The sequence below is a fragment of the Opisthocomus hoazin genome, chromosome 4, assembly GCF_030867145.1.
Source record: "Opisthocomus hoazin isolate bOpiHoa1 chromosome 4, bOpiHoa1.hap1, whole genome shotgun sequence".
NCBI lineage: Eukaryota > Metazoa > Chordata > Aves > Opisthocomiformes > Opisthocomidae > Opisthocomus > Opisthocomus hoazin.
Genome location: NC_134417.1, coordinates 46,187,335 through 46,764,050, shown reverse-complemented (window position 1 = coordinate 46,764,050; position 576,716 = coordinate 46,187,335). Strand labels below are relative to the sequence as shown.

The 576,716-nt window shown below is 40.6% G+C and overlaps 5 protein-coding genes across 20 annotated transcripts; 2 read left to right on the top strand and 3 right to left on the bottom strand.

Annotated features, from left to right (window-relative positions):
• The first annotated feature begins 9,456 nt into the window (after nucleotides 1-9,456).
• ATP2C1 (ATPase secretory pathway Ca2+ transporting 1) lies at nucleotides 9,457-84,294 on the top strand. Of its 6 annotated transcripts, none has more exons than XM_075418888.1 (28): nucleotides 26,588-26,677; nucleotides 27,211-27,362; nucleotides 45,181-45,291; nucleotides 46,202-46,318; nucleotides 47,913-48,002; nucleotides 55,758-55,793; nucleotides 56,692-56,753; nucleotides 57,113-57,221; nucleotides 60,210-60,365; nucleotides 60,996-61,064; nucleotides 62,844-62,919; nucleotides 63,440-63,506; nucleotides 64,618-64,742; nucleotides 66,006-66,103; nucleotides 67,622-67,717; nucleotides 67,821-67,910; nucleotides 69,355-69,459; nucleotides 70,374-70,530; nucleotides 71,796-71,966; nucleotides 72,983-73,080; nucleotides 74,729-74,779; nucleotides 75,577-75,743; nucleotides 78,274-78,342; nucleotides 79,976-80,092; nucleotides 80,749-80,896; nucleotides 81,511-81,606; nucleotides 82,451-82,592; nucleotides 83,475-84,294. In XM_075418888.1, the coding sequence occupies exons 2-28, from the start codon at nucleotides 27,357-27,359 to the stop codon at nucleotides 83,609-83,611; spliced, it is 2,766 nt and encodes a 921-aa protein (XP_075275003.1). In that variant the 5' UTR covers nucleotides 26,588-26,677; nucleotides 27,211-27,356; the 3' UTR covers nucleotides 83,612-84,294. The 6 variants fall into 6 exon arrangements, with proteins under 6 accessions (XP_075274999.1, XP_075275003.1, XP_075275002.1 ...); XM_075418887.1 differs by having other exon boundaries at nucleotides 26,590-26,677; nucleotides 27,193-27,362; XM_075418886.1 differs by having other exon boundaries at nucleotides 26,602-26,767.
• Nucleotides 84,295-87,933: 3,639 nt separating this feature from the next.
• Nucleotides 87,934-93,364, bottom strand: ASTE1 (asteroid structure-specific endonuclease 1). 3 transcript variants are annotated; one of them, XM_075418891.1, is made up of 4 exons: nucleotides 92,329-93,364; nucleotides 89,917-90,030; nucleotides 88,705-88,900; nucleotides 87,934-88,421 (listed from the first exon to the last, which is right to left on the bottom strand). In XM_075418891.1, the coding sequence occupies exons 1-4, from the start codon at nucleotides 93,317-93,319 to the stop codon at nucleotides 88,127-88,129; spliced, it is 1,596 nt and encodes a 531-aa protein (XP_075275006.1). In that variant the 5' UTR covers nucleotides 93,320-93,364; the 3' UTR covers nucleotides 87,934-88,126. The 3 variants fall into 3 exon arrangements, with proteins under 3 accessions (XP_075275006.1, XP_075275005.1, XP_075275007.1); XM_075418890.1 differs by having other exon boundaries at nucleotides 89,820-90,030; nucleotides 92,021-93,363; XM_075418892.1 differs by lacking the exon at nucleotides 89,917-90,030 and having other exon boundaries at nucleotides 92,329-93,363.
• On the top strand, nucleotides 93,096-195,742 carry NEK11 (NIMA related kinase 11). Of its 7 annotated transcripts, XM_075418895.1 has the most exons (16): nucleotides 93,559-93,718; nucleotides 97,412-97,585; nucleotides 117,830-117,995; nucleotides 123,072-123,190; nucleotides 129,217-129,281; nucleotides 129,790-129,916; nucleotides 138,127-138,276; nucleotides 138,354-138,432; nucleotides 138,944-139,020; nucleotides 142,943-143,062; nucleotides 145,153-145,246; nucleotides 146,104-146,239; nucleotides 163,073-163,197; nucleotides 168,219-168,279; nucleotides 174,218-174,314; nucleotides 194,389-194,682. In XM_075418895.1, exons 2-16 carry the CDS (start codon nucleotides 97,416-97,418, stop codon nucleotides 194,591-194,593), a joined length of 1,791 nt encoding a protein of 596 aa, XP_075275010.1. In that variant the 5' UTR covers nucleotides 93,559-93,718; nucleotides 97,412-97,415; the 3' UTR covers nucleotides 194,594-194,682. The 7 variants fall into 7 exon arrangements, with proteins under 7 accessions (XP_075275009.1, XP_075275010.1, XP_075275011.1 ...); XM_075418894.1 differs by lacking the exons at nucleotides 93,559-93,718; nucleotides 174,218-174,314 and adding an exon at nucleotides 93,096-93,245 and having other exon boundaries at nucleotides 194,389-195,742; XM_075418896.1 differs by lacking the exon at nucleotides 174,218-174,314 and having other exon boundaries at nucleotides 146,146-146,239; nucleotides 194,389-195,742.
• A 60,088-nt stretch (nucleotides 195,743-255,830) lies between these two features.
• Nucleotides 255,831-287,086, bottom strand: MRPL3 (mitochondrial ribosomal protein L3). The gene is made up of 10 exons (XM_075418883.1): nucleotides 286,974-287,086; nucleotides 285,108-285,286; nucleotides 284,020-284,111; nucleotides 283,097-283,195; nucleotides 279,080-279,179; nucleotides 277,157-277,217; nucleotides 268,415-268,523; nucleotides 266,345-266,422; nucleotides 265,218-265,295; nucleotides 255,831-256,446 (listed from the first exon to the last, which is right to left on the bottom strand). The coding sequence occupies exons 1-10, from the start codon at nucleotides 287,069-287,071 to the stop codon at nucleotides 256,297-256,299; spliced, it is 1,044 nt and encodes a 347-aa protein (XP_075274998.1). The 5' UTR covers nucleotides 287,072-287,086; the 3' UTR covers nucleotides 255,831-256,296.
• A 6,149-nt stretch (nucleotides 287,087-293,235) lies between these two features.
• CPNE4 (copine 4) lies at nucleotides 293,236-540,094 on the bottom strand. 3 transcript variants are annotated; one of them, XM_075418880.1, is made up of 16 exons: nucleotides 539,883-540,083; nucleotides 487,040-487,227; nucleotides 411,630-411,809; nucleotides 399,032-399,103; nucleotides 395,681-395,755; nucleotides 389,848-389,931; nucleotides 388,834-388,923; nucleotides 352,227-352,325; nucleotides 343,082-343,168; nucleotides 341,547-341,606; nucleotides 335,699-335,832; nucleotides 319,643-319,697; nucleotides 307,382-307,433; nucleotides 302,698-302,831; nucleotides 300,262-300,498; nucleotides 293,236-293,810 (listed from the first exon to the last, which is right to left on the bottom strand). In XM_075418880.1, the coding sequence occupies exons 2-16, from the start codon at nucleotides 487,217-487,219 to the stop codon at nucleotides 293,679-293,681; spliced, it is 1,671 nt and encodes a 556-aa protein (XP_075274995.1). In that variant the 5' UTR covers nucleotides 487,220-487,227; nucleotides 539,883-540,083; the 3' UTR covers nucleotides 293,236-293,678. The 3 variants fall into 3 exon arrangements, with proteins under 3 accessions (XP_075274995.1, XP_075274997.1, XP_075274996.1); XM_075418882.1 differs by lacking the exon at nucleotides 487,040-487,227 and having other exon boundaries at nucleotides 539,883-540,094; XM_075418881.1 differs by lacking the exon at nucleotides 411,630-411,809 and having other exon boundaries at nucleotides 539,883-540,084.
• Between the last annotated feature and the right edge of the window lie 36,622 nt (nucleotides 540,095-576,716).

Genomic DNA, 576,716 nt, shown 5'->3' with positions numbered 1-576,716 from the left:
TAATGCAGAAGATCACTCCAGCTACCAACACACTGTCTATCAGCATATGCAATGTTCAGAGTTGAGAGAAGTTAATAGCACAGCATACTCTGCAGTTGGAATCTGTTCATCTAATTTGCCTCATGAGACAGAAAATTGGTGGCAGGTTTTCTCTTCCTGCCTTCCTTCCTTGAGAATTCAGCGTCAAAGGAAGCTAGTGTAAAACAGCCCTGACAAATGATCATTTCTGTGCACAAAACACATAATTCAAGTTTCATCAACCTTTCCTGTCAACAAGTTTCAGTGCTGTTGGGAAAGGATCATTTCTATGTTACCTTCCACCTCTGCTAGAATTGAACCATGTCCAGGCTCAGGATGAGAAAATACATCTAACAAATCATTTAGACATATTGCTTCCCTCAGTAAAGTATCAACTTATATTAACAAAATTTTAAATATTTAATATTTCACCTGCTCTGTAATTTGGTTCACTGTAATTTTTGTTTTAATAAAATATCCCTTTATTCATCTCTTCAATATGCTGCAGTTCTGTTTCACCCTCGTTATAACTGTGATGCATTTTTCTCTTCCACTCAAAAATTTGGAGCACTTTTCCTGTCTGCTCATATTTCCATCTTACTGCGCCTAACCTCAGAACCTTTCTGTCTTTCTCTCTGGCTGATTAATTTATGTTTCATCCCTTTCCTTTTTCTAAAGAGCAAGTTGGGGTTTTTCCTTGTCAATCATCACACATTGATTTATTTGTATTTTTGCTAATTTTATTCGTATTTCCTTTTGCAACTACATCCTCCCCTTGTGTTTTGGGTCAAAAACATTATAAATAAATTAACAACTCTTTCCCTGTTTTCCAGGATAACTGCTTGTAAAAGTCTGGTTTCTAATTCCTTAGAGTTGATGAGGGACTTATGCCCTGAAGCATACGGTTTGATATCCCAGCCTGTACCCTTTCTAATGAATGTTCCCATTATATGCTTCCTTGTCCAATCTTCTTTTGAATCTGAGTAACGTTTGACCTCTGAGATGACCTGCAGCAAAAAAATTCCACATTTTAATTACTTCCTATTTTATTCAAAAGAAAATCTAAAAAAAAAAAAAAAAAAAAATCTTCTTTCCTGCATTTCAAATGTGCCGTGGCTTGGTTCTTCCCCTGTGTGGAGTAAAAGCAAATAAGAGCTCAGTCCTTCTTTGCTGTACCTTGTTCTTCTACACCGTCCTTTATTTCCCTCTGTGTCTGTCTCTTACCTGCTCTAAACAGTTTGCATCTTTTCAATCCTTCTTCCTATAAAAGCTTTTGTATAACTATTCATGACCATCATCTGTCTCAAGCCTTTGCATTTCTGCAGCTGTTTTTTTGTGAGATGATGATATATCAGGCTATGGATGCTCCCAGTTAGACACATCTTTAGTTTCTAAAATAGAATATACTGCCTCACCTCATTCTCTGGGCATATTTTTTGATCATCCATTCATAATATGAGCAATACTTTCTGCTTGATATCTTTAAAGTGGCTGTATATCCTCTGCACTAGAGATCCAGGCTATCCAAAACTGACAGCTAATTCAATCCTAAAATAATTTTTAGAGTGTGTACAAAGGAGAAAGAACAGATTGACATGCAGCTACTAGGAAGAGTGTCCTTTGATATATAAACAGATAAAGTCTAAACCAGACATAATTTTCTAGAATCCATTTTCTGAGTGTCTTTTTACTTTCAAAGTAAGTTACCATTCTTCAAGTCAGGCGTTTGCCAATTTACTATATGAAATTCAGAGCCTGGTGGCCAAGCTTTTCTTTTAAACTACCATGCTGATTCTTCCTTTTAGTTGTATATAGGTTTCCAACATATTCTTATTTTTGTCTGATCAATAGAGAAATGAACTGGCCCGGGAGGTAGACCTTTTAAAAATAGAATCTCTTATAAAGTGGGGTATGTTTTTTCCAGCAGATGCTAAGCAGCTGAACTATTAATTGCACCTGGGGTTTCAGGTGTTCAGTACTTGGCCCTTACTCTCCAGCAGCTTTCTAATTACATATATGCTTTCAATTAGATCCTTTATACCCTGTCATTGGCAGGATTCACATTCTCCACTCCAGGATAAGTCACATTTTATGCATTCACAATATCTATTCTTCTTGCTTGCTTTACTTCACCAGCCTCAATTCTGAGATCTTCATAAACAAAAGAGAAAAAAATCTAGAATTACCTAGCAGTACTCTCCTTAAACCATAGGCTACCGTAGGTCTCTTTAAGTGAGAGGAAGAGGTCCCAGGGTGAGCCGTTATAAAGGCAATATTGCCATCCCCTTCCTTTCTTCTGCAGTGTATAGCAGTCTTATCAAGGAACATGTTCTTAGCAGACCATTTGGAAGGGCTTCGGCAAAGAAGAATTACAGACCATGGGAAGACGGGGAAAAAGGTTAGTTATTTTTGGTTCTCAGCTGTTGAATTATCTTGAGAGTGGTAGCTGCTTTTAGAAAGAAAAAAGTTTTACATAGGTATAAAGCCGTAAGGAAATACAGCAGAGTATATTGTGCAACAAGTTTCAGGAGCAACGCTGAATTGCTAGAAGGTGCTACTTCCACTTTAGTGAAGCATCTTCTTGATATCAAGGAGAAACGTATGTCAAATCTGGAACAGTGTGTGTTGTCTGTCCCTAGTCTTATGTGAAAAGTATTTTTAAAAGTTAGTGCCAAATGTTTAAGGGTGAATTGCTGGAATCAGACTTGGTTTGGGGGAGACCTTCTTCTTGTTTAGGTGTGAAGAAGAGGAAGCTATCTCAAAAGCAAGCAGCACTTCTGGATCTTACCATAAGTCTTCTAGTAAGATTAAAAAAAAAACAAACCAACATTTTTAAAGCCTTCTCTAAAGCTAGGGGCTCCTAGCAAGAATGAATCTCTTATCCCTAAGTACATCTGCAGATCTAGTCCTTGATGTCCAATATGCAATTTCTGTAAAGCTTGTACTTGAATAAGAGAGGGTCTTCTCAATAATGTGACCTTATATGTCTCTGATTAGGTCTTAAATAAGTGGCCCCATTAAAGACCAGGATTGTACTGCAAGTGTTCTCCACCTAAGGCAAACCTCCTGTGAAAGTGCCTTTGCATAGGCCTCTTTTGAGTAAGAGACAGAGAACATTCAGTTGAGTTGTCTGCAGAGCTGGAAGATTTGTGCATCTGAGAAAAGGCAGGCTCATGAGGAAAGGCCCCCTTCACTGCAATACGTCTTTCCTAGCCAGCAGAAAATGCTTGAGAGGGGGCTTAGTGGGTTTTTGGATAGGCTACCTGTTTTCCTGTATTTGAAGGCAAATCTGAAGACAGTTACTGTGCAACAACTCTATAGGAAGATTAATTGTGTTAGGCAGACAAGACTGTGGGGAACTAATGTGTTGGACCTTGGGTGAGAGAGAGTTAGAAGTGAGAAGATGCTCAGCTGGCTGCCAGGTTCACAAGCAGTGGACTTCAGCCTGGCCTTTCTAGCCCTACTGCTCTGTCAAGCACCCTAAAACTAACCCACAGTCCATCAGTACAGCAAGGAAGATGTTTTCGCGCTCCTTTGAGACACGTGAATAATTAGTCAATCTTTTCTATTCAGGCAGTGTTAATAGTCTGCAGTATATTATGTGTTTAGTAGATAAATAAAACACTGTGGATTTCTGTTATCTAGCTCTACCATGGTTTCTTGTTGCTATGTGTGGGAAGCTCCTTCAGGAAGAATTTGGTAGGGAAAAAACCTTTCTCTGCTTCATAATCCTGTAATATGAATACAGAATCGCCTGGGCTACAATGTCAGAATAATTAACAATGAAACGCCAGTGGCGAGGGAGCTATCAAATGTTTATCTCTGGATCAGTATTGGGTCTAGTATTAATTAATGAAAACAGTAATTAAGGCTCCTATTAAACAATCCAGAAGATAAAATGGAGCACGCATTGATCAAATTTGTGGAGGCTAGGCTGTAGCTACAGAATGATTGATCAAGAGATTTTAGAGTAAGAGGCAAATTTTAAATAGGGTGAGATTTTAATTTAGATAAATGTTAAACAATGCACTGGAGGGTGACACTTTATAAAATGGAAGGCTGCTGATTAGAGATCAGTAACGCAAAGAACTTAGGAGAGTGGGTAAAAAATAGGGCACAATTCCCAACACCATGGAGCTTTAAAAAGACAACTTTCCTGGCTGTACAGAGAGTAAAAGGGAGGTCATTTGTAGAACTGTGGCCATAAGGCTATTCTGTGTTTCTATTGTGGCAATGCAAGTGTAAAGCTTCAACCTGTTATCCATGTGAAATAAACTCTTTAATTGTGACCTCAAGGTTGGATGGTAAAGGAACAAAGTTTCTGAAAGTGATGCAGAGCTGATAGATACATGTACACAGCCTCCGAGAGGCACACAAGCACAGTGTGCTCCACTGACAGTCCACCTCTCAGCTATGTGGCACCTAATCAGGTGCCCTACATGTGATCCATTGATGCTAACTTCTGATGCATTCCTGTATGTGGCAAAATGCAATGGGAGGGAGCTGCTTTGGTCATGGAAAACGTAGCAGCACGGAAGTGTAGAAGTCTCAGCCTCTGCCTGCCAGCTTATCAGCCTGTTCCTACCAGCTACAAAACTCAATTAACAGTATCTTCTGTTTGGTGGGGAAGGCTGGTGAACATGAATAATGTGACAAAGGAAAGAAGTTTTGAGAAACAGGTGCTGCTTTTGAGCCTTCTTAGAGCTGTGGCCTTTCTTTTCGAAGGGTGACTTTATCTAGATTGAGGCCCTGGCAAAGCAGAGGTACCACTGCAGGCAGTTGCTTCTCATGACTTTATATTCTTGGGAAATGAGGTGTCTCTAGGAAGAAAAGGGGGAAGCAAATTGCTTCATGCACGTGTGGGAGAGGTAGAAAAAATCTCAAAATACTTTTGTGTATAGAAGGAGTTACAGATCAGTTATCTGGTTAAACAGTTCTAAGCAAGCTATTTGCAAGAAAACTTGTAGCATGTATAGTTATTTGTGCATCTATGTGAATGCCTCAACACAACAGTACTGTATTATGTTTGAGAAGCTTTATGAAAACTCAGGTAAATTCTTTTTTGCAGTAAAATTAAATATTATATTTTGGCACTGCACCAACAATCAATCTATACATGTGGGAATCGGTTTACCTGTGACATTTTTAACTATATCTTCTTTCTTTAGGAAGCACTTGATTTTTATGCAGAATCAATTATACCATTTGCTTATGCTTTGGGCTTTTTTTTTATAGTAATAGCTTGTGATTTCACAGGATTGTAGAATAGCTGAGGTTGGAAGGGACTCCTGGAAATCATCCAGTACAATATCCTAGCTTGAAGCAGAGTCAGGAAGTGCAGACTGTTCAGGACCAATTGTAAGGGTTTGAGTATCTCCAAGGTTGAAGACTCCACAGCCTTTCTGAGCAGCAGGTTCTGGTGCTTCATCACTATTACAGTGGTTGAATAAATAAATAAATATATTTAGATGGAACCTCCTGTATTTCAGTTTATGCCCATTGCCTCCTGTGCTTTCACAGGGCACTGCTGAGAAGTCTGGCTCCTTCTTAATTTCCCCGCTCAGGTATTTATGCACAGTAAGAAGGCTCCCCAGAGCCTTCTCTTCTCCAGGCTGAACAGTATCAGCTCTTTCAGTCTCTCCTCCCGTGATGGATGCTTCAGTTCCTTAATCATCTTTGTGGCTCTTTGCTGGACTTGCTCCAGCATATGCATGTCTTGTACTAGGGAGCCTGTAACTGGACATGGACTAAAAATACACCGTTGCATTAAAATCTCAGAAAATCTGAACTAGTGATGCATGAAGATAAGAGTTTGCATCGTTCAAAATAAAAAAGGAAGTGGATCAAGTTTTAGCTAGAATTGGACTAATACATCCTTCTCGCAAGAACAGGAAATTGAATTAGTTGAAAATCTTATACCAACAGCTATGCTGGAATTATTGTTATTTATCAAAGCAAGAAGGTGGGGGGAGATGGGGGAAGAAGCAAATTCTTATTGTGACAGCACACAAACCCAAAATGCAATACTTGCTTTATGCATATAGGATATGCTTAAAGGATCCAAAAGCCATAGCTTCATTGGGATAGAGATGCCTTGGCCTAAGGAACTTTGAAATTAAAGGCTTTGGATGATGAAGGTCTCTGGCTGAGACACCAGGATGGTAACAGAAGATGACAAAACAGCTGACAATGACCAAGAGTTATGCATTTCTACTTGTCCAGCTACTAGCAGCTTGCAGGGATTAGTAGGACAAAGTCTGTATTTGTAGGTCAGCTCCTTATTATATGTGTTTTGAGAGTGGGGGTGTTGTGTATACATGTATATGCATCTATATAGCTATGCACATATACCTATCTAGATCTCTCCGTATTTTTTTTCACTCAGTGAAAAGAGAATTATTTACCTCTTTTATAGCAGGATCTGGATGCTGATTGTGGATTTGGGCTCCTAGTGAGGTATTTTATTACTAACATTAAAGATTTCTATAATACAGGGTGGGGGTTCTCTAAGTGCTGGGTGGGAGCTGCTAAGTTCGCCTTGACTGATATCACATGCATTAGCTGAACAAATAGCTTAATGCTATTCTTGTTGATACTGGAGAGTTGCCATGCCAGAGCTGAAGGATTTAGTCTCTGTTGTTTGTTGTTTTCTGAACACATAATGGATCATTATTTTAGAACAAATTGGGTTCATTCCTAGGTAAAGCTAAAGTGTTTAGATTTCTTTAATTTCCTTTTAAATATCCTCTGGCATCTTATGCCACAGTATTTCTTTAATAAAAACACAGGGCACAACAAAAAGAAACTGTTCTTTTAGGTCTCAAAGTCTGTCTGGAAATTTTGATCACATTATTTTAAACAAGAGAAAAGAGAATTTTTCACTAAAACTCCTAAGCTAAAACATTCTGAAAGCTGATATGGTATGTTGAAAGCTTGTCTTTGCTTTCCTTGGCTTGTTCCTGCCTTTCTTGAAGGGGGAGCGGAGGGGGAGAGAGCATTAGTGATATGTACCACTGACTTACTCTTGTTATTGCAAGTTTTTCTAAATAAGAAAGCCAGTTTAATACTTCATGATTTCATCTGTTTCAATAAGGAATTTAAGGGGCTATTAAAGAAAATGTAGAATTCTGATATTGGCCAAGTTGTGTAGCAACCAGATGATGTCCTCCTCCACTTCTGAGGCTCCCGCTTAACTGCAGATGTCTCCCTTTGTGTTCAGCAAGTACCTATATGCAGCGTACAAGAGGTGAGTGTAAATGGGGCTGCTGAAGCACTGAAGTTAGGCCAGCCTGAAACAAGCCTACTGACACATGGTCCTCTGGAAGAGCTTGGTCATGCACTTCAGAACTTTGCAAAGAAGCATCTTCAGCCTGGTATGATTTTTCAGTGAATGGCATAAACCATAACACTGTGGTCCTAGATAAAAGTTAGAGGATGTAGAAAACAAGTATGTCCTACTAATTGTCCATTTTAAAGGAACCATTACAGCAAATTGGAGCTCAATGCTTTTACCTGCTTGAACCGTTTGTCTGTGGCCTGTGTCTTTGGTTTTGCTATCCTTGTCTTTCTGCTTATGGTGATCCTAGGTTTGCAGAGTGTTTGCAATTAAAGTTCTCATGCTATGATGTGTCACTGATCTTCATAACATTCCCCTGGCTTCACAGCAACAAGTGTACTTGGCAGTTTCCAGCGCTGACAACTCCAGTTTTCTGCCTCTGCTGTTCGTTCAGGTGGTCAGAGCCACATGAGTGCCAACAAATTTGAGAAAGCACAGAAGCAGTGTTTCTGATTCAGCAGGGCTTTGTACCTAAGTGAGGGCAGGAGAGGTCTTGTGCCGAGTGCTCAAAATTGGCTGGCAGCTCTGGATGAGAAGTGAAGTGAAACTGGAAGATCACCTTGTAAGCAGGCCTGGTGCCATCCAAACAGATGGGCTGAAGTGTAAGCAGCCAAACAGTCATTTAGGAACACAAAATGGATTTGTTGAAGGCAGGTTTCCAAGCATGAAATGTCAGAATGGATGCCTGTGTTAAGCCTTCAAACCTGAAGGGGAGGATATGTGTGAGTAGTGTGGGATGAGCTAATGCTGAAAACAAACACGAAAATCTGTCTTGGATCCTTTCCTGGATCCATTGAAAGATTTTTTTTTTTTTTTTTTTTCCATAGCTGTGAGACCTAGAAGGGATGAGTGCGATAAGTCCTGCAAAGCAGTATTATTTCCCTGTCACATGGATCACTTTCCACAAACTGCTGACAAGGTAAAGATATTACTTCTTTTGCCTCCCATGGATCTTGATGTCCAGGAGGCCCAAAATGTTGCTCTCACTGGTTAGTGTTTGGAAGCTGTATTTAACAGCTTCAGGACAAATTCTGTAGTATTAGCCAAGCTCTACATAATTTATTATACACACAAATATACCTTAATAAAGACTTAAAAGACTTTGAGTTAATCTCCAGTGGCTGTGGAGTTGCAGTGAGGACTGAATTACCTTGCTGTAATAAGAACCCAGCTCCTCTCTGGGACTTCTCTGCTTAAAAGATCAACAACAACAAAGGCAGGGAAAAAAACCCAACGCAAACTTCAATAACTCTGACACTCAAGAACTCAGGATGATAATTGATGGAAATGTGCTTTTCTGCTTTTTCCATCCAATACAAAAGCCAGGCAAACTTACTACTTGTCTGCTGATCAAAGATTCAAGGTAGAGAAGGGCTCACAGAAAGAGAAATGTAAAGACATGAAATGAAATGAGTGTGCAGGTAAGATTCAAGGCAAAGGCTCCAATTGCAAGCTAAGCTTTATGTGAGCTTACATTGTTATGCCCTGTAACTGGTGCCTTGCAGTTCCAGTTTAGAAAGTGGAGAATGAAAGAAAGCATTAATCTGGCTGAAATCCACATAACAAGATTGTGTGCGAAAGAAAAGTGAAATCAGACAATGCAGTTGGTGAAGTACAGCTTGAGGAGGGGCAGGGAATATGCTAGAAACAGCAGTTTTCTAACCTCTTTACTGCAGCTGAACAAGCTTTAAGAGGCATTAGGATTTATTCTTCGTAGTGAGAGGGGTAGGAGAAATCAGGACCTAGTTACTGTTACTTGATTTTTGCAGCAGAATATTCCTACCAGAAGTAGGGCTGTTGGAGTGTGCTGACAGGGAAATGATTTGCATTTGGTAGAACTGCCCCTCAGTTCTTCCAGCTCGCTCTGCCCTTGTGGCACTTCAACACTGGTCACTTGCAGGCTCTGCGTTTAATGTTTTTGATTTTCACCAGTTGCTCTGCAGAAAAGGATTGTGCAACAATCAAGGACTACTGATCTCTGGGAAGAGGCAGAAAACATGCTTTCAGATCTCAAACTCCAGCCAGGGAAGCCTCTCTAACTGTGCAGTAACAGAAATTGCTTAAACTATGGATAATCTGCTGCATAAGTCTGTCTTCTCCTACCTCGTACAGCTTCCTATCCATGCAGTTTGGAAACTTGTATCGACAGTGAAAGACAAGAGGATTCAAGAAAAGGTAAAAACAGATTAAAAGAAAAACCTCCTTCAATTGTAACCCTGTGGGTGACCTAGCTATATATTAAAGGGGAAGGATCAGAAGTTTAGGTGCACTGTTTTCTAAATGTCAGTATCTTGGAGTAATGGCTGTGTTTAAGTTTTTATAAGAGCTTTGGGACTTTGAGGAAAATTAGCCCTGCGAACAAATAATTTTTGACTCCAAGAAAATTACTGGATATTTAAAGCAATTTGGGTCTGAGACCATGAAGCTTTAAGTAGTCATTACCTGTCTGAGGGTCACAAAAATCTGTATTTCACTGCTGTCATAAGCCAATTTCAGTGTAATTCCAGTTCATCTTGAATCACTCATCTCCATCCTAGCTGTCTGAAGAAATTGTTAAACTTCCTTCTACTTTTGATAGTCTTGAATCTGCTTGTTACACTAAGGGTCGTATATTTGAGAAAATGAATTCCTAAATATATATATAAAATAAACCAGGCTTCCCCTCTTAACTCTTCCATTAGCCATAAACATTATGCTCTGCTTTTCTCTATGCTGTAAGGACTTTGCCTCTGAGATGTTAATTAGTCTGAGATCATGTGTAGGGACTGGTCAGTATTTGGGCTCTTTGTCATTTGAATCTGTGTTAAATAAAAGGTTAAATTCTTGGCAGTAGGGCTTGTACCTTAGTTTATCAAGTGTTTTGGTAGATCATGATTTCTTGACTTAAATGCAACATGAATATCCTTGGGAGAACTGAAATGTTATCTGAAGTTGTTGCTGTTTCACAAGGGAAGGGAAGCTGTTTAGCATGAAGCGGAGAAGGGGTGAGCCTGGAATGGAGCCATCTCTGATGGATTACTGTTCTTTTTCATCCAATATGTGCTCAATATTCAGCTATGTGATGAGCATTCAGAAGAAGCCTATAAGAAGAGCTGGAATTCTGCATTCCTTTGAAACAGTTAAACATCTTTGCTCTTTGTGCACTAAGTGATATTGAAAAGCATACTTCTCTAAATGAGAGGTCAGCAGGCAAGAAAAGAACATTCCTTTGACATGATATATTTTTGAAAAAAAGCACCAGGGCTATAACTGGTGGCGGGGGGGGGGGGGGGGGGAATCTGCTTTTCCTGTTTTGGTACAGTAATGTTCATATTTTCTTTTTCTTACTCCTAATGTTTTTACAGTGGCTAACAGCTCAAGCAGTACCTGTTTAAAGAAACATTGTATTTGCTCCCCTTTGGGTTTGTCCAGTGTTGGCAGGGCTGATACTCACTAATGCTAACATTTGCTGCTTTGACTCTACAAACGTAGGGTGGGAAGGGCAGCTGAGCTCAGCAGGTTGCCCTGCATGGTGTTGAGAATAAGCTTTATATTTCTGAGGATCACATTCTGTTATCTAGCAGGGTAAATTGTTGGGATTGTTTGCTTAATACTGCCTCAATGCCTTTTAATAAATATTGTCAGTAGATGACTAACAGCTTTATATTTGAGAGATTTTTGTCATTGCTTTCTCAGTATTCACCCACTACTGATCTGGACAGGTATTAAAGCTCAGGAGGGCTGATGGATCCCTGCTAACAGTGCTACAGTCATGTTTCATTCAGACAGTTTTTGTCTGATGCTCATAGTGCTGCTTGTACAGTCACGGAGGCAAAAATCACAAGCAGAGGATGTATGAAGGGCTAGCGGGCTAGTAACTTTGAGTTGGTCAAGGTTTATCCTGACAGCTGAACTTCAGAGGATGCATAGATCAGTTATAACTTGAACGTTAATTGGTGAGGTTGAATGGTTTAGAGAGCAACCTGTAACTTGATGCTAAATTAAATCATTCTGTATGTGTAAGGATGTGAATATCTTCAGTGCAATATGCTTCTGGCATTGCTGCTCCAAACTGCTGGAAGAAATCCATTTAATCAAAACAAGCATTCATGTGCTTATTAGTATGTTAGTCCCAAGACACCAAGTTTTATCAATATAAAATGAACTGAATGTGATGCTATTATTCATTCTCTTTACATTCACTGCACAATATCAGGCAATGTGATGAGGTTTGTTGAACTGCTGTTCACTTAGATGTTCCAGAAAAGAGATGCATCCTAGGAGACTTGTTCTCTGATCAAGCATTTTAAATGAAATATAACATTAAAATAAGTGTAATGGTTTCAGTCTGACCTCAGCTTTGCATGCTCACTTTAATGAGTTGCATTTTACTCTGGAAACTAGACAACTAAAAATCCAATTTACTGGTTGCTTAGAAACTTTGCAGAAACCAATCATCAGCAAGAGCATTAGACATCAATTATTTCAGTAAAAACTAAAGCTGTGAAATAAATGCATATTGTTCAGAAACAATGGATTCTGGAAATTATCACAGCATCTTACGAAGTCCAAGAGATAAACAGATAAGAAGGACATGTATATAGATAAGAACATCCAGACTTATACTAAGCAGGATAAACTTGCTTCAGGTATACAGTATGGCTTAGGTAGACTGTTTCCATACTGGCAGTGTAATAAATGTTTCCCTTCTTGGATCACCTCCTGGAATCATTCCTTACTGAACATACCAGGCCCAGGAACATGGACTTCATGGGGTATCAGTATGATCCAATAATGGAATTATTTATGACCTTTACAATTTTTCTCTCCTATTTTTAACTCTATTTTGAATGTTTTAAAACACAAAAATCTGAAAGATTTTTTACAAGCTTGATAGAAATGGTATGAAAATATACTCTATGGCTATATGGTAGAGCTTCTTTGAGAGTAAGCAACATTTTAACAGTACAGCTGATTTCAGGATGTAATTCTGGTTAAATAAGGCTTTTATCTTGACCTGTATAGCTATTTATTATGGGAATATGTATTTTTTTAAGAGTAATTCTTATCTAATTCTACACATTGAATTTTTCCATAAAACCGATTAAGTTTTTGAAAGGTCTGAGGCATTTAATATTAATTCAGCCTGAGTAAGGAAATGAATGAAACAATGCCCTAGGGTGTGGAACCGTTATTGACAGAGGAATTAAGATTTTTTTTTTTTTTTTCTATAACTTAAAAAAGCTCCAAATAAAAATGATAATGAAGAAACCTAGAAGATATAGAAAAGAAGACACCAGAGAGAAGGTGAAAATATAATGTATGTTTTATATGGTTACTGCTGCTTTTGAGGGGCTGGAAAATCCAAAACCCTGTGAATTTTAGCCCTGGAAGTGGCTGTGAGAAATTCTGAAACAGCAGCTAAGTAGCCCTGGAAATGAGATTTCCTCAGTGACTATGCAATGGGTTTGTGAGTTTAGTGACATGGCTGACTAATCCCAGTCAACCCCATTTCTGAGTATGCAAATCAGAAAACTTTTTTTGCTCCTGCTGATAAAGACATAGTATAGCTATTAACATTCCAGTTATTTTCTTGACAAACATAAAAGGCCTATTATTTTAAGGTGTTTAAGAGGCCTCTCTGCTTAGATAAAATACAATAGAAAGAATATATGTGGCTTGTTTAATGGTGTATATGCTAGGAGGTTTGTCTCCTTTCCTTGAAGTAATTTTTCAATTCATTTGGCAAAGCAAGTAATAAATTTTGCCTTTGCTAGTTTGAGTGTATCTGAGTTAGTGTTTAAGGAAATGACTTTTCAAGAGTATTGTAGGGTTACCTCTTTCCAAAACATGGCCATAAGACTTAGACTTCCTGTTGAAAATGCTGGTTGGACCCAGGTAAAACTCTTTCCAGAAAGAAGCCATAGGATGCTTTTTTCCTTTACAATCAGCTTCCAAAAGACATCTGGCCAATGTTAAAGAAAATGGAGGAACCATTGTTTGGTGCTGGGGAAACCACCAGCTCTACTCCTGAATCCTAGCAGTAAACAGACATTTTTTATAGCTTCTGCAGCCAATGCTTCTTTAGAATTATTTTTGAGTTACCCACCAACCACAAGATGAATGCTAAAATAATTTCTCTAGCTAGCAGTTCATGCATAAGAGTGATACCATCAATGAGCTTCTAAGCATGAGCATTAACAGATGAGGTTTGATCCTTTAGGGAAACCACCAAAAGAGCTCTGGGAGTCCACAACTGAGGCAGCACAGAATGATTTGTACCTTGTGCTTATCATTGAGAGCATGTATGTCTTTAGCAATTAACACAGCTACTTTGGCAGAACCCTTTTTAGCCTCTTTTCTGAAGGAAGTGAGCTGTATCTGTCCCTCTCCTCCAGTGACAGTGGAGCTCATGGATAGAGGAGTCCCAAAGATGTAAAACATCCACACACTTACTGAAAAGAGGGGGGGCATCCTATTAAAACTGCCTGTAAGAGCAGCATTTCATCAGAGATCATGCAGGGGAGAGTAGTCATGAGTACTTCATGTGCTGGAAAAGCTCTTGTCAGTGTTGTCACCTCTTGGGGTATTAAAACACCACCACCACCATCCCCTCCCCCCAACCCCTACTCTGAAGAACATATCTGAGAAAATCCTTGACTCCGATACCTGGTAGTGGTTGACTCCCTACTGCAACTCAGTCAGTTAACAAGTTGGTCAACCAGAGTACACCAGACTGCTGGAGACCAGGCAAGATATTCCCCTAACTGTCATGGGAGAGCTATTCCCTGTCATGAAAACATACTTGTCTTTCCTAAGTTTACAGTTCAATCACTGCTTTCTAAATTAATTTGATTAGAGTTTGGTAACAGCACCTATGCTGAGTTGCATCAAGCTGTCTTTCCTTCAAATCACTGTCCTAACTGTGACTGGGCAGGATTTGTAAGTCGCTCTAAGGTCTGAGTAGGAACAGTACAGTTCCTCTTGCAGGATGTTCTCCTAACAGAGTTTATCAGATGTTTGCTTATGTGGTGCATTGTTCTTTTGCCTTATCTTTTTTTTCCCCTCAGAGGCAACTCTTCCCAGTTTAACAGTCAAAATCTTATCTCAAAGTAGCTTTGAGGAAGATAGTGCTCACAAAGGATGTGGAGAAAAAAGCTTGCAGGCTGCATGCAAATAGGAAATAAAGTACACCCTTCAGTCAGTACGTAACCTTTGGAATAATTTATCTGTTGTCAGCCTGTACTCTGAAATTCTGGTTAGAGGTGCTTGTAAAAGATTTTACATAGATGAAACGGAGGTTACAGTCTTTGTGCACAGTTTACAGACAGAAGTTCTCTGTTACATGTACAGCCAGACTGGATTACAGAAATAACTCCTCACAGCTTTAAAATCTATATTGGTTGAATCAAAATGGCACTGTTGAACTTTGTAAATGTAGTCGTTATATGCCAAGCAACATTAGACTGAATTTGACATATGTTTGACACTCAGTTCCTGAAATTATAGGACTACAGGCATTTTAAAGGACACATTTCATGTCCTCAAGTGACAATCTAAGACTTTTTCAAGAATGATCTCTTCCAAGTGGGAAAGATTTTAGACATCAAGTCAGCCTGGAGATGAGCTACTGAGGATGCAGCTAAAGGGTCTGAGCGGGACACATTCCCCAGTAAAAAATCTAACAGCTTTTGCTGAAATAGCAATGGCACTTGATTTCTGCTCCGAGATTAACAGTACCTCCCATCACATACAAGTCAACCTCTAGCTGGAACTGATGCTGTCTCTTAATGTGTATAGGAGAGAAGAGATCTACTATTGCCAGTGTTGCAACAGTGATAATGCTTGTATTATGGCTGTGGTAGTCCAAGCACTACTATTGAGGTAAAATAGGAGTGGGGCACCTGTAGTCTGGCTTTATTTTGCTTTTCTAAAGATTGCTGTATCTAAAGATGCATTTGGTGTAGCTGCCTCAAGTTTCCAATATAAGCGCTCTATGAAATACACAGGTATTACAAAGGACATAGTACTTCTCTACTAGGACAACTAAGAAATCTATACAGCTACGAATGAAAACTTAATTATAAAGGCTTTAGACATGTGAAGTTAAGTTTGTTTAATAATATGGTATACTTTTTGGTATGTAAAAACTATGCATATGTTAAATTTGAGATGACATGTTAAAAGTGCTGCTTGCTTTGAATGACTAAGGTGCTATGATTTTTGTGATTAAATACAGGCTTGACTCACTTCTCTAATGAAATATTTTCCCTAATTTCTGTTCTTCATTGTTCAGAAACATAAAAAGCATTAACTGATTGCTGTGTATTCCTGGGGTGGTATGTCCAGAATCTGAAATACTTTGTGATTCTTTAGGGCTGATGGGTATTATGCTGTTCAATATTTTATGCTTAACACCATCATGCCAAAATGATTCTTGTGTCCCGACAGTTCCCTGCAGTTCACAAATTCATTTGGAAAACTCCAATTTCTAATAGAGGTGGGTAGCTCAGGTATCCTTTGTCACATTAACTTGTTCTAAGCTCATTTGCATCAATATTTGAGAGACTGCATCAGCATAAGTCCCCATTTGCTCTGGTTTGGCTTTATGCTAGACTTCCTACTGTAGTTGCACAGAAATTCCTGTCAGGATTGTATGAAGTTTTCTAGAGATGTGCAGATTCTTCTTTTTTCCCCCTAAGTGAATCTTGAATTATGATCACTGGTATTGAAGTTTAGATGTTTTGCCCCTTCAGATAAACATCTTTGAATTACAATCTTATAGTTGAAGTATAAGCTGGGTCTCCACTGCTTTGTGTCAAAAATGACTAGTTGATTTTTCAAGCATACACTATGTCTGTCACACTTTAAGATCAGCAGGTTTTGGTATTGTCATAAGAAAACAGCAAGTCATACAAACCACTTGAAGGAAGGACTATGCTAAACAAGGATCCTAATCTTAGTGTTGAGCTGTTAATCTTAAAGTGAAGAGGAGCTGTGGTCCCTTAGTATCTTGTAGAACTTATCTAGCTGCTTATGGACTGTGGCAGCCCTTGACTAATGGTTTATACTATTCAAATTCTTATTTTAAGAAGTTGAAAACTTCTTAACCTGAATGGTCAATGCTTACTTATTTATTTTTTTGGAGTCTAAGTTGATGAGATGGTCTGCTGAAGAATTCTTCTGTTGTTGACATTTAAAATAGGATTGTATTACACTTCCTGAAATACTATTTTTCATTTAGGCACTTTTAGTGACACTGGTATCATCTCAATCAGATATGGTCAGGTTCTTCACTGAAGCTGAATGGCTGCTGACAACAACTATTGCTTGGGGAGGTGGGCAGAGTGGAACAGGCTGGCTGCCACTTCTGAAATCTAGTAAAAAAAAATCTTAACAGAATAGGCAATGCAGTAGAAAGCTTAGAGAGAGACTAAACTGGACTTTTACAGGATTCTTTGAATAACTGGTAGAGCAGTGTATGTAAACACAAGCATGTCAAGGGTTGAAAGCCAAGAGAAAAGATTTCAAAATTTAAGATATATCCATTACTGTAGCTTTATTTGTGTACAAATGAAATGCATTATTTTTAATTAAAAAATTCTCACTGTGCCATCCCACTGTTTCCTCCCTTTTTAAACTGAGTAAGTCTGCCAGATACAAATGGATTAGATATAATTTATGGGACCTTCATGTTAGCATTTCTAATGCCATGGAAAGACAAGAAACCCACCAAAATTTAGGTAGCATTTAAAGTTCTGAAACAGTGAAACAAAAAAGATCCTTGTGATTCCTGTTTATGTAATTGAATTTCTCAAGCTATGCTCTGTCAAACCAGCTTATCACACCATCAGATGTACTGAACATGTGTTACAATTAAGAGGTACCAGGCTCACGTGTACTCAGTAACACATGTATATATTCAGATTTCTCCCCAGGAAATTAGACATAAATATAGCGGCCCTATTTTTTAAGTATATTTTAAAATTAATTAGAGCAGAAAATGCTCTAGACGCATTAAAAAAGGTTAGCTGAAAATGCTTTTGCATGCTAGAAATTCCAGGACTGTCAATCCCAACAATTACAAAAATGACTTGGCCTTTCAAATTCTGATTTCTTTTCAGAGAAATTTCATTTGGCCTTTTCTATTCAAGTTTTGAGATTCATGCTTTCAAGCTTTTCTTTAACTAAAAGGATTAGAAACTTTTTTCAGCATAGGCAGACATCTTTGATACAATTGCACAGTTCCAGGAACCAGCATGTAATATCAAAGAATATGATATTAAAGCCCGGAAACTGCAAATACTATTAACACAGCAGTATAGTAGGAATCAGGCTTTTGGTTGTAGCCTCTTTCTTTATGGTATTTGCTTTGCATCCACAGGAGGTTTGTTATAGGCTACTACAGCCTGAACTAAGTCTGTGGGACAAAGGGAGGAACCTGAATTAGTGATAGCAATCTTAATAGCAGTTGCCTTTCGTAGTAACATGTGGTATTTTCAATGAGGGCTAACATAAAAAAATACATTTGCAACCAGCCTATATACAGGACTCATAAGTGCTGAGAATTGCCATTAGAAGCTTTTAAACCTGAACAAATTTCATGTAGTTGCTCCTTCAGTTACGGTGCCCCAAGAGGCACTGGGTTTGAGCAGGGCCAACTTTGCATGGAAGGACGGGAGGTCATGCCACAGCTATTTTGAAAGGGTGAATGGAATCACTGTCACAAATGACTACGCTGGTTCAAAATCATGTAAATGTAACAACAGCAACAACAAAAAAGAGTACTGCTTAAAGATAAGTGCTTGTGATGCTTGTATACCGACAGTAAACCTGGGACTCATTAGAAAATATTTGCTAAAAAGTTCCCGTTGGGATCAGAAGCCATTGTGTGAAGGGCTGCAGAAATGTGTGAAGTCACTTGTTCTTTTCTTCAAGATGGATGTACTTCTTTAAGTGGCCTAGGACTTGAGGGGGGGAAAACGGTGGTTTTCCTTTTGTCACAAACAGCACAAGAAAATGCTGTTTTAAAGGTTTTAGCAAATCTAAAAATGGACCTTACTTTTTCCCACTGAACTTTAGTTTCTCTGTTACAGTTCTGTCTTCCTTACACTTTGACCCTGGAGGTAGGATCTTGATTAGACTCTGTAGGATGTAATAGCTTAATTGCTGCAAAGCTTAATTTCTTCAAACCTGTCGCTCTCTTAAGATATTCCAGGGAGACAACGGCTTAGGACATAACAGCCTTTATCAACAGGAAAAACTGAAACACTAAGGTTAGCTTAGTTAGAATCCTTTGTAATCTGTCCCAGGAAGTGAAAAACAGCATCAGACTCTGTACACACGTTGAAGATGTGAGGCTGTAAACAACCAAAGATCAACTTTTCAAAAAGTGAAAACAATTTGGAGTGAAAATTATGGGGAGATATAAAAGATAAATTCTTAAAAGCACCTGGTTTGCTGGAATCTGTATCTACTGAAGAAAATTCTCTAGGAGTCCTGTTCTGCAACTTCAAGAGCAGCAAAATCAAGATTTTGGTTCCCACTGTATACACACATAAGTCACTTCTAATTAATCCACGTTGTGCCTACAATGTCAGAGGCTTCCAACGATAGTTTTATTTTTTTCCCCTGGATGGATGATTTTCCATAGGTCAATGAGTGATGAATCAAACATTTACAGCTTTATATCTTTTTAGTTCAGCATATTAAATAAACCATAGCTATATGGCTGGATAGACGTATGATTAGATACAACCTGATAATAGCTAAACTAATGATAGATATAAACATAGATTTGTGATTAATTAAATCCTAGATATTACAGGAATTGTAAAATATACAATGTAACATTTGATGTGATATGATAAATACGATCTCATAACAATATCTTAATACATCTTATTATAATCTTATGACCTTACATATTATATGGAATATGTAAGATATGTGATAGAAATCATGTCTCTGAATAGATATAAACAGATTCTGGGAAGTTTTCAAATAGTATACGGAATCTTTAGGGTTATAATTTACTTCAAGCTGAAATTCAAACAGGAAACAAGCTTTTCATGGATCTATCACTGCCAGTTTCTGTAGTCTATAAATAGAGTTGTATCCTCAGAATTCGTCGACAGATCTGGATTACGTTGGAGGCCCTTAAAGATGGAATGGGAACTATGTAATATTTTTACTGAAAGAGAAACTTCTTTTTTTTTTTTTTTTTACTTCTGAATAGGCAGTTGGCATGCTGATTTTGTACAGAAAGTCCCCACTAGCCAGATGGTGGGGAGGAGGGCATACGGTACAAGTTTCAACTCTTTTTAAATTAAATCCCCCTCTGGTGCATCTTGGCTTGTTACAGATGCACAGAATGGAGCTGATGTTAGTCACTGATTTACTGGAAGGGAGAGAGAGGGGCACCTCGGGGCCCTTTTACCCCCTCCCCCCATTGCGACAGGCTGGTGGAATATACCCTCCCAATTCATACCATGTAGCCACGGGCTTTGTCCCTCCCATATCCATTCCTGGCAATTTCAGTTGCGGCTGTCTCCAGCCCTTGGTGATGCATGGCTATTGTTTAATGTAAGAGTTCGGCTTAAGATGGTGATGTGCCTAGAAAATATTCTAGCACCTATTTCCAAGGCAGAGAGGAGCCTTTTTGTGTTGCCCTGCAATGGATGTTTGGGGTTTTCTTTAATTCCCTTGTGCTGAAGTTTGATATTCATCAACAGTGGTATGGGAACACTTCTGAGCACTTGCTCCTGCCTCCGTTTTGTCGTTTTGTCCTAGCACAAGCTTGTGTAGCTGGATAGGGAACCAGGTCAGAATAACCTTGTTAAATTTGGGTATTTTTACTAAGTGTACTTCACTAAGTTTCTAAGTGTCGCATAACTTGTGTGTACAGTTTTTCTTACTTCTTCCTCTCCAGCCTTATAGTTTGGGTCTATTAAGAATGCATCTGAATACAGATTTAGACTTTCAGTTCACCACTTGGCGTTACCTTAAAGTTAGGGCTCTAGAGCATGTAGTTGCAATAGAAGCATGCTACATTAATTGCTTCTACCAGCTTTAAAAATGTGACCTCAGACTACTTCTGTTAAGACATAAGGGAGGAAAAAAATCCTCTGAATACTTGACTTCCATTTACATACACATAGTAGTTTTTCTGAAAATAAAAAGGAAAGTGGAATGTGAGCTCTTCTGTTTTACAGAAGTTTATAACTAGTTTTTCCCAACCTGAAAAGCTACCACATGCTTTCACTTGATAAAATTTTTGGCTCCAAGTTTGAATAAAATTACACAGTCCAAGACATCATGCTTAAGTGCTTTATCAAACAAATTATCTTATTCTTGCCAGGAGCTAAAATCTTATAACTATGTAAACATCTGTTTACTAACTGCCAGCTCCTTACCAAATATTACCTTCACCCCATTTTACCCCCACCAGTAATCTTGAAAAAGAATTTCCAAGTGTTGAGAGACTTGGCAAGGTTACTTGTCTGCAATATATGCAGCATTCCTGAAATTCCTGGCACATTAGTCTTGAATCAATTCAAACTAAAGTACTTCTGCTGGCGTGTTTTAACTGTTTATAGTTGCATTGTTGAAACGTTTTTAGTCTTGACCACAGACATTTTACTATAATGTGATAGAAATATTTTTAAAAGTGGGTGCTGTTCTTTCCTATTTAACAAATTGCAGTAATCCTTTGGCAAGACATAAACCTTTACTAGGGAGCAGTTTTCCACCTTCTGCTGTACTGGAAACATAACACAACCATAGCTTCAGCTGATGATGCAGCGGAGTGGTACCTTCGTCTGGTAGCACACATCCTAACAAGGCAAGTTGCCCGCCTCAGCTGAGGCTTCCAATAGTAACTTGCTTCATAGCATATTCCAATTATAGAATGTCTTTGGATGTGTCTCTTGGCTGTCTTTTACAGGCAACAGGAAACTACCTCTTTACTTCATAAAATGAGTAGGATTGCCTCTGGAAATGTGAAGCCTCAGTAGATAGGATAGAGGAACTTCTGAGAGCCTCCACTTCAGTAGTGAAGCTTTTACTGGAGTAGTCGGCTTTGAAAACAATCACTGAGTGTAAAACAGAAACAGCTGAAGAGCTCTGTATGCCCTAAACAAAGAGAGGGGAAACCTCTATGGAAAATATGCAATTAATATTTTTATCTGTTTCAAAATCATGCAGTTGAGGGAAGAGTATGGCAGGTGAGTATGGAATATGTGGCGGAGAGACGGAAAGTATTGAGAAGAAAAGTACAGAAGATGAAATACAGGTCTGAGACAACAATTGCGTGTTATGGTCAGAAAAGGAATTCATCTAGCCTTTCCCTGAAGGACAGATTAGAGCAGATTTTCTTGCATCCTTTGAGTGTGTGTTTGCAACAGTTCAAGCGGATTTCAGGTTGGAGCGCCCACAGTCCTGCCCCTGCCCCACTTTACCTTCCCGTACCAGTTCTGGGAGTTCAGCAGTAACACCTATTCTGAGGGCGGCTTTCTCCTCGGCTGGATCAGTCCCCCTGAGCTGGATTACCAAGAGGTGACAGTGTCAGGGCCGGCACACGGGAAGCACGGGACTGAGCATTGGCGAAAGAATTACAAAAGCCTGCTTCTGTGTCAGCTTAAACTGCTGTGGTGCTGCACCACATCTCTGAATGTAGAGCGTTAGTAGGGATGGGATGAGAGGGTTAAATTTAATGGTGTTTTAAAAATCAGTGAAACCTAATTTAAGACTGCCATAAACTGAAGTTCCTTAATTAGCACAATTGCACAGTGTCAAGATGGGGCTGAGCTAAGGTAATTTGAAAATGTAGCTAGGTTTCTTACATCTTAACATGCTCAGATTTATAAAATGAAATGAGTACTTGTTTCCTCTGGGAAAACTGTATCATTTTTCTTCTTTTAAACTTAGTGAACTGATTTATATATATATATGTATAGGTATAAACATTCAATCTATATGTAGAATTACCGTGGATTTTCCTCTGGAAAATACTATTCAGACGTGAGGTGATTGCTTCTATCAGCTGTCAGTTGAACAGCATGGATGGAAAGGATGTGGGGAGGAAATAAGCACTGAAGGCTTTACAAATGACACATGCCACTTTAAGTGTGTAAATGAGAAGCTCCAGTATCATCACTCCCCTGTCTTGACTCCAGTCATACAAGTACTCTGCAGAGGACGGTAAAAGCACTGGTGAGCTTTTGACATCAAGATGAAAGACAACGAATAATGAGATTAAATTAAATGAAAGTCCATCTTACCAGAAAGTAATTTTTTCTTCCAGAACAGCTAATTTGTGCTCAGTGTATTGAGGGCAGCTAGAATTATGCCTAGAACAAAGTGAACAAATAGTTGAGAAGCCTGTTATGACTAGAAGGATCACATATGAACCTTTTCTACCCCAAACTGAAATGCTATAGAAAGCTTTGTCCATATTAAAATACTACTGATGTTATGATTCAGAAAAATGTTTCTCTTATTTTAATGTATAAATAAACTTCTCATGAGATTAACAAAATTTGTAGTAGCTCTCATTAGGATTACTCAACACTAACAGAATTTAAACAAATGCATATTTGAAAGGATCCTTTAAAAGGATGTGGAAGCTCACTTCAGAGCAACAAGTATTTCAAGTGCTGTTACGGTCTGAAAAGTGACTTCAGCAGAATTCTGTACAATAGATCTCCAATCTGTGAACCATGCAATTAAAATACATTTTACTATTTGTGGCAGCTGTAGCACAAGGCAGTAGTTGAGACGAAGTTGAATTGATTGTGATCCTGAAGACTAAACCAAACTTGAAGTTAAGCTTGCACATAAACATGCTGCAGGTTAAGGCCTATCAGTTTAATGCCATTAGACTGAATTCTCCCTTCTTTCCTTCCAGCTGAACCATGGTGCTATCTAGAATGTCACATATTTATTACCTTTAATTTTTCCAAGCCTTCCAGAGGCCCTTAATTCTTCTGAAGAAGTAGAAAGGCAACTAAAAGCAACCTTTTGGGTTGCCTTTAGATTCCTAAGGAAGCTAACAATGCTTTTTTACAGCTGACTATCAGAAAACAACCAACCAACCAAACCGCTTTATCAAATCGCTAGTTCTCAGCCCTGAAGGCCCAGGAGAGCACAGAAAGTACTGAAAGTTGCAGTACCCATTTATGCTCTCCATACCTGTTCCACCCTCTTGGCTGTGCCAGAATAACCACTTCTGATTTAGTTAGAGAAGTCTGTATTTACTGATCTGCCGGGTTATTCCAGACATGAATCAGTTCCCACATAAACTCAGGTGTTGGTCAGCTTGAAGTTGTGGTTCTGAGATAATCTAGTGGCTCCCTGCAGGCAAGGTCTGGCTTGGGCATCAAGAAGGGGTAGATGACATGACTTCTGTGGGGAAAAGGATGGGGAGGGTGGTGGTGGGGTGACTGGATGACAGGAATTCTTCTTTGTTGATGCAGCACATGAAGGTGGCACTGTGTGGTATCTGAACCTGGCAACATACCAAGAAAAGGAGAATGGCTGGGCCTGGGGGCTGCTTCAGTTGGCACTGAATGCTCGTGAAACTCTGCTCTCCTAATTGCAAATCTGTTATCAGCAGGTTCACTTATTTTTAGGAAGTATTTTTTGGTCTGCCAACTAGAAAGAGAAAACTGGTGATCTAACAACCACTAGGGTGATCAATCTTTTTTCCCCCCAAACCTATCAGTAGTGGGTATCCTTTCAAGTACTACTTTTTAAAAAGGGATTCTAACTGAAGTTGAGGGATTGTTTGGCCTTTCGTATTTGAATTTGTGTACGTTCTTCTAACTTGTATATGTATTTTCACTGGAATCATTCTGTTGTGGCTAGACGTGTTTGCTCATTGGATATTCAGAGAAGCATTTTATTGTGAGATTTTTTTTTACAAGGTTAAAAGACATAAAACAAATATTATTGTAATTTGTGAGCACAACTGGTTACTGTAAGCAAAGCCTTTTATAAATTTCAGACTTTATCTGCACAATCATATTCTAACGATGTTGCTTTGGTTTGCCAAATAATGCCTTTGCCATACACTTACGAGGCTTCCTGAAGATATTAAGGCTGTCCTAACACTCGTGGGTATCAAGTTCACATTAAGGTCAGGATTTTTTGAGAAATGATATTTAGCAGCAGATGGAGATAAAACACGTTGAACATTGTTTATTAAACAGCCACTGTTTGTAGGTGTAGAGTATGGCAGAAACATTAATATCATTTTCAAGAATGGGTATAGTCCTGGCGTAACACAGAAGAGGTGCTTCCCAACTGCCTGGCAGCATCACAGGCGTGTATGATTGGCAGATGTACACTAATGTGGAAGAGATTAAGCCCCGGAGACGAAGCTTTCTTAGTTCTCACTATACAGTAGGGCTCGCTTTTAACTTTCTTCTCTTCCTTTAAGACACATGAACACAGGATGTTTCTTAGTAGGCAGAAGGCAGACTTTGTCACAGATATTTAGGTCTCAGTAGCACCAGTAGTGAACAAGCTCAGTAACGTTTGATAGCTCCCTTCCAGTCTTCTCCCCAAACCTTTTCACAAAACAGTGTAAAGAAGTCCAAATATGTTGTGGATTTAAACAGTATTAGGACCTACAGGCTTTTTTCTTCATTAAAATATTTACATAAGTTTTTAATATTTAATGGTAACATCCGATACCGCAAGCAAGAGCTACCTGTTCTAACAAAGTAACTAAATGTTCTCCCTAATTAGTCATTGTGTGTCAGTTCTGTGTTGAAATTGAGGCATCATAACTAGTATCACAAGTAGCTCAACATGGTTCTCTTTTTGCCTTACAAAGAAATTAACAGAACCAGTATCTTGGAGAAGAGTTGTTGCTGCAATGACAGTGCTACCTACTTGTAGTGGGATACTTCATGGAGTAACCAAAGAGATATTCAAGTAACATGGCAACTATATGGGACAGGTCAGAAATTATGCATTAGGCAATCTCAAACAATTAACCTGCTTGTTGTCATCTTATTTTCTTGAATGCAAATATCTAAGACCCCTACTTTAAATCAGCACTTGTAACTCTTCTTTACCTCTCACAATGTATCGACAACTTTATATTATTTTGGCACTCAAATTTATCTTCAAGAGCTTTGGAAGAAGCAAGTATGCTCTTTAACTTCACCTTGTTCAGCTCAGGGATTCAAGAGGCATGCTATTATGGGTTGGGAGATTTAATTAAAACGTTTAAAATTTAGTTCTGTTAAATGCTTCTTATGAACTGACAAAGACTGATTTGAGTTTCTTCTGCTGCTGAAGAAAAACAAAGCCAAGGTGACAGGTCATTAATCATGAGATGTCAATGCACTTGTGTTTCTCCGACCATGTTGTCATGCTGCTTTAGAAACGGGCTGTAAAGCCTAGAATTAGCGCGTCTCCATTAGACTGTGACCTTGAAAGTCAAAAGGCCTTCTGTTCTTACCAGTGCTGTGCATCATACCTTAAACTTCATTATTATCTTAGGAAATTACTTTTATTTAAAAACTTCCCCAGCCTTGAAGCTCCGCATTGGAAATGTTGTTTTGAATAATATTCCTGTTGGTGTCCAGGTAAACCTAACCGAATTGGTGAAGCATTTTTTTCCCCACAGTACTTAACTGGTGAGAAGTGCCGGTAGTTACACGATCTGGCTACCTAAAGCCAGGTTTTACAAGTAGCGGTTTTGTACTGAGTTTGTGTTGGTTTTTTTTTTGGCTAACACTTGAAAGAACATGGTGATTCGTCTAGCGATTCAAAACTAACCAGACTCCAAGTCCAGCCTGGTTACACCGTAACCCCGACCACCGCAGCTGCTCCCTGCCTGCGACGCTCGTTTTCTCACAAGCCCCGCTTCGGCCACGCAGCGCGGAGGGCGGCAAAGCGGAAATGCGAGGCGAGGGGGTGCCGCGGGACTGCTTCCCCACGGCCAGCCCAGGCCGCGGGCCCCCGCGCCCGGTCTGCCTCTCGGCCCTGCGCCGGCCACTCTTCAGGCCGCTCAGCGATGCTCCACCTTCCTCTCGGTAACGTCCTTTCTCTGCCCGTAAGGGCGGCGGGGGGGCTGGACACCGGGGGCACCTCCCCAGCTCCCGGCGCTGCGGCGAGGCCGCCTCATCCGCGCCGGTGCGGGGACACAACGGCCGACAGCGCCGCTCGCCCCGCTCCCCGCGCCTGTGCTTGCTGAGGGGGGAGATCCGCCCGCCCTTCCGCCGCCGCGCCCCGCCCCTTCCGCCGCCGAGCCCCGCCCTCCGCCGCCGCGGAAGTGAGCGGAGCGGGGATGCGGCCGTGCTGCCGCCGTTGCCGCCCCGAGCCGCGGAGGTGAGAGGCGCGGCCGGGCGGCAGTGGGTGAGGGAGCTGCCGCTGAACCGCCTCTCCCCCCCTCACCCGTCACACCGGCCCGCGTCACATGTGAGCGGACGGGGCCGCGGCGGGGGGCTGCGGGGCGGGGGTCGCTGCGGGGCGGGGGTCGCCGCGGGCAGCGCCGGCGCCGCCGAGCTTCGGGGAGCGGGGCTGCTTTGCTTCCCCTCCCGCCGGGCTCTGAGGGGGCGGGGGGCCGGGGGTTACGCGGGGTGAGGGTTTTATTTTTAGGTGCGGAGCCCCTCCCCGGGCGGGCCGAGGCCGTTCGCGGCGCCTGTGGCGGGGGGGAGGGGGGGCTCGGTGATCCTCGGTGGTCTCCGGCAGCTCTGCGGGCTCCCTGCGTGCGTGTGCCCGCTCCGCGCCGGCGTGGGTGGAAGGGCGGTGGAGACCTGTAGGGTTCGGCTGCTGGGTGTGTTGTTTTGTGGGGTTTATTTTTTATTTATTTTTTTTCTCTCCCCCCCTCACCCCTTTTTTAGCACTGGTTTCTCTTGCAGATGTTGCTGCAGGTGGGGGCGAAGGGAGCGGTGTGATTGCCTGGGATCTGGGGGCATCTCTCTCCTCGCCTTTCAGCCCCCTCTCCGGCGCTGCTGTTGCTAAAGGTTTCTTGTAACTGTCGACTCGAGTGCGATTTCGATGGAAAATGAAGGTAAAGGTCTCATGGGGCTCACTGACTGCACGGGAGCTTGGAGGATTTGTGCATGCCGTGCGGTGACGGCTCCTGCCGGTGCGTGTGTCTGCTTTCCCGGCCCGGGGGTTCGCGGGGTTGCCCTCGCCTGTTCATCTCGAGGTAGGAATTTTGATCGGCGTTTGGTAGTTGAAGAAGCGTAGGACCGTCGTTTTCATTTATTTGTGCTGCTGCTCGTTGAGCTGATCAGACAGGTTCTCTCTGGACAGAGATTAAGAGCATCTATTGAGTGTTGAGTGCTCTGTGCTTTTGGAATAGCCATCTCATTTTTTTTTAGATAGGGGCTTAATGAGCGTTAGTTGCTTGGTATTTGCTTAGATCGTCTGGGTTTTTCAGATTTTTATCTTTTAGGGTGAAATTGCAAAGCATTAGTTGCATTTTGTGTTGAAATATTTTTGCGCGTGCTCTGTGTCCTTAAAAATGACATAGTTTTGCTCTCTTAGACAGTATTTAGTTAAAAAGTGGCACTGAAGTTTCGAGTTCTACCACCTGAAAGATCTGGTATCAAGTTGCCAATTCTATGTACTGAAAGAAGTCGCTCTCATGTTTTCTCTTCTCATGTGTAGTTTGGAAATGATCTGGGGAGTGATTGTAGCTTTTCCATGTTGGGCTGCAGGTTATGCTCTGGGAACCTTAAAAGCCCTTTTGCGTTGGGGATTGTGACTGAGCTTCATCTTGTACACCCCCCACGCCCCCATTTGACTCTGGGCGTTGAAAATCTCTGAAATGTTTATTTTTATTACTATATGTAAAAGAAAAGAGCTGTTCTCCCCCCCCGCCCGCTTATGTCATCGGTATTATTTGAAGATTATGTGGCTACTGGATTTCTTTTGCTATAGGTTACAATGTAAGACATAGGAGCTCCTTTTCCTCCCACCCTATTCTGGAGAGAGAGGTGCTTTTTTAGTAGTTTGACTTGAATGAAGAACTGGATTGAGTTCGTGGTGTGGTTATTATAATCTGGCATTTCAGAACTCTTTTCTAACTTTAAAATAATGTTAGAATTTTCTTAATTCTATTGATCATGTCTTCCAGCTGAGTATTTGTAATAAAGAGCACGGAATTTAGCAGGAATTTTGGAGTGTGGGGGAGCACCCCTAGAAGATTGATCTTTGTTTTAGGAGGCTGGATAGCTGATAGAGGTAGTGTCAGTGCCTTTGCATTTCAGTCAGTGTGTTGAAAATGAAAGATTTTTTGAATGGGCAGGATTGGGGGAGGGGGAAGCAAAGCGGATACGATGCCATTGAATAGAAATACTCTTAGAGGGGAAGAACAAGTAACTGTCTGACATTTGTGTGCCAAAACCAAAATGGCAGGAAGATTTCTAATCCCTTTTAGTTCTATTACCAAATAAATAGTATATCACAAATGTAGTTTATATTCAGGTTGCATATGATAGTATGGTCCATTCAAATTCTTCCGAATGCTGGTAGCACAGAGATGGCATTTCGTAAGTTTCTTATGGAATAAATTGTGTTTAAAAAATAGTAATATTGGTATGATAGAAGTAACATAAAAAAGCTTTATCTAGGGGAAAAATACTTTAAAAGATGATCAGATACATATTTCAAAGGCAGAAATAAATGCTGTGGTTTATTGAGGGATTTCAGAAGGGAGTGGGCTTCTGGGGGTAGGAGGAAAGCTAGACTTCAGTATTAATGAAAAGACTTGAGTTGTTTCTCTTAACACTTGAATTACTTCCTCTCCACTCCCCCACCCTCCCATCTCATACTGGAGTCTCCAGACAGGCACATGTATTTACAACTGTCTACTGTTTGTTTTGGTGTTCTTGGTATTTCTGAGCTCTTCTTTTCCTATCCATTTGCCATTTTGAGACAGCTAGACACTAGCAGCTTTCATGTTGGTACTTTCAGCACTCTTGAGAGGATCCTGAATGTATTTTCTCCACAAGACTGCTGAAGAGTCTTTGTAATCTTGTAGAACAAAGATGGCAGTTAGAATATCTCTAAACTTTTTTTTGTTGTTTTGCAAGTTTGTGTTTGAAATGTCTCTTTAGTTTGGATATTGAGCAAGAGATGGCAGATTTTTTTTCCCTTATTTGGATAAGTATTCAAGATTGGGAAGTGATAAGATGGCTTGGAAAACTGATGTTTTCCTGTGTTAATTCAGTATTCGGTAGCAGTATTGTATGTTTACTCTAAGCTAGTTAATGTTTTGTCCCAAGACTTCCTTGTTCCTGCCTCTTGTGTTTGGGATGATTAAACTTCCGTAAAAATTCACGTATCTCATGGTAATGGGGAAGAGAGAGTTTCCCATCATAGGAAGACTTCTGTTTAGCTCGATCCAAACAGAAATACAAACATCATTCCTCTAAGTCATAGTTTCAAAGATAGAATTTAGTGACTTCTTTCTGTAAGTGGAGATTTTTCTTAAACTAGGCAGTCAAGAGAACTTGCAGCTGTTTAGACAAGATGTAACTCTTAGGGCAAACTAGGCTTTGTAATTTTTGGATCTCTCCATTGGTGCCTTTGAGATGTTTTAAGTAATTTTCTGTAACTGTAGTTGGGATTTTTTTCTTTCTTCTATCACTGTCTTTTAGAACGTGACAGGTTCTTGTGTTCTACTGAAGATTGTCTTGTAGAAGGGTGCCTTTTAGTAGAAAAATAAAGAATACAGTTTAGGTTATATCAATGCTGAGCTTCTCTGCTCTGAGGTCAGACTATGATTACAAATACAAATTGTTAAATAGGAGTACTGGTTTGTTACGAAGGCATTCTGTAGCATTTGTTTTCAGATCATGAAGTGCCTAACAGCAGAGGTTAGGGTAACATTTTCCCACCTGCAAACCAAAAAGACTTTCCCGAAGTCATGTGGAAGATTGGTACAAAAACTCAGACCAGACTTGCTGTGAGTAATAGCAACATCATGTGGCAATGCCGAAATCTTCCTTAATCTTTGTTGTTTTGAGTCCTGCTTAATTTCAACTAATCTTCAAAGACAACTGTTAATTTCAGTTCATAGTCTGTCAGTAGTAATTTCATGATAATTTTGATAATTGGATGAATAATGAGTTATAAATCAAGGTTTTTTTTTTCTTTGAAAAGGTGCATTAGTTCTTTGCATAATCCTGTGATGACAAATGAATCGTTTTTATTTGTCGTGTGCTTGAGGTGCAATTGAATTTCCTAATGAGTTTCGTGGGTGTTTCTCTTAAATGGTAAAAACAAGCTTAGTTGCTAAACTAACAGTTTGAACATCAATGAGTAGATTTTTGGTTTGGGGGGCAGCGAGTTAGCACCCTGGACTAGCTCAGCATGGATTAGGCAGCTGTAAGTACTGAAAAAGGGGTGGAGCATGCATACATGCAACTGAAAACAGGGGGGGAAGGGGTGCCTGTGGCAGCAGTGACTTGAAAACAATTTAAATTGTTCCGGAGTGGCATCATCAGTTGTTTCATGAAAGCCATATCCAAAATAATCAGAATGAGATTCGTGATGGAAAATGTTAGAAATTCTGAAATGGTCTTGGTATTATCACAGCAGTTCATGTTCCTTTTGGCATGTAGATGATTTCTTAATAAACTAATAGGTGAAACAAGGATTTTTGTATTAATTGATTACTATTTCTTACCATATGCAGCTTGCAGAAAACTAGAACCCAATACTTTACACTTACGTTGGGAAAAAAGTCACATCTCTTCTGTTTAACTTGGATAAGGTGAGAGAAGAGATGTGTTTTTTTTTCTTTTTGTTTAAAAAGTGCAGAGTCTTCACTAAAGACCAGTTCTGGTAGATACCTTCCTATCTTTTAACAACGCTTTGATAACTTAAATAACTGCTAAGTTAGCATAGCACTTGTCTTACATTGGAAACGTAGATTTCCTTTTTAATTGAGCAGTCAGTGTCCTCTCTTAATTTGTTGTTTGACTGGTTGGTGAAGCATTAGATAATTTTAGTCTTTCCTTTCCCCTTTTTTCCCCTCCCGGTGCAAATAAGTCAGAAATGTTACGCTGTAATCTAGAAGTGATTTAACATGGAATCTGCTTGAGTTCAGACATCATGGAATGTATGTTTAGTATATTGCTAGCTTTAACTCCTTTACCTGGAGAGTGGCATAATCTCTGCTTAGTGAGTCAGAAAGAACGGTGGTGTAAGGAAAATGCAGGTAATTCTCAGGGTAGCTAATTTAACAAAAGAGAAAAACATTTTCACTTGCTTTTTTTGGCGAAGAGTTTGACAAGTATGTGGTGATCTTGGGACACGAAGTCATGAAATGGTCTCATTACTGCTGAAAGAGAATCCTACTCTCAGCTGTGTTCCTGCTGTGGGTGTTGTCTTGGCTGTCATGGTGGTTGAGTTTGTGTGGCTTGGCAGAAGGCTAGCCCAGCCCTTCTTTCCCGTTGCCCTCTGTTGGACAGCTTTCTGTTGAATTAGTAAGTTGAATGGGCTCATGAAGTGTCCAGTTAATGCTGAAAACAGTGAGGGGCAAAGCAGGAAGACCTCCTCCTTTCAGCATAAGCAGACATTAGCTTTACTCACTTCTTTATGTAGTCATAGCTTCAGTTCAGTATAAATTCACTCATAGACCACAGTGGAATTTTGCAATGGTAGAATAAGTTAATAAGTAGATTTTAGTTGAGACCTGCTTTTGAGTTGATGAAAGAGTTCAGGTGATACCTAACTGACACTGAGTGATAAAATTTGTGTTTGCAGTGTCGTTTGTAGGAGCTAGAAGGAACGATAAAGTTACAAGACAGAGAAGAGAAGGAAAATAAAATACAATAATCGAGTTAAAAATTTGGGACAAGCATCTGTTTCTAGTTACTGGTTTTCTAAACATTCTACTCTAAACAATTAGAAGGGATAAAATGGGTAATGGATTAGCAGATGCAGCTTACAGAATCTTTTACAAAGGCTTTTAAAATATTTTTAAGTCATAAATTCTCTGCAGCATTTTTTTCTGCATACATAATTCACAAAAAAACCCATGGTGAATACAGGGTTGCTGCTTTCTTCATACCAATTATAAGAGAACTTATTACCATAAGTAGAGTAATTATGGAGTGAGGTATGTTTGCATTTAAATTGGCACTGACACTAGCCTGGTGCTGAGAACTGTTGTAAATAAGAAGTTAAGGATTTTTTAAATTAGAATTTTATTTTGTCACATTATGAAGTAACTGCGTAGCTGTCAAGGATGTAATCAGCGATTGAGTCTTGGAGCTTCATTCATTATTTTAAACAAATAAATACTAAGCAAATATTTCTATTGGTGTTTTTATTTAATGTAACTATATGGCAGCTAAAGTCTGCACATCATAGATAGATTAGTATATCACAGGATGCTAAAATTCTTTTTTAGTATATGTTGTTCAAGTGCTGTCCTTCATTTGGAGACACTCAACACTTCAAAGTGTTACGAGATAGAAGCAGACAGTTGGAGAGGAGCCGTATGATCTTATTTCTAAGCTTAAATGTTCTGTTCTAGAAAGTTAGCGACTCGCTGGCGAGATAAATGACTGGTATTTAAACCCAAAGTCTCTTGGCCTTTGACTTCTAAACAACTTCCTGTGAATCAGGATTTAAGCAGAGGTGTATGCTATTTGGAGTCAAGTGAGATATGGCCATTGGTACTCTCTTCATTGAGTAATGAGTTTCTGAACTGACCCAGTGCTGTTACACATCAGCTTTGCTTTCATCGAGGCATTAGCATTGATTTGATCATTTTAGTGTGTGCTTAGGATTCTGTATCTTTTTATTCTTCTGATTATGAGTAGTGAGAAATGTATGAAATGTTCAAGCGGACTTTCCCAGTGTTCAAGGAGGTTTTTGGAACAGGAAGAGTCAAAGCTGGATATTTTGGCCAGCCAAATACGGATTGATCTGGTGTTTGTCAATACATTCTTGGTAACTCTGATGCCACCTCAAGGCTTTCAGCAACCAGGCTTTAAATTCATCATAGTACATTCTCCAGGCTATACAGAAGTGCTCTAAATAGTTACTCTTTTATAGTGATTGAATACAAAGTTTGAATGTTTGGCATTCTTAAGTTTCAACTGTGCACTGCAAAAATGGGCGAAAGGAAGAAAAGGTGGTTTGGACAGATGTGGTGCTGGGTGTCTGGCTGTTCCTCCTGCAATCTACAGCCCTGCAGTCAGGTTCAGGTGTCATTATTTTTGTGAAGTATTTTCTTTAGCTAGAGAGCAGGCAGTTGTCATTCACAAGGCTTTCAAGATAACCACATGGAATATACTACGATTACAGAAAATTGCTCAGCTTTACTGTTGCTCTGGTAGCCTCAGTTGAACTAGATGTCCTGTTTTTCTTTCCGCTTTTCTAAGTTAAAGAAAACATGGTGAAACATCCTGAAAGATACATTTCAGGTGGTGGACATGTGTTTCTCAGAAGTGTTTTTTTATAAGGTATTTTTAGTATGTAATAGTTCTTGAGTTTTACAGATTACTGTGGAGTTAGTAAGTTGGACGTTAAATGGAGCATCGTAGTCTTTATTACATTGCCTGAAGTAGATGAGGTTGGGGATAGGCCCCTCTCTTAAATACTTTACAACTTCTAGGATTGAGCAAACCTTGAGATTCAAGATGGGTCGGTGCCAGTATTCAGATTTCTGTTTCGTACTTGGTCAGAAACACAGAAGTGTACCAAGGAGTACAGTTCTGTGTTACGGCTGGTGCTTGGCCGTAGTGAAAGTCCGAAGTACTGCTGAGATTGTACTCAAATACAAGGCAGTTTTTTTTCTGGCTTGCGGGGCAGTTTAGCAGGTTGTTCTCATAATTTGGATATTTATATTTCTTTAGTCGATGGGTGGCATCTGTGCCAGGTTCAATACCGCCCTTTTTCTGTAAAGTCTTTCAGAATAACACACAATAGCAAGGGGCTGAAACTATGTGACCTTCCAGGAAAGAAATGACTTTGTAAGGAGAACTCATTAATGCAAATTAGTGTTTCTCTTTCCTTCTGGCTTTTTTAGAGAGAACTTTTCTGTGTACACTATCTTTGAGGTGGGGACTTCTGATAAAATGTTTAAACTAAAATACTGTTGAACGGGAGCAGAATTTTTTGGATATTGGAATATAGGGCTGCTGCGTCTATTTCCCCAGAAGTGAAAAACCATCACGCTTTTCCAGAGGAGTCCATTCAAATGAAGACAGTAGAAAGTAATTTCAAAGCTTTTGAAAAAGTATTTCTTCTCCTGAGCAAACACTACCTGGTAGAAGACAAGAGGCTCATTAGTCTGCAGACTTCAACCTTTCGGGGTTGAGAAGGGACAGCTTTTTGCAGTGGCAAGTAAAGTACTCTTTTTGCAAATTGGTTGTGGATGTTTGTGTTGAATGTTGGCATTTTACTTGTTGCTCTAAGAAAGCAGCATTATTTCCCCTAAAGGCATTTGTCAGAGTATAATACTCTTTTACCAGGTCCTTTTAGATAATCAATGTATGGAGGGTGTAATGTTTAATGTCAAATGTGTGTATTTGAAGATATTAGATGTTATGTGGGATTTCTGGTTTAGTAAGGTGATACATTTGTACTACATTTTAAGTACATTTTGTAAGTTGCACTTAGCAGAATATAGAAATGACAGTACACAGTTCAGTCGCAGTACCAACGTGACTCCTATTACCACTCTCTATAATACGCTCACCGTCATGACACTGGGCATCCTGAGTTGCAGGAAAGGAGCATGTGGGTTGAAACCAGCTGAAGTCTGTTGCTCTCTTTGAAATACTGTTGGTTGATCAGTGTATGTGTTGGACTGAGCGACGTATACATTCCCACAGCGCTATTCTGGCTAACTCAGACTTTCATGTTCTTTTGATGAAATCGGAGGGAAATAATGTTTGTAGCTTGTCTGTGTTAATAGTTTGTGAACTTGATTGCACTGATTTTTATTTATTCTATTAAATCTGTATCCACCACACTCAGCTACTTCCATCTGCTGCTTTTGTTAGCATAATTGGTGAATTTCTCTGGAGATTTAATTCCTGTTAAGATCTGGCAGATTTTCATGGAGGAAGTTGCACCATAGTCACGATCACATTGGGTACTGCTTGTTCCAGAATGGTCTGAGGGCTCTTTGCCCTGCTTCCACTTCTGGAATCCTCATATGTATCCAGGGTTTGCTTCTGGGTGTGCAGTTGGTCTAGGACTTACTGTAACTACTGAGCATGCCTAATGCTTTTTTTTTGTGCTTGGATTTTCGCAGTGTCTTGTCATCAAGTAGTCATTGTTCTGTGGCTGGGACCTGTACTGAGGTTCTAGGAGCACCTTGCGTTCTAGACAAATGGGAGAGGTGAAGGTGGCAGCAGTGAAATAGATATTTTTAAGGTCATTGCCAGAAAGTGACTTTGTGGAATCATGTTCATGATGCTGAGCAATGTCCTAAGGAGTAGAAGACTTTGCACTGATGTTTCAGATATGAAATGATATGTTCATATCTGACAGAACTGACAGAAGAGAGGATTACTTCTCTTCTGGGTAGAGTCTTTTAGTTAAACATACCTTTCAAAGCCCAGAGTCTTTGCCTAGTGGGAACTGTTTCCAAAGTCCATGTGCACACACATGGTGATTCAGGCCGCTACACCCATTGACATCTGGTTGGTTTCTAGCCCTGTATGCTTTCAGGATACCAGATAGTGCAGAAAAGGTAAGCACTTGGTATTTTATTATGTTACTGTGTACACTGTTGTTTACAGTAGTTGATCTATCTGTTGTTACCCTTCCGCACCCGCTGTCCTGGCTCTGAATTATATAGAACTGGAGAAGAACATGCTTAGTAGGATCTGAGCTTTCTAAACCTTTTAGTATACATCACCTATAGTTTGATCACACAGAACATTCTGGAAATGAGAAGCTTATAAGTTTCAACCTGTTTTATATTATCAGTGAAATACCTTTTTATGTTGTTGAACACTGTAATTTTTTTCAGTGCGGAGAAAGTAGATAAAAAATGGAAGCTAATTCTTAATGGTGGGTGAAGAAGTGCCGATTCTTTCAGGATCCCAATAAGAAAGACAAAAGCACTTCAAAAGGCAGATCACTATTAGTAACTTAGAAAAGCTGTAAAATCGTATGTCCTTTCTGATGGTGGGAACCCTGAGATGATAGGGCTTTGGAGGGATCGCTGGTCAGGGCATGACACACTGTAGATCTCATCTGCTCTGAGTTCACTAGTACTCTTAAGGGGTTTTGTTTGAAGTACAGATTTGTCAGTCACTGATAGCAGTTGGGTCTGGAATGTGGGCTTTGAAGTGTCACTTGGACAACATGCTGCAATATCCTTATCTCATTAATAAAGCTGCGGTTCCTGAGCAGGTGCATGTAGTATTTCAAGTGGAAAAGACAGCGTACTGTACATAGAGTTAAGGTTAAATGTATATTGATTAATTACACATTGATTATGTGTGCATTCATTAATTTTACTATTGGCTAGACACAGCATGATTCAGTAGCAGTTGCACAGTATCTGTGATAAAGGCATATACATGGATGTGAGGCACTAACTGCTCATACGGTCTTACAGTTGATCACTACAAACAAGTCAAAAGGTCTTTGTAGTACTTGAGTTGGCTTGAAAGGGGTTCAATTTTACAGGGACTGATGGGGTAGATTCACACTGACTGAATCAAGTCGTTCAGATTGAGAAGAAAGTGGTAGGTATGGCTAAGAGGCAAATATTGGAAAGCATGCAGAGCCAGTGCTTCCAGTCATCTTCTTTTTATGTTTCCAGTTGTGCCACGACGTTTCCCAAGAACTGGCTCTGTTAACCTGCAGTTTGCCAGTGAGAATTCCCGTGTGGTACGGTAAACAGTTCTTTCGAGAGTAAAGTGCCCAAACCCAGATGCATTCTTGTGTCTGAGGTTTCGGAAAGAACTTCTCAAACAAAAAAGTCAGCATTTCTCATTTCTCTTTAATTATCTCAACTTAGATTTCTTTGTTTCTTAAAACTCTTTGCCCCCCCCCCCCCCCCCCCCCCGTAGTTTTGGTTTTATACCACTTTTGTATTTTGCACTTGTAGGTCAATTGAATAATAGCATGTAATATTTACAGGACTTTATAGTAGCTAATTAGCCAAAGTGTTTTGGCCACAAGTTTGTCTAAAAATAGATTTTGCTGTGAGAATGTTCTAAGTTTTTAGACTGCTCTCAGTGAATGTGGGTCCTGCCATTTGTGTTATCTGAGCAAGTAGAGCTAAACTTTCCCCTTAAATAATTGTAAAAGTATTTTAATGTTAGTGAGCTCTGCTGATTGAGAATACACTGTTCCTGCTAAGCTGAGAAACGGAATAGTAGAGGTAGGGTGTTGGTTCTTGGTATCGGTCGTGGTAGAAAGAGGGTAGGCAGAACTTTGTAATGCATGAGGAAGAAGAAACAATAATGCGTTACTGTTAGCTGGGTAGCTAGATTTTTCTTTAGAGAAAACAGAAAGGAACAATGAATTTCTGGTAGTGTAAGCCTTCCAGACTAATTTGTATTAATTTTGATAAACATACTTTGGTCACTGTTCAGTGGTTGTGTGATTGATGCATGTTTCTTGGTCTAGAAATGGTGGTGTGTGCATTGGAAGTGGTCCAGAGAAAGTCCTTCCTGAGGCAGCTATTTATTTTTGTTAGTATCCTGCTTCTTTGTTCCTTGGTAGAGTTAGCTGCAAGCAGGGAATGGGAAGCTGTACTCACAGTTCCAAAAGCTTCATCTGTCACATGTGCTGCCTGTCTGACATAGCAGCATAGGCCAGTATGATTTCTTAGCCCAATTATTTGTATAACAATTTGGCCTGCAGCGAAGTACTGAAGTGTTTTAAGTTATCAGCTGATAGATGCTTGAAAATTAATTGCAGTGTAGGATGGGAAGAGATCTGACTACGTATGGGTTGGCTTCTTTAATGTAGAATGCTGTGGCACTGGGAATAGCTTCTGTTGGGTATGCTGAAAGGTGTTGCAGAAGCCCGGATCTCCAGTGTGCAGATCTGGGCAGCAGTAGGGGAAAGGATTGTAGAGCACTTGCTGACAGTATTGAATAAGTAGTCTTTCTCGTGGTTTGTGGAAGTAAGGCACAATTACTTGCTTGAATATAGTTACTGTGTTCCAGCAGGTAACAAGCACTTTTTCAAACTATTTTTTTTTTTTTTTTGACCTAAATTTGTTGGTGTAACCCTCTTTATATTTTGGAAGGTAGTGATGAAGGGAACAGTGATCATCAGTTTCTCATTGGCTGAGCAGTAGAACTTGGTGGCAAAGGGCTAAATATTTGAAATTGTTCTTTTCTGAACTACAAGTGTTGTTTACACAGATTGTAGAGGCTTTTGAGAAATTAGATGAGGATCCATCCAGAATTGTCTTACGGTATGTAATTTTGCTCTAGAAAAAGGAGCTGGCTATAAACAGACCTTCAGAGCCTTCATTTTTCTCGTCCTATACCAGATTTTTCCCTGCAGATTTTTCCAATGCATACAGTACAGTGCTTTGTAAAAGTGGGAGATAATATGAATGAAACACACATTCAAAATCAGTGCCTTTTTGAGTCTGTCACAAAATGGTTGTCAAAATAGGCTTTGTGGTTGCACAGTTCTTCTGCGCTAATGAAGATTTATTTGGAAAAGCCAGATCTGTAAGAATACCTGAACATTTCCGTTTAAGGATAACTTCTTAAAACATCCTTAAAAATCTTGCTGTTAGACTTTCCGAAGTCCTAACTGATAATATTAGGGAAATGATCAGTTATGTATCCTTTTTTGGAATTGTTATTTGTGTTTAGCAGCTGTGTCAGTTGGTATGGGGAGTAAGATTTTTCTCAGCACTGAAGTTTGTAATGGCTGTCAGTTCATTTCTGCCTACTCTTACTGGGAAAGCTTGGTTGCTCAGCATTTTTGTTGAGAATGTGGGGCTATCTTGGTCAAAGTCATATGTTTGTGGGTTTGTTTAGAAACAGCACTTAGGCTTAATGGTTTTCAGCCCTCAACTGGTGTTTGGTAGCTAATACCGTGAATGTGGTGTCTATTTTCAATAAAAATCTGAAGCTAGTATTTAGGATGGGAAACTCTAAAGAAAAGAACATGAGCTAGTAATTCGGTAGCGTGTTTTATCGAAGAGAGATTGTGGCAAAATTCTGAGTGAATGTTTGATTCAGGAAAGTGTGTGGTCCATGAAAACTGAAAGAGAAGTAAGGTTAAAATCCAAAGTAAATTAAGTATAACCATTTAAAAATCATCTCCAATGGCAATTTCCTGACAATTTAAGTGATTTAACTTAATATTGGTTTGTACATGTAGGTGTAACAGCAGCTGTAGCTGGGTGCATTCTTAATTGCAGAATGGGTGAGTTTGAATGAAACTGTTTCTTCTAGGGGTTGAATCTCGTGAGCATCGAGTGCTTCATGGGTGCTGGTAGAAGTACATTTAACGGAAGGCTGGCTGTCTGCATGGAAAACTGAGTGGTGTTCATTATGCATCATGTCCAATGATGAAGTTTTAGGGAAATTAACTTGTATATACTGAAGAGTATTTTGTAAGGCTTAGGGTCACAAGGTCTGTCTTCTTCTTAACTCAAATACCTGCTCTTCTGCTGCTTTTGTGGTCAGCTTAAGTTGCTTTAATACTAGTTCTGTTTTGTAGAGGGAGTCTTATGATGCTGTGTTCTGTGAGAAGCCTTAAACTGTGGAGCAAATGTTTGTTCCTCTGGTTCAGAATAGTGTAACCTGGCTGGTGTAAGGGCTTGTTAGCACTGGGTTTTGTGAAAAGACCCCTTGTTAGGAACAGAATTATGATTTTGTTTTTCTTCTGATGTTAAAAGTAATAGTTCTTTTAAAATACTTTAAATAAATGTGTTGAGAGAGAAAAATCCATTATTTTTTTGAACCGTGGCTGAAATCTTTTTTGAATCAATTTCTTCTTTAATTTGAAGTGTGTAAATGGAAATGAGAACTTGCTAGATAATTTTCGTGGATATATTTTTATATATGGATATAAATATTTTTTGTAGATGTTTATTTATAGTGTAAAAAAAATGTATTCATCATTTTTAAAGACAACTTAGTATAGTGTGTATACTTAAGGTTTCAGTAAGTACCTAACCAATGCTAAAGCATATTTAGAAATCATAGAATCATAGAAATCATAGAAAGTTTTGGGTTGGAAGGGACCCCTAGAGGTCATCTCGTCCAACCCCCCCGCAGCGAGCAGGGACACCACTAACTAGATCAGGTTGCTCAGAGCCCTGTCCAACCTAGTCTTGAATGTTTCCAGGGGTGGGGCCTCCACTACCTCTCTGGGCAACCCGTTCCAGTGTTTCACAACCCTCGTTGTAAAGAATTTCTTCCTTATATCTAGCCTAAACCTACCCTGTTTTAGTTTAAAACCATTACCCCTCGTCCTATCGCTGTTGTCTCTACTAAACGGATTGTCCCCATCTTTCCTATAGGCTCCCTTTAAGTACTGAAAGGCTGCAATCAGGTCTCCCCGCAGCCTTCTCTTCTCCAGGCTGAACAAGCCCAACTCTCTCAGCCTGTCCTCATAGGAGAGGTGCTCCAGCCCTCGGATCATTTTTGTAGCCCTCCTTTGGACCCGCTCCAACAGGTCCATGTCCTTCTTGTGCTGAGGGCTCCAGAGCTGAACGCAGTACTCCAGGTGAGGTCTCACCAGAGCAGAGTAGAGGGGCAGAACCACCTCTCTCGACCTGCTGGCCACGCTTCTCTTGATGCAGCCCAGGACACGGCTCGTGCAGCCTTTCGTCTATCAGTACCCCCAAGTCCCCCTCAGCAGGGCTGCTCTCGATCCTTTCATCCCCCAGCCTGTGTTGATACCAGGGATTACCCCGACCCAGGTGTAGGACCTTGCACTTGGCCTTGTTGAACCTCATGAGGTTCACACAGGCCCACCTCTCCAGCTTGTCCAGGTCCCTCTGGATGGCATCCCGTCCTTCTGGTGTCTCAACCGTACCACTCAGCTTGGTGTCATCTGCAAACTTGCTGAGGGTACACTTGATGTCGCTGTCCATGTCATTGATAAATATATTGAACAGCACTGGTCCCAGTACGGACCCCTGAGGGACTCCACTCGTCACTGGTCTCCATCCGGACATTGAGCCATTGACCACTACCCTTTGGCTGCGACCATCCAACCAATTCCTTATCCACCAAATGGTCCACCCATCAAATCCATGGCTCTCCAATTTAGAGAGAAGGATGTTGTGGGTGACCGTGTCAAAGGCTTTACAAAAATCCAGATAGATGACATCCATTGGTTTTCCCTTGTCCACTGTTGTTGTTACACCATCATAGAAAGCCACTAGGTTGGTCAGGCAGGACTTGCCCTTGGTGAAGCCATGCTGGCTGTCTCGAATCACCTCCCTGGCCTCCATGTGCCTTAGCATATCTTCTAGGAGGATCTGTTCCATGATCTTCCCAGGCACAGAGGTGAGGCTGACAGGTCGGTAGTTCCCAGGGTCTTCCTTTCTACCCTTTTTGAAAAGGGGCACAATGTTTCCCTTTTTCCAGTCACTGGGGACTTGCCCTGACTGCCATGACTTTTCAAATATCATGGAGAGTGGCTTGGCAACTACATCAGCCAGTTCCCTCAGGACTCTGGGATGCATCTCATCAGGTCCCATGGACTTCTGTACATTTAGGTTCTTCAGGAGGTCCTGAACCTGGTCTTCGCTTACAGCTGGAGGGATTTTACCCTCCTGGTGTCCTTTATGCCATTCATTGACTCGGGAGGGGTGAGGAGAGAGGTTGCCAGTGAAGACTGAGGCAAAAAAGTTGTTGAGTACCTCAGCTTTCTCCTCATCTGCTGTTACCAGTTTGCTGGTCTCGCTCATGAGCGGGGGTATGCTTTCTTTGACCATCTGTTTCCGGCTGACATACCTGTAGAAGCCCTTCTTATTTTTTGCATCCCTTGCCAAGTTCAGCTCCAGCTGTGCCTTGGCCTTCCTGACCCCATCCCTACACAACCGGGCAGCTTCCCTATACTCTTCCCAGGAAGACAGTCCCTGCTTCCACTGCCTGTGCAGTTCCCTCTTCTTCCTTAGTTTGACCAGCCTCTCCTGCCTCAGCCATGCCGGTCTCTTCCCTTCTCTGCCCAACTTCTTACACTTGGGGATCGAGAGCTCTTGCGCTCTCTGGAATACATCCTTAAAGACCTGCCAGCTCTGTTCTGTTCCCCTGTCCCTGAGGACCGTTTCCCAGGGAGTCCTTCTGACTATCTCCTTGAAAAGCTGGAGATTTGCCCTCCTAAAATTTAGGGTCCTGACTATGCTTTTCGTTATTCCCATTTCCTTCCGTAGCGTTAGTTCCACCAGCGCGTGGTCACTGCAGCCCAGGCTACCTCCGATCTTGACATCCCCAACGAGCTCACTTGCATTGGTGACCACCAGGTCTAGTATCGCATCCCCTCGGGTAGGGGTGCTTATTACCTAGCTTAAGAAGTTGTCCTCAATGCATTCTAGGAACCTGCTGGATTGCCTACAGCTTGCCGTGTTGCTTTTCCAGCAGATGTCGGGGTAGCTGAAGTCCCCCAGTAGGACGAGAGCCTGCGAGCGCGAAGCCTCCTGGAGTTGGAGGAAGAACGCTTCGTCTATCAGCTCCTCTTGATCTGGCGGCCTGTAGTAGACACCAACCGCTAGGTTCCCTTTGTTGCCTCTCTCTCCGATTCTTACCCATAAGCTTTCGACCTGCTCGTGGCTGTTCTTCAGGGACGGCTCTTCACTCTGTAGTCTTTTCTTGATGTAAAGGGCACCGCCCACTCCCCTCCTTCCTCGCCTGTCCCTTCTGAACAGCCTGTAGCCATCAAGAGCTACATTCCAGTCTTGGGATTCATCCCACTAAGTTTCCGTGATGGCAATCAGGTTGTAGCTTTCCAGCAGGATGATTGCTTCCAGCTCCTCCTGTTTGTTTCCCATGCTGTGTGCGTTTGTACAGAGGCATTTCATCTGAGCTGTCGGCCTCGTTACCTTCATAGCAGAGCACCCCTTTTTTCCCTTGAGGTGTTTCATGGGTATTTTCTTGTTGGCACCTGATACCTCAGGCGCCTCCAGCTCCCTTCCGCAAGACTTCCACATTGCTGCGGTGTCCCTCGCATGCTGCTGGGCAACGGGTTGAGGGCTCCTACTAGCCCCCCATCCCTCTAACCATTGTGTATCCTCCCCTAGCCTGTTGCTGGCAAGCCTGATATGTTCCCCTTCCCCCTTCACCTCTAGTTTAAGTCACGTATTTTGTAATACTCTAAAAATTTGGCCACAGATTTTAAAATTCTGGTCTTTTCATAGATGCATCATTAAAAGGATACTAAAGAACAAAATGAAGCTCTGAGTGCAGTGAAATATGGGAACTGGAGTGGAGGTGTGGCGGAGCGTAGCTGAGCTTCTGTTCTTGGCCCTTGCTGAGCTGCACTTCGCCAGCCCAGCTGCTCAGTCTCACCGGCTTCAGGCTGCAGAAAGCTGAGTGGGGCCCAAGGGGTTCCCCGGCTTCGGAGGCCAGTAAACACGCTGTTAAGGTTCAGTTCTTTTGTCTGCTGTCCGCCCTGCCCAAGAGCTCAAACTCGTGACCCATATCACCGTGTTTCTCATCCTAGTCTCTAGACTTGCTTTTTTGTAATTACAGTGAAGGAGCAAGTCTTGTTGGTTTACAGTTTCACTAGTGTGGAGAGTTTCCAAGGCTTTCTCTTGAAAACGAAAGGATGTGAATTCCAACTGTAGCACTTTCACCTTTGTTCGTTGTTCCCTTGGGCCCCCAGGATGAAGTCTTTGTGGAGTCTGTTTAGGTAAGCAGCTAGAAGAGCAAATACTGAGTTGAATTTGTCTCAGCTATTGTGTTTGAGTACATGGCAAACAGCGTGTATGGCAGAAAATGAAGATTGTCATACCTTTTATAGAGCATAAAAATGCTGTAAACTTCTAATGTATTGTCATCTTGAAGTACTATATCTTATATTTTAGCTCTCAACATCCATAGAGGAGATTAAAAAATATTTATCGTCTTGTGTAATAGCATAAAACTGCCTATTTAAATTCTGTGCAAGTATAATGGGAAAACCATTTCTGTGGTGTGCATGTTTGTATGTCAGGTGTCTTCTAGTTAATGAAGGGGGGATGTGTGTGTGGTGCGGTGGATGAGATATTAATTGCGGGTGCAGTAAGATAGTGAGGAGGAAGAAGGAGTATCACTCCAGCTTCTCATTTAATAAGCAAGAATTTGGAAACTCTAAAGCTGCATTAAATATCAGAGCAGTGCTGAGCTGTGTGATCAGTGTTGCTCTGTGCTGCAGATCACAAAATTTTAACTTACTAAAATTACAGGAAGACGTTACTTTTTATTGCATTGAGTTGAAGCTTTTCTACTGTAGTCACGTTTTATGACTTCCCTTGCATCTGCTCTAGTTTGAGGTTTTCTTAGTGATATTTCTCCTTTCTTTGTGTATAAGAAAATGTACATAGGCCTGCTTAGACCACCTTCATTAATGAGTAGAAAGTAGGGGCAGGGAGTGAAATTTATCTGGAGTAATTACTTTCTGACCAGATATTGGCAGCAGTGAGCTAAAGGGTTATGAATATATTTAACTGTTAGGATCTTTGGAGTCACTTAACACATTGTTACAAAATTTAGTCTTCTCAGTTGCATGTCCAGTGTTTTCTTTTATTAATGCAAATGATACTGCATGAAAATAAGCTGAATTGTTGACTTTTTTTTTATTTTAAACTGCAAGTAGTTATTAAACTACCTTTTAATGATATTAATACTGCATTGCTCTGATATGTTGTTTGCAATGAAACGTTGGTGCTCCCCTTTGCTTCAGACTTTGGTTTTGTTTCTTAGGTTGCACGTCTTCAAAAAATCCCTGATGGTGACAATGAGACAATGATTCCTGTACTGTCTTCAAAAAAAGCGAGTGAATTGCCAGTTGATGAAGTTGCGAGCATTCTGCAAGTAAGTGATTGTGCATCACTGAAGAATGCACTGATGTTACCAAGCAATAAGTTTGCTGTTTCTTATGGACAGATCTTGTCATTGAAAGTCTATGCATTATCATGCAGTTTGATATAAACTATTATCTGCTTCTAAAAGCATTTTCAAATTGTTACTTGAAATACTCTAATTTCTAATGTTTAAAAAAAAAATCAGGGTTTTTTTTTGGGGGGGGTGAGATTAAACTTGAAAATGGTCAGATTTCTGTATGCTTTGAAGATTGCTTTGGTTTAATAGAAATCCTAGAAAATAAAATTCTGTTCTGTTTGTCATAGCTTTTGCTTCCATTTCTCTAAGGAATCCTTAATGTCCTTAATTTATTTTGGTAGCCTCCATTTCAAGTGGAGGAACAGGATTGAAAAAGCTACCCGTTGACAGATTTATGAACCATTGAATCTGGGTTAATTTTCGTGATAGATGGTCTTTTTTCATTTTCTGTGTGCTTGACTGTTTGAGCAGTACACCATGATAAATGTTGGTCACTGACAACTCAAGACTTTGAAGCAATTGCTGTGTAATTTGGCTGAGTAACTGAACTCCCGACATAATCCTCAAGAGTCTGAACTATGCCCACAGTTTCGCTTGCTGAGGAGTTTTCTTCAGGGAAGATCAACAGTCCTTTAGAGATGTGAAACAGCATCTACTTCTGTAGTTCTGCTGTGATTTTTTTTTTTTGTTTAGTACTGCCAAATCGAGTTTTATAATAGTGGTTAGCTTTTATTGTCATACAAACATCAGTACCAATCTTGTTTTTCTGATGTTGGCCAAATTTTTATAATCTAAGGCTATGTATTTTGGTGTTGGATTTTGTTTTGAAGTCTAGCTTATCAGTGTAATTGCTGACTGTGTTATTCTTTGCATATTTTAATAGGCTAATCTTCAGAATGGCTTAAAAAACTGTGAAGTTTGTCATAGACGGGCATTCCATGGATGGAATGAATTTGATATTAGTGAAGATGAACCACTGTGGAAAAAATATATTTCCCAGGTTAAGATCTTTGTCCTTTTTGATACTTGGTTTTAATACTTGTCAGTAGTTTTGCTCTTTATTACTTAGCTTTCCTGTGCATGAACATACTCTGATAAGTGGAGAAACTCTAATAGAATAGGAAATTGCAGCTTCTATAATTTATATCTAATTTATGTATTGAAAAAGCTTTTATTTAAGTACATGCTGTGTTTTAATTACATGGTTTGTTCTTGAATGTACATTCATGACTAGCCAAAGGGTACCATTCATAACTAGCCTGAGGGCTGGAGAAGCAGAATAACGTTCCCTGTAGGCAGAGACTTGAGCACGAATTGCCCTAAGGTCAGACACAAATGCGTATGACTGGTAAGCATTTAAATGGAACATGAAGAATGAATAACTTGATAGACAAAGGAAATTTTGAAAAGAAAAAATGCTGCCGTTGAACTGAGAGTGAGGCCAGCCTTGATTCTGGTGTTAAGTAGAACTGGCAGAAGTCAAGTGTGAATTTTTTTCCTATCAGTGTGATTTATTATGTGTATAGATATGAGCCCATGCAGCTTCTTGAAATGGTGTGGAAGTGTCACTACTTCCTCCCATGCTTCCCCACCACCCGGCTACGCAAGCTGTTTGCAGCACCTTTTCATGCAGAAGATTTTTCTAACGAATTTGTAATGGTAAACATTTTGGTCAAGGTTTCCTGCACCTTGCCTGAGCAGCAATGCAGTGAAGTTCTAAAGTAAACCCTGAAGTAATAGATGGTTCATTCTGGAGAAACGGTTTTACTTGGGAGTGACTAAAAAGATATTCAGCGCTCTGCCGATGATAGCAGTGGGAACATCATCACATGCTAGCTGTCCTCTGGCATTGACGCTTTATTTTCCCTTGTGTAGTGTCAAATTAGTCAGATGTATCAGAGTGCTTCTAAAGCATGTCAACCAAGTCTATTTTAGGTAGGATTTATTAAGATACATATTTGCTTTGAATGGGCTTATCACGTGCTTTTAGAATGTTCTTCACTTTAATTGTAGGAATGTTCTTTTTTGTAATATTTCTCAAAAAAAATGAGTGTTAGCAACCAGCTGTCACGCAGAAGCAAGATCTTTTATTATTTTAGCCTTAGAAAATTAAAGAAAGCGTATGATCTAAAAGGAAAGCTTGCATTTTGTAAAACAAGAAATCATGAACTGAAATTAGGAAATACATTGCTGCCTTTAAAGTGATCAGTTGCTGGGAACAGGATCAGCCTGTTACCTCAAAGACATTTTGAATATATTTCGGACTTCTTTTTGTGTATTTAAACAAATACAGGAGATTATTCTTTTTGTCTTAAAAATGTGAATCAAGAAATGTGAGGAACAGTTTTTTCCTGGTATGTGGTGAATACACTCCATTTAAGGTCTTTGATATTTAAAAAAACCTCTCAAGTAAAATCTGGACCTCAAGTAAAATCTGAACTGTGCACGGTCAGATTTTGTTCGCACTGGTAGGTTAGAAATATTTTAATTATGGAATAATAAGCTTCAAAAGTAGATCAGATGTGCTTTGAAGGGTGGATAAAATGGTCTTTCTATCAAAAGTATAGCTGAATTACTGTTTTGTTTCATTTCAGTTTAAAAATCCGCTCATTATGCTTCTGCTGGCATCTGCAGTCATCAGTGTTTTAATGCATCAGTTTGATGATGCTGTCAGTATCACCGTGGTAAGGAACTAAAATTTTATCTTCTTGGAGGGTGGTTGAGAAGAATGCATAACCACATGTACTTTGAGCATCACATGAATGCCAGTGTGGGATGGGATCACTTGATTCTAATGAAGTTAATTTTTATGCTGTCATTAAATCTGTTAAGTTTGTGACTGGATTTTGGTTTGTTTTCTTGACTGATAGCAGTAGTACATATCAAAATACTTCAGCGAACGATTGGCTGACTGCATCTTGCATCTTTTGTCTTTCATTGGTTGAAGTGCCTGTCTCAGCATTTGTTCAGAGGAGCAATTTTTGGTGTCTTCTGTGTAATTTTTATCCTAAATTATGCTTTAATTTCAGATTGTAACCAACATAAGCCTTCTGTGATTTTACTTAACAGATGTAATCTTTTAAAACATGAAAAGGAAATGTAACCTGAACTCTTTAGAAATTGCAGAAGGAAGATAGAAGCTGAAATAATGGCTTTTTGTAGAAGTTTGCACTTAAATACAGTACTAAACTAGTGAGCAAATATAGTACTACTAAACATTTGTCATTGCAAATGACACAGAAGAAAATTGCAACTCCTTTGACTTTTTTGGGGTGATGGGTGATAACTGAAAATCAGGATTTCTGTATGATCAGAGGCAAGTTCTAGCTGTTTTTTGTCTTCGCTGACCCATGCACTCTCTATGTTGAGTTTTACTTTTGTAATTAACTCGGGGTAACTGGAGGCTTGCTCCTTACCCCTCTAATTCTCTAGAAAGAATGGTTTTCTTTGGAAGATAAACTGTATGGCTTCTGTAAGAAAAACAGTGCAATTTTGAATTTGAGTATAGTGCTGGTTTGGAGTGGTCCATTTTGTTTGTAAGTTGAATTATTGTAATATGAACTGTATTTAATTGTTGTGGCTGAAAGTTGAATTACTCGTTTTTCTCCTTGATTAGTGCCCTTAATCACAGAATCACAGAATCACAGAATAGTAGGGGTTGGAAGGGACCTCTGTGGGTCATCTAGTCCAACCCCCCTGCCGAAGCAGGGTCACCTACAGCAGGCTGCACAGGACCTTGTCCAGGCGGGTCTTGAATATCTCCAGAGAAGGAGACTCCACAACCTCCCTGGGCAGCCTGTTCCAGTGCTCCGTCACCCTCAGAGGGAAGAAGTTCTTCCTCATGTTCAGACGGAACTTCCTGTGCCTCAGTTTGTGCCCATTGCCCCTTGTCCTGTCACTGGGCATCACTGAAAAGAGCTTGGCCCCATCCTCCTGACACCCACCCTTCAGATATTTGTAAGCATTTATAAGGTCCCCTCGCAGCCTTCTCTTCTTCAGGCTGAACAAGCCCAGTTCCCTCAACCTTTCCTTGTAGGGGAGATGCTCCAGTCCCCTCACCATCCTCGTAGCCCTCCGCTGGACTCTCTCCAGTAGCTCTTCATCTTTCTTGAACTGGGGAGCCCAGAACTGGACACAGTACTCCAGATGAGGCCTCACCAGGGCAGTGTAGAGGGGAAGGAGAACCTCCCTCGTCCTGCTGGCCACACTCTTCTTGATGCACCCCAGGATCCCATTGGCTTTCTTGGCAACCAGGGCACACTGCTGGCTCATGGTTAACCTGTCGTCCACCAGGACACCCAGGTCCCTCTCCGCAGAGCTGCTCTCCAGCAGGTCCACCCCAAGCCTGTACTGGTGCATGAGGTTGTTCCTCCCCAGGTGCAGGACCCTGCACTTGCCTTTGTTGAACCTCATCAGGTTCCTCTCTGCCCAGCTTTCCAGCCTATCCAGGTCACGCTGAATGGCAGCACAGCCTTCTGGTGTGTCTACCACACCTCCCAGTTTGGTGTCATCAGCAAACTTGCTGAGGGTACATTCTAACTCTTCATCCAGGTCGTTGATGAAGAAGTTAAACAAGACTGGGCCCAGTACTGACCCCTGGGGGACACCACTTGTCACCAGCCTCCAACTAGACTCAGCGCCGCTGATGACAACCCTCTGTGTTCTGCCATTCAGCCAGTTCTCTATCCACTTCACCGACCACTCATCCAGCCCACACTTCCTCAGCTTCCCTAGGAGGATATCATGGGAGACTGTGTCGAAAGCCTTGCTGAAGTCAAGGTAGACAACATCCACGGCTCTCCCTTCGTCTACCCAGCCAGTCATGTCATCGTAATTTTGAGTAAAATCAGGTTATAGAGTTCTTGGACATGGCTAGAACAGATGTAAATGGGTAAAGGAATCACTTTTATAAGAGACCCAAGGGATACCGAGTGATTTTGAGCATGAGAAAGTCTTTCCAGATCATATTGTTAATATGTAGTAACAACTATGGCTGAGCAAAACCAAGTTGTTAAAAATTTTATCCTCACATGAGTAGGTAACGCTAGGTTTTGCTTTATTCATGACTCAGAGTTGGGCCATCACCTCAGTGAGTGGCAAAGCTTAACTCGCTAGACTAGTTTATATACATTTATTAAACCAATTACATTAAGTCTAGAATCTTCATAAGTTTTTAAGCCTTATGTATGGACTCAAAGGAACCGTTCCGTTCCTTTGAGTACATCATTTATTAAGTTCTTTCTATTCTTCTGTCTTTGTAGAACTCTCCCTCACTGGTTTCAGGGTCGTCTCAGCTTCTTTTGTAAATTCTGTTTGATACAATCCATACAATTAATTCCTATCCCAATTGCAACATACCGATTGTATGTTTTTTTAACAGAGCTGTGTTTACACAGCTGAATCTATGTTCTAGTTCTATGATTTTATTCTATTCTATAATCAATCTTTATAACCAATCTCTAACATTCCCTCCTTTTGTTTTTATTGCATCCTTGCAATTACTAATTATTATATTTCCAAACTTTTTTTTTACACTTCTTAGTGATTGACATTAAACAAGTTATTATACATTGAAAAATCACCAACAGACAAACAACGATTATTATAACAAAGATTACCTGGACTTTAGGAGATATACCTTGATACCAATAAGCATGGTTTCTCATCTGGGAAAGAGAATCCTGGAGGTACAAAAGGTATTGAGTGATTTGCTCATCTCTATCCAACAGGCTAGTTTTTGCTGGAACGTAAGTTCTTGGAACGGCAAGAATTCTACCAAAAAAATTTCTGCAAGGGACACTCCTACAGATTGTCTTGGAGCGTTTCTAATATCCCATAAAACTAAGTTCAAAGCTTCTGGTCATTTTAATCCAGTTTGTTTACAAACCTTAACTAACTTTTTCTTAATAGTTCTATTCATCCTTTCTACTTGTCCAGAGGACTTTGGATAATAAGGGATGTGTAATTGTTGTTTAATTCTTAAAGCATGACATATTTGAACCAAAATAGCTGCCGTAAAGTGTGCTCCCCTATTTGAGTCAATTATTTCTGGAGCGCCATATCGTGGAATTAATTCTTTTAACACAATTTCAACTACTGATTTTGAATCATTCTTTCTTGTTGGGAAAGCTTCTATCCATCCAGATAACCGATCTACAATCACTAACAAGTATGCATAACCCAGAGTTTTAGGCATCTCAGTATAATCAGTTTGGAGCTTTTGAAAAGGAAAGGTGGCCGGAGGCCTTTTACCTTGTGGCAGGTTAATTTGCAATGTAGCATATTGCTTGCAGAGTTTACAGTTCTCACAAATTTTTTTGTGCTGCAGCGTAAATTCCTGGTGTTGCCCACAGTCTTTGAATTCGGGAGGCTATGCTCTCCAGTTTTCCATGAGTTTTCTCATGGAACCAATGGGTTAAGGGTAATAAATACCTTTTTTTTTCAACAGAGGTTTGGTGTTCAAAATCCATTGCTCTTCTTGCTTTTGAGCTCCTAGTCGTTCCCATAAGGATCGGTCATCTTCGGTTAAGGATTCATAGAGTTGGCACATGTCCGGTGGGCTTGTTCATTCTGCCTTTGTTTGCAGTGCAGCCATAAGAAGGTTGCAATGCCTAGCAGCTGCTCGGGCTGCTTGATCAGCCAAGTGGTTACCTCTTGAGACAGCACCTTTTTTTCCTGGCTGCTTCTGTCAGTGCGACAACTTCCGCACCTTGCGCTCCCAGAGACAAAGGTAGAGGTCCAGCAATTAATACTGTTGTTTCTGTCGTCACCACAAAACCCACAACCCGTCGTTCTTTATCGTAATATGATGATCCATCTGTGAAAAGGCTCATCTCCGGGTTATCAACTGGTTGATCTGTTATGTCGTCTTGAGACTTGCTAGTAAATGTTAAAATTTGCATACAGTCATGAGTATCTTTTTCACCATCAGTTGGCAAAGGTAACAGTGTGGCAGGGTTAAGCATGTTGCACCTTTCCAATTTCAAATTGTCAGTTAATAACATATGAATACTGATTGATAACGATGTGCTCTTTGGGGTGAAAGAGACTTTTCAGCATATTGTTTTAACAAAATTTCTACCTCATGGGGTACGCATACGGTTAGTGCATGTCCTAAAACTATTGACCTAGATTTTTCTACCATCTCAGCTGCAGCTGTAATTGCTGGGATACAAAACGGAGTTCCTTTTACTACAGGATCTAACATAGTTAAAAAATAAGCTACTGGTCTTTCATGAGGCTCTAAAGTTTGGACTAAAATTCCTCTGGCTGTTCCCTTTATCTCATCACAATAAAGTTTAAAGGGTTTGGTATAATCAGGGAGTCCTAATGCTGGGGCATTCAGTAAGGCATTCTTTAGTGTCCGAAAAGCTTTTTCTCTTTTAGATCCCCATGTTATAGGTTTCACCTCCTCATTCCTGGTTGCTTCATGCAACGGTTTTGCTATTTCACTAAATCCAGGGATCCAAGGTCTGCAAAATCCAACTTGCCCAAAAAATCCCCTTAACTGCTTCTTAGTGGTAGGTCTTGGCAGTTCCTGTATTATTTTAACTTTTTCGGGATCAATTTTTCTTTTTCCCAGACTTAATAAAAATCCCAGGTACTTTACCTTAGTTTGGCAAAACTGCAGTTTGGATGGAGAGATTTAATGACTTTTCTGTACCAACTGACAACACAAATATTTAGTATCATGTATACAATTTTCTTTTGTCTTTTTTACAAGTAAAAGATCATCCACATATTGTATCAAAACAGACAAACAGGGAAAATTTAAATCTTGTAAATAATTTCTCAAAATCTGAGAGAAAATAGTGGATGAACTAGTAAAACCTTACAGCAGTCGTGTCTAGGTTAACTGTTTCCCTTGCCAGATAAAGGCAAAAATATGTTGACTTTGTTCTGCTATTGGTATAAAAAAAAAAGGTTCCTGTTAAGTCAAGCACAGTATAATACTGGCCCCAAGGAGGTATTTGAGTTAATGTCAAACTCGGGTCTGGAACAACTGGATGGGGTGCAATGACGTGCTCGTTAACTGCTTGTAAATCTTGAACAAACCTATATTCAGGGTCTCTGTCGTTGTCCAACCTGTTTTTACTTACAGGTAAAATTGGGGTATTATAAGGGCTCCTACATTCTTTTAGAATTCTCTCCTTTAAGAATTTATCAATTTGTTTACCAATACTAGGAATTGTTTCTGAAACTATTGGATATTGTTGAATAGAGGAGGTGTTCTTTCTTTTGTTTGGTTTACCACAGGTTCAGCTGATTTTTAACAGCCCTACCTCATTTCCAGAAGTGCTCCATAATTCATAAGGAATATCAGAAAGTTCCTCAGGGATCTTTTTTCCCTCCTTTTTATTTTCTGGTATTTTGATTAAAGACATGCCAATTAATTGGATACCAGTTGGAGTTAAAGATTTACAAGTGCCAAATTCTTGCAACAAATCCCGTCTCAGCAAAGACACAGGTATTTCAGGGGAGACAACAAACTTTCCCTAAGCCATTTTTTCTCCCAATAACACTGGAAGGGGAAGCGAAAAGGGCAATTCTTTACCTCTCACCACTCCATCTACCTTTATTTTTTCTCTTGATAACTACAGAACAAAAAAGTTTAATAATGATATAGTTTCTCTCGTATTTACTAGAAAATTAACAAAAGTACCGTTTACCTTTGCTGTGACGTGACCATTATGATCTACCTTAACTCCAACAGTTTCCATCAATTACTGTGAGTGAGGTCTGGGAGGTCTTTCTCTGTAGTTTCTAACTTCGACTGCCGAAGTCACTGGTTTCAACTGGCATGCACGCTGCATATGACCTAAATTACCACAATAAAAACATTCAGGAGTGTTAAAATAAGGGGAAACGGGGAGGAAGACCTCTGCCTCTTTGGCCTCTTCCTCTGATTCCTCTTCGGGGAAATCCCCGGCCTCTTCCTCTTTGATTATAATTCTGAGCAATCGCTGCAGCGAGCAAGCCAATTTCTCTTTCTTTTTCTTTACGTTCTCTCTTCCTCTCTGCTTTCAGTTTCTTCTCTTCTTGCTTCTGTTGTTCTTCGCTCCTTTTGTTAAATTTTTCTCTTTCATCTGGTTGGAATAATTCTCGGAGGAGAGTTCTTACATCATTTTAATTAGGAAAATAATCAGTTATGATGACAGATAATAATTGAGTACATTTTTCTGCATCATCTCGTAGTCTCGGCATTTTTGCTTGCCACGCTACCGTATCTCCTTGTTTCCAAGGTTCATGTCTCACTATGGCTTGGATTGTAGGGGCTCCTGGTCCAGCCCTAGGGTTTGGAATGTAATCCAATTTCATGGGATATATTCCAATCCCTTTTGAGGTAGAATTATCATCGTCTGCCTCCGGAGCAAAGGGAGCAGAGGGTGATAATCGACCTCCATTATTATGATTACCTGCAGGTTTCCTTCTTTGTTGGGTCAAATTATAGCAAATATACCAATAATTAATATATTCAGTTCCTGTATCTTTTAAAATTATTCGCAAAAATTTTAACTTCTGTATTTTAAAAGTTCCCTTAGGGGGCTACACATCCATAGGTCCCCCTCGTCTAGTTCTAGTGAGAAATGGCCATTCCTCCTGACATAATAATACCAATTTCTTTTTCTTCAAAGTGTGAGACAAAGGTATATTACTCCAATTTTCTAAAACCTCAGCAAGGGGCATCCCCCTTTCAACGCTGGGTGTAGTTCCCATATCAACTACTTCAAGCAAAATTTAAACACAAGAGAAAATCTCAACAATCATTCTGAACACACTGGAGACCAAAAGCTCTCGTACTCACCTAGTCCTTTTGTTTTGTGCCGGCACTTTGAGCGTTGGTCTCGAATGTTCCCAGAAAACATCCTGAGTATCCATCTCCTGTGTCCTAGTGTCCCATCTGGGTCACCAAATTCTGTTAAAAATTTTATCCTCACACAAGTGGGTTACACTAGGTTTTGCTTTATTCACAACTCGGAGTTGGGCCATCACCTCAGTGAGTGGCAAAGCTTAACTCGCTAGACTAGTTTATATACATTTATTAAACCAATTACATTAAGTCTAGAATCTTCATAAGTTTTTAAGCCTTATGTATGGACTCAAAGGAACCGTTCCGTTCCTTTGAGTACATCATTTATTAAGTTCTTTCTATTCTTCTGTCTTTGTAGAACTCTCCCTCACTGGTTTCAGGGTCGTCTCAGCTTCTTTTGTAAATTCTGTTTGATACAATCCATACAATTAATTTCTATTCCAACTGCAACATACCAATTGTATGTTTTTTTTAACAGAGCTGTGTTTACACAGCTGAATCTACGTTCTAGGTCTATGATTTTATTCTGTTCTATAATCTTTATAACCAATCTCTAACACAAGTATCATCATTTACTTTCATTGCCATTTGAAATTCTTTTATCTTACTCTGTTTTGTTTTCTTGCAGGCAATACTCATTGTTGTTACAGTTGCCTTTGTTCAGGTAAGACAGCTGTTGTCCAAATAAGATTATTGCTTTTATGTAAACTCTCCTATTTGTAAGACTGAGGTAATTGTCTTTGTATTGTGCTGTGAATGGTTGAATAAAGAGCTCTGTGCTTTCATCCAAGTCTCTTCCCTTTCCTAAATTCGGTGATTTGTACTGCTTTAACTACATTGTCGTTTATGTGTCTATATTGGTATTATACGCAGCCACAAAAGAGTACTTGTAAAGAAGCACTCGGAATGAACAGCTTTGAAGTACTTTTAAATATTTAACTTTGTATAAAACAGACTTTGAAAATGTAGGTCTGGCTTCCATTTTGTACAGAAATTTTACAAAATTCTTTTACAAATTTTTTTTCTAAGTAATAAAAAAAAAATCATTTTGTAAATACCCAGCTTTACTCAGTGTGTGCCTAAACCAAAAGTGCTTTGTGTTTGTGCTCTATATATTGACTTACCTTAATTCTGTAATCTGTTTATTGAGTTAGGGATGAGTTGTGATACCTTAGTTCTGGGGCTAAAAGCATGAATGCAGTCTTTTTGATATTAACTTATTAAACTGTAGAACTTAATCATGTGTCTGATCCCTGAGTTTAGAAGCGTTACTGCAAGTATTACAAAGCCCTATACTGAAGGAAAATGCAAAGGACCTCTGCTATTCTTTCAGAAGAAATGCTTGTAGGCAAAATCTTGAATCTGTACATTTTCATTGTTTGGACCATACTTGCTTTATAAAGTGTCTAGTATAGAACTGTTGAAGGACATCTCTTATCTGATTGTTTGGAATATTACTTTAATACAACTTTACTAGTAAGATAAATTTCAGTAGATGTGGACATATCTTATTGTTAACTTTGCCTGTTAGTATCTGCTTATTTTTTAAAATGTCTCTGCAGGAGTACAGATCAGAAAAATCTCTTGAAGAGCTTAGTAAACTTGTGCCTCCAGAATGCCATTGGTATGTAATTGTCTGTCCTTTCAGTCCTAAATTTTCATATTAAATTTGATCTGAAGTGAGTAAACAAAAAAGATTTTACTGAATTTACCACCTTTGTATCAAGCTCTTATGAACATGCTTTGCTGTTGCTCATTTTAAAGATTGTTTTATAAGCCTAAAAATTAGTTCACATTGTTGCCCTTCTGAACACTGCAAATTGTGTTACTGATGTGTAACTGCTAAGAAACAAGCAGCAAGTCAGAAATAATACATTGCTGAAACCAGTAACATTGCAATGTGTAGTCAACAGTGTGAATGCTTTTCTTGGACAAAATCCCAAAGGTGACATTCTTAATCACCCTTCATGTTTCTGTCCACAGTGTACGAGAAGGTAGGGTGGAGCATACACTTGCAAGAGATTTAGTCCCAGGTGATACAGTCTGTCTGTCAGTTGGAGACAGAGTTCCGGCTGATCTACGGTTATTTGAGGTATGTACCTAATATTACTTTAATATTTAATAACTTTTATTTTTGTAGGACAGAGGGGAAGAGAAGATAACCATTCAATACAGAAGTGCAATAAGTGTTATTGTTTGGAATTCACAACTATTTTGATGGAAATTTTGAAATAATTAGTTTCCCAATGTAATTGTGCATTCTTAATAATATATGTAGTTTCTTATTGTAGGACATGAGAGTAAAGAATTTTCCAATTTTTTGTAGTAATGCATTTTTGAAAATTTTAGTTGAGTACTTTTTCCTCAGTGTTAAACAAGTTGTAAAATTATTGTTTTCAGTCTGAATTACAAGATATTTTGGCAGCTGATTGCGGGGGATTTCGAGTCTTCATTTGCATTAATCTTTAGGTTATGGTTTCAGTGTACTCTGATAATGGAGTACTTAAAAAATATTGCGAAGCTGTGCTGGTGTAATCTTTTCCTCTGACATTTTTTCGTCAGTGTGCTGTTATCTTCTAGTTTACTAAATATTTGATTTGTAATATTAGCACTGGTGGAAGTACTTGAGTTGAAGCAATAGCACTGTAATAGTACTTGCAGGTTATCTAAAAATAAAATGGAGTGTATATATATTCATCTTGCTTATTTTGATGGTTTTGGCTGAATAATGTCATGTTACTTTTCTGTCAGATTGGGCATCTTCAGGTTGCACAGTGTCTGGGCTGCCTATCATGTTGAAGTAATTTCTGGGTATGATGAGCTGTGTATCCAGTATATCCACAGCTGACACTGGATTAATCAGTGCTTATTTCATAGACAAAGCCTAAATGAGCTAGTTTCTGAGACAGGTTTGTGGTGCTCTTGAGAAGTTTGTCTGGATTATCAGTTGTTAGCCCCTGCAATATGGTTGGTACTTGAATGGGTTTGCTTTTGTGACTGCAAATGCTTTCTCCTTCCTTCAGCAATTGTATGGTCTCTGCATTAGTATGAAACTGCTGTTGCAGCAGCATCTACTGTCTTGCTCATAAGCTGATAGCATGCTATGATAGCAACATTCTTGGACCTTTTACGAAGAAAAGCAGAAAGGAAATTCAAAAGTTTCTCAGCAGACTGTAGCCCTACATCAGATGAAAATTTGTGCTATCTTTGTCCCAACTGTTCTTGGAGACCATTTGAAAATAAGAGTATGTCATCTTACTTTCATCTTGTCTCTACTGGGCATTGTTATGGGGTGGTGGGTTTTAAAAAAAATTAAAGGGGGATTGTCTTTTCAGATAGAGCTAGACGTCTCCAGAATATTCTAATTGGTGCTGTCCTAGATAATTGTAGAAATGGTAATTAGACACTGTTTACTTTCTGAAGCCTTGCATATATGTGAGAAGTTTCTTTGCTCGTGTAATCTTACGAGGGCAATCTTGTTTGCCAATAGACCTTTTCTGGCCTCAGTTTTCTGTATATTAGTGAGTGGTCCATGAAGTTTTATGACAATCTTCTCTAAAGCCAGAATATTGCATCAAGAACTACCATACCTGTAACAGTGTGGGCTTTGAACACAGTTCCTTTTGCTAGTGATGGTAAACGTTTCAGAGCTCATGGCTAAGTCTGAACCATAGCAAAGTGGCATCTTCATCCTGTTTCAGCTTGGAGTCTGAGGAATATATCACAAATACAAGATTACTGTAATACTTTCTGGAGTTAATCATTCTTTATGTCTTTGATTTGAAAGATTCATTGCAGTGTTTGACGAGTGTCCCTTTTCCTTTATTGATACAGCATCGATCTTTTAAAAATGGGTACTACACTGGTAACTATTTGAGAGGGATATTGCAGGAATTAGAGGGATTTGACTGATCAGTAAGCACTTTAGTAAAGGTACTATTGTCTTCTAACATTGACTCAATTATCTTTGATATAGCAGCCTGTATTCATTTTTGTCCAGCTAGAAGTGGAGTGTGTCCAGTTATCATGCCACTTAAAAACCAAAACCAAGCAAACAAAAAAACCCAACCCCAACCCGAATTTTGGAGTGATCTGCTGTAGTGTGGTGGTACCGAGTGCAATGTGACTGATTCTTACTTACTCTTTGTAAGTGATATCCTTGGAAAGAGTTTGGGCAGTTGAGTTTTATTATGCATCCTTTAACGCTTTTTTTCTTGAGAAAGGTTATCTTGAAATTTAGTAGTATGGACACCAGTAGTGGCTTTATGCTTTTTATCAATGCAAAGTAATTTCACTTAAATTTTGTGAATGGGATTTTATGATTCAGGCTTTGACTCTTTTCAAGAGTCCTTAAAGGCAGTAGATTGATACATAAGAATTGATGTCAGTTGAGGAAAGACTTTTTCTTCACTTTATATTTTGATAAGTTATTTTTTGTTTTGGATTTTATTTATAGAACACAAACTTTGTTCTTCATCTGTCAGCTGATTAAAACAGAATAATTGATTTATGCCTTCTCTAACTGCCCTCACATGCTACCAAAAATCCCACAAAAGTGAAACCTGAAACAAAACGGCAGCTTCTGTTCCTCTAGTCTACTTGACTGTTGCTTGAAGAGCATTTTCCTGATAGAGACTTTGTGAACAAAATACGCTGCATAAAATATGCTTTTTGCCAGCGGTTTCTTAATGGACCATGATCGGAGGAAGTGGACAGAGGAAGAGTTGAGAGGATAATATATATGTGCACTTGCATTCCAGTTTAATTATTTTGTTTGGTGACAGAAAGCATCACAGCTGCAACCTCTTGAATGTTTTATAGAAAAACAATCATGAACATAGAATTATGAGTAAGCTTTGACTCCTCAAAGTGAGAGCTTGTTGCATTACTGCAATGTTCTGTAGGAGTGTTTGTTGCTTTGTTGAGCCGTAGTATGGTTGATACTGACATGGCTTCTTACCTTATGAACAAATTGGATGTATTTTTAACGGTCAAAATTGGGAAACTTCTGTTAACACTTCCAACTACTTACAAAAGGTTGTCGTGCTTTTTACCTAGTCCATGTATTTTGTTTTCAAAGGCTGTGGACCTTTCTATTGATGAATCCAGTCTCACGGGTGAGACAGCTCCTTGCTCTAAATCTACAGCTCCTCAGCCAGCAGCAACCAATGGAGATCTTACTTCTAGGAGCAATATTGCTTTCATGGGAACGTTGGTCAGATGCGGAAAAGCAAAGGTAAAATCATTATTAATAGAGAAAAATGTTTTCCATGTTTCAACTATTTGAAGGTAGTTCTTATTTTTAAAGGTCACCTATCAGTTGAGAAATGTACTTTAATGACTGCATATATTTGAGTTTTCGAAACAATAGAAATGGCACAGAAGAAGAAATATTTACTGGAAGCATGGAAGACATTACTGTGATACACTGCAGAGCTTTTCTCATTGGTGCTTTTTCAGACACTGGTTTAAAAAGGAAAACTAATCGAAGCTAGGAGAGCTGAAATTTATAGGGAGTGGATGATGTGAAACTCTTCTTGTCTACGATGTGGTATTTTGCTTTTAGAACAACATTCATGTTTTTGAAAACCTGTAACTGAAAATACAGTTTTGGCTAGTGTTAGGGATTTGAGTTTTTTTACTGGTAGTTACTAAATACTTCAGCAGTGCACAGAATAACAGTTTGTTTTAGGGGAAAAATGTTTTTTGGCAGAAATATTTCCTACTTGTGCAAAGAATTAATTTTATAAACAAAGTTAACATTGTAGCACACTAAGGGCTACACAGTCAGAGCTGTCAAGAGCAACCACTAACATTAAAATGAAACTTCAGATTTGAATTGGCTTTATTTTTGGTTTTTTTTTAGGGGATAGTTATTGGAACAGGAGAAAACTCTGAATTTGGGGAGGTTTTCAAAATGATGCAGGCAGAAGAGGTAAGAGTGAATACTTAGAAGCAAAGATGTATATTTTGTAAGTGTACATTTCATTCATTAAGACTTTGAATTTATTCCATAGGAACTTAGCTAAACTTAATTACATTGCTTTTAATATTTGTCTTTCCTCTAGCAAAACAAATCTTAGCTCTTGAACATGAAAGTAGTAATTGAATTCAGTGCAACAAAATATCCGTAGCTGACCTAAAAATAGTAACTGTGAAAATAAATTCTGAATGTGTAGTGGAACAAATCTCACTGCGGTTTGTGGAAGTGTATATTTTTCAAGTGGAACTACATTTGTGTGAGAGGGATTTGTATGACAGATTTGTGCCCTGCGAGCACAGGACTATGTTTTTCCCTTGATTAGCAGTGTATTTTGGGGTTACGCATGTGTTTTGTGCTGCTTCTGTCATCTCCACCTTAACCTTTTATAAGGTCGGTTTGTCTCTTGTATGCCAAACTGCCCCAGTGATTTTTGTTTATTGCAGTACACTGATCCACATAGGAATTCTGAGTCTTGAGTGCTTTGTGAATCTAGGGCCTTGTGGCTTCTTCTCTGGCTGCCTGACCAATGTAGGATCATAAGGACACAATCTGTCTCCAGCTGTCAGGACATGATCAGGCATAGTATAGGCAGCGTTTTTTCTTCCAGATACATACATTTCTGAAATCTGCCAAAACAGAGCAACTAAGGGCATTAAATGTTTCAGCCAGGAGTGCATCACCGACCTCCTGTTAGCTGCAGTGCCTTACTACACCTTTCAAGGGAATACTGCTGTCCAGTCACCAAAGTGGAGTCCACTTTAATACACGTGAGGAAAATATCATCATCTGTTCAGTAGTATTTAGTTTGCATTGTAACAAGTTAAGTATTAATGCAAGAAACCCATGTGTGAGCATTCTACACCAACAACATTCTGAAATACCAGAGTATCATAGGGTGATTTTTTATGTTTGTATTACAGTAATCTCATTTGTAAAAGTAAATTTTGAAGGTAAGAGTGAATCAAACTTGATACCAGCTTTCTCGGATAGAGTGTATGCAATTTTTCATAACTTGTTGAACAAAGATGATTTTACAATGACCTGTCTTCCTTTTTTGCCAGCCTTTCCATAGTGTAATTCACCATATATTACTATTAAAAACCCAAAACTTACTGGCATCCAATGTGAAAATCTACTTTCCTATTTGGTTTTTTTCTTCCTTTCGTTTTTAATTTAAAATTTTTGCTTCATGTCCCCTCCTTTTTTCTATATACTTTTTTTGGCAATAGATTGTCTGAACATTTCCGTAGTTTTCTATTTGGCTAAACTGAATTTTCTGCAGATGATGAACAAATTCCTTTTGAGATATAATTGGCTTTCCAGAGCTCTAATACCTCTGTCTTGAAAAGTCATTTTTAGTCTTGTGATCAAGAACTTTTTGGTCTTGGAAGAAGTGTAGTGGCTTAGTCAGCATGATTTTTTAATTTTTTTTTTTTTAAATCTTTGATATGTCCTTTTGTATTAGATTTGCTGTAGACATCACAAAACTACCAAATAATATTTCTAATGAATTTTTCATTGCATTGAAGTGTTCTTGAATCTTCTTGAATTCTACAGAAGAATGAAAGAGTGTAGTCTGTTTTCACAAAGTAAATGTATGGAAACACAGGGTGTAACCACATCTTACTCACTGACAGTGTCTTGAAATTTGCACATCTGAAGTACTGTGGGATACAGTTCATACTTTTTAACCTGTGTCTGTTAACTGCTGCATTTTTACTGTTCATCAAGGCTCCAAAGACACCTCTGCAGAAGAGCATGGATCTCTTGGGAAAACAGCTTTCCTTGTATTCCTTTGGTATAATAGGTAAGAGCATTTATGTAAAAAAATTACAAATTATGATGTAACCGAAACTAACATGTAGGCTTGGGGAAATGGAAGGGCTTAATCTCTCTCTTTTTAAATATTTTGACTCCTTGTTTTGTTGGTCATGTTGAGTTCATGCCACTAATCATGTGAAGATTACTAAGGCAACATGATTTTCATCATAATGCTGTTTACGTGCTTCTTCCTGCAAACATACTTTTCTGACTTAATTTTTGTCCTGTAAATGCTTCCTTTTAAATTGCAGTGTGTCTTGTATTCTGATTCAAGGTGTACATAAGTGAGTACCTCACTGCTGCTGTGATGGGGCAACTAGAGTGGCAGAAACTTTCTTCACCTTTGCCATACTAATGGAATCATGCTCTGACAGTGAAAGAAATAATCGTTTTTTATAGGCAGCACAATGATAAGCTTGGGTTTGGCTATCTTAGGTCGTCTTTTCCCCATGAGGCTGCGGTAGATACTGGTTTTATATTTATCCTGATGATTATTTTATTTATAGGAGTTATTATGCTGGTTGGCTGGTTGCAAGGAAAGCATATACTCGATATGTTCACAATTGGTGTGAGGTAAGATTTTTGCTTTTAAATAGTGTAGATCGTGCATTACAGCAAGTGTCTGAAAGCTAGTGATGAATAGTATAATATGCTTGCACACAGACTCTGCTTTTAAGTTCACGTAAGTAATTAAAAATGAAAATAAACTTTTGCTGTAAAAAAGCCATTTCATACTAATTTTTAATGATATGGTATGTTCCTGTCACTCTCTCAAACTGTGCATTTCTATGGTGATTTCTGAGTGTCTTGCAGAACATCTGCAAACAGACGATACAGTTGTACAGTTTGAATTTCTGTCACTGAGTAAATAAAGAAAAATGCAATTTTGTAGGTGGCATCAGACAAAGTGAAGTTACTACAAGCCTTGTGTCATTTAGTTCATTAGCTCATTTTCTGTCATGCTGTGGAAATTTAATCCCAGGGTATTGCCTGCTGAGAATAACACTGAATTTAGATGATCTAATGCTGTGCCCTTAGAAAAGTTGCTGAGTTGCTAATTACACAGACAGTGTGTGAGGTAGAAATGTTTCTTCAAACAGCAGGATCAGACTCTGGAGATTTACCCTTTGAGGGCAGGGGGAAGCACTAGGACCTGCATCTTTGAGCATTGTGTAATGAGTTACTGTGATCTTGTTTACACTGCCATCAGTGTTTTTTTTTTTTTTAAATGACCTTCTGTGCCATTCCAGCACTTAGCTTGCTGCCACATCGTGATCTGGAAGTAACAGCCGTGGATTAGTGGTCACTTGAAGTTGTGGTGTTTCCCAGTTCTGTTTAGTGCTGATTACACTTATTCTTCACAAGCTGGGCTGCTTTGCACAGTCCTAATTAGTGCTTTGTACAGAAAAAATGATACATAATTGATTTCTTCCTCCTCCCAACTTTTCTTCATACTTCTGCATAAGTGATGAGTAGAAATGTCAAACTTAACTGCATTTTGTTACTGTCTTCAGTGTATCTTACAATGAATGGTATACAAATAGGATCGTGTCGCAGCTGCTTCCTTTGCCTTTTCACCTCAGTGAACAGACTGCTACAGAAACCATTTTCTGAAGTGTAAATACATCATTGCTATGTACTCATGTATGATGTTCTAAGACCAGATTTGTGTATTTCATTACAGTTTGGCTGTAGCTGCAATCCCTGAAGGACTCCCAATTGTGGTAACAGTGACATTGGCTCTTGGTGTGATGAGAATGGTGAAGAAACGAGCTATTGTAAAAAAACTGCCTATTGTTGAAACTTTAGGTATGACTAGATTAACTTAGACATAGTATTTTGATACAAATTTTAGGAAATCAACATAAATACTGATGACTAATAGAATAAAGCAGGTATTCTTATTTTGCTAGCAATGTAGTGGTAGTGGTATCTTAACACATTTCTAAACTGAATGCAATTTACCCAGTTACAATTCAGATATATATGCTTGTGGGCCCTCTAACTACTTTTTTTTATTTAACTGGAATAAACAGTCTTTCAGTTAATAGCATGCCACATTAGCAATGCTCTAAACTTCATAAGTGATTGAATGTATGGAGTACTCTTTGTACTTGTTTGCTGTGAGATGTTCTTTTTAAAAAAGACTTGTAAAATGGTTTTTGAACTAAATTTTTATGTAAATTTGGGAATGATATTGCCAGTTGGAAATAAATCCTAATTTGAATATTAAAAAAAGCTTTGTAATCATAATATACCTTCAGGATGTTATGCTGCTCATACTAAAACTTAAAATAATTTAAAAATACTAAAGCTTAAAAACATTCTCAATGCAGTTTTGGTCATGAAACGTAAAGCACGGGACATAAAAAATAAATAGAACTAGTAAGTTAAATTAGTCTGCTGCGTTTGAATTTCTTTTGCATTTGAAGACTGGAAATACTTTTCCAGTGCCTCTAGCAGAATCTCGGTAGTGTTGCAAGGTTTTTTGTTGCTTTTGCAATTCCTGCTGTTGTGTCCAAAAATATCAAGATACTGCAATAGTCTGTCAAAATACTATTTTCCTGAGTTAAAAAGGCATATACAAATTTCACATTTCTTGAATCTTTTCAACCTTATTAAAATTTGAAGCTTTAGTAGTAAGTCATGCTTGTGTGACATGTGTTGTGGCTAGTGTTAGACAGACATTGCGCTTTTTGATAAAGAAGAATGACTGCTGTAAAGCAGGCTCTTAGCTCTCTTCTCACCAGGAGTCACAACTGGGATTTCAGTAATGTCGTTTGAGATACAGTGGAATAAAATAAAGAAGAGGTAGTGAATGGAAGCGTTTCAGATGAGTTGTGAATTTGGGATTTTAGTTAGATTTTTTTTTTTATTTATTGGACAAACTTGCCAAGAACTCTGTACAGCTGTTCATTGATAGTTAAAAATTAGCTGTCTGTGAAAAAACAAAATGAGATTTAACAAAGACAGCTGCAGTATTTGTAGAAATTTGCCTGTCTTGAATACTTTTGATCTAGTTACATTGTTCTGAACAGACATTGTCTTACAAATGTTAATTGGCTATTTCAGGTTGTTGCAATGTAATTTGTTCGGATAAAACTGGAACTCTGACAAAAAATGAAATGACTGTTACTCATATTTTTACTTCAGATGGGCAGCATGCAGAGGTATGTAGTGAGTCTGTTACACTTTAATTTTCCTTTTTACTTTGTTGTGTGCATCAGCTGAAACATGCTTGAGTATACTGCAGGTGAAGCATCAAAGTGTAAATCTGTTGCACCAAACTCCCATTCCTCAACTTCCAGTTAATTCTGTTGTTCAGTGCATTGAGTATTGCAGACTTTGAGCTGTGTTATCTAAGCCTTCTCTGGTTACAGAAGAATTTTTTCTATAATATGTTAAGGTCTTAAATCACTTGATCGATGTAGGTGACAGTAAAGGACAGATGCTGAGATACAGTACAAAGGTTGAGAGATCGTGTTTTTCTTCAGTATAGAAAGTAGAGGCTATTTTGCTGTTGCAGGTGTATATAAATAAAATTTGCATGTTAACAAGTATTTAAAATAGGGATATCCAGCTTGTGGCTAAAAATGATTTCTTGTATGAACCCTTCATACCGAGTATATACTATCATTCTTGCTTTTTCCTAATGGGTGGAGTTGGAAGTAGGAGCAGGACATGACAGTGGTGGTTGAGGTTGGGGAGTTGCTGCAAAGACTGAAGTAAATGCACAAAACAGCAGCAACAGCAGCAAGGTGTGGAACTAGCTGCGGTTTCATGGGAGTGTGTTAAGCAAGTTCTTAAATTCTCAAGCTATTCTTATCTTGGGTTTTTTTCCACATTACTGTTAACAGAGGGTATTGTTGTTGACTTTTGTAAGCATAAATACTGGCATTCTTAATTATTCTTCCTTGTTGTTTTACCTATGGTTGCTTATATATCCTGATATTTACTTTTCTATTAGAATTCTATAGGAATACTGTAATTGCTTTTTCTTTACTACTAGCATGCTTTGTTTACATCTGGGTCGAATCAGCTCCTTTTTCCTAATTGAAAGAGAACTTGAAATGGCTGTGAATATATTAGCTGTTAATGCTGTAGACATCAAGACTTTTTTAGGATCCTAGTGGGATGCCTGGTTTTTATGCACGAAAAATACCATGTTACTGTTTTTAACAACTCTCTGAGGTCTCAGCTGAGAGGCTCTTCAACTATGATTTTTTTTTTTTTTTTTTTTCTTCTTTCTGGATGAAAGTAGGACTCAGCTCTGTACTTCCATTCCCCTGCAGGGGGTATGCATTATTAACCAGAATAAAGATGAATAGGACGAAAAAAATAAGAAAGCAATAGAAAGAAACAAAAAAAAGAAAGCATGCCTAGTACTGTAAGGAAACAACATATGCTGCATTTATTTATGCTAAGGAATAAAATTGACACTTTTTTAAAAAAGTTAGTGTCTAATATATTTCATTGAACTCACTTGCCCTCAGTTTTTATTCCTTAATCTCTAGTACCTGCTACATTAGAAGCTGAGTAGGAGAATCCATTCACGCTGAGTAAAATCGTTCTCTATGAATGGCCTTTTTCAGTTTTTCTGTAGTTTATAGTAAAAAGCTGAGATTAAAACAGTTTATGAAGCTGGTGAACATTGTGTTACATGCAGCCTTTGGCTGTTTGTCTTGCAGGTTACTGGAGTAGGTTATAACAGGTTTGGAGAAGTGGTGCTCGATGGTGAAGTTATTCATGGTTACAACAACCCATCCATTAGCAAAATTGTTGAGGTAAGATCTTGGCACAGAGGTGACTTTTAGTTGATGATGTAGCACAAGAGCTTTGTATGGCATTTACTTTGTGTTCCGTTTTCTCCTCTTCCACATCTTTTAGGCTGGTTGTGTGTGCAATGATGCTTTGATTAGAAACAACACCTTAATGGGGAAGCCAACAGAAGGGGCTTTAATTGCACTTGCTATGAAGGTGCGTACCATATGGTGCTTTTTGAATTCCTGGCAGGTGGGAAGTGTTGTAGAAATAAGTTGTTCTGGTGGTGTGTTGTTTTTTTTTTTTCTCATTATCCTTTCCTTTGGGTCTCCTAGATTTGTATTGCAACTGCTCATCTCCTATGTTTCTTATCTGTTGGAAATATTCGGGCATTCTGAAAGATGAGAGAAAATTATTTTGAACTGAAGTAAAATCTTTATTTTCATCTTTTTTCACTTAGTGCTGTCTTTTTACTTGCCACACGCTAATTTACCTGCTGAATATTGATTGTGCTGTCTCTTTCCTAGTTCTCATCAGAAGCAGTAAGAAGTTGATAGCTGATGTATTGATGGCTGCAGCATTTGTAGTGCCCTTTAAGTGTGGGGCACAGGTAGTTTGAATTGTGTGGACACTGTGATTAAATGTTTTGGGTTTTTTTATAATGCTGTGACACACCCATTACAGCTACTGAGAAATACGGCAAGGCAACTTAGCCCTTGATTTTTTTTTCTGTGATGGTGAATAAACTCAAAAAACATTGAAAGATGAATGCATTACAGTCTGTCTGTGTGTAATTGAGGCCCGAGATGTATCTGTGGTCTTGCTGAGACTCATTCCAAGTCTCCAGTCTTTGACTGGAGAGGACTAGAGTGATGTTATTTTGGCAAGACAGCATAGAAACTGAGAACAGGATTCTTTTCACATCTGTTCCTGGAAAAGGAGGTAGCGAAGGAGTTGTGAAGCTCTGTAAGCACTAAGAATGGCTGCAGCTTCTTCATCTTTAATCAGCACTTTCTCTTGGCCTTGGTTAAAGGCAAATGGAATGCTGCGAGTTGCATCACGGAGGGGGAGAGAGCAGCATTTGAAATGAAATGCATTTTGTCTGGAGTCTTTGTGGTTAGCTTCGGATTAAATGTTTGGGTGATTCTGATCACTAAAAAGAAGTCATTTCACGCTGGATCATTCAAACTTAAAATCAGTGACTTGCCTTCTCCAGACTTTACCACAGTCTTGTGTTAGAATTTTTGTAGACCGTCCTAGCAGAAAATTTACATAGAAGGTATTTAAAAAAAAAAAAAGCATTGGGGCGATAGACGTGTTTTGTCAAACCAAGAGCTACATTGCTAGCCATTGCAAGACTTCTGTTTGTCCATGCTCATAAGCTACAAAGTATTTCAAGATCCTTGGATCAAAAATAGTATATAGTGTTAAATGGTTTGAATGACACTGAAGCTTGATAGAAGCTTCTAGGTTCTTTCAGTGCTAGTTTGTCCAAAGTTTGTCTGAACTGAAACAGTGTGCTCAGAAACAACTTTGGAGATTAAACTGTTTTTTAACTAAGTGATGATTGTTAACTAAGATGTCTCGACAGTCACCGAATTGCATCGCTGTTTGAAAAGAACAGGTCCTGACATTGTGGTCGTACTTCTGTTTTGTACAGATGGGTTTAGATGGAGTCCAGGAAGACTACATAAGGAAGGCTGAATATCCCTTCAGTTCAGAACAAAAATGGATGGCTGTTAAATGTGTTCACAGAACGCAGCAGGTGAACTTCAGTCACTGTTTCCTTGTCCACCGGCTCTGTAGAACCAGCATCTAACTTGTTTAATATCCTTTCCTCCACGATTTACTGAGTCTGTGTTTTGGTATCAGCATTTTTAAGATTCTTGAAAAACTGGTAACAGTTTTAAAGGGAGCGTAGATTATTTGAAGGCTGAGAAAATGCAGTGGGTTTAGAAATTTAGCGCTGTATTAGTTAAGCCTGTCAGAAAGATTGAGGTAACTTGACTCCTGTGCATAAATGCCTTCACAGGGAGAAAACAGACATGAAAAAAGAGCTTTTTAGTTCAATAGGAGAGAAGATGAGAATCAGTGATTGGAAATTGAGCTGAGGAAGCAGTTCTTAATGGGAAAGAGGGGAAGGGGTGAGTTGATTTAGCATTGGAATTAAGCATTCAAGGTAGGTGATGGATTCTCAGTCCCTTGATACCATCAAGGCTAGATGGCTATCTGGAAAATATTAGAGTTGTTAGGCATGGTACAAGGATGCAGGTGATGTTTAATGACCTGTGCAGCTGGTCAGATGATGAGCTAAAGGTCGTTCATGTCTAATGTTCTGTGTAGGTTTAATTTCTGTCCCTTGCATGGCCTCTTATGTCTATAAAGTGTGACCCACAGTGTCTAATGCGTATGATGTCTGCTGAAATGAGATATCGATTATTGGCTTGCCTCTTTTGACATTACCACTCTTGAACGTACACAGTATAAAGATACTCAGAACAGGTTTTTAAGTTTAGAAGTGTAACTTTGATTTGCAGTACGTTCTGAAGACTAAGAAAAGTACAGATATGCCAATTACATGTGCATGTGTATGTACTTGTGTGTATATTTATATATATATGTATGTGTATATATACATATATATACACATGTGCACACAACAGTTCTTTTCCCTTTTAGGACAAACCTGAAGTTTGCTTCATGAAAGGTGCTTATGAACAAGTCATTAGGTACTGTACATCATATAACTGTAAGGGGCAGACCCTACCTCTTGTTCAGCAACAGAGAGACCAATACCAGCAAGAGAAGACATCTATGGGCTCTGCAGGACTTAGGGGTAAGGCTGTTTCGGTGTCTCAAAATTAACCGTTTTTTAAGAAATGGCACTGCTTATTGTTTAAAAAAAAAACTAAGAACAACCGAAAACACTAAGAATTTTTTTAAAAGTTTTTCTTTGAAATAGAGGAGTGGAAAAACAGGTGCTGTTGCCTTAGGCCTGTATAATAATGGAAAGCATGAGAAAAGGCACTGCTGGTTCCTGTCGTCTCTTGCATGTGACTGTAACTGAACAGTACATTGCTACCTAATAGCTTCCATATCTCATTATAGATGTCTGTGGATTTTTTAAAATGTGAATGTGTTTATTTTTCTATTACTTTGGCTCTTGGCACCTTTGTGAGTTAGGCTTGCACAACTGATTGCAGGTCAGAAGATGCCCTTAGAATTACCTTTTCTGTTAACTAGCTATGTAGAATTTCAAAATGTAACTGAAAGTATGTTTCACAAGATGATTGATAGGAGGTGACTGTGGGCAAGCATGTGTAAACATGTATAAACATCGCTGGCTTTCTTTGGCCTCTGTAAGGAGACCAAGCTCTAGGCTGTTAAGCCTATCCACAGCTCTGTTTTTTTTTAGTACTGTGTGGCTCAGGAAATTCCTAGGATGCAAATTATTAGAAACTGGGAGGATGTGTTGGGAGTGGTATCTTTTTGTGCTGTTTTCTTTGGACAATCATTCTTTGTGTGTGCTTCAGACCATTGTCAAATAAAAAAATCTGGGGTAATGTTTCGAATAAAGTGAATTTGCTTTTCCTATATAACTTTAATGTCATTTAAATTATTTGAAATAAGATTCCTACTGTAAGAGGCATTCCAGAAAATATTCAGCAGGTACTCAATGAAATCTGTCTCTCTAAAAGAAAAAAAACAAAGCAGAAAATAAAAATACATTAACTGAGCCTCCCTTTCATTCTCTTGCATAGAAGACCATGCATGTACAGAGAAACCACAAAGCTAGATGCTGTTCTCTTTCCACACAGTGAAGGTATAAATGCTTTCGTCTGAGAAGAAATAGGAAAGTTATCTTTAAAACCTGGAATACACATGTTTGGTAAAAAGACTACTCTTCAGAAGAAAGGAATATACCTAAGTAGGCTAATCTAAATACTCAAGATAACAGAGATTTATTTTTTTAAACTTTGGTAGCAAATTGAAGTTCCTGCCCTTTGCTTTATGCTAGCCTACCAGTTTAAAACAGTTGTTTTAAATGCTGAAGTAGATGTTAACTTCGGTTCTTATTTTATTTTCTTTGTCTCCTAAAAGTTCTGGCCTTAGCTTCTGGTCCAGAGTTAGGACAACTGACTTTTTTGGGGCTTGTGGGAATAATCGATCCTCCACGGATGGGTGTAAAAGAAGCTGTTAGTACACTGATCACATCAGGAGTTGCAATAAAAATGATTACTGGAGATTCACAGGAGACTGCAGTTGCCATTGGTATGAATAGTCCACTTCCTTTCTTTTTTCACTTGTTTTCTGTTTTGGCAGTGCCTAGCTAATTGTTCTGAAGCCATGGGTATTAAGTCTTTAATATTTGTGAGTTCTGTATATTGGTTAACTTACGGCACAGTGGAATTAGGAGGAACCTCCCCACCCCCCAAAAAAGCCCCAACACCCTAGCCTAGAGTGATATTCTGGTTTCAGCTTAATCTCTAGTTTTTCTAATTTAGTTAATGTATGACTTTTGCTGTTTGAGATTATGTATTTTCTTACTGTGTTATAACATACGCTTGATTTCTGATTCTTATTCTTACACTCACGGCACCACCCTCCCTACCCTCAGCTTTGGATGCCTGTCTTACACCAATAGGGAGAAACTAAAATAGCCAGTGACAATGAGTATTTAGGATGGATATGGCACTTCAGTACTGTGTAAGATAGTTTTGTCTATGTAACTTAAGTTTGAAGTTTTAACTAGTACTACTACTACTAAATATTTAAAAACATTACTTAATTTCTTTGTACAAGATAATAATACATGAAAGTACAAGCACTTTAGCCAGAATATGAATTCTCTGCATATGGAATGATGAACAAAAAGTTGGATGTGCATATAAAAAGTACACCACCAAACTAGCAGTACTTTCTCAGAGTTTATTTTCTTTGTCTCCCCCATGTCATTTTCCATTTTCTGTCTTGTTATTTTTGAACTGTGAATTATTTGGAGAGGACTGAGCTCTTGTGTTTATATGGCACCTGACACAATGAAGTACAGACATTTAGACCTAAAAAGTCTAAGGAAATAAATACCTGATTAGAATCGACTTTGTAGCATGTGTTTGTTAGAGTTGAGATAACTTACTCCAGTATACTGAATCAATAAGATGTTAGGATGTTCTGCTCTAGGCATTTCAAAGCTAAAATGCTACACAAAATAGGTTTTAAAAACAAAATTGGGTACTTAATGTTTTAAAAGGGTAAATTATTATAATACCTTCATTATTTATTTCCAGCTAGCCGACTAGGATTGTATTCCAAAAATTCACAGTCAATCTCTGGAGAAGAAATAGATGATTTGGATATTCAGCAGCTTTCTCAAATAACACCAAAGGTCTGTCTTGATATACTACTTACTGAAATGCGGTAAAGAATATATTATATACTGAGAAATGCTTTTTTCCTGTGCAAAGCTAAAATGTAACTTCTGAGATATGAATAACATGGTTCTAATAGAAGTGGTACAGCAGATCACCAGAGGCTTTTAGTACAGAACACAGAAGCTGCCCAAGATCAAACAAGTATCTTTAGGTCTTGCATATGACCATATGAAAGTTTATTTATTTAAATTCACACTGTGATCTTTTTAGTGAGTTTATTGCTTTTGTCTGTTTCAGCGATTTAGTTTGGTTTTTTAGCTTTCAATGCGTGTATTGGAACTTTCATTTTGCCACCTCTCACTTCTAGTGAGCATCATCACCTTTTTGTATTGTTAGAACATTTTGTTTGAGTAGCTCAGCTCATATATAAAACCTTACAGTTTACATGTTCAGACAGTCAATGCTTTTGTATTTCATAAGAGGAGCTGTCTGTATCTTTAATGATTTTTAATCGATCTGAGGTCACTGGTTGAGAATTTTGAAAAGGGTCTATTTATTGAGATACTGCTTAATACCTTTTTAGTTATTAAACAACGAAAAGTATTAGCCAATGTCAAAGTTGTAAATGTGAAGGCATAATCAAATGCAATTGAGGTTCAGGCTTGGCTATGCTGCAAAATTTATGCATCAAAATGCTGCTCTGTTTGCAAAAGACTGCTGCATGCTTGGGTCTGTTGTAAGCAAGCCAAAAGCCAATATTTACAATCAAGAAATGTGCATGTCAGCTGTGTGTCTGTCCTTGGTGACTCACAGAAACAAGCTTAGAAACAAAGAATTGTGTGGCAAATAGTAATTTTTCGTCTATTTGGTAATAGCTGTTCTTAAGGGCTGTCCACCTTGAATAACTAAAATAGCTACAAATTTACTTTGTGTGTGTTTGACCCGAGGCCCAATTTGTTTTCTAGACATTTATTTAAAATCTTATTAGGAATTAATGAAAAACAACCAGTAACACCTGTGTACAGTCTAAAGTGGCTGTTGAGAAGTCTGACTTCTTATCCAGCTTCTTAAAAAGGAAAAATAGGTGTGAATGCTAACAGTATAGAGTTTATGGAAAACTAAATTACGTGTGCTCAAATTTCAATTTACAGAGAAGACCAGAGACAAAAAAATTCTGAGAATTAATAATTCCTTCTAAGATGTGATCTGTATTAATTAGCTTTAAAACTTTAATCTGTTAATCATATGCTACATCAACTAGTAAAACTGAGGTGTCCCGAGTAGCTTGCCACTTGTGCTGACAAGGGAAAAGGACACTAATTGTAGAACCACCGTGGCAATCATCTGCATGAATTTAGTCAGGAAGGCCAACAGCGAGCCATTATAACTCAGTTGCTTCATAGTTTTAGAAGGTTTTAAAATTGCGTATTCTGTCTTGAAATAAGTAGCACCAACTTTGTTTACCAGAACACACTTTGAATCTTCTCTGGAATTAATGATTTCACTCTATTAAAAACACATCTCACTGGTGTTTCAACTTCAGAGCTGACAAGAGTAAAGTTGGCCTTTGGTAGTATTATTTTATCCTCTAGCATTATTGAATCCAGTGCAATATTTTACATTGCTGAAATTTTCACTGCTGCTTCATTGTGCTTTTAACAGGTTGCAGTATTTTACAGAGCTAGTCCCCGACATAAATTGAAAATTATAAAGGTACGTCTTACTAGAGGCTCAAATGCTGGACTGTTGCTATGGGCACTGTTTGTGGTGTCTTAACGTGCTACAGTGTGTCAAGATGAAATCGGAAATGCATTTGGTTTGAAAGTGAAGTGTATTTGAAAATATTATCCGGAAAAATGTGTAGTGCCCTGAAGGGATAGGCAGCTGTTGGTAGGCAACAGCATGCTTTCTTCTAAGTAGGGAGCTGGGGATTGACTGAGATTTTGTGTCACACTGCAGTTGAATTGACTAGGAACTTCAAAGAACCATATTTATGATACTTCCCAGAACAAAATAAAAGGGCATGAATTTCAAGCTATGTCAGAGGTAATGCTTCCACTCAGAAGTTAACAGAAGAAGGTAGCAAAGAGGGACATGCCCATTGTAACAATCGGAACAATCAGAAAAGGAACAATAAGAAGAGAAGGAAATCAAACATTGAGTCGGAATATATTGAGAGGATGATGATGTTAAAATGTGAATACAGTATCTTCTTTCTTTTTCTATATTTTTTTTACTTTCTCTTGAAGTTGGAGTTTGTATACCCTAGCTTTAAATTAATTTAGGCTGTCTGAATATATGAACTGAAGTTTAACCTAAAATGTTGTATAAAAATTAATTATAATACAGCTTTTTTTTTTTTTTTTTTTTTTTTTTTAGGATTTTACAGTGGAATTGTAAGAAATTGGCTGGTGGGGAGGCAGGGGCAATGACACCAATCTTATATCTAGAATAATTTTATAGGATGAGTTATTTCAATTCCTGATTTAAGTTCTTTTCCCTTTCTTTAGTCCCTGCAAAATAATGGTGCAGTAGTAGCTATGACAGGAGATGGAGTGAATGATGCTGTTGCTCTGAAGGCTGCAGATATTGGTGTAGCAATGGGACAAACTGGAACAGATGTTTGTAAAGAGGCAGCAGATATGATCCTCGTGGATGATGATTTTCAGACAATAATGTAGGTGGCATTTATATACATACCTTGTGCTATATAGTTTTAATGAATTGTTGCCTGGGTTAGAAACAAAATAAATTCCCTGAACTTGTAAGTGTAGCAGCTGTTAATGAGGTCTCCGCTAAGTCAGGAGAATTATCTTTATGGTGGTTACTTGTATTATCCTCTTTAAAAAGAGTTGGGAACGTAATAGTATGGGGGGCAACTAAGCGTTTCTGTCCCTTTATGTATTTTAATAATAGTATGAGAATGTATTTACATATTTAGACCTTTTGCTACTTTGGTCTTGTATGTACATAGATCAGATGTAAGTTACAAAGGAAATTGTGCATGTATGTGCTGTAAAAACTAACCTGTATTTCTGCTTCTCCAAGTAGAATTGTGGTAGTATTATATTTGGAAACATAACTGAAGTGAAATTGTGAGTCTGTTAGCTGTCAGTAGGATTCATCTTAATTTCTACAGAAGCATAAATCTTATGCAAAAAGGAGGGAGTGCATTCCTCCTCTCAAGACTTAAAAATTTTACACGGTGCTATGTTTGTTTTCAGCTCTTCAAATGTGGTGGTGTTTCAGAAAAGGAAAGGAATGTAAACTATTTAAATATCACAGGTGAAAATTAGTTACTACCTTCTGGTCACCAATTATTTGTTACCTGTTCATTTTTTTGTTTGGTGTACTTCAAGGAGAGTGTAGTTAAACTTGTCTTATTTTGAATTTAATCTGTCCGACTTTTGAAGGTAGTGGTTGTTGGCAGAGGTGGACTGTTGTCTAGTGAGATAGCCTTCATTTTGACATTGTGTGTCAATCTTGGGACACTTCAGTTTGTCTGAAAGTATGATACTTAAGCCTTGGAAAGAAGTGAAATGTGGAGGTACAACATACGAGTATCTGCCTAGGTAGCTGTCACCGTTTAAAGCAGGGCAGCAATAAACTGGCAGATGATCTCTGTTAACCCCTGCCCTCCCACCAGAGGAAGGGAAAAGGAGGAAAAGGGAGAGAGACTTTACAAATTAGTTTTACTAATAATACTAATAATACTAATAATAAGAGAAATAATGCAAAATATACCAAACCGATACTGAGTTTCCCAGAGTTGGGTGCCGGGGCACACCAGGAAGTCCCGGACTGACCTCGGCAGTAGGCAGGAACTGGACTCAGGAGTGCACGGGTTGGGATCTGGATCAGGATTGCAGGCAGAACAGCGAGCAGGGTCCTCTTCAGAAGCTGGCATTGCACGAGGAGAGTGAGACCCTCATGATCCCCCAGCTTTGAACTGGGTATGACGTGCGTGGCAGGAAATACCTCGCTGGTCAGTATCGGGGTCACCTGTGCTGTCCGCCCCTCCCCGCAAGTGCCACCCTTTACGACTCCTCACTTGCAGGACCTAAGAGATCTGTCGGTGACCTTGGCTGCTATAGTGATAATTATAAACAGGGGCCTTTTTCTGCATTGCTTTCCTACTGTTAGCTCAGTGTAACTATAAACATTAGGTGTTACCAGCTTTGGGGTGGACAGTGTCTGTAAAATATGCAGCCAGCTTCAGAAAAATGCAATTACTTAGAAGAACCTGGCTGTAAGGAAGATTCACTAAAAGAGAATTGGTTCTGTTTTAACCAAAACCAGGACAGTAGCAGTATGTCAAAGGCTGATCTGAGAGTTAAAATGTTTCCATACTAATTCAGCAAACAGCAATGTGCTGTTGTGCAAAAACAAGAGAGAGAAGGGAGCACTTTAAGATACTCAGAAGAGTACACAGGAAGGACATCTGTGGTAAGTAACTTTACCTGGGCTTGATGAAGCTTTTGCTGGAATGCTTTATCCAGTTTTGCTCGCTGCATCAGGAAAGTTCTCAATAGGGGAGTGAAAAGAATGGTGAACACTAAGGGAAAAAAATGTTTGAGCTTTCATAGTTTCACATCCTTCCCCCAACCCCTTTAATCTTTTTGTATTAGAAGTTACAAGAGGAATGCTGATTAACTGTTGGTTTTGGCTATTGGGGGAATGGAAGAAAGAAATGAGTTTTATCTGTGGCAGAATAGACTTGATTTAGGAATTAGAAAACACTTTCTCACCACTATAATTGCGATAACGTGATACGCAAGTTGTGACACATGCTAGAGGTTGAGAGGATGGTCTATACATATTTCATTCTGGTGCAGGAAGAATACATGGTCTTCTAAAGTCATACTGTATTTCTGTGATTCTGTAAAAGCATGTGAGTTTTTAGGTTTGTTTTTTTAATTATCTAACTTGAATCAGAAGGTCTGATCAAGGATGATAGTGAATCTTGAGCAAGGAGGAGATTTTACTGTTGACATTTGACTTTGAAAGTTAAGCAGCTGGAAAAAACAACTGTTGTGTCTAGTCTCATAGCCAAGTTGAAAAACAATGACAAAGTTACAAGAACCTCAGCTCCATTTGTTTCTGAAATTTGTATTGCTGCTTAAATAATAGCTTTTTTTGGTTTGTTTTAAGCTTTTCTGGCACTAGTCTTATTTGTCTAGTGATGTAATATTTGTTTTTAATTGCAGGTCTGCAATTGAAGAGGGTAAAGGAATTTATAATAACATAAAAAATTTTGTTAGATTTCAACTGAGCACGTAAGTTTGAAAAGTTGACAGTATCAGAAGGTTCTAACTAAGTTGTGAATGAATTAAAGCATTGCGAAGCAGATGCTGCATAAAGTCATGTAAACTTTGTAAATTTCACACAAGGTGCTGATATGCTGTGCTCTTGAAATGTCACTATGTTGTATTTGGTTTGTTTTGATTTTAAAGAACCAGAAAATAGTGCAATAAACAGACATCTAACTTTGTCACAGTTCTTCCTGTTAACATGTGAAAAGTCAGTAACTGAGAGGATGGAGAGACACAGCATAGCTACCTTTGGGTCCCTGTTTAAAGGAGAAGTTAGTAGTCATTCCCTCCTTAACCAGAACATGTATATCAAATGGAGGAAAGCGGGGAGACAGGAGGCTAGTTTCTCTGTAATCCATATACTGGTTTGTGGAATGAGTTAGCTCTGTGAAGCTGACTTCTTGCATATAAGGATCCCTGTGCTAACTATATCATGTATGTAAGACAAGAAGACGAGTTCATTAAGCCTTCGTTTCAAAAATTTTGTGAGTTTATCTTATCGAACCTGGATTCAGGAATATGGTTTTCCTGTTTGCCACATTGTTCATATACTTTTTTTGAAGCCTTCATGGCATTTCGGAGTGGTTGAAAAAAATTGCAGAAATTAAAAAGGAAACCCAAACCCACAGAAACACCCAAAAACCCAAAAGCAAAAAAAAACAAACCATCAAAAAGCCCCAACACAACAAAACCCAGAAAACACTAAGCTCTGAAAACTTTTATAAAATTTGTAGGAAGTGGAACATACTTTCTATCTTGACTAGTGTCCTGCATTTGGTAGAAGTCTAGAAATCTGCTTCTGAAAAATAATTAAGCGTAGATACTGTAGGAAAGTGTGCTTGCCTGTTAGCCTTGGGCATGGTATCCTCAGTTTTTTCATGAATGCATTACGCTTTTTTTTTTTTTCTGTCCCTCTTTTCAGCAAGAGCATAATAGGGTTCAGCAGAGCGCTAAATTCGGAATTAGTGTGAGCCTTACTCTTCTCTTGTTGGTTATGAAACCACTTAATCTTGCACTGGAAGCAATTAGCGCATACTTGTTTATAGAGGTTTCTAATACCAAGCTTGCAACCAGTTAATCTATTTTCAGTCTTCTGCCTAGCCTTCTCATCTTACTAGTAACAAGGAGTGGTGTAGGTATTTTTAGGGAGCTTAGGTAGTACCTTGCCTTGACTGATTAGTGAAACTAGGGACAGGTGCAGAGTGGTTGTGTTTTACATCGAAAGTGTAAAAGCAGTTTGTTTTTCAAAACCATGTTTAGAAGTTCCACTTCTGGCACAATGAAAGTATAGGGGACAGTTCCCCAGTAAAAAATCAATTAGGTGAAGGCAAGTGATAACTCTGAAATGTTATCTTGAAGTTTGGGAGGTTTTTAAGATGCAAATTCGCTGTCTTTTTAAATACGGACTGTGTCAGGGGGACTATTCTCAATGAATTCATGCTCTGCCTTTGAAGTTAGGCTTATGCCAGTCATGATTCACACTGTCACAGTCTAAATCTACTCTTAAACAGTTGAAGTGTTGATTACAAAGGAGTTAATCGTTGGATCTTCAGAAATATTCCATGCTGACAGTTATAAAAATGGATTCTTTCAACAGGAGTATAGCAGCACTGACTTTAATCTCACTGGCTACATTAATGAACTTCCCTAATCCTCTCAATGCCATGCAGATCTTATGGATCAATATTATTATGGATGGACCTCCAGCTCAAAGGTAAGTTATTACTTTAAATTCCGTTAGAGGTCTGTAGTCCTTTTATTTCAGCAAGGACAATGGTTGCTCATAAAGGAAACTCTGTGAAGTGTTACACTTCAGTGAAATGTTTCTGAAATAGCAGACTTTTTCTTTGATGCAGTATATTTCTATGTTTGTTCTTTTTGGTTTGCTTTAGTATCTAATGATAATTATGGGGGCAGCATGGATACCTAAAGATAGGCCCATGAAACCTGCATGCTGGATTCTGGCTTCTCTCTGGATTCTTCCTCTGACCCCCTTTACTGCAGATAAATGGTGGAGGGAGAGGTGGAAAGGAACTAGCAGTAAATTCCTTAGCTAGGTTGATCACAGTAACAGAAATGGGGAATGTAACTAATACTGTAGCTTCCTTTAAAATTAACATCTGGTAATTTAAATGCTGTCTGATGTCATGTATTTATGGACTCATAAACTGCAGTGTTACAGTATTACTTGTTACTAATATATAACTTAGTTTTCTGAAAGTGAAAATATCATGTGCTTATTTGAATGAGATGCTTCTTAGACTGTAGAGAGAAAATTAAAATCTTTCTTTCAACTCAGAAAACTTAGTCCTTAAGTTAGAAGGAGTTTAATACATGGTAAAAATCTTAAGCTGTTCTTTTAATTGTAAGTCTTGGGGTGGAGCCTGTGGATAAAGATGTTATTCGGAAGCCTCCAAGAAATTTGAAGGACAGCATTCTGACCAAAAACCTGATTGTTAAAATACTGGTTTCATCAATAATCATCGTGTGTGGAACACTATTTGTCTTCTGGAGAGAGGTATGACAAGAGTATAAAACTGAAAGCAGTAACAAACTAATTCAAAAGAAGTCCTTCTTATACCAATAATTGGAATTCAGAATTTATATGAACTTAGTTGCAAGTTTTGTCCATGCTTATTTAATAAACTATTCCACTAGCAGATTAGAGATGATTTTCAAAGTAGTTGTTGAAATGAGGAATACAGTTTTATTCCCCAGTCTCTATTTTAACACAGACTTTTCCAGGTCTCAAATCTATTTGGGAAACCTTGGCCCATAGAACGTCATTGTACAAATCTAGCCAGACTAGTACGAAACAGTTGTTTGACTTCCTTTTCCCAGTAGACAAAAATGTTGTTTGAAATTTGGTAGTGCATCACAGGATTCTTGGTATTCCATGTGCTTGCATAAATGTTTGTCAAGAGGCTTCATTTAATCACAGCTTGGAATTACAAACGGCTATAAGTTACAGGTGCGTCATTTTTGCTGTATAATTTATTAAATTGGCTTGGGGCAAGCAAGTTGCTTTTGTGTTCATTTACTAGCTAGTAGAACTTGAATTATTGTAATAACTTTGTTTAGTTGTGGAGGGTTTAAAGCATGCTAAAGCCATTCATTTTCTTTTGTTGGCAGTTAAGAGACAATGTAATAACACCTCGAGATACAACCATGACTTTCACCTGTTTTGTATTTTTTGATATGTTCAATGCTTTGAGTTCTAGATCTCAGGTAAGTGATTCGTATTGTCCATTTACACAGTATTTACACAATAAGCAGAATTTTCTTTGAGGGAGGATCTTGCTGTTTGTTTCAGATGTTTTCCTGCAGATTTACTTCACGCCTGATATTAAGTTTCAGTTTCATGTATTTACTGGGTAGGATTTCTTAAATTACAGACAAGTATTAGTTTCCTTAATTTGTTTACATGATGCAGAGCTGGTAGTAATGCTTCTGTCCTAACAGGAGCAAGGAAATTTTTATTAAAAGCTGAAGTGTGATGGTGCTTTGTATTGCTGTGTACACTTGGTTGGTTGTTTTTCATGAAAATTCTGTCAGTTCAGCATCCTTGCCAGAATCTGAAACTTCTTGAAGGCCGTAACTTTTTTATTTTGTAACCCTAAACCCAGAATCCAAGGAAAATTTCTTAAACTGTTCTGTCGGTATTTTTGTTTTAAGGAAACAAGTCTGAAATTTTGAGCTTGTTGGATAAAAGTACGTTGCTAGTGTACATTACTACACTTACTCTAATTTTGAATCTATTTTACGATGTGAATTGTCAGGGTCAACAAAAACACTTCCTTCTAGTGTAGAGGCCACCTTCTACTGCACTGTACTTGTAGAAAAGCAAGCTTAATATACAAGTTGTTGACTACGAAGACTTGTACTCTGTTTACCAGAGAAAAAAAAATGCAATTAGCCTGTTCAAGAACTTATTTTGGATTATCTAAAAGGTCAACAATAATTTTTTATGTTTTTCTAAGTCTGGATGAAAAGAAATTGTAGTTACAAATTATTTTCTTGTCTAGACAATAAAGATTTACATATACAGTGTAATGTGGTGCTTATTTTGCAGGCAAAATCTGTGTTTGAGATTGGACTTTGCAGTAACAAAATGTTCTGCTATGCCGTCCTTGGATCTATAATGGGACAGTTATTGGTCATTTACTTTCCTCCACTTCAGAAGGTTTTCCAGACTGAGAGCCTGAGTGTCTTGGGTAAGAACAGTTCCCTTTTTGAAACTGTACATGAAGGATTAATTTGTAAATGCATTAGCTGATGGGTCCGTGAAAACACTTTCTGACTGTTTTGCATACAACATGAATACAAAAATAGAAAGCCTACTGACCTTTTTTTTTCTTCCTTTATCTAAAAGGATTTGGTGTGGGGTTTTTTTTGTTGTTTTCTTTGGGAACCATTATTTAAATGCATATGGCACACAACTGGTCAGTGTGTTCTTAAATTTCTTAGGTGCTTACACATATTAGGTTTTTTAATATAAATTCTGATGCAGACAAAAATGAAGCATTAAGCTTATTGAAGTTTTTTAAGCACTATTAATTTTGCTGTTTAGCAAGTTTTTTCTCTAAACACCTTACTTAGAAATCTTGATCCTGTATTAAATAATCAACTGCATTGTCATAGGATAAATAGACATGAGGATTTTAAGAAGCTATAGATACATAATGCTGTTGGCCTCATTAAGACTTATGTTTATTACTTCTGTGGTTTTCTGGAGTTAAATTATTGTTATAAATTACATGTTTTTTACACAGTTCTTTTTATTGTACTGTCATTTTTGATATTAACTTTTTTTCAGTATGAAGTTAATTATGTTGCTAGTGTTGTTTGTTTTCGTAGGCGCTAACAAAAATAGGCTTATGAGATACTTTAAAAGTTTGAAATATCATGCCTGCACTTATTTGTGCATAAACTATGCATATTAATCTTCTGGTCCTGTAAAAATGGATTCTTGCTTCATATCTCCTGAACTTACCTAATGATTGGGAGACAATTTGAAAGTCTTGTAAGTCTTGTTCTTTTGTAAATCTGCCCTCACCCTTAAATAGCAAATCTAAAGGCCAATTATCTCTTTCCAGATTTACTGTTTCTTCTGGGACTCACTTCTTCTGTGTGCATAGTGACTGAGATCATAAAGAAGTTTGAAAGAAGCAAGGAAAAGATCCAGAAACGTGGAAGTTCTTCTTCGTCAACTTCGTCTTTTCTTGATGTATGATGCATATTGCATTCTGTTGGATTGCTGTCTAAAGATGTAGGAGAAAGCAAAACAATATTTGGAGGATAAATAAATCCTGAGGGCTTTTGACAAGCTCTTTGTTTCACTGGCTAATGATGAACGTTCATGTCTCAAGACTGTTTAGAATTTAACTTCCAGCTGTGGGAGTTACAAATGAAATTATGCAACTTTGGTAACATTTTTCCTCAAACATAACTTTACTTTTGAGATTGAATGGGATTTTGTGTGTTGGGGGGGGGGGGGTTAATTTAAAGAAACATCTAAGCCCAAGTCCCATTTTCTGCACTTAAAATACATAACTGTGTAAAATCCTTCTCTTAGATATAAATATTTTAGTTTGTTTTTATTTAAAACATTGTACTATTTTACTTTTATGGTGGTGGGACTTTGCTACTAATACAAGGATAAAAAAAATATTTCAGAGGCATTCCACTGGGTTTAGAGTCTGTCACAAGAGTGCCATATTCTAGCTACTGTATTTATTTACTTTATCCTGCAATGTGTAAGCGGCTCAAGTACCTTGTGCTACAGTTTTTTTTTGTATCCCGAGTTTGGTTTTTTTGCACAGGATGTGACCGCTGTCGGATCACTGTTTTTCTTTTCTTTTTCTGTGATTGAAAAGCCTATACTGCAATTTGAAGTAAATGTTTGCTTTTCTTAAATATGTGTTGTCTCTTCGTTTTAAAAGAAACCAGCATTTACACCAGATTAGCATGGTTGTTTTGATATAATTTTAGATACAAGCTTTGTTTCATGTCTTGTTCCATATTTACTTTAGTTTACGACTTTTAGATCACTTCAGTGATTGTAAGACAGTACTGCTGAAATGATTTGTAGATGTATTGAATTAGAAATTGTATTGAATTAGAAAATGAATGCATTAATCCTCACTCTAATGGCAAAAAATCCCACCCATCTTTCAAAGAAGCTTGGTTTTCCTTTCTCTTCTTTCTTCCACCCTGATCATAAAAATAAACTTTTTACTGGTAGCATAACTTAAAGTTTTAACCTACAGAATGACTTTTTTGGCTAGAAAAGCATTATAATAGATTCATATCTTGATATTTTGAAAGTATTTTTAATATATGATAATGTCTGGATAATATTTGCTAATTGGAAATGATGTTCTTCCTCAAAATAGACTTGCAGCTGTTGTCATCAGTGTCTTCTCATCAGAGTAAGACTCATCATCCCTTGGAAATGTAAGGAACAATCACCTAGGGAATCTTGAAACGAGTGTCTCTAAGATCTCTAGGGGAAGTTGGAGATGAAATGGTATCTCTTTTGCTTGAAAGCATGTGGATACACATCTTTTTCACACTGTAGCTTGGGAGTGTAGCATTGGTGTTGGCTCTGGGCCATGCTCTCACAATGGGCATCCTGTTAGTTCATGAGGAATTGTCGTAAACTGTTGGAGTGGGGGATGGATCGGCAGTAACAATGTCACCTCAATATGAGTATAAATCGTTCTCCCTTATTAGTCAGCAAAACAAGGTTTATATACCAAAGCAATTACAGCCTCTGATTGGTTAGTTACCCTTAACCATATATGGGCACGACTGCTGCGATTGGTGCAGAGCGTCATCTCGACGCGGAAGCGACGGTAAGGCAGGAAGCGGCGAGGAGGCAGGAAGCGGCAGTGTGGCAGTCCCCCTGCGCCAGCGTTCCGTGTTTGCCACTTTACCTCCTCAGTAGTGTTCCGCGTTCACTGCTTTCCAGGCCTATCTCTGGTACAAAGCCTGGGTTGCTCAACGGCACCAAACTATGTCCCCTCTCGTCCAACCAGTACTCCACACAGACAGATAGTAAAAACTGACGATGCATGCTGATGAAGCATCTCTTGAACAAACTTGGGCTTTGAGAAAGTACAGCAACTAGACTTTTTACACAGTAAGTCTCAACTTGTTGATGTTCTTCTATGGGGTTTGACTGCTTTGTGCTCTGCCCTTGGAATCCCAGAAATCCAGGTAAGTGCAGAAGTGCAGATGAATGCCCGTTTGTGGTCTTAGCTTGGGAGTGTTACTGCCTAGCCTTTAAACAAATTTTATGAAATACCCCTTTCCCAGCACAAGTCTTACTTTGAATAAGGTATGTCAGTCTAGACAAGAAATAAAATGTCCGTCTCTTGAGAACAATTTTGCTGCCTTACAGGGTGAACTTAATTGCATGCAATTCACTTTAAATATGCCAAAAAGTTTTGCTGTGTTTTCCAATGGAAGATGAAACAGTAGTAATTCATCTGGCTCAATCTCATTATTTTTTAGAAATGCTTGGACTGAATTCCATTGTCCTTTTTTTGGCTCCACTCTTGATCATTACCACTTAACAGCAAGTTTGACAGATTTTTCTCCAGAGTAATTGAATCAATAGTGGGATTTTTTCACAAAAATTAAAGGGTGTTTCATGTGGGGTGGAAATAGGCAGCAACCAAGGAATTCAGTATGGAATAAAGAACTTTACATTTTTCCTAAGCAAAGGCCCTTTATTTTTTATTTTTCCTGCAAAGAAGATTGAAAACCTATGATTCAAAAAAGGAAAACTGGAACACTTGATTTAAATTCTGTGTAGTAACCCTAGAATCAATAATTATTCAGCATACAGGATTGGTGTTTGCAGTTTATCAGCAACAAAGAACAGCTGAATTCTGCGTTGAGAACACATTTCCAGTAAAATAATTCTTAATCATCGAGTCAGTACTCTCAAAGGTATTCTCAAAATGCCATGTGATCATAGCAGTGTTTTTATCCGAAAGTGAAATATTTGAGTTCATCCCCAGTCTTCCCAACTATCTCATCGAAGATCCTGCTTCTAAGCAAGTCTCAAGAATTTGTGCTTCAGCAGTTTTTCAATATGTGATTCAGCATAAATTAGGATCTCTCTTCTCGCAGTACTAAAAGTTGAATCACACACCTGTATTTTTATAAGACTTTATTTAAATGTGACTATTTTTGATGATTAAAAACCATAAAAGAACTACAGGATTGATGAAACACATGGGATCATAATGGATCAGAGGATGGTTTGAATGGTTAAGAATTTAAGTTTTAGTCACTAAAATCAAGAACTTTAATCCCTTTCAACTTTAAAGTCCTCTGATGGAAATGTGACTAAACCATTGCATATAGAAATGGGTCGTGAAGTTCTTGTAACTTACTGTATGGTTGAGCATAGGTGCCATCTGCTGGTAGTTTAATAAGTAGCAGTTTTTGTACTGGAAAAAATTCTATTGCAGACTCTCAAAAATAGTTTTCTGATTAATGTAATAAACGTTATAAATCTCTTATTTCATATATTATGGAAGTATCAAGACTCAGCTGCATGACACGAGATCCTTCCTAAGTCACAAGATCTATTGAGTTACTTCCATGTGGATAGTTGTCAGATAGGGGACATAAGCAGGACTGAAAACTGAGCACACAATGACGCAGGAATCGGGACTCAGTTCTGGTAAGTGGTGGGCAAAACGTTGATGATTAAAGGTGGAAATCATGATTTTCCTGAATGTGAGAAAAGGTATGTGGATTCTTGAGGAGAAAAAACAGAAATGTAGTCCTTAGCTTTCACATGGGGAAGACATTGGAAAACAAAGTTTCATAAGAAAAGCATTCATCTAAATTGACTAATTTTGCTCAAAAGTTAGCTGATGCAAAGTACTGAGAAATACTCATGATGTGAGATTTTTTAAAAAATGGTTTTCAGTATTGCCACGTTGATGTTAAGGGTTTGTCGAGTAACTTAGTGTACATCAGGGCAAGTTAAACAGGTCTGTAATTTTAGTGTAGCCATTAGAGAAAGAAGGTTAACTCGAAAGATAACAGTTTGTTAATGGCAGAAGATTGTACATAATTACTCTGACTGGCAAACCTGTGGAAACTTGCTACCATGTGGTAGTTTTGTGTGTGCATGTAAGCCTTTAACTCAAACATACAAAAGGGGAAGGAACAGATGCTGAGCTTTCTCCCTGGGAGTATATATGTAATACTGCAAGCACAATTTACTCAGTTGTCACTGAGTAAAGGTAGCTCTCCAAAAGCACAAATAGTCTACCTGTAAAGACTGATACTACTGAATTTAATTTCCATTTTAATCTGATCTGCAAGATTGTAATCACTGTGTACCTCAAAAACAAACTTAAAAACCAGATTTTTTTTTGAAATTAGAAGTGGTCAGGAGATGGAAGGATAGCCAACTATAAATGTTCAGGAAAACAATTCCTCTAAAATGGTCCAGCTCTGAAATGCTGAACAACTTTGCTCTCATTTCCAATTAGACTGATATCTTTAAAGAAAGACAAACACCACCATTTTTATACAACACCTCTTTATAAGAGTTCTAGTTACAAAAAAGTAAATTAAAAATTCCCTGAAGCAAGAATTGTTGGTAAAGATTAAAACAGGAACTTGTGTTGAAACAGCTGAGCAAATTCCAATAGTCACATACTTCAATATTTCTTCCATCTGCGTGGCATTAAAAATTATTCCAGGAATAACCCTTTCACTCATCTACTCCAAGTGATGCAAACCTATTAACACTGCATAAATGCTGAGTTTCTGGTATAGCACACCTGATGGCCTTTTTTTTCTTACTGGATGCTTTCTTCTTTTTGCAGGACTCAGATTTGGTCTTGGTCATCTTCTGAAAGAAGTCTGGAGATACAGCTGACTCCACTGTATTTAACAAAACCTGATAAAGCTGAGTCATTTTTGGAGATAAACTGAACAGGTTTTCCACTGAAGGTGTTGATTTAAGCTCTTGATACAGTCTGTGTACGAGGGTCCCAGTGTAAAGGCTGCTCAAAGGAACAACAGAATCCTCATTTAGAATCGCACCTCAGCAGGACAGGTACAGAAACATGCAGCTTAATGAAAAAACAGATCTTGACTACATACAGTATCCAACAATGGGCTCCTAAGGGATACCTATTCTACTCAGTATTTTTCTCCATATTAGTATCTTTAAAGAAGGGAGTTCAAATGTGGTAAAATTAGCCAAAGGAGTCTTGACACAAAATAAAAACATGAACACATTCCATCAGGGCTTGTGTGGAAAGCCGATTTCTGAAACATCCTTACCTACTTAGGTCTGGCTCAGAGAGAGGAGTGCCAAGTAGCTGGTTGAGATGCAATGCCATCTGAAGAGAGCACTGCCACTGGCAAAAACTGTGTGCAGCATCTAAATCAAAGTCTTCGTTTTGCAGTTTCTTTTCCTTCCATTTTAGAAATTCATTATATGCAATACTGTCATCTTCAGCACGTAAAACTGTGGGATCTAGGTTATAAATAAAAAAATGACACGCAACTAAATGTTCTGCTGTGAACAGTACAAAAGGTACCTGCAGTGTATAGGATCTTCAAATCATCCAGTTCTATTTCAGGAAGCATTAGTAATGTTTTCAAATGTCTCAAACTGAACTTGGAAGACATAAAATTGAGTAAAAATTCAAGTATGAATATCCATGTGAATCTGAAATCAGGCATTCTATTTGTTAGGTAATTTGCTACACCATCCTCTGGATCAGTTTCAAACAAGATTTCCATCTCACTCCTACCCACTTGGGAAGCAAGTGGCAACTACATCAGTCCAGTTCCTAGAAACTGGAACCTAAAGAAACTGTATAACCCTGGCATGTATAATCTTTGCCATCAAATGAAGGACTCCTAGAGGAAATGCCACCACTAGTCTTAATAGGTATAAGTATTACTGAAACAATTTCTGTGATAATTTAGTACGTTCACATTCTCTCAGTGTACAGCCAGGTGAAGGGTGTCTGTCCAATTCAGCACTTTTAATTACAGATGATGTTAGAAAAACTCATGACAAAAAAAAAAATCTATTGGAACACATCAATAGTAATTACTCTCTTTTGATGCATGAATATGTTAAGCTTATTTTTTCTAACTTTTATATCTAAATTAATCTTTCGGGCCTAAAGAAAGCATTTATAAATGCCAATTAAAGTTTTACAAGATGGCAAGGTACTGGTTTAGCTATATAAAATGTTAAATTGATGGCTAGTACTGTTTCTCTGCTCTGTATCAATGCAAAGACTGTGATACCTCAGGATATAGTGTAAATCAATGCTAATTCATCTGAATTTAGATAACTAGCCACAAATGAGGAAAAATGAATTATGGTATAGATTTTCATAGTAGTTGAACACCTAAAACTGTATTCCTTAGACACATACCTGGATCATTTGTTATCCTGTGCAGTTCTCCAGATACTATCATTAGAAGTAAAGCCTTTAACTGATGCAACTTAACTTTTGGTTCTGAACAACATACCCAGTAACATGTTACAGCAACAGGGAGTTGTAAGTGACTGGGGATAGGTTCTAGGGAACTCATTTTCACTCTTAGAGTCTCCAGCAAAAGCATCTGACGGCACAACATGGGCACCTGAAAATAAATTTAAAAATTGGAGTGGAAAAATAAAGGTAAGAGACTTTATTTGCTGTGAGCAATTTCCAAAAGGTAAATAAGCTTGCGTTTAAACTAGCTAGTACTTCATATTTATGATAACAAATTATTTAAGTTTCATAGACACTCTGAACAGGAAGTATTTTTTAAATACTACTTAAGCTTTAAAAACTACACAGTTAAATGTGAGGTAGAAGGATAAAAGTAATTTTTTACAATTGCCTGTGGTTAGATTTTAAGACATCTCAGAGTCATCTTCAAAACGGGTTACTTAAACTCCTATGTAAAAGTTGAATTGCTTAGAAAATCTTATAACCATAATGCATTTATATTTGCCATATCGAAGTAATTTTTATACATAAAAAACTTCATTTTGTGCCTTAGAAGTTACCCTTGCTTTGTGAGGTGTAGTGGTGGTACCTATTTGTGGTATGTTGAAAACATGCTTACCTGTAATCACAATGAAATCTTAAGTGTGAAGCTTGCATTTTTCACCTGTAATGTATTAATTCCTAGCACGTTCCCTCTTTGTTGTGCTATTTAAATTCTATAAAGTGGTGTTACAAACTTTGTCCATAACTTCATGCATGTAGCAGAATTGGAGCAGGCTCTTCGACTGTAATTTGAGTGCTTTGTGAACCCTGATTACGATGGTTTTGCCTGTTCTTAGTCAGACATCCCCACAGTAGAAGACAAACTGAAATGAATTTTGTCTAGAGCACTTTAAATGCAGACTAACCTTTCTTCTCCTACACTTCTGTTGAATTGATAATTCCCATGTATTTCGTAAAGAGTTCTTACAACAGCGGAAGCTCAATTTCATGAAACAAACAGCGTATGTACCAAGACCAAATTAAGGTGTCATTAATGTTTCTTAAAATCTCAACACAGGATTTTTCAAACTCTAAAGTGTTTGTATATTGCTCATTTAAAAGGTCTGCAGCAATAACCTGTGTAAAATAACCTGTATGTAGGCCGTTGGATCCATAGCTATCGTTAGCATTTAATGGCTGTAGTAGTGATGGACTTCGTTCTTATGTGAAATGGCCACCAGCAAGTGATAAAAACATACAGCACAGCCCACACACAGAGATGTGTTAACAGTTGATCTGAATGACAGAATGGATAGAGCATGTGGCTTAAACATGGAGTACTAGAAGACACAGATTGTGCTTCCAGATGTTTCAGAAATTACCGGATACAAAACCACAGTTATGCAACTCTGGGAATGGGAGATTACTTTCCATTCACAGCAAGAGTTAGTCTTAATAATTAGAATTTAAATACACAGAATTGCTAGTGGTGACTGGAACTAACCTAGTACAACTTTCCTGTGACTACAAGCTGTTTTTCAGGTGCTGTTCTGTCCGGCAAGCAGCAGAGGTCCACGTTAGCAGGATGCATACTTGCGGCAGGTAAAATTGCTGGGCAGCTGCAAGATTCATACATTAAATAATAGTGATTTTTAGTAAAAAAGCATGGGTCAGATTTTGTTTCAGGACATTCCTCTGAAGCATCCATAGCTATTATTATATACAAATAATATTATTATACATAAATTAAGTTTTGTAGCATTACACGGCACTTTTCTAGATTTCATGAAGTTGTGTTCCTTCCTGTAATTACAAAGGTAAGTATTACTGTAACAGGATAGGATGAAAGCAGGGCATGCAATGGGAAATTTAGGCAATACTACACATACAGACAACCAACTTTTCATGTAATTTGTCTTGGTACACTTGGGGGGGAGGGGGCAGGAAGGGAAGAAGGCAGAGGTCACGGATGTAGCTTCTCAAGTATCACAGGCCAAGCTCGGAGGCCTGCAGGTACCTCTGTATTAAGCAGTTACTTACTGAGGTGGTTTAGTTCAGGCATCACAATTAGTGACCAGTTGACAAATGTGAGTCCCAACTATTTTTTGTCACTCATAAAACACTGTTAACTGTGATCTGTTGTGACAACCATTTACCTCCATTAACTTCTCCAAAGGAAAATGATCATCACAAAAATCTGTGGGTAGGCTTGCTGCTTGAACAAATGTTTTCTTAAGCGTCTTTTGAAGTCTATCAAACTCACACACAACTGGCAGTTCGTTGGCCTGCTGACTTGGAGAAGCAGCTCCAGCATTTTGAGGTACTTTCAGCAGCAGTCCATAGATAACTTGTCGAATGGGCAAAGCTGTGCTATGGGCGCTAGGTCTCTGCATGTTCTCCACCTGAACGTGGAGGAAGGTGCTCCTCAGTACCAGGGCATCGCTGACGAACGGGGCCAGCTTACCTTTTGCCAAGGCATCGAGCACCCACTGCGGCAAGCCTGCCTTCCTGGCTGCCTCACATTCGTACCTCCCATTCTGAAAGAAGTCCTCAAGCTTCACGTCGGACGGCGTGTAATCCTCCATCGAAGCACACAGAAGCGCCCTCATCTCTTGTCTCTGGTGTTTCTTAAGGTAGGTCAGCACGTGGTCGAGGGCCTCGCTGGGCTCGCTGAACTGCGCCAGCCACCTCAGCAGGCCACGGAGGCGGCCATGCTTGCCCTCCCTCCGTGGCCAGCGCACCTTGCCGAAGAACGCCTCCAGCGCGGCCGTGTCCACGTAGTCGTTTCCGCTCATGGCGGCGAAGAGGGGGAGCAGGCTGCTGTTGGGGTGGCTGAAGTGCCTGCAGAACTTCTCCACCCAGAAGCAGCGAGCGGGCACGTAGGGGCCCTGCGCCCCGTCCCCGGGGCGGACGCTCCGCCACTGGAAGTGGCTCAGCGGGCAGTAGCCGGCCGCCAGGTCGAAGACACAGAAGTCGCTGTCGAGGGAGAGGACGGGGCAGCCCCAGCGGTTGGCCAGGCCGGCGATCTCCCGGTCGGCCTCGGCGAAGCACTGGACGAAGGGCACGCCGAGCCGGCCCAGCGCCTGCACGAAGGCCTCGCGGGTCAGCAGCGGCACCAGCCCGCCGCCCTCGCCGCGGGAGAGCCCGTGGGCCGCCCGCAGCCGCTCGCCGGCGCGGCCCCGCAGCGTGGGCAGCTTCCGGTCGTCGGCGCCGCGCCCGCCGTCCAGCACCACGAAGGCGGAGACGCGGCAGGCCCGCAGGCTGCCGAAGAAATCGCCCACGGCCGCCGAGAAGAGGCCGTAATCGCCGCCGCGGCGGAAGTCGGCGGCGGAGGCGAAGCAGAGGCGGTGGTAGAGGCTGCTCCCGTCGATGACCAGCCTGGTATCCCGCACCCGCAGCTCGGTGAAGAACGCCCCACGCTCCTCCACCAGGCCCGTCAGCCCCGCGACGCCCATGGCGCCGCCGGACGGAGCGCTAGGAGCGACGGGCGGAGCCCTCCGATCAGCGCCCCGCCTCCTCCGCCCGCCCGCCCGCCCGCCCTGCTCCTAGCGCGCCTGCGCGGCGTCTCCCGGCGACCGCGGCGCGGGCGCGGGCCTGGCTGGAGCGGGCGGGGCGGGCAGCCCGGCTGAGGGGCGGCGGGCCCGTCCCGGCGGCCCTGCGGGAGGGTGGGAAGCGGGCGGGGAGAGCCCCGAGGAGCACCGGCTTCCCCGGAGGGGCGAGGGAGGGGGCCCGAGCGGAGGCGCGCCGCCTCGCCCTGCTGCGTGGGGAAGCGGGGAGGCTGCTTCGCGCCCGCCGGCGTGCCCCCGGGCCCGCGGAGCGGGAAGGCCGAGTCTCGCCCGGGCTGTGTTAGCGAGGTAATGGCTTCTCTGAGGTTATCCCAGGGGATCCCGGCTTCCCGAGCGTGCGTCACGGAGGTGCTCAGGAGCCTCTCTGATGGCGGAGTGCATTTGACCTACTTTTACCATCGCCTGCAAGCTCCTTTGCTTCCGACGCTGCTAATAAAAGCTTGCTAAGTTATCCTGTCTCTGGGAGCAGTAAAAAAGCTGAGCCAGCTGAGATGATGTTACTTTAGACTTGGCTAGGTCTAGAAAGATGTTGCAGAAAACAACAATAGAACTAGTGTTCAGGATTTTTTTTTTTTTTTTAAAGAAAGGAAAAAACCCCAACTATACCTCATTTTTTTGTTTTCAAACAGTTTAAAGGATCAGGCCAGGGAAGACGTTGGCAGGAAAAAAAAAAATCAAGGTAGTAAATACTGAAGATATTCAGAGTTTAAATATAAAAGCTCTGGAGCTTGTACTGCGAGGGGTCGGGGGTGGTGAATGTTGGTGTAGCACAGAGTTTCTTTTAAGGATCAGAAAGAAGACCTGAGAGAATTGGTAAATGGCCGTGATTGGCAAATAAGGGTTCAGCTTGGAGAGAGAAGGCGTGAGAGTATGTTAGACGTTGCTAAAGAAACCTGAAGGTTACGTAAAGGAAATTAAAAACAGTGTCTTACATAAGCAAGGGAAGGTCAGGGGAAGAAGTGGAGGTACTGTGGGCTTAGCGTGTGTAGGTGGAATTATGAAACCCTAAGCAACAATTTTGCTTTAGCTTACAACAAAAAAGAAGAAGGAGATATAACTCTAGCCACGGCAGAAAGAAAGAAAAAAAAAAGTGATCCAGACAATGTAATTGCATTAGTTTGGCATCAGCAGTCTGCCGGGCTCTGGAATGGGGCTTTGGCGGGGAGAATTAAGAACATAAACTCTTTACCAGAGCGTTACTGGACAGGGTATGCTGAGATTTTTGAGGAAAAGGGGGCTGGAGAGTTGATTTCTTTGAGTTATCTCTAGTTGTTCTGAACTTTAATGAAGCAATTGATGTACTGCTGCTTGGGAAATACCTCCTTGGTGGGAAAAGATGGATGCTGATAAAAAATACAAGGGAGGTTGCGCTAAAGTGAGGTACGAGAGGCTGCCAGTTTGTGTACTTCTCAATCATGAGATTTTGTGATTCAGTCAGGTGCTACAGCCTGTTGTCTGTTACAGGGTATTTCTTTCAAGTGTGGTGGCTCAAAAATCCATCTCTTCTGTGCCATTATAATGTGCTTATGACACCACAATGGCAATCACTGCCTTGTAACACTATTCAGCAGTAGATATCAAAGTATTTCACAGAGTTTTATGATAGTTATTACTATTATCATATATATAGAGGGAAACAGGTATAGAAAGTAGCAGGTGAGAGGCAGGGTTGGAAATACAGCGCAACAGTTAGACTCAGTGGGCTACTTGATCTCAAGTGTGATACTGTGGTGTAAAGGGTGGTGATAGATTCCTAGGGCCCAAGGAAGTACGAAAATTTGAAGGTGAGCAGTGTTAAGTGACTCTTCTTCAGTAAAAAGGAAAGAGGTAGCAGCTTTTGCAAGTGTAGTTATTTCTAAAGGTTATGTATTTCAAAGCTATTCTATTTGGAATTTGTGAAGGCATCAGTAAACCGGCAACTTCCTAGGAGAATAGAATGCTAAACAAAAAAAGCTTTCTAGCACTGGCAATGTAATATGGAGTTCATCCTACTGCCCTCCCATCACCAGCACCTCAACATGATCCATTTATGCTTCTTCACACAGATTTGGAGTTGCAGAAGAACTAGTTTTCTAGCTGGCATTCTTTGCTTAGCATTTCCATTTCAAAATTTTTGTCACTGTTGCTATCTGAAAGAGAATACAGAAACACAATCTCAGGAGTGCTTTTGTTTAGAAAGCATACAGGATTTGTGTCGTTGTTAAGATGGCTTGTAGTAGTTAAAATCTGGCTGTGTTTCATAATATAGTGGCACTGCAATGTCAGGCTCTTTGGTACAGTGTGACAGCAGCTCAGCAGATGGGTATTAAAATAGGTTCTTGTACACACACACTTTTGTAACATACAAATTTATAATCTTTATTTAGGCTCTGCATTTGTTAAGAAGTGAAGAGAGTGACTCGGAACCAGCAGTTATACAGCTTTTAAAATTGAGCCATTTGTCTTTTCCAAGAAAAAGAAAGAAGCATTTTGATGTGCTTGCATTGACGTTAAAATGCTATGGTGAATAAACCCAGTGTGGGCACACTGCTCTGCAGTAAGACAGTGCTGGTAAATAGTAACATCAGTTGCACTGATTGTAGGATCTTGCAACGTCTGTATTTGCTCCAAAGGCTTCTCAAGCACAAATGATGCAGGTAGCATTATATAAAGGCAAGGTAATGAAAGCAATACTGTTTTATTATGTGCAGTGAGACACCTACCCTTTATCATTTGGAATGAGGAAGGCTGAGTAAGCAAAGTTATTCTAAACTCATATTCAGTTATTGAAAACCGTAGAAACACTAGAGGTTTGTCTTTGCAGTCCCTATGTTTGCAGAATTAGGACCTCAATTAGACAAAAATTCGAAATCAAAGTTAAATTGTTACTGCTCTCTACAACTACCTGAAAGGAGGGTGTAGTGAGATGGATGTTGGTCTCTTCTCCCAAGTAACTAGCGATAGGACGAGAGGCAATGGCCTCGAGTTGCATCAGGGGATGTTTAGATTGGGTATTAGAAAAAATTTCTTTACTGAAAGAGTGGTCAGGCATTGGAACAGGCTGCCCAGGGAAGTGGTGGAGTCCCCGTCCCTGGAGGTGTTCAGAGAATGTGTAGATGCGGCACTTCAGGATATGGTTTAGCAGTCATAGTGGTGTTGGGTTGATGGTTGGACTTCATGATCTTAGAGGTCTTTTCCAACCTTAGTGATTCTATGAAAGGTGGGTCAAGAAAGAATTATTACAGTGAAGGAGAAATGAAGAACTTTTGGAAGAATTGGGTTTTACTGAAAGTCTTGTAGTCTTGTGGGAAGCCATGAAGCTCTAATTTGCAGAAGATGTTATTAGTAGTGAATCACACAGAAGCTGTGAGGTCAGCACTGAAGCAGATGGTGAAACCTGAGGGGCAAATGAAAGAGCAGAGAAAACAGCTTTGTAGTTATTGATGGGAGTGAACTCAAATTACAGGTGGAGATTAAGCTTCAGTATATACAAAAATTACAAAACTTCTATGCTGAAATGCAGATACTTTTGTTGTCAAGTACCATGGTGGTATAAAGACAGGTGGTGAGGAAGAGTGCCATGTCTAGGGGAACTGTCGGGTGAAATACAGGTGTAGTTGTCCTTGCAAAATGCACTTGAACTTTTAAATAAATTAATGTAGAAGCACCTGCATGTTATTTCCCCTGTGTTACTAGTTCAGTGAATTCATTTAAGGTTGATTTTGGAGGAAGGCTGACTATGTCGCATCTACGTTATCTGGAGTTTCTTTATCAAGTCTGCTACCCACAGCCTAGCAACTAATGATTTCTCTTAATTTGTGTTTTGCTGCAAGCTGGGCAATATAAGCACTGCCGTAGAATTAAATGAAGATTTTAATAAGAATAATACATTGACAAATCAAATATTTTTATGTTTCAAGTGTTTCCTGCAAACATCCATGGAACAGTAAAAGGATTTGAGAGCTAAATTTTAGAGAAATTTGTGTATTTTCCGTTACACAGAGCAATGCTGAAATTTCAAGAAACTGCTAAGCATGTCACTGTTGCCAGATTGGATTCTGCTTGCTCAGACGCTGTGATCGCAAGAAGATACATTATTCAGAGGAAACTTGGCAACGGAAGCTTTGGAAGTGTGTATCTGGTTTCTGACAGAAAAGCAAAACAAGGAGAAGAATTGTAAGTAAACCCTTCATGTACTTTAAATAAAAATGTTGGGAACATATTTCTTGCATTGTAGATGTTTTCTATGTATTTGTGTCTTATCTCTGAGTTTGGTGTTACCTCGCAGCCGTGTTTAATGAGTACACAAGATAGGAGCAGACTTTATGCTGATTCAGCATTCCAACCAAATGTGGTTTTGTTTGAAATAGTTCATCCAATATATCTGTCTTATTGTACTTTTATCTAAGTCCTTTTTAATTTAGTTGTGCAAGACAAGAGTGGAGGTAGAAAATCTCGTACACTTGTCTCCATAGTGATGTACATCCCTGAAGCTTTGTAACAACAAAACCAGTAAATATATATGTAACTTACCTATTCCTCAGTGTCATACCTTGGACAAGTTGCTAAAGTAGGATATAGGCTGTGGAAAAGACCCTTGTGTTTACTCAGAACAGAGGTAAGTTTCATCATTGTCCTGACAAGAAGCAGGGCAAAGGTGCATACATACCAGGTTTCACAAATTTGCTCCTCTTCTTTGTAATAAAACTGTTTGTTAGAGGCTTAAAGCTTTATAATTTATAAGCTATCATTTCATAATTATGTCTATATATAATATATGTGTATAATATAATAGTGTAGTTGATTTTTGAGGTCTTTTGTGTTTTATAAGTAAACTTGGTTCTTGAAGTTCTTTCTTCAGAACAGTTACTGAGGTGCTGGGCATTTGCCTTCCATCACATGCTCATCTATCTTCACGAACATGATGGTTTCGTTTTAAAAAATGTGGAAAAAGACAATCCTTAGTCCAGTCAGGTCCAGCTACTGCAATATCTAGCTCTATAACGCTTCATTCAGTTACACGTGTCCATTAAAGCATGGAGCATTTAAAGGGAGCATGCAAATGTCAGAATTTCTGATTGTATTTTAATGGACTTCCCTCTTCATTTGTGATGATTTCTTACTTTTTTACGGTAGGTAAGTTTTTGGGTAACATGATGCTTTCAGGAATCGATTCTGTGTCACTGTAAGGACTCAGATTGTTGGAGGGGTCTCAAAAGAAACTGTACTTTATTGATGTCCTAATTTTTTTGTAATTGAGTTGTCTAAATGAAACCTAAGAAGGAATAGTTGCAGAAATTCTAGTAAACACCTTTCGATTTGCTGTATGCCTAACAGGTAGCACTTTTTTTTAAATTGCTGGCAATTTTTTTTTTAACCTGCCTGAATTTGGACAGGTCTCATCAGTTTGGTTGATAAACCCTTTGGGATTCTGAAGCCACAAAGACAAAAGAACATTTTCAGAGTGTTGATATTTCAGTATATGAGCTTGAAGTTGGGTGCCTGGGTGATGCATTACTGGCTGGACTTCCTGTTGTGTAGAACTGTGTTGGTTTGATACTTACACCAAGTGAAATTTAAATGCGAATATTTTTGGTTTTATCCAGTAAAATTTATGAGGCTTTTTGTTTAAAGTCTGGAACATCTGATCAATGTGTTTTTCAGCCAGAAATATATTCTTCCATTCAATGTGGGTGTCTGTATGTCCTTATTGATGGACATGTGAACGAGCAACTATATGATAAAAGAGCTTTTTCTGATTCATTTATGCTTCCCTTTTGCTATTTATGACAATGCATTCTGAGCAATATTGCTTTAATAAATGTGCAGCCAAGAGATAATTCTTTCTCTAGTTTTCCTTCTACATCAATTTACAGCTTCTCAGCTCCTTGGATTAGGGTTAGAGGCTACTAAACTCTTAGCTTTTTCCAGGTGGCTTATAAGAATTTGGATCTCTTATGCTTAGCTACATTTTTCTACAAAAATGTTCTTTAATTAACTTAAACTTTCATTAAAAAATAGATATATAGAATATTTTTCTATTTCTTTTTCTGTTAAAATCATTTATCATGCAAATAGAGTGACGGGAACTATCTGAGCTTATAAGACCCTTCAGAATTCAGCTATTGCTGAACTCATTCTTAGAAAATTAACAGTATAGTGAAATGTGTGTCTTCACATGTTTGCTGCCATAGCACAAGCTGCCAAACCTCAAAATCAAGGAATGTGTGCTTTGCCTATAAGTAGTTATTATCTCATTTTTTTTTCTTAAGGATTTTTCTTTGAGAACTTTAATTCTGACTGTTTCGAACAAACATTCACTGTCTGTAGTGTTTCATGCCTGTGTTTTGTTAGGAATGAGGCTGAGTGTGTCCTCTGCCATCCTCAGGACAGAGGCTGAGTGTCAAATAGCATATTCTTTTTTTGTTTTGTCAGTCTCTTTTTAACAACAATATTAAACGAGCCAAAGTCCTAGTGTAATAGTGTAGTTCATCCTTTCATCACTAGGGGGTACTTATGTATCACAGTTATTCGTTCCTTTTGCGCATCAAATGTAGATTGAAGAGCAGGTTCCCTCAACTTTCTATCACTTACATGCTAATAAGTGACAAAAATACTGGCCCGGGTGAACGCGAAAGCTCAAGTAGCATAATGAGATAGATTATAGACACTTTCTACTATTTAAAAATACTTGTTTATTAAGGTGGTAAAATATACTAGAAGTCACATTGTCAACACTACCTTCAAATCAGAAAAATAATCTTATGGAACTGCACTGGATACTGCTTCTGTTATATTTTCCATTGGGAAGTATACATATATATAATTTTGAATGAAAAATTAGGTAGTTATGTTTCTTACTCTTTGAATAATCTTAACACAGCTCTGAAAGCACTTTGGCAGGAAAAAAGGAATTGAGATATTTAGGTCCCAAATGACCTCGGCAGAATTAGAAGTCTGTTTTTATTGTTTCAGAGATGATCTAGAACACGCTGAGATAAATGTTATATATAGCATGAACTCAGCCACAGATAGTTTCCTGAAAATTGCTATAGTCTAAAGCACCGTGAAAGAACACAGGAATAAATCAGCAGAATACAAATTCCCAAGAAGAGTGACATCTTAGATACTGGTACAGAAGCTGTTCACGCATACCTTTTCAGTTTTCCGTTAGTGCAATGTCTACAGAATGAGTTAATGCAGAGACTAACAATGGTTATCATGTAATGTCATGTATGCCAGCAAAGCTTTTGCAGGATTTTAGGAATAGTTTTTGGACATGCCTTGTACTTTGTTGACACTCAAGCATCTTGGCTGTGATGAGCGAAGTATTATACACAGAGCTGCTTCAGCTGGGAGGGAGAGAGGGTTGATTATTTGCGGCATGCCTCAAGTTAACAGACTTATTTCACATAAAACTCTCCACACAGAGAGCTGCTCAGGCCAGCAATGCCTGCCTCTCTTAAAAGCACATGCCAGCTTCATGCTGATCTCAAGTTCTGTGTGTGGATGGGATCAGGATTACGGACTTTTTGAGATCATACTCTATCAGAGATATCCAGTGTGCTATGGTTGAGTTGCATATTCTGTCAATAATAAGGTTATGAAGTACTACAAGTATAGTAGCATATGTAGGTCTCTTCCTTTAAGTCCCTCCTAAGTCTTGCGTTGTACTACACGTTCCTTGCCTGTTGCTTTAACTTCCTAATTTGTATTTTCTGGTGAATTTTATGTTTGTGGTCGTGTGTGATTTCTATAATGTTGCCTTCTTTTTTATTAGATTACTCCGAAAACCTTTTTAATTTTAATTTTGCATTCCACCTTGTGTTAACTAGAAAATTATGTGCTGCTGTAAACAGCTCTCAGTTAGAGACGTAGCTAAACACCTGAATGTCTAAGCCAGGAAAATCCCTAGTCGTGCAACACATCTTCTGGTGTCGATGAACTCCATTTTCCTTTAGAAAATAATTAGTTGCAAGTCATTGTATATTCTTAAATATGCTTTCATAGATTCTGCTCACGTTTAAGTTTACTGAGCAATAGCTTCTCTGCTTGTATTGCTTGTATTTTATGTTTTCTCAAGGTATGTTATCCACAGTGGAGAGGGAGAAAAACAAACCAGTGATTAGTATTCTGGAGCGAGAGGGTGCCACCATGGGGTTAGTTCAGACTGGGTGTTAGACTTAAGGATCACACTTACCTCATTCTGAGATGTCTGCTTTGTGCAGACATGTGATGAATAACTTTTTCAAGTTCCATAATAATTTCCTAGAAAGAAAAGTGCAAGTTCTTGCTTTTAGATTTATGGCTGGGGAAGGTGACTTTTGTCTTCCATGTTTGTGTAGAAAGTTATGCCATCTGCTGTACATCTTCTACAAGAGCTTTTGATCCTGTTGGATGATTCTCACAGAGAATGACAGAGGATTAAACATCTTAAAGATAGTACTGCATCTTATGTGAAAACAGACCGCAGAGTAGAGAACAAAATGAATGCCCTTGTAAAGAGAAAGGCCGGAACCCAGGAGACTCTTCACTGTGAAAGAAGTTTCTCATGTACTAGACAATTCATACAGGATAGAGATCAATTTCCCTCAGTTTTGGAAGAAACTATGGTCAGAATTTATATCCTCTTAGGCCCTAAAGTCAGTTCAACACAAGAGACGTGGTTGTGTGAAAGCAAGCTTCTTAGTTCCAGTGTACTTACACAGGATGGCTTGGTTTGTGTACTATTTGATGTTTTCCCTGTTAGATATTTGCAAATCTTCTTGTTTTGAGCCAGGTACTGTAAATTCACTAAAACTGAGATTGGATTGCTGAATGTTGACACTGTCTTTCCATTCTAGCAGTCTCTAAAATGAGCCCTGGAAAATCTTTATTTCAAATTGCATGCTGATTTAGCTGATATGTAACTGGAGTCCAAATAAGGATTGGGTGCTCCTGCAAATATTTGCTGTGGGTTTTAATATTTTCCAGGGTTTGAACTGAATTTAGGCAGGATATATCGGGATGCACATCACTAGTTGCCTGTTAGTGAAGTTTCACAAATTTTCAGAGGCTCGGAGTTTGGCTCTCTTAAGAAGACAAATGGTAGCTTTAATTTGGGTAAAAGCTCCTTCTTATGTATTTCTGCTAGTTTTCCTCTTTTTCTTCTGTAAACTTGCACCAGTAATGAAGTTGGATCTAAGTGTCTTTTTTTTCCTTTATGTTTGTATAATGTAATGTTACTAGCAAAGGATAAACAGTGCTACTCGGTCGCTTTTCAAGACCCACGTATGCCCACTATGGAATACTGTCTGCTGAGAATGACTCTTTGCGTGCATTTAGCAACTTTACGGTTCTGGGACCTGAAAGCACTTTTCAGAGCTGTAAAGTATTTTTGTCTAGTTTGCAAATGGACAATAAGCAGGGAGGTTAAACATTTTGCCTGTGTACATGTAGCGAGGCTGTGCAAAATAACTGGGCTGCTACTTGAGAAATCACTCCTAGATATCTTCATCTTGCTAAATATTAGCAGAACCTTTGGTTACACTGTAGATGCTGGGTCCTCATCTAGAGCCCCTTATCACGGGCGTAGGTTCTGCAGTTTGGAAACAAGCTGTTCTGGGCATGGCAGGAAGGAAGCCTAGTAGTTTCCTGTAGACTTGCATCCTCTGTTCCCTTAACCTACTAGAAAAAGCCCTACTTTTTCACCACGCATAGTATGCCCACGTTCTTTTTTTTCTGGAATGTCCCCTGTTTTCTTTTATGTCCTCTAATTGTAACTCCAGCTTCTCCCTTCCCTCTCCTATCACTCCAGTATTTGTATTTTCCTTCTGTGTGCCTTAATTAGTGGTTGGAAAAGAGACAGGTCAAGCCGTGGTGGTATCTGAGCTTATGCACCGCCATTTGGCAGCTCAAACAATGTATAACTTTTGGGATCCAGGGGCCATTAAGGCTCTTGAAGTTGCTACTTAGAGCATTAAATAAGGTCATCTTTAGATCCTTGAAATTGCTGCCCTTGTGACAGATTTGGATGAAACTGGGCGGTAACTCCCTAAGTTGGGTAGTGATTGCTAGACAGACCATTTTTTCCTTGGTAGACAAGGCTACTAAACTTAGGACAACTGGAAAAATTTGGAAATGCTGGTGGGACAATTACACTATGAATTCTTCTGCAACTTTTCAGTGTACTTGGTGTTTAATATATACCTTCAGTTCTTTGCTAACATATAATATGTAAATGCTTTGAAGCTTGTTAGATCTTACTTGATAGGAAATTCAAGTCACACCCATGTGTGAATACAATGCCAATTTTGTTGGCAAAGTATCAGCAGCTCAGTAGTTATCCAGCTGGTACTGTCTCATAAAAGTCTACCATCTCCATGATCTGCTCAAATGCAATCTCTAATGACAAAGAGAAGTAAGGCCTTTCAGTATTGTGTATACGAAACAGTTCATATGACTTTTTGTAAATGAAGTGTCGGTATAGCTTTTAATTTACTGGTACATTCAGAGAAATTTTACTTAAATTTACAAATCGCCTTCAAAATGCAGAATGTCTGCTGGTGTTCGGTTTTTTGGTTTTCCACATTCTTGACTCACATATGATTTTGCAAAATCATATCTCAATTTTTGAGGAGTTTACTTGTGTTTCTGGACATCATGGACCTAGACCTACCCAAGATAATTAGATAGCTTGTTTTTTATAAAGAAAGTAGTAGGATTGTACCAGCATTTTTACAGCAAACAGTAATATCCCTGCAGTCACTTCCATCCCAGTCCCCCCGAGTAGCTTATCAGTTAATTATAACAGGTAGTTATGGTTAAAGACAGTGTCTTTTTGTGTTGAGTTTGCACGGCAAGGTTTAGCTAGCAGGGGTGCTACAGGGGGTGGCTTCTGTGAGAAGCTGCTGGAAGCTTCCCCTGTGTCTGATAGAGCCAGTGCCAGCTGGTTCCATGACAGAACTGCCGCTGGCCAAGGCTGAGCCTGTCAGTGATGGTGGTAGCACCTCTGTGATAACATAGTTAAGGAGGGGAAAACAACCTGCACAACAGCAACAACAGTTGAGAGAGGAGTGAGAATATGTGAGAGAAAGAACTCTGCAGACACCAAGGTCAGTGAAGGAGGGGAAGGAGGTGCTCCAGGCGCCAGAGCAGAGATTCCCCTGTGGCCTGTGGTGAAGACCATGGTGAGGCAGGTTGTGCCCCTGCAGTCCATAGAGGTCCACGGTGGAGCAGATGTCTGCCTGTAGCCCATGGAGGATCCATGCCAGAGCAGATGGATGCATCTAAAGGAGGCTGTGACCCTGTAGGTAGCCCGCACTGGAGCAGGCTCCTGCCAGAACCTGTGGCCCCATGGAGAGAGGAGCCCATGCTTGTGCCAGTTTACTGGCATGGCTTGTGACCCCGCGGGGGACCCACGCTGGAGCAGTCCATTCCTGAAGGACTGCACCCCGTGGGAAGGACCACACTGGAGCAGTTTCTGAAGAACTGTATCCTGTGGGAAGGACTCATGTTGGAGAAGTTCATGGAAGACTGTCTCCTGTGGGAGGGACACCACACTCGAGCAGGGGAAGAGTGTGGGGAGGAAGGAGCAGCAGAGACATGTGATGAACTGATCGTAATCCCATTCCCTGTCCCCCTGCACTGCTGGGGGGAAAGACGTAGAGAAATCAGGAGTGAAGTTAAGCCTGGGAGGAAGGAAGGGGTGGGGGAGGTGTTATGAGATTTGGTTTTATTTGTCATTATCCTACTCCAATTTGATTGGTAAGAAATTCAATAAATTTCCCGAAGTTGCGTCTGTTTTTCCTGTGACGGTGATTGCTGAGTGATCTCCCTGTCCTTATCTTGACTCATAAGCCTTTCATTATATTTTCTCTCCCCTGTCCAGCTGAGGAGGGGGAATGATGGAGTGGCTTAGTGGGCACCTGGTATCCAGCCAGGGTCATCCCACCACACTTCTATAGCAGAAATTTACGTTCAGCATTAGTCTTGAAGGACAGTGCTATCACTTATAGATATGAATGTCCTAATCAATTGTGCCCAGTGAAGCTCTGGGTTAAGTTTTACTAATTCATAACCATGCATAGGCAAGCAGCTGAAGTACACAGTAGGCAATAGGGACTTTGAATTCATAAATATTCACAAGGTACTTACACGTCCCTGTGGTGGAAAGCACACGCTGAGAAGCGCCAAACTCCCTGGACTGCTCCTGTGTGTGGTAATTGTGGGGTGTCAGCTCAGCTTCTGTGTCTGACTTGCATTATACCATTATTCCAGACTCATGCTACGATTCCTTGGAAACTGTGCACTTAGCTGAATAATTTATCACATGACTTTCAATTATTTATGACTTCTTATAACAAATGAAATAAAATCTAAAAGTGGAAGAGTTTTGTAACTTAAAAATATCCAAGCGACAATCAGCAAATTGTATCGTCAAAACCATGTGTTTGTTGCCTGTTTGCCACTCTGAAAGTATTCCAAGGGAATGGTCGTTTGATACTGGATTGGTTATAACAGTAACAAATGACTCCCTGCCAGTTGTCGTGTGTGTGTTCATCTAATCCTGCTGTTGTCCTTTGTTTTTTCTCTTTCAGTTAATAATAATAATTAGAAATTAAAACTAGAATCCATCAGACCATTTTAGATTTGTGAACAGATATTCATGATCTCCTTGGAAACTGAACAAAGGTGTATTTCCTATAGGACCTTCCTGATTGCAGTTTATTTTTAAATAAGCTTTTCTTAGTGAGCCGTCTTTTCCTTGGTTCAGTCAAGTGTGTCTCCACTTCTTAGTCTAAGGCTCAGGCTACCACATATCGGCTGAGCTGCAGTCGCTGCTAAGGTGTACAGTCATTCATGGCCCCAAATAAGAGAGAATAAGAACAGTGACAGAGAGGTCTTGCTGATTTAGCTAGAGCAATTTTGAGAAGTTAGCCTTCGTGAGATTTCCACTTCAGTGGCTGAGCATGACTTTCATATGTGAAAAATGCTACAGGAGTCAAGACCTAGCTAAGTGTCAAAGTCGTTGCTGAAACCTCTGTAACAGAGGCTGATGCTCTTCTGCCTTAGTTTAAGGGTTGTCGTGGTTTAACCTGGCAGCCAGCAGCTAGGACCGTGCAGCTGCTCTCTTGCTCCTTCCCTACCCAGTGGGACGGGGAGGAGAGTGGACAAAAAGGAAAGCTCATGGGTTGAGATAAAGACAGTTTAATGAGACAGCAAAGGAAGGCATAACAGTAATGAAGAGTATGCAAAACAAGTGATAGACTATGCAGTTTTTCTCACTGCCGGATGACTGATTGTGCTACTAGTCCCTGAGTGGCGATCGCGGCATTTGTGGATTTCACAGAACTTGTGGATTTCGCCGAACTTATGGAAGAAGTCTGAACCCATGGAAAAGATCAGACTCATGGAAAAAGGGGGAGCCTACCCCCTGGCCAACCCCCATTCATAAACTGAGCGTGACGTCCATGGTGTGGAATATTCACATTGGCCAGCTTGGGCTGGCTGCCTGGCTCTGCTCCATCTCAGCTCAGGCACACCGCCTCATCAGCTGAATATGACAAACTGGAAAAAAGTCCTGGATTTCTTAGCAACAACTGAAAACATCAGTGTATTATCCACACTCTGCTTGTACCAAATCCAAACCACAGCAGCTACTGGAAGGAAAATTAACTCCTTCCCAGCCAAAATCAGGACAGGAGTACACCTTCAAATGAAGATTGCCAGAGAGTGAAACTGTAAATGTTTTGTTTCAGTTTTGGTAGGCAGTTGCAGCTATGGTCATGATTGTTTCAGATCATTTCTAGTCCGGGCCAATACTGGTTCAAAGACAAGTCTGATAACCCCGGACTTATTTAAAGCAGTTCTTGCCGGAGACAATGGGGCAGAGGGCTTTAGTCCCTACCTCCTGCGTCTCTGCCAGTGCCCAGCTTTTCCTGCAGCCCAGCATGACACTGTAGGGCTTCTCACCAGCCTTTGGCACATGGAGTTAAGGACCTGCAGACCTCCCTTGCAGTGGGAATGTGGCAGTGCCAAAGGACAGCACAGGTACAGAAGGCAGGAGCTACCCTTAGAGCCCGCTACAGCTCTGCATTCCTCTCTCCAGTAAAGCTGTGCCTTTACACAACCACCACAAAGCTGTGGAAACGGACACACACATGCGTCTTTGCAGAGGGATGCTCTGCTAAAATGGGTAGAACAACAGAATTGATCGTTGCAACACACAGGGATCCAAGACAGGGACCATCCCACACTGGAACAATTTATTTAGAGCTCAATGTGAGAAAGTTTGGAAAGTGCCTGTGCTGGGTAAGTCCCTAGTGGGTCTGCAGGGTAGCTTGGCATTGGAGCACAGAGGTGAGGTTTTGCACTGCCCGTGCTGGTGACAGATTTGGCGATTTAAAGCTACAGCCATGCTGCAGGCCTTGTCCAAGGCATTGCTAAAAGTTCTGGTTCCCTCATTTTCAAAAAATGTAAAACTTGGTATCCTGTGGATTTTTTGAAATCAAAGGGTGAGTACTCAGAACATCTAATTCATTCAGCTGATGTAACATAGGTGCCTGGGAAAATTGTCTGCATCAATGTCCGGTAGAACTTTTACATCTGCTCAGTCAACTTTTTGAGCTTTGGTGGTATTGTTATTGGTTTTTCTTTTTACCTCTTTTTACCCTCTTTGACTTCTCTCCTTTTAGTATACCTTTCTTTGGCTAAGTAGCCTGCTTTTTTTGTTCTCGGTGGGATTTGTCCATTTGGCTGGAGTCTGTTCTAACTAGGTCTTTAATTTATGTGAGTGGGATGCAGAATTCCTTAAAGAAAATATTACTTGGCTTTACTTTAAATCTCATCCCCCTCAGAGCTGAGCTCCTGGGAGCTCAGTGCTGCAGCACCCGCTACGTTGTGATCTTGTGTGCAGGCAGGGAGTTGTGCTGATAGTTATGTTCATCATTTTTCAGAATGTTTACAGCATTATTTTCAACGTCAAGCAGAGAATTGTGTTTAAGGCATTATTGGTAAATTACTGGTTCTTTGAGATGCACGACAGAGACAGAATTTAATGATTTTGTAATTAAGTAAATGCCTTGAGATCACTCCTGTCTCGTTCATTTTGTTATAAACTCATGTTTAGTTTTTATGCATTTGTAAGCTAGCTTTAGTAAGAAAATGGAAAGGTACAGCATTATTACTTTAGGTCAAACTGTGACCATCTGCCTCATTGATACAGAATGTTTTTGCAGTGTTTGAATATGCCTGTGTATTGTATCTTGTTGCAGTTTACCCTTGGTGGCAAGGTGTTTTCTCTTAAGTCTGCATCAAGGATATAATATTTTTTTTTCCATGCAGAATGAGCCTCCTGGCTCGTTGTTGCATTCAGTACATTGTAATGAGAAAACTGCTGCAGTGAGTGGATTTGCTGGACAGTCAGTGTATTTTTCCTTTTTTTTTTTTTTCTCTTTTTTTGTTGTTGTTGTTGTTGAGCTTATGTGACACATTAGTAAATGTAATTCCTAGTTCAGTGTTTCTCTGACACACATGGTGTGCCCTTCACGTGTTCTAAAATAACTTTTCGCTTTTGCTGGGTAGTTGCTTCATTTTTGAATTGCACATGTTTGACTGATTTCTAAGACCACAGTATCAGTGTTAGAAGATTTTTGTCTAACAGTAGATGTTATACACAATTCATTTCCTCAGCATTGCTTGATTTCCTTTGCCTTTGGTTGTAGACTATTTAGTAATACGCTTTTTTAAAGCTATGAACTGTCTTTTTATCTCTACACCACCACCCCCCTATTTTTTTTTGTACCATAGATAATTCAGTGCGTATCAGAAATAAACACTGAAGGAGATGCCTGCTGGAAAGAGACATGTAGGAAGAGCGAGTTTTCTCATTAAAGTTGTAGCAATTAATATTTAAATTACTTATGGGAATTAGTTCCACTGAAGGGACAACGCTGTTGACATAAATATCCTTGCAACGTTGAAAGGAACATAATTCTGCTTGCAAATATATTTACATTCAGGAAAGAACCATTTAGATTTTACATGAGGAAATGTTTTAGTTTAGTTTCTGTGGAATGCATTCTTATAGCAATTATTAGCATGCCTGGGTGCACTTTGCAACTCCTTCAAAATTGTCTGTTTTCTGTAAACGGATTCATATAGATCAGGTGATATGAGGGTCTGTCTTCAAAATTTCTAGTTGAAACTAATTTCAAATTTTAAACTAATTCCTATATAAGCAACAATTCATTTTGGCAGGTGCTGTAGCCCAAGGCTGGAAGTTAAAGAAATGTATAACATGGCAATCGTGAGATGTTTAGTCATGTTATAATGCTTGAAAACAAAATGCTGCATCCAAGCTTTAGTTCTCTAACAGTATCTCTTTTTTCTGAAAGGGAACATTAATTAGTGGAGAGCAGTTAATAGTGAAATGTATTGAATATGTGTAAGGAAATCACCATGGAGAAATGCCCAGTTTAGATGATTTGAAGTTTGATGGAATTAAGTCTTCAAAGATACAGAAAATAAACGAATTATTTAGTCTTTGTCACATTTCTGTCTCAAATTCTAGTTAGGATAATGGCAGCATGACATTTAATTACACTCTTAAACAAGACTAGGCTGTAGAAAAAAAAGGATGAATGAACAGTAGATGGTGATAACGCAACATGTACAGGTAAAGTATCGCTAAAAAAAAAAGAGTACATTCACAGGTATTTAGTCTGTACCCCATAATAATTTTTAATAGTTTTCCTCAGTTGGCACAAATTTCTCCAGTTCAATCACAGTCCATGAGTATTTGATTTAGAGCTAAAACATATGAATAGACTGTAAATGTAATTACATTTTTTTTTAAATTTCAGTCGAGTATAAAGATTCTAGGTTTCAAAAATGTGGCTTTAGAGGAAAATTCTTCCTTTATTAATCAATGTCCACATTTATTTTGTAGTTTGAATCACTATGGATGACAACCCAAAATCTCCTAAAGAATTATTCAAAATGAATACATTTGAATATCTAAATAAATAATGTTAATGGCTGCTTTGCTGCAGTAGTAATATGGCTTGTTCAGTTCTGTGGAGAATAACATAAGTACTCTCCTTTGCTTTATAATTACTGATTTTTTTTTTCTAACATTGGCACCTGTGTTTGACCAAAAATTATTTGAAGTATGCCCCTTTGTGTATATGATATTTTGCTCAGTGCAGAAGAAAATTATATGAGCTGTATTCCTTGAAGCGAATTTATTTCAACAGTGTTATCATTCATGATCTTGTCCCAGAAAATATATTCCCATTTCTTTGGGATACTAATTAGGAACTGTTAATTTTCAAATAACCATAAACTGTTTACATCATGAGCTGAACTGTTCAGTGTTGGTGCATATGTTACAGTGTCTGAAAATTGGGTGTCTTGCAAAGTATTTTTAGGTGCTATAATTGTGACTTGCTGATGGAAATGAAAAGTGAATCATCCATTTCACTTGTAAATTTATGAAATCTCATCACCACTCAAAGATATTTAAGCACTGTTAAATTCTTTAAAGTGCTTATTCAGAAAACAAAATATTTAATCCATCTATGGATATTACAATGCTCATATAGCGATGTAATTCTTAGTGGCTGACTCAGGGATCAGTTCTCGATGTTTATGAATGTTTGTGAACGGCATGAATAGGCTATTTTGGAGGATAGTAAAAAACTATCATTGATAACTGTTACGACTTTAGTAATAAATCAATAGCATCCGTGGGGATGACAAAAGCAGCCCACCATTTGATTTAAGGAGTTGTGCAGCAATTCTTAGGTTTGAAATGAGTTTATGGCTTGAGCAATAAATCACTAACAGCCATGGGAATAATAAAAGGAGCCCAACATTTGATTTAAGAAGTTGTGTAGTAATACTTAGGCTTGAAATGTTTTGACTAATGAGTAAACATATATATGTAAGTAGGAATAGCAAACAAACACTCATCATTTGTTTTTCTTTGGAAGTGTGGTAATCTTGATTTTCCCACAGAAATCAAGTACTCTTAATTTACTGTGAGTGTTTCTTTCCTTAACTAAAACCACGTATTCGTTCTAGTTGCGACTGATTTGTGTATGCTGACTTTTTGCATTTCATGGTCTCACCAGCTCCTTCTTTCCCTAACGGATAGATGAATGTCTTTAAATTATTTGAACATGCAGATCCTGGTGCTTCAAATACAATGGATAAAATATACAGAATGATTATTTGAATTTTTGATACTAAGCTGCAAACTGAAGGAAAGCCAGTCTCTGACATCAGCAGAGAAGTCTACTAGGATTGCTAGTGGCAGGATAACAGTACGGGTGATGGATAAGGATTAGATGAAAATTACAGTGGAACTAGAAGACCAACCTAAGTGAGGGAAGTAGATTCACAGAATCACAGAATGGTAGGGATTGGAAGGGACCTCTGTGGGTCATCTAGTCCAACCCCCCTGCCGAAGCAGGATCACCTACAGCAGGCTGCAGAGGACCTTGTCCAGGCGGGTCTTGAATATCTCCAGAGAAGGAGACTCCACAACCTTCCTGGGCAGCCTGTTCCAGTGCTCTGTCACCCTCAGAGGGAAGAAGTTCTTCCTCATGTTCAGACAGAACTTCCTGTGCTTCAGTTTGTGCCCATTGCCCCTTGTCGTGTTGCTGGGCACCACTGAGAAGAGTTTGGCCCCATCCTCCTGACACCCACCCTTGAGATATTTGTAAGCATTTATTAGGTCCCCTCTCAGCCTTCTCTTCTTCAGGCTGAACAAGCCCAGCTCCCTCAGCCTTTCCTCGTAGGAGAGATGCTCCAGTCCCCTCATCATCCTCATAGCCCTATTTGAATCACTATGGATGACAACCCAAAATCTCTCAAAGAATTATTCAAAATTAATATTCCAGGCAATAAGGTGCCATATAAAATCAGTAAAATATCTTAATTGCAAATAAAAGCTGGATGTGCAGAAGTACAAATGTGAGAGGTCTGAAAGGAAGCATGAGGAAACTAACGCCTGACAGTAGGCAAGTATCTTCACATGAGGAGTATCTCATGTGTACGGCGGAATGTACAGAAAGGACAGTTTCATTTGGGATAGGCAGGACTATGTATGAAAAATTAGATTCCAGTAATATAATATTTTCAGTGTGGCAGTTATCAACAGAAATGTAAAATTATGATTTTAGAACTACACTGTTAGCTTTAACATGCAAATCTCATCAGCTGTATGATATTATAGAAAGCAACAGACTGTGAGAAGCATTAATGATGGGTGACTCCATCTTATCTGTATGCAGATGGTGTCCTTGTTACTGAATTGCCCAAACTGTTTTAATACGGTGGAAGCTGTTGTGCAGGCAGGGCTTATGCGTGAGGGTTGTCACCTCTTCTTCATTTTGGTCCCCATTCATAGTGGCATAGCTTCTCTGTCTGCCATTTGATAAATAGATTTTAAGACATCATTAATTAGACAGGCACTCCTTTAATTTTATTGTTTATGACCAATTTCAGATCCAGTTACAGAGCCAGCAAGAGGTGATACATTTTTACAGAATTGTACCTGGTGCTTGTGCTGAGGAGTTACCAGGGTGAAGAAGTAGTCCTACAAAGGCCAGCGTGGATAGAAATACAATACACAGTCACGGGTTGTGCCACAAGTCTCCATGTTGACGACTCGGAAATATAAACTACATGGGATGAGAAGTTCCCAGCTTTGCACACTGACTACCTGCTGGCAAGTCTTGCTAATTTCAGGCTGCAGTTAACTGAACAACTTGTCAGTGTAAAATGAAGTTTCTATTTAATTAAGAACTTCAATTTTTGTTCATATATTCCTAGAACACACCTCCTCTGTGGTATTTTATTAGACCTATTTATTCCTGACATGAAAAAAGTTGTATTTCTTTTACTTCATTATCAGCAAGCAAATGTACCTAGTCAATAATTCATGTCGCAGTTTACTCAGTAAAGAGAGTGCATTTTGAGAAAGGCTATCTTCATTTAAAAATTGCATCTGATCCAATAAACCAAATTATATAATAATGAAGTATGTCATCAATGTAAACAAATACCAGATGGGTTGTAAAACATTTAATTTTAGATCAGTGCAAATAGACTGAGATAAACACTGCTGTGGCATATTGTCAGTCACTAGCAAAGCTCAAAAAGGGATTCCCAGTGTGTGTCCGTATCCTGGAGGATTCCACCTTCGTGCTTGTTTTCCTCTTGTTTTAAGTCTTGCTCTATTTATCCCCATTTGCTCCACGTGATTGCACTTTCAGACACGGTGTGCTGGCCTGGCTGCATGTCGAAGTGTGACAATGCAAGCCGGCGAGGTTTTGCTGAGGAGAGCTAGAAGGTGTTCCCGGGGAAGGTCCGTGAGTCTGCCGAGGCAGGGCGGCTGCTTACTGTGCTGTGGGGAGTGGGCTCATCTCTCCTGTTATTTTCCTACCCTGGGGGGATGGATGCTCTTACCTGTACCAGACCCAGGTTCCTCCAGGATGGATGTAAACAGCAACAGGCGGCACTATTTACTGTTAAGATGCAAATGCATTCACATGACTCTTTTCAGTTCAAGATCAAATTCAAAGCATCTTTGTGCTATTAAATTGCAAGGCTAGGGTTTTTTTAACCACAGTTAAAATCTTTATTTCTGTATTTAAGTTATCTGCTAGCACTTCTGTAACAAGTTTTCTCATTGTGTGTTCACTGATATTTTATTTTTAGGGACATGGTTTAGTGGTGGACTTGGCAGTGTTAGGTTTGCAGTTGGACTTGATGAGCTTAAAGGTCTTTACCGACCTAAATGATTCAATGATCTGCTTACGTGTCTGTATTCTAAATTAAGTGGAATTTATAGTAACAAATATATTTAAATTAGTACATCTCTTTTAGCATTATATCAAAAGGGTTAGTTTTAAGTCTTGTATTTGGAGGGCATCCACATATCGGTGGTTTTACTTGTTTTTCTGTATGTGCCACCTAAATCTATGATTTTGCAGTTCACGCAGATAGTTTTGGACCTTTTAAATCCTGCTTAATACTTAAGCCCAAGTGGCAGAAAAGAAAGGGGCAGGTTTTATGAAAAAAAATTGACTTTGAGATGAACCTGTATACTCCAGATGGAGTCTTGACAAAATCCTAACAGGAGACCCTATCTGTTATTCCCAATATCCATAATAAGCATTCATGTCACATGCTTCGAAAGGCCTGTTTAAAATGTTTTGTGTTACCTAATTGTATGTTTCTAAACTGTTCAATGCATGCAGGTTTTCAGGAGATGATACATAAGTACAATGGCTGAATTATGAGCAGTGATAACAAGCCAACCTTAAAAAGCAGTTTGGACCATATAAACAGAAACACTTTGTCTCCTTTGAAGTGTAGAGCTGGATTCTCTTGGTGAAGGGAAATGCAGTCAGGATTGTTTAGCTAAGAAAAGTTTGTTGTTTTCTTATGATTGCTAACCTTTTTTTTTTTTTTGATAGGCAAAAAGACTACCAGCTTATGGATGTATCAGCCTCTTTGACATCACCAGGGATGCCAAATTTGAGTTATCTTAGGGGTCCTGTAAATCACAGAAAGTGTCCATATTAGCTCCCTGTTAGGGTGCAAGTTACTTGTGTATATACTGAAATGGAGTGAATTTAAGTACTCTCTAAGTGCTCTATGTATTGAAAAGTATAGTTAATTTACAAAGATGAAATTCTGACTGAAGACTTTTAGCTTCATTGTCTTTCTTCGAAAGTTATCAGAAAAGAGCCACTTTAGATCTGGAGACTGTTCTTCATTTTCTCTGTGAGATTTCTGAGACCCTGGCGTAACTTCTTTGTCAATACTTAATCGATGTAGAGCTTTTTAAATCTGTGTTTTTATTTTTTAAGGGCATTTACTAAAGCAGATATCAAAATCTTTGCAGGAGAGATAAAGTCTGGTTGTCATCTTAAACTCAGTAAAATCAAACCTTATCTACATACAGAAGTGGTACACACATATACCAGTGGCATACAGATATGCTTAATCTCAGTTGCATCTAGATGCAAATGACTTCTAGTTCTGGATATGAATTAGCATTGTGTTGTAGAAAACTAATACCTTATTGTTATGGGTTTATGTGACAGGGTTTTAGTAGAGGGGGGGCTACAGGGGTGGCTTCTGTGAGAAGCTGCGAGAAGCTCCCCCATGTCTGATAAAGCCAGTGCCAGCCGGCTCTGAGATGGACCTGCTGCCGGCCAAGGCCAAGCCAGTCAGCGACGGTGGTAGCGCCTCTGTGATAACATATTTAAGAAGGGGAAGAAAAAAAAAATGTGGTGAGACGGCAGTTAGAGAGAGAGGAGTGAGACCATGTGAGTGAAACAACTCTGCAGACACCAAGGTCAGTGAAGAAAGGAGCGGAGAGGAGGTGCTCAAGATGCTAGAGCAGAGAGCCTTCCCTTGCAACTCGTGCTGAAGACCATGGTGAGGCAGGTTGTTCCCCTGCAGTCCATGGAGGTCCGCGGTGGAGTAGATCTCCACCTCTAGCCCGTGGAAGGGACCCCACGCCGGAGCAGGTGGATGCCTGAAGGAGGCTGTAACCCTGTGGGGAAGGTGTTTTAAGATCTGGTTTTATTTCTCATTATCCTACTCTGATTTGGTTGATGATGAATTAAACTCCCTTTTCCCCCCAAGTTCTGTCTGTTCTGTCTGTGACAGTAAGTGGTGAGTGATCTCTCCCTGTCCTTATCTCGACCCTTGAGCCTTTCATCATGTTTCCTCTCCCCTGTCCAGCTGAGGAGAGGGAGTGATAGAGTGGTTTTGGTGGGCACCTGGCATTTATCCAGGCCAAACCAAAACACTTATTTATGAAAGTACATTTTCCTGATTTGTTCTTCTGAGAATTAATTTAAATAAGAAAAAAAAAACAACAAACCTCACCTGTCTTCTTGTCTGACAGCTGATGACAGCATCAAAATCACTGAGTGACTAAGATGACAAGCTATCCCTACACATCAACACATCAGGCTTTTATTGCTGTCTTGGGTAAACAAGAGACTTGTATTAAGTAGTGTTTAACAAGGACCCATTCTGTTTGTCAGTTCTGTGACACGATCTATATGAAGGAAGGAATAATGTCCCCATGTCAACTGAAGATGAGAAGATTGCAGTAGGTGTTACCTGTCTTCATGGTATGAAGCTTGTCTGTAGAGATGCAGGCAAATCAAATGGCATGTAATTTTTTTCATCACACTGCCAGATGGGGATTAGGCAAGTTTATGTAAAAATTAATGCACTGTTAGTCAGAAAATGATGGTTGAGATTTAGGAAGAAATTTTCTTATCAAAAAGTACAGCTTTTTTCCTTAGATCGAGGGAATTACTGTGGTTTTATTGCTGCCGTTTTTAACTACTATGATTTTACAACCCTGCAGTTTTGAATGGGAAATTACTGAAAGCACTGTGAAGACATCCCTTCAGTGTGGAACTTACCTTCCATGTATTCCAAAGTTACTGGAAATTCATCACTGTTTCAGTAAAATACCACGATATTCTCTAATAGCCTCCAATGGCTCCTTCAGACATAGACCAGTGATCCATTCCTCAGCAGCTGGTAAAGTAGATGAATGCCTTTTCAAAACATTTAATCTGGAAGAACCTAGCAAAATATCCTTCCTTGTAGTGCCCTGCACTAAGGGGTTTTTTTTCCAGGAAAAATTGACAGTAAACTCCCCAACTCCATGTACTAAGTCTGAGCCACAAATTCTGCTATGGCACATTTGCATGTTAACCTTCAAGAATATGAAAAATCCCTTTAATTTTTCAGCCTTAGGGCATTTAGGGCCTCCCAAAACAAATTTAGAGTTCTTTGAAACAGTAGAACTAGTTTTCAGCCACAAGTCCAGATTTTCACTTTCCACTTAGGTGTTCAGGTGAAGGGCAGGTGGATCTTGAGAAAAAAAATCGGCATCCTGATTTTATCTCCAGAAAAACAGTCACAGAAATGCTACACTCTATGGGAATTTTATCATGCCTCCATGAATAGACTTTGGCAGATGCAGCAAAACCAAATAGTTTCTTGCTACTCCTTATTTGATGTATGAATCTTGAGCATATGCTCTGAGTGGGTTTGAAATCACTTAGATTTGTTTTTTTTATTTATGTTTATTATTATGCACTAATCCATAGCACTGAAAACATGTCATGAAGAAAACAGTGCAGTAGGGAGTCAGTGGGAAAAATACTTCAAAATACTATTTTTTAAATGTTTTTAATTGCTATGGTAACTAGCATATTTATTTGCATTTTAATGCATTTTCTTTATTTACCCATATTTGCCTTATCATTTCATGTTGCCAAATACTTGGTTAATATTATTACTTTGCATTTAAAGAAATTATGATGGGTTTTTAAGCATTATATTTTCCTCTTTTTATTAATATAAAGATTTCTTATTTTCCTCTAGAAAGGTTCTGAAGGAAATCTCTGTTGGAGACCTAAAGCCTAATGAAACAGTTGAAGCAAATCTGGAAGCACAACTACTGTCCAAATTAGACCATCCAGCCATTGTCAAATTTTATGCAAGCTTTGTGGAGCGAGATAGTTTCTGCATTATCACTGAATACTGCGAGGTGAGACTTGTAGATTACTTTGAAGAAATTTGACAAAATGTGTGCATTAAAATAGGGCATGAAAATAAACCTACCCCAGTTTTTTTTTAATGTTTTAGTTTGAATTTTACTCTGATTTCTTACTTGTGGTATCACCCGCTACTTCGACATATTTCAAATAAATAGTATTACCTGCTCATGTGAGACTTGTAGCTCATAGACAAACAAACCAGCGAAGAGGAAATTTAAACATTAAAGTTAATTTCATTCACTATAATCAGTGTTACCAGAAAGACTTCAGTGCAGATACACTGCTGCGTCTGTGGGTGAACTCAGAAAGGTTTTACCACATACGTATTACTGATAGGTGCGAGAGCATGAAACTGGGAGTATAGGGGCATGGTATGAAATCTGATGTAAATGAGGAAGGGAGAATTCTCTTTTCATTTGGAGGTGATTACAAGAGGCTTAAGCCTGATCATATGGATGATGAGTTTGGTAGCAGCATTGGCTTTATGAAGTGGGGAATAATGTGAGCCAAAGACCAGAGTGTAGAGGATACAGCAGATATTAAAGCAGGATGTACTACCAGGTTTTTTGACTCCAGCATTTGGTTTAAAAACATATTGCTGAAATCTGTCTCAAGGCTTTAAAATAAGAATTTAAACATATTTAAGCCAGCTTTTAAGGAGTTTATATAAAACAAATGCCTAGTTTGTTTTAAATACAGATGTGCTGTTTTAAAAAATATAATCTGTTATGCATATAGAGATCTGTTCATGAAAGTGTGAAGCAGACTTTTCAGTTGTGCTCTGCTAGATGTTTGAAATGCTTTGGAGGTTAATGACCCTGGACTACTGGGTTACCGGTCCACCAATGAGACTTGTATTCATGAATCACTTTTCTTCAAGCATTCAGCTTTGGTGTGAGTAATTAAAGAAGTACTATTCCTGCCAGTCATTGCTTGCTTAGAAGCTTTCTTTGATGACAGGTAAATGCCTCTTTATTTCTGGGATTAAAAAAAAATAGATCTGAAATGTTCAGTTCTGTTATGCAATGTGAATATTTGTTCACATATTATTTTAACACCCATGCAGAAGCTCTTTGCCTCATTCCCTGAATGTCTGACAGCTGGGGCTTGATGGAAATTTGATATTGCCAACTGTCTGTGGAAATCCAGAGCTCAGGACTGAAGGATTGTTCTAACTGCCCAGATATTCCCGTGCAGTAAGATTAATTTTCTCTCTGCTAGTGGTACAAAGTGGCCTAAGACCAGATCACATAAACCTGTAGGAATAAAGGAGCCTCTTGCAGCAGTGTTACAGAGCTTGACTAGTGGCTTTGGTCCACTGCTTTTTTCACTTTTTTCTTTTTTTTTTTTTTTTCTTTAATCTGGAATAAAGTTATAGATGAATAAAAAAAAAAAAAAAAGAAAAAATCACCGTAGTAATCACAAGCTGCTGCAGCACCCCTTGGAATTTAATTTTATTCAGGCAATGTAAACTACCCTGCATGAAAACATTACGGTGCAGAGTTACCCTAGGATGTGGGAGTCATACGCAAACACATGAGAATGTATTAGACCAAGGGAAATGAAGGAGGAGGGAGTGGATGCGTTGGCTATGCAGCTGAAGCCCAGAATGACAGTGGGTCCACTAGGATGTGCTTCTGACTTTTTCCAAAAGGACACGCTATGTAGTAGCATTGCATTTAAGCAATTATGATATGTTTAATTGGATGTTCAGACAAGGAAAGTACAGAGCAAGGTTTTGCACAGTGCTATGAAGTTTCTTTTCTATATTAGTGGGAGTATTTCCAGAAGGTATAGTTTCATATTTACTTATCTGTAACCTGCCTTTGTATGTGGTGGGATTTGGATCTTTTTATCTAAAAGATGCCTGTTTAAATCACACTTAGATTCAGAATGAGAAAAATTTATTGCTACCTGATCCTTGTTTGGAAGTCTAGTACATTCAGTTTCTCATGCATAGAGTAATTACCAGATTGGCAGTAATTGGTACTCTTGGGCAGACTCAAAACAAAGAATAAACATTAAGTTGGCATGGAAACAGAGCTACCCCCTGAGCCTTATTCTTTTTTCTGTAAAGTACTGTGACTTATTCATTAGCCACAGTACTTTGTTCATTCTTGCATAAGTGGCATAGAGTAAGCCTCCAATGCAGCTGCCCCGTGCAATACCTGTCCTGTGAACAAAAAAGAACATGGGTCTCCTTTGCTCAGCTTGACGTCTTTTATTATAACTGAATTCACTCAAAATTATTGAAAAGAAGTAGATGTGTCCTATTTTGATCTTCTTGTTGAGCTGCTGTGGCAGTTTTCCTGAATCAAAAGCTTACAGGCAATATAAATATTGTCAGATAAGTCAGATTTTAAACAAAATGCCTGCATGAACCTTGGATTTCATTTTGTAGCATAAATTGGACTTCAATAAAATACAGTTTTTACAAAGTAGTTAGTTTAAAAGTTGCATGATTTTAAGACATCATAAACTAGAAGTGGTTGTACTTTCCCCCAAACAATTATTTCTGTCTCTTCACTGTGATCTCAGCTGTGATGTAAGTATACATACCGTAAGGAAATCTGAGCAAAAGCAATAACTAAAGCAATTAGTACCTGTTCACATTATCAGCTCTAGATCCTAAGCTGTTTTAAAGAAGTTACTGGTGTATTTGATACTCTCGATATTTAAATAAAAACGGGAGCTTGGAAGCTCTTTAAGTACTTAATCTGTTAAATTCCTTATGAACTTCATTATAATGACCTTCCAAAATGCGAAATTGGGTTAGCAAATTTCTTCAGAGTTTCTTGGCAGCAATATTTCAGCAAATCCTTGATGGTGTGTTTTTTTTCCTTTTTTTAGAAACAAAATCAAGGTTAAATTAATTGTAGGACATTGAGACCGGCCTTCTCTGCTTGAAGGGAAAAAGCCATACAGTTACTTGAGGGCAATGTAATACTTTATCCGACTGCTTTTGTTCTCCTTAGACCTTTTGAAGGAAATGTCCCCTGACTAAAGAGAATATTCACTAGCCTAACTCTGTAGGTCCTACATTTCCTTTCTTTGCATTTTTCTTAACAATGTGTAATGGTGAGAGGGGACACATTGGGACAGGGAGAAACACCGATTGGAGCCTGCTACACTTCATCTATCCTCACCTGGATAGTACATAGTCCCTCATGACCAGTAGCCAGCTGACACGTTTTTGAGCAGCCCCTGAGTCTTGGGCTCTTGCTACAGTTGGCTCCGGATGGTCTGGGGCAGCAGTCTGCAATAGGTGAGTCATTATTTTCGAGATGTGTGAGTAGGCTCAGACACAGCCCATCTGGTTGCCATGCAGCAGAGTACCCAGCAACGCTTTTTCTTTCCTTCCTCTGCTCTGCTGCAAGCAACCAGGGGAAAGCTGTTGAACATTTGGAGTTGCAAAGGGGAAGCAGCTGCTGAGAGCTCCATGTTCCCAGAAGAGCTTCTATCTGGGCTGCAGCAGAGAGGCAGATGGAGAGCTGAAGCCATATTCCTTTCCCTAGTGAATGAGATGATTCAGACATTTCAATTAAAAAATTGCAGGACATTGTCACGGAACACATTTTTGATACATGACTAAACATATTTTCTTTTTTTTAACACACTCACTCTTGAATGTTGCAAGTTAGAACCTCAGGGATCAGAGAAATTACTGTAAATTCATGTCAAAGTACAGGACAGAAATGTATGAATCTGCAAGGACAGAACTTGCTTATTTTGTAGCAGCAGTATGAGGAACAGAAAAACAAGAAATGCTGAAGAGATCATAGAATGTTGAGAGTCAACAGAGAAGGGAAGGGTTGATGATGGGAAATATTGGTACAGGTTAAACTATTTTCTTTTGTATGGCACATAAAACATCTGATTTTGTGCAGAATGTATAATGTAAAAGTAATGATTTATGGAGAATAAGCTGTCCTGATGTAATTAGTCACTAGAGTACAATGAGACTCACAGTCCCTTTGCTCTGGGATTAGTTACCTCAGCATAGTGCTTGCCACTAATATGTATTCTTGTAGACAAAATCCATTTATTTCATAAGCTGGATAAACAACAAGCTGACAACCATCTGTCTGTTTTTTAGCAAAATGAACAGTTTTCATAGAAGTCTCCTCGAAAATCTCTTTTCATCATTCTGTTGTTCAACTGATTTTTCCAAATGTCTAACTTACAAATTTCAAGTAGTCTTTTTCTGTATATATTTTCTAGTTTATTTTCACTCCTACTGTGTGTCATATTGCTCCATTTCTAGTGCTCCTTCAAGATCAATTGTAGTTTTAATGAAGTATTTACAATAACAGATGCTGCAGATTCTTGAAGCTTTAATTCTGCTTTGTTTCTGGCAAAACTGAGTTTGGAAGAGGGACAAAGTATCATAATTAAGGAGACTGTGGTTTAATTCTTAAGAGAACAGCATGGTTTCTTTGATGCTGACAAAGTTATTTCATCATTATAAATGAGAGTGTCTCTTGACTGTGCAATGTTTGACTTAAGTGGAAATGCTTTTCCCAAATTTATAAACTTATTTGGACCGGTTTGGGGCAGATTTATTTTACTTGATTTAAATGTCTACACATTAGCCAGTCAACGTAGGCCCTCATCACAAACATTTGTAGAAAACCAGCATTTCTACAACATGGTCCATCCCTTCCTGAGGTAGATAGCTTGATGTCAGAGATAATTGCACTATACAGGTGCCTGTTCCTTTGTGTTAACTATGAAGCGAGTTTGAGCAGACCAGCTCAGGTGTACATGACGAAAGTTGGGTGACATGGAGTGAGAACAGTTCAAAACTTTAATGATATTGTGTATAACACTAAGAGAAAACTGACCTACTTTCCCTAGGCAGCCAGACTGCTTTATCTCATTTGGATCCTCAGTTGTGTATGCTTTTGGTGCTGGGAGAGTTCAGAATTGATGTGCAAATATTATTTTTACAGGCTACATGGTGGGGAGCCTGAAGGTCTAAGAAAGTGGAGTCCTGTGCTTTGATGAAAGAGAAGACATTTTTAAAACTTACTTTAAATGTACAAATATGTTTTGGTATTTTTCAGGGTGGAGATCTAGACTTTAAAATTCAAGAGTACAAAAATTCTGGGAAGTTATTCACTCAAAGACAAGTAATAGACTGGTTTATACAGTTGTTACTCGGAGTCAACTATATGCATGAAAGGTACAGTCATTTGAGAGCATTTAGCTTGGGAGGGGAGTGAGTAGAATTACTGACTCGTTGCAGATGTTCGAAAAGAAATGAAACTGTGTGGTTTGGTATAAAGTCCTGTTCACTAAACTGCTGTAGTATATGTCATATATCTAAAGTGTAATTCATTATCTGTCCTGCAAGAACATTGTGTATTTTATCTTCTGTCAGCGCAGTGGTAGATGTCTCTCAGCATTAGACATGCCTTTTGTAAGTGAAAAATTGAGCACAACAGAAATAGTTCAATATTGTTAGAATAAAATAGATTAAAAGGTCAAAACAAAGTCAGCTTTTTCAAGGGGAGTCAACAAGGATCTCTTGCAGATGTTAAATGTGAAAAATCCAGTATATATGCTTGATGTACTCATGCTAAAATCAGTGAAGTAACATACATGCATTCTTTGAAAACAGACATTACTTTTAACAGCACAATAAAGATTAACCTAAAAAATTACTGTAGGTCACCCAGACAGTGAAGAGTGGAGATCACACTTGACTTGAGCAAGGCTAGATACAGGTGAATACCTGCCTGGTTATCTCCATGGGTGTAGTTCTTGCCTGCAATGTGGTTTAGGCAGGCTGACTTTAGTGATTTAAACTGTTCCCTCATTGCCAATGTGCATGAGCCCTGTCTGGTCACCTTTCCGCGTCATCCAGTGCTGTCACCTTTGAGGTAGGTTGGGACTATTTTGCATGGTATGAGGGAGACAGAGTGCTGTGCTGAGCAAGGAGCAGAAGGCCCAGCATGCTGCCACCCGTATAGAGATCTGGAGGAACGGCCGAGGAAGTGGGAATACCAGGCTCCTTTCTTAGCAGCTTTTCAGAAACTGTGAGCCAGTCAAAGTTAAGTCGGCTTTCAGCATCTTCTCCTTCCCTGTGTCTCCTCCCTGGTGCTTCTGCCTGTTGGCGGCTCTGAAATGTCACATTAATGAACAAGACAGAGAATCCTTTCTAAAGAGCATTGTAGCCGAAAAGTCCAAGATTTTTCATCCTGCCAGGCTGAACTATTTGGACTATTCTTCCTATTGAACTTTTAGAAATAAGAGTGTCATTGCTGCAAGGACTGTTTTAGCAGAGGCTGAGGATGTTTGTCTGTAATCACCTGCATGTTTTGGGGAGATGAGCTGATCTGCCTAAAATAATGACCTAAATTATTAATAGAAGCGGGGGAGAGAAGACGTTTATGTTTGAAGAGCAGGGTACACCCAAAAGCTGGAGATAAGAATTCAGTTTTTCTCAAGCTGAATGTAAAATAGAATCCATAGTCTTCTATACCATGTGAGTACTCAGAAAACAAGATTATTATGCAGTGGGTTGCTGGTGAAAACAGCAAATTGCTGTAACTGTTTCAGATATCTTTCACAGCAAGACTTGGGCCAAATTTGGTTGCCCAAACTTCGGTCGCAACAGAGCAGTAGGTAGAGATAATCACCTGTCACCAAGAATCACCATTTCTGAATTGAGCTGAAGTTAAGTATGTGGGATACGTTTGACCTAAACTGACAGATGCCTAATGAGTTTTTGCACCTACGGTATCAGACTGTAGAGAGAAAAGGGCAGAGTGAATTGCTGTCCAGGACGCAAGAGCATTTTGGTTCCTAAATGCCAATTTATCTGGGGCTTGTACATGAAGTGCTGCCCCCACAGACTGCAGTGATGGGAGCACAACGAAGAGAGCTCTCTTGGGATGCTGTGCTCTTCAGCATTCACCACAGGCTGAAGGACAGAGGGAAATGGAAATAAAAATCCTGAGCATTTAACTAAACTAGCAGTGTGTGTGGGTTTTTTTCCTGTTGAACTCCAATTTAACAATTTATCATTTAAAGTTTCGGTAATCTGGAAAGTCCACTTTTGGTGGAATCTTTTCTTTAATGTGTGTGTTTAGAGGATGCATTGTACAGACTAATGCGGAATAATAGTAACATTGCATTTGGACTACATGATCATTGTAGGTCCCTTCCAACTGAACTATTCTATTGTAAAAGTTATTCTTTTTGTCTTTCATTTTCTGTGTTTCCTCATGTCTCTTTTATCTCTTGTTTTCCCATACGTCCCTTTTATTGACTCTTCTCTCTATTTTTCTCATTTCCTACTTGCTCTCAAATCGTTAAAAAAACAATCTTATAAATAAATTTCTCTGGTAAATATCTGTATTAAATTACTGTGTTTCCTGAAAAGTTGTTTAACTCTCCAGCGAAAGCAGCAATTTGATTTTCCAAACAGTATTTAATTTTCTCCCTTTGAATCGTAGCTATTTAATAGCACCTCTCCAGACACATACAAATGACTTGACAGTTTTATTTTTATTTGCCTTTCCTGTATTGTATTATGTGTTATTTGACTGTAGGCACATTAGAAACTTTAATCTTTATCTTACTTGTTTAGAGCCAAGCAATAGCTTAAATGGAAAAGGTTAGGCTTAAAAGAATTTAAAACTACCTACAGAAGTTAATTTGAATTACTGAAACAAAATAACAGCCCTCTGTGTGTAGAGGAGTCATACATGATTTTTTCTCTACTGATATGGAAAAGCTGGAATATATGTCTGAACTGTGTTTTAATGCAAAGAAAACTTAGAATTAAAAAAAATTTGGAAGCTTGAAGTGTTCATTACCTGTGGGTTGGACTTCCTCATGCCATTCCTTAAAAAATCCAGCTGCTGTGGATGGGAGTTTTTATTCCAGAGCAGAAAAAATTATTATTTCTAGGTTTAGACACAGACTATTCACTTGATTGTCATTCTTGCACAGATTTAGTTGAACTTCTGCACTTTTTGAGAAGTCTTATGCTGGAAACTTATTTTAAAATAGAACTCTTTTGCTGCCTCAGATTGTTGTTCTTTTCGTATGATGATAAAGATTATACAAATTAGACATTCCTGTCTTTTACTTGTGCTTCATAAATCCCAAAGGGGGCATGAATATCTTGTGGTTGTTATGCTGTCTACTGGTATTTTGCATAACTGGGAGGATATTTTAATTTTAAACTTGAAAGCTGAATTATCTAGAATTAAATAGATTCAGTCCTCATCTGTCATTGATATAACCAGAGAGAGAAGTAAAGGAGAGGCAACATAGTTCAGTGGTCTTATCTAGATGGAGACAGCATGAAACATTCATCTACTCTCTTTGGCATACTTGTAGTCCATTGCACATCAGTGCACAAAATGGATCCCACAGCAATCAGGCAATGAGGCCATTGATTAATTTAACCTCAGTTTGAATAAAGCTGATCATTATGTTATCCATCACTTTGCTAGTCTTTATGAACAAAATGCCAACACAGAAATTTTTATATGGTTACCATTTATGCAAACAAATCTGTTACTTTCAATCTGCAGCATAGCTGGCTTTGCCCAAGTACTTAATCTGGATTTCACGTTGTCTTCCCTAGTACAGGATTCAGACTTGCCCAGAAATTCTTACTTCTCTAAATAGTTTTTCAGATAGAGGAAAAAGAAATTCATTGCTAAATATTTCACAGCAGTAAACTACTCCAGCTTCAATCAGCTTCACTTGCTGGTAGGTTGCAGAGGAAACTTTATGCAAGGAGGCTGCCCACTGCTCAGTGCTTCGTGCTGCTTTTTCATGACTATAAGACAGCAAGGAGGTATTCTATAGAACACAGGTATGGGTATATATATAGCCCAAATTTGAAACTGTCTGTAAGTGTTAATTTCTACCCAATATATCAATAACCTCTTCACTGATTGTCAAGTTAGATGAAGTTGTGCTGGAGTCCCGTTAATTCATGCTACCTTGATAGGTCCTGTCTCTTGCTACAACAAAGAGTCACACTCTTTCTTAGACTGGATTTACGGTGCAGGCTCAGTATTTATTTCTTACTAGAATTAAAGTAGTTGTTTCAGTTAAGGTTTCAGCTTATAACTCGTTTATCTTCTGACGTATCCTGGCAGAATAAGGTGGCCTGCATCGAGAGACATCATCATGGGAAGTTCCAAAGAATCATCCCAAGTATTTCTTAGTCATATTGATACATAAAAGCATCTTATAATTATTGGTAATGCAAATAATTTGCATTACATTTTCATCAATACATTGCAAGCTTATATTAGCACTTTATATTCTAATGCAAACTAATGTGACCCAAACATCTTCTCTTCATCTCCTTTTCAAATAATATGCTATTGAAAGCTTTCTGGATAGTTGTTGTACTTCGAGATAGCTGTTACTCAGACCACAATATCCAGGAAACTTTTAGGTTCAAAGAGTCTGTGGTTATATTTCTGCAAAGTAATAAAAACCAAAAAGTTAAAACCCACCAACACTCTGCAACAATATACAAGAAAAATCTAACTCGGTGAAGTCATGTTCTTTCAAAGGATGAATGGTAAGGAAAGACTTTATAAAGCTGAATTAACAGAGCAAGATTTATATAAAACTGTGTATACATAGGCTTATGAAGTAAGAATGAATATCACCTTAGCTGAATTTCCTTCCTGATGTAATGTATGATGAGTGTACACGTATTGCTCAAGAAAGTCGCCAAATAGAGAACAAATTATTTATAAACATCAGCGGAGGCACACTGAATAAAAATTTCATTTTTCCCAATGTGCAAACCTTTCTCTACAAGCATTGCTTTCAGGTCAAAAACTGGAAAGATTGCCATAAGAAGCATAAAGAACTTTTTTCTTTGTTTCATAGAAATAGAAATGTTTCCTTTTCATGCTCAGTCTATGTGCATATTACAATGTCTTCTAGTAGTTATTTTTCACATTTTTTCGCATTTCTGAACTGAGCATATTAAATATAATAATTTTTTTCTCTTCTTGCAAAAAAAGTATTTCCAAATGAGTTGTGGGCTAAATTGCTTATTTAAATTGTGCTGTAGAATACCTATTTTCTAGTCTTAATATGGGAACTGTTTTGGAAATCATTTCAGTTTGTCAGTGCATAAGACTTTAATAATTCAATAGAATTTGAGACAATACTTGACGATTGCTCAAGAACAATTGAAATTTGTTACTATATTAGTTTTTCCTGCCCACATCTCAAGAATCTTAGATCATCAGTTGCTTTCTTTACCTGTTCTAAATTGCTGAATAACTACTGTATTTGTATTAACAAATACGGTTTCCGTAACCAGTATGTACCAAATGCTTTTCTGACCTCCTCCTGAGCAGAGCTGATAACTAATACTGTATGTTATCAAGCTATTTAAAAGTGGATGAGTCCTAGTTTAATTGAGGTTGTAGGGAACCCTTTTGGAAGCATTACTAACAAGAATTAATTGAAAACATGTTTTGTATACTGTAGAGATATTTTATTTTCCTGAGGAGCTGGAGAATTACTGTCACACATTAAAATTTCATGAAGTTGAGGAGATGCTATTTGTCCCCACATGGTGTGTAGCTGATGATGTTGTTTCAATCTTTGATGGAAAAATAAGTCCTTAAAAGCTAGTTGTTGTTTTTATTTTCTTTTTGATCTCTGTCTTTGTAAACTTCTTTTGTCTTCCACACCATTACTGTAAAAATTTGAACTACTAGCCTAGTCTGTATACATATTTGTCTTTCAAGTAATACATTTTCTCTGAAGGAGAGTTCTCTGAGCTTTGAGAATCTCTTATTGCTGTTTTTCTCATCCCTTATTCTGTTGTGAGACATCTCATCCTCTTGGCAGAAAATAAGATGTAATGCTTTTAAGAAGAGTCAGATAGGAAGGCTTGCCTTTCTCCCTTCCTCTGCAGCTCATGTTAAGCCTGTGTCTGTGTTCACAAGCTGGGATCCCTGGGTCTATTTTTATTATCCTGGCTGCTTAGGCTCTCATCCTGCATGTGGGTGTCTGTGAATGCGCCTCTGTGTGTGTATGAAGCTCCATAATGCCATCGTCTCTGAATTGTCATTTGCAGGGTTAGACTATAAGAGTGGTGGGCTTGCCTTCCTAACAAGGAATGAAGACAAATGCTTGAGATACTTGATATGTGACACCGAATGCTTCAAGGTGCATGAGGTTGAATTTCCTTTTATATTCCAGGCGAATACTTCACAGAGATTTGAAAGCCAAGAATATATTTTTGAAAAATAATCTTCTGAAAATTGGTGAGATTTCCATACTTTTTAAAGATATATTTTAGCATGATAGAACATTCTAGCAGACATTTTGTAGAGAAGGAGGTTTAAATAAAGTCATGTCTGATGTAGCATTTTGATTTGTGGTCAGATATGTATTTGACAGTCAGTCACAGGAATAGGGGCCCAGAGAAGGAATGAAATCTTGAGCCTTGAGGGTGCTCCAAGCAAGACTGGACCTGGATCTGAGCAGCCTCATATAACTTTGAAGTTGGCCTTGCTTTGAGACAGCAGTTTTAATCGGATGACCTTGTGAGGCCTCTTCAAACCTACACCATTCTATAGTTCTGTGATTTTCTAGTGGTTTTATTTTGAAGAATTAGAGAAAATTGGTTTTCCCACATTTTAAAATTCTGGCAGGTTTTTTGATGTACAGTAATCTTATTGTGTCTAGCAATAAACACAAAGAGTTTATATTAATAGATACAGATTTAGAGGATTTATATAAATAGATTATTATTTCTGATGTTACTTTTAGGGGACTTTGGAGTTTCTCGTCTTTTGATGGGTTCATGTGATCTGGCAACTACATTTACTGGGACACCATACTACATGAGTCCAGAGGCACTGAAGCATCAGGGGTATAACACAAAATCTGACATTTGGTGAGTGGTCAGCACACTATTTCAGTTGAATTAGGCATTTATTTTCTAGGTCAGCATTTGACTTTATTTAGGAACTACTTTTTTTTCTTAAAAAATGGCTCCCTCGGTAGGGTGCTCACAGTACTCCACTAAAACTATTTCAGGACATTTGTGTTGTATGCTGCAGTCTGAGTGTTTTCTCTCTGATTTAAGAAGCATGCAGTTTATTATTGTTCTGGGTTATTGGGGAGTTCAAAGGAGAGTAAGATTCAGGTCCAGCCTCTGCCATGACCCAGGATGATTGTAGACCAAGTTCAGTTTTTGCTAGGAAGGGGAAAATCTCTTTCATTCTCAAAATGAGCAAGATGAATGCAAAGAAGCAACTTTCTGTGAAACTTCCAAATGGACAAGGAAAGAGTGATTCCTGGCTGAGAGCGAAGCAGAAGGACCTTCTTAGGAACTGAACAGAAAAATGTTGGAGAATGTGAAAAAGAAGGTACTTGGAAGGGGAGCTGAAAATGAGAGTAACCAGAGTGTTAGGACAGAAGCAAAAAGGCACTCTGTTTTAGAAAAGGCTCAAAGATAGAAAGGAAAGTGTCAGTTCTGAACTTAGATGGCACAAATTCTTGAGATCACAACTTCTGAGGTGATGATTAGAGAATCAAGCTGAGAAGCTGAGATCTGTTGAAAGACTTTAGAAAAGCTTTCAGGTGTACAGGTACTCTTGCAAGCTAAGATGAAGAACAATTTTTTGGAATGGGGAAAATATCTGGCTTGTTTATATGTGTGTCCTAAAACATCTTGTTGTGTTTTAAGATGACAGTTAAAACTATTGTATTTTTTTAATTGTGTCATAATACTTTTACATAAAATGGGCTTTGTTACTTCTTTTAAGAGATGTTTTTTTCTGTAGATGTGCCTATCTGAAGATTCCTTTTTTATGCATATTTCAAATCAGGAAATTTCCATTGTAAAACATTTGACTGCTGGGAAGTAATTTGTTTACTTGATAATTTACTCTAGCTTCTGCTCAGTTCTGCCTTTTCAAAATATATTTGTGACTGCAGGATATAATTCTAAAAGTCGAGAACAACCATCTATACTTTCAACTGGTAGCAACCATTTTTCACAGTTAGCATGTTCAATCCAGTCAGTGAACATGTAAGGAATCTCATCTCATGATCTGTGTAGCTGAACTGAGATGGATTCGATATCAGATTCTCTCTTGTTCATCTGTATCAAAATGAATATCAGTTAATACATGTAGTCAACAAAAATATATTGAGAGAAGATTTAAAAAGATGCCAAAACAAATGAATAGACAGGGAAACCTGTCTTTTGTGCTCTTTTACTGCAAAGAATAATTTCTGTTATTGCAGTTGAAATGGAATGTAAAATAGAGGTTTAAGTTCTACTCGTGGTTACAAGTGTCAATCCATATAAGTCATTGAAGTTGTACAGAGTAAATGAAAGCAGAGTTTGGTCCAATATTTTTATAGGTGATGTGTGGATCACCCATTCAAAATTTACAAAAAAGCAGGAAAAAAAAGCCCCCTGCCCCCACAACAAGTCACTAGCTATTAGCTTTCTGCTATACTTTATGTATTTTGTAATCTTTCCAAAGCAGTACTCAGAGAACTCATCTGAGGGTGGAACTGCCTTCAGTAAGAGCTCCTTGGCCGTCACTGTAGGGGAGCTAAGAAGGAGGTGTGACCTGACTCACTAGACCCTCAGCCCACAAAACCCTTCTCTTGCTGAGCCAAGAAACTATCTTTTCATCAGGACATGTTAACTACCATGACTCATATGTTTAATTGGTACTTTGGTCATTTCACTTTTTCCTTTAATCTTTTAATGATGATTCTGTTTGATTTTTTTGTGTTTGCCCCATTTAACAGGGGCCAAAAGACGAGTGGTCCCTGAGCACCCAGGGGAGCCCACACTGGAGGCTCCAGGTGAGATGAAATCCTTGTGTCACTTTGCAGGAAGTTCAGTTGCTCATGAAGATGCTGCCCAAGTCTTGTATGCATATCTGAAGTGACCTTCTCTCTTCAGACTTGTCCTTCTAATGTCTAGCAGGACTCAACATATTACACACAAAAATTCAGAATTATAAGTGTTCCCATATTAAATTTGAGAAAATGTAAAATGTCTTCTAGAAAAGGCAGTTATTGCTATCTTGCTAAGTTATCATGGTTCTCTCACTGTTCAGTCCACCTAATCATTGTTCACTGGAAAGACCTTAATTTACGCTGCGTTAATGATGTTCTCTAAAGAGACATTGTGCTTTTCAGGTTCACTGAAACGTTCTGCAACTCACTCTTCAAAACTGTCTTGAATATTCACAGTGCAGCAGCAGGTGCAAGAAGTATCGTTCTTTATAACCCAAGGTCAATAGATGGGAAATAGCCTCATGTTTTACGATTTTTATGTACAGAAGTTCTGCAATTAGACTCAGAGAAGCTGCAGTGTTTATGTTTGTCCTCATTTAAAATTTCAGGGCTGGAGTTCTTTGCTATTCCATGTTTCATAGAATCATAGAAGAGTTTGGGTTGGAAGAGACCTTTAAAGGTCATCTAGTCCAACCCCCCTGCAGTGAGCAGGGACATCTTCAACTAGACCAGGTTGCTCAGAGCCCCGTTCAACCTGACCTTGAATGTTTCCAGGAATGGGGCATCTACCACCTCTCTGGGCAACCTGTTCCAGTATTTCACCACCCTCAGTGTAAAAAATTTCTTCCTTATATCCAGCCTAAATCTGCCCTCTTTTAGTTTAAAACCATTGCGCCTTGTTTATGCCAAATCTTAATTCACAGGAGGCAAATTAAAATTGCCATCGCTGTTTTCCTTAGCGTCCCTGAGGCTGGACTGGCCAGGCAGTAAGTAAAAGCCTTTGCAGATGACACAGTCTGGGGTTTCCTCCTTCCCAGGCAAAGAGATTTCTTGGGGAGCTGGTCCCAGTTCAGCAGTTCACCAACCTCTCTGCCCGTTGGTGCTTCGCTTGCCCCTAATGAGCCGTCAGACGGAGAAGAGTCAGTGCAGCGCCGGCAGTCAGCGTGAGCGGAGGCAGTGACTAGCTGGGGAGGCCAGGACGGGTGGAGGATTAGCAAGTGATGTGTGTGCGTACATTTGGCAGCTGGGGCTCACTTTTACATGAGCGCAGTGTGACCCAGAGGCACCGCAGTGCCGGAGTCCTGGTGACCCTTCCTGGCCTTACACAACACATGGTGGGACCGGCAGTGGTCTTGGGGGTCAGCCGACATTCCCATGCCTATAGTGCTATAGCACTGCCTTCACGTGTCAAGCAAACTGAAGACTCTATGTGTCATTTTAAGGCATTTCTTAGGGTCAGGAAAGTGAAGTCACATGGTGACTCACGGTTGCAATCTGCTTTTCTGGGACAGTGAGCATTTTATAATTTACAGAAAACAGAATGCAGAGGGAGCCGTGTGAAATAACCGGTATCCTGGTGGTTCAGATGGTCGCCAGTGCTGTGAGCGACCAAAGTTAGCATTTCTGGTCTGAATCAACCAGAGCAGAGACCTTGGTCTGAACTTCTCCTGTCCAGGAGGAGCAGCTTGGTTATTTTCCAACCCTTCCAGGTGAAAGTTTTGTCAAAACTCTGGCTGACAAAGCCTCCTGACTTCTTGTTTATCTAAAGTTCATGTTCCAGTAAAACGGTGTTTCACTGGAAAATGCCTGACCATCTCTGTACTTACAGGGACACAATACGTATGATGATCATCCCCTCTGATACAACCACATGTGCTAGGTGTACATATTAGATCCTTTGGCCTGAGGCTGTTTTAGCTTATTAGTTCTGTTTTTTTTTTGCAAGGCATGTGTGGGTTTTATTTTGTTGTTTGGGAAGGTTGTTTTTAAAATGCTGTTTGTGGAAAATAGTGGATCAGAATCTACCCAGATTATGTTAGTGTCATCCAACTAAGACTGAAGAATCATGACAGAACAGGTGTCCCAGCACCAGCAAATGCAGATGGAGACCTGTCAGCCATGTTATTAAGAACACAATTGGAGATTCAGGGGTTTTACATGTAAGTCTACCAAAAAAGTAACATTTTTAATCAGCTTTTATTTCAGTCCATGCAATGACAAAAAATAGTAACTCCTGCCCAACCAGATTTGGGCTTTGTGACATTAGGCTGAGAAGAATTGTCATGCTCGAAGAATCATCATCCTCTAATTCATGGAACTATTCGAACAAAACGCAAACATTTCTTTCCAGGGAAGAGTAAACTTAAAGCAGGTACTTAGTGCATTCAGGACAGCTGTGACTACTCATTAATGCATTAGGTGAGTGCTAACTTTTTGTCTGAGGTTTTCTGAACAACAGGGACACCTTTGTACTTTCCGTTATCTTCATTCAAACTAGAAAGCCCAGACTTACCAAATAGGTCAATGGTAACTCCTGCAAATGGTCCTAAACCTAAAGGGTGCTGTTGTATCTTCCCCAGAGATCTCTTTTGTTCCAGAAAACTGGGATTCCCTTGGCAACAAGGGCTCCTAACGAGTTTAGGTTCTGATTTTTTCATACTAGGAATCGAGCATCCTCTTGCCCATCTCAGCTGAAATGATCTCCCTGTTCAGCTCCAGAGTAACGTTACCATGATTTGCCTGCAACTAGAAGTTAGCCTGTATTTCACCCACAGTTTTATTCAGGTTTTCTAACTGTGAGAGCTTGGCGTTGCTCCGATGAGACTCCGAAATCTGTACTGGCTGGGAGTCTGCCAAGGATCAGTATAGGTCCTTGAGTGTAAATACTGAGTGCCTCTCCATGCAGTGGCTGTTGTAACTGTGTCGTGTTTTGCATCTGACTGGATGAGATAAAGTGCATGCAAACTTTTATCAGCAAGAATATTTCTCTCTTCTTTTCAAAGCTATGAGACAAATGCCATCCAGGAACTTTTCAAAGGATTTGTGCATAGCATATGTTATAAATTATCTCAGAGGCAGAAATGATAACAGAAATAATTTAGTTAAAAAACAAATGCTTTTTTTCACTTACAGACTTAGCAAATCCTTTACAAGACAGATAAAAATAACTTCCTTTTTTGTCTTCCAGAGACAAAACAACGTTACAGTCACATTTAAATCCACTTCCATCAAGTACTGTCAGATTTTGACAGACTGTTTGTCTGTTTGGTTTGGGTGAATTGGGCTTCCTAGACCACAGATCATGGGACTTTCATTTTAATTATGCTTGCTTGTCTGTGCTTTTCCCTCGATTTGTCTTTTTCTTTAATATTAACAATCCAAAAATAGATTTTTTTTTTTACTGTCAAGTTTTATGTAGAATAGTTACCAAAAATAGCAGCAAAAGCATTGAAGACCTGAAAAGGAGTAGCTGAAAGAGTTGTGATGGTACATGTGTGCATGTACACATTCCACTGGACTCTTCCATAGACTCTGGAGACAGCAAGTTCTTAAGACCTTCTGGTACGATCAGACTGAGAGACAAAAGCCACAAAGTGATATGTGTTTAGATTATCTGGCTTTTGAAGTTTAATTTAAAAGCTAACTTGGAGCTTACAGCCTTTGAAGGACTGTAACATACAAAAGATCAGAAGATCTTAAAAGGACAGCAGTGCTTACGTAAACAAGTAGCACCAAACACCTCAGGGCAGTTTCTCCTGAGAAGGGGAGGTTGGAGGTCTGGCAGTCAATATGGTAGAGAATACACTGCAGCCTGTCCAGATGCTCCTTTTTATGGTAGAATTGAGTAAAGCGGCTTCGATGTGAAATGGTCATGCATCAGTTTTGCTGAAAGGAAGTGCTGTTTAGGACCTTTGTCAAACCTGTTCACGAACACAGGGAGCCGTCAACCCAAATGCTCTGGCTGGATAGCTTAATGACCATTTTAGAGTTTTATAACACTGGCAGTTCTACAAGCTAAGATTATAAAAGTAATTAAATTATATGTTTCAGTCATGTGTAGATTGCTTATGGGAATCAGGAAGCAATTTTCTCTTGCTGAGTATGTCCTTACAAGATGCTTAGACCAGGACTGTTGAAACACAACTGAGAAATGCATTCCTGAGGCAAAAGCTTGGCGATAACTCCCTCGGGCAACCGCAGCTCAGCTGATGTCCTGGGAAGACATAGCCTTGCTCTGGGACCTAGGGCAGCATTTCTCAGCTTAGGAGGTATTTATTTCATATCAAAGACTTATATCCTGCAGTGAAAACTTTATTCTTTTTCTCTCATTTTTCTTTTATTTTTTTTTCCCGTATTTTTCTTTCATGGGACAGATGGGGTTTTCCCTGGGTAGCCTGTTCATGGCCCTGGATGCAGCAGAATGCCCTGGGTGTTCTTTTCGTCTTCCTCCAAAGCCTCAGGTGTAGTGAGAGTACTAACTAGATGAATAAATGGGCTTCCCTGATGTGGCAAATCCTGTGCTGCTAATGGCTCATTAAGCAATTTCTAGCTGCCAGAATCAAGCAGCCTCCAAAACAGATTGATTTTGCAAAAAGCATTTATAGTACAGTCTGTCAGGTTGGGATTTTCCTTCCTTTTTTCTTCACTCTGGCTGGTTTCCATTTTTGTGTGATGCTTGCAGATGCCATGTGTGCAGGGTTTTTTTTCTTGTTCTTTTTGCTTTTAAGCATTTTCTTATGTAGTAATATACCTTGTTTCAGAGTTTGAACATACATCATAAATATAGATCATCTGTGTGTTACTGCTTACTGATTTTGGAAGTTGAAAGCTGGTTGACAGTTAAGTCTTAAAATTAGACAATTATTTATGTACCTTAGTAGGTGGTCTTTATGCAGTTAGCAAAAATGTTCTGATAATTGCTTTCACATACTGCTTGAAAAGTGCCAGTGAGCAAACCACCCCCCCCCCCCCATTCTCTCTCCTCTTCCTTATTTGCATTGTACATAGAGCCTGGATTTCAGCTTTAAAGTTATTTGCTCTTCTTCTTTTATATCCAGATAGACTGAATAGATTTGTCTTCTTTAGCCAAAATGAATAATTGAAACTTTATTCATGATTTGCTTTCAAAGATAACATTTCTACCCTTCTCATCAAAGCCATTCACCTATACGTACTTCTACTTATTCTGACTATGCTTTATTTTCATACTGCTTCTGTAAATTAGAAATACCACAATCAAATACTACATTAAAAGTAAAGTTGCTCTGATATTTAAGCTGGTTACTTAGGTGGGTCTGCTCCTGTAGCTGGCTCTCACCAGCATTTTCTATGACCTTGATCAAGTCATACATCAGTACCTCAGTTCTCCTGACTGCAAACTGGAGGTAACGCTGAGCATCCTCCAAAGCCTGGAAATCTCAGCTCCCCTGTTTTTTAAAAAACATTTGCCAGACAGAACCCAGTTGAAGTGCAAACTGTTATGAATAGTCATTTTGTAAATTATTATGAGAGTGTTTATGTTAAAATGTTTGACTTGGTGATCTTTTATGATCTCCATAAGAACTGGTAAATAAGACCCTGATAAATAAGGTGATGGTAAACCAGAGGAATTTTAAAATTCCTTGTTTGTAATCATTCCTTCCAGTTTTTAATGATTTAAAACTCACACTGGTTCTCAGCTAGGTCTCCAGACCTCAATGTTCAGTTTTCTTCTTTTCTTCTCCAAATAAAATTTTGAGGAAATTTAGTTTTAGGTGTTGCAATATGATGCTGTCATCTAAAATTTGATAATTCTTTGAGTCCAAACCAGTTTTGGAATGTTTGGAATATGTGGCCAAATGAATGAAATCAGACCAGAAGACACTTCTGTTATTTGAAACTGGCATTATTTAATTTGAACTTGAATTTTAGCCTCAGTTGGTTGTCAGAAATTAATTTGCAAAACCAGTTGAAACAAATCTGTGTCCAAACACTACTAAACTACTTTGTCAGTCAGTCACTAATTGAAATACTTCATTCTTTACTTAACGAGTAACGACTTAAAAGATGGTTCATACAATGTGGTTTTACTTTATTCATATGTATGTATTTATACATACACGCATAGAATTTAGATTTGTGCCTGCACTAGTGGAAATAGAACGATGATTTCTGCTGTTTATAAAGTTAATAATGTGATCTGAATGAAAATATTTCAGATGAAAAGGATAGCATAATAATTAAATACCCTAGTCCCAGGAGAAAAGGGCATAAAATTGTAATTTTACTTACTGAAATGTCACTGTGAATGATACTTTCAAAACTATTGTTTATACTGTTCCTGTTATTTTGTTCTTCAAGGTCCGTGGGATGCATTTTATATGAAATGTGCTGTATGAACCATGCATTTACTGGACACAATTTTTTGTCTGTTATGTTAAAAATTGTAGAAGGTGATACACCTTCTCTTCCTGATAGATATCCAAGCAAACTGAATGCTGTGCTGTGCAGGTATGTTATTTTCTTGCTTAGCAGGTTTTTAAGTTAATTTGGAAAATCACTTAATTATGTCTTTTTTAATGTTTCAGCATGTTAAATAAGAATCCTTCACTGAGACCAGCAGCAGCAGAGATCCTAAAAATCCCTTATATTGACGAACAATTAAAGGTATATAAGAAAAGGCAATAGCTGTGTACTTACCATTTGAGCAGGTACTATGCAAAAGCAGAGTGGAGGCAGAGAAAATGTTTTGGAAAAAAAAAAACCAGCAGCTCATGGGAACATTAATCTAGGGAACTTTCAGACCTAAATTATAAATATGACTGAGGTAGTGAGGCAGTGAGAAATGAATCCCTTGTCACTTTATGTGCTGAATGTATCCCCTTTTAAATGTTACGAGCACTAAGGAGAATGGGCATTTATTTGTGACAAGTGCAGATCATTTGGGCCTGGGTGCATATAATCTCTAAACTGTTCTGGTTAGTCATAGTTTTAATGAAAAACAGTGCATCTTGCTCTTTTGGTCCCTGCTTCAGTGCATATATTTGGCTTTCTGAGAAGGTGGGGAAGGAAACTGCTCAGTCAGTTTTTACATTAGGACCGTATTGGGTCATAGCTGAGGAGTCTGGATCACTTTAGCCTCAAGTGTTGATACCATTTATATTTTATTTCCTTGCAGTACAACTTCACAAACATGACTGTGAAAGACAAGGTGCTTAACTGGCAGAAAGAAGCTGCTCCCATTTTTGACGCTGTGTAAGTATTTTTATGGGCAACAGTGTATGAAATTATATATCGTGTTGTAAGCATTTGTGTTAATATCACAGTGCTTTATGTTTAGAGGGACCCATTCCACCAAAATACAGAAAAGCGACCACATTAGTGAGATGCATAATTAAAATTTAGGGGAAAATAAAAGAGATCTGCAGTTCAAATATTTTTAATATATAATGATGTAAATTGTGCACGCATGTGCAGTATATACATATGCTAATTTAGTACCAATTAGTGTGTAAATTATGACCTTTGTCTTTAGATCATCGTTGTAATTATGTCATGATCATTTATAGTGCTGTTGTTTGCATACCTACTAATTACTGAATGTGAAAGCTATGTTTCCTAAATGACACTGAACTAAAAGTGTATACACTTAAACTAATATTCAGCTAATATGTCTGTAGGATACTATTATATCTGTCTTGTAACTATGGTGAGAAATTAAGGCTAGGGATGTTTCATGGTTCTTACATCAGTAGTGCCTTCGCACACGATCTTTCATTTAGGCACTGAATATATATTAAATTAATTAATTGCATTAAATTATAATCTTGCAGTGATTAAAGCAAATGCCAACATATGCAATTTCATCTTGCCTTTGTAAATTGGCTCTGCAGTTTTGATGGCAGCTGGCCCTCCCCTTTGCTTCCTGTCCCTGAGTTCTCTGTACGTGGTTTTACTCTGTCAGGAGCTAGCACACTCAAAATCAGGAGTTTGTGATCCTGTGTGGATGCAATGGGCATCCCTGCTTCATGTTTCCTCTCTTCTACATATCTGTCAGGACTTTAACAGATCTCTGAAATTTCTTTTGAATTATTAGGTAAGAGCAATAAGGAAGTCGATGCTCCAATCCAGAATTAGCAGTGCCTTTGGGCTCTAGGCCTCTCCATTTCTTTGACCTCTGCTCTTGGAGAGGAGCCGCAGTTTTGCAGCTTTGGTCACTTTGCAGATGCTGCCAATTCTGTGGCTTGCAAGCATCACTTCTGGAGAGGTGACCAGCTTCAGCTTTTCTGAAGAAAGTGTTATTTAGTTTCAGTGGCAGGAAGAAAGCAGAACAAAGATGGTGGAATTCAACACAGCAAAATCTTCTGTACTTCTTTTTTTACCCAGTTTAACTATGGGGAGCGTATCTGTAAAGCTCTTATCTCTAGAAATTGCGGTTTGGGTTTCCACCCTGTCACTTCTGTTCTTTCTCTCGTTGACAGATGAGTCTCTGTCTTTTTATCAGACCAAAGTTCTCTGTTTTGATATAAATAGGTTACTTTAGTATAAAGAAGCTGTTGAACTTTGTAGGCATAGATGTAAAATGCAACAAGTGGTACCTGTATTGGCTAGTCACAACTATCTAATAAATAACAGCAAATGGAGCTGGCTGAGACTGCTGTCAGTTTTTGGCCTTCTTACCAGCCTACATGATTGCTTCTGTTAGAAATAACCCTTTGCTAGCACACTGGAAATTCAAGAGTCAGACAGGTAGATACGCACTAGCTGGGAAATATTAGATGTGTCTTTTGCCTGTGGCTGCTGTATTCGAGTTGATTCAATTAAGTCTGATTGGTTTCCTGCCTCTTCAAATGAAATACAGTTAACTGCAGAGATGTTCCTCAGAGATACACCATAAACAGCTTTAGGGCACTGAAACCTTGCCCAGATATTATGCCAACTCTGTCTGAATTACGCTGAGAGCTAAATGCTTATTAAAACATGAAGTATGAGAATCCTGCAGAAACTTTTAATCCGTGCCTGGTTTTTTGTGGGTACAGGATTTAAAGTCATCTGTATGTACCAAAAGGTATTAGATGCTTTGAGGAAGCAATATTTTCACCTGCAAAATACGTACCTAGACTTCAAATAATCCCCATGCTTCTAGAACAGACTGATAAAATCACTTTCTATTATTTGTAACATGTACTGTTCCATCGCTGTTCCATTGTCTTTAGTTTGAATATATTGAGTCTTATCACCTTCCAAACGGACATCATATATTGACAGAGCTAGCATATGGGGAGGACATTCATGTATATCCCAGAATCTGTAACAATTCTTGTTCAAAGGCAAGTCTGTAGTCTTTAAGATGAGGAGCAAGTTCTAACTACAAACATCATGCTCTTCTACTTTTGTTAAAAGGAAATACAAGGTCAGCTGCTTCTGTGAAGAGGTCCAGAGGTCCTAAAAATTGTGGATCAGTGGATGGCAACTGTTCTGTTTGAGCATGGAAATTTACCTTGAGGTTTTCAAATTCAGGTCATCAATTTGAGAAAAAAAAATCCTAGGAGAAACTTCACCATAAATTTTCTTCAAATGTGTCGCAGTCTGATTCTTTTTGGCTAAGTGTTTGGAATATGCATAAAGTCTTAATGTTGTTATGACTTTCGTTGTAATTATGAGAATGTTAGCTGCCTGTATTGCTACTGGTAAGCAAAATGCCAAATAATTTCTGCAATCCCAGATCTAGAGTTGTAGGTAAAATGAAATAAAAATATGTGAAAAATGGGAGAGAGCAGAAAAGTGGAGGAGAAATAATTTAAATGTAGTGAATTTCCCACATCTGCTGTAATGAAGCAATACTCAAGTCTGAGTGAGCGTACAAGAAGCTGCTCGTTATGGCATCCTCCCCAATCATTGCTACTTTATGTTTATGATTTTTTTTTCTCAATAGGATTTATTTTTGCCATGTATAGTTGAGTCTAGTTGCTTCTAGTAAAGGCCTCTAATGGCTTACTTTATTCCAGTCCCATGCAAGTCATAAATTTTAAATATTTAAGTAAGCATAAAGCTGTACAAGTTCAGTTTCAACTTGGATGAAAAATGGCTTTTTTTCCCAAGAGGTTCTTATAATTTAAATTAGAGTTTTTTACAGGGGACAAGAAGTATGTATACATTATTCATACTTGAAGAGTTACTTCCATTCCTATGAATAATTGAGCTCCTCTTGTCTTTGTCCTTAGTCTTTTATATTTCACACTAATAGCATATCTTTACACTATTTCCATCTATAGTCAACATTTGAAAAGCATAATGAAAATTTCTCTTCTCGTTTATTAAAATCCTGATCTCAAAATGATAGTCCAGAAAGATTGTTGCAATTTATATGGTTACAAAACTAGGCCCTTAGATGATCAGGAGTGAATTCATCTCATAAGAGCAAAAACAGTAATTTGAAATGAATACTTGGTATCATAAATATAAACAATAGAAAAAGTGATGTAAGTGAAATGTGATTGCCAAGGCATTGCAAACTGTGGTTTAATATTTGTAATTACTGTAGGATGAGAGACAAAAATCTAGGATTAATATCCTTTTCCTCATATAGGACTAATATTGCTCTCCCATGTTGATAAATACAGCTGAGATACATATGTCAATAATTCATGCTCAGCTTTCAGAGGTGGTCTGTGGAGACCACTTTACTGGTGAACTGTTATTATTGATTAGGACTAGAAATTCAGGAGGACAACATGATAATTATAACTGTCATTAAAGACACATTAATATTCTCTTTTATTCTAGACAGCTTGTAACAATCAGTGTAAAATGTATGGGTGATACTGCTTTTTCCTGTGGTTCTCACTTAAAAACTGCCTTTATACTTGGAATATGCTCAGTAATGAAGCCGGACAGGATAAATATTTCACTGTGCTTCAACATTTCTTCTTTTAAGGAGCTGAGTTTACCTGTTTCCATTCTCACCTGAAATGATTCACATTCTTCATTAATCTAAGTCTAAGTGTTTCAATTTAAGAGAGGCATTTGCTTTCCAAACAAAGGTCTATTTAGTCTGTTATAGTACCTGTGACTTTCTAATTACTCCATTTGAAATGTCAGTATGTTTCAATATCAAATCAAAATACTGATATTTACATTTTTATATGAAGATGGATTTGCATGCATTCAATTTCAGGCAGAGGAAAGTTCATTTGCAAACTCTGCAGGAACTGTCTGAAGTACAGAAAATGACACCGCGGGAGCGAATGAGGCTGAGGAAGTTAAATGCTGCAGATGAGAAAGCAAAGAAGTTGAAGTAAGTTGAGCGTAACAGTAGCATCGTGCCCTAACCATGCAGTTTTCCCCATCCAACAGTCTAACGAGAGAGTTAGAACTGTCAAGGTGAAAATAAAAATGGAAAGGGTCTCCAGCTACTCAAAGTGAATGGGGATTTTGGATGAGTTAGATCACAATAATTATTTATGTAGAAAAAAAAAGGCAGAATATTAGCCCAAAACTGGTACTTTGAGCGCTGTGTTTGGTTAAATAAGTATATGAGAGATTCTCAGATGTGTTACAACAGGAGATTTTTTTTTTTATGACTTGTCGTTTTAAGGATTACACCATCTGAGGAGCTGGACATTCAGTTACAATCCAGCTTTTGTAATTCTTTTGGCCTAAGAGATTTGCCAATAGAAGTTAATAGCTCAGAGGACAGTCTTATCAAATGATCAAATGGGGGTAATGGACATGTTACAAAGGCTTTATGATTTATGTTTTTTTTTATTAAGTGAGCAAGATATAATAAAAGGAGGGATTTGAAGGAAAATAAGTACCATTTCTGAGTAGAATATGAGAAACAGCTGGGAGGCTATGTGTCTATGTGTGGATTCCTTTTTAATAAAAAAAAAAAAAAAGAATATACTGTTCTGATGGCAGGCTTGAGTTTTTCCCAGTTAAAAATATTCAATGTTTTATTTGGTATGAATGAAAATTGGAAAAGCACCACATTCATTTTTAATTCTTTCTTCATAAGCATTTTGCAAATCGCAATATAAATTAACAAATGTTTACTCAGTGATTTACAGAGGGTAATAGAGGGAATAATTATTTTTGATCATGAGAATTGGCACCTTATCCCTGTCGTGCCAAAGCAAGGTAGCGATTCAGTAAGGCAGTGATGTCCTAGTACACAAAAATATTGCAAGGTTACATGAAATCTGAATTTATGAACTCAGAAACTCTGCAGCTACACATACGTGCAAATCAATGGTAACTGCAGCTGAGTGAAAATGCTCAGTGAATTCACATCCTAGCATTAATTATGCCAACTTGTGATGCCCATACCCAAAGGCTACAAACAAAAATCTGAAGGCCTTCATCTCCTTTTGGAAAATACATCTGATCTGCATGTACGTCTGTCTGATGCTTACCATTGTATTTGATACTGGAGATGGTATGTAAATTTATTCTCATTTAAAAAAAAAGTCTCCTTGAATTGAGACCACTGTATAAATTTAACACCTCTTCTGCATGGTGTTTTCAATGATAGGCCAATTTTTGTACTTTTATGAAATTTATAAATAGGAAATCTGTCGCACTTTTTTAAACTGAACGGAGATTAGGAAAGAACACTAATGGCAGGATAGTTCTAGTTTGCTTGTGATTTTCTTTACTTTCCTGCTCTTCAGAGTTTTCTGTTTAGATTTTCAGGATTCTTTTTTCCCGCAGCAACAAAATGAAATGTATTTGTTTTGTCAGATAATGGCAACATATTAATCCTCAAATCTTATTCTCAGTCACGAATCTTTAAAATGTATCTGTATTCAGTGCTGGGTTATTGCCAGCTGATTCTCTTTGAAAGTATTTGAAACAGTGCAAAACCTGTACCTTCTCAGACAGGAGATGTGCTTTCAGCAGTGCGGATCTAGAGATGAATGGGAAGGAAATACAGTACTGGAAACTGGAAGAGCTGCTTAATGTGCCATCTGGGTTAAGTAGTTCCATACAGAAAAATGCAGTTACCAGCTCTCCCCCAGGTGAAGTGTTCATAGCACGCAGATGTTGCGTGTCTATCTCCAGCTGAAAGGTCCCTGCACTACATGGTGGAATGAAGTCCAAAGTATTTAAGATCTTTGGAAGAAACAGCAAAGACTGAGACTAGTAATTTACTGTTTCTCAATTATATTATGCAGGCTGTGAAAGAATAATATAATAGTGTTTGGAAATAAGGCCTGAAGTCTCTTTGTCAGTTCACTAAAACTAACATCAATTGAGTAGATTCCATGAATGTGGGGCATCATGGCAGTCTGGTGATGGAATCTGCTTTTCCATATCTATTTCTAGAAGATCCCTTTGTGCAATCCCTGATATTACATCCTAAACACAAGTATTCTGTACTTACAGACAGCTAGCAGAAGAAAAATACCAAGAAAATATCAAAAGAATGCAAGAATTCAGGGCCCGTAATTTTCAGCAGCTGGATGTCAATGTCCTACATGTAAGTACGGGCTGTTGTTTCGGAGACCGCGTTTCTGCACATGTAGTGTACAACACTTTTCTGTTTCCCACATGCTTTCTTTTGTGTTAGAGGCACAGTCCTGTTCTAAGACTAATAATTTGGAAGTGCATCAAAATCTGAACTGCTTAGCTGAACCTGTGGATCTGTGATGAGAGAAAGTGCATTCAGTTATTCAGATATGGTTTGATAAACTCTCTATTCATTGCATAATTCTCTTTTATCAAGTCACCCTTAAATCTAAATCTGCTCTCTGAAATGTACTTACTGACAGTCTGTGTGACATCAGAGTTCAAAATACATCATTTTCAAGATAAGTTTAGAATTGCAATCCTTTAAACACTCTAAATTGGCATGCCTGTGGGTTCTTTTCATTTGATTAGTTAAGAATATTAACATTTTAACAGGCTTTTTAGTAAGAATGAAGTCTTGGAATGACTCCCAGTGTAAGCTGTCCTTTGCTTTTAAGCTATCTGCAACAGAGGATAGGCCTGTTCAATTCTAGCACTATGTCTTACAGAAGAGAGAATGGTGTCAGTTTGGAAATAGTCAGTGAAAGCATCACAGAAATAATGAGATTCTGGCTAGTGCTTTGTCTTCTACCTTTTCTTTCACATGCAGTTGAGTTTCTATTTCCCATTGTATCTGGAGAAAAATAATTTGTTAAATCTGTCTCTGCTTATGGCTCAGTCACTACTGGTCATTTAAAAAAAAAGGTTTTTTTCACTATTTGCCTTGTACAAGTCCCAGCAGCTGTGTAGATTGGGACAACCATTGTATTGTGATCCTACTGAAAGCTCTAACTGTACCTGTTCTCCATGCTGCTTTGTTCGACTAAGGAATCTGATGAGCGGACTTCAAAACCCTTATTTCATTCTCAGCCAGTCATTACATGCGAGTATGTGTCCATAGAATATGATGAACGAAGTGGAAATGAGCCAAGTCAGTTCTGCGTGTCTGAACTTACAGACCATGGTAAGAATTCAAAATCTGATGTTGAAATGAAACTACCCATCAAAGAAGCAGGATTCGATTTTGTCCCTTGTAGTTAATGTGTGGTGGGGAAACTGCAGTATAAAAAGTGGTCAGATTTGTGAAGTTGTCAAAAAAATTACAAAGAGAGAAAGAAAATAAACTAGGTGAATGTATGTACAGCAGAGGTACAGCAAGGTTACGTGGCTGGAGGTCTGTGTTCCCAAAGTTTAAGTGACCTGTGAGCAGCGACGGAGGTGAACACACCTTCTCCAAATGAGATGCTGAGGTAGAAGGAAATAGCTTCAGCTTTACATGTATGAAATGACTGGTGTTAGAAAAGCATTTCCCAAGTTATCTCTCTAGTGCAAAAAATAAGTACAAGAATTCAGGGTATTTGCACCTTTGGTACACTTTGATGCCATTTTCTTTATCTGTAACAATGAGAGAAGCAGATGGAAATTCTTTAAATTGTGCTTATCTATACTGTCCACAAATACTTAGCTACTGTCTAAAGAATATGAACCACTATATAACATGTACTTTTCTGTAGACAGATGAATAAATAGTCAAGCTTTTAAAAAAGGGTTAGATGTTGGAAATGTGCTTAAGGAGGAAAATATTTTTTAAGAGCACATTTGTATGTTTTGTTTCTACAATGTCCTGGAATAGTGTCATACTCATAAATATTTCAGAATCACTGCGTAAGCAGTATTATGGTGAAAGATTTTTAATCAGATTAGAATCTTGCAAGTATACATTAATATAATTTTAAGTATGAAAACTACTTTTCTTGAATAGCTCTGCTTTTTAGTGTTGGTTTACGTATGTACGTTATGGTATATGCCACTAAATTAGAGGCATCGAAGTCCGTTTGTGGTGGAGGTGGGGGGTTTTTTTAATAGCAAATGACTTTTTTCTTTCAGTGTAGCCTCAGTTATGTCTACGTGGTTGGCTTGCTATTTCACAGAATAAGGAGGGATGATCTGTGTAGTAGAGAACCCAACTGCTAGAAATACATCCTGGGGTGGGGGGGGGTAGGGAAGCTTGCAGATAGAGGACTGAGAGAAAGCAGTAAATGTGGGTGGGAGATGTACCAGGGGAAGCATACAAAGATACCTAAATAGAAACAGAACAACATGCATGAAAGGAAAGAAACTGATGTTTCTGCCTTTACAGGTCATTAAGCTGTTAAACTGTAGTGACAGAAATTAGATTCATTTATATCTGTGATGTAAAAGTTGGGTCGATCTATTGTACAAAACTGAATGTATGTTTAATTGCTTTTGCCAGAGTCTCTGACACTGAAGTGGTAGGTTCATGAGAAAAAGGAGTCGTGGACAGGCAAGAGAAATTACATGGTTTCTCTTCTTTGCTTTGGGAATATCTTGTTATTCTTGAAGCTGATGTCAAAGCTGTTACTTGCTCCATTCAGCATTCATACTTTTCTTTTAACATTTCAGTGCAACCATGCATGTCCTACATGTCTAATTATTAATTAAGTTATTAATGGCAGCTTTGTATTTGAAAATGTAGAAACAGTTGAGCTATTGATTTTTCAATAGAATTTGATTCTTGATCAATGGGCTATACAACAGAAAAAACACAAAACCCAGAAAGGTTATAAAATGATTTTGGAAAGTTGTCTTACACATTAATAAATCTTGCTAAACCATACTGGATTAGCAGAAGATGTTAGACTGCAAATACCAGACTAACAAGCTCCCTAGTTATACCTAATAACTAAAAGCAATTGAGGAAGGGGAGAAAAGGCAGGAGATAGACTCTGGTCATGAACGCCAAGGAGGCACAGCAGCAGCAGCCTTTAAGTTATTTCAGGGCAGACCTAAAAAATCCTCTCAGGAATGGGCAAAGCTGGTGGGGAACAGGTAGAGATAGTACCCCAATCCTAACAGGCAGGGAGGAAAGTTCAGACTATGTTTGGCTCATATACTGCAGTCCTTAAAAAATTTTGCAACATGAGCAGAAGAGAAGAGCAGGGCTTGGAGGATTGCAAGACCAGGCTGTTATAGGGTTAGAGAGAAGCATAGAGAATAAAACACCTTGGACTCAGCTTTCACTGGAAATTATCTAAAGTGTTATGAAACATGTTTGTATGTCATTGGGGAAGGTGTCAAATACAAAGCTCAAGGTTTAGCTTTAGTGAGTAGGTTTGAAAACAGCGGCATCTTGATCCAATTTTAGAAGTGGTAGTTACATTTACTGAAAGTTGGGAAAAACAAGGCAGTGTAGTTAGATAAATGAAAATCATTATGATACTTTCGGGTTTTGGACTGCATGGTGGACAACATTCAGCAATGTCAAAAACATTTAACTGCTGTAGACTTTCCTGGGAAGTTTAAGCTTCTCTCCATGTTTGTTTTACTTAATCTGCAACAATCTTCTGAACATTTTTCAGTCTAATTAGCACCCCTGTGCACTTGAGGAACATTCAAAGGAGTTGTCTGAAATCATAAATTGCTGACCAATTTGTTAGTCTTCAAGCAGGTTTTATTTCTTGGAGTATGAAAGACATCTGAGTGGACCCTGTGCTTTTGATGTTGGGATGAACTCAGTCTATTACAGAAAAGGTTCATCCAGATTGGTGACAGTTGGTACAACAATTTCTTCTGAAACTTAAAGAAATAATCTGATTCTTATTCTTAGAGAAATGTTGCAGGCAATGTAAACAGTATTTTTAAACAATAAAATTCAGTTCTTCAACATCATGTTCCTTACTGTGCTATCCAGCTATACTATGCAGATTTATTCTTTTCTTGTAGACTCTGGGAACACAGCTGAGTTCTGTGGGACTGATGGAGAGTGTGGTTTTTAAGCCTGACTGTTCAGATATCACTTTCTAAGCCAGATGAGCTTGTGATGGCTGGTGCACCTTGGCATGCTGTTGTCTTTCTCCCTGTTCACTGGTGGGATTCTGGGCACATTTTCTGTGGCATCCTCCATGCCTCAGCAGAAAATGAGGAACTTGGGAAGGGGGGGGAGATCAAAGAAACAGGAGCTTTTGTGGTCAGAAATAGCTTTGAAAATCTGCTGTGCTTGTGTTACTTAACCTGAAGAAGAAAGGGATCCAGTTTTAACCTGGGAGTGGGCAGCAGTGAAAAATTATGTGAATAGCAAGTTATGCTATTTTTGTTTTAATGAGCCAAGAGAGGAAACTGTGCATTAGACACACATATTCCAGAGCCATTATCTTGGCTCCTGTTGGTGCTCTGCTAGAGAGAAAGCCCTGTTTCCCAATCCCATCACTTTCCCTCCATTTGCTTCTGTTCCATGGAAAGAGTACAAGCATCAATTTGACCACCTAATCCAGACTGTGGCTACCATACGCATCTACTTGCACTGCCCCTTTCCTAAAGTTTTTGATCTGTTTTATACACTCTAGAAAGTTCCCCCTGCTTCTCGGCATAGAAGACTGTTCCTGAGCCGAAATATTGCAGTGCTTGTGAACCTTCTTGTTTCTGGCTTAAATTTACTTCTGGCTGTTTCATGCCAACATCTTTAAGATGCATTGCCTTATTGCTTTGCAGCTTAAGTAGTTCTTTTCCTTCCTTTGCTTATTCTCCTGCTGTTTTTATAGGCAGCATTAATATCCTTCTGTGGAATACCTCTACATAATACTTCTGTATTATTCATACGTTTTAACCCTGGTCACTTTTAGCATACCTGAGCCTTCCTTCCTTAACATGCTTTCAAGCTGTTATCTCCTAATTTACGATAGTTTTTTTTTGTTTTAATGCTTGAACATACGATTCTCTTCTTTCAATTTTCTCCATTATTCCAGTTTCTCAGGGTCACCCAGTGTATGTTGCTATACTACCCTGGTCCTACTTTGTATTGGCGAGGCACTCCATCTTAGCTTCTGGAAAGCAGTGATGTGCATACCAACTCCAGCAGAGCAGACGTCTCCCTGGCCGGCTGCGCCGTGCTGTTCTTGGCTGTCTAGTGGCATGTTGCTTCTGTGCCCTTCCCACCCTCCTGGTGGTCAGCACGCGTGGTCAGTGATGGGAAGCATTTGAAGAGCTGCTCTGCAGTAATGGATGAGCTTGCAGGGAAATCAAGTGTCTTTTCCTAAAACATCGGTCTAGATGGTTAGGAGAACTCATAATCACACAAGCATGGGACATCCTCTTGGCATGCAGTGGCAGCAGGATATGTAGGCAGGCACCCTGGGTTGCCAAGGAGTATCCCTGTAAATCTTCAGGTTCTGGGACTTTGTCTCTCTGGTTCCTTTTAGCTGCATTTTGTATGCATGTTAAAGCAAAGGATTCTTTTGGTTTGGCTATTACTTTTCTTCACGCTGCAGATCTTCAGAAAGTCATGGCAGATGGGTAGGTAACATTGCTTGCACTAGTTGAAGATTTAAAAATGCACTGTAAATTTCTGTTTCTCTTTACTATAATAAGTTTCGCAACAGTTTTGCATCTTTACTCATACAATCTGGAGTGAAAAACATTCCCTTTATTTGTAAAAAGACAGGCAATAGAGTTACTAAGAAAGAGTCAGCTAGAAAAATTACTTTTGTAATTATTATTAAACATATTAAGTAAATGGCTGAAGTGATATATTGAGTGTATCATTAGAATCGTAGAATCATTAAGCTTGGAAAAGACCTCTAAGATCATCAAGTCCAACCATCAACCCAACACCACCATGTCTGCTAAACCATGTCCTGAAGTGCCATATTTTACTGTATTGTTTCAGCTAATTAGACCGTTAATGTGTTCCTTGGAACTGTAAACCAATGAATCATGCCTTTACTCCTTTGCAACTATTTCAAGTAATAGTTTTAATCTGCGTTAAATTTTTAATACTTTTAATTGGAAACAAAACTTAAAAGAAATTATATTTTGATGATGAGATATTTATGGAAAGATATTTCACAGTTGCGTTTAATATTCATTGAAAAATATTGATGTCTCCATCTTGTGTGTCCAGGAATTTATGAAACTGTCATCACACAAATAATTTAAAACTAGGGTGGACAGAGCAGTTAAGAATATATTGTGCTACTGGGAACAGTTTTGCTTTGCTACAGATATCTTCATGTCTTTCCGTCTGCAGTTTCTCCAAGTACAAACAAGAGACAAGAGCTGAAGTAAGTTTTGTACTGAGATTGTACTCAGAGACACTGAGACACTGTCAGTGTTTAATAGAAATATTTGTGTGTCGAAAATATGTGTGTGTATCTGTACACTTAATTTATTTTCAAGGAATAGCGTAAAATTGCTAATGATTAATAACTAAATTCCCTTTGTATTTTGAATTGGATTTTTTTCTTTTCTGCTACATTTATCCAGCTCATTTTATTGATTAATTATTTCTGAATATTAAAAAGTGTATTTTGCATATCATGGCGATGAAGCAGGAATGGGCAATGCAAAACGTGTCAGGATAAACCCTGTTTTTGCTGATACCTAGGAGATAAATCATTCATCCTCTCTGATTGTCATCAAAAAGAAAAGGTACCTTTCAATGAATTGCTTAACATCACTTCCCACCTCCACCTCTCTTCCATCTTTTTACCCATTTCTTTACAGAAAGTATCTCCATTTGGACTAGGCAATGTACATTTTTCTGGAGATCACAGAATGTTCAGTGCACGCACTTAGCTTTCAGTTGTGGTTTTGTGAAAACAATGATGAGGCAAATTATACTGTAGTGCTGGCAACTAGAGGTCAGTTTGTCTATAAGAAAAAAATATGCCGTAGAAAAGACCTGTCTGTATTTAACTGCTCATTTCCATGAATGATAGTGAGCACAGCTGGAACAAAATTGTTTATTTTCTAAAACATGGGCAAAAATTATCAGCCAAAAAAGTATCCATGAGCTACACCCAGCCTTGATGTTATGAATGAATATGGTCAGTGCCTTCCTCTGCCCACTAGAATGAGGCTGTTCCAGCTAGGCGGTTTCGTGTGATGTTTAATGTTTAACCGTGTGGCCTCCTTCTAAAGCACCACTGGAACCATCGTGTAAGTAATGCATTGCTTTCTAATATAGCAGTATAGTTCATCTTCATCTACTAATCAACTTTATTGAGCTCATAGTCTACTCTTCTGATTATTAACCAGAAGAGCAGATGCCAGTTTTTTCAGAGAGCTGGATATTGAGAGAAGTTTCAGATGCTGGGGCTCATCTTTTCCATGGATTTTGTAGTACTGGTAGACCACTGTGGCTACCACACACTGGGCTAGGTAGGATGGAAAATTGCAGCTCTGTCACTACATCACATTAATTGTGCGTAGGTCCTTTTATTTTGGTTACAGTGTCTTCTAATGAAGCCAGATTATACAGCATAATTCCTCTCAATTCTGCATACAACCTGATTCCTGTTGCCTGGCTTTAATTTTGCAGAGGCATTTAATAAATAGGAAACACTAGTTATGGGGACTTACTTGTAAATAATCCAGAGAAACCTGTATCAGAGCATGCATTGTACTTATCCATGTGGGAAATTAGTGTGGAATATCTGAACTTTTTTAGTCTACCACGCAGAAAATCCTCTAGGTAGAGAAGCTTAGTCTTTGCAGTTGAAAAAAGCATGAAGAGCAAGGCATAGTCCCATTATCCAGCTGTAATAGCTAAATGTTCAAGGTTTCTGATTCAATTTCTACAGTAGAACTTGCCTTGAAATTGGCTACAAAATCATAAACTGTATCTAAAAGTGCTTCCAGATAGCTCAGTGCAATTACAGATGCAACAAAATCTACCATTTCTTTACCACCATCTTTGATCCTTCTGATTTGGATTAGTTTTCACGGTTGAAGGATACTGGGTTGGAAGCTATCTCCATTACCAAAACCCCTTGCTTTTTACAGGAGCCATAAGGAGCATTAAATTCAACAAGCTACAGTCTAACAGACATGAAAACTTAAAGCCAAGCACTGGCATTCGTGGCTAAAAGTGCCACTTTATATTCATATCAATTTCACAGCTGATGAGACATGGTAAACAAGAGTGGGGAAGATTTTTTTTTTTTAAGTATTCAAGAAATTCTGTATGCAAATGCATCCATATTTCTAAGGGCTTGTCCTCTTTGCAGCACTTAAGTGCCTGGAATGAAAAAGGCAATGCAGTAAAACAACACGGGACGTAAAGGCTGCAAATGAAATACTGTATCTTGCATTTTTGGATGGCCAGTACATCACTAGCTGGGGCTTCACCTGCGTTCACGACCATTTCTGTAAGAGCCCCAGGTCTGCATAAACTACTACTCTGCTCCTAATAGACGTGTTTGTGTGTGGGAACGGGTCATGTTAAAGGAGCAATTTAATTTAAGATTAAATAAATCTGCTGGCAGTATTTAAATTCTTCGTACAGAAAAATAATGTAAAAAAATTAAAGGCATATAAATTAAAGGGACATATTATATGATCTCTCTGATCTGTATTATATTCCTTTTTATTTCTGTGTACTGCAAAGATTATAACATGTTAAATTCCTTAGCTTTATATATTGCAATACATCTGGCAAACCGCTGATTTCATTACGGTTCCAAAATAGCTAAGGACTTTACAGTAATTGCATACATTATTTCTATATTTTCATTGCTAATTCTAAGTTATAGATACACTGCTTTGAATTTCAAGTGGGCAAAGTTCAGTTGACTCTCAAATAGGAAATGTTCACTCATTATAAAATTTTGCGGGTTTTTTTCTACTTTGTTATTTTTACAAGCTTTGTTGAAGGATTTTCAATGTTTTTATGTTTTAATCTTGGAAGGTTAAAAGCCTGTAATATTTTCTGAGCACATCTTTAAGCATCTCTGCACATGCACATTTTGTTTAGTGCCTGTAAAACGGTACTTACGCATACTGATTGGGTAACAAAGTTTGCAAGTTTTAGCCACAAAGAGGAAAATGAATCAATGCTTTTTTTGTAATTGACTGAAGCATTATTATTCTTGATTAAGGAGTTCTTTCCTAGAAGTATTGCCCTTGGGAGAGCTGATTTCTTGCTTTGTTATTGCTCCTTGTTTAATCCCTTCTTCCATGAGGGCAACCATAGAATTAAAGAAATATTAGAATTAAAGAAACATTTTGGAGTCTAGTGTTTACGGTAATTTAGAAACCTCTGTGTAGAGATTTCTGTGCATTGTTTTTACTCAAATGCTTTAGCTTGTTTGAGGGCCATCGGGAATTGAACTCTACTCATAACCTCCTCGGGAAACCTTTTCCAAAGCTCTGTACTATTCGGTATGCCTAGCTACTTAAATCTTTTCATAGCTTCACAAAAGTTCATAGCTTGCTTCTTACAAGAAGTCTTGCTCTCACAGCTTCCCAGAGGGAAGCTTGCAGAATGAAGTCTTTACATAGCAGTTACTTTAAAATCCCAAACACTTTGAAAGTATGGGGAGAGAGCAAATTATGTTACTCTATAGCTCCTACTTTTTTCTGATCTATTTTTCATACTGATTTAGTTTGGCATTGATAAATAGAGCCTACCTGAAAATTGACCTTGGTCAATGACTACAGTTAAAATGATTTTGGCCAAGTCTTTTGAAACCTACATGGGAAGCCCCTTCGCTCCTTCCAAAGCATTATGTTAAACATTTACAAAACACTGTGTGTTAGAAGCAAAGGCACTGTAAATTAGAAGCAAAGGCACCAAGACTGTGTATGTACAAAATATGCTTTATACTATTCTATAGCAGATACTTTCAGTATCAGTTAAATGGCTGTTTTAAATCCTCCTTAGAAAGATACTAGTTTTTATTCCAAGTTGTCTTTCTTACAAGGGAGTAGAACTTTACACTGCACTTTAGACTCAAGATTAAACCAATGTAAATAAGTATGCACCAGGCCTTTGCTTACAAACAAAGCACCTGTGAACAGGGTGGTGTTGAAAAACATTCAATAAGGAATCTCAGTGCACTCCCCAGTCGCAGCTTTCTGGCTTACTTATCAAACTAAACAGCATTTCTGGGGAGCTGGGCCAAATTATCTGGTGACGTAAGAAGCTGGAGCCAATTCCAAGTGAGGGAGAATCTTCTCTGAAAGTAGCTGTAGGTGCTGAATTAGTTTCCAGTTTCTACCAGTTTAGCTTCCAGTGCATGTGGCTGTCAGACAACTAGCTGGAGGAAATGAGAAGGTAGCAGCAATGAAAGAGCTGGGGTTATGCTCTCCTGCTATTTTGTCTGCTCCATGGAGCAAAGGGTGTGCCTGCGATCTACCGAATATGTTGACTTTCACCAGTTAATTTCATCTAGGTGTTTAAGGTCTCAATACTTTTTTCCTAGGTTTGCTTAGTTGCAATAATTTACTTGTTTTTGTACTTGTCCAACATATGTTTTGCATTACTGCCTATATCCAAATTAAATGTATTTCACATTTTTGCTACATCCAGACTCTCACACGCACAGCTGCGTACACCAAGTTTGGATCTAAACCATTCTCATTTGTTTTCTACTCTTTCACTCAGTTCTGATTGTGAAAGCATCCACAATTTAGGTCTCAAAAATGGCATTTTTGAACTGAATCTCAGGGAGAAAGAAGTGACTGTCTTAAGGAGCAGCTTTTTATGTTAACACATGGACTCTTTGCTTCCCAATGCTGTCTTCAGATTGAAAGGGAAATCATAAGGTCATGTCTACCAGATTCAGAAAGAAAAATTATTTTTTTTATTTGAAAGTATGCTTTGACTGATCAAAAAAGCTTAAAATAACTCAAGGACTAAGGTAGTTTTAAATTGATGGCTTCATGGTTATTTTACTTTAATTTACAGCTCTTGCTATGTTCCTGCTGGAAACTGTGCAAATAATAGGGCAACATTTACAATAAGAGGGCATAAAGGAAATGGCTTCCAAGACTCACTAAGTGCTCCCTGTTATTGACTGCATTGCTGTATTGTTCTTTCTCTTCATTCATCCATTAGTACTAAAAGGATTTCTGAATATTTGGAAAATTTTAGATTTGCTGAACTTTAAACTGTGCTTGAAAGGCAGCATGGCATCATCTTCATTGCCACTGCCTACCAGAGCTTCCATTTCTGTATACAAGACAATCAGAAAATCAGAAGAAAAAAACCCAACAAAATCACTCAGAAAATTAGGGGAAAAATGTGATGAAAGTATTAATTCTTGCAGTTCATTTTTGTTAACAACTCCTTTTAGCAACAACTTTTTTCATCTCATGCTTTGCCTCTATACATACTGATAAAATACTGGGAGGTGGCAGGTTTGGGGAAGAGAGCAGTGTCCTTCAAATAAAACATTTTTCTTGGAGATTTCATTTTGGTTAAAAAAAAGAGTAATGTTTTTCTTGGAAAAATATTTTTAACTAACTACTGCATTTCTAACATCAAGTAATTGAAGATCACCATAAGGCTACTCTGATTTACATCCTCGTTATTTTTCCTAGACATTTCACAATAGGTAAATCATCACTCAGTGAAGACCACAAGTGAATTGAAGCTTTTTTCCTTTTTTAAAATGCTAAAAGGAGAATTATAAAATAGTAATGTTTAACTTTGGTTATATTTCTAGTTCTCATTTAGAACAACCCATTTTACTTCACATCTGTACTGTACACGGCCATGTCAGAAGGTAATTCTTTTAATGACTTCAGAGTCCTTCTGTGCTTAGCCAAAAGGATCATACAAGACTTTCATGGGCACAAAAGTCCTTTTACATCCCTTAGTTCATTTCTTAAAAAAACATGTTTTCTGAGAGTCTTTTTCAGCCTAGTTTAGAAGAGCCGGACAAAAGCTTCCACTGACTTTCTGAACAATGAAGCTTCAGACCTTAATAACGCGTATCTCATCTATAGCTGACCAAAGGATGGCAATTCTCTTTGACGCAAACTTTTAGAGTTGAAGTTTTTTGTCTTGCATTGGAAAAAAAAGCCCCAAACCAATCTGAGTGAGCTTAAATTATAATAATGAAGTTACCTTATTTTTCCTAACTGTAGGAGTATTGACCTGAACTGCACGGGGGCGCAGCACCCTTGCTCTCCTTTGCGATAGAATTTCTCATTCAGGATTGTGTAGCTCAGGGAAACATATCTCTGTGTTTCAAACCTCTCTCCTAGTGACAATGCTTCAGGTCTTTCTGTTTTCTCCCTTGAAGGGAGAAATCCCATTCTGTTTTCTCCGTCTGTGATAACTGACGCACTGTTCTGAAGACTGCTGGCTAGCCCTGCTCACCATCTCCTTTGGCCGGTGATGTGTGAGAATGTGTACAAGTTGCAGGCGCATACGGAAACAGGCAAGTTTCTGCTCAGCTTGTGAGAGTGTGCATTAAATATGTGCACACACACAAATAGTTCTGGTGTAACTCTAAACAGTTTGTGGAGCATCCTATAAGCACAGAATCATAAAATAATTCAGGTTGGAAGGGACTTCTGGCAGTCTATCATCCAGTCCCCTGCTCAAAGCAGGTCTGATCAGATCAGGTTGCTCAGGGCTGTGTCTGGTCAAGTCTTGAACACCTCCAAGGACTGAGCTTCTGCAGCTTCTTTAAGTCCTGTTCCAGTATTTGACCACTCTTCGTTATAAAAGATTTTTTCCTAATGTCAAATTGGAATTTATGATGTTCCAGCTGGTGCTTGTTGCCTCTTGTCCTATTACTGTGCACCTCTGAGAAGAGTCTGCCTCCACCTTCCTTTTATCCTCTGAGCAGTCATAGACAGCAGTAAGGTTTCCAATTTACCTTCCCTTCTCAGGGCTGAATGGACCCTGGTCTCCCAGCCCCTCCGTACACTCTGGTGCTCCAGCCCCCTGCCCAGCTCAGGGGCCGCTGCGGCATTTGCTCTGGTAGGTAACACCCATTCAGATGGGATCGAACTGGAGTTTGCTGATGAGTTTCCACAGAAAGGAGAGGACCAGGGCACCTCTGTGTTACTGGTGCGGTCCTGCCGGTGGGCTGTCTTGCAGCCCAGTGCGATGCAGAAGCAGAAGGCAGAGGAGGAATGCTGTTCTCTGCGCTTGCCTCAGTCCCCAGCGAGGCTCATAGTCGAAGCTTTGCAAGGGGGGTAATGCAAGTGCCTGTGTCCCGGCTCCCCTTCTTTATCTTTCGAGCTCTCTGTGGCAGTGAGCGGCAGCTGAGATGTGATAGCCGTAACAGCCGCTGTAGAGCATCACTTTGCTGTATGTTGGTTCACATCACGGTAACATGAAGAGTGCATTGTATCTCATGACAGTACATGTTTGTCAGAGCAGTCGAAGGCTTTGCTCCTCACTTCACTGCCTGTAGGACTGCGCAGGCCAAGGAGCGTAGCTACACAAAACTAACACCTTTTTTACCCTGAGGTGGGAAAGTAACAGCTGAGAAAATCTGCCTTTTTCCAGAGATGCAATGAAGCCTTGGGATTAAAAAAGTACAATAGTCCTTAAGAGCCAAGTGTGACTTTGTTACTGTGAATACAAGTGGTGAAAATGATCATACGTTACGTACCATTCTGTTTTCTTTTTTCTTCTTCTCCTTTTTTCAAATAAAATGGGCCTTACTTACTGTCTTCTGCATGCACTGGAATGTGAGAATGCTGTATCAACGCACCAATTATAAGTATGACTTGAAGGCAAGAGAAAATTAAAGATATTTATCAAAGTATTTTCATCTCTTCGGAGAAAACTGTAGTTGTTGCCAAGTTACCCTGCTACCTGGAACAAGCTCTCGGTAGATTTAAGCAAAATATTAAAAGTATCACATTCCTTTGTTTTCTGCAAAGCTTGTCTTCTTGGGAAATGACTGTGCTTTTATGATTTTTTTTTTTAGATAATGGGTTTTTACCCTTCTTTCCGCTATTAGTGTCATGGTGATACATAGAAAGAATTCTAAAGAAAATGTTATTATTCATTATTCAGAGCTGGTTTTCTTTTGAATACCTAATACCAAATATCAAGTGTCTCAGTGCTATACCTAAGCTGCCTGGCAATACGTGAGCAATAGCTAGTATGTTCTGAATGAAGTGCTTTGTCAGCAAATAAAAGGTACCGTGACTCGCCTTAATGCAATATGCACAGCTAGATAAAACGTAATGTGTTTTCAGAGATCAGCTGACAGATCGGGGAGTGTGAGGGGGCATAAGCAGCCGTAGAGACCTTCCTTTGTGCTGCATATGGAGCATATAAGCATGCTGTATCAAAGGGGAGAACTGAGGCACAACTATATTACAGTGGCGTTGCAGCCATCAGACTGCATGTTTTACTGGCTGGCAAAGTAATAGAAACCTTTATATTGGATGTTGCCATCACCTATTTTTTCCAAGGGTCTGCGAGGAAAGCAGAGTCCCTGCCTGCCACGTGTGTGCCGCACAGGGTGACTTTGTCTCATGCAAGGGCTGGGGTGGTTTGGACTCGCTGTGCGCAGGCAGGTTGGGAGTGCTGTGTGAGCGAGGGGCTCCGATGGACTGCAGACGGCGTCAGCACCTGCTGAAGTGTGATGCCATTTTTCTCCCAGTCCAGCTGTCGAAATGAAGAGACAGGATACCCCGGTTACTGCTTTTTTACCCAAGTATCTTCCAGGTACAAATAGGCTTAATTGCTATTTTATGTCAGAACAAAGGACAGGGTCCAGGTCATGGCCTTGGAGTTTATGATAGGCTCTGCAAAAGTGTGTAAACAGAAGTCAAACAGACCTAGCCCAAAGATCAACATTTTTATTAAAACTACTCTGGAAGCATAAACCAAGGTGTTTTGTTCTGTGCTGCATTGCTGAGCTGTGCAACTGCATCAGTAATGTTCAGGGATGGTGGCACTAACTGGCCTTTTGCCACCTGGTTAGCGGAAATTTGAGGTGTGTGTGTGAAACATCCAGGGTCATGGGAAAACTCAGATAGCAAGTATTCTGCAGACATGGAAGTGGAAGCATACAGGGCCCAAACTCCCCTGACTGTGCCTGCCCTGTGCTGAAAATACCAGCGCACACAAGTTACCTGCACTTAGACTTTACTAGAGCAGCCCAGGTACAGCTCGCTATGTGTAACATCTGCTGTGCTGAAGCCAGCTTATGTGTTCTTGAAATTCAGCTGATCCTGGGTCTCAACTAAATAAGCTGTTCTGTACTTAGATTAATTCAGCAGAGAATCAGAGATACGTCTCTCCATCTGTAGCATGTGGACGACTGGGAGTTGGCTCTACTTAGTAGGACTCAGGGAACTGTTATCTGGAATCATATAGTCTAAATGAATGTGTTGACGTTTTGAAGGTGCCTTCTTTAAAGATGCTTGTCATAAAGCTGAGAAGCTTTAAAGACTCGTATTAGCTAAATTCCAAGTTCCCATCCACTGGACACACTGTCTTATTTCAGAAATGTCACTTAGAATACTTTCTGAATCGGGGCCAGTAAACTTGTGTACCCTGGAACACATCTAGTGTCTGAACTAGCATTTAAAATTGTATTACTGAGCTTGGATTAACTGGCAATATATGAACAGCTGTCAAAACAATTTCACAAATGGTAAAGCGAGCAATTCTGACGAATGCAAAAGCTGGCATGGAAGTGGGATACAGGCAGGCCAGCCCCACCACATAGTTCACAAGTTTCAGCAGTTTTGACTGGTCATGGGCTACGCACAAGTTACAGAGCTTTACTGTAGCCAGAGCTGACATTTTGAAGTTACGTTTATGAGTAAAAACACCGATTTTGATACCGTGTTTGGTTGGGAAGGGGAGGATTCTGGTTTTTAGTGCAACAGTAAACAAATACAGAATGTGGGAGGAGAAGATGACTCAGAAAACACTAACATAGTCCAATGTTTGCATTATAACATAATAAATAGGCTGATTCATATGTATTTCAATGCATATATGCACATAGATAGAATGCAGATGAACCTAATAAATATATACGATTGACAGGAGTGACAGCCTTTCTGCAAGAAAGAACAATTAATGTTCACACCGTCAGGAAAAGGAGATGTATCTTCCTTTAATAGTGTTCTTCCCATGCTAAAAAGGAATTATATTTAAGGGTATTTTTTTAAAATGAAGTGTTTGACTTTTCTGCCAAAAGGCATTTTGTAGAACTTAAACAATTAAACACAATAATAAATTCTTTTGTGGGAAAACGTTTTTGGGTTGGGGGGTTCTTTCTCCTGGAAGCCCATGTATTGATCCTCTTTCCTTTTAAACTGAGAAAAGTAAAAAATAGAAAGAGGAAGGATTACATATTGTGGCAGTGGAGCATGGTGCTGTTATGCAGCTTCCATAAATATCTCAAAACAGAGAAACCTGAGTGAAAATGTGTCAGCAGTTTGGAGGTCAATCAAGTTTATAAAAAAAGGTAGTATTTTTTAAAATACTCTGGAGACAGTAGATTGAGATAATATCCCAAGAGGAGAGCTTCAACCGCTTAGTGCTGCAGATAAATACATTTTCACTTTTTTCCTGAGTTCTCTTTCTTATGCCTTAAAGATTAGAATTATTCTTCCTGCCCAAACTCCAGTGTCTTTTAATGGATTTTAATTGTATTGCCTTGTTTAAATACTTTTGGGTTTTTTATCCATGGGAAACAAATAAAAAAAAAATCTATTAAGCTTTTTTAATGGCGTATTATTGGAATTTAATTTATTTCAATGCAGTAATATGTAAGATACATTAGTTTATATTTCTTTAAAGAGGTATTGGGAGGAATTGTGGAAATCAGCATTAGCTAAAGCTAGGACTATGGTGATTTCTAACAGCTGAATATTAATCTGTTTTTGTCTTTAACTAACATTTCTTGTAATAATACCAGGCAAAGACCCAACATTTTCTTTTTGAAAACTGTTAGCATAAAAATATTGTTCCTGGACTTGGTGTAACTTACCTTGAGAAGTCAGTAAGGGACTGCCTAAAATCAAAGCATGGGGGCTAGCTCTGCTGGAGTGTCTCTCTCCGTGAATGCTTAGGGCTACCGATGGGGTGGCTGAAGAGCTGGGCTCCCTTGTCTTCTGCTGCTGACCCGCGTCTCCCATGGGCAACACTTTGCCTTGCAGCTTTCTGTCTAGAAAAGTGGGGATTCTGCTTTTTATTCAGATAGTCACCACAGTCCAGCTTCTGCTTAAAATTCAACATTTACTTCAGTGCTTCTGCTGAGCAAGGACATCCTGCCAAAGCAGGTGCAGTCAGTCACTAACTCCTTACTTTCGCAGTCTGGGATGTTAAAAGATTTCAGCCAGAGCAGAGTGGCTAGGATGTCTTTCATGCTGTGATGAATATGTTGAGTTTTAATAACAATTATTGTACTTCATAGGCTCATTTGCTATATTAATATTGCACTCACTGCTATTACTAGAACTTGTGACAGTAACAAACCGAGAGAGCATGACACCAAAGTATGCATGGCTTGACTTTACACCAGTTTCTTTTATTTTGTTATGCTTTTGCTTCAGAAAAGTTTGGAAAAAGATACAGATTTTCTTTCTTTCTTTCATATTTTAAACATGTGCCTGGTATATGTTATTTTCTCTTTTAACTTAGCAGTTGTATTCACCACAGGTTTTGTGTGTTAGAGAAAACTAAACTACAGCATACTTTCAGCTCGTGAAAGCTGGATTCAATTCAGTGCTGATCCTGCTTTGACTAGATGATCCCATGAGGTCCCTTTCAACCTGAAGTATTCTATGATTCAGTGATTTGGGGCCAAAATCAATATAAATACTTTGAGATTATTAATTTACATGAGAAGAGGATCTGTCCTTTTGCCAGAGACAGCTTTAACACAGCTTATCATGTCATCAAAGATGAACATTTTTATCTGAGAACCTGTCCTTTGATGTAAATTACAGAATGCATTGCTAGTGACATAACATGGGCAGTATAAAATCCATTTTATCTTTTTAATGTCATGCATGTTGTCTGTCTGTCTACGTACTTTAAACTCCTATTTGCCCTTAGAGATCCCTGAAGACCCAGAAATTGCAGAAGAATATTATAATGATGAGTTTGAATCCTGTTCAGAAGGCAGTGAAGAGGAGGAGGATGTGGAAGTATCACAGGCGATCTTGAAGACAAATCAGCAGGTATATGTGACCTTTGGGAAAACAGTATACACGTGATGCTGATTTTCCATAAGAAAACTAAGCTCCTTCCAAGATTTTGTCCTACTAACATTACTGAAATTTGATTTTGTTAGGAATGTGTGTGTATATCAAAACCGTGAATTAATTAGGTATGCATACATATGTAGTTCTTCTGAGACATTGATTAGAAAGATTCCTGCATTCCTTCAAGATGATGGACAACAGTCCCATGAATGCCTTAAAGTGGATTGTTGTGGATTGTTGTCAGTAAACTTCCTTGTGACTGCAGAATGCTCGGAGTGGGGTTCTCTTACGTGTTAGCTATAGGTAAATTAAACTAAAACTGAAAGTATAGTTGAAGCAAAAGATCAAAGTTCCAACTCTAATTCCTGGGCAAAGATAGGCACTTCTAGTTGCCACTTCATCCTGCCTATATTAGACATATTTTCTAGGATAGTGTGATGAACTGTGAGCCTAAACAACTGCAAGACTTAACCAGCAAATCTGTAGACTTTCCCAAGAATCTCAGGAAGTGTCAGTGAAGAGAAAACTTATTATTGAAAAGCTTAAAGTAGCTTTATCCAGTGAGGCTGCCACAAGAAAGTGTTAGGGATTGCAGTGTGAAGAAAGTTGAAGATTATTGGAAGAGGCACCTAATTTAGATCTGATAAGAATGAGCTGAGATGAATCTTGTCTCCAGTGATCAGGTCTCAGTGAAATCAATGAACTTAAATGCCCAAGTCAGTTCTGAAAATGGATCTTCCTAAGGTATTCAGGAACAATTGATTTCTCCCCTGGGCCACCAGCTTAAAGCATTGTGTATGGTGCCTCTGAATGGTACTGTCTGCTTCTGCTTAGGATCATAATATGTTATTCTGAGTTTACATGCGGATTTTGCAGAACAGCGTGTGATGTCTTTTGCATTTTAGGGAACCAACTGTGTATACTAAAACTCTTCACTAAATTATAAATAACTTGTACTGATTTTTGAAAATTTTGTACTAATAGCTTCTTTAAGATGTAGTTTTTAAGGCAAAAATAAAATGTTTGTATAGTCCTGAAATACTCTCACCAGTTGAACTTGTAAGTTTACTCAGAAACAGCTTCATTCGATCTAGAAATAACCTCTTAGCTTTCAAAGTAAACACACAAGATGTTTCAAAATTCAGGATCTGTTTATACAGTACTAGTCTGAAGAAATTTTTAGTCAATTGTAAATCGGTGGAATATCTAAGACAATGCTTTTTTTCTGTTTGCTGGGTCTGCGTTTACCCACAACACATTGATATGCAAACACTGTTGCCCAGAAAGTCTACCACAAGATACTCCTGAAAATTATTGCTCACTTTCATCAGACTCTGAGATAATTTTTTTTTTTTTTTTTTTAGAACGCCTTTTAAAATTTTCATTCAACTTTCATTGACGGTGTCATTAAGTGTCAATCAATAGTGTTTTTGAACAGGCAGACTGCTGCTTAAAACTAACCAGGGGCAGAAGATAAAAATAGATTTCTGAATAATGCAGAATAAATTAGGTCTTGGCAGTCAGATCTGAGCAGCGACATTCCCTCATTTTGAAGTGACTCAGTATTCGGTGATGACAAGAACCTTCACTGTGGGCTGGAAGAGCTGCCCCGCTGGCACCTCTTGTCTGAATCCAGCCCCGATGGCCCTGAGGCTTGGCTTTACCAGCAGTCTGAGTGCACACAGAGCATTAGCCCTCTGCAAACTGGCCTACACAGACTGACTGGGAAGCACCCCCTGTGACATTTGCCTTCTAGGACTTTCTCCATCAAAGAAACTAATTGTCTGTCTGTCTGTGTTTTTCCTTATGTTGACCCCAGCACCTTAGATAAAGCAGAATTGTGTTTCTGGATATTAGAACAATCACCTTTTCTTTTTCTTGGGAAGAGAGCACAATTTTCAATTTTTCCTTTCTTGAGTGAAAAACCCTGCAGTAAGTCCGAGGTCAAAGCAGACTGAACTTAGCTGTGCAAATTTGGATACCTAGGTCTGAACTAACTGAATGAAAATTCTGTACAGTAAGGGGAAGTGAGCAAGCATTTTTAGGGAATAATGTTATCTTGGTGTAAACATCTAGTGTAGATTAGATGGCATATGCTGAGAGGTGTCTCTCTCTGACGTTTATAAAAGGATCTGCAGTTATTAGCGTGCATGGGACATCTTCATTCTGAATGTCAACAGTTATGTGACATGAAACCCACTCAAAGGTAGGTGGGATCATGCTCAATATTAATAATAAGCTTCAAATCCTACCAGAATAGGTTTGATCTTGCTAATATATAGCAGGGGTTTGCTTCTGCAATCATTTATTTAATACCAAAACTCCTACTCCTATTTCTATGATGGGATTCTTAAACCCTTTCTTCAAAAATACTTTCATAAATTTAGCTTTTGGAGGTGTGCTAATAAAAAAGTCATTCCACTGCAACACAGGATAACGATGTGTAAGATATTTACCTTCCTAATCTGTGCAAATCTCTCAGTTTTCCGGTGCCAAGATTGCTTTACTAGTTACTTCTGTGCAGGAAGTGCGGAAACGCTGCATCTGGCAGTGCTCCCTGGTGACCCCATTACTTCAAATGAAGATTAAAAAAAATTCTGATGTTCATGCAGTAGCATGGGGTCAGAAAAGTCATCTAATCGAACAACACATTGGGGTGTACGATGTAGAAAGAGATCTAAGCTATTTATTCAAGCTATGTTAGGCTCCCACAGATGTCAAGACAGGCTGAGAGGTGGCCTTATGTGGGATGCAACACCTCTTCAGTTAAGAAGGTAGAGTTAGGCACTGGAACAGTAGAATTTTAAAGGTTTGAGATGGGAGCTGAGACAGCTATTTTTCCTATGTTGTTCTCTTTCGATACAGCCTGTATATTTTCAGCTGCATTGTCCAGTTGCAGATGTGGAGTTACCACCAATTTCAGACCCTAAGCACATCTGGACCTCTCATCTTGGTTGTAGCACTGGAGTTTAGTGTCCTTTGTCCCTCTCTTTTGGAGCAGAAATGCAGATTGACAGATTTCAAGCAGCAATTTGCCAGTTACTTTTCCAGAGCTCTACCTCTTCAAGCCAGTGGCTCTTTTCCACGTGTTTGTTTCTAGGAACACTGATTTCTAATTAGGGGGGAAACATGAAATGGAATGTTAAATATTTCTAGAAAAAAATAAGAAATGTGATGCTTAGGAGAGGTTTCATCTTGAAAAGTTAGTGCACAGTGAAGTTTTCACTGGCTTTGATTTAGCTGAGATGCTAGTGGATGCTTTTTACTGAAGTTTATCTTCTTATTCTTTGTATTTTCTTTTAGTGACAATAATAGCAAATTTGCCCTCTTCAATATGACAAAGCCTACTAATATGGTACATTAGCTTCCTATTTTCAATTTCCAGGTTTCTTCTGAGATTGTCAAGCCAGATAATGAGCTGGTAGAAATTATCACAGCTCCAGCGGCTGTGGGTGGTCTGTGTGCTGTCACCCAAAAAAACGCACCACTGGATTCCTCATACACACTGTGGCATGACCTGTTGCTCTTAGAAAGGGTTCATTTGTTCTGAATTTGAAACGTGGAAGCATTTATCCACCGCAAAACTGCCTTTCTTCTGTGCGTCTGTCGAAGTCCCTGGCCTATTCGGTAGGCCTTTGCTTTCTCTGTAAAAAAGAGAAACATTAAAGAAATATGTTTAGATATGCATATTAAATAAACCAGCTATAAAATCCTCTTGGATTGCCAAACCCAAGTGGAGAAAAGGCATAGGTAGTATCTACATCAGTGTAAGTTTATTAACCATTTATTCAACTATTTACCACTGTGTGAAAACCACATTCTCTTCCTCATCGAAATTTTATTTCAAGACAGCCAAGTTAAGGCAGCTAGTTTCCTTGAAAACCAGTGGTGATGTAAGTGTTGAAAGTATATCTTTGCTGTTACAGCGTAATGAGAAGAAATCAGCTCTGTTGTGATATTTAGAGTGAAATCTGGACTTGTAAGAAGTCAAAGATTTGCGAATTACAGTCTTTATGCCATTAAAAAAGAATAAAAGTTTTTTTTAAAGAAATTTTATTCGTATTGTATGTGGCCATTTGCCATATTTTTGTCTGTCTGTCTATAGATTTGCAGTTTACTGTTAGTGATAATGAAAGTAGAAATAACTATAAATTTATATTAGCAGTTTTGAAAAAAAGGTTCATTTAATCTTTTTTTTTCCTTCATCAAGGTCAAGATTTTGACTTTCAGTTTTATGTAGTCAGGAAATGCCCTGTTGTCAAATGTGATATGGCAGCACCTTCCAGAAACTCAGAGTATAAGTTTCTCTTGGACTTTAATAAAATTTGGATCTGGAACACAATGATTACTTAATGGCCAGATCATTAAATTTCATCTGTGTACACAAACAGCATTTCACATGAGACATATCATGGCAAAACTGTTAATCATCTGTCTGGTAACGGAATACTTGAAATAGAAAAGTGCTAAAATCTCTTCTTAATTAAATTCTTTTCAATTAGTCATTGTTACTAGATATGTAAGTAGATGCAATTACATGAAACATAAGTATTAATTTGCAGTGGGCAGCTATCATCAGCATAAGAAATTTTGGCATAGTTAAGTACATACTTGCATTTTTCAGTGTTCAGTTGCTTTAGATATTCCAGGACTAACTGACAGTAAAATGCTGGTGTATGTTCAGACATTGCACACCACCCTCCACAGTAAACCTATCTTCTTTAAACTCCATGCACAATTGTTCTACACACTTGTGTCTTTGCAAGTACTCTGACATAAATAATTCTTTGTATATAACATCATTTCCAAGCCTGGTGTTTTGGGAGAAGAAAACATAGAAAAAGTCCTAAGCAACACAGACTCTTTGTAGTCTAGTGTTGTCACTCGTTGGTGTAGTTGATATCCTTTATGTTTGTGGGGTCACACCTCTGGTACATACTGTTTATACGTAAGTTTGTGCTCACACTAATGCTATTCCTTGTTTCATTTGTCCACAGGACAGTGATATTGAGGCAATGGTCAAGTATTTGGAGAGTGTCCTGAATAATAGCTCATTGGGTAAGATGGTATCTGTTCTTTAAATGTAATAGCAGCAGTTATTAGCAGTCTGTATTCATCACAGTCCAATTATTTCTATTTTGCAACAAAATAATTCAAAAAATGTGATCTTCTTGAAAATTGCTTCCTTAATATACTGCAGAGAATTATAAATATGCCAAAAGAAAAGGCGTACACAGAGAAGTGCTTTTGTTGAAAATAATAGAACCATAAAGCATGGTGGTCAGAAATGTGGAATGTTATAACAAAAGCTTTTAAAAACTTGGCTTCTGCCATCTTTTCTCCAGAGGAGAATATTTAAGGACGTGTAGGTTGTTTTGTAGTTTCTAGTACTGGTAACAATATGAAAAAATGAATTAAAAGATTTTAATTTTATTTTTTACAGTATCTCATCACAGGCACAGAAAAATCACAGAGAATTTGTTTGCAATTTAATCCTAAAATCTCCTGCAAATTCTGTCTATAAATTCAGAGTTTGAAAGCTGGTTTTCTAAAAGGTAAAAAGAAAACTTACATGAAAGAAGGCTATTTACTGAGGCTGGGGTGGTCACTGTCCTTGAAGACCACTGGGTTGAACTGTGCCATCAGCAGCCTGCGTGTGAGTTGCATGAAAGCCCGCATGAGTTCCCAAAGGCTCCCATGGGAGCCGTGGTCTTGTTTAGCTGTCTCATTTATGCTCATTCAGTTGGGATAAACCTGACTCAGCATTATCTTGTGGCTCTGATACGAGAATGTAGGGGAAGCCTGGGAAATTCTCTTTGTAGAGGTTCCTCCAGTGCTGAGCTCTCTTTCAGCCCTGCTCGTGAGCATGGACTGATGGGAAGAGAAAACCAAAGAAGAAAAGGGATGAAAGGGAATAATCAAAGCTGTGGCCATCACAGTCTGGTAGCCACCAAATCATTTCTGGTCACCTTCTGGGTCGCATGTCAGGGAGGTCCTTAGAATTGAGGGAAGGAACATTCACATCTAGTTTGTCTTCACACTAATGGAGACCCTATGGTCTTCAAATTCTGCACTCATTTATGCATTTGCAGCGTCATTGTCTGCGGTGGGTTTGAAGAAGTGGAAACAGGGACAAAATTTAGCTCTATGCTTCACCATTTTGTTATTTTAGTGAAAGAGAGGAATTGCCTTGAGGGCTGCTGGGAATAACCCAGAGTATTAGCCAAACAGTGGTATTTTTAAAAAATCTTAGTATTAAAGAGACTCTTGTCTTCCTCTTTTTCTTTCTGTATTAAGAACAAGAAGATGCCTTTTTAAATTGTAATATTAAAGAATTAAATTGTGCTTTAGTAATTAAAAAAATCTCTGACCAGTCTGTGCTGAAACATAAAGCCTTTCTCCAAGCGGAGTTAGTAATTAGGTTTGTATGATCTATTCCAAACAAACAGATGTGATGATAAGAGAGAAATCCTCTAGGGTCCCTTTTATCTTTGTATGCTCAGTATCACTGAGGAAGTTTAAACATTTACTATTTTAAGCTCTTCCAATGTCAAGCTACAAAGCTGAAGATGGGGCCATTTTTATGGGTTTGCTAATATTCATTTATACCTTGCTTTTTCTTCACTGGGCTTCAAATTCATGTTACATCAAAATTTTCTGTATATGGTGCATGCATTTTACACAGGTAGGTTAGATGCTTGTTCTCTTTGCTCACACTAAAGCCAGTCATGTCCACTTCCAGGTCTCCATTTCTTTAACTTTTCACTAGCATGTTGGTTATAGCCACGTGATTGCTAGTACCAGCCTGTACCCCACCTCTTGTCATCCCATGCCCATAGTCCTTTACACCTCATTCTTTGTCCCCACTATTCAAGGCATCTGCTGTTGTACCAGGCATGTATTTCTTTACATTTATTGAATTAAGTTAGTTATAAGTGTGTCATTATACACAGAATACTACTATCCATCTAAAAATCTGGGTTGTATGATACAAAAAATAAGTGGAAATAAAAGAAAATAGCCACAACTACCTGGTCATTAGAAGAACTGCTGTTACATCTTAAGCAATTAAATCAAAGTTTCTGGCAGGTCAAGAGAAGTTCAGACAAAGCCTGAAGCCTTGCAAACTCAGGTCTAAGTGTGTGACCTGGTAATAGCAGTCCCAGTACCATATTACCGGGCTACAGAGCTACAACATCATTTCAGAATGGCTACTCCTGAAAACAGCATGGATTTCATGGCAATAATAGGGCAATTGCAGAAATCTAACCTGGCCAGAATTTCTTGTGGTGTCTTTCATTGTTAAATGTATTGTGAAAAGATTACGTGCCATTTCAAGCAGATGTTAAAGAACATCTGAGTAGAATAAAACCAGAACTTCTTCTATGTCAGCAAGGGCTGTGATAAAGAGGATGCAATAAATATGCGTTGTTTTTCCACAGGTGGAGTTTCTTTAATATAAACCTAAGTGTTGAAGGGTAAAAGGACTTTGAAGTAACAGTTTTCTCCCCAAGAGTTCCCACTGAATCTCTGTGAATACCAGTGCTTTAGTGTGGTACAAGGTTCATTTTGGGTTGGCTATACAGTTCCGTGCGGAGTATGTTTGAAATACGATAGTCCATGCTTATAAAGTTTGAAGAAATTGGGAAGATCTCAAAAAAGATCTTCAAAATGAAGTTTGAAAGACCACGTTTGCAAGTTACTAAAACTGCTTAGCTTAAAGGAGGAGAAGGCTAGAGGCAGTTGTGTCACTGTGTATTGTTTATAAACTCAGGAAAATACATCTGATTCTAAAGAGCTTTTTATTCTTGTAGAAAAAGGCATTGTAAGATCTCATACGTAGCAGTGAAAACTGAAGAAAGAAATCTGAAATCCAAACAGAAGTCTATGATTAAGTAGAGATAATAGCTTCACAACACGTGATGGATTACCAAGAGATGAAGTAGATGTCCGTTACCAATTATTCCGTCATTAACAAAATGTTGGTAGAAATGCCTTTGGGCCATAATGTAGGAAAAGTCTCACCAGATAATCATAAATACCCATTTTAAACGTACATACCTGTGAATAAATGTCAGCCAGAAGATTTGTTTCCCTGCAGATCCTTTCATCTTCCCTTTGACAGAGTAGTAAGGATACAGTAAGAACCTCAAACTGGTGCTCCATGACCTGAGAGGACAAAGATCTTTTGCCCTATGTTGTTCTCTGCAGTACTGGGCTATTCATCTCTGAAATTCATTTAGAAAGCCACAATACTTGGTTTTGAAAAGTCAGTGCTCTTGTTCTTTCATTTGATTTTGTTTAATGAATTGAGAATGATATATTGCATAAAAATGCAAATAGTTACTTGGCCACTTTCTGAAGAAGCATAGTTCCTTGTTCTGTGTTGATGTATTGGTAGGCAAACGACTTGAAGCTGGGTGTAAAGCAGCTTATTAATCAAGTGATTGCTTCTAAGGAAATACCTGTAATATAGAAGTCGGTGTGGGCTATGAATCACCCCAGGAAAAAATTTTGAGGCTTGTTGTAGCAACAACATGAAAAGCTCTTAGCAGTTTTCACTGAGAACTAACTTTTTTTATGACTAACCACAGCTTTGCAGCATCCTACAGTCTGTAGTCCTTGCAGCTGCCTTATAGTACCCAGAAAATTATATTAAATGGAGAGGAAGATAGATACTAGTTTGGGTGTAGAGAATAAGTTTTGCTTGGCCAATTGCCAATGGGGAGAGCAGACAAAGTACAAATTATTTAGCCTGGAATCCCAGAAAAAACAAGAAGGATGTCTTTAATAATGAAATGTCAGAGGAGAAGGACATATTGTCGCAATAAATAGATTGAACCCACTAAGCAGAAACAGTAGCTGAGTTCTTACTGCAGTGATATATCCTGTAATAGTAATAATACCAGAATTTAGCTGAGGCCTGTGGTTAAATGTACTCTTTCTTAACAGAATGCAAAGATTATATATTCCTTAGACCATTGGTGCTCAGGGCATCAATTTTTTATTACTTTTGAAGCCCCAAAGCCGCACATCTGGCTTTCAATTCTATGCTTAGTCCAAGAGGAGTGTGCCACCCAGTAAGTCATGAGCATTGCTTTGCACAGGACTGGGACTTTCCTCAGGGCCACTCTGAGGATAGCCGAATTTTCCAGTGCCGCTAAAGGAATTGAATGTTACAGACCCCATGTAAAAATGTATGGATATGCGTGTGTAGTGTTACAGTGAACAATCAGGATATGGTTTTTTCCATCAATGGGTGAAGTTATCGGTTGCTACTAAGAACTGAGCTTGTCATTTTTCATCTTTTAAACTACATTAACTGTATTTCAGTTGTAATACTTAAGCACCAGACATCTGTTAGCCATTGGTTGTAAAAAGAAGTTAGGAAAATGTTTTTAAAAAGTCAAATCATTTGTCCATAGCTAGATAACATGTCTTCTGTGGTCTCTTTCCATGCCTGCTTCCTATCTTCTGAATCCAGCAAAGCTCTGAATCCAGCAGACACTTATGTGAGCAGTTCAGTAGGATTCCTCATGATAGAAAGTTTTCATCTCAGTATTCAACCTTATGTGATCAGGATCTAGAATCATGTAAGACGCAGGAGCTTGACTCCTGGGAAAGCCATGATTATGCCTTCCAGGGAAGCATTCAGTAGTCTCCCGGGGTGTCTATACTGCCATAACAGGAAGGTAGCTGCAAGCTCCTGCTGGCTGTATGTGACCAATATTAATGCAATCCAAACTAAACTCCAGCTGAGCCCAAGCTAAAAACCCCTGCTGGAAGAGGAGAGTGTTTTCATTCAAACGAGGTATTTTGTTAATGTGTTTGTGTGACTTTTGGCTTGTTCACATCCTATGCAGAGCCCTCCCATATCTGTTCAGAAGTTGGGTGCTGTGTGCCACCCCGCACACATTTACGCAGGATATAGTTCCACCATGATAAATATCATCCTCTTTTGGGAAATGAAATCCTAATGCCAGATATTTTGTGAGAAGAAACTAAAATAGCTGCTTTATTTGGCTTAACAAATTGAAAGCTGAAGTAGGATATTTTTTTTCCAATTATAAACTAATGAAAGGAGTATGCAGAAGGGAAGGAAAGAACTGAGTAAGCCCAAGGAAAGGACTGGCATGGGAGAAAAATGAGCAGGAACTGGCCAATAAAAAAGTTTTGTCAGGAAATTAGAGTAGAGATTTTAGCCACCAGGTCACAGTGAGGCTTTGGAATTGTTTCCAATGGGAAGGGTAGGGGCAATAAATAAATAAATTCCTTAGGTTAAGCAGAGACTTGTGTGATGGAATGGCAACATGAAATTGGAGGATATTTGAGCTGAGAACCCTGACAGTCCTCTGTGATTCAGCACCTCTGTGTTCCTGTGGATGAGTCTCCACAGCGGTCTGTGAGCAATAGATCCTCAAATATTGCAGCAGCCCATGAGGCCTCTAAACAGAAAGAGTGTGCATGTGTGTATATGCATATGTTTATTTCTGACATATATATATGTATTTACATATACAGGGGTTTTTTATATATATGTGCATACCTTTGTCTGAAGGGGAAAGTGGTGTTGTAAGTTAAATACTTTCAGTTTACATTAATGATCAAGCTACAGGAGACTTGCCTGTTAAGAAGAAGGTTCTTGCTCTTATAAGTGCAAGAACAATGGAGGAAAATATGCAAATTGCATTTTGTTGAATATTTGTCTGTCCCAGCACTTCCTCAAGTGACTGTCCTTTCTGTTGTAATTCCCTGTATGCTACACAGAAGCAAAATTGTTGTTACAATTCTGGTGCCTTTAAGCTATAAATCTACTTGTCCCTCAGAAAGGAGTTACCCTTAATGTGCGTTTAATTGTCTAATTCATCTTTAATTAATGTGGCACTACCTTGTGAGAAACAGGGATAGTCTTCCTCCTTCTGACTGCCCTTGACTCTACAATAGAGCCCAGGGGATGAAGGTGAATAAGGTTATGTGTCTGTGCATTGATTTGCAGGCTCGGGGACTGTCACCGGAGTGTCTCCAGGGGTGCCCCAGGGATTCAGAGCTCTCAACATCACTATGGCTGAGGCCAAACTGAAACACATGAGGGAGTAAGTAGCATATTTATGTGTTACCAATATTCAGACAAAGGGGATGGCTTTGAAACACCGTAGAACACAGCAAAGAAAACCTTGTATTGTTTCCTCACCCCAAAAACGCCCTTCAGCAAAAAGAAGTGATTGGTAAGATATTCTTTACAGACTGGATGCCTGCTTGCCTCCACAGAGGATGAAGGTTGACTGTCACTACTGACTGCTTTCTCGTGATCTGCACAATCACTGTCATCCTGCCAGGATCTAGTTTGCCTTCACTGCTGTTGGTGTCGTTTTGAACTTCGCTTTCTTTATTAGCTCAGGACATGCCATAAATCAGCTGCAGATATCCATGTTCCCACCATGTTTGCTCCCTCACCCACACTTCATTCTTGCCTAGAATGAAGGACTAATGGATTTGTTTCCCAGGATGATAGGATGATTTAAACCAAACATGATTGCTGCCGTTGGCTGCAATTTTCAAATGAGACAAAGGAATTTACATGTGCAGCTCCCTTTAAAACGCATTGTCTAATTGCTTTCAGCATCATTGAGACCCCAGCTTTATTAATAAAGATTTCAGTATCTTAATAAATAAAGATCTGTGCTTCCATTCTAGAAGGATAATGTATCTTGAAGTTTTATCTTGATTCAGTAATTTCTGGCCTTCCAAGATTTATTGCACCCTAATTTAGTTATTGATCTGATAATCATAATGCTTTATGTTATTTCTGGACTCAGATTTTCTCTGCAGTGTTGCAACATTCAGCTGATCTCAGATTGTAAACTCTTTAAAAAAGGGCAGTTTTTTCTTGTGTGGGTGGACAGTGCCAACAGCATTGTGGATGTTGTCAGAATACAAATAATTTCAAACAATTAATACTAGTAGTTATTGAAGTGAATCCTCTAATGAAAATGAATGCAACCACAACAATGTTGATGCCAATCACTGTTTAAAACAAATTACAGTGCCAAATACACCGTGTATTCAAGAGAAATACCAATCAAATTTACTCCAGATAGAAGGCGTTTGGTTTTATGCTATTTCAAGATGCAGCAGCTCCCAGGGTTTCACTTTACGTCTTAGCCTTTATTGTGCAACCAGTCAGCAGGTCTCACAGCCTCTCACTCTGATTGCTTTCCATTCCCTTCTCATGGAAAGTACTTATAAAAATAAAAAAATGCATCATGTTGTGCCAACTAGTTGCAAGGTAAGGTTGTTAGTCAAAATGCCCACTAATCTTACAGCCTTCACCTTGTGTTCTTATGGTTACAGGATAAACCTTAATTATTTGAACTTCATGGTCATTGCCTTTAGGGCTGAGGTACGATTAAATTGCTTGGTTCTTTCGAATTCTGTTGTTCCAGTGCTATTTCGTGGTTTGCACAATTCGTTGGTTCTGATAGGATAAGTACATAGTGGTGGTTAAATACTGAAAAATTTGGAAGCACTGTGATATGATGAGTTTATAAACTAGCCATATGCTAATGAAAAGCCTGATTAACTGCAGTAATTCACATTTAATGGATTAGACTTCCTGGTTTTGGAACACTTTCCTAGTAGTTTCATTCCTGAATGAGAACAGTCAGCTGGGTCTGTAGGGCAAAAGACCCAAGCAGCATCTTGAGAACTTCCAGCAGACCATACCCATGAACAGTTTTCAAATTACATTCTTTAAGAGAAGAAATTAAGGAGGTGGGGTTAGGTATGTTTTGGGTTGGTTTGGGGTTTTTTTGGTGAGGAAAGGTACAGATCTCCTTTTGTGCAATATAATAGCCATTTTAAAGAAGATGATAAAAATATTTACTCAGGTTATTGCCCTTTTTCCTAAACATACTATGACATTGTCATTTTCTGAATATGTAAAGGTGAGTATGTTAATTGCGTGGAAGTTAGGGTGTTAAGAAAAGAGTGAGTAAGCACAGTAGCCAGCACACACATGCACAAGGAGATCTGTGCAAAGTCTTACACATGGCCAGTCTGCACACTGACCACAGTGGGGGAATTTTCAGTGGTGAGAAGGAAGTGCATCTGGCTGCAGAATGGTGTCTGAATCCTCAGCTGCTCTGCTCATCCCTCAGCAAACTTTGCGTGATGTATTGTACTTCATCCACATAGCAGTGCTGCTTAGGCAAGGCTAGTATAATTTAAACTTGTGCTATTCAGTTTTACTCAGGAAGCCACAGACTTCTGGTGGGGTCTTCCAGTTGACGGCTTCTAATGAAAGAGCGAATGTGGGAGTTTTGTCTTAAAGAAACTGCGTAGCTGGAGTTCTTAGGAGGAAACAGAAAAGAAGAGCTTTGGAGACAATGTGGAAGTGCAATGGAATTTGTTTAGGTGGCAAGTCACTATAGAAACAGAAGTATGAAGGTTTGGGGTCGGTGCCATTTTCAGACACTAACAGCAATAGATTCTGATGAGGGAGACTCTTACGTCATTAATTGCTCAAAAAGTTAGCATTGTGCCTACACATTACAAGTAACATTAATGAAACTCTTTCATTAGTTCTGAAAAAATGGTAGATTCATGTAAAATGTCATGGAGTCTAACAGCAAAAAGGCCTTTTAGCCATTTTTAATTGATACATGTGAATGATACGGGCTTGCAAACAACTGCAGCAGGACAGTCACTTGACAAGATGTGATGTGCTCATTGCTTGAGTCATTGCGGTGTGCTGCACTGAATGCGTTCTTTGACAGTAGAGAGACTTGCTGTTTATCAGAGTGCCGGTTTAGGTATCTTCTACTGTATTCTTGTGCAGGACTTTATACCTATATTCATGTGAGAGGAAAGTTGTGCTAAAAGTCCTTACAGGAATGTAGAAGGAAGCCACGGATGTTCTTGAATATGGTAGGTAGGAGCCCTTTGTCGTCTATTTTAAGTGAAAAAATGGCTCAGGGCTTAACTTGTAGACAGCTTGACAGTGTTTATGATTCAGTCATCAGCTTCCTTCACTACAGTCCCTGAATATTTTCCCTGGCATCTTCTTTCCGATTTCCGTTGCACTCTGTTCCAGCATTTTGAATTGCTGTCCTCTCAGTGAAAGTCATGATAAAATCACCTATTCCAGCGGCAACTCTTTCTAGTTTGTTGTACTTGGTATCAGTATTCATTATAAAGTTTACAGCAGCAGAGATTTAACTTTACCTTTGAAGTGGAGTTCATTCTGTCTGCAAAAACTTCTGCTGCAGTGCTAAGCATTTCGATATTGGGTTCTTCTGCAGTGTTGATAAGAAATCTCCAGTTCTTGAACTAGCTCTCTCAAAAGTTATCTGAGCTTTTTCTCATTATTCTCCTTCCTAGCCTTGCATGCTAACAGTGGGAAGTCAAGCAAATATATAAATCAGAGTCGTGTCACTCGTATTGGGATTTTAGGATGAGAAATCATGTTAGGTGCAGGAAACAGGAGGAGCCGTTTCTTGGTATTTTCCATCGTGGCCACCATCTCATTCTCATGGTGGTTCCCATCCATGGTGCTGGGTAACTTGGTGCATGCCTCAGTCTGAGAAGCTCTACTCTAACATGCTATCCAGAGCCAACTTTTCCTCACCAGAGAGATCAATGAGGAAAAATTAATGTAAGTTCCACTGATGCTCCCCTATAGAGACTTTCCATGAGTCTCAGAAGAGAACCATGCTGTTCTTCAGAAACAACTCCTCAAGCCAAAGCTTTTTTTTCACCATCAGATCATACTGTTATACCACATGCTGCTTTTTTCCTCTTAATGTCTATACAGCTGTCACAGTCTTCTTTAGAAGGTATCAGAAGTTTTGGCAGTGCGCATTGCCTGAAAGATTGGCTTTGGCCCTAAGGATAGGCTTTAGAAGAGTCAGTGTAGCAAATATTAGCTTGGTTTCTGCCAGCTTTTGAAAAACCTGGTAGGCAAACCCAAAGCTTTTTTCAGGCTTGGACTAACAGCTCTGATAGCTCATAAGAGGCTAAATAGGTCAAAATCTACGTTAGAAGAGACAGATCCAACTTGTTAAGATCTCTAACCGAGAAAGTTTTTCTGCTTCTTTTCAGCTTACTCTATCTTATTCTGAGGCTGTTCTTTCCAAGTATTTGACTGCCTCAGCCACAATCTGACCACAATGAAGGGCCTGGCAGAAGCACAGAAGCCTGTGGAAAGTCTTATGATGCATCCTTGACATCTCAAGTCTGTGCAGGGTTTCATGTTCTAAAATAGAAAAGCGAAGGTGAGAAATAAGTGTGTGCAGAAATTTGTGGGCAAGAACAAGCCTTATTAGGGGTTTTGGTGCAGTTGGCTATATTCACAGTTGCATCTCCCTATGTTATGTAGTATTTGTATACCAGGTGTCCAGTGAGTGGAGGCTTCCCCTTGAAGCCTCTTCAGCACTGTAGTCAAAATTAATTTCTTGGGCTTTGTAAAATCAGGACTTGTGTTTTAGAGAGTAAGGCTAGTTTTTTAATAATGGAATAGCTACGGAATAGAATGTATATCTTCTTCTGTCTTTCCTGAAAATGTAAAGAGAAATAAAAAGTAGGAAATGAAGAAAAAAACCTTAGTACAGAGTGTTTTGTGCTCCTTTGTGGAGATATCCATGAATATATACAATGAGTCATTTTAATAGCGATGAACTTTAATATGCAGTTTAGAACTCAATAAAATGTATGTCAGTAAAAGGAAAAGGCTTTTATGCCCCAAATTTTAAGTAAATTAAAATCCTTTAGCACAGCAGTAAGCACCTCTTAGTCAGTCCCTGAAGTCTTACACACAGCAGCATACCATGATCAGGCAAAAGACTTCATCATCACCTGCTGAGTGTAAGTAAAGCCGTCTTTCAGAAGTCACGGCAAAAAGGCATTTGGTGATATTTTTATTCTGTTCCTGTGAATGCTTATAGAACTATTGGTTTAGACTCATGAGCAATATGCATATATGCTTCTTGTGCTTGTGACATTGGCATCAAATATATCGTTTATCTTAAAAATTCATAAAGAAAGGTCATGCTGAAGTCATTGAATAGGGACTGGATGTTCTTAAAGATAAGTAGTCCTTTTGTACATTTATTTCTGCACATTTTTGAATTGCTGCAGTGAAGAAAATGATTATTTAATTTAGTGTTTTATTAGGTGCTTGGTGGACCTTCCTAAGTGCACACTCTGAACTTTCTGAAACTGGTTTTGTTATTGACATCATTGAGGGCAGCTTTAGGTGAAGACAAAAGCAACAAATGTAGAAAAGCTAATTGGGTTTTTAGACTTCCATAAAAAAAGTTGGCAGTGAGCTTCTAATTGCCATTGACTGTCATGTTGAAGGTGTCATGATGTAAACATGCATGAGGAATGTCTTCTCATAGACAAAGGACATGTTTAGTAAGGAAGTTTATTGACACCGTCTGAGCTATGACCGTTTTTTTCAGATGAATAGAGGACATTATTCTTGAGAGTATTGATCTTGGAATGTTTTTGAGCATGAGATTTCATCTTATGCATGCCACAGTTGCTCTGTTCAACACTCCATTTTCTAGTAATCATTTGTCTGGTGATCCCAAGACATCTTACAGCCTAACTGTAGCTTTTTTGCTTGTCATGGGCTAAGCCAAAATATTACTTACATATCCATCCTCCTTGTCGCAGTCTTTCTCACACCTCATTTTTGAAGGCTAGTCTCCATCTTTTAATTGTTTAAGGCCAAATGAGCTCACTACGTAAACACATGAAACATCTTAGCCCATGAGATTTTCTTTCTTTTACTGTTAATCTATTTCAAGATAATTGCATACTTACCTTCCAGAGCCAGATTTGAAGGTCTGAAGTATTTTGGTTTTGCTGTTTCCTTTACAAGCAAGTGAAGTGAGAATATAAAAGCTAACAGGCAACACTGGGAGAGTTGAACCTGCCTTTACTTGACCAAGCTGGGAACTTGGTTCTTGGCTCCTGTCAGGGAGAAGTGAGTGACTGATCCTCCTTTGTGAGCTGTCGCTGTCCCAAAGCAACAACTGAGGGAGAAAGTGGGAATGGGTAGATCTTGGGCTCTTCCTGCCTAAGAAAGAATGAAGGTGAACAAGGCAGTGGCTACTGGGTAGCCAGTGTAGGAGCGTAGGAATCCTCTGCAGCAGATGTAGTAGTCCTACCTCGAGGCTGAAGCTGGAACTGATGGCCTAATTCCCCACACAGTGTCTGTGGATCTTCATTCACCTTCTTCCCACTGTCCATGCTGTTGCCCTTTCCACAGCAAGAGTTGGCAGCCTCTCTTGTTGTCTTGACCCTCTGTCTCTGCCTTCCTCAACTACGTGGTTTGGACTGGTGTCATCCAGGAAGGGAAAACTAGGCAAAATCTCAGAGCACCTAAAGAGGCAAAGTTCCACTCACTTCCAAAATGACCGAGGCACCCTGGACATGGTTATTCTGTGAATATCTTCCTGATGGTAGTTTGACAGCTGCTGCTAAGTTCCTGGTGGGGTCCTAATCTTCAGGACTCCTCTAGGGTACTATCCTGATTCTCATTCATACTACATGCACATAGCATTTCATCCTTATATCAGGAACAGTGTGATCTGGTATCCAGATGCATCAAATTACATCAAATTACATCAAATTACATGCAGGAGACCTGCATGGTTAAACAAGGAGCTTCTAGCAGAGATCAGGCAGAAGAGAAAGGTCCATGGAATGTGGAAAGAGGGACAGGCCACTTGGGAAGAGTACAGAAACGTGGTGAGAGCATGCAGGGATGCGACGAGGAAGGCCAAGGCTCACCTGGAATTGAAGCTGGCAAGGGATGTCAAAAACAACAAGAAGGGCTTCTTCAACTACATCAGCAGCAAAAGGAAGGCTAGGGACAACGTGGGGCCGCTGCTGAATGAGGCGGGTGTCCTGGTGATGGAGGATGCGGAGAAGGCAGAGCTACTGAATGCCTTCTTTGCTTCAGTCTTCAGTGCTAAGACTGGCCCTCAGGAATCCCAGGCCCCGGAGGTAAGAGAAGAAGCCTACAAAGAGGACGACTTTCCCTTGGTCGAGGAGGACTGTGTGAGGGATCGCTTAAGTGATCTGGATGTCCACAAATCCATGGGCCCCGATGGAATGCACCCACGAGTGCTGAGGAAGCTGGCGGATGTCATTGCTGAGCCACTCTCCATCATCTTTGAGAGGTCCTGGAGGACAGGAGAGGTGCCCGAGGACTGGAGAAAGGCCAATGTCACTCCAATCTTCAAAAAGGGCAAGAAGGAGGACCCAGGGAACTACAGGCCGGTCAGCCTCACCTCCATCCCGGGAAAGGTGATGGAGCAGCTTATCCTGGAGGCCATCATCAAGCAAGTGGAAGAAAAGAAGGTTATCAGGAGTAGTCAGCATGGATTCACCAAGAGGAAATCATGCCTGACCAATCTGATAGCTTTCTACGATGACATGACTGGCTGGGTAGACGAAGGGAGAGCCGTGGATGTTGTCTACCTTGACTTCAGCAAGGCTTTCGACACAGTCTCCCATAACATCCTCCTAGGGAAGCTGAGGAAGTGTGGGCTGGATGAGTGGTCAGTGAAGTGGATTGAGAACTGGCTGAATGGCAGAACTCAGAGGGTTGTCATCAGTGGCGCTGAGTCTAGTTGGAGGCTGGTAACAAGTGGTGTCCCCCAGGGGTCAGTACTGGGCCCAGTCTTGTTTAACTTCTTCATCAACGACCTGGATGAAGAGTTAGAGTGTACCCTCAGCAAGTTTGCTGATGACACCAAACTGGGAGGTGTGGTAGATACACCAGAAGGCTGTGCTGCCATTCAGCGTGACCTGGATAGGCTGGAAAGCTGGGCAGAGAGGAACCTGATGAGGTTCAACAAAGGCAAGTGCAGGGTCCTGCACCTGGGGAGGAACAACCTCATGCACCAGTACAGGCTTGGGGTGGACCTGCTGGAGAGCAGCTCTGTGGAGAGGGACCTGGGTGTCCTGGTGGATGACAGGTTGACCATGAGCCAGCAGTGTGCCCTGGCTGCCAAGAAAGCCAATGGGATCCTGGGGTGCATCAAGAAGAGTGTGGCCAGCAGGTCGAGGGAGGTTCTCCTTCCCCTCTACACTGCCCTGGTGAGGCCTCATCTGGAGTACTGTGTCCAGTTCTGGGCTCCCCAGTTCAAGAAAGATGAAGAGCTACTGGAGAGAGTCCAGCGGAGGGCTACGAGGATGATGAGGGGACTGGAGCATCTCCACTACGAGGAGAGGTTGAGGGAAATGGGCTTGTTCAGCCTGAAGAAGAGAAGGCTGCGAGGGGACCTTATAAATGCCTACAAATATCTGAAGGGTGGGTGTCAGGAGGATGGGGCCAAGCTCTTTTCAGTGGTGCCCAGTGACAGGACAAGGGGCAATGGGCACAAACTGAGGCACAGGAAGTTCCGTCTGAACATGAGGAAGAACTTCTTCCCTCTGAGGGTGACGGAGCACTGGAACAGGCTGCCCAGGGAGGTTGTGGAGTCTCCTTCTCTGGAGATATTCAAGACCCGCCTGGACAAGGTCCTGTGCAGCCTGCTGTAGGTGACCCTGCTTCGGCAGGGGGGTTGGACTAGATGACCCACAGAGGTCCCTTCCAACCCCTACTATTCTGTGATTCTGTGATTCTGTGATCTTCAAGATTAGAGCGGTAGGTGGGGAGAGGTGTGAAAATGTGTGAATCTTGGAAAATCCATTGTATTAATTCAGACCTTGCCTAGCTTCCAAACAAGAAATAAACCAAAATACTCAGTAAGATCCAATTTTCTCCAGAAATGATTCATTACTGGTGGTTTCTCCTTTTCTGCCTAATGCATGCAGAGTGACACAGAAAACAATGGCACTCAAATTAGCAAACCTCAGGTTTCACACTTGCAGGTTGAATCTGTTGACCTTCTGTAACGGGACAGAAGTTCTGGAAGTTTGAGTTGGAAATTATGACATCTTTAAAATGGTCAAGAGCATTCATTCCACATGCCCAGAGTATTATAGCTGTTGGCCTTCAATTTTAGTGGTTGTTCAGCTTTAGGGCCTCTGTCGTTCTTCACAACAAGCTCCAATACGCCTGAGCTCAGCGAAAGTTGCAAGTGATCCATAATTTGTTAGATGCGGGTGTACTGATTATATAGATCTTAATGTGCTGCCCTGCAAGCTCCAAGCAATGTAGGAATTGAACAGCTGCTGCTGAAAGGTATTTGGCAGCAAGTCTGTTTTACCAGTTTTTTGTTTGTTTGTTTGCTTGTTGTGTATGTATTGCTCTAGCCCGATGATTATGGGAAATGAAATTACATATTAAAATCCCAGGTCAGTAATCCAAATGTTTTTGGGTTTTCAACCAGTCTGTTGGCTTCTCTGAAGTAGTCTCCCCAGCTATGTAGCCTAAATTGAATCAATACTAGGTTATTTACTGTATCTCAGTGTCAAACTGGTCACAAATATTGATGCTTCATTTGTTGTCCTAGTAAGGGTGCCAAAGATTAAGGCCCCAGTTCAGCAAAGTACTTCAGCATGTACACGATGTTAAACACAAGTAGTCCATTGTCTTCAGAAAGACAACAGATGCCTAAGGTTAGGCAAATATTCGACTGCCTGGCTTAATCAGTCATTGGATGGAGTAGTTGTACAGGGGAATATTCACACAGGCCAATTCTAGCAACCTTTCCTATGAACTGCTCAAGGCCCACTTTGTGGAAAGACACAGGATAGTTCAGAGCATATGTTCTAGGCTCCTATTCTGAATTTACCTGTAAGAGTTTTGTTCCTCTCATGCGGGTGCCAAAGGTGGTAGCCAACTAAGGCAAGTGTATAAAGTTAGGCTGGGTGATCGTTCACTTTGCTTTTGTCTGTACTTGTATTTCTTGCAAATTGTAGATTGTTCTTTTAAAAGCTTATACTGCTTCTCTCCATCCCGCATCTGGCGATGGGAAGAGCACGTCACCTGCCAATGCCATCACTTCAGCAGTTCTTAGCAGCGTTACTTAGCCTTTGGAATGAATAGAGTGAGTGTATCTATTAGCTAACGCACAACAGGGCGTGATTAAACTTTGATGTATTTTCGTGGAATGCTTATCTTGCTTCTCATTTTGCATGTTACTTAGACCTCAGGTCCAACCCCTAAAGTGTAAGATTTTGTGAATTTACTTAGATATGCAAAGAAAATTCAGACTTTTTCAGCTTCTCTGCTGAGCTGAATGTCATAGATCTATTAGCCATTCTGTTATTTTTAATTTCTAAGGATTTTTTTTTAGAGTGGACAGTAATGTCATAATTACTTTAGCACTAGAGAGAGTTTTTATCCAGTAATGAAACACATAAAATTATAAGTATAGACTCACTCATTTTAAAATGTCAAGTAGCCCCAAACACTCAAAACATTAGGAGAATTAGAGTAATACATCTTCTTGTTTTCCACAAAAAACATGATGTCTCTAGTTTCTCGTGCTGTGCATACATAATACATAGATTGAGCTGTTCGGTTTTCTAGCGCCTTGATTTTGTCAATAGTTTGCAAATGTGAGAATGCTTTCATGCGATGTTAATTATATAGTCTGTTTTCAATACAGAACCACCTGGAGAATCTTGACAGTGTTTACTAGATGCAGCATTGCGACCTTGGGAGATTTACAGAGGCATTTGGGAGGAATATAGGTAGGGAATACGCAAAGGGCATTCACCAAACCCTTGCCAGGGCTACCGATGTTTGCTGTTTCGCACATTGCTTCTGTCTTCATCTGCTTGCTACTCTTAATACTGTACTTGTCTGTAAGAAAAATCTGTCCTTTTCCTTCTTTTCTTTACCACATTTTTTTCTCAATCATCACACTGATTTCTTCCTTTTGTATACATAAGTCATTAAGGTATGCATCTCATATTCGCCGTGTGGAAGGAGGTGAGCAATGCGGAGTTGATATCGTAAAAAATAGCCCATGGAGTAAAACAGCAGAGGCCTGGGCAACATGCAAACTATCTTATGTGAAGGAGAGGTTAGCAGACGCAAACCACTGCATTTGCCATCACTCCACAGGGAGCAGCCGCCACTTCTGAGGGTGCAGCAGTATTGAGGGTGGCTCTGTCGCAGATCTGTCTCCTGCAGTGAATCTTATTGCGGAGCAGCTTATTTTCGTGAGTTGTTGGGCTTCAGAGTTTGGAGATACCAAACCAACTGCACTGTGTTTACAGCAGTACACGTACTATGTTTGCATTAACCAGATGTAGCCAGAGACTGGGATAAAACCAGAGGATACTAGTAATTGTAAGGCCTAACCTTGCTCTTATTTTTAAGGTAACAACTTAGACATGTATCTCCATTAACTTTTTTCTGCAGAAGAATAATTTTTATCCTGAGAGAAGAGCAGAGTATTGCAAAAATACATTTAGCTTAATGGTAATTTTTCTGGTTCAGTCGTGTTTCAAAGCAAGCTTGGGTTTTATCTTTGTGAATCTACTAGCCCAAACAAATTATTTAGATACTATATTGTCATTGTTATGTTTTTGTAAATATTAATACACATCTTAATTAGTCTTTCATATGCCATATTTTCAGGCAGCTAGATGTAGTATTATTTGATTTTCAAAGAGATTTGAGATAGAAGAATGACCAGGGTCCTGTTTTGAAAAGTGTTTAAGTATTAAAAGTTTATTCGTTGGGAAAAAATAAAAAGACAAGACCTCTTATCTGCCTCTTTAAATGCCTAAATAGCTCTGTAAAGCTTGACTTGTTTTGATGAAGAGCCAAAAGAAACTGAATGCATAAACCTTCCTAGGCCTTTCTGAAAATCATAGATCTTCTGTCTGTAGTTGGTAATACTTGGCAATTGCTTTTCTTTCTTCTCTGCTGTATGGTGTAGTTACTGTGTGGGTCTGCCAGAACATGAATTGGTCTTAATCCTGTTTCGTGCTATGAACTTTTTCCAGGGCTACAGATGGGGAAAGGGACCTGAAAGAAGTTGTGGACTTAATCCATCTACCTTCAGGCCCCTTCCAGTGGACACAGATGTGAACCAGCCCCAACTGTTTGATGTACAAAAGCTTTACACAAAGAGTTATTTGTGTCTATGTTAATATATATTTTTGTGTTTACATATACACGTGCATATATGCTTATCATAACTGGGGATATCAAGATCCACAGCAGATGTTTATCAGTTGTTTTTATTTTTAACTTTTAAAATGTCTGATCGATTGGATTACTTAAAAGTATTACTACTTTACTACTTTTGTGATAATCTCCTCTGGTTGTTTAGCATAGTTCAGTGCTTGAGTGCTGCTTCATCTCCCTCTGTTGCTGTACAGTACACAAGCCCAGCTGAGGGTTTTGTTGGTAAATCACTGTGGGGCTTGTGATGTTTCTATCAAGAATTGTCCAGCTCCATACCACATGATTACATTAATCTCTCCATTGACATGCTTGATGTGTTGACAGTCTTTTGATGGGACTGGCTTATTGGTAACTCAGAAATGCATTGTTTTACATCAAATATTAACATTTAATACAATACAGCTAAAGACAAAGTTCAGGTTGACCAAAATATATGTTGTAATATGTAGTGTTATGATTGTTTTATTGAAATGCATAAGGCTGTATCTTTTCCTTTCTCTAATGGGCAAATTGTTAGTTTTATAACGGTCATTTTGGTGTGAGACCCTAAAACAGGAGAGACCCTCCCCCCAGAATTCAAGCCACATAAAAGGAAATCGGCATTAACTCTGAACTACCACACAGCCAAATACAAGTGATTGCAGTTACATGCTTAAACTCTTATGAGAACTGTATATGATTATTGACTTTTCAGAGATAACTACTGTATCCTTGCATGCCCACATTCAAGAAGGAGCAGTATATTGTGCTGCTTTTCAGACACGTCTGTCTAAACCAAATGCATTGATTAAACAAAGCAAACGGCATCAGGTATGTGTTAAATGTGCCTTGAATTTTCACTTGATCTTGATCAGTGATGCTGGATGAGGTAAACTGATGATTTTTCAAAGACTCTTTGTATGCCATGACACTGTTAAAAACCAGATGTTGTTACAAATAATTTTACCGAGGTGAGGAAATCTCAGAATGTTTACAGAGACTGCAGCCTGGGGAAGTATGTTTCAGATAATTCTTCATGGGCACTAAATGCTATGATTTTCACCCATCTTACCTGAAAAATAGCTCAATATAAACTAACTTGTTTCCTCTCTCATTTTTAGTATTGGCAGTAAATTTGTTAATTTGGAAGACTTTAAAATTGCAGTATTCAGGTTTGATTTAAATGACCATGTTTTGTGGCGACTTGGTTTCTTTCCTGTGGGAAAAACCTAAAAAAAATCTCCTTTTATGACAAACTATATTCTAAATTAGTAGGAGCTAGAATTCAACTAGCAGCTCCAAATTCTGTTTCACGCTTCTTCCAAGAGCAGATGTCAGCTTCAATTACTATTTTACAAATTCATTTAGCTCAGAAAATGAGATGCATGGAGAATATTATTGTTGATATTTCTTCAGCTGTGTGTCTTCAGCTTTTAATAATAAGATCCTGCTTAGCTCATGGGAAAACATGTCCTAAATATGCTTTAGATTTTGCTGGTCTTTGAAGTAGGACATCAGAGAGTTTTGTTTGCAATCAAATTAAGGTGCTTTAATTCAGAAATTATGAAGTAATTAAGGATGAATTATGAAAATTATTGTTGTGTCTTCAAGTGAAGAAATTGACTTTCATCATGTTACTGCTGAATGAAAAAGTCCACTGAGGCTTGAAGGTGAAGGCAGGGGCTAATATTAACTATTCCAATTTTATTTTACTAGGTTTTATATAATAATTCTTTCTTTTTCTTTCTTTCTTTGTTTGTTTTTTTTTTAAATAAGCCCTTTTCTTAGACTTTGACGTACTTTTCACATTCCCAAGATTGAACAGCTGTCAGAACTAGAAGGGTATTGCCCTGCCTTTAGAAATAATTTCCTAAAAAATAAATCATGGAACTTTTAATGCACTTCTCCTAGCAGATCTCAAAGGGTCTTTATAAAGCAACAGACAAGCTTTGCTGCAAATGCAGTTTTCTGAACCCAGAGCAGTTTCTTTCCAGTTTCAGAGAAGTTTTAATCATTCATAGTCAGTAATACCAACATACCGAATGACAGCAAGATAACCTGAGAGGAACGGGACCGTTTGTGTTGTAACTGAGATAAACCTGTTTGTTTACTGAATCAGGGATGCTGTAGCAGATATTCTAAGATTTTCTGGTACAGTTAGAAAACAGTATTTTGTATGAGATCAAAGATATATAATTTCCTGATTCTTTTGCAGAGTCATTTTAGGAGATAAATGTAACAATCTTTTTCACCAAGATTCATGTTACTACTGGTTAGCTGTGAAGTGGCATGATTGTACTCTGCTTTAAAAGGAAATATAAGGTTAATAAATAAATGCTTAGAAATGGCATGTTGAGGGACAAATCAAAGTTGGATGTATTGATGGCAATCTCAAGTAATACTGCTGGACTCCATAGGGATACCCCTGGGTAACAGAGAACATAATTCAGAGAAATCTGCCACAATTGTTCTTTCAAAGATCCCTGCACTTGTTTTCATGCCCCATGAGCCCTAATCACAACAGATTTGCCTCCTACTTTACAATATGCTTGTTGGTGTAGGATGCAGGTGGCCTGTCTATGTCCGAAAGCCCACTGGTATGGATATTCCATGTACAGAAAACTTCTTTTATTAAGGATTAAATTGAGGTAGCCGTGAATAACATTACTACTTTGAAATAACTGAATTTTCTGTGGTTGGCTTAGGAGCCATGTGTTTGTTGTCTGCTATGGCAGCGGTGAGATGCCTGACCCGGAGGGACTTTCATGGTATCACTCCGTGCTCAGTAGTGACTTGCGTAAAGCGTGCTGACTCAGCAGCCGCAGAGCCTCTCCTTGCTCCCGAGCACGGACCGCACCACAGCGCCCCAGAGGCACTAGCAAAAACTCGGTGTTTGTGAGCAAAAACTGCGTCTTCCGTTTGAGGGTGGATGAGGGAGAGCAGAATGATTTTAAATGATAGTCACTGTCATGCTGAATGACATTGGAAAGTGAGAAGCTGAAACCCCCCTTAGCTGCTGATTTGTGTCATACTTATCCTTCAAGGCAGGCAATGACAAGCTGTTGAGAGATATTAACCCAGCTGCTAGCGCCCACGGAGGGGCGCAAACTTAAGCATTAATCTTGTTTTGTGGCTTTTGTCAGTGCTGCATAAAGGTAGGTGTATTGTAATTGATCTCCAGACCAGAAAGGAAATGTTAATACGTAGCTAGTAACAGAAAAGTCAAAATAAAGACCCGCAGGATAACAGAAAATTTTTTGTTCACCCAGGGAAAGATTTACAACTTCCTCAGCCAGCTGAGAACACAACATTATTACATTGTCAAATTTTAGTAATTTTGCACTGATGTGTAGGAAATCAACTGCAAATCACCAGATAGCCTGATAAGTTCATTTGGGCCCAGATCCACTAAATGACTTGGAACATTTTTAGATGCCCTGAGTATAAAATTGCTGTTCTCAAGGCTCCTATTTAGCTCCCCTCTAGCGCTGGCAGTGAGTCAAAATGATAAGTGCCTATGATTTTGCTGATATTCCTACTGCTTCTTACATGCTTAGAAGTGCTTTACCCTTGATAGAACCAAGTCCCTATCTCATGCCCAAACCCCATCATTATCCAAACAAATCAGAAATCTCTTTGCCTCTGTGGCCTTTGGTGCTTGTTCCGGTTAATTTTCTCTAGGCGTGGATTGCGTGCCGCACAAAAGCTGCTGGCAGCAAGAGGCATTTTATTTCAGACCACAGCTTCCATGGATGGCATGGATCACTGGCAATATTTGCTCTCCAGCCAGTAGGCTGGTGGTCGCAGCATGCCTCCGGGCTATGGATGTCCCCAGCCCTGTGCCTCCTCTGTCTGGAGCATTGGACCTGCTCTCTGCAGCCAGGAGTGAGGGAAGCTGGGCTCACTGTTGGATCTCGTGCAGTTTGCAGTGAGAAAGCATGCTCTGTGGGCACTCACTTACATGTGATAACCTGTATTTCGGTCCCAAGGACTGAAGGACTCCAAGGACAGCTCATACTATTTTATCTGGCGCTGTTTCATGCAAATAACCTTTGCATATACCTCCAGTGTTGTCCTTGGTCCCCAGTCTATCCAGAGTTATCCTCCATCATTGCTCATTCTCTTCTGGCCCAATACATCTGCTTTCATACAAATCAGGATGAAGGTGAAGATCAGACCTTTGTCCTCCAATCTGACTGGTGACTATGGTACTGCTCTGGGAGGTGTGGGTTTGAAGCTGCTTCTACTCCCAGGTTTCCAGCTCTCTGGGTGAATGCTGTAACCATGGACCCTGGGATAAAAGGGGACACCTGGGTACCTGTGTGGTCACGATACATTGCTGCAAGTCCTGGGTGGACAGAGACGATTCCCAACTTTACTAAAGCCAGACAGGTGTCAGATTTAGGGTGTGCCTTTCTTCAGTTGTGGTGGGCTGTTGTCTTGGGTGAATGCCTTTCTAGAGTGACTGCACTGTACAGGGAGCTTAGGGTTCAGCCACAGAGCTGTGAATTTCGTTGCATGAACAAGATGCTTAAAAGTTAGGAAACAGAGTGCTCAGATGCCAGCAATGAAACCCTCAATATATCTAAGCCTTTGTAACACAGTGAAACAAAAGAAAGAACAATCTGAGGTATGACATTTAAGCACATTAGTGCATATCATCCTGGGTCAGACCCTTGGATGGTAGAGCCTGATGTAACTCCTTTGATACCAGCATAGTGAAAAACAATTAAGGGCAGTGTGGGATGGGGCTCTGTCCCACAAAGCTTGTCAGAGTAATGAAATCCCAAACGTCAGGTATCCCCTTTGCTTGTGTTGTCTTGGCTGAGAAAGAGACGATGGTTCATTTCTGGGGGAAAATAGTGAATTTGTAGGTGAGCGAGCGATAAGATAGCATGAAGATAGTAAATTCCAGTAAATCAGAAAACACAGCCAAATGGGAGTGTAAATGGGCGCTGTGTACTTGTTTAGTGGTAAGGCTTTTAACCATTTCAAAACTGTAAATACAGTTGCCCCATGTTTTGTGTGAAATAGAAGTAACTATAAACAGAAGGGCAGTGCAAAATCCATAATTGTGCCTCTGTAGGACTTCACAGGGATGGAAACATCCACTAGCACAGGATCGGGGCCATAATGTGCAAAATTCGCCTTCCAGGAAGCCGCTTTCCCCCTCCCTCCCTCAGGATAACAGATTCACTCAGTAATGTCTGTCTGACATTTACTGTCTTGGATCCCACACTTCTGCCTCTGTGACAGAAAATGCATGATGTGGTAGCAGACTCACATTAATGCAGCTCTCAAGTCCAAACAGAGCCTGATGTCTTCTTTTGTAAAAGCAGGTTATAATTTTTGTTACCCACCCCTTAATTTTCAACCTATGAACGTTTTTTTCCCGTAATTCTATTGTATCAGCTATTATAGAGATCGGATGATTTGCATGATCTGTCAGGCTTAACTGAACAGATTCAAGTCTGCAGGTCACATTTATTAGCAGAAGCAATACTCCCTGAGGTATGTGTTTGCTTAATTTTTCATCTTTAAATAGACAGGACTGCCAAAAAATTGAACGTAGTTGTCTAAGAGGGAGAGAGGAGTCAGTAAAGGCATTGATGAAGTAGCAGTCGTTTCAAAATAGCTCCTCGTGTATGGATATTTAATTATTGGAGATAGTGTGATATTTCTGATGAAGTTTTGTGAAGAAATGTGCATTATTTTCCAAACAAACCCCTCCTTAGCTTTCTGTGGTAATCTAACCCCTAGGTTTCCGGTGTCTGAGAATTAATCACTTTAAACAGTTTTAGTTTTCCCCTAAACAGCACTGTTGGTAGAAAAAAAAGGGCACTTTCTAGTTACGGGAAACACGACAGAGTCAGGTCTGGACCTGCAGCGATTCCAGCTTGGCCCTGTGGCTTCTGATCCTTGGGTCTTGGCTTTCTCTGCCCCCAGTTCCCGATCCGCTGCTGTGTCAGGAGCCAACAGGAGGGGTAACGTGTAGCCGAAGTGGGGATCACAGCTGGACATGACCGAGCTGCAGAAAAGCAGGGAGCAGGCGGGATGTGAGGAGAAGCATTTCCTTCTTGTGATATCAGAGCAGTCATCTAGGGTTTCCTTCAGGCAAAAATACTGTGTTAGATCAGTAGTAGGTCCTACTATATATAACAGGATTTTTCAGAAGTCTGTTATATGCTAATAAAGTGGCTCTGTATTACTAAGGAAACTGTATGCTTTCGTATCGAATTGAGTCAGGGAAACAATAAGGTAAAATTTGTCACAACGGTTTTCTAAGAATGGAGCGATTTACATAACGTAGAGACGTTACTGGCTGCAGTCTCACTGTAACGATGTTCTTCCTCAGCAATAACAGGATGACCGCAGATGAAAAGCAGCCACCCCTTAAGGTGATTCTGCTACCAGCTTACAACAGTTGGCCTTGCTCTGCTGTTAGACACGTAGCAAAACCAGTACAAAATCAGCAAAAATCCAGTACAACTGGAGTGTGTGATGTTGGTGAGGGCCACGAGCCAAGCACATCCCAGCTCTGCGCTGGCCGGGGCCCTGCTGCAGGCAGCATGAGCCCAGGGCCACAGGCAGCTCCCCGTGGGCAGCGGGCACTGCCCTGCAGGCAGGAGGCCATCCTCTCATTTTGCCATAGTCTAAATTTATAGAAAGCAGTGTGTGACAGAGACTCCATGGAAAGGGAACATTCAGGCTGAAATTACGGAATGCTATGCGGTTCATTTCCTAGTACCTCCTTTTTGTCTGAAAGAATTACCACTGGGCAAAGCGTTAAGGCATCAAGTGTTTTGAAATGCTAGAGACACAATACGCGTCATGCTTGAGAAATGTGTGAGAGCGTTAGAGTCTCAGATACCATTAGTTCATTTTAGTATGTATGAATAATTTGTCAGACAAGCCTTGTTCAGATAGGCTGAGGAGGTTTACTGAAGAGGTCTTCATGCCACAATGGATTTTCTGAGAAAAAGAAAGAAAACCCTTCTCCAACCAACTTCCGCCCCCCCCCGAACCAGAATACTATTGAAATCCTAACAAAATGCTAGGGAGGAAAAGCTGCTTACCACAGCTTTACCTAACCAAAATAAGACATTTTTTAATGCAAATTGCAGATGTTTCCACAAGGCGATCCCAGTTAGTCCAGCTCAGTTTCTAAGTGAAGGACATGGTTATTTCTGAAATGTGCGAGTCTGAAGTTAGACACAATCAAATCTCAACTGCTCTAACATACAAAAGAAAGAAAACAACGCAGTTCCAGTAGCAGACGTGCAGAGTATGCAGGTAGTTTCTGATATGCTGAAGGGAGATTAGTCCAATATTTTCATCAAAATATTATGAACCCATCACTGAGTGGAAAGTTTTCTGTTACCTGTGGCTTGTGACACATGAGTTTAAAGATGTTTGCCTTTAGAAAAAGAAGTTCTGTTAATTGTCTTGCACTATGCAAATGGATCTTCTTTGTAAATTAACATTAAGATCCTGTGAGTGTATTCTTTGTCACTGAATTACAGATCTGTCCTCTGATAAAAGGAGAGTGCTGCAGGAAAAGAAAAAAGTGTCAGTTAGCTCATGCTGGTCTTGTACAATGGTTTCCTTGTTTGATAAAAGCTAAAATAAAGCAATGAATCCTGAAAAGTGTTTGCTGACATAAAATGCCACTGGTATATGGCTGACTGGGGGTGCTCCTTTTGGTTTTGATGAAATCCAGAGGCAATAGTACACGTGTGCATATTGGGCTTGCTGTAGATAAAACGATGTGTCAGATTCGGCACGAAAAGGAATCTTGCTTTGTAACAATGATGATGGCCATGTTTCCCATGACTTTACTATATGGCCAGATTTTTAATTCTGGGCTCTTTGTATAACAAAACAATTGTAGAGAAATTCCCCAGGAAATTTTAGTTTCTTGTACTGTCGGACAAATAAAGTGCATCATTATATCATTCTAATTACAGGTAGCTACAAAATTGTAAAATATCAGTATTTTTGCTATTTTTGCTGTTGCTTGTATCAATATATAATGTGAATTAACCTTTACTTGACTTTTACGTCATATTTATCCACAGATCCGCCATTGGGAAGCTGGGAGCAGAGGTATTTGAGTCTGTGTACAGCTATCTCAAGCAAGCGAGACAGCAGAATGCCAGTGAGGAGGATATCAAGAGACACCTGGAGAAACTGGTTTCTAGAGCAAGCGATTGCTTTGAAGTGGATCAGCTTCTCTACTTTGAGGAGCAGCTACAGGTTTCAGAAGCACATCTTCAGCTGTAAAATGTGTGTCGGTAACAGGATGGGAAACAGCAAGGAGGAGGGAAAGTGGCCTTCGTCAGGCCAGCAAGGAATAATGGGAGGTATTTGGAGGAAACTACTGAAGGTAACGTAGTACATAAGCATGTAGGTAAATTCCATTTAAGATTCCAGACAGCAGTGAGAAGTGGGTAAATACGGTACAGATGACAGGGGCAGGAAGAACAACAAATGTTTGTGTCATTGGAGGGGAAGATTCACCGTTACCAGCATCCCTTTTTCACCATTTAGGGCATAAAGAAAGGTGTTCTCCTGGGCTTTGGCCAGGTGTCAGTCCTGCACTCAGAGCATCGCTGGCAAAGCTGCCTCTGATGGTAGTGGTGCATGATTAGACTCCAGCTGCTGTCGATTCCTGCGCTAACTGGTCCTCATGACATTTAAGCCCTTATTTTTTGTACTTTGGCAGATTTACCCTTGAACATACGTATATACGTACAGCTTCTCAGCCACTAATTGTCTTGTTATTATTCATTGTTCAACAGGACTGCATTTAATCTGCATGACTTTCAAAGGAACTGTGAAAATACATGCCTATGTGTATACTTATATACATATATGCATGCTCCCATTCACAGAGATTGGAATGTATATCCAGAGAGGCAGAAAGATGTCTGGCCGTACACTGTACATGTGTGCATGTACAGAGACAGAGACTTCAGGCCTGAGCTATAGCTGACTATGTTAGCTAGGAATCCTTACTGCGAGTTCTGAGAGTTTGGGGTTGAATTCATTGTACACGGATGGAACAATAAACTGGGGTTTTTTTGGCTTGCACAAGGTTACCGTTAATGTTTTTTCTTAGTGTTTATGCCCTCTTCTTCATATGCATCATACTTTTGCTGATTTCAACTGTGTATCGTGCTCTGATTATATACCTGATATTTTCCTTCTACCTCTTCCTTCTTTATTCTGCATTTTGAGCTCCTTCATCCATCTGTGTAAAACACTGAAGGATAACAAAGTGGTACAATCTATAGAGGAATCTCAAATGAATTGTGGACCAAATTTATTTTAAGCATTGAGTCAATACCATAATGTTTCCTGCTTTGTGCCACAACTCTTAAAGGACTCAGGTTGAATTAAATAAATTCATAATACGAATGTCAAAAAACATTGCTATTTGACCTGAGGTGAGTTATTTACAGCTAAGGATGCTGGTATTGATAGTAAATTAAGCAGTGCTACTAATCCATCTTCGTGACATGCTTTAACAGATGCAAAAGCAAAGGCAAGTAGGGTCATCTTCATCTGTCAGCAGCAACACAAACTGAGGAAGCAAAGGACATGCCCAGCTACAGAAGATGTGGCATTGTACTTCCAACTCAAAGTAATAGGAGAATCTGGAATGTCTGATTTCAGGTTTTATTTGGAATACACAGTGTTACAAACCAGAGGCTAAAATCCTCTCTGATGTTCACTGAAATAGGAAAACATCAGTTTTTCTCTTCTGTGTGGTGGTTCAGATCCTATAGGTGGAGAGACAGTTTGAAGCAGAGTCTCAAACAGGTTTCCGTCTCTTCCCTGTTATTTCTTCTTGTACTTACACTCCCTGTCCTTCTGAATGTTGTGTCTGTGTACCTGCTTCCATATTTTTTGTGCACAACTTTATTTCAGGCCATTTCAAAACAGAAGCACCAGAGTTCAAGATATAGGAGGAGTGCTTGGATGTTGCAGGGACTAAAAAATTGCCACAGCAAACAACAAGTAACTAGCACATGATGAGAATAATGTCAGAGGGAGATGATCTTGACTACTGCACTTACCTCTGGCTGTGATTCAGAGTGCTTTATCACAAAAACTTCAAAAACAGCCTGTGTAAGCAATCAATTCCTTTTTATTAATGAGGAACACCTCATCAGACTTTTTTCCTGCAGCATGCAAGAGAAAAGAGCTGCATAGGGATGGGTCAGGCTCTTTAAGGTATTCAAGCACTAGGGAGATAATTAAAGGGCAACCCTTAAAGCCTGGAAAACACAGTTTAGCCATGCAGATTACCTTCAGGGAAATGGTTGCTGTCTGAGGAGCAGTATTTTGGCTTGTTGCACACGAAAAAGAAATCACAGCTCCTTTTATAGGTACTTCAGTTGATTTATTCTCTCTGCGGGATATGACCTTCAAATCATGTGGGGATCTGGAGGTTACTGCTTTACTGGTTATATGCCTTAAATTAGTTTTAGTTTTGTTTTTTCCATCAATCATACCACAATTAGGCAATGTGATATACGTATTAAAGTCAGCAGGAAAATGTTTGTCTGTGCTAGGTTGCATTATATGCCTTTTTCTCTATTCTCCTTTTCCAGTAAAACCCTACCTTCAAATCTCGTCCCTTCCAAAATTCTCAGCAATTTGCTGGGTTTGAAATTGCATCATCCAGACCAGGACTGGCTCTTATTTTAGAGACAATGAGGTCTGTCCCCACCAGAACATGATAAAACCCAATGAATTTGTCTCCTGTCATTCTGCCTTCCATACCCCAGGAGAGGGTTCGCATCAGGAGTTCAACTCAATTCTGCAGCTCACTAAAACCTGTTCCACAACTGGCTTTTGGTTTATTTTTACAGGTTTTTATAGGCCTTCAGGTATCCTTCGGCACTTATGCAGCTGCACAGTAAGTAGCCTTCAGTGGGGATTTTGTGTGCTATCCCCAGGCTTGCAGAGATGGGCGTGTGGGTCTATAGAAAAAAGGTTACAAGGTCTTTTGTCAGACAATTGCCATATTTTTCTGTTTTCCAACATATAACAACTAAATATTCTCATCATGTTAGTATTATCTTGATAAGGTGTAATACACTGCTCTTTATTTTTGTGTGATATGGTTATCACAAACCTTAGTTGCATTATGCATGTGTGCACAAACACACACACATCTCCTATCGAATCTTCTCTTCAGGTCGCCACCAGCTAAAACTGATTAAAGCCTTCACTGATCCTAATTATTTCAGACCAAGTAGATCAATGAAGATTTTATAAAAACGCATATAGACACACGAATCAAAAATTGTGACAGAGAACAGCTTGTGCTGGGGTAGAGCGGCTGGTGCCATAGTGCCTGATGGCCTGTCTCTGCTGAGCTGAGGGAAGCTGCTTTTGGCTCAGTGGTGTGAGTGTTAGAGGTAACAGTGTTTACTGAGATGCCACGCTGATAATCTCTACGTATGGTTGTCGGATTAATTATATTTCTGTAATCAAGTTTAGTATAAAAAGAAAGCAGTAAATTTTGAGTTAATAAAAAAAGTACAGTACTGAATCCTTAGAGATCAGCAGGTCCTTAGAAAAGCAAAAAGTCTCAAGAAAGCAGGATGTGACAAAACAGTCACTGCATCATAAAGTCTATTAAGCAATGTCTGAGCCCAGCCAGGCTTTTAACAGGCCTTACTCTTCCATGAACAGGTCAATCTACAGAGAGAAGTACAGAGTCCTCTGCTAACCTAATAAGGCCTTGATGGAAGGAGAGAAACAGATCCAATTCATTACATTGTCTATTAGACAAATACAGTGACTTGCCATAAAAAAAAAAATCTCTTCTTAACAGATCAGATCTTGTATAAGATACTTTTTAATTTTCAGGTCTGTTCTTCTTGCTGGGGAAAAAGGGCTTAAGATGAAGAAAAGACTTGAGTTCCTGTCTTTTATGTATATGAAATACATTTCATATATGAAAACGTGTATGAAATACAAGCAAGTTCATTTCCAGCAAAATCGCCTTGCCAGTGGTCATTAGTAGAAATCTAAAAGGAAGGAGGGGAATTCTTAGTATTATGGATCTTCAATAATAAAAAAGCAAGAGAGCTGCTGGAAGTAAATGTGAGGAAATAAATGTAAAGATGTTGGATTGCTGTGGATGGGGCTTCATAAAAGGTCCCATTTAACCTACATATTTGTACCAAAAGCTTCACAAGCATCAGACAACCTTGCTGCTTTTTTATTGACTCTCCTAAAAGTGCTACAAGCTGTATTACTTGATGCAGAGATATTGCAAACAAAGGAATTGAGGTGAGTAATTATTTAATGCTTTGGGGCCTTGAACCTGATAAAAAAGTGCTTGAACTATAAAGGGAAAAAGAACATTTGATTTTTTTGGTAAGAAGCAGAGCTGTCAATGTCTTATCTCAGCTGCATTAGGAGGCAGACCAATTATATTTGTCACAGCAAACAAGAAGTAAATCCTTTCTTAGAAATGACTGGCCTGCCAGATAATCCCTGGAAGACATCAGAGTCCTCTCTATATAAAATGAATTATTAGAGTGTTACAGTGTCTGACAATCCTGCCTGCAGGGAAGGACCATCCTTTCTACACGACCTGGCTCTGTGGGTGCTGCCTTGTGGTGACCAGCTCTGAGATGTCCTTGGGACCAGACCACAAACCTGCAGCTGGCATGGCCAGAGCTGGCTCTCCACTGCTGGCTCTCCAGGTCCACACCTAGCTGGGGGGATAGAGCATCGACAGATACAGAGGTAAAAAAAAGGCAGGAGGCAGCAAAGTAGGCTTACGGATAACTCTAAGACTGGCCTTTCAGTGCACTATAGGTGCAACCAGTGTGATCTGAAGGGATTTACTGGGCAAGAGAAGACAGGCTCAAACAGGAGGTTCATTTGGAGACAGGAGCAACAGGCACACAGGCATACTCGATTTCATATTTTGTTTGTAATATACGTTCACAACACATCGTAAACTGAAAACCCTTTAGTCTGTCTCCTCTGAAAACTTGTGTTTTTCAGCAGTGAGATGTCCAGCAGAAAGTCTTCTGCATATGATTATCTGTAGTAGGTAGAACCCTCATGAAAATATAGTCCCCAGCTGCTGATTTGGCTGATGTTACTGCTCGGAAATGTGACTGCTTTGGTGATAACTTAACCCAGATATGCTGGGTATACATACATAAGAAGAGCTGGCAACAGCAAAGACAAATGTGCTTATGTATAGACTTGTCACGGATGGGGTGGGGAAGGGACAGAATGGGGAGGGTTGTAGGTTCCTCCCTCTTACACCTTCTCCTCCTAATTATTTTTGTCACTTTTTTATGGTTGGGGGAACGAAGGGAGAGTGAGTGACTTTCTGAAGGCTGCTGAAGGATCTGCAGTGAGACTAGGAGTGAAATCCTAGCAGGATACCTTGACCTCAAATCCAGTGGTCAGAGCAAGAGAAGACATGAAATCGCTTCTTGTTTCATACAACTATGAGGCCAGTTTTCTTTTATCTGCATTGCATTATGTCTATCACGGCTGGAAAGACACAGTATTTACAGATAATTTGCCATGTTGGCTCTGCAGACAGGTTTCAGCCTGGAGTTGTTCGCAGATGGTTAGCTACAGCCACCTGATTTTCAGTATTTCCCCACTGTGGAGTTGGTCACTACTCTATCGGGTCGGGAAGCAGAAACCTAATCATGGGAATAAACTTCCCAGCAGAAAAATCAGTTGAGGAAAACAGACTTTTAGTCAGCTGGTTTGAAAGTACAGATCTTGGGTGAATATTTATCCACTCCACTTGATGACACCTGGCCAGGAATTCCCAGTGTTTTTCAAAGTGTCAGAAATGCACACACTGCGACTATCACCCCACAGGTAAAACGGGCTCGGTTTTGTTGTCATCTTCATTAATACATGGCTAGCTGTTACCAAAGTACAAAGGCAGTGGTGTGCAAACAACATCAAATAATACTTCCAAAGAAAAATGGCAAATGGAAGGGGAGAAGGTTACTCCTTTCTACTACTAGGAATTAACTGTCCTGTGTGTCGACACATTTTCGCATTTGAAATCTGAAGTCTGTCTTAGGGAGCCTGAGAATGTAATACCTCTGTATATGCATCTATATCGAGAAATTAATTGTGAATCTATCGTGAATTGTCTATCATCTATCTCTACATCTACATATGCACAAACACACATATATACACATATAGGTATGTATATATCCTTATGCACAGCACGTCACCAAAAGTTTGAGCATACTTTTTCTCTCTGGACAAACAAAATCTCTGCCAACCACTCAGAAAAATTCTTACAGGCAGGTAAAAACACAGTTGGATCCCAAAAGTCATGATCAGCTACTACACCAGGCACCGTATAAAACAGCCCCAAGGCAACCCCGACCTCAGAGACTGCAGCGCTGAAGTACCAAGCAGGAAGAGGAGTGGAGGATGGCTATGAAAAGTAGCTGGAGCACGCATAGCAAAATGCAACAGGCAGCTTACAAAGCGGAGTGCTTCTCTTGCTCCTTGCCTGACGCTCTGCCAGGCAGGCAGCAGCAGCTCGTAGCTACCAGAGCAAGGCAAGGCTTAAAGAACAATGCAATGTTTAGTGAGAGCTGAAATTAGTTTTAATATAGAAACCCATTATTTCATGATGTATGACTCTGTAGCTGTACAAGCAAGTGTGCAGGTGATGGACTGTCAATGAAGTGATTCTGTGTCAGGGCTTTATGCCCCAGAGGTGAGTGAGTGCTATAAACAAGCTGGAAATCTATGAATTGCTCTGCTCTCTCCATTGCTATCTACTGACCCCTCAGAGGCTTCCTTATTGTACCATGGCATGAAAATATTCCCTTGGGCTGTATTATTTCCCCTCGGCATCTCTAATATGAATTCTATTTTAGGTTTTTTTCATATCAAAGCCTCCTTTTTCTGGCAGAGGCCACTATATTGATCTGCATCTATAAAGGGTCAGCAGTGTGAGGGTAGTCTTAAATAATGCATTGGGGTTTGCTCTCTCTGCTCTCAGTGAGCTCCAGTGAACTGCTCCTTCAAGCTGCTGTGGAGCCTTCCTAGCTTGAACTCAGTTGTCTGGTCCTCTCTCCTCCCCGCCTCCTCAAGGACAGAAAGCCAAGCAAACTCAAGAGTCTCAGAGTCTGGAGAACAGATGCTGCTATTTATTGTCCAGAGGCAATCCTTATAAGCAAGAGAGGCTGCTTCTCTTGTTTTGTAAGACAATTTTTGAGTGTGAGCATTATTTTATTGATGCTTTTATGCATCTGTCAATCAGTGGCATACTCTTGCCATCCTATCTCTGCCAGCGAGTTTTTTTCCTGCCTCAAAATGAAGCTTGATTGTTTTGAACGCTCTTTTGGCAGCAGCTTGGCTCCTGATGCTGACAGTGAAAGCTCCTGACTCGCTAGAGTCCTAATATTGCCAATTACTTGTGCTGAGAACGTGTCCTTCTACAAGCTGTCTTGGCAGCTGGGGGCTGTGTTTCTGGGAGGGGATGCTATTCAAGCCAGAAGTGGTCCTTATATCACCTGAGGAGGACACAAATCACTGCTGGGGTGCCTTGGTCCCAGCCTGGGAGCAGGGCAGGACCGGGGGCAGCCAGGGCAGCCCCAGGCCCAGGCATGTCCCCAGTACTGCTGGAGAAGCTCCAGGGTTTGGTCGTCCGAGGCGGTGGGTGTCCAGGAGGCAGCGGAGCACTTGTGCCCGGGCTGGGAGGCTCACAAACCCTTCTAGATTCACATTCACATCCCGCTTGCTGTTTGGAGCTAATACTGTGGTGAGGAGATTCACCAAGAGCGAGGAAATGAACTCTCATGAAGGCAATGAGTCTCCAGACTACCTAATGACTACTTAATGAGTGTCTAAGCACTGCACCATTATTGAATTTTAATTGCCTTTTTGGCTTTGTGCTATAAAACGAAAAAGGAGCAAACACTACATGTAATGAGGGTGGATGATTAAAAAGTAATACCTAAGAGACACCCAGGCATTTGTGGAAAAGACCACAAAAATAATATAATAAGAGAAAGCACCGCTGCTGTCTGCCTGCCACCTCTTTGGATAAAAAGTACATTTTTACAATTGTTAGAAATGGTTTTCAGCATGATCTGGCAGAAAAATTGTGTATTATTGTGTATCAGTGAGGTAATTAAAGTTATGCTGAATGAAATACTGGTTAATTACCAATGTATGGAAAATCCAATCCATATCGCCGGGTCAGTGCAGATGGGCTTTTCAGAGGTTGCTCTTTAGTGTTGTGCTCTTAATAATGTCTGCTTAGATTATTTTCCACTGTATTGAATGAACATGCATTACTTTGAGCAGTACACAGAGGGAAGGCCCAAATGAAAGCAGGCAAAAATGCACCCTAAATCCATTATGCGTTTCAACATGTTCTTAGCTTTGAGTGCCAGCCCCAGTGCTGCACCATTGCGAGGAGAGCAGGCAACACTGGTGTGTAGTACTGGGAGAACACAGCACAGGGACTTACTGCTCATAAAACAGGTAGGTCTTCAGAGCTTGAAACCCCAGCTTCGAATCAACAGGCATTCAGATGTCTGAGAAGCTGGGTGGTGAAACACTGGAACGGGTTGTCCAGAGAGGTAGTGGAGGCCCCATGCCTGGAAACATTCAAGGCCAGGCTGGATGTGGCTCTGAGCAACCTGATCTAGTTAAAGATCTCCCTGTTTGCTGCGGGGGGGGGGGGGGTGGACTAGATGACATTTAAAGGTCCACTCCAACCTGAAGCATTCTATGATTCTGTGAGAAGACCTCCAGCTGCTGGAGATCTTGACAGTGCCACAGCCTGGTGGTCTAATCAATTAAACTAAATGAATATATATTTATATAATCACAAGATAAATGGTATTAAAATTTACATAGATTAAATAGAATCCTATAAACAGAGATTGACCTCCACTTTATCATTTGTTTTATATGTTCATAATGTGACTAGATGTAAAATGCAGCCAAGTCCTGGAGAGCAGGCCAGTGTTCTCAGGTGAGTTAGCTCCCTTTGGCCATCTCACCTGACTGGGCTGCAGGGCCGTGCATCATGGACTGCTTTTTTCCCCCTCTCCTCTAAGAAGCTGTAGTGTTTCATGGTGGGACAGTAGGGACTCCCCAGTGAGCAGCGTTGGTGGGAGTAGGAGCATCTGTAATTAGTTCCTTCTTAATGCCAGAAATGACCTAAGACAGCACTTGCCCATGAATCAAAGAAATCCTCATAAAGGTAGATGGCAGAAAATGTGTTTTTTGGAGAACATGCAGCCTGCAGGCACTGCCTTAATTTCACTCTTTTCAACTCTGAAGTGTGAGCATTTGTGGGGTATTTTAACCTGAACCAATGGAAAACTCTGGTCTGGTGTTGATGTCTGTGACTATACCCACTTGTTTTGATGGTCTCTTTTTCTTTGCATGTCATACATTTTGTCACCAGGCATTAATCTGACAGGTCTCTCTGGCACATCATCATTTTTGGCTTCTCTGCTGGAGTTTCTGGTAACTCTTAATGAAATATTTTGGGCTCAAATGTTTTCATAAAGTAAATGAACTGTATCTTTCTGTATTCTTTCTTTCTTTCTTTCTTTCTTTCTTTCTTTCTTTCTTTCTTTCTTTCTTTCTTTCTTTCTGTCTGTCTGTCTGTCTGTCTGTCTGTCTGTCTGTCTTTTGATGCCGTGAAAAGCCAGAATTGAAGACTCAATAGTCGGCAGGCTATTAAGCAAGTATTCTTTACTGCGGCGCCGGGCACACAGGGGATCTCTCCTCCAAACGTTCGTGCCAAACACCCTGTCATTTCAGGTTAAATACAATCATAATATACATATTCATTATATTTCCAAGAAATGCTTAGCATATTCATGACTTTTCCAATAACAAATTAGCATATGTTAATGTCTTTCACGCATGTCTGTTAGCGTCCTTGGATGGTCTTTGGGGGTCTCAAGATGAAGGCTTATACTCCTCATCACAGTGTCCACTGGTTGACCTTTGTTTCTGCGCAAACTCAGTTCTAAGATTACGTATACCGTGTCCTTCCAGGTTGTTTTGCTCTGGTCTTGTTGCCCTCTTGGTGCCTCTTTATCTCTGTAGCTTGGTGTATCTGCCCTCCCAGGGCTGAGCTGTCCAAATAACATTATTTAGGAGTCTCTCTATCTTAGAGCTTTCCTATCCGCCCCCAAAACAGCAAGTCAAGTTTGTCTAAGTAGCATTATTTAGGAGCCTCTTTATCTTAGCGCTTTCCTGTCTTCTCAAAACAGCAAGGATCTAGTTTAGTTTAATTAGTTTAATTAGTTTAATTAGAATCACTCTAGTAAGTGGAAATTTTACATTTACAGGTATCACTTTCTTTCTTTCTCTTTCTTTCTCTTTCTTTCTCTTTCTTTCTCTTTCTTTTTCTTTTTTTTCTTTTTCTTTTTCTTTTTCTTTTTCTTTTTCTTTTTCTTTTTCTTTCTTTCTTTCTTTCTTTCTTTCTTTCTTTCTTTCTTTCTTTCTTTCTTTCTTTCTTTCTTTCTTTCTTTCTTTCTTCCTTTCTTCCTTTCTTTCTTTCTCTCTCTCTCTCTCTTTTTCTGTCTGCTTTCTGTTTGGCCCTAAGAAGCTCTCTCATGAGCGAATTTGGTGTACTGGGTGTCAACATCCATATAACATTACAGAAAATTCTCCCTCCACAGTCCTGATAGGCATAAAGCTTATAGATACAATTTTTCAGAAACTTTGGATCAATTGCTATGCTTTCGATTTATTAACAACTACCTCTTATATGGCACTAGAACTATATCTGTTACATCCCTTCCTCTTCCTTGAATATTTGAAATAATTACTAACAAGAATTCTGCCTAGGGTTGAAAGGCAAGCATCAAGCAATACTTCACAGCAAGACAAAAATACCATTCCAGATAAAGAGAAACGGAAAAGCAGAACATCAGAAAGACAAGTCAGAAAAAGCACTAGGTTTTCAGCTACCAAAAGAAGGAACAGGTTTTCAGAATTCTTTCCATGTTATGAAATACCTGAGAGGATATAAGAAAAATGGGAAGTGTGATTTAGGCACGATTCTTACATAATAAATCTACAGTCTTTTAGTATTATCAGAACCTGAATCTAATTCTTTGCTATCAAAACACTTTTTTTATTACTGCGTTTATAGACAGAAGAGACAGGAGAAAGGTCATCCCGTTATTGTCATCTAAGAAAATGCACAATTTTTCATCCTATTAATCGAAAGTTTGGCAGCAAAAAAATGTAAGAGACTAAAAGCCTGGACAGATGACTTTGGAGAAAGACACTTTTCTTCAGGATTTATGTCTTTTTATCAGAAAAGTAAAAAGAATTTGAAAATGTCTAAAGTGTGAGCTGCATCAGCTGATTGTGTGAAAATGAGCTTCAATCAAACAGGCTTTGATTTCTGAAAGAGAACGAGGCACACTTTCAATACATTCATTTGCAATCAAAAAGACTAGACAGATTTGAATTTTTTTTTTTTGCAGTAACAGATCCAGGGATTTGCAGAACCTCGGGATGTGTCAATTTAATGACAATTCCCATGAATTATAATGAGTGGTGTTCTCACACCTGTGAACATTTCCATTTCTCTGCAGTAGAGCACCAACTCACTTGAAGTGCCCAAGAGCAGGGAGAAATTATTCCCCATGCAGTCACTAACTAGAAGAGCCACAAACATCCTTGCGTGGACCACATCTCAGGTGCATGGTGGCACGACCTTGTAGGGATGAGTAACAACAGGATCTTAGGCCAAAAGAAGAGTCTTGGTCCCATCTCCACCTGTGAGAACTGCAGGTGCTATGGTGATATTAATGTGGGACCTCGTATGGGTAATGCTACTACTGGCAGCACCCGTAAGGCAGATCATGATCCTGTCTCTGCCAGGAGGTCTCATTGCAGGGTCAGTGAAAGGAGATGATCAAAGGAAATGTGCTCCCAAGGGTGCAGGTGTTGTGATTTTTGTCGGGTCACAGAGCAAGGAGATGTGAGCATCCAGTTCAGGTGGTGAGGATGGGGTGAACTGCTGCCTGACAGCCCCAGGCCAGGCAGAGAGGGTCTGTGTAGCCCAGCACCCTGGTCCAGGTCTGGCCCAGCAGTTTTCAGGCTTTTTTCTGAGGCCCCAAAGAATAAAACCTCAACGGTGGTGCTACTTGTGTGAAAGCAGCCTGCTTGACTGCTGTGCAGTGCCTGCCTTTCCCAGTGGCTAACATCTGTCTGTAATTCCAACAAGGCAACAGAGACTCACACAAATGAAGCCCGAGCTAGTACTGAGATGCAAGAGGCTATTGTTGCTGTTTAGTGCTAATGGCTTGCTGCATTAGTGTAGCCATTTATCCCTATTCCTTGTGCCTTTGTCATATCCTTCTCACAGATACGAGTTACTGTCACTGAAGGCTGGAAGCAATTTACCAGTGCCACTACCTACACACAAGTTGCTAATTATAGCCTAGGAGCAGGCAGAAGGAGCCAGGTACATGATGAATCTGTTTTTATTAATGAGCGAGCAGCTAGGCTGAGGGTTTCCAATTATGCTCTGCATGTTGGCAGCGGATTTGCTTGTATCCTGGCTTCTGTTTTGGGAACCAATACAGCAGTCCTGCTGGGTAGATGTGTGCTCCCAGTGGGAACTGGACTTGCATTGATTAGCCTGCGGGTATGGAGCCCTGAAAGCAGGACACTGTTGTGCTTGAATGCCGTGTGCGGTTGCCTGCTGATTTGGCCTTTAAACACCTATTAAAACCCACTAGCTTTGACACCCATTGTGGAAGCAAGACAAAAACTCATCTGGTGGTGACGTGGGCTTTAGGCATTTATCCTCTACAAAAGATCTCACTCTTGAATTCATGAATTTCCACTTTTCCTTCCTTCTCTTCTTTCCCTTGCATAAGCACTGCAGAAGTTGCTGGCTGTCCAGGCAGAGCAGTGACTTCTCGGTCTCTGCTGCTGGTCGCGCCACCGCTTTGGCAGCTGTAGGTTGGATGGGAAGGAATATTTCATTCCATTTGAGCCATGCAGCCCCCCTGGACTCAGTGGGTGGCTATGTTTCCAAAAATGATGTGGATGAAGATGTATGAGGAAACTGTTTCTTGGAATGGGATGCATAAAGACAGATGCAGAAACTCCAGATGAGAAAATAGTAACGAGGGAAAAGGCAGAATGCCTTGAAGAGAGTTGTAAACCTCAAACCGAGCCTAATAAATAAGGACAAATACCTACCCTCAGCAGGTAGGAAGCCCTGGAAAAGAGACACGTTTCTGAAGAGAGAGGAAGGGACTCCTGCTATCCCCATGGGTATCGATCAATATTTCAAGTTCTCTTCCAAACAAAACAGCAGTTAATTTTTTGAGTACCAGTAGCACCATAAACATGCTAGCTTTGCAAATTCAGATAGGCCCGACATGCCTGACCTCATGTTTCCAATAGCTGATGTTATTATGGCCCATCCCTTAAGTCATCCAATTTCAGCCAGGGCAGGGTACTGGGGAGCCCTGGAGAGAAAGCTGTCTTCCTCATCCTACCCAGCAAATCAAATGTGAGTAGGAGATTTCACAATGTCAGTTCTTCTTTAATATCTGAGTATTGCTAAATATGTCTGAGTTTACAACTGGGTCTGACGAGTTTAATATCAGCCATCAAACTTAATAGAGCAGGCTGCCTGAATTCCCTTCCCAGGATAATAACATATACTGAAGTAGGAACGATTCTTTTCATGTTAATAAACCAACCAAGTGCTTTTCATTGCGTTGTCACCATGAGGAATTTGAACTCAATTCAGAATAAAGCCCTTGATCTTCCAGCATGCTGACTGCAGGCCGTTTGAATTTCTTCTTTGTTTCAAGATTTACCAGGGTGAGGGTGCCGCTCGTGCTCTTCATTAATGAAATAGCTCCTTCATTAAGGCAAATTAGTGAAAAAGCACCATGGATAAACAGTGCATTTTGAGATGTTATTTTCATTAAATTGGCTTTGTGTTATGGTTTTACCCAGAGGCTGGATCACCAGTGGTGTATCATCTGTTTGACAGCAGAGCCATCTCTCCAAAGGGTGCAGCGGTGAAAAAAACCAAGCTATGACAGGTGGCCAGGAGAAATGAATGAGAAGTGAGGTGGCAAGAGAGCCAGATCAGTGGGATACATCAGCATAGGCAAGCCCACATGCACCATGCATCTCCCAGAGAAACACTGACGTGTTAGCACATGAGAGCATTGAGTGCACAAGGATGAAGCTGGGAGGAGTCAGAAAAGAGATGTTTGCAATGCAGAAAGTCAGAGATGCTGGCTGGAGAATCAGACATATCTGACTGCTCTCCATCGATGAAGACAGAAGGCGAGAAACTGAGGTGGAAGTGAAGGAATTGAGCTAAAGAAGATGGAAGATGAGGTTGTAGTCTAATGCGCTTTATAGGTTTGATAGGCCAAAAGGTGCAGAGACCAAGTTCTTCAATCACTATGTGTGTGGGTGCACATGATAGCTAATCACAAGCATGGTTGGACTCAGAAAGACTCGCACCGAGTGTCTCTTTGCCCACTGACCTGTGGGTAGCTCTGAGCAGCACCCAGTCAGCTCATTTCCTCAGTGAGAAATTTTGTTCACCACTTGAAATTACATGTCAAGACCCTTCACGCTGGTTGTCTCAGGCTGCTGGTAGTTAACCACTGCCACCCAATCACCAACACAGTATGGCTCAGTGGTGACTGAGCTGGCAGAGCACTCTCAATGCCATTTTGCAGTCTATGGGCTTAGCACAGTGACCACCCAGTGCAGCAGCTCTCAAAATGAGGAGCAAAGGGAGGTTTTCTTCTGAATCTGGTCTGGGGAGGGGAGGAAGGCACAAGCCACCAGGCCACTGGGGGAATGGGGTTTTGGGGTGGCCAGAGAAGATGGCTGGGCAGAGATAGGACTGGCAAAGGAAGCCCTACATGAAGGTAGGGTGGGCAGAGTCTGGGGACAAGCAGACATTTCAATGCTAAACCAGAAATTAGCTTGCAGTCCTCCCCCAACTCCCCCCACCGCCTGTCTCAAAACCTCAAGTCTAATTTCTGTTCCCACCGAGATGACCCCACATAGCTGATTTCCTGAGATCCTACAGAAATCACAGGGGATGGTACTGCGCAGCACACAGAAATGAGCAGTTTGCAGTATCGCTAAAGCACCTGTTAAGCAGCTTATAGACTGCCTAACTGACAGCTCAAAAACTACCTGTGTGTGGGGAACTATCATCCAACTGTTTTTTTTTCTAGTGGGGTTTGCAAGTGTTGGTACGAGGCCAACACCACTCTATGTTTCCATCAGTGCTCTGAAATTGAGTATAATTGCTCTGCTGACAAAATGTGACGGCACAGTAGTTTGTAATGGGTGGTGGTGGGACAGAGGCCAGTTCCTGGTCTACAGTCGGCGGACGCAGAATCACGTCACCCTGGACAGGTTCTTGGGCCTTTACTGAGCCAGCAACTGCACAAGCATTTTTAATGCAGTGATGTGATAAAACCTTTGCTAGCAGACTTTTGTAAGGTATAAGTGGAGGATTGGAGTGTATAAATAGGAAGGTGGGAGATACTCTGTGACTGTCCTTTGTATATCGCATACCATTTTGTTGGTCTTATTTTGAAAATGTCTAGGTAGACAGAAAAGATCCACAAAGTTGTTCAAGCACATATACTGAGACACATAGCTCAGGCAGGTTATTTTAACAAAGACAGAAGGTTAAAAGATGACTTGTTGATTCTTTGTGTTGGGGAAAATACCAAGTACCAAAAGCACTCATATCTTCAGACAAAACACATACCAAAACCTACAGCTTGGCAAGGACTCCAGCCATGTTCAGGTTCGCACATTTAACCATGAGGACAGAGGAAGAGGTTGATTCTCAGCCTCTGACGGTCTGCAAATCAAAAACTGGAAGTCCTGCGCTGGTATGGGTACAAATAGCAGCACCTACAGGGCTCAATCAGTTGGCTCAGTGCAGAGTTCAGGAGGTGAAATAAAAAGGACCTATAGGAAATCGCCTGTACATCACAATGGTAGCCTGTAGTAGCCTTTCTGGCTTCCCAGGCAGCTCTGCAGCTATGTTTTGTATGCAGCAATACAAGCAAGAGGCAATTATTTTCATCAGCAGGGTCTTTTCTGTGTTTAAGTGCTTGGGCGAAGACTAGCTGATTGGAGAGGTGTGCTCTTCAGGTGCATCACACTGGGAGTGTCAACCATGTCTGTTTTTCTTTTCCAAGCAAAAAGATGCAGACTGACTGCATATTTCTGAATTCTCCTACAGTGTCTTTTAGATAATCAGGGGGGAAAAAAGGGTTCAGAGGTGTTGCCACATCTGATTGAAAAAGCAGGAATCCGACTTCTCTAGTTTCAGCGTACTTGCTTATGAAAAAATGATTGCCTCTCATTGACAGTGCACCAGAATATCAAACGCTGCAGTTATTCAGCTAGAAACAACTTGCTGCTGCACCTGCCTGTTTAGTCTTCCCCCACTCAGCTCATGTTACTCAGAAAAGGACTTCCATTGAAAGGAGAGGATGCCTCCTAGGCTTGCCAGATTGCCATTTAATTGGCTTCATTCCCCAGAGACTAAGACTCAGAAGAAGTTTTCAAAGTTGAAATGACAGTAGTGCAAGAAAAGGTTTCCTTCTTCTCCTTCACTTTAACAACACCGCGTGTGTGTCCCCTCCCTACAGAGCTCACCAGTGGATTTACTTGAGAAGATCACACGCTGAGGAGCATTCAAACCTTAACTCCAGCGGCATGTCGGGAAGGAAAGGTGTGCAGAGGTGACAGCATGTGATAATGTGCTTCCACAGAGGTGCAGATGTTCTGGAGAGGAGAGATACCCAGCTGGGTCAGGACGATGGCTCTGAGATTGCCCAGAACTGAGGAGAGAGGCAGGCAGGTCTCAGCAGGGTGCGTGCAGAAAGACCTCTGAGGAGTTGCCCACTGACAAGTTGTCGGAGACAGCATCCCCTTGCTAACTACAATATCTCTAGTATCTGCATACTGTGCATGACTCAGACTTTGAAAAGCATTTCAAAGCCACTTACTGGGTTCAGAGATGCAGTTCCTATTACTTTCTCATTACTTGTTTTAATTACCTGCTTAAATTAATTTAAATTAATTTATTAGATTGAGCCTATTCAGATTAAGGCAACATTTCTTCTGATGTCTTATTTCCAGTGATTCAGACCAGTTACCATCTACAGCTGTCACTGGAACTGTACAGAAACTAGTGAGGAAGGATGGAGCATCCACTATGGAAGCCAAAAAGGTTATTTAGAGTAGCTTGCCAGAACAGGCCCACTGCTCATGGGCAGACTGAGCAACTCTGACTAAATCCACAATACGTGGCTATTCCTTGAGACAAGGTCTTGACCAGATTCTGCAAGCTGAAGTTGTCACTAACCCCCACTACAGGTCGAGTGCCTCCTGCAGCCAGGGATAAAGACTACCAGATCAGAGGAGCAGGACATAGAGATGTGTGGGAAGAGAGCAGTGCCTGGGAAGTACACCTTAAGCATTGCAAACGTTTGCTCTCTGCACTCTACACATACATCAGGCTACTGGAGGCAGGCCAGAGCAGGGTATTTATCTGCTGCCTGTCCTTTCTTGAACCATGGGCCTTTCAATGCTTTCTCAGCTCCATGGCTCCAGTCTGGAGAAAGGCAATAGACATCCTTTCCTGACTGTGCAAGCAAGGAGGCTCTTTGTGGTGTAAAACACACAAACACTCCTCCCCACACTGCCATCTGGGTTTGAGGCAGCACGTTTGCATCTTCTCCTGAGAGAAGCAAAATGGCTGAAGAAAGCAAGTGCCCGACCCACCAGATTATCTGCTGCCCCCCATGTTTCACACCACGGAATTGGGAAGTGCTAATTCTTCTTGCTTGTCCTTTTGCTTCATTTTCATGGAAAGTATAAGCCACTGTTGGAAAGAAACGTAGTTAGAGCTTCAGCTGGGTGTCACTACAGACTGGATAGGAAGGGAAAGCTGAGAGCACTGCAGCAGTGGAACTGCTCAAGTGCCACACTGCTCCCAGACCCTGGGAAGGATTTGCTGAGGTCTTGACATGAATACGCTGCAGATGCAGCAGCTTTTTGCCACAGGTATATTGGAGCGACTGCATAAATTGCTGCTCTTCCCTGATGGTATGTTCAATTGTCCACCAAGGTGTGGTACTCACAGTACAATGTCTTCCAAAATCTATCTAAATTATCCAGAATTAGCAAAACTATATCTATTTTAAGATACGTAGTGCTCTCTCAACAGTCTGTCTTGGATGACAGTGCGCACCCTGGTCCTCATGGCCTTATTACAGTACATAGACTAAGGCATTGCTGAGCACGCCCAGCAAGCAGCAGGTCTGCTTTCTACAGCTGCACTGCTGGGCTCTGTGTAACTCTTTCTTCCAGCGGAGTAACGGGCAGCTGGACCGGGCAGCTGATAAGCAGCTACGTAAAAGCCTGGTAAGTCATCTAACTGAACTTTAACAAGCCTATAGGACCTTCTGCTTGGATTTGACCAGCCGAGCAGGGGACCTGCTATATGTCTGGTCTCCAGGAAACAGCATCAACGTTTGCAGCCTCTCACACCGCTCCAGCAAAGAAATAGGCAATCTTCAAGGGCAATGCCTTCCAAAAGATTTAGTGCCTGATTCCAAATCTCAGCATTCACACTTGTTCAGCTGCTGCCTAGTCCTCGGTTTCCAAGTGTAACCCATCTGCCAGAACTCAACTGGCAACAACAAGGGCTGCACTCAAACTTAACGGTGTGAGCCAGAAACAAGGAAAAGATCTACTCAATTTTGTTGTCCTTGGTGAGTTTACGTTCCCAACTTGCAAAGACGAATCAGATGGCTTAATGAACATTATTTTTGTTAAAGGCAACAGCAACGCTCTAGCAAGATAGGCAAGCAGTAACCATTGCAACTATTTTCTAAAGTAGAGTTAGAACTAAACCAATTTTTACTGTATTTTCTTCTGGGGAGGCAGCTGCTAGGCCAGACGATTGCTTCCCCTGGCTTTCTTGCACTAACCTAAATGAAGAAGGGAGGAGACTGGTACGTGGTCAGCACAAACCTCCCTCTCTAAGCCAGAGGGAGAGATAAGCACTGGGCTCCCACCTGAAGATAAAAACAGCTACGTAATTGAGGACAAAGTGCTTGGGCAGGATGGCATGTGCAGTTAGGTGGATGTATTAGCTCCATGGGATTTACTGGAGCTATTTGCCACTTACCAAGGAACTTGTTTGGCAGATTCCCTGTGTTCTTCACCACCTTCCCCCGGCATCTATTATTTCCCATAGCAGCAGTCAGATGTATGAACTGTTACTAGCATCGTTGCACTCCATCTGTTCCCAAAAATAGAGAAAAAATTGTGAGGTTGCAAAAATAAGCAGAAGCCTAAAACATTTTGTTCGGTTTCAGGGGAGAAGTGGCTTGTCCCTTTAGCTGCGTCACTGTAACACCAGCTTTCAGCACTGAAGAGCATCAGTCTTTGCTAAAATCTTTGCTGTTCAGTTTGCCTAGCTGAAATTATACTGTTCTTCCTCTCATCACTCTTATTCCCTGTAGTCCTAGTATTGCTTTAGCCAAACTCCTTCGCTGGATTCCTCCTTGCAATACTGAGGCTATAACCTGGGTTGCCCAGCTCCGCATCTGTCTTTCTTGGGCTGCTTCCCCAGGGCACTCCCAGAGATTACAGGTGCCTCTTCCAAGGATTTGGAGAGACCTTTGCAAGAGCAGCACGCGTTCTCTCTGATCAGCCAGGAACTCACTCGCTAATAGCACAAAACCAGAGTACCAGCCTTCTCCAGCAGCACTGCTGGTTAAATAATGCCTGCTAGGGAAAAGAAAACAAAAAAGGGAAAATAAGATAATGAAAATAATGAATAGGTGCCATTCTGAACCACATCAATCCTGTTACACCGGTAAAGGAGGCTGGATGACTGAAGGACTGTGGTGATAAGGATGTCCTAGTTAATAACCAGTAGCTTTTATATCTGCTTTACAGAGAGTGTGTCTTTCATGCTCAGGAATATAATAAACTGGGTTCTTCTTGTGGACTCTAAGCCAAGGCAATGTAAATCAGTGCAAACCCACTATCCTCACTGAAGTTTTACTACTTCATGGCGGCTGAAGGTCTGGTTCCACCACTTACTGTCTCTACAAACAAATCCAAGAACTTCCTTGACGAGGTTCGTGAGTCTGCGGGTACTTATAGATGAGCCTCAAAACAAAGCCAGAGGTCCACACCAGCACAAATGATCCTTTCCCAAATTTCAGGGCTAAGTTTGGAGGTCAGGGCGCAGGTCAGGGCATCATAAGCCACCCTTTGTTTCTCCAAGGCTTTATGTCTCTTCGTGTAATTTGAGCTGGGAAAATTCAATCTTGTGATTGCTTAAATGAAACTATTTCCCTGGATCTCACAGGCTCCCTGGGAGTCTGAGGTGTGTGCAGCACCGCAGGCCCTGGGACATAGAAAGGTAGAGGTGTGTCAAGCTGAAGAGACATTGATCCAGGCCACAGGTGCGCATGGCTTTAGAACTCACAGCTGGGTTTAGCCTGAGGCCAAAACAACAGCACTAGCAATGCTGCAGTTGTTGTTGTCGTTCCCCTGACATACCATCGCTGCATGAGGCCAGCCGTGCGTACATCCCAGCAGCAGCATAGACGAGCTCTCTGAAGTTACACAAGCAAAACTTCCTTCCATGAGCTGAGCCTCATTTGTAGCTGACCTTAATTTCCCTGTACTTGGCACCCAGCAGCGTTACAGACCCCAGGCTTGAGGCTCGAGGCAGGGAGCTCTGAGGCCAGAAAGCAATACCTGAAAGGGCCACCGGGTCATCACTACAGCCAGGCATCTATATAGGAGAGCATAAAAAAGCAAAGAAGAAAATAATAACAAGAACAGAGCTGGAAAAAATGGAGCCAAAGTTTCACAGGAAATAACAGCAAAGAAGAAAAAGCGTTTGGAACAGAGTTGCTCAAAAGGTCACTGCAAAGGTCAGGGCAGGCTCGGCGAGACGGCGAGACAAGGAATACTAAGCATGTCAGGAAATGTAAATACGTTCTTTTTCCAGTGTTCACAGAGGGATAATGAGAGCAATGCCAGGGACAGCCATACACTTTCAAAGGGAGTAAAAGAAATAATGAAGGGATTCCAGGTAAAGCCAGAGCGAGTGATAAAGGACTTGCTCTTGTTGCAGGCTGCTAAAGTTTCAGGGCAAGTATTCAGCTCCTGAGGATCTCAGCAGCGAGCTGGGAGAAGCCGGTGCTGTGCTAGATGGACGGACCTCCCTCGTTATGCTGCCGCTGAGGTCTCGTGGCAAGGTCAGGCAAATGACGCAGGTAGTAATGAGTCAGGCTCCTTGAATTCAGCAGCTAGCGGGTTCAGCTGGACGGAAAACACCTGGAGAAGTGTAATTTGATTAAAAATAGTCTGCAAAGACTAACAAAAGAAAACCATGCTTAACAAATTATATGGAAACTTATTGTTCCTGAAGTGGGTGACATTAAGAGCTGACAGGCAGATGCCGTGGGTGTAATTTACCTGGCCTTCAGTACAACCTTCAGTATAGAATAAATGAATACATTAAATTTGCATTTATATAGCTCCTTTTCATCCACACACCACAGCAAAGCACTTTGCAAACATCACGTGGGCCATGCAAAAGATGCCTCACAAGTTGGGACTGTGGATTGGAGACACGGATGGTTCTTGCTGGAGGTGCATGGTTGACACTCGGGTGCCCATAGTCTGTCCGTAGAGAGTCACTTAATGACGGGGACATAAGCCTTGCACATCGCTTAGAAAACTGTAGAATTCAGCTGGCCAGCTCACACAGACTCTCCCCCTCTCCAAAGGGAATCCCCACCCAAGGGGTTCCTGAGCTCTCCCTTACCCTCTTTTGGCTTTTAGGGTGTACGTTGGTCTGAAGCAGCCTCACACCTCCCAGGTCCTGCAGCAGCAGGTGGAGCTGTATTAGACAATACAGCCTGCTCCTGCTGAGGATGGCCCAAAACAAACAAATCCCTTAGCAAACTTCATATAAAACTTCTTTACTTTTAAGTAGAAGCACCTAAAAGCCTCATTTAGAATTGGTCATAATATTTTAAGTGATGCTGTTTTTTTCCAGTGAAAACCGAATTGTTTCCAGGTAACTGAGATGTGGCTTATATCACCCTTATAAAAAAAATTAGTATTTCTTTTATTTTTATGAAAGATGGTTGTTGCACAGTTCTACAGTTGAAAATGTTCTTGCAGCTAAACCCTGCTGGCAGTCACTTCAAGGCTATGCAAGGCAGGAGGATGGCTTTTTTCACACCAAAAGTTTCAAAACCATGACTAATGTGGAAGAGTTAAAGATTACTTTCATGGCTCCCTAGTGAAACCAGCTTGGAATTTCAGATTGTCGTGTCAGAAAAAATCGCTATTAACTGCTCCCCCAGGCCCAGCACCACACCAGGGAAGCTGGGGGCTTGTCCTGGCACCGCGTTGTCACTAATGAAGAGACAGACTGCCATCCACCTCTCAAACTTAGTGGCCGACTAATAAGCAGAAGTTATGGCACGTACAAGAAATGGACACTGTGGATTTGAGAAGACTTTCTAGCTTGAGTTCAGCTCCACTTCGAAAACCAAATGTCACTGCACTCTTGTTTAACTGAGGCGGGACTGTGAAAAAAAAATGGAAGAGAGGGTAAAATTGGGGAGGAGGGGTCTGGTCTTTCCAGTTTCCCGAATGCTGGGAAACTAAAGAGAAGCGGCAGGCCAAGCCTGCCAGCCATGGGCTCAGGATACAGCCCAAGGACTGCAGCTCCATGACTCCAGTTCCAGCAGAGAGGGACTATAGCTTTGTCTCCCTGCACTTGGACTCGTGTATGGCCGGCCACAGCCAGGCTGCTCACGGTCCCTGCTCTCTCCTGTGCGATGTAGCCTTTCTGCCTTGGGTAACAGGCTTCACAGCAGTTGTGTCAGCAAGGATTTTAGCAGCGTGTCGGCATGAGGTCTGCACTGTACTTTGCAGTTTCTTTTTACTGGTTTATCCTGTGGGCTTACAAGCATTTCATTGTCTCCAGCACTTCCATAGTCCCACGCTAGCTTAAGGCTATGTACCTCCACAGCTGGTACTGGTTCAGTATGGTACTGAAAACTTCTACGTGGAAGGAATATCCATCAGTAACTTAAGTGGCTCTAACTAGCTAGTTGTTATAACTTGCAACCTTTTTTTTCCTGTTTTAAAGCTGTATAAAGTGCTTTGCCAGTATAAATAACAGTAATTTTAAAATCCATCTCAAAGTTGTCTCTTCTTCAAACGATCCCTGACTTACTCCAAAAGCATTTACTACATGAAGCAATGATCAGAAATTGCACTGACAGCCAAAGACAAGCTGTTTCCAGAGTCTGATTTTAACAGATTATTTTTATTAGAAAACACTGGGGAGTGTTAGTGAATTGACAACTTGGAGAACCGGCTTATGGCAATCTTTTCAACAGTTATCTCTCCGCACTTACTCCACATCAATCTTAAATGGGTATCTCCTTCAAGGCTTATCTCATCTTCTCCAATTTTAGAAACAACTTAATAAAGTGCATTTATCACCTCTTCTCCACATGGAAGCTTAGCTAGTTCTGCCTTTATGTGGCTTTTACGTGCGTTTCAACCTTGAGCTCCTTTTCCTAAAAATATTCCTGAGCCCTCAGGGCAACTGTCACTGGGCTGCACGGAACTGTCCCATGTGACTGTGGTGGTAGCACTGTGGCTTTCTGCTTTAATTGGGCTGCTTTAGTGAGTTTATTTTTTTTACTCTTTGGATTTGCCACATCACGGTGACAGGCTCTCTGCTCTCATACCCAATATTCCACCTTTAGTATTTTATATACAGCAGGCTCCCCCAGAGGAGTCATGCACCCACATAACCCCTTTGCTCCCACCCAAACTCAGCGTGCACTGGAGGGTTCGTACGCTTTCACCCTGATTCAGGTCTTGACTCTCCTCCATCTGAGCATTGCCTCCATGGCTGTCAGCCCTTCTGTCCCCTGGGATCCTGGGTGACTTCCCAGGGACACACACTTTTGCACTTGTTGCTTTCCTTCTTTTTTTCTGATGTTAACAACTGTCCCAGATGCTGCAGATGTGTATTGAGAAGCCCATTCAAGTTTAAAGTGGTTAAATGGTTTCAGAAATAAGCTGTGATTGAGTTTTCAGGGGTCAAAAATGGTGGCATTTCTCTCATACATGGTGTAAGTCTTGCTTGGTGTGTGTTCAGTTCACTGTTGAAAGCTACCACTGCACACCAGGTTTGTGTGGACTTGATGATATTGCTAGAATCCATATTTTTATGTGTTGGAATAATTTCTGGAGTGACCTTTTATTAGCCCACTTATTGACCACTTTTAAAAGAGTAATTAATTCCTCTTGACCCACGAAAACAGAGCAGAGCGTGGGCTGCCTGGTGTCCTTAGCAAGATGATTGAACAACCAGCAGTCCTCTCATCACAGCGACGGGAAAGAGGGATGATCAGGAGGAAAGAGGTAAATTAGCTCTTTTCATGTTGGAATAGGGAGGACGTAATAAAAAAGAAGTCGTTCAGAAATAAATGACTGAGATGGCATTTAAAACAAATCAAAGATATACACACACGCTCAAAGATATACTCACACAAAAACCCTTTAAGAATAATGTGGCAGAGAGGGGATTGATCTTGTCCCCTGCCCACCACTGGGAGCCATCATTTGTCTTTGCTTTGTTCTCACTACAAAGATGCAAATGGGGGTGAGGAATGGCTCGGCAGGAATCTAATCTCATGACAAACATGAGAGTAATATTGGGTTGCTTTATAAATGTAGTTCAACTTCATCACTGTGCCTACATGACAATGCTCAGCGCTAGATGCTCAGGCTCTCCCTCGCAGGCTGCCTTTCAGGGACGGCGAATCAGCCGGGAAAGTGTTTTCACTGAATAGCCATGGTGACCTCATGACTTCTCAAGAAAGATTTTAAACACTTACTCAGGCAAGTCAAGGCTGCTGAGAACATCAAAGCCTGTCTTGGATTTTTCCAGGTATTCAGTAGTGTTTCTCTGCAGAAATTCCCTTACACCTGGAAGAGTAGAAACATGCTTTTTTTAACTGACTAATTAGCAAAGGTTACGGAAGTGTTGGCTGGAATGGGCAGCTGGCTGGTTAGCATCTGCAGCAGCAAAGCCTGAGAAAACACACCGCAGCACTTGCAGACCCATGGGTCACTGTGGTTCATGGGGGCTGTCACACTCCACCACACATACTCAGGCATCTGCTGGACACTGGAGCCAGGCTGCAGCTTGTAACAGTGGGGCCACACCAACCGGTGCTGATGGACCCATCCTGTCAAGCCTGGCCAAGGACAGCTCAACATATTTGGGGTTCTCAGTGGCAATATACAACCTTTTCTCTGCTTCCCCTCCTCACCACTGCTTTGAAATGTGAGTTTATTAAAAATAAGAAGGCATAGCTGCCCAGGTGATTTTCCATATCGTGTACCATATGTCCCTACACAGAAATGGAAATAGATGTTTGGAAGCTCCTTCAGTTTGTACTAGTGAACCAGCTACTTAAGCCAAATAAGCCAAGCTGTGTGTTTTCAAGCAAATCCACAAAAATCACACTACTTCAACAGTTACATGGGTGTCCAAGGCTTGGGAAGAAAGTCTTTCCTTTCACCTTCCTTTGCCTTTCTCACTCACAGTGGCAGAGCCCAGTCCCAGCCCTCACATGCATTATTCTCTTTTGATGCATTGCACACAGTGACCAAGGGAAGATTACTAACAGCTTGCTGACCAATGTTTTTCCTCTTCAAAGTCTAAAGCCAGAGACCAAAGCCCAAAGCCAGATGTTTGTGGCAGAATTATATTTTTCCCTTAGGTTTTCCAGATTGCCGAGCATTAGATTCATTAGATGTCTACGGTACTGCAAGTCCTCAGGAAGAACACTGCAAGTTCTCACAGTAAACGGTACTGTAGGTACCTTAGTCCTTGGGATAAAAATACCAAGTCAATTTTATTAGCTGTCTCAATCAGTAGAAGAAGAGCCTAAACTTATATCTGAAAATATCCCAGTCTTATCCTTGACAAGTCCTACCTTTTAATATTTTAGAAGTGCAGGACTTGAATATCTTCATTCCATTTCTAAGCCTCTTGAACTCTCAACACACGTGTATCCTGAAAGTAGAGAGATAAAAGATGACACGAAGTCTTTCACCTTTACTATTTGAGTACGAGAATTGTTACCCAGCTTGTCATGAAGACTGTGCACGAGGAGCCAAAGGTAGAATATCACTGGAGAAAAGTCTGTGTCTACATTAACATGTAATGCAGTGCAACAGGGGTGGATGTGCAGAGTGATGGAACTGGTACCAGGGACCAAAATCAGCACTTCCCATGAGTCAGGATGCTTTACTTTGAAAGAGCTCCAGTCTGGTCCTGTCAGTGTCCATTAGAGGCTGGAACTCGGTAGGGACTTCTCACATCTTCCAGTTTAGTTTAATATGGAAAAAAAAAAAAAAAGTTTGTGCACTTTGTAATCATGCATAATGCAAACCAAAGAGTGGGAAATGAAGACGATCAGGAGATTTGCTTGAAAAGTTCTCCAGCATTTGAATCAAAGCAGGAAAACCCCCACACTGATTAAAGCAGCATATCATATGTTTCCAGTCCATACCCAGTTCTCACATCCAGCAAAAAAAATGAGGAAAAAGAAAAATTCACAAGTTTGTTCAGCACCTGTTGCAGCATCTTCCGTGTTTTCTGATGCGTAAGTGGGAAGCCTTCACTGAAAGAGGTCTCAGGGAGCTGTGCACACGTAAAGCAGCATGCTGAAGTCCAGGAGCATGTTGTGACATTGCACAAGCAGGGATAATCTGTGACAGTGGCTTTTTAGCTTACAAATATGACTAATTAGTAAACTCAAGAGGTCTTACTCACTGATATGAAAGGTGCAATTTAGGTTTAGGTTCAGCATTTGTATTACAGTTTTCCCCTTTGTTTTATGTTCCCATTCCTGTTACCATCCATCTGATCTCCAAACTGAACAGCTGAAGTTGCATTCCTGCTTCACGAGAGTGAGGCAATGCATATTGCACTGGTGAGCATTAAATAGCAATCTTCATATGTCCTTGAAGAAACCTGGAAAACCTCTGCCTGTAATGACAGGAGAAACTGTTAAAACAGAGAAGATAAATTGTGGCTGACAAGGGACTGTAGGATGAGGCCTCTCTTTGAGGAAATACCTAATGAATTATAGGTGACTTACAAAAGCTTCCCTTTTGAAAGGAGATAAAGTCAGTGATCTGTCTCACCAGAAGTGCGTGTACCAGGGAATTCAAAGAGCCTGTCTGCTTACAAGGGCAGAGGCGACCTGTCTCCATCTTCTTGCACTGCAACTTCTTGCGACAAAACTAGGCACATGCCCTCGTGAATTTGCCTTGCGTCCTCATGTTTCTTGTGACAAAACTTCCCCAGGGGACATGGCTGTTTTTCCACTGTGGTTTGTGCTGTAGCAGCAGCTCCTGGAAACTAGGTGCTGTTGGGCACTGGCAGCCTCATGTGCAGTGGGGACAGCCAAGCCAGCCTGAGCGGCTGGGTCAGTGCTGAGGGTTCGGCGCTTACGAAGCTCCACTGGGCTAAAAGCAGTTGAATTTTACAATGAGCCAGCTTAAGTGCAACTTTGTGGCCTCAGCCATTAGAGGGTGGATGTATATTTTGGTCAAAACCTGGCTGAGGCACTTAGGATAAAGCTTGAGTCCCTGCACAGCAGGGCAGAGAGAGGGGAGGGAAGTCAAGAGCAAGGCTGAGCTTGGCTGTGGGCTGGCTGGGTGTCAGGGGCTGCACTAGTTTGTGCCAGCAGTTTCAAAGCTCTCCTGCAGTGGACAACAGAGAAATTCAGACCCTGTGAGCGTTTCATGGATTATAGAATAATAGAGTTTGGAAAGGATCTCACGATTATCCAGTCTGACTCCAACCCACAGTGGGGATAGCCTCCAAGTCAAAGCTGGTCACTCAGGGGCTCATCCAGTCAAGTACTGAAAATCTGAAAGGATGGAGGCTGCAGCACTTGACATCTTGCATGGTGATTTTTTTTTTCCTTCCTCTGTCCAGTTGAAATTCTCCTTGCTGCAGCCTGTGGCCACTGATCTTAAATATTGCAAGGATGCAATAGTGCGGCACGTTCAGCTGCTCCCCCACTGCAGGGCTGCTCTTTACAGTCAGCCCCAGCCCCAGGGCTGTCCCAAGTACAGGATTTTACATTTGCCTTTGCTGAATTTCAGGATGTTACAGCCAGGATGTGTTCCCATGGGTCCCCAGCCAGAATTCTTTAGAGCAGGCCTCAGCTACTATAGCTAACGAAGGCTACCACAATCAGCAACAAAACCATTAGGATCCACCTCTGAATTTGGAGAAAAGTAGTAATGGCAAGGTGGTCTGCTAGAGGATGACAAGAAAAAGGGCGTGAAAAAAAAAAAATTTACGACTTGGTCGCCATCACAGAAACGTGGTGGGACAACTCGCATGACTGGCATGCTGTCATGGATGGCTACAGACTCTTTAGGAAAGACAGACCAACAAGGAGAGGTGGGGGAGTTGCTCTGTATGTGAGGGAGCAACTGGAATGCATTGAGCTTGGCCCGGGGGCAAATGAGGAACGAGTTGAAAGCTTGTGGGTTAGAATTAAGGGACAGGCTCATAAGGGTGACATTACGGTGGCTGTGTACTACAGGCCACCTGACCAGGAGGAGGAGGTTGATGAGGCCTTCTACAGGCAGCTGCAAGCAGCCTCACAGTCACAGGCCCTGGTTCTCATGGGGGACTTCAACCACCCTGACATCTGCTGGGAAGACCATACAGCTAGGCAGGCACAATCCAGGAGGTTCCTACAGACCATCGATGATAACATTCTGATGCAAGTGGTGGAGGAACCAACAAGGAAAGGCGCACTGCTGGACCTTGTATTAACAAACAAGGAGGGACTGGTGGAGGATGTGAAGGTTGGAGGTAGACTCAGCTGCAGTGACCATGAAATGGTTGAGTTCAGGATCCTGCGTGGAGGAAGCAGGGCGATAAGCAGGATCAAAACCCTGGACCTCAGGAGGGCTGACTTTGCCCTCTTCAAGGAGCTACTGGGAGGAATCCCGTGGGCCAGGGCTCTCGAAGGCAGGGGGGTCCATGAGTGCTGGTCGCTCTTTAAACAACACTTCTTCCATGCACAGGAGCAATGCATCCCCCTGAGAAAGAAATTTAGCAAAGGAGGCAGGAGACCTGCATGGTTAAACAAGGAGCTTCTAGCGGAGATCAGGCAGAAGAGAAAGGTCCATGGAATGTGGAAAGAGGGGCAGGCCACTTGGGAAGAGTACAGAAACGTGGTGAGAGCATGCAGGGATGCAACGAGGAAGGCCAAGGCTCACCTGGAATTGAAGCTGGCAAGGGATGTCAAAAACAACGAGAAGGGCTTCTTCAACTACATCAGCAGCAAAAGGAAGGCTAGGGACAATGTGGGGCCGCTGCTGAATGAGGCGGGTGTCCTGGTGATGGAGGATGCGGAGAAGGCAGAGCTACTGAATGCCTTCTTTGCTTCAGTCTTCAGTGCCAAGGCAGGCCCTCAGGAATCCCAGGCCCCGGAGGTAAGAGAAGAAGCCTACGGAGAGGACGACTTTCCCTTGGTCGAGGAGGACTGTGTGAGGGATCGCTTAAGCGATCTGGATGTCCACAAATCCATGGGCCCCGATGGAATGCACCCACGAGTGCTGAGGAAGCTGGCGGATGTCATTGCTGAGCCACTCTCCATCATCTTTGAGAGGTCCTGGAGGACAGGAGAGGTGCCCGAGGACTGGAGAAAGGCCAATGTCACTCCAATCTTCAAAAAGGGCAAGAAGGAGGACCCAGGGAACTACAGGCCGGTCAGCCTCACCTCCATCCCGGGAAAGGTGATGGAGCAGCTTATCTTGGAGGCCATCATCAAGCAAATGGAAGAAAAGAAGGTTATCAGGAGTAGTCAGCATGGATTCACCAAGAGGAAATCATGCCTGACCAATCTGATAGCTTTCTACGATGACATGACTGGCTGGGTAGATGAAGGGAGAGCCGTGGATGTTGTCTACCTTGACTTCAGCAAGGCTTTTGACACAGTCTCCCATAACATCCTCCTAGGGAAGCTGAGGAAGTGTGGGCTGGATGAGTGGTCGGTGAAGTGGATAGAGAACTGGCTGAATGGCAGAACTCAGAGGGTTGTCATCAGCGGCGCTGAGTCTAGTTGGAGGCTGGTAACAAGTGGTGTCCCCCAGGGGTCAGTACTGGGCCCAGTCTTGTTTAACTTCTTCATCAACGACCTGGATGAAGAGTTAGAATGTACCCTCAGCAAGTTTGCTGATGACACCAAACTGGGAGGTGTGGTAGATACACCAGAAGGCTGTGCTGCCATTCAGCGTGACCTGGATAGGCTGGAAAGCTGGGCAGAGAGGAACCTGATGAGGTTCAACAAAGGCAAGTGCAGGGTCCTGCACCTGGGGAGGAACAACCTCATGCACCAGTACAGGCTTGGGGTGGACCTGCTGGAGAGCAGCTCTGCGGAGAGGGACCTGGGTGTCCTGGTGGACGACAGGTTAACCATGAGCCAGCAGTGTGCCCTGGCTGCCAAGAAAGCCAATGGGATCCTGGGGTGCATCAAGAAGAGTGTGGCCAGCAGGACGAGGGAGGTTCTCCTTCCCCTCTACACTGCCCTGGTGAGGCCTCATCTGGAGTACTGTGTCCAGTTCTGGGCTCCCCAGTTCAAGAAAGATGAAGAGCTACTGGAGAGAGTCCAGCGGAGGGCTACGAGGATGGTGAGGGGACTGGAGCATCTCCCCTGCGAGGAGAGGTTGAGGGAACTGGGCTTGTTCAGCCTGAAGAAGAGAAGGCTGCGAGGGGACCTTATAAATGCCTACAAATATCTGAAGGGTGGGTGTCAGGAGGATGGGGCCAAGCTCTTTTCAGTGGTGCCCAGTGACAGGACAAGGGGCAATGGGCACAAACTGAGGCACAGGAAGTTCCGTCTGAACATGAGGAAGAACTTCTTCCCTCTGAGGGTGACGGAGCACTGGAACAGGCTGCCCAGGGAGGTTGTGGAGTCTCCTTCTCTGGAGGTATTCAAGACCCGCCTGGACAAGGTCCTGTGCAGCTTGCTGTAGGTGATCCTGCTTCGGCAGGGGGGTTGGACTAGATGACCCACAGAGGTCCCTTCCAACCCCTACTATTCTGTGATTCTGTGATTCTGTGATTCTGTGATTCTGTGATTCTGTCCCCGTCCTTTCACTCTTTTCTTGGATGATGAGATCTCAGAACTATGTGGAACTTAGTCCCTGGGTACCAATTTCTGACAAACTGTGGCTGCACACAGATGCGTGCTACACTTTCGCAGGGCCTGAAGCTGTGGTCCCCGAAACAGAGACCGCTAACACTTGTGCTAAGATCAAAACCACTGGTTCTTTGAAACACGAGGAAAGCTGCCCACTCCCTGGGACCAGCCGCTTGAGGGAGCCCAGATGACGCGCGCTATGAGCCAGCAGATTATATAAGCATTTTCAGAGTGGTTTCGCTGGTATTGCTCTCTTTTTCTGTAATGCTAGATCTGTCGGGTCAGAGAGCTCTGAGAGCTTCTGTCTCAGATTCAAATGCTTTTTGATTTGGCTTCCAAAGAAAGCCTTGCACAGTTGTGCTGTGTTTGTGTTTAGGCTGTCCCCCTTGATAACTTTTAATGGTGTGTGTCTCAGTTTCCATCAGATCTGAAGTTGTTCAGAAGTCTTAACATTAACTTTCTACAAGTTGCATGAAAACAAACAGGCAGAAAATAGTCATGAAAATAGATAAAGTGAGGTCCTTTTATGAAATCAGCTAATATAGTCGGAAAAAACACACAAATTCTTGGGCCGCGAAATTTCTTTCAGGTGGAAGCCTTCTGTCTCTATTTTAAACATTAGAGACTCCACAGAGGAAAAAGTTATAGGAGAGTTATAAGAAAGCAGTTATATGCCATAGGAAATCAGGACCCAGTTGTCAAGGAGATGATACTTCTTTAGATATTACCCAGTGACTTTTTTCTATGGTTCCCTTTCCCCCTCACCCCCTACCCACAAATCCCTCTCCCCAAGACCCAGGTACTTGAAATCCAGCTGCTACTTTAATGTTAAGCCAGCATTTTGAGGAACATTATAACTCCAAGGAGAAGGCTCAGAGACTTAACTTGTCCTAGAGGGCTTACCATACAGTGAACATTTCGCCATGGAGCCAAGAGACTTCTCCAGCTCTTTTGGATCCCATGAGAAATCTTGCCTCTCCTAATAGGACTTTGTACTACCCAATTCAACAGTTTCATTCTGAGGATATCTGCATGCCAACCATCTCAATGACCCTATGTGAGGGTGGTGGGACTTTATACCCATGGCGATCTTGTCCTTGAAGGACGACGGTCTCCTAGGCATGACATGAGTGAGGAAGACAGAAAATTGAGAATCAAGGTGAGAAACAAGGGGAGGCAGAGCAACGTAAAAGAGAGGATTACATACAATGCTTACCTAGAACCTACAAGGACCACCACACCCCTGCCTCTCCAGTTTCACTAAATTGTAGTCTTCCGTGGGTGTGTTATGGACAAGACAGGCTTTTGCAAAAGCTCCTAAAGGAAACTGGTAAAATATTGTTTGAGTTTTGTAAACTATTGTTCAATTTTCCTTTAAAATGCTGTTCAAGTTTCAAAACTGATTGCTACAAGTCTATGGAAAGTGAAAATGCAACCCTTGGATTTTACTTGTAATTCATCTCCACGCATACTGGGGAATAGCGTTAGCATTTTGGTAGCAGTGTTACATTATGAGCTCTTGTTTGTGTTTCTTTTTTCCCTCAGATGGATTTATTTCTTGTCCACATCAAAATGCAGAGACTGCTCCATCCATCAGGTCCATGGCACGCAAAGGAGATGTTATCAAAATGTGTCTTACATCTTGGCAAGGAAAACTCAGTGTCAGCAGAGGCATTCAGCAAGTGGACAGAAACAGATGTCTGACACAAAGTTTTCATATTAGCAGATACTGTATGAAATAAATCAATCAATAAAAAAATAATAGCAAATTACACCAAAGACATCATTGCTATACACTGAAACACGATAGCAGCCTGTCCAGCCTATAATGCCACTTGACCGTAAGAATAACCTTAGAAAGACTCCACCTGGGGCTAGGGATAGGCTTAGTACGTGGCAGAAGAATGCCTCTTGCTCAGAACAAACCTTTCTCCTGAATAGACAGAAGGTGTTAATTTAAGAGTGTTAAATCCATGTGCTTTTAAAAAAGACGTGATTTTGTGGTGACTGTATGTATGTGTCTCTCTCTCTCTCTCTTTATTTGGCTATATGTGTAAACACACACACATATATTTATTTCCTCCATATCATGAAAAATAGAATGGCCTATATGTAAAATGCTTATACATAAAGCTTCATGGTATAAAAATCCGTGTCCTCCCAGCAGTCCCAAGTACACATTGCAGAAGCTGTTGCGAAGGAGTAAAAGTAAGCATCAGTACCATTCACCTTCTGTTGTCTTGTCCTTGTACTCACGAAAAAATGTGCCTATATTTAGAAAGTGGAATTAGCACCAAAGCAATTTTCACATCACTGGTCCTTCAGCCTCCTCAAACATTGTTTGTGGTATCTGCTTTCATGCAAGAGGATGGGGCCACATAAAAGCAATCACAAGGATGGAAATGTTCTCAGCAGGAGGAAAAGGGATTATCAAAAAGCAGAAGAATAAGACTTCTGAATGTTTTGTAGTTCTCGGCATCCATATGCCATTTGAGCTATGTAAAGTGTTAACAGACAGATCTAAAAATAAAGAATGCATTATTTATTAACTTATTAAGCTTTCAAAAATAAGCTGAGTGTGTCTGGCCAAGAAGCTACATCAGATCAAATCCATTGGAAGACACTTGGATACAAGTTGGCTGAAGTGGCATTTAGAGATCTTTGTGAAGCCATTCAGGAACTTAGAGATAAAGTTATTATTCTTCTAGGGACAATACACAGAACAGTGTCATTTTTAGTAAGTTTGATGGCATCTATATGCCATCCTATACCTGCCCATGTTCAGCTTCCCCTAGATAGATATGCTTAATTCCAGATTTATTTCAGAATAAGATTTCTCCAAAGACGTATATGATTCAAAGGAGCTATGATACCAGAGAGCAAATCAGATGGAGAAAACAAGCTACTGATATGAGCATAGCATGAAGGCTGTTTGCTGGCATCTCATGACCTTCCAGCCTTTTGGGATAAGCAAAATAAACTGCTGAATGCACCATGATGTAAAGAGTTAATTCACAAGCAGGACAGCCTGGATCTTCTTTCTTAGGCCACTTTCCCTTGAAGTCTGCATCTATATTTGCATCCTTGCCTAGCTATGATGAATGGAGAGAGAGTGGCAGGAGAGGCTAGAATGCTGTAATTGTGACTTGTTCTGCAAGCTGATGTCTTTTTATGGCCCAAGGAAAGAGGTCTGTGGGTACCTGGAGAGGTCCAGTCTGTCTCCATACTGCTCTGAATGGCATAGGTCAGGTTCAGGGGCAAGGCACGGGTCTTTAAGAGTGTAATTATTTTTGTGGGATTTAGACTTTAATGATAACTGTTCACTGCTATCATTTAATCACTTAGATGATAACTGCTCATAGCAACCATACACACAGAGGTTATATAAAAAGCATCAAGAGTTGAAGACTTCAGAGCCTGTGGTGCTCTTCCTGGGCTGTTGGGCTGGAAAGGCATGGAAGTGGCTCCCCTTTGGTCCAGTTCAAAGTCAGAGTAGTGTTATGGTCTTTTGTGGATATGAAGTAAGGCTCCATTCTCATTTGTCCCCTGTCCCCCTGTCAACCATCCCTTCCCCATGCGATGAGACCAGTGCAAGATAGCCTGGTTGTACACCAGCCCTGCCAGACATCAAGTGAACGGAGACCAGAAAAGGAGAGAGCACAAAAGCATATATCAGAATCACAGATAAATCTTTTCAAAAAGAAAAGCCCTGATGGAGAAGGAAACCCCCAGACCATAAAAAAGTTTGTTTGGTGATGAAGTAGGAAGGGAAAAAATTTTCTTCTCCTCAGCCCTTGATTTCAAGACATGCATTCTATGTTGTTTATTTATATATTTATCCACTGCCTTTTGCCACAGGCTTTCTTACAACCTCGCCTTGAAAACTACACTGTGCATTAGCCTAAGGAACCAATCCGAATGCAATAGTGCTGTCTGGGTGCCTATCAATAACTTCTGAAGCCACTGGTCAATGTTAATTGCGCTTGGCAGGCTGAAGTTTCAGAGACAAAGTTTCCAGTAGTTATACGAGAAGAAAAAGGGTGGGGGGGAAGTGACAAAGAACGGCAACAGATGTTCTGGGCTGCAAGCTAAACTCAGCTCATCCTAGAGAAAAGAGGGCTTTACCTCAAGGCACAAGGTCTTAGTACAGGCTTCATACTTTTGCTCATAGGATTACTTATTTGTTTTATGACTTACTTTTGTTCCATTGTCTCCAGATGACCAGAAAGTGGTGTGAGATGTAATTGAAAGAACAAATATTACCTGTGTTTTAAAAGGAAATCCTATAGAAAAAGAATGGGTTTTGTTTTGAACTCACAGGTTTTATTTTTTATATTCAAAGAGAAAAAGAAAAACTTTTTTTTCCTGTTCTACCTGTAAAAATACATTACTTCTTGCTTTTGAAAAGGTCACATCACCTGATGTAGTAATTGCATGCAGCTGTTATGTAATTGTTCCTCATATTTCTATAAAAAGGCAGTAATTGGAAGAGTTTCTTGGATGTTATTATGTGGCAGGTACCTCCTGGGGACAACAGCAATAGCTATTCATCTGGAGGCAACCATCCCCTATAGGGAGCTCAGAGCTGCCCGCAGGAGCTGGTGTGGACCTGGGGAAGTTCTGTGCTCTGGCTCTGTGCTGTGGAAGACAGCAGCAGAGCGTGGGCAGACGAACTTTGTCGGCTCCACCTGTCTCACCGGCTCAGTGAATCAGCATGGAAAGCAGCACACGTGTGCACACACCATTCACCTCCCCAGGACCAGGAGCAAAAACCCTCCTCCAGCAAGGGCCAAACACTGCCCGCAGCTGAGCAACGGCAGCACGGCCGCTCGGCTCGCTGCTTGGGGATGGAGGCCAGCAGGGCAGGTGGCGAGGGCTCCTCTACCGTCTGAGGAGACAGGTATCAAGCGTGAGCCTTGCTCCCTGCAAGTGAGACTGTGCCCAGACATTTGCAGCAGAGCATGTGAACTGGGACCTGCTGGCTCCTGGCTCCTTCCCCTTTCCTTCCAGACGGGCTTGTGTGGGACACCTGTCTCAGCCGGGTGGAACAGGAAAGAGTTGCAGCTCTAAATCCCTGTTCATGCTCATGTTGGGACTACATGTCATTATATTAAAAGAAAAAAAGGGACCCTCCTCTGTGTTCCCTGTCGCTGGCTGCAAGCCGTGATTTCGCTAATGGTATTGCCCAGCCTTCCCAAGCCCACAAAACTATTCTTAAGTCTCTCTCCAGCTTCACCTGGAAGGGATGATGAAGGCCACACAGTAATAAACAGTATTTACATATTACATTTACATTAGAAAGTCAACTTTAAATAGAGCCTCATACTTTATAACTCCGTGTTTATGAGTTTCTGTTCAGAGGGGTTGTAGAGAAGCAACGCATTTTTCCCCCAAGTTGACTGAACTGGGTGTCACTAATTTCCATCTCCTGAAGGCTGGCAAGAACAAAATGACTGATATATACAGGACCCACGCCCCCAAGGGAGTAAGTGCCAACTCATCTGAGGAGCTCCCCCACACTGGAGTGCCACCTAATGCTAACCACGACGCCAGAGTTAATTGCAGCAGTCAGCTGTTGCATTTCATCTGCGAGTCCCGCTCAGTTTAATTAACCTTTTGGGAATTAACATTTTGTTGACTTACAGTACCTGCTTTGAATTTCTGGCAGTGTTATAGAAACACTGTCTTGATTGCAGAACGACTTGTTTCACTCAAAGGGGGGCAATGCCTTTAAAGAACAGTCCCTGGGCAGCAGCAAGTTGGTCCTGGGTCGGCAGAGCCTGGAAGGAAAGAGTCCATACCTCTACCGGCATCTGGCTCGTGCCCCACCGTGCTGGAATTGCTCATTTGCCCTCTCCATTGGGTCAGGTGAAGGTTCCTTGCTCCTCCCACAGTCTCTTGAGCACACTTCATACTTGTCCATCATCTCATGTTCACAGTCATTTCTATTCTTCCAGTTGGCAGCTGCTCTGCCCGCATTTACCAAACAACATTCGTGTTCTACCTCTGAGAAATCACCAGGCAACAGCTTGCTGGTTGCAAGAAACGATGCCCATCACAGGCAAGTGCAACCCACTCCCCTACCTGGGACAGACTGCTCCCACCCATATGCTCTGTCTCCTGGTGCAGTGAGGTGTTGATAAGTCCAAGGAAGTGTCTGGCCAGAAATGAGATGAAATTTTGGCTAAGAAATATGTGTTTTGGGGCTTGCAGCTATCCAAGAGCCAGCCTGGCCTTGCGATACAGCTTTGTTCATGTTCTTTAAATCACACTGGCAGGAATACCTCCACCAAAGGTGTTTCCAATCTCCAAAGAGAGCTGTAGTGCCACCTTCTCCCATGCCTTATCTTTATGACCTACATCTAGTCTGTGTCTTTTCCCTCCTTTCCTTATCTCTGGGCGACATCTGAGGAACCTTCGAGAGAGGCACGAGATGAGGTTATTGCAGGGAGCCAAAGCAAACAACAGTTGCTGTGGCTGCGGCAAGTCAGGCTGGTGCTTGGGCTGGAAGGGACTGCTGCAACACTGGGGAGCAGGAAAGGAAGGTAACGTTGATGTGGCACAGGCTGGAGATACTGGAGACAAGAGGGCTGCAAAGGCTGCAAAGCAGAGGCCATGCTAATCACTGCTAAGTGGTGTCCACGATAGCATGAGTGATTGCTGCTGTTTGTCCTGGTTTTTTTCCCCGATTCAGCCGCCACAACTGTAGCTGAAAGGAGAGAGCGGTTGGCCAAGGTGTTTGTCCCAGAAGCCAGGGAAGCCCAGCCCAGCTCTGCTGGCTTGCACGCACCTCTAGCAAGGGTGGTTGGCCTGGCCTCACCAGGACAGGACTGTTTCTCCCAGGGCTGGCTTAACCAGCCTAATTCCATGAACTGACCTCCTGCTGTTCTCTGTGCCAAACGAATCCGAAGCTGCTCGCCTGGGGACTAAACACCGCCTGTCTGGGCCTCTCCTTCTTCCAGCAAGGCAGCTGGGAGGGCATCTTTAGTGTGGCAGCACCCAAAGTGCTCTTAGCAACTCCCTGTACAGCAGGTCAGTTCTGGCCTCCTACCATCCGCTCGGTGGTTGACTTTGTCCCCTGCCTTTGGAGAGTGCTGAAAACAGAGGAAAATCAATGTGGCTTTGTCAAATAATTGTGGATTGTGTTCTGGGCAGAGAACTGAGAAAGCACATTAAAGATATCCTGGATCAACAGGATTCACGCAACATTTGAGCTGCTCCTGTTAGCTCTCATACTAATGCACTTTCACCTTTATCTCTGGTTTGGGGGACTTTAATGGGATCTACTGTAAAAACAGTTTTCTGTGGAAAGGGTAAGAAGGGTATCATCTGTGAAATACAACGGGAAATGCTGTATTTCCCATAATCATACATAATTATCAAAAAATACCACTTTCTCTTCCCCACCAGAGATCTATAAACTTCTTACTCAGAAGTCTGACTGTAATTTAAGTATATAAATCAGAAACACAAAAGATGAAATATAAAAAAGATGGATCTAGGTCATTTAGAAAGCTAATACACAGACATTCAGCCATTTTCCTGGTAATTTAGCAGTCACTTCAGAAGACAACATAACATTTACACACTTTGCAGCAGAAAAAAGCAAAGCAGCCTGCTATCAAAGGAGTTGTCTTAAGCACATTTTCTGATTGAGGTTTGGTGGTTTTTTTAATCCCCTCTGCAGGTGTATCAGTCTTGGCGTGAAACAGAATAATTACTGCTGGTTTGTAAAGAAAGGTGATAATTTGAAGCACATTCTGGGCTCTTTTTCTTGAGGGAGTTTATTTGAAAACCTTTTCTTTCCAACTGCAGTTTTCAATATTGCTAAACTACTCTACCGTTCAATGCAGGAGTGACTGATTTGCTGCCACGTTGTTTGAGGATATATTTACCTGACTGCTTGAGTATTTCCAGTTCTTGGAAAATTCCTTGGCAGCAAATTATATCATTAATTTCATACCAATTGGTTATTTTATAAGAAAGTGAATAAAGCTCAGCTTGAATGCTTCTATTCTGCATTTAAAGGGAGTGAGGGTTCAAAAGGGCCCTTGCTTCATCTAGCTGATATGTTTCCTATAAACAGAGCTAGTCACAACTTCAGAGACTGACTTTGCAATAGTTACTTTGCCAGGGAAAAGATTTTATCATTTGGTTGTTGTTATAAATAAGCACAAGGTTTGATTCACCAGTCCACCTACACTCTGTTTTGTCAATGGAGTTACAACAGAACAGCACTGGTTTTATAAAGGGAGAATCATGCTTGTTATAATCTATTACTAAGTAACACTTTTTTCTCCAGTCCTTCTACCTAATAAAATTCTTTATTTTAGGGTATTATTCATCCCTCCCTGCCCTCCTCCAATCCAGGACATTCCTCATATCAGCCTGGGTAACAGCAGAGGTTTGCATCTCAACAGAAGCAATGGGTCACTTTCCCAAAATCCACCGGATGAACTGAGACATCCCACCCCATCCCGTGTTTCTTAGTGAGAAGCATTTGGCTGAGCTGTTCAGGCTTTAGTTTTTCACCTAAAGATGTAAAGAAATTCCCAGCTGAGATTACTGTGCCATCTACATCAATTATGTACCTAATGCTCATCACTCTGGAAGGAGAGACAAACCCCTGAGCTCCCTAGGGCTCAGGCTATTTGATGCTCATATGCACTGGCTCCTTCTGCTTGGCTCACCATGACTCTCACCCTGCAAAAGCTCTCCAGCCCCACGGCAGGGATCAGGCATTCAGGAAATCCTCTCTGAACATCAGCTGTAATAAAAAGCCCCCAACCATTAGCACAATGCTTGGTTGTCCCTGATTGGGTTAAACCTCTACCTTCCTGAAACATTTTATTTATGACCTTTTGCATTTTATTTTACGTCTTCCTTCAGTTAAACAACGGCAGAGAGTATATGAAAGTGAAGGCTGCTCTGGAGATGATGGATGAGGCTCCCCACACTCCCCACCGCTTGCAGCCCATGAGTCATTTGCTAATTTCCTCAGCTAAAGCTGACAGACAATTACCAGGAGTTTCATCACAGCCAACGAGACTTTTTTTTTTTCCCCAGAGCTCGCTGTCTATCTTTTGATAGCAAAGACTACAAAAAAACTGCTGCCTACAACATTGTCTCTCAAAGCTTTAATATTTTAACACTGTTGCTTTGAGTTCTAGCTCTCTTTCTTCTCCTAGGGTTAAGATCATTTAAATAGAATATTGTACAATGCAGTGCATCCTGCATCTTTGCTGCTCCAAATATTTCTTCTGTATCTGCTTCTTTACATGACATTACTCAAGGCCTATTCTGTTAACTGCTTTATGGAAATACTGAAATAAATCGCATTATTGGTGGGTATTTTAAAAAGATTTTTGTAAAAGTAACTCAGCAGATCTCCCAATTGATTCCTTATTGCAGATCATGATGTTTAATGCAAATTTAGTACTTATAGTTTAGTGCAATATCTAACAAAAATCCAAGAGATTCCCCCCTGCCCCCCTCCAAGCCCTTTGTCTGGACTCTTAGCTTCACCAGAGCCTTACACCGCTTGGCAGACAGCCCAAATGCTGGAGGATCTTTTCACCCCTCAGTAGGAAGGTCCTCGGATGGTCCACACCTGCAGCAAAACCCTCCTTGCACCCTGTGCTAAGCGCAGCCCCGTGGCCTCCGGCCATGACAACACCCCCAGCAGATCCTGCCTGCCTGTCACCGGGACCTCCTGCTCCCCATGGCTCAGGGACTGGGGCTGTTCTCCTCTGGCTGCGAGGTGACCAAATGTGTGGCTGGGACCAGCTCCAGAGACTGCCGCCCCAAGCTGAGGAGCCCATGCGAGCAGAGCCCCGGCTGCAAGGAAAGGACCTTGTCTTCTCCCAGTAGCTGATAGAAGGTCAGCTTTTTAGGGCCACTCTAGTTCAAACTAACAGCAGAGGATAACCGGCCCATGATCTACTGTAACAAAGATTGTGGGATGTTTCATGCTCATTCAGAAAGCCCTCAGTCACCCAGCTGTTGTAAAAGTTTTTAAGAGATTTTTATAATGCTCCTAAAACTGGGACATAGAAGCCAAGAGGCTCCATGTAATGTCCAGTTTCGATTCTTTTCAAATTGATCAAATGCCCCATTTTAAAACGCATGATCTTGCCTTGCAGAGGATGCTCCAGCTTTGGGGAAATGATGTACCACGGTTTTAAAAGGCAACATCTTCTTTGGTAGGGTACACAACATGCCTCCATGCAGCCAGTCAACACTAAAGCGATCTCACGAGCCAGTGATACTTTCCGCTCCCAGGAGAGCCCCGAGAGTACTAAGTTCTGCAGTTTGACTTCGTTATGTTCTCTGTATGTGGTCATCTCCCTCTAGGATTTTTAGCTGTTTTGAGATGCTAAATCCCCATTATTTATACAGCAGAAGTAGTGGTGGTTAGTTGTGAACACAGTCTGGGAAGAGACCGCATAGGCCTGGTAGCCATCACACAAGGCCAGGTGGGCTTCATAAGCTGGAAAAGCTGCGTGTTAAAACCGGCAAGTACTTTAAGCCTCTACTGCTCAAGGCTGTTTCAGGCTAAACTTTATCCCTGCCCATCTTATAACCATTTTTCTTTCCTGGTGTTTATTTCCCCACCTACTGGCATAATTGGTAGAGAACAAGCATACCTCCTTGGCAAAAGGGCCCTCTTCTCCTCGATGGCAAGGTCCTCATCCCTCTGCCTGTCCTTGTGGCTCCGTCTGCACCTGCATCCATTGAATTGCATCTTCAACACCAACAAAACACTCCAGGCTTTTCTCTCCCTACTGAAAACGCCTGGAAGATAAATCTTCCTGTAACATATAAAATGTAAAGGAATGCAAAAATTAACCAAAATCAGGCATAATTTGGGAGCAAAAATATGATGTTAGTTAATCTAGTTTCAAAACCTATACACACGCATGCATACACACCCCCTCCCCCCAGCTCTTGGCTAGATCTTAACAGCTGGCAATAACTCAGACGCTAGAAATGTTTCCTGTTCTTATTTACTCAACTAAAAATAGCTGTCAGTGTCAAAACACCCTAGCACATCAGCCTATCACTTTTGCATTCTGTATGTCTGCATATATCTATATAATGTGTGTATATATTGCATGTGTAAAATGCATGCAAAATATGTACATGGACATATAAATGTATGTGCATATATATTTATACATGTATGAATACGCAAATAAACAAACATAAGTGCTTCATGGTGCTATTTTACATGAAGTAGAACATTCAGCCACGAGCAGCCATGCAACAAACTCATATATAATGCGTCTTCTGTTGGGAAACTACCTTGCAGCAGTAATGGCTTATCTGTGCAGTGTTGATTACTCCAGCTTCTGTAACTTTACAAAACTTGAGCCATCACTTAAACTATCTTAAACTAAGGTGAGTAAATCTTCTCACTCCACCTGCAATTCCAAAGCAGCACTTGGTACTCGCTCGTGGTTCGTTCTTACGAAGCATTGATGTCACAAGCTTTTATTGCTAGGGTAATCAGAGGAGGAAAGGTTACTGTCTATGTATATGCACATTCATATGTATGACTGCTGCCTGCTCTTTGTGTCTCCCCCTTTGATTCCCTGATGCATCAAAAGGCTTGCGGAGGACGCAGCCGAGCAGCCACCTGCAGCGAGGAGGCGCTCCAAGATAGTTTGCCATCTTATCACAATGGCCCAGAGAAGGCAGGTGGTCTTCCCGGCTGGGCTTTCTGAAAAGGACTGCCTGAAAATTATTGTTTAGATTTCAGCGGTCCCCAGGAAAATGTTGAGCCTTTCCTCTAACGTGTCTGGTTTTGTTAACACGCTGTCCCAGGCTGGCGAGCGATGCCAATCCTCTGTTATTTTGTACAGGCTTGGTGCTCTCGTATGCCTGCTGAGCACAAGGGATGGTGGAGGGTGGTGGAGAGGGAGCTGGGTGTATCCCCCTGGCCCTTTGTGAGCCAAGCCTGGCTATGGCTTAGAGCCGTCAAAGGAGCTGCTCTAGCTTACAGCCTTGGCAGAGCATCTCAGTGGATTTCCACCCCACCTTGCCTTCATGTGTCCCACGTTTCTTGCCTTTCAGACACTTGCTGCTGAGAACAATGGACTCATTAACGGCCTTAAGTTGCATTAGGGGAGGTTTAGATTGGATATTAAGAAAAATTTCTTTACTGAAAGAGTGGTCAGGCATTGGAACAGGCTGCTCAGGGAAGTGGCAGAGTCACCATCCCTGGAGGTGTTCAAAAAATGTGTCGATATGGCACTTCAGGACATGGCTTAGCATGCATGCATCATGGTTGGAATTCATGATCTTAGATGTCTTTTCAAACCTTAATGATTCTATGATTCTATGATTCTAATAGCCTTGCCCCTTCTGACCAGAATTGGGCCTCTTTATCAAGCCAGAGCATGACAGATCCTCAAGCGTGATGAATCCACTCAGACTCATCTCATTTTGTGGCTATCCTAGATCAAATACAGGCACAAAGATATGGGGAGCATAAAGGTGACAGGGAGAACAAGGGAAATAGGAGGGTTTAATTCCTCCATGGTTAACATCAGCCAGTGCAAATCAGCCTTTCACATGATGTGGTCCAATGCAACCCAGTTGACCACTCCAGTCAGATGGGGACCACATACTTTTCTGGCTCTTTTTTGTTCCTGAAGCCTCTTTTCATCTATACGGGGCTGTCTGCACAGCTGGGCCACTTCCACAAGGATTGCTGCTGATCCTGGCAGACTTAACGTGGGAGTGTGACTACACTTCAGCGTGAAAATAAACCTTGCTTTGATAAATACAGCATAATGAAAGAAAAAACCCCACAATCCTGTGAATTTGGGAATTAGCATTTATTTGAAACTGATTTTCTTGGAACCAGCTTCAAAGCAACCAGTGATCAAATCCAGCAAGTTTGTGACTGCAAATTATGAGAACAGAAAAATGCTTTTTATTTCAAGAAGCCCCATTGTCTATAATGGCCTAACCCAAAGGGCCTAGGAATCAGAGGGAAGTTTTTACTGAGAGGAAGGCAGAGGCACTGACGGCTATAAGATAGTATTTTTTTTATTTGCCCCAATGAAGTAGACAAACAATTTTTCTCTGCAGTAGGAAAACCTATCCATTGACTAACACGGCTGACTGAACGCCAAGTCACTGTGATCAGAACTGGTGCCATTATTAATGATATGAATGAAAATCAAGAGCATGAAGCAGATGGATAAAAACTAATCAGATGGAGTTCAGAAGTACCAGAAACAAAAAATTATTTAAAGTCCTGTAGAAAAAAAATACTGTTATATTTAACAAAAAACAGTAACTTTTCAGGTTTTGGAGAGAAACATGCAATAGCCTCCAAAAGTACATTCTCACTAAAAAAAAAAAAATCTATGAAATAGTTAAGAAACAGATGGCAACACTAATACTACTATCTTCACAGACATTGTATGGATTAATGGGGCCCCTGAGTCACCACTCTATACAACAGAACTCTCTCAAATACAGCCCTTCAGACCAGTGGGCATTGGCCTGGCTTCGTGCCCGTTCAGGTGACCTTCTTCTGCAAAGCAAGTTTCTCTCAACTTCTGCCCTGAGTGGGTGGGTTTCTAAACCGGGGCTGTTGGAAAGAGATTTTTATAGCTCTCCTTCATCTGCACTTTGCCAGCTGGCTCCACAATAGTGGGGCCAAATGCTGTTTGTAAAAAGGGAAAAAAGAGGGCAGAAACCTATTTAGAAACACTCAAGCTCCTTAAGTGCTGTGTCTGCATCTGCGCCAACACCAACCCCATCCTTTCTCAGTGACCCAATAACATTTAAAGAGTTGTCACTATATCTTTTCCAAATGTCACAACATGGCTCTAATTTTGGCTTTGATCACAAGCTAGCCTGAGTTGCCATCGAAGGAAGCGGTAAAATCAACCCCCACACCAAACAGGGTCAGTTCAGCACACCTAAAACACCAGCAGGGAACATCACCCATCACAGCAGATACAACCCCACCCAGCTCCCCAAGTTCATCTGCGTACAGAGTCCTCCACTGACAATGGGTACAGTTTTTATGCATTTTCAGTGCATGGAGGTGACAGCTGCTCATTATGAGATGGATGGGTGAAACCCTGCTCTCACTTACAGGAGCCTGGCAAAAACCTTGACAAAGATCCTACAGAGCACTTCTTCCCTTAAGGCACCATCTTGAGACACTTCCCCACAGGAGAAGGTGACTCATGATGGGAGGAAAGGACAAAATCCTTGTGAGTGCACAGAGCAATGATAATTAAGTGGGCACCTACTAGCAATGACAAAAGTACCACAGAAAATTGAAGACGTCTCTTCAGAAAGTTCTCTGCAGTGCAATCTCCTACTAATCAACGCAGCAAACGTTTTCGAACATCAAGCTCCGAACACAGCCACAGTTTACCAACCTGTTGTCGCGTGTAAGGTTGCACAGTATGTAGAGAAGTCACTGTTCCACCACACCAGGGCAGTGAAGAAGCACAAGTCATCTGATTTTTGCTTATGTGTTGATGAGCCTCTTGCTCCTCCTTCTGACAAGAGCAGAAGGAATATTTCTGCACAATGGAAAATTAGACTGTTTACTCTGATGTCCGCCTCTCATCTAGTGCTAATGAAAGGCCTGGCAGTGGTACAGACGCAGCAAACCAAGAGTGTATCTCTGAGGGCAGAGGAGGAGCAGGGCCCAGTTGGCTCCATGATCTCACCTACGCAGCATCTGGAGTAAAATGGCCCCCATGGCACACACTAGCCCCAATGCACGGCCAGATCATAGGTGGCCTCATGGGGATGTCTCCTTAGGCACTACCACACTTTCCTCTCTGCTCTGTCTTGGCCCCACCTGATGCTTTTACATGGCTGAGTGTCGCTCGGTTGTATTGCATGCTTGAGGTTCAGGTGAAAGTCTACATCTTACATGACTAGGAAATGCCCCGCACTTTGGTCAGTTTTCCTTGGTGCAAACACCGAGGGTCCAACTCACCCCTCAGGTGGCTAAAAATCTTTCCCTGAATGCTAAGGAGAGCTGATGGAGGTGGCTGCCCCCAGCGACCGAGCAGACGTCCCAGCTGAATTGGGCTGGTGCGGTGATGGCTGCAGGTTGGCAGCGCAGAGCCGAGGAGTGGATTCCTTCCCCAGAGCCACACCAGGTCCCTCCCTGACACCCTCACCTCAGGCATCTGTCCCACCAGGCACGAGTGCTTCACGTACCCTCAGAGCCATAACATGCAGAGTGTTGCGACCCCCTTCACAATCCTCCATCCGGACTCAGCGGTAAGCACATTTTCCCGCAGGACTTTGTACCAAGCACATTTCTCAGCAGGACCTAAATGTTATTGCTATTTACAGAGCGACCAAGCTGCAGAGGGCCTTTACAAGCAACCGAGGATGAAAATACACCTACCCTGAACTGTTTACAGCTTCAGCAGGAAGAGACGAGCTGTCTGCAGAGGTCGGCCGAGATTTTCCGGAGGGAACCAGTGCCCCTCCACTGGGACACAACATATTGGTGTGCTTCAGGGAGACGGCTGGGCCACAGCACTCGACTTGTGGGATTTTTCACACAGCATCCTCCTGGGCTGCCCAGGTCTGCTCCGCGGGCCTGACAACCAGCCCCATGCCCAGGCTGCACCTTTGGAGTCTGCAGACAAGTTGTGGGGACGGGAGTCTCAGCACCCCCAGGGCTACCTCCATCCCCCACCTGGCAGGGTAGGCTTTTACCGAGACATTGAAAGCGTTTTTTGGTAATAGCAGGCACAGCAATGATTTGGACTTCTCTTTCTGCACCTCCAGATTGTAAAGCCTAAACGTATCTCGTTCTCCCTCTTCCGCTCCTCTGAAAAGAAACCCAGCAATCATCGGCACAATGGCACTTTCTATTTCTGATGAGCTCGTGGAGAAAGCTAAACTGCAGAACGAATGGAAGCCCGGCACACAGGCAGAACAGTTTCTCTGCTTTTTTAAATATTAACTGTATTCTGATTAATGCAAGTCGATCTGTTCCCCAATCAAGAGGGGGGTGCTGAGCTGCACTGACGGAGCCAACGTGCAGCAGCTGTCTTCCCGTTATTTTCACCTCTTTAAAGCCTCCCACCACCTCCCTCACAGACACTCCTCTTAATTCACAAGTATAAAAGGGGAAACAAAAAATGGAGTTAGACTGATGCTATAAATAATTCACAGCCAGTATTATCCAACATGAGTGAAAATCAGAGAGACCAAATCTCCAGCCTCTTTATGTTAACTTGGAGCTGTCTGTCAGGAGAGGGAGCAAAAACTTACTTTTTTTAGGAAACGGGAGAGCAGAGGAAGACGGACCAGTGTGATAAAACCAGTTCACCCTTCACTACAGAGGCAGACACAAACATCTGGGGCTAGAAGTTCTATCAAGCGATGTTCTCACTCAGAGGCATTACTAGAGGTAGGACTATCTCATTTGCAACATCCCCACACAATTCACAGTGACCCAGGCTTTGCCACCCAGCCCCACGCTGTGCAGTGCAACAGGACTGTTTGTGAGGGGTGTCAGGCTCTGCTCCCACAGGGAAAAATCACGTGCTCTCCATCGGGGAAGAAGCTGGTGCAGTTTCTTGGAACAAAATATTGGCAGGCTGAACACGACTCGAGGCTCGGCAGCTCAGCGGTAACAGCTTACCTAGCGACTGTTGTAGGAAACAGTAAGTTATCGGTAACTTTTCTGGGGCCATATCTCTTGGCACCTAGCAAAGAATCACAGAGTTTGTGACTTCTATGAGTGTAAAATCCCTGTGAGTCGCCCAGCCCATGCACACATCCCCCCTGCCCAGAGCAGGATCTCACACCAGCACCGATGCTCGCCCTCGCTCATGCACCCAGCGAGAGCCTGGCTGAGGAAGGACCAGTGACAACTTGAAGATAAAGCCCACTGAAATAGGCAGATCCACTGAGCGTTGCTGAAGATTATTGGTGAAAATAAAGCAAACTTTAAGACTGAGTTTATGTTTGAAAACATGACTATAGCCACCTGGTTTGCTCCAGTATGAAACACAGCTAGGGATTAAACTACTGCAGTAGTCAGGAACCGCGAGAATGGCTTGCTGGGGATGGGAAACACACAGCAGGGATTTTGATAGCACATGTAATTAAAAAAAACCCCAAACTCCTGTCCTTTCATAATACAGAACAGAAGAAAAATCTGTATTGTCTATTTTCTTTTCGTCCATTTCCTAGTCATGAAGATCAACTTGCTGGCCTATACTTGAAATACAGACAGCCTAGGGTTTTTTTCAGTGTCAGAAATGTTGGGTGAGCATTGCTGGCACCAACGTGCAGGAGTTGCCTTCCCGTTATTTGCACACCTCTGGCTCTCCCTCAGACACTACTCTGAGCTTTGCTTTATCTACAGCTTCTCAGTAACTTCTTCCAGTGTGGAGAAATTTCTTCCTAATGTCCATCCTGAACCTCCCAAGCCACAATTTGTGGACATTCTCCCAGCTCACATACGAGTATGAGGAGCAGAATGCAAAGAACTAACAGAGCAGGTCTGCACATTTTTAAAGAATGCCTTAAACTTCTTACATCTAAATTTTAGGTACCTAAATAAATAGCCAAATAATTTGAAATACCTAGCTAATGAGATATCCATAGTTGGGAAATAAGCAAAACTGAATTTAAGAGACTAAATTTAGGCACTTGTTTTTAAAATATCAGTCACTACAAGCAGAACATGAAGCACAGTCAGGCTCTTTATTCTTATTTAAGCTTTCTATTTCAATTGTTCAGTCTTTTTAGTCTGTTGGTTTGCTTCATTGATCCCCAAACTTATACGGGGTTTTTATCTTCAACTACCTAGGACTTGAAGAATGCAGCTTTTCCGTAGGGGCCACCAACCTTTGGGATCCTCCTTCACTGCCCAGGGGCTCAGCTCAGTCAGCTCTGCAGAGAGGGACTGACCCAGCAGAGAGGCGCAGTTCCTCTGGCTCCTCTCCTGCAGGCGTTAGCAGCTCTTCCAGGCAGAGATCGCCCCGGAGGTACAGCAGTGGAAGCAAAGGAGAGGGCTGCTTGGCAGCTGGACTCTCTAAGGCCTTTGGTAACGTAATCAGCACTCGTTCTTGTTGCTGCAGCTGCTATTATTAATGATAGTAAGCAGTAATATTAGACTCTGAATAAGGATTTCCAGAGTTGACCCTCAACAAACAAGGAGTAGGTCAGTGATATTAACTTACAAGATAGAGGCATCATCTTTTCTGTAAGGGAAGCCCATTCAACCTGGGCAACAAAAGCCACATGAAAAGTGAGTATCTGAAAGTACAGGGACACCTTCTCCACCTTGTTTTGCACCTTAATTAGACAGTGAGTTACAGGATGGTAAGAAAAAAAGTGTGGTCAACCTGCAATGAAAAGGAATGGATTATTAAGATCTGTTGTGATAAGGAAACTCACAAATAGAACTTGTCTCCTGCTCTCTCCTTTTCTTGGACACTTGTGGGACTAGCATTGGATACAAGCTGCATTTAACAAGATATTTCATATGCTGTTTGGATTTCACAGTGTTTGTGGGAACATAAGACTAATTAAAGCAAAAGACAGCAAGAAGCTGCTAACAGTTTCCTTTTCTAAAAAAAAAAAAAATTACTAACTTCTTATTTTTGCTTTCTGGTTCTTTCAAAGACTTAAATAAATCTTCTCATGTAAGTCTGTAGTAGCTCCAGTGATGTGGTTTAGCTAAGGCATCAGCAAAAATCTACTAGTTGTTCATCGTGTCTGAGAAGTAGCATTGCTCCCTGCTCTGCTGAAGGAATTTGCAGTCCAGGGCGTGAATACAGACAGCAGCAGAAGCCCTTTTAGCACAGCCAATACGGGTGAGCCCACAGGGAGCTCCAGCCTCCAGTCTGGCCTGGAGCTGCTGCACGGACACCTCTTGGAACAGCCAAGATGGTTTGGTTGCCTCGTATCTGTTCAATGGACCCGGCAAATAAGATGGTGCTTGGCCGGTGTAAGCTGCTAGCAAACCTTGAGACAGCCTCCAGGGCCATGGGAACCATTCGTGGGCTGCAAGGAAGGGAAACAGCCCTGAGCTCAGGGCAGAGCTGTCAGTGCTCCCCATACAGGCAGTGACCGGCAGCAGCTTCACCACAGGGGCAGCACGGCTAATGCCAGCTCCTGTACGTCCCACCTGCATTGCCACGTCCAGAAACACCAGGCAAGACACAACTCATCTTGAAGGGTGAAAGGGAGGTGAGGAAAACTTTCCAACATGCACTTGGGTTTCTACGGTCGCTGCCAGCAGTGCGCACCCCATAGTTGGAAGACCTGAAATTCTTCCACACTGAAGAACAGATGACTGTTCTCTGACTTTCTGAATAGTAATTGTGAGTCCCTTAGGACTCACTTGGCTTTGTTGCTTTGCAGCCCGTGCCACTGCAACTCACTTGAAAACTATGCTACATCCCCTCGGCACACAAAGGGGAACTGAACTGCATCTGTCATGCAAAGTACACACGTAAGGTCTCCTGCTTTCATTAGCATTGTGTTACCAGTGAGACAAGTTCGTTCTCTCTTTCTCATAAAGGTCTGGTTAGTTTATAGATGGGTGAACTCACTGAAAACCCAACCATCTGAGCCCTTAGTTCAAATTAATCTTGTAGCCTACAGCATTCCGCAGTTACTGCATGAAGTGTAGTGACAGAAACTACTGGAGGAAGGTAGAAAAGTATTGAGTGTTTTAACATTAGAGTTAGGTAATCTTCGTGGATCCAAACAAACCTTCTCAGGCTTGATTTTTTTTCCAGCCTGGATTTTTTCCCAGTCTGAATTTAACTCAAATTCTCTATCACACATGCACTTTTATGGTCATAATTAATGTTATTTAGGGCATAGACTTCTCCGAGGCACTCAGCATTGTCTTACCTGTGTTCCCATGGGAACCAATGAACATTTCACTGACCAAATGGAAACAAAACGATGCTGCAAACTTTCCTGAGATGCAGCACCCAGGTATCCATCCCCCTCATTGCATTTCTAAAATGAGTCCTACAAGTAAACCTGCAAAATAGCAAACAAAATGGGCTAACAGTCTTCAGCTGTCCACAGGGAGAGAGACCAAGCAGACGCTGCTATATGCATTAACCTTGGTAACCTGAGTATGGGGAGCTGTTGGGGAACAAAATGCAGATTTCTTACTTGATAAAATGCTCACCACTTCAGCAGAGCCCTCAGACCAGTTACATTTAGGTGCGAAGCCTTCTCTGTGCTACAGCAGGGAGGCACTCCCAGGGTGTGACAAGAATTGGGACACAATATTTGGCTCTGTAGGGCTCACTGGAGGTTGCAGCACTGGGATCAGTTTTGAGGTTGGAAGTACATCGCTGCCGTCACCTCCTGGTGACAGGAAAGTATTTGGCTGGAGCGGAGCACACGTTCTCCAGAGCTGGAAACACACGTGGTCCTGCAGTCCTCCAGCACAAGCCACGTCTTACAGTCACCGTTTCCCCAGTCACCCCCACTTGTCCCAGTCCTTCAGGTGAAGAGCTGCCTTGGCAAAGCCTGCCCTCCACTTTCTTTCGAGTTACTGTCACTGTGGAGATGGTACGCCCACATCCACTCCTTTCACGCACATTCCCTTGGGTCAGGCTTCGCAGCAGAACACGCAAAAATGCATATTTCTGTACTCAGGAATTTTAAAAATGTGTGATTTTGCAATGAAACAGTATGATACTAGGAATTATAGCTAGAAATGGTATGAAATTAGGGATCTATATGTATACAAGGTAGACTGACTATTTGATTAATTAATCTGTGAATCTATAAAATCTGGAGCTAGATTTTATGGGATCCAATTTCTAGTCTCTAAAATAATCAGCTCTGGAGAATTTAAGTTTTGCTTTTGAATACTTGAACCCACAAAGTGCAAAAATGGTCAGATTCTGCCCTGCTGTTCGCGATTTTAAATGCAAAGGAAAACTGACCACAGTAGAGAAGGAAAGAGGCAGCTGAGGAAAAGCAGGTTAAATTAATGTGAAATAAAATCTATCTTACAGCTCTCTGCAACAAGGGAGCCAAGCATCCTCTGTTTCTCACATGAGAAACTCAAACCAGTGGACTTCCATGTGCAGAACCCAAGCACCGTTGCTGTCACACCAAACCTGCAGTGCCCGATAACAGATGATCAGGGTTCACAGACCTGTCTGGCAGTTACAGTGAGTTACTGATAGGGGAGGGAAGATTAAAAAAGAAAAAAAAAAAAGAGAGAAAAAAAGCATAGCTGTTATTAAGATATTATCACCTTTTAGGATTTTGTCTGTCAACAGTTTTCTGGAGATGTTAACATAATTTGAGCTATGTACGAACCGCCGGGAAGGCACAGATGTAATCAGTCACAGAGCCTGTCAGACACATGTTAAATTCCAAGTGAAACTGCAGAAGTATCAGGAGTGGGACTATGATACCTGACATCCCACAGACATCAAGCACCAGAGGTATAGTTACAACTACGCCTGATCCCATTTTCCCTCTCTACTCAAAAATTTCTCTGTAGCTAATTTTGGGTATGGATGAGATGCAAAATGAAGTCTTTTCTCTATTTAATTCCTTCAACAAAACTTTCTCTTCCTCCACCCATCTAATGTATTGTATCCCCTCTATTTTTTGTTGGCTGTCGCATTGTTTACTGGCCATAACACACCCTACAAGTTACCAGCAGTAATTAGGTTTGTTATTAAATGACTCACAGCCACTGCCACAGGGATGCAAACAGAGACAAATGAGAGGAGGACAGAGGGGCAGAGGCTGACGGACACCTCAGCACAGATCATCATCCTTGCATTGCACTCAGCTTTCAAAATGTGAGGTCCATAGGTCCTGCTGGCCCTGTACCAAAATACTCTCAGTACCAAGAGTGCACAGCAGCCAGCACAGCAGGCAAGGGACTACTTAAGACAGCTAATAGGAATCACCAAGGATGGGGCTTAAATTTAAATCCTGCCCTTAATCAGGGAATGAAAGCCTAGCTGCACATGATGGGCAGGCACTTCCCTCAGAAAATAATTCAGCATCTGGATTCCTCTTCTGAACACTGTGTGCCTGAATTTCTCCTTTCAAGAGGGTTCCTTATCCTTTCAGCTGGGTTAAAGCAGGGTCACCGAGGGCACAGGGCATCTTTATCCCCCCATCTTCCTCCAGCCTTGCCCTTCTGAGAGTTTATCTATCCGATTCTGTCAGGTAGTTCTCTCAGATGATGCCCAGCCAGATCCTTTCAATGTAGTCCTTAGCTACAAACATTTACTCGCCACGTCCATCTTGGCTTTACAGTCTCTTCCCTTGCTCCCACCAACCTGCAGCACAAAGTGTAGTGCAGCTGTTAACGATGTGCCCAGTCCTCATCTGCCAGGTGGTTACTCTCTTCTCCTTCAAACTGCTTTTCTGAGCAGCCTCTGCATTCCCAGGATCTCTTAAAACACTTCGTCCTGTGTCCTGTTTCATTTAAATTCCACAGGCTGTGGGATGGGGGATAAATGTTGCTGTTTACTGACATTTCACAGACTTGTGCTCTCTTGAAGCCACTGCCTACTAGGATAAATTTAAACACATGTAATAGCATTTGGAAAGCTAAGAGTCTGTGGTTGTAAAAATAGTTTATAAGTAAAGAACTGGGCACTAATAATTCATTAGGTTTCCTAAACATGAATTAACAGATGAGCTACTGTATGTTTATAAAACGGCAATTATTTTAACTTGATATTTAATAACTATGAAATTGTTTTGTCAAAATCTCTCTGTGCTTGCAAATAATCAATTACTTTTAATCATCCACAATAATGCTCATTAAGTGATTAAGAGAAGATGACCAGTTAAAACACTGGCTTCAGTGAGAACAGACGACACCACTGACGGTACTTCTGATACAGACTGCATTTCAGACATGAGCAAGTTTTGTGTTCGCATCAAAGCACACATTTTGGACATCAGCAAACATAACAGATCTGACTGCGGGGGATGCACAACAGGGGAGCAGGCCAACGCTTTTGCTTACTTGTCTACACTGAAGTTTCAGCACTCCATTTGATTTTGTTTCTTCCTTCAAAGAGTGCAGAGAACAGACTGCTTTGCCAACTGGAGCGGTTTCACTGAACTGTAAACAGGCGATGCCTGAAAGCCTGTCACTGAGTCTCCCAATCAGAAGTGAACAAGCAGCAGGCGCTGGAGGACAGGCACATACACACACACACAGTGTATACACCGTGTTGTTTGGATTATTCAGCTACTAACTCAGAGCTGCAGAAGTTCATGCCTATAAGAAGAGCCACTGTGCAGGGTACTTAGCAAACAGTGCTTCCAAAAGCACTTCTTGGCTTTCCAACAGTATGAAAAGACAAAGCCTCTCTGAAACACCTAGCACGCAACGTGTGCTTGACAGAGTGGGTGAGTGTCCTCAGTGCACCCCGTAACAGGTCAGCTTCAGTGGCTGCACCACTGAGTTGTCAAGTAGCTTCGTGTAACAAAGCTCAAAACATTCTGCCTCTGGCACTTGCTGCTCCTGCAGGCTGACAGCCTTTGGGCTCAGAGCCGTGGCCTCATGGCTCCAGGATAGGGTGACAAAGAGCCAAAGGACATTTCACAGCATCTTCTCTGCAGGGGTGAAATCACAGTTTAGAAATCAACTGACAATTTCACAGAAAACAACTGATTTTCTCTTAACATGGCATACAGGGAAAGCAGTTCTCTGTTAACCTGTGATCAAGGGAAATGGAAGATGAGGGAAGAGAAATCCATTTCTTTTCTATCAGGCTATTTCTCCATATGCAGCTCTAAAATTTCAGGCAAAAAAAAGGAAAATTTCAGGCTAGCCTAAGGCAGTACATGGAAGCTTCTGAGGAAAATCTCCCTTTGGAACAGGTGGTGCAATTTGAAAACACACCAGCAGACAGAAATGCCTTTCTGGGTAACTGCAGAGAAAGGTGCTTGAACTTTTGAACTATCTGCACCATGTGATAAGTCTGTCATCACCCACTGCCAAATTCTCTCATCCATATTTTGTGTGATGCTGGGCAGATGCATTTTACACAAGACTGAGGCACCAAAACTGTAATTTGTGCTGCGAGTTCATTGCTGCATGGAGTAACACCTTTCAGGCAGGATTTGGTGTGAATCTGTGGAACTTTGATTTCAGAGAGGCCACATATAGAAAAGCCTCTCCTCCAGCAATGTTAATCTTTCCTCTTGATCTTCTAGAAATAATAAAAAAAATTATAAAATGTCTGTCTTGCCTATGAAAGCTGAATCATACTGCTTTTCAACAGAGCAGCAGGTTGCCAAGGGACCCTCTTCAAGGTTATTGTTTGAGTACCTGCAAAAAAACCCCACATTTTTTAAGGTTGTCACAAAGGTTTTCCACTACTTAGAAAGGAAACGAGGAGGAAGATGAAAACAGACAGATGAAAACTTGACTTAGCTGACTGTGTTACCCAGGGAAATGCAAAGCAAATTATACAGCATAATCTGAATTACATAAAATTGGTTTAAACAAAATTTTTGTTAACATCTTCCCCTTGCAATCCCACCCCTTCCAAATCCCCAAAAGCTGGATTCATCCATAGTTTGACTTCAATACGTACAGCTTATGCCAGAAGATTTTGCACACCGGAATTCGAGACACAGCAGTAAGCACCAGAGTACAGCAGGCTCCATCTCCAGCGTATACTCATCAGATTACAGCAAATAATTCACGCCATTGTCTGCATTCGCACTGGAAACTGCATTTGCTTTCCCAGCTGATTGCCTCTTCTGGGTTCTGTTCTAGTGCTCAAAGTTACCGCCATGAAAGTGAATGTGAACTTAACCCAAAAATCAAATTATTCACAAGCAGCGATTTTCAGTTCACCATGGGCAGTAGCTAGGTAGGAGCTCCAATTCCACGAATTACCGGTTGCCCACTCAGATCAGAAAGCAAGAACATACCTCAGGTCTTCGGTATTCAAACAGAAATGAGTCTACGGCATACCAACCGTACACATAGGTGGGAACCCCCATGTGATATCCTGCTGGAAAGTGGGACAAATATACAGAGAACTACGACACTATCAGTCCTCAAGTTATCCTGGACACTGAAGCTGCTGGAAATCTTTCTGATGAATCCCACCCCAGTGACACATTCACACTTACCACGCACACACTTCCGTAAAACGAGGGGAGAGGTGCAAGTAAAAGTGTGCTGACAGAACAATCGGGGACTGAACTGGTGTGATAGTCCTCCCCAGTTCACGTCACACATCTTCCTGGGTACTTCGTGAGGCAGGTCAGCAGGCTGCATTAATTTGGAGACCATCACTCCTAATGTACCCCTTTACTACCTGATGCACCTTGCTGCACACACACTACAACATAGCCCCCAGAAACAACTGCCAGCTTTCTACCTGTTTTGCTGCCACACTTCAAACACAGCAGAGCTGCACCAATTGAAATAAATTATCTTTCTGGCGTGATAATGTTAAGGCTACGCGTAATTGACTTAAATTCCTCCACCAGAAACTGCACGCTTTCTCCAAAAGCAATAAATACCCAAGACCAAGGTCAGCATTTTTGCATATTTTTACAGCTAAGTGTCATCAAGTGTGTTCTATAAATAAATTATACTATGCTGTTACACACTAAGGCGTGTAACAGTGCAGGGCAATTTCCTGCAGGTGAGAGCTGCTCATTAAATGCAATTAATAAGCACTATCTGTGCACTGAAGGGCATAGGAGCTAATTATTAGAAGACATGGTGTACAAGTAATGCTTACGACTATGAAAACGAGGCACACCCATGTTAAGTTTCAAGGGGACGTGGGAATGACGTAAATCAGGAGAAGGATCCAATCCAAGGGACAGGGTTACAGACACAGCACTCAAAATGAATGAGCCCCACCACCATCCTCACTGTGGTTGTTAGGACAGGAAACCCCCCTCTATTAGCCAGACTTTATGAAGCACCCTAGGACTGGGCCAGCAATTTCATTTAAATAGCAATTACCTTGGCATCACGCAGGAGCCCCATGTGCTGGAGCTCACTGGTGCAGGGCTTGGACCGGTGCACTCGTCTGCCCTGCACGGGGCTGCCAGTGCAAAGCTGCTGGCCGGGGACGTCGGGCTCTCTGCTGCCAGGCACTGCGGGGGCAGCTGGGTTACACAGATCAGCCTCGCTCATGGTTTATGTGGTCATCTGTCTCCCTTCAGTTCTCCAGAACTTTTAGAATTCAGCAAGGAAACAGTAATTTCAGGGGAAGTTTGGGCCATACCAGGCTCCAAAATCCACATGGAGGGTGGAGGAAGGCGAAATTCTACATACAAACTCCCGTCATCCCTTCAGCTTACTACAATAATATTTGTTAAATGCTAACAGAACAAACCACGTTTTTCCACATCAAGTGAAAACAGCAACAGAAAATGTTTATCGGTCTCACATAACGACAGAGCAACGGTATTTAAAAGTATGGATTCAAGGGAAATAAACTCTGCTTGTTTATCATCAATGACTGCAATTATGCTGTCAAATGACAGATGAGTGTTTTGATTTCCTCTTCCTGCCGTCTTTTTACTTTCGACTTATATTGTAAGCTTGCCACTGTTTATTCATGTACTATTAGAACCACTGAGAGGCGTTATTAATCAAGAGTATTTATTTTTCAAAGCAGTCACGCCATGAAGCCATGGATACAGCTAAAGCCTAAAACTACATCCTCCTCCAAATCAGCGTTAGTGATGTTAAAAACACCCCACCAGCCCAAACAAACAGCAGAGCCTAAGGAGGGGGGCAGAGTGCTCCTGGACATGCAAACCCCAGCTCAGTGCCTCACTCACAACCCTTCTATTCACAAATGCCTGCAGAAAACAGACTAAATACGAAGGAACTGCTTTGTATCCACGTTTTGCCTCATCGTTACAGGCACAGTCAAATTCTCAGGGTGTATGGGCACTGGTGTATGCCGGTGTTTTGCCAGAAAACACAAGAAAAGAAGAGCTGCACAACAGGTTTCTTGCTAAGATGGTAATTAAGGAGAGGACACAATAAACCTACTGGCACTCATGGTTTTAAAAAGCACTCATGCGTTTTGCTCGATCCCCTTTTGATTTTTAAGCATCTCAAAGCAAAATGGCACGTGCTAGGGAAAGCACAGGCCCTTTACCAGCCCAAAGACACAGAAGGGGCTGAGAGTGCACAACTTCTAAGCATCATACTCCCAGAGGAGATCAATACTTTGTCCTCTCTCTGTGCTGAAACAGGTACACAATTGACAGCAGATCTCAACTGCTTCACAAGTTACAGCAGTGGTAGCAGAGCTTGCCAACAACTACTCCCTCAGACAGCAAAACAGACTGCAGCACTGGGTAGGATGTCGTCCCAGTGATTTAGACTCCTGGTAACATATTCAGCTTCTTCTTTAATAACCTACAGGTAATATGGAATAAGAGCTTCTTTTTGTTGCTGTTGCTGCTGCCTGGGCATATGTTCCCTGATGGCTCTAAACTTTCAGTACTTGGGAATAGCAACAAAATGCACAGACATCTACTTGCAACAGAGCCCTTGGTTTGCCGTTTCAGAAAAATGAACACATCCCTTAGCACTGGAAACTGTTGGCTCATCTGACACACGAGGGTTTGATATCTGCCTAATTTTTGTCTGCTTTTATTTGACTCTTGAAAGCACATCTGCTCCATAAGCCGCAACCACCTTCAGCCATGGTGAGGGAGTAAGCAATAAATACTCAGCTTCAGCACCTTCGGTAAAATCTAAAAATACTTCAGTATGCACCCCTAGCCTTTTCTAAGAACAAACTTGTAGGTGGGCTTAAAGCATTTGGTGTCATTAGACTTCTGAACCATTTTGCTCCTTGAAATAAATTCAGCTCGTCTTTCTCCTGTGCAAAGTCCCTCCCTTAGCCAGCAGAGGAGAAGACAGAGAGATTGGACATGTATGGAAAATTAAACAGAAAACACCAGAAGCCTTCCAGCACCTGATGGAAGAACAGGTCTAAGATGTTTACATTCCAATCTAGGTTGCACTACTCTGAGCTCACATCAACAGATCTCACCCATCTCACCCTGTATCTGCCCTACAGAATATACTGACCTTCAGGACATCAGTCCTGAAAGCTCTTTAGTATCCAAGCACTCTTGATTGTTTAAACAAAGATTGAAAAGGTTTCGCCTGTACATCGCAAGAAAAATGAGACCAACACCTACTTGAAAAAGCAGCATCTGGAAAAAAAAAAAATCAACCTGGCTCACATCCAGCATGCATTTCAAAAGCACGACCGCAGAGACTACGCCGATCGTATACAGGATTCAACAGAAATTTTAAAGCTAAACAAACGGAAAGCAACGTTAACTACAGAATTCCCTGAATGACTGCAGTCATTCCCTGGACAACAAAGCTAAAAAGTAACATGATCAGATCACTGGAATGTCACCATTTATGCCAAAAAGGCAGTTGTTCTTCTCTTACCAAAGAGAAAGGAATTGAAGTAGGTTGTCGAATTTCACCTCAAGCTAGAATCTCACTTGATACAGAGTTAATTTTAATTTACTTTTTTTAAACTTGTGGCTCCCTTTGAGCTCACGTTGGATTCTTGGTGCTTTCCAAAGCATACACTGAAAACAAACCCAAAATATAGCAACTTACAGGAGAGGATCTCACAGCCCTGGAACTTCTTGCTGAGAAACTGAGTAGGGGAAAGCATCCCTCCATGTGGTCATCTCAGCGATAGTCCAGGATCATCACCAATTAAGCACCGCCCGCCCCCCCCCCCAAAAAAAAAAATCAACACCAACGAAAAACCCCAGTCCCCCCCCCCAAATCAAAAAGTTCCTCAAGGAAGGCACACGTGCCAGAATTATCCCACAAACCAGAACAGGACAGCAGACTACTCACTTGAACACACCCGGATTTACATGTGTTCAACAGAAACTAAACTTCAAGTGCTGTACCTTTCAAAATATATTTTGCAATCAGCAGATGGAACACCAAACACCTCATCCGGAACAGGTGACAGGTTGCACTCATTACTAGTATGATGGACAAGACACGACGTCCCACTGGGTATCTGCTACATGTGTGGGCTTTCTGCATCACATCTGCTCTGTGTGTGTGATGTCTGCACTTGCAGAGCCAGTGTTACTGAAGGGGAAGCATGAAAGTGGTGCTGTTACTCAGCATTCTGAAGAATGATTAGAATAATCGGCATCTGAATTGTATGTTTAACTCAACTGAATCCAGCTAAAAGGATACCCTACAATGCAGGTATTTACCAGTTCACATTTCCACGCCACAGTCTCTAATGATCTTTCCCAGTCTACTACAAGCCAGCAGCTATATACAGCCTCTTTAAGATGGCACGTGGTTTCTTCCACTATTACAAAAAAATTCAAAACATCTTCAGTGACTGAGACATATCATAATGACATCACCTTTTAAATTGGACAGCATTATTAGTAAGGTCTTTAGAAATTTGATGTCTTGTGATGAAGCTGCAAAGACAGCACTGCCACAGTACTAACGGTAGCTTAGCATATGCAAATTCTTGGAATTACTGCAGGGCTTGTAAGTAAGCACTCAGATGGCACTGACAGTTATGCAGGTACTTGCTTCTGGACGTGAGAGGATTTACAGTGTTCAAAAGATCAGACTTACAAATAGTAAATCATGTAAGATGAAAAATAAAGGGAGTGTATTGATTCCAGCTGGTACTGAAAGGTGGGGTAGAAGAAAAATAAGCATTATCATAAAGACAAATCCTTCACATTTGGCCCGTTTTCCTTGTAATAGCTCTCCTATAACAGCATAAGAATCCCACAGACAACGGTAGATGTGGAGATATTTCTGCGGAGATCATGCAAGGGATCCTCTGTGAAGTTCAGAATAAGTTGCCAGCGAAGGCAACAAACAGGTGGCCACTGCGGTCTTCGCGCTGCTTTGTTACTGAACATTTCCCATCTGAACACCCCCTCACCGTACACACTGCCAGAACCCTCTGAAGAGACAGACAGTGGTTGGCATCATCTTTCCTCTAGAAAATTTGTTGGGTATCTGCTACATTAAACTCAACACAACATTAAAGCAAAAGGAAAGAAACAGCTCTGATTAAAAGAAGGAAACAAAGCAAGCTCATGCTGCTACAGAGCAATGCATTTTCCTGTTTTATTTTGCATTATTCTTCATGAAGCGGGACTCACATCTGATTGATCCATCCCCCCAGATGCAAAAGCAGATTTGAAAGTTTTTTTATCAGAGTTGGCCAAAATACTTTCCACAAAACAGAAAGTTTGGTAGCATTCAGAAAATTAAATGGAACCATCTTCAAAACAACAGTTTTTCAGCAATGTCTAACTTCTCACAGGCTGTGACAGAGGACAAAGATCACCGTAGACAAACTGTTTGGTGTGCTTTAGAACCTGTTCCTCAGACTCACCTGCAGCTTCAAATACAAGTTTGAAACAGACAGTGGTAAATCTTATTACCTGACCAAAATGGCAATATCTGAAGTGTTCAAGTCCATTGGCCAGACTGCAATTCATAGGTTTACTCTTATACAGCATTGCAATATTCTTGAAAATAACAAACTCGTCGTTTTTCAAAAGATGTGAAGAACACTATGCAAATGTGACAGATGGATCTGTGAACTGGAAAATCTCCTCATCATACAAGTCTTCTGGTAGTTTTTCATCTCCATCAGCAAAAAACGTAGGGAATGGAGGGTTTTTATTGCAGTCCTTGTAAGTATGCAATTTGCTATCTTTGACCTAAAAAGCAGGAGGGGGAAGGGTGGGGTTAATAAATCTGCCAGAGGACCATCAGACAGTGATACACTAGAAATTAAAGAAATCACCTTGCATGCATAAGAAAAAACCCAACAACATTCACGTAACACTTATCTGAAGAATTCCATGTATAATCATCAGTTATTTTAATGTCAACCCCAGTTATTGAATTTAACATTTCTACCCATCATTAAGGACCTTTTTTAAAAAAATACAGCAAAACAAAACAAAAAATCCAAAGATAATGTATCGCTTGTATCATCCTGTGAGAGAATCAAAACCTGCTCTCATGAATTAATTGCTCAATATTTTAAAATGTTATTAAAATACATGTGTGTTAAGTATGGCTTTTTTAAACTGTTTATATCCCACAGTACTTTCCTACATACATATTAAGTTATATTATGCAGTGTAATCACCTCTTCAACAACCAAGACATGCCTTTGTATTTATGATACAAACTAATTACAGCTAATTTTGCAAAGCTATGTTTATGTGTCTCCAGCTACTGCAGAGCTATTCAGTAAATGCAGAGTTAAGCATCTAGAATTTTTCACCCAGGAATCAGTACCCAAGTTTGTAGAACACGAGCCTTTAAAAAAGTTAATTTACAAGAACTGTAATACTGCAGAGAAGTAACTTATCTGCACTGACCCCTCTACATGTGAAAAGATGTAAAGTCTAGCCCCTGAAACTCCAATCTCCAAAGAAAATTAGTAGCTAGAATTATCAGCAAAAAGCAGTTTGCGGTAGAAGATAGAAAGCTGGTATGTTCGAAGAAAAAAAGAGCTACAAATTCTCAAGCGATGAAATTTTATTTCAAATTGAATTCTTCATTTCTATATTGTTACATATGATCTTTCTCCTCAGCTGTAATAACCCCTTTCAGGCACTATATTCAACTGGATTTAAAAAAAAAAAAAAAAAGTACAAATAGATCAGACAAAATTTTAGTATAGGGAAGACAAGCTCTTCCTCATATTTTTTTTGGGTGGGCTTTTAAAGAACAAGAAGCTTGTTCTTATTTGGTTGGACAAAAACTTCACATATGACAACTGTGATTTATACCAGAAATTAAATAAAACAATTTTATGCCCACTTACAGTTCTGTTCTGACAGCACTGTATCTACCACATTCATATTTGCTATGACTTAGCCTTTCCCAAAGTCCATGAGGATTCCTGCAGATGAAGTGCACAATAAAATGGACTTAAACTTCAGCTTCTGAAAAACTGGTCTTTAGTTTTGTGGTTTTTTGAGGTTTTTTTGGGGGGTGGGGGGTCATGTCCCCCACCCCAAGGAAGTTCCAGCAGTTTTCTAACTGCAGGCTTGCTAAACAAAAGAAAAGCTTTTGCTGAGAATGAGTGGGTGAAGGGCTCAACACACTTTATTAGGTAGGATGGCTACTCAGCTTTTTGAGTAGATCATTCCTCTTCTACCAGACATCTCCCTATTAAAAGTGTTCTCTATTCACTTTTAAACTGCCATGTACAACTACTGAAGTACCTGCAGTCCAGGCACACAGCAATTTTCATTACATATCTACATGGAATAAACCAGGCTGAGGTCAAAGTCCAAAGCCCTTTGCTGCAACAGTTCCAGCAGCAGTGAGCTCAGAGGAAACACAGTCAGATAGCTTCAGCTGTGCCATCTGAACTGCTGAGTCTGAGAAGTCATCCTTCTCTTTCAATACATTGCTGCTGTTTCTTTTGCTACATAAAAACATGTTTTAGTAACGTCCCCAGTTACCTATTATTTCCCTTGCCCCTTTCTCTTTTACTCCCTAATCCTATTACACATCATAAGCCTTCTTTGCCAACAGCAGAAACCCCCACTGTCTCTACACGAGTTACAATAATATTAGGAAGATGAAAATAGACAAGTTATCAGAAGTAGAATCAGTTCATATGTATCTTATTAAAATGTTTCTCATGTCTACTTTTTTGTTATTTTGGATTATTCTCACAATGAAATAACGTGCTGTTACATACAGGCTGTGTCACTACAGGCAGTTTTGGACACCTGGAAAGCGACAGGAATTAAATTTTTTTTTCCTTTTCTAAAAAAAACTTCTTATCATAGGACTTAGAAGTAAGACATCTGCTCTTAACTGAAGGCAAACCCAAAAGCCTAATTTTTGTCCTCTGTTAGTTTACCTAAATAAATGTAAGCTTTCCGTTCAGCCTTAACACTGCATTTTACATACTAATGTCAAGTGGCATTTTGCAGATAGTGCCTCTTGTGTGATAAGGAGAATTCTTATGAAACATTTTCAACAGACCACTGCTGCTTGCAGAGGAGTACAATACTGTTTCATTTTTCCCCTTCCAAGCTCCTCAGAAGCTTGACAGGTCCCAGAAGCACAAGCCATATCTGATGTTAAAATTATTTCCTTATGATACCCTTTTCCTTTTGATTGGTGTAATTGACACAGTATTTCTTTGACTTGGTGAAAACTACTGCTCTTTTTCCATCTTTTTATACATTCACTGCTTTCAAATGCAATTCAAGCTCTACTCCTGAAGCACCATCTTAGGGCATCACTACCAAACTGAACGAACATGCCTCTTTCTCCCTTCTAAGTTTCAAAAGTTATTAGACAGGTATTATTGTTATTCCTATCAAAAGGAAGAACTCAGTTTTATTTTACATCTGAAAGTACCTCGAAGCAACTTAAAATATGGAATGATTTATCTGTCCTCCAAAGAGAATTACTTCCTTTACATTTATGAAGGATGCAGCATACCAAAGGTTTTCTGTATGTGTTACTTCAAATCCCTGCACAGTAATTTCACAGTATTATAAGGGAGCTAAATGGTATGTAGCAGCAGTTTACACTTGTCTGTGTAAGCGTGTACATAGACAAGAACGTGTGTGTACAGTAGAGCTCCTCCTGTTCTCCCAAGTAACCTTCCGAGAACATCCCTAATAAAGGAAAAAACTGCCACTGAATGTCTTTCACCTTATTCCTCACCAACCCAAGGCTCCAAAACTTGAGATATTGAAAACAACATATTCTACGAAAACAACACCTCACTGCAATGAATATAAAATTGTACCAAGTAACATTCCACTTACTTCCTTCCCAATCACTTGAAGTTCACAAAATATTTTTTGCATTCTATAAGCAATTGCTTTGGTAACCTTTTACAGCAAGGCTGTACAAATAATTAATGTACAAACTTCTCTCATTACTGCTTTTAGGCCCTAAGAAAAAAATGATGTCTACAACTCAAAATCTTAGACATGACATCATTAAACTTTAAACGAGTATTTTAAACAGGTTTCCTCCTAATGTAAACCCAATGTTATCACAATGGATAGCACTGATGCCATTCAATATATTAGTGAAAGAAAAACAAAAGAAAGAAAAATGAAATAAAAAAGAGGACCCCTCCCCCCTCATGACATCACAGTAAGTTTTCATGCTCTGTATTACTAAAATCCTGTCAATTTAGCTCTCACCTACAGAAGGAATTGGGCTGAGAGCCCAACTACTTATTACAAACCACAAAAGCACTCACTATATAACTCAACACAACATAAACACATGGCTTGCTTAACTACTACATTAATACTGCTGTATATTATAGTACACTATACTGTACATAGATAGTGTATATAGTAGCATATACACTACGGTATATTCTCTGTGAAGTTTTTTTATTGAGAAAAACACTAGAGAAAGCTGCAATTGGAGCTGGTCAGTATTTTGTCACTAAACTTTTAAAACAGTCATAGAGGGTTTTTCAGACACTTATAAACTGCACATATGCATGTCCCATATACCGACAGCATAATAGGTAGTATAAACAAACACAAATTCAGAAATCTGCCAGCACAAAATACTTAATATGGCCTTAAACAGGCATCAAAACTTGATGCTTAAGTCACAACTCACATTTGTAGTACAACAGGGCTTCAGGCTGTGTTAGCAACCACAGCAAAAAATCAAAGTTGTTTGCTAAACAGAAAATTGTGTTTAAATATACAGAATGCTAGAAATTATCTCTTTGGGTATTACACCTTACCTAGCTCAGCTTCCATGCTATTTTTGAAGCTAGACAGAAAACTGAATTCAAGAACTATATCCATTTCTGACCAGCCTTCTATTTTGTCTTTAAAAAAAAACAACCAAAAAAACTGCTCCACACAACTCTTATCATGCAGCCCAACATACCAGACCAGGCATGTGAAAAAAGTCAAGCATGACACTATTCCTGCATGTCCCTAATCTGAGCTCAGCACACAGTAATATTGGCAAGTGTGACACAAAATAAGTGGGATGCAAACTACTACAGACCTCTCTATGGGTTACATAGATTTGACAGAATTTCTGCTTTCACCACAAGTGATATATTATTCAAAGTGATCAGCATCGAATGTCCTAAGAAAATCAGATGCCTTAAAATTTGGACACGTATAAAACATTATCAAATGTAAACTATAATATCCTGTATTATAATAAACTATATTACAGTATCCCCTCCATTATAAAGCATCTATTTAAAAAGGGAGTTAGTCTTGTGCTTCTCTCTTGAATGACAGAACTGAGAACTTTTTGATAATATACTTGAGAAACTGAGTCATAAGCTTCCAAAAGGAAAACAACATTAGCTTTTTTTCCTAGGGGATTAACACCAGGGATGGTAACTCTAGGCCCTGGAATCTAAGAAGATACACCAACAGAAACAGGTAGTACCTGAGGTAGGCTATCTCAACAGGCACAACACAATATAACTTACAGATGCTTACTCTGTGATGTTACTCTCGTAAGAAAAAAAATCCATACATTCTAGCATAGTGCTAAAGTTTCTTAATTTTATTAGACCTTGTCATTGAGAAAGAAATCTATGCTAAAGTAAGCTTTTTTGATTAGTTTTCCAGTTGGCTAGAAACATTACTTATGTCAGTTATTTACCTGCATGCTTCAGTGTGTTTTCAAATGAAAACTGATTTCTAATTAAACCAGGAATCCATCAATCCTACTATTGTGTACTTTTTCTGCTGAAAATGAAACTTCAAAAATGCAAGTGCTTAATCTCGGTCTGGATACAGTGCTGATGCACTAAGTTTCCAAAAATACAGAACATACAAGATAAATATATGCTTAAAGGTGCACTGTGGTTTTAATGGTTACCAAGCAACATGGAGTGTGTATTGAACACCAATGCCTTCCTCTTAGAGACACACACAAGAGAAAAGTATTACGTGATAGTGCACTTTTTGAGCTGAACGACAGATGGATCCACATCCGCTAGACATTAGTCCTACCTAATTATAGGCAGGTATTTAGTGGAATGAACAGTAACTACTAACATGAATATCCCATAATTTCTCCCCCCAACTACGGATCCAAACAAATACACAGCAACGTATAGAATGTTGAAGTCTATATGCTAATAAGAAATCACCCTGGAAGAAAGGCCTAAGAATCAAGCTAAAAACACTACAGATTAGTGCAGCAAGATTAAATGGAAGAAAAACCTCACAAATTAGAGAACACATACTGAATAGTATTGCTTTGCATGCTTTTTTAATTAAAACTTTTTCTACTCCTCAGAGTTGTACTTGAAAATATAAGGGAAGATTTTTTTAATTAATATATGTAATGCCTGCGGCTTATGGAAGAAAAACACAAAATGGATTCACCAGCTCGAAGAACTGGAGTGAACTGTTGCTGACTGCATACTCCCTCCAAACACCAAATATGTGAGTGGAAACAATTTTTTAAAATCTATTTCCTAATAGTAATAATAGCTACTACTGTAACTTCATCTCAAAACAGGGTTATTTATTACTAACAGTCATAAAAGTCTTAGTGTGGAACACTTTGATCCAGATCTTTCAAATACTGTATTATGTTAATCATAGAGCTCTAAGGGATGAAATCCCTCATTCTTCCCATGGGTCCTCAATCCTCATTTCTAATACTGGAATTAGCTGCAATTCTGAAATGTGTATGCCAAAACTCATACTTCAAGCTACCTGGACTTCTAAATTGCAGGTAACTATGACTTAAAACATTTTCATACATGGGTAGCTTCCAAATACAACTAATACAGATTCTGCTGCATCTTGCAGACATCATGTACAAGACTTAGTAAAGCAGTCAAAAAAGTGCCTTCTGCCACTTAGTTAATAATGACAGATAAAGTTTACTCAAAAAAAACCCCAAACCATAATGGAGCCATTTTAACTTTTGGTCTTAGGATAAAGTTCCAGTCATCATCCATGGCGAGCGAACTGAAGTCACCCCTGGACATGGCAAACATTTAATCGTATGCAGCAGACTGCCGTGGCAATCAAAGTCCATTATTCTCTTCACATCACAGGTGTCAACGCGGTTGTTTTACTGCATATGCTCAGACGGGTTGGCCCAGCAGTCTCCTGTTAACTAGGGTGCTGACTATGGCAGTACTGCTGCCTCAAGGATCCTGTTAAGCTAACAGCAGAACTGCTTTCAGAACAAAACCAGTAAATCCAAGGTGGTAACGGGGATGCTTTCCAGCCTAGGCAAGAGTTATGTCTGGGTAATGAAAAAGAGAAGGCGGAAGAAAACGGTGGAAGTGACCCAATCATGAAAGAAGCACTTAACACTTCCTGGAGGTTTTTCTCCAAGTGGAAGCGTGCAGTACCTGATTAGCAAGGGGACATTGATTTGTTTAAATGAGATCTTCATGGTGTACATAAGAATGTGCAGTATTAACACACATAGCTTTGATTTTAAAAACAGTTTATATTACAGATGTTTAATAAATGTTTGTTTTCTTAGCTCACTTAAAATCAGAAATAAAAAAATTAATTTACTAAGTCTAGTTAGAATAAAAGTTATGAGCTCTTAGAAATAAGCACTGTATTCAGAATCTCAGTGGCTTCATCAAATGTTGTATCCTTGCAGATACAACATCCGAGATGAGTGCATGCAGCTGCTACTGAACCATGTAAGCGTGTGTTTTAACAGCATGACTAGGGGAACAAGATGTACAACCTTTTGCAACAATTACCTCTTGCTTAAGAGTACTATTAAGACCCATAAAGTCTGGGCATCAAATGTTACTCATTTTTCAGCTGTATTATACTGCTTGCATGCATATGCTGTAATTTAAAAATAACATCCTACAACAAATTCACAATTAAACCTCAGACTAACATACAGCAATCAGATTCATGGCTCAGGATTAGAAAACATACTTACAACACAGTTGAAGAAAAGGTATGGATGAAAAGCCAGTCAAACTACAGTCTTAATTCTATGTCACTGATGTCATACCCAGTAATCTTGCAGAAATTATCCTGAAAACTGCTTCTTCTGGGCATCTGTTAACTGGTTTTCACTATCTTGGGAGATAAATCTGTAATGTATTCTGCAGGCTTGGGCTGGACATTACAACCAACCACTTTAGAGATACCTCACTCATTAAAAAAGGCCTTATTTCCAATGAGAGAAACACAACAACAAACTTCCTTTTTCTGTGTGTAAAATACCTGTTTGAAAGCTAGGATTGCTTTACTTAATGCCAAATAACTGTGGAGTTTGGCGCCACAACTAGGAAATACATAACAAAAACTGGATGCCTACAGTAAAACATGACAAGAACAAAGTAAACTAGTTGAAAACATCTGAACTTTACGCACTCTGTAACTTCTCAAGAACGGGATCATTTAAATCCCTACAACAGTTATGAGGATTTTAAACTTCTTTACTCTGAGGGTGACGGAGCACTGGAACAAGTGGCCCAGAGGGGTTGTGGAGCCTCCTTCTCTGGAGGTATTCAAAACCCACCTGGACAAGTTCCTGTACAACCTGCTCTAGGTGGCCCTGCTTCGGCAGGGGGGTTGGACTAGATGATCCCCAGAGGTCCCTTCCAACCCCTAACATTCTGTGATTCTGTGATCAGATATATAGGTGTAGGTACAACTAGATCTTTATAATCATTCATAATAAAGATGCTTGATACGCTGTAACCTATTAAGTCAGAAAGGAATCAACCTCCTCCAAGCAATCTGTGCTTGCAGATGTGTAGAATACACCTAAATAGAAAGAAAAGGCTATTTTGAAAATAATCCTTAAAAGTACTTTTCTTGCTTTGCTGTGGATTATTTACATTGTAAGAACACATATTAGACTCCTCATTGTTTTTCATAGACAATCCTGAAACAATCTCCATAAAATTTGAAATTACTTCTGTAGAATGCCGCAGAAAGTAACACTGACATATTTATACTGATTGCAAAGGGAACTCATATCATTATTGTGAACTTCAGCTGTCTCCTTCTGTACCTCAACTGCTCCTTGGAAAGGTAACTGCTACACTGTATGGGAATGCTTTGAATAACCTTTAAAGCACTGCTTGCTGTTTATTTCTGTTCATGACTAAAGCCCTTAAATAATATTTTGGACACCCCACCACCGCGCTATTGACTCAGATTAGTGTTAAAAGGGGATGGACCTAGCCCTGACACACACACCACAGGGTTAGAGCGACTGTGTTGGTTTATCACAGGCTGTGTGGGTGCACAAGCCCAGTGCAAACCTAAGAATGAGCTGCTTAGAGTAACTGGTGCCCCACCGCCCCTATTAATCACTCTCTTTTACAGAACTGATCCTACTGCCCTTTAATTCAACAGTACAAGATAGGACTCTGAAGAAAAGAAGATTGCATTCAACCAGTATTTTTCCTTTTGTAAGCAGAGACTTGGAGAGAGCTCAGGAGTCACTAATACCAGTAAGCTGAAACTAGCAAACCTACCTTCACCAGACAATTTGTGTGGCCGGGAACAGACCCATTTACATAAATAATATCATGTTTTGTGTTGATCCTCCACACCTAGGAGACAGAAAAAAAACCAGACATTGAGCTCATTGTAGAGATTATTCCCAGTTTTACAAACAGTAGTCCAGCAAAGCACAAACAGATTAACTGGAGGTGGTACTCTGGGGAAGAAGAATGTTCTGCACAGGCATAAAGTTGTCACAAAATTCAGTCACATGCTACTCTGAGTGCACAGCTTTCTAATGCAGGTGTTTTTTAAAACAGTTTTAAAGGACTTGTGATCAGGCTATACTTGGTAAAGCAGTCTCACTCAGCATAACGCCGACCGAAGCTCCCAAGTCTCTTTTCCCTCTAACAGCAACTGCTGTTGATAAACATCACAGGTGACAAACTGTAACAACTATGCTCATGAAAATGTTACGGCCATCATTTGTTAATTTCTTAATTCTATGAGGTGCTCAACTGAACACACACATTTTCTGTTACAAAACGTTAGTTTTAGTTAGCAGAGAGCAGCAGCAGCGCTCTTTATTGCAAACTACAGGCTAACACGCTTTTTGTGTGAACTGCAGAGGTTGCCTTCAGAGGCAGAGAACAGCCGCTGCAACAGCCCAGCAACTGCTGCTGCTACATACACAGCAGTATCTAGACAGAATCTACAACCCCCTTTTTGCACATGAAAGTGAAGGACCATGATAAAGTTATGACTTCAAACAACTCAGGCTTGGGCTGGGTTTGAACAAGTGGAATAGGCACAGAAACATTAGCTGAAGGTCACCAAAAGCCTGGTTGTTTTCCCACTTCAAAGGCAGAAGTCAAGGGACACAGTGAAAAACACATCGGATGTGGAAGTACCACCTGAAATCCCAGTTCCCAGGGACTGCACATATGCCAAGGGAGTTCAGATAATTTATTTGTAAGCCACAAGAAGACAGAAGCACGCATTTGCTGCTCTTGTCTTTCCAGCTTGCTCACTTCAAGATGCACCTGTCTGGATTCTGACAGAAACGACAGACAGTACAACCAACACAAGGCTACACCGCTAAGTCCACTGCTTGGCAATGCAACCACCTTATACACACTCTACTGCACTCAGAACTCACCTTTAATCCAAAAGATGTCCTATAGATGTTACCCATTTTACCAGGCATTTTCTTTCCACGATAAACTTTGGCAGCTTTCTAGATAAAAACAGGGCCAAAAAATCACGTAACTGCAAGAGGCACATCTACAAACTCAAGAAAAGCAGGAAAGAAAATATGCTGGTATTTTCAATGTTGAAAATACCTGATATTGAAAACATGTAATATTGATTGCCATTTTAAATACTGCCTGCTGAAGGTTAGGTATATTATCTGAAATACTTGACCTCAGTCATAAAATTCCTATAAATACTGTTGTATTAACAAAGGGATTCTAGCTTTGCTTAATATGTGTCTAGATTCAGAGCAAAATCTTCACTCATTCCATGTTTTCACTTGGTGAAAAAAAGAAACCTGTTTTTTTCTAAAACCCCTGTCAACACAAAACTCACCTGCACCACAGACCTCAGCAACCGGCAAACTTACCTAAACTACTTGTGGATGCTACCACAGAGCTCAAAATTAAGACATGTTGTAGCTTCTCCCCTCTCCCTAATCCATGAGTTTTATACTGATGTTAAAACGATTTTTTAACACATCTATTGAAGAACAGAACTTTTAATTACATTCCCTGCTATAATTTAGTGTCTGTATCCCATTTTTGTTTGGCTGGGTATAACCTGGAGAAGAAAGGTGGCAAAGAAAAGGCAGGAATAAGTGCAATAATCTTCAGTTCTACCATATTATACAGCTATTTGTCTCAGTCTCCTGAAACACTGTTACTCATTAATAATGTTTATTTTTTTAAAACTTGTGTGAAAGTCATGGTTTCATGAAATCAACTGCAACAAAATTCTCAGGGTATGATTCTGTACTAAAGAAGGCTGGATTACTAAAATATTTGCGGTGGTCAACACTAGTCCGGAAAATAAAAATCAAGGCATTGTTTTTCCCCTGTTGCATCCTTTCACCTTGTTTCCTTTTCATCATACCTAGTTCCAATAGGATTTCACATTCTATATACTTTGTGAAATTATATGCAGTGTTATTGCTTAGGAAATTCTAATTTAAAGAAAAGTAAAGAGGGGTTCTTCTGTAACGATGAATACCATCTGCTAAAACAAAGTGTTTTGTGTTCAAATATTTACGTTCTTCCAGTCTGCAGAAAAAACAGTGCCAGGTGTAAATTCATTTTCCAGTTGAAATGAAAGACTATAAATCAGCACTCTTTGCTTTTGCAGTCTCAATTACTCTAACTTTGTTGCCTGATGTCTTTTTGCTTTTATTATTCTCTTTAATACTTGTAAGAGATGCATTTTGGGAAAAAAAAAAGTTTACTTCATCAAATGCTATAAGGTATTTTCAAAAAGAAGCAATTATATCCCAAGATAGTTCCGACAGTTCCATACTGTGACAGTTCCGACAGCTCTGTCCTGTCACTCAGTTGGGTCTTAATTCTGTCTAACAAAGCCAGTTTGCAAAAATCCTCTTAGTTCAGCCTAAACGTTGTGCAGCCTTTATAGGGACAAAGTTTTAAATGCATGTGTTCCAAAGAGCTTTTAAACGAATATTGTTCATAGTTTGAAACTTAAAAATATTACTCTTTACTGTGCTTAAAAATGCTACGAAGCCAACAAATATTCTGGGAATGAAAGAGCTCATAAAGCAGCTACACAAGTCAGGCAGAGTGATAAAAGTAACTAGGGTTCCAATAGTACAATATCTGCAGTATAAATTAACGAGTAAATCCTTTCCAATTTATAAATGTTGTGATAAAAGACTCTTAGAACTCTCTTTGAAGCATTAAGACTATCTCTCTCAGCTGTACTACAAAATACCACCATTTTCCCAGCTAAAACATGTTTGCTCAGTTACCATCAATATAGAATATTCATAAACTGAGGCATAAGAGAACAGCTATCTGCATTTCTCATTATACAGGTTTCTAAACTTCCTTTGAAACAGCTGGGATTCTCTGCTAGCACAGAGTACATGGTAACATGTATTGTGAAATTGCTCATTTTTACTAAGCAGTTCTAAAAATACTGAAGAAAGTTTAAACACGAAATAAGGAGAAATAAGAATCCTCACATTGGTAGATATTGCTCCAGGACGTCTGTGAGTTTTTGTCTGGCCATGGCTGGCAGGCTGGCCTTTAAATCCCCACCTTTTCATGACACCTTGAAATCCTTTACCAATTCTGAAAAGAAAAATAATTAAGAAACAAACCTGGGTTAGTCACACTTAAGGTTTCTTTTAGGAATAACCAATAATTTCAATCAGGCTCATGACTTTTTTACCTTTAGCAATGCTTAGCAGAGAGAATATATTAAAAAAAAATCTGTATTTTATACCATAAACATATTCTAGTGCAGTATTTAAAGGCTGCTTTACAGAATAAGAAGCACTAGAAGAGAGTCAAATAGGCAAAAAGACTAACATAAAATGCTTCTTGCTCTGATGATCCTCAATACATGTACCGTAACAAAGCTTTCACCGAGTGGACACCAGAACAAACAAAAATAATAAAAAGCAACTGTATAATAATATGTACCAAAACTTAATGACAGGCCCTAAGCATCGAGAGAGGAAAGAGATGGCTGCCTAGACTAGCGTAAAAATAAACCAAGGAACATTTCTTTTGCAATCTACAATAGACTCATCTCTTAATAAGTTTTACGTGTAGTAAAAACACTTCACTCTTTGGAGCTGTACTCATCTGACGAGTAATGTTTAAGACACAATAACATATAAAACATATTTTCAGAGTCCATGTCTTAATCTTTGAGGCACATGATAGTATTACTGGCTTTGGAGTTCTCTGTTTACTGTAGGGACAAACTCAACAGGAAAAATTGCGTCACCACTGCACAAAAGAAAAGCCGATTAAAGTGTGTGTTTAAACGGGCACTGTCTATTTCCAACAGCAAAAGTCTGTCCACAGGGTTTATGGCTGCACTGATTATTAAATTAATTTAACAAGATGATCCTTTTCCTCCAATTTTCAGAAATCTTTTCTCTACTAATGCACTTTGCAATGTCACAGTCCTATTAGTTCAAGTATCCGAACCTTGTGGTCTAACACAGGAAAATAAAACTGGCTATGAGCATACATACAGCACACTGTATATACAGACTACATATTGCTGACTCCCCCAGTCAGAAAAGCAATGCCATTAAAAACAAGAGAAAATATACAAATGTGGAAAACACGAACATTCACAAAAACTGGCTTCTTTCCTCTTCCACTTGAATAGTTCGCCTCTGACTGCTGGCCTAGTTGCCTACAGCAAGTCAAACTACAGTCAAAACCAGCCACATAGAATGGAAAGACCCCCCAGAGCCACCGAACGTTAAGGAAACAAGACTTGTGCAACCACGGTGTTCCATCACTTGGTTTTCCCTTTCTCTGCTCTGAATCTAGTGGTCAATTCCAGTTAAATTTGGCACAGAAGAAAGATACCTAATTGTCTGAAATCAAAATCAATTGGTTAGAAACTACTGAGGTCTTTTTGCTCCTTTCCTACAACTAACTAAGGAAATGCTAGAATATGATTAAAGCAGTGATCTGTTCCTTTGGCTTGCCAGCTGGTCAGTTGGGCAAGTGCTTCCCACCAGCAAGAGAGTCTTTCCAGGCCAATAGACAGTGGCACAACACGGGGATGCGGAGAGGGCCAAGACTACGAGGGGGAGTCGAAGGCACCTGCAGAGCGAGGAACTGGGTTACCTGGGACCAGGAATACAAGACAGAAATCTACAGGAAGCAAGGTTTTGATACACCAGTTTCTCATGAATTAGCTTATTCTAAAAGCTTGCAGAATAAACAGTGATAGTTGTAAAAAAAGGGTCTGAAAAATACTCATGCTTTAAGAGTGGCTCAAATTTTGTCTTTTTCTATGTTTGCAGACTGCTGAGGGATTAGTAACTTTGGAATACATAACAGAAACTAAGCTATAGGAAAACTTCTATCTGTTCTGCCAAAATGCTATTTCTTCTTTAAAACTTTCTATTAGTGGCCATGTTTTCCAAGTAGACTTCTGGCATCTGTAGCTGGAAGACGGAATTAGCAAACTCTCCAAACCCAACCGCCAGTGGGTCGCATAACAACAGCTGTGCAGTTACCAGAGCAAGCAGACTGATTAATTCCTTAGCTGCAGAAACATACTTGCAATTCAGATAAAACCATACAACCACTGAAATCTACCATTTCAAAAGAAAACAGCACTGTCAACTTTAATCAAGAAGCATAAATATCTGATGTCATGAAACCACTTCAATATTTCATTCAGATTGTTCATTTTTAGACAGGAACAATTTAGAATACCGTAAATTGTACTTTTTAATAAAATATAAAAATATAGGAAATAGTTAATACTTGTAAGAGATGCATTTTGAAAAAAAAATTTATTCCATCAAATGCTGTAAGGTATCTTCAAAAAGAAGTGATTATATCTCAAGACAGATTTGCTAGTGTGTAATGATTTATGCAACAGGCTACACTCATCTACTTCATGGTCTTTCCAATTACACACGTCTTCTGTGAACTAAGAGTCAGACTTTACAATACCAAAGCCTTAGGAAATTTATAGCAAGCGTACCCAGACTAAAAAAAGAGCACTCTGGTAAACCTGAACACTCTCATGCATCTGTTGATCTGGAATATGAAAACAAATCTCCAACACGTGAAATATTCTGGCTAAAGTTGGGGAAAGATATCTCAGTGCTGAAATTAGAGTATTTTGTAATGTATAATGCTTTACTATCTACCAAAGTTCTTCCATTATATTAGTTCAATAATGTTTTAGAATAGCTTTTTGATTTGTGGAAAACTGATTGAAGGTCTCCAAATTACCTACAAATACACTTTATGACTTCTTGAACATTAATTTTCTCTTCAAGATGACTCAATTATGATTGAAAATAAAAACAAGTTTTTATTAAGAAGCTATACTTTTATTTCATTTTGGATGTTTTGATTTTTTTAAAAAGAATAAACAACGTATAGTGTTCTTCAAACATGTCAAGATGAAAAGCAATTACCCAGACAGTGTATATTTCTTCCAAGACTCATCCCCTATCTGAAGTAAAGCTGGAACCAGAATAAAAACTACAGGATTATGTAAATCAAATGTCAAGTTTAAAATAAAGTAAGGAACTACTAACATCTGTTTAAATCAAATTTAGAAAGGAGGACTGTTCAACTAGGCACTTAGTAGCTCAGCCAATATACCGTATTATTCTAGAAGAATAGTGTTTTTCCAGCCTAAGTCCACCTTGATGTGACTGTGGTCTGTTCTCAGACAAGTGGTGGATTTCTCTACTATATGCAAAAAATAAATACTATGAATAAATTTTCCATGACTCAAAATTTATCTGTATTCTAATGCAAAAATTTGACATTCTTTCAATTGTATGAAATGCAAGGTGCTTTTGAAACTAATATTCATCTTACATACACAAGTAAGAAAACTTAAGATGCATGCATTTCAAGAAATACTATGAAAAATTAGAGGAGAATTGATATGGTTTAGTTTTCTTAAACTTTTCTAAATCTGCCAAAAAATTAACTAATATTTGTAAGAATATATTCTTGTTGACCTCTGAACGATGCCATGTGTCAGCTTTTAGTACCACTTATTAATTTCAAATTGTTTAAATGCCCTCTTTGCTCTTCTTAAAAATTACTAGGTGTGAATGCACTCAGCAAATATTACCAACAAAATACAAGAAAAGTAATTATGGAAACTAAACCTAGAACAGTTTTTTGCAAAAGTCAATAAAACAAAAAAATCTCCCCAAAGAATACTGGATCTTTTATTACTTAAAAAGTCTTGAGAGTTCATTTCCAACAAGTATTTCATAACATTAAACTAGTGTGAGCTGGCCAAATCAAAAGATTAAAACATACAGTTATCACATATGCAATACATACTATTTTATGTATGCTATATATTTAGATACTCTTTTTTGTATGCTATATACACTCTTCTACGTAATTTCATATTAGCCAACATACGCATGAAAGATACCAACCAAACATGCACCTTTCCCTGAGTCACTTTTCTTATGATGATTTGCACCACAATTTCATTATAAGAATGCATCAAAAGAATCCCTGATTTCCCCCCCAAATGCCCTAACTACTGATATCCCATTATATCTTGTTCATTAAAATTAACAAAACACAATTCTAATTTAGAACAAATTCAAACATGCGTAAGAAGAGGTACAACTCCAAAATCTCTTCATAGGCATAGTACTGACAACTCCAGATATTGTCAAAAAACATTAAGGTTTGTCAAAGTGGGATCTTAATCCAGAACCATGTATTAATTAAACAGAAATAGTACACAGATTCTACTCTGAAAGAATCAGGTTATGTGTGCAGTATCTGAGATATAATAATCAAGAACCTACATTGAAATAGAATGTTCATCACCCTACTTATGCTGTTGTGATTTCTTGCTAAGATATCTTCTACCTGTTGTCTTGGCTTGAATCAAGGCCTACGTATTTTTGTTCTGATAACAGTAACATTAAACACCATATCTGAGCAAAAAAACATGCATGAGACCTATATATTTGACCTGATATGTATAATGCCACTGTTCTTCAATATATGGAATTTACTCACCTACTTTACTTAGCTTCACTGAAGTATGATTACCTGACTCCCAGGAAGCAATCACAGGTGGCAATGATATGCAAAACTAAGACACACAAATGTTCAATGAAAGGAAAATAATCTTTCTGCAGAATTAAAAATAGAGTTTAATTACACACAGTTGTTCTAGTCTTACCTGCAGGAAAACAGCTGCTCAGGTCAACTACCTAATTTTGTGCAAAACCTCATTTTCCAGGTTTGATACAAGTAAAATGGCAATACCTAATGAGCTAACTTTCATTTAGAAAGGTACTGGAATAAAGCACTCTAATTGAGCAACAATTTATTTGCTGCTAACTCTTCAAACTTAGCTAATTTAGAAGACAATTATTTAGATGCTGTAGGGGAAAAGGATTTCAACTACTCAAATAATTTCAGACAATCGTAGAGCATAATTTCAGGCTCAGATTACAATGTTAACCTAGCAAAGCTTAAACAAACCATAAACACACCAGAATCGCCACTTAATTCCGACAATTGTCTGACAATTGACTGTTGGCTTTTTCTTTGGAGTGACAAAAATTCTGATGTTTCAAAGGTCTCCCAAAATATTGATGAGACAGGTCGTGAAGTGGCAGAAAAAGGAGGTATAGTACGATTCCATCTCCATCGAGCATCAGACTACCACTGTAAGGCATGGTCCCACCTGCTCCCATCCCCATGTTTGGGTCATCCTTGCAGTAGTGCAGAAGCTCACTCAGCTGCTCAACAAGCTGGGGCATGCAGCTGATCCAGCTGAGAACCAAGCCAGTGAAGAATACAGACATCTCACACTGATCTTTTCCTTCACGCAACTCCAGACACCAGTACCAGCGACAGAAGGTCGATGGGAACTCTTTGGGAGTGAGAGTTGGGCAGCAGCCCCTATTACACTGGCTTTAAGAGGCCACAGAGGCACAGCCTGCGAGAGAAGCGTTTCTGGATGGCGTTGTGTATTTTAGCCCAAAGCATATGAGGGCTAGAACAGACCATCAGATCACAGGAATTCCGAAGTTTACTGCTGTCCCAAAAAGGGCACTAAGCCTTTACATATTTTTTAAACATACCTCTAAAGAACCAAGGAAAAGTCTTGTCATTAAAGACTGCTAAACCTAAGGATTGAGCTTTTAAATTGCTGAAAATAAGTACTTAGGAAAAAATTCAGCACTAAAGAAGACTGACAGCATGCAGACGCACTGTCTACTGTCAGTGCTTTAAAAGCTACTCATACTGTGCTGAACAAATTATGAGACTTCAAATAAAACAAACTGCATACATCTTCAACTGAACCTTCTCCTTTCTGTGAAAGTGTTTTTCTTCACAGGTATAAATGAATCAAAACATTTCAAAAGACTTCAACAAAAACATTTGCAAGAAAAGTTTAAAAGTAGTCATAAAAAAACACCCTATGCTTTGGTAACCAAATTAAGATGCTAACCAACACTTCTGAAATGTAGTGCAAGTAGTTTGTTCAAGCTACAATAAACTAAGAAAAGCTTGCTCATTTTTAAGGAGCGTATTTTTGATTTATGTCTTGGCAGAAGGAAGCATACAAAAGGATATTTTATTCATCTGAATCACTAAGAGTTGGTCAAAAACTAAAATGTCCTTCATATTCCACTGTATTATCTCCTCATTGAGGTGAAATTAGTTTTCTTTCTTTCCGCTTTAAAGGAATAATTAGAAATAATCATGCTATTAACAACAGCACTGCTATTTTCATCTATATGATTTCAAACATTGCACACTTGCTTCCTCCAGTAAAACAAAATTACTGACAATCTTAAAAATGCAGAGCACATGTTCATGTACAAATCTTTCAAAAAACGTACCAGTGGTGATAGCAAGTTTTTAGGAATTACTGTCTTTTAAGTCCATAATGGTTTGAATCAGGAAGACAGAAGTTGCAGGAAGGAAAGGAAGTCAAACTGTGCTCCCTACTATAACCCAGTTTTATGTCCTTAAGTACCTTTCCAAAATGCCCCTATAGCTTAGGATCTCTCCAGTGCCTACACTGCTCCTGAAGATGGGACTTTAGAGAGTAATGTACAAAAGCTCATTTCAACCTGCGGACCAAACGTCCCCAGGTTCTCTCTTTGTTCAGTAGGGAGCAGCTGGCTCCTCTTGAGGGGGGTTCAAAACTTAAGTATAACATGAAGTACCTCCTCCTTTTTTCCCCCCACAGCACAGCCCAAATTCTATAGCTCAATGCTATAATCATTCCCAAGATAACTTTTTTGCCCTTCACTGAAGCATTTCTCAGATATTTTTGTGACATTGTGAAATCTGTACTCACAGGTACAGTAATTAAGCATGACAGATACAGCACTCTGAAAAATCATGAAAAATAAACCACACTAAAGTATGAGACTAAGCAACAATGGATGAAATTGCATGGAATAAAGTAAAATACCCAAAGAAAAACTGAAATGTAGTCAAACAATTTAATTTTTATCCAAGAGTTAATGTATTATGATAAATACAGCATTCCGGGAAAGCAGAAATTTAGAAGAAAGCCACATTAAAACTAGAAACCAGAAAGCGAGTAAGTCACAGAAAAGGTTAAAAAACACAGATGTAGAAAGACTGGAATGATTAGATAATCATACTGGAAGAAAAACTAGGATTAAAAAAATTCTGATCTTTGGCTTAAGAATTTTTTCTCCTCCTTTATATTAGGCACCTGTATAGTAGGCTTACATGTAATATGCTACAAAGTCAGCAGTACCAAAAAAAAGTTTTTCTTAAACGGCATGATACAAACATCTGGAGAAAAGAGATTAGAAGTACTGAATTAAAAGATAGGATGGATTCACTGAACATGGCCAGGAACCCAGTCTAGTTTTACCTTGCTAGGATTTTCAAATACATATAGCAAGATACCAATCAATACTCTGTGGCTCTCACCAGTATCTCTTAACACTGCCAAAAATCTTTCCTAGTTCTTGAAATAATTCTAGCAAAACAAAGCTTTTCCGCATTAACAAAGCGTGACACAATGTAGATGGAATGACTGTGTTCCTCACCACACACTGCTTTGCTTTGTAAACAAGTTATTGTCTCTTATAGGCTGTTCACTGAATGCAACTTGGAAGCAGAATGAACAACATACAAGATCTAAGTATTACATAAGAAAGTTTGACATAGGAAAAAACTAATTCCAGTCAACTTGACCTCCTGTTCACAACAGGGTGCCCTCATAGGTGTAGTCAGGTGTAGCTAGGTTAGACCCAACTACTGGGCTGTACTGATAGAGTCAATTTCCCCACATACGCAAAGCCCTGTGAATGATATTAGACATTCTTAAGTATTACACGTGTGAGACAATTACAACAGATGTTATTTCAACAAGGCCAGCTAGGTATTACTCCCTTCCACAAAACAAAAACAAAACTATCAGCGTTATCTTTGTATCACAACACAACAACAATCACTGAAATACAGAGACAGGAGATGTCAGTTCTCCTGGGCAGTGGAACTCATGGATGTAACAGAAGATGCATGACTAGTCTTTGAGGCAAGATGCCAGTTTTTTTTGACACCCTCTACCACTTCAGCTCTAATTTGGCATTTGCAGTGGTCTGCGAGGAAATCATTCCTCCCACGTTAAAGATCATTAGCTGTTGCTGGCTAGGAGATGAGCTGGAATATCAAACAAAAAAAAGGAATTTGACATCTCTGTTGTCCTGCTAAATGTTCCACTACCTTTTTACTTTTCTTTTGGTCTGCATGACACATCTCTCTTCACAACTCTTCACCAAATCAAAATTAAGCAATCTTTCTGAGAATCGATGCCTTTCAGCATTTACTCCCCAATTCTACATACCACAGATGCTGCATTATAAACCTCTTCAATTGTGCTAAGCTTGAGCACCTCTGTCTCAAGCTGTTTGTCAAGCCCTTGCACGCTAATCATGTACGTGCGACAGACAACACATGCAGAACCATAGCCCTAATAGTATTATTTGTTTACCTGCTCTGTTCAAAATCAAACGTAAGCCCCAGCAAAGAAAGATAATTTGATATTTTTGACCCAATGTCTGAATGAACTTCTACTTCTGACACTACCCTTGCGACTGTATTTCAGCTTTTGTGAGCTGTTAGTTCAAGCCAAAGCAGAAGGGGAAAAAAAAAATTCAACCAATCTATTTGAAAGATGAACCGTACACGTTAAACCATTAGGAACCTACGTTTTCGCAGTAACATCCACGAACTGCCCGGGGCGGAAGTGAGCAGCATACAAAGGAGTACCTTTAAAAGAAGAGGAGAGATCATGTTCAGCCAAGTGTTGAAATCCTGAAACCACTCTCCAGTCATTGCCATCCAGGGTAGATTACAGTCACGGGAAAGGAGACAAAACTTTGGTTTTATTCACATATTACTTGTTGTTCTTTATAAACCTCACTAACTAAAGTAGATGCTTTGTAGTTACTACTTAAGCACACTTCTCAGTTCCTAGCCCAATTTCCAAGGAGTAGGAAGGAAGGGTCAGGGCTTTACTCAGATATGTTGCACTTCAACACTAAAAGAGACAAAGGCCAAAATGCTTCATTAGTTAAGACTCACAATAAACAGACTTGGCAAGAAAACAGAACACGCTCTACTTATAACTACTAGCCCTTCACAAGGTGGAGGGTTTTTATTAAAAAAAGAAACAAACCCCAAAACTCTTCCTTTAAAAAAACAGGGTTAAGAATAGAAAAATGTTTTGCAATGCTTCCCCTTGTTAAGGCACAGTGTTCCCAAACTAAAGACTGTGGCAGAAATACAGCTTCATCCACTGGGGAATTATCTGTACACCAGCCTTGAGCAGACGTAGTGCTACTGTCGGTCAGTGACATCACTCACCTGACTGCAATTACACTCATTCCTCTAAGTGCTTGTAATATAAAAGTCTTAATTTTAATTACAGATATATTTTGCCTTCAGCATTTTTTCATTCAAGTGCAATATTCTTTTACTAGCTTTAAAAAAAACCAGAATTGATAACTTCGTGCATTATAAATGAACTTTAATCTGAAGATCCATGCAGCTGCACCTTTAAGAGAGTTTTCAGACTGTTTTAAGCCAATTAAAAAAAAAGGAAATTTTAACTGCTTCATGTCCACACCCATTTTCATGCTGTTTTCAGATCTGTATGAATGCCAACTGAAATGATGTAAACCTTTTCTAAGTCTCAAGCATAAAAATCCTCATATTATTTCATGTTATATTTATATGATCCCTTCACACCTGGGATAAGATGCCTGTCAACTGGCAGAAAATCGTGTACATGAAGGACGTTATGTACAAAATACATACACTGCAAAATCAGTTTACTGAAAACTTGCAATTCTGTTTTGCTTCCACTTATCCATCCACACTTCCTCTTCATGTCAGATTTGATTTTTATCAATTACCACAGTCTTAAAAGTCTTGCAAAAACCTCCTCTCACGGCAGATAAAGATGTAACACATTAGAATTTCCTACCCTACATAATTCTTGAGAAAATAACTGTCAAAGAGCACAAAATGAAAGCAACCTATATACACACCCTAATAAAACCTTAAAAACGTAAAACTTCTTACCAACTCTACAAACTTCTAATACTTATTTCTAGTGAGAACGTTTGTTATAACATGTTTTAATGTGCTTTACTTTGCTAGCTGCAAGAAAAAAAAACACCATATATGACAGCCATCAGTCCTACTTCTGAATGCAACAAGAAGAAACAAAACATCAAACTGCTATTTCAGGCTCCTGAGAAACATTACCACAAACTTCTTGGTGCCCCTATCACATGGATAATCAGAGAACTACCAGTAAATGCATTCATATTTATTCCCAACAAGTGAGTCGAGGTTACTCACGCTTATTTTTTAACTCAATGTTCATATTAGCTAGTTTGGATCAGACTTCTTTTCCAGGCAAGGGAAACATACTCAGAAAAAGGAAAAATCCTACTTCTCCTCACCTTGAAAGCAAAGCCCATTTTCTCGTTTTTCCTTAAGAAAAATGTTTGTCTGTGCTCAATGACAAAGAAATAAAAATTCAGAAATTTCCATACAAACCAAAAATTAAATACATGTCATAACTTGGTTTAGATCTACAAGACGCAGCTCAAAAAGATTACCTGGTTTAATTATGGCATCATCTGTTACATTAAATGTTGTAACTTTTTGCTTCCGAGGTACTCCAGCTTCTTTAAAAATTTCCATTGCAGACTCTGATTTCTGTAACAAAGTGCAGGCATAAAAAAGAAGTGATCTTAAAATATCCAAGGATCAACCTATCACAGAAAGTGATTACAAACTGTCAGCACCACTCAGAGAAACAGATATATCATACTACACTTTTATCTTGAGACTAGCATTTTAATTCTCTATAAAATTAATTTAAAACTCCTGTGTCTGCATTTTATTTTCTGCCAACTAGGTACCATATACAGCTACATCATATAAACAAGAAATATATGAAGAGTTCTAAGATTAGAAAAGAGAAACCAATCATTTAGAATGTACATAAAATATATTACTGCTTTTTAATGACTTTCAAAAAGTTTTGTAGCAATTTTAAAGCATTTTCTCTTTTTCAAAGCCTCTGATGACTTAGTTCCACACCACCATAAATATAATTTATTTAACTAACAAAACCACAGAAATAAAGCCTGGTCTTGCAGAAACTTTTCAAAATGCTTAATTCCCACAAAAGAGAATCTAGAGTCTCTGGAAAAAAAGAAAAATGAAGAACAAGTTTATGATTCATGTATTTTTAAGCTATACCAAGTACACGCAGTATCAAACCACTGCTGACTTACTAAACAAGGGCTCTTCTTTTTAGAGGAGTCTGACAAAATTAAAAGTACTTAAAAAATATTCTCAACTGTTTTAAACAAGACAACTCACAGAACAGCTGACCACTGAGATGATACCAAGCAATGGAAACAGTGATGCAGCAAAACTGTGGTCATAGTTAAAAAGCAATGCAGCTGATTTTTCTTCAAATGAATTCTCCTAGAAAGCAATTTAAACACCTGACAATACTGTCACACCTGGATAGTCACATCTCTGAGGTTCACTTCTCAGAAGTTCTGCGTAGTTCTCTCTCTCTCTCAAAAATAATTTTGTGTATTTTAAGACAAAATAATGTGACTAACTGCAAAATTATTACTTAGTTTATTTTTAAAATCTGCATGTTGCCCTTCCTTTTGTTTTTAAAAATCTGTTAAAAAAGCGTTAGGAGAACAGAGGAAGTTCTGTGAAGAATGAGGGAACAAGATGATGACGATCTCAGACACAAACCAAAAATTTTAACTTTATGAATCTGTCCTTGCTGGAGGAGAGAGTGTGGATACAAAGTCTTTGAGAGTTAAAGGTTTTTTTCTGAGTGATTTGTGAACTCAAGTTAACAAAACACTTCAAATACTTGTTTAAAAAAAAAAAAAGTCATCAACTAAATACAAAATCTCCCCTACGACCACAAAAATTTGAGGCACCAACGGAGGACAACTGTATTAAACTGTAGTACCATATGTAAGAATTAAAAATAAAGAAATCCCCTTTCTACTAAATGCCTGCATACCAATCCTTTATTTCTACTGTTAAGTAAAACTGCTGCCTCAAATGACAGCAAGGGGAGCTCTATGCTCAGCATGGGTGCCTGGAAAGAGCTACCACAGCTGAAGAGAAGCACAGTGAAGTCAAAGGGTAAATATCCCTTACACTTCAAAAGTCCTACTATAGCCTTGCACTGTTCTACTCCAACAAAAAGTTTTCCTCAAGCAGTCAAGCCACAGAGATGTATTTCTACAAAGAACACACTACAGTCTTTACAAAACCTTCCTAAAAAGCAATACTGAAGAGAACATTGAGTGAATCTCAGATATCCTTAGTTTTAAGAAGGCCAGCAATTTTCAGATTTCCAGTATCACAGGAAAATGATCAATACGCCCTCACTTAAGGGAGGCATGTAAAAATATTTTTGACAAAAAATTGTTAGAACAGTGACAGAATTGTACTTTTGAGAATAATTTTGCATGTAAAAAATCATGAAAAATCTGTTCACTTGTAATAGACTGACATATATCAAGCTAAAAAGGAAGAAGAAAATCTTGCTAAAAATGGAATACCCCTTATCACTTTTAAGCAATTTGACGCTCAAAACAAATACGAAACTCTCTGTTACTAAAATTACTGAGGGAATCATTAGACTGAATCAAATCAGTAGCTGTGAGGAATCTGAGGAAGACAGATGTTCCTATGAGGAAGTAACAGAAGATAGACTGCTTATGCTAATACAATACAGTATCATTCGGCTTTCTTTTAATTCTCACATTCAGACAATTCAAAGAGAAAAGAAACACATAAAAAGACTGATAATCATAGGAGAGCAATGATTCAAACCTGCAGCTAAACCACAGAGAGACATAATTTGTTAGTACCTTAACAAGTAAAATTGTTCAGAATCTGCATGCTAAATTCTTAGACATCATGTAGTTTATACAATGATAATGATAACAACAACAACAGTACAGAGCTCAGTCTCAGCCCAGGCCCTCACCACAGATTTGTCTCTGTATATTTAATCAATTTCATTACTGAGTCTAGGTTCAACCAAATTATAATAGAGGCTAACTTGGAAAGAGTTATATCCAAGAGAATCATTAACAGAAGTCAAACTACTCAAAAATCGTTGAGTTGGCTTTTTAGGTACTTCTGCTTTGAAAGAATTTTCTTAGTTCACAAGAGCTGTTTAAACAGAAATTTTCTGTACTCCTGCTTACTTCCTGCACATTTTTGATCTGACAACATATTGAATCACTGCTAACATCACCTTTACGAAAAGATCAACTGTAAGAACTCTAATGTGCGTAATACAACTTGAAAATTATTATTCACATGATTATTGCATGTTTTAAACCAAGGAAGCAGGAAAGAAAAAAACACAGCTGTAATTTCTCCATGAAAAATGTCACACTTGGAAAGTGGAAATGGACTAAACTGATAGGACAGATACCTGAAAGGCAGAAGCATTAACGGTAAAACATGGCCTAAACCCACTGAATTTTTAAAAGAGGTACCCTAAAATACAAGTCTGTTCAAAATAAGTTGGATATACTAGAAAAGCCAACAGACCTGTCAAATGAAAAAAAACTCCTTCTTCCCTCACCTTCACTAAAGGAAAAACAAGTACACAGATTCATTCTGAGGCTCTAGGACAACCTTCTGTTTGAAAAAGGGAAATATAAGTCCTCGAAAAGCCACAACCACCAACTGACATAATCTGCTTAATAATCACAAGCCCTATTTTTTTTTTTTTTTTTTTTTCATTTGCCTAAATCAAACAAATGAGTGTCAGGATACTGCAAGAAGTGAAAAGTGTTATTTTATAGAAATAATGGATCATAGAAACTGCAGTCCTTTGAGGGAAAGCTGTGTTCCTGCTTTGATCTATAATTCAATTTTCCTCCTCAGGAATGACAGCTCTGCTAGACAACCTTAGCCACTGAAGGCGGCTGGGAATTCCACATCAGGCATTTGGGCTGTCTAAAAAAGTGAGTGGTTTTGATATCGCTGTTGATGAGCTATAATAATGAAGCTATCTTCCTGACAATGTAAGTCTTAACCTTCTTCATCAGTAAAACTACATGCAAATTAAACAGACACACCTGTGTAAAAATTACAACTAAAGCTAATAAAACAGTATGGAAGAGTAAGCTAGAGAACAAAGTGTTCCAAACCACCGATGAAGCTGGCTAAGTTTACCACAGGCCATTAACGCGTGTATCTTGCAGTCCTGATCTCATATTGCATCGCCACAGATGTGGCGAACACACATGTTCCTACACTGCTAATGGCCCTTCAGATCCTTTCATCAGCACGGGACATTGCACATCAAAGCAACTTCCTACACGCACAGCTTTCCTAGAGACAACGGGTAAAACTTTCAAAAAGCTCATCTTGCTGCTCTCTTAACCAAGAACCGACACCAGCATTAGGAAACAAGCAAGGGTGGATGTAACAGGTGATCACTTCCAAAGCATCCACGTCTGCCAATTAATCTTTTAGAGAAGTCTACCTATGCTACTTCTGTACTGTAATCACAACAGAAACAACTATTCTAACAAAATCACCCAAAATAGTTCACTTACATAAAAAGGAGATGCGTTTTTGCCTCCAACAAGTAGCTTAGCTGTTTTTCCACCCGACTCTTCCTTTGAAACGTATCTTAAAACATGGCAATCTTGCACCTTAAGAAAAGGAAAATAGTGTTTGAGTATAAGCAGACATGTACACTTTGATACCATAGTAAGAGATTATCAAAACAAGTAAAACGAAGTCAGTTCCTGTTTTCACTTGAATCTATATAACAGCAGGTACAGCCTAGTGAGTGTGTTACGTTTTTACCACAGACATTCTTTCTCCAGTCAATTAAAGGCTTATCTTAGAAAAAAACTAGTCGAATGCAAACTGTATTTTCATAAACGCTCTAGAAATCTAATAAGCTTTTATAGTAATCTTGCAAGATCCGCAAAACCCCTACTGTATGCAGCAGCAAAGCTTACAGTAAGAGCCCACATTTTAGACTGCTGCTCTGTTGCCCTGTAAACCTGACGTCCTTTACAGCACTGGTTCATCTTAGGGCAGCAACAGGTCAGCGAAACAGCTTCATCACAGTAGTAACTGCGAAGGAATATGAAGCAGCAGCTTCAGGGCTACAAACACTCAGCAACAAAGATGAAACTAATCCCAAAGGGCCTGCAGGTGACAAAAGAAAGTGAAGTGGGGTAGTGAACCCCAACTTTATATTGTCCTCCCATCTCCCCTCACCTAGGTAATACCATGCACAGTTCTGCAGTACTTGAATACTGGAGGCAAAAGGCACACTGCTCCTAGGAAGTTTAGGGTATGAAGAGAGAATAGGCACGGTGTAATACACTGGGCTGAAAGAAATCTTTCATTTTGTTAGGGATTTCCTGCTCTGTAGAAGCGGTAAGTTTCACTTTTGCCTGAAACTTCTGGTTAACGATCTGAATACAGTATAGGAGATTAAATTAATTATGATTTATTTCACCTTAAGTAGTGTGACAGCATGTTTTTTTCCCGACTTGGTCCATATTGGCATCATTCCCAGTTTTACTGCAACAACACCAACTCTGATGGAATCTGCAGATCAAAACAGAACACAGATGCAACTCCACACTTCATATCTGAAAGAGCCCATCTCAAATCCTGCAAAGTCCCATTAGCTCAGATCTTACCTAAGGAGTTGAAGGAGGAGAGAAAATATCGCTAACTCCCTCCTGATAGGCTGGGAATAACCTGTTTATTGTTTTTAATCCCACTAGCAGTAAAATTCTATCTGTTTCAGTTGTGTTTGACAGAACATGCAAACTAGTTCACCATTACGATTAGAACAACCAATGCTTCAGACTCCTTTTTTTAGAAAATACAAACACCCACGTAGAATATTAGAGCCAAACTAACTATTGAAAATACTGCAGGAGGTTCCTCCCACCCCAACCTTTGCATATTTTTGTCACTGTAATTGTACAGCAAAGGCAACCTGTCAAGTCCGACTTCCGACAGCCTGCGGCATGAAAAGTTTGAAAAATGCTCTTTGTTCCAGTTTCCACAGTCATACCCCATCTTCTCATGGATTTGTAGACTGTCAGGTTGTTGTTTGCTGTCAAATGATGGGACGCTTCTGAAGGCTCAAAAACTTTATACTGTGTTCTAGTCCATAAGACTTTGGAATCAGCGAACAGAAGTGGGATGTATTATACACTATGCTTTTTCTTCAGAGACCAGCAATATTTACAAGAACATTTTTCAAGTTCATAAATTTTATAGTCTAGGGAGTCTTGTTTGATGAATTCTTAGTTCATGATCTTGTTACTGTGCAGCAGTGGGACTGTCCAAGCACTGATTTGGACTAAAACCAAAATTCTTACAAGGTTCTTAACATGCTGTAATATTTTTAATGTTTTTTAGAGAAATTATGTATTACATTCACTTATTTAGTAGGAGATGTATCGGATGATTGATGTAAAATCAAAAAGGGGAATACTTTAGAAGACAATCCTGATGTCACTGAACGCAACAACGTAACAACAGTAATTTCAGCATGAGTTTGGTATTTCAGGAGAGACACTTTCTCACCTGGTTTCCATTCATTCAGCGGCCATGGCTCATCTTTCAGAGGGCACAGCTTGCTGGCTGTCTGAGCTTTGTATTCCTCCGCAGTTGTCTTCTTGAGGAACTGGACATTCTCTTCAGAAAGATGCTCGTGCCACCACGTTGTATTGTTAACGTGCCTGACTACAAAGCCCAGCTGCCCCCTTTCCAATGGTGGGAAAAAGTTTTAAGTGCCTTATCAGTTCAAATAATGTATCATAACACATATGTTTGTAATGTAATACATACTACATATCATAATACAGTATACAGTCATGAAGACTGAAATTACACTAGCAAGCTATTCAACCACCGTCACTCAAACTGGCCACCCCTGACCAACAACACCCAATTATTCATCATGCTCTCATCTAATTTTTAAAGTATTCTAAAATAAACCAAAGCAGGGCAAGAAATAACAAATCAAAAAAACCCTCCTTTTGTGATAAAAAAAAGCTAGACCCTTGAATGAGGAGATGGCAGTGGGTGTTGTTTAGTTTAACTTTAGCAAGGCTTTCAACACAATCTCCTGTTGCATCCTTCTATCCAAGCTGGGATGTTATGGCACGAAGGCAGGGCTATCAGATGGGCAAAAAGCTGGGTGGATCATCAGGCTGAGAGAGTCATGGTTAATGGTCTGCACTCTACCAGAAGGCCAGTTACAAGTAGAGTTCCTCAAGAGTCTATTCAGGGACTTGCCCTGTTGAATATCTTTATCAGTGACCTGTGAGAGGGGATGAGTTCATCCTTCTTAAGTTTGCAAATAAAACTGAAGGGAGCAGTTGATAATGCTCAAAGGCTCCCTCTGCCAGTCAGATGGACAGGCCAAGAAGGAACCTGAGGAAATTCACAAAGGAGAGATGCAAAGTCCCACGCCTGGGATGGAATAACATCTCACAAGGGTAGAGGCCGTGACTTCAGCAGATCTGCTCCCCAGCCAGGCAAGGGCCCTGGGAGTCCTGCGGGGCTGTACCAATAGAGGCATGGTCAGGAGATCAAAGGAAGCAGCTGTCACCCTGTCTTCAGCACTCCAGGCAGACCGTATCTGCAATACTAAATTCAGTCTTGGGTCCCCAAAACAACAGGGATGTTTATAAATGAGCAAGTACAGCAGTGGTATGCAAAAAAACAGGGGCTGGAGTACTTGCCCTACGAGGAAGATTGAGGTAACGGGCTTGTTTAGTCTGGAGAAGAGAAGGCTTAGGAGGGACCTGACAGAAGCTTTCCAATACCTATGAGAAGGTTACAGACCAGAGACAGGCCATGTTTACCAAGGTGCCTGCCAGAAGAATGAGAGAATTAGTATAAATGGAAAAAAGGGGTTCTGATCTGATTTAAGGAAAAAGTCAGCCTGAGGACAATTAAACGCTGGAACAGAGGCTCAGGGAGACTGTGCAGCCGCTGTCCTTGCAGGCTCTCAAGGTCCAGCCAGACAAAGCCCTGGACAACCTGGTCTGACCTCAGAGCTGGCCCCCCACTGTGAGCAGGTTAGACCAGACTCCTGAGCTCCATTCCAGCCCCAACAACTCTCTGATTTTACACTCGCTGCTAAGCAGCTCACTGTACTGCCATAACTTTTGTAAGAGCTACGAAAAGCTTGAACGGTCCCCAATCCTCCTCAAGCACAATGAGTATTTAACGATGCGGTTAGCGAATGCATGCAGAGTCCTCTCCAAACGGCGCCGCCGAGGGGAAGGAAGGGGAGGGAAGGGGCCGCTGAGGGGACAGAGAGGGCCGCCGAGGCGTCCCTCACCGCGGGGCTGCGGCAGGGGCCGAGCCCCGCTCTGCCCCCGGCCCTCCCCGCCCGTCGCCCCCCGCAGCAGCCCCCTCCCGTCCCAGCCCCTCCGCTACCTGCCGCCGGAAGCCCCCGCCGCCGCCCGAAGCGGCCTCCCCGGCGCCGCCGCCCACAGCCGGCCCCCCAGCCGGCCCAGCAGGCCCCAGCCCGCCATGCCGCGACCGTTGGCGGAGCCGCCGCCGGCTTCCGGCGCCGCCTGGTCCGGCGCTGAAAACCTTCCGCGCTGCCTCGGGAGAAAGGTTCCGGCCCGCGCTCACGGCGGCGGGAGACCGTGTACGCAAAAGTTAACGTAAAAACTCCCGAACCAGCCCCAAAACGCGGTCGTGCGTCAGCCTTCCCCCGCACCGCTGGAGCCAGCGGCTTCCTAGAGCGGCCCGGCGGGACAGGTTGCTCCCCCGCAGGCGAAGGTCCCTGCCCCGCGGCGCTGCCTGGCGCTTCCGGCTGGGCCCTGACTGGCGGCCGGCTGGGCTTCTGCTGCCCGAAGGCCCCGCGGGTCAGGGCTGCGGCACCGCGGCCGGAGGGGCTTCTCTGGCCCGGGGCGGGGGAGGCAAGGCCTCACCCAAGGGGAGTGGTGGGAGAGGAGGCGCAGAAGCTGCCATGGCCGCCCGTCCCCCTCGAGCCCACCAGCACTGCCATCACTCCAGCGCCGCCATCCCGGCCGCGAGCTGGCGAAATCCAACAGAGGAGTGTCGATAAGGGGAAGCGTCAGCGGTGGGGGAGGTTTCTCGCTGGCAAGAACTGCGTAGGCACGCGGGGTGGCGGGACCCTCGCGTGGGTCCCAAACCGCCCCCCACCCTGCGGGCTTCGAGCAGATGGCTGGGGCGGGAGCCTCCTGGCTTGATCAAATCGCTGCTCCAGGGTCTGATAAAACCTTTCGAGCGGGTAGGCCACGTAATGGCGGGAGGGCAACGTTTGTGGCAAATGTTAAAGTTGTAGACAGCGACGTTGCTGGTAAAGTTCACATGGGTGGGCCAGGCGGAGGGTATCTGGGCAGGCTGGCACAGGGCCGGTACCTCTGCCTCTGGCTTCGGTGAGATCTGCACTAGGTAGGACAGTGAATGGGTATGAACCCAAGATTCCCTCTTGGTTTCAACAGAAATATCTTTTTTAAAGACATGTGACTGTTCGGTGTGGTCAGCTGAAGCCTGTCATTGCTTCTCCTCTTTACCTTGCCACTCCATTTTCCTCCCCACTCTGGTAACTGCGCGTGGGCATTGCGCTTGAGGCTTGTGGCCAGCTAACCGGATCCGAAAGAGGCTGTAGGCACCTCAGTGGGTAACTGAGCAGATTTCTGCTGTTCACACCGAAAACCATGATCCAGAAAACTACCAGCAGCTTTCACGCACACTCCGTGTCCTTGGGCTTACTTGTCCTTTTAAGAAGTAAACACATAGTGCGTTCAGAAATGCATCTCTCAAGTTCACAGTCCCACTGACACTCCCTCTCCAAAGCTGGTTAGACATCTCCGTTATAACAGTGACCTCTGCATCTTTTCATTCTCTCCCTGGCATCAAGCACAGCAACACCACAGGGGTGTTGCTAAATTTCATGCAGTCATATTTTCTACTAGAGTCCACTAGTCGCTTTATGCTGCTGCTCTGACAGGGCCTTCTATACCAGGAGGAAGAAAGGATCGAAAAATGTTAGAAGTGATACCTCCCAATCTCTAAGCACTGTGGCAACCCTGCAATGGTGCTTAGCCTGCCAAAGTCCCCAGGAAGTAGCAAAATGCTATTTATCCCATTTTGAAGATGTGAAACCATGACACACAGCAAGATTAAGTGACTTGCCAAGTCATGATGGATATTCCCAGCTAGAGAAGAGGGCTCTCTTGATGCTGCCTAGCCTTATTGCCACAGTATGATGCATTTCTCATCTAGCATGTTGCACAGCTGAAGTGACGCAAGATTTTATGTACCAATGACTTGGAAGTGATACGGGGGAGATGCGCACATTTTGGGGAGAAAAGTTTTAATGCTGTACTTCTTTTCTCCTTTTTAATATGATGACACAACATCAAACCTTTTTTTTTCCTTTTGGTGCATGCAGCTTTTCATGATGCTACGGAGGCATGAACTATTGTCAGTTTGTGTGTGTGTGTGGTGGGGGAGTGCGTATAGCAAAATGGCTGCAACTCTGAATGCAATCAGGTTGCAGACTGCCTGCTCTAGTCAGTGGGACAAGAATATAAATGCCTCCCGAACACAGCAGTGAAAGGTTTTCTGCACAGTAGTAGAAATGACTAGCACTTTTTTGGAGAGAGGGAAGAGAGAGAGCCAGTGCCCATTACAAAATAACCTTCCCTGCCAGTCTGCTGCCTTGGGTAGTCCTCAGAATTGCGGGAATGAGGAAATGGAATTGCCACTTTTGAACTGGCAGCCTTCACAAGAGAGAAGTCACATGGGTTTCACCTGATCAGTTTGGAAGATCTCCCCAACTATGAAATGAAATTGGAAAAACAGGAAAGAGGGGGTGTGAGTGCGTCCAGCTGATGGTTTGCAGTGAATGCTGCAAGCAAATGTGCAGCTGGGCTGACCAGTATCGCTCGTAGAACTCTCTAATTGCTGAAATTGCTGCTGGTAAAGTGCAACTCCTCAGCCCAGGACTGCAGGCAGAAGTAAGACCTGTGAGTGAAGGAGGACGGATGGTGCTATAAACTGTATTTTCCTTGTGGCAAAATGGCACTTCCTGTAAATAAAGGGAAAAAACAACCTGAGAAGTGTAACCTTATCCTAGGAGTCCTCCAGCTCATCCTTCCCATTCAGAAATACGTGAATGTAAATGTACCAATGCTTTGTGCCTGGAATGTCCATGCTACTTAGGAGTAAAGGGAGTTTGTCTAGTACCTCTTTTACTCTGGAAAGGCTGGATATAGGTTTAGATTTACATAGCAGGTGTGACTGCAAGACCCATGATCCCAAGTGAGAAAGTTCAATCTGAAAAACCAGTGGGGTTCTTGCTGGGAGTAAGCCGTGTCCTGTTTGTGCAGCCGGGAGGTAGCTCTGTTTAACCTGTCAGTGCAGGTCTTACTGCAATACAGTAGTGAGGCTCACTAAGCCGTACGCCCTTCCATCACAGCATTTGGTGTGTGGGTGAACCTCAGGGATGTTGTTGAGCGTTGCAGAGCTGCAGGGCTCTGTCACAGAAATCTGCTCTGAACTGGGGCCTTCCACCTGTGTATTTGTGGGAATAGCACCTCTGCAACCTGCAGCAAGCCTTGGCTTAGACCACAGCTCTCCATCACACTCAGTGGGTCTCTAACAGATCAAACTGTAAACATTTTAGCTGTCATCAGTTGTGTACCTTTGATATTTGGAGACTAAAAGAAAATAGATGTCTTAAAGCAATACTATTATTATAATTTCCTTTTCATTTCATACCTGTAGACTCTTTCATCAAATGCTGTAGAACACTATGTTGCTTATCATGGTAAGAACTTCACATGGGTAGGTTTTACCTTAGGGTAATTAGCAATCAGCAGTGTGTTAGCACTTTTTTTATTATTGTAGACTTAGTTTCTCCTACACAACTAAAAATACAACTCAGTATCTGGCTGAAGAATTATAGATGTTTATGTATTTTGGGCTAATAGGGATTGTGAATATCTTTGAGTATTCTGAGACTTTCGGATTTTGAATCAGATTTGAGAGACGGTAGAAAGGAAAGCAGGATTGCAGTATGCAGAGAAGATATTTTAGATCATCGATTACCTCAAGAGGATGGAATAGAATTTATTAGAAAGGAGTTTTCAGAATTTAAAATTATCCATCAAAAGGCAGTAGAAGTTTAAATTTGCATTAAGAAATCTATGAGCAAAATTGATGGCAGTTCAGCCTAAAGGCAGAATGGTCTCGCTAAAAAACTAAGTAGATAAAACAGGAGAAAAAAATGCCATTTGAGAGATATATTCATATATTTAATGATATTACCCTGCACAAAGCCCATACTATCTTATTGCCCTGAGTAACTTGGAGCAATGAAAATAACATTCAGAGCCTCATTAGAAAGCCTTCACCATATGGTTCTGTGTTCTGTGCATTCTCCTACACTAACTCACCACAATATTACGTGTTTGCTTTACATGCTGGGCTCTGTATAGATTGAAGATTTCCAATTGATTTTTCAATATCATGGAGGTATCTTTTCAAATACCTTGAGGGCTGCTACAGAATTGCTGATCTGTATTACCACTGATAATGTTTTGTTTTTAAGCAGACAACATTTATAATCTGCATTGTTTGAAGTAAACAGAAACATCTGCAACTACTGTGACTCTCTTGAGATGCTTATATAGACCACCCACATACATGAAAATGAGTGATTTATGTAGCGCAGCATATAATCACCTGTTGATCTCTGCTTTTTATGTGATGCTACATTATTGAAGCACCTTGCAACACCTCTGCTAATGAAGAGCTGTAACTGCCCAATTCCATATAATCACAAACACTTCAAAAATCAGTTCAGCCAAAGATCGTATGTACCAGAAGAAAAATTTGTCTGATTCCTAATTTTTCTTGCTGAAAGCTTGCTTTTACTTTCCTCAGTCTAGCAAATAATAAAGAAAAGGCTTAGCCCCTCCTTAGCTGTACATTACATCCCTAAATCCATGCCCAGGGTAAAATAATAATCTACGTGGTGAGAGCACCATCATGCCTCTGAGGATCTCCAATCACTTTTCAAATATTGAAGTCCCTCAGTACCACCGTGAGATATTTATGAGTACACGGCAGTGACCTTCATTTTACAGATGAGGAACCTGAGGTACAGAAAAGTTAAACAACTTGCCCAAGATTACAAAATGAGATACTGGAGGAACAAAAAACATGGAGGCATTGATTTTTCAGTCATGTGCTTTAACAGCTAGAAAATGCTCCTTCTGAGAAAAGGGAGGAAAGAAAAAGGGGGGGTATAGGAATAAGAAACTAGAGATGTTTTAGATAAGAAATAAAATACATTGGCAGAGTGGTGTATGAGATACAAGGGAAAATCACAGTAGCTTCCAGCTGAAATACATCCACAGAGGGAGAGATGCGCAGCCCGCTGCGGTAAGCTCTCAAATGAACAGTCAACCATTAAATGGAAATGTGGATTTGAGATCTATCAGTCAGGACATCTTCAGACAATTTATACCTATGACCAAGTAATCCTTGCTGCTGTTCAATATCTGATCAGCTGAAGGAATCTTTACTAGCAAGCGTGAACGATTGCGCTGCAGGATATAGATGGAACAGAACTGAATGTGCTGGGGGAGACAGCCCCATGCATCTTGGCTCTCCCACTGCCTTCATTTTATGGTACAAAATCATCAATCAAAGCTGATCCCATGGAAGTTGCTTCTCAAGGAGAATCAGGGAGCTAGAGTTCTACATTACCTGCAAACTCATTTAAGAATACATATTTCTAAAAGAAAAAAATGTTGCTCACAGGTGAGATTTTCCAAAATATTCAGCACTGGCCCAAAACAGCTTCTTCTGGAACTAGGAAGAAGAATGTTTTCAGTTCAGTGGGAGCACAACTCGTCCAAAGCTGTGCCCCTCGGACAATCCCACGCAAATTACTGTTGGTCAGATTTTATCCTTAACTTCTAACAAGTCACATCTTTCACTGTCGTCTTTTAGCAAATGAAGCAGCCAAATTCAAACACTAAGAATGACAATGAAATGATTTCTTCATTTTTATACATAAATATTTGAATGGAAAGGTCAATCCACTGCTAATCTGTTCTTGTGAGTCCTCTTTTTAAAAAAAAGGTGGCTTGAATATTCTTTTGGTAGAAAACCAGTTTTTCTATCACACACAAGTGATCTGTGTGTGCATAAAGTTACAAATCACTGGTTGTCACAAAATCAGGACCTGCAAAGTTTTTTTCTGAAAACGTGTCATGCAAAGTTGGATATTGGGTGTGAGATCAAAAAATGCAAATGAAACAAAATAAGAATTCCCAAACATAACAGATTATAAATTTGGGTAGCCAAAATACAACCTGTTTGAAAGCCAGCCAGATCGTTTGGATTAAGTAGGCATATTTTAAGACATGCAATCCTGATGGATCATGCCCTCCGAGCCAGATCTGTTTACAGCTATGGTCTGAACCCTTCAAAACAGCTGGATGTGTCAGAGTTTTGAAAAATTGCTACTCAGGCCACAGACTGAGTGGGCATGTTTGGGTACCCACGTTGTAAGCTGCTAACATTCAAAATGCCAATGCTCCAGGCCAGGTATCTCTTGAAACACTTTATCACCCTTTCCTTGGAATACGAAAGCAGGCAGCCTTGTGGCAGAGAGAGAAATAAAGACAACAGCTGCAAAACTGTGTTGTTTTTATTTTAAACATGCAAAATACAGTTCATGCATCTGCCTTTTTGAAAAATCTCTCAGTTCATAGCAGATTAAACCAAAGACATTTTGGCTATCGACTCTCAATAAATATTTCAAAATGCTTTACAGTGTAAAGATAAGAAATTTAGCAAAATTTCAACAAACCTGTATAAAAAACAGATACAGATAACTTTTTATTTCAAGGCGACATGCTGTAATGTAAAGAGTTCACTTTTTTTCTGGATTTTTTTTCTCATAAAAAGTTTTCAACAATACAACCGCTTAACAGATTTAAGCCTTTAGGCTACACATGCAAAAAAAAAAGGTTAGTTTAGTTAAAAATCACCAAAACGTGCTATATTTTTGTTTCATTTTTAAGTACAGTAGTTGTAGACAGTAGCATTTTGCTTTTTTATTTTTGTAAAAGAGTGCAGGCAGGTTCATGGAGCTAGTGTCCTGGAAGACTCGTACTCTGACATACATTTTGGTTTTATCCCTTTGCCATTGTAATAGTCCACGACTTGGTTTGGAACTTCAGCCAAAACGCTTTTTGCTAGAGCAGCTGGGGATGCCTGCAGGAAATGGTAGAAAACAGAAGTGTTAACCTGTCTGCTAGAAGTGCCATGGGTTTTAGAGGCACTGGTGCCATAAGATCAAGGTAGGAAGTATGGTACAGAAATGGAAGGCAAAAATGACTCAAAGTGAGTGGCACTATTGCTGGAAATTAATTTTGTGAGCCATTTGGGCATGTAGCTGCAGCTGCCTGAAGTACACTAAAGCCAAAAGTGCTCTGCATGTTTTTCAGGTCCATTGGGACTATTTTAAGTTCAGGGTAGCAGAACTTCCCTGCACTCTGGGACAGCACCGTATCCCAATGAAAAGGGCTCAAAGACTTAATTCATCAGTACTCAGAGAGGAACCCTGCAGAGCTTCCAGTTGTACATGAATGGACATCACTGTAAAAGGGAGGCTTTCATCACCATTCTGCTTTTCAGTATCTGGCATGGTGTTTTAATGCCTTGCGAAGTTTTTAATCCAATAAAAAATATTTTTGTTTTCATTGGAATTAAACCACGGTCATGAGAAAGCTTCAATCCTAGGCATTGCGGAGCCTTTAGAGCTCTTCCTGCAATGTGTAAATGGTGGCCGTCAACCAGACTTAAGAACTGATGACCCTGAAATGTAGAGATGGATACAGAGGTGGCCACTGGCCTTTGCCACAGACAGGGAGGTGGGCTGCCCCTCAGTGCAATGAGAAACCATGCCCTCCGCTGACAACGCACCGTGCTGCCTCACACCCTGACAATGCTTCATTTTTAACAGTGGGGCTGTGGGTGTTTTGTGTGCACGTGGTGCAGGGATTTTCCTCAGCCCCTGCGTTCAGCAGTGACAGAAGTGGGCTCCTGTTCTCCCATACAGCCTAATAGCACCCTCCTGCCCTGTGTTTTGGATTTGCTTGTTTCTAAGTATTTGGGTAGGGTTGATTCCAACCCCCCCCGGAGCCAGCCTGCCTGACCGTGTTCTGTGTGAGTCCACCACGAAAATGCAAATGCTTAAACATCAGTTTGAGAGGTTTAAACTAATGTGTTGGTCTCCAGATGGAGCACATGTGCATCACACCTTGCAGCTCAGACGATGCACGGGAACACCTCAGCGGGTGGCTGGGTCACATTTCTTCTGCACGCCAAGTACTTTTTCCCACACTAACAAACGCTTCCCTCCATAATATTGTCAGCCAGTTTCAAAACTACCATGTCACAAAGTAGTTGTATTAACTGATTATTGCCCTACTCTATTTCATGCGGTGGGATCCTTACCCTTCCAGAGTCTTAAAATTAGGCTTACGTAGGATGTAAATGGTAAACTATTCATAGGCAAGCTAATCCAGGGGTGCAGAAAGCCCCATGGCTATTATAAATTCCAGCATCAAATGCTACAACACTACAAAGATAACGCTAGCAAAACTAGAAACAAAACTACTTTTTGTATTTTGGTATTCTGAGTCACATAAGTACTTAGTAACGAATAGACTGAACTGCTATTTCCCTACTGTGACATTTATACCAAAATATTTGTGCAGGCAAAAAAGCCTGGAACATTTCTGCATGAACAAACTGGCAAAGCAGAGCCCATACTTTGTGCGACAGTGCAGCAACTGTTCTGAGGTGTTGCACAGTAACAGAACCCATTTATTTTAATACTTCAAAGTGAAATGCATGGTTTTCCACAGTTGCCCTGTTCTTGCCTGAACCTGTTTTCACTGAAATCAGCAGAAAATACCCCTTGGAGTCAGGCAAATGGCTCATTTCTGTGTTGCTACTGAGAATTACTGGTTTTTTGAAGTCCTTCCCAAAGCTGTATATACCTTAGTCTGCCTCTGTGCCATCATATGAAAAATACAACCCTACATAAAGGGTAAAAACAGGGAGTGGGGGAAAACTTCTGGGCCATCGCTGCACACACAAGCCCTAGGAACCAGGGAACTTCACTCTGCTCTATCTGTAAAAATGCTGGGCAGGAGCACTTGCCACCACCTTCTCTGGATCACCTGTAGTCCACATGCCTGAAACCTGGGCCAACACTCATTGGCCTCTGAATCATTGTCCCATCGCCGCCTCTCTCTCTTCTGAGACCACATCCATTCTCCACGAAGGAGGGGTCAGCCCTTCAGACAGGCTCTGTCGGGGCTTCGACGCACGGCTGAATCCCTGCTGCTTGAGGAGTCAACCAAGCTACGCACATCTCGCCCAGCGTGCATGTGAAGTGAAAAGCCTTTCAACGAGGTTTAAGCTGACACAGTTACTGTGCCCACAGGCTCACAGGCTACGTGTGGCTCCACACAGAGTTGCCCTGGGGTAGGTGGCTCGACTCTGTGCTTCATTCTGGTCATGGACAACTGTTGTGTGACAGAGTTTCATCATGCCAGTGATGTCTGTTGGTCCTGGGGCTCTTTCTAGTAGGGAGTAGACCAGGTGGTGCAAAGCAGCATTTGTGTAAGTAAGAATCAGACCCAGTAACTTCGGAGCTAAAAAACAGCCCCAGTTCAGCTGTGTAATAGTTACCTTCACAGGGTTTTTAACACAGATGGTACATTAATGTTTTACTGTAATGTTTTCTCCACTGTTTAACTGCTATGCTTGAAGAGCATCCTAGCAGTAAACACCTCATGATGAATAGTTCTCATCTGATGGCTAATACACAATGATCAGATCGGCCAGCAGCAGGAGAATAATCCCCTATGATGATAATTGGTGTATATTACAAATGACTGTTGATTCAGTTCTATAGCTTCACCATGCTTAATCTTTAATTACAATGCATAGTGCAAAACATAGCTCCTCGCAGTGATTAAAGCTGTGATCTCCACACTCATTTGTGATATACGTGTTATTAAGTCACAGCCTTTATGATTAAATACAATACAGAGTGGAATACAATCTACTTGTGGCATCAGATTTGTGCACAGTAAATATATCATGCATCCTAAAGGCAGAGAATTTCAGCTCTTAAAATATGACTATGAATGGATTGAGACAGGTGATTTTCTTCAACTACATTTCAGTGACTGTGAGCATCATTGTTCCACAGTTTCAGGTGAAGGACACTCACATTGCTGGGGTGGTGATAATTATAGAGAGAAGAAATTCAGTTGGGTTCAAGGAAAACATCTTCCCTTTGTTTGTTATGTTCCCCTGTAGTGAATTTCACATGCCACCCACTATACAATGGGAATTTTTTTTAAACAGGAATGGTTACCTTGATTTTATCAAGCCTCTGCAACTACAGGATTTGCCAAGAATCACTACAATTATTATTTTGATAGCTTCAAAGATAATCCTTAAAGAGAGAATCAAAAAGGTAGGATACTTTGCTGAAATACTCCTGATACACTGTATCATGTAGCAGATTAAACCCCTATAATAAAGACTTCTGTCTACGTTGGGTCTTGAGCCAGTAAAACATTGAAGTGGGTATGAAGTTTTAGATATGTGAGTAATTGTAACTAACTGAAATGTGTTAAATGCCTGTATGAGTGCCATGCAGGATCAGAACTTTCTCTGAAGTAAAACTTATAAAATAAAAGGGATTCACTCCATAGGTTTTTTTTACAACTTCCTTCTCCCTCCTTCCAATTTTCTCACAGGGGCAGCTTTTCGGTATAGTATTTTTAATCTCTTTGGATAGATACAAGATTTTGAGTTCCAGGCTGACCTGAGAATTGAAGTAATGAAAAAAAATATTGTTTGTATTGACTCCAAATGAGTTTTGGTTTACTGTTCCAGCAAAACAACAAATAATTGCTCACAAATAACATTTTCTTCCCTCCTTCCATCAGTAGTAGAGGTAATACAGATTTAGGCATAAATACATACTTCATTTATCAGAGAAATCTATAAATCTTAGACTACAAATCAAGTTGTATTTCTAAAAAAAGATCCTTCAACTTTTTTTGTCTACTCAATAGTTGAACATCCTAAATACAAAAACTAAACACAAGGTACATTGAAAAAAGGGATGTGATTTTTAACTAAATACATCTTTTACTTAAAGCTGTTAAATGTATATGCTGATTTATGGTAATTCTTGTGTGTGATCAGAACTGATCTGACAAAAATCTCCCATATGGGTTAAATTCGCATTTTTCTGTAGGGAAAAAAATAAGTTTTAATCAAAACATCGCATTCATTTCTACCATGAAGAAATATTTCACTAGTTGATGCCAAAGGCATATTTTGTTTGCGCTGTGGGTAAGTAAGCAAGATAGCTGTGAATGTCACTTTGTTCAGAGAGAGAGAGATTATTTGAAATATGGCAATAAAGAAATTCACCCAGAAGTGGCTATTGTTATGGGCACTCATCCATTACACTGACATTTGTTGAAATGCTGAAAGAACACAATAAACAGACTAAATATCAAGTTGTATAAGATATATTGACTTTCCTGATACAGCAAATACATGATCTATCTCTATATCTATATCATCTCTGCTACTGAGAGAAAGGGGAAGAAAAATATCACTGTCACTGTTCAACAAGAGCAATAAATTTTTAAGATTGCTATCCTCTCCTAGTACTGGGAAGTTAATCTAAACCAGCTAAAAATAATACATGCTTGTCATTTGACCAATCCTAGCAATTAAAATCACACACAGAATCACTCACAACTTAACACCAGAGGCACAATATATTCAGTGCCCAGAACTGCAACTGTCAGCGTTAATCTATTCAATCAAGGATGATTTCAACTTTGTTGTAAAATCACAAAATGAAACTAAAAATAACAAATGCAGCTGGCTTTGCCAGTCCCTTGCAGAAACATATTTTCAACTAATTGAAAGTAGGTCTAGCACTAGTCTGTAAATAACTTGCCTCTCGACACTTCTACAATAGCCTACAGTGCAGCACTACGCACTTGTGATTGTCTGATGAAGCAGAATCGCAGGCGATGAGCAGGTCGTGCTCATACTTTGTTGCAGCGGAGAGGTGACTGAGTGGCACTGTCAACAAAGACATGCATGTGTCTACAATCCGGTGGCAAATCTGCAGCCTTTTGGCATGGTGTCACCAAACTAATAGCACAAGGTGAGTTTTACCTCATGTGAGGATCCATTCTTTACATAAAGGTGGAGGGAAAAGAGGAACAAGTCTGTTTCTCTTACTCCTCGGTAGGGTTTGTGAAAGTAAGAAGTGTGTCTAGATCTAAGACAAATATGGCAGAATTGCATTTTGAAGAGAGAAAAAAGAACAACTGCTTAGAAGACGAAAATAAAATGAAGGTAGTAAAAGATACTATGGAAGTAGTAAAAAAAAAAAAAAAAAAGTCCTCTGTGGTAACAAAAAGCTTAGAAAAACTAAAGAAATGTAAGCACTGCAAGCCCATATGCAGACCAAAACTAACCCAGAACTGAAAACTGTGTGACAAATCCAGGTCTAAGGATCACTGGTGTATGAGAGCAGATTGGAAAGGGCAATCTCATGAGGAGAATGAGTCAGTTATACTGCACAGTAAAGAGATTTTTAAATCAAATATCAAGGATATCCTTCCTAGACACTGGGGTGAGCAAAAAGCCAGTCTGGAGAACCACTTACAAATAACAGAAGGAATGAAGGGAAGGAAGGGAGAGAGAGATGGAAAAACAGAGGGAAAGGGATGTGATCAGTATCGCAGAGGAACATAACAGTCACTTCACACCTCCATAAGGAGGAAAAGGACCCTGTAAAACCTGGCTGTGTGTGGGAAAGCTCCTTCTGTGGGTGAACACTGTCTCTACCCAGCTGCTTAAAAAGTCCCTCGGACAGACGCTGCAATGTAGGGCAGGTGACAGAGGAGCAAAGTACTTGGCCAAGGGATTATTTCAAATTTGGCAATTTAATGCTGGGTCTCTCCCATCCCCTCTTACAGAGTGTCTCCTACACCACGCTGGGCCTGGACAGGAACAGCTGGCTGCGGGCACAGGGAAACTCTTAATAACAGCACTTCCTTGGATTTGTCCTTGTACAGAATTTGGGTAAAGGGTTTGAAGGCAACCAGGATGCTGTGGGCGGCTAGGCTTGCCTTTGAGAATTTAGGGACCTAAATTTCGATAAGGAAACAGCCTTCTGGGGAACACTGTGAGTCCAAATCCACTGTGAGTCCATTTCAGCTGCCTGTGGAAATGAAGGGAGGGAAACCAGAATACAGTAGTCCTAATAGAACAGATGCAAAGAGAATGGAAAAGAGACACCAGGAAAAATATTAGGGAGGGCAACCAAACTAAACTCAGGGAGAAAATGGAGGTAAGGACTGGCACAACAAGAAGCAGATGGATTCTGCCCCACGTCTTCCTTCCCCACCCTCATCATCTCACTAATGGAGCACGTTTTATTCTATATAAATTTTTTTTTCTCCATTTCTGTCACAATAATGCCATAGGTTTACTACACACTTCATGCCCATCGAAAGTTAGGCCCATCCCCAGGGACCATTCACTGTGTGTTATATATATTCACTCTTCTGCTAAATGGATGTAAAAGTCAGCTTACATGTTTGAAGTTCCTAAATGGCACAAACTGGACAATGTCTCGAAGCACAGGCTCGCCCTTGGGAGACCTCAGGATCCCATCATCGCCATCCAGCATCTGCATGTCGCTAAAATCGGCGTTCCCCACCCCAACGATGATGACTGACATGGGAAGGTGAGAGGCATGGACAATGGCCTCTCTGGTGTCAGCCATGTCTGTGATGACGCCATCCGTCAGAATCAGCAAGATGAAATATTGCTGAAGTTGTTGGACAAGAAATGAAAAATTGTATCATTAGTCTTCCAAAGCTGCTTGCCCTTTTCCATTATAAAAGTGTTTCGTGTAACTCACTCATGGACTTTTTTAAATAGAAAAGAGCTTTTACAGTGACTCAAAGGTTAAGCGTGTTTCCCATCCAAACCTCCTCAGCTATTAATTTCTCATCTTCAGGAGTTTAGCTGTAGTTGAGATAATTTCCAAGAGCTGGAGGGAGCCAAGGGATGCACAGTGTAGAAAGGAGGTTTCTAGCTGCTAGGGATGGGAGAGTCAGGACTTTGGCTGGGAAGTCTGGAACAGTCCAGAGATCCTCACTAGCCCTATTTTCCATCTGCTGCACAATCACTTCTGCTGACAGTTTCCGATTACATTTTTCTTCCCTTTGGGAACCAGTGGGAGGCAGGGAGGAATGGAGTATTGAAGCGTTACAAGCCTGTCGCAGAGCTGTCAGGGAGGTTATGACAGCACTTTGCAGAGGAGCTCCGCTAACAGGCAAGTGGGATGTGAGCAGCCATCTGCAAACTGGAGGGTGACCCACTGGTGCCTGTGGGAGAAGCACCACAGCATGGCAGGTCTACTGCATTCTGCAGAGTCATGCGTCCCTGAGGAGAGCAGGGGCATGTGCAGGAAGGAAGACATCCATCTTCAAACACTTCATACAGAGCCCTGAAGAGAGGTTTTCTCATTATCTAAAGGAGAGCAAGCAATTATGTGCGCTTGTCATTTCCTTCCTAAAACTCCAAAGCCCGCTGAACTGGGATCATGGGCTGTGACATCTTCACTTAGTAATGGGGAAAAGTGACTCTCACTTGGATCCTTTATGAACTGTTAGGCAGCTGGAGTCATTTGACAAACATGCATTAATAGGAAAACAGGTCATAGAATTTGGTCACTCTGCATGAGCAATACCAACACACTAAACATCGTTAAAGTTTATGTATACACAGGTATATAAACTCAGTGTTCTGCTCATCACCTCCTGCTATGAATAAACAAAGCATGCAGGGAGAAAACTTTATCTTGAAGACTCATGTTATAAATTAATATCTTTTTTCAATCAGAAAGAGGGGAAGCTTAGGTTTAGCAGAATGAAGCAACTTCTTGAATATGACATACTAGTTCAGGGGCAGCACTGGGAACAGTGTGAGCCACCTCAGGATTAGGTGGGTATGGAAATTCCAACATAGCAATTCCCCATTTTAGGACCAGGACCCTAAATACTCTCAAGATCCTGGAAACAACAGTAACAAGCCCAGACATGAACCGAAGTGTTTGGGAGCTGCTGCCTTAATAGGACTTAAAAAAAAGGCTCAGCACATGAAGAAAGCTTAGAGAAAGCTGCAGGCCTGGTGATGAGATACATGCCAATGTACAGCTCTATTCTGTTCCTATACATAGGCACTTTTCTTGCTGCAATATACAGTTCTTCTCTTACATCCTTAACGCCCACAGCACTGCTCTGGTAAGTGTTTCAGACCTTCTCGCTCACATACTTTCTCCAATTCTCTCATTCTCCCTTTCTCCCGTTCTGTCTGGAAGTCAGAAGAAAAATAAGCCTAATCCATTTGAAAGATGTACATTTAAAACACCATCTATGCCTAAGCCTTTTAGCCCAAGAATGTGTCATGGGTTTTGTATCAGATGCAGGCTAACAGACTTGTCTCCTGGTTTCTAAAAGGCACTTAATACTCCATGTCAGTAAGAGCAAATGGAAAACTCTATCACTATAGTTTTCCAAGGAATGTTTATTAAAACCCCCTAGTTGAACAAAAAAGTTTTAGTATGGCCTCTGCAAGAGACTTGAAATTGGGCAGTCTGAGAAGGGGATCATTTGAACTCATCTCCTTGTGTGATTAACACTTTTAGGGCTTGGCCCCTAAATTTTTGTAACCTTGGTGGCACCATTTACGCTTCCACAGTGAAGAACTGGGTGTGTCACAGTAAACCAGCTTTAAAAGCAGGAAACAGAACAGTGGGGAAAGAGTTTAAAGTCGTGATGATTGAAGCTATAAAGGCTAGATACACTGTTTCGGCTGACTCAGGCTCAGGCTGCCTTCTGTACAGGCAGGTAGTGAAAACTGTGAAGGCATAATTCACATGCATGAAAAGGCCTGTTCTGATGGCCTACAGGAGATCCATCACAAAACAAGTAAAAAGCCAAACACAGCATTATGCCCTTACCGAGGCCTCCTTGGTGTTGGTCTCCTCGGATGCTGATTTTGCCACCTTCTGGATGATGGGAGCAATGTTTGTCGGCCCATAGAGCTGCAGCTTGGGAAGGCAGCTCTGATAAGCCTCCACAACACCCTGTATTCCTGGCATGAAAAGCCACACAAAAGGCAAATAAATGTGGAGCACATCACCAATATTATGCTTGTTTGTAAATAAAAGGCAGGTTCTTAATGAATAAATTGAAAATATCACATGATTAGTGAGGACTGACAACTTCAGATAATTTCCGAGAAGCTGTCTCCAGCTGCCTTGAATCTAGTTTGTAATATATAATTCATTACACCATGCTTCTCTTTCCCAGCAGTTTTTATTGTCTGTTTTGCAGGTATCACCTTGCAATGCAATAGCTTCCATCCTTCTCAGTTCCAGGTGTAAGTGATCACTTCCTGATCACCAGCTAAGATTCAGGCTGACAGGGCAGAAGACACAAATTAAAAGCACTTCAATATTTCTCTCTCCTCCTCTTGAGGTAAATATTTATTTCTGTTTATCATGGTAGTTACCAACAAATTTGCCCTTTGTACTTACAACCTAGAGCTGTCAAGGAATTCAAACATCTTTTCAAATACCTGACTCCCCTGCACTAAGAAAATAATTTTTCAGGGTGAATTTGCATAATTGCTCACAGGTTGAATTCGACTACGACCAAAAGCTGTGAAATCTTTGGAAAAAACAGCAGGACGCTTTGCAGTCTATAGAAAAATGAGCTTTAGTCAAGAAGTGTTGATGGAGAACTAGCTATTTTTGGCTTTTTCAGTTCAGGATATACAACCAGACCAGGGAGAACAGACTTCTGCTGACACACTTGACAGATCACAGAATGGAAATTGGTGTTTTCAATCAGTGAGAAGAAGGATTTCGTGAAGTGATGCACATTAGCCTCTGCATTCTGATCTCCCAGCTTACCAGACCTAAAGGATTAGAGGTCTGAAGTTGGAAAGAGATAGACCAAAGAGCTTTCTAAAGGATGCTGAAGAATGAAATGACTTCACTAGGATCCTAAGCCAGTTTCAGTCTGCACTGAGACTAGCTCACTCTGGAGGATTTACTCAGTCATGTTTACAGGATATATGGGTGCAGACCCATTACTAACAAATCACACGGAGTTGTAATTGGTTTACAATGGTACACCTGAACCTCGTATGAAAAAAATTGTGGAGAATGCAGTCTGCTCTCTTTATAGATAGTTACAAACATATTTTTCCACTGCAGTGCTCACAGACAGAAGAACATGCTCCAGTTACAGCTATGATTGGCTAAAATGTACAGTAAAGTTACAAAATTTCCCTTGGTAATTCCAGTGAGTAAATTACATATTGCAAATCTGACCTTTTGTTAACTCCTAATTTTAAACTTGGTAAGGATTTTATTATACATACTTACTGATTTTGCATGAAAGCGTCATAAATCTTCCCTAAGATGATGACAAAATATACTGTGTTTTTTATCTTATGCATTAAAATAGTATGAGATAAACCTTATTCCCTGTGTTCCACACAAATTTAGCGTGGTTCATGTCAGAAAGTGGCTTTCATCTTAGAAAGAAACGTGTTCTAGAAACATAATTTCTTGCTCACTATCTCAGATTAATATCTTTTAGAAATATCTACTGTCCTTACATATTCAATTCCAACAGGATATGAGTGGCTTACTTTGTAGCTTACTTTTCTTAGACTCATTATTTTAGGGAGAGCCAATGTGCGTTTTTCTTCACAATTGATTCCTTTACAATTTTAATTGGAATCCACTTTCAATAGCTCTGATGAAATATGTATGCATATATATACGGGTTTAAGATGTATGTAAAATGCATGCATGTGTAGAAGCATTCATTCAGATTAGAGGTTGTCACTTTCTTTTGCAGACAATAAAGACTAAATACTAAGAATGAGACTGTAAATATAATATACAATAAATATACTAAATATAAGGCAATAAATACTAAAATTTTCAAGAATGGAAATGGTAATAGGGGAGGGAAGGTAAGGATATCCATATTTTATGAATTCAAGTGATATTCATATCAATATACAGTCCTTATTCAATGTAGCATGATGCTTCAAACCACCTTGTGCCAGCGAAAGCTCACTACTTCCACAAAAAAAGGGACTGCATTCCTCAAAAGCAAATTAGACACCTACTTTTTATATTGGATCCAACCTCTGTTGCTTGGTTTAGTGCAATATACTCTTCAGCAATTTTCCTTTGTTTTCTGGCAAGTATGCTAAATATTACAAGGGGAAATAGTGTGGTCACTAAGCACTTTATCTCCCTCTCACTCTTGCATCCTCTCTCCACATGATACGCTGGTGTTACTGCTTTCTGTGTCACCTAATACCTTGACAGCATCTAGAAAACTTCACAGAACAATTTGCGGTAGGAACTAATCAAGCATCCACAACAGGCAGGTGACGAGCAAGCTGCAGCAGATGATTAAACAACACATTTCTGATCTGTTTCCTTTTCTTGCTTTCATCCAGATGGATATTATTTTAAATGGTTTCATTTAGGACAAAGAAGTGCTTTTTATATCTTGTAGATGCATGTGCGAGCATTGCAAAATTTCTTCCCTGGCCTTTTGTGCTGCAACCATCTTTTTATGTCTTCCTAGCCCTAAAACTCCTTTTAGGTGATGGATTAATTTACCAGATAACTGAGTCTTATGCAAAGAACCAAATAAAGTTTAAATACATAACAAATATTAAGTGACATAAGCCAAAGCAAAGCTCACAGAGGAGCTGCTTCCTTTTTTCTTTAACATCCTCTCATTTCCACTGTCACATTTTATTTTGCATACATAGTATGGTATGGATGGTAAGTTCTTTACTTGCAGAGGGTTTGTCTGTCCAACCTCTGACCTGCTGCTGGCACTATATAGATGTGACAGCCTTTTCAAGTACCAGTCAATCAATACAGATCATTATGTAATGATGTCAGCATGGTAAAAGAATTAGCCTTGGACTCAAAAGAGGGAATAAGGGGAATAAAAAATGTGTCCTTTGCATAGAGAGCTAGGGCTTTTTTTTTTTTTTCCTGAGGTACGCAGAAGATCAGAAATGTCCTGCATTTAGGCTGGGAAACAAAGCTATATTTGAACACTACATGTATAATATGTTATCACCTAATATTGACCATTTTTAACTGAGATGTTTTAGACAGATCAGGCCCTCCGTAGACACCAATGTGTCTGTGTTCAGCAGCAGGCAAGCTAGCTACATTTTAAAATATGATGGTCCAGACAAAATTCTGAGGTCTGTTTTGCTTCCCCGCCTCAACCCCATACTCTCACTGTGACTTAAATCTCAACTTCAAGCTGGCTCACAAGCTTACAGGCACATTTAGATGCATACATGTAATTTCAGCTTCTTTTAGCTCCATAAAAGCAATGTAAAAAGCAGTGTGAACACATCAAGCAGTTGTAGGACTTCTGCCAAATTACATTTCAGGCATATGATCCGCAGAGAGACTGCGGTGGTCCGACAATCGAAGCGCAGCAACAAAGAGGGAAGGCCCACTGAACCGAAAACACAAGTCTTGCAGTTAAGACGCGTGAACTCTGAATTCTTTTAATGTCTCTTTCCCTTGAATTGCTTGTCCTCTCTTTTTTTCCTCACTTCATTTCTTGGCATCTTAATTCTCATCCTGAACATATTTTGCTGACTGTGCCTGAACTTACAAGCCTGAGAAGGGCTGAAAGGATCAGCTGGAAAATTTGAGCAGGAAGAGCATTTTGAAACACACATTTCAGTGTATGGAAGGTAGGGGAAGGATAAGAAAGAATAACAATCTGTGGATTTTAGACAGCAATGATCATCTGACCAAGACTCTCAAAGTGTTAGTTTGGGACTACTTGTTAGACTGCTTAGGGATTACTGTCCTGTTATTCTCATCTTTTACAAAATGTGTGAATTCTGGCAGGAGATTCTAGAAAGCCAGCATCAGTCACTGCAGACTTCACAAATACAAGGCATAGAGCAAAATCTGCTACATGAACCTGGCCTTTGACGACTGAGGATTAGTGATTGTTGCTAGAACACGCTGGTATTTTACGCTATGTTAAAACAGCCTCCTGCTGCATTCGCTGTCATAAGAGTATGCTTTCTTCTGTCACAGCAATCCTCAGCTGCTGCCCTGACCCTTCAGTGCTGGACATCACTATGATGACTTGCAGCAGCCTACTGTTTCTATAGGTCTGGCCAGAGAACTGGCTCTACACAGAGGGAGTCTTTGATCACTGAGGTGCACAGCCTGCTTTTGCATGTCCTGCACTTCTTAGCTGCACAACCCATGATGTTGCTGTAGCTGAAGGTCTGGAATGAATCTAGAAAACATAGCTTTAGTTTTCAGAAATGCTAATGATTCGGAGAAGTTCAAGTGCTGAATGTCCAACACAGTGTACTTTCAAATATACTACTACTATAATACCGTACCTATTTCTCAGGAAATTAATGTGTGGCACTTTCTAAGGTTTCTAAAGCTAAGCATGATGGCGTGAAGTCTGTCAGGTTTTGAAACTCCTAGCTGCTTTCTTTAAAAAAAACACTTTAAACAATACTCAGGGAATACAATAAAAAATACAAGCACATTTTGCACACAGCAGAAATATGGCAGTCTGTCCTCATGTGAGTGTTACCTGCACATTCTGGGTTGTCTTCATTGAAATTGATTGCAAAATCATGAGAGACCTGCAGATAAATGGAAAGAAGAGAAGATGACTGTCGTCAGAAATTTATTCCAAGAGGGCTTGCAGTTAAACACCGTTTACATTCTTTCTGTGTTAAACCAGAGATCTTTCAAGCTTTCAGCCATTAAGTGCGAAATACAGCCCCAGCTGGAACTCCATGCAGAAACAAAGTAACAAAACTGGACTCAAAGTTGTCAATAACAACAACAAAATGAAGAAAAAATAGCACAAAGAAAAAACACCCAAGTACATGAGAAATCACGTAAATACGGTGTCAGGATTGGGCTATTAATCAGCCGCAGAAGAGGGATCTATTGCTGAGGGGATTTAAATGCCAGCTCTTCCTAGTTCAACATCTCAGGCTGCAGGAGAGAGAAAGCAGGTTGTGACACAGCACTTGACAGCACAAGCTCAGCCCTGTCTGAATCCTGCATTCCCATACATAAACAGTTCCTCTTTTTAAGACCATGGGATTACTGGGAAAATAATTTATATTCCCAAGTGATCAAGGAAGTCACCCAGACCCACTGTGAAATAATAATGTAAGAAATGTAAGGAGTCTAAGCTGGTTAAGAAATTAGATTAGGCTGGGAGAAAATTAATAATAAGAAACCTGAAGATTCTTGTTTTTCCTCAGATTTAGAATTTTCTATTCTCTCTCTCTCCATCTGTCTCTAATAAAGTACCACAGAGCTATTTTCTAACAGAAATGACTGTGAATACAGAAAAAGTTGCCGATTTTCTAGTAAAACAATGTAGTGTATCTTTAGTGGCTTGGGAAAATAGTACAAGGCTTCTATATGCGCAAATAATACAAGCCAATGTAAGTCTCAGGTTCCAGGCTTCCTCTAACTGTCTGCCACTTATAGATCTGCATCCTCAGCACAAATCTGTGGGGACCAAAACTTTCTTCAGATGTGCTTTTCTGGTTTTAAGATTTCTTCTTGCCGGCATTTGTTCCAGATTCCTTTTAACTCCTTTCTTTGATCACTGGGAAGGCTTGATTCTCTTCAGCTCTGAAGCTCAGTCTCTTCATTCTACTGTTTGTCTTCAATTGTCTTGAATGAAGTCCAACTTTTGTCTTGCAGTGCACAACATATAGGTATACATTTTGTTTTGCAAAAAGTAGATATGGCTGAGAGTTAAGCAGGTGATTTGCATAATTTAAAGCTGAATTTAAGTACATAATCCTGGATTCATGGAGGCATTTAGATAGCTAACTTCAATTACACATCTTTAAGACTTTATAGATCTCTGTAGGACCCTCAGAAGTGCCAACAGTGCTAGTCATGTGGAAAGCAACCTGTTCACTCGCTGTACAATGGAACTTGGATTATTTGCAGAAAGAGACTTATTTGTTGGATGTCGCAGTTGTATCACAGAATCACAGAATGGTAGGGGTTGGGGAAGGGACCTCTGTGGGTCATCTAGTCCAACCCTCCTGCCGAAGCAGGGTCACCTACAGCAGGCTGCACAGGACCTTGTCCAGGCGGGTCTTGAGTATCTCCAGAGAAGGAGAGTCCACAACCTCCCTGGGCAGCCTGTTCCAGTGCTCCGTCACCCTCAGAGGGACGAAGTTCTTCCTCATGTTCAGACGGAACTTCCTGTGCCTCAGTTTGTGCCCATTGCCCCTTGTCCTGTCGCTGGGCACTACTGAAAAGAGCTTGGCCCCATCCTCCTGACACTCACCCTGCAGATATTTGTAAGTATATATTAGGTCCCCTCTCAGCCTTCTCTTCTTCAGGCTGAACAAGCCCAGCTCCCTCAGCCTTTCCTCGTAGGACAGATGCTGCAGTCCCCTCACCATCCTCATAGCCCTCCACGGGACACTCTCCAGTAGCTCCTCATCTTTCTTGAAGTGGGGAGCCCAGAACTGGACACAGTACTCCAGATGGGGCCTCACTACGGCGGTGTAGAGGGAAAGGAGAACCTCCCTTGACCTGCTGGCCACACTCCTCCTAATGCATCCTAGGATCCCATTGGCTTTCTTGGCAACCAGGGCACACTGCTGGCTCATGGTCATGGTCATATTTGCTAGTCTAGAAGACTTCACAGCACAGCACAGAAATCGGTCCATGACAGACCCACGTGATTACAGAGAAGCTTCTGTAAAGGCAAAGTGGTATAAGTTGGCTAATTACTGCCAAAGAGAGTTTCTCATAGAGAAATCGAATTTCTCCATCATATAGTGGCCTTGCTCACCACAGTGATGCCTACCATTACTTATTAAGAGGTTAAACAAAGCAGGACTTACGCCATGATGGGAAAGGACCGAAGCAAAAACTCACTGCAGAATCTGCAGCCAGCTCAGCCCAGCGAAGAGTTTGCTATGTCTACACCAAGCAGCAGTTGCCTCTTACAGAGGGTTTTACATGGACCATTCAGGCAACCCTACTTGGCCATGGAAGATTACGCAGAAAGTCACGATGTATGTTGCTCGCTGAGCAGGCACAGAAGAGCAAGGCTGTCAGATACGCTTCAGATGTTCTCCAGAGCCCTCTGTCTGGCTGCTCTGTACATCTCTCGGCATGCTTTGCCCAGCTGGTATCTGCCAGTCTCATGACCAGCTGCAGGCCAAAGGTAATTGCAGCTGTCAAGAACAGTTATGTGAGTTTTCACTCAATGATTATTTTTTTTGCTGTCCAATAGCCTTTCTTCTTCCTTTAGGCTTTCTGTATTTTGTACTAACTGCATCTCAAAAGCAAGTAGGATGTCGACGCATGTTTATGTATTGCAGGCTGATTCTTCAAACACTGTGCCTCTTCAGTGATTCTATTTCTTTATTCCAAATGTATTTGAAATTATAGAAAAAGCAGTAACAAATTTATTTTCCAGAGCTATGGGTACAGTCTTTGCATCTCACGTGCAAGCATGGGCTGGATGCTTTTGTTGCTATACCTTTTTCAGGATCACACTACACAAACAATTTATCTGGTTCAGAGCTATGGCACCCAGGCTATTATTAAAGAAAAATTAAGACAACAGTTCAGGCCAAGAAGAAAATCCCAAGCTTAGTAAGTGTGCACAATGATCAAAAAAATAACACCGTCTGAGCGATGGCTGCTATTCTCCCAAAGCAAGTGGCCCTCATACACTGCCATCATGATTCACCAAGAACAGCGTTAAAACTTATCCTGAAGGCAGGACAAGCAGCACAATGAATGCAGAAGTATTTGGTTGTTTTCTATGCTCTCTGAGCAATATATCACAATTTAAACAAGATTTAAGTATAATGTGAAGGAGAGAAGTTCTCTGAGCAGCTCAGTGGTGGTTCAAAAACATGAAATCATCACCAGAGGCAAGCCAACAGCAGATATTTTTAAAGCAGAGTTACCCCAAATGCTCAGAACTCATTCCCCACTCAGGTGAGTAAAACCAGCCCCTGTGCTGTCTACCCTGTGGTGGCCAGGATTCAAGAGGGACCAAACCACCAAAAACTTCAGGCACATGACATGTACTGAAGACCTTACTAAACTTGGACTCCTACCTGACAGGACTCCATGTAAAGCCAAACCATGTCAAAAGTTGGTTTGGATCAACCATTCAGTGCTTTTGTTTTCAACACAGTGCAAGGTAATGAGCTCCCCTCCCTTTTTTTAAAATTAAATATGCAAAGGCATTTCTGGTTGAAAGGCAAGCCATACTGGCAACAGAGGACGTAAAGCTGGTATACTAAATGGCATCTTTCTAATATTGAATGACATGGCCTTCATGCACTCCTAGAACTGATAAGCTAATCGAGAAAAGGAGGCAAAAGTGTGAACATGTAAAATGCTGAAGACTGGGAGATCCTCAGGGGAAACAAGAAGACACCTGGCTGTTCAGAAACAAGCGTGTTTATATAATCTGCTAGGGTGGTTTGTATGATGGATCAATCTAACAGTCAGGAAATCCTGGAATATGTCAAGCCACTCAAACACAGAATGACTGCTGTACATTAGTACCTGTCACAGAGAACTTTGCACAGAACTGCAGACCATGGTCTGTGGCGGAAGCCGGCCTCACGATAAGGAATGTCCTTGCAGAACCGTGATTGTGCCACAGATGCTGGATTAAGTTTCGAATATGTAGCTGACCCTCTGCTCAGCCCCCCTCCTTTCTCTTAACATCAAACCATAAAATCAATCCATTAAGGGAAAGGAGAGAGAAATTCTTGAGTGCAGAGGTGATTACATTTGATCAGGGTGGCATTACCTGAGTTGCCGCCCAAAACACCACTCAAAGCCTCCAGCTAAGGACACTTACTTGCACTTGGCTATGTATTAATCTTTTCCCTATGCAGGACTCCAGATAAATTATTTAGCAGATATCATCATGGATGTGGGGTTATTAAAACACAGCTGTCCAGGAACTTCCTGCACCAGGAACATATTATTTCTCTGGTAATTTTTTTCAAGGTTTTTAACAAGCAAACCCAAGTAGCTGTACCATACACTGTGATGTAGATTACGACGACAGCATTTCTGAGGATACATCAACTAAATAAATGGTCTAAAATTTTTTTGCTCAGGCAGATTCTAGGAAATTCTTTTTTAAACTGTACAATGCCTCCACTGCCTGTACATACACAGTGACAAGCACCTACATAAAGAAAGGCAGTTGTCCATCAATATGATGGCACCCATGAGACTCCTGCAGGAATCATAACCATACTTCCACATGCTTATGATTAGTTTAGTAGAAAAGTCACCTTGATAGCAGGTAACTTATTTCCCTCATGTTGGGATGTAATGAAATTCATCCTCGTAGCATGGCCCTTGATAAATCGGTTTCTAATTAAGGCTGAAAGGAAAGCATAATTTCCTAATTCATGAGAATTTTTGAGATTTCTGAAAAAAAAAAAGTCTTGTGTACTCAGATAGAAACCTCAAAACACAAAGAAAAATCCTATCTTGGAATCTGACAAATAATGAAACCCCAGACAAGTCATAAGGCAAACTGCTGGAAAGCTTTTGGACTACGGAAAGGCATTTTATTTAAGTTGCATTGAAACATGTTATTCTATTTCGGCCTCCGCATTTTTTTAACTCCCTTTTACTCTAACTGAACTTCCATTTTTAAAAGAAAAAGCTGCTTTGACTCAGAAACCATGTTTTTCATTCATTTTGCAAATGCTGAATACAGATGCCTCAATTCTGAAAATTACTAATCCCTTTTTTCCCCTCTCTAGATTGTTGAACTCGTTTACATTAATCTTCCCGTCCCAAATAGCTCCACCTTTCCAGAAAACTCTATGGTGATGGTACTGGGTGTACTTGACAAACAATCTGACAAATTCAGGCATGTTTAGGAATGGTTTCTTACTAATTTAAATAGAGATTGTCAAAAATGCATGAACAATAGATGCATACAAGCGTAAATGCTGAGATGCACAATGTTGAGCACTTATCTGTGAATAAATTGAACACTATTAAGCCACTGCCAGTCTGAAAATGAAATATGGAATGCCTGCATATTTTCCAAAAGCTTAAGACACTAATGAATTTAAAGAAAAGCTGTTATTTTCAGAATGCTCATTAATCAAATAGTTTGGGAGCTGGACAGCTCGTGTCTCTGGCTAAGACCCCATTGTAGACATTCCTGCTTAGAAAGCTTGGCCATTTATTTTCCTTTGTACTTGCTTTTTGACCATGCAGCCCAGTTTCCACGCCTAAATCCAGGTTGTGTGGATAAGGTGACAAATTCTGTTTTTTCCCTTGGCCTGTTACACATCCTTCTGTTGGTTCTTTTTTGTCACGTTTGCATATATTTTTGTCCTCAAGCTCCTGAAAAGTGCAGGAATCAGAAAGACCACAGCACTTTTCAAGTCCCTTATCGGTCCAGCAAACCAGACAGTGCAGGTTAGGGTCATAAAGATGCTGTACTCTAACTGCGAAGAGATTCTCTCCAGCAGCTCTTCCCAGCATAAGCAGTGAATGAAGCTTTCATTAAAAATGCAGAAATAACCAGGAGTGTCTTAAAACAAACTGCAAGTTGTTTCGTACCTATTCAGGTGTCAGTCTGCAATTCTTCTTTAGGAAAGAACACTTCATTATTGGCAATACACCTGTCATGGGGCTGACACAATTCTAACTTTCTTTTCATTTTAACAATAGGTTTTGTGCTGTGTGGTTTTTCAGCTCCTTTGAGTTCTGCCTGCTAAGAAATTAGTGTGTGTGGTTCAGCCCTCTTTCCTCCTCTTCACTGTGACCTTTTGCAGCAGTGTCTGAGTCCATATTATCTGCCACCTCTTCACTTTACATCAGACTTCTCACAAACTTCTCGTTGCAAAAAAAGCAATGGGTTGGAGACACTGCTGTGGAATAACCGGCATGTTCTGCAAGTTTCACGTGCTACAAACTCAAGAGGGGAATACTGCTCTCAGAGGTTTACTTAGATCTAGGAACAGGGTGATGTATTTGTCAGGCCTTGGGGAAAAAAGATCATATTGCTGAATATTAGATGAAAAATCTCTAGACTGATGAGGAATGTTATATATGGCATGTCTTGCTTCCTTCACTCCCACAGATTCCTTATGCCACTAAGAAACTGCTGGTTTTCTACTAACAGCTGAAGTGTTTCATCTGGAGCTGAAAAGAGGCAAAATAAAGTCAGCATAAGATAACACTGTGCTCTTGAAATGGAAATTCTGTAGAAAGCATATATAAACCCAAGTTTTTAAAGGGGTTCACCCTCAAGAGGTGCATGAAGAGCCTGCAGAGGTGGATACTGACATTGTTCTGAAGTACTAATGTAAAATGGGGTGTGTATTTTTCCACAGGGAATAATAGTTGGCATAGCAAATGTTGCTTTTCTTGTAGCACACAGAAGGATGTGAGGATGCTGGAATCTCACTAAGCAGACAGGTAGATACTACCCTCCAGCTCCTATCCTAGGCTACGGGCAGGATCTCAAGACAGTATGAAGCGAAGGCACTGGTTTGACATAACACCATAAAATGGACACCTTTCTCCCACGTGGTCTAGTGTGCCAAGGAAACCATGGCAAAATGATTTAGAGTTTATGGCCAGCCTGAGAGCAGCAGCCTTCAGCTGGTCCTAAATAGCAATTGATCATGAAGTGGAGTGATGCTGAATACTGAGTTACAAAACTCCTTTTTCTACAGCTTGCAACCGAGCATGACATAACTGACATAAATTACATTGCTAAGGCTGGCCCTCAGGCATTCCAGTCCCTGGAGGTAAGAGAGAAAGCCTGGAGAAAGGAAGACCTTCCCTTGGTTGAGGATGACTGGGTTAGAGACCATTTAAGCAAGCTGGACACCCACAGATCCATGGGCCCTGATAGAATGCACTCACGAGTGCTGAGGGAGCTGGCAGATGTCATTGCTGAGCCACCCTCCATCATCTTCGAGAGGTCCTGGAGAACAGGAGAAGTGCCTGAGGACTGGAGGAAAGCCAATGTCACTCCAGTCTCCAAAAAGGGCAAGAAGGAGGACCCAGGGAACTACAAGCTGGTCAGCCTCACCTCCACCCCGGGAAAGATGATGGAGCAGCTCATTCTAGAGGTCATCATTAAGCAATTGGATGAAAAGAAGGTATCAGGGTTAGTTAACATGGATTCTCCAAGGGGAAATCATGCTTGACCAATCTGATAGCTTTCTATGATGGCATGAGTAGATGACGGGAGACAGTGGATGTTGTCTACCTTCACTTCAGCAAGACTTTTGACACGGTCTCCCATAACATCCTCACAGGCAATCTCGGGAAGTGTGGGCTGGATGAGTGGACAGTGACGTGGATTGAGAACTGGCTGAATGGCAGAACTCAGAGGGTTGTCATCAGCGGCACTGCGTCTAGTTGGAGGCCTGTAACTAGTGGTGTTCCACAGGGGTCAGTACTTGGCCCAGTCTTGTTCAAAATATTCATCAATGACCTGGATGAAGGGACAGAGCGTACCCTCAGCAAGTTTGCTGATGATACAAAACTGGGAGGAGTGGCTGATATACCGCAAGGCTGTGCTGCCATTCAGCGAGAGCTGGACAGGCTGGAGAGCTGGGCGCAGAGGAACCTGATGAAGTTCAACAAAGGCAAGTGCAGGGTCCTGCACCTGGGGAGGAACAACCCCATGCTCCAGTACAGTCTGGGGGCGGACCTGCTGGAGAGCAGTTCTGCAGAGAAGGACCTGGGTGTGCTGGTGGATGACAAGTTGACCATGAGACAGCAGTGGGCCCTGGTTGCCAAGAAGGCCAATGGTATCCTGGGGTGCATTAAGCAGAGTGTGGCCAGCAGGTCAAGGAAGGTTCTCCTCCCCATCTACTCTGCCCTAGCGAGGCCCCATCTGGAGTATTGCATCTAGTTCTGGGCTCCCCAGTTCAAGAAAGATGAAGAGCTACTGGAGAGAGTCCAGCGGAGGGCTACGAGGATGATGAGGGGAGTGGAGCATCTGTCCTACGAGGAAAGGCTGAGGGAGCTGGGCTTGTTCAGCCTGAAGAAGAGAAGGCTGAGAGGGGATCTTGTAAATGCTTACAAATATCGGAAGGGTGGGTGTCAGGAGGATGGGGCCAGACTCTTTCCAGTGGTGCCCAGCGACAGGACAAGGGGCAATGGGCACAAACTGAAGCATAGGAAGTTCCACCACACAAGGAAGAACTTCTTTACTTTCAGGGTGACGGAGCACTGGAAGAGGCTGCCCAGAGGGGTTGTGGAGTCTCCTTCTCTGGAGATATTCAAAACCCACCTGGACGCAGTCCTGTGCAGCCTGCTGTAGGTGACCCTGCTTTGGCAGGGGCATTGGACTAGATGACCCACAGAGGTCCCTTCCAACCTGTACCATTCTGTGACTCTGTGATAAATTAGACCTGAATCCACTGGATCCACTTCTTTGCCTACTGATTTTATCAGGCTGATTACCTCTGGTCTTCCCTCACTGTGTTTCTGACATACATATGTTGGTCAGCTTTCATTTAGACTTTTACGGAAGCTATGTTGTTTAAGCTGTGTGGAGGCTCTCATGGTTACTTAGAAGCCCTTGGCAGTAGGAGTCATTTCTTCCACAGCCCTAGCAATTTTTTGTCTACTGGAAGAAATAAAAGAGCAGCTGCTGGTTTGCAGAGACCAACGTGCTATGAGTAGGTTAGATCATCTCATTAGGACTGAAAGCAGTCACTAAATTAAAATGAAAACTGATTTATCTACATGATGGGGTCAGAACTTAGAAGTTCTCATAATGATTCAACCTAAATTTGAAAATGTTAATTATTACAGTTATGACACTGCTGTTCTTTAATAAAACAAAAGATCTGTATGACTTGTAATGCCTTTGACTGAAAGGATCACAAGAACATTTGAATAGCACAAGATCTTCAGTGTTGCTGTGGCGTCTATAGTGTTACCATACTTTTGCAGCAGAAGCTGAGAAGTTAAGGGAGACAAGTTGGGAGCACTTTTTTTTCTACAAACTTTGTTACTTTTAATTATATCAGTTTCTTCACTGTTTCCTATGCACCTTGGCTATGTTCCACACTAATCACTGTTGGCTTTACATTAACTGTATGATACCAGTATTGAGTAAATTACTGAAGGATTTTCAGGTTTATTGGTCTTGACTTATAAATGCATCATGATGAGGCTGACTCTTCACTCTCTTAGAGGGTGTATCTTTCAATTTAGAAGCCAAGCAGGGACTTGAAAGTGCTGATACAGTTTATTTTAAGAAGACATATACTCATATGGACTGTGTAGAGTATCATAGGGAGGGACTCAACAATAGCACAGATGACTTCCTAATCCAGTTTCAGCTGGATGTGCCCATGATAAACAGCAAGCTAATTATTTGTCCCCATCTGTTGCACAGAAGGGCTAGTCCTCCCGCAGCATGGTTCTTCTCTTCTTCAAAGTTTTGTTACATTGGTAAGATGATCATCATGTCAAGATTTTAGCTTTGTCATTTTCTGTCACAGTTTTCCATAGTGGAGATTAAAGCTGTTGTTCTGACCCTCACTTGCATCTCCAGTTACTCTGGGACTTGTTTTGTTTACTTACACATATGTAATCCACAAGCAAGTAGCCCCATCTTCTTCAGTTTACCTTTACTTTCCTGAACTTCTCAAAATCTGAAGGTCCTGATTCATCCATTTTCTTGCTTTGAGAGGTTAGTAGCATACAGACTCTTCAGGGCAGCTCATGCTGTTGGGCAAGACCCTTCATCCATGCATGGGCTACTAAGTTCAGTGCAAGTCTTTGACTTGCTTGAGGGTACTTGTCAGGAATTTATCCATACACCAGTTCCGCCAAAGCAGAAAATCAGTTGGTGTTGGTGACTGTAGGAATGTCTGGTTACAAAGTCCCCCTGAAGTTGCTCTTTGGCAAGACATGTGTTTTTCAGCTGACACCTGAGGTATGCTCTCCCAGTCAGGTGAAGAGGCTGTTGCCTGGGACTAAGAAAACTGGTATGTTGCCACTATGCTTATCTGACCTGAGGCATCAATGCCACCAGCTGATTATTTTGGCTGAGAAAGAAAGAGTCTTATACTGTGAATTTTACTCTACTGTCATCACCAGCAACCAGTGAAAAGCTGTCACAGTAACATCTTCTTTTAAGCAGTCTTTAGATAAGTACAGGTCTTTGCAGCTGAAGGAACTGCAAGTTTTCCCCCATGCAATGATGGTCACTTCACAGATGATGGAACAGCCAGCCCCTGGCACACACCATGCTGGTACCTGTCTTTAGGACAGTCACAATAATACATGGCATTGTCAGTGACAGCCAGTACTGGGCTTGAAAGAGCAATCTGGTTGTGATGTATACATCAACTCACCCAGACAACACTGCTATACAGCCATGGATAGCGATGCACGTATGTGTGGCAAAGGGATGGAAATTTGAGAAGTTACTACTGTGTTTCACTAATGTGTCTGGTGGTGGAAGCTGCTCAGTATGTTTATTCTCCAAAACACTCCCCCTTATATAGCAGAGATGGTTATCAGCTGCTGCAGTTGGAACAGATACACAACAGAAACAGATGTTCTGTGTGCACTTACCACATTAAAATCTGTATCAAAGTTCTGGAACCTGTCTCTGATTTTGGAAAGCATTAACGCTGGTGTTACTTTTCAGGAACAGAACACTGCAAAACACCTTGTCAGGTACAGTCCACATTTTTGTAACAGTGCTTTTTAGCTTAGAAGCCAATGTTGTTAAGACATACATTGACTTACCTTAGAGACCTGTTTGCAAGACACTTCTCAAATTTGCTGTACATCACTAATATTATTCTTATGCAGGTATCAAACCTACAAGCCATGAGGAACACACTGGTACATTTTTTTCATCTGCTGATCCCTGTTTTATAATGCTGGGTGACACATGACCCCTCTCTGCACAGAACTGTTCTCAGCTGCCCAGTGTTCACTCCCTACCGCAGCCACAGCTGACAGACACAACCCAGAGCAGGGGATATAGGGATACTGGATGAAGTCTGCATGACCAGAAGTCTAGTGCTGCTCTTTCCCAGATAGTATCTGAGTTGCAGAATCCCCAGCTAGTTTTTGGTTACTCATTTGTGCAGAACTACTCTTCTGCCCACACTACCTCTGCATACGCAACACAGGAGTGAAACTTCTGCCTATTTCTTCTTAGGCCTCTCTCTGCTGGATGCTCCTTCTTTTACTCCACTGTCTTCACTCCAGCCCTACCAGACTACATATTTATGCTCACAATTGCACCATTACTGTGGGTCACTCTCATTTTGTTTATAAATACCACTTCTCTCTAGCATGGATACATGCTCTTACATTTATCTTCCTGGTATTGAAGATGACCACCCCGACACAGAAGTTTGCCACTGAGCAAAACTCTTCTAAGGTCTTTATTTTCAGAAATATGTTCAATCTCTTCATCATAAAGCATAGACACTAGGCCGTGCGCTGAACCGCATCTTCCAAACATTAGTTCTGTCAAACCAGAGCTCACAAAGCTTCAAGATACGCTTGGCAAGTTATGTTCAAAAAATCAGTTCTCCTCTTACTAGACTAGCATCTATTAACAAAGCTTTGCCAATACAATGAACTATTTCGTGTGTAACACAACTGTTTTAAGTCTAGCCTTGATTTCTGGTTTCAGTGAGGTATCACTGGGTGAGAAAGCCGGATGAGGGAAAACATGCAGTAGGAGCTGCTCCCCCTAGCCCCTGCCCTGCACCGAACCATTTCTCCCTTATTTTGTGTCTTATAAACCAAGGAGACTAGAAAATGCCATTTATGCACCTACTTTGTATTCTGGAGGTATCCTTGCTCCAAATCCAAAGGCTGGGAACATTTTGTCACTGGAAAAGAATAAACAAGAAGAGTTCCCACAGAGAAATGCATTTTGTTACAATAAACACTTATTCTTCTGTAAGCATTCCAAAAAAATGCAAAGTGGCACAACAGTACAAAAATGGCTTTTAGGTCAAGAGTGTTACATGGCACACTGGAAGCGTATTGCATTAGAGAAGGAGGAGTGTGTGCTGAGCAGATAGGGGACTCATATGGGAGTTTTTTCACATGGACCTCTAGTATTTTGGGGAAGTTAAAATCATTCTGAGACTACTGAGGGATCAAGATATCTTGCACTTCTCCCACAAATGTAATAAGAGATCTGTATTACCCACTCTTTTGCATTACCTGGCTGCAGCATGAGGGTGAGTAGTCTTAACGGCCTGCAACAACATTTATTTCATATAAATATAGATGTGCTCCTCCAGCTCAGAAAATGTGTAGTGAAAAGATGACTGTAATTAAAAGCATTTGCAAATTTGGGTTCTTACAGTTGTCCAGGTGCAAGAGACTTCCTAAAATATCCAAAAGGGGCAATGTCACACCCCCAAACCTGCAGGTTCTGTAAAGCTTTCCATCTTTGGTAGTTCCACTAAAACATGAGATTATTTTAATTAGGCATATGTTGACTGATAACCTAGCAAATGCTGTGGCATGGTCAGTTCGCTTTCAAACAATACAGTGAGGTTGTTCTACCCCACTTAGATCTGTAGAGACAAAAAATTCCTGATTCAGAGGACCTGGAAACTTCAAGGCTTTTAATACCCTTTCAGAAACGCAATAATGTGTCACACAGCCCACGTGCTGTCAAGCTGCCTCTTCCCAGATGGCAAAGTGGAAAACAACAAGCTGTAAGGAATGTCTCGTCCCTGAGTCAGCAAAGCACTTGATCACACACTTGAGGTTAACAATTCACCCAGACGTACGCTTAACTCTAAACACATCCTGAAGCCCTGCTGAAGTCACTGAACTGTACTCCACTGCTCTGGTGAATCAAGCCCCTCATAGGTTTGTCCCATTCTCCTTACGGGGCTTCAGGGCCCTTGGAAAAGTTGACTTCCTACTACCATTTATTGGCACTTTCAAAAACTCCCAAGAGAGGCCAGAAGCTTCAATTTTCTTTGTGTAGTTCAAGACATTGCCCCTCCAAGTATCAAGTAAATAATTCATTTCCCAGACGCACCTAAGAAATATAATAGCACCCATTAAAGCCACTGGGCTATTCTGTCTTGCACAGGCTGTGAAAGGCACCATGATATTTCTGATACAAGCTAAAGAAAAATGGAAGGGTTTAAAAGAAAGCAGAAATCAGGCCCCCCTGAAGTTAGAGTTGCCACCATGAGATAGAGAAATATTCACCAGCTCATTGGGAAACAGTGATGACTGTCATCTGATGGCTTAGCTCTCACAATTGTTCTGCTATGAAATGCAGTTGCCACATAAATCTTGGGAGCACAGTTCTGTGTACCATATGTTACACCACGTGACAATGGATCTTGGAAAGGAAGACTAACATCATTTGCATGGTAATGAAATGTTTTCTCGAAGAGATGTCAGAAACCAAGTAGCTGCTGACATTTGATGCTAACCACCCGCTGATAGCCTTCTCTTTGATTAAACACTCCTGGAAGCGGGGAAGCCCTTATAAATAGATGCAGATAATTCAGGCGCACACTTAGAGGGTAAGAAACAAGAAGCTGTTAGAAAAGAATCTGAGGAGAGAAAAAAATCTTGTTTTACATCAATGATTAAGCATGGTTGGATTAGAAAATCAAACCCTGTGGGACTGCAAGTTAATTGATTTTGGGCAAGATCAGACAAAGACTAGAAAAGAATTTTACTTAGGTAGAACGTAAGTGTCTGTGTTCAATAAAGCAATTAAAAAAGCTGAGGTTGGCAGCAATTAGCCAACCTTGGAGATGCCTAAACCCATACAGTGCCTGCATTTGTACTGCAGTGTTTCTCGAGTGTAAACAAGTGTAGGCACTCTCGTACCTGCAGCTCCATCTTCTGCTCTGCAGCAATTCAGAGGCAGCACTAAGTGATATCTCCAACAGCGTGGATTTTCCTTCTGGTGGCGGGACTCCCACATTCCCAGTCACACAGTGGTGCAGCCCCCATGGTTATTCTGCACTTGGAATACCTTATAACCACAGTCAGGACACCTGCCTTTATGTCTGAATCTCCCATTTCTCCTTTTTGAGCAAGTGCTAAAGTTACTGCTGCCGCTGCCTTGTGAAAGAGTAAAGCTTGATTGTGTCCACCCTCAAGATGGGATTCCATGTGGCCGCCTCTTAGAGGGAAGTGCATGAACTGTAGAGAAGAGGGGTATCCTGAGGTCTGTTCCTGTACTTAGTACTTCCTCTTGCCTCACTCAGAATAGCTCTACATTCTCCTTACGAAGCTCCTCATTTTCCAGAATTTAGGTACATACTTATGGTATTCTGATTCAAGCTGCTGGGACCAAGGAATCAAATTTCACGTGCTCCCAGACCTTTATCTTTAAGGTAAGAAGGGAACCTTTTGATTATCACTCATGACATCCTTTGCATAAAAAAGATAATCATGTTATTCCCTGACCACACTTCAAAATTTGTGGCTGACAGCTTTCAGAATAAAATAAAATTTTAATGTAGGCAGTACTTTTCCTCCTGTCACACAAAACAAGGTGTTTAGCTAATATAAAGGTCTCGCTCTTTCATAAGTATGCAGTTTAATGGCTTAGTGATATTTTACCACGTAACCCTCTCTAGTCTTCCCATCCACTCCTCACTTGAGAAAAAACCCAGCGGCTGAGCCTGCTGCCCTCATTCTGCTTATCCTGCGCTACTGAGACACAGCAGGGAAAAAGTGACCCAGAAGGGCAGCCAAGGATTCTCTCACTTCCAGGACAATCCCTTATGGTACAGAGGTATGACAGAGCTGTTCTACCAGAACCTGGGCTATGATGGCAGCTTGCAGCAGAAAGCAGAGCAGCTTCTCAGCTTCTGTAAGCTATGTCAAGGGTTAGGCCATCCAGGGACCGAAACTACAGTCAGAAAATGAAAAGAAGCTTTCCTCCTGCCTCAGGGGTGAACTGCATGCATCAGAGACTCCAGCCCTGTTTCCTAACCTGGCATTTCAGTAGGAAAGGGATCTGCCCTAATGATTTTTCTTTTCTTCCTTTGTAATTTACACTCACTCAAAAGAAGAAAAATGAAAACCAGTTTTCTTTTCCTTTGTGTTGCTTGCTCAGGCATTCGGCCTTCATTTATACTGGGGAATAGGCCTGGGACCCTGGCTGAAGCACTGGGATGTGACTACAGACATGGTCTCTTAGTCCCCTCCCTGGCACAATGCTGACCCCTGCCAGCCAGCAGCCCCCAGACTCTTCCCAGGGACAGCGCTGGGGACAGCTCTGCTTGAGACCGCTCCCGAATGGCAGTTTGTGCTGGGAGGGAGAAAGCTGAGATTCAAGGACATGGGCAGGGTCCATTGATTTGTTTTGTTTAAACCTAGCCAGAGAGTCCTTGGCTCATGCAAGGAAACTGCCCACACTGTCCTGCTGGAGACAGATTGCTAAAGGTACATGAGAGAAACACAGGAGTCAAAAATCAAGCTGGTTCTATAAAATCTGAATTTCACAAAGTCAAGAAAGAAAAAGAGGATCGTGGCTTGGCAGGATCTTTACAAAATTACTGTCATGTCTACTTCACATTTGTTCTTTGGTTTACGCAGGTTCCCTTCAAAAGTAAAACTTGGCATAATTTTCAAAAAGCTGAAGTACTTGAAATGAACATCAGAAAAGCAAAAGCATCGGACTTTGACTTTTATACCTGGTTATATAAGGGTCACGAATAGTCATGCAAGCATAGATGTATATGGCTTCTGGTACTTTTTCCAGTCAAACAAGCATGTATAACTGAAAGATACCAAAGACTGAGAAGATCTAGGTTATACCCTAAAGGTAAAATCAGGGAGAGAGTTCAGGTTCAGTGTTCATATTGGTAAATGTAAATTAGTGCACACAGAAAGGAATTGTCAGGACTCCAAGACTGCAGTCTTTTGAACAGAAATACAACCAGTTAGAGAAAAGTCCCTCAGTAACACCTGAACTACAACATAACACATGGCAGCAAATAAATTCTCAAAATACCCCATATTTTCCTTTCGGAACATTGCTCAGTTTTAGTCACCAATCCTTCAAGTTATCTAGTGGAAACAGAGGAAGTGCAATGACAAATCAATACGTTAATGGGGGCAGAGAGGAGAGAGATTTCAGTGAGCTGTACTGCACAGACAGGAGAAGAGATGAATAGAGGAAACGGTGAGGTTTTGTAAATTAGTGATACAGATAATGACACCTTTTTCTGTTTCGCTAGAAAGCCTAGTGTTACTGGAAGGTAAGAAATATGTTTAAAGTACAGATAAGGAGACAAAATAAGGAACATTTCAAAATCGTGTCTCATTAACCACTGGTGCCCTCTGACATGTATTATCATTGAAACCTGGAGCTCAGCTTTATTTTGAGAAGGATTTGCTATTCCTAGGAGCAGGATTCAGATAAAACTCTTCCACTGGGTGAAATTAATTACTTGGGCACTGGGGAGTCTTTTGCAACTTCCTCTGAAGCTGCTGGCATAGACAATGCTGGGGATAGAGCGAAATATTCACCAGTGTGGCAATACCTGCATTTGGGAAGGAAAACAAGAGCTGCCAGGACTATGTTCTCTGAAAATTAGTTCCTTCTTGAAATCTAAATTGGGAATCCAAGTTCTTAATTATATGGAGTAAATCTAGGGGGAAAAAAGGCCTAAGTCATTCTATATGGCATTTATTCATTCTGAAAGACGAACTTCTAGCTAGCCACTCACACAGGCTGTTTGGGACTAATTTTACTGGTGCTTATGAACACCCTTTGGTGTGTAGCTCCAGATGTACCTACCTTTCAGCTCCTGAAGTCAATGCAGCGACTCGTGGGGATGCTACTGAACTGACCTTGGAGAGCCTCAGCAGGAAAACCTGCTCACTTTATGCTGGAGCAATATGGTAGCAGTAGTGGTACCAATGATGCAGTGAACGGGGGGGGGAAGAAAGAAACATGGGGCGGGGAGGTGGGAGGGGAAAGGAACACTAAGAACCCATTTTTGGTTTTAAATGACCAAGAATCTTAAATTTACAGCTCTTTGAAATTCTTGCAAGGAATATACTTGACTGGATTTCCTGGATATTAAGCTGTCACTTGTAATTTTGGTTTGGGGCTAGATCAGAATTACCAGGGAGTTATTTTTAAAATACTATGCTCTATGCAGCAAAATCAATTACTATGCCTTCCATTTTCAGTTCCAATCTTAAAACAATAAACTGTGAATCTGCTCTGCTCTACATACCTTTCCCATGATAAAACCAGATATTTTTCCTCTGTTAGAAAGAAGTTTCAGATAGTAAAAATAAAAGGGGAGAAAACAGCAAATGCCACAAACAAAACAGAGTCATCTCTAAACTCAATTAAAATTGTGATCTTTCATGTTCAGGGAGTGAACTGGAAGAATATGAGCTGAATTGTTTCTTTTCTAAAGCACATGAATGAATCATGTTCCTAAGTGTATTATTTAGTACTTATCTGAGAAGGGCTTGATGCCAGTAAATTCTGAATCGTAACAGCTTACAGGGATTAGCAGCAGTTCCAAAGAAAATACAGAAATCATTTGAAATATTTAAACATATTCAGTTCCTGCTTTGCAAGCAGAGCTAGGTAAATAAAGGACATGATCTGTGTGATCGAATAGGGCTAAATAAAGTTGTTTAAGGGGAGGGGACCAGAGCCCATCTGCTTCACCCCTTGCAGTCTTGCACAGCGACCTGTGCTCCTCCAGGACAGGCCAGGGGTAGAGCCAGGCTGTGGTCCAGCTCTCAGCCTGCCGCAGTCAGAGTCAGAAAGACCACAAGAGTTCAGCAGCAGCAGTGTTTTCTCCCCCCATAATCTGTATTCGTCTCTGGGGGACCGCTGTGCTGTCACCACATCTTCACTGTGCAGTTGTGCCTGACTCGATACAACCACGTCTCTGGTTTTGGCCACGTTACTGCGCGTTTAATCAAATCTGCACTGTACCTAACAAGGCTTGGCATCTCGTCCATAATGCACAGTGATTTTTAATGGAGCAGCAGGAATGAATTGACTATCATACATCTTGGTTACAGAAGAGAGCTGGGAGCACGCAAATCAATGATAAATCACTGCAACAGCTACATTGTTTGGTTTGCCGCAGACAGAGATGCTACACAATCGTGCAAAATCTGACACTAAAATTCACTCGCTATCTTTAATTACAGCTCTTTGTCACCTTAGGGGAGCTGGAATCTGCTGAATACTGAGAAATAGATATTGTCATGAAGTCGGGTTTCAAGAATATGAGGGAAATGCCTGCCTCACCTGTGAAGGAAACAATTAATGAAGCAGGGGAACAGAAATTCCCTGAAGCTAACCACCAAAAGGCATCAACTCATGAAATAACTAACAAAGCCAAGTCCAGGTACAACAGCTTTAAACTTCCCCTTGTTTAACATTAAACGAATTGCAAAAGAAGCTCTGCAGGGTAAAAATATCAAGTGAACTCAGAAATTCCTAGACTGGGGAAAAGTAAATACCCACAGGAAAAAAAAAGTCATCAGAGCTTGGGGAAGGAGTAGTTTAAGCAAAATGAAATGGCAGTGAGATATATGACTTGCTAGAAGTATAGCCTAATAAAATGGCTTACTCAGGAAGGTGAGAGAAAATGTCAAGCTTCCCTGCAAGTTGACAAATAAATTGCAATGACCTGATTTATACCTATACGAATAACCCAATTCAGTAAAATGTATCTTGAAAAAGAAATAGGACTTTATAACTGGGAATAAACTTGGAAAGGGGATGCTGCAAGAGGCTACAGTGAGTTAAATATAACTTCTCAAATCCAGGCAGTTTCCAGAGAGTCCTATGTATTTTAAGGGGTTGCACATACATCCCTGTACCTTCCAAAACCTTAACTCTATGGTGAATTGGTATATCTGTGGGATCGTATATGGAAAACTGAGAAGGTCATTCTCACACAGGCTGTAATCTCAGACATTTAAAACTTAATACGACTTGAAGACGACACTGCAGGCAGCAGACTGAATTCCATCACATAACATGCAGATCATGGAAAATCCCAAACTGAACACCGGTGGGGCCCTGCCCTCTTGAAACACAAGTCTGGCTTTCAAGTTTCAGAGTGTACTGCATTAAGCAACCACAAGAACAAAAGCGTTGCTATGTATGCACATAATTTTGTCCTTTTTTTACAAACTACAGTGGAAAGGGTTTGTCAGAGACCTTCCTCTGCAACAATTTTCTGTCAGAAAATATCTATCTATAAGGGGCATGCTGGGAAGAGGGGAATACAGGACTGTGTTGGCTTATCTGTGCAGGGAGGTGCTGGGAGAGGAATTTCTCATCAAATGCTCTCAAGACAAAAATGAGCTTTCTAGAATGAGCAGGATATAACTGTTACAGAGATTATATTGTGATTTAATGCGACCAATTGAGCTGTTGATATAATTTTACCAAAATCAAAATGACATTAAGTCAAAATGAAGAACACTCTCAAAACAAGTTAGAGCAAAATTGTAAGTGAAATATTCTGATGATTAAACATTCAGCTAGGCATCACTGAATATGCAGGAGGAAATGGGCTACTACCCTCTGTTCATCTACTGATTTGAAATCTCTGATCAAGATAGATTTCACAATAATTGGGTGGGGATAGTAAGATAGTAAGTGGAACGCAATTCACAAGAATTGCCTAGCTTTAACTGAGAGCGATTTGACCCCCAAACATCCTGTTAAGGTTGACTCAGGCAAAAGGCGTCCACTTTCTGTGAAGGAGGAAACTTGCCTGAGAAGATTTAGAACACAGCGTTCATTTATGGACGGATAGTCTTCCAAATGGGAATAATTTGTTTCTCAGCTATATGCTAATATAATGGAGTGGATGACAGAACAATTATATCCCTAACAATGCAAGGAGGAAATTCATGCTTCTGAAATTGTGGAAATGGTTGCATTGACTAAAGAGGTACTAGATCAGTATCAGATGACATCACTGAAAATGGCAAGACAAATTTCTATCTGTCTCCTTTATTTAAGCTTATTTACTTATTAATATTTATTTACACAGATGTCTAGTCTCTACAGCAGTAGGTGGTATGCAATTTCAAATGGTTTGTCAGGTTTTATACATCAAGTCACTCTCTTCAGAAAGAAATGCTGACAGAGAAATCCCAAAGGTACCAGTCTGCACAGTCCCGAAGAACTGTCAACTACTGCACAGAACAAAGATCTTCCTCAGAGGAGATTTCAAGCTGAACTGAAAAACAGTAAAGACTGCACAGAAAAACCCTGCAAAAGGTTCAGATTTTGATATATTTACCAGCTGACAGAATGCAGCAGAGGTCTCTGAAAAGCACGTGGAGGAAGCAGTTGTTTTGCTAGGAACCTTGGAAGGGACTACTCGGGACTGGTACACTGACATAGGAACTGAGTTCTGGGAAGAAGAGGCAGTGTAAAGAGGACACAAAGATGAAGACTTGGTAAGGGAAGAGGCAGAGCTATAACAATTGACAATATCTACCCAGATAAAGGGCCTGCAGATATATGCATATATACACAGATATATACACACATACGCATATATATGTATGTATGTACACATTCAAAAGAAACTGTTACGAAGTCACATTCCCAATACAGTTGTTGTACTAGACTAATTCTCCTGTACTGATTCTTAGGATAAAAAATGGTGATTGTAGAAACCCCTGTGTGGCAGCAGACTGCAAATACAAGTTCTGCAAAGGCAAATACTAAATATGTACGTGTATATATTATGTAATTATGCCAGCCGAGGTCCTCAACAGTTAAATCCAAGGATTTTCAGCCCAGTTTGGTGATTAAAAGTGTTAGCAATTCCTTTTTCCCAATGCAGCTCTACTCCTGGGTTATCCAACACTTGCATCTGTTTACCCACACTGGAGCTTATTGATAAACATCAGCTACAAGTTTTTCTGTATAGGTTACTGTTTTTCTGTTTTTCTTCTGTTGTATATCTATGCAAATTTGGTCCTATTAAAGCACTAAATCAAAAGATTCATGTATTTTTCCCCCATGTTTTGTAAACTTATTCAGATATGCTAATCAGCTTTTTTGCTTAACAGCCTCCAGAAAGGTTGTTTCTGTAACTAGAGTGATAAAGAGAGATGCTTAATAATTAAGCATATTTTTATTTATTGATCTGCATGGGTAGATTAAATTTTAACATCTATAGCTCTATGTAGGGATTTCATTAAATATTTAATTTGCATATAGTGCCAGTTATTCTAGGTATCATTCTTTCACCCCAGTTTTAATGAACTACTATTATACTACTGTCTCAATCAAAGCAAGTTTCTGCTTTTCTCCTTGCGTCTGGCAAAATTGCCTCAAGGCGTTTAACTCAGATCCCTCCAGCCAAGTTAACTCTCTGTCTTCATCCACAAATCCAGACATAGCTTCTAGATGAAAGACCCATTAAGTAGTTCTTGGGGATGATGCTCTGATTAATCAAGCAGACTGCAAGGTGTAAGCTCTGGGGTCTCTTTTCCACTTAAAGTCTCAATTGAAACACAGCATTTAAGCACACACTGATCTTTGTATTTGGGACCAATCGCACCGATTCGTATATGACTTCTATAACATGTACTGCATTCTACATACCTTCTCCTCTTTCTCCTCCCTAACTGTCCTCTGCTGGGTACCTCAAGAAATGTGTTTGTGGGACAGAGAGACTTCTCATCTGACTGTTCTTAAGTTTTTTCCCTTCTTAAATCTACCCTAAAGCGATATGCTGGACTGGAAACCCTGCTCTTTTTATTTTCTCCTTTCACTTTTTCCCTTCTTAATTTTCAAGTGCACTATATTGCATGGGGGAAGGAAGGTTTCATAGCGTTTTCAGTCGGAGTGCATGCACTCGCTCAGGCCTAAAATACTGAAGAAGAAATCACAGTGAGGAATTTTTGCATCTAGTCAGCTACCACTGCAGTTCATCAACTGCAGAAGCTAATGTTGAAACTCAGACTGACTTCGGGACATTCATATCTTTTGTGGAATGTGTCCTAGTTTTTAAATTTTACAGAGCTCTACACATAAATCATTCCTGCACTTTGCAGGAATAATGTACTCTTTGCTCATTAGTGGCCTTTGGGGAGGTTGCTAGACAAGTGTGTTTTACACAAGCAGCTTATATGTTAACATACGATTTCAGTGTGAATGTCAGTTTTAAGGAACTATTTGAGTATTTAGAGTTAAAGAGGCTATTTGCCTGAATAAAGGAGGACATTAGTGTCAGGAAACAGATAGAATCTATCTTCCGTGTGTTTCAAGGGCTCTTGGAAATAAAAATGATCTGCAGTATCTTTAAGAGTGAATAAACAGACACAGAGATTTAAAATAATTAAGGACTATTTTTTTTAAATAGATTTTGAATACAAATAAAAGTAAGAACAATTTTATGATATCATTTTAAAAAACTGTGTGGCCAAACACATGGAGTCATGAGTTGAGTGTGTAGATCAGAATGGGGATGGCCCATCAAGAATGGGAAATTCCACAAACATCCCATGCAACAAATGCTTAAAACTATTTGATAAAATACATCTAACCTTTGTCTTTTTCAAGGTATGAGTATTGCTTTGACCACACAAAAGCTGATTCTCACACGTTTGTGAGTCCTTTTTATTAATCCATCAAAGAACTCTGAATGTGTGCACAAATCTAAAACTATGTGTAAAAATTAAAGATCATCCAGATATACTGAAGGCAGTGAATGTTTGGGTGTGGGGTGAACAATTAACAATAATGTTAAAATTCAGTAATTAACAATAATGTTCAAATTCAGTAAAACTTTTAACTCCGTCTTAGTGCCATCTATATTTTGCATGATACTTCAGTGTTTGCTTGAGTCAGACCAAATTCAATGGGATTAGATAATAAGCTCTAGTGTCTTGCTGAATCAGAACAGAGGCTTTAACGCAAAGATAAATATTTCACGTAATATATCGAGATTTTTAATAAGCAGAAGAAAAAGGAAAGTTACTAACTGCAGAAATCAGATTTCGAACTGAGGAGCAGATTTGCATGTCCTGCCATGGGCTTCACTCACAATATCATCATTAAAACTTGTAATAATGTAAGATCATTCAGGAAGCATTTCAGCCTTTAGCATTGTGTGCATGTAACAGCATTTATCCTTACAAACAAGCCATTTGCAGCCCCATTCCAGCCCTTTTTCCTTTGCCAGACACAGCTATCATTGCAGAATGAAAGATGAGCTACACTCATGGCTAGTTGGTTGTATTCCAGCACTGGTAAAACAAATCATTAAGATCAAAGGACCAGCCATTCTAATAAACTGTGTACATTATTGTTATTGTGACTTATGGCTTTGCTTTGCAGAGGGGGAAGCTATAAAACAGCATAAAAGAGAAATCAATTTTTTTTACTGCATGGTGAAGTGTCAACCATATATATTATATATACGTATATATAATACATATATTTTATATGCATACCTATGTATTAATACAGACACAAATAAAACTCTAGTTGTATATATATATGTGTGTGTGTGTGTGTCTAGGTATACAGCTCTAAGTGTTTGTGTGAGAGGTTCACAGCACACCTGCACCTATCTTGAGAAAAGTACTTGTTTTATCTATAGACACTAGTTTTCATAGATGTTTCAAGATTATAATAATGGGAACGGAGTTGTCAATGTGCACACGTATGTGCTGAGGGCACATCTCAGTACTATTTGGATGCTGGTTCTCGCCTACACAAGGTAGCCGTGGCTCACAGTTGCGGTCTGCCCACTGTTACTCAGACAGTACACCCTCCCGCAGAGCGTGGGAGCTCATCCCTGTCCTCTCGCCTCTGTTTCCTTTTGCTGGAAGCCAGGATGTGGGAAGGGGAAGGGAGAAGAGGTGGGTCAGGTCTTGACTTGCAGTCAGGACACGGCCAGACCTTATGCTGGGAAAGGAAATGTTCCCTGATTCCCCAGCTTAGCCATAGGCTTCTCTGGCTTACAAGGAAGCGTTGTTCCATGCTGAGCAGGGGGCAGTTTTGTGATACAAATGAAAAGTATTTTGGGAACAGTTGCCATGGAGAAGAGGACACATTCGAAATTATTGCTATATAACTTACAGAGTTTCCTGGCTTTTATAAGATTCTCATTCACAGGTCTGATATTTCAGCTGATGAATGAGTTTGTCTTTCCTCACATCTGGGTATTCAGCCAGCAAAGACAGCTGCCATCTATCCTCTGAAACAGCACTCTCTGGAAGCAGCCTCCATCAGGCTCCAGAACAAAGGAGTGGTCAAAACTATTTGACCAGAGTTGGTTAAGGTTAGAAGTCCTAAGATCACCACAGTGCACAGAAAGCTAGGTATAACCTCATCCGCCTTAAGTACATTTGCTAAGTCCTTGTTCAAAACATGTAGTGGGAATACGCACACATTTGGTAGCGACCAACTGATTTTTCAGGATCCTGGCTAGGCTGATATTGCTGTCATCAGAAATCACTTCATTTGACTTCCGAGCCAGAGAACTCAATACTGAAATTACTGAGGTAAAAAATAAGTATGGAATGATACAGAAACAGGTCCTTTCAATATTAAACACTTCAGTGTCCAATGATTTTTGACAATTTTCATCTGTTTCTCTGTGCTACATAAAGGTGGAGTAGACTTGCTCAATTTCAAGGTAAAATTATAGCAGTGATACAATTCCTTATATAAAAGAAAGCTGGTGAAAATGTTTAAATGAAAATATATACTTCTCACTTATCGCTTCATGAGGTCATCTTTAAACATTCATGAGTCATTTATCTTAAAATAAATTCTTCTCCATGGAGCTGTCTATTTTACCAAATATTTTCAATAATAAGTTTTTAATGTGTTTTTACCGTTCCAGTATTTCTGGAACTACAGTTTGGAGCCTAATTCCTTAAAACCAATGAGTGTTTCTCCTTCTTTATGATCCATTTCTGCTGCTGCTTAGCCACTGATTATATCACATACAAACTTAATCTTCTTTCTTGCGACAAATTTTGTCATAGCCTGAAACAATTCCACCATATAAATAAAGTATTAAGTTTCTTGTGCAGGTGAACAGCTCTTCCATTTCCCATACTATTATCAGATTGGCCTATTCCTACAGGACTGCAGCTTTTCTACAATCAGGATAATAATCAAAGTCTATTTCTTAGTCTCTGAATATTGCTGATGAAAGAATGAATCTTATTCTTTCATGCTTAACTATGCAGAATGGCACTATTCATTTAACTGTTTCAGGAATCTCTGAACCATACAGATAAATGGGCTTTTGGATGAGCAGGGATTATTCCACTGTATCAAGGGATGTGAAACAGCACTTAATTTGGAGCATTAATTACTTAGGGATACATTATGTTAGGCTGATATGTACAAAAACCTAGATTATGAGCAGATTTGGCTTCAGCGACAGAACGAACTAGAGTATATGAAAGAAAATTTTGAATTTTGAGTGTAGTCTCTCATATATTACTTGCCAATCCAATTCATCCCAAATTACAAATAAAGTCGAATGTTTCTAATTACAGAAGTATTTTAAGTAATAGCCATAAGCTTTTTTTCTTTTTTTTTACAGCTATAAAAAAGCAGTCTTTTAGTACATAAGTGTAGCAAAAGTACTTATCATTCAGCAGTGGTGCTGTTGGAATGCAAAAAAAAATTGCACACAACACATTTTACTTTATTCTAACTATTCTTTCATTTGGTGTAAATACATTAATCCTGAGACTCAAAGAAAACCACTCCATTTTTATTGGTTTGGATTGAAATCAGCCAGTTCTGCCTATTTGAGAGAATTGATGGGTACAAACCATAAAACTTCAGTAAAAGCACTGCCATCTTTGTGGGCTCACATTTTAATCTTTAGACTAAAGACACGCTCCTATGCAAATGATGACGCTCTGGCTCTAAACAGCCCTTAGGTTCAGCAGGTCCCTCTCTTTCCACTTCTGAATGATCTTAACCCGGAAACAGAAATCCTGCTCCAGTATTTAAAGCACAACTGAGCTCACTGGACCAGTTATGGACCTGTGACGTGTTTCGGACTTTTAACTGAATTCAGAAGTCTTTTTTTTTTAAAGTGTATATACAGAAGATTTGCTGTATAGGTTATATATGCTCATATGTCTCAAGGCTGCAGCTGAACACAGAAAGAACTCCTATATAGAACCTGTGGATTATTTTGTGTGAAGGCTTGCTCCTCGTAATTTCTTTTCTTCTTTAGAGAAATTATAAGATTTCATTTCCAATTTGCTACATTCAAAATGTGCAAGTATAAAGAAAAGGTCCTCAATTGACATTTTGATCAGAAAGCATTGACCATGTTGAATTGACTTGCCCATGGGAATGTATTTATAGTATCACAACTTGAGAGCATGTATAGGTCAAACCTATGCTAGAAAGGTGACGTTTCCCTGAGAAAAGAAATTCTGGCTTTTGTTCAGCTCTAGTCCATAGCTCATACAACTTTAGTTGTGCTGATTAGCATCAACAGGCGTTTTCTGCAGTACAATAGAATTGAATGATGCTCATGATTTCATTTAAAAAATGACTGGCCATTAATTTTTGTACTGATTGGAATATGCTATAGTGAGAGAAGAATCTTGATTTGGGAATAATGTCTCCATACAGGAGGGCCTGTGCCACTTAGCTATTTCATTTTCTTAAAAAATACACCTTAAGGGATAAAATAAAAATATCTACGCGCAAAAAACAGCCCTTTTTATTCCTTTCCCTATTTTGAAGGATATTTACACACTGAATTATTGCTGGTAATTATTAAATGACTGGATAATCACTGAGGAATTATCAGCTCACAATAAAATATTAATTTTCTCAGACTCATTAACTAAGTTTGATCATCAAATTCTTACAGAAATTATGTCACGGCAGTATTTTCCTCATTCTTCTTTGATAAGATATTGCATTACCGTGCAAATGGAAGTGCCTTTGAACAGGCTAAATGGTATCTGTGACATATAACATGGAAACCACATTATTAAGTCCCTCCACAATTTATACAGAAAACTGAATTCAAATTTGACTGGAAATACCATTGTTTTTTTGAGATCTGGTATTTACATATGGCAAAGTGGTGGGTGAATGTCTATTACATGTGCAAAGGTTAGAAAGAATAATTGTGTAAGATACAATGCCTCACCAACAAAGAAAGAACATTTAAAGGAAATGCACCTGGTAATTAGATTAATAATGGGCAATTAATTTGAAAGAAGCCTATTTGAAAGCAACAGAAGTACATAATGTAATCATAGCATATTTGGCCCAATTATTTGCATTTGTTTATTTATTTAAAGGCATGTTGCATGCACACATTATCACTATCATTTAATATTTATTTTAGAAGATACTGTAATATTCAACAGGCCAGAAGAACACTGAAAAAGACCCCACATTTACTTCTAAGAATAGACACAGCCACTAAGCAGTTTAGGCAACTACAAATTCAGTTTCAAGCACAAAATCTCAGGAACGCTTTTCTGTAGGATGGGATAGAACCAGACTCCCAAGTGTATCAAAAAGGATGCTATCAGCATCTGCCAAACAGCTTCTAGTTTAACACAAAAAAAAATCCACTGAAGCATGCAATTTTGGCATGTGAATACAAACCTGAAACTTAACACAGATACCTGCCAAACAGCCAAGAACTGGGCCTTTCATTACCATGAAGCTAATCTAAACCCACTGTCACTCTCAAGAGCGTGTTAGGGGTACGCTAATCTTTCTGATGTGCAGTCATTTCTCTTAAGTGACTGAACATGGAGCTACCGCAGCCGGCAGCAGGCAGTCATCGATTTCACATGGTGAAAACACTTTCTAAAGACAACTCTGTGATCAAGTGTGGTTATTTACCTGTCATAGTCTTGGCAAATCTCCCCAACAGCTACCAATGCTTTCAAGTACTCATTGGGTTGATAGGGGTGGATGTAGTGCAGTGAGCAGCTGTTCCTGGGATCACCATTCGATGCAGTGAAATCTATAGCTACCTGGAAAAGAAGAAAAGTCAACGTCTTGTGGAGCCTTTCTGTGCATAAGTATACCCACACCAACCATGTATCTTTACCAGAAACAGTTTTCTGCAGAGATCGCAGCCCTAAAGCAAAGGTCATTTTACAGTGTACTTCATCAAATTTGAATTAGGATAGTATTGATAAATATGTCTAAAAGTAAGTGACAGCTTATAAAGTAAGAGATTATAAAACTAAAATGGCGTAATTAGGAAAAAAATGAACTTCATTATTATTCTATGTGGAAAATTATGTTCCAATACAGATGAATCAAATTAACCATCTCTAGGTTCTCACACTTAATTAAATTATTCCAGCTCAGGTGATTTTCAGGACATAAAAGCTCTGCAGCAAAAATATCTCGAGAGTTAAAAGTTCTACTAAAACTGTAAATTAAAACTGCAGTTAGGGACATTTCTTAGCTATTTTAAACCTTACTGTGGCTGTAGTATTAGTACTAGATACTGCCTGTCTGGTATTTTTTATCTTCAAAACATCTAAGCATTAAATAATTAACTCTCTCAAATTCATAGATGATAGCAAGCTTAAAGGTGAGCTGCAGGGTAAAAATAAAGTTTGAATCCTGCACAGATTTTTGCGTTGGAAAGGCAAGAAGATCGTGGGAATTATTCAATGTAAAAGCAAACATTAATGACTCCTCTTAAAATTCATTTCTCCCTTTTAAAATGCTCTTTATAATTCTCACTGCAGATATACTCCGGCATGCATCTTCCTGTGATATGACTGTCATGAACCAGAAAGCCCTCTTCTGAATTTTTGATGCTGCTTTCTAGGAATTCCTAAAAGGAGCAAGAAGAAACCCAGAGGGTCTCATAGAGGGAACAAAGCCATTTATAAACTTCCTTGTGATTTTTTCCAATCACCTCTTCCTCCAAAAAACCCTTTATACCTGGATCTTCAATAGATACAAATGCACAGAGTTCAATTTTCAGTTTTACAGTGCAGGTGGCAGGTAAGGTCCTTGCTGAAGGCTGTGACAAGAACTTTGAAGTCCCAGCTTGTCTCTGTAAATGTGCAGCTTCCCCAGCTGGAGCCTCTGCTTGGCATAGGAAAGACTATTTTACACAGCTATAAAATGAAAATGAAACATGACATTTTCATTGTCCCTTAAAATGACAAAGTCCTCTTGAAACTTATTTTTCGTTGCTAAACACTAAAAGGAAAAAATCATGCTGGGTCAACCCAACATGGCTTTTCCCCACTGTTTCTGATCTTCCACCTGTAACTCTTGGCTGAAGAAAAATATTTTTCACTGGGCTCTAGTTAGCTTGGAAATCCCTTCATTGCCTTGATCAACTATGAACCCCTCGCACCTCACCACATTTCAGTCAGGAGATATAAGCTTGATTTGGCTTGCAGATAAAGTGATCTTTCACCTCAGCTTCCCTACTCACTGTTCATGCACTGAAGCAGTAAATCTGTTTTCCATGTAGATCTTTTTCCAAAAATGACAGCTTGATTTAACGTGAGTAAATTAATGGTAAACCTCTCACGTTCTCACTTGCATGAATGGATGTAACGGAGGAAGAAAGAAACACTAGTAGTTTGTGAAACCTAAGGTAAATCCACAGATACTTGTATGGATTAGCTTAGTTTTGGGACACTTATTTAAAAAAAAAATCTTGGCCAAGGTGTGCATATTTTCTTAAAAACATGTATATTTTCTCTGATATTAATTTTAGTTTTTCATTCTGATTACAGAGAGTGCAAAATTTTCACTGTATGATAGGGAAACAGAGGGCATTCCTGTAAAATTGTTAAAAGCGGGTGCTTTTACCAATAACTCCAAACCAGACATTAAAGAGGTTGGAGTGAGACACCAGACAGAACTGGACAAATGTCAGTTAGCCACAGCTAAATGCTTTTTCAGAGAAAACAAGTACAGTGTAGGAGTAAGCTGTGGGTTTCATGAGCTTGGAACAAGGTCTTAGGCTAGTGTCTGGGAAAGAAAACTACCCTCCCCAAAACAAGCTTCCTTTTTGGAAGTGGTCCTTGTAGTAGAGATTTGCTGATAAGCAAAAAATATCCTAATTTCCTACGATGAAGCCTTTATGAATATTTGTACTCGGATGCACTGTACTTGACTTTGATCCAAATCTCTGTTTGATTCCCTAGGGGAGGACTCCTAAGTAAGATGTCGCTGTTACTTGCCATGATTCCAAAATAACAACAAAGAGCTCTGCTCCTTTAGCATTACCCAGCAGTACCAAGATCTTGTGTAAGTAAGTAGGATAAGGATTTGTAAAACTAACATATCACAGAAGCTAGGCTAATATCACAATTGAGCTAATCTTGTGGGTAGTAAGTAGGAATCTTTCTTACAGCACAGACATTTGATTTTTATCAGTATATCTTTAAATGTATCAGTTCAAATGTACCAGTTGTCTTCCACAGCTAAAAGAGAACATAATATAGTAATAACTACACTCTTGGTACTTTTTTTCCCTCAGCCTTGTAAAAGGGCAATTTTCATTGCACTGAAAACATCCTACATAGCTTGGACCTCCTGCTACATCTGTTGGCAACAAATCAGCCTGTCCAATACTGTGACCTACCTAAGAGAGAATCTGTGCAATACATCTTTCTATTACAGCTCCTTTTATGTATGTTACACATCCTTTCTGCTGTATTTCCTAAAGTGATGAAAATGTCTTCTGACTACAAACCCATTTGCACTGCCAGCTTCGGAAGATTTCTTCTGCAGCAGGGAACACTTGTCTGATAAGAGATACAGCATTTTGCAATAAGCAGTACATAAAACATCCAACTGGAATCATCACAATTGATCTCTGAAGATGAAAGCTTCTTAATAAATGGTTTTAAAGTGAAGGAAAAGTTTACTTTCATTTTTCAGAGATATTCTTTCTAACTACAAACTATGTTCCTACAATAGATGTTCAAAGTATCCCAGGAACATACCGCATGATGTTACCAAAGCCTTCATTAGTGCCTTAAATTAGCAGGTACATCATACTACAGCTTTTTGTTAGCAAATGTATGCTTAGCATCCCAGTTTCCCTCCCTCAGCAAGTGCCCTTTCAAATAACAGTTGTATCGTACTGCCCGTACACAGCATCAACTCAACAGAAATGTCATTAATATTAAGACAACAGCAACAACAATACGTGTACCAGGAGAGTTTCAAACAATTCCAGATCCATTCCAGTTAAAAGAAATGGAAATCTGGGAAGGTGGAAGGAATAGGCCTCCTCTGTTTTGGTGGTCTGAACTAACCAGATTAGGACTATGTGAAAAGGAGATTACATGATGTGAGCAGAATACAATCTTCCCTGTAGGCTGCACCCTTTTGCTTCAGTGTCCACTGGAGAATCTCTGATATGTTTCTGGAAACAGCAACACATCTCACAACCAGTCTGTGCCATCACCACTGGGGACTGGTGCAACTGAGGCAGGAGGAAGTAAAATATGCAGTCAGCTTGTGATGACGTTTAAGTAGAAACACTAGATTCCGCGTGAACAGAGCTATAGGCACAGAGACATCCACGACGGCTTCCCCTGAGTCCACGTACGTTGAAAATTGATAGCGATGAGTTTACACAACACTGTAGCTGGTGGATTTACCATTGAGGTCAGCAGTAATTCAGGGATCTCTACGGTTCACAGTACAATGGATCTTTCATTTCCTTTATGTCCTCACTGCCCGTCCTTGCAGATAAGCTTAACTAAGTTTCCTATTATCAATGGTTTTGTTTCATTTCAATAAAATGAAATATTAAAATAGAAAAATATAGTAGAAGCAATACTATCCACTTTAACACATTTTAACACAGCAGTTTTCAACTCATGGTTCACGGCCTACTGACAGCAAATCTGCAACACGTAAATAAAAGGCAAGCAAATTGCCACGACCCTTCAGTGCGCTGTGTAAGGACTTGTTCTTCCATTGAAAAACATTTAGGAGGAACCAAAAGAGTTTGAAAAACACAGCTGTAACATAATAATATGTATATCCCTAGACACTTTATAATGGTTACAGTGCTCCTGTGCTTGTGCTAGAGTTATGGGAAATGCATATTAACCAGTCTTTGCATGTGCTTAAGCACCTGCCCTGAATAGAAAAGGCTTTTAAATATTTCTTACAGACATTAGTACCTTTCTGCTAATGACCTTGAACATACTTGGTAACTGAGTTCTTCCAGTCATACTTTTAGGGAGAAAATGTCAGGAAAGGTAAATTAAAGGGGCTTCCAGGGACTGGTGAGTTTCAGATTTGGAGGAGAAATGGGCATTGCGGGCATGTGGGGATAACAGAAGCAGCAGCCAGGTAAGGCGGAGAGGTAGTTACACAGGTTGCTTTGCCTGAGAGAAGACAACTATAAGGATCTTTGTTCACTACACTAGGTATTTCTTTCAAAACCAGAAACAGGGTCCTCAGTTCTGGGTGTTATCTGATGAGTTTGCAAGGTGTACTGGCAAAGCACATGTTTTACACCTCAAAAAGCTGGTTTGTACACAAGAAAACAATACAGTACTGTCTATAGCTGCTGCTGTTGCTGGAGCTTTCTGCAGGACAAAAATCCCTTTCTTTATTGTTAGACCTTTCTGGAAAATGAAGGCTTGTCTGGAAGAAGTGAAATGGAACATTTCAGTATCATCCAGTGTCTGATACTTGATACCTGGGAGCAGAAACAGGATAGGGTGCTACAGGAGAAGAAAAGATCTCTATAAGAAGAATATTGCCTTGGAGCATTAGATTTTACCCCTGTAACTGGCATGAAATTAGAATTCACAAAAACCAGACTTGAACTGAGCCACAGTCTGTATTCTTATGCTATAAGAAATACTGATATTTTATTTTGTTTTGTTTTATTTTATTTCCCAGATTCAAAGCACCAAAAAAAAAAGAAAAAAAAAAAGTATCAAAACCACACAAAAATGATTATTTGGAAATGCAAAATATTGCATTTCTCTTCATGGAGAGCTCTGCAAATCGTTTTATTCCTGGTTCCTTGAACTGAATAGCTTCTGAATTTGCTCTAAATTACAACCGTGTCCCCCTGTAGTGCCATCGTACTGTTGGTAGCTATGGATGAGGTATGAAATGAAACATCAGCATTTATCCTAGTATTTACCCCTCTCTCTGCCTGTGACTTTCTGTATGGCACCATTAGAGGGGAAACAACTTGTTTTAACAGAAGACTCATTCTGGAAAGGGAGACTGGCCCACAGGATTGATGAACAGGACATCTAACATTTAAGTAGCTAAAGGCAAGTGAGATGAAATCCCCCCCTGTGACACAGTCTCAGCAAGGGAATTTATTTGAAATTCTTGTGAACAAATTAAGTCTCAAAAGCCAAAGGCCAGTCAGCACTGTCACAGGGGCTAATTCAGTTCTCCAGCTTGTGGGACTGGGTGTAGCTCAGATGGCATTGGTGGGACTACATCAGCTTAGCTTCTCATCTCTGTATGAACTTGACTTTACTTTTTGTAGCGTGATTGTCATTGCTGCAAAACCTAAAAGTAAATCAGCATGTGCAAGAAAAATCTTACTGCATTAGCATAGTTTTATTTTCTGGGATTCATGCATTTTGCAAGAAGACCTTAATAATTTACCAAGGAATGGCAAGTAAGAGTAATTTCTCCGTGAAAGTAATTAATCTGTATCTAAGGGGATTCCCTTTCTTTAAAACAAATCAGAGAAGACACTTACTGTAAACTGTATTTGGCAGCCTCCCATGATATAATCTAAGAAAGAATGCATCTTGTGGATCTGCAGACAAGAAAGCAAGACATTCAAATTAGTTGTGTGCTGCTAAAACATGAGAATTGCCTGAAAGAAGTAAACTGGAAAGACGGAAGAGACCAACTGAAAGTAAGTTAAAGGAAGAAAGCATTAGTTTGAGACAGAAACAAAAATGTAGACAGAGAAAATACCAAAATCCTAAAACTACAGAAAGGAAAATTCACATCAAAAGTAGAACCAAGCGCTGCTCCTTCTCAGTGGGAAGTCAGTGGAAATTCTGCTATTGGTTTAGGAGGAACAAGAGCAATTTTGTAGAAATGGTGGAAGGATTAGAAGAGAAGTACACAAAAGGCCAGTTGGCAAGCCTGTAGGTGTAAGAGTTTAGCACTGCCTACTTCATTGCACAACAGCTGGGATAGGGCAAGAGAAACAAAAAAGGAGAGTTGGGGACAGTCAGCTTACTTTTTGGATTCAAGTCCTTGTCTTTACTTTTTGTAGCACATCAGTTTCCATTGCTATTCTACAGGCAGTTCACATTTCCAAACACCATTTAAATATATTGCTGAGAGAATTATAGTCATAGAATAGTTTGGGTTGGAAGGGACCTCTAAAGGTCATCTAGTCCAACCCCCTGCAATGAGGAGGGACATCTTCAACTAGATCAGGTTGCTCAGAGCACCATCCAACCTGACCTTGAATGTTTCCAGGAATGAGGCCTCCACTGCCTCTCTGGGCAACCCGTTCCAGTGTTTCACCACCCTCACTGTACAAAAAATTTTTTCTTATATCCAGTCTAAATCTACCCTCTTTTAGTTTAAAACCATTACGCCCTGTCCTATCACAACAGGCCCTACTAAAAAGCCTGTCCCCATCTTTCTTATAAGACCATTTTAAGTACTGAAAGGCTGCAATTAGGTCTCCCCGCAGCCTTCTCTTCTTCAGGTTGAACAAGCCCAACTCTCTCAGCCTTTCCTCATAGGAGAGGTGCTCCAGCCCTCGGATTATCTTTGTAGCCCTCCTCTGGACCTGCTCCAACACATCCATGTCCTTCTTGTGCTGAGGACTCCAGACCTGGATGCAGGACTCTAGGTGGGGTCTCACCAGAGCGGAGCAGAGGGGCAGAATCACCTCCCTCGACCTGCTGGCCACGCATCTTTTGATGCAACCCAGGATACGCTTGGACTTCTGGGGTGCGAGCGCACATTGCCAGCTCATGTACAGCTTTTCATCCACCAGTACCCCCAAGTCCTTCTCAGCAAGGCTGCTCTCAATCCTTTCATCTCCCAGCCTGTATTGATACTGGGGGTTGCCCCAAACCAGGTGCATGATCTTGCACTTGGCCTTGTTGAACCTCAAGAGGTTTACACAGGCCCGCTTCTTGAGGTTGTCCAGGTCCCTCTGGATTGCATCCAGTCCCTCAGGCTTGTTGACCTCACCACTCGGCTTGGTGTCATCAAGTGAGCTTAGTAAAGAAACAGCTAAAGAGGAAAACATGTATTTACCTTGCACTGGTTAAGGATGACAATGCCTGAGTTCTTGTAGTTCTTCTTCTTTGCTTTGTACTTGGGGTTAATGCATTCCCATTGTACCTGTGAAAAACAGCAGTCAGTGCTTGAAGGAAAATTTATGTACAAATTGAAAAATTAACAAAGATGGCACTGTCTGATTTCCTCAGCTGACTAAATTCTATCAAATAATGGTGCATACAGAAGAAAAATTGAAAACTGTTACTTATGCAGAGAATGATCTTAATAGAAAAAGGCCCAGGGCAAATATCTATCTTCAAACATTGACGTGTGGATACAGCACTTAGAGAGATATCCAGATTTGTGTGTTGTCACCTTCCAGTTTCGTAGATTCAGGTGTTACATAAACAAGATTGAGAATCTTTTGACATCATTGAAGAGGAGAAAAAAAGAGGGAACTTAGTACATATGAAAATACTGGAGGGAGCAACCCGATGCATTGTATTTACTATAAAACTCCCTACGCAGTAACACTGGTGTTTTGTAGTAAACTCATGATTAGCGAAATTTGGATCAGAGATCATCTTACTCTCTCGAAAGACAGCAACAGTTTTTCCTTTAAGTCTGATAGTAAAATAAAAAGTTAAGAAAATAACTAAAAAGTGCACAAAGATGCAGTTAACTGATTACTGACAAATTTGAAAACTATCCCTAAGAATATATCAAAGCCCTTTTTTGAAAATGTTCTGATCAGTTTTATTTACAAATAGTCAATTTTACAGCAAAATAGTCCTACCTTGTTACTGAAATATGTTGTTTTGTTCCCACCATAGCATCTCCCAGAGTCTTACTGATTTCTGCTTCAAGTGTTCTGCTCTCCTCTGGTTTCATGCAGATATTGATGAGGCCAAGCTTTCAGACCCTGACCTCCAATGACTACATATTATTCATGCCTCTTACTGCAGGACTGAAATATATGTTTGCACATGCAACTATCTATTGGCATTTGTAAATCCGGATTTGTGTAGGTAATGTGTTATTAGATATGGTTACGAACGTTACTATTTTCTTTCAGTTTACGAGTGCTGGGAGAAGACACGTGAGTTGCTGATGTTATGTTGGGTAACATAAAGAACATATCTCCAAAGGAAGCCAGGATGGTCTATTATCTAAAAGTCCCTATAATGACATTTTGAAATTAAACATACCTGTCTTAAGTGTTGCAATACTTTGTCTACAGTGAAGACCTTCATATAGGACCTGCCTGAGCAAAGTGTTCGAGCATATAAATTCTTTTTTACCTTATGAACAGCCCCAGCCATTTCATCGAGCTTCAAACCACTGCGTAACAGCAATTATTTGTATGTCTCTAAGTATATCAAACTTAGAGCTTTTGTCAAATGTCAAAAACAGGGAAGGCAAAACATATGGCTTTGGAACAATAAGAGACCTTTTCTGCACAGGGCAGAAGTATTGTCATCACTGTGTTACTGGAGACAGGTGACAGAGTGAAGAATGGGAAAAACCAAAAAAATGTTCCAACTGCAGGAAGCACATCTGCTTGCTCTCCTAGTTAGCCTACAGCTCAATTATTTGTCTTGTGAAATGAATTTTCCAGCTGAGAAGACAGGCAGACACAGGCCCACATGTTCAGAGGAAATCCTCCATAAACATTTTTTCTCTACTCAAGAGAAGCAGTCAGGCTTAAGAAATAAAAGCCCTTCTCTCCAAGTAAAGAGAGCGCTCTGTGACACAATGCCAGAGTGCAATAAGCTCATGTTTGAGAAAGCAATCTGGCAGCAAGACAAAAGCACTGCCCACTCGCATCTCAATACATTGCTGTCTGGCAAAATGGTTTAGCATACTGTTGTGTCCAAAGTTACTGGAAGCATTCCTACAAAGAAATTGTGCTGTCTGTATATTATAAAGAAACTGTAATATACCAAATAGAGAGAAAAAAATAGGAGTCACGATTTGTGTTCCTCCCTTTGACACGGAACTACACTAGAGAGACCTCACTGCTTTCCCCTTAATGTCTAAGGTGCACTTCCTTCATTTTGTCTTCCTCAAAGATGAACACTTTTCAACATGCATGTTTAAACAAGGCCTGACCTATATGAACCCTTATACTATGCACATAATTGCTCTCTTCAGGAAAAGGATTATTTAAGCCTGATAAACATTACGTTCATGTAATTGGCTTCTGGAAGAAGTTCACACTGTATAAGGACAGAAGTGGCATAAAACACTCCTTCAGGAGAGAAAAAACTGCCTGTGTCCAGCTTCTCAGCTTCTCTGTGTTAACTGTAATAGGCAGCTAGGAATGTTCACCTACTTTTGCAATGCATTTTGAGATGTAGGGATGACAATTGTCAGCAGCTATCTAAAGTTCATTAAAATATTCCATGTGCAAGTCACTAAGATGTCACTGGCTGATAAATATAGCAAAGGACAGACTAGCAAATTCCTAGAAAGTAGGAAAACAGGAGGTATGAACAATTTTGCACCTGTTAAATCTGTTGATGTGATAGTATAAAGAAGGGAAGGGGACAGGAGAGCGGGGAGAAGATATTTCCCAATTTATAGGCTTAAAAACACAATAAGACTGTTTTACATAAAAATCTCAATCTTCACTTACCCACCGAGAACCAGTTCTGACCGCAGCAATTCCCACACCTCGAGCTGAAGATGTGACAAGCATCATCTGAAGGAAATGCCCTATATGGGCCTTGTCATATCTCTAGCTCTTCTAAAGGGAACAGAGTTCAGAATACAGCTCCAAGCAGGTAAGTAATAATGAGAAACAATTTTCAAATATTTTCCTTGCACTGTGAGGCCAAGCTCAATTTTCAGTCTGTTCCTACACTCTCAGTGTTGATTTGGGATCTGACATTGTTTTTTATGGATTAATTTTTGTCTCTTAAATTAACTTTTCAGTTGAGAAAGTAATGCAAGAGTCTGCAATCTGACACTAACAGTAAACACTGTGAAGTTTGGTTTCATCATTCTGGAAGTCACTTTGCATTTCCTCCAAAAGCCTGGCAGCTCCGGGCTATGCAAGCTCTTTCCCTGGGAAATAACACAGTGAATCTGAAACAAAGAATTTCTAAATGTAAAACAAATTCCATCCAGTCATTCAATGAAAGTAGGAAACTAATGCTGACACTTTTAAGGTCCTAATCCTCTTGTTGCTGTAATGAGGAGACACAGATCCCTCAATGGGAGATATTAGTCTCTGCAGTGAAGGACGCTGCCTTCCCAAACATGCTTACCCCTTCTCTTACCAAACCTTCAGAAGAGAAGAGCAAATGGTGCAACCACCCATGCCATACACCAGCAAAGGGCAGTGAAGGTGACTAAGTGCAGGCGACCATCGTAGAACCAAAATTTGAACAGTAGGTGGCTACCAGTAGTGCAGGCCATTCAGAGAAAGAAATGAAGGTATCAGGAGAGTTTCGTGTATGCTAAGGCAAGAGAAATCATGATACAGAACTGTTGCTTTCCCTGGGACACTGTGCTTGCACGCCAGGACATTGGGTAGTCCTGTGAGGAAAGGGCTATAGAGCCGTGGTAAAGCTTGGGTTATCATGTTCTCTTGCCTTCCCTGCAATTCTTTTGTTTCTCTCTTGTTCATTCATGTACAGCTGCTGAAACAAATGGCATAGTTTGTAAATGACAAAGGAGGCATCACAATCTAATGGACCGGGCGAAAAAACCCGATCGATAGCAGGCAGTATTATATCTTGCATTATCTCTTTCTGATAGCTCAAGAAAAGCAAGTTATTTTAAGTGAACTGCAACTCCTCCTGACTGAAAGGCTGGCTTATTCCTGCCATTGATTTAGGCGAGAGAACAGAAGGGGGTTTTTTTCTGCTTCTGTCCCAGAAAGACATCCACCAGTGGAGAAAAGCTGCTTTTAATCACCAGCAGAGGTTTCCTCTGGAAACTTGCACCTGGGGAATGAAGTGAAAATCAAAGCATTCCTTGTTTCCTCAGCCAGTGCCCCCAGCCTCAGCCATGCTCCTGAGGTTGCACCACTGGCTGCCTAATCACACAGATGGGGCAGGTGCCTGACATGGCTGCACTCTCCTCTGACACCTCTGTTGCCCTCTCTGGAGCCAAGAGCAGCTGCTGATGTTGCAGACAGACCTGCAAGGATGAACTTGCCTGTCTCCTGATAAAACTAGACAGGGCATTGTCCATGGGTGTTACTAAATTCCTTGGCCCATTACCAAAGGCTTAAAGGTCTCATCCATGCTCGGTTGTCTCGAGAGATACCTGATGCAAAGGCCCTGAGTTAGGGTCATGGTCAGATATCTGGACAAATGGGGGAACCCACCTTGCACCCCCTCAGGGCCCCATCCAATCTTCTGCACGTCAGCAGCCTTCCCTAACCCCCCTAAAAACACCCCAAACTTGTGGGAATGTCAGTGGAGGTGGTAAACACAGCAGGATTTCTTCCCTTTCCTTTCATGTGTATGCATATACACACGTGTCCATTTTTATGTAACACAGGAACAGATTTTGCCCTTATGTAACTCCCGTGCTTCACGGAGATCCAGGTGGTTTATGTTTCTATGACCTTTTTCCTCCCAAATCCCCCTGGTTTTATTCTTCAATTTAAAAAAAAGTTGTGTCTTTTTTTCTCCTTAGTAGAGAATTTCTCTTTCCAACTATGAAAAGCTGTAGTAGTCTTTAAATTTTTATCAGGCTTTTCCAATGTTGTTTTAAAATGTTTGATAGATTAATATTAGTAAAATCTCACAAAACCACCACTATACACACTTATTAAAAATATATATTATACATATATTTGGAACAAATCCTAAGCATACAATAAACTCAAAGTATTTACTAAGTATTTCACTAAAAAAAAGTAACTGTCACAAGTACTTGTTCTTACTGTGTTTCCTTGTGTCAAGGTTATGGCAAAGGAGTAAATGATGAATTTTGGAATGGTGGGATATGTTACATAGAAGGTTTAGAAATGTCTGCTTCAGATGTGCATATGAACAACAGGATGTCTTTGTGCTGTTTTTTATTTGTGGTCAGTACAAAAGCACAGAATATAACAATCTGTGACAATGTAATTATAGAAAAGAAACACACACTAAGCTATTATCCTGAGGTTGTTCATGATCAGGAAATCTTCCTAAACAGCATGAATTAATTTCACCTGTACCACCAACCAAAGACCAACCAGCTTCCCAGAGTTCAGTCCTTTCAGTCATGGAGAAGTAACTGTCACTCTGAAGGAGTCATAATTCAAGACTTGTGGATCTCACCTAGCACCTGCCACATGTAGGAAAGAAATTCATAAACTACTCACGCCATTCCTGATCAAAACAGGTGATCAGTCATTCAGAGAAGGAATCTTCTCTCCTTCCTTCACACACTATTGGTTCAATCACTAAAAGCTGCCAGTGCTAGATTGACAACATTTATCTAAGTGATACCTGGTCTCAAACAGAAATTACCAAGAAATCTCACAGCGGAGGCAAGCCAGCAAGCTCATCTGTAAGCTCATCTGATCAGAGGCTGACACTCAAAACTCTGGATAATCAGTACCCAACCCAGGGATGGAACTGAAACAGTCTTAGAAGCACCATCACGTCCCTTAAGTAAGTAGGTGACACATATCCGTTCTGACCATCTCAAGTGTTTCTGGAGCAGCTGATGGATTGGCTACACGATAAAAGTATCCCCCTCATCTGTGGACCCCTCCCCCAGGACAGGGAGGTTGAAGAATGGGTCAGAATACTCTGTGCTTTCTGGAGGATGAACTATGTACAATTAAAAGGCAACTTCAAGACCCTTGTCAACTCCTCCAGAGATGAGGTGAGCTGATGAAATAGTGAGAGGTACTAGCAGTTCACAGATGACACAAGAGTTCTTCCTGCTCACTGGCACAAATTACTATGTTACTCCCACCCTTATTGCTTAATGTTTTCTGACAACTTGTGGAGCTGATATCAACTAGTATGGACATTGCTGATGGGCAGAGAGGGAGAGCTGTGTGCCATTGGTGTAGTCTTCTTTAACACTGCACAGATTTGCAGCTGGTACTTAAGGAGAGTTCTTGGATTCCCTGTCAATGATAAATGTTCTCTCCTATTCTCTCCAGTTGCCTGGGAGAGTGAAAAACCCTGGCTGACAATCCAAGGATGTTTTGATTATCTTTTGATTATCTTTCGACAGAACTATAGTAATGTACTGTAGCTGGCCATAAAGTCTACTGCACAAAAGAAAATATAACCAGAGTAAAAAGTTTTCACTGTGTCTCCTTAGCAACTCAAACAGGGATGTCAGACCTGAGTTCTGCTCCTTACACTGGCTTCCACAGCATCTGAGAGGAAATTCCAGGTTTTGGTCCTCATCTTAGACACTCACTGCTGTGATGCTAGGTGAAAGAATGCTTAGTGCCACAGGCTGAAGGATGTAGCTAGAAGTTTTATTCCTCTGACTGAAAGGAGTACTACACGGAAAATGGAATTTTCTGGTCTGAGGCTATGAAAAAGTCTCTTCTAGGAATGAAGGACTATGTCTAACCTACTCATCTCCTCACACACATATAAGTACTTTTCTCTGATGTGGCCTTCCTTATTAGAAATACTAGCAACACATCCACTTGCAGGCAAACCACCTTCGTCCTCCTCTGCCATTCCTTCAAAGTTTACTAATCCCTCTTTACTCAAAGCAAAGACTGCACTGCACATGGTTTTTCTCTAGGGAGAATAAAACTAAAGAAAAAACTGACAAATGCTAATCATATTTCTTAATGTTGCACAAAGGATGTTGAGATAAACTATGCACTAAGATGTAGGTATGCGGTCCACAGCTAATTGCAATAGCTATTTCTGGAGAATAGAGAAAAAAAGAGAGAGCATGGGGACGGAGGGACAGAGAGAGAGAGAAAGGAAAGAGAGAAAGAAAGAGAGAAAGGGAAATTGCTCTCTGGTTCCAGCCAAGTGACAAGTGATGTGATCTCCCACACAAGCAACCTCTTCTGCACAACATGTGATCCCCTACAACACTTCTTCCGTAATAGCGATATCGTTTTCACCACGATCTGCTCAAATTCCGTACTCCTTGTTCTTGCCTATCATGCTATTAGTGCTCACCGAAGCCTGCTTTCATCAGGTGCAAGAGCTGTCTAGCCTGTGCATGTATATTTCTGGGGCAATATTTATTAGCCACTTAAATGAGTATTACCTACTATCTTATCCACCAAATCTTGTTTTCCTCTGGAATAGGCTACAAAACAAGGATTAAAAAAGAGGAGGGGGGAGAAGGACTGATTCTCACACTGGCAGCAATTGCATCCCATGAGAATTGGCTAAAACGACAGCATCGGATTTTGCAGGTAGAAGCCCACAGAATAACCTTGCAGTAACAAGAGAATGAGAGCGATAAGGGAGAAATAATGCTACAAGAGCGCAGGTGTGTGGAGGAGAAAAGCCGCACTTTTGCAGTGAAACGCAGATTGCAAAGTTACAGGTGAAAGGCAGGCTGCCGAATGGCACAAGGCAGGCACACAGCAAGACAGAGGTTTAGGCACTCTAAAGAACTGTGCAACGTTAAAACATTCCTGGATGGCACTCTGATACTGCGGCGTTCATCTAGAACAAGAGTTGACAAATGGCTGTACTAGCTTCTTATGCCTCTGAAAGAGTAATCACCTTTTTTTCTAGCTGGGGATGAAAAAGAGCACGCTGTTTCTCCATCATAACAAACAATATATAGTTTATCCTTCACACCCATTCCTGGCATTTTGGACTGCAAGACTCCTGTCTTAGCCAACACGTTATCTGTTTGGGAAGGACTGTAATGATCTTTTGAAGATGTTTACATTGGAAATACACACCCTTTACCACTCTCACACAGTCCCTATCCCAGCCACAGGTATTTGTATACAAAACTGGAGTGTTGTCACATCCCTGGCCTTGTTAATACTATTCACTATGGAATCTGTTTACTTCTTTAAGCAGGTTTTACTTCCACTCAAATTCAGTCTGGTTTAAATTTTGGCAGGTACCTGTTCATGTAAGTGCTGTAAAAGCTGCAAAAAATTCAGCCCATTATGTTGTAAGTGGGTCATGATCCTCTGACTTAATTTGACTCTGAGAGAACATAACAGGGTTTCATTTACACTCAGGTTTTGTTTAGAAGTCATTTATAATGCATTAATACATGACTGATATATATCAACAGTATTTTACATACATGAGCAACATTTGCTGAACTCTAGGTTGTTCTAAGAACATCAACAGAAGTTATGTAGAAGAATCATAAAAACTTCTTGACCTATGGAATAGCGTAACCGCTTAACATTTTTAAACACTTTTTGACTCTCGGCTTTCTATTAACACATTATAAACAGAACCTTAATGGAAAGCCAAATAAAGCCTATTAGGCATTTGTGTTTGGTTTTGAGATGACCATGAAGTAGTGAATACAAATTATTAGGAAATTAGAAAGCCAAAATTTTTAACTCCCCCTCGGAGAACTTATCAAAAACAACATCTTCAAGAGTAAGTAGTAATAGAAAATGACAATTCTGGGAATTAGATATGCCAAATCATTTATCATATTCAATAATTACCATCAGCTTCAATTTGAAAATATCAGGCTAACATAAAGAAGTGAAATTATTAATATGCTAACAATTCATTTTCCCCTAGGACTGTAATTCATGAGATATTTAGGAAACTGATCAGTTTCATCATGATGGGTTCAAGTTAGAGTTGGCAGGAATGAACGCAGCACATAAGACATGCAGAAAGACAGAGAACGACCCTCACCCCATAAAGGCCTGTAGGCCAGTAGGGGAATGCTTTGAGCACCCAGACTGTGCATCTGTTTTGCCATAACAGCACAGCACCTCACACATACCATGTGCCTGGGCTCAATGGAAATGCATCTTAGCAAAAAGAAATGCCTGCAGCATGTGAACTGGAAGAAGAGTAGAGTATTTCAGCCATGAAAGTACAGGAAAGGCTGCTTTTTGCACTTTCAGACTATCATGTCCAGATAAGAGTAAAACCTTATGGGAGAGATCAACACAGCAACGAAAATTCCAAGAGACGATGGGGCAATGTCACTTGCTTTATTACAGGACTGTCTAAGCAACACTGCTCTACAAACCTTACATACTGAGATTGCTTGAGTGGTTTCCACTTACCTGTCGTCCTTCCATAGCTCCTCGCATTTCCTTGAAAGTCGAGTTAAATTCTCCAATGAAGTCATGCTTCCCATTGGAATCCCAGTCCCAAACTATACACTGGGGAGGGAAAGGGGAAAAGAACAAAAGAGCACATTTTTCTTCAGAAAACAGGTTTTATTGAAAAATACTATTGGACAAATTATGATATGCAGTGGGTGGAGTGTTTTACCTAGAAGGAAATCACAAGACATATTAAAAACATGTTCTTGTCCGGATTGAAATGAAATGACAAGTGGAATTTCAACACAGCTTGTAACTGACAGCTGTATGTTATTGAGTTGGCTGATGAAATAAAGTTAATGTATTTTAGAAAAAGAGGATTCCTTTACTGCATCTTTTTGCTAGGTGTAAAAATACAGGATTATGTGTATTTGCATATTCATGCTCAGATGGTGTCCTGAATTAAGAGTAACTTACCTCACTGAAGTGCTTTACAAATATAAATTAATATTCAAAACATTAGTTGCCGTGGGCAGATGTTACCATTCTCAATTTTACAGTCAGTGAAGGTGAGACAGTAGTTACAGAGATAATTTTCTAAAATGGCTTTGAATTTATACAGGTCAGTGTTTGGTACCTGTATCTTGGCTGTTTTCCAGTGTTGCTCAACAGTGACTATTCAAACCAAACCCCACCAACAGTCATTGTTAAATTCATGCATAAACATGAATATCTCAATGAGTTTGAGCTATGAGAATTTTATTTTACAGACATTGCTAAACAAATTCAGCTAGCCAAGACTGAAGCACATAGCAGTAACTACATGCATTGCTAAATATTAATTTTAAAGCTGGCCCAAAGACAACAAAGGGGCTCACAACTGAAGCACAAAATCCCAAATTCAGCCTCGTGGTCTCCCTACATAAAGCTCGTGTGCACTGACAGAATCAGGAGACCTTTACTGAAAATGTCCTGCTACCAATCATCTGTTTTTCTTACTTTTGTAAAGCAGAAGTACTTCAAAGCTATCTGCACTGTCACATGAGGAGTGCACTGACATTTGGCTATCAGAGGGCTTTGAGGGTAACATTGACTCCTTCCTGAGGGCCAGAGACTTCTAGGTCTGTGCATGGGTGTGGGGTGAGGACTGCATTAGTGGGAGTAGTAGAGGAGCTCCCTGATGAGAAAGGCAGGAATGAGACATAACTGGGGGTGATGGAGCAGCCATAGTGGGGTACCAGGCTTAACAACGCTCGGATTTATCAGGCCAGTTTGTCTGAACTAGGCTCAGTGCTTTTAACCCAGCACTAGTGGTCAGACAATATAAGAGGAAGAGCAAGGTTTGCTCCTCGGAGAGCCCTCTAGCTATCTGAAGTTTGCTTCATCTGAAGGGGCACTTTGAGTTCACCCAGAAAGGAACTGAAATCACTGGACCTTGACTGGATCTTGAGTGTTAAATATTGCCAGAAAAAGCATTTTATTGAATTAGACTTCCGTGTCCACCAGCTACACTTTCTAACCAGCCGGAATAATTCGATCGAAGTTGGTATGTGCGCACCATGGCCAATCCCTTTTCATTGGACCACCAAACCAATGGGTTGTAAACTCACTATGAGGGTAGGGGGAAAGAATCTATAGACAGCTTTAGATACAGGCAAAATGATTGAATTCTTTGAGTGAGAGCAAAAGGACAAAAAATCTTTCAAAAGAAAGGCTATCTTACAACAACTTCACTCACTACAAGGGGGCTTTCACACAAAGTCTGCCATAATGGATGTTCATCATCTAACATCTTCCTACCACAGTTAATACATGGCCTTTTTCACACAAATGTCTGTCTATGTGAGGTGCATTGACTTGAAGCATAGGAAGGAAGGTATTTCATCTGTACATCTAAGCCAGTTACCTGAATTTATTATGCTACTAAGTGCCCAGGCATCTCATTGATGATTTCACTAAATTTATACCTGGGACTCCTCCAGGCAGTATACCACCACCCATGTTATCATTTAGGTTCCTTTTTGTTTAGAATTACTCCAGCTTTCTTTTGAACTTTCAACACTGTTCACTTCGTCCAGGGAAGAGATTTGGTTCGATGCAAGCGGAGTTTCTCTGATCCACACAGCAGAGGTGCAGTAGAGCTACAAAGGACTGCCCATAAGGAGAGAGTACAAGCATATCTCTTATTGCCACCGACGCTAATCAGTTGAAATAGTTCACCGGTCAGGCAAAGACCAGTTCTTGAGCTCTCTGTTACTTTACTATTCGATCACCTGCCATTTTGCTTACTTTTTTATACAGGGATCCCACAAAAAAGGAAGATCTCCAGACCAGAAAGTGAAAATATTTTTCTCTAAGGCTTGGAGATCCTATTTAACAGCTTTGACATTATGGGGGTGGGTGGGGAGTAAAGGGAAGGAAGGGGAGTTCCTGTGTGTGTTTGTTTATAGGCTAAATTTTATACAACAGTAATCAAATGAGAGTGGGTTTCTGGTTCTGATAGTGGTAATATTGCCTGGAATGAAACTAGACACAGTATTTTCATCACTAACAGCCCTGGTGAATTCTTTATGATGAAACCTTCACTAATAATCATTCTATGTTTATTATCAACTGCAATTTTTAGATGAGCTGGTAACAAAAACAATCCAAGAAAAAAAATTTAATTTACAAAAATACCCTGAAATTGTTTCTGTTTCATAAAGCTTGAAGCAGCTTCATTTTCTTCTTTTTGTGAAATTTCTTACTAATATTAGTCAATTTTTATTTAAATTACTTTCTAAATATTTAATGAAAAAATGGATTTCACAGATGAATCGTGACTTCAAAAGATTTTTTGCTGTTACGATTATGAAAATGATACAAGATCTTGAAAGTAAAAAAAGTAAAAAAAAGTCAAATTGTCATAACAAAATTGATATAAATATGCAAAAAGTGTAGTTTTAGTAAAGCTGGCAAATTTTCAGAAAATATTTTTTAAAAAATGGCTGTTTCACAAAGAAAAAACCCAACCCCTATTGTGAAATTTTCCAACCAGATTTACTTTTCAAATTCTGTCTTTAAGCTCCATTGGAGCTTAAATACAAGAACAGACCCAAGGTTATCAGAGAGCTCCAGGAAAAGGTACTCTGAAAAATTTCTGTTAGGATGCTAACTCTTATGAAGAAGGAAATGCTCTGAGTGCTGACTGGTGGACAGAATTTTAACTGGAGATGAGCAAAGTTAGATTACATTTAAAATGTCCACCCAACAGGGATCCAACTGCTTGTTTCTTTCAAGCTAGAGGATTTATAACTTTAGCTTTCAGAAAGCCAGATGGTACTTTAATCTTCATATTGGCTTCACGGAAAAGACAAACAATTACAGTATTATCTCAGTGCCATTGGCACAATTAGAGCTAAGGGAGACAGGAGGCTCCTGCAAGTACATTCATTATGAGTTCTTTTTTTTTTTTTCCCCAGAGTTTCACATCTGGCCGTAGAAATAAATTGTTACTCTGTGAAAAACTGGTTGTACACAGTAATGATTCTGCACTTCAACTGTATGTGAAAAGTATTTCTGAAACATTTAAGTACTGGGGTCCAGAATGTTTTATAAAAACCCACTCAGACAGCTAAAATAAGCAGGTAAGGACCTTTGCAAATAATCCAGAATCAGGTAAAGACCAGAGGTGATAATCTAAAGATTATTTCCCTATTAAATACTTTAAAGTTGGGGTTTGTTGTTTGTTTTTTTGTGGGTTTTTTTAAGGAGGCCCTATACTGCTTTTCATATCAAATCCTCCATAAATCATCCTTTATCTTTAGGCAAACCTTAACGTGTTCTCTGGATCTGTACTCTTACAGGTTGCTTAAGCAGATGATTAACAGTATACCTATACTTTATTAAAAGTCTCATTAATTTAAGGAGGCTTTCCACATGCTTAATTTTAAACATAGGTAAATCAGTGTTCAGGTAACTGGTGAAAGAATTCAGTCTCCTACCTATTGGTTACAAGCTCAAATGCAGAGAATAAAAACTTCTGTCTAATGCTGCATGGTGATGGAATAGCTCTGACTGGAACGATGGAGAACATATTCCACCTCTGCATGGTCCTTCCTCCCTCCCCAAAATACCTGCTGACTGCTGGGAGAGGGAACACTGCCTCAGGCCCTCTCAAGGAAAGGCGCTATCCCTGATAGACTTAACCAGTAGACTCAGTTAAGAGGACATGAGAGGATCACTTCTGGGGAGCCACATCTTCATCCCTTCAGCTTTTCTTGTAAAAGCCACAAAATGAAAGATTTCCTTTCAGGTTGAAATTGAACTTATCACTGGAGAAGGGAAGGAGAAAGGTCCACTTTAAAAAGAAAAATATATCTCAGGTGGACGCAGATAGAAATTTTCCCTGGTTTTGTTTCTGTTTAGCTTTCTCAACAAGCGTAGATTTTGACAATACTGTCACTACAAAGGGAACTTCTGAACAGCATGCAAAAAAAATTCCATTGGCGCAGGAGTTACAACAGCACAGGCTTCTCTGGCTGAATTTCCTAATGCTTCCCAGAAGTTGACAGCTAGATTAATCTTGCTACCTCTGTGTGAGCAAACAAAATCACTTGCACAATTTCTGATTTTAATTATATTTCACAAAAATATAATCTGGACCATCCTCCAGCTCTGGCTAATACTGGTGTTCTGTGATGTGATGATGCCTAGATCAGAAATAAACCAATTTCTCTATTCAGTGTCTGCCATGGAGTGAAGCAGTTTTCCTGTTCAATAGTTCAAAAGCAAAATAAGAATTCCTACCTCAGTTCCAGACCATATGATCCAAACTCAAACATTATTTTTTTTTTTATTTCTGTGATCTGACTGGAGACTACAAAGTGGTGTTCCAAGTCTCAATATGAGAGTTAGACTACGTTTTCACTAAGCAAAACTCTTGTATAATTGTCATAAAATAATTCTTCCCATGCTCCCCATCCTATCTAGCTTTAACCACAAGGAAAACTAATTAAGAGAAAAGACTGTATTGTAAGTATGTGTTTTTGTGTGGGTGTCTGTAGGTACTGAGATTATTTTCCCTGTATACCTTTAGGGAAATGCTTCTAGTGATTTGTCCCCATTAGGTTATGATGATGAGAGAACTATCTACAGCACCTGTGGGCAGAGGCAATTGAGATACTTGTAACTTAACCTTGCAATTCATGTACCAGCACAAAACATGCTCTGAAGGTCAGTTTTTAAAAGGCTGACAGTGAGTCTTATGACTAAATCCTGTCTGGAGGTGGCAGACAGATGATGGAAATGTACTTCTTGAAAATAATCCATTTAAGCTTCCCTCAGCTGGCCAGACACTGCAGATGCACAAATCCAGCAACAACTAAAAAATTCCCCGTCTTTCCAGCCCGAGTTTCCCCAGCTCTGCTTATGCTCAAAGTCCAATGATGAAGCATTAGTATGGCTTGTGCTGGTACTGCCTTGCCACCTAGCTGGAGAGCTACAGCGTTGGACAGCCCTCCTGGCAACATAAGGGCTTACTTAAAACACTTCACAAACTTGCAACCAAAATATATCAGCTTGGGTGGGACAGAAGACCAAATCCTTGGTCCACTCTCCAGCTGCTCTGTGCTAGCAGAAGACAAAACAGCCAGAAAGGCAGCAGCCTCGAGCAGCCAGAGTAGCCCCTCGAACAGGAAGTTCCCTGGCTCTGATGCAGGTGAGATTCTGGTTCATACATCATATTAAAAAGAAGATTTCTCTGTGTGTTGTTACTTCAGTATCTATCCCCTAACACTCAACAAGAAGTAGCAGGGATACTTTTCAAGGAAGAGAATTATCTTTGTCCATTAAATGCCTATAGTCCCTAGCCAGGTTTTAGGGAAACAGTACTGAACAAGAGTGGTTTAAATTCTGAACATAAACTGTCTTGGGTGCTTTTCCTTGCACTTCTGTGAAACAAGGTATCTTGTGGCTAGGCAAGAAGGAGAATGCTCATGTTTGGACTTGAATGTATTCAATTACAGTCCAGTCAATTACAAAGTTTTTACTATTCAACTCTAAACTGAAATAACACAATAAATTTCAGGTAAGGGTGACATTTACTGTCTCTCAAAGAAACAAACACTTGAGGCAAATGTCAGTGACCTGCTCTATTTATAGAATGACTCTGAGCTACAGGAGTTATGGGATGGCAAAAGAACAGAAACTCTTCTTTGGTTCATTCCATAGGATCAGTGATAACATTAAAAAAAAACAAAAAAAAAAAGGCTCCAAAAAGCCAAACAGAGAAGGTGAAAAAATTATCAGGAAAAAATTTACTTGATCGTCAAAGTGATTCCTCTGGAACTATCTGTCTCTCATAAGGGTTATTATTACTTGATAATGAAGTAAGCCTCCTACTGTACCTCCCCAAAGTATATGTACCGTACTTGGAATACTTCAAGGAAGGTCTTTATCCACTACCTACCTGTTCCCCCCAGTTGGGTATGAGAAAAACTATGCAAAACCTTCAGTACAAAAGCTAAACCACGTCAAGTTATCCTGTTTCTGTAGTCATGATGTTCAAAGGCCAAATCCTACATTATACACATCACAAACCTGGGTTACATGCTGGAGAATAACCATACAGGAACTTGGTCTTTCCTATGAAATTCTTCACTAGCGGATGTTTTTTTCATCCAAGCTGGTCATCACAGTATTCTCTTTGCAGTAGTTGTGCTTATCCAAAAATTGGAAATAAACTTTTTGTGCTCATTTCAGATTTCCTCTTAAGTTGGGCTCCAGTGAGAATAGAGTGAAGCAGCTGAAATGAACCAGTGATTCTTGCAAGCCTCTCACTGGCTGATGTAAAGCCTTCTTCAGAGCACCATAGATAACATATTTGAACTTTTTCCTCTTGGATAGATTACTTCAATTCCTCAGACTAAAGAACTCAAAAAAACCTGGACTAATGGGGGAAAAAGAGCTCATACCCTACTCTATTAGGCTATGTGAAGCCTCTGTGAAGCCAACCTAGAAACAACTTTCAAATTTTTCTTCTTTAGAGCCTCATTCTTTTTGAAAACTGTATCTTCTGTTCTGCCAAATTTGAATGGTCTGATACTCACCAGTCCACCAGTGCAGCTAAGTTTGCTCCAAAAGCATTAGGGGAAATCCTGGCTCAATTGCAGGCAATGAGACTTTTCCTATTAACTTCAAGAACTGTCAGAATTTCATCAATACCTTTGTGCCTTTTATACATAGATGGTGGTAACTGGTATTTTAAAAGTTGACAGAGTTGTACTGGACTCAGAACCTTTGCCTATTGAAGGAGACTTGGGATAGACACTCATTGATAGCTTCCTTTTGGTTAATGGCAAGCGATTCACCATCCCTGTCGACACGCTGCAGTAAGTATAGCACCCAAGACACAGTCAAAACACAAAGAAAAATAATTTGCCTTGCATCTAAACACACGGGAAGTTTGGTTTTAAAATTATCTGCTTGGGAGAGAGGAATAGTGAATGGAAGGAGAATTCTTATTTTTCTACAAAAAGTGGCAGGTCCTCTGATTCAAGATCAGAGTGAGTGAGTCATATTTTATTGGTGGCTGTGATATATGACACCAGCCTGAGCCTATTTCGCTTCTTGCCAAATGAAAACAGGGACCATTTACAGAACTATCATCACCAAGCCAGTCTCTCTACACCACCACTGGAGATTTGAGCATGTCAGCAGTGGCTCAGCAATAACGGGAGGCCTCACAGTTGGGTGTTGCCTCTTCTTGACAGCTCACAGCATATAAGAACCATCAGGGTCATTTCAAAACCAATTACTTAAAACCGTAGCTTGTTGATCACCCGTCTTTGTATTACAAGGGTGCCTAGGAGCCTCAGACATAAACCTTTCACTCTGTTCACTGCTGACAAATGAACCCCAAAGATATTCCTCTGGAAGAGAGAAATATGCTATAATAAGTTACATCATTTGAGGGACAACTTATAACTGGATTTTCAATGACTCTGTAGGTTTTGATGGTGACAACATAAATAAGCTTCTACTTTGCAGTCAGAGTCAGGTTTATGTAACAAAACCCTGAGTATATATACAGGAAATTGTGCAGTTACTAATCAGGTTCAGTATGGACATGAATACACACTTTCAGTTGTGCACTGGCCTAAAATAGAGGTCTGTGTAGCTGCAATCCGTGCCTACAAATTTATTAGAAACTATACTTTTATGTTAAGGGCAAAGAACTCCATGTTAAGTACAACGGTTTTGTTTAGTTGGTTTTTTTTTCATCCAAAACACCCTTAGCAACTTGATATGCAACACAGAAATGAGACAATTTTTCAGTGTCCTGCTTGTGTTCATGATGACTTAGTTGTCCAACAAATGAGTGAGCAGGTTGGAGTATTTTTAAAGCAAATATAAAATGGCAACTTCCCATATGAATCCATGAGATTCCAGTTTTTGAGCCTATGTCTTTGACCTAATAGTCCATAACACAATGTACAACTTTTTTCACATATGATACGATAAACACAAAACAAATATCAAAACATAATAACAGCAAAAACTTCTGCAGACGCTGCCCTACGGCTCCCTTGGTGCTTCATCGGTGAGATATTATCAATGTGTCTCAGGTAGTTTTTTCCATGAGTATCTTCCTTTTAGTTCACAGTCTGTTTTGTCCCTGTGTAAAAGGATCTGTCTTCCAAAACTTCTGTGAGAGGTGATAAACTAATGTACTAACCCAGTAGTGCCTCACCTCGTTATCAACATGTAGCTGGGATTTGTGCTCATCTAACGAACAAACAATTCCCTGTGTACCAACAAAAGGCACTGCTTACCGGCAGGCCTCTCTGGTGTACCTACTGGAGAAGCTGCAGGCACGGCAGTGAAATTTGTCATAATTCATGGGTGCACATCAAAAAGCTTTCAGATATAACAAGACTCTATCCAGTTCCCACTGTCTACTCTCAGTTCCTAAAAAAAGCTCAAGTTAGCTTATTCTCGCTCTCTGAAAGTCAGCAGATAAAAATCAACCATTGCCTTATATCTCAAGCAGGAGAAGAAGATGACAATACTTGGCAGAAAGAGTACAAACTCCTCTTCCCCACCAGCGCAGCATGAATCTGTCCCCAAACACCACTTGTAATAATGAGTGTTTATAGAAAGTGACTGATCACACTGTTCTGTCTGTTGTCAATCAGTGGGAGAGTTAATTACATGTCTCTTGGGCATCATTCCAAATGAATGACCTGGCAAACAGCATTGGGTTTAATGGCCCTGAACCGGTCACTCTATTCAGTGGATGATACCACAGCATAAACATCAGTGGAGGTGGATCTTCCCAGTTATGGGTAATTTATAAAACTGAGACCAGCAGAGGTTTCAAACACGGAAAATGTTTCGTATAAAGTAGACAAGACATCAATGAAGAAATGTGAAGCGATTCCAACTGTTTATTAAAACAATATTCTAAACCATGTTTACTAAGGAAAACTAAGAGATGAAGTAGTTAGATTTCTAGATTAAGTAGACACGCAGTGCATAGATCACTATAACTGAAATGGCTAAAGTAACGTAAGAGGTCAAGGTTAAAGGTTAAACCTAAGCTAATCTTAAGGGTAAAGGTCTGAGAATAAAAGTCACAGTTCCTTATCTCATATTCACATACCAGATTCTTTAAGTCCATCTTTGTGAAACTTCTACTGAATATTTTGCACCTGTTATCGTAGTCATCAGTGGGTGTAAATGGTCTAATTTCTGTGGTTTTTGTTTTTTTGCTTTTTGTTTTCTTCTTAGCTTCAGTTAGTGCTTTCACACAGGCACACTTGCTTCAGGGTGAACCCTCCATATTGATTCTTAGGAACCTCCTTTTGATTATTGCACAGTGTACGTATTTAAAAACAAAACCTCCAATCGTTCAGCACTGCTTTTAAGTCAGTTTTCTGGCCAGTCTGATTTTATCTCCTACGTTGTGTTTAGTGTTGAATTCACGCCCTGCATGGATGCTGAAAGCATCTTCATGAAGAATCTAAAACCCTGCACTGCCAGAACCTCCAGCGGCAATGTATTGTCAAAGATTTCCAGTAAGAGTTAAATTAAGATCATGACATGGCATCTGCATCTTTCAAAAAAGATTATGTATCAGCTAAACAGCAGATATTTCTCTGTTTGTTGGAAGCTTACGAACAAGCTAAAACTGTGAAACAGTAACACTGTTGACATATACCATATTTTTTATGTAACTGCTCAGATCTTTGCTTTTCGAAACATGTACAGTAACCTAGTTTCTGTTTTTTGTTCTGGTACTGGGTAGATAATAAGACTTTAACAGATTACATTAACTGCCTGTCTAAATCTATACAGACTTCTTTTCCTATTTGTATTCCCCTTGTATCAATTCAAGTGTTCAATAAATGGTCTCCATAATTATGAATTCTCAGTAACTGCTCTATATTTTCTGGGTTTATCTCTTTCCGTAACAACGAATGTGACACTTTGTATAAGCCAACATACTGTATGGTGGGGTGGAAACTTGAGGGTGAGCTCACTGGGAAAACTGGCACACGAACAGGGAGCTCCTGCGTTTGCCAATCAGGCTTGTTTCCAACATCTCTTGAAAATCAGGAGGGAACAGACTGGAAATGCAAGGTGTCTAGCACCACAGTTAGCCTAGACGACTGGCAAACCTGGAGGTATGGGCATAGACGGATGGGTTGAACACAGCAGCCTCTTCCGAAAGAACATTTTGTGACGACAGGGGCATGGATGGAAGGGAGAAAAACCGCGGCAGAAAATATGCTGAGGAAAATAGAAACACTGAGGCTTCCACATGAGTGAAATGATCTAGAAACCAGATGAAAGCCTAAGTCTAATGAGGTAATTAAGTGCTATGGCATCCAGCAAGGCCAGATTCCCCCCCTAAGGACAAGATGAGATGCTGTGGAGTATACATATATATTATAATGTAGCATATTATAACTCTATATTAATGTAAACAATATAGAATAAATTTCTAAAATATAGTATAGATAATATAATATATAGTATCACATATATTATAGAAAAGATATACAGTCCAAATCAACAAGTAAAACGATATATTAATCTTGCTTTATATGAATCCTTCCTTGCTTCTTGAGCAAGGACACATGATGTTGTGTAAACACTGACTCATAAGGAAACTCGGCTACATATACTGGAACTAAAAGAAGAAATCTGACAGCTTTCTGCAAGTGTAACAATATTTCTAACAGACAAATAGTCTGCTGCACACAGAATGCTCCAGAAAGGAGTTGCCTTAAATCATTATTGTGACCTTTTTTTGCCAAATATGCAAAGCAAAGCATGTGCAAACAGTAACTCATTTGATTGATTTTGTCTCCATCCCTCTTCTGAACCATCTACGAACAGATGAAGATTTTTGTGAAATGACGTATTTATTTTGAAGAGTTTCTGTGCTTATCCTGTTTCTCACTCGGAAGCAATTTGTTGCGACTAAGTGAAGGTTCAAAGTTTGGTACTAAACACCTCAACAAAATCCTGATACATTCACAATGCAGCAAAATTAAGAGCCCAAAGTGCCCAGAATCAGTGGTGGGACGTGCAACATTAAGATTTTCGGGAAGGAAATACCCATTCAAATTCTGTTCCCTGGCTTGTTTTCCATTGACAATGAAAGGTAATGCTGTTTAGTATCAAGTTTATCTTTGGGATTTCTCTGTTTCCATTGAACTATCACATTTCTAACAGATACTTCGCAGTTTTGAAAATAATCCTGTATCCAACCACCCTTCCTCCTTCAAAATAAGCAAATAAGGATGAACGCCAAAAGAAGAAACCAAGACGGCTATCATCAGTGGCATATGAATGAGGTGGCAGAGATACACCTTCATCCTACCCCGAAGAGCGAAGATTTTGGCAAAAGTTACCAGTGCAGACAGACACTCCGAGCCGGACTGTGGCTGACACTGACGCCATTGGAGTGAAGCCCTAGGTAACAGCGTTACAGCGGTGGAGTTTCAGCACAGGGACCACCTTCCAGATTTAGGATGGGATTGAAGCTTGCTGCAAAACAAATCTGCTGCAACTCCAAGTGCTGCTGCTGCATCTGAGATGTGCCAAAATACTTCTTCAAAGGACAGGAGAGCTGACCCTGTTTACTGGCCTGATTCCAGCACAAGCAATTAAATTTCTACCATCTCAAAAACCCCTGCAGTTCAGACTGGAACAGTGTTATTTGCTGCTTTCTGCCCTGAACTGTCGCAGAGCGTTTCTGCGTCCTCCTGAGGAGCTGCGGCAGCTCACCCCCGGAGATGGCTGCCTGACAGCAGCAGATGCAGCCTTGCTCACGTGCAAGACTTCACCATTACTGTGCTGAAAGCAACTAAGAGCTGAGACCTTCGCTGCTTATTGTTCCACCGTCACCTCTCATCAGCTGAATAAAAGCTAGGTCTAGCCCCTTTTTGTTACTGAAGATGACTAAGTTGTGAAGAGCGACTTACAATAGTTGCACTTCCATGTTAAAACAGCATAGAAGGATAGAATGGAAACATTTGTACATATCTGCCCATTTTCTGTTTCCTGCTCTGCACTTCAAATCAGTTACCAGGGTGTACAGGAGTGATGAGATTAAATGAAAGAAAATGGCTGATTGCCTGTGAACTTTCTGTAAAAAAATAAACCCTATACATTTAAGTATGCCCGCGCTCCAGTTAAAAGTACCCACTAACACACCCCAGACACAAGAATACTACAAAGTAGAATGGGACAAAAATAGTATGATTACCGTGTTGGAGTATTTTATAGCACATAAAGCTAGCAAACAGTTTTGGGAAAAAAGCAGCAATGCCTGGGTTTAGCAGAGGGCTCGGGTGATTCGAGAACACAAAGAAACACAGTGTTTTGGAAAAAATGAGAACTTCAGTAAAGAGTGCAGCTACTACTCTACAAACCAAACTTTCAAATGGTGAGCTCTGTGTTTGTGCTCCAAGTAAATGGTAGGAAGTAACAGTGCACAGATGTCCAAGTATCTTCTCTGAATATGCAATCAGGTACGTAGATTGCACAAACGACGAAAATTATGCCACAAATAACTGGAGGTGAATAAAAAGAGGCCTGGCTAAAACTGAGCTGATATTTCATTCCCCAATGTCAACATTCTGTCAGATTAATGTGCAATTTCCTTTGCATTCAGGGAAATAATGTAGGTACAGGCATTCTTTCATTATTCTGCTAGGTGAATTATGAAGCTATCATTAAGACAATTGCCAATGGAAGAAGGAGAATCAAACATTAAATTCAATGTAATTATAACCCCTATTTCCCCCTAATATGGGTGATTTATCTCACTATGATCAAAGGAAGTACAGACACTTAAGTAAAACACATGCCTGTATCAATAGGCTAGCTATTAAACAACAATCACATTTCAGTAAAACAAGAGATTCTACACAGAGAAGAATATTCAGGCAGAATAAAGTGATTATTCTAACTGGTCAGCAGATATTCTGTGAAGGCTACCCACAAAGAAAAGTAATGGAAAAAAATTCCAAGTCATAAATACCAAGCTCATCCTATTAAACAACAGCAACTGGGACTAACCATGTTCCTTCTCCCAGTTTCCAAACCCATGTGGTGTGTTTGCGCATTGGCTCTGTACAGCTTGCCATTTTTTAGAGATATATTTTCAAACATTTATGTAAAGCACAAATGTACTGTATCTTTAACAACTGTGAAATGGAGATGGAAGAAAAAGACTGAAAAACAGGTCAAAATCCACATATTAAAAGTATGAATAATAAAGAATTCATAGCAGAATACTCAGTAGCTGGGCATCCTTTGACACTAGGAGACAGGTTTCCCTATCAAAAATAGAAGAGAAAACCCCACTGGACAGATGACAAAGACACAGAAGAAAAACATTAATCAGTTCGTCAATCTGATTTTACCCTGCTAATAAAAAGAAAGAAAATCTCTTCAGTTCAAACACAGTTTACAGGGTACAGACTTTCCTTATTTGTGATGTGTGCACAGGGACTGACATTTGCGATGCAGTGTTTTAGCGCGTTCCAGCACACTTGGTATCATAAAGAGCTACAGGGAATTATGTTACTGAGCTTTATCGAATGCCCCTGACAAGTCACCAGTGCAAAGATTTTGGTTTCGTTCACTTCATTTTCAAGGAAAAGAGTGAGAAATTTAAGCTCTTCTTACAGTAACAGAAATAAAGCAGGTCATCTTTAAACACAGTGACTTCTACAAATGACTGATTACTGTTGTCTTTCCTTATAAAGGTGTTCAGTAACTTGTATTGTGAACCACATTATCTGAAACCACTTGTATAAGGCTCTGGACTGCAGGTGGCACCATTATGTCATTATGAAATCAAACATTATTCCCGAGACAAGTAGGCAGCACAGAGGAGTCTAACCTACTTAGTGAAGTACTCTATGAATATAAAGTATGCAATCTAATACTAGTCATATATAGGAAAAACAATTCTCTCTAGGCAAAGATCAGGAGGTATCACCTGATGCAAACTGTCAACATTAGCTGAAGTAAACGGAGCTCTATCAGTTACCCCAGCTGAGAATGTCCCATTGACCTTCAAAGGCCTTTGGACAGGGACGTCAGAAGGAATAACTGAGAAAAAAAATTCTGCAAGCATAATGGCCTGAGGTCTCTGTCTTTAAAACAGCTAGTCAGGAGTAAAGCCAATGCCACAGTGCAGTCAATTCTGCTATGGACTGTGATGAAATGAAGAGCAGATACAATGATGAAAAAATCAAGCTCTGACATTTTCAGGAACGTTACTGACAACATTGCTTACAAAGTACTGATGAAATTGTAGAAATATTATATTCATGTTTTACAAAATGATCAAGCAGCGTACCAGGAACCGATCTTCTACGCACCTACCACCCTCCCAACAGCCGACCCTATCCTAGTACGTACAGATAATGAAAACTTTGTGGTGGAGTTGGCAGGAACAGGATGCTGGCTTCACAGGGCTACTTGGAAAAAAGGGGGAACTCTAACACCGCATGCTTTATTTTGTGCAGTGATGTATATGAAACATATATTAGACCTGTGTCTAAATCTAAAATCACTCAATGTAGCATGCTAACCATAGAAACTCTGCAGACAACACAGACTTCTCTCCACCTTTCACTTGTGTACACAGAAATATTTCCAATTTGTGATGACTCTGCTGTGTACAGAAACACCGATTCCCAGGAGACTGCTGTGGAGCACTCAAAAGAGGCACCTCTTGCTAGCAAGGAGACCGGCATGCAAGGTGTACAGCACACAAAAGCATTCACTTCCCCTGGGTGTGCACCAGCATGCCCGCAATTAGCTTCACTGTCTTTCAGGTTTCTGCAGGATCAACAAGAGGAGTTTTGTAAGTCAATAACAGCTGTCAATCTCCCTGCAAGCGAGCCCTCACCTACCAGTTTGATCAATTATTCCAGAGCTATATAAACTGTTCCAGGGAGACCTCCTTTGAATGCAAGTAAAATATTGCTGCTTAGCAGTCAGTCAGTTTACAGTCAAGACATTAAGGTGAGGTTGAATAGTCAGTGGGGACTCAAAAGTGGAAAGATGAAATCCAGGGTAGAGTTTCTCAGGAAATATAAAGAGAAATAGGTAAATAACCTTTTATATGAATGGGCCTGAGAGTACTCAAGGCTCGGAGAAATCTGTATTCCAGACAAGCTAACATCATATAGGACAGAAATTTCTTCAGTTTTTGTCATACTCCTTGCTTTCTGACCACCCACAGAGCAGAGTTAGGCGTAATTCCAGTAGAGTACAAAGCGCTGGCATGGACCTTAATGGAGATTAAAATAACAGATCTCAGACTGGAAGTGTATTGCTTATTTTGAAGTCATAATTTCTTTTCAGTATTGCACTATACAAGTATAAGCCAAAATAAATTAAGAAATTCGCAGAAACATGTCAACCTGTTACATATAATCAAAATCTCACCATCTTACTGCTGCATTGAGTTGTGAAATGCATGTACAAAAATGATTCATATTCTGAAATTACTTCTAGGTACCTAAGTAAAAGATGCAGTATCTGGAACTCCTGCAATAATTTGGGACCAGAAGCTAATTTATTTGCATTTTTTTTACTGATCTATTAAAAGGAGGTAACAATAATCAAGCTGGCTAAGTACTTTTGTTCAGATGTGCTAATGAACAGGTATCCAAGAAGGAGCTGTTGCTCCCTTTAAAGGAAGTAGTTTTTATTCAGCATTGTTGGCTCCTCATGCTATATTCCAATTTCTTTGCTTAGTGACCAGCCTGGCTATCCTGTTTATCTCTAAGATCCTGCCGGATACACTTTATTTGCAAATAAAAAACCTTTTTCTAATGAGAGCATGGGGGAAAAGGTTTTCCTCTCCCTGGAGGACTTTCAGGATTTTAGAACCCTCCCTCCTTCTGCATCAGGACAAACCTGAGACTGTTCACATTTCTCCAAGGGACTGAGGGAGGGGACAGAAAATAGTATTTCTGCCATGTGCGTAGGGCACTTTTTGCTTTGACTTCCTGCTCTACCATTTTCCCCACTTTTCAGCGACGGGCTTTATCCACCGAGATAGGAGCTATTCTAGGCTTTCGCTCAGTTCCTCTCTCTTATTCTTCTCTGTTGGAGCTGCTTCACTTTGCATAAATCTTTAAATATTTATTAAGGCAAGGTTTTGAACCTGAGTTTCCCACATCAAAGGAGAGCGTATAAGTATCGGATGATAGCATCAGCCTTTCTCTTGTTCACTCCCCCCAGTTCAGCTATACAATGTGGATCTGCTTCAGTAGAAAAAGCTGGTAAAATCAACTCGTAATTAGCCCATATGCGAATGACTTGTATTCAGATAGCTTTTCCACATGTCAGCCAGCTGTTCTGGGCCATGGCCTCTTGCAGGGCTAATTGCTCGCTCTTTCTCTCTGCCATTCTAACCAGAATTTCCCATCCTGCTTAAAATGTTTCTCAAGGAATGTTTTTGTCAAAATAGGTGCATTTCTATGAATTTTCAGATGCAGTTAAGTCAACCTCTTCTGGTGAACAATCGTCCATGGAAAACATCTATTGATGCTTAGAAGCCACCTTACAGCACTTCTCGGTGTCAAGAACATGTGGCAGAGTGCCCTGGTTCTAACACTGGTGTGATCTCAATCAAATTATTTACCTACACATTATCACTCTTCCCATCCACTGGCACTAGGAAAAAAATGGACAGAAGGTGCAGAATTTCTTGGCTATGTTGCCTCTGTGACCATGTCCCTGCATTAAACCAGAAGTGTGTTGTGACTTCTCTCAGGTATTGTAACAGTTTTAAGCTTGACCTGCTTGAGTCCTGTGATGATATTTCAACTCACATATTAAAAAAAGTGAGTTCTTGTGTATATGAAAAAATTAGAACACCTGAATAGGAGGTAAACAATATTATTTAAAAGTGTTATGCTTTTATTTCAGTTGTGTAAGTTGCTGAGATCTGATTCATTATTTTGAACAATGGTGCTTGGCAGTATTATCTGAGATAATGGCAGGGTCTAGGCTTATTTTCTCTGTTTCTCTCCAGGGTGGTTGTATTGTTATTAACCAGCTTCACTTCACAAGTATATAAAATATTTCACTGTAAAGTATTTAAAAATCCTTGAAGGAAATGCTCTGAATATATACAGAATATTAAATCTATTAAGTAAATGTGTTAAGGAAAGATACATTAGTTCCACACATTGAAACTGTGAAATAAAGAAATATATTTAATGAATGCACAAGAAAGCAGGAAAGAAAAGAAATAGCTCCTTTCAGTGGTTATGACTCTTTCATTCGCTTACATAAAAATGGCTATTTATTACCACAGCATACTAGCTGAAGTTACAAAATCAAATGCAGTGAGCAGAAGTGTCTTTTAGTGATGTGCTCTCACTGTGTTAGAAGATTCTGTTCTTTCAGAAGTACTCAAAAATACTACAGAAATTCGCGAAACACGACAATTAGCTGGCCCCTACCAGGAAAAATGATCCCTGCCTCTGTTTTGTAAAATTTGACAAGTCAGTCAATTTAACAGACAGTTTAGTACAGAGGGGGCCTAGATGTATAGCTATACAAAATAATAAAGAAGAGATACTGAAATAACTTCACAAATCAAAATTTTTCATTGGAGACTTGTGATTTTGATTCCTCCTCCTCCAGCTTAAGACTCTTCAAGACGTTTTTTTAGAAAGTGCTGAGAATGCATGCCTTTGAAAATTCAAATCTTCCTAGACTGCCTCAAGTTAGGTGCACAAAAATAATTGGTGTTTTTTTTTTTAAATCCTAGCCAAAAATCTCCTGTGTATATCAGTTAAAAGTACTTGAATCAGACCTAGATCACGTGGTTTCGGTTTACTTCCAGTTTAGTGACAGGGCTTGGAAATAAAAACATCTTTCACATTTATTCTCTAGTTCTACATATTAATCTAAGAGAAATACTGTTAACGAGGTCATTTGAATTGTAAGGTCCCTTCCAGGCTAACTTATTCTATAATTCTGTAATCATCTATGGGTATCCAGGTCTAAAATATTAGCAGAAGGCTGTATAACTACTCATTTTTTCCAAGCGATGACTCCTTAAACTCAGGGAGGTCTATTATCCAATGATTCAGTACAGACCCAGGCCTGAAGAACACCTGCAATATCATCCCATCTCAGAGAGCCTTTCTACAGTTAAAGTCACTTTACTGATATGCTTTATTTATGCTATTAATATAGTGGCTATAATAAAATATTTAAGGTCTTCTGAGGGGGCTTTGGAAGTAAATGTAACATTAATAAAATCTGTGGAAAAAAATACACTTTGCTGATGTTATGCATGATGCCAGAACTAAAACATAAATAGCTAGGAAAAAAGTTAAGGTACCATTCCTGAATATTACAATATATTATCCTTTTTTGATATGTGATTGTCCTCCTTCAGTTATCAGTGGAGAGAAAGAAAAACCAACAAAGAAGTGATGCCAAGATCTGTACTTACTTTAAAGTAGGTTTGATACAAAATTGAAAGTAATGTAGGAACAAGGTCAGATATAGATATTAAAATCAAATACTTCTTGACAGACTGGGATCCACCTGTCTCTCATTAACAAAGACGTAACAGCCATTCTCAACAACTGAGAAATGCATGAAACAATTAAGACCCTTTTTAGAAATCAGTAAGAAACAATGGAGACTCCAAATTAACAGGAGATTCGCATCACCTCTCAAAAAAAACCCCTGAAAAAAAGGGGTCTCACTGAAATATCTCTGGGTAGAAATTTCTGTCTGTGAGATAAGTAGGGATAGCTGGGCTAAAAAGCACTGGAAAGTCAAAAACAAAGCAGGAAAATAATTTTGGCTCAGCAGAAAAGAACTTGAAAGTATAAGCAAAGAAACTGCCTGCTGCTTGACTGCTGTGTTGAGGGTAACAGGACTTTGCGTATTTTCTGTTAAAAAAAAAAAAAAAAAGACTTCATCATAAACACTCCTGAGTTCTGAAACAAATGCCCCTCTCTAAGATGCTTAAGTGTAGTGCTAATTAATTGCAATGGTCTGGAGATGGGTCATAAGCTAGAAAGAAAGTAGAAAGCAAGCTAGTGACGATTTTATTTCAGAGCATTTTTTTTAACCGGGGCAGAGAGGAAGGAGAGAAAATAAGCTGACAGGCTTTTTTTCCAGCTACTACTATCTCTTTTTTATAGATAAAATCACTGAGGTCTGGAACAGGAAAAGGCCCTAAGGAATTATTTCTGGCATGGCAATGCCACATGGAAAATTTATTCTCAAGGAGGAGAAGGTTTAGGCAGCTTGTTTAGCTTTTAACAAATCAAAGCGGAGTATAAAAGAACTCATGTATTAAGCTGTTTTTTATAAACTCCAAGCACAATTAATTTCAAAATAACAATCTGTTCATATTCATTGAAGTATTCATGCTCAAACACGGTTATGTTTCTCTGCTGTAAGAAATAATAGTAAATGGAACATGCAGTTGTTCCTTGCAGTGCAGTAACATTCATTTTAATAACACTGTCTCCTGTAGGTGAAATCAGTGTTTTATCATAGAGCCAATGGCAGCGTAACTTCTCAAGTAATATTCCAGATTTACAAGGTTTATTAAGATGTCCAGAATATACTCAAGATACTTCATCTACAAAATATACCAGGTAGAAAATTAAAATGACTAACTGGTGGTCCCTCTTCATTCAGGACAGATGAGAAGTGCAGATCTTGTCTATATGAAACGTATTCCTCCAAAATACACTTTTCTACAAACCGTGAGGGGGTTTGCATCAGCACCTGAATAGCAGAGATGCTGACTACGTACAACCTGTACCCCAGGACCGTCACCCTGAGCTCGCTGCTATCCAGTCTCCTTGCACTGCAACAGAACTACATGAAACACTACCTTTACTGGAGGTTGCAAAACATATTAAACAAACTTGTCTTGCTTCATCCAAACCAATTAAAAAAACCCCAGCAAAACAAAACAGAAAAAGATAAGGGCTTTAATTTCCCAGTTCTAAAATTTAAAGGAAGACTTGCAAATTTATCTATGAAATGCTGTCTTGAGTAGCACTAAATAGACACATTTGGGTTTGGAGGGACTTTTTTTGATTAAATAGTCTGGCAAAAGTGTCATAGATTCCAATTTTTTCAGCTGAACCAAGCAGGAAGTTCTGGTGAAAAAAGTTGGGATGAAAATGATGACAAACGTGGTTTTGTACTTATACTGTTTTTGGGAGGCATATGTTAAGCATAAAGCTGGTATGAGCAGAGGGATGGGTGAAAAAGGGAGGGAACACACTGCTGTCCCGAGGCCCTCCTTCAGCACAGCATTGTGTTGGCATAAATAGGCTATTCACTAAGTGCTCTGCTGAGATTGCTATTGTACGGCTCTGTCACAGACTTGCACAGATATTTCTCTCTCCAGAACACCACGTGGAAGCACACATCTAAAAGTCACAAAAGGATCCTGGCATCACTGCATTTTGTCCAAACTTTCCTAACAGATACAGGACAGTATTTTTGAAAAATGATTAATAATTCTGGAAGTTTCCGACAAGTAAAACTTGCACAATGCTGAGATTCTGTAGCAATGGATATCCTGTAAGTAGCATAAATTGATGGACAGATAAAATGTGGATACCGAAGGAAGGAGGTCTTTCTTGGCAACTATTAACAGAATAGTGTTTACCAAATGTGCATATTTTAATTTCTCTCAGTCCTGGCAAACAAATAAGGGAAGCTTTCAGTACTAAAAATATGCCTGTTTTGCAGAATTCACTGGAATCTCTCGCATTTGGGGTTGTGAGGGATCACTGCATCTGCAATTGAGGGACATACATGTTATGTCCAAAATATCACAAGCAGAACTGATTCCAGTAACAGCCTCTGCTAATACTGTACTCCCTGAAACACAAATATTAAAAGGAGAAAAAAAATAACCGCAGACAAACCTCTGCATGCCTCTTAAGATGAAAGAGTGATTAAAAGTAATATCCTGTAGAGAAAACACTCAGCTTTACAGAAAACCTCAACTATTTGCCTATAAAGCAATGCTCGCCTATACAAGGCTAACAAAGGAGTATCTTCCATTGGCTTATTCCTCTGCCCCAAACTTCAATCCTCTGAATATCTGTTCTGTAACTGATCTTGATCTTAAACTTGGTGGCAAGTCTGTCCCTGTGCACACAGCAATGACAGTTATGCAGCAGTGATCAGAATGTTGTGCTGCTTTCTGTAGGAAGGCAGGAAATTAACAGCCAAAGAAATCAGCACAAGAAGTTGTATATTGGCTCAAAGACAGATCAGGCCCTTATTCCTGTATCATTAAAGATCGAAGGGAAGAACTGAAATGTCAACAACTTCACAAGTACATGCTTAATGCTCTGAACAGTCAGGAAAACAGGAGCAAGTCAGGCTATGAGAGCATTCAATGAACATCACATTACCAGGATCCGGTATTTTACTTTTGCAGGTCACCTTAAAGCTATGTAGTGTTGAGGATTTAAAGCTCTTAAGGAGATTAAGGGTTCAAGTGCTGTGAACAAACAAATTTAGGCTACTAAAATCACAATTCTAAATTTTAAAATGTGCATGAGATGATTAAAAGTATGAGTTAGTGATTTTTAATTATTTTGTGCAAGTTTTACATATTCATAAGTCTGCTTGGAGAAGCGCACGCTGCATTCTGATGAGGAACACCATTATCGCACGCTCCAACACAGCTTCGGTACGGCACGAGACAAGGTTTCAGGGACAGGCCATAAAGTAATATTGCAGCAGACTCAGTTTCAAATGTCCATAGCACCATCGGGGGCTGGATACTATCACAACTTCAATTCTAACCCCACGTGGCACCTTCTGCTGCCCAGCTCTGACCCATCCACTCTGTTTCACCTCTGCCCTCCCCAGGGCTGGTAGGCTTTAATCTGCATGAATTACCCATACCCAGACTGGCAGAGGGAATGGCCAGAGCCAGGCCATGCTTCTGCTTCCCCCATCTCAGCCAGCCCCTGCCAAGTGTCAGTGCTGGCACCATCCAAGACTCCCAGGAGAGGAACGAGAGATGGAGGAAGGGCTGAAACGTAGCAGATGGATCTCACACTTCAAAGAAAGTGGGAAGGCATATAGGTTTTCTTACCACGCCCAGGACAACTACACGGGGAAGTTCCCCATGGCCAGACCCTGACTCTTCCCAGACAGCTCTCACTGGCTGCGGAGTGGGGACCTCAGGAGGGGGGAGAGACCTTCCCCACAGGAACCTCTGTCAGGTAATCTGGTTGTGCCCTTCTTTCTTAGTGACAGTATGACGAAACATCGCAGTGACAACTTTCAGCACTGCTTGGATCAATATAACTCATTAATAACATTTACCATCAGTCTGCAACAAGGGTTTTTTCCCCTCCAGCCTCCCTTTTATTCATGAATGGTTGCTTGTAGTATTATAAAGAAAATACCCTTGAAATTAACAATAAGTAAATTTTTTACTCCCACATTTTGGCCTGGTCATGAGTTGAAGACTCATTTTTGGCACAACTCTAAAAGTACTTATTTCTGTATTTTGAAGACCAGGAGTCTGAAACACTCTTGTCTGTCTAGGAGAGGAATTGTGAGTGCCTAATGTAAGTAGCATACTTTTTAATTAGCCTGTAAAAATAAGCCTGCCTTCCCAGACATCTAGTCATCAGATTTTCAGATGTTTTGCTCACAACTAGAAATGGATTCATTAAAAAACAGAAACAGATATCAAGCAGGGATTCTTTTGAAGGGCAGTATTTTTCTGAAAAATATATAAGCTAACGTGTACAAGAAAAATGTAGCAGAGGGTTGTGCATGTGTAACCAGGCTCAGGGTGAGTAATCCATATGTTCTACTGCAGCTGCCACAGAAAAGCAAAGGACTAGCCTGGCTTACCTATGTGCTCATACACAGCAAAAGGGACACACTTCAGCTCTAAATAATCCATTTACCTTTCACCTTTTCATGAAGTTGTACTGCAGGAGAAGAAACCTTGTGCCATGACGCACTAGCAGTATGTGCATACTCTTGCTTTGAATGTGCACAGTTCCTCAGATAACTAAACCCCTAACCATTTAGATCTTTTTCAGGTGCGAATAAACACTGAAGTTTCACCTCAAAAGCTATAAGCCCAGCGATGCAACAGCACTCACCATAAGAAAATATTACAAGTACGTGACATCAGTATCATCTTTCTGTCAGAATTCAGTGAATACTTAGAGAAAAAGTATGTAAGCCAAGGAAAGGTACATTCATCTTTACTTAACCATATTCTCCCAGTTATTGATAGTCAACAACTTGACACTCTCCTAAAACTGGAGAGAGCATCTGATATATGCTGTTAATAGCCAACCAATGCAATAATAATGCACTGATTTCTCTAGTCCCATTTTTAGCATATTTACAGTTTTTGGCCTCCCAACATCCTTTGACAGCATGCCCCACAATTTAACTGTGTTGTATGTAAATACAACTTCCTGTTGTTTTAAGAATTGTGCCTGGTCATGGTGCTTCTCAAGTTCACGTACCCTGAGGACAAATAATCAAACCATTCCCTCATCATTTCCCCCAAGACATTCATGACTTCAGAGCTACCTCTGTAAGCTTATCTTTCTTTCCAGTCTGAATTTAGTCTCTTTGCAGAAGGAAGCCTTCCTATGCTTTTTTTTGTATCTTAGTGCCAATCATTAGCAATAAGATCCATTTGTGACATTTTGAAGTCGAAACAATCCCAGGTGATTGTCAGCTACAAATTTTGTCACCCTATTTTTCTGTTTCTCCAGGTCATTTATGACTATCTTAACCAATATCTGGTCCCAGCAGACATAATTAGAAACCTTTCTGATAACTTACTCCATTTCTTCCCATCCTTTGTTTCTTTTATTTTATTCCAGGAAAAGCTGTCAACAGAAATTATGTCACTTAATACATATTTAACTGCATTCTGCACAAATGTATGAATGGACCCAGCATCTACTCTCTTTGGGGACACAATACAATGGTCTAGTCTCTTGGCTCCTGCAGTTACTACATTTCCATTAAAACTGCAAATGATACTCACTCTTCAGATCTCTTGAGATGCTGCTCTGTAAAATGTTGTGTTGTTAATTTAAGAGATGGGTATGAATGAAAGAACTTGTACTACTGTTGTCATTGTTTAAGAGGTATCACAAAGTCCCCGCCTGTCCGATACTCCTCCTCCTGCTGAAACACTTGTTAAGTATTGTCAGGCGTGTGGAAAAGTGCGTGAGACTAAACAGATCTTGCTGGCATCCCATAAGAAGATTTCCTATTATAGAAAAGAAACTGGCATCAGTAAATCCTAAAATTTCTCAGAAATAAAATAAATGAAGAGACTCTATAGGAATTCTAAGCTAACAAAGCGATTGTCACCAATGTAATAGGTGATCACCAATGTAATAAGTGATTAGCAGATCTGAACAAACCTTAGGCAATTGGTATCTAAAGAACTGTCTAAGAGATCAAGTGCTGATGCTGCTCCTGTTCCTATACTGTAATTTCAGACCAAGGCAATTTAAAGCCACAGCCTCTTTTACGATCTCTTCTGCAAGCAGACTAGAAGACTGAACAGTCTGTAATATCGGCAAGACTGAGAAATTATTTCTAACATTACTCACCTTCTCTTTCACTTACAGATTTACAGACAATCCACGCACTCTTCAGAAGGGAAAGTATTAGTATGTTTGTGATAGGAAACTCTATCCTTTCGTTAATGTTGGGCAAAGCAGGCGCAATGGCTGTCATGCTCAGGACATGAACCTGCTCCACAGTCACAGCAAAGTCCTACCTCCAAAACAGCCTGCACATCCTTTGAGGTGTTCAGCAGCAGCAACGGGCTGGATATGCTAAGCTACAGCTGCTTTGAACAATTCTGTTGAGTAAGACTTTTATGAATATCACGGTGGAAATAGCCACATGAAAGGGGTAAAGAATTGCTGCGCTGCAGCTGGCTGGAGTCAGTGAGGAGCTCTGAGGAGCGTAACAGGTGGGGCTGCCATACTGGCAGCTCAAAGCAGAGGGGGACAAGAGCACACCTTCCTCCCAGGCTATCTGAAAATATCCTGGCAGCATTGCTCTAGGTGAGCAGACCGTTAAAGTAACTCCACTGTTGCTAGTGAACAAGCAAGTCTTGATTTCTCATTGACCGAGGGAGACTGGGATGAAGGTGTTGCAAAGTTTTATCCTAACACTGAATCCCACCCAAAGCTTAGAGCTAGTAGTGGCCAACCCTATGGTAAAACTTCTCTGGCATGTTTTAGCAGCTGTAACACACAAACAGAACAACAGCCACCCACAAACACACTGAAGTCTCTCATTCCACAAACCCTGGTTTTGTCTAGTATTACCACAAGGAGGGCTATGATCAGCCAAATGCTTTTTCTGGGGAGTCCTGTAGAGCACAGCTATCAAGGATTTTCAAAATCATTTGCAGATCCCAACATACATGATAAACATGCTTAATTTAGATGTGGTAAGGCAGATAAAACATTTTTATCACAAAACACAGCTCCGTTCATTATCTAAGGTCCATATACATTATACACATGTATGTACGCATTATGAAACGTGTATGTTCTCTAGCTGGGAAGAAACGTTTCTGGCAAATGGAAAATGCAGCTCTAAATTATTTTAACAGAATGTGTGGTAGGGGAGATCACTCTGTATGGAAGGGCTAAATACATGTTTCCAGTGCGAGATAAAGTTCACACTTTTCAAGTGACAACTATGTACCACGACATCTTCTAAAATATTAAAGCTTAGACACACTCAATAGCTATTTCTGCCTTACTGCTGCCTAGAGTATCACAAACATTAATTTATAATTAGGTACCTGAAAACACTTACTACAACTTTTTTTTAAACAAATATATTATTTTGCCTTAAATTTGACTCCGGTATGTTCCCTGAGAATACTACCATTTAAAATACACATCTTATTATCTGCAATGTGTAACCATTTTTTGCGTTGGGCTTTGTTAGCATATAGAAATAAAGACACAATTTATGAGTCGAATTTTAAGGTAAGCTTTCTATTTAAGTACCAAAATATATTGTTCATAGCAAAGAATACGTATATTACAGGATTTAACAAGAGAAGAAATTCCATGTGTGTGTAATTTTCAATTTACGCAGTAAAAAAATATATCTGAAAAGAAACCAAGGGTCTTTATAAGTTGGTTATATGTCAGCCAATGTGAGGCTTTGCTACTTTATGAGAGTCTGAAATGAGATTGTCTGGAAATTGCCTTCACTATTCTTTCCAGTCTCAACTGAAAGAAATGAAAAAAGAATATGAAAAACTGGTTACACTTTCATTTTCTCTCATTTTTAATATCATGAGATACTGTAAGTCACACAGCAAAATGTCCTGTAGACACAAAGGTATGAGACTGATGGATTTTCTTTAAGCTTTGCAACACTTTAAAATTCTCTCACTACTGCATTCAGCTGCTTTACAAGGTTAAAGCCAAGACTTAATCCTGACCTGTTTTAGTGAAAGCAGAGCCCATTTTATTCTTCTAATTCAAAATGGTAGCACCATTTTCTAAACTTCCACAGTAAGCAGCTCTGCAGCTAATACTGGGGTCTGTAGTTCAGTGCATTATCAATGCAGTTATCTGAAACCTGGGAAGAACGTAGAGGTCATTTAACTCCTCAGCATCCCCTATGCCCCACCTTCAAGGGTGGAACTGATCCTCATTACCAGGGCTTTGTTTTGTCTCATTCTAAATGGTCCCAGGGATGGGATTTAGGACTTTATCAGCTATTGCCCTGTGAAGGAACCAGACACCTCTGATGTGGATTACAGTCAGCAGCACTTCCAGGAGCCTCTGTTTCATTTCAGGGGATTAAAACTCACTTTGGAAGACAGCTGAAGAGAGGCGAGAGAGACCTTCAAAACATTTCTCATAATGGTGATTTGTATCGCAAAGCTGAGGAAGGCTGTGTTTATTTGTCTTGGGATGGAACCATGGAGGCAGTAAGCAGCTGGAAGAAAGCTCACAATACATGCAACGTACAAATTTGGAAACAATCCTCTCTTATTTGCAAAAGAGAAAGAGAGAAAACACTCCTTGGATCCCCTAATCCAGGCAAACAAATTCATACACAACATTTTTCCTTGTTTCTTGTCCCCTCTTTGTCCTTGTTTCACGCAATGAATGTTCCTTGCAATGTTAGTGGGAAGTTTCTTCATTTCTGCCCCAGGGCTCATGGAACTGGGGGCTCTGGCAAGGAATGGGAAGTAAAAATCTCCTTTTACAGGGTGAACTCTGAAATTATGTCTGTCATTCACCCAGTTGGATGGGAGGAAGACTCCTGTCTCTTGCTACCCTGCCCATTTTCATACACACCAGCTCTTTAGCCTTCTACCACCATTTTTATCAGCAGCCCAAGCCCTTAGAGATCTGAATATCAGCTCTTTTCTTTTTAACCACTGTATATCAGATGATCTCTCCCTTGTCCAATTCACTTGCGACCCTAATTGTTGTGACAACACTTGTCATTTAGATAGCTCTTTCATCTTCAAAGCACTTCACAAACATCAATTAACCCAAATCTAGGCTAATTAATCTGATAATTAATTTGCTATATATCCAATACTGGAGAACAAACTGGTGCCTTTTAAAGTCATCAGAATCAGTTCCCCTGATTGTAACAAAAATGGGATTAAGCTCATCTCTTGAGTCTATTTCTCTCTCTTAAATCTTCACTGCAATCTGGTGTTTTCTTCCCTGGCATCTTCAACTGCTTTATCATGAATACAGCAAGGAAGAGGGAGAAAGACAAAGGAACCTGTGACCTGAGATCACACACACACAGATTTAATCAGTTTTGTTTCAAGGATGATCTTAAATCTTGCACCCCATCTGCACAGAGTTTGTGACGATTGATCAGATCAGTCCTTGACATGCTCAGATAAATCAGGGTTCCAAACACACTGCTACAATTAATGGATTCAGGAGGCACTCAATGGATTCAGGAGGTACTCATATTATAAACTGATTGCTAAATTATAGATTAACCCAGACTGACAAAACAGGGTGAGTAGTTGCAGCAATTTCCCCACAATCACTGCAGACCTTGTGAAGTAGGCCACTTGAGTTTTTAAATATCAGTGTAGTGCCTGCAACCACAGGCACGTAGAGAGAACAAGGGGAATATGAGAGAGAAAGCACAAGAAACATTTAAGAATTGAGAATGAAGAATGAACCATTTACTGGAAAAGCAGATCCAACAGCATTTATGCAAGGAGGTCTCAGAAATTGGCTTTTACAGTGTGTCATTTACTTTAATTCTATAATAATCCTCAAAATAAGGTATCATCCTCTCAGAAGACTGTTTTAAAACTCCTACTCTGGTTAGGCAGTATGCACTTACACAATTATTTCTATTAGCTTATTAAATATACACTACATACCAATATTTAAGCCTATTTTTTTGTGTTTCTTTTGAATATCAAGAAGGAATTTTTTATTACCTAGAATTACCAGCTGCACAGTCAGTTTTACAAGAGCTTCTCTGGAAATTCACAACATGATAACATCCTTAAAATTACTAATAAATAAATACTGTTCAGATTATAAATAAAGATCTGCATCCTCCAAGAGTAAGGCAATTATTCTAAAGATTCCAAGAAAATGCCCTGACCTAATAAAAAAGAAATTATATACTCAAAAAGTCATTTGAAGGCATCTTTTGGTTCATATTGAAGACAAGTAAAGGTTGAGTCCCCCTTTCTTGCTGCTGAAGACTTTCCACAAGCAGGAATCCATATGCAAATACCTCTTCAGCAACATCAGGGTAAGCATGCAGGGGATGATGGGCTCCATTGGCATTAATTTTGTGAGTAAATTGAAGGGGAAAACGTAGAACTGTGTAGTTAATCAGGTATGACCGAAATCACCCAATCAAGAAAATAAACAGCAAGTCTATCTTACATTGTAATTGGTTTTTGGTGCCAGTCTCTTTCTACGTGGAATTATAAGCCCAAAGAAAACAGCAACAACAAATGAGTCTTCCCTTATGGAACAGTGTGAAATCCTTCAGTTCATGCTTTTCTAATCATCATTTGACACTGTTTGAATTGCCCTTTGTGCCGCATGCTTTTTAAAATCCTGCACAAGTTATTGCTGTTGACCATAAACCATATCTTTCCACATGAGTGCTTCAAACACTCTATGACAGCTAAACTGTGAAAGAATAAAAGCACTAATGGATTTGTCTGACTGTATTACTTATTGCTTGTCTCTTAAGCTTTACTTGGCCTTCTTCACAGGTTCTCCTCGGTTACTTTCGCCACTGGCTTTCAGAGATACTGAGTACTTATTGAAGGATTACAGTTTATAATATACCTGTATAAGCAGAGCTGTAGTCAAGTATTAAAGGTCCCTGAAAGCTTATTGATCTAGAGAACGCTGCAGTAATAACTCAGAGAATATAAAAATAACTACTGCTATTTGCTTTTCCTTAACTTGGAATGGAGGAGCCAACACACTTAGAGACCTTTAAGAAACTTTTTTTCCCTAATGATCTATCATTTTGCATGAAAAATTCAACCCCTGAAGAAATCAGAAGGAAACATGGTTACAACTATTTGAGGAAGACCCAAACTTCCACCCCCCAAAATGCCATATTAGACCCTGGGGAAGAGATTGTTACATTAATAATATTTTATTTTTTTAATTAATAAAATTAAAATAAAGTGATTGCTTATTCCCATCCAGCATAACATAACATCAAAATCTTTCTTGTAGGCTGTGGAGCTGCTTCTATTAATATTGTAAGCAAGGATCACATTATATAATAGCATCAAGAAGGCAGAAGAGGCACTGTATAGATTATTCATTTAAGCAAAGTGCAGCTCTTTCAAGAAGACCTTGTTAACAGTGATTTACCACAAAAATGTAGAAAATTCAAGGCTTATGAAAATTCACATTGGAAAGGCAAATGAATTTTTATTTATAAAGGTCTTAGTATGGAAAGGAATTGAAAATCACATGACCTTTAAACTCTTGAATGCATCTCACTAGCACTAGAGCATGATAGATATACTGGGGCCTACAAGAATATGCAGATAGACCCCTCAGCAGAAAACCAAGCATATAATTTGTGTGCTAAGACACAGCTGCTCCAGCAGATTGGATGGACAGAGCCAAGGAAGTCAAATGGACACAAGAGAGAATGCAGAAGAATGGCAGAACCAGGTTTTAACCTCATCAGCGGTACACAGGAAGAGGCAGCCTTCTCATGGTTACCCAAAGGTAAGTAACAGGGCTTCATGCTGCAAAAAGCCATTCATACACACAGAAGCTTTATGACCTGATGTATGTAACAGCTCTGGTGACCACAGCTGTGGGTCTCACTCATAACTGCACATGCATAAATTTCATCAGGATCAGGGTCATCATCTGTAAGCTGAGTTAGGCAGGGATGAAACAATAAATGAACTGACAACAATGATACAGTTGCCGCATATGGATTTTTGAAAGATAGAAAAATATCTAATGGACGTTCTTCTTTTGAAAATTTCCCCTATGTAGGTGGAAGATAGACAGGACTTTCTATACAGGTATGACACATGCTTTCCCCTCTCCTTGCAGCTTATTACTTCACCCGCAGCAACGTTTTTCTTCCAGGTTTTCTTTGCCTCTTTTCCCACCTTTTCTTATGAATATAATTTCTTTCAGTGAGGTTCTCTGTACAACCTCAGCAGAAGATAGTCTTACTCTATGCCATGTGCACTTTTTGGCCTGTGCCTCTATAGCCCCTTGTTAGATGTTTATTTCCCAAGTATTAAAATATCTAATAACAAAATAAAAATATATTATTTTTCAGTGTACATTACCAGAACCCCTTTAGAAAAAGGGGAACCCTGCAACTATCAGAATGCATAGACAGTAGACGATCCCTACAGGAAGATATTCAGAATGCAAGCCTGTATTTCAGATAAACCTTTGAAGGCAACATACCAGTCATGGTGTAACCTGGCAGCTGGCAACTAAGCAGCAGACAGCCACTCGCTCACTCCTCCCCCCTCCCAGTGGGATGAGGAGAATGGATAAAAAGTAAAACTTGTGGGTAGAGATAAAGGCAGTTTTAGACAACAAAGGAAGTAACAATAATAATAATACACAAAACACGCGACACACAACACAATTTTTCTCACCGCCTAACGACCAATTGTGCAGCCTGTCCCGGAGCAGCAATTGTGGAACTTGCAGAACTCAGAGATTCCTGTCCCCCGCCATCCTCCACTTATATACTGAACATGACGTCTAGGGCATGGAATATTTCCGTTGGCCTGCTTAGGTTAGCTGCCCGGCTCTGCGCCCTCTCAGCTCCTGTACACCTGCTCATCAGCTGAATATGGGAAACTGAAAAAAGTCCTTGATTTCTCAGCAACAACTAAGAACATCAGTGTATTATCAACATTCTTCCCATACTAAATCCAAAACACGGCAGCTACTGGGGGGAAAATTAACTCTATCCCAGCTAAAACCAGGACAATACCTCACATGCTGAAAGCAAACTTGAATGCCAAAGTTCTACAATTTGCAGGACCTTCAGCACAGCAGCCTAGGATAAAAACTGCTCTCAGAAGGATTATATCCCTCATTCAGATTTATCAGTAATTACTGTTATGAACCGAATCTCTTTACATATTAGAAAAGCAATGTTCTACTTTAGGATCAAAGAGGTATTTTGTTCACTTCAACGCATACACAAATTTTCTGTACCGTTACCATTAAAAGAAGTTATGACCGGCACTGAGGTGTGACCAGACTTCTCAGATGATTTCAACGTCTGGGAAGAAAAGTTTCATAAATCTTATATATGTTTTTCATAATAAAACCTAGAGCAGCAATTATTGCAATAAAGTTTTACAAGGCGTCCTGAGAGGAATAAAAAAACAACTGCTCTCTGCACCACAGCTAAATAAAACAAAATTAGATTTTTTTTTTTTTTAAACCCATAAGGAATTCAAATTAACAGACTTTGTAAAGGATGCTAGTGAAAGACTTTTAAGGGACACCCTAATTATTGGTTGCTTTGATTTTAGTGACCTTGCTTATCTTATCTTTCTAAACAGGCATTTTAAACAAGGAAGTTTCAAATGCTCAGACAGTGTAAAGGCTGCCTTGGGTGCAAGACTTTTGTAAGTTAAACTGAGTTGTTTTAGTGTATTTTTGCCATGTTAATCCCCATTCCTCCTAACACAAATCAGACCACTAAGCACAGTACCCATGTGATCTCAGTGGCAGAGATGAAAAGCCAAGACTTCAGAGCTCCAAATAGCCTAGAGAGGCAAGCCACAGGTAGTGATGGTCGCAATGTATCTACTGTTCTTAAGAAGACTCACTCCATTTGCAGAATTTCCACAAGCTGACATTTCTCTCCAAGCATTTCTGGTGCCTCTTAAAGCCTTAACTTAGACTATGACTTCCAGAGTATGTAAAAAAGAAACGGCAGGTACAAAACCACTCTGCGTTATGCAATTACTGTTCACAGTCATCAAGAAATCCTGGTGGGAAGCTGATGCTCAGCAAGGCAGCTAGAATACACTAAATCTCCCCACGTTAAATATGGCACAGGGAATTCTTCCAACACTTAGCAGTAACATATTGCTATATAGTTTATGAAGTGAAACAAAGCAACTAAAGTCAAATGTTCCAAAATATGGTAGGGTGGCGACTGGAATGCTTAGTCAATGTAAATCAAAGTATAAACATTCATACAGTGCTAAACCTGTCACAGACACTTCACCTCTCTAATTCTTACAATTTCCACTCTTCTGTCCTTGCTGCCATCAAATTCCTAAGTTACAGTCCTTACAGAAAGCAAACAGAATAGTCATCTGACAAGTACTATATGCTATCTGTCAAATACAAGTGATTTTGGGGGCTGCTCTACCATAGCAGCCTTATCTTACAACCACCAAAACACATAAAGGGCCTGAATTTTAAAGAAGCAACAAGCTCTTTTCTTGATTTACAGCCACAATTAATTTAAAAATATTTCTGCACCCATGAGTGATCGGGTGCAAATCTTACTACTTTTAGCTTTTCTGCAAATGTCTGAACTACAGCCTCAGGCAAATACTCAGATATCTAAATCAGGGCCTGCAAACACTTGCATACACAAATAAAAACATGTATTCTCCAAAAGAAGAATAAAAATATCCCACAGAATCAAGACTATTTTGACAATTGTCAATAGGTTCATAAGATCCATCTTGTCCTGATTCTCTTCTTCACCCATTGCTTTACTGACTTTTCCCTCATCTTTTCTACAGGCAGTCCTAACGGACTATTCTTGTTCCTCTTCACTTCTCCCTCTTCAGCCTCTCTTTTGGCAGTATCACCTGCAAACAAATTCAACTGCTATCTCTGTGCTCATAGCTCAAAGATCCCCTTTATTCTCAAACCCATCTTCCTCTGCCCAGGCTGAAATCTCAGCCTTTCTTATACCTTCTTATCTCAATTTCAAAGACAGTAAAGCATGTTTCTCCCTCCAGAAGCACATTTCTCTACCCTTACAGACTTGCTACTTGCTCTGACATTCTAGGCATCACATATCGTTTGCGTCTCTTCCTCGGTTTTCTCATCTAAGTGATTTAAAGGCCACATATACATAATCTGGTGAAGGCAGTGCTGTGCTAATTCTGCTTTTCATTCAAGCAGCACAAACCTGATCCATCTTGTGTCTCAAACCTATATAGTCACATTCCTATGGGACATTACCCATTTCAGTTTTAGCTACCTCAAGAAGCCGTTCCTACAAGGGCAGGCACAACAGATTGCTCTAAGTGATTGTCAGGATAAACTGGTCTAGGTGATCAGGGATCCTGTACCATGGAAGAGGCAGGGTGCAACCTTCTGCATGTGGCTGTATAAGGTGCACTCTCAGAGAGAGCTGTATAACACAGATAGTCTGTCACATGACATATCTTCAGTCTCTCAGCATCTCACATTTTGAGTACAGCATATTCTCTTCTAGCATTGCCCCCTTCAGTTCTGCTTCCTTTCACCTCCGCAGAATGCTGCAGCAGCTATGGTACTCCCACCTGCATTAACCACACCACCTCTGTCTATATGTTCGCCAGTGGCTCGCCCTCTCTAGCACATCAAAGTACTGTTCACCCTCCCTTTCCAAACCTGTCATAGCTCACTTCATTCAAATGCAAAAGCTCAGATCCCAGCTCTGCCTGAGCTGGGATGTGAGCTCGTTGTCCAAACAAGCACCTTCTTATGCTTTCTCCAGCGTTTCCCTTTCATCGCGATGTAGCAGCCCAAGCGTCAGGCACCAATGGAGGCCCTGGCCATGGCAGTGCTCCTTCTCCTTGATCATCGTTTGAGTCGATCACGTTACTGTCTCTGGAGAGCAGTTGCCTTTTTTTTTTTTTTTCTTCTTTCTTCCTCTTTTCCTCTCCTGGAGATCTGTATTGCTTGTAATTTGCTTGTCTTCTGTGTTTCAGAGAAGTAACTTATAGATATTTAATCTACCCAGGAAATGTATAAAATTGCAACCTCCCAAGATAACAAAGTCATTACCCTGACACCTCATATTACTGTCATATGCTACAATAAATAACTCCTCTACATTTCTTCATTTGCATTAGAAATAATCTTTAGCCAATACTGTTAATTCTGCTTGCACTTTAAAATGAAGCCTGTTCTTTATCTACACCTCATTCTCTATTTCATCTGCTACAACTCACTTTCAATCCCATTGGACATGCCAAAAACAACTGGTTTGACCATTTACCAGCTAAGGGGTAGGTGGAAAGACCTTTCACAAGTGATTTCCTGTATCACCTGCAGTGCTGAGCTTCCTTCCAACATCTCATATGCACCCGTCACAAACACATTGGTCTGGCCTCCTAAGCCCTTGCTTCATCTCTCATCGATTTCCTTGCTTCATCTCTCATTGTCTTCTCAAACTTTCTCAATCTTTCAGTACTTTTTTCGCCCTTGGACTCACCTTGTTTGCCCAACAGTGCCACAAGTGACACAAACAATATATAAAGACAACCATTCATAGCTGTGTCTTCCTCATGTATCCCCAATACCATCCAAATGTATACATACAAACACTGTGCCAGTACCATTGCTGTTCCATAACAGTGCTGATTTTATGAAGTTATACATCACAATCAGCATGACCAGTATAAGTCCAAGCATTCATAAGACTGCTTTTTACTTTTTCCACCCATTTGTGGTATGCATTGTCACACACAGACACCAGGTATTTTACTTTTTCTATCCGCACAGCGCATCCCGCAGTACATAATGAGTGAAAAATGACAATACCGCTTCTGCAGGGTTGTACAGCTATAATGATGAAGAAGAAAGGTTTACAGGGACAAGGAAAAATTTTTATTAGACAACTTGGTATGGTAAGGAAAAAAGAAAGACATACTGTTGGGTCCAATGTCCTTTCACCAGGTCCAAGAGGCTGAATAGTCTGGGGACAGTGCTGTTTAACATTTTTTAATTTAGTATTAACCTTAAACCTGATTAGAAGATATGAACAATTGGATTGAGCCTTAATTTAACACAAATTTAGCCACAAGAAGATGAATTTTTCTACACAAAGCTCCAGATTCCCAACCATCAGTTTTTCTGCTGACTAGTAACACTGTCATTACTATGGCACATATATTTTTGTGGCCACTCTATTCTTCATATATAATAACAGATCTCATAAGTCAGTGTTTCTTTTACAGAGGGTCTTCAGACATTGAAGTGAGGAAACAGTAGTTAAAATGGTGGCAGGGCTGCCACTTCCCTTGCGTATACTTCCACCAGTTAAATGATGTTGGGCTCAAATTATCCAGCTGATAGGCATAAACAGCTTCATCATTTTCTTGAGGTTACTGTAAGAAGTATAGAGCAGACCCTACTGATTACAGTGGATTACCACTTCTCTGCACCCTCAATTTGATTGTGGCAATCATAGAACAGCTGTGATCACCTTTTCCATCAAAGAGGGCAGTGCAGAGCAGCAATCTTCAACTGAAAGAGGGAGACAAAGTTTTCTTTTCTATGAGCAAAACTATTTAAAAGTAGGAATGACTTCTGACCTTTAACCTGCGATCCTGGTCTCCACTGCACAGAGAATTTACAGACACTTTAAAGGTCTTCCAGGCTGGATTTAAGTTATTCATCACAACCTGTGAGTGAAAAGAAAGGAAGGGAACCCTTAACATTTGCACAGCTCCAAACAGAATGCCAAGAAGAGCCAAAATTTTCAATACAGTACATTCACCAGAAAGAGAAGAAGGCAGAACTCAGCTGGAGGTTCACAGAACAACATGCATGAGATATGTGCCCTCGAGCAACCTGCAGTTTGCAACACTCCTCCTCTGGAAGCCCCAAAAAGGAGCACATGTGGGAAATGGACCCCTACATAGATCATGCCACAGAGATTGCCCCAGCACAGCCGTGCCTCAGCAGAAGCGTAACTCACAAGGGAAAGGTTGTGGAATACATCCCTGAACCGGAAGCCATGGAAGCGATGCAAGACTGGGCAATGGGGATTGGCAGCATCAATTTACGGGCATATGGTCTGCCTTACCAGGAAGGCTTTATGGGATCTCTAACAGGCAGGCTCATAACCCTGAATACCTGTCACAGCTCCACCCTGTACACCTACGGGCTGCTTTTTAAGACAGTGCCAGTCACTACCATGAAATCAGTAATGACACTGGGACACAGGAAACAAATGTAAAGCACCCAGATTATAAATCTCTTTAGCACCAGCAACCTGGGAGGAGATGGAGAAGATGCAACATAGTATTAATGGGAAAATATGATAGTGTCTGTAGCATGGTTTGGGCTAAATATGTATAACTTCTGACATTCAAAAAGAACATCTGTTAGTTTAATTAAATTTGGATCTCTGGCTTCAGTACTATCTTCCCTTATTATCATGTGCATAAGTCAAGACCTGATACCCATTAGTCAATAATTACACAAGAGATAGAAGTGTTTTTAAATGTGGGTGCTTGCAAATACCCTTTGTGACATGGGAAGGATAAACCATTCTTCCTGACATCGTACCTGTGTCCTTAGAAAATAAATCTAAACCTTCTTACCTCAGTCCTGTGAACAAGTTGTTGGGTTGCATCATCATTCATCCGAAAAATCTCCAGAAAAGGATCAGATTTGCTGAAAAAATCCTAAAATAAAATATAGGACAGGTTACTCTTGAGACTTCTTTTTCTTTGAGCCTTTCAGGCACAGTGCATTGGTGCTTCCCTGACTGCTAATGAAAAAGGAGAGCCAGTGTGGTTTTAGTGAGACCTCTTCGTGTCTCTCAGCAATATTTCATTCTTGTCCTTTTTCCACAAGGACTTCCATGGCACTGCTGTTCTCAGTTTGACTATTCAGTCATGTCAGGCAGAACGATAAAATGTCATTTTACACCCTTTTCCCTTCTTACACCTAGTCCAGATTCCTGAGCTTCAGCTCCTTCATCCACCTAACTTGTTTCTTTCTGTCTTTATATCTGTTTGGTCTTTTGACATCAGTTTTATCATGCAAGGCCCGTTGAAGAATATTCTACAGTGGGGCTGAATTTCATACTATTCGCCCACCCTCTCAAAACAAAAGTTAATTGTCCAAGACACTGTGCTGCTACCAAATAACCCAAGTACCGGCAAGACGGAGTAGCAAAGGTTAGAGAAGCAAGTCCTCTTTAAGATGTGAAAACATGGCCCATGTTAAGATGACAAACAGAGCAGGCGAATGCAGAAATTTGGTTGATATCTCAAAGTACAAGCAAATCTGTGACAGACATTGAGGTTCACATACCCACTGCACTGCAGGACACCTTCCTCTAGCTAAAATCCCTGAGTGTTCTGACACAAACCTCAATTAAGTTGCTTTCTACAGCATTGCTGCAGCCTGGCCACAGCCTCTTTTGTTTCAACAACATCTTCTTTCTTCTGGACATGCTGGCTGCGGCGTGGAGGACTAGCTGGGTATTAGCCCTCCACAGCTGGAGGGGGATAGCTGGCTAATTCAAATTTCTAACTGTGCAATGCTGCAAGCATAGGATTCAAATGGACTCCGCTCATTTTCTGTAGCTGCAACTCCCTTCTTCATCTTCTTTAAGAGACACATGATTAGCTTCATGCATACGAATATTATTCTTCTCTATAGGCCATAACCAGAAGCACAGACCTCCACATCAGTTTGGAGAAGTCAGGAATGCTGTTCACTCTCCCAGTGTTTCTGTAAAAGTGCTAATGTTGAAATTAGTGTAATATGCATAGTTCTACAATTTTCTTCTCACCAAATGCCCACCCTACTTATTTTTGACTAGCTGGATAGCCATTGGGACGAGAGCAGTTTGGACAAGATGCCGGCCAAAGTCTGGGCACATCATTTTGGTCAAGTATCTCCTTTGGGCATTTTTACAATTCCACAACTGCAAAATAAGCAAAGAAATCAGAGCTTTGAAAAGGGACACCTGAATTTGAATGTCTGGAGAGGGAAGTAAGACCCTAAGAGGCCATGAAGCCCTGGGCAAGACTGTTCCACGCCCTAAAGAAGACACCTATCAACATGTTCAGAATGCTGTTCTGTGAATGATCTGTTTCTTTTCCTACTAGACAAAAGGCAACGGTATGTTTAGAAACTGATGCAAAGCACGTGCATTTCTTTGATCTTATCATGTGGAGCTCTAAACAACAAAGCCGCATGTTTGTTCATTTGTTCCAATTACATGGTTACAGGACATTTCATGTAAGAGTGTGTAGAACCAGCACAAAACCCAACAAAGTCTGTAACTCCAGAGTTTGCCTCAAGGCCCTGATATAGATTTACTACCTGGACTCCGTTCAACAGTTGAAACTGCCAGTATGTAGGGGGCTTTGGGGATTAAATTCTGCCAGATTACTACCGCATAGCAAAGAGAACAAGCAGAGAGTGAAGCTGCTAGTTTAATCATAGCAACGCCAAAATCGAGAGTGCATAAGGTTAAAAAAAATTGATCTGCCTCTTCTCACACATAAGTATACTGACTGAAGCTGAGTAAAAGCTTATTGTTACCAGATTCGTTATCAAATGCAAGTTTGATAAGAAAAGTTATCTGAAAGAGAGCACCTCAAAATGATACATACAAAGAATGAGCCCTGAAGTGCAGAAAAAAATCATAAAGGAAACCCGGATTTTGTGGAAGACTCAAAATACAGTATCATTCCCTGCTGAGTATCATGAAAGATGAAACAGCAAATCAGCAAAAGGGAAGTAATTTTTAATATCTGTTTTTAACTACCAAGGCAATACCACTTCAAGGGAAAGATTTTAATGCTGGATTACAGATTATATCACCCCCTCTTCAACGCAAAAACAAAGCTTAATTCCTTTCAGAATGAAGGTACAAGCAAAAAATCCTTCAGTACTGAAGTTGCTTCATAACAACTCAAAAATTATATGCTGAAGAAACATTTTATTTCCTAGCTATCAATGTTTTCAGAGCTTTTTGGTTGTTATGCTGATTCTAACAGCTTTGCATTATCTCATAAGAACATCCTCTAAAAGAACAATAGCCACAATAAAGGTTTCATGTTTTGATAATTTAATAATGTTTAAATGATTAATGTAATGCATTTGCTAGTGATACAACACACATTGCTCTTTCAGTATGTGCAGCAGTTACACAGTAATAACACAAGTACATGGCTTAAACTTCAAAAATTTAACTACCTCTGTTTCTGAGCACCTAGTTTGACATGTCTTCCAGCACATTAATTTTCAGAGCATGATACTTTTTAAAATTCAGGTTTGGGGGTCAAGTCAAAGGTCACTCAGAAAAGGGCTGGAGTAGCCAAAAGACACTAATAACATTGAAAATTCTTCAGCAGCAAGACAGGGCATTTAAGGAACTTTTTTTTTGGTAGTAGTTCAGTACAAGGGAAATATCTAAAAAAGTAATATTAGCTTGCATTTTGCAGACATTTGCTGGAGAATCTTTCCCAAGCAATGATAACTGCCTCTCTCAGAACAGGAAAAGCAGTTTGCCTGCCTCAGTGCTCGTAATTTATTATAGCTGTCATAAAAACGTATCTGCTTGTTATGGTAATTGTGACACAACTATTAATACAATAGAACCTTTCCAAAAGTTATTGTTCCACTGTGAAGTGTTCTCAGTGGATCTCTTGAAACAAGGATATGCCATCTGAGCTGACTAGGCTTCAATAAAACACGAAAATTCAGTTATACCTTCCAAACAAGCACTGTAATAAAAAATTATAACCTTTATCTCTGCAAAGTCAGTTAACTAAAGAAAACTTTCATACCTGTGATTTTCCTATAACTTTTCACTGAATGTTTCAGCCACACCATCAGGAAAAATTGAGTAGGCTTTACTTTTTTTGTGGCTTCTCTAAAACTCCTGCAGTTCTATTTGGAGGGAGTTAAAAAAAACCAACAAACATCCTGCCAGTTAAATTATACCAACAAATTTTGTTTAATCTGCCAAAAATGTGTTGTTCACATCTTTTTCCTTAGTGGAGGAAACTCATAAGTTTAAGGACCACAATCTGGGTCCTCTTTCAAGAAGTCTTCTTTTAAAGGGTGGAGGAAGAAGATTCTTGTCCATTCAAGATACCACTGATGGTAATGGATGGAAAGAATTTATTTTTCTTTTTATCTGTAAAGCACTTCCAGAACTTCCCCACACACATTCTTTTATCTGCAAGTTGTGAGACATTAGGATTCAACTTCTCTTCTGCCACAGCTACCAGTGCAGGAACCCCTGGGGTTACAAAGGTGACCGTGCGTAGCAGAGCATTAATGATTGCTTCCACAGGATTCCTCTGTCTTTTCAGGAGACTCCAAGCACAGTTCCAGCCCTCAGTCTACTTCTCTGATGTTACATCTCTACTCAAGTCTTCACTTCTCTGAGTAGGGAGAGGAATGCAAAACCATGCTTACATTTTATAAAATGGGCTCTTCTCAATTCTCTGATGGGTTTTTTTGACCTTTATGTAACATCAGAGCACTCATGCCCTTTCACCAATGGCTGAACTATGCAATTTAAGTATTTTCAAACCTTAATAACAATAATTACCATTAGTGCCTTACATCTATTGATACTGTAATGGCTTCATTTTAAGCCATATAAGAAAAGGCTATGGCTTTTGATAAATGAAGTAAGCCAAGGTTGAGTCAGATTTAGAGCTATGTTTCTAGCTGGAGGAAATTGAAAGACTTCTTTCAACTGTTAAAGGCTTCCAGTGATTTTCATCAGCTGAAGACAGGAGTTTTGATTCAGATAACACATGATGAGTCATTGCCTGAGTTGCACACTGCATCATTATCTAGGAATTTTTTACTAGATGAAGCCCACCTTGACTGGACATGTTAAAATGGCAAGAATGACAATATTCTTGCAATATTTCAGAATGATGCCTCTTAACTTATCCACATGAAGTGTTTCAATCACTCTCTAAAGCTGTTGCCCAGACAACACTGACCTAGCTCAGAACTGCACTCTGGCAGTATACTTCTAGTTTATACCAACAAGAGCCATAAGCAATCATAATATTTACACCAGATTACATTTCACATTTGTGGCAAAGGAATGACCAAGTGGAGTCTTTTTATGTTGCATATGTCCTTTCCTTTTTTGCAGATGTGACAGTGTATGGAACAGGAAGAGATTTGTCTACAACTTTGGAAATCAGATCTAAAGATGTCTGTCTAAAGAAAGGTTGTTAAATCTACATTTTGACACCTAAATAAATTATGTGATTCAGAAACACTAAGACTCCAGCAACTCTGAAGGAAGAGGTAATTCATCTTTCAGATGAGAAGCAAATTCAGGTCCTGATCATTTATGATTGTTAATGATCCTGAGCACAGTAATGTTATTTACCTGTATGTCCTAAATAAATTCCAATACTATTAATCTCTCTGTGTACTTTCTGCTTGCCTGAGTTTTTCTGGCAGTTTTGACCAAGAATATTATTCATCAGTTACAGCCTGGTTTTGAAAATCTGATGTATGTATCCAAAAGTGCTCTCACTGATTTGATTTTAAGCGACTCACATGTCAAATGTTTGCAAGCACATACTTGGAGCATCATAATCGTAAACTTTTGTATAGTATTACTATATGTTTCTAATTAGAAGCAGCTTCATATATAAGAAGGGACTATATACTAATGGTAGATATTGTGATCCAGTACAATTGCAATCTTCTAATCTTCAATTATATGTAAAGCCATATTATCTAAAAAGAGTCATAGTCTTATGACGTCTATTAATTACAAAGATATTCCCCAGATTACCTCAAATAATTACGTGTCTGCATAACAGACAGTGTGCCTTACAAGCAGTCATCTGGATTTCCTGGGCTGTGTGTTGTTTGAGGTTCTTATTATATATATATATATTGCTAAACAACAATGGATATTTTCAGAGAGAGGTAGTCCTTATAATGAAGAGTATTGTTTGAGTCAGTGGAGAGTTTTCTTATTAAATAGGGAAAAAGTTTTTAACAAATATGCAAGAGTCTTTTTCTCACATTCAAGCTACATTTTGCTGAACAAAATGTATATCATAACTGAGCTGTTATGAAGTTTTCTAGCTTTATTTTAAGATGCTTACTTCAACTATAACATCTTTGACTACTTACAGAAAGCTCACCTCTCTAAGCACTTCTGATCTGTGGTATTCTAAATAATTAAATTGTCTTGGTTATAGTGTAATTAAATTGTCTTGGTTTTAATTAGATTCCCTTGAGAGTTTTTTTTTAATTACTTTGCAACTTGAGGAAAGCCTCATTATGAACACTCATCTGAAATCTCTGATGTGTTTAATAATATCAGGCAAAAAATATCTGTTGGGGAAAATCTCATCAAATTATATTTGGAGGCATTCTTATATCTTTCAGTAAGGTTAATACCAAGCAGCTTACCTTGTCATCCAATTTCCGTGCACTGAATGAAAGTTCAACGTAGTCATCATTGCCAGACAACTCTTCAGCAATCACCTAAATGGAAAGCTACATTTAAGTTTTGCATGGTGTAATGAAAGGGGAGAAAGATGCCATTTTCCGGTGTGAAGACTGTAGACCCCATTAGGATACTGAAGTGTGGTACAAGTAAATATGTTTCTCTCTGCAATCAGGAAGGACTAAGAGCATTCAGTCAATCCCTTGTTCAGCTGATGGGTGTCACCTTGTTAAGCCTACAAACCTGAATCACTTTGTATCACATGACTATGCCTTGTCAATCACCTGTCAATTGACAGACATCAACATCCATCAGGGATCCCTTTCCTCTGACCAAATACTTTTCCTCAGATAGGACAACAGAGAATACCACAGTCTCACATTGTCGAGGGGACAGAAAAGCTATACAAGAGTTGTATTATTTGGGTCTAAAGCTTAATTACGTTTATGCTGCTTCAGCATCATTTGGCAAGCTAAATGGAAAAAGGAGTGAAGTCACCTGTCATTAGTTGCTGTGAAACTTTTACAGTAGTTCTCCTGCTATAGTTTTTTCTGCAATGGCTACATTGGCAAAACCATTTACTGTAGACTGAGTCAGAAGAAAGTAACACTAAAATAATGTAGCATGATTCTTTCAGATAGCGTAAGCTATGCTGATAATGATGTCAGTCACTGTGCTGTGCAATGTTGTTAAAAAAACCCCAGCGAAACCAACCAAAACAGCCTTCCTCACTAAGCCATTAAAATGCTTCAGTGGAGAGAAGGCATCCACAAAACCTGGGATATTTTGCTGAAAAGTGTTCTTTGGAACAAACTACATCATATTCTATGTGACAGTTATAAAATCTCTCCCTGTTGTAAATATTCTCCCCAGAGATTAAATCGTCCAAAAGAACCTAGTTGCTGGGTGTTTCATGCCCACGGCCATATGCTTGGCAGCCACGTTAGCTCCCCAGACAGGCTCAGACCATCTCTACCACATGGACCCCAGGTCCTTGGGGGAGCTGCTGGGACGCTCCAACCGTTCTTCAAGCTGGCTGAAAGCTTCTGAGGTTAAAGCTGCAGTCAGAGCACCGCAGCCTGGGATGCTTTTACTGCCCACATATGCAGCTCCCAGTAACGAGTCAGGCTGTCTAGAGCCTCAGTAAACTTCAGTATCACTGGGACTCTTAAAGACCTTTTTCCTTTCTTTGGCAGAAACTAACTTAGACTCTGCGTTGGGCATAACTGGCAGGGTTTTGGTAGCAGGGGCTGCTGGGGTGACCCGCGTGGGGAGGCCATGAACTGCGCCGTGCAGGTCACAGTTGGCTGCAGCTGGCTTGGCAGTGGGCAGAAGATACAAACTGCACTCCAAAACATCAACCCCTCGGAGATGCATACAGCACCTCTGTGTGAACATACGTAAGAAAGGGCGGCAGCTGCTAGAGGCAGCAGGCACAAAGGGAGGTGCAGCAGGAGGCCTGCAAGGCCACTCTCAAAAAGATCCATGAGGAGGCACGGGGAAGGGAGTGTTGTCGAGGACACAGCTGGAGATACGTTCTTGGAAGGAGGTGCTCCATGGCAGAGGAGGTACCTCTGAAGGCCTACCACCTGCAGGGAAGCCTACATCAGAGGAAGGATGCCTCCAAAGGGGCTGTGGGCTTAAAGACTATTCTGGCTATGACACCTCACAGCAGTGAACTGTGGTATTTCCTTGTGCAAAATATTCACATGGAGCCATGTAGGGGCACAGCTGCTTAAACTGTATTGGTGAGAGAGTACGCAGTCAAAGGGCTAATAAAACTCCAGCACAACATGCCAAGACAGGAACTTTCAAAATCCTATGCAATACTCATAATTCAGTATGCTGAACAAGTTAGGAAACTAGTATTTAGAATTTCCACACTTGACAGACACCTGGTATGTCCCCAGGCCCAGAAACAATGATAAATAATCCATTTTGACTTATTCTGTTGAGACAGCAAACTTTTCACACAATAATCGTCTGAGTTCAGTTTTCTTCCATTCGAGTAAAGTCAACTTGCTCTTTAGTACTATTAACTGGAAGCCAAAGCAAGTAACTAAGGCCCATATTTCATGGTTATCACCCAGTGTTAAGCCAGCAGGAACTATTAAGTATTTTCCCTCATCTTCTGTATATCACAGAGCATTAATTTTTGCCAGAACACTCTACTAACAAGCCTAACGATTTTAGTTGAACCATAGCATTTGTGTTTTCACAAACCTAAACTCCTTTGTGTCCCTTACAGAACAGGAAGGGGGGTCCAGAACACCATGGGGATGGATGAGATGAAGTACGCCCAGATAATCTCAGCAGGAAAACCACATCAAGTTATTCAGAGATCAAAACTCTCCTGGTTCTATTCAGCTAGAAGAGTGGGGAATTCCTTTCCAATTCCAGAGCAAAAACGGGTCTCACCCTATGCATTTAAGCAAATCCCTTCACAGACAAGCACCGAGGAAGGCATCTAAGAAAGAGAATTCCCTGGCCTCTCAGAAAGTGTTATTTCTCACAGTCAGTTCTCTCTTCTCTGGCTGAAGGCAGAAAAAAACCCCAAACACTCAAGCCAAAAGAAACCCATCTGGCTAATTGAACATCAAGGAAAAAAATCCTTCTCAAACCCATGAAGCAACAGAGCAGAGATTCCCCAAAGCAGAATATTTTATTATAGTCTTTGTCTTAATGCAGAGCTGCAAATGTCACAAGCATGCTAGGTTCAGTGCAGAGAAGCTTGATCTCCCAAACAAGCCAGCAAAGAGAAAGATGAAAGAGAGGTAATACACTGATTTGCGGATTTCAAGATACACATGGGGCTACAACTATCCAGTCCATAATTGCATTACAACACAGCTAAAATACCTAATCTCATCAAACTCCTGCATTTGGTGCTGCTGTGTGTGTGTGTGTTTTCTGATTTTGGTTTTTGGGGGTTTTTTTGGGTTCTTTTAAACTGGAAGGGCCAACAAACATCAGATGCCTTCCTGTGTCAAAGCGGGTCAAAATGAATTTTTGAAGGTTCTAGACCTTCAACTAAAAATACTCAAGGAGCACAACTTCCTTGCTATCATCAAAGTACCTTAAAAGTTGTAGTAGTAAATATTGTGGGGTTTGCACAAATTATACATTATTTTTTGCTATTTCCTTACAACAAGCATTTGTCAAAAAAAGTACAAGTAACCTGTTAAATAAACAATTTAAATACATTTCTCAGTCAAGTGTTGTTCTGGTGATTTAGCAGGATGCTTTTAGGGAGAACGTCACATTAGATATTTCTAAATAACAGGAAAATAAGAGTGTATTTCAGACTGACTTACTGTTATAGATGACTTCCCTGCTGTGTTCCCATGTTTCAGTAACGACTTGGAGAGTTTTCTCTGAGAAACAATCTGCACAAAAATAAAAACAAAGGGAAAAGAATTAGAATCTTTTTTTTTGTATCAAGGTGGTGTCTTAATCCACGATCAGAGTTAGCACAGTAAGACCACGACTGAGAAGAAAGGTCCCCAGGAAGCCTGCAGACAGGATGCAATGGAAGGACAAAACAAGTAGATGGGGTCAAGCAGAATGGGAAGAACATGATTCACTGAGTTGAACAGAATATTGGAAGCTACATTTCAGATTTTCCTCCACTACTGCCATGATGGCAACAGCAGGACAGAAGCTTTAAATGGACTTAAAAGACAATAAGAAGGGAGCTGTACACAGCAAACCTACCAGAGATGCCTCCAAAACCCATTTACTTTTATAGAAAATTGAAGTCCATTTCAAAGAGACAGCATTTATTATATTCCAAAATACCAGCAGCTCTAAACTCAGAACAGAAGCAAGCAATCTGCCCCACAGTTTTAGTTTCAAAATTGTCTCCTTTGCTTATCAGGTATCAGACCTCCCCTAGAACTCTGCATTGCAAATGAATCTGTCCGTTCACCGATTTATAAATGCACTTCAAATACATGATATCAGGGTGACACTGACAAAAGATATTATTTCCCATATCAATAATCATTCAATTTCCTTAACAATCTTGAAAGATTTAAAACTAGATCAGTAAAAATATTAGAAAAGGAAAAAAACCTCACAATAATGCATAATTAGTAAACTACAGTGGTGTCCCAGTATATTAGGTCCTTCTTCTCTATAAAGTTAATGCTGTATTAATTTTTTTTTTTTAATTGGAAGACTTCATAATGTAGACAGATGTAGAGGTAACTCCAAGCACAGTTTAGGAATCACAATCAATATTATTTTTAATGTGACAATACTGCAGCAGCATCATGCTGTGCAGATACTGAGTAAAAGATTGCTTCTGCCCTAGAAAAAACCCTAACCTCTGGAATACGGCTTTTGTACTAGAAACAGTCCTTTCCTACATCCAGCATTACTTGGACAACTTAATCTGGATGGCTAATCTATAACACTTCAAATAAAATGATCCACAAATAGACACATTTGGCAAATATGCAGAAGTATTAGTCGTGAAAGAGGGGTGATCTTTAAGGGACAAGAATGGCTCCAGGCCCTTCATTAGAGTCCTGGGCATCAGACACATTTCAGCAATAAACCACATCACCAGGTAGCAGCCAGAGTCAGAGGAGTGTGAGTAATGCAAAGTCATGGCCAGGCAAAAAAGGTGCTGTGAAACAGGAGTGAATAGGATGTAAATTCTAGCCTAACATCACCATGGGGAAATGTGTTTGTCCTGCCCATCTATTTGCTGAATTGAACAGAAAAGCCAAAGCAGCACCTCAATTTATCCTCAGCTACTGTCATGACAGATGCAGCAGGACAGAAGCAAGTTTAAATGGGCTTTAAATGCAAGATAGGAGGGCCATCACAGGGCTGGGCAGGACATCCAGAATCCCTTTGTCCAGCTTCTCTGTCCTAATGCAGAACCAGTTACACTCGGGTCAGCTATACCTGACAGATGTGTGTCTAATCAGTTCTTAAAGATATCCAGAAGTAAACATCCTCCTCTGGCAATTTATTATGGTATTCATTATCCTTATTGTACATATATTTTCCTAACGGCTAATTCAATTCTTTGCAGTTTAAGCCCATTATTTCTGTCTAATGCACCATGAATAAGTAAAACAATCTTTTTCCCTTCCTCTTTCAGGCAATCTTTATATCTGAAGACAAGTTTCCACAGTCGTCTTTAGACTACAGAACCGAAGTTTATCCTATCTTTGCTTTTTGACCAAATTTTCTAGCCCTCAAACCATTCTCACCACTCTCTACTGAGCCCTCATGGACAAGGCCATATACTGCTCCTAGAATAATGCTCAGAATTTGACATAATACTCCTGGTCCTTCCTATGCAAGAAGATCTTCTTATGTCTTGCAAGCTGTGCTGCTGGAACACTCCAGAATTGCATCTGACTTATTTTAAGAACACCATAATACTGCTAACTAATGTTCATTTCATGACTATTTCAGATTGCCAGCTGTTTCTTACCCTGCACTTTTGCAGTTGTCTATTACTTAAGTGAATAATTTAACACTCGTCCTTTTTGGACTGCCTTCTAAAGACCAGCCTGCTGCCACCATCTCACTCACTTTTCCGAATTAACTTTTGGATTTCACCACTAGTCTTGGTCACTGGCAACAACAGACAGGAGTACAGGTAAGATGACCAGTACTTCCAGGATTCAGATGTCCTTTTTCTTCCCTAGGATCTTTGAAATATTACTTACTGTGACCCCTTAAATCATCCATATCTCCGTTTTCTCGCCAGTTGAACAGGTTCAAGTACAAATAGTTGCACTCCTGCGAACTGTGAGGTGCAATGTAAAAAACCTTGTTTCAGATTCTCAGATGGGAGATAATATGGAAATATGACAGATTATTGTTAATATGTAATTAAACTATGGGTTCTGTACCAACCAGACAATGAATTACGGCAGCTGGGCAGCAGGGCCTATATATCTCTATGACCTCTCCCCCTTCCCTGAGATGCACGGAGAAATTTGTAAAATACATTAAGCTCTTCCACTAAAAGCTGTGGGTATTGTGTTGTGTACCCAGAAATCATGTCAGATATGTGGTTTCTATATATACATATATATATACACACCCCCAGTACGAGGCAGAAATTGAATGGCTTTCAGCTAGGCTCCTTAGAAACAGCAGGACTTCTCCCCCTGAACTACCCAAATTCCTACAGCTCCCTTTGCTGCTTTGGAAAGCATCCCAGCTTTCAAGAGGCATTGGGCAGACAGAAACCTGAAGCTCGGGAGCTCCCATGCAGATGGCAGATAGACAGCTCGCAGTTCCAGAGAAGATAATTTATTCTGACATTCCCATTAGTAGATTGCATTAATAAGAATCAGTCTGTAAGCCATTAGCATCTTTGTGACACAGTAAGCACTCTGCATATGTAAATATGTGTATTTGGGTGCAACCGTTTACCAGTTGTTAATTAAGTGGCTAGTAAAATGAATCTTCCATCTGGCAACAATGTGCCAACATCATTGCCTCAAACTGTAATTAGCAATTTAGGATCCACAGACTCTCATTGCAGTAACTGTCAAGGAATCTATTTTCCTTAACAGTAAATGGCCCTTTTTGTTCATGCATCGTACAAACCAGCTCTCATTGGTTAAAAGAACCACTTCTACAGAAGCTACCATCAATTACATATGAAATTTATTCTTGCTGTACCAGTGTAAATCTTCTTCTGAACATTACCATAAAAAGTGTTTGCTGACCTGATTACCAGACAGCAAGTCCTAAACAATGATAACTTGAGGGCCTAGAAAGCATTTGTCTAAGTTCAGAGTTAAAGAGATAGCTGAACTGGCAAAATGGCTTACAAGAAGATAATTAACTACAAGTCTTCCATTTGTCAGGAGTCCTTGATTTGACTTCTACTTCAAAAACTTGTGATTTAAAACCTCAGCTTCAGAGAAAGAGATGTTTTGTCCAAAACTGATGTGAAGAAGTGCAGAAAGTACGTCTCTCTTCTTTCTAAAACACAAATAGTAGAATCCAGCTCAGCCCTAGTAAACCTCAGTACATTTCCAGAACATGTTTATTCATGAACATTTTATTAGAAGCATGACCTGCCAGTGAACAAATGGATGTATAAGCCTCAGAGATTTAAGCGGTGAGGCTAAGAGAGACTTAGGAAGTGACATTAAATGTATTTGCAGCTACAGCCACATAAAAACTACTACCCAATTCTGGTCTGAGACAGTCATCTGTCCAATAAAACATATCATACTGAATATGTTTGCAAGAGGCAGAAATCGGAACAGAATGTAAAAGCCCCTGCTCTGTTTCAGAGAGGGAGGATATATACATGAAGTGACTCCTATTTATCAAATATGCTGTCATCTCAACAGAATATCATCCCAACTAGATTTCTGGTCTGCAGTGCTAAGGGATATCAGCTCTGTGGTAAGAAGGGAATGGGAAATTCCCTTGAAGATTATCTTAATTTGCCTTATTAAGTACAAGTCCAAGTAGGTTAAGGACAGATCTGAACAGATGCTCTGTATTGCTGTCATTAAAGCTGGATTCACATGTCGCCATTTGATCCTATTTCCAATTCAAAATATATAAAAGGTGCTTTGCTTTTTTTTGTTTTAAAAGTATGAACAGATGCAACACTTTGGATAAAAGCACCGAGGCACTGACACCAGGTGTGTACAGTGTATTGCTCGGCAGTCACTCGGAGACAAGGACTCTGATGAAGGTTTGCTCTCTCCTATGTCTGAGTCGTGACTAATCAGCACTGTGTAAGATGAGCTGTGAAATATAATGCCCTAGTTTACCTGGCTTGTTTAAGAACCTTTTAAAAAATATTTCTCTACGTGGTCTTTCCTTAACCAACTATAGGGATAACTTTTAATAATATTATACAGAATTCCCAATGCTTATAAATCAAACTAACAAGAAAATTTCAATACGGCTTTTTAGCCTAGTGGTTTAGTGTTGGCAGGAACAGCTAAATACCACATATCATACTGAGAAATCCTGTTTGCATTGACCGCTGGGGCTGATCCAAGTTCATTCGATACCATTGACTCAGTTTTGGAAGGTGCTGCCCTGAGCCAGAGGCCTGACAGTCACATTCCACGTTTCCTCGGGGATCAGAAAGATGTGTGAGTTTTGCTTATTTACTTGCTTCAGTTAAATTGACTTGTATAATGTCTAGCTCTGGACGTAACACCAATATTCTTTTGCTAAAGGCTTCTTGAAACATCCATGGATAATGGCCATAGCTCCTTTTCTATTTATGTGCTGTGACTCTTGGCTTTTGTGAACTCTTGTGACATGTGAACCACTGGTCTCTGATTTTGACAGAACCAAGATCTGGGCAAATACTCTGCTCAGTGACGTGTAAGAGTGTACACACCTGAAGATTAGGATCATTTTAAATAACTTCTTCAATGTCTCAAATTCTTTATTCAGACTGGCCTCTTCTGCCCATTGGACTTTCTTACGGAAACCCCAAATTTAGCCATTTAGACAGCCAGGTTAAGCACAAATTTCCCTCCACAGTACATAACTTGAAGAAGGCTTTGTGTTTCTTCCTTGCCACCTGGGATAATCAGACAAATAGCTTTAGCTGAACAAACATTTCCCAGCACTTCTGTGTTAATTCTTCTCCCAGAAGTGTTATTCCTGTTATATGGACTTGCACAGTTGTTTAACTTCCTTCCAGCACACCCAGCCCTTTTCAGGTCTGCAAAGAGCATCTAGTCACATTTTACTAGCATTTTTCCCTTGATCCAAATGTCTTTTACACAGACTGAATCTTCACCATCAAATGCATTTACTTGCCCAGTGCAGAGACCTTGGTGCCACACACAATTCTACCTCGAATCTAGAGAAACAATCTCCCACCAAACAGCAGTGGTACATGTAGAAACAGAGTGTTTTTGTAAGAGCATCCCCTAGAACTGTGTTGATATATCAAGGAAAGAAAAGCAGCTATTATACCCTTTCCAAAAATGTCTCTCTTGAATCTTTCACCAACCCTTGCAAAAATCTGTAAATTCTTCACCAGACATCTAAGTGCCCTCCAGTGGATGTTGATCCCTGATCAGCTTTCTGGCTTGATAGAGCTTCTAACTCCACAAGCATTACTTTCCCCTCCTCCTCTAGGCACTACTCGAATTTTTATCTTTCCAAACTGCAATTGAACTACCTCTCTAGCTGCAGAATGACCATTGTAAGCTCTCAGGCTTGTCCATGGTTTTGGCATCACATTAGTTCATGCACCAGTGTCCAGCTTAAGCCTCATGAACATTCCAGTTGCTTTTGGACTCTAACCCACACACCATACTCTTCACTCTTCAAGATTTCTTTTGTTCCCTATAGTACTGATCATCCCACCGTCTATTTACAGCTGAAATACACCACTCCCTGTCTTTGTTAAAGACCTGTACCTGAAAATAGTCAATCAAAACAGAACACTGAGAAGAAAGGTATCCCTATCACAAGAGGCAATAATGTTATTACAGGAAATAGCTTATCCATAGCATAAAAGATCTTTGAATTAATTAGTGTGTACTGTAGCAGCCCTTTTAGAATTAGTCATAAGAACTCATTATAATAGTAAACTAAATTTAAAATTTCTTTTCTAAATACTGCTACAGTAATTCATACAAAAAGATGAAGTATGTAAAAACAAAGCAGTACAAACTGTACAAGTAATTCCATTAACTTTGACTGGCAAAATCCATCTAGAACTGAAAATCTTACAGCTTCAGAGATCATGTTGCAATGGTAAACGAAGAGCTTCCTGGGGATAACTTAGGTGTTTAAATAGTTAGGTAAAGTTAGGGAGAGTGCTGCGTTGATGATTTGCTTGTGCTCTGAGTCAGCCCTAGTAGAAAATGACATCAATATCTAATAAAGTACATTATTCATCCCACTAATGAACTGGGCAACTTCATTTGGAGGAGATCAAAGGCCAAGTATTTGAAGGTATTTAGATACCTAAGGAGGCATACAGACATCTAAGGAGAATTAGGAATTTAAATACCTTGAAAAAAATGGTCTCATATTTTTTGCACCAGAGAAGCAGTCAAGAGTCTATTAAATAAATATTCCCATACCGACTACTTCAATTTAATTAATTCAGGTGGAATCATGGCTCTTTTATCCTTTCTCAAATGCAAAAGCAAGGAGATTTGCAATGGCTAAAACTGAACTAATAATCAGTCAGCATTTTCAAGTGCATAATCTGCTAATGGCATATATTATTAAAAGCACAAAAGAAACAATAATACTCATTACTGAGAAGGAAGATTTTCAATATAATTTGTACACAAATGCGTGTAGAGGAAAAATTAAATATCTAAATAATACTTGAAAAGGTTCTTGGCAGGAAAAGATGTACATCTCTGCAGTTTTCTTTACTTGTGCTACTAGTTGAGGAAGTAAGGGAGTTGTGAATTGTAACAATATTTTAACACTTCTGTAAATTAAAAGAAATAAAATAAGGAATGGAATCACAAATGTGAAAATGGCAAAGACAAGCCATGATAAGCAATTAAAGAAAAGCAACAAAGGCTATTTCCACACTGCAGAGCTGGGATGGTTCACAGCATTTACAAAATAACAATTTTACTGGTTCCTATAATTTTAATGATGTTGCAGGCACAGCTGAACAGTAATCAAGAATGTCTTGGCAGCATCAGTTTGTTTCATTCTTGTCAGAAAATCATTATTCATTGAAATAATTTTTGTGAATTCTTAAAGATTGGGCTGAGACTTCTGAGTGAAACTTCAGAGAAAAATTGTTCCTAAGCTGCCCTCCTGAAACTTAATTCCTGTATGGTTAACTCTGGCTATTACAAAGTTTGAGCCCTTACTGTACTAAATGATGCAGTCTCAATGCTTTATAAAGTTTATGGAATATAAAACTGAACAATTCCAATAAGAGAGCTTTAGAGAGGCTCAAAACACATGAAGGCACCAACAGATAAACAGGAAAGGACTTGGGTTTGGGGTTTTGCTATTCCACCTGAATATCACGAAAAATAGGCTATCAAATTTCTGACAGTGTTTGTCCATCTAAGACTTTTTTCCATTGTTTTTGATGGACAAAACCGCCCAACTCACTAAATAAAAAAATAATAAATCTGTCTCCTGCCCCTCGAAACAAACAATCACAGTTTTTGTGAGTAACCAAAAAGCAACAGAAATACAAAACATTCAGTGATTAGATGGGGATTCAGTTGGAAGTGATTAGTCTGGGTAAGTGGAGTGTCTGAACACTTCTTGCAATGGGGAAGGGGAAAAGGAAAAACAAAGGGGAAAGAGAAGATGAAGAATCTACTCTCCTTAGCTACAGACAACATCTGTGAAACCACAACCAAGCATTAACTGATTCATAGCACCTAAAGCACCTATACGAAAGCAAGAGGTCACCTTTATACAGCGCTGCCCCAAAATGGCAGTTAAAATATTACTGCTTGTGATTTTGCTGCTTTTCACTACAAAGAGACATGGGTGCCTCTGCTTGCCAGTGCCTAAACAAAGAACAACAACTATTTAGAGTGAACTAAAGAGCTAGAAGACTAGTGGGACACTAGTGGGCAGATGCAGAGCCTGATGGAGCATCCCAAGCCATTTCTGTTGTAGTGGAAAGCACAGTGCCAAACCACTGCTCTACCCCAATGCTCCCACTCCAAAGGATGAGAGCTGTCATCTACAGCAGCAGCTTGAGAAGGCTGTTATTACTCCCCCCAAAGCAAGGCCATCTACAGCTAAGTCATACCTGCTTTCTTTACTTTTGATTTGCCAGTTCAGACTTGAATACTACAAATATTTGGAAATGTTTCCACATGACATAGGAGTGAGGGTTCATTACAGCTATGCTTTTCTCTTGTCCTGCCAGAGGCAGGCAAAGCCTAGGGTCAGGAAGCCGTTGCTGCTGTGAGGGTGGCAAAGCACTGGGACAAAGCCCAGAGAGGCTGTGAGATCCCCATCTTTGGAGACATTAAAAACGAGACTGGACAAGACCCTGAGCAACTTGCTTTAATCTGTTCTGAGCTGCGGATTGAACTAGAGACTTCAGAGGCACCTTCTGACTTAAATCACTTTACGATTTGAACAGGAAGAGCACACATTCCCAAATGTCTGTGCTACCTCCTTGTGTGGCATTTCAAGTAATTTGCACTAAACTTTCCCTCCAATTTCAGCTTTTCATTAGGCTCAGTTGAAACACATTCACTATTCTGTCATGGTTTAGTCTCCACTTCCAGCCTCACACAGCTTTCTCCATCACATCTTCCTCGAAGTTATTTCATGTGTGATGAAATTATCCAGGCTCAGCCTTCATCTCAAGAATTAACAGATTTTGGCAGAACTAGTTGATTGCATGCTGAAATTCGGGTAAGAAATGTCTTTTGGGTAGGAATTCTGTGCACAGATACCTAAAATTAGGGTAAAAACTAGAAATGTTAACTTTGTTAGAATTCATCTGCTCTTTCTTCAGATATATTCCTAAGCCAAGTGAAAGCCAAAGGTAAAAACCAAACAGCTTCTTTCACAAATGTGTCTGGACAAAGGATGTTTCATGCTCTGTTGCATTTTAGAGAACAACATTGTTCAAAAATAGTGTCCCATAATTTCACAGATATGCTTCAGATTTAAAACCTTTGAGAGGTTACAAGCACAACACAGTATAGTATCCTTGCTTAAGTAGATACCATATGACTGTATAACTTCACTGCTAAAAAATGGTATTATTACAAATTAGTTTTATGCAGTTACTTAGAAATGAACTGTAAAATAAAAAAAAATAACCTTTTAAAAATGCATATTTTTTAGTTATGTACCTTAACCTACCATTTAATAATGCCATTTAATTTAAGTAATACAGCATGGATAGCTTAATTGGTTGGAGTATGTATGGCACATTCTCTTGATGGCAAGTTCCTTAAGAAACTCCACTTTATAAACTAGTATAATTGCAGACCATATTTTAAGATTATGCTACTAAATTGAGGAAAATATATTTGAACTTTCAACTTCAGTACCTCTCTAATATTTTAAGGCTTTCTTGATCTATCATTCCAATCGGATTTGTTAACATGCTGCAATTCAGCACATTACCAGGACACTGAAGAAGCTGGGAAACTGGAACGTACAAAGAACCTTTCTGAGTGGAAGGAACAGACTTTCAGTATTTAAAAACACACTAAAAAATCCCACCCCAAAACCCTGCGCTAAACCTGCTCCCCCTCAGATCCTTCAAAAGATAATCTGTTACTGTTTTCTTTGAAAAGGCAACTCTTGAACATGATGGGCAAAACAAAACAAACCACTTTAAGGAAATGTCTCTATCTAGCACAGTGACTTTTTCTTAATTACACTCAGCAGGTATCTATCCACAAGCATTTGTTCTACTGTGTTTAAATACTGTGGCATATGAAATGCCTGTTGATGCATCTACTCTTTCCATCCAGGTGTAACTGACTGCGTGCCAGGATACCACCAACCACGATATTTGCCACTAGAGGCACAGAATTGGCTTGTCCTGGCAAGAGCAGTAGAGATAAGTCTTGCTGAAAATCCAGTGGGATGTCACCAGACAGTGTATTTTCAGGATCTAACAGCCTGTAAGTCACTGCCTTCACCACTCTCTTGGGACACAGATTTATTACAGCATTTGGGAGGAGACTACTAATAATGACACCTTCCAAAGGAACGCATTCATCCATCATTTGCATCCAAGACCCCAAATTTCTGACAAGAGCGTAGGCTGCATGTTAAGATTTGCACAGATCAGAAGAAATAAAAACTCAGCTTATTGCATAATGACACTATTGCCTTTCCCAGTATTTATTATCGCTACTAATTTTGTTTTAGGTAGGAGTATTACATGATTTGGGCATAAATGCAGGTTTACTACACATTTAGATGATGATCGACAAACATGTGCAGGCAGCAGTGAATCTCATATAGATCAACTCTTACCTAGAAAGAGCAATAGAAGTTGGCACCTTTATGGGGAAGTGGGGAGGGAATCAGTCTTTCAGACTATGCCTAAAAATCTACAGCCTTCCTGGATGTCTCAGATAAGACCTACTTGCAATGATAGGCAGGCACACACTCTCACACAAAATTGTGTTTTATTCAGTCTTTAGAATGATGTAGAGCAACAAATTCATGTTAAAATCATCTCAATAAAAGCAACAGCTCTATTATTATCATTTTAAAAATGCAGTAATTACACCAAACAGCTAAGCATGGGTGTAAGCTCCATATGTACAGCCTGTGCTGCAGGATTTTCAATGCTGGACTCCTCGTAATGGCTTTGCTTTGATGACAATTCCAGTGCTGACATTTTGGGGTTTTAAATCAGTTGAGGAATTATGTAAAGTTAAAAAATTAGAAAGAGGGGGGGAAAATAACCCACAAAAAAAGTCTAAACATGAGATCAGAGTCCTCGAGGCTACATTAATGTGAACAGATTTCACACTATTATTATTTCCTCTTGGTTACCATTAAAATTACACTGCAACCAACCCAGCTGTGTGGTATTTATAGAGATCAAATCATTATACAGACGTTTATGCTACAGGCAGCAGCAGCAATGACATTTTTCCCTCCTTCATTTTCAAGGCAACTAAATAAGAACATTATAATAACTTTTTTCTTTGTTTCTTATTCTCCTTGGTGTTATAGTATAGCTTATTTTCATTGATTAAGGCCACAAGAAGTCTGTCAAAAAGGACAGACTTTATAGTGCACTATAAATATGTTAAATACTGATATCTTCATGTTGAGCTTTCAATTTAGTAAAGACATATATTTCATATCAATTCTCTCACTGAGAGGACTTTTCCTCTTTCAGCCCAGTGGCTTTGGGAAGAAAAACAATGGGATTCACACGCGATGGAGCTGAGGGACCAACAACAAAAGGTGAGAAAATAATAAACAAAAGCTTTGCAGCATCTTCCATGCCAAGCTACCTTGTTCAGGTTACAAATTATGTGGAAGCACTGCCAAGGATAATCTAAATGAAAGCACTTCCTGGTCTCATCACACAAGCTACCACAGAATGGAGAGCAAATTTACACCCAGGTCAGTGAAACTAAGACCATCCTTGGCATTGCCATTATGGACAGAGCTGAGATCTGTGTTATGAGATCCTGCATAACCAAAAGTCTGCCTGTTAGAAATAAACTGCAATACCTGGGACACTGCAGTGTGCTACAGTCAGCAATATAGGAATTCACTGCAGATCTGGCTCTGACATCCTCTAGATATCAATCGTGTGGGTAGGACTCATCACCCTTAAATTTAGTCGTCCAAAAAGTCAGGTATCTACTTTAAGCCAGCTGTCAGGACTGTCTTGGTAACTGATGGGAAAAAGTAGGCATCTCCTGAAGGCAATTTATCCTAATCTATGATGGGTGTCTCAGGTGGAATGGATGAACTGCTGGAAACATCTGTTTCTTTCCACTGAACTAAGGGTGGATACCAGAAGAGTAACTTAATCTAGACACATAACTTTTTGGATGACCGAGAGTGAGGGAAATGAATCCAACCCTCTCTCTTTATTGGCCACATCATCATTACCCTATGTGATAAAGCGTATTTGCAAACGTTCCTTGGACTTGGAACTTGATTGAAATCCCATATAACATTAGGAACAATAATTTTCTTCCAAATCAGTCTATTTCTCAACACGACTGTAATGAGCCTGGGCTCTTACTGTGCAAGGACAATCACTGACACTCAGTTTCCTACAGCACTAGCTGACTTGAAGCTATACTACAGCAGCAAATCAAACCAGCAGAAGTTCTTAATTATCCTGTTTAAAGCACTGATTAAGAATTTTGTCATAAATGACAATTCTCACCCATCACTCCTTTAACAAAGGGATATATTTCATATACATTCAAATAATGAGTGGCAAGGGCGAAAAACGGCAGTGATACCTACTTGTCCAAGAGTACACTCCATGCCACCAAGAAAATCTGCCTCCTTCAGCCCATTGTGATTGCTGCTAATGTCATGGACTTCAAACCGCAACCGCTGCACCTCTTCAAAATAGAAGTCCACTGTGAACAGCTTGGAGAAGACGGGATTTATACAGGTTCGAATCACTTCTGTCCTGTCAACCTGCCAAATGGAAAAGAGGTCATATGAGTGGTTTCTCTTTCTACCAGTGACAGACTACAATGAGCTCCTCAAATACAGTTTGCTCCTTTATCAGAGCTGACAGCTGTGACTGTGGCCACAGTCACTACCATCTGTATGGGCAGCAGCACCTGCCATTTCTGTGCAGGGCTGGCCACATGCACAAGATAAAGCCAACTTCCCTGGCCTCTCCCTTCCAGCAAGTCTTTGGCAGATATTGGTAGGAACACGGGGCTCAATCTGCAGCCTCCTTACTGGGTGAGCAATGACTGCCCCTGTTGGGTATTCTAGATCAGTCAGGTGCCAGAGTCAGCAGCTGTGCATAGGCTAAACCACTCTCTTGCCTGAGACTAATAACTAGGAAATTAGCTATAGAGTAACTATAGTATTTACATCTCCAGCAGTACCCATCCATCACCACAAAACAGCAGCAGAGCAATACGGTTTTATCAAGCTGAACGGAAAAGCAAGAAAAATCCCCAGTAATTACTCTTTTTGGACAACTTACATGATTAAGGACTGGAGAACTGTATCGAGAGCAAACAACTTTTCTTAAAAATACATGAATTTTTCCACCTCGCTAAGTTGCATTACAAGAATCTGATGGATTATACGTTGCTTATGCCTAACTCTGAGCCTTACAACTGCTAAAGAAACACCATCACATCTAAACTGCTATTTCTTCAAAAAAGTGCTCATACTTTACAGTTCTCTTAAAATGTAGTACTTGGGTTTCCTACTTTTGAAGCAGACATTTGCTACTTTTCATTATGATGCACTGTTGGTGACACCATAAGCAATGAAGCAATTTCTTTTTTGCCCTCTTTGCTCTGGTACAGAAAAAAACTCTAGTATTTCCGTAAGATTAAAGGAACCGATCCTAAAATAAAGTAGGACTTGGGCATGACAGTCACTAGACAGGAGGTGGCTGGTGTGCCATGGAACAGACAAATTAAATTGCTCAGAGGAAGAGCGATGAGATCTTTTGCCTGATTCCTGATCAGGAACATCTGTTGTGCAAAAAATGACAGTCGCTTGCTTCGCCTTCCAGAGTTTCTAATGCATTAGTCTTGCTAGTAGCTATCAGCAAGGACACAAAGAGTCAAGTAAATCAAAAGCAGGAAAAAAAAAAAAGAGCTGTTCCTGGTAGCACAGATTCATTTTAGTGCTCGTCAAAGGTGTCAGATTGACAGCTCTAACAGCTGAAATCCTCCAGTTAATCATCAAACAGATGCTACCAGTCATCGAACAGATGCAAACCAGTGCTACCATTCCTGTCTTCTCACACAGCTGTGTCAATGTGCTCTGACTATGCCAAGACAAGATAACTACAAAAAGGAAAGCAGCCTTACTTCAACTCTTAATTGCTTTGCTTAGACTAGCTAAAAATGACAGTTCTGATCACAGTGCTGCAATAACGTGAGAAAGGATACCTGCAACCTTCATTCAGGTGCTTAGCTTATCTCAAAAATATTTAGATCCCCACTTGCAATTAATGTGACTTGAAATCACGGTTACTGCTACAATATGAAATGTTCCCTATGTCAGATGACCAGTCAGTTCAATGGGATGTCCCTGAGATCTCTTCCAAGTGGAAAGTGATTCGATCCACTTGCAGAAGAGTGGTCATCTCACACAACAGTGGATCAGCAGATCCAATAATCAAAACACTTGAATGATCTGTTTTAAATCTTTCTTTATAGCCACAGCAATCTCCTAAACTCATTCCTTGGAAGTGTATAAACTGTTAATTTAACGGCGTCATTTTAATTGCTTCATTGGTATGGCAGATCTCCTCAGGCAGCAACTGAAGTTTCTCTGTTATTGTTTCTCCTCAGCTTTGCTGCTAGAGTGTGGGAAAATGGTTCTCCACTGTGAAATGCAGCAAGATTTACACTTGTGCTCAACACAGGCTAAACATGTGACTGTTCAAGGGAGCGAAGTGCCTGAAAATGGAGGCATTGGTCTCCACACAGGCACATTGGTCTGCACACAGGAACATAAAAAATTTCAGTCTCACATAGCGATAAGACACTGTTTGCTTTTTCCAGCCTGTGATTGACTGACATCCTTCCCTTGACAGACACAGTACTGAAATATAGCCAATTCACTGAATTTTCCCAGTCTTCCTACATTATTGAGATGATACATCAAGCCAGCATGGGATTATGTGAGAAAAATCTATATTGAAGGAAGCAATGCAAACAGCTCCACAAGCAATACAAAATTCTTCATGACTCTCTCAGAAGTCAGCAGTGTGCAACAGCATTAGCCCTATTAGTCTACCTTGTCTCCCATCTGCTTTGTAAGCGTATTTCACAGTTACCCGACTCTTTGGCTAGAAAGTCTGGCAGGGTCCTCAGCACGGGAAGCCTGGCTCCATCGCCTTGCTTTGAGCACTGTGCAGCAGGGCTAAGGACTGATAACCAGCAGGAGTGACCCATCATGAAGAAGCACTGATGAGCAGAACAGTTCAGTAAAATCACTAACTCTCATGGAATGCTCTAGGTTAAAAGATGCTATATAAACACAAGGTACTGACTTCTACCACTTATTAGAGGCTCTGCTTTCTTGAGTATTCCTGCTCCCATGTTCAGCTGTAAAGCCTTAACGTTCTCTTTAGAAATGCAGGATGAGCATGAAACCTTGATGAAAACTGGTGAAAATAGTATTGCTAGGTGCAGTTTAATGCTGATATCATCATCTACAGTGCTGCAGACACTTAAAAAAAAGGCTGACTTGTTTTTGACCGCAGCAACTCATCCCAATACCTGTAGGACCTGTTTCATTTCAAGCAAAATCTGGTGACATGCTCTATGCTAACTTGAAACATGGGTCCACAGCAGTCTGACAAGACGTCAACCTCATGCCATGTATGTCCTTAATCCTGTTGTCACTCAAAATCAGTAACAACACCTCCATTTGCATGGATGAAGAAGGCTCAAATGTTAAAAGAAAACATAGTTTGGCTTTGCCCAGACTCATCAACCGAATGTTCAGAAAGTTAGAACTTTTCAGCTTGAACACTCTCCAAAATACAATTAAGAACAACAGCAACCACATTAAATGTCCGCTACTTTTGCGGAAAAGAGCTTTTTAGTCCAACTACAGCATGTTATAAGCAAGTGGAAGTTCACTTTTGGTCTTGTTACAAAAACCACCAAACTCTTGGTCAACCTAACCCTGAAGGCAGATAGATTTCTCAACAGGACATGGACAGGGGTCATGCCCACAGCTTCAGGATTTGCTGATGCCTGACATTTGAGTCATCTGCTATTTCTGGACTTTGCTAGAACAAGGAATTTCTCTGATTTATTAAAGCAGAACGAATTTTCAAAAGAAACCATTGACAGCTACATATACCTTTGGGCTGTGTCAACAGTTAAAATTGACCTTAAAAAGAGCAGTGCTTCAGCTGACACCACGATCCGAACATCTGCTTCATGGTACAGCTTTACCTGCACTTTCCCTTCAAGGACAATTTATACAGAGAAAAGGACTTCCATCTTCACCTCCTGGGATGGACTCACGCTGCTTTCCCTCTTCATCTCTTTAGGCCCTTGTCACTCCACAGAAGGTGGCACCCTGCAGAGCAGCCAGGATTACTTGGCAGGCCATCTGGATGCAGCCACCCTGTGAGCTTCCCCTTGGGAAACTGTGAATGACACACAAACACCAAAGTAGGCCTCCACAGCCTACAGTGCCATCGCAACAGCAGGAATTCAAATATGCAAAACAAAAGGACCCCTTGCTTTGGGCCTTCTGAATCCTCTCATCAAACCCAGAGGAAGCTGGAAGATGGGTTTGAAATCTGTTTCCTCTTTGTACTGCTCACTGTGGATGGACAGTTAGCAGAAATGTTTGCCTGCTTTCCTGTTGACCCACTATCACTGCTGAAGAACTGCAAAACCGTCTTTGCACTCAGATAGCATCAAATTAAATGAAGCTCAAAAGACAGATGAACAAATACTAAAATTCAGGCTTCTTACGCCCTTTTGTCTGTGAGCTACCAAAAAGCAGTGAGCTTTGCAGAATTGTGATAAACATGGTAATTTCTGCGAGGAAGCAATTCTTCATCCTAGCTAAAATTTCACTGATAAAGAAGTAATTCAATGGTTAAAGTACAGGCTGAGGATCTCCTTTCTGTCTTCCACCACTAGTTGAAAAGTGAAGTTGAGGAAAAAGAGCCAGCCGGAGGGGGATTTTTTTCCTTCTATCAAATTTAGATGAAGTATAAGCTCTTGCATATACAAGGATGAACCAGGATTAGGTAGAAGCTTACTGTCACTGGGTATCTAAGGCTTTCAGGTGGTCATAAACACAGCTTTCTCAGCAAGCCCTTGGGAACCAGGGAGTGGACAGTTATCTACAGGACGTGAAGCTCTGCACCTCAAGGCCACGCTTTAGCGTTTAGCACTGATCAGCTGTGTGGACAACTCAGTGACCCACACAGATAGTTGGGAACTATCTGCTCTCCACCGTATTTCTAGCAAACATGTAGCTAGCACAGAAGAAACACATTTTCAGTGGTGGTATCCTGACATCCTTGAGGTGAAGAGCAGCCAAGAGTGCTGTGAGGAACTCATGGTCTTCTCATCAAAAGGACAATTCTTTGGGGGAAATTTTAATTAGGCTCATAAAATAGCATGGCAATGCTACAGTCAATAATGAAATACCTGTCTCATGAAGTAAGGAAAAACTTTGGTCTACAGAACTATGGTCTGAAAATTTATACTGGTGTTGCATTTCCTGAAGCGTTTTTAAAAAACTAGCTGAAAAGCCATAAACATGCAAATTCCATTAAAAAGAAAGCAGGTGTTGCTATTCAGCCCAAAGCACACTTTTTGTGGCTGTTACATTTTCACCAAGTTCTGAGACCAACAGATCATTGAATCATTTAGGTTGGAAAAGACTTTTCAGATCATCAAGTCCAACCGTTAACCTAACACTGCTGACCCACCACTAAAGCGTGTCTCTAAGCACCACCATCTCCAGGGCTTTTAAATCCCTGTTCACTATGCATTTTACAGGCCAACAAGGGAAAATCAACAGGCTATATTTTCAGTAGAAGTCTTTATGAAATGCTGGTTAAACCTAGAAAAAAATCACATTTGTCAGCTGAGATGACAAAATGTACAGAGGTGAAGGGGTAGCATTATTTTTAGGTCATCTGAATTTTAACAAGACTTAAAATTTCCATGATACAGTACGGTACATGAAAATTTGATACCAAGCAGAAAGCAATTTACACCTTGCTTGGCGGCTCCTGAGGAAGTTATTAATAATTTTTTTATTATTATTATTAACAGTGCTTTCACACCATCACATCTCTATCCCACAAATGAAAAGTCATTGCAAAGGTCATCATAATTCATAGCCCTTGTTTTCCATTTAATTGATGTTTGAAAACAGTGAAAATAAACCAATAGCTCTTTCTTTTTAGGCTGTAAAGCTCAAAGCTAAGAACAATCTGCTCAACATCAACAAAAACCTTTCAGCCGCAGGTTGGCTGGAAAAGACACGTTTAATGTGAATGGTCTGGAAATTATCTGCAAGTAGTTTATTTTATGTCACATAAATATTAGATAACTTGTAAACATCCAAGTCACAACCATGAAGACCTGCTTTCAAGCACTGGAAAAACTAATACATAGAAACAGCCCAGGCCTCAAGGGGGTCCAGTCTAAACAATTGGAATTACAGTAAAACAAGCATTATTATTTCTTAGTTGAAAAGTTCTTCCTTAATAAAGCCCATTTCTCTCTTCAGGGTCACTGACTGTCCTCTGCTTAATTACTTTTACTTTCTTATTTACTTTTCATTGCTCTGAAGCAGGAAACAGATAATTTATAATAGATACTATGTGTAAATTCTTTTAGAAGTTCCTGGATGGAGTTTGGCTTACATGCTCACAGCTTTTAAAAGAAGAGAGAAATATGACTGTTGATAGCTATTTGCATATAGTTTGTGTCATCCACTCAGAAACAAAATGCAATATAGTTACAATAGCCACCACATGGACAGGCACTCCTTATTTGCACTCAAGGACCTATACTGATCCTTGCAGACTCCCAGCCAGTACAGAGTTCAGAGTCTCATCCGAGAAACCTCAAGCTTTCACAGTTAGAAAACCTGCAAAAACTGTGGGTGCAATACAGGCTAACTACTAGTGGCAGACAAATCGTGGTAATGTTATTTAGGAGCTGAACAGCGACATCGTTTCAGCTGGGATAGGAAACAGTGATGCTCAATCCTCAGTATGAAGAAAGCATGACCTAAACTGGTTGGGAACCCTTGTGCCAAGGGAATCCCCAGTTTTCTGGAACAAAAGAGATCTCTGGGGAAGCTACAACACTCCCCTTTAGCTTTAGGACCATGTGCAGTTGTCGTCATTGACCTCCTTGGTAAGTTTAGGCTTTCTAGGCAGCAGAAAGATACTGGAAAGTACAAAGGTATCCCTCCCACTGTCATTTAGGAAAGCTCAGATACGAGAGAAAAGAAAGCAAGTGCTCCATGAATGCATTAATGCATAGCCACACTGCGCCTGAATGCACTAGATACCCACTTTTAGTTTGCTCTCCTCTGGAAAGAAATACTTTCATTCAAATAGTTCTGGGAGTTAGAGGACACTGAGTCTTCTCAGCCTCATGTCACAAAACCAAAATCTTCTGGCCTGGAGTGAAAATTTTTAGTCACTGTATGGACTGCAATAAAAGTGAACAGATTAAAATTGTTACATTATTGGGGGACTTTCACGTAATCCCCCTGGATCTCTATTTGCTTTCCTGATAACATTGTTGATGGGACTCTATCTGCATTTGTCAGTGCTGGGAGACCTGTTTTACCATGATTTTGTGACAGTTTTAGTTGCGTGACAGTGGCACAATCTGGGTAGATTCTGACCCACTATTTCCTACTAACAATAATTTTAAAAAACTCTCCCAAATAAAAAAATAAAAAACATGTGAAATATTTAAAAACACCATATACAAAATATTAAATATGAACATGCTAGTATTAATGTTAATTAATTTATATTAATATATAATAACATATTTAAATGCTTAGAATATTAGATCACATTTGAAGTATTTTTTACATTTTTTTACAAAGGACTTAACCACGAGCCAGCAGTGTACCCTTGTGGCCAAGAAGGCCAATGGGATCCTGGGGTGCATTAAGAAGAGTGTGGCCAGCAGGTCAAGGGAGGTTCTCCTCCCCCTCTACTCTGCTCTAGTGAGGCCACATCTGGAGTACTGTATCCAGTTCCAGGCTCCCCAGTTCAACAAAGACGAGGAGCTACTGGAAAGAGTCCAGCGGAGGGCTACGAGGATGATGAAGGGACTGGAGCATCTCTCCTATGAGGAAAGGCTGAGGGAGCTGGGCTTGTTCAGCCTGAAGAAGAGAAGGCTGAGAGGGGACCTTATAAATGCTTATAAATATCTCAAGGGTGGGTGTCAGGAGGATGGGGCCAGACTCTTTTCAGTGGTGCACAGCGACAGGACAAGGGGCAACGGGCACAAACCAAAACATAAGAAGTTCCATCTGAACATGAGGAAGAACTTCTTTACTTTCAGGCTGACGGAGCACTGGAACAGGCTGCCCAGAGAGGTTGTGGACTCTCCTTCTCTGGAGATATTCAAGACCCGCCTGGACATGGTCCTGTGCAACCTGCTGTAGGTGAATCTGATTTGGCTGGGGGGGCTGGACTACATGATCTCCAGAGATCCCTTCCAACCCCGAACATTCTGTGATTCTGTGTGACTAAAAGGCTAACTTGGCATAGCAGTAAATTGCAAAGCATCTGATGTATACACACGCAGTAAAAAACTACACCTAGCACACGTGGTTGTGTCACAGGGGATGATCATCAGACGTATTGTGTCCCTGTAAGTACAGAGATGGTCAGGCATTTTCCAGTGAAACACTGTTTACTGGAACATGAACTTTAGATAAACAAGAAGTCAGGAGGCTTTGTCAGCCAGAGTTTTGACAAAACTTTCACCTGGAAGGGTTGGAAAATAACCAAGCTGCTCCTCCTGGACAGGAGAGGTTCAGACCAAGGTCTCTGCTCTGGCTGATTCAGACCAGAAATGCTAACTTTGGTCCCCCACAGCACTGGGGACCATCTGAGCCACCAGGATACCGGTTATTTCACACGGCTCCCTCTGCATTCTGTTTTCTGTAAATTATAAAATGCTCACTGTCCCAGAGAAGCAGATTGCAACCGTGTGTCACCATGTGACTTCACCTTTCCTGACCCTAAGAAATGCCTTAAAATGACTCATAGAGTCTTCAGTTTGCTTGACACGTGAAGGCAGTGCTATAGCACTATAGGCATGGGAATGCCAGCCGACCCCCAAGACCACTGCCGGTCCCACCATGTGCTGTGTAAGGCCAGGAAGGGTCACCAGGACTCCGGCACTGCGGTGCCTCTGGGTCACACTGCGCTCATGTAAAAGTGAGCCCCAGCTGCCAAATGTACGCACACACATCACTTGCTAATCCTCCACCCGTCCTGGCCTCCCCAGCTAGTCACTGCCTCCGCTCACGCTGACTGCCGGCGCTGCACTGACTCTTCTCCGTCTGACGGCTCATTAGGGGCAAGCGAAGCACCAACGGGCAGAGAGGTTGGTGAGCTGCTGAACTGGGACCAGCTCCTCAAGAAATCTCCTTGCCTGGGAAGGAGGAAACCCCAGACTATGTCATCTGCAAAGGCTTTCACTTACCGCCTGGCCAGTCCAGCCTCAGGCATGGTAAGGAAAACACAGATGGCAACTTTAATTTGCCTCCTGTAAATTAAGATTTGGCATAAAGCATGAAATAGCAAAGAACTCCAGGCCTGAAATTTTAACTGAGGACAAACATAAATGCTGCAGCTTCTCTGAGCCTAACTGCAGAACTTCTGTATGTAAAAATTGTAAAACATGAGGCTTTTTCCCATCTGTTGACCTTGGGTTATAAAGGATGATACTTCTTGCATCAGGTACTGCACTGTCAATATTCACGCCAGCTTTGAAGAGTGAGTTGCAGAACATTTCAGTGAACCTGAAAAGCTCAAGGTCTCTTTAAAGCACATCATTAACGCAGCGTAAATTAAGATTTTTGCAATGAAAAATGATCAAGTGGACTGAACAGTGAGAGAACCATGATAACACAGTGAGAGCAATAACTACCTTTACTAGAATATATTTCCTTTTTCTTACATTTAGTATGGGAACACTTGTAATTCTGAATTTTTGTGTGTAATATTCTGTGTCCTGCTAGAGATCAGAAGGACAAGTCTGAAGAGACAAGGTCACTTTGGGTACACATAAAAGACTTCTTCATGAGCAACTGAACTTCCTGCAAAGCAGCACAAGGATTTCATCTCACCTGAAGCATCCAGGGTGGGCTCCCCTGGGTGCTCAGGGACCACTCGTCTTTCGACTTCCGCTGTCATTGCCTGGGTAGTGTTCATGCCTCAGCAGAGAGCACTGTGCAAGCCCTTTCATCTGTATTCCTGCTTAAGCCCTGAAGTTGTCCTTACGATTAGCTACAAGCTATCATTCAGAGGTGACCTAACACAATAACCTCTTGGGCACCCCAAAATTTAAGTTTATATTTCCATATAACTAGTTGCTTCAAAGCCTTGACTTTTATAACAATGTTTGTTATTTTACCTAACTTGAGGTGTGCGCAGTACTTTGGAGTGTAATCTCAGTCTGAGACAGAGCCAGAAGCCCTCAATGGGAGCTATTGCTTAGTGTAAATGCTATGCCAGACCTTCGCTGTTCTTCATCAGCTGAGTGGAGTATATGGCTCCATCTTCACATAGGAGCCTCTGTGCTGATGACACGCTGTGATCATAGTGTTGTTGATAGGAGATTATCCAAAGGTGCCTAAGGACTCCTCCCTTTTTATCTCCAAAATCTGTTTGCTCCCCTTCCAGCAGTGTTTTGAGCAGATTTCTGTTAAAAGTGAATTGCCACTGTCCCTCTGATTTTACTGCCAGCTGCCATACACAGCAAATTACAACAGCTCAGGAGCTACCTTTCTGCAGTAACACCTAGCTGAAATGGATGAGCATGAATTAAAGTCCTCAAAAAGGATTGAGCAGCCTCATGCACACTCTCCTAGTGAGGAAGCCCAGCAAACTCCCTAAGACTCCCTTTGCATAAGGCCAGCAGCTGCAGGAGATGATATTCTGGAGGCCACCCCTTCCAGTGTGACCGTGGCCATGGACTGAGCTATGTTTTGGAGCCGGCAGCAGTAAGAGTGCAGCACTCTTGTCTGCACCGACTTGCCTTCTGCAGAGTTATTACATAATCAATGTATCAATTACTTGATTGCTTTTCCCCATACAGGTGACATTTTAGTATCTCCTGAACAGCTAAATTTTAAGTTCTTTACTTGGAAAGGAAATTCTGTTTTGAATATTCTTTTGATTCACAATGCAATGCATGACCTTGCCTGCATGACAGCAACAAAAAATGCTACAGCATGGCTGGGTTTTGGAATACAATTTAAAATGCGCTAGGTACCTGAACGTCTCTGTTTTCAAACACCTTCGCTAGGGAATCCTCAGTTCATTACCAGAATACTGTACTCACACAATTAGATTCTGCTACAGCATTGGGCTACAAAGAAATGAATTCAAACTTACTCTCATCTGGATTCAAAGTATTTATTTGCTAATTCCACCTTTCATTATTCCAAACTGACTTTCAGAATTAATTTTTAGTATTGCCCCCTTTAAGTCATCCCAAATCCTGGGCAACAAGCTGCCACAGCAATTGCAGACATGTTTCTTCTTTGCCTGCTGTCCTGGAGGGCAAGAGATTTAGAAGCTGGAAAAATGTGTTGTAGTGCCAGCCCATTCCAAAAAAAAGTGCAGATGTTTGCTGCTGTTGGGAAGCAATTCAGCCTGCAAAGAGGCCTTTAGAAGAGCACATGGCAGCACAGGATTGATCAGAAAATGACAAATCTGGCCTCATACCATTTCTCAGGAACTCACAGGTCACTGAGAACAGCAAAAAATGAAGTGATGGGCTGATCCTTTGCTCACTGAATAGTAGTGGGACTACATTATACCAAGTAGGAAATCTACACTACTTCAGTAATTTACTCTTTAATTAACTGACTCTAAATAGTGATTTAATAATATATTTATACTGAAAAAGATCTCCTGCCTCATACACTCAGGTAAGTTAAGCATAACTAATAAGGATTCTCATACGGGTTAATGAATTATGTCAATTGATACAGGTCTAGTCAAGTTGTTAGTTTAAGAAATTCACTTGCTAATGAAGTGCTCATAATTAAAGATTTATTAATTTACTTTTAAAGTTGTAATTCAACTGCTGAATCAATTATAACACTGAGGCATTAGCAGCAGGAAGGCAATGCTCTGTTACGCAAGATACAGACTGCTTCACAAGGCTTTCCTGAATTGCCGTAGTAGAAGTAACCATTTACAAAGCCCATTTTAACCAACCCCAGTCTTCCCACACAAGTGGGGAATTTGGAATGACTGCCTAGAAAAATAACAGATTTCTTGTGACTCATGTCCATTGTAAGCAGCTCGCATTCTTTCTTTTCTTTTACAGACGCGTTTTGTTAAGCTTGTCAACGGGGTTGCCACTTGCTGAAACCATAGCAGCCCAACAGCTTGATCCTCTACCCAGGAACAGCAGAGGAAGCCTTTCTGTGAACTACCACAAAACCCAGGAAAATAGAACACAACATTACTCAGTTTTCAGCCCGACACCCCCAAGCACACATTCTGGCATTGAATAGTACACAACTAATTGATCAGAAATCGAGAGCAAGTTCAGCTGAGCTGTATTACAGTGGTGCAGACAGCATCCTATCAGACTCCCGACTCAAGGCTGTTTGGTTTGCACTACTCCTGAAGGATATCAAGTGAGTTATGGTTCCTGTATTTATTTGGGAATATTTATTCCAAAATGATTTCCAGAACACAAAACCTTGTAATCTAGCCTGATATACATGCATGCTACCTAAAGATATACAAGCCTGATCTGAGTTGACCACAATTTTCCTTTCCCTGAGAATGACTTCAGCCAGAGATATGCTACATACAGGAACCATTTGTTACTAAATCTGACTTGCTCACACCACCACTTTGGGCAGTAAGCAGGTCCCTGTTACAGCTGCTTGCAAGCAGTGTGTCTGACGTCCACATACATCAGATATATACAACACATGCATCACATCAGTCCCTATTACATTCACAGGGATTTATAAAACTGGTTGGTATATGACTGTATTACTTTAGAGCTGGACCTTTCAAGGGAGATGGTTTCTCAAAACTTGTAGCACCTTGTTTTTTGAGGCAATAGGGCCAGAAAAATCAGAAAGTGCCCTTGTGCGCCAGGGAGCTTTGAGCTCTGAAAGGAGGGTTTCCTCATCTGTGATATATGCTCTTCAGCAGCTGATTTGCTACTTTATCAGGTGCCTTTGCAGATGGAAGACAGTACATAAACTTACGTCATGTCTTACCAAAATAACTCTGAATTCCTTCAAAAATTCATTTGCTGTAAAGAGAAAAAACAATTCAGCACTTACACCTGCATTTGCAAGAGCACCCTAATTATATCAAAATAACTTTGAATTCCTTCAAAAATTAATTTGCTGTAAAGAAAAAAGACAATTCAGCACTTACACCTGCATTTGCAAGAACACCCTAATTATATCAATTAATTAAATACATCATTCCATTTCAGAGGGTGCTTCATTATTCTTGGTTTGAGAGAGAAGATTTTAACATTATTCAGCAATGTTTTTAGCGTGGCCCCTCAATTTTTTTTCCCAAACTTCATTTTACTTCTATGTCATTCTAATTAACCAATTTCCCATCTCTGCATGTTCTCTCTTTATTTCCCAACTAATCTCATTGTCCTTCAGATCCCGTCAGTCAGAGCTATTATTACTTCCCGCTTTATAGCATAGACTTCAGATGTGCAATACAGAGGCAAATCAGGCCCCAGACCAGCAACGAGCTCATTAAGCCTTTACTTACTAACTCAATCTGAAAAGGTGGTAATAACTCCATGGCTTGAAAAAAAATCACTTGAAGGGCTTCCTGTACTATTTAGGCAGTAAGCTTAAGAAAACACAAGTCTAACAGCATGAAGAGAAGAGCCTTGGACAAGATATATTTAATCACAGCGAAATTATACCTGCCAATTTCCTTCTTCATCTCCTTACAGCACAACATAAGGGGAAGGGAGTTTGGGATTTTTACACTGGAGTATGCAGTGTACATAAGAGGTCACTGACTACTTTCAAGAAGAACCATTTCACGATGCAGAAGCATGAGGTATTTCAGCACTGGCACTCAAGGGTTTTAACTTAGGACCAAACAGTCAGCATACAGAGCACAATGCCCTATGGAAAGTACTGCCTGTTAGGAGAGTGGTCAATATAGCTGTACAAGAAACCTAGGCCAAAAATATCATAGAATAGCTAAATCTGAGCAACCTTCAGGTAAACCCCATGGAACTCATGGCAAGCCCCATGAAACGGTAGGCATTAATGGCCACAATCAATAAGCAGTGTCAAAAGGATTTCGTTTTCTTGGTAGACTTTAAAATTTATCTACAACCGAAGCTGCAAAGAAGCAGCCTTTAGCAACGCAGGTTTTGATGGAGACTTGCCCAGGCTTAGTTCAGAGCTGCTCTTCTCAGGCTCCTCTTAAGGCTGGTTATAGGCACAGGCAGACACGCAGGCATGAGAAAACACAGCTTCCAAATAAAAACACGGTCCAGCTTGCTCTGGCTTAGAGAGTAGAGGCAAAATGTTCAGCACGCCCAAGCAGTTCAGTATGCTGACACCATGCAGCGAGATTCCAGTTGGCATCCAGTTTGCATGCACAGCCCAGCTGGGGTTAGGAACTGACCACCCAGAGGGAGACAGTCATGCTCAAGGCTGTTCATGGCCCTTGCACTTCCCTGCCCCTGGCTCTGACACCAGCTGCCCTGGGGGACCACTGCAATGGAACTTGCTCAATTAGTTACTACGTAATTCATAAGCCACTTCGTCTTTATGTATGGAGTCTGAACATTTAATTTTGCTGACACTGCTGAAAAGCTATGAGCTGTCTCTAGGATGAAACACATCACTGAGAGACATTTTCGCTAAAATGTCCTGCATTTTATCCACTTTAAAAAAGAAAGAAAAATGAACGGAACTAAATATGATCAAATACTTTCTTGTCCCAAGAGGCTGCCGTGCTGCACTCGCACAGAAGGACCACATTTGGCAGTAAGGCTCTCCTGTCTTCACCTTTCAGTGACTGTAAACCTGTTATAAACCAAAGAAAGTTTTGAGTGCATTTCAGTTCTCTCTGTCTGTATCTGAGGTCTTCGCCTGACACCAGTAATTTTGAAGTGAACACAACTCAAATAGCATTTTTTACATCTTGCTAAACAATAGAAATCAGAAACAATGGAAACCAGTAGCACTGTTGTTATGTATCTATCTGCAATGTGAAATGCGTTCAAGTTTTTTTTCATAAAATATAAATGTTTCCTAAATTGGCCTTTCAGTGTAGTAATAGGCTAATATATTTCAGGCATGCTGTTTTTCAGTTGACATATTCAGAAAGTTTATCCAATGCTTCCATCCAAAAAAATTAATTTTACTACCTGCTTTCCACATATCTCCTCTAAAATTCACTTTGACAAGACTTCTTTTCAATACCTTCTCTGTGCATCGTGGCATTTTCTATTAAGAAACTACGCGAAAATGAGAAATGCAGGTAATGCTTGATGGAAGTTTATCTTTAGACCTGGAATACTCTAGAAACTTGTTTCTGTTGTACAGGTTTGGGCCGAAAACACTTTCTTGCATTCTGTTCCAATTTAAAAGACTTACAGCAATGCACTTATCATTCTTTTCATGTACCAACAGTCCAATCCCAAAACATGTGATGAGAGAGGACGCCCTCAGCAGCACGTTCAGCTCAGAGCCTTGTACTGACCTGTCCTGGTTTCAGCCGGAATAGAGTAAATTTTGTTCCTGGTAGCTGTGTTTTGAATTTAGTACAAGAAGAATGTGGATAATACACTGATGTTTTTAGTTGTTGCTAAGAAATCAAGGACTGGGTGTCCTCTTCGCTGCATAAAGAACTGGCTGAATGGCTGAGCACAGAGAGTGATGGTGAATGGAGTTAAATCCAGCTGGGGGCCGGTCACGAGTGGTGTCCCTGAGGGCTCGGTTTTGGGTCCGGTCTTGTTTAGCATCTTTATCAATGCTCTGGATGAGGGGATTGAATGCTCCCTCAGTAAGTTTGCAGATGACACCACGCTGGGCGGGAGTGTCGATCTGCTTGAGGGTAGGAAGGCTCTGCAGAAGGATCTGGACAGACTGGATCGATGGGCCGAGGCCAACTATGAGTTTCAACAAGGCCAAATGCCAAGTCCTGCACTTTGGTCACAACAACCCCATGCAATGCTACAGGCTTGGGGAGGAGTGGCTGGAAAGCTGCCTGGCAGAAAAGGATCTCGGGGTGTTGGTTGACAGCTGGCTGAACATGAGCCAGCAGTGTGCCCAGGTGGCCAAGCAGGCAAATGGCATCCTGGCTTGTATCAGTAGGGTGGCCAGCAGGAGTAGTGAGGTGATCGTGCCACTGTACTCGGCACTGGTGAGGCTACACAGGTGTTGGTCTCTTTCTCCCAGATAACCAGTGATAGGACAAGAGGCAATGGCCTCAAGTTGCATCAGGGGAGGTTTAGACTGGATATTAGGAAAAATTTCTTTCCTGAAAGCACAATCAGACATTGGAATAGGCTGTCCAGGGAGGTGGTGGAGTCCCCATCCCTGGAGGTGTTTAGAAAACATGTAGATGTGGGACTTCAGGATATGGTTTAGTAGGCATGGTGGTGTCGAGTGGACGGTTGGCCTTGATGATCTTAGAGGTCTTGTCCAACCTATGATTTTATGATTCTATGGCTGTTTTCAGTTTCCCATATTCAGCTAATGAGCAGGTGTACCAGCACTGGGAGGGAGCATAGCCAGGCAGCGAACCCAAGCTGGCCAGTGGAAGTATTCCATACCAGAGACGTCATGTTCAGTATATAAATGGGGGTTTGCTTGGGGCAGGAACTTTTCTGTGAGTTTAACCTTTCCATGAGTTTGGTGACCTCCATGAAATCCGCAACCTCCCATGAGTGCTGCTCGGGGACTGGCTATGCAATCGGTCATCAGGCGGTGAGAAAAACTATATTGTGTATCACTTGTTTTGCATATTCATTATTATTTCCTTTGCTGTCTTATTAAACTGTCTATATCAAACAACGAGTTTTACTTTTTGTCCATTCTCTTCCCTATCCCACTGGGGGGGTGGGAGGGAGAGAGTGAGCCGCTGCGTGATCTTAGTTGCTGGCTACGAGGTTAAACCACGACATGACCACATGCTGGGCTTATTAGGGCTGAATTTAAACAAAGAAGAGGTGTGTTCAGGTAGACTGCACTATCCTCATTGAGGCGCACTTTTGTGAAAGCTTCCATCAGGCTACCACCTACCCAATCAACCCTGGTGTTGGGTACTCTCAGGTATGGTGCAGGAAAAGCTTTAGCACCTTCCAGGGACTAAGTCAAAAGAAAACTCCCTGTAGCAACTGAGTACAAGAGGGATCTTGGGTGAACACACAGTGGAAACCAGGAACAGCAAGTCAGGGCACAACTTGCACTGATCCAATTACTGTGACAGTATTGCCTGTGCTTAGATACCACTGATAGAGCCCTTAGGCTATTTCATCACTGATTCTGTCACTGATGGGGCACTGGTAGGTTTCTCTACATGTGTAAGAAGTCCTGTAATTCATTCCCTATCTGTCTGTTGTGTGCTTAGAACTCGTTGTTAGCCCTGAAACACAAACATGCTGTACTAAATGACTCCTGCCACCATGTCACTTCAGCCCAGGACATTGAGCCAACTCTCCTTGCATAATGAGATACAAAAGCAGGCCCTGCTTGCTGCCAGGTTGAGGCAGTGGCATTACTGTTCTAGCAGAGTGACATACTGTGAAGTGGGGAGAATTTCTAGAATGGTTAGAGGGGAATAAAGGCTAGGTAAAAGCAACAGCAGTACGATGAAGCTCCCATGATACAATCAGGAGTGGAACACTGTTCATCCTGCTATCTTATCGCCATTCCCATTTCATACCATTTCATTGGTATGAAAGAGTAATTATCACAGACACACTGCACTCTTCAGCTTCAAATGGACAGAACCAGGTGAAGTAGATACCAACCATGAAAAAACATGTCAACACTGAGATACAATAGAGAGGAAACTGGTCTTCAAACAATCTACATCTCCAGAAGGCTAACTCGTTTTAAATTAAGCATTACTTCTAATAAATTCCTGCTGTTCTTTTTTGATAGGATAACCCTTCTATGTAATCAGAAGAAAGCAGCTCAAGGAGAACAACTTTCTTTATCCAGACATGTTGAAAAAACAGGAAAAAAATAGTACAATCAATTAATTATTCACTGAGATTGAAGCAGATGAAGAAAAGAGGGGTAAAGACCATAGGACTCAATTTTCTACCTTTGCTTCTATTTTACTGATAGTAAAGGGTGGCTTCATATTTCTACCAGTTATCAGATTTTATTCTGCCTCTAACATCACTTGCTGCATTTGTACAAAGCAAATCTCTTAGGACTAAATGGATTGAACAGTGGCCTTTCATTTCAGACATCTTTGTTTCAGGGTCTATCCATCGAGATGTGTGCAGCCTGATATTTCAGGCTGCTGTGCTCCCAGTGCTCCGACTGATTCCAGCAAGAACTGAAGGTGCTCAGCGCTTTTGAAGGTCACATCTAAACCAGGACACCCACAACTCAGCTTGTAGGTTTCCCACAAAAGAATTCAGCTCCTCCAAGGTGTGGGGGAGCACATAGGAAAGAAAATCAGAGAGGACTGATGGCATGGAGTTTATGCAAAGTTCTGCTGGGATGCTGCTGAGAGCGCTGGCAGGAAGGTAGGCCACGGAATTGGTAAATGCATTGAAAACTTCGTTGCAATAACCTTTTCCACCCTTTCCAGTGTTGTCAATTGTCTCGTTTTTGCTGCAAATTATCATGAGCTTTGGCATCTCTCGTAAAGATCCCAAATGACAAAATACCACTATTCTTAACTAAAGTTCTTTTCCTTCACTTTTTGGGAAAAATATTCAAATATAAGGAGAATTGTCTAGTAATTTGAAAACTGGAAGACAGCAAACAAGTAAAATGGAAGTAACATTGATTTTTCTTAATCTCTTTCTTTTTTAATGATCTCACAAGCTGCGAGAGTTGATGCGAGGCCCTGAAATGTATGAAGTTGGCCTTGTCAACCTTTGTAATCCCTGCTGTAATGACATGATTGGTTGTGTCACATGTAGAGAATGAGTCCAGGATTTCATGCTTTTAGATTTTGGTATCCTGTGTTTGAATCTCTGGCACAAACTGCCAAAGCATAGCAACCCCCTTGGTCCTGTGAGCAACAGTATCTAGGATGAGCATGAAACCATTAGTGAAAATTAAAATACAGAGCCAGCAACCATTATAGTTACAGAAATCTGCTAATAAAAATGTATGTATTAGGACCTCCTCATTATAATTCAAATGGATTTAATGCTAGCTACCAACAAATCTGCTGGAAGTTGTATGCAACCATCAGGATCCTATTAGTGATCCAATCCATAGCAGTTTGATGGTTAATGAGCCTTTTGGAATGTAAATCACTTATCTCAATTTCAGAATCAGTTTTTGTGCAGGGAGGGTCAATCTCTTGCTATTGCATTAGAAAAAAGTTGGGTTTTTTTCATTAACTATGCAAAGATACTGCAGAGAAACCCAAGTGTTAATCTAATATGTGAAAACACGGCTGTACAGGCTGCTGCCACAAAATTCTTAAGGGAGGGGTGTACCATAATACAGAGGGCAGCTCAGAAGAGAACACTTCAGACATGATCGCATTACGGATAATGAGCAGTGATTCTCATAAAGCAAGCTGATTTGATAAATCAGATACAGCTGACCCACAACTTTGCAGAATGAATATAAATATACGTACTGTTTACGGGGGAAAAAAACCCTAAAAACAACAAACCACAAAACCAGCCAACTTTGAAACAAAAACCATAAAACAAGACATATGAATGATAAACTCAAGCAATCTGCCTCTCCGTTTCTCCTCATCATCCCTTCAGTTTGTATTTTGTTTTCCTAATCATAGATTCTTCAAGGCAAGAACTAGCTCTTCTAAGATATGGTGGGCATGTTCCTGTAATCTAACTTAGCAGCAGACTATTTCACCACAGGCACTGACATAACAGAAGTGGGAAGATTTAACAAGGACATCTGTGCAGCTGCACCCATGTCAGCTGATGTGGAAGTGCAGATCACACACACCAGTGATAATGTGGCCCAAAGCTGTTTAATACTGCTTCCCTGCCAGTAAATCCATGTTTGATATACCAATATTCAGAACCCATGTAAATCCACAATGCAGAAAGATGGTTTTCAATCATTCCTAAACTTTTCATTGTTTCTACAAATACTACAAGAACAGATTTGCTGTCAAATCTTTTTTCCAGAAATGTCCTTTTTTATTCATGTGCTGGTCTATTTATTCTAGGAAAACTGTTCATCGCTATATATCTGAAAATCTTCCAGACTTTGCAAGGCTCATCAGAAACTAAGTCTTTATGGAAGAGTAGGTAGTGCTGCTAGTTTAACCCTGATTCAACAAAGCATTTACGTGTCTCCTTTCACGTAGGCGCAGAAGCCTCCCCAGTTTTAATGGATGACTGCAAAAAGGTAATGAAGCATCTAAGTGGTTTGTGAATTGGAGCACTTTGTAGTATTTTAGTTATGCAGCAATGTAACTCTTACAAGTCACCTCTGCCAACAGTTACAATATTGCTGTTTAAATTGCACGAGTCTTGTTTTAATTAGTCATTGCTAGGTGGAATTTTAAAAACTGTATGAAATGACAAAGACCTAACAATTACCTCAACAGTTCAAATCCAGCCTATTTTTTGCTTGCTACAGTTATATTTGGGTCTTTAGTTATTAATGCCACACACAATGGCAGAAATGTTTTCCCAAATGTTCAAGCATTATTCAGCCTACAGGAAAGCTTTGCTGTTGCTTATTTTCAGATACACATCATCTGGGGTGAAAACTACTGCAGAAAGGCAGGGTGTGCGAACTCTGACTTCAGCACTCAAACTAGTATGGTCTATGAGGCAGAGAAACTCTAAAGGACCTGGGCATCCCCAAGAGGGAGCAGGCCTGCTTTTTGTGGCATTTCTTTGAAGGACTGCCACAAACATCCTCAGTTATACAAGAAAAAAAACCACAGATAAACCACCTCAGATTTCCTCAGCAACAGAAACTTACAGCTCTTGACATCTGCTGCTATTCCATATGGAGGCAACAGGATTTATCATAGCCTTTAAAACATTTAAATATCTCACCTGTATTCTAGAAATACTGTAACACCCTACATGGTACTGGCATCAAGCCGAAGATCTTTCAGCATCTGTCTTAATCGTGACACCCACCTTAACAAAAAACGACAGTGATTTCATTCCTTTATCTTCTGCAGGGAACACTTGTATTTTTAAATGCAATTTCTTAATTGTAATGTGGCAAATTCCAAATTCCTCAGAGCACTGTCTTGGATTTTTTGCCCTTGCAATATAAACCCACTGCACTGTACACCCAAATTCTTAATATATCATTGATCTTTTCACAACGTGATAAAACTATGTAAACAGCTAGTCTCAGAAAAAGAATTTGGAAGGCCGGGGTCAAGTTATTTTTCAGAAGGTAACTTATGTAAAAAGCTTCAAATGAAAGTGTACTTTGCAGAGTTCTCCTCAGCTATAAAACCAATCACGGAATGAAAAAGAAAGGGAAAAAAGCCAGCACCTCTAGAAATAATCAGCAAGTTTCTGGAGTGGGTGCTTTGTTCATGCTACTCAACTCCTGGGTTAAAAACTGAAATCCAAACTTTTGCTGGTGATGCTTGGATGAAGCCCTGGATGCATTAGGGAAAATTGCACTGGGTCTGTCCACTCCAGATTTCAAGTTGAAACTTTACTTAAATTCCAATTTCTGTGGATAAAATGTCACATAGGTGATTTGCTATGGTGAATCATCCAGAGATGTCAGATTCAGAGGGAAGGGACCACTTTGACATTACCTGCAGAGACATACTCCTTAGAATCACAATAATAAAAATGAGAAACTAATTCAGTCCCCATGTTAGATACCATGTAGTCTCTTCTGAGAGACATTTTTGCTTCTGTAGTTACCTATGGAGACAGTAATACCAAAAATATAGCATGGAAAAAAGCTGTCAGAAGATCTAAGAGGGGCAAAAAGACTAGAATGTATTGTTGACTTGTGATGGTGGCAGACTATTTCCTGTACTGTAGTACTCTGAAAATCTAATCTTTCTGGAAAGGCACTGCTCATCTCATGAGAAGGTTTGAAGTCTTTGTGAAATATTCTGAAGGGCAAAATATTCCCACATGACACCTTTTGTTAAAAGAAGTGGGAGTTATTTCAAGGTGGTATAAAGTGCCATGGAAAGCTTGTCAGGTGGCATATGCAAAATTTAAGCAGCGTGTGCAGGAGTGCACATATGGTTGGGAGGCTCTCAGCAGCACTAGAAGTGGCCCACAAGCAGCAAGATGATATCCCTGACACAGTACCGTTCAGTTACAAAAAAAGACTTGTTGAACCTGTTTTTAGGTGCATCCTGTGACAAAGAACAAAACAAACCATCAGGCTCATAGTGCATTGTCTTGTTCACAGCAGATGTACGTTATGGCAGAGGTAGCTCAGCAAACACATATCCAATCCTGCATACACTCTCCCACACATACTGTCCTGCTGGCTGAAAGGATGAAGGTGCTTTTCAAACACACAGTGGGTTTGACAGTGTTTCATAAAACTCCTGAAGAGCAGGGGGGGCTGCATTCTCTCCTCCTGAGTACTAAACAGCTACCCACACCTTCTGTCAAGTACATCTGTTATTGCCAACCATATCGTCAACACATCTATTTACAACTTAACACATTTTTAATTCATATCACTTGCAAACTGTGTGCACACACTACTATCTCCACCTGCTCCCCCAAAACTCAACCACATGCAACTCATGGAAGAGTTTTGTATGAAACAGAGAAACAGCTTCTTGGGCAGACCGCAATGGAGGCCACAAAGACCCAGGCTCCTTTACCCATGCTCCAAGCTGGGTAGTTGTAAGACCATTCTCATCAAGAAATCCAGCCTCTACCTTAGGGGGCCTGTAAGTCTCTGACTGACAAATGATGAGAAGCTATACAAAAGAAAGCATTAGCCATATTTGCCTTGCTGTCAGTACCTTTCTCCACACAACCCATCACTGGCCACTGTAGGAGACAAGCAGCTGAACTAGGCAGACCTTTCGGCAGACACTGGTCATTCTTTGTAGGATCTGTCAGTGGCATAAGGCTGTGGTAGCCAACCGCAGATAACTCTCTTTGGAGAAAGGAAGGCAGAATCAAATCGTGACTGCTCAATACGGCTCCAGGCAGCCCAGAGACAGAAGGACACGCATTGACACTAGGGAGGAAGACTTTCCACATCATTCATCTAAGGTGCAAGCCTATGCTGAACACACTTCCACCACCGGCTTTACTTCTCACAAAGAAGTAACAGGAGGGAGAAAGTCAGGAGATGCAGAAGAGCTGCTGTAAATCCATATGCACATGAAAGCCTATTTATATGTGCCTCTAGATTTTCACACATGTAGAATCTGCTCTGAAATCTGTTTTCCTGAACAACTGCTAACAGAAGTGATATTAGCCATCCAGTATAACACTTGCTAATTATACACACTGTTTACCAACATTGCATCTAAACATTGAAATTTTCTTCCCATTTTTCCTTTATGGTTGTAGCATCCTATTGCCTGGATACACATACTTCAGTAAGTGCCCGCATAACATGAAGCTATTACATGAGGGGAAAGGTGGCATTGTAAGATATCAAACCAAAACCACATCACTGCTCAGTAACATGTTCAAGAGCAGATGATGACTGCCCTAAGGAAGTGGTAGCAAAGGCCAAAGCTCCTTAGTGTTCAGTGGATGTGCAGCCCAATTGCACTAAAAACAAGACCATTTAGTTCATTTTACATTTTACATGGCCATCTCCGTGTTGACTTTGCAAACACAAGGACCTTTCTACTCAATCTTGTGTTAAGATTCCCTTTTCCGCTTTAAGAGTAATGTCTTGTCTCACAGCAATAAGGGGAAAATAAGCCTATCATGTACATATTAAGCATACAATCATAAAGTTCATGTCAACAAATTATAGAATGTTGCTCCTTGCCCTCATCAATCTTCAAGGAAGATGAAAAAAAAATATTTGCAGAAGTCATTTAGCCACAGTGATTTACTTTGATGCATTCATCAGTTAGGGAGAGAAATGGACCTAAATCTAGATGTGAACACCACGAGCATCATGGGCATCAAGAGACAGCATCAGAATTAAATGGGGTGTTTAGCTTTGGATCAGGTAATTCAAACGAAAGCCAGAATTGCTCTAGGGTTATAAAACACTCCTGGAAAAGCTACACCTTAGGAAATGCATGGTGTAGCTACTATGGAGCTTCTGATTCTTCTGCAACAGAGCCATCCCATTCAGCAGGCGGAATTTTGCCTCCAGTGACCTAAGATACACGTGAGTACATTGTGAAATATTCAGCAAAAGTCAGCAGAACTAAAGAGCAAGTCTGAGGGAATCTGTCCTTACTTTACCTTCCTCCTGACTCCAAATACTATTCCTATAAGAATTTCTTCCATTGGACCGTTCCTGGTAAATGAGGAGGAAATCCTGTGTAATGCAATACTACAAGGGCAAAAAAATGCTCATCACCTTGTAAGGGAAAAAATCCTCCACCACTTAGTCTGATAAAAATAACAAACCTGAATATCCCAGGAAGCTTTAAGAAAATGGTATAAGGAATACAAGGTGGTTTTAAGAAAAATGAGGACAGCCTCACTATAACTCAGGTTTACATGGTTATTGGTCTACAGAGCTATTGAAAGTGACTGGTATTTTCTAGTCTGTATTTATCAAATGACAAGTGGAAGTTTTTTCTACTTCTTTAAAAATACATCTACATATATTATATACATATATATATGCTTTTAGAAATCGGTACTTTAGTCATATTGGCAAAGGACTTGAGCACCTCAGTCAGAGAAGGCAGTTTTCAATACCTCTGAACACAACCATGCTCACAGAGTGTTTTCCCTCCTTAATATTTCTCTCCAAATCTTCATTCTTTCTTACAGGAATAAAACTCACTGCCCTTACATGGTGCAGGTTATCAGCCGTTCTCAGGCTCAATTCACCCAATGCATTTGCATCTTAGTCAGAAATGTATTTGAGATGGCAACAGAGCTCCAGATACTGGTCTTTATCGTTCCAGTGTGCTACCATCCCACCTTGAAATATTTCCAGGAATTTTCAAAGTTGTTCAAAGATCGTACATCAGCTTAGATGATAATTAAGAACCAACCAAACCACAGAGGGTGCAAAAGCCAAGATTTCTCGGGGGCTCAAAACCTTTCCCCTGTTGTTTTCCATGCAACTATTCACCTCTCGGTGCTATTTGCATCTTCCTTACCCCACACTGAGGGAGGAGAAATACACAGAAATAGGAAGCTGCCTGGTCCACCATCACCACCCACGAGTGCACCCCCACGTTTGAAGCGAGATTATGGCTCCATGGGATTCTCCTCTCCTCCCACCCCATCATATCTGAATGCAAAGGACATCCAGGTAACAAAAATACATATAAACCTCTTTAGCTTCAACAAATCAAAGGCAAGGTGACAGGGAGAGGAAGAGACAGGCATTTTTCCTCACTCTTCTAATCTAGCAAAGGTATTACCTGACTCCCACAGTGTTTCCACCAGCTGTCAAAAATATCTCACATATCTGACAGTTATAAGAGATATTAAATATCAGTGTGTTACCAAACTTCTAAGTACTGATTACTGATTTTTTACCATACAAGTAACAGGGGTTTAATGCAAAAGAAATACTCTTGGTATTTAGGTTCTTCAAAAGCCAATGTTATATTTGTTACTACAGATTTCAAGAGGATTTTGTGCCCAAGACAAAAGATTTCCCTATTTTGGAAATGTGAATGACAGACAAAAACTAAAATGGGAAATACAGTGAAAAGTTTTGTAAATAAAACTACTTTTCTCTGAGAGCTAAAGGGAGAAATGTTATTCCTTCTCCTTCCCTCCTCCTCCTGTTGCAGGAGGAAATTGATTTAACCTCATTTACCGCTCTCTAGGAAGAAATCATTCAGCCATGAGCCTCCCAGGGAGCTTCCGTTTGCAGTACAAAAGCTCAAAATGTCACCACATTTACAAATGAACAGAGCCTCTTACTCAAAAGGCTTCAGTGGAGTCACCAGGAAGAGCAGTGGCCTGCAGGTTTTTTCCTCTCAGGGTGAATACTTTATTGGCAGAATAATATGCATGTTTCCATCAGTGAGAAGAGCTGCCATGGGCTTGGCAGACAAAGTAGTTCCTGGCCTAGGTTCAAATAAATTTATAGCCAGGTGTGGCCCTTCATTTCTGCTTGTATGAGTTAGGTCAAGGAGCACTCAAATACATACCACGTGCATGATGTGTCCATGAGGTTATGCAAGATCAAATATACTTGGTCTGGGTTTCGTTGGAGATATTTCCAACAGCCTAAGCCTCTTCCTACAACTGTGCAAGAGTTAATTCTCAGTCCCCTGCAGTAACGGTGTGGTGGGACTAGGTCGCTCAATAAATCAGGACACCAAATGGTGCTGAGCATCCAAATCTTTTCCAGGCTTTGCAGATCTGTTTTGGTATCTGTACTACAGTGTTATCCACCCACAGAGCTGACAAGCATGGGTGAGCTATGGCAATGTCACAGACCCCTCCACAGACACACCTGACTCTTGCGCATGTACTGCTTCCAGACACACTTGGACCTTATTACCTCTAGTCCCATATAAGTGTATGATTGCAAGAAATCATAAAAATCAGTTACTGTTACTCATCTTCCTCACTGCTCAGCATCTCTGCCCTTGTTAGCACTGCCTTCCCCATGGACGTAATTTTTTCTTGCCACTGGACGACCACATACAATGGCATCACAAAGTGCAACCACTGGATGCTGCTGGTGGCTGTTTCCAGCTTGGTCTAAATTCCTATATGGCTGTTTATTTTGTTAGGGAGACAACAACGCTGGCGTACCTAGCTTGAGAGACATACTTAAAGAGCTACTCAGATCTTTCAGGGGGGTTGGGGGAATCCAACTTTCTGGAAATCTTGGTTCTTGTCTCACTTTCCTCCCTTGACCTTTTGGTGGCAGCTCTCTGCCCTGCCTTTGTGCTGATTTAGCCATATCAGGTGTCACTCCTGAGTAACACAGATGGATCACCAAGTCCCACCAAATAAAGCTCTACCAACAAAACTGTTCTTTGCCTATAAGTTATTTCACTTAGGATGTTGTCTGGGTTTGTACAGGCTTTGCTAGCCAAGGGGTAATGTCAGCTGTAACCCCTAGGAGCTGTTTGGTGGTAGAGCTACTCAGGCAAAATACTGATTAAATGAATCTGGCCTGTGTTTACTCCCTACTGACATTGCTTTGCCTTGAAATGGCTTCGCTAGGGGTGAAGAGCAAACATATGTTATAGCAATATTGCTTGCAGTGCTACACAGGTGGCTAAATCCATCATCAGATGGCACCCACTGCAGGCAAACTATCTGTGAAAACACACAATGCCAGCCAAATACAGACATGAATAGACAGAATGAAAAAAAAACCCCACAACAACCCTCTATATAATCCAAGGCAAGGAAATACACAATTCATGAACAGTATATTTATAGTATGTGAATTCAAGTAAGGGGTTGAATGAGGAGGGGCAGGGAGTTAGGGATATAAAATTCAGAAGATGCTTTTCACCACTCTCTGGTGCAAACTCCCACTGCACAGAAATAAATGACCTGCCTTAATTGTGTGTATTTCTTTTTGGGTGGGTTTTTTGCATGTATGGGTATAAAGGGCATGTACAGGTGGCCATTTAGCATTGAAACACTTGGCAATCTAACTGTGAAATCTCCACAAACTTGTACACATGTGTGTACACGCATTAACAGCATGTGCGTACTTACGGAGAATTCATACTTTGGTTACCTGTGTCTAAAATCTAGGAAGTCATGTGTACCTGGTGTTGGGCGGAAAGTAAGTGCGACTGCCAAACACATTAGTTCTCTTTCAGGAGAATAAACAGAAGATTAAAAATTCAATAGAAACATGATAAAAAGCAAAATGAAGCTTTGTAGCTGCTTCTGTTCAAGTGATTTCTCAGTTGGCTGGGATACATACATAAACACAACCCTCTCATCATACATTCTTCTCCATGAAATTCCTCTGTACCTGCCCAATGCCATTTTAAAAAGAGTCACACTTCTTACCAAAAAAAAGATTGTTACAGCAAAAGCACACACCTAAGAAATGCTTCCCGCTGAACTGAGAGACTTGCTGAAAACCTGCACAATTGTGTCAGTCATGAAGAGAAATGCAAAATGGTTATGCTTTCTTTTGTAAATGATCTAGTTTAACAACAATAGGACATTTCTAAATCGCTTGCTTTCTTACTTCTAACATGGACAGTAATTCTGTATACATTTTAAGCACACTCACTTATATTTTTCAACTGACAGACAAGAAGATACCACGCCACAGGAGTTGTAAGCAGCTTTGGTTTTCTGACATAAAAAATGCCTCCTGACAACATTCTTCACCAACAGGAAGATTGTCAGAAAAGTAGCAGAAACTCCTTCTGAGCCAAGTCCTGAACAGATAACACAACAAGGAGAAAAAAAAAATCTAATTTGTATTTGTTCTAATTTACATCCTTTGTTTCAAATGTGAGAACCATTTTTCTCCTTACCTCTCTTCCAATTAGAAAAAAGGACAAAACATCACACAACTCCTTGAGGATCAATTCCTTCCATTATTTACACTTAGTGGAGTATTTGCTGCTTGTATGTTAAATACTGAAGGTGAAATTCAGATGAGTACATGCACTACTTGTACTTTAGTGTAATGACAGGGATACTCAGAACACCTAAATTAGCTGATCCTGTATTTGCGTTCTTCAATTTCTGTGAGCCAGCCCTCAGTGTTTCTGTATGAGCAAAGTCTACTAGGCTTATCGTATCATCTTCCTTCCACAAAAATTAAACTGCAGTTTAATTTACTACAATAGACCCCAAATCCACTAGAAAACTTATGCCAATACCAAGGTGTATAATCTGATTAATAAAATGGTATAGGATTCCAGCATGCAAGGACTTTATTCAAGCAAGTTCAGCCTCAAGCACATCCTTAAGTCTGTCCTGTTTCTGCACAGCATATGCTTAAGCCCAGCTGATAACCAGGAAGCTGAAACAGACACTTAAAATCTTTATGCAAAGAAGTTGAGTGAAAAAGCATTATTTAAATCTAAGATGAATTATTATTCAGTTCAGCCTGTGTTCCCAGGGGTTTGGTTGGGATAGTTGCCAGCTCCAGGTTGAAAAAAATCACACTACTATTAAACCCAAAAAGCCCCTCCTAGGTATATTCAGGAAAAAGCTGTTGTCATCTTAGTTCACATCTTAGGAAGAAGAAGTGTACATTCATCAGCAGAAAACCACCTTTGGTAGGTCTGCTTTGCATCTCTGCTGCCCTAGTTGTAGAGCACGGGGTACATAAGAGTAGACAAAGCACAGCATTTCACTGCAATTCAGCAAAAAAAAGGGGACAGATGCATCTGCTAAGTCCTGAGGAAATTCTGGTCAATGCTGGAAAAAAAGAAATCCACAAGGATAAAGAGATAAAATCAGCCCCATTCAAACTGCGTAACGAAAATCTGGATTAGTGCTTTATACAGGAAGACAGAATTTAGCATCTTCTCTCACAAAGCACCACTGAGTACAAATGAGATCAAATTATAAAAGGTTCATCCAGGTCACATTTTGAATTTAAATTGATCTTGTTTGGTTGGCTTTAATAATAATTGTCTCTGAGGTATCCTGGAAAGATATTACCTCAAAGATTTTATGTGCATTCATTCCCTTATAATTTTACTTAAAGGAAACTCACTTGCAAAATTTATGCTGTGTAACCTATCCACTAGGCTTTCTCAGCATGTTCTTCCCAACAGCCTTCAAGCACTTGAATCAAAGATTATGTAAAAAGGAGCAAATAACTATAACCTTCAGTTCCTTGGATTTTGTTAAGACTGTAGCCTGAAATCAAGAACAAAACCACTCCAAAACTCCATCTAAATATAAATCAGCCTCTGCTTAAGCCCCAGTTAAAGCAGGCTTCTGAGTTGCATTTTAGTGACGCTTTTCTCAGCAAAGCACTACATACTCAATAATATAGATAAGTAATAATATACTTAAGTAATAATGAAATAACAGTTAAGTCCAAATGAAATCAGTGTGGTTTAAAAAACATTTAAAACTTAGTGCATATTACAGCATTTTACTAAATACAGCTGATTAGCTGAAACAGATTTCTCTTCTAAATGAATAAAATTTGGCTTATATGTTATTTACAGGCAGCTCACATAAGCAGTAGCTACGAAAATAACTGCTTCTATTAATATCACTAGCAATTAGTTAAATAGTTAAAAACCTACATTATATAAACATGAGGTACTGTCATTCAGATTTAAACGAAATCAGTTGTATAATTTTATAGTTCTTTGCAAGATTTTTTCCTTCAAATAATCTCCACCCTAAGAACCTGGTAAAACTGTACTTGCAGAGATGTCATAAATCAAACACTGCACAAAGCTAGAGCAGGGATGTATCAAAAAATACATATCCTGAAAGAGATCTCTGATCCCAAACAAAAGCCTCTGAAATATTTCCAGAGTGTGAGTTTTGGCCAGATGTGCAGAACAGATGCTACTGTTTTTCTCTGAGCTCCCCTCCTCTCAAAAGCCAAATCAAACCGACCAAAAAAGCCTTATTTGGAATCACAGATTTGATTCAGGCATGGCTGAGCACCTGCCAGAATCCTGTTACAAACTACATTATTTTTTAATAAATGAAAGATGCAATATTTATTTCATCTTTTGCTAGAGCTGTCAATTGCACTGAATACCTGCTGGATGACCCAAAACTCAAAGAGATGGTGATATCATATTCTCAGACCTGAAGCCAAAAGAAGGCAGGGAGGTGGAGCTGCAGAAATTGTAGTCTTGCCACAGAAATAAAACACAGAAAAGCCTGGACAACATTTCCAAGTAAATGGACCATGCACTTTATTCTGTGTGGCACCTGCTGTTCCATTAAACTCTAATAAATCCAGTTCAGAGGAGCTTCTGTCTCATGTCACAGAGGCTCTCTGAGCTGGTACTTTTTAGTACTCAATAATTTAAATATCGTATTAGTACATTTAGTGGATGTTCCCTGATTGGTAGCAAGCCATAGATCACTCGTGATTTCAAGAATAGGCAAACCTAAATGGTTGCAACTTTGTTTTAAGACAACTTATCCACAGGACGGGGAAGGATTCACAGCTCCTAAATGAGCAAATACAGCATACCTCAAGAGCCAAACCTCTTACCTCAGGCTCTCAATGAATACTTTGATTTAAAGGTCTCAGTGCCAGGCCCTGGTCAGGAGACCTTCCCTAATCCATTAGCTGCAGCACTGAGTGTTCAAACAAAGCCTGCAACGATCACATAAGATTCACTACCATTAAAGAGTTTCCAAGTGCCCAAAGAGTCAGAGAAGCTACGGAGAAGAGCAGCCTGTACAGGGGGCCTGGTTTCCACAAGCTTTCACAGCGTAGGATCCTACCAGCTGCTTTTCCCCTCCCTTTCAGTTCACAGAGCTCAGCAAGCCAAGGCAGGTGGGCGAGGGCCAGTTACCTGTCCAAGCAGAATAGAGCGCAGACCTGACTGCAATGGAGCAAGCTGTACCTGCAGCCACCACCAGCACAACGGAGAAGAGATTCAAGGGCAGGTCTGAGTTGCTAGCGCATGCTGAAGTCCCTGTCATCCCTCGCAGATTAAAGCTATTGCTGCTAAACCAGAAGAGCTGTCATAGAGAGCAGGACTGAAAAATGGGTCTCATTTACACTGCAAAATGAGTGCACTACAGAGACACCCCCCCAGTCTAGTGGATACCCAATCTGAGAGGTGTATGGACACACCAGCTGAGATCTGAAATCTATAGTGTCGATGCAGTGAGGCTTACTGGCCTGGGTGGCTACATTGCTCCTTAATACAATCTGTTTTAAACCTGTATATCTCCACATTACGGATTAGTTGGACAGAAGTGGCAGCTGCTGCTATGTGCCAGAAGACAGGGAAAACGAGCAAGTCATCCCAGCTCTTACAGTTGGCTAGTGGCAAAATGAGAGGAGAAGCCAAACCTCACTGGAGGACCACTCCCTCAACTGTACTTTCTCCAAGATACCATTTAAGTCAATCTGACACGACTCTTAAAAAAAGAAATGCTTATTCTGCAACTGCTACTAGGAATGCAAGTGTTAATAAGCAAATTGGTGGGCAGCTATCACACTTGTAATAAGCAGAGCTAAAGAGCAACAGGAGACATTTGGAGAGTTCAGAAACAACAAAAAACATTTTCTTAAACAATATCTGATTACAGTGATATTTGGGAACAGTGAAAATAGTAAGAAAGCAATCCAGAAAAGGCTGGAAGTTTCTGTGGATGGATAAAGCAGAGACACCTCTGAATTTCACAGTACAATCCACGCAGAGTGAGGAAAGGTACAGCACAGTGTTTTGGCACTGGCAATTGCTGTATTCATTCCACTCAACATCACTAAAAACCAAAGCAAAATCAAAATGTTCTATCCTGAAACTACCTTAAAAACAAGGTGTACTCCAGCCACAGTACTTAGAAGCTGAAAGCCTCCAAGCGGGGACCTACCATCCAAGCTCAGAGCTCCAAAGAAGTCTGGAATTTCCAGGGTCCAAGGCTCCCAGCAAATCCCATCTGAGGAAAATGTCAATCTGAATATTAACTTTTTAATCATAATCAAAACACAAGCAAAAAGCTTCTCTGAAACAAGACTGTCATTCTGAGCACCACCAGCCTAATTCCAGCCAGTTCCAAAGGCTGCATTATCCCGAATACGGTGCTCTTGTGCCACAATTTATATGATGCCTGCAGCATTGCACTGCACAAAAAAACCCATACAAAGCTATGTGATCCCCTTAAGAGAGAGATTGTTTATTATCTGCAGTGTCTTTTTTAATCAAGAACTTCAAGATTGTTTATTATCTGCAGTGTCTTTTTTAATCAGTAGTAAGGCTTCCAGTTAACTAACTCTAGTGTAAAGGAGAGAAAAGTGGTCAAAAAGAAAAATTGCACAGGGTAGCACAACCCGTCGTTGCTGTGTAACTTTGCTCTTCTGCCACACTTTTCACACAAAGGTTTCCCTTTACAAACGTTAGTCAGCAGGATTTACCCTTGCTTTTAAGTGCACAGAACAGGAAGGAAATTAGCAGACTGTGATGTAATTTTAATTGCATTAATATGCAATAAAAGCATGTCCTTGGCAGAAAATGCTATTACTACACTACTTACAGGTTTAAATATTAAATACAACTCTCTTCTTCAGAACTCCTAATTAACCATTTTATTTTCTACTATATATTTGTCTTCCTAAAAGCATTTTAGAAACTAATAACAACTTTCATGTTGGCTGGATTCCATTCTTTTTAATACAGCCAAGTGAGATTTAATTTGAAATCTGACATCACCTTAAAATATTAATAAGATCAGGGTCGTTTTACAGTGTATATTCATCTCCATGATTGAAAGGAGCTCAATAAAGTTGGTGCAGGCTTTAGGTATCTTAAAGCATAAGAAAATTATGTGCGAGAATCATATCAATATGCAGATGCATCTAAATCCCCCGTTAGTTGAGAAACAAGAATAACACAGGTCAAACTGAGGAGCTAAACTGCAGATTTCATTCCCAATTATCATCAAAGCCAGCAACTTCTTGAAATCTACCCAAGGGGAGACGGTTCCTGGAGATCGCTATGAGATGTCCTCCCATAGGGATATCGTGCCCTACCACCAAACTCCTGCAGCAGCTACACGCAAACAGCTACTGCCAAGCCACACCTTCATCGTCAGCTCCCTCACTGACAGAAATTAGAGCTGGCCAAGGCCAGCCTCATTAGGTACATGTGAGTAATCAATCGAACTGTTGGCAATTGTCTTCCTGGGGAAACAGTGATATTTCCCAATTGCCCTCCTATTTGAACCATTCCATTTTCATTCAACTTCATTTCAGTGGCTTGTACTGTAGTGGACCAGCAGCTGAGAAGAACACGGTTAAAGTTGTGGCACAATAGCTGTTAAGTCTGAGGAGATGTTAAGCTTCTTTTTAGAACCATACAAGTTTGAACCAAGGAGCCACCACTGAAAATCAGAGCCTGCATACAGGAGCAGCAATGTGAGGGTGGATGGAGCTTCTCTAAATGGCTGAAATAGAAGGCAAAAAATGGGTTTTGCTTTGGTGGAATTGTGTATGTGAACACTTACTGCCAGGAAAAAAAAAAAAAGAAACCCAGAAAGGGCAGAAAGCCTGGGACATCCATGGAAGCACTTATACATGACTCTAAGAAGGAAGAGGAGCTGAAAGCAGCTTTTCTCTTAGAGTGCTAGTAGAGAGAGAGAGCAGAGTTTTTGAATCTGAAAGAAGGAAAATGCCTGCTATTATATGATTCCTCATGCAACCAAACTTGGCATATATTTTTTCACAGAAACAAGACCAGCTCAAAAATGGACAACACGCTCACACATGTTTTTTTCAGAACAACAGATACCAACAATGCATGACCTTAGAATTGCAACAGCAACAGACAACGCAATGCACGCAGTGCAAGACAAGAGGGATGGCAATGGCAAGCGATGAGAATTCCTGAGACCCAATTCTATATTAATTATTTTAACTATGTACTGTGCAAATCCAAACCATCTTTGGACATGGTAGTGCTGCTTAAGAGTTACAAACCAGTATAAAAACTGCGATTTGAACAAACCTCATTTGTTCTTGAATCTCTTCGTTTTTTTCTTTTGATGGGAAGTCATGGGAAAAATAAACCAGCTGGTTGCCCACTGCTCACAATTGCTGGTTCAAACACCTGAGTTACTGTGGTTACTTTAAAGGTATTAATTGCCTAATTTATTACACATTTATTCACTCTTTTCTGCAAGCGACGGAGGAAAACAGGCAGACGACTCAATATGAGTGATAAGGCACTGAATCCGTTTATTGTCCAGATAGCTCTCCTTTTATCCTGTTAGTTTTAATTATGTCTACTAGTCAAGCAGTAATTGGCCATAGCTCTAAAGGTTACATTCACATAGTCCTCCTACTTGCGGTTATTTTGCGGTTACAGCTGCAGCTGGCTTTCTCTTCTGAAATCCTGTTTACGCGCTGCTGGGGATCTCCAGACCCATCAAGGACACAGTGTCCTTGACGGGTGCCCGCGGCCTAGTCATGCTAAACTCTCTAGGCTCTTCTCGTACAACTGTTCCATGGAGCCGTGGCCTCTCTCCTTTAGCCAATTCCCAACACTTTTCCTCTTTAAAAAAAAATTCTTAGACATATTTTCATGCAAACTTACAAGCATTCTTCAAATTTTTTCATGTATCACTACTTCGTTCTTGACATTTTTATCCATATTATTGTCAACATTTTTTGTATGCCAGAAAAAGGGAAAAGGAAACAGGGGTTGGTATATTAAAATGCCTTAGTGGTACCAAATCCTTCTTTGCAAGAGTAAAATCAACTCAAACCCTAACTGCCCAAAGAAAGTAAACCCACTAATATCATGTTACTTCTTCCTTGCACCTGTTGCACATAACAAAGAGATTTGAATTCAGAAATCTTGCTGGCAACATTTCTCTCCAACATTTTGTTACCCACTTAGCTGAAGTTCATATACAGTCTATCGCCTTAACATTTTATAATGTAGCTATCTGACTTTCTGTTTTAAAAGTGGGAAAGGAAAGGCACTTGGTCTTAAGAAAATCACTGCAATAAGCCTGCTATTGCCACTGGATGCATCAGGAAAGACAGCACAGATCTCATTAATTTCAGCTAGATACACACCAATGGACAGAATGGGAAAAGACTGAGGCTGTATAGAAACAACAAGACAGTTATTCATGCAACCTCCACTTTATGAGTTTTTGCATTAACAAAAGCACAGCTCAGCTGATCTCTTTTAGAAAACAGAATATACTGGAGATAAATGAAAGAACACCTGTGATTTAACACCTCACCCTTTCTAGTTAATAACAACAGTGATACCTAATTGCTGTTAGCTGTTCAGTTTTCACAAAAGCTTTCTACAGATATTTATCAGACAGTAACAGGTAATATATTTGTTTTATCTAGGATGACTCTCAGTTTAGTTCACTAAAGCCAAAGATACTAGCATGCATCCTAGAATATGATTTACTGTCTAAAAGCAACAAATCTGTCTCCAAGCACCAGATTCTTTTCTACGGAGCACTTGCAAATGCTAAATCAGCTGCAATAAAGACAGCAAGGATTCTCATCCTTCCCTCCACCTGTGTTTGTCATTTACTTGACTTCTCATTGAAGCTAAGTGCAACTATGTATGCTAAGGAGAAAACAGGTTCAGTATTGAATGCCTCCTTCAAAATATGCGATTTGGCATCAAGTACATACACAACATCACTTTCTAGAAGCACAAGATGGTTATGCGCAAAACTGAATGATCCCCAGAAACATTATTTAAGCTTAGGTGTGTGTTTTATAATAAAAAATGCTTGTAGTCAGAGCCAACTACTTTAACTGTATCATGAAAAATATTTTCACTGGGCCCTGTCAATATTGTCTACACAGAGGTGCTCAGGAAAGTAACGGTGACTCTTGAAGAGCCAAGAAATCATCTGTGTAAGCCAAATTATCTCTAATAGCTTGTCTGCAGGGAAGAATGGTCTGTGCCCAATGCCACCATTTTTGGTTCGCATCAGTGGACTGTCACTCAGGTCAGCACTGAAGAATGTGCCCAGCAGAAACAGATCTTTCTGAGCAGAGATGACTTCCTGAACAGAGACCCAAAGCCACACACACAGTTAGGAGCCAAAGTCCCACTGAATTAAGACCTAGGTTTGTGTCTTCATGCTGAGGGCTGTTCTGGTTTGTGAAGCTACAGTAAAGCCTAGAGAGAGCCAAGTGCAAGAGTTCTGCAAGGCTAGAAGTGCACAACGTATGAGTTGCAGACATCCCAGGCCCGCATCTATAATCAGTATCCATTAATTTAGCTGCTCTGACCACAACAGAGCAAGGACTGCTGAACATTGGCGCCAAAGAGCTAAGTAATCACTGTTTTGCCTGAGAAAAAATAAAGTATATCCTGTCTTATGTATTCATCCATCTATAAGTCCATTTAAACTTTTAGTACTTCAAAAGTAAATGCCTGTACTCATTGAATGTAAATATTCATAATACAAGGCGTTTATTTTAAGACAATATTTAAAACTACAAATTTTGTTAAACTAGGAAACAATTAAAAACCCTGGGAAAAGTGCTATAAGATTATGCATTTAACAGATCCCATCTGGTTCCAGAAGTATGTATATACAATATTAAAAAAGATATTTTCTCCCTCAGGAATGCCAAACACCGTTCTTCATGAATATGTATAATTAGATGTTCTCTGTGCATGAGAAGTAGTAATTAATTCAGTGTTAAACATCACAACCTATTACTTGAACTCCATGGCAACCAACACTGCTAAAAGAGAAAATGAAATTTCAAAGTCTATTTTTAAATTATTACAGTTACACATTTCCAAAAATTTCAAAGCAAGCTTAAACTATTTTTGGATACAGAAAATTTAAGTTAACTTCTCTCATTGGTAAAAGATCAAAGAGACAACTAATGATTTTTGCTTTTATTTTAAAAAAGCATTGATGGCAGTGAATTACTGCTGCCATGATACTCAGGGGTTTGAAGGCAGGGAAGAGGAAAGCTAGCCAACATTCACAGTAGTCACTCTGTGGTACGCGCAGCACTTGTAGAGACGTAATCCCAGTAGTTTTCAGTTTCAGACAGGTTGCTCTCAGTGATGGCTCTGACTGAGCCACCACGCAGGGGTTTCAGGCTCTGACTTTAATGCTCAAACTAGTGATTTTTACCCTTGAACTCACTAACGACAAAGGTAGGCTGAGGAAAGCCACTGTGAATCAGCATATCTCCAAAATATGAATAGCCTAGTTTAAATGTGAATGTTTGTACCTTTGCATTTTATTTCCACCTAAACAAAGCCAGCAGGGACTACAATAGAGTTCACAGTCTTTGGCTTAGGAAAGTGGGAACAGCAAAATAAAAATCAATAGCATTCAGGAAGGCAAATTCCAACACACAGAGATGTGACTACACATCCCTAGGAACGCCAGTCTGAAGTGAAGACTGACATTTCCTTGCAGAAAAAATAGTAATGGCAGAAATACAAATGATCCTGTGGGTGGAGGCAAGATCGCATACATAGTCAGAGGACAGATTTGGCTACACCCTGAGCACATCCTGTACCTTTAAGTTAAGACAGTTTAAAAGCACCAGGTTAGTCTGTAAAGGACAAGTATAAGGTACAGTATGAGCTGATACTTTCAAAGTCAGGAGAGACAAGGCCAGAGTCAGATGCAACTAACAAAGACCATCAAGAATAACAAGAAACTGTCCTGTAAGTGTTTTAACAGAAGAAGAAAATCAACAAAAGTGTCAGTCTACTATTCAGTGAAACTGGGACCTTGCTTAGGGATGTCAACTGCAAAGCTGAAATTTGGAATGCCTTTTCTTGCATCATCATCTCATTAAACATCAATTAGCTTTCATAATTAATACCAGCAATAGATAGTAAGCCATCAATCTCTAATCAGGAAAGAGAAGGCTTAGAGAATACTTTGGCAAATCAGACATTTTCAGTTTGATCTGGCTTTTCTTGAAGAGCTGCTGGATGAGCTGCTGGCATTTATCTTAGCGGTATCCCCTGGGATACAGCAAGTTACCAGAAGACTGCAGAATGGCAAACAATAAAAAGGAGGAACCACAGACCTATAAACCCAAGAGCTTAGCTTTCAAGTCCCAGAACTGTAACAGAATAAATAATCAAACTACTTGTAAATACCTAGAAAAAACAAGATGATGAAAAACAGACAGCATGGATTTGTCAGGAAGGAGCCCCGTCAAACAAATCTAATTTTCCTCTATGACAGGATAATGACCTTTGGGGACAGAGAAAACACAGTAGCTGTCATATTGCTTAAGTAAGTCTGGCTGATTTCATGTGAAATTCTCTTAAAGACGGTGGAAATATTAGGAGGCTCTACAAATCGTTGGAAAAGGCTACTCAGAAATAAAACATACGTGGCTCATCATAATTCAAGAGAGATGCGCACATTCAGTGATATTCCACAGGGAAGTGTCCTAGGTGTGGCATTATTGAATATTTTTCTTAATGCAGTGGAGGATGGGAAAAAAAAAAGTTTGTTAAATAGTACTCAGCTGAGAGGGACTTTAAGCATGTTGGAGAGCAGGACTTCAAACTATCTTGGCAAACTGGAGAAAAAGCTGAAAATTGTCAGTGCACATTCTGCTTGTGAGCAGGACAATGCTTTATGCTTCAACAGGAATAATAGGTATATCAGTGCAAGTCAGGGAACACCCTGGCAACAGGGAAGGCAATCTGTAGATGAGCAATGGACATGTGACAACTGTTCCATCATGCTGTTGGGAAGAAAGCAATCATTTTACGGCAATGTATGAGGAGATGTACAGCTTGCAAGTTGCACAAAGTAAATCTTTCTACTCAATTTTACCCAGCTGGAGTACCTGCTGAGTTTGGTGCATTGCATTTCAAAACAGGAATGACCACCTAAAGCATGCCCACAGGCAGAAGCGTGAAGAATGATCATAGATTTGTTAACAATTACTTCTAAGGAAAGACTGAACAAACAGGGCTTGCTGTCCTGAAGACTGACAAAAACTGACAAATAGCTATTTCAAACAAGAAGGAAAAAGTCTGTTCTTCATTATCAGGGGATTTAAGTGCTGAAACTGAAAAAAAACAAAACTAAGGTTAGATGCAATGGAAAGAATGAATGAAACGAGCTTTAGGAGCAATACAGTGCTAGAATAGGATGCCTGTGGAAGCTCTGGAGGCTCCATCATTGGAGGTCTTGAGGGAGAGGTGAGACATACATCTGCTTTTAGAGCACGGAAAATGAACAAAGTCCTAGACCCTTTCCAGTTCTGTGAAGGACAGACAAAGGATCCTATGCAAGGGGGAAAAATGGGGAGAGGTATCCAGAAAAGAACCAAATCTGGATGACCTTTTGAAACTACTCCGTATTAGACACGTCTCTGTCCTTACCAGAATATTGAAAGAACGGGCACAATGGTACTGCAAAGAGAAGTGCTTTCTGTAACACACAAATAAGGCTAAACCAAGCAGTGCTGGGCACCTTAGTGATGCCTACCGCTACAGTCAAAGCACGTTTTGTGTGTCAGAGATTGCCAGATTAGGTTTCACTTAAGAATCAGACACAGTCAGAGAGAGGAATTTCATTAGACACAGGCAACAGGTGAGTATCTGAATGAATAAAATGCTCAGTTACCAGGGAGCTCACACCATCTGCTGGGCTGCTTCCTGAGCAAGTGCTGCCTAACAGCGGCGGAAGCTTCAGCCTGCAGTGATGTGAAGGTATTAACAATCCACTCCCACTGCAAAAAGGCAGCTCTTAGGTCAAGTTCTTGTTGCACTTCTGTTCTTTCCATAAGATTTCTCAATAAAGTTTAAAAGACAATTTTCCCTTTCATGTCACAATATCCATTTTCTCAAAGAAGACATCTGACAATAACTGGACAAGAGTCTGAGTTCCCCAGCAGGCTAGTGTATGGGATGAGAAATCACAGACCTAGGCGAAACTTCTGTTGATTTCCCTCTGAAGCAGGTCTAAGAATAACAAGATGCAGTAATTAGTCAGGTATTTGCATTCTGCTCAAAAGTGAGACTTCACAAATAAGTCTTACCAGCAGAGGTTTAAAAGAGTGATCAGAACCCTCTACTTTTTTCTGAGATGAAGCCATTTGGGGAACCTGGGGTTCAAAGTAATTACCTGATGGATGCACTTCATATACTAGTGAAATAACAAAGCATACTGATCAGCAACTCACAGATACTCCAAGGTTGCTCCTTAGCTGACAGACAATGGCCTGGCGCTGCTCGCTGCAGGGGAGCTATGCAAGTTTACATCGCTCATGATCTGCATTTACATTTCTGTTAGACTACTGAGGAAGGGAATCTCCGAAGTCTTCATGGGAGCAATCAATCAAAGAGCACATCTGCTGAAAATGCTAAGACACTGCAGTGGTTGATACTGTACCGAGAAGGAGTGAATGAAACACTCTTCCATATGCGTTGTTTGTGCTGTGATCAGCATTTTTTTATGCTTTTGTATCTAATCTCTCAGGGTTTAGAGAGTAGGGAACACCTTCCAAGTGGCTAATCTCTTGATGGTTACTCCCATTGAAAATATTTTCATATACATGAAATGCATTGCATCCACTGGGAGATACCATTAAAATTTACTACCTGAAATTTTAGTTATTGTTACTCATGGAGGTATCTTGGGGAAAGATAAATACCACCACTGTCAAAGTGCTTAAAAAAACCACCAAAAAACCAAAAGAAGCAAACAGAAAATGCTGCAGTGCAGAGGCTAGCACTCTGCTGGCACTGCTGGGGAGAGACAAGTATGGCAGTATGAGAACACCATCAGGTGAAGCGAGATGAAACCAGTGGGACATGTCACGAAGATTGTAACACCACTGCTTTTGATGCTTATTCTTCCATACCTGTGACTGGCTAAATAACAGTGACCATATTTCTTTCCCAAAGCATGAAGAAGAAAGCCGTAGGTACGTAACTGGAGAGTAAGTGCTGTATTCAATAAACACACCAGTTTGAGAGTGGCACTCAGAGGTAACATCTTTCTCATGGTCCCTGAGCTTAAATATTTCTGACCAAAGAGCAGTCCAGTGCCTGTGATGGCTGCTGCTTCTCTAACACAAACCAATGCTTTCGTAAGTGGATCGTAGCTTTCAGTTGGCCACTGCTACATGAGCATATAATTGGTATGCCTCCAGTTAATTTTAAGAAAAGATCAGTAAGATGTCCTGTAACAAACTGGCATGAATTCAAAAATATAATCAAAAACACACTGGATGTTTTGCAGTCACATTCCTGGCCCTCAGGAATTCCTCCCCCTAAATGCCGCTTCAACTCTTACTCTGATTTTTCACTCACTTGGGCAGTTGGGGTGTTCAGGAAGCCTGCGCTAAGCAGTCTGAGCAGCCAAGCCTTCAAATCAAGAAGAGGCCACTGTACGTACCACAAAGGCACTCAGGTCATACAGCTGAAAGAATGAGCTCCTACTCTTTCTAGTCGCAAGATTTATTCTGTTTACACCATTCTTTCTCTTCCTGTGTTAAAGAAATAACTCCAAAAAGAGTTTGTAAACGTTGTACACACGAAGGATATAGACAAAACACTCAGAAAAGCCAGGACAGGTTTAAAAACCTTACTAAAAAATTTACCAAGAACACATTTCTTGAAATATTATTTCTCTCCAAAAATTGCAAGGGCCCTGCATTTTAATATATGTCTCTCAAACAGTTCCCGATTCCCTAAATCAGTTTGAGGGTTATTTTAAGGTTAATTTGATATTTGATAATGACCACCTGGCAATTTGACAGCAGTGCCTGAAGTAATAAAGCCATTTCTGAAATCAGGGATTAAAAAAAAAAAATTTTGGGAGAGAAAATTCTCCTCAGAAGATAAAAATTACATTAAGTTTCTGTTTTCTTCCTGAAACTAAAGGATGTTTGCTGATGGTATGAGGTACATAATAAAAAGCCATCCATTACCATATCACATGTTCTTCAGACTCTTTCTTTTTTGTTCTGAAATTCCATGCTACCAGGTGTAAAAAAAAGTGACATTTGCTTAAAAGAAAATACCTCTTGCTGAAAAGGTTTTCCCCCCATATCATAGATTGGGGGGGGGGGGGGGCAGGGAATACACCATTTAAACCTGTTTGGAAAGTAATTTTTCAGTTCTTGATTCCAAAGATGATGCCTCAGTACACAGAAGGCAGGAATCCTGTGTCTGCAGGGGTGGGATTTATCCTGAGATTTAAGATAGCTCAATTTAATGTCTACATGTGAGCCAGGTGTCTAACCCTCCCATTATGGCCAACGGAGACCAGTAGAGTCGGAAAGGCCAGAGAGCCACCACTTCAGCTGAGCAGCTGTCAGTGTCTCTCCTTTAGGATGAGCTGGATCTGTGTCTCCTTGCTTCCAGGTCTCGAGAAGGCAGGGTAGGAATACAGTAAGCACAGTCAGAAAAAAAAAAACAAAACCAAAAGCCAGCAGCTACACAGGAATACCCCAGCCGTTCAAAACCACTTGCTGTCACAACCTTGTCCCTTTCTGCAATCGCCTCTTGATCAACGTTATAGGACTTTGGTCAGTTTTAACCACAGAGAAGTGACTTCCTACAAGTTTGATGAAAATTAGAAATTCGAATTAGCACTCTGAGGGTCCAGAGTGGCAGGAACTTAAGTATTCAGTTCTCTTCTTGTTAGTATTTCCATTTGATATGATGCAGAATTAATATCTCCCCTCACATAGCAGGAAAAAACTTTAAATGGGAGAACACCAGATAAAATGCTCAGCATTTTCTTATGTGAAATAGTGGTATTGCATATTAACCATGTTTATGTAAAACTGTCACACAGCGTAAATACACACACACACACGCACACACATGCCCCTTGCATTAGAAAAGCATTATTAAAGTTACTACACGAAACACACTTCTCTGCTTCTCAGGGTTGCCTGTACAACCCTAATTTTGGCCCTTTTGTCCATATGCTCTACAAAACAGTTATTCATTACATGTTCACACCCCCTTTTTTCCTACCTAACCTTTGCCTCATTCAACATAAAGAATAGATGATGCTCACTTAATGATCAGCTAATGGTCGTCTTCCTTTCTTTTCATTGTTCAATGTGCTACCCCTTATCTTATCCACTCTGTGTAATTCACACTGGGCTCTCAAAGCAGAATTAACAATTTCATGGGATCTTCTGAGCTGTGTATCACAGTGGTATCTAAGTTCTCTACAATCTATGACAAGTTCACCCCCTAAAATCTAAGAAATCTTGATTAAACATAAGCTTATGGTTATTAGTCAGCTTCTTAGTTTGCTAAGTTTGTGCAGCTTTTCCTGGAGACAGCAATGGGCATCCCCCTTCACCAAACTGCAGGTGGGAAGCACTGCCTCTACGCACAAAAAGTCAATGATTCTTTGAATACAGGCAATACAACACACTGTATCATAGTTTCCCCTAATGGAAGGTTTGATGAGAGCAGAGATGCAGGCAAAGTCACGATGTTTAATCTGGTGCAGGTTACACGATGGGTAAGAGGCTCAAGTTTGATTCCGAATGCTGGTTTCCTAACATTATTTTGCCCTAGTCTAGGGCAAAATTAAATAGTTGAGCTTTTTTGGTCTAAATTTTCACAAGAAGTAATTCACCAGGAGGCTTATACCTGTCTTGCGATATGTCAACCCAAACTGAAGCTGTTTGGCAAAATCATAAGCAACTGAAAACAACTTTTTAGTGTGGAAGCATCAAAAGGTGTTCATAGTCCTAGTGGTGCTTTCGTTAATATAGGAGTGTACTGTTAGCAGTTCTTGGTAAGCTGGTTACAGCATGGTATCACACCAAAGCACTGTGGTGGACTGAACTGTGAAGCCTTCTTGGCACAGAAGCACCAATAACAAATCCAAGTGATGTTCATCCTGTGAAATTAGAAATTGAACAGCTGCCACTGACGACAGCAAAGGCGAAGGGAAGAGCAGGCCACAGGAAAGCATGACACTCGGAGAGCTGAGAACAAAAAGGCAAAGCAAAAATCGTTTCTGGGTAAAGATGCCAGCTATGACCAAATCTCGTGTGACTGGAACACCAGACAAATGAGGAGCTGAAACTTGCTCATCCTTTGCCTCATTAAGCTGAAGTTTGGAAAAAATTGCAAGTCAGTCCTCAGCATCTTAAATAGTAATACTGGCTTCAAAAATAATGAGTTGTTGATATTTTTGTTGTTTTAAAATAGATATATATTAAATAGTTCTAAATTTACCCTCTTTTTTGTGACCTTATGGATATACTCTCTCCTGCTTTCTCTGCACAAAACAATCACAGAATCACAGAATGTTTGGGGTTGGAAGGGACCTCTGTGGGTCATCTAGTCCAACCCCCCTGCCGAAGCAGGGTCACCTAGAGCAGGCTGCACAGGACTGAGTCTAGGCGGGTCTTGAATATCTCCAGTTCTGGGCTCCCCAGTTCAAGAAAGATGAAGAGCTACTGGAGAGAGTCCAGTGGAGGGCTACAAGGATGGTGAGGGGACTGGAGCATCTCTCCTACGATGAAAGGCTGAGGGAGCTGGGCTTGCTTAGCCTGAAGAAGAGAAGGCTGAGAGGGGACCTTATAAATGCTTTTAAATATCTCAAGGGTGGGTGTCAGGAGGATGGGGCCAAACTCTTTTCAGTGGTGCCCAGTGACAGGACAAGGGGCAATGGGCACAAACTGAAGCACAGAAAGTTCCGTCTGAACATGAGGAAGAACTTCCCTCTGAGGGTGACGGAGCACTGAAACAGAAACCACTCATTTCTTCTGAAAAAAAAAAAATAAATAGTGGAGTGTAATTATGCCAGGAGGTCTAGCATTAAGAAAAGCAACGTATTTTATGAGATCTTTTCCTGTAGGGCACAGCGCATCCTTTTTCCTAATTAGCTGTCCCTTGTTATTAAGTTGGCCTTCGCCGTTCCATACTGTTAGATATGACAGTGATGAGGTTGAAGAAATCTATTGAAAGAAGACTTAGTAGCCCATTTCTTTTGGCCTCTGGCCTGTTTTCATAAAACTCTGAACTATGCGTGTCTGCTACAGAACAACTTGAAAGAGAAGCACAGGCTCTGAGGTTCAGTCATTGCGCTTCTGAGATTGAAGTGGATGCATTCATCTAGAAACACGGATGAATTTGAATCTGAACCATTAAAACTCAGCCCGCAGCAGGAATCTCCTGTAGCAGGAAACATCATCTAGGAGAATTTTATTTCATGTTCATTTAGATTTCAGTACTTACAGCATTGTACAATGAATTGGCTCTTTTCCAGAGAATACATCCTGGAAGACTATTCAAGAAGAAATGATAAATAGATCATTGAACTGATATTTCCATGTCAGTAGGACGAAGACAAGCAAGACATCAGGGTGACAGTGTTGCTGGGGTGATAAAAAGATATTTAATAGTAACCAAGTACAAAATCCAAATTAAGGATTTGAAAGCTAAACAGGAGTCAGTTTGACAAATACCAAGATAGCAATGTAAGTGTAAATCATCCATTATTCTCATTTGCTCTGATTTATGCATCCTCTTCGTAAGACACTGTGCCAAACAGCAGGATTTAAGATTTCTAAACAGCCAGAGCTGTGCACTGCGTGAGTAACAGCACGAAGGCACTGGACCAGCAGCCCAAAAATTTGCCACCCACATTGCGGCAGCCTGCTTGGTTAAATCAAGCCTCAGACTGGGAGGCCAGAGAAGCACTCCCACCTTGTAAAGCATGAGCAGCCGACTTTACACTGCAGAGCTTAGATCTTTGACAGGCTGTGATTTCTCTGGCTCTTTCAGCACAAAAAATGCAGCTGTGACGCTCTGGATTTGCACTGAACTTGGCAACTGCATGGTGCTGTGCTGTGCTGCGGTGAGCACGGGCAGCTCACCACAGCTCTGCTGCCTCCAGTCCCAGAGGCAGCTCCAGACACGGCCAGGCTGCTCCCCAAAGAAGGCTACTTCTCAGCCGCCTGGACCCCTGCCCGTCAGAGGTCTCCTCTCCAGCCATAACACATTAAGAAGTGAGCAAGCACCAGGCGCTTTGGTACAAGGGATGTGGGGTTGCAAACAGAATTTTCAAGAACATTTTCTGAGCCTTGCAAGCAGACTCCCTCCTCATACAAAGTTTTTCCAGATATACAAGCATGCACTGGGGAGGTAAGGGTCTCTCCTCTCAGATAACTGAAGCAAGGTAAGCAGGGAGGATCAGAAACTGCTCTATAGGTGTCAATCCTATTATTAGTGGATATCATGGATGTAAGATATTCATCTACCCTAATCTATCTGATGCAAATTTTCATGTGTTTAGTATTTTGGATATGTATCCAAAGAACACTATACATAATTTTTACACTGCATGCAGCTATGTTTCCATCCCCTCAAGCTGCTCTATGAACATACGCAACACAATAATACTTCGCTCAACGAGTAGTCCAGGCCATGGGTGTGAGATGCTAATGCAAAGGATGATCAGCCCACATCCCCCAATCTGAGCTTCAGAACAAATTTCCCTTTGTGCCAGGACTACCATTTTTTTCTGCCACGCCTGGCTCTTGAAGCAGATGTACTGGGAACAGAACAGTCAGCTCTTTCCCCTCTCTCCCGTTCTGTCTCTCCTCCCAGCAAAGCCTGTGAGCGGTTGCTGTTGCAACCCAAGGGTCTTAAATAATACATGTGGTGAAGAAAGGGTTGTATGTCTGGGGAACATGGAAGGCCAACAAAGATGAGACTGATGTGAAAGGAAGCATTGTTAGGGGGGAAGAGAAAACTGAGCCTATTGCATTACTTGCTTCCAGCCCAAAATCACCTATTTTCCCAGAATCATAGAACAGTTTGGGTTGGAGGACTTCAAAGATCATCTAGTCCAACCCCCCTGCAATGAGCAGTGACATCTTCAACTAGATCAGGTTGCTCAGAGCACCATCCAACCTGTCCTTGAGCATCTACCACATCTACAGGGCAACCTGTCCAGTCTTTCACCACCCCCATTGCGAAAAATTTCTTCCTTATATCTAGTTTAAATCTACCCTTTTTTAGTTTAAAACCATTACCCCTCGTCCTATCACAACAGGCTCTACTAAAAAAGTCTGTCCCCAACTTTCTTATAAATCCCCTTCAGGTACTGGAAGGCTGCTATAAGGTCTCCCCGCAGCCTTCTCCAGGCTGAACAACCCCAACTCTCTCAGCCTTTCCTCATAGGAGAGGTGTTCCAGCCCTCGGATCATTTTTGTGGCCATTCCTGTGCTGAGGGCTCCAGAGCTGGACGCAGGACTCCAGGGGGGATCTCACCAGAGTGGAGTAGAAGGGGAGAATCCCCTCCCTCGATCTGCTGGCCATGTTGCTCTTGATGCAGCCCAGGATATGCTTGGCTTTCTGGGCTGTGAGCACACATTGCTGGCTCACATCCAGCTTTTCATCCACCAGTACCCCCAAGGCCTTCTTAGCAGGGCTGCTCTCAACCCCTTCATCCCCCAGCCTGTACTGATACCAGGGGTTTCACAGACCCAGGTGCAGGATGTGGCCTTGTTGAACCTCATGAGGTTCACACAGGCCCACTTCTCTACCTTGTGTATTTTCCCTCATATTAGTTTAAATGGGTATTTATTTGCAAAAAAAACCCTGCCATTGTATCAGGCTACAGAATCATCTGAATTCCAGTTGATAGGTATGAAACCATGGCAGCATACATACAGTATAATAAAAGGATGGAAAGCCCAAGCTTTCGACTATCAGCTTCTCCAATCAAGATCTTCACTGACCACAGCCCTTAATTGTCCTTTCCATTCCAATCACCAGGCTACTTTAGCCCTTCCTTACACTATCTGTACGCTTACTAGCTCCCAGCTGTATGGAGGCTTCAGCAGAGTGGAAGTCACTAGGTGATCACTACGATATTGTTACCTGCTGAGCAGCTTATCTCTAGACAGCGCTGATATGCCAAAACCTACACTCTTGATAGCACCTGATATTTATCTTTCTCTAGCAATTGCCCTTGCAGCAGCAAGAGAGGTTATTACCTGACAGAGGAGACATTTCATAGCATCCGTTCCCCAGTTAGCTGGCCTTGAAGATCCTCGCTGGCCCCAGGACCTACAACCATCCTGCACCGCTGTTCAGAGTCACAAGACCCCTTAGCAAAAGAGGACCTCGACCACTGCTGCATGCCCACGTGTCTTGCAAGGGACAAGCTAGCTGGTATTTCAGCATCTCCCAACTCTCTCACACTGACAGGCCAGTATAAAGCTTTCCAAAACGACAAGGGCAGAGCAGTAGGAGAGCACCCTAAACCAAACGCCACTCTGCACTGCAATTTTTTTCCAGAACAAATCCTACCAAATTCAGTTCCTGCCTTTTAATTTGCCTTTTGCAAAACATCCAATCCCTCTCTGCTCAGCAAGCACGAGGAATCAGAACTTAATGTTACATTCCTCTACTGCCCTCCCTCTACTGAGGGAGGGAGGTAGCCAAAGAACTTGCGCTTTTGTATCTATCCCGACTACATTTTTATCTATTCAAATGGATGATTAGGAGACTTGAACAATACAAAGCCTTAAAATGGAGAAAACACAGAAAGTCAGCAAACTTGATAAAGACACAATTACCTTGCATTTCTACCCCCCCACATATACACCAATTTTAATTCTGCTTTTTTTGAAGATAAAATTCCAATAAGTATTCATGTATGCCGTATTTTTGAAAAAAAAAATTGATGAAAGGTATTAGAGAGACAAGTAGTAGTTCATTGCTCAGAAACCCATTCCATCATTCAGAAAAGTAAATTTTACTCTTTTCGTATTTATTTAACAGCATTCAGGAGACAAGTTCCTAGTTACATATTTGGAGAGCAGTATTTCCTTGCTGCTTGTTTTGCTCAGTCTCTTTTGAGAAGTAAATATGGAGTGAGGGGAAAAAATCATTACTAATTATTTCCATTTCAGTATGTTTAGTGATTCCCAATGGGGGATTAGATCTACAACACACTGCTCTAAAGACCGTATGTCTTTACATAAGCAGCATGGAAATGAAAATGTGTGGAGCAATGGGCATCTTGGTTTCCCCAATAAGTTAAATCATGAAACTGCTCATGTCATTGCAGAGAGCTTTATAGGCATCATAAGGTACTTTTATTTCTGACAAGAAGTGTCCTCCTTCATCATTAAGGCATATGTATGAGCAGGAGGCAAATCTTGCTTGTCGCTTATGCCTGGTGCTCCTTCTGCTCCTAAGTCTCTTTAGTATCAGGAGTGGGAAGGGAGAAACAACACTACCTCCAAAGATTTCCCGCCCCTGTAATATAGGATATTAACATGTAAGACCTTCATACAAGAGAGTTGGATTTTGAAAAACTTTACTTATACCAGAAGAAAACTCCAACAAAATAAATCTCCCCCTCTAATATCCACTTAGACTAAATCTGGCTGAACTGCCTCCAGAAACCAATGGGATTTTTTTTCTCCTCCCTGGGATTCAGCTTAGGACCCAGAGACAGTATGTATGGGTCAAGGACCCAAAGAAGTACGTGTTCAGGAACACACACTGAACTCTTTCCCTCCTCTCCATGCTGTATAAAGAGGAGACACAACTACATGGAACATGCCTTACGATACTGCAGCAGACACCTGACATACACCTGAGGTAAAACGAAGGCCCGCACCAGTCAGGACCGCAATGTCACAGGAACTCCTCCATCAAACCTTCATTTTATGCCAGAAGAACAATTCACTGAAGCACATTCCTTGAAATGCTACCTTTGAGTAAAAAGCTCCTTAATTCAACTATATGTCTACCCATATCACAACAAACTTCAGGCACTGCTATTAATTTCAGTGGCCCAATGGCATTTTTTGGTTCAGCAATTGCCTGAAATACTCACGTCTAAGCATCTAAGATAGGGGTTTTTTTGAAAAAAAAAGAAAAAAGACAGGGCAACAGGGAAGAGATGGAAGTTTTACAGTAATTTTAGATAAGTCCATGTTTAAAAACAAACAAAAAAAGGTCATGAATCCACAAACGCTAGTAGAATTTGGATCCAAAATCACATTCGCACTTTATGGGTTTGTCTCACTGTAGAATCCATTTTCAACCCAGGTCAGCACTAGCTCCTAAAACGCTGGGCTGGGTTTGGTGATAGCAGCAATAGGGCTTACGAAGCAGTTTCTCTGGGTACTGGAAACCAACCTGCAAACTGGCAGCCTGCCTACACAGCCCACAGCTAGAGGCAGACAATGGTGTTACATCACAGCAAAGCTGTTCCAGAGTGTATGACAAAAGAGCTCAGGTCTATTGAACCACAGTTAGCCATTCACACAAGCATTGGATGTCTACACAAGAAACAGATGCCATCATAAGGTTTTCCATGCAGAAACCTCCTCTGTCCCGTTTCTTTTCTCTGTGCCACCCCTCGCAATCTCCCTTCCATTTTTGTCTTTGCCCTGCTTATAAGAGGCAGGTCCCTGTGGTACTTTGGGACTGGATTTCATACCCCATGAAGTCTCTCACTGTGAAGCTGGGCACTCATAAGCTTCCCTGAATGACATCTCCCAGTATGTGTTCTGCCTTCTGCCTATTTAGAGTCATTTTTTTCCTGTACACAGAAAGATATGCACATGTATGGAATCTATACCCAAAGTCCTGGAAGCAGCTCAACATTTGGCCTTCTTGTAGCACATATGCTTTCTTTACAGTCATGTTTTATTTAGGTCTATATTTTCAGGGTGAGGGTCATCTGTTCCTTTGGGCCTAAGGAGGCTACACTTGGCTGGCTATTTCCATGCATGACTCCAATTACGCTGTCAAAATGAACTCACTTCACATGGTCAGCTCCTGAAATGACTGGAACAAACACCAGCAATTAGAAAAAATATTCTGGAACTACTCTGGTTTTATGCCACCACCACATTGCAAAGGCAAACAACTATAGATATTTGGGTACCTCATCATCTTAATATTAATTTGTGCCCTCAGTTTAGATCATTTACAGGTCAGAGACATAACTCTATCCTAAAACAATTTGCATTTCCAACTTGTGGGTGTGATAGAAACATCACCTAAATCACATCTTCTTGCTCATACTGTATATTTGATTTATCTAGCCAAACTGACATATCTGCCTTCACCTTGCAAAGAAACAAGGAATTTACAAACTTCAGTGTAGAGCTAAACCACTGCAGGATGCCTATTCTAGCAAGCAAACTTCATCTTGAGATCCCTTTAAGGCTAGTAAAAGACTGTTATTTGTAAGATATTGGTTGGTACAAAGCCACAGAATTTGCAATTAAAGTACGCAAACTCAGAGCGTAATAGTTCTGTATGTGTAAATTATGCATGTTTCTTATTAAATCAAATCCCTTTAACTCCTCTTCTCCTCCCCGCCCTCCACTTATTACACAACTTGTCATCTCCTATTTACATGCCATATGATACACAACCCAAATAGAGAGGGCAAACATCCACAATATGTGCAGGAAAGGGAGATTTTTGCATTTAAGATATGAATATGCATTAGCAGGCAACACATTCCAGATATGTATTTTAAAAGTGAGGCTGTTTATTTTGACAAGCTTATTGCTAGAAATGCTACTACGTGCTCCCCCATGCCTCACAGCTTGGAGTTGGTACTCTGACTGAATATACAACACCCATCTTCGAAAGAGCGGAGATTCTGCTAAGACAGTTTCAAAGCCATGGACTGAAAAGGAAGCCACAACACTGGCAGGTGGAAGCAGGGAAGTCTTGGGACAAAGGAAGATTCCATTCACAGCATTCTTTCTTTCCCCCTTCTCTATTTTCTTCCCCTTCTCTTTGCTCACTTTAAGCTCTCTGTGAAATTGGAGAACTCCTCTGAAAAACTGGCATCTGCTGGAAAAAGTACCAGTTCTGGAATTAAATTTGAAAACCACTGGCTTTGTTTCTGAAATCAAAATTGGAAACCAGTCTTCAAGGGAAAGAAGAGAACCTTCTTCTGCATTCCTCTCTCCTTTTTTCTCCTCCTTTTTTGTCTCTGCATTTCTCTCAGGCAAATGAGTAAGGCCCAAAAAGATAAAGTTATTGCCTGAGATTTAAGTAAGCTTTATTCAGTCCTTTCCATTCCATAGATTTCTTGTGTAACCTTGGGCACTCCCTTAGATCACATATTATTCTTGGATTCTACATTTATACAACAGCACAACAGGACCTGTCAGCCTCACAGAGGTGATATAAGTATAAATGAACTGGTAAACAAATGCTGTGTGAGTGAGGTAAATAAGCTAGACAGATAAACAGAAAGACCAGCCTTCTGGTCAAGGCACTGAACTGTAGAATCCAGGCTCTGCCACAATCCTCAGTTCTGTTTAATTCTTAATTCCTCATCCACTGGTGCAAAGGAACGGTGTTTACCTTGCTCTCTAAAATGCCTGAAGGAATTTAGAGAGTTTGGGACATAGCTGGCCAAAGCTTAGACAGGAGATGGATTACTCTGTTGTTGTAAAAAGGAAATGTCAATTTTACCATTACAGATTTCGAGCTTTTATATAAAAATATATATAAAAAAAAAATCCCAAACACATACTCTTACAGCCAAAGTGTTGCAACATATGGCTGCTTGAAAGGCACTTGGTAGTTTTCAACTTAAATGTACGAAGAGAAGTGTCTCCCCTCAAATCTTTTAAGATAACAGCTTCCTCACAAGTTTCCAGCTCCCCCTGGTCACACACTTCGCTAACACTTTGGGAAACACATTAAAAAAAGAAAATTCTTTCAAATATTCTTTTTTCCAACTCCTCTGTTTTGTTTTTCTTCTACTTCGAGTTGATATACACTTAGAGTTCCCTCTTTTCCCCCTCTCATTTCTACACATCTACATGCTTTTTGCAGCTTTGTCCTGAGTTTCTGAGCAGTTGTCTAGAAACAAAGTTAGTTAATAACAGTTATCACAGTCAGATAGGCTAGGCTTTGAGCAACGGGACTTGTAACAGTCACCAGAATGAAGCAACCAAAGAGGTTATTCTGGACTACTGCACAATCTGGGCTGTGCAGCGCACAGTAATTTTTTTTTGCGACAACCCTAGAAAACTTGTCACATGTACTAGAATTTTATACTCGGGTTTTTTGTTGTTTTTAACCACATAAAATATCAGATGCCCATGGTGGTTTATGGAAACAAACTGACTCTCAACTGCATGCCATTCACAATACGAGTTTCTTGTTTGATTGGTTTTGTTTATTTCATGCAAGGACAACAAAGATGACAGTTAGAGAAGGGGCTGGAATAGGAAAGACATGGTTTGCATAGGAATATAAGTGAATGATTATTTAAAACCTAAGCAATATTGTATTCATACTCTTAAATAAATTCTCCTAGGTTTATTGCTTGGATCAGAATCCAAAAGACTATACAGAAGTTCAGGTAAATTCAAGGCCAGTCATCAAAATAAGTAGCTTAAACTAATAACATTTTACAGTCTCTCCAGTTTCTAGCATGCCAAAGTAACCCTCATTCTTCAGATGTGGATTCTGAGAGCTGTTTTCAGTTGAGGCAACAGCACCCCCACCCTGAACTCCACCGGACGTCAGTGGAAGATATATGGTTATTCAAGAATCATGACAGCAAGATCCTCCACATCTGTGACCTTAAAAGGGACTACCTAAAAAGGACTACCGTGTCACTTCACCTGGCTTACCTGCAGATATACTGTGCTAAAAGGAGAAGCTAGGTTGAGAAGGCACCAAACCCCACATACAGAGTCTTCCACTGTAGTAATAACTTGAGTATGCAGAAAAACAGCATCTTATTGAGACAGCATGGTATGGTACTTACACAGACAGGTTTGTGGTACTCTGCTCCCCAAAAGAGGCAAAAAGCATGAATCTGAATTATTTAAACTTGCTGGCCACTGAGAGAGAAATGTTGTGCTATCAGCTGTTGAATATCCTTAAGAGAACAGCTGGGCTTCAGAAAATTTGGGTCGTGCAATTCATTTCATATACACCTTATTGTGTCTTTTGCGGTTCCACTTAAGGAGTTTCAAACCGTGTCTGACACTAGTTTTACTTCATCTTATATTCACTGATATTTGTTCGCTAACTTCATGATCCAGAATGAAAACTATGCAAAACAGCCAATACCATGGGACTTTCAAACATGTCAAGACACAAAAGCCAGTACTACTTGTCAAACCAAAACACAACGCAATGATTCAGAAACAATTTATAAGTTATGAATTCATAGTTAACAGTAACAATGTCATAGTAGAAAGACTGTTGTATTTTTAATGCTTTTAGATGAATGCATATGCAATGTGTCTGACAAGGGGCTACACTATGATCCTCCCAGACTAGGAAGGGACTTTAAATATATCTAACTAGCACGCATGGAAGGAAATGGGCACTTGTGGTTGAGCTGATCCAGTTTAACTGACAGTGCACTTACATTAGTGCTTTAATTCAGTCAGGACTGCAATTTTTAAGGCAGTTGCTTGGTCATCTACTTTCACTATGCACTGGTTGACATTATGGTGCACATGGATCTATACTCCTTTTGCATGAAATTAAACTGGAAAATACACTCCAGGAGTGCACCTAACACACTCCAGCCACTAATGGACATCCTGTGTCAGGGACCAGACAAGAAAAACTAGAGCCATACCTAAATAAAAAAATAAGAAGTTCAAAAATATATAGAAGAGTCAGGTACTCAGCACTATTCTGCTTGACAGATCCACTCTTACTGGCCTATGCTAATACAGACTGAGGGGTCAACAAAGTCAGCAAAAGCAACTTAAACTGGAAAGATTCCTGAATTGAAAGCTAATTCGTGAGGTGAGCTACAGAGTGAGGGTCCTGTGACAGCCCAGCTGATACAGACTTTTGTGAAAACAGAAGCATGGAAAATTAAAACTGGGTTTTTTTCTGTGCTACAGAAAGGAGAGACTGTGCTTCACAATTCTGCCCATCCACAAAGTCCTTGAGCTATGCCACTTTACATCCAAGTCAGTGCTCATGCTGCTGACACTGGAACCAGGACTGCGGCTAAAAGTTAAGAATGGCTTCTGTGCATTGAGTGATGTGATGGAGAGACAACAGATACCAAATAGGCAAGATCAGCCTTTGGGAAATAACAGGTCCTGAGCTGAACTAATGAGACAGTTACCTGGGGCTGGGTTCCTGATACTAGCGAAGGAGAGATGCAGCTTTATTAAACATCGAGGGGGTTCTTTTCTGGATAGGAAAGGGTATCTGATGTGGCTTCATCAGGGTTTCTACTGCATACAGAATACTCAAGGGAACAGCACAATTAGTTGTGCAAACTGATACAGCCACAGGGTGCCACAGTCCTACCCTGGGGATACACCACATTCCCTTCTTTTTATTTCGGTCTGTTTCACAGCACCTGCATTTCTGTACACCACAGTAACAGAAATAGTTACGCAGCTTTTGCTGAATCACATATTTTTATATTAAACACTGCATAGTATGCCAAAATAGAGAAATAGAATTAACTGAAGTATCCTGAAAATAGCAAGAAACTCCATAAGCTTTCAACTGTTCTTTATGGCCAAAGATAATGAGAACTGTAAGTTTTCTTACACAGTTGATGTAGAGAATTTACTGTTATAGCCAATTAGACTGTCAAACTAGACCAAAGCACTTAAGTGTACGTAACAAGTAGAAAATCGAATGCATATACCTTTACAGGACTACTTTGGCATTAATTTTACTACCTGTAATAAAACAGTTACATAATTTCAGCATAAGAAACAATTTTGACAGAAGAAACAAAGTATGGAGAACAAGTCTCTTAGTGTTACTTTCTCAGAAAATTAGAACTTAAAACTGGTACCATTAAGGAATATGCAAATGAGATAAGATGAATTGACATTTCATGTGTTTCTAGACCAAAATATCTCCTGTTCACCTAAGCATTCTGTTATCACACTGAATGGGATGCCAAAAGGAACGCAATTTCAGACACCTGTCAGCAAAAATTCAAAAATCTAGGTAAACAGTAGCTAGGAAATATACTAGCAGTAGCACTTACATAGTCCCTTTCCTTCAGCTCACAAAAACCTTGTATCAGTCTAAAACCTGCAATCACAAGTTAAAATACTTCACTGTCCTATGAAGAGTAAACCTACTGACTTCAATGGGACTACTCACAGTAATAGCATGGACATCAGTGCTCCTAACTTGCAAAAATCGAGGACACATCATTCATTCATATGATTTATAATGAACATAGACACTTAAACGATATAACACAAAAAAACACCCAACAGTAAAACCTATGATTAAAAAAAAAATCTCTTCTGTGGAGGGAAAAGGGATAAAATGATAGCACTTGTCAATATCTAAAATAATTGCTCTATTTCTTCAAGGTTTTTCACAGCGAAAAGCAAAACAACCTAAACCCAGACAAGCCTACCCCACTCCAGGCCCATTCTCCCACACAGCACCAACAACTTCCCACCCTCATTTCACTTCTCCCAAGCTTTGCAGGATCACGTGTGTACATAGCCACAAGCTGAACCAGGTCCAAGAAATGGTCTGGCAGAGTCCACCAGAAAGCGAGAGCACGCTTTTCCCCACAGCTACAACGCAACTGGGTCATTTCCTCAAAACAGGACCCACCACCGTGGTGCCAAAATAACCTCACAAAGAGGGTGCAGGAGGAGCGCCCCTGAAGAGACCTGTATACAAACCGAGCCGCAGAGGACATGCTACCGCTTGGTCAGTCACTGTTCTGCAAACACCAGTATTTGTTTAAGGGTGAAAGCAGTCCCCTACTGAAGGCATCCCTAAAACAGTGGACTTGCCACAAATCGTATGGTCAGAGAAAAATGCAACCTATTGATGAAGATCAGCTTGAGAAAGTCACTTCGCTAAAGGGAAGATTCCTTTCTGACTAGTCAATTGGATGACACTGCATACACAGTGATTCATGCACACTGAGTTAAGAGCGTGCGTAAATGTTTGCAGGATCAGTATCAAATAACCACATTCCTCTTCAAAAGCTCTCTATATAATCTGCAGGAAGATTCAGACCAATTATATATTTCATGACTAATTATTCTAATTAAACTGACTGGTAGCACATTAGTGATTCAGACAGAAAACAAAATATTCAGACTTTACATTCTCCTCCTCCACACTCCAATGAAATCTCTAATGTATATTATGATGTTTTATTTATCTCAACCCCAAGGCAAAAATACACTAAGCTTTTCTGCAAATAAATTATACCAGCCTCTTATAAGAAATCCACCCAGTACAGGGAGATGCTGATGCTGTTTAATGTCATCCTCACTCTTTCACAGGTCCAGTTTAGAAAACATTTCTATATTGGCGTACACTTCCCCACACCACCTCCAAGCACCACGGCAGGTAGCTGCAAACTGTCACCCTGAGCTGCCTGTTGGCAGCTTCTCATACTGCAGCTATTAGACAGGTTCTTGCTGGTGGTTCAAATCCCAGTGAATTTCCAGTGATTTACTGACTCACTGCTATAGCCCCAGCTGCTCACAATCCCATCTGTGTATGTCTGCAAGGGGCTCACCGCTCTGTGGAGAACAGGAACAAAAATCCCCATATTTAGGACAGCTACTACCTCTTGCGGAGAATGGACATCCCCACATTTTTGCACTTTTGAAAAAAAAGCTGAGCTGTCTTGTGTCACTTCATACAAGTAAAGCATCTTTATATATCCCTGTATTTGCATAGGACATTCCAAACACATCCATAAAGTCTTCACTGAAGTGAAGGCTTATGGTTCAGAGCCAAGTGCCCAGGTTTGTAACTTCTAGAACAGAGATTGCCTGTGCAGCCACAGTTTCTCTTTTTGCCTGTGCATAATGAGAAGCCACAGTTACACCAGGATTCCCTCCTCCCCTGCACCTCATCCCCACTGGTCTGCTCTCTCGCACAGGGCAGACCATACTCCCAAATGCAGAACTGGAAATTACTGAAGGACTGTTTCTTCCCCTGCTTTTACCCTGGACAAATCAATACTCATCATTTACTGCTGTGCTTGTGAACATTTTACTGATGGTAACACTTTCTGCAAATATTGAACTGATATGGTAAAATTGGCTACTTTTCCATGTTTATGTTTTCTTTTGAAACTTTTAAATGTCTTCCTGTTGACCTAAGGAACTTTCTGTGCATAAATAAAAGAGAAGAAATACATGAAATAAAATGTCTGATAAACCAAAAGAGCCTAGATTCATTTCTTTGTCTGGGTGATATGGCAGGCCTTGTAAGACCAAGAGGAGAAGATCATGATCTGCAGCTAAATGTGACTGGGAACTGAAAGTACTTCAAAATCTGAAGAGCTCAGCACCGCGCTGTTTAAATCAATTCCTCACGAAGTACTCAAATAAAATAAAAAAAAAGTTTAAATTACCCTACAAGATGCTGGCACAGAGTTCCAATTGCTTCTAAAATAAGATCCAGGTGCTCTTAGAAGTCTAAAGCAGCCTTTTAATTTTAAATTGCTCTTCGCTGCATGTGCCATGAATGCTGATCTTTAAAAAGCGTGTCTAAATCAAAACACTCCATATTGCAGAATAACTGGTTTAAAAAAAAAGCTGCAACAAGATAGCCCTAGCCAAGTTAAATGACAAGCCATGTTTAATTTTGCTCTAAGCAAAAGATAACACAAAAATAATCCAGGTATGTTTTGCTTTCTTTCCTCCTCACTTCAAATAAAAACTTTCGCTCCAGGTTAAACTACTCCTTCACCTTGGCTATATCAGATTTACTACTACTCAGAGGCCTATTGTTACGATTGTTTATATTATGATAGCTAGAGACCTAAATAAGGTTCTTGCTGTCCTTTAAAAATAAAACAGAAGAGGCATTTCCTGCCACTAAGTAGTTTATAAACACATGGCAAGCAACTGGGAAGAAAAAAAATCACCAAAGCAAAAGGAATACTTTAGGTCTGAGTTTGCATACATATAATTCAGACTTAAACTGCAATTTGTGAGATTGGATAGAAGGTTTCTGTAGGGGTTTAAGAGATCACCTCTGCAGACACGCCATGATCAGGCACTTTCATACAGAGATATCGCAACTTCTGCAAAAAGGCAAGAGTATCTAACACAAAGAGTATCCATCCTGGTATAAACCCCAGTGAAGTGTGATGCCACCTGCACCACGTCCCAAGATTTGGATCCTGTAAGATTACACCACTGAGAATGAAAACGGGTTACAGTCAGGTAGCTTTGATGCAATTATTTAAAACATTCACAGAGAAGTCAAAGGACCAAAGTTTTTTCCTTCCTCACAGCCATAGATGTCCTTTAGACAAATCTCATATACAGAAGTCAATTCTCTAGACCTCTGTTGGGATGACCCACCACTGTTCTCCAGGCTGTATTAAAGTTTCCATGCTTACTGGTTTTTAGATACATTTTAATTTTGATTCTACATTAGTATCTCTTCCATCTTATCGTGCCTTCCTCTTTCCTCCATTCACAATACATACAATCCCCAAATAAAACTAGCTTGAGCCCTTCCAGCCAGATCATTCAGGACTTTCAGTAGCTTCCTGTTTGGGGAGAAGAAAATTTCCCAGAGCTGCCATAGAAGAACACGAGTCACAAAGTGAGGTGTAGCCTGGAATTTTGAATACTGGCTGAAAGCAATATGGAGCTGTAAGGAAGTCAACAATCATGTAATGAAAAAGCTCACACAACTGCTTTTGTAAGAAACCAATCCATCCTAAACATTTCTCTTCAGTACTGTGAGACACACCAGCCTTCCTTTATATTTCATGTAGTAACAGCAACCACTGGCACAAAGCTGAGAATGACAGAGTATGTAACTTGGTCAGCAGTTTACCAACTAATCCTGCATACATGTTATACGACTCCCTCCTTTTCAGCTTTTCCTCCTCACATCTATAAGGAAAAGAAAAGGAAAAGGCAGGCAGATGGTCAGTAAATTATGTATTCTCACCACAGAGATCCCCAGGAGTAGCCAAATTATGCAACTGCTCGCAAGAGACATCGAGATAAAAGTGTGTGCTCTTTAAATAGACTGACCTCCAACTCCAGCTGAAATCAGCAGCAAAAGCAGAGTAATACAATGAAGAGGAGGAAAAAAATAATTAGCCCACATCAGCTGTGCTCCAGTTAAATGGGTAAGAGCACATAGCTACTTTGAAAGAGGATATACTATATTTCAAGGTCCTGTGCAGCTTGCTGTAGGTGACCCTGCTTCAGCAGGAGGGTTGGACTAGATGACCCACAGAGGTCCCTTCCAGCCCCTACTATTCTGTGATACAGATGGAAAGAGGCATACTATGGCAATGCAAACTCTGTGAACTCTATCACTGTGGCAGAATCTTACTTAAAAATACTCCCAACTGGTACAATTAAAACGTATTAAAAAAATATGGACTTCCTTGGTTTCAAAGTTTATTAAAGATGCATGTATTCCTTGGGGTTCTTAGTATTACCCTACCAAAAATAACACAAATATAAATTGCTGATGCCCAGCTTAGCAGAGAATGCGTACAGCTCTTCTACATTATAAAGAAAAACTTCAGGCTTTTGAAGGGTTCCTTAAAGTGCAGTGATGATTCCTTTCATTCTTTAAATGCAAACTACATGAATTGGAAAGGTTTCTATCATAAAAGAAAAGCTCAGAGACAAAAATATTATCCAGTTGGAAGAGATACACTAAATGTGTTATAGACTATTAAACTGCGACTTGCAACCACCTTCTTTCCCACAAAAAGCAGGGGCACCTGAAGGTCAGGACATGGCCACTTTAAATCATGACAACATTATATTAATCCTGAAAAGCAAAGTCTATAGAATAAATTTTTAAAAAACAAGCATGCAAACCCTCCGAGTACTTTGGGTTTGGTGCTAAAGCTGCAATTTGATGTTGAGCAGCAAATCCATAACCAACCAAAACCTTAGCAAAAATCTCTAGGAATTACAAAATTGCATCACGTATGAGTTGAACTGAAAAATTTATGAACCACAGTTTTCAATATTATTAGAGAATCTCAGTACAGTCCCAGTGAAAAAAGTAACTTCTAAATACAAAAAAGGAAAATTTGGCTGTAACATTTTGGACATGAATTCGTCATGGAGCTATTAGGCTAAACATGAGAGAACATCAAGTAACTCCCACCATCCTAAGGACAGAAGAAGGGAAGTTCCTTACAGAATAGCTTATTTATTAAGAGAAAGTATAAGATCAATGCAAAGATGGTCAAGGAACCACTTCGGGATTTATCTTAAAGAACCAAGGAAGCACAGAGTCAACAGGACCTTGAAGAAAGTTAAGCATGCACTGGGCTGTAAGCAGATTACCGAAACACTGAATGATAACTAAAAACATTAAGACATAAACTTCAAATAGTTAAACAAAGGCATGGGAATTTATATTGTATATTCCTGTGCAGAACAGGAAAGACACATGCACGGCAACTGACATGCCCAATATAAGCCAGAGAAGTGCAAATACGGTTTTAAAACAGCAAATGTCACTGTCACTAAATCCAGTTCCTGCAGCCATGTGAAATCCAAAGGGCAGCCAGTGGAGTAAGGCTGCTGAAACTAGCCCAGTTCACTTGGCAGTGACACAGCATAAGCTTTCAAGATTACACAAGTAACAAGGCTACAGCAGACTAATCAGCCCTCATACAGCATTTAAAGTTAAATACAACAAGGTGCAGTGATCGTCATAATGCTTCCCTGAAGAAGCATATCGAAGTGATGTAGTACACTTGGTTCTACACCAGCAGCTGGTTCTACACCAACAGCATGCGTGAGCCGGCTGATGCAATAGTAAATGCAACGAGTTTTTCCAAACATACGAAAATAAAAGCTTCAAACCTCGTATTTTTCCCTCTGATTAAGTATATCACGACAAATTCAGATTACCACAATGGATATTTTTCTGCTTCAAAAACAAAACGTCCTGGATTGGTGGTGTGGAATAAAACCTGAGAATCTCATAAAATGATATTTACCTCAGATAGTCACAGTTAATAATTTACGATGAATTTCAACCTAAATTATACAGAAACTGGCTGAACAATACACTGTGGGTCTTTGAACATAGAAATTATTGATAGGGAGCTACAGCAATGACTCCAGCTTCAATGACTTACACACTCTTCTACAGAAGACTGTTCAAACCAAGAATTGGCTTACCACATGTTTGTATTTTGCCATCTTGAAGGGTAACATTTTGAGTAAAAGGCAGGTGAATTTGTCAAGCCAGGTCACCCAAGCAACCTACACCCGAATAGTACAGACTTCGTATAGACTGTCCATAGCGCTCTGAAATTTTCCCAGCAGGTAAGCACCTTTGTAGATACAGGATCAGTAGAAGTATTTAGCTTTGCTGTCAGCAGCAGTGGTGCGGTGGTGGTAACTGCTACTCCAAGCCCTCTGCCAGGAATAGGGGATTTTGTCAGCCCTGTTGCTTTACTCCTCTGAGGTAGTCTTGTACTAGTTTACACATGCCACCATCTGGAATCTTCTGGAGAATGCAAAAGGTAGCAAAAGAAACGAAAGCAGAAATCATGATTCTGATGTTTTACTTAAACACAGTCTTAGCTTCCAAAGAGACAATGTGAAACACCTAAAGCCAGGCTGCAACAAAAGCATGAGAACAGCATTTCAGGCAGTGAGATGGTCTGCAAGATGTAAGGCTACTGGCAAACAGCCCCTTTTTTGACAAGTAATATTCAATCAGGATGGGATGGATGTAATGTGTGTAGAAATGCACTCTGGCTTTGTATTCTGCTTTGTGTATGTTCTGAGCACCCACCAGCAACATATACAAGACAAATATCACAAACTTCATAAGAAACCTCCATGCAGAACTATGCAGATAATTGATGCAATGTGGCTCTGCTTAGATTTTATGGTTTCTATATGCAAAATTGTAAAGTTTTCAAGAGGAGAAAATAAAAAAAAGTCAATCCATTCCATTTTTTAAAAATGAAAAAAATTTAGGCAAAGACTGAAAATATCTGTTAACAGATAAGGCCAGCACATCTATATGGAAATGTACTTTGTACACATCAATTCTCAATTAGATTTCATAGACTCTATATTCTGGCCTGATTGCAATGTAACTAATGCAATATATTTTTAAGCTACTACCAAACATGAGGGAAAGCTGACAAACAACAGTACCAGTGAAATTGTTTTTAATTTCCTTTGCATAAACTTAAATTCCGCCAATTCACAGCAATAGTGCGCTGTCTTGCTATGCATTGGTTTTAAACCAAACCAGCTTAATGAATTTGGTATCCCTGGTCAATCAATGTTTGAATAGAAGACTTGTCAAATAATATTCACAGTAATTCAGACTGTTTTGCTACATCAGTTATTCTCAGAGTATCACAACTGCTCTTTCCTTTCAGGAAACAATTAATATTAGGCCCTAACCCCCCCAGTAAATGCAGAAGAGGTTCAAGTTGCTGACAATCTCTCAGTTCTGTTCTGATGTCATAAGTTAAGAATTAGTGTACTGAACGAATCAAGTGAATTATCTGCTTACAAACCAGCTCCAAAGATTCCTGTTTACTGCAGGTTTATCACAGTCTGTGAGATTACTGAAGACAAGTCAGGCTTAAAATCTGTCCTGGAGATGCATAAAGTTTGTGTATCTGTAATAAATAGTCAATGAGAGGCAGACATACCACTGAGCTAATCTGAAATGTGCATCTGCCTGTCCATGATAAAGACTTAGACTCTCATCTAAGTTTAAAATATTATGTATCTAATGGAGAGATAAATAAACTGCATGAAAAGAGGGCAAAAGAATCAAAAATGTATTTTTTTTGAACATTGGACTGCTGGTGGCAGTATGGCAACTCCTCTCATGCAGAACTGTAGCATTTTTCCTTTTGGTTGATGTCAAAGAATACTCAACTCAGTCGATCTCTTTAATGCTAAATGCACTGATAATGCATCCCCCTCACTCACAGACTGGGCTGGATTTCTGCAAAGATCTCCCCAAGGCTGTTCAGCCACATGAGCTACTGGTATTCTGTGCTACCTCTTCATCAGGAATTAAAACTTTTTCCCCTTCTTTTTTAAGTATCAGTAGCATTTCTCTAATTATTTCTCATATTTTTATTATCAGCTCTTTGGTTTCCTGTACTTGCTGAATGCCTCTGAAAAAGCTCTTCTGAGGATCTATATCTGCAAAAAACTAGTACATTATTGCATGAGAAAACACATCCCAGCATTTATTTTACAATCTCTGTTTTAATTCCAGAGTGAAAGGGAGAGATGGAGAGAAAGCAAGCTCTTTCTTAAGCTCATCCTTCATGGCTGTCAATTCTTTTACCTTGACCTGCAAGGGAGCCACAGCTGAAGGTTTCCCACCACCTGTACATTCTCAGTGCAGGTTACCTTGTCTCTGCCTCACAGGGGCACGTGAAAACAAGGATACCTCTTCACCTCAAGTGCCTTTACCTGATGAGGCCATCATGTTGCTTGAAGGTTGCCCTTACACGCTTGTGTGTAGAAAGGCTCAAGTGTCCTTTGTGGTGCAATTGGGGATTACTGTTACAGATTTTAGAGAATGGCTGATTCTCTTCTGCAGCAGCAGCAATCAGCACCCCCAGATAACCATAGAAAGGAGGGGATTTGCAAGCCCTCAGATCTATTCCTGACCTTATATACATTGAGTAATATGAGTAGTACTATTAATAAATACCATACACCTGTATTCAGTCTTACAGTTGTGACAGAAAACTTCATAGGTATTCTATAAACATATAATTTGTGACAGATTAACAAACCAGTTATCCAGTCTTGACAATACAATGGGAGCACTATAAAGCCTTCCTTTTCCTGATACCTTCCTTAGGTAATTTTGAATACATTTTGGTCTTTTTTTTTTTTTTTTTAACTTAAACATACAACAGAACTAAAAGGCTTGACCTAGTTTAAAAAGTAAATATTAGAAATCTCTTATTTTATTAACATGACTGAGAATATTGTTTAAGAATCACAGCTTCCATGGAAAGTCATTCTGAGAAAAAGTTACAAAAAGTTAGTGAGGCATGAATTGAGAACCATCAAATAGACAGCATGGCTACAGGCAGTATTTGCAAGCACATCCTAGTTTCATTAGAAATACTGATGTAAGTGCAATAACAACAAAGAAATATTCATAGCTGTGGGAGAAAGTAATTCAAGTGGCCAGTTTCTGAGGGAAAAAGACTCATTAATAAAGTCATATACTTTGTCAGCCATAATATTTTGTCCAAATGCAATAAACACAAGAATAAATGAGACCTGCTCCAAGTTGTTTCTTGGTATTTCATGTCTGCAATCAAATTACTCAACAGTTAAGAAGGTGGCAAAATTTTCAAGCAGCTTAAAAGCATTCAAGATGTTTCTACTAGCAACAATACACAAATTTTTGCAAAGGCACAGAGAAATCTGACAACTGAGCACCCAGCCCAGTCTCCTCCTTCACTGGTACAAATGGGAAGACATGTGCATAATGCTGCTTGCAAAAACACGGATGTGCACTAATTGAAGAAGGCAGCTGGAGCATGGTTACACAGAAATTGTTCACAAGAAATGAACCAAGTTTCTCAATCACTTCCACAATCTCTGATCCACTGGAAACTGAAACAGGATGTAAATAACTACAGGTCATTCGGATTTTCATCTAAGCTTGTACAGTATTAAATTGATTTTTAAGCAGGTAAGTATTTCCTAACATGGAAAACTGACTATGCGATACCACAAGTCTTTTGACTCTTTCATTTCCATGGCTCTCCCAGGGGCAGGTTCACCAGGCAGAAGGCTCCTGGAAATCGGTCCCAATAGCAGATCTTCCCAGTAGAGGATGCTCCAGGCAACAGGATCGGGGAGACACCACGTAGCTTTTCCTACCTCTCTACATAAGTGCTCCTTCCTGACTTCCCAGGAGTATGCTTGTTTTTATTCATTTATGTAAACTACAAGAAAAATCTCTTCACTCCACCATGACATGAAGATGGGGGATCTGAAGAGATTTAGTTGGTCAGATACAGCCAGAAGCCAGCCTCCTGCTGCTGCCGTGGCAGGGGATCCCATGGCTCTGGTAGAGAAGCAGCAGCCAGCCCAAACATCACCACTCTCAGTAAGAAAAGAGACTTCTACAACACAAGTTTTCTCTTTTTTCCTTTGTAAATGCACTATGTTTCACAAACTGCACTACAGAGGCAGAAATAGCTGTTTGAGCTAGTGGAACATTATCATAGTTCATATATATTAACTCAAAGTGACAGCATTTGACTTCAGTTGAGACAATCTGTCTCATTCAAATGAGTTCAAGTTTAAAGACTAGTTGATTTCAAAAGACAGGAAAAAAAGCACTGTGGCTATGTTTAAGTGCTGAGGCAAGGAGTAGGCTCAAGAGAAAGCAGCAGTGATGAATGAGATACAAACAGAAAAAGAATTTCTATAAAATGGATTTAAAATAAACAGTCGCTTATTACTACCTGGGGTGTAAAAGAAAAAATTTCATCAAAACCTAATGATGTTAATGTTTCTGAACTAGGCACAGGAGGAAAAAATTCTCAGTACCAGCTTCCAGTCAAATATTTGCCCACACTGAAGATCTACAGCCTTTAGATTTCATGCTTATGACTTTGCATAAGAAGTTGGAAAAGAGAGCAGAAGAGAGTTGTCTGTCTTTCTAAAAATGACGGTAATATAAAATGCAATTCCAGGTTTTGAGTTTATGCATATATGTTTGTAAAAATGTACTCAATGCATTAGTAGTTGACCAGAATATTATGACAGATGTTCTGTAGGATATGGAGGAAAACTTCACTGTAAGTTCCCTCCTGCCTTGATTACAATGAAATGGTCTTTCAAAGGAAAGCACGTACTTTTTAAATAAATGTGTAAAGCTAAGAATTTACAAGGAAAGATATCAAGTCTGTTTTTCTCAGAAGACAGCTGGTGACTTGCTGTCAGGGCTCTCCTCTGCTTAAATTGCTGTAGAACAGGACCATGTCCACGTGGGGAACTTTTATTTTTCCTTGAAGAGTTAATGAGAGGAGCTTTTCAACAGGCAAACCCCTGGAACAGAGGATGCTTCCAAAATATTAAGGCTTGGAAAGTAAAACATCCAATTAGATGAATTCAGGCTGAGAACGGACTGAGATAAAATATTCAATTAGCCTGCAGCCTGACCCCACAGACTTCCAGTGTTGTTTGAAAAAGATGAGCTGTCTTTGTCACTCACACCATACAGAAAGACTTCAGGGAAATTTACCAGCAGCAGAAAGCAGAAGCTAAAAGCAAGTCTTGGCAGCAACAGCCATTACCAAGTAGTCCAGAGCAGAGAAGCACTCATTAGCATCAACATACACTTCATGAAAAAGGAGAAAGAAAAGTATAATATTGAATTATGAGGACACAATAGGCTATAAAGGCATATACACAGGCAGTTTGCTGTGGTGTAAATAAAATCATAGCTTTCTGTTTGATGAGTTAGAACAAGAGGGGTCTAATGGCACCTGAGAAACTCTTTAACATGAACTTCTAGGAATACTCCTTGGGAAATTAACGCAGCAGGACTGGTCCCGTTTCTTCTCAGGTCCAAAGGGCAGTAATCAACACTTGTGCTAACAAATTGTCACCTGTGGGACGTGCAGGGCACAGATCTGTGCACAAGACTAAATGCTCTAAAGACCTGAGAGGTCTGGGCTGTAGGGGCCAATCAACTAGACTGCCAGCTCCAAGTCAGGAATGGTAGGACCTTGGCCACATGGTGGCTTAATCCAAAAGAATCTCATTGCCCTTCTTTTCTGATGAAGGTCTTGATCACTTCAATTAAAGACTCAATTCTTCCCCACTGGCTTTCATCAACAGAGATTTGCATGAATCCAAAGGTATTTACAGTAAATCTAGCATTTCATTAGACTTTGTCCTAAGCTTTGGGCAGAGAAAATGCAGCTAGCATTTCCAATTATCAGCCCCATTTTACATCCAGAAAAGAAAAATCCCCAAATCTGCAAACAAACCAGAAGTTTCTTCACAATGAGAAGAGTTAATTTCATAACAGCTATTCAGTGAAAGCACCTCCCTACCACCAAATTGTGCATAATCCAATACAAAACACCTCATCAGAATTTTGTAACTCCCTTTCTTTGTCAAAGAAAAATCTTCGTAAGATGTTAGGTTCATCTTACTGTCACCTTAATACTTATAATTAATTTTCTACCGGATGTCTGTTCACCAAGTTGAAATCTTAGAGTGAAATCAGAAAAAGAATATCTAGAATCTGCTCAAGTATTGACTATTATTAAAAAAAAATTTCCACAAAGCCACCAAATATCCAATAAACCAGCCCACTGTAAAGCCTTGCAGCTCTTTAAAGTAGAGAATAAATCCCAAATCATTGCCTGAAAATCTCTATTGGAATATAGCTGTAGCTTTTGGCACTGCATCTCTAAAATGTTCTGAAATAAATGTGGTTCATATAACCATCCAAACTAATCTGTGTTCCTTGATGGGCTAGATATCCTTAATCTTCAAAATATAGGACATAATGGTTGCCTTCTTATTACAGTCACAGACAAATCAGAAAACTAAAATCCCAAATGGCACTGAGAAAATGAATAGGGATTTTCACACTGTCTCCTCCAATACAGGAACAGGGGACTTGAATCAGCAAGTGGCAGGTTCAAAAAATACAAGTAATATTACTTTATTCAACTACTACATAATCTGCAGAACTCCATGTCCCAGGGTATCATGAAAGTTTATTTTTTAAATACAAAATTTTAAAAATTATTTGAATGAAGTTACATAAGATAAATCTACCAATGTTTTTTAATCACAAAGACACAAACTCTTACTTAAGAACTCCCTGAGCTGCAGATCACAGAGGGCTGACAAAGCAAGCTGGAAAGACACTTTGATATTTCCCTGATCTCAAATTTCTTCATTGTCACCAACTAGCAGATGTGAGACGGGGTTACACAGGCCTTGAGCCTGATTTTGTACAGTTGCTGGTGGCAGTAGTTCTTGTTTGTGATGTTTAAACTTTCAGCTCCATCCAAATGCTTCATCTATTACTCTGTTCATCTATATGAACTGAAAAAGATGTATTTGTTTGGGTTTATTTGTATATGTATATATATATTTTCCCCTCTTCACAGTGCTTTTGTAGTTGTTTTGGAACAGTTTGGTAAAGTCATGGAATATGTCAACCCACAGACTCCCCTATTTCATGGCTTGTTGGCTTCTGCAGTGGGCTGTAACAGCCACAGATGGATAACATGAGAGAGTCTTTTGGGTATCTATGGAAACCAGTTGCTGAAGCCTGCCTCAAGGTCTTCTCTTCAGATCTTTCCCCCATGCTAGGAAGGGGCAGGGAATCTCCCCCATCCTCCAATATGCAGAGAAGCAAAATGGCAGCAGGTGCTGGGAATGGAAATAGGGAGCTGAGGCAGGTGAGGAGGCAGAGGAAGGAGAAGGACACTGGAACCGATTCAGAAATGAATCAAAAAAGAGCAGGACTAAGGGGGAAAGCAAACAGAGATGGAGAGCAAGACTGTATCCTTCCTATAGCTTGATTCCTAGGTAGCCTGTTTAGTAGGCTCCACTGGTATTCTACACATTAATTAGTTCCATGTACTTCCAAGCTAACTTACCTCTACTGTCTATCTGCATGATGTGCAGCGTTAGTGCTCACAGCAAAAGAAATAAAGAAAACTCAGTTTTGCTTTTTTAATTATGCCAAGCTAATCCTTGAAATCACGTCATGCTAAATGGCAGATGAATGCCTTTGTTTTTAAAAACACCAAAATGAGAAGTTATGGGTTTGCCCTACACATTTTTATCAAAGCTCATTGAGTTTCACCAAATGTGTGACTTCAGACAACATTTTAACAAAAAAAAACCACCAAAACTATTTCAGTAAATTAATGTATCCATCCAAAAAATTTCACCCAATTCCATCAACATGAATTTTAGCAACTGCATGTTGTCTTTGGGTGCTCCTTTATTTGCTCTGCAGTTACTTCCAGTTTAATAAAAACTTAAAGGAAAAAGCAAAAGCTCTAGCTGGCTGTTCAGATCCACAAGGTAGCAGATGCTCTAGGTCCTGCTGCAAAAAGCTATAAAAGTATAGCTACAGGAACCTCTCCCTGATTTCCAGACGTGGCTGCTGCCTTCCTAAGCTTCTCTTCTCTTTTCATACTTACAGACATAACATTCCATTTGGCTACATCAGGCTATATCATACCTCCTGATCTCATGTAAATCTCATATGACCAGACACAGCTCAGCAACTTTCAAAATAATATGTGTACTTGCCATGTGCAGATGATAACCTGTGAATAGGCCCAAGCTACTTTCTTAGGAATAAGAAGCTAATGAGAATTTCAGTGCTAGCACATCTCAGCTGAAGACTGCAGTGCTATACGCAATTAACATTTATTACGCAAGGACATTCACACTGCAGGTGGGTAAAATAATCGTTGGAGCAAAGGAATTTATCGTCTTGCACCTTTGCCCAATTCTGCTACGCCATTCACCATCTAAAGCTTAGTCCAGTAGTTAAACTCTTTGAACACATTTAAATCAATATGGGAAAACAGCCATCAAATGATTATCTTAAGCAAACAATTAAAAAAAGTACATTTGGCCACCCTGCAAGAGTACATGCCTAAAACTAAGACCAGAAGAGCTAAAATTCAGCCTCAGATCAGCAAATCATCTTTTAGTATATATGGATAGCATAATCTTAAATTCTGTTATATCACACCCTGTCTTCTCAGGCTAAAAACGCAAACTTCATGTGAGAGAAAGAGTAAACTGCTGGATTTTCCTGGGAGACACAATGCATCCTTTAAATTCTAGATTGGTGCAGACCCTGCTGTTCAGACAGCATGAACATACATACACAGAGACATGGGAGAGACACGTGCATGTTTGTGCATGTGCACGTACAGGTTTATTTATAGGGAAACCTCTACCCAGACAGGAAGAGAAAAACAGCAAGAATATCTGGGCCAGAACCAAGGACAACACTGAGACTTCTCCGAGTACCTGTCCATGTCCTGCCTGCGTTCCTAATGGTTTCACATCTGAGGAGTAATGTGGCCATCCTTAAATGACTCAGGCAACTACAGGCCAGCCAATCTCATTCCAATTCCTGGGAAGGGGATGGAGCAGTTAATCCTGAAAACCATTGCCAGACTCATTAAGGATGAGAAAATCACCAGAAGCAGACAACATAGCTTCACAAAGGGCAAGTCATGCTTGGCCAACTTGACAAACTTCGATGGTAAAGTGATTGGCCTGGTAGATGAGGGGAGAGTAGCAGATATTGTCTACCTGGACTTCAGTAAGGCCTTTGATGCTGTCTTCCATAAGATCCTCATAGAGAAGCTGCTGACGTGTGGGATGGATGAGCAGACAGCAAGGTGAATTTAAAACTGGCTGAATGGCCGGTCCCAGAGGCTGGTGACCAGCCACACAAAATCTAGTTGCAGGCCAGTAACTAGCTGTGTACCCCAAGGGTCAACAGCGGGTCCAGACCTGGTTAACATCTTCATCAGTGATCTGGATGATGGAGCAGAGTGTACCCTCAGCAAGTCTGTAGATAACACAAAACTGAGAGGAGTGGCTGATGCACCAGAGGGTCCTGCTGCCATCCAGAGAGACCTCAATAGGCTGAACAAATGAGCCCACAGGAACCTCATGAAGTTCAACAAGGAGAAGCGTAAATTCCTGTCCTTGCAGAGGAATAACCCCACGCACCAGTACATGTTGTGAGGTGCGACCAGCTGAAAAGCAGCTTTGCAGAAAAGAACCCAGGGGTCCTGATGGCCACACAGCTGAATGTGAGCCAGCAATGTGCTCTTGTTGCAAAGAAGGCACATGGTATCCTTGCCTGCATTAGACAAAGTAGTGCCAGCAGATCAAGGGAGGTGATCCTTCCCCTTTACTCAGGATGGGTGAGGCCTCACCTGGAGTACTGTGTCCTGTTCTGGGCTCCTCAGTAAAAAAGCAACATCAACATACTGGAGAGAATCCAGCAAAAGGCCACAAAGGTGACAAAGGAACTGGAGCACCTCACATAGGAGGAAAAGCTGAAAGAGCTGGGACTGTTCAGCCTGGAGAAGAGAAGGCTCAGGGAGGATCTTCTCAATGTATACAAATACCTGAAGGGACAGTACAAAGAAGACAGAGCCACGCTCTTTTCAGTGACAGCCAGTGGTGGGACCAGAGGTGATGGGCACCAGCTGAAACACAGGAGGTTCCATCTGAACATCAGGAAACACTTTTTCACTGTGAGGGTGATTAAGCACTGGAATAGGTTGTCCAGATAGGCTGTGGTGTCTCCCTCCTTAGAGATATTAAAAAAAAATCTGACACGGTCCTGGGCAACCGGCTCTAGGTGGCACTGCTTGAGCAGTGGGATTGGACCAAACGACATCCAGAGGTCACTTCCAACCTCAGCTGTTCTGTGATTCTGTGACTGTTTTTTTTTAATTAACAAAAACAACAACAACAACAAAAAAACAACAGAAAAACCACCACGTTTTTAGAAAGTTGAAAAAAAATACATCATTCACAATCTCTGGAAAGCGTGCCTACAGTATGGATATTTTCATTCTATGTGCGGGTGGCATAACTTACACAAACACACATATATGCATTCATGGTACTACAGAACTGGAAAAAAAAAAAAATCATTTTTTTCCTCAGTGACAGGCTGACATGTTTTATCAAAATTTTCACAGGCACAAATATACACAGATTCCTCACTTTCAGGGATTGTCTGTATCTGTAAAGTGAATCCATCATGCCTTAGCATCTCTAATCACACACACAATGAAATCCCATCAGCCTAAGCCCACCAGCTTCAGCTGCATCTGGCCCAGCAGGGGCTGTGCGGTCAGTCCCCAGTACCTTCCATACACTTCAACAGCACCTATTTTCAAAAGCACAGCTATATACAGACCACCACCTGTATTTCAGACACCTTCAAACCAGCTGCTCCCTGTTCATAATTCCACACACAACCATACTATGTGATCAGGATGCATGTTTCAGTCCTGCTGGATTTTGCTACAGTCTGTTTGGAGATATCCATCCTGCAATGTGTTTAATGTATCTGGAAATTCAAGACAAGTTCGTGAAGTCACTAAGTCCATAGATGCAAAACTTCAGTTCCGCCTGTCTTTGAGTTGCCATTTAGTGATTTCTGTGTTGAATATACTCACTTCACTGGTAACTAGATTTTTTTTTTTTTTTAATTATTAGTCTGTCTGTCATCTCAGGTCTTGCTGGATCATTGATTGCCATCAGCACAAGATTCTTCCAGCCAAATTATGGCTTCAGCTATACATAAGTGACTCTGCTCAGTTTAACTTGGCAACTGGAATTTAATTAAAAATTCTGTTGAGAATGTGTGGGCCAGAATAGGAAAAGGCTCAGCATGTCAGAGCTGTATTAGCTCTGCAGCGCTGATAGGAACATGAACTAATAAAAACTTTTTGTTCATACTAAAATGAATACCCTGGACTTTCATTAGACAGTAGGAGCAACTGACATAAGATTAGAATCATATCAGTGAACAAATCTGTTCTGCAAGATTTACTTTGATACTCAATCACTTCCCAAATTAAAAACCACATCAAATAAAGGGAATCTCCATTATAATATAAGAATATATAATTTAAAGCTACCTACCCTGCTCATAACTGGCCACAGACTGTGTGAAACGTACTCAAAGTTATCCAGAGAACTGAAAAAGATTTCAGTCTGTCCTTTCCAAACAGGGGCATTTCACTTTTTTTGACCTTTTATCCACTGGTTGGATAATTTCTACTGTTTGAGTGATTATATACAGCGCAGCTAAATGCTCCTTTCTACATCGCTAGCTAGAATTACCTTTTCAGGGGATAACTGTAACATCACCATAAATTTCAGTTACACGAAGACAGTGATTCTGTAGCACTAGAACAATCATGAGAGTTTGGTTTCTACTTATGGACTGGTTTTCCACCAGGGGCCTGCCTAATGGTTCCAAAGCAGCAAACTAAGAAAAGAGGAAGACTACTGCCAAAAAAATTTGTTTGCTATGCAGGTGCTGACCCTGCACTGGAAAAATTTCCGAGATCCAAAGGTCAAAACCACACAACTGGAATAACTGGAACAAAATTCCCAAAGTCTGACAGACTTGGCTGAAAATGCTAAATTAAAAAACTCATCAATTTAGGATTTTGCTTTCTGCATATGCTCATGGCTATTATTATTTTTGTCTTTTGATAGATAACGGTCTTATTCTGAATGCTGGAACTGTTTAAAAGAGAGAAAAGAATACTCAGTCAAAGTAAGAATAGGATTTAATACATTCCTAATTTTCTCATGCATACTTTCCATTAAAACTCACACCTTTAAGCTGATTAACCACAAACACTCAAGTGTAACTTTTAAGTAAAGTAACAAACAAGATTTCATTTAAAATACTGCATTCCATTCTAATGTTCTTTATCTACAATATGTATTTGTATAAGACATCTTGCTTCCATTTATCAATCAAATGATTTCTAACAATAGGTAAAATAACACAAAGTGGGATTTTAATCAAATATGCAATCTGCAATACAAGGCAAATTGATAAGTCAATTGGTTCAAGTTACCAGCTTCAACTGTGAATCCAGTGTAATGCTCAAAATTTGCAAATCAGACTACTTTGTCACCAAATTTCTTGCCAGCTAGTAATAAATACTGCTCTCCTCCACAGCATTTTTCTTCTTTAGGTTCAAAAGCATGATGGTCACCATTATTATCTCTGCTATTATATCGCTTTTATGAAACAAGATGGCCTAAAGGGAAAAGTTTTATGATGCTTCATTCTTTAATCATCTTCATTTTCCATCTAGACTCCAAAGAGAAGCTCAAAGTATCATTAAGAGTCTGATTCAAAGTGTGTTACAGTTAATGGGAAAATCTCCCTTCGTTCTTACAAGATTATGCCACAGGCTTCAGAATGCTGCTTCTCTTTATTGCTCTTGCTATTTGAATTTTGCCTCAGTTTCTCTACGCCTTCCTATAGCACCAGAAGAACTGTTTTTATTTTATTCAACACTCACCTCAAACCATTGGCCATGCGACTGCATTTTAAGGATGACACAAGGATCTGGTTTTGAGAGGGCATCCCTGTCTGATATGCCTTTGCATGCAACTCGCAGCTCCACTTTAGTCAGGCAGGGGCTGTTAAAAATTCCCAGGGTGTTGGCTGCTGATTCATAGATGTTGCTCATTTTCTTCATTCCTTTTTCTGAAAGAGAGAAAAGGTCCATTAAGAGCAGTGCGCACACAGCACAGCCCTTCCTTCCACGTGGAAGACAATGCGATGTTCTGCTAGACAATGGGACCCCATAACTGTGAACAAGATCCAGAGCAAGAGGGGGGAAAAATAATATTCAAAGGAATACCTATGGAAGAAAGAAATACATCATCTTGTATGTCTAGAAGTAAGTCAACCTCAGAACAAAACTTTCCACCATGCCCCTGAACTCGGGGGGTGAATTGTGACCTGAACTTCCAGCTCTGTTCCTGCTTATAAAGCCACATTTCCCCAGGCCAAAGGATAGACAGGATGATAATTCTAAATTTCTCCTGGTAATATCTTATGCCAGTAAAAAGGCTAAAGTAAATTCGTTCAGCACTCATTCAATCCGCTTTTATTTCTCCATGATCCATCCAAAAATTATATGCGTCATCTTACACAAACTTTTTGTGTAAATGCAATAGAAGGTCCCTTTCATAGAAAAATTAAATTCCAAAATACATTTCACTCTCTTCTTCCACACTTACTGCAGATTACCTCCCACCATTCCTAAGCAAGTAGTCAAGATTGATGATATAAGCAGAAGGGCAGGATATTTATGCTGGCAAATCTTCTTGTTATACAGTGTCACCTCTTTTGGGTCAGGAATCACAGTTACATGCACACAGACAGCTGGAATAGTGGGAACCTCTGGCCCTTACTTCATTATAAACACCACCACCAATCTTGCAGCTCAAGCCTTTGCTCTCAGCAGAAGCAACAAAAAAACATTTTTAACACAAAGCTTAGCAAAAATTGATATATGATAGTTTTTGCATCAGTAAAGAATATGGGAATGCTTTCATTTGCTCACTTGATCTGAGCTTCACAATTTGCCCCCTAAAAATCTGTCTCCTAATACAAGGATTAGTGCCTTCAACCCTTTACATGAGAGCCGCAAAAAAGTTAATTTCACTTTTAGAAGACAGATTTATCTTCTGAGATTATGAACAGATTCTTTGTGGTCCATTTCATATCTCTTCACTGTCTCTTCCACAACAGTCTATTCTCAGAGGTTAATGATTTTTAAGAACTGTTTTGATAAAAGTTAAATTTCGGCAACCTGGAAGTGAAAGTGAAGTTTTCTTTCTCTAACTCTATCAAGTTAAAAATAAAAACAAAATCATACCTTCAAAATACCCAGTTTCCCCATGAATTATAAAGGCAAAATTCGAAATATATTTAAAAATTCAGAGTAATAAGAGTTGGCAATACAGTGTCGATCTCTAAGAAATACAGATAAACTTCAAGAATGTAAGTTCCAACGATGAAGCAGAGGACCTGCTCTCCTTGCAGAAGAGAGGAAAAACGTGTTAACAATTTACAATTCTTCAAATCTATACAACAACTTACTGTGTGACCACCAATCTGCTGCAAATCCCCAGCCTGCTGGCTTCAATAACTTTGTAAGTGAGGTGAGTGTGACTAACCACCCTCTCTAGCTCAGGTTCTACAGGCATATTTCCTTATGGTAAATCAGACTTCTTGAAATGTGAGCCATGTCACAACCACAGTGCCCAACATCCTAAGATCAAAACAGCCTCCTTCAGCCCTTCCCAGTTACCTTAAATGCTGCCACCTAAACTGTGTTCCCTTGGATTTACCTCTAGGAAAGAAACGTGACTGGGGAAAAATGCAAAACTAAACAAAATATGGAAAAGGGAATGATATCAGGCTACGTTATAAAGCCCAAAGAGCATATTCAGCTTCTACACAGTGCAATCCTGTACATTAGTTTAGCTTCTCATACATTTTAAGGTAAGACTCTTGACACTGCAAACAGACTAGCACCTCTCAAACATCAAAGTCTTTTACAGGGTGGAGAACAATGTTTTATGCTGGGTCAACTCCCATCAGCGGTGGCAAGATCACAGTCCTGGCTTGAAAGCAAAGGCAAGCAGAGGGAACTGGGCACTAGCCTAATCAGAACTACTCTGATAAAATCATAATTTGAGAAGCAATGATCTGCATGCAAGAGGGATCTGACATCTGATACCTCACCTAAGCACCACAGTAAGTGTCTCGGAAAAGTGCTATCAAAAGCAATAATTCAAAACGAAGACTGGGAGACTGGTTGTCTTCTTTTTGTTGTTGTTTTCCAAAAAGAGAACAGATTAAGGTGGTGGCAACTTTGACAAAGCCACTGAAGCCTACTATTTAGCCAAAAATTACAGAGAAAATTTATATTTTGCTAGCAATCATCATAAGTCTGTTTTTTCATTCTAATATACCCTGATATATGATGTCAGCTACCTAAGTTTCCATGACCTGGGATCACAAAAAGACTATTAGAAACTGAGGTGGGGGGAAGGACTGTTGCCTAATTATTCATCATTTTATAATCCCATCTCCTTCAGAAAGCTGCTCAACAAGCTCATCCCACACATTTACAAGACATTTTACATGTTGCCCTTTCCAAATTGAAATCCATTTGAAAATTGGGTTAATTCTGTCTCATGCACATCTTCTGTCATTAATGAAATGTCATTCTTTGTGCAGAAATAGGTTGGTGATTTAATTAAATCGGATGATGAACACTAAAGAGAAAGGGAAAAAGTAGCAGAGTGAGGGGGAGAAATGCATTTTTCTTCCTCCCACAATAATTATACACTGTTTTTTCAGAACAGCGGGTAAGTATAAAATTATATTTCTTTTTATCACTACAACTATTACTTCAGCTTTTACAAGTTCTAAATTTATCAATGGAAAAGATCAAGCAACAGTCTTATTCTTTTGTCCCATTATATTCTTCTTTTAATATAATCACCAGCTTGAGCTGTTATACTGATGTCATGTTACCAGGAAACTGGGGGCCTGGAAAAGAGATTTTGAGCCTACTGAGAGTGGCTAAAAAAAGTATTATTTTGTGTAAACACAGACAAGTTAAATTGTGTAAGAAGTTTTTTGTCAATTAACTAGGCACATTATTGATGGAGGAATAAATTGTTCATTTTTCCTTGCTACAAACTCTTCCTTTTTCATGTCATTAGAACCTCATTATTCCTTTGATGTCCACATGGCTTTAATATTCACTGATTAAGAGCTGTATCTGTGAGAGGAAAGCGATAGTGTAGATATGAAAGTAAGCAAACTAAGTGCTCAGTCATATACTACTGAAGTTTCCAGTTCATTGCTACATATTTTTTCTTTCCTTTCCTCTGGAAAAGAGGGCAACAGTGTATGATTCTATGCTTCCCACACAAACTCATTAGCCAGTGCTAGACTGCACAGAACAAGGAGGCAAGAGCAGGCCTTATGGTTTCACCTCTCCATGGTGAAACAGCAAGGAAGAAGGCAGTACCAACTGGAAAAAAAAAAACCTTTTCCCACCTTAAAGTACACTGTGCTGAAATCGAAACACATACTATGTTAACAAAAAAAAAAAAAAAAAGAAAAAAGTGTGAAAGACCTTGATAGATCCATGTACCCTATGGAATACAAAGAAAAAGCAAGGACCTTGGAAGACAGTTCCACTCTCCCAAAAAAATATTCTATGTCTGGTGTACCTAGAGCTCATTTAGTAGAAAATAACATGCTCTTTTGACATTTTTTTAAGAGATCCATGACTTAGAGGGATCTTCTTGATGTGTATAAATTCCCAACTGGGGGGGAATAAAGAACATGAAGCCAAATTCTTCACAAGAGTGCCCAGAAAAGGGGCAATCAGCTCAAAGAGAAATACAGGAAATTCTGACTAAAGAAAAGGGAAGTTTTTACTGTAAGGTTGGTTGAATACTGGAACAAGCTGCTCAGAAAACTTGTGGAGTCTCCATCCTTGGAGAGACCCAAAACTCATGTGGACGTGGCCCTGAGCAAACTGCTTTGAGCAGGATTCTAGAATAGATGATCTGCAGAGGTCTTTTCCAACCTCTACTACTCCACGAGTAAGCACAAGGCAATCAAATTGTAAATTTTCTAGGGTACAGATTGCCTCTGTGATCTATTGTTTTGCTTGTGCTTAGCACAGTTGGTAAACTGATCTACGATTTGGGTCCCTTGGGTCCAAAACCATACAGAAAATCACAAGACAGACATGATCCAAGCATTTCTGGTAACTAGTGCCATAAAGGCTCCTACGCGTAGATATTTCATTAAAAGCCACAGCACACAAGTCCAGAAGTTTGTGTCTGGCTAGATAACTGGATTACAATGAAAACCAGTATTACACATTTGCCAGGTACATCTTTCTCTTCTTGAAGGGACTGAATGGCCTAAAAACATTTAGTCATCTAGTGCCTACAACGGTAAGGATCTCTGTAATGTGAAGTACAAACAGTACACGCTCCTCTCAAGGATCTAAAAGCCTTGAATTCAGCTCACACAAGCAATCATATCCACCTTGTTACGAAATGGTGATCCACACCATGCTTTAGAAAAACGCACGACAAAATTATAACCAGCCTCCTTAGATTCACCATGAAATAAATCTAAGACATTATCTGAATTCAGATTTCAAGTTTTCTCTTCTGCCCACTCTCATTTTGCTCTCCTACATACACACACAATCTCCAAAAGTTTTTCTGCAAGTTGTCTGGGTGAAGTATGAAGAGATTGCTTCTCTATGGCACCTTGCAAAGAATCAGGGAAACACACACACTCAGCCTCACCTTCCGTTCAGATAATAAATGAGTAGGGAATGACAAAGATGCTGAGATTAAAAGCAAGTAACCAGTGTGCTCTGCATTTGGAAACATGGCTTGTTATTTAGAAACCTGTACTCCAGAACAAAGTACACACAAATGGGTTTTGGGGTTGCAGCTTTCCCGTCACCTTATGTAGAGGGCTGTATCCGAATCATTTGTTTTACTGGAACCCTGGTTGTGAAATGAAAATGAGCCAACAGCACCTATCTGCTTTCGCAAAAGTAAACAGCAAGACTCTGCTCCCAGAAAAGTAAATGATGTTTACAGTATGTGCCTGCAGTGGGAAATACTAACGGTAGAGTTATATGAAGTAAGAGCTGTGAGTAAGTGCCTCCGAAAGAGGGCAAGACCTGAAAGCACTGCATGTTGTAGCACTAGCTGCTCCCTACTTATTTATACTTATATACAGGAGAGACATTTAGCATTCAAAACACCGGATCAGCTGAACTCTCTATACTGAAAGCTTTGAACCTACAGTTTGTGGATCTTCCAGGGTTTACAGTCTTGTAAATATGAAAACCGAGTCTACAGTCAGCAGCTTAAAATTCCTAAAACTCAGGCTACCAGCTTCTGCTGGAAAATACTTAGTGCTCCACAGTTTGAAAGAGATGGAAAACAATTTTTCTACATTATTAGGAAATGTAAACCTTGTAGCAGTAGGAAAGTTGTTTCCACTAGTTCTGTTCTAGATTTGAATTTATGTTACAACTCTGGCAAAATTAAAATCTAAGTCATGATGTTCATTTTTAGGTGAAATCACTAGCTTTAAGTGATAAGAAGAATCTCATTAAATAAAATGCTATTTTGAAAGTATACTAAACTTTTTATAGAGTGTGATCTGAGATCCACAGAAGTCAGTAAGAAAACAACCCATTGATTTCCATAAAGTGAGCAGCTGAGTAATATAGTGCCCCAAGCAATCCTGCCTTCTGCCAGCGTATTTTATCATTTGGCAACACAGTAATGAAAAATAATCATCAGGCACAGAGGGTTCAGCTGCTTCAGAACTGCCTCTTGGGGCCTGACCCAAACACCACTAAACTTATTCATTGGCTTCAAATGTGCATTTCTCAGGCCTTGAAGACTTTATGTGCTTCTATCTTATCTCCCATTATGATGTGAGACCAAGTTTCACAAAATACATTTAAAAGCAAGATGTATAGAAAAGCATGAGATTATGTTGGGTGCTCAGGTAGAAAAGTTTTAAAAGGTTTCTCCATTCAGTTACCTGTTCAAGTTTAACAGAATGTAGGCCATGGACCCCTCCAGGGAATGACACTAATTGAGATCAGTAATAATTTTCTTTAAGAAACTTCATGCGATTGGGAATTCCCAGTCTCATTGAATTACTCTATCAGTCGTTGGCATCAATGCTTCCCTGGTTGTGAAAAGCAAACCCAACGCTTTTCATTCAGCTGTGTGGTTGGCAAATAAGCTTTGTGCAAATGAGGAAAGATGGGAATTCATCAGGAGGTCCTGATTCAGCAAATTCATTAGATTAATATTGCATGTGCTTAATCAGGAACTTGCTAAGATACTCGGCTGGCCAAAGACTGAAGATAGGCAAGCAAGAGCTCAGAGTGATAGCAGAGAAAGCAGAACTATCTTTATTGCAGATGTGTATCAATGATTGGGAACCAGTGATTAGCACAGAAACTGATGTTTGTTGACCTCCATTTCCTCTGCAAAGCAACATACTTTTTCACCATAGCATTTTCATAGCACAGGGTTTTCTGTAACCCCTATTATATTGTTTGACAAACCTCACTATGAACTATTTATTCCTTATGTCTAATCAAAATTCGCTTGCTGTGACCATTGTCTCTTGGCCTTTCTCTGTGCACCTCTGGCAACTTACTTCACATGAACAATCCATACTATCTTAAAACATAGTCATTCAACTACTTATCTTTCACCATGCTCACAGACTTCTGATTATCAGCCGTATGTCTAAGCACTGCATATGACCTTCCTCCTATCAGTATTAAAAAATTCCTCTGGTCAACATCATCTACGTTATAAATTGCTACAGAGGTTTAAACGATCACAGCTAACACAGACAAAATGCCAGCTGTCAAAATTAATCTAAATATAAATTACTATATAACGAGAAGTCAATAGGTTAGCTAGACCCCTCCACAGTATAGTTTATGCAACTGAAAATATTATTTTTCCTTCTTCCTTTTGATTCTCTGACTCCCACAACAATTAACAAGGGTTATTTAAAGTTATACCTGCCAAAGTTTGAAAAAGCCTTTTGCAAAATGAGCAATAAACCCAGTAAGCGAGGAGGATCTGGAGAATCCACAGCAGTGCTATTGTGAACAATGAGACAGATCTGATAGTGTAAGTAATTTATTTAGACAGAAGGGGAGAAGGTTCAGAACAAAGTGCCAGCAGTGTAAATGGAAATATACACACACTGACAGTTCAAAAGGACTCATTATGATAGAACCAGTTTGTTCAATTATAAGGAGAGAAAGGAAAGTCACTGGAAAGAGACAGGCTGAGAGAGTTGGGCTTGTTCAGCCTGGAGAAGAGAAGGCTGCGGGGAGACCTGATTGCAGCCTTTCAGTACTTAAAGGGAGCCTATAGGAAAGATGGGGACAATCTTTTTAGTAGAGACAGCAGTGACAGGACGAGGGGTAATGGTTTTGAACTAAAACAGGGTAGGTTTAGGCTAGATATAAGGAAGAAATTCTTTACAATGAGGGTGGTGAAACACTGGAACGGGTTGCCCAGAGAGGTAGAGGAGGCCCCATCCCTGGAAACATTCAAGACCAGGTTGGACAGGGCTCTGAGCAACCTGATCTAGTTAGTGGTGTCCCTGCTCGCTGCGGGGGGGTTGGACTAGATGACCTCTAGGGGTCCCTTCCGACCCAAAACTTTCTATGATTCTATGATTTCTGTGAAAGAAACTGAGTCATCTAATGCATAACAGAGCACTGTAGAAAAGCGTGCTGCACCTATACAAATAACCCCATTTCAGTTAACGGAGGGAAAAACCCCATGATAACTGGAGCACTGGGAGACACTCAAATGTGCCCAATTGTGCATGCTCCAAGTAGACCCACTGAAGTCAGACTGACTTCATGCAATACAAAGCACCTGTATGTGTCAGCAGCTGAAATAGATATATTCTATTACCTTCAATTAGAAGTGTAAATCTAAGATTCTCCCTTATTCCTTTAAGACATAGCTAATGCCATCAGTCACCTCTTGCTTCACAAAGTTCCCACTGTCTTCCCACTTACAATGCTGTCATATGCTGGAGAAGACAATTCTAAAAATCATTAATACAACAGGCAGAAGACCGAACAGATAAGAGATCAAAATAACTTCTCTAGAGATAAATACATAAAAAGGGTTCTCTGTTACTGGAAAGCGGTACCGTTGCTTTTTAGTGGACAAGCAGCAGAGATTTTTCACAGGATTAACCAAAGTCTGCTTTAGTTACGTTCACTGGATTCGTACCTGTCACACGGAGCCTGCCTCTCCCATGGCAAGGCTAGCTTACGGGCTTTTGTACGGAGGGTGCGTATTTTGTACTGCTTATCAAATGACACCTTCAGAGATAGTGTGCTGTCTTAATAGGATAACAGAGTATATTTTACTGAGAACAGTGTAGAAGCCAGAGAGAAAACAGACTGACTCGTCTATATGCTGCCACACTGTAACAGCTAGCCCCACAGTTGTCCTCTAATCCACAGTCTTGTTTCCTAAAATAGCCTGTCCAAATCCTTCGCTTACAACTCAATACTGCCAAGCAAAAACATTAAACAGTCCCAGTGTTCCTCTTCCATATCATGCAAACAGCATATTTTGCCCCATAAAACACTAAAGAAAGCGGGTTCTTTCTCAATTTCACTTCCATTTCCAAGGCCATTAGAACTGATGTTCTACAGCCCTTTCTCACAACTGTAAAAGTTAAAAATGTATTTAAAAAGCAAAGGAAATAAATGCCAGCAAAGTTCAAAGTATGCTATAACCACCTGACTCCATGAGCTCAGGATTTAAGAACAGGACTCAATAACGTGAAGCCACAGTAAAATTGAGGCTGCCAAATAAATAAATGATTTGCCTGCTGGTTTGGCTATCGGGTCTCAAAAGTGGGCTGTATTACTGTTGAGATGACACCTGAAGCACAGGTAGCTGTAAGCACAGAGACTAGGCACTGATATATGGAAAGACTCAGAACCATTGAATCCACTTCAAACACGACACTGAGGAGTTTCACAAAAAAAAATAACCTATTATATGCAAACCATGCTTAGTTTATAAGTGACATGTAAGCATAGTAAATCACAAAAATGTAATTGAATGTGTATCTAATCAACCGCTTCAAAGCTACTAGCATGAGATACATTTTGACTGCTTGTCACTAAAAGCCATGACGATTTTCCTAACTTTGCCATTTTAGTTTGCTGCTTGTCCTAAGTGATACATCAAATGAAACACGGGAAAAAGTTTATTCGCTCTGAGAATATGCGTTTGCTGTTTTTTTAAAATCAGTTCTCCCAATTATGTATTAGAAGGAAAATAAAACAGTGTTTGTCTTAACAAGAACTCTGAAGCCTTGCAATATAGTTGCTTACCCAAGAATCTTAAATAACTGAAGTTGAATTGATATTCCACTATGCCTCAGAGAAAAATAAGCCTGGAACAAAATCAGATAATCGCAGCACTGCAAGGTGTAACAGTTACAATTCTGCTATCAAATAAACCCAGCTGAGAGCCTTTGGAACACATTTGAGACAAAATAATTGTTGTTCAGAATTTGCTAATTATTTAAACAAGAAAGATTAAGAGTCTACTATGTTAATCCTTGCATTATCATCTACACATACATAAAACACACTTGAAATGACAATTACCTGTTATCCTCCTTGCAAAAGCACACTGGCTACCAACTACATGAAAAGGAGGCAGCAAGTTATGTTCCTCAGTTATACTCAATTACACCGAAGTACGTATACAAACACATGTAATGCTTGGAAGAGTTTATCCATTTACAGATGTAACATATTGCAAACTGCTCATTTTCCTCAACAGATGGCCATAATGACTTTTCCTGCAGCATAAAAATGTTCCTACAAGAAGCTGCTTACTGCTGCTAATCCAAAGATAGGCACATCAAGAACAACCGTGAGGAAGAACTTCCCATTCACCATTCAGTTCCTGCATTTGCAATCCAACCAGAAGGTATACTTACTACAAGCTGGCTCAGGGATTCTTAGCAGTGTGAGAAAAACTGAATTTATCTACTACAGAGGAATGCTCTTGAGGCCACACTGACCCCAGAACTGGAACAGAGATTTAACATCAAGTTGCTCTGTCAGGTAGGACACGAGCAGAAGAAACAGAAGAAAGGGAGCAACTGATACTGCCGCAAGCAGTTGCTCTCTCACTTCATAGTTTCTCCCCCAACATGCTTGATCCCTTTCTCGGGAACAATCAGAACTGCTATGGCCTCCCAGGAGTCTTGATATACAAGCAACAGCCTGATTGCCCTCAGGAGGCTGCTGGACAATGGCCAGTTTGCCTGCTGACTAGAGCGAGTCCCGAGTCCATTTCCTTTGCAATGGCGGTTCAATGACAACAGATTGGGCTTGTATCACTATTTTAACTTAAAGCATGAGCCTTCTCCCCTTCTTGTCATTTACTTACTTTATTTTTAAATATCCTTGATCAAATGTTTGAAGAGTCATCCATGTGACTGAGGCCAAGCACACATTGCCATTGCCTCAGCTAAATCAGCAAGGGATACGTGATCACATTGCAGCTCCAACTGCAGGCACCAGAAAATCCTAGACGAGAAGCAGCTCTGCCAGCCAAATTATATTCGTATTGGAAGTGTTCATTTCTTTTCTAGATTCATTCTACTAGCTTAGTCTGACTTTCCTCTATGGAGCTATATCTGACTCCCTATTCAGAGAGCTTTGCAATCACAGGATCCCCATACCATCATAGACTCCATCTCTGAAAAAGCCAGTAGCTATTTTTGGTATCGATTCATAAAAGAACCGCAGCATGCTGTCAGCAAAATGTCCTATCAGTGCCAAATGCACCACTGATGCCAATGCCTCGCCATTCTTCTGCTGGCATGTCCATGTGCCACAGAACAGTGCTCTACTGAGCTACCAAACCTGGGTCCTAACGTATCAAGACACAGCACAGCCGCCCACAGATCCTAACCTGGGTCCTGGAGGAAACACAGCTTTGTCAGCAACGTTATAGTGGAGCTACTTCCTCCTGACACAGGACCAAGGCTTTGGCTTAGCATTACTTTTGAAAACAAGCTCTAGGAATCCAAGCCACAAAGAGTTTTCAAATATTTCTCTCCCTCAGGAAGTCTTGGGACATGAGAAACATCTTTGCTGTGAACTTCTAATACAGATGAGAAGCAAGATACTTGGAATGTCTTTTAGAAAACTTTCTCACAGAAGATTGTCTCTTAAGCTCTTCTAAAAGAAATCTATGAGTATGCACGGAGTTATGTGTTCCTTGTGAAATCTGCAAGTCACCATCACTGTTTCTTAGCATATACTGACAACAAGAGTTGTCAATTCAGCTCTACTAGTTATTACGGAGTTTGGACGTGGAGGGAACCGGTTCTCAGTTCCTACATAATGCACACAAATAAAAGGACTCCTATCATCAGTATTGATGGAAGTCCTATTGCCAACCACCACACACAAAGAACAGCGTAACAACTGCTGATCTTGACATCACTGCCTGATTGGAGAGCATTTTATGAAGTTCACATTAGGCAAGCAATACCCCTAAGATTTGGGCACATATTGCACAGGGCTTCACCTACATTCATCTGTCTTTAAAGGGCAAATTTATACAAAGTGCAGTAAGTAAATGAACCACCCCACTGCAGCTGCTAGTTAAAATGACAGAGAGAAAACAATGACAATAAACCAGCAGTGATGGCACTCAATAGAGAATAGATACAAGAGGCTGGTATTAAAAGTCCCAGCCATATGTTTCCACTTCACAACTGCAATAACTCTGGTCAGATTATCTAAGGCATGGTGCTGTATGAATTGAAAGTTGAAAGGCATTCCTGGGCTTTCTCTCTAAACCTGTAGAATTCTGAATTCCCTCCCCCACCTGCCTTCTGCTGAATATGACTGCTCTCCAAACAGAAATTTATCAACTCTCTTACACTAGTTATTAAAAGACAGCTGCAAAGCATCAGGGAGATTACATAGATAAGGAATAGCAAAGCAGGGACACCATGACCTCAGAAGACTACGATCTTCACCCTAAGGATAAGTTGCAGCAGCATAAGTGAAGCATGGAGGAAAGAAAACAAGCGTTTCGCTTGAGTTTAGCTTAGGTAGATGTCTGAGTTGCTGGTTTGTTTGAAATACTAAAATAGTTGGAAGCTTTATAAGCCTAAACAAAAGAGCTGTTGGCACTTCACTCAAAAGTGATGCTTTAGAGTTTTGGTAAAAATAAAGGTGTGAAGCCAAACTGCAACATCTGGTTGTGCCTGTCATTCCCTCCACACTAGCTGCACACCCTGCACCATGACCAGCAAGAACTTGCACTGTCACATTCTTGGCCTCAACATCAAGAGGCAGAAATATCAAAAGAAGCCTATTCAAACTCCTTATGTTTATCGAGAGATTAATATTTCTTAAGAGCATAGAAGAGTACAAGCCCACAGAGAAGCCTCAGCAGGTACCCCATGATGCCAAAAATAAGTGGTGACAACTAAACTGGGTTCCAAGTATTTACAAGAGCTGCCAAGAACTAAAGAAAACACAAAACTGAGAAGACACTACAATCTGATCATTGCTCAGAGCACAAGGCAATGTTTTCCCTGTTGAAGTATTTATATCTGGATTTTAACTTTAAAAGGATAGCCATCAGGCTCTATACTTGCATTTTTTTTTCAGTAACCAAAATGCAACTATACCAACAGATGATACTCAAACTGGTCTTTGAATACTTCAGCTGAGGAGATCTGGAAGACTTTTATGAGTTGGAACCCAAGATCTTCATTTTTGTTCCTCTTAACTAGCAGAAGACTTTGTTTTTATTTTCTTCTCTAGTGCCAGCAGTCCCCATAGGTAAAGGTGTTTGGAGAGGAAAAGAACAAACAAAAAAAACACACAAAAGAACATTAGAGAACATGGCTGATACTAAATGTATGTCCTCACAATATCAAAGTCTCAGTGGTGTATCTTTAAATGCTTCTGCATGTAGATCTGTTGTATCAAATCCAGCCCCGGATATGTACGGAAAAGATGTACTAAAAAGTTCTAAAACATTCTAAAAAAATACGCCCTTTTAAAAGCATCTTGCTGTTTCAGTCCTAAGCACTGTCTGCCAATTACAAACATTATAGCAATTCAGATCTGACCCAGTGAATGATGTATGACATTCTTTATGCTCTGGAGCCAAAATGCAAATTTTACCTATAACTTTTGCCCTCTACAAAAATTGGGTTATACAATAACCAGGTGCTTGACTGCTGTTGCACTGTCTGTAATGAGATGGAATACACAGTCATACCATTTAGTGTTCTAAATTGCTTCAACTTTGGAGTAAATACATCAACAAAGACTGAAAAGGGTTATTAATTTAGAGTAATACATCACAGGCAGACACTAATTTGCTGATGTTACATGAAAATTATTTCTATATTTCACTGAAGAATTCTTCAAATGATTCACTTGTGTAATATGTTATTAAATGAAGCACATAAAGAGAGACATCTTCAACATTAACTTAATTGAAGGTAGAAATAGAATGAACAAAGATTTAGTACTTAGTGGAGGAAAACCTTCCATTCTTCTCATGAGATTTTTACCATAAGGTAGAAAGCCTGGCACAAAACCACATTTCCTACCTGAATTACCCTTTGTGCTAGCTCTTAATTTTCACCTTTTCAGGAATATGGGCATTTTGCAATGTGTTAAAACTGTTTCAGTCAAGTGATTACTGCAGCAAATCTTATTTATCTACTACTTCATATATGAAGTTTCAGCTTGCTTTTTCCATTCCTTCTCTTTTTCAGCCCTGACCAGGTATGTTCTTTCCATCTATGGTAAGTAATCTACGGCCACCTTTTCCAACTTAGGCTTCTGCCAAGATTATGCTTCCAAGTGAGACAGGTTGCCTAAGAAAAATCTCAAAGCAGTTCGAATATACCTACATCATGTCACGCAATGATACCACAAAGGAGCTCTTTAATTCTCCATCACTGACACTTTGACATCTGACAAGATACTGTATTGCCAAAGTCAAATTGTACTAGGTCTTCAATACAGTTAATGCAGGCAACTGCCTGATAAGAGTAATTCAGGTTGAAAGAGACTTCTGGGGGCCTTTACTCCAATCCCTAGCTCAGAGCAGATCCAGTCCAGGTGAGTTCTGAGCATCTCCAAGGACAGGGATCTCACAGACTCTCTGAGCCTCTACTCCAGCATTTGACCACCATCTCTGAACAATTTATTGTAATTTTCCTTGTGGCAGCTTGTGCCTGTTGCCACTGTCCCTCCAAGAAGAATCTGGCTCCATCTTCTCTATACTCTCCTATAAGGTGACTGATGACAACACTAAGACCACTTCCCCTTAGCCTTCTCCTCTTAACGCTGAATAAAGCTTCTTCTCAGATCCTTCCAGGACTCCCTGTGACTTCACTGACTTAATTAGCTGGTGTGTATCAGAAGGAGGTCTGGTTAACTCAGCTAAAGCAATTTAGGACAAAGAAGGAAAAGATCGCTCCCATTTTCTGCATGTTATGGGCAAAAGAAAGGCTCTAGAAGACCGTAGTTACATTAAACATCATATATCAACTGGGAGCTGCATTCATAAATAACTTTACAGGAAACCATTTGCAATGCGTGACAACTTTGGCCGGTCAAACCCTACAAACAAAACCGCAAGCTTTTGAACATCTCATTAACACATTGCCTACAGAGTCACTTAATACAGAGACAAACATCTTTTATGGAGGTGTAGTACTTCTCACGCATTCCTTTAAGGTACACTCAAGAAAGGTAAAATAAATTAATTCAAGTGTAGTCTGGGTTGTTATAATGATGTTTCTAAGTAGAAAGGTAGCTTAGTAGAATACAGTGATAAATAGGAAGGACTGTTTAGAACCTTATCTTTTACTCCTTGGTATTTTTGAAATCCTGAATAATTCCTTTCAGTCAACGAACACATTTGAACTCAGACATACGGTATCTGGAGATTTTTTTTTTCCCCTCAGAATTTTGTTCAATCAAAGATTGCGCTGAGATAATGGAATATTTAAAGTTGCTTTTACCTTCTGATTGTTCAAAAGGGGTTATAATTTCTCTCTGCAGTATTTTAAAACTACAACTTTAATTAAAATTGCTGTGCAATTTTAAGGTTTTAATCTTTCTTGTTTCCTCAGCTTATCTATCTGCTGCCCTTTACAATTAGTATTTCTTATTGCATGAAACTTAGTAGTTTATTATTGATACAGACTCTAACAAAGGCTCTTAGTTTTGTTAACATTATCATGGTTTTCTTATTTGCCACATAGGTTGTCATTTTTAACTTTGCATGTCTGATCGATGCTGGCCTTGCGCTTCCTTAGTAGTTAAACCAATAAGTTAAAAGTCAGCTAAGAGCAGAAGCTGCATTTTCTATAGCCTTATCTCCAGCATTCTCATCTTCGATTTCTTATCTTTGAAATTTCTTCTGGTTTGTATTTTTTCCAAAACAATAGCTTAAAACTCCCCTAACAGCAAGATAAAAGATTCAAGACATCAAAACTTAAATTTGTTCTCCGTATCTACAAACAGAGAAGTAATACCATACTTAGAACTAGATAATTTCACACACAGAAATTTCCTGCCAAAAAAGTGGAAAATGCTTCCTCACAAATGTCTTTAAATTTTTTCCTTAAAAAAAAATATTTCTGATTATACTAAGTTTAGTCTAACAAAGTTTAAAAGGCTACAAAATCATCTGCTTAATCTGAGTGCATGAAAACTCAAAATATTTTGCCCAAATATCACTCCAGTTCTTACCCAGTACTCAGGCATTTCCATTTCTGCCATGGAAAAATAATTTTGCTTAAACCATGCCATTTACAGTGGTATATTTCAGAAAATGCTAATCCTTCATTTATAATGACCTAAAGGCAAGGAACCTCTGATACTACCCCTCAAGCACCCACAGGCTGAAAACTCCTAAGCTGACACACCATAGACCCCAGGTAGGAGGAACTCAGCCCTGTTCTGTCATTTTGATGCCTTTTTCATTTGCAATACAAAAATACCATAGTGCATACAAATATAGAATCATAGGTTGGAAAAGACCTCTCAGATCATCAAGTCCAACCATCCACCCAACACCACCATGCCTACTAAATCATATCCCGAAGAGCCACATCTACACATTTTTTAAACACCTCCAGGGATGGTGACTCCACCACCTCCCTGGGCAGCCTGTTCCAGTGCCTGTCCACTCTTTCAGGGAGGAAATTTTTCCTAAGATCTAATCTAAACCTCCCCTAACACAACTTGAGGCCATTGCCTCTTGTCCTATCACTAGTTACCTGGAAGAAGAGACCAACACCTGCCTCACTACAACCTCCTTTCAGGTAGTTGTAGAGAGCAATAAGGTCCCCCCTCAGCCTCCTCTGCTCCAGACTAAACAGCCCCAGCTCCCTCACCCACTTCTCATAAGACTTGTTCTCTAGACCCCTCACCAGCCTCGTGCCCTTCTCTGGACACGCTCCAGCACCTCAATGTCCTTCTTGTAGTGAGGGGCCCAAAAATGAACACAGTACTCAAGGTGCAGCCTCATCAGTGCCGAGTACAGGGGCACGATCACTTCCCTACTCCTCCTGGCCACACTACTCCTGATACAAGCCAGAATGCCATTGGCCTTCTTGGCCACCTGGGCACACTGCTGACTCATGTTCAGCTGGCTGTCAACCAACACCCCAAGATCCTTTTCTGCCAGGTAGCTTTCCAGCCGCTCCTCCCCAAGCCCATAGCGTTGCACGGGGTTGTTACCCATATCAAACAATGTGTAAGCTGACATGAAAACAAACCCAAGTGTTTACAGGAAAGGAGAATCCATTTCCACCTAGCCTGGCTTAGCCAGTTTTCTGACCTTACCTTACCTGGTAGTAAATTGGCAAGTACTTACCACCGTATCAGCAAAATCAGGACTTGCCATCAAGAGAAACTGAGTACTTCTTTGTATTTAAATATTACAATAGTACAAAGTTTTGTTCTAAGAGGCTGAAAAAAGCTACCCAAAGCGTAAGCTGATTTATACTACCCCAATGCAGAATGCCAAACTGCACCTCAGCTTCTCAACAATACACCTCTGCATAGCCAAGAACCTGACATCCCCAAAGAGCAAATAACTCAAAGACCGCACTTCACCTTCCCTGTCTGTTAAGGAGGATGGAGTAGTCGTGCTTCTATCCTTGTCTGGTGCTGTTGGAAGATTAGGCTGGTGAAACCATTGATGTATTCTTCCCTGTTACAGTTTATGTTCTAGTCTCTGCCCACAATACACTTTCTAGCTGTAAACTTTCTGCTGTATTTTCCTTTCCCACTCACCTCTAAGAATGTACCCTCATACATAGCTGTCATTCAAGGTCAAACCACACAGATACAGGTGAATCCCTCAGACAATTAAGGTTACCTTGATATAGCACTATGACTATCAGAACTCAAACATCTAGGTAATGCAATTCATGGTGGAAAGCATGTGGAAATTAGGAGCTACATATTAGTTGGTAGCTTGTTGCACTTTAAAACTATTAGCACTTTCTTGTAGCTGTCCAGTTCATTCCTACTGCCATTCAAATAAGGCAGATCACAAATGCTTATACACCCCGGTCTTCTTATAAGCAGACCACAAATACACCTGTGAGTATGGGGTTTACCGGTGACTCAGAGGGAGAAAGCAGCACCTCTGGCTAGCTGTCTCTCTACTGATCACAAGGAGTCAAGACAGACATCTGTTCTACAAACTACAGCTTAAAATAAGGCAGTTGGAAGGCAAATTCCACAAGGCACTTCCTTCTGTCAGAGCACATTGCCCTTCACTCAGTCTGTGCTCGACTATCAGTCTGTGTCTGAGTATCAAACAGCCACCTTCAGAATCACAGAATGGTAGGGGTTGGAAGGGACCTCTGGGGATCATCTAGTCCAACCCTCCTGCCGAAGCAGGGTCACCTACAGCAGGCTGCACAGGACCTCATCCAGGCAGGTTTTGAGCATCTCCAGAGAAGACGACTCCACAGCCTCTCCAGGCAGCCTGTTCCAGTGCTCCGTCACCCTCAAAGTAAAGAAGTTCTTCATCATGTTCAGATGGAACTTCCTATGCTTCAGTTTGTGCCCGTTGCCCCTTGTCCTGTCGCTGTGCACCACTGAAAAGAGTCTGGCCCCATCCTCCTGACACCCACCCTTAAGATATTTATAAGCATTTACACGATCCCCTCTCAGTCTCTTCTTCAGGCTAAACAAGCCCAGCTCACTCAAGAGGATCTCCTACACTCCTCCACCTCAGATTAACAAAATCTTGGGTACAAATTACTGCACTGCCTCCTGCTTCACTAATTCCAAGTCAAAACACAGTCCCCACACTAAGCAATGAAACTCTTTTACCAGCTTCTTGCCTGTAGGTCTCAAAAGATGACCTCCAAGTAACCACCAAGATGGCCAATGACCCTGCTTATTGAAAAAAGAATGACAGTCTTTCCAAACTACAGGAAGTAAGACTAAAGCCCTTCTCCCTTTTTTGCATGAAAAAACCAGGCCAAACCAAAACCACACACAACTCATGTTTTCAGAGCAGATACTACGAGGCCTAAATGCACAGTTGCCGTAACTGAACAGAGCTCCTGCGAAATTGGGAGAGGATACTTTCTCCAGCAGCTGAAGTTCTGGCCTAAAGCTAAGATTTGGGATACTCATTTTGCCCTCTATTGCCAACACAGTAGCTGTACTCACATGCTCTTTGTTTAGAAAAGAGGTATATGGCACAACCTATAGCTCATCTTGCCAATAATCAAAACAGACCAACTGCTTCAATTTCGGGGTGACAGTGAGGTCTGCAGTGAGGTTTGAGTGGTTGGGAGCTCCACACCCAACCCACAGCCAGACTGACCACAATCAAAATCCTGCCCCTTCCAGAACCACAAGCTTAGATCTGATATAGGCAGTATTTTGCCTATAGCAAAATGCACTTTTTAATGCCCTTAGCTCAATCATTCACAGTCAAGGAAGGCTGCAAAAGCCACGAGAGAGGAAAGAAAAGGACATAGACCATTAGAGATTGCTTATGAGTAGAGCAAGGTGTTCCTGCTCCTAAACAACCCCTTAGTGGGTCTTCAGGCACTTAACGCTGCAGCATTGAGACTCTAGAGAAGACAGAAGCTACAATTCCCCCTCAAAAAAGCACAATGAGCAGCAGTTCTCATGAAACACTTTTCAAAACTGTGTACCTCTGACTTTCCGTTTGTATTTATTTTTCTTTGCCAAACTTGCCACGGTCCTTCTGTCCTGTCTCCACCTTGGCCAGCTTCCCAACCTTTTTTGGCAGCACTGCAATGTCACTCACATTGCAGCTATGGACAGCTGAGTCGGCTTCTCTAGAATGAGATGTAATGGATGAGAGGCAGAATGTTCAAGATGCACACAGTGTGGCACTAACTAACATCCTCTGCCTCCAACACAAACAGATGCTTTTTGAGTTGGGATAGGTTTCATTCAGCTGGCAAGAGAAAGAAGAAAGTAGATCTAGACTGCTGAGTCAAAAGTGTCCAGTAAGCTTCCTCTGCACAAAGTCTGCAGCTGTTCCAAAAAAGCTGATGATTACTACAGATGATCATAATTACACTGGGTCCACCTATTGTCACTCAAATAAGGGAAGAAATCTCTGCATATCCCCTTCAGAAACACAAGGTGCAAAACTTTATATTAAAGGTGGCATTTTCTGTGCCACTCAAAGAGAAAATCCTCTTTCCATGAGATTTTAGTCATATAAGGTCAAATCAGAAAGAAGAAATATCACCCACTGGCCGGTCACAAGTATGCAATAAAAATGGAAATCAATATTTATTGAAGAATGTTGTTTGCTACTTAAATTTTACTGAAGAGTAAATACCCTGAGCACATTACCACCTTCTTCATGGATGTTCTGCAAACACTTGGAGAGAGGCAAATATCCATTACATAAAGTATCCATTCAAAACTATTTGCTCCGTTAAAATCACTTTATGGCTATGGAGTCATATTTCCACAGCATTTCTGCAGGATTCCAGTGGCTCTCCAAACTGGAGTCTTCTCTTATTTACCAAGGCATGCCAGAGACTTATGTGAGAGTATTATCCGTAACAGAGCTACTGCACACTGAGAAAGCAGATCAGACCCTTACAGTAAATTTGCAACATACATATGGAAGAGGTAACCATGTAAGAGGAAAGACTTGCTTTCAGTAACTGTTTTTCAACCAGATCAAAGTAACTTCATGCCTTTTTTTTATATTAACATTCTTTGATTAAAAGATAAGTAATACGGGTATGCAGATTTCCAAGACCCTTAAAATGCTCTCAAGTTATACTCTAAGGCTGAAGCGTTGTGAATCTTCCATCACAATTACACACAGCTTGCAGTACCAAATGCTTTGTTCTTTGCAGTTCCCTTGATTACAAAAGGCATTGATTTTTTCACCTAATTTTAGATCCTTTACAACACTGTAAATTGCATTACTAGATTGGAACATAAATCTTTACTGTTCAGGATGTTTTTGCATCCAGGATCACACCTGAACAATGAAGCATCCAAACAAATATTTAAAAAACAGAAAAAACAACTTTGTTTTGTATTATTTAGTGTCTGAAAAAAACCAAACAGGCTTCTAAAACTAACAGAGCTGCACTGAAGCAGTGCTTCTACATGTGTTCCCATCAATTAAGCCATCATAGAAGGAAAAAATTCTAGTCCAAGTTTTACCTCAATTTGAAACCTACTCTAAAGCCTACTGAAGTCAACGTAAAGATGCCATTTACTTCAAAGGGCCCAGGAGGCCCCATAGCCGCTTGCTTTTGCAGCATTTGATCTTTGGTACAGGAAAGTTATGGAGTGAGTCATCTACAAATCCATATGCTCTCAAAGAGTAGTAAAACTGCCACCTAAGATGCCAAAGGCCCTCCTGTTGCAGAACTGTCAGAGAGGCATATGTTCAGTTCATAAAAACAGCATCATAACACACACAAACAAACTAGAAGGCTCAATTAAGTCGCATGGCATATTTTGTCTGGCATTTCCTGATCCTCAAGTGCTCAGCTTTTCTTTCAAAAGAGGAGAACGACATGAAATACATCAGAGTTCTTTGGAAATCAAACCATAAGCAGACAACCCATTCCAACAAACAGTTGTGGTACCAAACATAGACATCAATGAGACAGAGGGGATTTTACTGCACAGATATCTGCTTTTCAAACCCAAGTGGAACGTTGCAGCAGCAGTAGACTTTCCTGTCTACAGTGGGCCACAGCAAAGTAAAGGCTGTGACAAAACACAGCCTGTGACAGTGGGCTCTGTCTGCACGAAGGAGCTTTGCTCACCCACTTTCAGTTCACGTCACACAGGAGAGCAATTACTCCCTAATGACGGTTGCTGGCATAGGCATACAATACTCGGATCTTTGTAGCGAGTATACTAAATGCAAAAGCTCTTGTGCCAGAAAGCACAGCAAGAGCAGCAGAAGCGATGGGAGGCAAGCACTTTGTTAACAAAGGTTTTTCTCACTTGGAGCTCTGCTATAAATTATAGATGCAGAAAAATTTAAAAAAAAAGAACAAGAAGAAAGAAACCTCAGATCCCATTCCAGACTGTAGCACAGCTATACAGCTATACACTGCTCCTTTATTCATCCTTCCTGTTTTCTGCCACCTCTGCCTACCCTGTCTCTTTTCTGCCCTTGGCTCAGTCTCAATTTCTGCTCTTCATTTGGGCTAAGATCACCAACTTCTACCAAATTTCCTTATTCAGGTAGCTACCAGCCTTGAGAGTTTCTCAACCTACTCTGCTCTCCCTACCACAACAGTTCTTTTGTTTTGGTTTTGGGGTGAGGTTTTGGGGGGGAAGGAGAGGGGTGCTGGTTGGTTTGTTTCAAAGAGAAAACCTTCCTTGCCTTTTGCTCCCCCCATCCAAGTCTCTAGGAGACTCCCTGTCATCTTCCTACCCAATCCTTTAAGCCTGTATTTCATGTATCTCAGCTCAGTCCTCCTCCCTACCACTCTTTCACAGCACCAGCCTCCCCCCTGTTCTCACCTCCTCATACCGGCTCTTTCCAAATCCAACCAAATGGTTGCCTGGCCCATCCAGTTTCCTTGCCTGGTCTATAGCTGTCCTTCCCTTCCACCAGAGGCTAATCTGTTTGTTTCTCTTCTCAGACACGGCTCTTGCTCCATTTTGCCAAGAGAGGAAAGACCAACTTGAGGAAGTAGAGAGGCTGGATGCCAGGGAAGCAGCCGTCACACTGAACACCTGACCAGACCCTGTAGCTCCAGGCTGAAGTATGCTGAGTGGCTCTGAAGCAGAGATACAAATGCAGCATGGCGAGCACTCAGAGCTATGAGATACCCTGGCATACTTGACAAAGGTTCAGGTTTGATGGGTTTCAGACTAGTCTACAGCAGTTCTGATAGAAACCTATTTTTAGCTGATATTCTTCAGAACAGAAGATTGAAACTGCTAAATTTCAATTCCCTCATCTGCAACACAGAAAACCTAGTTTTGTTCAAAGAAAAAACCACAGTATTTTATTTTAAAAGTATAAAAAGTCGCTTTTTTTGAACCTTACTTGAGGGATGTTTTGGCTTTCCTTTGCCGTTAGGAAGTTGCACATGGTATGGAACACAAATCCCAGCATAAAAGTTTATAAAAGTCAACAAACAATTCAGAATGGAGTATTATAGCGTGAACTGTCAGATGACCTTAATAATAACTGCCACTATGCTCTTCCCTTTAGCTTAAAGAGATGCAAAACAGTGTCTCAGCTTCTTTAAGACCACAGGTACTGAAGACAAAGTGGTGTGAGATCTGCAGCAAGAAAGGCATACATTCTGAAGAAAACAAATTTTTAGGTTAACATCAGATTAAGCCTACATTAGGAGATGTATTTGTCTCCCCCCTCTCCCCCCAACATATCAGAAGACAACTAATCCCTGGAGCTTACAAGTATTTCTGTTCTTTAAAATAACACTTAAACTAACTTTCAGCATCCACCAAGATGAACTTCTGGCATTACTGCCTGAAATCATTTCATGCAACTCATCAGTTTGTACTGGACACTGTGAAAGGCTCTCCACATTCTAAAGAATGTTTTCCCCTCCCTCAACTCCTAAAAAAAAAAAAATAAAATCCCACCCACAAAAAAATAACCACCAACTCAGTGAAGCAATCGCATTACATAAGAGTTCAGGATCACCTAATGCCAGAATTGCCACAAGTTTCTGTAATGGCACCTGGGAGCTCCATCAATACCTCTCCGCCCAGTTCACACACTTCTCCATTGAGAAGCATTGAGTGATCAATCAGTCCCAGTGGGGCACACATCAGATCAAATGGTGGTGATAGAAGCTATCTGAACCCTTCATAGCCATGGCATAAATCAATAAATCTTTTTAGTGTTAAGGTATTTGACAGTTTGGCTTGTTTACAAAACCAAAAAGGAGCAGCTTATCCAAATAGTTTCATGATGGCGGTTTGGCCCTGGCAACCTCCTCCCTATTAAAGAGCTGGCCAAGAGGACAGACACCCTAGTCATTCACAAATCTTAGTGAGATGTAATATTAATTCTCACAGATATGTTGCAGCATCCTTCGAAGAGACCATGACAAGAGGAGATGTATAAGAAAGCTCTGATTTGTTTGTTAGATGCTGTGTTATTTTTTTCCCTTAATATTACATTTCGCCCACTGCATTCATCAATAAACTTAGCAGGACACTGCCTGACATTTTAAAAAATGCAATCCATTATGAAAAGTCATGCTGAGAAAAATTTATCCCATACTGAAAATACAAATTTAGTGACTCTCTCCATGCTTTTAAGCTAATCTTATTATTATCCACATAATAATGTCCAGGGGCATAATAGTGTCCAGAGGCACCAGACTATTGTGTTAGTCACAGTGGAGTAAATCTGTAGGAAAAAAATAATCGCCTTGACCTTATCTAAAGTTTTCTGATGACAGCATCTGAAATCCAGTCTTTCAGCCACAGACGTTTGTTCAGTACCCTCCTTTTACAGTGACTGAAGGACAAGTGGGATTCTGGCCTCTGCTCTCAAGTCCACTCCCACCACAACTGCTAACCCACAGAGCTTACTTCGACTACCACAGGCCAGTCTTCTCACACACAAATCAAAGCAAGCATAGTCTTGGATGATCCAGATCCCCTTCGCAGCAGCTGGGAGGGACTCTCCAGTTCTACCTCTCCCAAGGGCTGCTGCAATGACCAAAAGGCAGAGCAAATCCTGAGCAAACACATAAAGAGAGAAGCGGAAAGGGCGGGTACCACTCTTGAGAATCACGTAACAATCCCTTTTCCTTCTGAAACCTTCATGATGTTATCTATTCACACATTAAGAGAAGATTATTTTTTTTTAAATTGTGTACAAAGAGCAGACTGTGAAGTGAAAGAATTATGGTTAAAAGCGTAGCCCTGCATCAACATGCACTTTCACTTACTGTATCTTATTTCATAAAATCAGCTGTTTTATATGTGAAAATGCTAGCAGCTCCTTTCACCTAAAGTGGAAGGAGCCTTATCAGCAACAACTGTGGCCAGATTTAAACCTTTATGCAAACAAGTCTTGCTTAGAAGAATCTAATTCCAATCTCTTTATTGCTCACCTAAGGCATTTATTGCACTTGATAGGCTATGAAGAAGGGCAGTCAGATTGATCCCAAGATTATGGGATTGGAACTAATGGGAACAGTTATAAAATTTTAATATATGCCATCTTCCAGACGAAAGGAAACTCCAGGGGAACTGACCTTTGAGTGCAGACACCTTAATAATATGTCAACAGTGGGGTTACATTTTCAATACAAAAATGAATGACAAAATTAGGGAGACTGCACTACAGTTGTATTGTATAGAAAGAACTCTCAAAGGAGAGGTTTCTGCTAGACTTAAGTGAATTTGTGGGTTATATAAAAGACAGAAAACATACAGGGCCAAAAAGATGCTGATATAGTTGCCATTGATCTCAAGCAAATCTGTGCCAAACAACAGAACTCTTTTATAGCTGATGCGTCATCTCCTCCTAACTTCTGATTATACACCCACAGTATTGACACCCTTTTTAGCAGTACAGTCCTCCTTCAATTTGTACCTTTCTATTTACAATCACTATTAAGAGGAGGGAAAAAAGCAACCTCCTGCTCTAAATAAGCAGTATATTCTTCACAAAACACAATTTCATGGAAAACAAAATTATTTTAAATTAAATTTACCAAGTAGTTTTGGCCAGAGAAAAAAAGGTGGAGAGTCAGAGTAACTTAAAATTGCAAAGGACCTCTGGAGGTCATCTGGTCTAACCCAAAGGAAGCAATATTTAAAAAGTCCAAAAGTCTGTAATTTTAAAATTTCAGAACCATTTTGCAGGTGAAGCAGTCTGTGATTGACAACATGTTTGTTTTCCAAATTTGCCTTTAAAAACATGCATAGAAAGTTGGTATTTTCAAACTGATCCTGCCCTATTTTATCTCAGTTGCTCTGTTCGGAAAATGTTCAGCGGTGTTATTCATCAATTCCCACCATCTTTTGATTACGTGGCTCTATCCAGGCTTGCATGCACAATGGCTTTAATTCTTTCCACAACGTATTTGAATCCACTTCTGCATCTGATGATAGGAATGGTATTTAAAAAAACCAAAACCAACCACGTTGATCATCAAAAATGTCCTTCAAAAAGTAATTCAGTGTCTTCAGAGGAACAGCATTCAAGAAGTGGGTAAGCTTCAGAAAGATCAATAGTTCCATTTACATTAAGAATATTTCTTATGTAGCTCCTATACAGAATATGCTCCATAGCATTGAGCAGTACTTCCAATGGCTTTTATTAAAAATTCAGAATATAATATGGTAAGTTTATTGATTCTTTTTCTGGTGTCTGAATTTGCTGTGAGTGTAAGCGTCTGGAACCCACCAAGGAGGAATCAGCAACTGACCTGTAGTAGTAAGTGAATTACACAAGCCTATATAAAGCGTAGGCTGTCACCCATAACCACCATACATTTAAATTAATACTGACCTGCAAAATACTTAACGTATTAGACCTACTAATAACAATAACTGGAATATTCAATCTTTTACTATAAAGTCACATCAAGACAACAGTACTGAAAAAAAGTGCTTTTACCATACAGTCATGTTTGAAAACACGCCTTAAAAAACACTGGAAAGAAAGGTGTATGCTTACACGCAATGTTGGGGTAAAGCCATGCACTGTCCTCTTCTTAGTTCTTACCAGCTTTGCACTGGTTGTCACATAAGAGATGGCAATGGTCCTACACTAAGTCTATATAGCAGATATATTTCTCTTTGCACTGTGTGATACCATTTGCTGAGGCTTCCTGTTTACTCTCCCGATCAATTATTCAGCAACATGTGCCTGAACAATATGAGAGTTTTTAAAGCACCCAAGGCCTGATTATTGTCCTAGGTTAAATAACTAGAAAAAAACAAAACAACAGAATGTTTATCCAGGAAACTGCATTCAAAAAAGGCTGCTGGAAAACAAGCAAAACCCAAATATTCCTCAAATAAAAGCACCTTCAGGAAATGAGGATGGAATTAACTTTGAGGAGCCTACATCCTTTCTGTTCCACCAGCTCTATTCTGCCAGACCTCAGAGTCACAATGAAAATTGAGAAAACCATGAAAAAGCCCTTGTCACACAATGGGCAGCAGGAACATCAGTTCTCTTGTCAGCTCTATTTAAGGCACTCTAGAGAGGAATGTGATATGTGTTGCTCATACGTAAATGTGGGGGAACGGCAAGAACGAGTGGCTAGGCAGGCATAGATAGAAATATTAACAGAGATGCCTTTACTCATTAAATACTTCTAAAAAAGTTACTTTAAGAGATTGTTCTATCAAGATCAGAGCTAAGACTGAAGTCTCCATAGCAGGTTAAAGCAGAGCTCTTCCATGTTTTGTGTGTTATTTGATGAGAGATTGCTAAACAGATTTTTGCATTCAGCAACTCAACATAATCTCCTGGCATAATTAATTTCATTTGCCCATTCTGATCTGAACTTCTGGAAGTGCTATACTAGTTTAAACCTTCCAGCATGCTAGAACCAGTACAGTCCCCCAAAAGGATAGTAGTCTTATAGATGGCTAAAGAGCTGAAGCAATTTTAAGAAGTCCACAGAATCAAGCTGCACATTGTTTGCAATGGCTCCCATTCTTCCTTCCAAGTTAAAAAAGAAATAACTTCTATAAAAGGATATCACAATTACAGTTAAGCTGTTCTGCTCCTGTACCTAGTGCATACCTCCTCTTATGGTCACAGCATAAGGTGCAACGATGCATGCCTCAGTTTTGGCCTTGATAGAACTTTGATGCAGTTAGCTTAGGGCGACTGCTAAATTTAGTAAAAAAAAAAAAAAAAGAAAAATTTAAAAACATTAAATATAGGGTTAGAGACATCTGCATAAATTTTTGGTGCCTAGCTTCCCATTGATTTCCACCAATACAGATACAGCAATCAGGCAAGTATCTGATGCCACAGACGCTCGCTGTTAGCTTTTCTCTTAGCATTAGCTTAAATTAGGGAAGTTCGTTCTGAGTGACAGCTCCGTGGAACAGGATTTGGGAAAGTCAAATTCAAATTCCCAGTGCAACTTCTCAGCAGAGCTTCAGCAAATTACCCTATCCTATTTGTGGTTTATTTTTTGTTGTTGTTTTGTTTTTTTTTTAATCACCCTGATGATTAGAACCAGTGGTAAGGAGTAAGACACATCCTCCAAATGACAGGCTGAAAAGATGGTTCTTGATTTTGGACCATCAATTTTGCAGGCCACATATGAATTTACCACTTGAGCTCTCAGTAATGTGGTATTTCCAACCCAATATTGTAACACAACGATAACTTCAGCCACAGTGAGCAATTCTCCAGTCGGCGTTCAATATATATCTATGAAAGGCTGTTAACACAAGCAGCGACTCGGAGACCTTATAGTGTTTTGCAGTATCTTTTTATTGTGTGGTTTATACTCATGAATACCTTTTTTTAATACTAGACATCCATTCCATATCTCATTTAGGAGTTTTAGCAAGAATTTTTTCCACTCCTCACAGCACCAAGCAGACAACATTGTCCCCTTCCCCTCAAAAAGGTGCACAGCCTCTGTAGTGCAGAGTCTATTAGGCTAAGAGTGCAGCCTCAAATAACCACAACAAATGGATCTCCCAGGATGACTTTTGTACAGCACTTTACCCTATGCTACAGAGTAAAGTAGAACTGTAAAATCAGCCATATAAATCAAAACCTTGAAAACTGCATTACCTTAATACTTGAGTTTGTCACAAAAAATTGCCAAAGCATATTTGCAGGCTTAGCAATTCCTTTAAAAATCATTTTCTCATTATCTACTTACCTAAATAGCAATTTTACCCTTTTCTGAATATACATGATTAAATTAGCATAGGTTTAACATTTTCCTCTTTGCAACCAAGTTCCTTGAGACTCAGGAGTCCAGACCATGCCTGATGGAACAGAGCAATTCAGTAACTTGATTAAAAGGACTGGGCTGCTCAACAAATAGGCCCAAAGGTCCTGTGCTGAAGCTTTCATGCGCCACCTTTTAATTTCAGAATGACATTCAATAAGGGCAATGAATTAACTAATCAAAAGGACTTGCATGAGTGAGTTAGAGATGGCTGAACTTGAACTGAGAAAGCATGCACATAGATTGAATGGAAAGGATGATAACCATACACTCGCTCTCCTTTAAAAGGACAGCACCTGCTGGGATGGATACCTACCATACCAGCACTTCAGAGGTACACTGGCACCTCTTGTGGAGGGAAGTAGGGGAAAACAAGGACTCTGGGAATTTTCCTCCGTTCTATCAATTCTAAGTACACCAGTATTTCCACATTCCCATTTTCAAATCCCTCACTTCACATTTCCAACTTACAATCAAGATGCCCTGATAATAGGGCTGCAAAGCAAGCAATGAACGGCCAGTGCCAAAAAAAGGTCATTTCAGCCATGTCTACATTGAGAATCCTATTACTGTGTGAATTAGAAGCAATTCTCCCCACTGTTAATCTAGAGGCCATGCAATTCAGTAGTATTAGGAACAGTGCATTAGTAACAACAGTTACTGTACCAGTCACATAACATTCTATGATCATTATCTAGATGTGCTTTGAATGAGAAGAGATGTGATAGCAGCACTAGAGGCATTCACAGACCATGCCATTCAAATACTGCACAGAGCTGAGAAGGTGGTGTTTGACATGTAACGGGCATTCACATGCCCATCTGACAGGGTCATCAAGGGCACCCACTGGTCTTTTGCACCCATGTCTTCTTCTGAGCAAGGACAATTGCAGACTTTCTGGAGCATAGGACAAAGCAAGAACCAGGGAAGAAGGGAGATGGAAACAATTCAGATGAAACACGGATATTTTTCAGATTTTGGGGAGGTTTTTTTTATTTGGTTGGTTTTGTTTTTTAAGTAAATAGCAAGTCCCTACACTTTCATACTACCCCAGAGTGAGTTGCTTTGCTTCATTCAAGGATTACTGAATCACGGCTTCTTTACATGCCACACTGGCAGCAGCCTCACTGGATGCCACCAGCCACAGCAAACACAGTCCTCACTGCAAAGCTCCAGGGGCAGGCCAGCATGCCCTGTGCTGCCTGCTGACAGCTGACCTACAAGCTCCCTTCCTGCAGCCTGTTACACAAATGCACAAGGAGCTCCTGCCACCAGCAAATTCACTCCAGAGCACAACACTGATGAGCCTTCATACAAGCACCAGTGGACCTGAAGCAGAGCTCTAGCTCATCATTCAAAATTCATCTTGCATGTATACCACCTTTCAACAGCTCTCCCATCTCCTTTTCTGACTCTTGAGCAGCATCTGAGAGGGCTATAATACTCACTGAGACTGGCAAACTATAATCTCACAAAGGAAAAACAGCCCTTCCTAAAACTGCTTTTTCTTTTTAAAACACCCACCAGTTGTAACATTTCTTGAGCTACTGCAGTCTGCATGCTGTTTGTATTTTACTGACGTCCATTAACATAACGGAGAATTAAATGATGTACAGGAGAGGCCGGGTAAAACATTCTTTGGACTCCACACACTTTCAAACAGCCTTTTCTTACAGATGACAGATTCAGGTCAGGGAAAGTCTAAAATGGGACACTACTGCCATGTATAACACAGTGAACAAGTAGTCTGTGCCCTTCCCCCCACCCCCAACACACCCTCAAAGAGACCTGACTTAAACACATTGGTTTTCATGATGCTTTGGAAACCTTTGATGGCAACATATACAGAGATTTCTTCGGCACTTTTATCTTCCCCGTAGCCCTGTGTGGCACAGTCCCCACAAACAAAATGCTGACTCTGAGGTAGGCTCACTTGACTTCACTGTAATCAGCAAAGCACAAGGAGAGGAGAACAGAGCTGCAGAAACACATGAAATAAAGCGTTAAGACACTAGGGAGGAAATATACATACATACATCTATTTATGTATATCCACAAATCTCTTGTCACTTTACTAACTAGTAGTCTTCAGGGGAGACCTGTTTTCACATTTTATTATCCAATTTACTATAGACACAGTAACAGAGTAGAAACTAGAAATACAGGCTCTTGGATCTGTTTCTATGGCTGCCAGCGATGAGAAAATGAATCATTGTAGAAGTCATGGTTTCTTATATCATCGTTGCTAAATCATCAGATCTCCCCTAGTCTAACACCTAAGCAGTGCAATTCACTGAGCTTTTCCTCCCCCAACATCATTTTCCCCAAATAGCTGCCAGAGTTTGTTTTATACCGTGGAAAATCGGTAGGCATATTAATTACACCAAAACCCAGATATGATTCAACTAAGTGAGCGCATTACAACAAATGTAGAATACAACATAAAGACTACCCAACCCTTGACAAAGACAGCAACTTGAAGTCCTGATTCTGCAACCAGATCCTGATCTTAAGGGCAGAAAAGATCACTGTGAACAAGTAGTTTGTTATTCTGCATCAGAAAGTGAATAATGTTTCACCTAAGTTTTAAAGCAAGCCTATGATTTATCAGAGTGACAGGATAAACATTTTAAAAGACAGAAATTATGAATGAGACTTAGAATAACAATGAATTCACTACATCCATAGTAAGTGCTTCCAAAGGTTAAACACTCTCATTGTTAAAACAAACACCTCACTGCAAGACTCTGACTTATTGAGTATGCTCAGCTGCTCATATTTGGTTTACAACATTAGTTTAGTATTTTTTTTTAATATAAGCTTGAAATTGTTTTGCCAAGAGATCTGCTACCTCTTGCTGTAAATCAACTTCTTTATAACATATTTCATGTATAGAAATATGAAAATATGAAAGAAATAGGAATTTTAAGAAATTATTTGGAAAAAACCTTCCAGACTGCTGCTACTTTAAAGTGTGCTTGAAGTACTTTATCAGGGAGAAGAAGAAGAAAAAAAGAACGAAAAACCTTTTACAGCCACACTCCTGTGTGGCTTTAAATACTGTGCCACTGTTTCCTGTGGAAAAAAAAAAAAAATTACTTTTAGCTGGGAAAATATGTCTCCTAGAGTTCAATTTGAGTATTTTATAAAGAAAGATAGGTGGCAAAAGTGTCATGTGGGAAAACAGCAAGCAGAAAATAAAATCTGCATTTTGAACTGTGAACTGCAGACTGCCAGAATACCACCAGAACAGTATAGTGCACAGAGGGGAGAAAAATAAAAAAACAAAAAGACAACAAAACAAAACAGCAATTAGCAGCTTCTCAAGCCAGGGTCCCAAAATGGGTTGGCTGGACTTCTTGGACGTTTACAGAGATAAATCTCTCTTACATAGATCTGCCCACTTGAAAATAGCTTTAAACTTGTTCAGATGGACTCAGAATTATAGCAAGCTAATGCTGCATTATCTGATAAGAGTGGATTCTTATTAAGCAGAGATTTTAAAATAATCAAAGCTAGATGAGGTGGAAGAATCAACACTGTGCCTTTGTCCACACTCAAAAGACTTTACTGGGACACCGAAATGTAAGAACTCTTCTACCGTGGCCGTAACAGGTATAAACCAAATGAAACCTGCGAGTATAGTTTGGACCTCCTTGAACACTTTTGCACATTTTAACCTCTTTAACCTGCATTGATGCAAGATATATGAACTGGCGACAAATCACAAGCTCTACAAAGATGTCTTCTGGAGGTAGCTGTGCTACCTGTCATTGTCCCTTCCCTATGGCTCTGATGGTAAAGTACGCTCTAATTCCTCTCAGAAGAGTCAGTGGGCTAACTGACATCCACTCCCACATGCAAAGCAGGTTAAACTAGCCTCACAGATTTAGACTGAGGCAGACTAGAATAATGCTACACATCTACTCTGCTTGCAAAGCTGTAGAGGAAAAATCTCTGGCAACATGGTACTGGTAAGTACCACTAGGCGGCATCAACTTCAAATAGCGCAGCAAAATGAATAACTGTTTGCAGCCAAAGATTTTTATTTCCAACATTCAGCTAAAGTAGTCTAAAGAAGGTGCATGGTTCAGAGCGGAAGCATGGAGAGGTAGCATGGCTCACCTGACTCACAGTAACTTGTAAACCCTCCTTGACCCAGAGTTCAGAGCCTGGTATTCATAACTTGAATCCCCTTCCTAAGCTCGGAAATAGCTTATAGTATCGGGGGGGGGGAGAATGTGAAGGGGACTCACTGAAGTAGAGGTAAATATTAGCTTTACTGGACAGCTACAGCTACAGAGGCAATATTACCATCTACTGATGGGCTACCAGTATATATTCCCCTACCCCTTGCAATGCTGAATAATTTAAAGTTGAATTAACACATCTAAATGAACAAAGAATCCTCGCACAAATTCCAAATGTTTGTCTCTTTAAAACACCCTGGTAAAAAAATGTTAGGACATTGCATAGGAATACCAAACTTGTTAAAACCTTTGTATAATCTCAACAAAAATACACCAGATACTAAGGAAAAAAACCTTCCTTGATTTCAGTGCCTGTGGTCCTGTCCCTTAATGATACCTCCCCAAGTCTGATGTGCACCAGTTCTTTGTGCCACCTAATGACCTACTCCTTAACAGCTAGATCTTAAACTTTAGGGTTTTAAACACCTGGTAACATCCAAAAGTAGAGTAAAGCTGACCTTCTAAGAGACAGTGACAATGGTATCAGGGTAAGCCTAGGAGTCTGCAGACCCTCTCCAACCACTACCAGCCCCAGAACGTGAGCTGAATCCCTCCAGGTTCCCACCAGGGCCCACAGCTCTAAGCAGGTCTCACCTGCATCGTACTCCCTCCTACCCTCCCAAGCTTTCAGCTCAGCAAGCTGCACAGTTCAGCAGCATCTTGTTTCTTACCTCCAACGCAAAACAGCTGCTTGTCTTCTCAAACAGTAAGCAAAGGTGATGCTAATTCTCAAATATCATCTACTGCTGCAGGCACATGGTTTTCAAAACACCATGCAGTATTTGAAGTAAAGGACAGGCTAACTGTGTACTGCAACATGATTTGAGCCACTGTCTTCGACATTCTTCCACACACTCATTTGGCTGCCAGGCTGGAAAATGCCAAAGCTCTAAAGGTTATTAGACTATTGTTTATGACAATGCAAGTGTGAAAGTTTGCAGTCATGGTAACATGTTCAACTTAAAAGAGAAGAAAATTGAAGACATGATTAAAAAAACCCTTACACACAAAAGCTCTGACTGTCCCTTTATGCAGCTGACAAAGGAGCTTTCTTCCCTCCTTCCCTATTCCCTCATAAAAAAAAATATTAATCTCAACATATAATAAAGATTGAGAGGAACAGAAAAATTAATTTAATGGATTTTTCTACGTGCATTATGCAAAGCAATTTTTAGTCTAGAAAGAGGTACTGCAGTTTACCTAAATTGACTCTTGAGGGTATTTTACTTAGAATGAATGCTTAATAGATGTTAGCTCAGTTGAAGTAGTAAATAGCTCATGGAAGAGAAATAGCTCTAAATCTCTTCATAAAAAGTAATTTTTCCACAAGTGCTTCTACATGGGCCAAAAGCATACCTGCACTACTGAAATATCACAAGCAACCATTTTTGCCTGTCACTTCATCTGTGCAAATAGAAATTAATCAGAATTTTGGGATCAAGCTTTCTGCTCTTTTTCTCCAATATACACAAAATATTGCACAAATGCTTTTTTAGGGGAAATTCATATAATTATGTGCTGGACTGGAAGTCCAAACATCCCTCTTCTGGTGCCTCACTGCCACAGATCCCTAGTACCGTCGCAGACAAAGCGCACAACCCTACTGTCCATCAGTTCCCAGTCAGTAGAGCTGGAGTAGCATTACTTCCCCTCTTTACACAGAATTTGAAAAAAGCACAGCAGCAATGTTTGTGACTCATTCACCAAGGCACAGAGGAGCAACTCTATTCAACATCTGTAAGAATTCATAGACTGGTCAGACTGTGACTTCAAAGGCAGTTTTTCTTTTCAATCTTCCCTTCCTTTTCTTCCAGCTTCAACCTTTCATATTGCCTCTTCCTTCCCAGGGGGTTTAAAACCTGCTCCCAGACACACACCTCACGTAACAGAAACCATGACAGGGAATGAAGGCAGATGCCACCCCCCCTTGCTGCCCAGTCGTCCCTCATAGCCAAACCCTGCTTTCCCCAGAATACCTGGGTCCCTCCCTACAGCAACGAGAGCAGAAAAAGCCGAGTCACCACTTTCACTGACAGCTAGTAATACCCTGTGCAACAGCAATAGTTTGGAGTTTCCAATTGTTTTGGTTTGGCCTGGATAAATGCCCGGTGCCCACCAAAACTGCTCTATCACTCCCCCTCCTCAACTGGACAGGGGAGAGGAAACATGATGAAAGGCTCGAGGGTTGAGGTAAGGACAGGGAGAGATCACTCACCAACTACCATTACGGACAAAACAGACTGAACTTGGGGAGAAAAATAAAGCTTAATTTATCACCAATCAAACCAGAGTAGGATAGTGAGAAATAAAACCAGATCTCAAAACACCTTCCCCCCACCCCTCCCTTTTTCAAGGGCTCAACTTCACTCCTGTTTCTCTACCTCCTCCCCCCCTCCCCAAGCGGTGCAGGGGGATGGGGAATGGAGGTTGTGGTCAGTCCATCAAATGCTGTCTCTGCCGCTCCTTCCTCCTCAGGGGGAGGACTCCTCACACTCTTCCCCTGCTCCAGCGTGAGGTCCCTCTCACAGCAGACAGTTCTCCACAAACTTCTCCAACGTGAGTCCTTCCCACGGGCTGCAGCTTTTCACGAACTGCCCCAGTGTGAGTCCTTCCCACGGGGTGCAGTCCTTCAGGAACAGGCTGCTCCAGCGTGGGTCCTCCGCAGGGTCACAAGCCTTGCCAGCAAACCTTCTCCAGCATAGGCTCCTCTCTCCACAGGTCCGCAGGTCCCGGCAGGAGCCTGCTCCAGTGCAGGCTCCCCACGGGGTCACAGCTTCCTTCAGGGATCCACCTGCTGTGGCGTGGGGTCCTTTCCACGGGCTACAGGTAGATATCTGCTCCACCGTGGACCTCCATGGGCTGCAGGGGGACAACCTGCCTCATCATGGTCTTCATCACGAGCTGCAAGGGAAAACTCTCTGCTCCAACATGTCAAGCATCTCCTCCCCCTCCTTCTTCACTGACCTTGGTGTCTGCAGAGTTGTTTCTCTCGCATCGTCTCACTCCTGTCTCTAAACTGCCATTCGCTGCAGTTTTTTCCTCCCCTTCTCAAATATGCTATAACAGAGGTGCTACCACCGTCACTGATTGGCTTGGCCTTGGCCAGCGGAGGGTCTGTCTTAGAGCCAGCTGGCACTGGCTTTATCAGACATGGAGGAAGCTTCTCACAGCTTCCCGTAAAAGCCGCCCCGCTACCAAAACCTTGCCACGCAAACCCATAACACCAATCAAGTTCAATTGGATGGAGGGAGAGCTACCAAAAATGTTTACTAGGAAATATAATCCCAAAACCCCAGAGTTTCAGTCTCTGTGTCACAACAAGTTAGTCATGATTTCCACTCACTTTGCTAAGTGCTTTCAACTAACAACTGAATGACAATCTAGAGTGAAGAGTTGTTGCCAGCTCCTTCTTTTGTCCAAAGGATATTGGCGCTGGATGAGAGATTCAAGTCCTTCCTCTAACCAAGAGGCTTCAAAGACTTTCCTCTCTCCTTCCAAACATTGGTGATGTTAATCCAGTTTACTGATGCTGCCTTGGTCTCTCACATGGATGGCGTGCCCCTGCACATGATGTACTCCAATGCAACATGAAACCAAGCTGAAGCTGGAGGCATTGCACTTCCTCGCCCTACCATGGCTGGCTAAGCAGGGAAGACAAGACAGTTTGCTCATCTCCCAGCTCCAGTACAAACATTTTATAGAAACAGGAAAGTCTCAGTCTAACCACAAAGTCCTCTGACCACTGGCCTATGCACCAAAGGGCCAGCAATTCTTGGTGCTGATTTTTTCAAGGACACTTCTGTGTTCTGCTGCCATGAAAACTACTTCAGACAAAAACAAAATTTTGTTTTCAGGGAAGGAATATTTCACTTGATCCTCCCAGATCCTTAAAAAAAATCTTTCATTTTTCTTTCAAAATGAAAAACAAGTTAGATGAAGGTTTGTATCAGAACAAACCAAACAAGTGTTTGTGGTCACTTGGTTCTATGGCCAAAGAAACACATAAAATACTTTATTAACCCGACCCTGCAAGCAAAGACAAATGTATCCTGATGCATGAAAACCAGAAAGCAAATCTGCTTCAATCCAGGTTAATGGATTAGAACTGTAATTATAGAATTAGAAAAATAAGAGTTGTTATACAAAGCTGAAGTAATTAGAAGTTTAGGCTTTTAAAAAATTGTTTCAATCTTAATAATGTGGTTAAAGAGAACAATAAACCCTTGAACTCTACTTTAAAATACACTAGCAGTATGAGTTGAGTAGAACCGAGAGCTAGATATTAAATGAGTGCTAAAAAATTATCCTTTTTATCTCTGAATAAAACACAAAAAAACACTCAGTTGAAAATCTTTATATATCATTTGTTTAGACAGAACACAAAAAAAAATCCTCATTTTTCAGATGTTTACACGTAAATTAAGCCACTGCTCATAACTTTCATTTTTATTTCCACTTCTAACAAGAAATCAAGATGACAATACAATGTATAATATTCAGCTATGTCACACTGTAGTTTATTTGGTTCTTCATTCATTTTCTACCCAGCTCAGTGTTTTGTGAGGCTTTTTGGGCATTTTTTTACGAAGGGAAAAAACCCAATAAACTCCCAAAAGTGAGCACTGCAAATACCGTAATTCTGCACTTAGTTACCTATTCTTCAAAGAAATAACTAGAAGCCAATAGAGCTTATGGCTCACAAATTATACCAACAGACATTTTATCCTAAAACAGTTAGGAAAAGCAGCTAAGTCACAAAACAGATATGCTTCAGAGTCAAATCCCCAAACTATGCATTGCATAATCATAGAATGGTTTGGGTTGGAAGGGACCTTAAAGATCATCTAGTTCCAACCTCCCTGCCATGAGCAAGGACTCTTCCACTAGACCAGCTTGCTGCAAGCCCCATCCAGCCTGGCCTTGAACACTGCCAGGGAAGGGGCATCCACAACTTCTCTGGGCAACCTGTTTCAGTGCCTCACCACCTTCATCGTAAAGAATCTCTTTCTTCTATCTAATCTAAATCTACCCTCTTTCACTTTAAAGCCATTATCCCTTGTCCTGTCACTACATGCTCTTGTAAAAAGTCCCTCTCCAGCTTTCTTGTAGGCCCGCTTCAGGTACTGGATGGCTGCTAGAGGTGCTCCAGCCCTCTGATCACTTTTGTGGCCTCCTCTAGACCTGCTGTAACAGCTCCATGTCTTTCCTGTGCTGAGGACTCCAGAGCTGGACACAGGACTGACTCCAGGTGGGCTCTCACCCGAGCAGAGGGGCAGAATCCCCTCCCTGGACCTGCTGGCCACGCTGCTTTTGATACAGCCCAGGATATGGTTGGTTTTCCAGGCTGCGAGTGCACGGTGCTGGGTCATGTCGAGCTTCTCACCAACCAACACCCCCAAGCCCTTCTCCTCAAGGTTGCTATCAATGCATTCTCCATCCAGCCTGTATTTGTGGCTTGGGACTGCCCTGACCCATAAACTCCCAGAGAAAAACCATACCAGAAAATACTGCTTCCTGTCTCACTTCCTGTTTTCAAAGCATTCCACATGCATGAAATACTTCAACCTCACACCCCACATGTAAGAATTAATGAGTAAAATCCTCTTAGCATCTTTGCCTCATGCTTCTTGTTCATGACATGTCATGAAAACATGGAGTGGGGCTAATGCTGAAAATGAAAGGACCTCTGGGTGCAGAGTACCAAGTCAACAAAAATGCTGTCAGCAGTGGAACAAGAACTGTGTCTTAGTCTTGCTTCCTCGAGATCATTGGGTTTGATTTTTAAGCATCCTTGCTTCTTTCTCACAACAGAGAAACATTCTGAACACCTCCTTTCTGCTAACTGGAAAAGGACAAGTCACCAAATCAGTGCCCTTAGACCCAACAGCCTTTCACTGTGCACCCTTAATACCTGCAACACAGAGACAAGGCTGGAGAAACCTATGTTGCTAAATCACACTCATGCTCAAAGCTTATTTAATCTTTTCTGTTTAAGGTCTGAGTGCATCTTTGGAAACATATCTGGATGCTCGCAAGTATCAAATATGATCTAGCAAACTAAAACAGGTATGGCCAGCCTTCCCAGTCCTAAGAGCCTCACACCAGCATCCTCGTATAGCTTCAAGACATCTACCCAAGACAAAGAGAAACCCCAGAGATCATTCAACAGGAAAGGGACGACAGGAGCTCCAGACAGTCACCATCTCTACAAGCTCAAATGCACAGGTAAGTAGGTATTAACAGACAATTCAGGTAGGGCTTCCTGCAAAAAGGTCAGCAGCTCTATCCTTCTCCACCCCTACCAAAATCTTTCAGCCCCTCTGCTGGAAAGCATCTGTTGCTCATGGGTCACTCTGCAGCAGGCATCCTGGCAACCCACTCTCCATGGCAGATTACAAACTAAACAAACCTCGCTCTTTACAAGGCTCACAAGGTATTTTATACTGACAGTTAATGCATTACCTTTTCCATAGAGGTCAGCTCCTGTGTTTTCCTCCCAACACAAGACTGTTAAGAACATTTAACACCAGTACTTCACTTACTCATAAGGTATTAGCTGCATACTAATTTTTCCTCCATTTCAAAGCATGAGTGACTTGTATTTCTACCTTATTTTCCAACTGCAGTTCCACTGGGTGGTTTCCATCTGCTTATGGTATCCATACTGAGTTTAAAAAAAAACAAAAAGAAAGCCAAACACAACACAAAAACCACAGCACAAAGTCCACACTACAGCAGTTCTTTGCTGTCAGAGCCAGGGACAGGTCACATCAGAATCAGTTTAGAGAAACTGAATCTGGGGCCTAACTTATATCATCACTAAACCAAGGAAACCACAATCAATAAGAGATTATGTTTGACTGAAGTTTCTTGGCAACAGCTGCATGAAAAATATTAGGGCTACTGTCCCCTTCGTTTTCCCACATCTTTCAGAAACCACTGGGCAGTGCGGCTTTTGCAGATCTCGCACATTCTGCTGGCAACCTACACAGCGGTAATTTGTGAGCTTTGCTTGAGTGCAGCTCATATTTGGTCAGTGAAGTTGAGATCAGCTACACTGCAAGTCACTTGCTGCATTTGTCTTCCCTGATTCTCCTGAACTACAGGAGAAATGGACCATTTCAAATTGATCAAACCCTCAACATTCTCTCTTTGCTATTTCATTCAAATCCAATTTAACCTCTGGTCACAGACATAAAACTGCACCCTTTGAAAAAATCAGTATCTGACAAGTTGTGGATGGTCACTGGGAAATGGATACAACAGCATGAAAGAGTTATTCACCTGCTAAATGGGTTGTTAAACGTAACTACTTCCATAATAAAATGCCACCAAGACATAAGTGCAAATAAGTAAATTAAGTCTGGGCACTCACTAAAGGGAGTGATTATACAGTAACTATTTGCTCACAGTGAAATACATTATATCTAAGAAGGTAATAAAATTCGAGTCGTGTAAAAATCTGCTTTCTGCCAATTATGATCCTAAACACCTACAGCACACATTTGGCTTCATCATCATCACTTGTAGAAGTCATGTTTTATCTCATATTACCTAGTACAGGCCAGGCTTAGACTTTCTTAATACTATGTAGGTAGTATTTATCTAAGAAAACTGTTAGGACCAGATCTATGTCAGTAAAAGAAGGCCAAATACAGCTTAATAGGACAGGAAAAGAAACCAATACATTAACATCACAACTAGCCAGGTGTAGAAATTAAAGATTCATCTAAGGCAGGAAACAAGCATCTTTACTATGAAACTACTTTCTGTGAATGTCAGTTAAGCTTTGATTAAACTGGTTAAACTTTTGTTCAAACCAAAGCCATTTCCACTGCAGATAAGAACAGCTAATTTTACAAACTTCCCCAGTCAACCCTCCTGAGAATCACTGCTAACCTTCAAATACACCTCTTTGACTAGTCAACTCCAAAAAGTTTCAAGAATGCTTCCTCAAAAAAGTTTTTACTGAACTTCGAAACAAATGGCGACTGATGTTCTTTTTTTTTTTTTAATAAACAAGGCAAATCCATCTACTAACTGAGGCAGCAAATTCAACCCATAACTAGTTGAACACCTGGAAAGAATACTGCTGTATGAAATTTCAACTGAATGCAAGAACCATTGCAAGTTGTTGTTTTGCTATAGAATCACAGAATCACAGAATGGAAGGGGTTGAAAGGGACCTCTGTGGGTCATCTAGTCCAACCCTCCTGCCGAAGCAGGGTCACCTACAGCAGGCTGTAGAGGACCTTGTCCAGGCGGGTCTTGAATATCTCCAGAGAAGGAGACTCCACAACCTCCCCGGGCAGCCTGTTCCAGTGCTCCGTCACCCTCAGAGGGAAGAAGTTCTTCCTCATGTTCAGACGGAACTTCCTGTGCTTCAGTTTGTGCCCATTACCCCTTGTCCTGTCACTGGGCACCACTGAAAAGAGCTTGGCCCCATCCTCCTGACACCCACCCTGCAGATATTTGTAAGTATATATTAGGTCCCTTCGCAGCCTTCTCTTCTTCAGGCTGAACAAGCCCAACTCCCTCAGCCTCTCCTCGTAGGAGAGATGTTCCAGTCCCCTCACCATCCTTTTAGCCCTCTGCTGGACTCTCTCCAGTAGCTCTTCATCTTTCTTGAACTGGGGAGCCCAGAACTGGACACAGTACTCCAGATGGGGCCTCACTAGGGCAGTGCAGAGGGGAAGGAGAACCTCCCTCGACCTGCTGGCCACACTCCTCCTAATGCACCCCAGAATGCCATTAGCTTTCCTGGCAGCCAGGGCACACTGCTGGCTCATGGTTAACCTGTTGTCCACCAGGACACCCAGGTGCCTCTCCACAGAGCTGCTCTCCAGCAGGTCCACCCCAAGCCTGTACTGATGCATGGGGTTGCTCCTCCCCAGGTGCAGGACCCTGCATTTGCCTTCGTTGAACCTCATCAGGTTCCTCTCTGCCCAGCTTTCCAGCCTATCCAGGTCACGCTGAATGGCAGCACAGCCTTCTGGTGTATCTACCACACCTCCCAGTTTGGTGTCATCAGCAAACTTGCTGAGGGTACATTCTAACTCTTCATCCAGGTCGTTGATGAAGAAGTTAAACAAGACTGGGCCCAGTACTGATCCCTGAGGGACACCACTAGTTACCGGCCTCCAACTAGACTTAGCGCCGCTGATGACAACCCTCTGAGTTCTGCCATTCAGCCAGTTCTCAATCCACTTCACCGACCACTCATCCAGCCCATACTTCCTGAGCTTCCCTAGGAGGATATTATAGGAGACCGTGTCGAAAGCCTTGCTGAAGTCTAGGTAGACAACATCCACAGCTCTCCCTTCATCTACCCAGCCAGTCATGTCATCGTAGAAAGCTATCAGATTGGTCAAGCATGATTTCCCCTTGGTGAATCCATGCTGACTACTCCTGATAACCTTCTTTTCCTCCACTTGCTTGATGATGGCAGGAAGCAAAGATCACAGATGAATGGAAGAAAACTCTTCCTATGCATGACATTCTGATAAAAATGAGGAATTCAGAAAGTATACAGTCTTGTCATCCACTCGATTGTTTCCAAAACAAAAACTAGCAGAAATTGTCCTATAATGACTGCTGTAAATTAATCACTCTCAAACTCAATACTTCATTGAAAAAAAAAACCACGAAACACCCCCAAATCCACAACCCAACAAAAACCAAATCACACAACACACCAAAGAACCCCCACTCACAAACAAACACCACTACTCCAGTGTGTAAAATAATCTTTCACAATCCAATTACTTATGTTTTATGGCAGAAGCAGTTAAAAGATGACTGATGGGCCAGCCACTTTGATAAGACCTGATGAATGCTTACACCACTATGTCTGAAGCTGTAACTGGCATCTCTTAGATGAAGATACCACAGCCTCTGTCCCTGTTCTCAGGGAAGTAGTGGCAAACCACTCCCATCACACTTCACATATCTCTACCAGCATTAGAGGGTTGGCACTTTTCAAAGATGTCAGACCAATACTTGCACATAATAGCAAGTCACAGGGGCCACTTTCCGTTGTCAAAGTAAATAAATAAATAAATCTTTAAACTGCAACAGCAAAAAGATCAAAAAGCTTTAATAAATAGCCAGTTTACAAATTAGTACCATTACCTGCTGCACACTATCAGAAATCATAGTTCAAGAGGGGAAAAAAAAAACCCACCAAACAAACCACACTATTTTCACAACTTGTTAACTCTTGTAATTTTATGTCAGAAACATGTTGGCGTCCTTGATGTGCTGCACAGAGATCAAGAATTTAAGAAAACTTTGCCTCCTATGTAGAAAGGATCAAACACATTTGAAAGCCTATTTTCTGGAACATTTTATGAAACCACAAAAGGTGTGGCTGAAATATCAATCGCCCCCAAAACTGAATTAACTGTATCTCAAAACCTCATAGTAGACACTCTTTGTTCTTCAAACTTCCAGATTATTGAAATCTCACTTCCTTCAGATTTTTTTTTCTGTTAGACTACTGTTCAGTGCCCAGTGTTTGGCCTCATTTTCCATTGCAGATAAATATTCCAAGTCTGTACACTTACAAATACAACAAAAAATTTAGTTTATTCTTGGTATTCTCTTTCTTTCCTGACATTTGAGATGGGAATAATTCCAGCACCAGTGAAGGCAATGTAAGTTTTGCTTTGCATTTCACAAGAGTCAAAACTTTACCAGCTCTTTTTTCATTAAAACCCACTTGTAATTTTTGATCCTTCTACCCCTCAGGAAATACCAAAAGTATCTTCTCCTCTCTTCATAAAACCTGCTCTTATTTTTCCTTCTCTTGAATTTTACCTACTGTACCACCCTTTCCTAACTATCAAATAGCATATAACATAGCAGTCCAGTGTACTTGTTCTCACCCTCAGTCAGTCGCTCCTTTACAGCTCTTGTCAACATCCTGAGCTTCACCTTCCTCTAGTTTATTCGATTGGTTTTGTGCCTTTTCTTTTTTTTTTTAGAATCATAGAATCATTTAAGTTGGAAAAGACCTTTCAGACCCAGTCCAACCGTTAACCTAACACTGTCAAGTCCACCACTAAACCATGTCCCTGAGCATCACATCTCCAGGGCTATTTAATGCCTCTAGGGATGGTGACTCAACCACTTCCCTGGGCAGCCTGCTGCAATGCTTGACAACCCCTTTGGTGAAGAAATTTTTCCTAATGTCCAGTCTAAACCTCCCCTGGAACAAAACACAAAAAAGTTTTCCTTACCATAGGCAATCCGTATCAGGATCACTTGTCACTGTCTAAGACCGGGCAAAGAGCAAATTATAAACAACGCTAGTGTCAGAAATACATAAACACACTGATGGGTAAAAGCCCAGTGCAGAGAAGGCTTAAGTCATGAGGTTTCTCCTGCAGACATCCAGTTATTTTGAAAGTAGTTCAAATAACCTTGCAGCTACTGTTCAGTGTGCATCCTCCTGAGGGAATCAGCCCAGCATAGCTCATACTGATTTCACACCTCAGCTTTGTGTGAACCCTCCTCCTAAGGGTTCAGCTCTCTGTGATCCAAGGCCTAGTTTTGACACAGCAGAACTGCGTAACCTTGGATGAAACTTCTAAGGAAACTGCCAGCTTGCAAGAAAGCCGTGTGACAATACTTAGACTAGAGCCGTGATAGACAGGAACTGTAAATCTGCAGCTAGACATAAGAGCCTTGAAACGTAGGTTGTTAACAGTTCAAAGACTCAAGAAAACACACAACCCATGAAAAGCTATGAAAACCCATAGCGGAAAAAAATCAGGGAGTCAATATAGCAATTCAACAACACTGAGAATCAGCCCATCCAAGAACCCATAGAAATCAACCTTCCCCCATACTGATGGCTGCCAGGTCAGCAACAGTGCCAGGATGGGTGAGGCCACACCTGGAGTACTGTGTCCTGTTCTGGGCTCCGCAGTAAAAAAGCAACATCGACATACTGGAGAGAATCCAGCAAAGGCCCACAAGGATGATGAAGGGACTGGAGCACCTCACATAGGAGGAAAGGCTGAGAGCTACGACTGCTCAGCCTGGAGGAGACGGGGCTCAGGGGGGATTTTATCAATGTATACAAATACCTGAAGGAGGGTGCACAGAGGACAGAGCCAGGCTCTTCTCAGTGGTGCCCAGCAACAGGACCAGAGGCAGTGGGCACAAACTGAAACACAAGAGGGTCACTCTGAACATCAGCAAACACTTTTTCACTGTGAGGGTGACTGAGCACTGGCACGGTTGCACAGGGAAGTTTTGGGGTCTCCCTCCTTGGAGAAATTCAGAAACCATCTAGACACAGTCCTGGGCAACTGGCTCTATCTAGGTGGCCCTGCGTGAGCAGCAGGGTTGGACCAAATGACCTCCAGAGGTCCCTTCCAACACCAGTTTTCTGTGAAACAGGCATCATACCTGGAGGTGGTATGTCAATGCTTTGCCTGATGGCTCACTAATCCCAGTTATTTATTGACTAAGATGCATAGTAGATAACTGGCTTAAAGTTACATATATCTTCCTTTCATAGTCTTTTCACGCACAATAAAGGGTGAACAAAGCAACCAAGAGAGAGCATTGCAGCTAACTGGAGTAGCTTTTCCCCATGGGTGCAGTTAACAAGATCTCTGACAGCATCTATGCTGCTGACCCAGTACACTGAGTAGTTCTTAAAACTCTACTGTTATGAATGCACTGATGAAATAAGAAAGTCTCAATTTGTAGTAAATCCCTATGAACTAGATATTTTATCTTTGTGTGCAAAAACTGGATTACCATCTCCCTTACAAGTTCACGGAAGACTTAAAAATTAATCACCTAAAGACTTATTTCTCCAGCAAAATTGTCCTTGCAATCAGCTTTATTCAGTGCTGCAGTTATTCTTATTTTTCAAACTGCTTTGAATTGATGAGGAAACATTACATCAGCTTATTCAGGTCTATCTTGTGTTACCTCTTCCTTTGGCCCATAGTTGAACACAGTCCACCTATAAACAAGAGTAACAAAATTCCACCCAAAAAAAGATTTTCTCGTACAATCAGTCACTTTCATATCATGCTTGGCACTTAATAATTGCAGAAGTGAGACAATATTTAATTCAATACTAAGGGATAATCTCATAAAAACATTTGTTTAAACATTTTTCTACACCTTTTGGTGTATATTTTGTTCTAAAGCAGACATTCATTACAAATCCATGTTCACAAAAGTGAGGTTTTAGCCTCTTGTTTCTAATTATAAGCTGCATCTGACACTTCAAACTGCAGTTACAACATGCATATAACAAACATTTATTTTGCTTCATCTCCTGGCCCTTCAACAGAGAGAGGTACAAAGTATTTGCGCTCGTGAAGAAAACGTGACTTTCAAATACAGTTCACCAGCTTCCCCAGTTCTGACTACTCTGTAGTCCTATGGCACAATTCTTTCTTCTGGAAGACAAGATTCTGATGGATATGAGAAGCAAGGACTGATACTGTCATTTTTCCTGTAAGTTGCACTTGAGCTTTCAAGCTATCAAATCAAAACTGACAGAAATATTTATTTGGACTCTCTATCAAAGTCAGCATGGCTGCTTATGTCACAAAGAGAAGCAAAATTAAAATTCAAGTCAGTCAAGCAGCAATTAACCCAGATGACGAGACAAAAGGACTTTTCCTAAATTCAGAGAAAATTGTATGTGCCTTAAAAGTTTCTGCTTGCTCTTTCTTTGCATGTCTGTGGCCAGCTCCAGCAGGTACTGTTAGCCCCAACAGAAGGACTGACACTGTATTTTATACATCTGCAAAACAACAAAAAAACAAGCCGTTGCAAAGGAAGCCTTCTTCTATTTCTTCCACACAAGTGAAGCTGAGCCTCAGCCCAGATCACTAACACAAGCATAAGACTGAAAGCCTTTCTGCAGGTTCAAAAAGAACATAACCAGGCAGTTTACAAACTGCCTGCAATCCCTCACAGGGAAATGGACCGTACTTAAACCACTCTGACAGGCAGGCTAGTCCAATTTTCTATTTCCCCTTCCCTTACTCTTCTTGCCTCCTTCATCTATACACTAATTCGATACAAATAATTTCATAGATTTTTTTTTCTTCCATGTTTCTTTGACCATTATGCAAAGATGAGCCTATCTGGCCATAGGTCTGTCAAGATCTCCGAGTCATTTTCAGTCTTTCTCAGTGAACCTTAATGATCCCATAAAACTTTCACCATAAATTAACAGGCAAGTGAAAGCATCTGCTTTTATCTGTTACCAACACACGAGGTACCAAGGCAACATTTGCACCAGGACTACATAAATGATGTGCAACTCTATCAACTTGCAAATGCAATGATAACAGCAGCAGAAATTAGCATAAAACCAAATAAGAAACAGCTGTCTACATTACTTAGCACGCTGTTAGCTGTGGGATATTCATTTGTCTGTGCTTCCAAGGATTTTACTGGCATTGACATCAAAGTGCCAGTCACTTACAGCCCTCACATAACTGTACAGATATTCTCTTACTGCAGATACTTTACAAGATATTTTTTAATTCAACAAGCCACTTCTGCATGTATCAGAATATCCAGTTGCTTACTGACAGAATCTTTCTAGGTAGTAACTAACATTAACAACCCTCATCCTTCACATTATGCTGAGCCACAGTGACAAGCGTTACTAAAGACAATGATCTTGCCTGAAGGCGCTGGACAACACAATGCAAGAGGAAAAACTCCCCGAAGTAAACAGACCATCAAAAAAGAGTTAGAAATTAACTCCAAATACCACCCATGTCCAAGCTGCACTCCATAGCCAGATGACTGGCTTTTGCCACCTGTGAGAAGGGTGTCTTGCCCTATCCAGATGTACAGTGAAGGTCTGTCTTGCCTCCTGACGACTGACAATCCACAAAACATTTAGTGATCGATTCACAGTAAATAATTTGCTGGACGAACTTACAGCAGCAGTAGATTAGGAAAGCATGGAGTAAGTGCACAGGTGTCATGCCAGAGCAGTTTCATAGCTTATAACTCTTTCCACCAAGAAAACTTTTTGTGCTTAGGGCACATTTGCTTTCCATTTGTCTGCTGTTCAAATAAAGGGAATCTTATTCCCTACCGCACCAACTCTCCATAACGGCCACTTACAGACTTTGCTGATCCTCGAATGACACTCGCTAGCAAATCAAATGCTGTAGGTACTCCTGGTGTGTCAATCATGTACCCACTGAAAATAAATGAGGAATCTAAGTCACATGGGTAGCTACAGACAAGAATCACTGCTACAGCCACAAAGAGTCGGTCTGGCCAAGGATCCTCTTGGCACCTCATCCCGAGGTGCTTCTTGCACTCCCTTCAATCAGGCTACCAAAGCAGCTGGCAGTCACTTCACGTCCAACTTTGGAGGGCCTGGGAAGATAGGAAAGGCTAGTGGTAAGAAGATGTCCGGGACAGGGGTGGAGAAGCTCAGGGACTAAGGGACAGACACCCATCAGGAGAGGAGACTCCTCCTGGCCAGACAAGCAGGATAGATAACCAGGCCCACAATGAAAGGACTCTGCTGTCTCCTCTAACCTAGAGGGAGGCGACAGCTGCCGAGGCAGCATCTGCCTTGCCCCACACCCCCCTTCCAGCAGCTCGCCCACCAGCGCAGAGGGCGCGCTCCCCACCAGAACCAGGGAGATAACCCCGACGTGGCGCAGCCCGTCACTGCGAACAGGAGGGCGCCCAGTCGGGGGACGCAGACGTAAATCGGGATGAATCCCCCCGCTCCGCGGACCCGCCGAGGTCCCGGAGGAAGCGGGGGGGGGGGGGGCGGGGCGGGCGCGCCCTCTCCCCGCCGCCGCGCCCTCTCCCCGCCGCCGCGCTCCGCCGGTCCTCGGGCGACCCCTGGCGGCACCGCCCCGCCGCGCCTCCGCCGCCCTGGGAGGTGCCGGGCGGGTTAACGGAGCGGAGGGGCCGGTCGGTACCGGGACCGCGCGTCCCCGCCGGCTGCCACAAAAATGTTACCGGCAGGCAAAGCCCGCGGCGCCCGCAGGCCGCTGGTGGAACTCCCAAGGCAGCTTACTCGGACGCACCCTCTGCGCAAGTCAGTTTCTTCAGGGAATCCGTGGGAACGGGGCCATTTACTGCACCACTTTCACCCGGTATTGGAGTATCGGGGAGAAAGGGAGGAGTCCGGGTATTCAGCGAAACCCGAATGAAGCCACTCGCAACGCTTCGTTTCCGTTCGTGTCTGACAGCGCTCGTACGATCCCCCTCCTAACCCGTTTTTGCAGTTGCGATGGTCTCCAACCACCTGCACCTGACGCACAAGCAGCGTACTCCGCTGTAGCAGCCTCTCTAGGTGTAGCATTTCTGCACGCTCACAGCTGTGATTCAGCAAAGCGCGCGAGCTTATTCACCAAAGCACTTGGGCATGTGCTAGTTCTTAAGCAGGCACCTAGCTCCCCTCAGCTCTGTGTAGCTTTTCCCAGGGCACAAATGCCACTTTCAAACTTACCTCTCTCTGAGAATCAGGGCTGTTTAAGAACTTACACACCACCTTGAAGAAGAGTATGTTCCTAAACCAGAGCTAGAAGGCAACCTCACAGCTGTGTAGTGTTTGCAGCATAAAAGGGCCAGCAGAAGCAAATTCACACAACTTCTTTTTGTTAATTTGCAGCAAACACAGAAAATACAGTTGCTGATTTGTGGGAGACAACACGAGGGTCTTCAGCTACTCAAATGTGAGTTTACACGGAATAAGTGCCTCTCACTGCCCAAAGCTAGCATCAGTGGCTAGCTGAACCAGCAAAGGGCACTTCAGACTGAAGTGCAGAGCTTCTCGCTACGCAGAGGTTTTGCCATCAGGCATCTTGTAAAAAAAACTAAAACTATTTAGCCACTCTCTAAAATTGCATGTTGCAGTTTTTAAGAGCAAAAATGGACTTAAATTCTGAGTCACAAATGCTAAAACCCCAAAGTTACCAGTTTCACAGCAACCTGAACACAGCTCTTAGTAGGCACGTATTTTTCATCCTCAAGTTAGGACTTCTGGCTTGCTTAAAATCACCTTTCCAATGAAGTACACTACAGCGGATGATATTAAATTTTGGTTTGGATATTTACGTGAAGTGTTGCTGACTAATGGTTGTATAAGGAACCATAACACTGACCGCTGGCTATCTCACATTCAAATTCCCCACTCTAACAGTCCATTAAGAGAGAGTGTTGTTTTTGCACGGAGTCTACTAGATGATTTTAAAACATTAAAATAACAAACCTAGGAAAAGGGAAGCTGTGACAGCATAATAAAATACCAATGCCTACCAAATACCATGCAAAGACACAGAAACCCATACGACAGAAAAACACTTCTTAAACATTGTCAGCCAACCATTAGATGCAATGACTAGAAGTATCTTTATTTTACAGCATGATTCAAACATAACCTATAGCGAACAAGGCAAACAATCCAGGTAGGGTTGCCAGTCTAGAGCTTTTTCCATCTGGCTTCAACTTCTTGCTCTTTGAGACTTCCCCGGTGACTCGGCAAGGCACTCAGTCTCTCCACATCCATGGTACTTTCCTATCCCACCTCCATGAAGACAAATCAGCGATCGTGATACATCAGAAATAGCTGCCATATAAACATCTCCTGTAAAACAGCACTGAACACAACACCACAATGCGTACCCCATTAGGTTTTCTGTGTATGCAGAGCTCCAAGCTTCGGCAGGCTACTAAGAAGGTATTTTTTCTGTCCAAGGTACAAACATCCAATCTTATGAGTAGAATTGGTTCACCATAATTCACTTCACTATTTTAAACTGGGGTACTTTTAAGCAACCTATTTCAGAAAAATCTCTCCCCAAAGATTAGGATATGGCCAGTTAGGCACGATAGCCCAGCTACACTGACTGATAATGCTCTTCACACGCATGTTAAGAATCTCTTTTTGAACATTATTAACAGCTTTCCTGAATACTTTTACTGACACACAATTTACCTATCATCCTAGCCCAGAAGAGCCATTAAGCATATGCCAAAGTTTTTCCACAGATTTATGCTTAAGAATATTAGCTACCCAAGCCTCCAGTGTGGCCATGAGGTGAGCAATACCAAAACATCTATTTACAGCCACTGAATTTACATGCATGTATTTGCACCAGATCACAGTCTCTATTTGGGAACACCAGTACTGAAGTGCCAAAGCTAACACTGTTACACTGGTATGCCCTAGCTCAGAAACACTGCCTGTTCTTTTATATCCAAATCCAGTTGCCCCAAACATCACAAATAAACCCACTCCACTAAGGATTATTTTAAGTCTATCTGAAACTTTCCAGTAATGTGCATTTGAACTCTGCAAACCACAATACAGTACCTTTTTCCTCACGCGAAGAGCTAGATCAACGAGACTTCTGCCACCCAAAATTCCAAGGACCCAAGAACAAACTTCAGAAATGCCATCCCAAAGTGGTTTCTCATCTGAATGTAGTTGCAGCACAAAGAAAAAGTGTTCGGTATTGCTTGTTCTGCCCTCCCCAGCTCTGGCCCTATATTGCTGCTATCTGAAGCACAAGAAAGTTTCCATTTTATTTCACTCGCTTTCACACCTTAAAAAACGCAATTTGACAGCAACGTTTGCAGTTGCAGCAACAAGAAAAGTTCCACAAACAACTGACTAGAATCCATAATCTGCTTACTATCAGGTATTTTAGGAAAACATAAAAAACTGAGCAACAATAACTGAACAGTCAGCTCACGTGTGGAAACTGCAACCTGCAAACTTTTCTGTGAGCAATTCTCTGGATTTCTTTTTATCACTTCTGCATAATCACACCACAAAGCATGCTCTTTAATAGGGACAGTATGATCGCCTGCATGCCTGTACATCTTTTCTTACAGCTGGGTCCCCGGTTCTTAGCAAGGGCTTCTGAGGCTCAATTGCAACAGAAACAGTAAGCAGTAAAACGCATCCAGGATGAAAACAGCTGACTTTACCTGGCACCGCCACCAAAACACACGGAGCATTTCTAAATTTCAGTCGCTGTCTCAAATGAGTGTCACCCCTTTCTCTGTTTAACCAACAGCTTCACTCTTCTTTAAGGCAGCTAAAACTGTTCTCCCGCTCCCCTGGGCGCGTCAGGCGGAGAGGGCTGCCTCCTGCTAGCGGAGCACCGAAACTAATTTGACTTGAAAGTCTTTCAGCTGGACCAGGGAGAACCAGACCCAGAGGCAAGTGACCTAACGGCGCTCGTACCGCACACCTGCAGCCGCTTGTGTAACAGACCTCCGGACCGTTGTACGGGTCTCCGTCAGGCAAAACTCCCCGCTGACTCCCAGGAGGGAGCTCTCATCAGCCAAAAGCTGCGGGAGCGGGATCCGGTTCTCTCCCTTTCAGTGAAAGGCTTATTCCGAGCTACGGGAACATCCTCACACTGCGTGACCTCGGCAAGCCCCTAACTCCTGCGTTAACGCCAGGAGGTATTTGTCCTGCGTTTAATCTGCCAACCACTGAAATTAATCTCATCGGCCCTCCGACCTAAACCAGTTTCCCAAATAACGGACCTGCTCCCCAGCTGCGACCTTCGCACGACGGCTAAAAGCAAAGATGGCACGGGCAGGAGGAGACTCGCGGCTCCCTCAGTGAACCACATCACCTCTGGGCAGACGGGGAAGACCGGCGTCCCCGCCCGGGCTCCTCCCCGAAGTTGCGCCGCTCCCCGCGGCAGCCGGGGAGCCGCCGGCCACGGCCGGGAAGGAGAAGCCGCCCGCAAGGCAGCGGCGGGCACCGGCCGAAGCCGCGGCGGGAAGACCCGGGCGGCGCCGAGGGAGGAGGGCGGGCTGCGAGGCGCCCTCTCCACGTGCGCCCCGCTCCGCGCCCGCCACCAACGGCCGCAGCGCCCGCGTGAAGCCTCGCGCCGCAGCCGACACCAACGGCCGGGGCGGCAGAGCCCCGCGCGCCCGTCCCGCCGCCGCCGCCCGCTCGCCAACTTCCCCTCAGGGGCGCCGCCCGCCCCTACCTACCTGCCTGCCCGCCTTTCCTCCCGCCCGCGCCGGGCCCCTCTCAGCGGCTAGCGGGAGGGCAGGAGCACTGTCCCTCCGGCGGGGCGAGCCCCATGTGAAGAGGAGCGAGGGAGCCCGGCGGCTCCACCGCCGCCGCCGAGGGGAGGGGACGGAGGGAGGAGGCGGGCGGGCGGGCGCGCCTTGACGCGCCGGGCACCGCTCCACCCGCGCGGAGCCGCCCCGACCCCGCCGGTGCCGGAGTCGCCGAGCCCGCGGCAGCGCCCCCTGGAGGCCGCGGCGGGGACGGAGCCTCCCCTCGCCCGCCGGGGCCGGCCGCGCCGCGGGGCCAGGGCAGGGCCAGGGGGGCTCCGGGTCTCGGCCCGCCCAACCGGGAGCACCGGCCTCCCCTCCGAGGCCGCTTCGGCCAGCCCGGTCACCAGGGGAGAGATTCCGCTTCGCTTGCAGCGCTGGGAAGCCGCGGGCACTGCGGTAACTGAGTCCAACCAGTACGCCCAGTGAGCCTGCTGGTTCAAGTTACGCACTTGGTTCAGTTCGGGCGGTAACACCGCCGTGCTGGCAAGGGGTGCGAGGGCATCGGGGCTGGGGAAGCAGCGGGAAAAAGCGGGCTCGGCTGGCTGCTGGGGGCCCTCGCCAGTGCCACTGCAGGTGTCCTGACAGGGAGCAGGGACAGGGTGGCCCCAAGTGAGCAGGAAAGGGTTCTGGGGGTTAAAGCACAGCACGGGGACTTGGGGTATCAGGATTCGCCGTTTGACTTTGCCCACCCGCGGCAGCGGCTCAACTCTTGCTCTGCCGAGCAGCTGTGGCGACGCCGAAGTGTGTCCTTCTGACAAGTCTGGCAGGCTTCCCAGAAATCCTCAGATTACGCAGAGAACTGGATTTGAACTTCTTGGTCAAACGTGTGCCTAAATGTTCGTGGAATACAGCATCTTTGTGCCACAGCTCCCCGTTTGTATAATCTCATTTCCCCTCCCTACCTCACAAGAGTCCGATGAAGATGAACCTGTCACCCTCCCCGAGGCATACAGATTTGACAACAGCAGAGCTCCTGGAGCACACGCAGAGAGAGACGGAACGCTGCGGTTGCATCCCATCGTCCCCCAAACAGGCGTGGAGACGCACACACCAAACTTCTGGGAAGGAAGATATCTCCAGGCGTGCAACTTTTCTGGGGAAGGAAAGGAGCGCAAAGCAGCAGCAGATCGGTCTCGTGCTGTGAACTCAATGTCAGGTGTTTGCTGAGCTGGCAAACCCCGGGCTGCGGCTCCTGAGCACTGTGAGGTGTGAAACGGGGCCGGCAACCAAACGCCTTCGCTAGCCCAAACCGGGCACACTCACCGCAAGTCTTCTTGGGGTGCAGCTGAAATCCTGGCTCTCTAATTAGAGACTTTTGCATCATACTGCTGCACGTTATAAAAACACAGTGTTAACCTGATTTGCTTTGCAGTGCAAATAAAAAGCAGCACTTTACTGAGCGTATTATGCCAAAATATCGCTGATCAGTAATTTGTTCACGGCATTAAAATCAAAGATCAGTCATTCTATTTATGCATCCACAGAAGAGCTGAATTTACTTTTATAATACGAGATTTACACAAAATTCATGTAAATATAATTTAATGTCATAAACTGTATGATTTCCCTTATCTTTTCTGCTTACCTCTTCTCTGTAATTATTTTCCTAAAAGTAAAGCTGTGATTTTTTTTTTTTGCTTATGCACTCAGAGCACAACAGACTAACCACAGAGCTAATTGAGTTCTCCAGAAAGCCAGGTTTCCCTTAGTTTTTCTTGGATCTCACAAACCTTTTAGCTTAACAAGAGCAGAACCCTACTGCACTGTCATACATCGGTGAAGCCTCCAGGGGAAACCCGTGTCTCAGTACAAAGGCAGGTTTGTGCTGTCCCGGAATAGCTCTTGGCCAAGGCTGCTTGGTTTCCAGACTCCGCGCGCTGCGTCATGGCTGGGAGCCGTGACAGCACGCTGGATCTGCCTCCTGCTAGCAGGACACAGCCTCTCCGCGCGCCAGGACGTCGGATGTTCAGCTCGGCTCTCCAGAAACCAGCGAGGAACCCAGGATGCCCTGCAGGAACGCCGGAGACCTCACGCATCTGCAGCTTTGGCAGGACTTTCACAACATGTATTTGTGGTCTGGCTGTAGGCTGGAGCCTACGGCTCGGGTAACCTACGGTAGGGGACTGTGAGAGGAAGGAGCGGGATCCAGCTCCATCTGCGCTTAGCCGAGTCCGGATGAACGCGATGTGCGAGATTTCTGTCCTCTGCCTTACGCCCCAGCACTCAACTCAGACTTCCCATTCTGAGGCGCAGATGCAATGAGGACCTTGAATGTCACCCTGTAGTTACGTGCCCACGCAGCCGCACGCCTTAACGTTTCCTCTGCTTGCTGATCTCACCTGCTAGTCTCCTGGTAGCATTGCTAAAGCACCCTTAGTAGGGCAGAGAGCTGCTGTAAATTAGGAGGGAACTGCTGAAAGTACCCGCGTCCTCCTGCGGGTGGCATCAGAATATCTCCAGTGCGCCCAGGCTTGCCTGGGGAAGAGAGGAGCGGGATGATGTCCCGGCTCGCCAGCAGCCACTGCCATCACAGTGCAAGTCTTGCTTTTGCCGAGAAGCTCACACAAACCAGCAGATCTTAAAATTAAATGAATGATTTAAATTAGTGAGAGTCAGCATCACTCCATCAGCCCTTTTAGTTCTGACAAAGAAAGCTCTATCGCACCTTGCGCCCATGCCTTGTACAAGTCGCAGTTATCACAAGAGGAGGATGCAAATGCATGATTAAACCTCGCAGCTTCTGCAACTTCAGCAAATTCAGAACTTTATCACCAGCAGGAGTAGTTTTGTATCTTTTTGTGTGGGCCTCAATGAGACAGTTACAAACTGATGACCGTGAGTGAATCACCACAGTCATCCAACAGGACACAGATGCAGAAGCGCGAGCTGGGATATCAGAAATTACAGATTTAAGGTGTCCACTTGCAGCCAGAGCAGGGTTGTTCTGTGTTGTCAAACTGTCGTGTTACAACTGTCATCCTTGTTTCTGGTAGCTGTATAGATCAGCAAAGCCCCTATCACCCTGAGACAAGTCAGTGCACACCCCCAAACCAAAATACAGTCAAACACTCAAGTGCTAATTTCCAAAGCTACATGGGTGTAACTGCTGCACAAATGACCGCCTTCCTTCCCTGCGGAGTATTGCACAGCCAGTACTTCTTAAGGCTATGAAAGATACGAATACAAAGCTCATTCTTGTGCTAATTTTAGAATACTTTCTTCAGAATTTGAGAGAGTGCCTTGTACTGACCAGTTGCCCATATGACTAAATTGTGCAGCCCGAGACTATAACCACAAGAAAGCTTAATCAATTTACGCCTAGCAACTATTACCGGTTGTAAATGGGGGAAAACAGGAACTTCAAAAACTCATCAGGAAAAGTGTTTATTTATTCCTTTTTTTTTCTTTTTTCTTCCCCTGTTTTAAGAGCATTTAACTGATATAAGCTAGTGTTTGCTGCCTTTGCAAGCGTTGGTCTGCTCAGCTAACATTCTAATATTTCCACCTGACTCTTCTACCAGACTCGTACCAGATTTTGCTTAGGAACTTCACTGACATTGCTGCTCGCAAAAGGCCTGGATTACTTGCATTAGAGACCAAATATTTGATCTCCACAATAACTAGTGAGATAGGACTCAACTTTGTTTTAAAGCTTTGGTATGTGAAAGAAGGCTGAGGTTCAAATCCTTCACCTTCTGAAAGCTGGATTCTTTCAGAGTGTTTCCAGGATTAGTAGTCACATATGTTGCCCTAAAGCTCATCTCTGATATATGCAGATAAACTCCAGTTTTCCTTTTCCTCCCATGAATTTATTCTTAATGAAGTTATTACCGCAAAAAAGCAAGGTTTGTTCTACTAAGATTTAGAGTTATGAATCTGTGTGTACAACAGTCATCATGAGTAGGTGGCACAGAGACTGGGTTGCTTTTTCTTGTCAGCAGTGGTGCTATTCTTAGTTTTGTATGTGGTCCTTCTGTGTGTCATAGATAGGCACAATAGATACACATTGGCAGCTTTGATGGTATTCAGAGAGGAGCTGATCTCCCCGTCCAGGAAATTATCCTGAAACTCTCATCATTTTGGCAGCAGAATTTTAACCAGCAGTTCCCAAGAGTCTCTGCCACCACATCATTGCCTTTAAAGGACTTGGAGCTACTAAACGTAATGGAGAAAATTAAAATGACACAGGAAGTATAAAAAGAAGAAAACAACAACTGGGCCTATGGGTATAGCTTTGGATCCAAACAGTTACACAAATCAAGCAGGCAATCTTGTGATGTGTGGCAGTATCTGAACCCTTACAGCGGATTCTCTTGGCTTCAATCCTTAATCACTCTGGGGTCCCTTGGCACCGCTTTGTGGCACAAAATAGCCATAAAGCTGACACCATTGCTGTCAGTAGGATGGGGTGCTGAGTAATGTGACAGAGGAGAAGGTACACATTAGTCTGAAGGCAGGCACCATGCTTTCTAGCAAAGCTCCTTTGGCTCTGCTAGGTGACATAGAATCACAGAATCACAGAATAGTAGGGGTTGGAAGGGACCTCTGTGGGTCATCTAGTCCAACCCCCCTGCCGAAGCAGGGTCACCTACAGTAGGCTGCACAGGATCTTGTCCAGGCGGGTCTTGAATATCTCCAGAGAAGGAGACTCCACAACCTCCCTGGGCAGCCTGTTCCAGTGCTCCGTCACCCTCAGAGGGAAGAAGTTCTTCCTCATGTTCAGACGGAACTTCCTGTGCCTCAGTTTGTGCCCATTGCCCCTTGTCCTGTCACTGGGCACCACTGAAAAGAGCTTGGCCCCATCCTCCTGACACTCACCCTTCAGATATTTGTAGGCATTTATAAGGTCCCCTCGCAGCCTTCTCTTCTTCAGGCTGAACAAGCCCAGTTCCCTCAACCTCTCCTCGTAGTGGAGATGCTCCAGTCCCCTCACCATCCTTGTAGCCCTCCGCTGGACTCTCTCCAGTAGCTCTTCATCTTTCTTGAACTGGGGAGCCCAGAACTGGACACAGTACTCCAGATGAGGCCTCACCAGGGCAGTGTAGAGGGGAAGGAGAACCTCCCTTGTCCTGCTGGCCACACTCTTCTTGATGCACCCCAGGATCCCATTGGCTTTCTTGGCAGCCAGGGCACACTGCTGGCTCATGGTTAACCTGTCGTCCACCAGGACACCCAGGTCCCTCTCCGCAGAGCTGCTCTCCAGCAGGTCCACCCCAAACCTGTACTGGTGCACGAGGTTGTTCCTCCCCAGGTGCAGGACCCTGCACTTGCCCTTGTTGAACCTCATCAGGTTCCTCTCTGCCCAGCTTTCCAGCCTATCCAGGTCACGCTGAATGGCAGCACAGCCTTCTGGTGTATCTACCACACCTCCCAGTTTGGTGTCATCAGCAAACTTGCTGAGGGTACATTCTAACTCTTCATCCAGGTCGTTGATGAAGAAGTTAAACAAGACTGCGCCCAGTACTGACCCCTGAGGGACACCACTTGTCACCAGCCTCCAACTAGACTCAGCGCCGCTGATGACAACCCTCTGAGTTCTGCCATTCAGCCAGTTCTCAATCCACTTCACTGACCACTCATCCAGCCCACACTTCCTGAGCTTCCCTAGGAGGATATCATGGGAGACTGTGTCGAAAGCCTTGCTGAAGTCAAGGTAGATAACATCCACGGCTCTCCCTTCGTCTACCCAGCCAGTCATGTCATCATAGAAAGCTATCAGATTGGTCAGGCATGATTTCCCCTTGGTGAATCCATGCTGACTACTCCTGATAACCTTCTTTTCTTCCACTTGCTTCATGATGGCCTCCAGGATAAGCTGCTCCATCACCTTTCCCGGGATGGAGGTGAGGCTGACCGGCCTGTAGTTCCCTGGGTCCTCCTTCTTGCCCTTTTTGAAGATTGGAGTGACATTGGCCTTTCTCCAGTCCTCGGGCACCTCTCCTGTCCTCCAGGACCTCTCAAAGATGATGGAGAGTGGCTCAGCAATGACATCCGCCAGCTCCCTCAGCACTCGTGGGTGCATTCCATCGGGGCCCATGGATTTGTGGACATCCAGATCGCTTAAGCGATCCCTCACACAGTCCTCCTCGACCAAGGGAAAGTCGTCCTCTTTGTAGGCTTCTTCTCTTACCTCCGGGGCCTGGGATTCCTGAGGGCCAGTCTTAGCACTGAAGACTGAAGCAAAGAAGGCATTCAGTAGCTCTGCCTTCTCCGCATCCTCCGTCACCAGGACATCCGCCTCATTCAGCAGCGGCCCCACGTTGTCCCTAGCCTTCCTTTTGCTGCTGATGTAGTTGAAGAAGCCCTTCTTGTTGTTTTTGACATCCCTTGCCAGCTTCAATTCCAGGTGAGCCTTGGCCTTCCTCGTCGCATCACCTCTTGCTGCCTGCCGCTGCTGCGTCACAGTCTCTCATGCCATGGCGTGACTGTAAGGAGCCTGAGTAGCCCCCAGCAGCTCCCAGGAGACAGGAGTTATCCCAAGCAAGACAATCACAAGCAATAGCTGACACAGAAATTGATGCCACTGACTTGGCAAGATTGTGTTATCTTCAGTGCCACCTACTGAGCCATCTGACACCTCTGGGAAGTGACAGCAAGTGAAAGAATGGGAAAAAGACAAAGGTATCCTTGTTTCTCTAGGAAAGATTCCTGTCTGGAAGAAAATTATTTAAAAAGGATGTCAATTAAAGAAAGTGATGAGGGTTGAAGATTCTGAGATACACAAAATCACTTCAGCTTTGCCTGCCCAGCTTCCGAAAGGGTCTCCGAGCTGTTTTGCCATGGTGGTACCGCAACCCTTCTCCAGTGTATGCATCCCTATTGTGCAATCTCACAAAGCCAGCCCTGCTTAGTCACATCAAGTCAATCAACAGAGAAAATGATAAAAATAATCCTACCTCTGAATGAAAACATTTGTGTCTGCCCAAAACTTAACCAAGGAAAATCAAATCCTCCTTCATCCTACCCAGAAAAGGCACGGGGATTTCTTGCGGCTACAGTGACAGCAGCCACCAGTGACACCAGAGAACATCTCCCATCTTGTAACGATGCAATTCAGCTGCAACCGTAAGTGGACTGAAATGTGGAGCTTATGGCAATTGTGCTTCCACCTGTGGAGTTTAGTCCTACTGATTTCAGTACCTGTCTGTGTTGTTCTGGCCTGAAGGCTTTACTTGCTGGTTTATTTATGAAGAACCACATAGCTCAGAGCAGCCAACCAAGCACTTTACACAACTTGTGGAACTCGTGGCCATGTTCAGGCTGCCTAAAACAAAGGAGTTCATTACAGAGGGGAGCCTGTAGCTCCTGTATAGGCTCTGTAGCCATATTCAAAACACATTCAGCTACAGCTATATCACAGAGAGACATTTCTCAGTGAGCCAATGTTCATCTCAGTGCCCTATTGCAAGTCCCACTAGTACCATGCTGCACATATTTCATGAGTCTTCCTGTTGTCAGACAAGTAGTTAGGAGGGACCATGCCTCTGTCACTGCACTATCACTATTTTGGCTCTATTTAGCCCTATATGAATCTTCAAGGCCAGTACAAGCAGCCAATATGGTCTTTTGCTAGCCAATGGACTGGTGATACAAGACCTACCTAACACATAGGATGCTCTCATGGCACCTGGAAGCATAACAAACAGGCATTGGTCAGGGTGTCATTATGATACTGCTTTCTATATGGTGACAAGGGATGGAGGATGCAAGATCACCGTTCATGGAAGGAAGCTGTTCACAATCTTTTTTGTTATGTCTGAATTTAACGTGGGAGAACTTAAAAGGCAGTTAAAAATGTAAACTAGCTATACAAAGATCATGGAAAAGTCAAAATGAAGACAGATCACAGCATCTAGACAGAGAGATACTGTTTTAAACTGGTCTTGCCTAGAATTAAGTTTTCATTATAGCAATTGGCGGAACTGTGAGGAATTACAGTAGGCCTTATCTCATCATGACGATGGTTTTGCAAGAATGTCCTATTATAACAATACTTGGAATCAAGACTCTTACAGTCAGGTCTCATGTTTCTCTTACCTGCCTCTTCTGTGTTTTGACAGCCTGTAGTATTTTTTCTGTGCTCCACCCACCCCCACCAGAGCAAAGTAGAGAATGACAAAAGGTCACAGCCTAAAGCAAGCTGAGAATAATTGGTCCATTGTAGCCTTTTTTCTGAATGAAACATGACATTTCACCTAGAAATAAAGACTCGGTTTCACTGTGCTTTGTTCATCTATGAGTTAAGAAAGTGTAAAGATTACTCTCCGTGCAACACTTTGGCCACGCTGTCGCTGAAATGTGGTCAGTCATTTGCCATTCTGGCTGCTTCTTGTCAGATTTTTAGCTACCGTGCAGCATGTGCATTTCTATCACTCTGTCAAATAGTGATTGATTATACCAGCCTCATGCTATTTTCCTGGAACGGAAAACTCTAAAGCTTGTTTAACAGTAAGCTCTGTCGCTTTCTCTCAACAATTGGCTGAGAGAGAGAAAAAGCATCTTTTGTTAGAAATAATGGTTTGCTTAAAAACACCCAGCTCCTTTTGTGTGGAAGTTTCACACGCAGCAGGAGACTATCTCAGTGTTTCCGTAACAAAAAGTCTCTACCATCAGGGTCAGAGGTGTTTCTTTACAAGGTACCATGGCTCTTGGCAACACTTACAGCCCTGATATCATAGAATATATTTAATACCCCATATTCCCTGTATCCTCCAGTTAGTGATTTTCAATGTTTTTATGAGAATAAGAAGATGGAAGTACTGTACCAAATATGAATTTACCAATAAAAATACATCCAGAGCCCTTAAATATCTTCTCCATTTAAAGACACCGTTAAGCCTGTTTTCTGTAATAAGGTAATACTCTATGAAGGTAAAATCAGATTTTCACCATCACAACAGAAAACTCTTGTTACACATATCCTTTAAGCAAGAAACAGCATAAGTTCAGTATTTTCTGATGCAAAGTTAAACCTCTTAATTGCTCTGCACAGTGTTTAATAGCGAAAGGGGGCATCTTAATGTAGCTGATGAGTTCCAATTTTATTGATGAGGTTCTTTAGTATTCCACTGCAAGAAAATGTTAACTTGTCTGACTTGTTCCTACATTCTCTTATTGTGATTTTAAATGTCAGAAGCAGGTCTCCTAAGTTAAAATTACTTCTAATGCAAGTCTCTTGTAGTCACGCTAGTAAGTAACGCCATCTTTTGAACAATAATGATTATGGAAACCATCGCTTCCATCTTCTTACCCTTTGCTGTGAAAGCCAGTTGTGATATCCAGGGCAAGCAAAGAGAGGCCACGAAGGTGGTGCTCTGAACAGGGGAAGTGTTGGTTTCACTACTGGAGCAGAAGGAAGAACATCCTGGTGTACTTTCTTTCATGGGCAAAGCTAGAAAGCCTTTGAGATTCCCTGCAAAGCAACTGGGTATAAGTGTGCAGAAGAACATAATTTTGTCAACACCCTTGCAAAGCAATTAAAGAATCAGAACTAAATTCACCAATGTCCAGTTGTGAGCATTCACACACTAGCCACAATGACATCTGTCTTCCTGCTTCTTTCAACAGTTGACCCAGAGGAAGCTACAGCCTGGGCTTCTTTTCTGTATTGTGCAACCGTATCAGTACGTCCACCTGCAGTGTTATTACCACACATGGCTGCTTCTGCTCTTCACCCCTCATGCTTTAAAGAGGCTGCTGGTGACCTGCAGGAACAGGTAAGAGAAGTCAGATTTCCAGTGAATGACTAGCGGAATGGACAGCTTCAGAAGCTTATAGATAAGTGCATGAACAGGAATTATAAGAGAAATTCAATACTGATGAAAAATGAATTTTCACTTCTCTTTTAGAACACCAGATTTAGTTCTGCTAAACTTGAAGTTCAGTTTTTATTGTTGCAGAAGCTGGACTGAACACCAGCTCCACTTCTGCAAAGCATAAATTGGTGAGATTAACTACTGCATACTAGTATTATAAGTAACAGCCAGGGATCCCAGCTGAAACGGAACCCTTGTGTGTTGGGGCTTTATAGAAATAAGATAAACAGCCAGTCTGTGTCCCAAAGTGTATGAATAGAGAAGGTGGACATGAGAGGGCAAACAGTGGCACAGATGAAATAAGTGATTTATTGAAAGGATTTGTTAATAAACCAGCATCAGAGCCAACAGAAGTTCCAAAGATTCTGATCACCCCTTCCCAGTTCAGCATCTGGTGCGGTAAACAGCCATGAACAACCAAATGGTTACAACTCACCCACAGGCTTTGAGCATAGGGAAGTACGTACTATGAAGCAGCTGCTCCTTATTGAATAAAAGGATAAGCTTTACAGTCAGAAGTGTATAGCTATCCCAGTGAACATTTCAGATAAAGTGAGCAATCTAGATTGGGATGAGCCCTGGATTTTCAGAAAAGCACAGAATTACCCCCAAAATGCATGTGTACACAATGTATTTTTCACATTTGAGTAGGGATAGCTATAGCAAGGACAGCATGAGGAAGATGTCAGATGTACACAGAGATGCCTGAGCCACTCTGCCAGCTGTTGTGGCTAGCGCTTAGAGAAAGACTTGCAGACCCACCAGAGTGGCAGGGGTGGAAGAGGCCTTCAGGGATGATGAAAATACACATTAAAAGCATTTTACCCAGAAGAATGCATGAAATGTGTCCTTTGCAATGATTTTAACTACTAACATGTGAAGCAGGATGCCGACCATTTTCTCTCCTGTTGTTTCTGCTCCCCTAGCAACAGGAGAAATGTTTTAAACAGGTATGAGTGACAGAAATTCAAGCAGAAAATAAAAATACACCAAGTGAAGCCAGAATAAGGTAACCCTTACAGGGGGATTTTTGCCCTGTCAGATATCAAGAGTGTTCTGCAGAATTTAATGGGGATCAGTCACAACAAATCCCATGACAAGAGAAAGGCTTGAAAAAAAACCCCATCCACTACTTGTAGTGTTGCTACTTGTAACAGCACTTTTCAGAACCTATGACTATTTAAAAATCTAACTGTTTAGAAGGAGTGCAGCTTTTCACACAGCACAGCAAATCCCAACCCCTATTTGACAAGATTAGGAAGAAATTTTGCCTATGCACAGGTTATTCTACATTAATCACCTGCCCACTGAGGCAATGACACTGTTCGCACAGATAAGATGTCAGAACAAGATGAATCATTTGTCTGATTCAGCATGAAAGTTCTTACATGCTTCTGCTTAAGGTTTTCCCCAATGTGCTGACTTTTATCCTACCTGACTTTAGTTCACACACAAGTGTAAAAAAAAAAAAAAAGAAGAAAGAAAAAAATAAAGAAAGATTGTCGTCCTCCTTTCTTTAGACCGGTGTTCATATATGTGTTTTTTCAGCCTGTAACAGGGGTTCCAAAAATGGGGTCTGTGATGTTTCAATGTTTCAGTAGTTTTGCGTCATAAATAAAAAGATTGAGGAATCCTTAGATTTTGTACAGAAAGGCTTTCCTTTGTACTATGGCTAACACTGCTGGGCTGATATATTTCTGCATAGTTGCTGAAGATGGAGGCTGAAGGTAACGAGACCAACTTCAAGGGCACTGTGATTTACACCTAAGTTTTAATGAGAAAGGGTTATCTCCTGGTGTGCCCCTTTTCAACAACTTCTTTTTTTCTTTTTTTGCAAGTTAACAAAATATTTCCAAGAGTATACCTTGATTCACCTGAACTGTTACCTGTGAAGAACACATTCAACCATCTGCTAAAAGCAGTTTTATATAACACCTTTCTTAAATAAAAAATGTTAGCTGAGGTTCTAAATCATGACCAAAGGGAAAGGGTGCATGCGCGCATCTGTGCCTCAGAGCAGTTCTGATGCTCCAAACAGAAAACGTATGGAAAAATGAGAAACTCATTTGTTTATCCTTTCTAGGCTCCTTTTCCATCTTGTCTGTATGTGTCCTGCACCTTTTCACAAATCTGACCTCTGGCACTTCATCTGAGCTTCCATTTTTTTCTCTTCCATCTCTTTCCTCATCCCGCATCTACTGACTCTTCCAGCTCTATCTCACTAAAGTTAGGTTTGGGTTTATTTTCCTTTCCAAACAATATTCGGGACTAACAACATTATCATTAATGACATATTTTATCATTTTATTAACAATCTTTCATTAAATATCTGCCGTACTGCTGAAGTCGATTAGGAGAATAATTACCTTCCTGTGTCTGAGCAGCCAATTGGCTTAACTCCAGAAAAAAGCATTCCCCAGGAAGGCTTCCCACTAAAATGTAGCTTACAGCATACTGTAACCTGAACGCTATTGATCTTATTTACTGAGTCCTATCTAGCCACAGTGTTAATTTCCCATAGCAAATTCATCAGTGATGAATCAGTGGGTTCAGCAGCCTCTGTCAAAAGATTTTCACTTGCTTACTGGAGGAAAGCCCACATCATCTGTTATCCACAGGCTCCCCTCAAAGGTCATCATTAACCAAGAAAGAGTCTGTTATTTCTTATATGCCATAATCTAGCCACACACAGATGAGCTGCTGAAGTCTCTCCAGCTCCCTAGAGCCCATCCACAGTAATTTCCAGGCCCTGAGCATACCACCAGCCCTGACTGTCCCTGACAATGCCTCTCCTACCCTGCCCACTGCCCAGCACCCCTAGGACGGTCAGTCCCTGCCCCAGTTAACAGCACAGCAGGGCCGGTCTCTAGCCTCCCACTGCCCTGCCCTGCCCAGCCATAGGACTCACTGAGCTGGACCTACCTGTGGGCCCACATCCCATCCCATCCCTGTTCCCAGGAAGGTGCCCAATGCCCAGGGCTGGGGCTGTCCTGGCTGCCCTGCTCCTGGCTGGGCCTGGGCCCTAGCTGGTGAGGTTCTGCTCTACTGCCCAAGAAAGTCACCTAGGGTCTCCTTCCCTGCAGCTGGCCCTTGTAACACCCTGACAGTAACCATCTGTACATGCAAGACTCATTGGAAGAGTAGGTAACACTCGCTAGTACTGACAGGCTAAACAAAAAAATTCTAAGTATAGAAAACACGAGATTCTCCTCCCAGAGAGGAGCTAGTAAGTGAAGTATTTGTCTCAGCTATGGACAGAAACAAACACAGATCACCAGGAAGAAATAAAAGGGACCAGCTGAACAGGATAACGGTAGCCATCATTTATTCTCCTGCTGCAGTTTGGTCCAGTTTTTATTCTTGACTACATCCAGCAGGCCTGCATTCAAGCCCCATGAAGTCCACACTTGCTAGCTGCAAGGGCAACAGGACCTGCCACATGGAGGTCTTTAAGAGCCCTGTGAAGTTGCACAGAATCAGATGAGCCACAATTCAATGTTTGTACAATCGCAAATACTCTAACATTGTTTTACTTCTCTTCTGCAGCCCACATCACTGCCTGTCTTGATTCATCCGGGGGTTTGCCGATCAGCTGGAACTGTCCTTTGTCCATGAGAGGGGAAGAGCACATCCACCACCCCAGCTACATCTCTGAAAGCTAGTCCCCCCATTGACCCACCATCTCTAGCCCTGGTGACAAGGACCTTCAGCACTCCAGAGCTTGACCAGCAACCAATAAGAACCATTTACATGGAAGATCCTAGGCTCTGCTCATGACTGCGTGAAACTAGAGGGCAACAAGTCCCTACCTTGGCTGGAGCTCTCCTCCCCAGGCCATCCATCTTCAGCTTTCTTTTCCTTGACTCTCCCCAAGAGAGTGGAGTTGCAGGGTCTTTCATCTCCACTGTGCCACCCATCAGTCACATTCCCAGATGCGATTTTTGAGCTTCTTTCCAGCCCTACGCCTGCTGCTTTGCTAACAGAAGTAATTTTCTGTCAGTGCTGCACAGCACATTGTGGAAGGTGAGCCTTTCATCTCCCTGCCCAGGCCACCCCCCACAGCTTTCCATTGAAGTGGGCTCTCCTGTACAGCCCCCCCACACTTGGAAAGCGCCCATCAATTAGGATGGCAGCAAGCGAGTACTTACCACCTCTGAATCACACACTTTTCGCTGTTGCTTTCAAGTTTTATTAATGTTTAGTAATTCCTGTTGATATCTTGCCAAAAGCATTTTTTTGGAGAATGGCAAAATAATTAGAAGGTATCCACACTTTTTTTTCCCTGCACAAATTGATTATTAAGGGAAAGACTAATTCATTATCCACAAATAGTTCATGACCCAAATACTCTGCCACCTGCACACATCTATTTTTGGTAGTCTAATGAAGTATTCTTCCTCATAAAGTACTTCATTTCTTATGCATGACAACAAAAAATTGCTGTGGAAACCTGAGGGCAGAGGATGACTAACCCCTAACTCCAGCGCTCGGAAAGGTAAGAACTCTGCATTTTATTTTGTTCGTCAGCTACTGCATAGCAAGAGAAGAGTTTACTCCCTTCAGTCTGGAGCTGCCACTATAACAATAACAGCAGCAGCACTTAGACAACGCTTTCCATTTCTAAAGCACTTTACATCCATTAACACTTTGAGTCCCACAACTCCTCCAAGAAGGATAACAAAAGGAAGAAAACTGCAGCAATTTGCCATTGAGAAATCACCCAAGCTACAATTATCTTTCAGGAGCTCAAGACATGTCAATACTTCTGTCTCCATAGTCTGTCAGTTCCACAAATAATACTGCATTTGTTGTCCTTTTTCCTCTCCCATAAAGATAGCCACCTCATCTGCAAGTGAAAATTAGGTTCTAACAGGAATCAGGAAAAAAACTCCTCAAGAAAGGAAGATGCAGCCAAGTACTAATGTAAGAAAAACTACAACTGAGTATAAAGAACAAAGCCAAGACTCTGCCCCACGATCTGGAGCTAGTTATTAAAATGGACAAGTGTCTACCACTCCATCCTACAGACATTTTAAACATGCACTCTGCAGATGGGCGCTGGAATGTAGATCCTAAGGTGGCTTTGAAATATTCTTACTTTTATATTTCTGTTTGACCACTAACCAAAGGTATTTACCTATTTGTAAAACATTGACCTGTGTAGAAAATATTTCCTATTCTCAGTGCTACAGAAACCTAGATAGGAAACCCTCATGACTTTATTTTAACCCTAAAGATGCTGTAGGAGGACTCCATGTATGGCTCATAGACAAATTTCTGGTGAAGCAGAAAACAAGTCTCCTATCTTCTCACATGACATCAGAGAATAAGCTACTAATTCTTCCTGGGTGAACTTACTGACAGTGTTGTCCCCATAGATCTGTCCTGACTACAGTGGATTGCACCTTACTGCACATCATTACTCTACCAAGGCATGCCTAACTGGTGAGACTGAGTGGCAGTGGATAGCTACCTCAGGATAATCCCCTTTGTGTACAGTACAGTCCAGAGTAAATATAACATTTTCCCAAACCATTATGTCTCTCCTAAGGGAAATGGGTATTCTGAAGTACTATAACTTTTATTCTGTGGCAGAGGGTTCTCACAGAGTAGTCGTCCAGTACTACTACAAAGGAAGTTTATGCCAGTTCCTCTGGGTAAGTCTTAAGCCTCCTGTAAATTCATCACACAGTTCTGCAAACAGAAAGTAAATTTAGTGTACAGTGAGTGGAACACCTTTCACATCACCGCTTTGGCACAACAGCAACATTTTCTGAGGCTGTCCAGAGGATACATCTAGAGACGTGAAAGAGTAGTAGAGCACGACCAGGTTATGCTGGTTTGCAGTTCACTATTAAACCTTTACATTCTGACAGTAAAACTCCACTGCATGATCTCTGAAAAATAACAACAGAAAGCAAGAGCAGATTCTGAGGCTCCCAGGGACAGATTCTCTTTCAAGAGACAGAGAGGGGGACAAAGCAGCACAGAAAAAATGTTTTCTCTCAAACTGACAATGCTTTCCTTAATAGTACAACAACGCAAATTTTCTGTTATTCTACAACTTCATTTTTTGAAACAGTGAGTTCCTTTTCCTCTAAGAAAAATGGATTACTTGTTTCATTAGTAAGGCAAATCAAGTCAAGCTATTTAGTACATTAGTTTCAATTCATCTAACACCAGACAGATTAGGAAACTCTGACAATAATCACTAGCATGAAAACAACATGGGTGCATCCTGTGTGCTTATTACTGTTCCAGGATGGAACTATGTAACTCATGTGACTTTCCTATGCTAAGTAATGTATACAGAGTAAATTGTATTTATTTCAGTTCCACAGACTTCAGTAATTCCTGAAGTGAGAAAACAAGCAACAACCTCTTGTCATTACTTGCAATCGCAAAGCTGTTATGCACCAAGATTTGATTATTTATTTTTACTTTAAGGGGCAATCTGTGCTCCAAAGCTTTCAGAGGCACACAGAGAATAAATGGCTAGGAAGGTAAACTGAGGCAATATAGAAGGACTGTCTTTTATTCAAGATCTCACAACAAGTCAAAAGCATCACCAATAGTATAAGACTTTCCCAGTTCACAGCCTGGGACCTACCTGGGTTTTAGAGATGACAGTGCCTACAAAAGAGATGTTTATTGTTATAAGCCCTGAAAAAAAACCTACAATTCCATGCAATTATAAGGTTACCAGAGATCACGCTGCATGTTATCTGTCTGCTGGTAAACATGATGTCAGCCAGAAATTTTTTTTTAAACAGAAGAGAAACTAAGGAATATGCAGATAAAATGCTAATCTCAAATCAAGTATTATTTTAGGATTGCATTCAGGGAGATTAAAAGCTCAAAAGAATAAAAGCTCTGAATTTCTTACTCCGTGACATGTTCCAACCATGTGTTTCAGTCTCTGAGCAACGAAGACCAGATGGACACCCTCAGAAGACCCCTGATGTCACATCCTCACTGAGGGATATTCTAAGCATCCCCGGAACTGATGGTCAAACTACCCTCAGAGCCCACGTGCCCCTGCCCTGTAAGGTATATTGGACAGCAGGTAACCTCTTACCACCAACTTCTCAGAGCAAAATTTACAATGACAAAGTAAGGATGTGCAGAAAATGAATGCAGTAAGTTTAAGAGGAAGAGTTTTCAAAAGGAAGCATTTTGGCTTGCACAAAAGTGCTTAAATTGATCCTGTTCAAGGGCTAAAGTGTAGTTTGGGCCTTCTTGTTGAGCAAAAGGTAGTAATTGAGGTGTTACTCCCAAGAACAGTACAGTGAACTGCAGACATTCCTGTACTGTCAGATAATAGTTGAGAAGGAAAAATATTGGTGTGGTTGATGGAAAGGTGCAGCACATTTTCACACTTCACAGCTTGGTCAGCTACTCTGAAGAGTGACTAGAGTAAGAAACAGCAACACTCCCTTCCCTACCTCCGTCCTCTCAGCTGGAATATCTATGGAGGCTGTACTTCCTACTAGCTCCAAAATCCAGGCAAGTTTGAGGAGATCAAAATCTACCCTCAGAGCTGCCACAGTTCTCACGATTCATTTCAGTACAAATACTAAACAACTGCCCTGGAGAAAAGGAGATCACTTTGAGATGATGCTGAGGTACAGAATCAAATCTTATGGCTTGTATGGTTTTCATTTTCCTTTCCCTTCAGCACTGATTTTTTGCTCAATGTTATGGTCTGATCGTGGGTTATTAGTGGAATTTTTGAGATTATATAACTGGGCAATATTCTCTAAGGAATGGAGTGAGTACATAAGTACCTAAAATTCACCTGATTTCTCTGTGGGCATTTCCCAGACCTGTATCCTCAGAGGATCTAAGCAATCTAATGTATCTTTCTATTCTATTGTTAAAAATGGCTAAAAATACTTAGCAACTTCATTATAAGTTTCTGCTAATGAGGAGCTCTTTCTTTTATGTAAAATGTTAGCGTGTAAATACTTCATAACTGAGATATGTTGGAGAGATTTTCTTCCTTTAGCCAGCTATTTAAAATAGCTAGCAATGTGTGATGTATATTTTTAGAGGCTGTCAGGCAATGCTATTTTTGATGATACAATATGTCTGTTTTCCCTTACCACACAAGAAGACAGTTACGCTGGACTGAACATGTTTTCCCCCCAAATGGGATGTCTTTGGGGAAATATCAAGAGAAGTGACAATACATACACAAGAAAATAGCATAATTAAACAGTCTCTGTCATAAGCCCCATCATTTAATTGAAAGAAAGAAAACCTTTCATGGTTGATTTTATCAAGGAAATTAATGTCTTATCGACCTTAAACCTATTCCCGTCCTCCCTGAAATCAGTGGCAGATTTGACTGCTTTCAATCAGACTTCAGACAGTTCACTTATTAGTGTTGTTGCTGTTGTTGGATTAGAGAGCAGTCTGCTAAGAAGTTAGCATGCTAATACCAGTATCAGTGTCACAAAGTAGCAGAGAGAAGCTGTAATTTGTGAGCTGATTTGTCATGAGATAACTGTAGGTGTATGCAGTAGGAGTATAATACAGGCACCAGGACTGTGTTGTGATCCATGTTATAGAGCTTAATATAAACTAAGAAGCAAAACACATTTATTAAGAACTGGAGTGTGCCCATCCCTTGCAGGGACACACAGAAGCAGGAGAGGAGTGTGGTCTCTTTAGCCAGTGGTCTTGGTATCAGGAAATAACGCTGTGCCAAATGTATTCATAGCTGCTCTGCCTTTGCTGTTTAAGATCAGATGCAACAGACAGGTAAGCTCAGTATTGCCCTTTGCACACACAAATTTAATTGTTCTGCAGTTAAAAAAAAAAAACCCAAACATAAAATTGGAAAGACTTCTAGTAAAATGAAGAAAAATCCCAGAACAACATCACTATAAGATGGATGCTGATGTTTGTGGGAACAATAGCTGAGACAGGCCAAAGATCTTTCAGTTCTTTCAGTAAAAGGAAAGAGCAGAATCTGGCCATGACACAGAAGCCCTTCAGTATAATAGTGTTGGTTCAAATCCAGCATAAACTGCAACAATGACAAGGTATATGATGACCTATAGAAAGCAGGTAGGTGCTTATGACCTCCTACAGCACCAAGCATTTGTACCACAAACCAGCTTGCTTCCCTCTGATTCCATCCTTAAGGATCAGACAAAAACTGGCTAAAAGACTGTTCTGGCAGATAAAGAATGAGCCTCAGGAGCAACACAACCCATAGCAAAGTACCCTGATTCTGACTGCTGAAGTTTAAATACTGCTCCTAATTAATCCCAGCTGAATCTCCACTGACTTCCCTAGAGCTAGAGTACAAATGAGCTTAGTCCACTGTATCCAAAGACAGTAGCAAAACCAGAAGCCAGCTGAGAAATTGCTCCACGTTGGTGGCACGTAACAAATCAGGGCTCAGAAGAAACCTTCCATAAGTTACATACCTCCTGAAACACCAGCATTGCTGTTTCCTGGCACAGTGATCTGCTTCTGAACAGTGGATTTTCAGGCAATGAACAGCAAAATAAGTCATCAGGATATTCAAGAACCTGAATATGCATTGTATCAGCAGTCAAAACATTATACACATATTATTTATCCAAGATATCACTGTAGCTATGAAACCATAAGATACTGGAGTCCTATAACTGACTCAGCACACAGAATATGGTTGTGCTAAACTGTACCTCATCTGACACCATTCTGGATAAGAATATGTCCTATGGATGACAAGGCAACAAACTATGGCCAATAGCCACAAGGGACTCCTCTCTTTCCTCTCAATTTCTTGGTGTTCAGAGTTACAGGTTTTCGTCGAGCTGGCAGGAGAACAAAGCCCTAGGGCAGAGGTCTTACCCCAAAGGTGGGAGCTATAGGACTGTCTTCTGGTCCAGCAAATGAACCATCACGTACCTGCCCTGTGTCATTAGTCTACTTATGTACAGTCAGAGACCTTATTGTTATATTAAAATCAAAGTTCCTGTGTGCTTGACACTGTTCAAAAACAGTGAGAGACCTTACCCAAAAGGCCTTGAAGCCCAAAATAAGAAATCAGCACCATTTCAGTGATGCCTCCACAGTCAGTGGTGTCTGCTTCTCTGTTACAGATGACTAATTGAGGCAGGCTTGTCAAATGGACTTTAAGTGAGAGTTAGGTGAGGTATTTTCATTCTGTCATGGCTCCTCACTTAAGATGGGGCCCCAACTGAGTTTTATATAGGAGAAGGCTCTTCTGTTTGTCCTGGTTTTGGTTAAAACAGAACCAATTCTCTTTTAGTGAATCTTCCTTACAGCCAGGTTCTTCTAAGTAACTGCATTTTTCTGAAGCTGGCTGCATATTTTACAGACACTGTCCACCCCAAAGCTGGTAACACCTAATGTTTATAGTTACACTGAGCTAAGGGTAGGAAAGCAATGCAGAAAAAGGCTCCTGTTTATAATTATCAATATAGCAGCCAAGGTCACCGTTAGTCCTCTTAGGTCCTGCAAGTGAGGAGTCGTAAAGGGTGGCACTTGCGGGGAGGGGCGGACAGCACAGGTGACCCGATACTGACCAGCGAGGTATTCCATGCCACGCACGTCATACCCAGTTCAAAGCTGGGGGATCATGAGGGTCTCGCCCTCTTCATCCATAGCTGCCTTCTGAAGAGGACCCTGCTCGCTGTTCTGCCTGCAATCCTGATGCAGATCCCGACCCGTGCACTCCTGAGTCCAGTTCCTGCCTACTGCCGAGGCCAGTCTGGGACACCCCAGTGCTGCCCAGCAGCTGCTGGTGGGACACCAGCACCAGGCACCCAGCTCTGGGAAGTTCAGTATGGGTTTTGTATATTTTACATTATTTCTCTTAATATTATTAGTATTATTAGTAAAACTTTTTATATTAATTTTGTAAGTCTCTCTCCCTTTTCTCTTCTTCTGGTGGGAGGGTGGGGCTTAATAGAGAGCATCTGCCACTCAGTTTCTTGATGACCTGCTTTAAACAGTGACACTGTTTATCCCAGATCTCCTCAGCTCAGAAAAGGAAGCTACTTACCACTCGATTTTCCTTGCTTGCAAGAACAGTTGGTCCAGATGCACAGAGGACACAGCAGCAGACAACTGCAGGTTTGTGGAAGGGACATACAAGTTGCAATGCACCACAGAGAAACATGTGATTGCAGATGCAAACTTCCTTGTCAAATTTCCAATCTCCTCCACCAGCAGAAAATTTCACAAGTTAAATTTGCTACTAGTAAGTCGCCAAGTCCATTATGTCCTAGGATGGTTTGGCACAGACAATCCCACAATACTAGCTGAGCTTCCTTCCAGGGAAATTAATCCCTAACTTTTTTAAAACAGCTGATAAGGCTTGGCCCCTGATTTATCTTGCAGAGCTGCAGTATGGTAAACTGCCAGCTGCTAGGAAGTACCATCATGCTGCTGCCAAAGCAGAAGGTGAAGAAGCTGCAGTGAAGAATGACCTGCAGTTTGTATTTAATTCCCTTTTTTTTTGTTTCTGGGCCAGCTCAGAACAGCATCAGGTGTTCAGAGAGGCTGAGAGGAGTGTGAGAGAAGATGAGCTGGAGAAGGCATGGAGGGTTGCAAGTCCTGGAGCAAGGAGAAAGTGCTGAGGTGGAAGAGAAGGGATGTCTTCACTGCAGAGAAAGGGCAAGGTTGTTGAAAGTTTTACAAAAACGTGAGATTTTGGGCTTCAAATTTTTCCAGAGTGGTATAGATGTATTCACTCAGTTCCATAGCTTGCGAAGTATCTTCCATGGGTAGCTTTTCCCCATAGAAGGATGAAACTTCATAGTAATAGAGCTACAGAGAAACAATTTAATAACTGACTCAATAAACAGCTTCTGCAATTCTATGTCTACCTTTTCTTTCCTTCCTTTCAATAAATGTAGAGTTTTCACTTGTGTGTATATAGTAGTAACTTGGTTTAAAAACTTCATTGGACAGTGAGGAAATCTCAGATGTATTTCCACTTCTAAATGACCATGCATCCAAAATTTCTGAATGATGTGCTGCATGAAACCACCTTTCCAGGCCACTTTCTGTCAATGTGGTTACTAGAGGGAGCAGACATGAGAAACTCAGTAACCACAGGTGCACGCAGCTCAGTGGATGTACTTAAAATCACTTACCAGATCTGACTCTCCAATAGGCAACTTTCCACTTCAGTTATTTTATTTTACAATTCCTTCATTAATGAATTTCTTTCTCTTTATTTCAGTGGGCTTTCATTATTAATTTCTGTAGAAGAGTGAGCTGACTGCAGTTATGTTCTCTTATTAAATCATCCATTCAACCCACTGCCTCTTACAGGATTAGTCAGGAAACAGGAGAGCACACACTATTTAATTTCGGGCTTTGAATCTCTCAGTGCATAGCTCAGATCACTAAAAGGGCCACTGCAACTTAATTACTGACTAAAATCAAGACGACAGGTGCTGAGTAGTGATGAACCGCAATTTTCCCAAAGTCCCCACCAGCAGTCAGCATCTACTTAGAAGTGCTTTACTGTTTCTTTTTCTGGCAGGTGATAAGCTGCATCACATCATTTTAAGGGCCAAAGTACTTTTGCTTGACATTCCCAGATATCTTAGCATTTTAAAGTGAGTGAAAACTTAATTTGTCTCAGTAATCTAGCATCAAATTCCCACAGCCACCTGGAACCTTCCTTCTATATCCCTCCATAAGTACCCATACACACAAAACATTTCTTTTTAGTTGTAATAAAGTAATATTTCTGTAACAGAAGCATTTGTTTTATGCAATATATCTGATGGAGTTGCAGCTCCAGAAATGCATTTCTAGCAGCCATTCTTAGATAACTGGACAGTTACACAATAAAATAGCTATCGAATTCAATCTGCATGTGTTTGCACTTGCATTGAAAATTTTCTGTGCAAGATCACTAGATCCAAACATATAACTGAGTATTAGTCAATGATAAACACAGCAAGTGAAATTACTGTTTTTGTATGCTAAAAACATATTATTTCCAGGACACTAACATAGCCATATTTATACCTGATATTCTCAGTTGCTTCACTGGAATCACATAAAAGTTGAGGCTCCCTTTTCCCTGTGCACATAGCATCATCAGTCTCATGGAAATGCTTAGAGGAAGAAGCAGCCTACGTGTTCAATGCAACATCCTAGTGCATTGCACAAAGTTGGGATGAGAGGTGACATTTCCATCCATACCACTCACACAGGGTCCATGTAAGATGGTTGTTTTGCCAGCACCCTCCTTCTAACCCAGATTCTTCTGGTGACAGAATTAATTTGAACAGTGCCCACCATAATGGAGATATAACACGATCCCCTGGAAATACCAGTCCTGTCTTTACTCTGCTGAATCCCATAGTCCAACAATAAATCTTCACCGCTGTCTTGTGCAACTCTAGTCTTTGCCTGACCATCAGCAAATTAAACATTTAACACAGTCTCATGCAGATACTAAACCGCATCCTTTTTTCATAGGCTCTGATGATTTATAAACAGACCACATCCTTTACTTTTATTTTCAATAATTGTCACCTACCTGCAACTCTACTTTCCTCTGGCAGAGGAGCTATGATGTTACTCAAACTCCATATGTAACACTGACTCATGAGAATCACAGCTTTACTTTTGGGCATTTGCTGGCTTCAGGAAGGAATGATTATTTAGCCCTCTAGCACTAATCTTAACCCTTACCCTTTCCCTGGCAGAGTGCCCCAGTCATCTTACCAACTACATTTTCCACACTGAGCTGCAGAACCATGAACTTTCACCCGACGTTTGTGGGCCATTCTGGATTGATCAATGAATCACTTTAGTGTGGTCTCTACCTCCCACAATCTTATCAGAAAACTAATATGGAGCTTTCCTTGTCAGACTGAACTAAATATTAGAAAAAAATTGAGTTTTCAGGATATACTACTGGGGAAAGGCTGTTGCCTCTAACCTCATATTTCTATTTCTTCTAATCTAGATCGCTATTTCCAGATGTTTGTTTCAAAAATTGTCAGTGCTGTTCTAAATGTGACAGATTGATTGTATAGAAGTGAACTTCTGTCTAGAGAAGGCTCAACTGTCAAAGCTCCTCATCACAAAAGCAGAGAAGATATATCCATGCTGTTGGTTAGTTGCAGTGCAAAATCTCAAGGGTAAAGTATTTCAGCCCCCACAATCACTTCAGACATCAGGGATTTTTTTCAGGAAATGCTAAAAATATTTAGGGTGGTATCTTCATATCAGGATCTAGACTTGCACTCCTACCTTAAAACTGCTCCAGTAGTTCAGCCATAGCTATCTGACAGCTTGTGAAGGGGGGTTATTACTACCTGAATGCAATACAAGCCTCTCATTAGAAATTAAGTGTTGGAACCATCCTCCTGTGATTTTGAATCAAGATGATCCATTTGGACTACACGATCACTTTCAAGCTTTGAGGCAACATCCTGCAGGGTTTTGTTAACAAGTAGAATACTTGCGTAAAAGTCATTGTCAGACAAATAAAAGTTTGAGTAGGATTTTTCCCTCATATAATCATGGCAGAAAAACTCCCTCTCTTTTTAAATTATTCACCAGTCAGTCAAGTCCAGGCACAGAGTAATATTTCAGCAAGAACAACTTGTTCTGTGGGCACAAAATCTTTCATAACCTTTACCAACCTTCACATGGAATGTCTTATGGATATAGATACTGTTGCCAGAGTCCATTTTTCCACCTTTGTTTGCGTAAGACTGGGACAGAATTTTTGCAAAACCAAAACCTGCTAACTGTGCAAATACATCTATTTGTGCTTCTTTCCCTGAGGACACAGTATTCCAGTGAACAAGCTCATAAACTTTTAAAGAAATCTTGATGTGGATGGAGCACCCACTGCATCACTGTGTGTCATAATGCAGATTCTCAAATAAACAGTAACATTTACTGCTCTGCGGCTATAAGCGGAGTTCTCTGGTCCTCATTATTTCTAATTCAGACATGTGCCAGATATGCACAGTTGTCCCCAAAATAGTAAAAAAATTAAAATCTCTAAATCCTCAGGTTCCCAAACAAGAGTCCTAAACATTTGTTGAAGTAAAAGTACACCTTACACCACCTTTTACCTACCTACAGGATTTTGAATAAGTACAGAGTGCAGCTCACTACCAATCTAATGCATAGTGTTAATGTCAGAAGAATATTTGCAGCCTGTTAAAATGTCTGTTTTCAATTTACCTTGACAAAATTTGTGCCCATATTTCCAATTCCCATGTTAGAGCAAACATCTGCAAAATCTCCTTAATTTATGCATAAAAGGAGAAGTAGGATCAATTGATCTCTGCACTAGCCACATGCAACATTAAGGTACATCTTTCATGTCGATCCAGTTCCAAAGGAAATGAAGTTTTCAGTAAAAAGAATTAATTTTCTTAAAGAGAAAACCAAATTAATGAAGATGTCTTTATGCAAAACATAGGAAGATGGAACTATGTTCATTTTAATAAACACACTCAGCTAATCAGTTTAAAGAAAGGCTAGGTATTAGTTTCCAGCCTTATCACACAGCAACAAACTTGAACATGTTAAAATGTAAATAACAGGTGGTTTTGGTTTATGCTTGCCATAGGGAGTATGGCAATCATTCACTGACTTTGATTTCCAGTTATTCACTCCTGTTGCACACCAAAGAAATACATTCAATCAAACACTTTAGACACAAAGCAGCCAAGAAAATCAAAACCACTGACAGTCCCTATAGACAGAAACCAAACTATCCCCTGCAACAAGGGCTAAATAGTGTATATCCCTACAACTGAAAGAGTTTCTCTGTGAGGGTCTTGCAGGGAGAGGTGGAAGAAAACATCTCAGATGCATTATATCAGTTTGCCTTGCAATATTCGATCATGTCAGACTGAAGATACATAGAAAGCTGGGAAGACCATAGCCTCAGTCATACTCTCTGGACTTTGAGCCCAAATTTAACTTAAACATTCACTTTAGAGATCACCTTGGTATATCTTTCAGAAGTACTCCCATCTGCTCTACAGTCACACATTGTAATAGTTTCTTATGCAAGTATGATCATGCCAAGGTTTAGCAGGTGAATTTTTATGTAATTTTTTGTTAAACAGTGTTTTACCTGGAACCTAGAAGGTGCATTTGCCCATGTATACATATATATATATATTTACACTGTGGTATATGTTAACTCCTGTATAGACATTAGCCATTGCCCTTACAGATGGGAGAGAATTCCAGTAACCAACAATTAGCAAGGTGCCATATGAAGAGGTAGGTAAGCTCAATCACTATTTGAAACTATTCTTTCACTGTCAAACATCAATCAGTCCATAAGTATGGAGTCAACTGGACAATTTAACTTAGCAGAGAAGGCACTCTAAAGACCATTTCATCTTCATTCAATTTTCAACACTAGGTTCAGAACTGTGTCTGTATTAAAAAAATTCAGCCTCGCTTTGCCCACAAAGTCAGCAACCTAGATGCTGCCTGATGATACTGACAGTGGGATGAGAAGTGACAAAATGACCTACTAGGTTGTATTTCAGCATCAAGAATAATGAAAGACATTTCTACACATAACAGAATATGATGATATATACATCTATGAGTAGTGGTGAGAAACAGGTGTTCTGTACTGCTAAGTACCTTCATTAGGAAGGTACATCTCCATCTTCAGAGCTAATTTGGGAAGGAGCAGAATAGTGATTTGAGGAGCTAGCACAGATGTCAACACCCAGGCCCTTTCCAGTTCTTCCGGTGAATCACTCAGTGATGTTGGGAAGTCACTTTGGCTCTGAAGGACGAGGAGAGACGGATTTGCATAGGGTGCCTGATGAAGCGCACTGAAATCACAAGACCTGCAACAGTTAACAGCAATGGAGATACTGTTTGTTCCTTTCCCCACCTCCACTGAGATTTCTTCCCAGTTTTCAGTCTACCTTTTTTCTTCTTCTTAAGCATGGATTTTCTCACAGGTAAGCAGAAAGAATTAACATCTCCACTAAAGGCAAATGAAAAACCTGACTAAACAGTCCATGGAAGTAGGGAACGAAGGACTTCACAAGATAAAAGGAGAGAACAGCTCCCCTCCTTGTCACATTGCCCACACCAGATTTCCCTTTAATTGAGGTGAGAGGCCAGCTCTGTAATTCTAATTGTGCTGTAATTGTCTGCTGTGTACATTTAACATCTGCCTGTGCCATAACAATTAATACCGGTTAAGAACTTTTTTTTGCCTTTCCTACCTTCATGTGACAAGTAGCGTTTCTTTTCAGCTTATGTCACAGTTCATATTATCTTTATTGACATCTCAGTTTTCAAGGGAATCTCTCCTCAGTATTATGTTAATCATTTGAGAAGGTAAATACACAGTGCTGATCCCTAGAAGACAGGCAAATGAAATACCACTGTGTATCTGGCTATAGGCCTGAAACTGAAATGACAGAGCTATTTTGTCTGAGTGCAATTGCACTGATCTCTCTGTAAAATTATGCAACCATAAATCAAACCAGTGGTTCCATTATTGGAGTGTCCAGCAAACAAAACTGGACATTATATACTGGAACCTGGATGCCTGATATATGGACAGCTGCACTAAATGTTTTGTTGCTGATAGACCATCTGCAAGACGTGTCACTATAAATTGATTTATGAGGAATGGAAGGTAAAATTCTCTAGAGATATAGAGTTAGACTCATAACTTGTGAAGATTTTCCTCCTGAACTACTGCAGTTATATTGAAGATTGGCAAGAAAAACCAAGCACAGATGTTCCTTTAATTGTGATTAGTGCTTGGTGATATGCAGGATATAAAAGTCCTAAATCTGCCTTTGGTAAAAGGCCATGAGAACTCCGGGTCCTTGTCCAAGTATTTGCATATGATCCCAACAGACCTTCCACTCTAATCAAGTCTTCTCCCAGATGGTTCTCACCTGGAGAAACAAGCTGAAACATTGAAAGAACAAACACAAAGTAGTCTGTATACTTCTTATTTTTTATGTCTGGAATTTGCAGTTAGGCTGTTAACTATGTATGTTTTCAGGATTTTTCATATTCTAGAGAAGGCAAATAAATTGTGTTGGACATTTCATATCCCCAGAGTTTTTTTTTAAAGAACAAATACAAATAAACAGTATCAGAATTAAACTAACTTTTCTATTGAGGCAAGACACTAGTCTAAACTCCGCAGTCTTATAATCAATATAGATCTAGTGAAGTCAATTATATTTTATTACACCAGAAATAAAATTGGATTTCAGGTTTTTTTCTCCCCTTTTGGCCTCAAAATAAGCTAGCAGACAAATTCAAGCTACATAACAGCGTTCAGCTGTAAACCACGTCATTCAAAGGTGGCTTAGTGCAGTTCCTCATCATTTTAGGTTGGTTATTCTATACGCAAAGTCAAGTTGTTTGCCTGTGTCCTGGTTTCAGCTGGGATAGAGTTAATCTTCCTCCCAGTAGCTGCTGTGTTTTGGATTTAGTAGGAGAAGAGTATTGATAACACTGATGTTTTCTGTTGTTGCTAAGAAATCAAGGACTTTCTCCAGTCTCCCATGCTCAGCTATTGAGCAGGTGTGCAGGAGCTGGGAGGGAGCAGAGCCAGGCAGCCAGCCCAAGCTGGCCAATGGAAACATTCCATACCATGGATATCACGCTCAGTTTACGAATGGGCATTGGCCAGGGGGCACGAATCTTCCCTTCTTGTTTCTGGGAGTTTGAATCCTCTCGTCTGGGAGTTTGAACTTTTTGGGGAATTTAATGAAATTTGTGATGTCTGGGTTTTGTGATTGCTCCTTGGGGACTGACTGTGAATTGGTCATTGGGCGGTGAGAAAATTGTATTGTATATAGTTTGTTTTGCATATTCATTATTATAATTATTACTGTCGATACTAGTAGTAGTGGTAGTATTTACTTTGTTGTTTTATTAAACTATCTTTATCTCAACCCACGAGTTTTCCCTTTCATCCATTTCTCCTCCCCATCCTGCTGGGGGGGGCAGGGGAGGGGTGAGCAAGCAGCTGTCTGGTGCATAGTTGTCAGCCACTGGGTTAACTATGACAGTCTGTTTTGGTGCCCAACATGGGGCAAAGGAAAACAAAAGCGTCAGTATCAGAGGGACCCTGACTGTGTCCAGGGGCTGCCAGGACCACAGCCCAGCCAGGGAAGCAGCTCTGTAGGAGGCCAAGGGCTGGCATCCCAGACCTGCACTCACCCCTCCCTTTCCCCAGAAGAATTGCTTTATGTCTGTTGCCAGGCAGGTGCAGAACAGAGCTGCTCCCCAAGCAAAGGAGAGTCGGGAGCCCAAGGTGGCCCCAAAGCAGACACAGGGCAGTGGCCTCACTGAACAGAGGTGTGCAGTCCCATGGCACCTGAACAAGAGCAGGAACTCAAGGCTGGTGATGCTACCCTGGTTAAGCCACAGAGCCAGGGATCATCAGACAAATGCATAGCAATAAAGCATGTTGAGGTCAAGCTGGAAAGTAAAGTCACAGGTCAGGCTTCATCAGTAAGGTACATGGCCAGCCAAGGGCAAGGCTGAGACGTAGCTGAAGTCTTCCCCTTTGCCTCTGCCTGATTCATCTTGTGGCTCCAGAGAAAACAAGGGACCCCTGATCAGTTCCTACACAACTTTTCATAGGAGTGTCATTCAAGGTGACACACCCATGCCCTGAGCCCCTGCAGCCAGACTCCCAGGGTGGGAGGCAAGAGGTCACACCTGGAGCCCACGCATCTAAATAACTTCTCCCTGACACTTTCGTCAGGGACAGGTATGAACTCCATATATGTTAAAGTACAGGTTCTAGATTGGGATAAAAAGCCAGCCTTCTGAAAAAAACCACACTTTTCACATCTTCAGCAGTGAAATCAAGCAGTGACAATCTCCAAGATTTTTATATAGAAAACATAACATTTGTAGTGTCTTTCAAAATTTCCCATAAAGAATATAGACTGCATAAATCAGTGAAATCAAAAGTTTTACTCTAAACTTAACACCGAACTAATATTAAATTACATACTTAGGTATGCCTGTTTTTCACAGGATGAAAGTGTTGAAATATTAAAAGGGACTCTTCAAGATAGTCCTTGCTGAACAAAACCCAATAAGTTTATCAAGATATATTTCCAGCCAATGGAGTTTGAAGAAGTTTAAGACAAGACATCTAGTTTCCTAAATATTTATTCGCATCAAAGCTCTGAACCATGACAGGTAAAAGCATACAAGAATATAAAAGATATTAAAAAAAATAAAGCCAGTGGGTAAAATATAAAGGCTATGTGACATCCTGTGTAGTTATCTATGACAGCTTAATAGAATTCCAGGGATATAACAGATAGAGCAGAGATTTCTCCAGAACATTAGTTCTTGGCCATACTAGCTCAAAACTGAAATGAATTATTTGCTATTGATAGTTACAGGAAAACTTACAGCCTTTTCCTCCCCCATCATAAACATCACATATCTTCCTTACAGGAATATCCTTAACAGCCTCATTCTTTCAAGTCCCTTTGAAACGAGATTGCCATAAGGCTGGAATATAGCCTGTGTTATCCATCTATACCACAGAATCACAGAATGGTAGGGGTTGAAAGGGACCTCTGTGGGTCATCTAGTCCAACCCCCCTGCCGAAGCAGGGTCACCTACAGCAGGCTGCACAGGACCTTGTCCAGGCGGGTCTTGAATATCTCCAGAGAAGGAAACTCCACAACCTCTCTGGGCAGCCTGTTCCAGTGCTCCGTCACCCTCAGAGGGACGAAGTTCTTCCTCATGTTCAGACGGAACTTGCAGTGCTTCAGTTTGTGCCCATTGCCCCTTGTCCTGTCGCTGGGCACTACTGAAAAGAGTCTGGCCCCATCCCCCTGACACTCACCCTGCAGATATTCGTAAGCATTTATTAGGTCCCCTCGCAGCCTTCTCTTCTTCAGGCTGAACAAGCCCAGCTCCCTCAGCCTCTCCTCATAGGAGAGATGCTCCACTCCCCTCATCATCCTTGTAGCCCTCTGCTGGACTCTCTCCAGTAGCTCTTCATCTTTCTTGAACTGGGGGCCCAGAACTGGAAACTCCTGCTTCTAACGTTAACATTTGTGGGTACTAGCCAAATAGCACAGTAATAGAAGTCCATGAATATGAGAATATATAACAGACTTTTTTTTCCTTGATGTCTTTTTGAACCCTTCATTGTTTGAATTTTTGTGGTTACATATTGTTTTCCTATGTTAGGGAGAATGACAATTCCTTTAACGTATTTCTTCATCCTCACACAAAACTATCTCAACATGTTAGCTGACTTAACAAAAGCTAACTTGAAGGTGAAAATGGAAATGGTGGCATTCTTGAAGTGTGCGTGGGGAGGAAAGCTTTTCCCTAAATAGTCGAGTTCAAAAAAAGTCTTCAACAGTGAGATACGCACCTTCTGAACTTTGTGTACCTCCCTGTTAAATGCTAAGCTAGAAACATGCACTGACAAAACCATAGTGTATGTTAATATCTATATGCTCCAACTAAAATATGAAAAATCCTGAAAGTATCACAGTATTTACGTTCATTACATTCACTGCTGCCAGAAACTGCCACTTCAAAATTGCTAGAATTCAGTAAGAGAAACAAAACCAGGTACAGCCAATTGAGAAATGAGCAAGCTCTAACTGGCTTTTTAAAATACTAAGCCACAAACACTCAGAAATAAAAAATAATTGCATAGATCATATATCATATCATTTAGAAAAGCTTGTTATGAGAGGTTGCAGGAAACAAAAAAATCTTTGCGAAAAACTCTGCACAGGTAAAGGCAGTACTGCAGATACAGCCAGACTTAATTAAATATGTCTAGGGGCAAAACATCCAGAGGACAAGCTTAGTGTTAAATGAACCATACTTGTGAGAAGCTGTGGGTGACAAAATACAGCATGGCAGTAAATTGTGACTCTAAGACGAAAGGAGTTTTACTCAATCATTTTGATCATTACCACTGTTGTTATTTTTTATAATCAGCAGCATCTATAAAAGTGAGCAACATTTGGCTAAGTGAGATAACATGCACAGTAGACTACTGCCCCTGCACCCCCTAGGAATCACAGAATGGTAGGAGTTGGAAGGGACCTCTGTGGGTCATCTAGTCCAACCCCCCTGCCGAAGCAGGGTCACCTACAGCAGGCTGCACAGGACCTTGTCCAGGTGGGTTTTGAATATCTCCAGAGAAGGAGAATCCACAACCTCTCTGGGCAGCCTCTTCCAGTGCTCCGTCACCCTCAGAGGGACGAAGTTCTTCCTCACGTTCAGACGGAACTTATGTTTCAGTTTGTGCCCATTACCCCTTGTCCTGTCGCTGGGCACTACTGAAAAGAGTCTGGCCCCGTCCTCCTGACACCCACCCTTAAGATATTTGTAAGCATTTACAAGATCCCCTCTCAGCCTTCTCTTCTTCAGGCTAAACAAGCCCAGGTCCCTCAGCTTTACCTCATAGGAGAGATGCTCCAGTCCCTTAATGATCTTTGTAGCCCTCCGCTGGACTCCCTCCAGTAGTTCCTCATCTTTCTTGAACTGGGGAGCCCAGAACTAGATGCAATACTCCAGATAGTGCCTCACTAGGGCAGAGTAGATGGGGAGGTAAGAGAAGCTCCTAGGAGTACATTGCTGCCCAGGCTCCAAGACAGAAACAGTTTGAAACAGGCAGCCTCTCGCACAATCTATTAACAGCAGTGTTGGCTTCCACTTGGGTCAGACTTTTAGAAGCAGGAGAAACTCCTGAGAAGGTTAAATGTTTATTTCATACTGCTTCTATCAATTGGCTTCCTTAGGAAGAAACCTGCTGTATGGCTTCTCCTGAGGTGCTTCCCTCAGAACTGGCCTCTCTGGAGGCTGTTGCCCAAATTCAGGATTCAGACAGCAAAGCCCCATAGATGACTGCTGAGGAGCTCTTTAGCTTCAGTTTAGCGCCAGGCCTGCTGTTGCAACCAGCAGCTCCCACGGCCTACTTCTAGCCATTCAAAATTCAGCAATTTCAAGTATTAAACCTAAAATCTTACTGTTAGAAAATTGCTTCAGAGAGAAATGTCATCAACTGAATGGGAGCTAGTGAGGGTGGAGAGTCATTCTAGTTACCACACAGACTTCTCCAGGAGATTGTGGTCTGTATAGTTAATTCAGCACATGGAAAGAAAGGGGGTAATTAAGATGTCTCACACAAAGAGCAGTTGAGAACAGGAAGATTTGGTCCTGGCTACAATTCCCTATCTGTGTCCTGACACACCAATGCTATTATCTGTCCTCTCATTACTTACTTTTACCAAATGCTAAAACCTCCCAGCCTTTTCTTTGCTGATAGCTTATCATTACTGGCAACTGGCCACAAGGTTAAAAATATCTAGTGGCAATACTCCATGCTGCTTTCAGAAAAACCTCCTTGAAAAAATATAGTAAAACACTGTAAAAATGCTTCCTTTGTGTATTTAACATGAAGCCTGGTGACACTTCAGGGTCAAAGGCATAGTAAGATGGCACAGAGACTATCACAAACATTCGTAGAAATACTGCACTAAAACAGTGAAAGATCATCAATTGTTACACCATTTAAAATGTTATTTTTTGCTATAAAGACATTTGGAGTTCGTTGATGCCTCCCATTCCTGTCTGAATCCAAATGATGCTGTCTTCCTTGATCTATTAAAAGGAATTATCAGTTTATCTAAATCACTGTAAATTAGATATTTGGGGTATTTGGGAATTTTGATTTGTAGGTGGAGATTTCGCTTTTCCACTGAATAAGCCTCTTCTGTATCCACTCTTTAATGGTGGACAGTGAAGTACTGTATGCAGAGCCTACCTGATAACAGCATAGGTCCTAAGAACGAATGATTGGAAATCTATTTGTTAATTCAACCACAGAATTAAATGAAGAGGCTGCTGATGCAATATCACTAAGATATCACAAAAGATATTTTGGTCAGGTACTTTACACATAGCTCTTGGTGAAGCATAGGTCTTATCAGGAAAATACTGTATGATTTCATATACTTCTGCCACAAGAGAGAAGTTCACTCTTCTAAAGAGACCATGATCAAAAAGAACAGTAAAATCTCTATCCCCTGGTCAGTATACTAGGAGTCCGTAGAGAGGAGCAATGGAGAATATAAGGAGGGACTTCTTTTCTGCTAGGGAAGAAATTACCGGCAAAGCACTACGTTCCAAATATTCAGCATTAAATAACTTCACTGGAAAAAGGATGAAGAAACCGACACCACAGAGTCAGCAGCAGAATATTTCAAGAGTTGAAACTATTTTGTGAACAAGGCTGTGCAGAACTACTGACTTGTTTAAAGTGTAGTTGTAATCAGGGCTGCTCACATCCACATGGGCACATAAGGTCACAAAAACAGCAGAGATGTTCCAAGGGGGAAGTTGCCTATCCCAGGCACAGGGCCAGAGTACATCTATGATGTGGAGGTAACGGCAAGAATTTCCTGAGGCAAGCCTTTCACACAGGTACTATAGCAAGGCATCACCCTGCTATTCAAAAGAATAGGTCACTCTTTCCTCCAGCCAAACTTTTTTTTTTAAAAACATACCATTTTTCTCAAAATTGAATTCACTGTCCCAAGAAGTTTGATTTGTTTGTTCATGATCATTGTCAAAAATATTATTCAAGTGGTTATCATACTTCAAAACAAACTTTAACTTTGTATACCTGGAAATTAATAAAAAACCCCAAAACAAAACCAAACACAAACCTTGAATGTCAGTAATTTTTGCTGAACTACTTTTGAGGCTTTTCAACCAATCCTGTTATTCAGTGAAACCACTGCAAGACATAAAAAAAGTAAAAAACCCGTCTGTCCACCTCACCAACTTCCTGAGTATCCTTTGTCCCAAAGCAGGAAAGGGCTAGAGTTTATGTTAAACAGAAGTACACTGCTACATCTTCCTACGAGCACACTGTTGAAAAAAGGCCAATCATAAAACTACTTCATTTCTCACAGTATACCAAGCAGACCTGAGAAAAAGAAGATAGAAATGAACCACCACCAATATAACGAACAGTGAATGCCTCAGGTTAAGGTAATCAGTAGGTATTGCCGTGTGTCTCTGAAATGAAAAAATCCGCAGAGATGATGTTGAGACAGATAACAGAGGCCAGACAACTAAGAGTCATCTCATGCTACCCCATGGCCTCGACCAGAATACAGAGAATAAGGATCAGAAGTCCAACTCTAGGGTCCATACTACCGCTTCACAATACCTCCACACGTTTTATGTATTATCGTATATATTATTGTATACCCATGCACATACATTTACAATTTGCAGGTCCAGATCTGGACACAGAAGTTACAACCCTTCAAAGAAGGAGAAGAGGAAGAAAAACTTTCTTTCAAACACTGAAAGACATTTACTTGAACGTTTCTTTTTTTTTCAAATTAGCATTTTGAGAATAAGGCACAAAATCTGTCTTGATTTTGAAGAGCTTACTTATCTCTGATGCTGTCTTTTATATGGAAATCAGACAGTATTTCTTTGAACTAAACCCATGTTGGGTTTATATGAAAATCTAGATTCACACATCTCTAAAATGTAACCATCCATTCATTTCCAAACTCATTTTGAAGTACAACCTAAACTCTGGTGTTCAAGTGATTGACCCACTGCCACCTACCATCTAATGCAAATACACCCAGCTTTGGCAAACCTTCATTGCCTGCTCTTCCAGGATCGCTGCATGTTGTTTAGATAGAAGTTCATTCAAAATGGTTAGTACAAATCAGCAGTGCACAGCTGGTATTTTTTGTATTTTTGCTAAAAAAAATCTGGAATTCCAAAAGTTTTTTGCTTTCCACATATTGGGAAGATAAAATACTGGTTTAACAGCCCAGCTAACTGGAAATAGCCCAGAATCACCCAAACCATTAACTTCTGTGAGAAGAATAAATAATCAGCAACACATAGGAACTAATGAGCATCATCCATGGCAAACTTGAATTCACATTTGCTCAGTACCTAAAATGTGACAAATACCTACCCTAACAGTCTGATCCAGATGAGTGTTAAACAACTGAGCTGAAGATGTTGCGTCTAAAAATTCATGCTAACACTTCAGTTGATTAATACAACATACATTTCAAAAGAATCCTTTTCTCATTGTTACAATGCATATAAACCACAATATAATATTTACTCAAAGTATTTAAACTTTTTTCCCCCTTCTTCTCCTATGAACCTTCATATCAGAGATTTTTTGTCATTTGATTATTTGCAAAACTTTAGAGTCTGGAACCAACATATGAACACATTCAGGAGAAAGACCAGCACAGGGATATTCACATGGAAACAACTATGCATCCACTTCTGCCAATTAATGTCCTGTCCAGACAGAATAGTAATAAGTGACCTTGGGGAACCAGTTCCACAGCACTAAGAGCAAGGCATAGGAACAATTTAAGTAGTAGTCAGTCTAGTTTTAATTAAGATGTTGACTTTCAGTTTCCCTGGTAGTGTCAGGGAGCAGCGAGGGCCAGGGAAATGGAGCCAGGAGTTGATGGTGACCCCAGCACAGTATGTGCCCTCACCACCTGGGCATGGTCCCACAGGGTCTGAACATGTCAGACAGACATGAGGACTGGTAAAAAAGCCCTTCAATAGCCGCAGACACAGAAAGTGATGAATGAGGTCCAGGGTCCAACCAGGGGTTCCAGTCAGGAGTAAAAGAAGACAGGGCCAGAAACAAGGCTACAACATACAACCAAGGGGTTCAGCCAAAGAGACGATCTACCTGCAGCGTATTGCAAAGGTCCAGCCAGGAAGCAGAGCAAGAGGCAGGCAAATCTACAGCATAGCTCAGAAAGGGACCAAAGTCCCCAGGCTGAGCTTAAATGAGGCATTAATTGGTGTGGGTGGAGGCCCCAGGTGAGGTTGCTCAGAGCCAATAAAGTCTGTTAGTTGCCCTGAGGGCCCTGACAAGAACAGGACTGT

What these genes read in the sequence shown, in the direction of transcription:
- ATP2C1 (XM_075418888.1), top strand. An exon ending in GTATTCCTTTGGTATAATAG is followed by an intron (nt 62,920 to 63,439) that starts GTAAGAGCATTT and finishes TTTTATTTATAG; the next exon opens with GAGTTATTATGCTGGTTGGC. An exon ending in ATAAATTGAAAATTATAAAG is followed by an intron (nt 74,780 to 75,576) that starts GTACGTCTTACT and finishes CCCTTTCTTTAG; the next exon opens with TCCCTGCAAAATAATGGTGC.
- ASTE1 (XM_075418890.1), bottom strand. Translation starts at nt 93,319, where the DNA reads ATGGGCGTCGCGGGGCTGACGGGCCTGGTGGAGGAGCGTGGGGCGTTC. An exon ending in CTTTGGAGAAGTTAATGGAG is followed by an intron (nt 90,031 to 92,020) that starts GTAAATGGTTGT and finishes ATTTATTTTCAG; the next exon opens with GTGCCCATGTTGTGCCGTCA. An exon ending in CAGGATAACAAATGATCCAG is followed by an intron (nt 88,901 to 89,819) that starts GTATGTGTCTAA and finishes TTTATAACCTAG; the next exon opens with ATCCCACAGTTTTACGTGCT.
- CPNE4 (XM_075418880.1), bottom strand. Translation starts at nt 487,219, where the DNA reads ATGAAGAAAATGAGCAACATCTATGAATCAGCAGCCAACACCCTGGGA. An exon ending in CGCATGGCCAATGGTTTGAG is followed by an intron (nt 411,810 to 487,039) that starts GTGAGTGTTGAA and finishes TCCATTTGGCAG; the next exon opens with GTTGACAGGACAGAAGTGAT. An exon ending in AGACAACCCAGAATGTGCAG is followed by an intron (nt 302,832 to 307,381) that starts GTAACACTCACA and finishes TTTTCATGCCAG; the next exon opens with GAATACAGGGTGTTGTGGAG.
- MRPL3 (XM_075418883.1), bottom strand. Translation starts at nt 287,071, where the DNA reads ATGGCGGGCTGGGGCCTGCTGGGCCGGCTGGGGGGCCGGCTGTGGGCG. An exon ending in AAAACGCATCTCCTTTTTAT is followed by an intron (nt 279,180 to 283,096) that starts GTAAGTGAACTA and finishes ACTTTGTTACAG; the next exon opens with AAATCAGAGTCTGCAATGGA. An exon ending in GTGGATGTTACTGCGAAAAC is followed by an intron (nt 268,524 to 277,156) that starts GTAGGTTCCTAA and finishes TTTTCTTTTCAG; the next exon opens with AATTGGTAAAGGATTTCAAG.
- NEK11 (XM_075418894.1), top strand. Translation starts at nt 97,416, where the DNA reads ATGCTGAAATTTCAAGAAACTGCTAAGCATGTCACTGTTGCCAGATTG. An exon ending in CTGAATGCTGTGCTGTGCAG is followed by an intron (nt 138,277 to 138,353) that starts GTATGTTATTTT and finishes TTAATGTTTCAG; the next exon opens with CATGTTAAATAAGAATCCTT. An exon ending in GCTCCCATTTTTGACGCTGT is followed by an intron (nt 139,021 to 142,942) that starts GTAAGTATTTTT and finishes ATTCAATTTCAG; the next exon opens with GCAGAGGAAAGTTCATTTGC.